This window comes from Lathamus discolor, chromosome 2 (genome assembly GCF_037157495.1).
Source record: "Lathamus discolor isolate bLatDis1 chromosome 2, bLatDis1.hap1, whole genome shotgun sequence".
Classification (NCBI taxonomy): Eukaryota; Metazoa; Chordata; class Aves; order Psittaciformes; family Psittacidae; genus Lathamus; species Lathamus discolor.
The window spans coordinates 122,842,776-123,419,491 of record NC_088885.1 but is presented as its reverse complement, the minus strand read 5'-3'; the positions used below and the strand labels follow the sequence as shown (position 1 = coordinate 123,419,491).

General features: G+C 39.2%; 4 protein-coding genes across 7 annotated transcripts; 2 read left to right on the top strand and 2 right to left on the bottom strand.

The window, feature by feature from the left end:
* Positions 1-82,285: 82,285 nt before the first annotated feature.
* YTHDF3 (YTH N6-methyladenosine RNA binding protein F3) lies at positions 82,286-104,495 on the bottom strand. 3 transcript variants are annotated; one of them, XM_065668349.1, is made up of 5 exons: positions 104,183-104,495; positions 102,101-102,125; positions 96,949-97,034; positions 93,951-95,543; positions 82,286-83,260 (listed from the first exon to the last, which is right to left on the bottom strand). In XM_065668349.1, exons 1-5 carry the CDS (start codon positions 104,204-104,206, stop codon positions 83,237-83,239), a joined length of 1,752 nt encoding a protein of 583 aa, XP_065524421.1. In that variant the 5' UTR covers positions 104,207-104,495; the 3' UTR covers positions 82,286-83,236. The 3 variants fall into 3 exon arrangements, with proteins under 3 accessions (XP_065524421.1, XP_065524424.1, XP_065524423.1); XM_065668352.1 differs by lacking the exon at positions 102,101-102,125 and having other exon boundaries at positions 104,183-104,333; XM_065668351.1 differs by lacking the exons at positions 102,101-102,125; positions 104,183-104,495 and adding an exon at positions 97,329-97,454.
* Positions 104,496-131,260: 26,765 nt separating this feature from the next.
* On the top strand, positions 131,261-143,422 carry TTPA (alpha tocopherol transfer protein). The gene is made up of 5 exons (XM_065668348.1): positions 131,261-131,582; positions 137,755-137,908; positions 138,448-138,641; positions 140,977-141,087; positions 143,040-143,422. Exons 1-5 carry the CDS (start codon positions 131,337-131,339, stop codon positions 143,217-143,219), a joined length of 885 nt encoding a protein of 294 aa, XP_065524420.1. The 5' UTR covers positions 131,261-131,336; the 3' UTR covers positions 143,220-143,422.
* A 2,602-nt stretch (positions 143,423-146,024) lies between these two features.
* Positions 146,025-161,607, top strand: GGH (gamma-glutamyl hydrolase). The gene is made up of 9 exons (XM_065668347.1): positions 146,025-146,183; positions 146,782-146,896; positions 148,241-148,291; positions 151,499-151,583; positions 154,833-154,971; positions 155,832-155,938; positions 156,040-156,130; positions 157,406-157,543; positions 159,539-161,607. The coding sequence occupies exons 1-9, from the start codon at positions 146,078-146,080 to the stop codon at positions 159,658-159,660; spliced, it is 954 nt and encodes a 317-aa protein (XP_065524419.1). The 5' UTR covers positions 146,025-146,077; the 3' UTR covers positions 159,661-161,607.
* A 16,485-nt stretch (positions 161,608-178,092) lies between these two features.
* On the bottom strand, positions 178,093-537,728 carry NKAIN3 (sodium/potassium transporting ATPase interacting 3). Of its 2 annotated transcripts, none has more exons than XM_065668345.1 (7): positions 537,301-537,728; positions 369,371-369,508; positions 362,252-362,332; positions 265,825-266,022; positions 203,649-203,709; positions 183,578-183,657; positions 178,093-180,008 (listed from the first exon to the last, which is right to left on the bottom strand). In XM_065668345.1, the coding sequence occupies exons 1-7, from the start codon at positions 537,352-537,354 to the stop codon at positions 179,817-179,819; spliced, it is 804 nt and encodes a 267-aa protein (XP_065524417.1). In that variant the 5' UTR covers positions 537,355-537,728; the 3' UTR covers positions 178,093-179,816. The 2 variants fall into 2 exon arrangements, with proteins under 2 accessions (XP_065524417.1, XP_065524418.1); XM_065668346.1 differs by having other exon boundaries at positions 179,915-180,008; positions 183,574-183,657; positions 537,301-537,727.
* Positions 537,729-576,716: the final 38,988 nt, after the last annotated feature.

Genomic DNA, 576,716 nt, shown 5'->3' with positions numbered 1-576,716 from the left:
TTGGTGTTTGACCTCTCTGGGACTGCTTCTCCTGCTGCTATGAAGCTGAAAAATCTTGTGTAAGATAAAGTCTTAAGAAGAATTTCCCCTTCAGATTTAAGACAAAAATACCTTTAACTAAGCAATTTCAAAAAATAAAAAAAAATAAAAATAATCAGGTATGAGAAACCGCATTCTCTACAAATACAGCGATACGGAGAATGCATTAAAATTGCATGCAGCTACACAGCTTTGTCATGTACCAATTTACATATACATTTGCAAAGGCTAAAACTAAAAATTTTAAGGCAGTTCTAAGTCAACACAGAGTGGGTTAGCATCAATATTCATACGCAAAATTCAGCCGAGATATTTAGTTTCATTTTCTTCAACTTTTAATTCTTTAGTGAGTGAAGGAAAATACTTTCAGAGTAATGTACTAGATTAGAAAAGAATTTACAATGCAGAGGCTATCACTTTGTGACCTGAACCCACAGAATAATCATCTGGAATGTTCAATTTTTTTAATTGATATGGAAAAAATCTTTAATTTTCCAGTCTGTAACTGGATACAGGATTTCTAGAAGATAATAAAAAAAATCAAAGGACATTGCATGCATCTAAACTTGCTGATGTAGCTTCTGATATGTATAAGTAAAACCACTTTTCTTAATTATCTTGCAGCTAAATAACCTAATAATTATTCACTTCAGCATATCCATAAATAACACTTAAAACACAAACTCCATTTTTTATCACTGAAAACTGCCATTTGTTGAAAAGGTTTTTTGAGTAATTACTTTGTATTCTTATTAGTAATGTGGATTTATAGGAAAATCAAAACTATATTAATTATACCATATCCTCATTATATATTAACGAACTCAGAAACCAAACATTTTGTGCCTTGCAGAGTGAGGTATAATACTTGTATGAGGTTTCGCAGCAGCAGCCAACATGGCACATAGTTCTAATGCACCTAGTTTAGAGGACTGATGGTGCTCCTGGAACCCATGAGCTTAAATTGCACCTGGGAATGAAGATATAGAATCAAAGGATCATAGAATCATAGACTACTTAGGGTTAGAAAGGACCTTAAAATCATCTAGTACCAATCACCCTGCCATGGGCAGGGACACCTCACACTAAACCATGTCAGCCAAGGCTCTGTCCAACCTGGCCTTGAACACCTAAAGGGATGGAGCATTCACAACATCCCTGGGCAACCCATTCCAGTGCCTCACCACCCTTACAGTAAAGAACTTTCTCCTTATAGCCAATCTAAATTTCCCCTGTTTAAGCTTTAACCCATTACCCCTTGTCCTATCACTACAGTCCCTGACAAAGAGTCCCTCCCCAGCATCCTTATAGGCCCCCTTCAGATACTGGAAGGCTGCTATGAGGTCCCCAAGCGGCCTTCTCTTCTCCAGGCTGAACAGCCCCAACTTTCTCAGCCTGTCTTCATACAGGAGGTGCTCCAGTCCCCTGATCATCCTCGTGGCCCTCCTCTGCACTTATCCCAACACTTCCATGTCCTTTTTATGTTGAGGACACCAGAACTGCACACAATACTCCAGGTGAGGTCTCACAAGAGCAGAGTAGAGGGGCAGGATCACCTCCTTCGACCTGCTGGTCACGCTCCTTTTGATGCAGCCCAGGATACGGTTGGCTTTCTGGGCTGCGAGCGCACACTGAAGCCGGCTCATGTTCACTTTCTCATCGACCAGCACCCCCAAGTCCTTCTCCGCAGGGCTGCTCTGAATCTCTTCTTTGCCCAACCTGCAGCTGTGCTTGGGATTGCTTCGACCCTGGTGTAGGACCTTGCACTTAGCATGGGTAAGCTTCATAATGTTGACATCAGCCCACCTCACAAGCGTGTCAAGGTCCCTCTGGATGGCATCCCTTCCCTCCAGCGTATCACCAGAACCACACAGCTTGGTGTCATCAGCAAATTTGCTGAGGGCACACTCAATCCCACTGTCCATGTCACCGACAAAGATGTTGAACAAGACCGGTCCCAACACCGACCCCTGAGGGACACCACTCGTTACTGGTCTCCAGACAGACATTCAGCCATTGACCACAACTCTTTGTGCGCGGCCATCCAGCCAGTTCTTTATCCACTGAGTGGTCCACCTATCAAATTGATGTTTCTCCAATTTAGAGACAAGGATGTCGTGTGGGACAGTGTCAAACGCTTTGCACAAGTCCAGGTAGATGACGTCAACTGCTTTACCCTTGTCCATCAGTTCTGTAGCCCCATCATAGAAGGCCACCAAATTGTTCAGGCAGGATTTCCCCTTAGCAAAACCATGCTGGCTGTCACTAAGCACCTTGTTGTTTTTCATGTGCCTTAGCATGCCTTCCAGGAGAATCTGCTTCAGGATTTTGCCAGACACAGAGGTGAGACTGACTGGTCTGTAATTCCCTGGGTCATCCATTTTCCCCTTCTTGAAAATGGGGGTTATATTTCCCTTTTTCCAGTCGTCGGGAACTTCACCTGACTGCCACGATTTTTCAAATATGATGGCCAGTGGCTTAGCAACTTCATTTGCCAGCTCCTTCATGACCCGTGGATGGATTTCATCAGGTCCTATGGACTTGTGTATGTTCAGGTTCTTAAGGTGGTCTCAAACCAGATCCTTTCCTACAGTGGGTCTAAGGTCTTCATTCTCACAGTCCCTGCATCTGTCTTCCAAGACTTGGGTGGTGTGGTCGGAGCATTTGCAGTGAAGACTGAGGAAAAGAAGTAATTAAGAACCTCAGCTTTCTTCAAATCCAGGGTAGATTCCAGGTATACAGCACTGAATCTCCTGAACAGTGTCTTGAGGTCTTTCTCTTCTCACAAGGGGCCAGTTTTGGTCAGTGGGTGCAGTCTGTATTTTGAGATGTTAGTTTCCACATGCGACGTTTGTTATTCCAGGCAAGGCTGTAGTATCCTCTCGCTTTGATGGGAGAGAGACCTGAGAAGATGCAGCATCTCAAGGTCAGCAATATGCAACTCTATAAACACAGGAATGCATAACTATCAGAAAGTAATGAGCTGGAGTAATGCATCATCTTCAGAGGTGCAGTAACAAGAACGCTGCTTTTTGCACTGCACGCAATGTATTTTCCCAGTGGAAAGCCTACTTGCTTTTGCATCTGGTGGGTTTCGGTTACTGTGTTTGGGTATAAGCTGAGAGCAGAATGACTGATTGACTGCAGCTCCATGACAACAGTTCTTGTAGAGCATGTGCTTGAGACAGACATCAGACTCATGATGTTACTTGGTCATTGTATCTTAACTGAGCTTACTGCTTTTCAATCTAGTTATTGTGCAATCCAAACCTCATGAAGTTCAACCATGACAAGTGCAAGGTCCTACACCTGGGTCGAAGCAATCCCAGGCACAGCTACAGGTTGGGCAAAGAAGAGATTCAGAGCAGCCCTGCGGAGAAGGACTTGCAGGTGTTGGTCGATGAGAAAATGAACATGAGCCGGCTTCAGTGTGCGCTCGCAGCCCAGAAAGCTAACCGTATCCTGGGCTGCATCAAAAGGAGCGTGACCAGCAGGTCGAAGGAGGTGATCCTGCCCCTCTACTCTGCTCTTGTGAGACCTCACCTGGAGTATTGTGAGCAGTTCTGGCGTCCTCAACATAAAAAGGACATGGAAGTGTTGGGATAAGTGCAGAGGAGGGCCACGAGGATGATCAGGGGACTGGAGCACCTCCTGTATGAAGACAGGCTGAGGAAGTTGGGGCTGTTCAGCCTGGAGAAGAGAAGGCCGCGTGGAGACCTCATAGCAGCCTTCCAGTATCTGAAGGGGGCCTATAAGGATGCTGGGGAGGGACTCTTTGTCAGGGACTGTAGTGATAGGACAAGGGGTAATGGGTTAAAGCTTAAACAGGGGAAATTTAGATTGGCTATAAGGAGAAAGTTCTTTACTGTAAGGGTGGTGAGGCACTGGAATGGGTTGCCCAAGGAGGTTGTGAGTGCTCCACCCCTGGCAGTGTTCAAGGCCAGGTTGGATGAAGCCTTGTGTGGGATGGTTTAGTGTGAGGTGTCCCTGCCCATGGCAGGGGGGGTTGGAACTAGATGATCTTGAGGTCCTTTCCAACCCTAACCATTCTATGATTCTATGACTGATGCTGCCAGCCAGACATGGAAGCCCATTAATGTCTATATGAATTTTAACTATGCAGAGATACCCTGCCAAGGACTGCTGTGCTCACCCCAGTCCCAGGATGATCCTTCTAGAGAAACATTCCTTAAAAGGGACTTTAAGGAAGATATGTTCATCTGCTGACTGATATGGAGGAACCTAGAGCCCAGAATAGCACCACGCACAGGTAGTTTGCCACACAGATCATATCAGTGGTTTGCCTCGTCATATACCTTCCACATTTGCAACCGCTGTCACATGCCTGGGTCAGCGCGCCCTTGTGAGATACAAAGAAAAGAGAGGTCACGGATAAGAAGTACTGAGAGGACAGCCCCTGTCCTGCTCCTGAATCCAAGGGCTTTAAGGAAGTGTAGTGGCAAGGCCAACGTTGCTGTGAGTTGCTCTGGTGGGCAGGAGACCATGGGAAATTTCCTCCCACAGTAACCTTGGGTGGCACATTAGTCTCATTTACAGGTGATACCTAACATTCCATGCTCAGGTGGAGACAAAAGCCCTCTCCCTTACAAGGTCCCAACCCAGCAGCACAGCAGCAAGTGATGATCCTATAAAGAGAGTTAATGTCTCCTTCCCATAGAGGAAATGGCAGATTTTATTGCTTGGTGACTGCTCTTGGTCTGTTTTTAGCTTTTTTAAGTTCCTTTTCTTGACTTTACCATCTTCATAAGTGTTTGCAGCTCAAGCTGTGTCATCTGAATATGTCATTAGTCACTGAATAGCCGAGAGAGGAACAGTCAGCTGGGGAGGATTCAGGACTATATAATACTGATCTCTGCCCTCTGTGGATTATGAGCATTTTTCTAAGTGCCTCTAATTTTAATCTCCCAAGCTGTGGCTTGTACAAAAATATATTCAATGGCCTCCTCTCCAGTGTAATATCTTTATATTAAGGACTTTCTTTTTCACCTCAGGAAGTCAGCTTTGTGGCCGACCATCTAATTTAAAACCTAGTATAACAACAGTGGCATTTTTCTGTGAAAAACTGGAAGTACCACAGGTGATAGATTCAGCTTTTGCCTCTGTCTGGTTACAAGTGTTAGAGACAGAAAAAAAAATCGTTTTGAAACATTGCTGAAAGTTGAGATCTTTTCAGTTAGTGAAAGTAAGTAATTTACTTCTGCCTTTAAGTAATAATTATCTGTATAGAAACTGTAGTGATGGAGAAAGACAGCCCAGCAGGGTAAAATGAGAATGAGAAATCCTGGGATTTTCTGAAAGTATTCAAAAGGATCAGTAAGCAATCTGTCTGTGTATCCTTCCTGCCCTGTGCATGCGGGATAGGAACTCAATGGGGAAATAAATAAAAAAAAACTTCAATAAAATAAAGCAGGCACCTAACAAGCAGCACATGGATGACTATCTTGTGATCTAGATAAGGCCAGTAGTTACAGACAGGATCCAGCTGTGAAGAATGAGATATCGGAAAGAAGACAGAGCCAATGTGGGTTTAATCCTGGCCTCAGAAGGGCCATGCTATTTCAGCACTTCTCTAGGGTTATGCAAAAATTAGATTTTGTGCCCAGGCAAAAACAGGAGTTGATGGGAATGAACCAGACCAAAGGTTCAGAGATATGGATCAGTTGCTTCTGCTTAGATCCTGACTGAACTTCTGTCCTTATCCATTCATTTATGTACTTCCCACCCAGCGTACCACAAAGCAATGGAGCCTTTTCATCAGTTTCCCTGTGGTTGTTGACCTACAGTGCTAGGCTGAGGAAGCCCAATTGCTCCTGGTGTCCATGGTGGCAGTTTTCTGTTCCCTACTTTGTTGTGCACTAGGACAGACCACCACTGTGCGATTTCAACCAGCTCCATGGCCAGCTTTCAGGGAGCTTATTTTTAGTATATGGCTATTGCATCCTTGTCTTTTATTCCTTTTTTCACCTCTGCACTAGCTTGGTTATTCAGCACCATATCCTTCTCAGACCAGGCAGGGAATTTAGTATCAGGACGCTGGAAAGCCAGTAGAAACAGTAGCAATTAGCAGATGCTTACAGAAAGACCTTTAGAAACAGAGCAAGTGTTATAACACTTCCCAATTGTATATTAACTACCTGATATTTCTCCCAGTGCTTCCTCCCAAGTGCATTATTCTTTTTCTGATCGTGATGTGAACAATTTTTCTTTAATAGACACTCGTACTTTTTAATAAATCATTAAACTTCTCTGCGTATACCCTTCCCTTGGACTTAGCGCTTTCTGTTCAGTGTCTTAACTGAAATAACTTTCTAAAACATCCTTCCTCCCCAAATTGTTCCTAATCATCAGTACAGCTTCATCTGCAGTCAGTGCCCTGAGCACTGCGCCTCCCCTTTCAGCCGTTTCAGGCAGGAGCAAAAACACACCCTATCCGCCTATGATATCCTCTTTATTTCCTTGTTGCAGCCCTTTTCATTTCTCCCTGGCTGTTCTCTGACAGCTGCAGCCCAGGCTCCAATCTGCTGCAGGTGGCTCTTTTTGCCCTTCAGGCTTTCTTCACCATTGTAATGCATTAATGAAGTAGAGCTCCCTGTCAGACTTCATCAGCAGTCTTGTGAAGGCAGAATGAAATCACTTCTATTGACCCACTGGCATATTTATAGGCTCCTTCTTTTTTGCTGAGTATGGCAGTTATCACCTTTCCATCCCCATGTTGTGTTTATTCAGCAGAAAGCTAAATCACATCTGTGCACAAGTGAAACATTAATCAGGAAACGTAAGCCACTCATAAAGACTGCTGAACCTATCTAATTACCAGGGCTGGGACAGCTCACAACACCTACCCCTCAGAGGGGTTCACAACCCCATCAATCCATGGGCCTTTAAACAGAGCCCAGCAAACTCAGAGACTTTTTCAGATTTGCTCTTGCTAGACTGTCCCCAGAAAGGAGCATTTTAAAGTATTCCTGGACTTGTTTTTGTTACCCCTTTATTAAAAAAAATAAAAAATCAAAATAATAAACCCACTTGGGAGTATTTTTTCTTTTTTTTTTTTTTATTCTGTCTGTGTTCTCCCCTTTTTTATTCCATTTATTTCCAACATAATCTGTTCCCATGCATATCTGTGTCTGCCTGCCTTCTTAATATCCCCCCACCCATTTTCCACTGATTACCAAAATCAATCACCCTTCGTGTTATTGGGGTTGGATTCTATCACACTTGCAAGTGTGTAAGTTTGCACTATAATACCAGATAAAGCATAATACTACATCAGTTTGGTAATATTTTCAGTGATGCTGCATAAACAGCAAAAATGTTTGATAAACTTCATGTGAAAAGCAGTTGGTTGATGTACACATATCTATGATGGAAAAAAAGGTGCTGTCAGAAAAAGTTTGTAACATCTTGATGAGTTTACAAATTTGGCTGCCCAAGATAGCTCTATGGATAGATATACTTCACCTTCTAAAAAGCCTCTGACTCAGTCTTGCTTCATTCTGATAAAATTAGTAGTTCTCCTTCTGAGCCTTGTTAAATACTGTATTTTCTGAGATTTTTATCAGCTCCAACTAGAACACATTAAATGGATTAAAAAGTGGTAAATCCACAAATCTTAAAATAGGGAAGCATCATCTTCTGGGGATATTTCCAGGCAGTAATTTTTTCTTAGTATAGTGCTATTTTCAACAGTAAAGAGGAAAATCTTGGAGGTAGATTTTGCCAATGATATAAAAATCTATGGAGTACTTAAAAAGGACAGATCAATTCCAAGGAGAAAATTGGCTTATTTTAGCAATATGCATTTTAGTAAAACTGAATCTAAGAATCAGGATTATGGATGGTATTTATGAGAGAAAAGCAGCTGAGAAGCAGTTAAGAGAAGGACTTTGGGGTCAGGACAATCAACACAGTGCCTCATGACAGTGAAGGAAGTAAATATGGCCCTTGACTGAGTGATCAAGGGAACATCAGATAGAAAGCGGGAGCTGTTTACACAACAGTGAAATAATTAGCAAATCTCTAACCGGTAATGGTTTATCATATGTGAGAATTTAAAAAGAGAGAGCTCCAAGAATTATTTCAGTAACTAGAAAGCCCTATTACAGTGAGAAGCTATTCAGTTTAGTGTATGCTATTCGGGAGAAAATATGATCAAGTAATTACTCAAAGGGGATGTAAATTTCAGATGTTAGTAAAGTTATTTAGCTAAGGAGATGAAAATATAGCAAAAGCTTGAGCTTGGTCGGTTATGCTGGATAAATAAAGTGTTGGATCTAAGACAGTTTTTAAAGTAAAGGAAAACAACAATTGAGACAAGATATCTAGATTTGCATTCATTTCTCTGTCACTTATTTAAACCAAGATAGCAAATCCTCCAAAAATAGATGTCATTGTTTCAGCCAAAAGTTATTTTATTCGATAGAGAAACCATTTGGTACAATTTTAGATTAGATTATTTTATATCCAAGATGGTAATAAGCCAGGTCCTTTGGGGGTAGCCTTTTCATACTGAACAGTGATCTGTCTTCATGTCCACTAATGGGCCTCACTTGAACTCTGAAAATTTTACTGATGGCAAAACGGATAATTAAAATTTTAGGGGCTTGCCTAAGCTATTAAAGGAAATTATTAGGCCTGGGAAGAGATGGCTTAGAAATTCATATTCACATCACTAGAACACAGGTCATTAGGTATCAGTTGCAAGGATTATGTAAACCATACACAGTCAGGAATTCAAGAAACTCAAATGTAGATTATTGAAATAATTGCTCATTAAATATGAAGCTTCCTTTAATTTACCTGATAGCAGTTTTAAGGAAACCCACGATTCTAATTACAAAGCTATAAATGCAGAAAAATTCTGTACAGTGACTTTATTATCCACATATTGAAATCAATTTTTGGTTCTTTAAATCTAAAGGAAGGCATGAGCACTAGTCTTCATGAACTCCTTCAGATTAATGTATTTATTTAGTTGTATAGTGATTGTTTGTTGTTTTCTCTAGGAGATATTGAAATATAATTGGAAAATAGCAGATGACCATGTTCCACCTAAACTTCCCTCTCAAATAATCATTGGTGGCAATTTGACACTGATAAATTATAAGGTTTTCTCGCCATTAAAGTTTAACAGGCCTTATTTTGCTTATCCATGGGACAAAATAGTGGACTTGCCCTTGAATGACACTACTTCAAGTGATTTTTCAAGCTTCAGCCCTGTTTGTAAAAAGCTTTATATATTTCCCTATAAATGTAAGCTAGAAATCCAAGGTAAGCCTGTATTTGTGCCCTCTGAAATCTTTCAAATACAATAGCCTAATAAGTATGAATTAACAAGATTTTATTATCTTATTGTAAGGACTAAGATTATTCTAAAAAAAGCCAAATGAAACTAGAGGATCTTCCTCTAGAATCTGAGTATTTAAAAGAAGCTCATCATTTTTGTGGAACTGATTACACTGTGTTGAAATAAAAATCAAAGAATCAAACAATGCAAATATTTTCTGTTGGGAAAAAGAACAGCATTTTGTAAGTCACCTGTGATCTCAGAATCTATGTCCTCTCTATATAAGATACTTTGACTGTCTGCTCCCATCAGTGAGGGCCTGTTGAGCAGTGCAACTGATACAACCTAAGATTATTTATGTTATGTTTTATGTTCCTCTCTTACCAGATAAGAGAAGGGAAACCGTGTTTACATGAATTTGTATAAAAGCAACTATAGAATCAGAATTATGAGCATCTCTTTGCTGTCATGTTATTACACAACAGTTACCAAAATACTACAGTTTTGATGTTTGAAGCAGTACAACCACCTTCATGCTTTCAGAAGAAGATCACTGAAGAATTGCTCAGACCAGGCACTGTTTCCTGGCCTCACAACTCCCAGATAGAATGAGAAGGGTGAGTATGCATGTGAGCTCAAGTACTCATTTGCCCTGCTACCTCCCGTGCTCCAGCATGCACTGAAAGCAATGAATTCAGCAGCATCCCTTTTCCCCACATGATACAAGAGAATTGGAGAGTGTTTTTCGTGGCCTTACTTATTCGTTTTGTCTCATTCCATCTTTTAAAAATATGTCAGAAAAAAGAAAACCCTTAGTGAGGGCTCATACCTCTCAAGGTTGTGTAATAAGTGTTATCTAGTCAACACTAATTTTGCCCTCAGCAAGGCAAACACACCTTCAGTAGTACCCTACAGATGGTTTGCCATGAGCAAGTGGGGGTAGTTTCTTGTGGACCAAATATTGGCCGTTATTTAACTTGAAAACAGTCTCAGGCTTGTAGTACTCTAGGCATAGACGAGTTCTATTAGACTGCACAGGCTCAGTCAGGCTTCTTTGCATCATCATGTCTACTGCCAGTTTTTTTCTAAGGAATTATTTCTGCCACTTAGAGCTGTTCCCACCGTGTGCACAGACAGAACTGAGCAGTGTTTACAGACTGCACAAATAATGACTGATAGTGTGAGTTTCATCACAGCAGGAACGGAGGAATTTCAACCAAGAAAGTACATTAATAGTGTTACCTTGAACTCTTAGAGAGAAAAATTGCTCTAGGTGTAGTTTGGGGAGAAATAAGATAGGTTTAGCTTCTGAATACCCTTTCCAAACTAATTCTGTGACAATGAACCTCAAAAAAAGACAATCTTTAACTACTGCAGAACATGGGAGGTTGTTAGGATATATGATACTTTTGTCTCAGCTGAAGGCAACAAAACCTGTGCCATAAAATGACCCAGGGTAAAATAATTCAGGATGTACTCCAAAAGGAGCTTCTTGAAAGCTAATATCCTCTCTATGAGGTGCTGATCCGTTACAAGAAGCAAGTTGCATAGAGAGAAAAGTTTTTCTATTACATCCTAATTTGGAATTATCTAAAAAATGAAGTATTGTGAACATACAAAATGACATACAGTCAAAATGAGAAGCAGGAGAACAGAAAAGGAGACACAATAGCACAACTGCCCAAATGAAATGTAGCTATCTTCCCGTGTTTCTAAAAAAAGTCAGTAATTGGATCAAGGAAATGTCATACATCAGAAGACGCTTCTGTCTACAATGTGGTGTCATCCTCTGCTCTTTCAGACTTCACTGGAAACTGATAAAACAGAAGCAAAGAGCTTTCATTTGCATGATCTCTCTCACCCTTGCGGCTTATACTCAGCATGGACTCAGCTCAGAAGAATTGGTATTCCTGTTGCCACAGTGACTGCTCTGCCCAATATATCCCAGTTGCTGTTATAACACCACCTTAATATAGCTCAGCATCTTTCATAGGCTTTTCCAAAGCCCACAAGCCTTAACATTTCTATTATCAAAATATGTACTTTTCATAATGTAGGCTCTTCAAGGGGCAGCTTTTCCTCAATATCTTGTTGACCACTATACATCAGCCACATGAAGTCAGACTGCTGCTGAGGCAGTGAGATATAATGCCATACTATGTATTTTGACTAAATGGGAGAAAGGGTGGGAGTAGAAGGGATGGGAAGAAGAAGAAGAGAGGAGAATAGCAAAATTTGACAAATACTCTTATCAGCATTATGTCAAACATGTTTACAGAACTGCACAATTAATAGAAAAACCCTGCACTAGAGTCCCTAATTACTATTCTACACAGGGCAGAACACTTCTTCATTATCCCTTTTTGAATTGATTGTGTACATCAAACAGTCAAGATATAAATAAAATATGCCTGCATGCATAATACCCTCACATTAAAGCAGAAGGCAATTAACCTATGATTTTTCATTAATTAAATTAAAATAGCCCTCTGAAAATGTCTCAAATCAAAACAAGTTCCTCACAGAGTATTTTTTTTTTTCTTGCCATGATGCACAGAGCCTGCTTGTAAAATCATTGGTCCAATGGAATTACAATAAACCTCCTCAGTCTTATCAAAGGCTACCAATTTTCTTCTGTGACTCCATTGTTCGAAGTGTTAATCCAAATTAAAACATTGGGTTTATTTTTCTGTATTTAAAATATTTACAGATGCTTGTCCACTATTAAGCACATTGCTTACATTTTCTTTTACTATTTATTTTACTAATTATAGGGATGTGCTTTGCAGAATTAAGATACATATTGATCTGATCAGAAATTTGACAAATAAGATATGACTCTAAACATGGGTCACTATTCCTCTCTGAAATTCATGTACACCATAACAAGCTCAGTTAGCATGAAAGTTTATTAGTGCTTTACGGTTATGTCCAGTTAACTGAGTGTAGGTTATGTTGCCAGAGAGAGGTAAAAGTAAGTCTGCTTGCTTGCTGTGCCATACACAAATATTTCTTGTCGATCATTCTTTTCAGATAAATGGAGCTGTTCTAAAGACACTTTCAGATGTCTATTTGCTTTGTGGGTTGCGAGGGTGAATGATCTTAAAACAAAGGGAAGACATACTACAGCCAAGAAGACTCGCTGGATGACAATAAAATCTCTAATGCAAAAATTGCTGCTTCTAAGATATGCCCATTTCCCTCGTCAGATTTACAGGACAACTACCTATACATGCTATTGAGGTCACAGATCTGGTTGGAAAACATGAGTTTGTTTTTTGGGGGCATTTGTGTGGTTTCTTGGTTTTGGTGGGGTTTTTTTTTGAAACCTGAGGATACAGCATTTTAGATTCCTCCAAGTATTTATAAACCTTTGATAATAAGCCACAAAATAAACTGTTTGTTGCCTCCTAAAATTAAATCTTCACACTGTAGGAGTGCTGAATTATGTGTCTGTCTCAAAAAAAGGAAAAAATATTTCAAATACAGAATATAGGAACAGTGATTCTAATGCAATAATGTACTTCCTTTAGCTCAGAATGGGCTTACCTTTTTAAGAATTTTGTACATTTTGAATTTACAGGATTTGAGGTATTTAATAACCAGAATAATGACTTGCTATATTAGCATTATTTAAAAAAAAAAGGCATTGGAGTACCAGCATAATTTCTTTGGTGCATATCACACGTGCTGTGTTTGCAGAATGAGAAGACAACCATGTTCCTTTTCCTAAGCATTGCTCAGAGCCAGGAGGCCATGGGGGAAAAAGAGGCAGAGAGCACTCACTGCAGGGTAGGAACATGTTCTAGCATTCAAGCAAAATTCAGCACAGATTTCAGAATGTACAGCAAAGCTATTGCCTTGTTGGAGATGCAGTCAGTCTCACAGGAGCAGAAATAATGGAAAGAGAAGGAATTAAGACGAGATGTGCAAGGTGCCCTAATCGTGCCCTAATCTTGATCAAAATAGAGAAACAAATAGGTGAAATAAGTCAGGCGTGTCTTTCATACCAAAAATACAGAAATTCATCACACTTTACATTTTTCCTGTGTGAGATTTGGTAATTTAGTGAGAAATAATGATAAGAAATTCATATGAAGAACTTCAGTTCCAGCTATCCTTTTTTCCAACTGATTTGCAATCTAATAAAACTCAGAATAACTGTTCTTCACCTGTATTTAGCTTTGAAGACAGCTACTTCTGTTTCAGACCTGGAAAAGGGCTTATAGGCCTGAAAGCTTGTTTATTTTTTTCCAACTTATGACTTTCTGTAATAAAAGATCTTACTGCTCCCACAAATCTTGCCTTGCATTTATTATTGCATATGAGCACAATTGACATACGGTTTTCCATTCAAACCCACTTCCTTCCCAGAGCAAAAAACCCATAAAACTCCCACCAGGTCACAGCAGAGGCACAGCCAGAAATTTAATTACACTACCCACATGTCTAAAAAAAGTTATCCTATTTTTAAGCTTGAATTCTTGCACCATTTTCTTTTATTTTATTTAAATGGAAAAAAATCAGTGCTTTAGGAAGCATAAGGTGTAAGAAGTTGGACAGAAAAGTCTATCAAATACCACCTTCCCAGTCTAGTTATCAGATATTTTGTCTAGTTAGTTTAACTGATTCTTCTCCTGCAAAAGTACAAGAAGTCTATTCATCTTTCAGCTCCTGACCTGTCATCCTAATTTCACTCCTAACAAGTAAATTGAGTTATTTTCTTCATCCTAATGTCCTCTGTTTCTGCTCTTCAGCACTATGAGCCCCCAGTGTCACAGAAGAGCTATAGACATGTTACAACTACTCAGCTGATGCTTTCATGCACGCTAACCAGTCATTACCACAGAATATTAAAAATGGTTGCATATCTCCATCCCCTAGTAAAAATGCATGTAGTGGTCAGGGTAAATTACATTAGAGATACTACTGTTTGTAAAAAAAAAAAATCAAACCACAAGGACAAATTACTTTTTGTTTTCATCTAGGTAGAGTCATTTTATAAGCTAGCTACAGCTCTACCTGCGCTATAAAAGTCATTGGGTCCAGAAAACAGTCACTGTGAACTGAAGGCCTGTGCTTATTGTGCTTCTGAAGGGTTTGGGAGGAAAACGCACTTTGTGATTCTAAACTCTAGGAATTATTATCTAACCTAGACAAGAAAGATTCAAGCAGGGGCAGAATGGAGGAGCACAAATTTCCAGTACAAATCATCCTTAAAGAAAACCCAAACCAACAACAAAAACCCAGCAACTAAGCAACACAACAAAACCCAATAGCAGCTTATAAGTGTGACATAGACTGGGTCAGCATTTATCTTCCAGGTATCTGGAATTTACATTTCACTTCTGGTAACACTTTCTCCCTCCCATCGGTTGTTTTCTCCTCTTCAAGTACTCTTTTCCTAAAAGAAACCAATCTGAGAAATTACGTGAGTCAAGTTTGTGATATGTAAATATCTTTTAGCAGAGAGGTAAAGCAGCTGAAGACCAGTGCCTCAGACACCATAGGTGCTAATGAAAGAGCTTGTCACTTACGTTCAAACAGAAATGGAGACTTTGGCTTTACTCCAAGCATGTGAGGACTTTTGTGGTTTTCATGGAATATTTGTCAAAGCCCCCTGTAAATTAACCAAAAAATAGGTAGTTTTCCCACTCTGCTCGCCACAAAGAGCTTGTGAAAAGATACGCAAAAATGGTTTGCAAACCAAATGCACATGGCAAAATTCTTTTTGGCTGTAAAATACTCCCTCAACAGAACCTCAGGAGGCTTGCATAAATACAAAAAGTGGAATTGCAAGCAGCTGTGGTGTCATAGGCTATCACATGGTTTCCTATGATTATCACCTAAACAGACAAACAAAAGAGGAAAAAAAGACAACTGTTATCAAATTCAGAAGGGAGGAGGTGGGGGGATTCTGCCTGACATTTTGCCTTAACAGAGGCAGCTTCATCCAGAAAAGCCGCAGTGCATGGAACAGCCAGGGTAAGCAGACACATCTCATGCCAGGGCCTTAGACTGAGATATTCTTTTCTATGTCACACCTTAGGATACTTGAAGATGAAGTAAAAGTTTTAGCAAGTTTATGAATCACAAATAACTGCATTGGCTATAACATTGCCTTTTCATAGACTGGGAAGAAACAAGGAACACAGAGGACTCTGGTTATACAGAGTTTTCTCAGGCAGGAGTCTGAAGATTTGCCATAAAAATCCTGCTGATTTTGTAAAGCCAGCAAGAGCCAGGAGAATATACTAACCACCATCAGTCATTTCTATAAATGATTATAAATGGTAGCAAAAGGCAAGAACATAATACTAGTATCAAAATAATTTATAAAATTGTAAATATATGTAAAAAATGACATGAAAAGATGTGCTCCATTATCATGAAAGCATGCCCAAGATCTTTCCAGATCAAAAAATGACCACAGTGTCCAAGAGAGCTCTGCATAATTTCAGCTCAGTGACAAATTACTGCTTGACTGGACAGTTATTCATGTAAAATTTCCATCTACAAGCACTGGACTGAGTTTACTATTAAAAAACAAATAATGGATCACTGGCATTTCTTCATATTACCTGTTTTGCCATGAGGTGGAGAACAAAAACATGACAGATACAAAAGTGTTCCAGAATGAATAGCCTGAACACAAACTCTTATCATCCTCCTACCTGTCAAGTGAGGAGAAAGGAAGTAAACACTAATTTAAGTTAGTCTAAACTGCCTAAATAAAGAAATAGATATGATTCCAACAAACTGTACATTTACTAGAACTGTAATTTGAAATCACTGCATTATATGCCTCTACAATTCAAGAAAAGCAGAAAAAGGTGTAGGATTACAAATTACAAATTCAACTCATGTAACGAAACAGATATGTTGTATCTTTTCCACAATGAAGGATCATGATGGAATTCAAAGCTGCTAAATGAGCTTAATTCTTGTCTCATGCTCTGCAGATTCACCCATAATCTAAACTCAGAGCAGGTCCCTCAGCGGATTTGAGTGCTGACTTTCATGACCTTTGTAGTTTTTCCTATTCCAGCCCCTCTTAAGAGTGCAGTCAGATCATGCTCAGGGTATTTATACTCATCGGCGGGAGGTCTAAGCTCCAGATATATATCAGCTGGTGTTTTATGCAGTAATGCACCTGGTGTTATCACTCCAGATTGCATAAATGAAAATTAAGACACACAGTGTGGTGCTGATAGTGCTGGAGTATCCCACTGTGGAGAGCTCTGCAGCTTATCCTAAACATTTAACTTGAATGCAAGTAACAGGGGAATTAAACTAGCCTGGTCTGAGAAGTCAGGCTGGAGGTCGGTTTAGCAATATAGATACATGTTAAAAGGCACAGAGCCGAATGTGTACTCCAAGGAGAAAGAAAATTATCCATCTCTCAAACTGCTGCCATGGCTTTAAAATTCAGAACTACACTGGGCATCTCTAAAATAACTTAGATTACTCCAAGGGTGTAATGCAGGTTTTAGGAAGTGGGTTCCCAGGAGTAACTATGCACAGCATTTCTGCAGGAGGCCACAGTCACTAGAGTTCAAAGGGAGCAGGCAGCTGAACATGCACAGTCCTCTTTCGGTGCCCAGCAGGGGAACGGGGGGAGGAACAAACAGCTGAAGAGGGGAGAGTCTGGGAAGCTGGAGACCAGGCAGACTAGACTTCTCTGTTGTGACAGCTCTGCTGTAGGACACTTCTAATTTCTGTCCCCACTTAGCCATTGCTGCCCCCATTACCACCAGAGGTTTCCAGCCCTTGTTGTGCTGGCACGGGTGTTTGTATAACTGCAGCCTAACCTATCACTATGATGGGCTGCGGGAGGGAAGCTTGGTTTTAACAATAATTCTTGTTTTAATATCAGCTGTACCTATGAGGCGAGATTACAAACCTCAGTACTGAGGAGCACACAGGCAGATTCAGGCCATAATGCTATTACACATGCTCTCTATGACCTGAGCCTAAAACCATTCATAATGCAGTGCCTATGAGGATTTATCAGTCTATAAGCCAGAATGAGTGTAGACTTTATGAAACCACTCTTAGTAGACAACATCCCACATCCACTCTTTAGCTTTTCTGTATTGTCCTTTACTTTGTCTCTCATGTAAATATAATAAATAATAATTCAAGTCTATGAGAATGTAAATGCCTAAAAGGCATTTAAAATGTGTGGTTATTGTTCATGCCGTGGAGGCAGTGTAAGAGGACTGTGCTCTCCAGTACCTATGTGCAGTTTCTCACAGACCATACGGGGGAGTTTCAGGGCTTCATTCCCACTCCAGACAAGCACAATCAATAACTTTATCATCACATAATACTTTTTCCACTCTGCTCTCTGATAGAAAAGCACAAAGTCTTCCGAGAAAGAGAACTGAAGTGTTCCTTCTGCAATTGAAAGGTCCTTGGGCAGGAAGACTGACCCAGGCTCTTTATAGCACATTTCAGCTCAGGATTGTTGTTGGGTAAGAACGAATATGTCATGTGTTGTCTCCACATGCTCCATGGAAATCAGTTTACCAGCTGACTGTACTTGACATGTTTAATCACAGCACAGCATTACATTCAGAAATGTCTCCATTTTGATCCAGGGCTTTTTTTTTTCTTTAACTGAATTTTAAGAAAACATACTACTTATCTGAAAAGTATTTGTTGTCCCTACTGCAAAAGGGCCTTGAGGTTTTCTTCTTCGCCCTTCTTTGAAGTCTGCACAAGTTGCCCAGGGTTTGTGCTAGCTTCATGTGTAAAGAGTGAAAATTAACTGCCTTCAGTGGGGGAACTCCAAGCACACAGGCACCAGCTGGCCAAGCAAAGCCACATGATCAGAAATTCACAGACTTTGCTTAAGGGTATCATGTCAAGGGTGACAATCCATCTTTTACAAGCTACCAGAGTGGGGGCAGGTCTTTGGTGCTCAGCATTGCTTGTTTTATGGCAGTGTCTGGGACTCTGAACCACAAAGAAGATCCCCATATTTGTGCTTGGAAGCCTCTTAGCCTATGTGCAACAGCAAATGCTGTGGGCAGGCTGCTGAGTAGCAGAAACATGGTCTCAGTGGCATTGCTCATTGTGGGCAGTAGCTGGGGTTTATGCCTAATAGCTCAGAAATGGTTAAGTGGAAGAGGAAGGTAAGGCACAACACGGTAAAAAACAAAATGATGCATGAACATGAACTGTGTAGATGATGGATGCACCATAGAAAGACCGGAAATGAATTTTTACATCTCAATATTGTGGAATCATGGAAAAAGGCTAAAAAGGACCTCAAGATCAAACACATCAGTGTCACCCAGACATTGCTTCATGGGTGTCACTCTTCCTTAACCATGGTGGTAGTGCATGAAAGACTCTGTGTCCTGGGTTTACCAGTAGCCGTTTTGCTCCTTCTTAGTAACTGGTGCAAGCTGTGTTTTGACTTCCAGCCTGGGCAGAGAGCTGATAACACCTACTGTTTTTAATTGTTGTTAAGTAATGTTTATTCTGGCCAAGGACTCTATGAGTCTCATGCTCTGCTGGGGACGAGGGGAGGCCAGGAGGAAGCAGAGACAAGACACCTGACCTAAGCTAGCCAAAGAGGTATTCCATACCACAGCACGTCATGCCCAGGGAGGTAACTGGGAGTTACCTGGAAGGGCACGGTCTCTCTTCGCTCTCTTCGGGGGGGCGTCAAACTCGTTTGGTGGTGGTTTTGTATTCTCTTGCTGTTTTTTCTTATCAATATTATCATTGGTGGTAGCAGTAGTGGTTTGTGTTATACCTTAGTTACTGGGCTGTTCTTATCTCAACCCATGGGAGTTACATTCTCTCGATTCTCCTCCCCATCCCTCCAGGAGCAGGGAGGGTAGAGGCGGGGGGGGAGTGGTGAGTGAACGAGCTTTTGTGGTTGGGTTTAAACCACGACACTCTGAAAGTGAAAGAGAAAGCTAACAACTTGATAGGAAAAACAGATCATCCATGAAGAGTGGAGAGAGAGAGGAATAGCAAGGGAAGATTGGTGTGACAGGAAAATTACTGCTTCAGTAGGACAAAAAAGATATGGGAGGGCAAAGCTGACATCTGCCTGTACTGAAACAAAAAGATTTTGTGGCAGTTACTATGTAAGGGTCTGGACAACAGTATGGTCTGTGCCCATTTGAGATGGACAAGAAAGGATGTAGCTTGAAGATCTTCCGCAGCAGAAATCTACAATGCAGCTATAAGCTTGGATTAGATTTATCTGTAGACAGGCCCAGCTCAAAACCAGACCTACAAAATGGGAAGAACTTTGGGATTTTCCACAGTGGCAAAAGTAGGAGGGAAAGTACCTGCGTGAGGGTAAGCAGGAGCAATAACTTTGGGAAGACACTAACAAGAAAGGGATAACTGGGGCATGGAGAACAGACATAGATCTGTGAGTCACTGACATAGAGCCAGTTGCTGTAATAATGCTTGTAGGAGTTAGAAAAATAGTGAAATAAAGGCAGTCTGAAAGAATATCTGAAGATAAAGGAATCCTACCAACAAAAAAAAAAGAGAGAGAGAGAAGAGAGACAAAAAGATAAGAGAAGACAAGAAGACATACGTAGAATTTTATAGTGAGATCACAGTTTGTAAGGAATCCTTACAAACCTCAGAACCACTGACTAAAATTTTCGTGGGATATGTCAAATTGTTTAGTTCTGACTATTTCTATGTGTGAAAAAATCCCTATCTTCCACATGAGATACAAATGGAAGCCTGCTGATCAAATATTTTTTCCTAATGAAACAGAATTTCACAGAGAACAAAACACCATTTTTTGACTGGATCTTAATAATGTCTTCAGGGTATTTCCCACACTCGTGTAGATGTTTCTACATCTACAGCAAAACAGCAACAACAACAAAATGCAGCATATGACTTCTAATCATTCTTGTGTTACAAATAATAAGTGCAAGTGAGATATATTTAATTTCACACTATTGCAAATGTTTAGGACTTTTGGACAAAAAAAAAAAAAAAAAGACACCAAAACAACAGAACAACAAAACTTTAGTATCAAATGAAATTAACTATCCCCTTCAGATATAAACAACCTTAGTTTGCAAATTCCCTCACCACCAGTGAAAATGCCACGTCAGGCTTCAAATGAAACCAGTCTATGGGTTGTAGATGTAAATTGTATTGCAACCCAAGCTTAGGCAGAGAAGTAATGATCAGCATGAAATAGTTAGTCATAATGAAAAACGCATTGCTATCACAGAGGAAAATATCCAGGTGTCTGAAGATAAAAGTGGTTTAGATTTGAGCAATAAATAAACTGACTTTATGCAGTGTTCAAGTTGCCTGGCTAATGAAATTAAAAGATTGCTTGCTAACCTCTTATACTCCATTCAAAAATTAAGAGTTCAGCAGGATTAAACCAATCAATCATTATACACACACACTTCCTTAGCCCTGTTCCATTCAGTTCTTTATGACAAGGTCATACACAAGATGTCTAGATTGCTTGGACTCAGTCAACAATAATTACTTTACTCTTGGCTACCATCCTTTCAAATGTATCCCTAATCTGGCATGTTCTCTTCATCAAGTCCTTTATGGACATCTGTTGAAATGAATCGAAGTATTTTCCAGGGAAGAATATAACACAGAAGTAACAGCTAGAGGGTTATAGTGTTAAACATCTGTAAAAGAAAAAAGGCCCATGAATGTGTGCATTAACTGGTGTGACATCAGGTCAGATTCAGTCTGGAAAAGGAGATTTGTAGGTGACTGGGGAGCGCGATGACAGAAAATCAGTGAGGTACATAGCCAGGGCTACAGCTCTTCTGTGTCGGAGTTCATGTACTAGAAGAAACAGGTGACAAGGTGTTGCTGTTTTTTCCTCCTGTGCCCACTTTACAACACAGATAAGTCTCAGTTAAAACAATCTGTCAATTATCTTTTTTGTTTCTCATTGCTCAGTCTTCTTGCTGGAAAAAAAAACCTCTGGGTTAGCATTCTGTACGCTTTTCTGAAAATATTTTGTATTTTATGACATTTAAAGGTATTTTATGTCTCATCATGTTGAATATACAAACTGATTTTTCAGCTACAACTCTCCTTCCCACAGTTTTTTGAATAAGCTGACTTACCTACCTTTCAGATGCAGCTAGCAAAAACAGTATGCTTTCCTGACAGTTTGCCAGCAAGATAGGAAATTCAGAACAAAACCAGTGTAAGCCAGTCATAGATTCTCACACTTGAAACTCGTGCTCAACTAAGCAACTAACAGTGTTAAATTTCTTCCAAATAGCTGGACATATTTAGCTGCTTCTTTTGTTTGAAAATAATTCACTGAAAGACTCAAAGCTTTGCAGATTTACTTGTCAATAAACATTAATCTGCAAATGGTTCATGGAAGCATCCTGCAGCCAATGGGCGGCTGACAATCTGTTTGTTGCTCCTATTGCCTGGTAGCTGTTATCACTATAACTGTTTTCTCATAGAAAGACTCCTAAAGAGCTTCAAAAGGCCACCAAGCTCTTTAATTCAAATACCCACGCAAAGCCACATACCATGTTCACCTCCCACTAACACCCTTCTGACCACAGATCTATTCAGCAAATATTGGTGAGGACAGAAACGTTGCTTTTGCATCAGTTGCCTTAGGCCAAAAATTTCAGAAGTGACCATTATTTTGGGAACCACAATTTCAGTGCTCCCCAGACACACATCTGCAACGGGTTTGTGTACAGAGTGAAGGAAATCCACAGTAACTCTGGATCAGGACCTTCGAGAACATCTCCAGGTGGAAAGCCAAGAATTAAGGTGTTCAACATCCTTAGGCATTTTTGAAAATTCTAGTTCACTGGGGAAGGGGGTGCTGTGTGTGTGTGTTTCTAACAGAACTTGAGTTGTTTTCCCTCAGGCCTGTTCTCTCTCTTGGCTCTTAAGATTTTCATAACATAAGATTTTGGGGTATCATCTTTCAGTTGTAATTAAATTCACAAAACTTTTATCTGTGGGGGATAGAAAATCTACAGTAAAAAGAAGAAAAAAAAGGAGAAGAAAGGGGACTGTGCATACTAAATGACAGGGCAAACTCTCAAATTGCCGTAGATATAACATTTACATTTTTCAAGGTCATATGTCAAATACAAATGAAATAATGAACCTTTGTTACTCTGTGGTATCCTGTGCCAGGCAACTTGGGCGTCAGCATCAATACAATGGCTTTGATGAACTGCACTCCTGTGCCCTGCTGCTCTAACCTGGAAGTTAAAAAGGCAGCAATTAAGTTTTCTAAAAAGGAGCAGAAAAAACAGAAAAAAATGGGGCTGTGAGCTGCCAGTATTCTTAATTACAGAATTGTTATTTCTTACAAAAGCAGAAGAACTAAACAAAATGTGCAGAAGAAAGGTAAATGGCACGGAACAGGGACGTTAATGAAAAGGTTGAATAGGCTGCAACTATGAGATTCACATCTGACCCACGAGACACTTCAAGGAAACAACAAGGTGGGAGTGTGGGGGAAAAAAGATAGAGATGAAGGAACTGTTATTTACACTTCTATGATGGAGTGCACAAAAACCATGCATCAAATCTATTCTTTCAGAAGACACAGGTCTGCATAAGAAAACTCTCCCCAACTTGGAAGATTTATTTTATTCTAAACTATGTCACTGCAGTGAAATCACGCAGTGCCTTCCAGAAAGGCAACTTATAGTTAACTGTAAACTGCAAAAGAGGCTGTATATTATAATCCAATTTAGGATATGTTATATTGTATCATTAGAGAACAATTTTCACTTGGTACAGCACAAAATGTCTTAATGGGTTTAAAACACATGCCTCTTTTCCCCTTCTCTTCTCCTCTCTCAGCACGGCATAAAATGAAGCTATGGGTAATATTTCTGTTCTATGTGCCTTCCTGGGAAGTGTATGTTACTGAAAAAGTAATGGGTGACTCCACAGTTGTATATGTTGCAGTCATATTTTGAAACCAGTCATTTCAGGAAACGATTACATTTTTCAGCCATTTCACAAAATGGCTGTTTCAGTCATTCTGTGATATCAGAGAAAGCTCCACACCTTTAATGAAGTCAGGGTAAGGAAGCTAGTGCAAGTTAGTAAGGAAGCGCCACTTCAAATGCCTCATATCTTGTTACCCGAAGTAACTTAAAAAAAACAACGCATGGGATTATTTTTATAATGTATTTACTTCTAAAGCCATATGGACTTCTTCATTTGTTTCTGAAGTTATTCAAGCATATACACCATCTCCCAGAACCAAACTTATCTTTGTAACTGAGACGACTGCAACATCAGTATCTGTGTGTTCTCATCTGCCTGAAGACTGTGCTTTACCAAGAGCCCTGCCTGTAAAGCCTGCACTACCCAGGCTCCTTCCTGCTGTCCAGGGAGTCACTGCTGATGGGGGCAGAGGGCAGCATGTGGGGCAGGATGTTGCAGGGGGTGGTTGGATTGGTGCCCTAGAAGTAAATGGCCACTTAGTTCCACGGTATTGCTGGGTGGTGAATTTGGTGCGTCTGGATGAAACCCTTCAGGCAGAGCTTGAAATACAGGAATAGCTCTAACCTTTAGTTTAGCGTAGCTCCAGTTTCACTGCCTACTACTGCGTCAGACATGGGAGGCAGTGTATCTTCCGGATACATTGATGGAGTATAGTCATTAGAAAGAGTGCTGAACACTGAAAGCAGATTGTGCTCATTGTGGAGGCGTTTGATGATCCTTGATGGTAGAGAGGTTGAGCTAAACCTACATCTGGGATTGGTAGCAAATCAAGTTGCATATGGTGTGCAGTTTAATCTAGTTTTACAGGTGATGCTTTTGAGAACAGGACAAAGTGAGTGCCCACATTCCAGTCAAATGACTTACTGTCCACCATCCATGCTAAAAGCATTTGTTTAATACCCCATTTGGGAGAGCCTTGGCTTTGTGAGTATCTTGCTTTTCCATAAACCAAGCTAAGTGGAGGCCACAGAAGCTTCAGCTCTTGGGTGACTTCAGCAGCAAATTCAGTTCCTTTGTCACTGCAACACAACAAAGGTACAAAGTAGGAGAAAAATACCAAAAAGCTGAATGGCCAGTTCTGGTGATCCTTCTTTGGTACGGGCTCAGAGACAAAATTTGATGAGGTGGTCTTGGTACACCATTACCTTCATGAAATTGCCTTGAAATCAAGCTTGCATGTCAATAAGGCCAGCTTGCCCTTGTGATGAGTATTCCTTGCTTATGATCAGTTCTACATCAATGCCATTCATCAAGGCACTCTTTCTCTTCATCTGGAACCCAAACCAAAAAGATTTTAAGAGCTCAACAGCCTATCTTGTGATGTTTACATATTTAGATGATGAATGCTTTCTAACATAAACATGTAGCAGCACATGCTTTTCTGATAATATACCTGTCTTCAGTGCTCAGAAGGTATATGGGAAATGCTTCTTTAGTCCAATGTTTCTTGATTAACTTTCATGTCACCACCATAGAATTTCATATTTATGAGCAGTTGAGGCAATTCCATAACCAAAGAAGAGATAAATGATGATGATGAGAGCAGAAAGAAAAAAAAAAAGAGAAAGAAAAGAAAGAAAGAAATAGACTGTTTTTAAAAACTTACTCTGCAAGCATGTAGCACTCAAGTCTTGACTTTGATTTGGGATCTTGCCTTGCTTTTTTGATCTCAGCAATAGTTGCACAGTATTCTTCCCTTGGTACCATACACTTTGGGCACTTCTTATACTTTCTGTAAAGTTCTTATCTGAAGCTACTTTCAAAATCCAGAGCCATCTCCAGCCATCACTGCAGAACAAGCAAAGGATCCTTATCCAATAACACCCCTTTTCACAGTATGCCTGTTACTGAGTGAAACAGTCAAATAGTCTAACGGAATATCCAGCACGTCAGTCATTTCGTAGAATGCGTGAAACTTTTAGTAATTTTACCAAATGAGTGAGTGAAGGAGTCATTTTGCAAAATGACTGAAAATTTCAGTCATTTCAGGAAATGACTGGTTTCATGATACAGGTAACGTATCATGCGCGAAAGGTTTAGGCTGAAAGTGTGAAGCAGATCATGTTCCTCAAACCCCCTCTTGTGGCTGCGGGGAATAACGCCATAAAATACCGCATTTTACTGTAGTCTTTTGTTTAGAGACTACAGTGACTGCTCGGGAAAGAAGGAGATATGAGAGCCCTTATTTTGCAGTGGAGTACATTCTGATGCTTCATATTCTTCCTTGAAAATCTCTGGCAAATGAGTTTTGGTTGTTGTTTTTTTTCTTAAGAAATAGTGCATGGGGTTTGAGTTGGATGCCCCTGCAGAGATCCAGGACAAAGCAGTTGCCAGAAAGGTTCTGTAGTGATGGATCCACTGACTTTTTTATGTCAACTGTGACTATTTAGTGGTCACACTGTATATGTCTTGTATCTAAGTTCAACCTTTGCTTTGTTTCCTGAAAGCCATTTTAAAGCTTCATAACCTCCAGGTAGAGCTGAAACAAAACAGAAGTGTCCAGAGAACACTTTCTTAGCAGATAATTAGCAAAGAAGCCTTCACAAATGTTGATAAGGAGCTATTTAAATCCAAGCAGCTTTGGAAAAAAGCTGCCTATAAGGTAAAACTCCTTATTTTCCTAAGTAGAAACCAAATAAGCAATCCACTGGTAAAGTTTGAATGTGGCTGAAATAATGAGCTGACATTATAACGTATGTCCCATTGTAAGGGGAGACCAGGACAAGGAGAGGACATTATGTCATAATGTGAAAATCACCACTTAATTCCAAAGTGCTTTAAAAATAGTGCAAATTATGGCAAAAACTTTGGCCAATGTTACATATCTCTGGTCGTACGTTCCTGTAGAAAGAAATCAGCACCTTGACTTCGGGAAATTGGATGTTGAGAACCCATTTGCAGAAATGGTTTGGTTTTAGTGGTTTAGTTTGGTTTGGTTTATTGGTTTAGTGAGAGGTGTCCCTGTCCATGGCAGGGGGGCTGGAACTAGATGATCTTGAGGTCCTTTCCAACCCTAACTATTCTATAAGTGGTACCACACATCAAGTCTCTGTCAAAATGACAGTGCCAGAAGAAGGGTAAAGCCATCAGACTGGATCATTTGATTTGGAGCTTACTCAAAACAAGATCAGCACAGGCATCCTCTGTAGGACTTCAGAACAAAAGCCTTTGGAGACCATCCAGGTCTGTGAAACCACATTTTCCAGCATTCCCTTCTTCCCAAATCCTGCATATTTCCTCTTTCTTCCACTATTATTTAATGGAATTATTTTCAATTAATTTTTAATCTAATTTAAGTGAACTACAGCTACTAGTTTCTGGTCCTTTGTTGTTGTTGGTTTGGGGTTGGGTGGGGTTTTTTCATTTGGTTTGGGGTTTTGTTTATTTACAATGATGTTGAGAGTCAGTGGCCATATAGCTTCTAAAACAGTAGCCTGAGGGAACCTGGTAGAAGTCCATTTTATTGTATGTTATATTCTGGCACACTGAAAGACTACATATTTCAACTACAGAAGTACTTCATACCAAAACTTACAGGAACTGTGTCTGATCTAATGCCAAAGAAAGTGATTGAGCTGCATAACTTAATAAAGACTTAAATTCGGCTGAAATACCCTAAGTAGGGAGTAATTTAAAAATATAATCTGGAAAAACCATTACTTTGTCAACAGAAAAGAAAAAAAAACCAACAATTGGTTGTGCTTTTCTTGATTCCCCCCTCTCCCCATATAAGGTGTCCAAAATGCTGACCATTATTAAGTTGAATATATTTCATATAATGCATAAGGGAAATAACTCACTGAGCTTGTGCTACATAGGTTTCTAAACACTAGACTGAAATACATTTTCACATGAAAAATTAGCATGTCTTTTTAGGGAAACATTGAAATATTTCATTTTGGAAATGCAACAGTAAAGCAGCTAAATAAAATTCGCTTTCCCCAAACAAAACTGTCATACACAACAGAAAAGTTGCAGCATGAATACTGGCCATGCATTTTTTTTATGATAGATACATCAGTAGTGTGGTTTTTCCTGTGTCTCTGTATATTTAGGGAGCTCAGGGTTTGATTCCCTGCTCTGTCGCAGTTTCTGTGAGTGCTTTAGGTCAAGGCAAGGACTTGTAACAGTGACTCTGAATCTGCTTGTGTGTGTCAAAGTTTGAAACCAGCGCAAGTCCACTGTCCTCCATTTCAGTAGATCCTGATGTGCCTCCACTCCCTAAAAATATCTGCCTGTAAGGGAAAATTTGCTAGCTCCTGCAAAGCACCCTCATGCTGTGACAACAGAGAACAGACATGAGGACAACAAGGGCAACCCAGGACTGTCTCAGAGCTCCCCAGCAGGAGCTTTGGAAACTTAATTTTTCATTCTTTAGTTTACATCATCATCATAGGCAGTAGCAACACAACTTCTCCATGTAGCATCCTCCACAAATGACCATGAGCACATGATAGGGCAAGGAATGATCAGGCAGCCTCTCTGGGAGACAGTGGCAGGTGGAGGGGTATTCTGCCACCTCCATGGATACTTGGGAAATAGGAGCCCCTGCGCTGGCATGATCCCTACAGCATTCTGTAGCCCCTGTTTTACTATGGCTGTGGGACATTTTGACCTCACAGTGAGTTGTGTGGGTTCTTGAAACATTGACATATCCCTTGACTTACCTTGAGTGGTAGTGTATGTTTCAGGGCTTTACAATGACTAGGCACAAACTTTCATGGAACTTCAATAACATCACACAGCATTAAGCTTTTCTATCCCAACAGTTTTAATTAAGTCAGCCAGCTGATACCATACATTCATCGACATTAAAACCAGCATTATTTGCTGAAGTCGATGTAGACATGCAGAGGAGTTAGGTATTAGTAGTTACTCTTAAAGTGTTCTCTACATATACAGCTACTCTATTGATTTCCAATACTTAATATTCCATAGTGACCAGCATAGAGCTAGCAATACTAATGAAAATACAAGTATATTATTCTTAGTTCTTTAGCCAACATTTGATACATTTATTTCTATTTACCTCATACCAAAGAAAAGTTCTATCCCTAATAAACCTGAGAAGTTACTTTCAAGACCAGAATACTTTGCAGACATATGATTCAAGAAGTAATCTTTTTTTAACATTACCTGTCTACTTCATTCAAACATTACTTTTAAAATATGTTTTAATTATTTTGCAACTCTGCTATGTATTCAGGGGTTTTAGACTACCAGCTTGCAGACTGGTCAGTCTCATTTTGTGGTTGTGCCATGCTGAGACAATGCTGTTGTGATAGCCTTTCCACAACAGAAGTATGATAGGTTAGCAATTCTTTCCTTTTCCTTTTGCTCACTCCATGGATATATTTCTACTAAGTTAAATTATTTTTTTCTTTTCTCAAAGATATATAACCAGTGGACTTCTACAGCACTTGAAGATTTAGCTGTGTATGTTTCTGGTTTGTAAGGAAGGGACTGGTGTGTATTGCTTCCTGTATATTCCTCAGGTCTCCCCTATATATTCCTTAGGTCCTCCCTGTGCTTTTGTTTTCAAGGTGTATTATTATGGGACTGGACTTCAGGAAGGCAGATTTTCGACGAGAACTTAATTTGAGTTGTTCTTAAAGATACTGACTTTTCCTAGAATTCCATCACTGACTTCTGCACAAGCAGCTTCTTGTGAAGGCTGAGTATATTTGAAACTCCTCATTCATCTCAGATACTTTTTAAGTGGTATCTATTCCCAGAAGGCGCCAGGATGTGGGTTCAAGACCTGTTACAACTATTTGCTTGATCGAAGACTCCAGCTCTGGTAGGAATTGCACAATTGAGAGCAAAAACTGCAACACGGAGTGGACTGTAGAAAGTAGGAAAAAACAGTTTTGGTATTTTCAGATACAAATGTGAATGTGAAAAACCATTCTGAGACAAACTGTCAATTCCGTAGAAGACACAGTATCTGTTTTTCTTAACCTTTTCACAGCAACCGAGAACAGTCTGCTGAAAGTTTTATCATCAGAACAGACTTAGTGAGTTAAGATTTCCCAACTGTAGATCTTCTAACAAGCATATCAAACTGGCATTATTTGTCTGTCACATCCCCTTTCCAGGTAAGAAGATCTTGGCAATTTTTCTATAGCAGCTTACAAAAACATTCCGTCTAGTCATCATATCTGTTTCTTCTCTTTTAACTTTTACTTCTGTCATTTCCACGGCTTTAAGTTGTGACACTTAAAGAGCCACACTTCCTCAGAAAATAAGGCTTCAAGGTGCAAAACACTTCTTGAAGATCAGTTCTGTTCCAAGCTCTGATGTTATTCTCAGTTGTACCACCCTGCTGTCCTCCCTGCCGCACCTTCAGTGGTAGACAATAGAGAGTCTTCATAAAACATTAGGAAACAAAACATCATGAACTGGATTTACCGGACCATCTTTAAAATACTGAAGACATATTTGCTCAGCAAGAGGTAACCTTTCTTATCAGTTAAAGATGTCTTAAAGGGATGTATTTTGAAACCTCAGCATGTTCAAAATTCCCATTAAAATTAATGAGAATAACTTTGTTCTTACCATTGACAATTCAGGAATCCAATGCTTTAGAGTGCGAAAACAATTGAGTCTCACATAACAAGTGACCCCTGCCGTAAAATGAAGACTGGAGAATTTACAATCTTCGCAGTCATCTTCCCTGGCAAAGACCAGATGCTACCAGATGGAAATCAACTAAAACAATGGGAAAAAAGCTGATAATTTGGCTTTCTGGATAAATTTCTTATTCCGGATGATGGCAAAATGGTCAAATTTTTCTTGGGAGATGGAAAACTATTGAAAAAGGTGAAAAACTTTTTAAAGTTTTTTTCTTTATGATTTTTGCTCAAAGTTTTTCAACAAGCTTATCACAAACCTACAAATACTTTCAGCTGACCTGCCTTTACATTTGCAGCAAACAAATCACTCGAGAAAAAGACATGCATCACCTCTGGGAACAACGCACACCTTTTTCTCCATGCAGCTTTCCTGAGCACTAGCAAGCCATTAACCATATTTGCTGCTTCCTGATTTCAATTACCAAATACGATGTGCTTGCCAGACCAGATTTTCCACATGAAAGTATACAACATACGTATATTTTACAACTCTTATTCTGTTCCAACAGCTAGTTTTGCTTTTACCTGAACAAGGAGTGGGATCCATGATCAAGCAGGAGAAACACTGCTTCTACATGCTAAATGCAAAAAGCTTGAAAGAGACATAATCTTCATTAACCTTAGATGGGAAAAGGCATTGTCTAGTCTGGGTATCCAAATTATAGCACTCAGCCTGATTCTCAAGAGTGATGAAGTGCATTTTCTTCCTTTATTATAATTTTAAAACAATACCCATATTGTATAATTGTACTCTTCTTCAGACCTACGTTTCAACAGCAGATGCACTCCAGCAATGACAGATACTTTAAAAAACAATAGGAAAGGTACTTAATTAATTAATGCACTGTTAGAAACCATTTTGGATGCAGAATCTATGGGGGGAAATTATGAACATTTTGTCTCAATGTTTTTTCTGTTTCACAACAATTCTGTAAATATTTTAATTGCACAGCAAAAATGATGCATCCCTGATGAAAAATTAAGAGACAGGCAAAGGAAAAGAAAAAGTGATTTCAACTTCTGTACTATTTCCTCCCAAAAATAGGAGATGTAGCCTGGGGCCAGGCAACTTCAACCTTGTTAACTGAGCCATGAGCATCCTCCTAGGAATGACTAGAATTCATTGCAGGCTCACCAGAGCCGTGTAATGGATTCAGCATTAGGCTTCAAATGCAAGAGCTGAACTCGCATGGGCCTGCAAAAGGCCTGGGTTACAAACCAGACAAGAATAAAAGCTCTCTGTGCAAACTCCTTTCACTACATTTAGAATTCATTTTCTGATGATTTCTTTTTGTCTTTTGCAAGAAAACCACCATTTCCAGGATACATTGGCTTCCTAATTCTATTTAAATATGAGAAATCATTCTGGGGGAGGGAAAGACATATGACAAGGTTGGAAATATAGCTGTGAAACAGCGGTAACACATTATTCCTTTTCTGTTTTGGTTTGGGTTGTTTGTTTGGTAGGTTTGTTGTGCTTCAGGGTGTTTTAAAGCTTTCCATTTCCATTCCCATTTTTTACCATAAAAGGCTCCCATTTTGCACATCCTGCTTTGCTGAAATCCAGTGTGGAAGACCTCTGTGTATCATTTTAGGATATCTGAGCTTTCTGGAAGGCATCAGACTATTCCCTACTAACCTACAGTGTGTCAATGGCAAAATGCCTTACCGTAGCTCTCCTGCTTTCATTTTCAATCTGCTCTTTCTGGAAGTGATAATCTGCTTACACTCTGCTGGGTAGGAAGAGAGCTTGGGAGTTTCTATATTACTTCTTGTACTGCAGGTTCCTCATGTTCTCTTCCCAGACATTTTGCCAGGTCCTGCTGAGAGGGTATCAGAACCTTCCCCTAAATCCCATTTTTCACCTGGGATGACATAACACTAAATCATCCCATTTACACAAATCTGTTCTCCAGGACCATTCAAGGACTACCCTCTTCTCGGTCTGGCACTAACTGCAGCATTTGCTGTTCCTTCTTTTCTTAAATGACTGTAAGAAACTACAACCAGGGAGTTTTCTTTGGGAGGCAAGTTACTAAACATGAATGCTGCAATTATGGGACTCCTAAATCCCTCCTTCTTTCTTTACCCTTCCTTTCCTCCGTATTTAAAAGCATGTGAGATACTGCTGGTCAGCTCTGTTTCAAGGTTATTTGGAAGGTCTTCAGTTTCCCTAGTGTCAGCAACCAGTCATGAATCACATCATTCAGTAAAGGCTGCCTGTTGGCTAAAACATTACAGAATACTCTTTTCAGACTCATCCAAAACACCACCACAAAGTCTAATACTAAATCCCAGCGATAAGCCATAGTTGAAATCGAACAACGTGGATGTCAAAATCTGTTGGATCTCTACAAAGGCAAAACCAGTGCACTTTGAGAAACACTGAAACAGTAATACCAGGGGAAATCAGTGTGTAAGCTGTCTGACCTCTTCCCCCCGCCCCCTCCAATTCCTCCCTTACTCTTTCTCTCCTTCATCCCCAAAGGAAGTTAAAGATGTTTTTGTAATGTGGATGATAGAGACGGCTGATCTGCATAACGAAGCTGAAAACAGCCTGCTTGTGTGGAAGCTCCTCCTCTGCATGTTACATGCCAGCAGAGATTTGCTGCGAAACAGAAGGAGAGCTGCAATGCAGCATTTTCCTTTGGAACTTTGCAGCTGTATTACAGTTCCAAGCACACCACGAAAAGACTTTTGTTTACAGTATTTAAATTCAATTTGAATGGTAGCTGTTAAATATAGGCAGATGAATCACTGCACTAGCACTTTAGTGCTCACCCACTCTAAGGCTATTATGCTTAACTGAATTACTTCATGTTCTCTTACAATTCATTTTCCTATTGTTTATGGTAGTGCCTGCCTGTAATAATTAGTGGCCCTTAATGCTTAGCTATCAGTAGTCCTTAATACTCAGCTAGAACTAAGATGCCTGGGTGAAAAAGCAGAGTCATAAATGAGCTCAAAATATTGAAGAACAAAATGCTAAGTAGGAATGATGAGGCCAGTAACTTCAAAAGAGGAAGAGGGTGTAACTTTAAGGAAAAATCCATTTTGAAATAAACTGTTCTTCAAGCACAGCAGTGTTACTTCCTAATAATGGTCACAGTTTGTCTGCTTCCCAAACTACAATGTCATTAGAAGGTCACTTGGGATGGCAGTATCTTTCCTCCAAAAGTCAAAGCTGGCAAACATTTGGTGACTCCCATCCCAGACAGTGAAGTAACTGCCTTTTCTCCTTCAAGTCCCTATTGCTTTAACATTATCTAAGCTCAGCAAGACAGGGTGTTATGAGGTCATTTCCAATATGCTATCCTGCATCCCAAGCCCCAAAGCGCTGTTCCAATTTACATCAACTCCAAATAACCTGGAAAAAGTCAAGCTATTGGTCCAGCTTCTCTCCTCCCAGCCCTTCCATAGAAGCATTAGTTTAATGCACCAACATTTCCATTACAGGTTCAAAACATACTGCAGTTGCAAGTGAGGAGAATAACTGTGCTTTTAGATTAGTTCCCCATGGAAATAGTCACCAAACCAGTCAGCATAATTATCAGACACCGGTGAAGAAAACTCCAGGATGAAAAATATACCAGTGACAGTGATAAAATTCAGCTGATGAAAAACTTTGACAGAGCTCTGGGGGAAAGCTATCCCAATACTCGCTTGCTTTTGACATGATATGAAGATAATTCATACAGAATTATATTTGCACAAGGTTAGTAATAAGAAATCTCAAATTGGATTTCTGCTCTGTTTTTAAAAAACAACTTCCTACATGCTGGATTTAACTGCTGGTTTCAATAAAGCCAGGATTTAACTTTCATTGACTGCGATGCAGCCATTTCTCCCTAAGCCTAAAAAATACTTAAATTCCCACGCATGCGCGAGAACACAGAAAACAGAGCAAAAGAGCAGCAACTACATATTCACGTCTCTTCTAACATCTTACATCAATTGCGCCTTACAAAATGATGCTGCAAGCATGCTTTGCACCAAGCTTTCTCTGCACCTTTGAAGCTATAGTACGCAGCATTAAAGCAATTGCAGACAGCTATGACTATCACAAATTATAGAAGCATATCTCCCCTTCATCTTTCTCCTGCCATTTCACTAGAAAAAGCAGTTTTATGACAGGCCCTTATTTGAATGTTCATCCTCTGATTTTCTGCATCTTTTGTTGCAATTGACTGAAGACCGATCAGTTGTTGATATATACTCACTGTGAATGTTAAACTACGTCATGCCGGAAATAGGGATTGATTTCTCTATTAGCTGTGTGCATAGCCCCAAATAGCAGCCCCTTTTCCCTTGAAGTATCTACACATTGCTGTACTGCAAATATTAAGAAGCAGTGACTTATTTATTGCCCAGTCAAGTCCTCTGACTCCTGAGCATGACAAACTCTATTGCATTGCCTGAACTGACCTCTGATGGAACAAAATTAATCACTCTTTCCACAAAGATGTACAGATGTCCAGAACATGGGATCTTCCAAGATATTTTATTCTTTTGCTGCATAGAGTGTTGAACTGTGTAATCCTTAAATTACTGACTGCTGAGCAGGTTTAGCAGGGGAAGGATCACTTTTTATGTTCCTACATGCTTCCCTAAGCATCTGCTCTCACCCAGTGCTACAGGCAGAATATTAGGCAAGAAAGACCCGTAGCTCAACCTCCATCTTGTGATTATAATCACTGTTTAAATTCACAGTACAGTTTACACACCAGAATTTGCAGCTAATTTATTCTGGCCCATACTGGGAAGAGAAGGTATTGCAAGTCCCCCTCTTGTCCAACAGACCCTTCCAACATCTGGACCCACAATTAATACCTCCAGCTTTGGGGTAGGGCATGCTGGTGGGTACCCCACTCCTGGCAGCAGTCCTGCCCCATTAAGTGCAGATCACTCCTTTGCAAAGCTCAACCCGCTGTTTTCTGCAGCCACAGCATGGAGCCTAGAGCTTCTTGCTGTGCCATGGAGATGATGCTGTTCTTTCCTTGAGGTAACAGAGCTCATATGAACCCTAGAAGCTTCCTTCAGACCCACAAACCATATCACAGTTAGGATCAGGGGAGACATCAAGTTTCAGACGTACAGAGAAATACTTGGATTTAGGGGTATCCACTTGGACCTATCTGAATTAATATAGCTACTGCTCAAATGCTGAGAAATTTTGATTCTCACAAGGCTGCTCCTTAGTTGAAACTATTCAACAAATGTTTTCTGCAACTGTAATTCATCCAATTGATTGTTTGTAATGTTTGCTTTTGACTGCTGATTTCAGTACAGGGAGAATTCTCCTTCCCAGTACTCATTTGCACCTGTCAGCCCTGCAAACAAGCGTATATTAGTTGTCAGAACATTCATGAGAAAATGTAAGAGGGACAAATCCATACTTCTCAATTACCTGAAAAACATACACTTAAAATCACCTGTGACCACTGATTTTGTCCAAACAACTCTCTAAAACCAGCCTTGAACCCTGACAACTGCAGATATATGCAGGGTGGAGTAGCTGGGAAACATTACCACCTTAGGATAACCATAGCGCCAGTGATGCATTATCATTAGTGGAAAATGAAAATTCATGTACAAAAAAGAAAATTATTAGATTTCACTGTTTTGGAAGTATTTAATATGCTCTGTTTTGCCAGAAGCATAACTGCTTGGATACTAGACTCAACACTTGCACTAGTGGACTCTGACCTTGCTGGATACTGGTCATTAGCTGCAGTGTTGGGTTTTTATTACAGAAACCTTCCATAGTCAGCTTCACTGAGAGAGAAGGACCCCAGTGGTAACAAACCTGTCTTCACCTGTCTTCCCAGCCTCCAACCTGCAAAGTCCATAGGCTAGTGAGGAATGCCAGAAAAGCAAGGACATGTGCAAACAAAGCAGTAGACAGCTTGATTAGCATGGTCACAAGACTGAAAAAACTACAAACTTAGTAATTATTCCATGCTCAAATGCTACTTTATCCTTTAATGTTGTTGCAATTAAGCTGCAGATTACTCTTTAATTTCCTTAAATGGGACAGCTTTTCACAGAAAATGGCTGTCCTCCTGAACCCCTGAACTCCTCTCTGAGATGTATGTTGGTGTTAATAAAACAGTATTAAATTACCCTGCAGTAGTAATTACTCAACCTCAGACCTAAGCTGTAAATGGCACTAAGGGAAGATTCCCCCTACCAGATATTAGTCCATACTCTTAATATCTGCAGCACTGTTGATTGGACTTAGGTTTTGGCTGGCTTTGACTCCTAATTTGGTCTACTAGAGTTTGATCAAGAATAGGAACAATGGGGAATGCAAGGGGAGAACAGCATGTTCTGATCAAGCAAGAGGCAAATTCAGAAGGTCTTTATTCTGTTTGCAGAAAGTTCTGCCAATGAAAATGCATAACAGCAAAATTTAATCAAATCAATATAACCTAATAACCTAATATACGGGTATTAAGTCCAGTTGTATAATTTAAGGCAGCAGCTTTCTCTGATTAAGTGGTCAACTACTAGGAAAAATACTGACATTTTCAGTAAAACTCTTTGACATGAGGTAAGCTAAAGATGCCCGACTTTCTGAAATGCAAATAAATAACAACAACTAAACACAGGCAAATATTGTATAATAGAAAGACAACATCAATGGAACTGGATGCTTTGACAGGACAATGATAATGTTCTGACAACCTGAGTTGCTTTGTTTCCTGGAAAATTTCTAATATTCAGTTAAACTAAAGACATCGTTGTAAAAAGCCTTGAGACTGCTTTAAAATTGTATGTTTCATTAATTTGTGCTAGGGCACAGATGCGCCAGACCTTTAATTCTTCACTCAGAAGGAATGAAGATATACCTTACACAGGGCTGCTCCATCACTTAGCCAGGAGCAGCTAGTTCTACAGTGCAGCACAGGCCAAATAATAATAAAAATTCACTCTTCTACTCCTTCAACAGTCACAAATTTCAGGAGGTAAAAATAACACACTTGAGATGCATTAAATACTCATTAAAATTAATGGGAATGATGTGATTCTTACAAAAAGTACAGCATTGTCTAGTGAAGGAACTGTTTAGTCTCACAAGTGAACTGAGAGTGTTAAGAAGTCTGGTGGTACCAGATAAAATACATGACAAAGCTGTATAGAAAAATTCACGTGGCCACCTGGAAAAAGAAAATCACATTTCTGTCAGCTCTATTTTATCACAGATTTTGTTACTGTTTCCATGTATATTGAGAGCAGTTTTCACAAACCCAGGACTTTGTCATTTTTCTTTTTCTTCCTTTTCCCTTTCATGCAGCACAATCTCTCCTCTATGTTGCATGGCCTAACTTTACCTCTTTGCCCTTGAAATTCTGTAGTCATTCCCAGGCAAAATAATGACAAAAAGAAACAAAAGTAGCACACTACAGTTCTCGTGTTTGGATGTAAGTATCAATAACTTTCACTCTGCTCCAATTTTGAGTGGTATTTAAACCCCCAGATTAAAGACCCAGTAAAGAATAGCACAAGTAAATGAATTTCTCAAGGGGAAAAGTTAAGATCAGAAGTAGGGGGTTCCAGGACTGTGGGTAGCATCTCAAAGGCATAAAGGAGAGTTGATTTAATATTAAAAATATTGACTGTAACCACAGGTCTTTAGAAATCCTCTGCAGAATTCGTTTTAACTTGTGATTTTGGCAAAAGTGAATGCACTGTGAGAACACTAGGACTCTCAAGTCGTGCAGGCATCCAGTTTCTTTCTTATGGCCCTGCTACAGTTTGAAAACCACTGCACTGAAACAGCAGCAAACAGAGCGGAGTTTGCGCTAAAGAGGAGGAGAAGGGGACTGTCCCTGTTGAAAGGAGGGAGGTTCTATGGGTATTTCAGTTCACTCCTCTGCTGCTTCTCCCACTGTTTGTCTGGTCTGTCGAGCCTGGGATTTCAGAGACAAGAGCCCTCTCTCACAATCTCTTTATAGATTGAGTAGTTCAAATGATGCCATCTCATACAAGGCCTCAAGGTACCAATTAATACAAAAAGTAATAAATGGACAAAGACTAATTCAGTTCAAGTAAATCTGTGTTTAACAGGAGACGGATTTACCACAAAGAGTTGTTTTCTAATAAATATAAACCATGCCAGTATGAGAAAGAGTCTGGCTGTTTACTGTACTTCCTTAATGGCAATAAAGCAGTATTAAAACAGACAAGTCCTTTTAATTTGTGATGTTGTGAGAACATTAACAATAATTATAAAAGATGTAAAACAACAATAATTCATTTGGCAAAAAAAAAAAAACAACAAGCCCAACACCTAGAAATAAAAAATAAATCTACTTACTGTAGAAAGGATTGAAATGTTTTAAGCATTGCAGTGGCATAGCCTCTATGTTTTACCTAAGGCAGGTCTGCAGTAATTGCAAAAGCTCAGGCTAGACTGCAGCCAGATTAATCCTCTCTCTCCTTTGAGTCACTAAAGTGTCACTACAGATTTACATCCTAAGGTGTTGCCTTTGGACAGTCCCACCGTATAGCTGATAGCCCAGCAAGAAAGGACCCTCAATAACTGGATCCCCGAAAGAGAAGCATAATGTTCAATTGATCAAGCACAAAAGAGTTTCAGTAACAACTATTCAAAACATCAGAAAGCCTGAGGAAAATTGAAAAAAAAAAAAAAACAACCAAAAGCCAACAACAAACCAAAAAACAAACATCAGCAAGTAAGGTTTGTTCAAAGCCAAATGGAAAATTACTAGGTTTGGCTGTTGTCTTACTAGGATATTAGACTTTATATTAAATTTCAAAAGCTGCATTATCATTCATGTCCTGACAACAGTGTAATGAAAAAAATTAGGAAAAAATCCAAATGTAAATAAAATAATACTTTATTATTAAAATCCATATGGGAAGAAAGAATGGTATACCGTGCTTATTTTCAGTCTTTCTGACATTTCAGTTCTCACTTCAGTTACCTTAACTAAAGCCAAAAATAAGTTTCTTTAAAACACTAAATTAATATATGCTAGTCAACTTCTGTGTAGGAAAACAGGTCACAGAACGCAGTCCCAGCCCACTAAATCTGCTTAATGCAAACACGTTCCTTTTCCACTTTGAATCAGTACTAAGATTTTCAGGAGATATGCAATGTTCTGCTCACAAATAAATGCCCTTGTGTCAGTATCGCTGAGCTCCTATTGTTTCAAGAAAGGCACGAATGATATAAAAGATATAACTTTGCAGGACCAGGGCCAAACTGCCTATATGGATATAAAACATGAAATCACATTATATACGTAATGAAGACAGATGCATACAACTAAAAACCCTGAAAGAAAAGAAGAAAAATAAATTATTTTCTCTGATCCCTGCAGTTTTAGCATAAAAATTCCTGTCTTCCCAAAAGAATGCAAATGAAACGCTTTTTTGCTTTGACAGCTTTCCTTAAAATAGTTTTTTTTTTGTTTTAGATTCTGAGGAAGGAGGAGAGAAAGGATCATCTTCTGCTTCATTTTGATTTATTTTTTAATGTTTCTTACTTGATAACTCATTTTTAAACAAGGAGTTTGCGACAATGGGAGTGAAATTAAAACCATCAGGGGGACACTATTTTTCCTTTTTCAGAATTTCATAAGGCTTTAAAACTAATGCTCTAAAACATGTTATTACCACACAGTAACAAAAAAATTTCATTCTTTCCAAGGAGCCTATATACATACTCCAGTGTACAACATTCATAGTCACGCATGGATGTAAGCAGCACCATGGTTAACTTCTGTATTGCTTAGAAATTATGGCCACAAGTCTAGGATTGAGATGGATGAAAGTCAGCACACAGAGCATCTGAACAGTCAATAGGAAATGATGCTGGGCAGGGAAGGAGTAAATCCTGCTTCCTTCCTACCTGAGTGCTTTCCTACAGCCCTGATATATGCATGTGTGTGAGACTTGGGTTCCCACCCACAGCTCCTGTCTGCAGGTCTTGCACCATGTGCAGGAGGCTCTGTAATATTAACGTGCCCTGAGAAACCATCCCTGGAAATGTGACTGGCACCTGAGACCCCAGGCTGATAAGCCAGGCTGCCTTGCCTGTTCACATGTGGAGATACCTTCATTTGTTAGTCCCACAATTTTGGATTCCTAGACTGTAGAGTGACCTACTGTCAATAAAGAGTGAAGAAAAATCCCAAACTAGACTAGAAAATAGCTCAGTTTAAGACATTTCCTTAGACAGAGTATCTCATAAGCCATGAAGAAACTTGCACATGTGCCTTCTGCCTTAACCAAGATGCTACTTGTGTATACTTTATCAACATTGTCACATGCAGCTAAGTCAATCCTGATTTTAGTAATCAATGGGTTATTAGAAGAGACTCACACTAACTTTGTATATGCTTTTCCTTGAGTTATCTAAATTGTTGACTTAAGTATAAGGCTACAAAGATGCTCTTGAAGAAGTAGGTTCTGCTACTTCAGCTGTGTTAACACAGCACATGCAGTGGGTGCCATTATTCTTAAAAGGCCATAAAGGATCCAACCACTTAGAGAAATTAAGTGACATAGCCTGGCTCTTGTTCAAGCACTAAATATGAGAAGCCTATGGCCTTGAATTTTGTATCAGTCCTGCTTAAATGGTGGAGGTCAACAGCATTGGACTAGGTTCAACTAAGAAATTAATGTTTGCCATTTTGGTGCCAACAGAAAGAGAAATACAGCAAAACCATCTCCGGTTCTAACATCTTATTAGTCCTGCAAATAAAATGAAAGGGAAGACAAAGAACATCCCTAAGTGTTTCTACGGCACATAGAATTTATTTCTGACTTCATCGAGCCTCTAATATGCAGTGGTTGCTCTGTTGATAAAAATGCCTACCTTGTGAATATCACTACAGTATGCACAAGTTAGTAGTACTATGTAAATTCACTCTTTGCCAATTATTTCTCAGTCACTGACTGAAAATGTGCATCTTTTTACAATGTGGTTCATGTGAGATAACTTACCCACAGTGAAAGAGGCACTGACAGCTCACAGACAGGTATTAACTGCACAGGAACTGACCTACAGGGACATCATGCACTATCTGACCTCTCAGTAACTTGCTTTCTGACCATGATTTTAAAACTGAGTATTGGAGAGAAAGTACTTCTCTACCACATTTCCTGGCCATATTATTAAACAGGAAAGGCAATAACCATTCAGGATGCATATGCCTCTTCCTATTTTCTCCAAATTGCTTACCGTAGAAGTTAAGCACAAGACCTATGTCACAGTAGCAGATGAATGTGATGGCAAGCAATGCACAGTTTAAATATATATTAATACTTCCTACTGGTGCTGAGAAACTAATGATAATTTGATTTGCTGAGCACTATGGGGGACACTTCTAGTGACCATCTCTGTACTGCTGCAGCAAGCTTGGCATTATGCAAAATCAGAAACAAGAAATCATTCTCATTCCACCTTCCCTTCCCAGTCTCTGAGGTGATCAAATGCAGACGAGGACAAGAAGGAGCAAATACGAAAGCCAAATGATTACTAAATATTGACAAAGGTGAAAGCAGAGCACATTTAACACCAAACTTCTTTGTCTACTGAAAAAAAGGCCTATCTATATAGGAATGGATCAAAGTCGTCTGGGTTTAAACCATGACAAGAAGACACTGACTTTCAGTACAATCATCCCTAAAAACAGCAATTGGCACAATCTTTTCCTGTTCTTAAGGGAAAATACTATATCTCACCTAGGTGAGATACCTATTTTTACAGTATCTGAAATGCCAAATTAGGAACAATCTGTCACAAAATCAGCAGCATGGAAGAGAAGGAAGAGACTGGGATCCCATATGCATCCACATGGCCTTACCGCAAAAGCCAAACATGTGAGATGACATGCAGGATGCAGGGCATCCTTACTTATCTTTCTACAAATAAGTACCTCTGTCTCTCAGAACTCCTCGACATAACAACTTTCACTGGACTCTAGTCTAAGGTGTGTGGCTGCTGTTTTGTATGACATTTCTTCCATATATGAAAAAGACTGTAGAAAGAAGTTGTATCAGACTGTGGCAAAAAATGTCTTTCTCGAATTTCCAGAGAAGTGGTATTATTAATAAGAATAATAATGGTAATCATCACACAGGATATGTGTACTTTTATTTATTTCATCTGAATAGTCTACTATGGTTTTCCCAAGCCTGCCAATATAGCATTCAAAGAGCCAGTTCAATTACTGAAGTATTTTCTATTAAATTAGAAGCAATGTACTTCTCAAAGAAATCATTTATTATTTATAACTAAAAGGCAAAGAAATGTCTAACCCACAATGTTTTTACAAAATCTAACAGCTGAACTGCTAGGCTGTAAACAGAGCCATGTTAATGGGCTCATCCTATAACAAATTACTTAAAGATAGCACAGAAATAACAATGGCAGATGTTAAAGTGTTTTAATAAAATCACGAATTCAAACCATTCATGAGAAAATGTTAGACATGAAAATTTCCCCACTCATAAGCATTACCAAAATTTCTGATGTGGGATTAAAGTGTACTTCATTGCCTCCCTGCCTCAAATTCTTACTGTAGCACGACAGAGGAGAATGTCTGATATTTATTGACTCCTTCTATAACATGCTACATATATAAGAGGCAACAATCAATACCTGCCTCACAGTGAGGAGAGAGGAACTTCAGTCCTGTTTTATAGGAAGAAAAAAAAGTAGAAATCTATAAATCTTAGCTAAGATGCAATGGTAAAGGTTTTTGTCACTCATATTAGCCTAAGTTTAGGCCCATTCTAACATATCGTGCTCAATAAAAATCCAAGGTTATGGGAGGTTTATTGAAACTGTTAATTTTCATTAACAGGAAGAAACTGAGCTAATTCCTTGGAGTCTGACCAAATAAGATGACTATAACACAGTTCCTGGAAAAAGCTTGGGTGCAGCAGTACATTGTGGGAGGCAAGACCTGCCTCTAAGATTCTCATTTGTCTCTAAATACTTCATCCTCTAAACAGCAAATGTGAAAACTTAGAAAGGAAAGCCTGGAAGAGGCCTCCAAGCTTCGTCTGTTTCATCCCTTACCCTACTACTCCTGCACTACTTCTGACAGATGGCTTCCCAATCTTTTACAGACTTCTTACGACAAGTTCTTACGGGTTTTCAAGAAAGCTGTTTCCCAGGCTTGGCTATTCTTATTTTTCTTATCTTGAGTCCTAATTGAAGCCTCCCTTGCTGTAACTGAAAATCATTACTACTTGCTTTACCCATACAGGAAAAACCACCCGGAACTCTAAACCCTCTCAAGAAGCTTTTCTCTTTTTTTTTGTATTTGAAGACTCAAATGAAACCCAAATTATTCTCTAGAGAACATATTTTCTTGACATTAGCATAGGCACTTTCTAGAGAACATTTTCCCCCCTCTCCTTTAAACTCTTGTCTTGTCAGTCAGTATCTTTTGCAAACACAGTGACCCAAACAAAAAACACACTGTTCATCTTGCAAGACCACACCTAGCAGACAAGATTTATACCTCCCAGAACATTTGCAATTTTTTGCAACAGGTAGTTTGTTGATTCATGCAGTTTGCATCCACTATATCCTGTAGATCAGCTTGTTCTTTCCCTTACATTTATGCAGCTGATTACACATGCTTAAAAGGAGAATCTGAAGAATAGAATTGTATCTTACTTCTCCCCCCAGCTTAATTCAAATTCTAATTCCCTCCTTCAGGACATTTCCAGGTCTTTCCACCTCGATGTCATCCATAGATCTAATAAACATACTTTTCATTCCATTAGCCACATAATAAATCAAAACATTCAGCAAGTTGAAACTCAGGACAGAAACAAAACAACTTTCCTACCCAACACAAATGCAATGAGACAAGCTGCTCTCAGCACAATTTTTCATTGTTACACCTGTATCATAGTAGGTTTTCCCAGAATGTGAATCTGTAGCTTAATTGTAAATATCATGCAAACCAACATCAGAAGCTATTGCTTTCTCTCTCCCAGAATGCTTGTCACTTTAATAGAAAGATATTAAACTGATTTGATGCACTTTGTTCCCAACAACCCTCCATGATGACTGTATTGCATCTCATAAATTTCTAGGTACCTGCAAATAACTATTATAATAATTTTCTGTTTGTTTGTTTTATTAGGAATTGAAATTACATTGGGTTTTAATTCACAAGCTCCTTCTTCACCCCTTTTGAAAACAGAAATCTTACTTGTCTTTTTCCAGACTTCTAAAACCTCAACTCCTATTCATGAGATTTCAAAGGTAACCTTTTACTTTTTGGAAATTGCTTTATCTTGCTTTTTAAGGAGCTTTGGATAAATGTTAAATATCTTCAAATGGGATGGATCTAAGTCTTCTGAATACTCTCTAACCTGTACCTTCTTTATGACTGAGAAACGCTTGTGGTTTATCATCCATTTTTTGTTAATTGTAATAATAACCTGAGCACAGTCCTTTTCTGGTGAGAACTAAAACAATGGACTACAGAATTTCGGACTCCTTCACATTTGATAGCTTTCCTTTTGTTTTGAGCACTGGAAACATTTTTCCTTGACTGTCTTCTTACTGACAACATAGGAGATATTCTTGTCATCCTTGTCAGCCCATGTAATATGCATCTTGATGTATTGATCTTGCTTTTTTGCCTTTTTCCTTATAGGCAAATCTTATTGTTTTATATTTATCTTTAGCAGCTTGATCTGTTTTCCATCTATGCATAAGTCCTGGTTTTGCTCAAGGTCATAAAAATACTCAGGAGTTGGCCACACTTGCTTTTTGACTCTAAGTCTGTCCTCCCCCAGCTTTCACTTGTAGCCTCAGAGTACCTTCTTTGAAGTTCTGCTGTCTCTCTTAAGCAACATTTTCCTGAGACTCATTTTCTACAAAATCTTATCAGTTAGTTTTCTGAGGTGACAATGTTTTCCTTGCGTTACCTCTGTAGGTTGCTTCAGGTTGTTTGTACAGGAGTGCATCATAAATCACTGAGAAATATTGACTTATGATTTTTTAAGACTTTGTTATAATGCTTTGCAAGTGATAAATGTGGCTTTTTTTGGTTTGGCAGATTGCCAGTGGACAAAAAAAAAAAAAAAATAATAAGTGCTTTCTGGTTTTGGGTTTGTTTTTTTTTTAAAGTCTACTTTTTACTCCCTATGTAAAAACTAAGTTTAATGTTTTTAACCATTGTGTTACAGAAATTATTATGAGCAGGGAAACAGCATAATAAAGGATCATTTGGGTCAGTAGAAACAAGTACCCTCACTCTCCCTCTTTCTTTGCCCACCTTCACAGACATGCATTTTTAGAAGGTTAAGGAACAGCTACTGAGAGGCATAAAAGCAGCTTAAACTACAGCAAGGAAGACATATTGCATGAGCAGCTGAAGCTAAAAATGGACTTGTGCAATCAAATATATTCCCTTAGACAACTCAGGAATACAGGTAGGCTGCAACAGTCCCTTTCACAGTGTCATCTATACAGCTACCGGGCAGAGCAAGCAAACACCGCCAGCCAACTCAGGCTTTTGGTACAGGCGCACAGAAATCCACCCCAGGAATTCTGCAGCATTTCAAGGTCAGTCTCTGTGGCAAGGGCAAGAGATTTCCGCAGCAAACATTCGTCAATCCTGCGGCTGTAATAACGCGCTGCCATCTGCAGCCCCACACCCCCCGAATCCCCTGTCAGCTGCTGCCGAGTTGGAGGAGCCAGGGCTTTTCGTAATTCCGCTGTCACACGCGCGTGCTGCCCGGTTTCTTTAACTCTTTCTCAGCACTTTGCTAACGAGACAGGCACAGAACCCCCAAATGTACAGAGCTCAAAAGGAAATGTAAGAGAGCTGAACCGCAGAGATGAGTTCTCACTGGTCCAGACATTGCCAAGCACCAGCAGGATGGAGAGGGGACTGGGAAGGTGGCAGTGCCATATGCCCACCACACAGAACAAGCAGTTATAGATGCAGGATAGGCTGATGGATCCCCAGGGCCCGTTGAAGCCAAGAGCTGGAATCAGTCTGTGAGTCGCTACCCAGACAATTCTGTGCTGCCAGGTTCAGGCTCCAGTGGCATATCACAACTGAAAGAGAGAGAAGAAAACCAGAGCTACAGCAGCATTCGTTGACTCTCTTCCCAATTTCTGGTGTTTCTCTTAACCAAAAGAGAGGAAAAAAAAGGGGGAAAAGGCATTTTGTTCTGTTCAGATTTCCTTGCTTGCGTTTCTAAGCCCTCAAGCAGGCACAGAGTACCTCAGGTTGATTTCTAGTGCAATGTGCCCTACTGAAGCCCAGAGCTGGAAAGCTTGGCTGCTTCTCTGCAGATCCTGCAGAGCTTGAGCAGCAGCACGTAGGTTTTGCATAACCTTAACCCGGAGCACTTTCACTCCAGGCTTACAAAGCTGATAGCTCTGTGCTGTCAAAGGCTGATAGCTTTTTTGTAGTGATCCTACAGCTTGCCACAAGCTAGTGGTGACAGAATTGGAGGTGGGCATGAAGGTACAAGGCTACTATTCAAAGCCACAGCCAAGCTCAACTTTCCTTAAAATTTTGACGAGTGCAAAGAGGGTTGTTGATGATGGGTGGGCAGTTTGGGACATGGACACTCATGAGATAAAAAGAAACGGTTCACGTCTGTCTCAAGTCAGTAATGGGCCCAAGATCTACCAATTCCAAGGACATCGTCCACAGGCAGCAATTCCATTCAGCTGTATGGGAGCAATTCCATCCATCATCCACTGTGATTTCCAATGCTTCCACACTTGCACCAGTCTGGCAACATTCAAAACAAAACCTTTTGCAGGACTGGTGAAACCTCCTAGCTGACATCACCAACACAAGCACAGAGGTGCAGAAGGATAAGCGAGGGAGAGCAGGAAGCCCTGTTGCTTCCCAGTAAACAGTTCTGTCTTCAGAGCATTGCTTTAGTTTTGGCTGGGCTTTTATATATGGGTGGGTATTTCAAGTTTTACTGCACAGCCAGCTAATTTCAGCTTGGCCACTAAATACACAAAGTTTAACAGCACCATTCCACTCTCCAGCCCAGGGAGCTTTGCCTTATAAACCACTTGGTTTGTCACTACTACAGAGAAAGAAAACAAGGAAAAGTTTATTTTAATAAGAGCTCTTAAATATCAGAAATCAAATGCCATTCAGGGCAAAACGTGCTAATCAAATTCATCAAATTCAGGTCTACACATTAAGATAAATAGATACAAATTATACCACAAGATCTGTGCTAAACGGTCTCATTTTCACATACCTCTAGGTTTTCTTCAGTTACTGAACATTCTTTTCTTTTTAACTTGATGCCAGTTCCTGAAATAGCATACACTGGTAGTAAATTCTCCTGAATTATCATATCAGCCATTGCAACTGATCAATTTAATTTTGACTGATATGTTAAAGTGATTATAGAGGGACCAGGCTCCCAAATGTAATTGAATTTCAATGGAATTGTGGCACTTAGTTCCTTTCAATATGTAGAAGATTCCAGACTTGAAGACTAAACATTAAAGCTGCTTGGAAAAAAAGAAAAGATTGCTACAAGAAAATTCCAAATTACCTTCATTTCTTTTCAGAAACTTCACTCTAATTTACATCGGTTTTCACCACATAAGAAAGATGACATTCAAAAGAGAAAAGGAAGCAGGGCAAGTTTTTATTGAGTATGATTTGTGAAACGTTAGGCCAGTAATTTTTACATTTTTGATTTAGAGTTCTGACCCACAAACAAAAAAATAACAGCTACCTGTGATTAAAATGAATTTATATGTACGATTGAATATTTAGTGATTAACATAATATGCCTTCCTATAATTGTAGATGTTTCAGAGCTTTCTTTTTGTACCATGTGAGCTGATGCAGATTAGCACGGGGTTTTTGGCACTTAAGAAAATTGAAAATAATTAATCTGTAATGGCATTGATGGAAAAAGTGTTCAAAATGTCAATAAAAGTGCTGCTTTAACAGTTCTTCAAATATTCTACTTACGCAACTTAAGAGACACATTATCTGCCAGACTACACACTTTTCCATTAAGATCTATGAAAATCTGCAGGTGTTTAATTACTTACTCTCCCATTGTTCCCTGGCTGCAGCAGGAGTAGTTTGAACACCACCATGTAAAAATTAATGTACAATTTAACATAACAGTTATGCAGATGAAACGAAAACTTTCCCTAGCTTCTATTTTGTATGAAAAGCCTCACACAAATAAACCGCAGGTTGCTTTTCACCAGAAAGAGTTGCTTAAATATTTCCATTCATTACAAAACATTTCTGACTTATAAAAGGAGTTAAGTATCACTATTGCAATAGTCAACATAAACCATAAAATATCTGAAAATATACTATGAGGAAAATTACACCTCATGAGAATAGTTTAAACACATGCTCTTCTTCTCCAAAAGGAGGCTGTTCAATAAAGTCTTGTTTCAGGAAATCATTAAAATTTTCATGGAATAAAAGCATGAAGTCGCAAGCGACCTCTGGAGGGCATCTGGTCCAGCCCCTTTGCCTAAGCAGGGCCACCCAGAGCTAGTCGCCCAGGACCATGCGCAGGTGGCTTTTGAATACCTTCAGGGATGGAGACTCCACAGCCCCCTTGGGCAACCTGTGCCAGTGACCGGTCACCCTCACAGAAAAGACGTGTTTCCTGATATTCAGAGAAAACCTCCTGTGCTTCTGTTTGTCCATCACCTCTAGTCCTGGCACTGGGCATCACTGAAAACAGCCTGGCTCTGTCCTCTGTACACCTTCCCTTCAGCTTAGATCCCCCTGAGCCTTCTCTTCTCCAGGCTTAGCAGCCACAGCTCTCTCAGCCTTTCCTCACAGGAGAGACATTCCAGTCCCTTAATTATCCTGTCCTCTAGTCACTGGCTTCCAACTAGACTTTGAACCACTGATCACCACCCTACGGGACCAGACATTCAGCTAGTTTTCAATTTGTCCAGCTGTCTGTTCATCCAGCCCACACATCAACAGGTTCTCTATGAGGATCTTATAGGAGCAATGTCAAAGGCCTTACTGAAGTCCATGCAGATGACATCCACTGCCTGCCCTGCATCTACCAGGCCAGTCACTTCAACATAAAAGTTTATTGAGTTGGTCAAGTTAGCCATGCTGACTACTCCTGATGATTTTCTCATCCTTAATGTGCCTGGAAATGGTTTCCAGGATTATCTGCTCCATCACATTCCCAGGGATCAAGGTGAAGCTCTCTGGACTGCAGTTCTTTGTTGAAGTCTAAGTCTTTTCTGTTAGAGTTTCATCAATGTCAGAAGGACTCAGACAATACAGTTGGATGTTTTTGGCCAAGGACATTTATCCTGGGCTTGAACAAAACACAAAGAAAATCAAGAACTTTGGGATTTCTTCTGGCCTTGGTTCAAAGTCAAACCAACTTTTTTTGGCAGGCTTCTCATTTTTCTGTTTCATGCCTTGTCTTTTCAAAGCAAACTCACAAAAGGCAACCAATATTTATCTGACTTGTTTATGAGCCCTGAATTAAATTTCTTTACACATATACACAAGGGCCAAAAAAGACATCTAACTAGGTCTTCATTAACTCCACCCATTGCTTTATCTTTTGTACCATGCTTCACCTACTCCAGGATGCACTTCAGGGAGCAGGCATCTGCTTTCTTTCATTACAGGGGAGACTTCTACTCTATTTCTAGAGCAATGTAGTGTGAAAAAGCAGGAAAGACATCTGATCTTTTGTGGAATGGCTCAGTGAATAAAGATCCTTTTCACAGCTCAATGATGCTTAGTTGTATTCATTCCTCACGTTTAGGTGATGTTAAATTCAGAACATCACCCTCCAAGCTAACAGGGGTTGAGTCACCCTCCACCTTTGCCATTCTTCTTTTGCTTCTATGAAGAATGAAGAATTAATTAGCAATGGCACTAAGGGAAGAGAGAGTGGGGATAACAGCATGGAATGGGCTTGGACTACATGATCTCCAAAGGTCCCTTCCAACCCTAATGTAGAATCACTGTGATTCTGCGGTTCTGTGAATAGTCTCCAGGACACACCTAGACTTCTCTAAGGGAAGGAGTTTTAAGTTTCACTCACTGGTCCCTTTAAAACATTTTATTCAGTCTTCTGAAGGAATATTTCATCAAAACACCCTAGGACTTTGCAGTCTCTTCTGAGATTAGCAGAAACTATCTTCTTGTATCTCAAAGAAACTGGATGTGATCTCTGTCTGAAGGAACACAGATCATTTCTGTCAGGCCCAGCTTGACACAATGGTGAAGGACCATGATATGTTGCGCTTGCCAGCAGCTCTGGTCCCATAGCACCTTACAACTTTAATCCCAAAGCTCATATTCTTTCTGAACCCTTCAAAATAGAGATTGTCACACCACTGTGTCAGCTGTACAGACAGTCAGCTGAATCCCAGGGCAATCTGTATCTTTTACAATCCTTTGTGAAAAGGGCTCATTGCTTTCAAAGATATCCTGGAATATATTTTACATTATTGTTGCCTCCTTAAATAAAAAGGCATGATTAGGCTTTTCACTTGCCAGTTGTCCCTTAAGAAGAAATTACGTCCCAGGTCTAAAGATAGCTATGGCCATCAGAGGTAGATTGTGCCTAAACCTGTTGCAAAAATGTGAGCTGGATGAGGTCAGCTGCTTTGTTAGCCTTCTGATTTCTGACCAAGGCACTTCTTTCCTTGTGTAAAGATCACGTCCCATCATCATTACAGATAGTGTTGACAACTTAAGCTTTATGGAAGTTATTTGTAGCTTTTCACATTACCTCTTGGGAACTGTAGAAGCCCTCCTTGTCTTGTTTCAAGGCAAATTTAGCTTGTTCTGTCTCTGTCCCAGTCTAACCAAATAAAAAAAGCCTTGAAGCTGTATAGTCCTGTTAGCAGGGGATTGCACCCAGGTTAATAATCTCTGTGAAAAAACTCCAAAAGACAACCCATGCACTCCCCCCAGTTTAGGTTGCAAACAGATTGTTATTAAGCGTCTTGACCTGGATATAGCACAGCCTTTGCTGTTCAGGACTGAATGTCATTTTCAGACCTGAAGAGTGCAAGTCCCAGGTTTCCCCATGACATATCTGACAACATGTGGATGCTGCATGAGGCAGTAGTAAAAATCTCACAGGGGGAATTTCTCTTTATACCTGCTGCTGTTCCCCACCAACCCTGACCGTCTGAAAATGCATCATTTCATAGGAGGTTGCCAAATTTTGCTGAACAAATTGGCTTATGCAATTTTGATATTTTCACAAAGCTAAAAATACAAAAAAGGGAGTGGAAGGGAGGTGGCAAGTGAATCGTGTTGGGAGCCTTAAATATATAGAATAGAACTAAGAGAGCAATACTTGTATTTAGTATTTGGAGGAACCTTTCGGAGCATGAGAAAGAAAGAGACAAAGATTTAAATTCAGTTCTTTTCTTTTCCTATTATGCAGGACCACAGCATCAACAACCAGCAATTGAGAGAAGAGATACATCATTAAACTTATTTATAGCATTAGCTACTTTGCATTCATCCACACAAGTGAAACTGTAAAAAGAAGAAAAAATTATAAAGGGAGTGTGTGGTTCTTTCATTAGCTTGTCTGTAACGCTGGATTGGTCCATAAATTAATGTGTAAAAGAGGACAGAAAAAAAAAAAAGAATTCAAAGCTTTGCCATTGTAATTACAGCTCTTTAAATATCAAAAGACACAAAGAAAGATTCCTTTTGAAAAGAGTACCGATTCTTTTGGCAAGCCACTATTAAATACTTGCATAAATCTACAGTCTGTATCCTGCAAGTTGAGGTGACATTGCTATCGTGGCTTACAGGTCTTTTCTCATGACTAGTGGTGCACTTCAGTATTATTTATATATTTTATCAGGATACCTTGATGAAATAAGACACTTCCCTTCTGTCAGTGGTGACATGCTAGGAAGTAGCGACTGAGAAAGCTCACAAGAAAAAGGACCTTGATCAAAGATAACTTAATTGACTTGTGCTGTTCCAGATGCAGACTCTGAAAGTTTCTTTGGTACCACTTAGACATCCAGGTGCAGTTTTAACACAGATTTACTGCTATCTCCTCCATAGCATGGCCCCCATAAAAGTACCATGTCACAGCAGCAGATAGATGGCGGCACTCTTCTGCCTTCCAATCCACACTGTATTTGGTCCCAGAAAGGCACCCAAACTACTGGACAAAACATATTAGTAAAACACCTTTTAACATGCAGAGCAGAGTGGAATGTTAGGCACTGGAATTTCTAAACTAAATGCCACAGGGCTCAGGTCTCACCCCAGTTTGCTCCCTCCCTGGCAACCTTTCTCCAGTCTCCCAGTGAGTCTCTGTCTTTTGAAGGGTGCCACAGATAAAAGAACTCATAGAATCATAGAATGGCTTGGGCTGAAAAGGGCCTTAGGATTATCTAGTTCCAAGCCTGCTGACATGGGCAGGGACACCTTCAACTAGACCAGGTTGCTTAAGGCCCTGTCCAACCTGGCCTTGAACACTTCCAGGGATGGAGTATTCACAACTTCCTTGGGCAACCTCTGCCAGGGCCTCGCCAATCTCACAGCAAAGAATTTCTTCCTTATATCTAACCTAAATCTCCCCTGTTTAAGTTTGAAGCCACTACCCCTTGTCCTATCACTACAGTCTTTGATCAAGAGTACATTTAGAGTACATTTCACAGACTGCAAGCGTTCTCAGGTCCAGTCCCATATGAAAGCAGTAGCTCCAGATAATTTCTAAAAATGCCAAGTCCCACACTGTATGGGGGTTTCATAGCCCAAAATACTCATGCACTACTCCAGAAATAATTCAGAAGCAGGCTTTTTATGAAGCTGAACAACTGCTTCCACATGGTTGAGGTTAATATGTATATGAGCAGCTATAGCTTCTAAGGGTTTGTCAAAGGCCTGGCTGTTTCCTCAGGCTGCAGCCTCACGTCTCCCAGGCTGCCCAGCAGGAATTGCCTTGCTGATGCTCAAAAGCCGTAGATAGATCCCACATGGAGCACAGCAGCATTAAGCCTTGGTAATAGCACAGGCTGGCTTCCAATTTGGCACTTTCAAACAGAAACCAGGACACAGCTCATCAGATACACAATGGAAGGAGAAAGTTCTGTAGTGGGACACAGCAACTTTTCCCCAACTGCCAGAAACTTAAACCAGTGCCCAGAAATGGGCACTTGCAGGACAATTTCTATAAAGCTGGGGAACCTGGGTACTCTCCTCTTATTGGTCCTCAAGCATTGAGTCAGAGCAGACCAGAAGCAGCACCATCCCTTCTCACTTCCATGCGTTAATCTGTAATCTATCTGGAGTACAGTGTGACCCAGCTGGTCCCCAGTGGGAGTGACCTGGACTTCAGGAAGGAGACGGGGAAGGACTACCTTAGGCTTCATAGCTGAGGCATGCAGAAATGTAGACCCAGAAGTAGTGTGGTGCACACCACAGAGAGCTTCCTCCCCTAGGTCATACTCAAGTATTGCAGGTGAAAGAGCTAATTGCTAAGTGCAATAAATTCACAAAGCCAGCCACACAGTTTGGGCAGTATCTCTGTCAGCAGTTCATATTTGAAGCAAACTGGATTTAAGATTCAGCAGGAAGAAAAGCAGCTGCTGTCACAGATGCCCTAACCATCAAAAATATCCAGTGCTTTTTTCGCTAACTTGCCTGCTAGTGATGAAGAAAAAGTTCAAGAGCAGACCCTTGAGGTACACTGTGCTGCCTGCTTCTCAGATTGACTTGACACCATTTAGTACAACCTAAGCACATTCTTATTTGCAAGCTAACAAGCCAATTAATTATGAAAAGCAACAGGTTTTGGCCTAAAGCCAAACTACAGTGGTGTCATTAGTCTCTGCTTTGTAACAAAATCAAGAGTCCTGACTGGATTCTATTCTCTGAACATTTCAGTTCAATGATACCGTGCTGTAGGACTCCAAGTAGGTGCTGACACACACACACTGTAACAGCAGGCACAACGATAGCAATAATCATCCCATATCTGTAAAGGATTTTTCACCTTGAAATGTTCAAAATCTCTTTCTAAAAAAAAACTGACTTCAAACAGACAAGCCTCTCCTGTGCATCTACCCACCTGAACACAAACAGATATCACCTAGGCCAATATATAAAGTTTAGCCTGGAGGCTGCCTATCTACCAGCAATGCCCCTACCTTCACAACCGCTTATCTGGGGTCCCAGTATCGATCCCATCTCTGAATCCCCTCACACTGGATTTTGTGCAGATTAGCCCTAAAGACTGATTGCTTACAAATTTGATTTCAGAGAGTAGTGGTTTTAGAAAACAGGTGAAGGCTGTATACATGACAAATAATTTTTTTTCAGTGAGGATACTTACATTGTATCTAAATTAGAATGTTATTTGCATTTAAAAAGCAGATCTGTTTGGGGTACCATATAAATTATAAAACTATATGCATGCAGGGGAAAAAAGTCAATGAATTCTGAAGCAGAGACACAGTTTCAAGCAAGATGGTGATCCCCTAAAGATTTTGCACTGCTGTGCTACCCCCTGGAGTCACTTGCTGAATTGCTGAGCAGGCTTTAGAAGCTGTCACAAGCCTTATAACCATCAATGTGCTACGCATGGCCCAGTGGTACAAGTGAGCTGGCTGCAGCAAGCCAAGCAAACTGCTTTATTCACAAACTGTAAAGGCTCGGTCTGAATTTCATTCGGTATTATAAAGCATTGTAGTTTAAGCCAGCTGGATCAATGGCTCATCTCATCTGATTTCTGTAAAATGCGAAACAATGGGAATTCACCCTGTGACTTCTGTGTTGCTGCTTCTGATAAAATATTATGCAAACATATAAAGGAAACCAATAGAAAACACCTGAGATGTCTATCTACGTTAAAGTTTTATTACTTCTGGGATCTCAAAAGGCTTAGGAAATATCATTGAACATTGTTTCATACATGTTCATGAAAGGGTAACACAATAAAACCAGGTCAAACAACACTGAATACTAAATTTAATGTGAAGTATGTAAAAGAAAGAAATACAGGAGTTGTTGTAAGAATTATCAGAAGAGAAGGAACAAATAACTGTACCTGTGATTGTGGGGTTTTAGGTGAGATTTTTTGGGTGGTGTTTGTTGGGTTTTCTTAACTGGCACACAAAATCATTTTACATCTGAGGAAAAATGCAATTAATTTTCCTCATTTTTCCTTCTGACTAAATTTGGAGCAGCTGAGAGGTTGGTTATTTCTAACCAACTTTTAAAATGGACTTATAATGTTGCCATCTGTTGGCATATGACAGATATAGCATTCCGTGATTTCAGACAGAGTGATGCAGAAAATTAAAGGGACAGATGTGAGAAATACATGCTCTCATTTGGTTCCAGCACTCACATCTGTTCTCCTCAAAGATTTTTCAATCATATAAATCTATCCTCAGAAGCTAGTACCTTGAAATGTTATGGCATTTCTGATAATCATAAAAAGCATATTCAAGTAGAGTTTACTGCATTCCAAAACATCACTGGATTCATAAAAATCTGGTTTCCATCAACAGGAGACAAAGTACAGCAACATTACTTGTCTGCTTAATTTCCCTCTCCTTCACAAATCATGACCTAAAGGGTAGGTGACTGATGCAACTGTAACAGAATTGCAAGCACACAATGTCAACAGGTACCTACAAATACTGTATATTTCCACAGCACCTGAAAGGGAAATTGGCATCTCTTTCTAATGATCACTGAACAGCGCCCTGTCCCTGTGTGGATCACACACAGTGTTACCCCTAGCCTGCTGGTGTAAGAGCATTTCTTGTCACTGAAGTGCGGTTGCCTGCCGTTGCAGCACATCTGTCTTCATTTGCAATGTCACTCATTTCTTTCCACAGTGCTTTTGACAGGCTGGCTGCTAATGCTTCCATCAGCTGCAAAGATCTTTCCCCCTCCCCCGCTTCCCTGTCTCAGCCCCGCTACTCACACAGCACCAGCCCTCTCCAGCCCTGAAAGTCCCTTCACCCTGTTGGACTGTGTGAGACCTCACCGATCCTCACAGGCAGGAGATGAAGTAACCACAAAACCAGACAGACAGACTGTTACTCCTCTCAATCCTACCTTCCTCACCTACCCGTTACCCCTCCATCCTTTAGATTTTAAGCTTGCATGTCATTTTCATCCAACAAGGATTACAAAGTACATTCCCCACCACCTCCCTCATTATTCTGTTAATTGGAGTGGGGGCTAGGTGCACCTGCATATTTGTGAGACACACATATGCTTCTATGGTCAAACTTGTACCTCCTTTTTCATTCACAGATAGGTTTTATTGGTGAATAGAGAAATGATGCCAAAATTCTTATTTCACCTTAGGTGCAGTGAACCCGTTTTCACCTTAAGTACAACATACCTCACTCTCTGTAATAAACCGCATATATGCTCTCTCAAAATGGCAGTGCCATCAAAAATTAAAAGGTGTAGTACAAAGCAAACAGTATTGGAACTACACAAGCATGCTGATAGTTCACGTGAGCAGTTTTCAGTATTTACAGAAAGCACTGACTGGTACAGTTCACTGGCCCCACGAGCACTATGTTCAATCATTAAAGCGTGAGCAGTCTTATTTTTATTGCAATAATATTCTGTATCCTGAGCCCAGAACCCTGGTATACTCAGTGCTTACAGCTACCAAATCATGATCTGCATTTGAGCACGACTTTCTTTTTTTTCCTTTAAAAACTGATTTAATCCTTGACAGCTCCTTATTTTTCTATATATATTCAATTATTTCAAAGCACAAAATGACCTGCAGGCTACCAAGAGGAAGTCAACACAGCTCCTGCGTAAATCATTGAAGTAAGTTGAAGAGTCTAACTACTGCATATTTCAGAAAGGCCAGTAACCTATATAGCTTTCACAGTACATAAGCAATTACATGCTTGGCTTTGGACAGAGATACTTGGCAACAAGACTGTTTGTACCTCTTGCTCCCCAGGAAAATGAGTGAAAATATAGCGGAAAAATCTTTTCTTCCAAAAGATCCTGAATTTAAGACCAAAGCATTTTTCTGTAGCAGCTGGTACTTATCACTGCCTCTCCAAACATGATAGAAGTTCAAAGGCAACAATAGAAGTAACCAGAGCTTTCAAATGCCAGTAAGACCAGTGATTCAATATAGCCCTTCTGGGGGTGCCCTCAGCTTTAAACTTTTCGCAACACAGCAGGACCATAATTTGTATTGCAATAAGAAGCAAACCCAGCAAACTCAAAAAAAAAGACAGTAAAATTAAGTAAAATGAAGGCACTCATGTCTACTGTGGAGTCTCTCAGAAGTATTTTGTCTCATATTTAATTACACTTAAAAGTAAATTATATTTCTGTACTCACTACAATTCAGTCAGAAAATGGGGTTAGACTAGCATTTATTACAGAGAAATGTGCACTTACAATATGTGGCACAAAATTTTCAAGCGCCTTTTCCTTGAAGACAGAGTCAATGTACCTTTTTTAGCATGTGAAGGAAGAGCATATCACCTATGTAATCTTCTACAGGAGGGAAAAAGAGTAATAATCAACTCAGCCCCCTCTTACTTGACTTCCTTGATAACATCACTCACTGCTTCCTTCCCTATGTAGAACATCAATTTTCCAGTTCCTAAAATCTTCTTGCAAATATTTTGATGACACTCATTCCATCCTTCCCTCACTAACCTTCTGCTGAAGGCCGTCCCCTCATTTAAGCATCTTCCCTACTTTCCCCTCTCCTTCTGCTTTATTCTTTGATTTTCTTATGCCTCCTTCTGCGCTCAGGATGATAAATTCAAAAGCTGATCTACAGTTACCAATTTATCTACTTTTTTTCATGTTTTAATCCTTACTGATAATCCTGTGCAAGATCTTCCACTTGAGTCATTTACTTATACAACTGCCTGTCTCTCGAATTCCTTCTCAAATAGGATTTTTTCCAAATTAGCTCTGGGACTATGAAGAATAACTATGTGTGCTCGTTTTCTTCACTCAAAATCTTAGCTGTGGTAGAGATTAATGTCACCTAAGTTTAGCCAGCTGACCAAAAAGCTTACACTGAAAGTCTAGATGCAGCAGAGACTACAGTTTTAAACTTCTTCATACAACGCAGATGGAAGAGCTTCTGGGAGTTGTTTCCATACTCTTAAGACCTGAGTCACAACTGGAGACTACCTGCCTCTTTCCCTCCATCAACTAGGAAGAAAGCTCCTGACACAGGTGTGATGAAGCTGAGCTGAGGACTTCAAGAGCTTTTGAGAAATGCTTGGTGCACTTCAGAAAAAAGGTGTATACAAAAAAGAGTCATCACGATATCAAGCTTCAGGTGCACTAAAAAGAAGAACAGAATCAACAACTGAAGTTGTGAGGCACCCTAGTCCATCAGGCTATGCTAGTCAGTCTCACATCTCATCTACTGTGTCAGGGACGTAAGTGGAGAAACAGTCAATTTTCTGAATCCTGAAAAGGCTCAAGAACAAATAAGATACTGGGATGCCTGGCACCTGCAAAATTCAAACAAATCTGGCCTTGCATTAAATACAATTTTATAATTTTTAATTAACACACAAAAATCAGTAAACTTTTAGAGATACATTCATGGAGGTGTATTTGGATTTTGAGAGCAGTTGAGTAGGTAGGTTCACTGTGAGGCCAAAATAAGTGCTTTCTGGCATTTGTATGTTGATGGGCATGACTCGTGAGCAGAGTACATTGTGGAAGCAGGTAACTGGTTCCAGCTCTGACCTGAGTAGGAAGAGGCTGGGGAGTCAGGACCACACCACAGGAGATGGAAGCAAGACCCATATCCACTTGAACAAACAACAGGGCTCATTATGTTGTCCTCTGATAAAGCCACTCAAGATAAATGCAGAGTGATGAATCCTTAGAAACAAAAAGCTACTAAAAAAGTCAATTTCAAATACTACATCATGGTGCAAACAGGTTTTTAAAAAGACTTTTAAATTTAAAAATCATAAAAATTGTTCACATGGCCATTTTGAAAAGGAATAACACTTGAAGATGTTTAATGCTCCTATGTCATTAGGGAAAGGCTGTGTAAAAAGCAGTTCCGTTTATTACACTAGCACCCATGTTCATTAATACCCAAGATGGTATCATTTCACATACTGAAAAGTAATTGCCAAAACCATGCTTTCAAAAACATATCAGTTGATCAGAAAGTTCTGATGGGGTGAACCAACTTATGCAGACCAAGGAGGAATATGTTCATAATCCCACTGCAGCTGGAAGAGACCGAGTACACAGCAGCCTGCAAGGAGCTGTAGTAGCAAAGCCCTTTTCCGTTGGTGGTTATATTCAACATCCCTACACCACTGCCATCTGCTGGCAAACAGAAAATACAAGTTTCACTTTTAAAAAAGGGAAGAAAATTAGTAGTGTTTAACTATGAAGTTGTAAGGCTCGAAAAAGGAGCATAGCTGAAAGTAAGGCACTTACAAGGTGCAGGGTGGCAACAAACTGCCTTCACCACACTACTGGAAATATTCCAAGTTTGGAAAGCACTTCACCTTCCACCAGCTGCATCAGCAGCACTGAGAAATATGACAATGAAAAGTCAATATGTCAGAATATTTTCTTCCACTTGCTAGACACTTTAGGTTTTCTGTGAAATCCAAGGAGCCTCTGGTGACAGGCAAAGCAATACATGACAGAGACCTCCAAAGACTTTCCTGGTAGCTTTTTGAGTGCCAAAGTGCTACATAATTTACACAAAACACTTACAGTGCAAGTGCTTTATAATTTGCTGGCCAAAGGGTGGGTCAGCTGATCAATACAGATTGAAATACCAGCAATGAACTTTACTATGTATTTCTTTGACAAGAAGAAAAAGTATTCAGTTCTCAAAACCCAGTTATCAGCCCCAAAAAACAAAGCAACCTTCGCAGCTCTGGAACTGGCTCAAATGTTTCAAATAAAAAACAAACAAACAAAAAAATATCTTATAGCTAGGATAGAAAAATAATAATCATTACTATTAGCAAACAAAAATGTAGATTTTATAATTTAATGACTCATCGGGATTTTTCAATAGAACAAGATTGTCAGGATACAAACAACAGCCCTGAAAGTTTCACCTATCATTTGACATATCTACGTTATTCTTATTATGACAGGATCAAAGAGACTTGGTCATGGATCAGGACTGCTTTTAGCAGCAGGACAGCACAGAGACCTACAGAGTTGGGAGAGGGGGTGGGACACGTGGAGACAGACAACACAGACAAAACAAAAAACCCCAAACCCCAGATATCCTTTGCTTACCATGCAGGGCTTGTAAGGTGACAAAGAACAGTGAAGTCACAAATGGTGGATTCCGTCTACCAGCTGGCCAGTGAATCATTGTTGCAATGTAAAAAAGTTTCTCTGAGGTGCCTTAGGTTCACATCACAGAACAGCGAGTCACCCTCATGTCTTGCCATGGACAGTAGACACTACTTACAGATGATTAACTGAATCTAGGCAGCTGTATAAAAGCCATCTGAAGCTCACCTCATGTCAGCGGAAGTACAAGGAGGTGAGATGCTGCTGGCTAGCATCAGCCCTTCTGATCAAATCACCTAACAATCCTTTCTAAAAAGCAGAGAAGATGAAGGTTTCAAGGAGGGTACAGTGATAAGTTGGTAGGATGGAAAAGATTGATGGTATGTATATGAAAAATTAAAAGATAGAAAGAAATTGGCATGTTAGGCTATTTCAGAGTAAGAAGTTGGTATATTCACAGCGGAAGAAAGAAAGTGGGTAGGCTGGGAAGGAGCTGTGAAATGAAGCTTGTGTGTGATATGCCAAAGAAGTGATAAAGTCTAAGAAATGGCCTAAAAAAAAAATATCTTTTCAGCACATTTGCATAGAGTGGCTGCAATTCCCATGCCAAAATAGATATTATAAAAACTGACACAGAAAATCAGGAAAATTTTACCTGTGTAATGGGATTGAAAAGACCGTCTCTATTGGAAACCCCTGAAAAATCTGCAACTGTTGGCTGTAACATGCCACAGAAGCAAAATGGTACCCAAAAATATGGCTTCCTTTGTAGGCTTGAATGAAGGAAGAAAGCAAAGTTGCCTTCAGAGATAAATATGGGATGTGGATGTGTGACTATATAGAAGAAAGGAAAATTTGTCTTCTTTTTTATATGTATGCTTTATATGTATGCATGTGTCCATGTATAAAACATACTTGTATTCATTAAAATATAAAGGCTATAAATATATATAGGCCCTTTAGCCACATGACTGGATATTCATGATATCACAAAGTTGGAAGGGGGGGGTGAGTAGGGAATGGAAGGTAGTTTGACAACAGAGAGTAAGTCTGCAAGTACAAAAATAAAAGCAATTTCTGACAAATACAGCTCAAATAAGACACCATTCATTTTAAAAAGAAAGAGAGGGAACAGAAGAATAAAAGCTAAAACTAGATTTAGTCAAAGCATTATCACCGCTAAGAACTAGAAAGAACTCATCAGAAGCTTGTGACTGTTGCTTATGAGGAGCACAAGGGAAAGAAGCAGGATAGGAAATGGCCTAGCACAGTTTTCTAGAATTGGAAAAAAGCAAAAATGATAGCAGGGGGACTTCTACTGATCTTGGAGAAGCAAAAGTGAGAGAAAAAAAAAACAAGAACTGAAGCCAACAATGATAATTCAACAGTCAGAGAGCAAGCAAAGGAGATGTATCTGATAAGCAGTGCTAGAGGATATGTCATGATGGCTGGAAAGAGGGAATGAAGCAGCAGAGACAGAGGGCACAGTTTGCTAAAGAACAAGCTAGGTGAATGATCTCTTGACGGAAGTTTGAAAAGACTGTAGATCAAATTAAAGCATAAGAGAAAGAAAGTATGCAGCTAACAGAGAGTGGGTACTTGATGCCAAAATTAAACCTGAAGTATTAATTCAAGTCAGAGGAAAGTGTTATCTATGCCTTAGATATTTGGCCTGTGATCTAGACAGTCTCAAGAGATCAAGCCTTCTCTTTGCCCAGGAGCTCAGCTTCCATGATCAAATATTAAAGCATGTGTGTTATGGAACATAACTAGATAAATGGAGCATTATAGAGAAGTAAACAAGCAATATGACATTGAGTAGATATCTTGAAAATGAGGGAGGAAAAATACCGGCATTTTCTTTCAGCTTGGGTCTGGAGTCTTTCCTGAATTTGAATTAAGTGTCAAGATCAAATGTGAATGTAGTTAATTATTTAAAGATATGATGCTTTGGGGGAAAGCCTTGGTTTTTTGATAATTTGTGAATAACTTTTAATCTTTAAATTTATTTTTTTTACTACACTTTTGAACAATATTTTAAGCAGTGCATCCTCTGAAGTTCCCATGAGCTTCAATTTCAGTGTGGTAAATAACATGCTTTGGAATTCAGAAATAATCTTCCATATTCCAAATATTACATACTTGAAAACGTTGGAACACTTCATTTTTTCCCTCCTTTGTGCAGTTTTATTTTCTTCTTATAACTTGGGATACTGTTTTGTATATTATATCTCACTTATTGACCACTCATGCACCTAAGGTCTATACTAAACAGTAAAACAAGTACAAAACTATACTCTGCATTTTGAAAGCATAATAAATGCTACAAATGCTTCTCTTGGTTAAGTCTATTTTTTTCCAATTCCTTTATCAGTGTCAGAGCAAGTATGGATTTTTTGCTTGATTACTTATTTCTAATATTGTTCATTCAGAGGGATTAGCTCACTACTAACTGTGAGGCAATTGCCATTCCCATTCAGAAAGCAGCTCGTCTAAGGCCTAAAGAGTTAAGTTAATAACGTGACAATAAATCTAATGTAGAAACTGCATCTCATGACACTTTTGCTTCTATTCTGTCCACTGGACTACATAACCTGACATTTAATGCAATGCAATTCATTGCAGTTCTTCAATCCCACTTTTCAAAAAGACATGCTCTATTGTTCTATAAATGTTCCCCAGCTCAAATATTTAGAAAGCAACCAGCCTGACTGCATCATCAGTATCCTTTTTCAAGTAAGTTACATGAGTTATCTATTGCAACAAGAGCAATAAGTAACATCAGATGCATGATAAACTCCTCAATAGCAACTGGTTTAGACCTATTATTTGTAGTCAATCAGAGAAAGAAAACAAATTTCTGAAGGCAAGAAGTCTCATACTGTGCTTAGCCAATGGAAAATCTAACTTAGACAACTTCATTCCTACTTACTGTTTTACATCTACAAATGGTCATAAAATTATCCTGTTTCAAAAAAGCTCAGAATTCTTTGAAGACAGAATGAATCAAACTAAACCAACCTTGACTGCAACCAAATATTTCAAATATGGCAGCCTCTGGGAGAAGTAAACAGATCCAAACTTCATGCAATCATATCTGCAACTGAGGTAGCATTCAGCCTTCTTTATGATGAGTATGAAAGATTACACGGCCTGAGCCATAGCCTCTGAGAAATCTAGTAGTAGGCATCAGCACCTTTTGATGCCATTGGCATAGGTGAGATCACAGCCTTTCTGAGGAGCAACACAGGTCTCCAGGCACCAGAGCAACATTCTATTTCAGATATGAAGACCTGGCTTGAAGAGCTAACAGCAGACTACAGCTCAGTATCTACAATAACAGACCACAGTTTATGGACCACAGACTATTTCCATGAGGGACCAGACTCCAGAGGGGAATGACACTTTTCATGCATAACACCAAACAATATTATTCAGAATATAGCTGCAAGTTGGTTTGTTCAGTTTTTTTGGGTTTGCTTTTCTTTTTAATGCTTTGCTAATAAGCAGTTAAGTTGTCAAAGGTCACAGAATGACTTCCAACCTGATGATCTCATGAGTGTACATCTGCCCACAGGAATAAAAGTGCCACCAAGATGAGTTGTTTATCTCTGGGCCCCAATGGCAGACTACAGCTATGAAGGTCAGACATTACATTTGCAAGAAGTGACAGAGTTTCAGCATCAACTTCATAATTTTAGCAGCTATAACTGGAAACTATCTAGACATGTGAATGGGAACAAGGAAGGACAAGTACATATGGGAAGATGAAGGTCGCTGTAGTGTATAATACTACATTGTCGTGTATATTAGTACATGACAGCTGGAACCTAACAAGGTCAACTTGTCACCAGAAAAAAAATAATCTTCAAGTAATTACAATAGACAGACATGCCAGAGTGCCCGAGCTTTTATTTGATGCTCTGTCTAGGAATTAAGAATGGCATGACTAGTTTGCAGGAAGAAAAGATATCAACAAAACTACTGAAATAAAAAGAAAGATTAATTCTTCTGTTGTGTACTGGAAATTTATGTCTTAACACAAATATTGTTTGAAACAGTAATCAAAATACTTCAGCCTTCTTTTTTCCTTATTTGTAATTTATTCATGGATTTTTATTTATATGCTTTAAATTAAACACATGTTCTTGGAACTTCAGGTTATTAGATTTTTGCATTTTCAACTAAGGAGCTGTTTCAAGTCAACTGTAAGAACAGAACGACAGTCATAATTCTTCTAAGAGGAAGATGGTAGCATGGCCAACTATCCACCAGCAAATGGGTAACTTGAATGAGTGGGAGCAAGAGTAAAAGCAAACCATAGAGATGGTGTGAAGGTTGTTTTAGTTAAAAGCACTCTCTCATGCCATAAACATACATTAAAATAAGAAGATTAAAGAAAAGCAGTTCTCTCTCCATTTGCAGGCCTCACTTTAATAACACTGGTCTGCATCAAAAGGAGCGTGACCAGCAGGTTGAAAGAGGTGATCCTGCCCCTCTACTCTGCTCTCTTGAGACCTCACCTGAAGTATTGTGTGCAGTTCTGGTGTCCTCAACATAAAAAGGACATGGAAATGTTGGGACAAGTGCAGAGAAGGGCCACGAGGATGATCAGGGGACTGGAGCACCTCCCGTATGAAGACAGGCTGAGAAAGTTGGGGCTGTGCAGCCTGGAGAAGAGAAGGCTGCGTGCAGACCTGATAACAGCCTTCCAGTATCTGAAGGGGGCTATAGGGATGCTGGGGAGGGCCTCTTCATCAGGGACTGTAGTGATAGGACAAGGGGTAATGGGGTAAAACTTAAACGGGGGAAGTTTAGATTGGACATAAGGAAGAAGTTCTTTATTGTAAGGGTGATGAGGCACTGGAACGGGTTGCTCAAGCCACCACCCCCCACCCCCACCCCCCCAAGGGGGGTTGGAACTAGACGATCTTAAGTTCCTTTCCAAACCTAATTATTCTATGATTCTATGATGCTATAAAAACACCAAGGAGATTGGGAATATCTGTAACTTGACTCATAAAAGGTTTTGGTGACCTTCTGAAATATAAAATACACTTTTTAAATAAACTGTTAAGTTCAGGCATCATACATTAAAGTAAAACATCAACAATCTAAGTAGAAGAATTAGCTGGCATAACAGGATTTGAAATATAATTACTATACAGAATATACATTTCAATTTTGATCGAAACTGGGTCTTACTCTGCAATTAAAAAAAAAATGTATATTTCTTTAACCTAAAAACTAATGTCCCCAGACCTCTGCCCATCCATTTGAATGAACAACAGTGGGAAATCTATTAAGGTAGATAAATTGTTGCCATTAGATTTCAGAAGCAGCAGTGTTTAAAAGGGCAGAAACTTACTGCTCCTTCCTTGCTGTCCAGTGGAAAATTCCACTGAATTACAGCTGTGGCAGCTATTGAAATGAAAAAAAAATTAAGACAACACTCATTCTGCTCAGCTCTAAATTTTGATAAGCCTAAACCTCAAGAGTTTAGATGTAAATTTAATCTTTCAAAGAATTCAAAAGCAAGAACAAGACCATGTTTTGATGTTCTAACTTCAGAGCAAATATCCAAAAGGGGCAAAACATAAGATTGTATTTTTAATTTTAAGTCAGTGAGAGTACATATAGTAACCTAACATTCTACAAATGCCCAGAATCATGATTTTAATTGTCTGTGTTGCCTTTACAGAGCTCTGCGTGTACAGATTTCTCTCTGGAAGCATAATTTCCTTGTTTAGAACAAAAACTAATGGATCCCTCAAAATAAGAAGAATTTCTACCATTTCTCTTTTAGGAAAGTGTTTGCCATTTATGGGTCGAGAAATACTGCAGGATCATACCCAACAACATACACCTCATGAATTGTATTGAAATCTTCTTGGGAAGTATAAAATTCCTCAATGACTTGTTAACAGAGAGAGACGTCAGAGCTGGACTTCTGGATTATTTTGACGGTACTAACATCCACATCAGAATCTCCCTTTGAGAGTTTGCGAAGTTAATTTAGATACACTAAATACAACAGATACTACAAGATACAATACCACATTTGGGCTTCTCAGTTGAGATCCCAGATGTCAGCATTGAACCAAGACCTCAGCTTCTCCTGGTCACAATTCTGTACATGAAGCTTATATTATGCATAAACTGCCTGACAGCTTTGTTTCTCATCTAACTTTCTATGTTTTAAAACTACTGCCAGAGCTGACATAGAGGGGGGTGACGACTGCAAAGAAGTGACAGGATCAGTTAATCTGTCCCTCCTTACACCATATTTAGCTCTACAGGTGCTATACAATCAGATATGCTAGCATGAAAACAATATCAAGCTGTCTGACTGCTGTAAGGGCATCTAGCATATTGATGAAGTCTCATTTCCATATTCATTTAAACTCTGGACTCTCATTTTTGTGTACATATATTTGAGCCTAGGTTTTCTAGAACACGTGCTTTGGTCCTGAACGTGTTTTTATCTTCGGTTAAATCTTTTTCCACTGACACCTGATGATCTTCAGTTATAACTTTGATCATTAAAGAAATATTTAATAATTTGCACTGAACTCTGGACTGATCTCATTAGAGCCACACAAATGTTCAGAGGGCTGGAGCACCTCTGCTATGAGGAACAGCTGAGAAAGTTGGGGAACAGAAGGCTTCAGGAAGACCTTTCAGTACTTAAAAGGGGCCTGTAAGAAAGTGTGGGAGAGACTTTTTAGCAGGGTCTGTTGCAATAGGACGAGGGGTGATGGCTTTAAATTAAAAGAGGAGAGATTCAGGCTGCACGCAAAAAAAAGTTTTTACGATGAGGGTGGCAAAATCCTGGCACAGGTTGCCCAGAGAGGTGGTGGATGCGCCATCCCTGAAGACATTAAAGGCCAGGCTGGATGCGGTTCTGGGAAACCTGATCTAGTTGAAGACACCCCTGCTCATCGCAGGGGTAGTTAGACTAGGTGAGCTGTGAAGGTGCACAAGAACAATCGTGAAGATGGAATGGCAAGAAATGCATGAAACTAAAACCTCCCATCACAAAGACACAAGGAGTGTTCAAACATTGAATCAGCATTGTATCTTAGATGTTTCCACAAGAAAAAATACCTGTGAACTGAAGAACAGCTGCTTTTTTGAGACTGATGTGCATTCAGGATGTAACTAAACAGAAATCGTCATGAAGAGTATACGTGATACTCCTGCTATTCAAAACTAGAGAACAGGTACTGCGTAATAGCAGAGCCTTGATGCAAACAAAACACAGTAAGCGTACTAAACACTGCTTCTGATGCAAACGCTATCATGTAGCTCTAGGTTACAGGAACTAAGATGCCTGGAGTCAGATCTCATCTGGCATTGATCTAACTCTCGGCAGCTAACTTCATCTTCCCACCTCCGCTTTCTCCTCCCACACTACAGTTTATGTCACACCGTTGGACTCAGGGACCACATCCCTCAATGTGTTTGTGGAGATGACACATAATGCTATGAGATGGCATTTTTTTTGTTGTGGTTTCTAGCAGGTAATAAGAAGAATCAAGAGTAAGAATTTAAATGCTTTTCTCACCCATTTGCTACAGTCTATCTGTTATTACTTTTTTGAAAACATGGAAACACATTTTGTGCACACATCGCTCACATAGTTAACTTCTGTTAACATTCTCTCAAAGCCCACACAGCTCCAGGCACTGTGAAAACATATGAGAATATATAGACTGAAGTAAATACAAAACAGTAGAAAGAAATATCACAAATATCACTAGATAGAAAAATGAGGCCAGTAACAAATACAGGTTAAAAATAACACAGTTTATAGTACAGATTTTAATAAACAATATTGTACGTTCTAGTAGAGACTGTGTGCATGTGACAAACTAATGTCATTGCTCACTGCACAAAGCTATGTTCTCAGAATTTATTTAGGAGGCTGCCCAGAATGCTAATATAATCAAGTATCTGGAGCATCTCAATACCACGAGTGACACTAGTGTAAAATGTATTGATCTAACATGGATTTTATTTTGTTCCCCAAATTCTCATCTGTCGAGTCAGTTAAATGTGAAAGGAAAAAGTGCTCTACAACTCGAAATCAATGGGTTTTTTTTCCTTTTAAAGCAGCAAACAAACCACAACTCAATGGCTCCCTCTGCTGTCATGTCTTAGAAGTTTCATTATATTTGGCTTTGGGTTTTGATTTGTTGGGGGATTTCATCTGGTATTTTCACACTTCATACGATGTTCCAGCTTTGGAGATTCAAAGACCTTTATCCGAAAGCATATTCCTCAAAGGGCAATTCAATACCTGCTTATCCAGGCTGGAACAGTAGCATCCCTTTATGTTTGTGTGGCAGCTACACATAGTACCAGGAAAAAAAAAATGTTTATGAATAGTTCACCATCTTCACCATCAGCTTTGGGGCTGAGCTGGATTTAACTGCAGACAGAGATACAGATTTGTCTCTAACAAGGCTAGATCACTTCATATGAAGCAACTGTACTGAAGAGTATCAAAAATTTCAGAGCTATGGGAACTATCCTAGGGACAGAACACATTCCTCCTAAAACAAAAAAAATAGTCCACAACCAATCAACCTGGATAGCTATAGTGCCTCTGGAAACCATTCTACCTCATTCATTGCCAGCCCCAGGAGACAGATTGAAGTTACCAGTCCATATGAGCAGCAAAGCAGGTGTCTTGCCACATAGCTAACAAGGACTTGTCTGCCACTCAGCATCATGGTAGGAAGCTTAGCAATAAATACTCCACTGGGAACCTATCTCCAAACCACAGAGGCAACAGGTCCCTCAAACAAGCCAGACCCAGACCACAAAATCTGCCCTCCCACAATTAAGAACAAAGAACTCTGAAGGATGTCATTTATTCCAGCAATGTACAAACAGGGAGGGCAATAAATGTCAACAGTTTTCTGCAGCACTGGGACAAAACACAGAAGTGTGAGTTTAAGAAGAAAACAAAATACCTGAGTACTTCACTTTCTGGAGAGTGTGAAACCCACCTCCCCATTCAGTGGGAGGCAGACAAGGAGGGACAGTCAGGGAAGGGACTTCCCCACAGCAGGGCTCCTGCCACCTTGGCCTTGGCCAAGCAACACATTCCCCTAATGCTTCCCTAAAGTATATTTGGTGCCTGAGGTTAATGGAATGACTGCAGTGAATATTTCCATACCCGCCACAGAATTTGCCTCAATTGTTTCCATCCTCTTTCCACTCCGAACCTGATACCTCCCAAACCAGGAGCTATATTTACCCCTCACACACTGCAATGTTTGATGCTCTCATGGTTCTAAATTAAGCAGCTTCTCTCATGCTCAGGACCAGCATTAACCCTTCTCTACTGGGTCTCCACTTCAGACTCCTTGGTGCATTTGTGGTGCCCTGTCTAAACTATGCTTAGATGTACACATTTAAATAGCCAGCAGTCATCTCACTCATCTGGCAGTGAAATTTAGATTGCTGATGTTCCAGCCTTTTCCACTTACTCCACTTTTCATTTGGTATGCAGTTAAACTGGTGGAAAACAGTCCATCTCTCTCTCCTCAAATTGCTGAGGCAGCACTAACAGCTTAATTTTGCCTTAAGATTAGACCCAGCTGCATCTATCCAAATACCTTTCTCCAGAAAACATGCTAAAAGACAGCATGTTTCCACTCTTCCCACATCCTTGGCAGAACAAAACAACCCTTTAGATTTCAAATTTTGTTTTCTTTTTACTTTTTCCCCCATGTATTTTTATTGTTATGATAGGCTAATCCTCCTACAGGAAGCAAGTCTAGTTTATTCTTTGTAAAGCAATACAAACACTAATTTATTACTAGCAACCTCTTAGCATGAAATGGCCTCGCTCTCTCATTTTACTCAGCTAGGCTAGTGCATTGAATTCTGTCTATGCTAACATCCTGACATTCTCTAACATTCCAGATTTAACCTGAAGGTGGACCATCCAAATCCGATGAGAAAAATCTGAAAGAGCTTTTGAAACATTTCAAGTGAAGTGCACCCAAATAATATTAAGATAGCTGATTATTTAAAATCTCCCAAATGCCTTCAGCTTACAATTGCGGTCCTTTGCTATAAAAGCCCATATCCAATGAAGTGAAGTCTGGTCTTAGTTACATTAATTGCAAATACAAATTAATTGATCAGCTTATTGGAGGTAGATACTATATACAAGAATCAGTTGAAAAAGCTAACTAGAATGTCCAAAAAAGTTAAAGCATGTTTCTTCATAAGGAATTTTGTACTGCTATCAAGCATGCAGATACAACAGAGTGGTCTGCACATTCACTTACTGCACAGATTAAATCTTTTGACATATTTGCAAGAAGTTGCATCTTTATTTCCCAGAGTTCAGTCCAACTGCTATATGGTTCACTGGTATTATTTTCCTGACTGGCAGGCTTCGAAAGAGCACTTTTCATACAGTAATTGCTTATACTAGAAAGCCAAAACAACTTTAGGCACACTTACACTTGCCCCTTCAAGATATCTTAAGCTGGAAAGCAAGGAATAGAAGAGAAATGGAAACAGTTAATGCAAGTAGCTAGCAAGCCCATCCACTGTGCTTTTTTAGACAGGAGAGAGAACACAGCCTTCCAAGGATCCTCTTGCACCTATTCCAAACTCTGCCTACAGAGCTGGAATAATTAGCGTGACTTGGGATCAACTGAGTGTCAAAGTCTGAAACAAAAGAACTTCACAAAACTTACCTTTACTGTATTTGCATACTCATTTTTTTCAAAATGCCTGGTAGGTGAAGAGGTGTCATGTTACTGACATGAAACCAAGGCATGAAAAGTAAAGGATGTTTCCTGTTCCACAGAAAGTTTGAGGCACCAAAACAAAAAAATGAAAACATTCCAACCCTGTCCCCTCCTTTTCTATAATCACAGAATCATAGCATAGCTAGGGTTGGAAAGCACCTTAAGACCATCCAGTTCCAACCCCCCTGCCATGAGCAGGGACACCTCACACTAAACCATCCCACCCAAGGCTTCATCCAGCCTGGCCTTGAACACTGCCAGGGATGAAGCACTCACAATTTCCTTGGGCAGCCCTTTCCACTGCCTCTCCACCCTTACAGTAAAGAACTTTTCCTTATATCTAACCTGATTATCTACCTGATATCTTCCCCTGTTTAAGTTTTAACCTGTTACCCCTTGTCCTGTTCACTACCGTCCCTAATGAACAGCCCATCCCCAGCATCCCTATAAGCCCCGCTTCAGATACTGGAAGGCTGCTATGAGGTCTCCACGCAGCCTTCTCTTCTCCAGGCTGAACTGCCCCAACTTTCTCAGCCTATCTTCATACAGGAGGCGCTCCAGCCTCTGATCATCCTCATGGCCTTCTCTGGACTTGCTCCAACAGCTCCATGTCCTTATGCTGAGGACACTAAAACTGTTAATCAGTGCTGTTAATCAATGAATTAAGCCAGAAAGTTGTGGGTACCAAATCTTTTCATTTCACTACACTGTCAGATGTGTTGTTTGCTCACCCAGTGCGGATAGACTCTAGCATATTTGAACTGATCTTGCTCTAAACTCCACAAATGATCCAGCTATGAGAGAGAAGCCTGCAGCAGGCCAAGGGTGCTGCTGAGCTGGTAAATCTGGTAAATTGAGAGCAATCCAAGCAGGAAAGCTCATTGCTCTGGCCCAGAACCGTGCTGCCAACACTGCACTGCAGAAGTGGGCACACAGGCAACAAACATAACAAAGTTGACAAATAGATCAGCAGTTGCACAGATGACAACTATGATCACAAACTTATAAAAAGGACTTTTCCCATCCTAGCTCTTACTCTCTCAAAATAATACAACTAACTTGGGTAACAACATCTTTATACCAGCTTTAGAATAATGTGAGCTGTGTGCAAATTACAGGATGCTTGAAATTCAATCTTTTACAAAAGGGTTCTACGTCTGTAAAGAAAGCTCAGGTTAAAATATGTAGAATATGAGGTAATATCCAACAGCATCTCACCCCTGCTCTGGGAATAGAAGTTCCTGGAAGGAAAACCTGGATTCCTAAGCAACATCTCTTTATTTCAGAAAGCTATTTCCTCCAGCAGTTACACTTCAGCTAAAAGCAAAGGACCGTTTTCACCAGGGAACACGTTTTCCTATGCTAATTCCTGCAGGCCCTGACATAAGCATGAGGGAAGAAATCAATAGGAAAGAATGAACCCAAGCCAGTAACTAACCCAACATCAAGCACATTTTGTCTTTGTGCAGGGACAGAACACTTGAGTTAGTGGGAGTGCAGCTCCTGCCCCCATCCAGCTCCTATATTTAGTTCTTCTGTAGGTTGCTTTAGTATGCTTCCTCTGGAATACCAAACATATTTAAAGACGGAAACTTTGACCAAATGCTCTCCAAAGGTAACCAATTGCTGGAGCTCCGAGGTATTTTTCTAGGGGAAAAGAGAATGTGGAAAATCTGTGGATAGTCCTTCAGCTACACCTTCAGTTTTCAGTAACTGAAACTTTCCAGCCACATTTCTGTCATGTGCAGTACAGATTTAATTTTGCAAAGTAAATGCCATTTTGCCTGTAAAATGGCATCCTATGCAATATCTTGATCATTTTTCTTATTTGGTTAAAGCTTCTCTTTAATAGGTAACATCAATGCTTAACTTAGTCCTTTTGAGAAAGTTCTCAATGGATTTTCTTGTTCTTGGCTGTCAAATGAGTCACGTTTCTGCTGCAGATATGTTACTTTATTCACTGAAGCAAAATCCATAAAAGGTCCTGATTTAGAAAGTCCCAGCTAGCATGGGACTAGGGAAGCAAACCAGACAGCTTCTGCTTTCCTTGCTCTTGCGCTCTTCTTTCAGTTGGCTTTGATCAGAGGCAGAATATCAGATCAGCCAGATCTTTGGCCTAACTGGCATATCCATTCCTACACAATGCCATCTGTGGGGAGATTTTGATTATCAAACATCTGCAGAAAGGGTTGAAATTTCAAAATGTTTTGCAACAAACTTCTTGAAATTGTTAAAACTTTGGACTTCAGTTTATTTTTTCCATATTTTCTGGATCTGTTCAGGCAATAAAATGAAATTCAGATTTATTTTTTGTTTTACATCCTCCATTTTGGTTCATTTCTCTAGAGTTAGTGGGGTAGAAAACTCCTAGGTTTTTTGCTTGTTTGTTTATATTACAGATTTGATCTGTAGTGGGTGTTAGCCTTGGTGACATCACTGACCAAGGACTTTGTGCTACCCTTAAGTCTGTGAAGCTTTGTGCTTAAAAAGAACATGGCTCCAAAACTTTCTACAGTACCACAGCATCCCATGAAGACTGAAAGAACTACAAAACCCAATCCAAATCAAGCAGCAGTGAACTTATTAGTGATGAAAGCTGGATGACAGGGGAAGGCTAAATCATCTTAAGTCTCTCCTGCAAGCTTTCATAGTCAGAGGTGTAGTCTCCCTTAAGATTGAGCTGTTCTTGTCTTTGAAAAGCTGCACAGGACTCATCTCTCTAAATTTTGCTGGCAGATTAATGGTTAAAGTAATTACCAACCTGAATGTTTTCCTCTTGACTTCCCTCCTCAAGCAGATGTGACTCAAGGTCAAGCTCTTACCTTCTTGCAACAAGCTGCAACCACCAGAGAACCGCAGCCATCCTGTCAGCAGGCACCCATACTCTTTCCTCCTACCTGTGTAATGAAATACCTGTGCTACAGTTCTTTTTTCTCAATTCGACCAGTCTTAAGACTGAAAAATCCCCAATTGCTATCAACAAATTTATTTCAAGATCCCTTTACGCCCATTTCCACACCTTCTCTATCCATGGTTCATCCTGTACCTTCATCACTAAAATGTTCTCAGCCCCTACCTATTACTTTTCTACCTTCAACATCTTTTCCATAGTTTCCATGTATCCCACTATTTTTTCCCACTCCACAGAAAAGATAACCAAAATGAACTAATAAATAAAATAAATAAAAATAAAAGTAATATATTTGCTGCCAGTACATCCTTCCCTCAACTATCCCCATTTCCTCAGTCTGTCTTAATTAAAGTCCAGAGACATCTATTTGTGCAGTGTCTCACCCCTTGGTGTCCTTCAACTCTCCTGTAGAAAATGTGATTTATTACAATAGGATTATTACATTATCAGTTAAATATAGATGAGTCGATGCCTGCTGATGGTTGACTAGGTATAAATGGAAAAATTACTGCATTACTCTTGTGCATTTTATTTGAAGATGTTTCTCTGAGAAATTTGAGCACACTGATGTTTGCAGAAGTAAACATTTTGAATATCACACAAGATTACCTTTGACTGCCAAATTAGTAACAATTTTTTTTTTCCAGCAGTATTTTGATACCAGGATTTCAGGAGAGCTAGCTGGCTTATTTAAATAAATCTTATTACATTGAGTGACTTAAAAGTACAGCACAGTAAGTAGTTAGTCTGTTCTGTACACCTCATCACACTATTATCCCAGTGCTTTATTAAATCATTAATTCCCAATCTGTACCCAGAGTGCTTTTCTTCTGTGTTGCTTATGCATCATTCGAAAGACACTCTACAGCAGGGGCGGTCTCATCTGGGGTCTCAGGTAAGCTTCTGCCTTAGTGATACCTTAACTTCAAGGCATACCCTATTTCAGGTCTCTTTTTACACTCTAATCTTCAAAAGTCACCTGAATTATCATCTAGGATCATCCAGGTAGCATCACCCCAGGATGATGTTTCTCTCTGCACACTCCTCCGTGGGATGGCAGCTTGCCTCCAAGCTCCCAAACTTCCAAGACTTACTTGTTGAAAAGTCTGTGTAATAGAAACTTTTTCCTGCACTGCTTGTAGAGCTTTCTGGGGAATTTGAAGATGGAAGAGAAGGAGTAAAGGACTGAGAAGTACCTTCTAAATTTAAAATCAATAAATTAAAAAAATGAAAAATTAGAGTTTCTCCCAACAGAAAAAAAGTTTTATTCTTTGCAGTCATTAGAATTGTAGGTTTAAGAACAGCAAACTCCTTCAATTAAAAAAAAACCAAAAACAAAACCAAAAAAACATACAACATAAACTTCTGAACCAACATATAAATGCATAGAGAAACAGCATACATCTGGACAGCATTTCCTCAATTTCCTTTTACCTTAGGCTTTGTTGATGTGTTTGCTCCCCGCAGGTGGGAATATCTCACAATTCCATCTGTTTCTCATTTTCTTGAAAGATTTCCCATTATCCCTCCCCACTTGTTCCAACTGAATAAACCAACAGCTCATTGTTCCTTTACATGTGATAGGTATGATTAATTGAATTGCAAGGAACAGGAGGAAAACATCAAAAGAAGGTAGAAAGTCAAAGTGTCCTTTCAAGTGAATTTTCTGTTGCAGAGCAAGCAGGTAGGCTCAGTTACCCAACAGTCACAATCTTACTCTTAGATCTAAAGAGAGACACTAAAGGAGAAACTCCATCATGGTGTAATCCTGCAGAAAACCTGTGTTTAAACAGAGACTTTTTCAGTCTACCTAAAAAGCCTTTAACACCATTAAGACACATTTGGCACAGAGAAAACTAACTAGAACTTGTAAGAGAGTTAAACAGTGAAAAGTATTCAGAACACAGCTTGTGTGGGAAACCTTCAGTATCTTTTTAATCGAATATAGAACTTACTTAATCGTATTTCATTATCCTGTCATTTACTCAGTATGAGGATAAAAAAAATAAATGATGCAACTTATCAGTATAGCCAGCTCCAAAGATTAACAATTATTCAAAAAATCTAGTAACTGACTAACTTCTTCAGATAAGGAACTTAAAATTAAGCAAGACTAGAAAAATCACAGACCATGAAATCAGCTGGGGAAGTCTAGTAAGAGCAAAGTAAAGAACCTGCGGCAGGGGAATGGCCTATACATTGAACACAACTAACCTTCAGAGCCTTGGAAAATATATGGCTTATTTAATGAAAATGTGAAACAGGGAACTTTATACTGGACCGCAAGTTAACTCTTAAGACTGTAAACTGATGTAAGGCCAAAAGCGGAATCATGTTGAAAGACGAAGAAATATATAAGAGATAAAATGGGGGAAAGAAGAAAGAAATGACCCCAAAACAAAACAAACAAACCACAAAACAAGCAAACCAAATTAGGAATTCAACTGGACTATGTAAATATACTTAAATTCTTTGCTCAAAAGATTCTTCCAGCATCTGAAAAGCAACACTGAAGTGCAAGTGAAGAATCAAACTTTCTTTGCTGTTTAACATCCTTTGTCTCATGCACCTGTTAGTTCTGTTCGGTGTTCCAGCATTTCATCTTCTTCCCAGGACAAGTATTCCTGTCTCCACCTTTTACTTTCAGTTTTCCAAAAAAATCATCAATACTCGCTAGCAACCCAAAAAGCGGATACGATAGCTATTTATTAACATTTAAAACAAAATAAGCATAAACTTGAGGAACGAAAAACTCCTCTGAATTATTCTGCATGTGGTATTCTGAAATTAAAGATCAATACTACTGAAAGACCATGTATTATCATGAAATACGAAGTTGAATGGAATACAGCTCAAGTTAATAGCAATTAAGTTACATTAACCTAAAGAAAAAATACAGTTTCATGCATTCTTTGATGAAGCATCACACTCACAAGACCCAGTGAAGCACCTCATGAGAACTAAGCTGTAAATAAGTTAAGCACTTGAAAACAAACTGGCAGTCAATTTAGGTAAAAACAAAAATAAAGTAAAAAGTTACCGTAAGGATTTAGTAGCTATGTTTTCCAGAGAACCAGCAGAAGACGGGCAGATTTAACATCCAGTATGCTGCGGTCACACAGCACAAACATCTGAATTTTAACCAGTTTAACAGTTCTGTATTCGTGAAAAAGAGAGCTCCCAATCCTTTCATCCTTTGTTTTACGTAGCTGCTAATCTAAACTGATGCAAATACTTGTAAGATTCTTGGGTAATACTGAACACCAGCTGCATATATTAATGCTTGCAAAATAAAATTTCAGCTTTTAGTAGATATACAATTACAGTACATAATGAAAGACCCACAACCTTTTATATCATCCTTTTGCTGAAATGTAATAGCTTAGCTCAAACTAAAGCTAAACATCCATCTAGCTTGCTCAAATGCTTAGTTTGGAAATTTTTATTCCTCAACTAAGCATAAAGCGAGGGCTTTTTAACATATGAGATTCTTTCAGATGTTTACAGAACAGGAAAGAAAGGATGCATAAATTCAGAGTTCAAGATTATAGTGTAATGCTTCACATATGAGGGCACAAATCAAGACAGCTTGTTCACCTGAAAGCCCATGAGCTCAACTCAAAATACAGTCATCAATCTAGAGTACCTTGTTTCATTTTACAGAAACATCCACTTCATTCTCAAGATGCACGTAAACTTGTGCAGGCAGATGAAAAGTTGTAGTATCTATGAGTGCATGAAATTCAAAACAAGAAAAAAACAATGAAATTTCTCAAGTGTTCCAAACTGATTTTACAAGCAAAGGCAGTTAATTCAGTATTAAGATGGCAAGTGCAAATGCACACAGGGTATGCGATCAGCTTATAAACTCTCACTGTTAACACAGAGGTTATTGCCACCACTAAAATTCAGAAGCAAGCTTAAGAGTGGAGCCTTGTATTTGAATAACTGTATGCCCTTTAAAATCCCAATGAAATCATGTTTCTTTCCACTTTCTGAATGAAAATGCTGCAGTTAACTTTAAAGAAAAATGCCATATTCCACACGGGAGACTGAATTCACTCAGTTATTCAAGCAATATTTCTCTATTTACATTGTGCCAAACAGACTGAGTCAAGTCAAACTCAGTCAGCAGATTTCCTCTTTTGAGAGAGAGAAATAAGCGAAGTCAGAAATTTTTTGGTAGATTGTGAAAACAGCATCCAATGCCAGGCTTCCCTCATGGGCACCCAAACGGAGCAGCAGACAAAAAACACGACAACAAAGTCTTCCCAGAAAGGATAAGGAAGGGGGAAGGAATTCTTACTCAGATGGGAGTAAGAAATTCACTGCCTCTTGAACGTCTGACTAAGAAAAGACTTCTGGAGGAAGAGTTGAAGACCCGCCCATTTGCGCTCTGCTTGCAGTGTGACATGACAGTTTCTTGTAAAACATGTAAGGAAACTGATTGAAGGAGAGGTCCAACTGATCACTGACTGCTGTTTGCCAGACTTCCACTTGTGGAGAAAGGACATCAGAAAAGAACAGATAACACAAACATTATGCATCCCTTTATATTAATAAACAGCAAGTTTTTTATTGACATTTGGCTTAGAGATCCTTGGATACTGAAAGCATCATTACCAAGAATGCTTCAGCATTACTATTGGAAGAGAAATGCTTTCAAGCTTGTATGCAGGCCAGGCTTTCAACTTTGTGAATGGAAAGGTCCATATTTATATTAAAGTGCACTCTATTCAAATATATAAAGTAGAACAGACAGCATAGAGCAGATTTTTTAAGGAAACCATGCCAGCTGTACACTAGTATTTTTATTTTATATGAGGCCAAACTCATTTACTTAAAATTCCTATAACACATAGGGAAATTCTTTCCTCTCCCATGCTAAAATATGGTGGATGGGTCAGGCTGAAAAATAAAATAAACAAGGATGTGAAAAGGAGGTTAGTTTTGGGGAAACTTTCAAGCTGATTAAATAAGATCAAAGGGTCAATTCCCATGCCAATGAATTCTAATCTAAGTTACCATACTCAAATGCACACATGGAAAAAAAAAAATCCCACGAAATTTAAACCAAGGGTTTGCTGCAACTGGATGGAGAATGAACTGCTCTCAATCTCTTAGTTTATCAATAAATTACACAGATCTTCACTTGGCAAAAGAATAAACATAACATTGAAAAAATCTGTGTGTATTTCGTTAACAACATGGTAGGCGAAAATGAGTTCAAATGGTTTTGAAAACCACATAAAATCCATTCCTAAAGGGTGATTTGTTTTTGAATGCCTAGAATTATTCCTTTAAAAATCAGTGCTCCAGAAAATTCAAAGACTGTCCATGCTGGATTTTCACTGTACTAGAATCCACTGAAGTATGGAAATATTCTTCTGGTGAAAGAGTCACCAACCATTTTGAAAAATTAAGGTAACTGCTTTGCACAGAATTAAAAACACTGTTACTGTTGCTTCAACTCAGTTTCAGCTAGGAAAGATGCACTGATGCTTGTATACCAAACCAGTTTATTTTAAACTTTTTTAGTTTATTTGAAACTTCTTTTGTAAGGAATATTATTGCAAGTATGTAAATTCTCCTATGCAATAGAAAGCGCCTTCAAAATACAACTTTGAGTGAACAGTGACTAGTTCCTACATATAAGAACATTTACACTTGACCAAGAGTTCAACATTATTGTGTTTTTTTTGGTGCCACAGATTTGCCTGGGACAAAAATAATTTTGGCAGGGTTTGGGATTTTTTGCATCTAAATTTTGTAGACAGTGCATCATGAAACTGCCAGAGTCTCCAAAAAAGAAAACAGAGCAAGAGAATGTAGAGAAGCAAGTATTTCATAAATTAAACCCAGAAGTACAAAATATAAGAAATAGTGAAATTTGTCTGCTTGTAAATATCAAGTTTTTCCCAATCCAAGTCCCTCAGGTTAGTGTCCACATCCTCCTCAAAGCTGCAACTTCAGCATTCAACTGACAGGAATTATTTCTTGTCAAAGTCAAACACCAAAAAAGTATGTTGAAGATGCTGATGTTACAAAGTCAAGAGACACTCAAAGGTTAGCAAAACTCATACAACTTTAATGTGTCCCACTTGTGTTGTTAGGACAAGCCATTCAGCTATAACTTTCCTGTAATGAATTCACAAGTCTCTTCCAAAGTGAAAAAAGTGGTCAAAATCGAAAACACCCAGCATTTCTCCCCTCCTCCTGGTGTCACTAAATGTGCGTGATACCATGTTTCAGTGTATAACTACTGAAATCTTACATTGAAAACAGAATTGATCTTTTGTTTTTCCTGGGGAGCCTTTCCCAGTTTTAAACATCCTGCTGCACTTCTGGCTGACCAACCCACAGGCGTGTAGCTATAGTGCAGCTAAGCCTATTCAGCAGTGGGTACCTGCTTCTGAAAGGACACGTCCTTCCTTCCCCTCCCGCCATCTCCCTTCCAAACATACAACCTCACAGAGAACTGCCCAGACCATTCAATCAGCAGAAAACATCTTCAACTGGCTCAGTATGGACCACAGGAGAACAAATTCTGACAGAAAGGAGGAGGCATCCATCAGGAACAGAAAGGGGTTCCACTGACTCCTCCATTAGCAAGCAGCCATTACAACAATTTCACTGTATTGAAAAATCAGACCAAAAATAAAAAAAAAGGTATTTCTATATTTATTTGAGATATTAAGCACCATTCCTTTTCTTTCTGGAGGAAAAGAACTTGTGCATAAGGAAGCTGAAGGCTAGAAGTTTCACATGTCCATTAATTAGTACAGCACTCCATAGCTGATTTTACAATGTTATATACTATTTTTACAGTACTTTATATGCACATAAAATTCCTTTTAAATTCAGCTGCACATACTAAACCCTCAGCAGTCAGCAAATCGGTCGCAACATGACTAACACCATCAGCAATGAAACTCTTCTATTTGTAGATTTGCTAGCAATCCTGGAACAGTGTAAGAACTGTCACAGCTCCCTAAATGTGATCACGTCCTTCTCTCACAATCCTGTCTCAATTTCCAAGCTTTCAAAGGCTGCAACGGCATGATGAACCCATTTTATACTAAACCTGATTCAACCCAAGAGCAATGCTCATGCTATTAGAATAAAAGAGGCAAGGGATAAAGCACGAAATACTAACAAAGCCTGCAAAAATATGTATACTGCAGTGGAAGCAAATTAAGGTTGCACATGCAATCAATTCCTGAATGCCTGACCCTAACAGTAGCTTTCTTTTAACTGGAAACTTCTGTGCATTTTCATTAGATATTTTTGTAACAAAGAAACAGAAGCATGCTGATCCTCTGAGGGATCATCAGAAGGACTACATTCTTTGGACTCACAACACTGACCTTTGCGCCACTTCAACTGATCAATGACAGTTGGAATAATAGGCAGTAATCCATAAATCAGCCAACAGAGGGAAACAAATAGCTTTAAAACTTGTTAGCAAGAAACAGACACACATGGAAGTGGCAATTTTGGGGCTGAAGCCAAATTTCATAGGGTTTGGGCTTGAAACCTTTATCTCTCAAGTCTCCTCTTACAATATACACTTTGCTTATCCCTGCCTTACCCACTTGCTATTTGTTACACATATGCATTTAAGTGAGGTTGCTTTTCTCCAAAATACAGGACTGACTACTCTTTTGAGCTTCCAGAAAACTGGCACTAATAATTAAGATTCCCATCTGCTACTCCACAGTCTCAAACAACATTTTAAATAATGAGGAAGAAATATATTGAACTTTCTATTTGCAAGGTTAGAAGAGTGCAAGGGGCTTTGGAAGAGAGTTAATAAAATATAGCAAAATAGTCTGTATTCAAAACGAACCTTTCCCACTTAAACTCCAGAACTTTGTTTGCCAGAATTTGTAACTGAAGGACTTGAAACACAATATAAACATCTGTGTTGGGCAGTAAGATGTGAAACATGTTCAAATAATATGTGGTATTGCTATTTTAAGCTATAACATATCTGACTTCTACACTGCCATTCTAAAAAGAGAAAGCTATCCCTGGAGTTTGGTACAGGCTGTTCAGTATTTTGTACAGTCAATACACCCGCTTAACATTTTTTTAACATTCTCTTCCAGCGGATAGAATGTGTTGCTACACAAACTGAAAGAAAACAGAGTTTTTAGAAGTTAGAAACTTACATAGAATTACGTACTCTAAAATTCTTGATGCATGGGCTCTAACAAAAAAATCATGTTAACATGGCTATGAATATGTCATTTCCATGGATTAAAGTATTTTTCTCAAAATATTTTTTAATAGGGAAAAAAAGCACCTGGATATTGGGACAATGAAAGAAAAAAAATTGAGAAACAGTATATGCTTGCTAAACAAGAATTATGTTTATTTAGCTAGTGAATCACCTAGAGGAGTAAATTTTCACTTTCATGATAGCAATCTGTCAAGGCTTGCAAACACCCAGAAATAGGAATTAAAGATTATTTTAAATGTAGTTATAAAGGTCATAAAAAGTCTGATTTAGACTGAGGTACATTTACTCAAAACTGAGATTCATTGAGTGGTAGCAAACAAACAGTTCCTCAGACAAATGCACTTTTTTCAGTATACATGTTACAGAAAAAAAATAAAGAAATGTGCATTAACTGGTGGCGTCCACCAAGCTGCATATTAATATTCTCTTACACCAAACAGTTTGAAACAAGGGAAATGTCATTCTAGTATAATTTCATGTTACGTTTCATTTGGCTAAACTGCAGCTTAAAGTTGCTTTGCCATATTAAAAGATTACTACAATAATTTTCACATGAACATTTAGACTTGAGTTTTACTCCAGGACTAAATATGGCATGATTTGCTTTTAATCTGTTGAATAGCTAAAAACTGACAATTAAAAAAACTACAACAAAGAAAAAATTAAGTTGAAGCAATGTGAATCTCACATCATTGAACCACTTCTAATGGTTAAATGTTAGTATTTAACAAATTCAAAGAATTAATGAATCCTTGCATTCGTTCCGTCTCCTGTGCCTTAGCTAGGATGCATAAATACAAAAGACAGCAGATACTGGTAAAAGCTTCAGGACAGAAAGTGCTTGACGAAGGTACAGTTCTCAAGTGTGTTTGGTGAGAGAGTATAAGGGCAGATGCACTGATGAGAACCATTACAAGAAGAGTCAATTTTGTGTTAAAGTGTTCAAAGATGTCACCTTAAGCAGAAAAAAGCTTTAATAACGTCTTCTTAGACATATTAGGCATTTCCAGAGTCTACATCATTAGTGTTGTAATTCTAGCAGGACATCTCCATATAGTTATTGTTTGTTTCTATTTCTCTCCTGAAAAAAACAGAAACAAAAACAAAGAAAATCATGTTAATACATACAGTTAAACATTATCTGCTTGCTTTCTTCTCATTAGAACAGTTGCACCGCTTGCCATTTCTAATTCAGGCAACAAGCTTTCCAGGAAAAAGCTTCACTTGTCAAGAAATGCTCTGCATGAATATTTAAACATTCTACTCTCCATCCATTATATCCCTGGAAAAGTAAAGATCCCATTCCCAACTATCTCATTCAAAGCCCCCTACAATAAATATCACAGTGTGTGGTCAAAAGGTAAAGGAACAAGTTGGCCATTACCTCCTCCTCCATACAAACATATTTCTCAAGTAGCAAGAAAAACAATAAAAATAAGCCATCCACACATTGTTGTTTTTTTTTTTTTTTTAATAACAAAATGCAAAACCAGAGAGGTCAGAATGACTAGAAAAAAAACCCACTTGAAGGCAAACCCGAGTTGCAGCCAAGGCCATATTCATGTACAACAACTTCACAGCATTGCAAGATGCTGCATTTGGTGTAAAGGAACAAAGTGTGCAATGTCATCTGTGCAATACAAACAATGATATAATAACTTCCTACGATTAAGGGCTAAAATACTAATCGTACTTTGTCAGGGACTAACAAATTCTTACACTTTGTTACAAGTCTACAAGTTACTACACAGAGTAAGTAACATTGAGTGCTTTATCATCACCCTCCATTTCTTTTACTTTGAGACAAACATACACTTAGGCTTTATGACTACCCCTAGGAAAAAAAAAAGAAGACAGATCAATAAACTGTATCTCACTGCCTTCATTACATCTTCTAGACTGCAAAAAGACACTGTAGTTTGACTCTAAGAAGCTAAGAATTTATCTCCAATTGCATTGCCTTTCTTAACATGTACAATTGAGCATGTCATATAAATGTTTTAAAATACCTTTTTGGAAGAGAGGTAGGTTCCCTCCTCCATTTAAGAGAAAACAGAAACCTCATTTCCAGTATTTTTATTATTATTGCATTACACAGCATGTTATAAATGGAACATAAATGTAGCAGGGAAAACAAAAATAAACCAGAAGGCATTTCAAAACCACTCTGATACCATACTGAAACTTTATTATGTTAGAAACTGCTTAGGAAAAGTGCAAATTAAGTGTATGAACCCAAGCACATGGCGCCAAAAAGACACTATTATGAAATAAAAGGATACATAACATTTATACTGGTTATTAGAGTCCAGGTGATGATCTAGTCCTCTCCAAAGCAGACCTCCAAGTTATCTCAAGATGAACACCAAAGAAGTAGAACTCACACAGACGTCTTGGTCACAATAAGCAGCTCATGGCTCCATGAGATACGTATCTAAGATTGGACATTCTCTAGGGCAGAACTTCAGTGTTTTTTTAGAGTGAGAGCAATACTTGCACTGTTCTGCTAGGTATCATGTTATTCCTAGTTCAAAGAGACATGACTAATATTTTCATAGCAAGATACTGTTTTTAAAATGTGAGATGGTATTAATGACTGATACTATCAAACTGATATGTTAACAGGGCATATCTAGGCTGAAAACAGATGATCACTGGCCTCATGCCTCACTATGCATGTAAGGCATGCAAAAATAGCCTGCTCGTGCACATCTCGAATTATTCTTCTACAATTAGCAGAGTTCAACTAAAAGAACTGCACCATGCTGAAAAATACTACTGCAGTATTAAGTAGGAGCCTCTGAAACTGCACTGTTAATGAATGAGTTATTAATATTTTAACAATTTTCAATACTACCTATATATAAACTAAGCATCAGTTCCAGATCATGTGCAGGTATTACATATGTAACCACTAAGTCAAGCTGTCTAGAAAACCTTTCTCTGCATCACAGAGTAAATTGACCAAGCTCATGCTTTTTCATAGCCCCTGAAATCAAAATGCTTTAAAGCTCATAAAATTTCAAAGTAGAGAGGGAATGATATCCTGACTACCTGCTGTTACAAATTTCACGTCCATTCTGAATTCTGAGGAAAAAAGGCTTCAAAATACCCCCAACCCACCCTTCCTGTAGTCTCAAAAGTTCTATTTTACTATCTTTACATTTAAATACTTAACACAGACATACAAACTTGACATTTTTCAATGCAAGTCAACATCACTTTTTTCAGATACTGGTATCAATGATATCAGTCTACTCTGGACAGCAAAACAGACAGAGAAAACTTGATTTGATTTATTTAAAACACAGGTAGTGGTATTACAGTCAAAAGTGAACTAAGAGACACACACACACACACACACACACCCCCTACTTCCAAGTCTGATGACACTTGCTACCACTGCCTTTTCCTGTCTCAAAAAGTACTATTCTGCTGGTTTGGGGGGATGGCTTTTGTCTGATTGGTTTTATATAAACCGTGGTTATGGACAAACTAGCAGAAGACTTTATCCCAAGCAGGTTTCCACCACAGGAGCAGAGGAAGTTTCCAGCATAAATGACTGCACTTCCCTTTCACACAACATCTCGTTTCTTTCATTCAGGGGAGCCACATCTTTTTCGATGCTCTCAGATAAAAAGCTTCCCCAATCAATTTAAGTTCCCTGCCAAAGGCCAGCTTCACTTCAGAACTTTCCAGGGTGAGGTTACCCATATTTAGGGGGAGTTTCTGAGTGGGACTTGGAATTTAAATACCATTTGAGTGAGAACAATGTGGGAATGTATCAGCTGGTTAAAGGTACCTGCCAGCTGCAAACCATGCAGTGAGCAGATTTCACACATGCATATAACTTTCTAAACAAACTAACCAAGTGAAAGCGAACCTAAAAATGCTTGGACCTGGGAAACAGGCATTGATCTAGTGCAAACAAAAATCTGGAATTCGCTCTGTCTGAACTGAAAGGCTAGCTGACTTACTTCCAAATTTCAGTCCTCTGAATTGAGGGCACTAATCAAATGATCCCATGCTGGAAAGTAGATGCAATGTAATTTATCCTCAGGCTTAACAAAATCTCTATGCTAACTAAATTTCAAAATTCAAAGCAACAAAAATGTTTCCTGACCCAATTTAAAAAAAAAAAAAAAAACCAACAAAACTACCAAGACACATACAACATTGACCCCTAGAACTTTCTGTCACAAAGAAGGTAAATCAAAAAGCCTCACTCTAAGTATCAAAAATGTAAATGGTACCCTAACAACAACGACCTACTAGAGTCCTCACCTGTATTTGTTTTTTCACCAAGATCCCACAAACTGAAGCTCAAGGTGAGGGAAAGCAGACCTGAAAGGACCTTTGCCTTTTTTATAGCAGGTGTAAGTGCAAGCATTTCATAGCATGCATTTTGAAAGCTATCCAGGATTGCAAACTCACAGAGCAGAGCTCACACACAAGTCACCTCCTGCATCATCAGCTCTACTTGCAAAAATACCCTTGTATTTTGCCGAACTTTTGCATCTTACTTTTGCATCTTACTGCAATGTTTAAAATGTTCATGCCTGAAGCTGTCTGCCTTGCCCCTCTGCCAAGAGGCAGCCTTCTCACAGCAGCTGCGGAAGGGAACGCGTAGCACATCTTAGTTGCTTCACTGCAAACTGCGATAAAATCTTCAACTTAAAAGCCCTGCTCATCTGCGCTGTAAGCTAACATGTCAGACTGCATTCTGTGAAGTGAGGCGCAGGCACACATCTCCATTGCCAGCTCTGCTGCGTGGGCACAAACACCTGGCAGAAGCAGAACAGACAGCTGCAGAGGTGGTGAGAAGCCACAGCAGAGTTCATGAAATCTCATTTACTAATGGCATCAGCCATAATCTGCAGTTTATTGTACCCCAGTGTACCATTACCGCTACGACAGCATAAATGTTGACCTTAGTGCTTGAGAACCACAATGATAAACACATCACTGAGAAAACTGAAAAATGCTGGAGTTTACTCCATTTAGGACAAGGATCTCATTAGCTGTTAACATAAACTACATTACTGAAACATAAAGAACCTTTATTTTACATAGTTTTAAACTTCTCACTCCTGAATTCCAAACTAGAGAGGGCAAATCTCTTAAACACAGGTACTACCTCAAAACTAGGTAAAAATATTTAAATAAATTTTTGTGAGAAGCACTTTTGGGAATTCTGGGAAGATGGAAAGGGAGAATCAGATGGGAAGGATTTATAGAAGCCTTACATGGACCTAGAAATTATCTCCTGTAGAGATGGCTTCTATTCTTTATCCCAATGTGAAAACTACTATCCACAATTAAAAATCAACTTCAACATAGGAAGTCAAATGAAGTTTTACAACTCCAGAGCAGTTCCTTCTCCCAGTAAGCCTTATAAATTAATACTCATCCAAGACCCTGCTGCTGCAGATCATTTGAACTCCAGACAGTAAACCAGGCTTTACAGCATATAAATATTAAGAAAGCCCAGAAAGCTGCAAGACCTAGACTTCTAATTTATTTATCTTCCTTTTAGTTTTGATGGCATTTTACTTTTTTCACTCTCTGAAATAAACTTTGTGATAACAGTATGGACAAATTACAGTAAAATGCAAGTAAGTTTACATTTGAGCAGACACAAGCATTGTTAATGGAACATGGACAGCACATATTATTTTATTATGGTAAATGATAAAGGTAATAAGAACTTAATCCACATCTGAAATTCCACAGTACATAAATAACAGGATACAAACATTCAGAAGGCAGAGGTGTGGACAGATGCCTCTCTACTTTAAAGATATCATATGACAACACTACAAAGAAAGGCTCTACAGAAACCAAGCTTGAACTCCATGCACCAAAAAAAACCCTTCCACTCTTGTTTTCCCCAGTGGATACTTTCAGTGATGGACTGGTCAATTCTAACTACAAGTAGTGAGTCCTTTTCAGTGCTGTACATCACATTGAAATATCAGACTTTAATTAGCTACAAGACAGCCATTTCAGCAAGTTCATTAAAAAGTTAAAAATCAAGCTTCTAGATCCTCATTATTGTTTGTTACCAATACACGGAGTATAGCATCACCTTCTGAGGTCTGACAACAAGTAGCTTCTAGCTACATCTATGGAAACTGCATTCAGTGATGAACACTGTCCCAGCAAAAGAATGACTAACACCTTCATTAATTTTTCCCAGATGCCCAAGGGCAACAACAAGATGATCTTATTTAATTACTCTTCTAAGGATTCTACGCTAGCCTTGGAAGGGAAATGACATCCACTGCGGGGCATACAAAATACACCGTGGTAGAATTTCTCAAACAATTTTTTCTTTAAGCCTCACCACTCATGCTCTTTGCATACATGCAATGCAAATTCCGGTCTCCATAAGTAAATATTAATTTATTTTATCTTGGTTTCTCATTATATTCTATTTGAAAGTTCAATGAACATGCAATGTTGTGTTTATTTTTTCATAACTGACTACAATCACTAGGTACAGACACAAGAATTATAATTACCTGTCAATATTAAGTACACTACCAAACCTCTGGAAAGGTGCTCACAAAGAACTGGGCTCAAACTACTTATCATCTGATACGAACTCTTGTATCATTTCAACCAGATGAATCTGAAGGTTAAAGCCAATCAACTTTGACATAAAACAATCCTAATTCAACTGAATCTACAGAAACAGTTTTACTAGCAATGCAAGATCTGTATGGTTTTACAGTTCTATTTTTTCTAACAAAGCACCACCAGCACTCTTCACTTGAGTTTTTGCTAACCAGCCCATCTGTGATATGAGTCAATGAAGCAAGGCTGAAGTACTATGTGGAGAGTCACACAGGTTGTGACTTCCTTGCAATATGCAGGCATATTTCTTCCCTGCAAACTGCAGAAAAATCACCAGTGTTCTAGTCGTTTGTTCTTAACAAAGCACTGCAATCTGAGGAGTAACAGCAGGAAGCAGAAGGCTGCTGCAAGAATTTTAACAGCTATTCCCATATTCTCAAGGTTCTGCTTTTGCTCTACAAGAAGAGATTAAAATTATTTCTCTGCTTTAAAAACAACTTAAAGACACAGCATTTAGAAAAGGTAAACTGTCACAGTTCTAGCTCAACTCAAGTTTGTAGTCCCATCTTTGGCAGCTACCCTCATATTTAAGGACACTAAAAAATTAGATTCCAAAAACAACTGGTCTCTTGAGCATTAAAGTAAACCATTTGGTTGATATTCCTAGCTTTTCCAACAGGGGTCCCTATTTTACAGGAGAAACTGGTCTTTCAAGTCCCAGGGTCAGAGAATTTAAATCCACCCTGCAAAAGGACTCTGTAAGCTCGACTTTGTAGGTAGGAATTTTAAACCATAAGGAAAAATGTGACAAGATCAATGCAAGCATCACTATAAACTAAGTCTGCCTGTAAGATTAATTACATACCATCTCCTTCATTCAACAGTCCAATACTGCACTTTTCCCCTTGCATTATCTTTTCCCGTACTAGAGAAGGGCAGGACACATCACTGCTCAAATTCTTACATAGTCACTCTAACACCATATTTTAAGATGGAGACCTCTCCATATTATCCCCATCCTGTAACAAATTCTAAACCCTACCTCTGAACAGAAACAACTGACTCCACCAAATGCACCAAAACCAGGCACATTTGAAATCCCTGTGTCTGTAACATGAGAATTTGCAGGCCATTTTTAAGCATTTCCAAAAGACTAAAGATACAAAAGCAAATGAAGACATGGTAAATAAGCACATCACCATGGGATGAAAATTCTGGAACAGTATGTCTAAAATTGCAGTAGCCAAATAATTCTCTTCTCCCAAGACAAGGAGTACGTACTCATCATTATCAACAGAACAAAAACATTTCTCTTTCTACTTTCTCCTTAAAACAGACATGAGACCTGCAATACCACTTCCATTTATGAAGATGAAACTGTAGATAAGCATCAAGTTCGAGGAAACTGAAAAAATAATAGTCCTTGAAACATCATCAAAAGCACACAGGAAATGCAGAAGTTTCTCAGCAGGTATTACACAACCTGTTTCATTTACCATTTTGAATCTCAGATACAAATATACAAACTTTAAAAAGTCATCTGGTACAACTATCATTTAACTACATTAAAAGTGTTGTTCAACTACCTGTTTTTCTTGGCTTGTACAAGCACTGTGGATGTACCTACATCTGACTTTGACATTATAACCTAATAGTTGATGGTTGGGGGAAGAAGTGTCTACAGTTGATGGATGTTCTCTCCCTTCCTTCCTTCAATATATTTTTAAGAAATATCAAATCAAGCATAAAGTCAGCAATGACCCAGAGTGGAAAGGAGTTACACTGCTTAACACTGCAGCCAGATTAACAACCAATTACATGTGTATCAGAAGTGGGGCGGAGGAAACACTCATTTTGACAGTCAGAAAGTTTCAGCTATATCTGCATTCCTATTACAAGATACGAAGTACAACAGGAGAAAGCAAGTGGTTTAAATGCTATTTATCTGCCACTCAAAGGCTTCCTGAAAAGTCAAAATTCTAAATGCAAATTAGATAAACAAATACATACTGAATTCTTCTCTTCCCCATGGATGAAAATTATATTGTTTTTCTGAACTAAGAAAAATATCTGAAGTGTTTTTACAGTTACATGGAGCCATGATCTTTTTTGCTATGATATGCTACAAAAGTAGAACTGCGCACCAAAAAGCAACAAAAGTCATCCCTGGACAAGGGGTAACTGCAGGTTAACAAGCCACCATCTGAAGGTAAATAAGGTATAATCTTCCAATAGCTGCATTTTTAATAAGAGACACGTTTATTTTTATCAATATATTTACTGAAGATCAGGTGCATAACAACTAATACAAACTTTTTTTTTTCCCCCCAAACAAATATGCACATTTACACCACAAAGCAACAGGTCAAACTAAGGACTAATGCAATTTCAGATTACTTCAATATCCTACTGAGAGAACTCATGAAGAACTTCACAGATTTCTTAGCTCCTTTGGTGAAAGATCACAGCACTTGTATGATTAAAATAGAACACTGAAACCTGAGCCATAAGAAAAGCGTGAATAGTTACTGCACAATTTGGTTCCAGCCCCAACTGTAGGTACCTCCCTGACACTAGGGTCACATCAAATAGTGGCAGACACCACAGTTCTAATATTTACACTTAAAGAGACTATTCCTAGCCATTTGCAAGTAACCTTTATCAAATGGCAAAGTGACTGAAGTTTCATGTTAGTCACATATTATTCATTGCACTTTTAGAACTATGCTGCCATATTTTAATAAAACATACTGCTGGGTCATATTGGAAATTAATTATTGATCCCCTCGAGTTGTTAAGATTAAACTTTTGCAACCAATTATTTTAAAGTAAGTTAGCTAGAATGATGAACAGTCATAAAGTAAATTAAATCCATAAATCACATGCTGTTTACTACGTTTAGATCACTGGCTGTATGAAAGTTTGCTACCACCTATTCAACAACAAAACATTAACTGAACCTTCAAGGAACATGTAAATGACTACTACTGCCTGATGTATTTAATATTTTATTAAAAGCAGTAAACATATTTTTCATGACCAAAACACTGGAAACTGACTGCCCCAGCTGCCACAGAAGATGGGCATGAACTTAATTTACTGGCAGTAGAAAGTACACAAATTTAAATACAGCTCCATAAAAGCCTAGCTGGCACTAGGTAATAAAGGATTACTCAATTAACCGTAAACCAGGGCTTACAGTACTAACTGTTGCATTTCCAAACTAGACTTGAATCATAGAAGAGTTAACAATTGTATGTTTACAATTTAAAGATGGGTCGCTTGTACACTGTGTGATACAGAAGAAACCTAGAGGTTTAACATCAATAACCGTAAGAGAATGATAAAGATGAACTCTTAGTAACCATAGCTTAATTTGGACTTCCTATATTTTAAATACATATTAATTTCCTTAAGGTAAATCTCAAATCCATCTACAAAGACAAAACCTTACAACCTGATACCCAGCTCTAAAGTAATTTTTTAGCATTTGTCACAAAACCAGTTTGTATGATGCTGTAGAAGAATCAATGCTTAGTATCTTTGATCAATATGTTTTCTCTCAATAGCACTGGCAAAGGAAACTTAACAGACAAATGCAGAGTTCAGTACTTGAGTCATACAGGCACTGTATGGTTCCCTGAGGGTATTAAAAGAAACAGCAATGTTATTTATTACACAAATATGCATAATCAGAGTCATCTAGTTAGAGACCTACTAAATGCTGAATTTTGTACTCTGCATTTTAAGTTAAGCATATACAGAAACACTGTGTTCTCCCTCTCCATTACACTTTGTGGCTTCATCTACTACTGAAGAAACAAGACAACAAATGGAATGTATCTTCCGCAGTTGCTAGGGCATGTCTAAATTGTAACTCCTTCGATAAGTTTTTTCACAGAAGTACATACTTTTGAAGCAAACTACTCATTTGTGGAGTGCCTTACACCAACAAAAATTTAAGAAAATACTGGAACATGAATGACACAGAAGAAAGATGATAGTCTTAGTCCTGAAACATTACCAAAATCACAATGAAGTTGAACTAAAACCTCAAAGTTTTCCCTTACATTGAATACATAGTTTAGAATGTTGCCCATTCTTCCACCATCAAGACAGCATGGAAGTAACAATACTGATTTAGGGCATATTGAGTTTTCTTTCTAGAAAAAAAAAGTTCAAAAGGCATTACATGCCCAACTGGAATATATTCATCTTGTTTCCAAACAATAAAAACTTTCAATGTGACAATTTATTGAAGAGCTGTGCAATAAAACTTAGGAACGTATAAGAAGAGTGGAACCACTGCAGTACTAGAAACCTAACAGAAGTTAAGGAGACTGTGAAGCAGGTGAACTTGCACAGGCAAAATTGTGGCAGCTTCAAGAAGTGAACTTCAAGATGTCACATCCCACAAGGCCCCTACCTAGTATAAAACCTAGATTTCTGGGGTTGGGGCGTGGTTACGTAGGTGATGTGACAGGATGAACAGAGAACACTACCACCCAACTGCACTGATGCAAACTCCCATTTCTGCATACTTGCACATCATCTAACAGGTACAATAGTTCCTGAAATGTTTCTAACCATAACACAAATCATATCATTTAGTTACTAGCCAGCCTGGAGGGAAAATAAACATAGTAAAAGTAAATATTGTGGACAATGGTGAACACAAGTAGGGAAAGTACACACAAGACAAAGTACTACAGAGCAGCCTAAATTAAATGCCTTTTTTGCTCGTCTGGTTATCTGAAGTTTCTCCAATACAAAAAAGTTTCTGTATAGCTTTATCGTATGTATACTCTTCTTTGCAGACATTAACTATATATTACTCTTAAAATTTTTCTTAAGAAATTAACTATCAGAAATGTCCATCTAAACTAAAATAGCTGAGTTATGGATAATACACTCAATTCAGGTTTTGTTTACTTTGAAGGGTGAAACATGTTATAAGTCCACTTGTGCAGGCCTATGTTAGTATTGCAGTTAAACACATACCTGTGTTAACAAAACAAGTTACAGAACTACAATCTTTTCCTTAAAAGCCAGTTATATCAAGTACAGACACCCCGGGTAAAAAGCACCACTTTCTGATTCAACACTCACACACAAGTCCCAGTTGTATGAAAAACAAGGTTTCCAAAGCAAGAAAAAATGGAAGAGCTACTATAATGACACTGATTTCTTACCCTACGCATGGCTTCCTCCTCCTCTTGACGCTTCTCATAATGTGCAAAGTCATCAAAGATTGAGGTGGTATGCTTGAAAGTAGCAATTATTTTAAGCACTTGCTTGGCTTTTTCTAGGGGTACCTCTTGAGTGTCCCTCGAATTGGTAACTGGTTTGTTGTCATTATTTTCCAAGCGAATATGCCGCAGCTGGTTATTGGGAACGTCCTTGACAAAGATCCATTTGACATCAAACTTCCCCTTCCACTTATCCTGAGACCAGACACCAGCATATGCATTGTAGTCCACAACAGACTTCATCTCAGCCACTCCACAAAAGTGTCCACTGCCATTCACACTGAAGAGTAAATAGAGTGGGCCTTTTCCATTCAGGGAACGGTAAGCAGCATCCAAGCGCTTATTACCATGCTCAGTACTACACCAGATAGAGTACTTAATGGAGCGATGAATATCGTCCTCTGAATAACTTTTGATTATAAACACACGTCCATTCTTCAGATTCCAATCGAAGTCTTTGGGATTATAGTTGTTTATGGCCTTTAGTTTCTCCAGCACTGGGTGCACTTCCACACCAGAAGGTGAGGAACTGACAGATACAACACCTAAACCAAAGTTCTCACTACCAGCTCCATTATTCTGGCTGAAGCCAACACCCCTATTACGAGGAGCTACCCAGCGGTTTTGCAGCTGTTGCTGCTGCAACTGGTGAGGCTGGGCCTGCTGCTGAGGTCCTTGTTGCTGTTGTGGTTGCTGTGGCTGAGGCTGCTGTTGAGGCAGTTGGCTTTGCACCAGTGGTGGTGGTTGAATTAATGGCTGAGGCTGCTGGATTATAGTCTGAGGAGGCAGTACTGGTTGGGCTGGGGGTGCTTTTACTACTGACCCTTTGTCATCCCAAGTTCCAATATTCATGTTGTGTTTTATAGGTGGTGGCGGTACAGCAGGGCCCCCAATGCCCACATTACCTTTAGGCTTGAGCTTCGGCTGAGGTTTAGCAGGCTTCCTTGCAATGGCAGCCCATGAGGTTGGTTTAGGTGCTGAACTGCTAACTGGGGGCACGCTGTTTGCTGCAATGCTTGTCATACCTGTACTGCTAAGAGCTGAGCCTACGGTTTTTGTCACAGCGGCCGTCATATCTCCACCAATTTTCAGTCCAGTCATGCCTTGCTCAATGCTGCTAATCCCAGGCACCTTGCTCAGAGTATCACTGCCAAATCCAGCCTGTCCATCTGCTATGGCTCTCCCAAGAGAACTAGGTGGATAGCCATAGCTGCTGCTGTAAGCAGAGCTTTGCGTTGATTGTCCCTGAGATCCACTTGTCCCCCATGTAGAGAAGTCTGCATTCCCAGGAAAAAAATTAAATCCATGCTGCCCGAGAAACGGAGGGGTATTTCCTAATGCCCCAGGTTGACTAAATACACCGTCAGGTATGTAATGGTGTTCACCATTACTCATCTGTCCATAAGTTGTCAAGTATGGCATTGGAGGGTCACCTGCAGTTGACCATGCTGCTTCGCCTAAAGAGTACGGAAATCCAATGGATGGAGCGTAATAACTAGGCATATATGGGTCTGACATTGGTGGATAGCTGTTACTCTGAAAAAGAAAATAAGACCAAAAATCATCAATATAGACAATTATGTTCAGGGAAAAAAAAACAATACACGGTATTGCAGTCCAAAACATTTTTAAAGATTACATGAATGTGTTTGTAACTTCCACCATTCCTCCTAGTGTAAAAGATACACAAGGTATCCATTAGATAGGGCCAGTTTTTCCTCAAGAGACCTTTTCAAAGCACTAAGGAGCTCCATTTTTGTAATACATTATCTTTATTTTTAGTAACTAAGCTAAGCTTAAAATGCGACCATGTCAACAGTATGAAGAAAATAACAAGCTACTAAAAGAAAAAGGAAAAGAAAGAAAGTCTTAACAACTGTAATTTCATAAACACAGAAAAATAGCTGCAACTATGATCTAAAGTTTTGGCATTCTTAGTTATTTGTCAAATTTCTCACTTCTAGCTGTTTCTCGCTTCCTGCCAGAGTATTATAGTGAAAAGGATACAAGAATGCCTGTCTTTCAAGAGGAACAACAATCAAGCCATAACGTTTCTACAATATTGAGAATGGGCATTAAGCACTATTCAGCAGAACAAAGTTTTCTAGCTAAATTCAAATCATACTCTCAAGACTCACGGAAAACCACAGCATTTACTTCTTGAGAAGATAAAGTGCAAAGACACTTGAAGGACTACGCCCCATATCATTTCTGATACTGTTTTGGTGAAAAAAAACGCAAAATTATCATCTTCTAGCTGACGCTTCCTTCACGTTGCATTAGTTTAAAAAAAAAAAAATGGGAATGCAAGCAAAATTCTCAAAACCTTTTAATAATTTGTACTTTCTCCCTCTTTCAAGACCGCTACAGTTTACAAACTTAACGAGTATTAACTTTTGACTACAGAGACAATTCACCACTCATTAACTTCCTGGCAGAAGAGCTGTAACTAAGCTGTAGCAATATTAAGCTTCAATCTATTTTGCCATCAACTGTGAGCTACCTCTACCAACTTCAAAGGAAATCATGTCCAAGCAGTTAATATTTTCTCAGAGCCAATTAAATTGTTGTTTTGAACTGTATCCAATAAACAATGATCGCATTGCAAGTTTACGGCGTGGGGTTTTGATTTAGGGTTTGCATTTTGGTCTTTGGGTTTGTTTTTTTCCCTCAAGCTTCTTGTAACTTTATTTTTCTGAAGTCAGAGCACAAGCACAAAAGCAGAACACATCAGAGCATGCTTTTAAATTGAATCTTTTCCAGAATGATTAACAAGATTTTACCTGTTTAAGATACTGTATGATAAGAAAAGGATAAAAAAATAAATAAATTTCAATGAATATTCAAGCAAGTAATGCTAAGAAATATTATCCAAAAATTAAGTCTAGAAGTCAGCTGAATTCCAAAATTAACTTCAATATAGTAAACAACGCTCACTTACCTGATTTGTCTGACTACTTAGATATGGCTCAAAATCATCATCATTTACTGCATCCTTTTGATGAATCGAACCGTTTTGTACTGAAACTAAAAGTAAATCTGTATTAGGTATGCTCTCTGGAAGATCTGTGTTGCACTTTTAATCTAGATAATACTTCTTAATCACTTGTACACTGAAATGCTTCTACTTGTGCTTTGTTAAGACTGGACATATTATTCTAAGCACTGCTTTAAAATAACTCATTCTGCTTTAAAATAACTCATTCTGCTGAAGATCCTGATCAGATCTCAAGAGAGGTCTGGAAACATGGAAACCAGAGAAGACTATTCCTGACTACTCCTTCCTGAGCTCCAAAGACAAAGAAAAAACTATAGGCACACCTTATTTGCACACGCAGTAAATCCAGCGTTTCCAGAAGTACCAGACCAAGTGCAAATGCGCAGACCGACCAACCAGATCAGACATACTCAATAGGTTCAGGGAAAGTTGCAACATACAACATTCTCCTGCCAGAAGGAGAGGCAGTTACCCACCAAGACAACCATGAAGGACACCATTATTCAACTATTTATTCTGTATTTCCTACATAACTATTATAGTGTTCAGCATTAGTAGCATCTGAAGCTCTGAGGGGACAAAGCAAGAGAGAAACAAGAGCTAAAGTCCTCAATGATGATTACAAATCTTTTCCTAGCATATATGCCCCTATACATTGGAATCTCTTCCTACCGGCTCTACTTGGCCTCCTACTACCTTTAATTTCATCTAAGGCATTACACCTACCTGGAATTTTCCAGCTGCCCAGATTACTTGAAGTGTCTCTCTACCCTCCCCTAGGCTACTATTCAAACAAAGTCAAATTGCACAAATTTCTACTACGTTCCACTGCTTGCCATGGTGCAAAGCAGAACAGAGACTTAAACTGGCAGTTTGCAATTACACAGTTTGAAGAGTAAGACCTCTTCTTAAAAATAAATAACTGCTTTTCTGAATGCATTTTTTGTTATTTCTCAAGGTTTTATAGTGATCAGTAAGGTGCACTGAGAAACCGTGACAGCAGAAGTTACAACAGCTGATTTTCTAACACCTTGAGAGGACAAATCAGGCGCTGACTCCGCGGTTTCCCTGTTTTAGCTTCTGAAAAGTATACACAACCATGTAACAAAACCTCCAACTTTGTTGGAATTAGTGTTTAAGAGCAGTGCTTTTTCTAATTTATTAGAAGGAGGCTTTGCCACCTAAAGTTCATGTTGCAAACTAAGTGGTGCCTGGACCAAGACACTTCATTTTATTATTATTTTTCTTTCCCCACATTTGACTTTAATATCTCTGAAACAAACTGCCTTCAAGGAATGAAACTAACTGGAAAGAAAAAAAAAATACAGAATAGACAGAATCACCAGGAATAACCAAAATTCTGAGAAAATTTTACTTCAGACAGTAGTAAAGAGCTAAAAATGCATAATTTAACACAGAACAACATAAGCTTTTTTTTCAAAGCAAATATCTGGAAAGGAAGAAAGGGACTTGTGTTTTAAATATCTTCTTGAAGATTTAAAAATTTATTGCAGGTGTTGAGGTTTTTTCCTTCCCATAAAGAGTTTCAGTTAAGGTCATTAATTACCCTAAATTTACACACAATGGTAACATATCAATGAGTTGGAAGACTGTATTTATATTTGGCCCAGTCACATGAGGGATGAGCCTCAAAATCTTTTGTCAATGCTATGTCCATTGCTTAGACTTAAATAGTAGGAGAGCACAATTCTCACACAGATTTCTGTTATAATGAAAAACATAAGATGGCAGCATACAAGTTTCTTAAAAGCACGCAACCACAAACAAAGGAATAAACAGCTGTATGTCAAGACCAGAAACCTATCAAAATTAATCTCCTCATACTGACAGCTAATCTTGACAAAACATGCATCTGCTGTGCTTATTATTTCAGAGGTATCTAAAGGTCACTTAAGACAGAATTATTTTTGGTCTGCCAGTACAAGTAACATAGAAAATACATTTACAAGAATATTATTTCTTATTCATTCTGTACTGAGAACTTAAGTCAGTAACACAAAACAGTTCTACACTGACATCCTTCCTAGTAAACATACACATTTTTCAGTGAAACAGCATCACTGGAAGCATGTTCCTCTGTTTTTTCATTTTACCTTTACATGATGTGTTAATAATGAAGAATGTAGCCCACACACACATTTAACAAGAGCAAACAGATTAAGATGCATGCCTCATTCCCAAAATCTCACATTAAGTTCCAACTGAACAGGGCAGTAATAAAGAATACTAATTGAAACTAATCTACAGTTAACTAAAAATATCTGTTATCAATCCAATTCTGAAAATACCAAATACTTTTGCAAACACTGAAAACATACAATGTAATTAGATACTAGGAAGAAACAACTCATCAGGTAAAGGAACTTAAAGCTTATATTCTTTTAACTGCTACTGTCCTTTGAATAACCACTTGCAAAATGAACAAATTATGGCCAAAGGCATAAGAATAAATTTTTCATTAGATGTTATTACACCCTGATTAATGTGAACAATAAATACAAAAAGAAAGAACATTTCATTCTTGTTTTAAACCTAATGCTTACATTTAAACCTTCTACAAAACCAAACATTATACACACACATATGTAAACACAAGTCAGCACTTCCCTAGCACAGGTGTGATACACTGGCACAACAAACAAAAGGAAAAAAAAACATCATTTGACTGCTGTCAGCTCTGATGTTTTGGCAACTGTACAGTAGCTGACAATCGAAAGAAAACTTTGAAGACAGGATAATTTACTCACTCAAGTCTCTGAAACGCTAGCATTGATATCCAACACAACAGATGGATAGTACAGTTCTACTAGAATTTCAATCCTACAAATTCTGGTCAAGGGAAACAGCACAATACACCAATTTATAATTAACTAAAATAAAGCACACTGACCGTTTTACTAAACAATACAAATCAGGTACCTCCCCCTATCATTTGCAGGTTTAGGATTTTTTGTTTCAATATTAAAAATTGTCCTATTTCCATGCATACACCCCTTGTACTGCTCACTCACATTCTCTCATATGCTCTGCCAAACATGGGGACAGTAACCTTTTTATCATCCTCTAACGCTGTAATTCTTATGCACAGAACCAACCTCTGGTTAGTCTATAAACTCAGTATCACATCTTCCCTTGAGGCTCCCTTAACCTGGGCCTAACATGGCACCTGAAAACAGATTACTGTTTGCTAATATGTTTTTAGTAAGGATTGCTGATACTGACTTATCCTCTCAAAAAAGTCTGTAAACCAAATCAACAACTCATGCTCTGCTGTGCTACCATCTCCAATCTCCAAGCCCTTTAATCTAATGCTGAATCATAACTTAGTGTCATTAAATAGACATTAAACCAAATAATTTAACAGAATGGAGGAGATTTTGCTTTGTTTTGCTACAGTTTTCATTTAGGTCATATCCTTACCAAGAAAATATATAGTAAGTATACAATATTTAAAAGGATGCATTCTATAAAAATCCAAGTACAGAAGTACAAGGATTTCTTCCATACATAGCAAAATAAGAGATGTGTTTTGATGCAAACATTCTGTGGTATTTATAAACAACAGCACACAAAAATATGCTAACATAAATAAGCTAAAGCTGACTTTAACATTTTCACTGTTAAACTGGAACATAACACACAATTACAAATGCTTAATATTTCCTCTCCTATTCATACAAATGGAGTACAGTTCAAAAACTACTTGTATGACTCTCTAAAAGATGCATCTCAATAACCTTACTAAAACTGAGATACGGTAATTCAAAGAACACAATGCCCCAAACTACTTGCTAAAATGATTCTCACTTTTCTTCTCATTTTAGGGCACTACGGAATATATAAATAAAAACTATTTCAAAGACACAAAGAAATAGTCAAAAACTCATTTTTTGGGGGGGAGGGGGGCAGAAAAGATAGAAGTATTAGAATACGAGACAACAAGTACTCAAGAGTGACGGAACTGAGGAGGTCTGAGGATGTAAACACAAGTTCATTTTACTCTGAATGCAGAGAAATGAAAAGGAACAGGCAAAACTCCGCACGATTCAAGAATCATGTGCCACTCACCAAACATCATCATAAGTGATATTTGTAATAAGCAGCAGGTAATATGCACATAGAAAAAGTATGCTGCAGTTAACATTGAATGACGATTCACAGAAAACAATTAGACTAGTTCACATAATGAACAGTGAGAGGCAAAGACTACATGAGCTCAAAAAAAGTTTATCTGCATAAACAAACAATAAGGATATTAACACAAGAAGGTAACTGTGCACATGTTATTCTATACCTAAAAATTCAATGGGCACAAGTGTACAGATTAGGCAAAAAGAATTCCCAGAGTATTAGTCTTTATGTCAAAGAAAAGATATTGCCAACCAGAAAGAAACTGCAAGATATAATCTGAGATGCTGTTTACAACAGACTTGGCAAGAATTCTAGACAGAAGAATATAAAGTAGTTCATTCCTTATTTTTGTGGGAGAGAAGAAACCCCACTGAATATGGCATTTGAAAATTAAGGTGTTGGCAGAAATATGAAAAAAAGTAGAAAAGCAGAAGGCCTACTAACACTAAGGGAATATTCTATACTGACACTAAAATGAAAAGCCCACAAAGATTCTGAGAATAAGGAAGCTGATGTGTTCTGCTTACAGATATGAGTAACTAAATAGTCACGTGGCTGTTGTCTCACAAGCTAAGGAAGCTGTTCAAAAGATTCTTCCTGATGATTCTAGTAGACTGATTCTATTCTCTGCACAGAAAAGACTCAAGGTGTACTGTTAAAGAGATTACACAAGCATATCACAAAGTCAACTAAAAAGAAATTGCTAGGTTATCATCTGACTTCAGACATTAATCTTCATTTGCAAAATACACCATTTTAAATTGATGTACCGCCGTGCTGCAGTAAAAATGCTGGGAAACAACATTTTGGCACAGAATTTCCTGTCATCCTGCTCTGAAATAAAAGACATTCTATAGCTACATTCCCTTCCCACGATTTTCTGAAGACACATTAACCTCCATAAGCAGCACTATTAGTGATGAAATACAAGGACTCAACTTACCTTTATTTCCCTGTCCTTTAGGTCTCTGTATGTAGAAAGGGGGGGGGGGGGAAGGCAAAACAAATACAGTTAGAATCCTCTAATGTTTACTTCAGGATAATTCCATTTATTTGCCAACCTGCTCTTTTCAACTTGCCTATCAGTTCAAAATATTATTAAAAACATGCTATTGTAAAAAACTATTGCTATATAAAATAATGTAATGTAAAATATTACCATAAGCAAAACTTAAAAACAGAAGTAATTTCACCAAAAAACATTGAAATAACCTAGTCTTTTACAGCTTGTAAAGCACAAATGATGTTGAAAATCTGAACAAATGGATTTTGATTGTGTCATGTGTTCCCCAAAATATAAACAATAAACAAAGCACAGAGTAAAAGAACAATAAAAGTAGCTTAAGGTAACTACCAGTACTAGAACTTCATGAGAACTTATCGTACGTCATCTTTTGACTGATGGGCTCTTATCAGGCAGTAACGTACAGTGCCTTGTTGTTTAGATACACAAAGGAATATAGAGTGATATTGTAAGCTTAACTACAAGTTGTGCATTCCTCATCTAGGCAATTACACTGAGAAAATGATGCAGTCTGTAGGAAGCTTTCACACAAGAAACTAATACCTTAAGGAGGACTTTTTTTTTTTTTTCAGGATTAGTCATTACAAAACACTCTTAGTCTGTCATGCAATAAGAATCACTGTAACAGTACAAGTTGCAGTATCCTTAATTACTCTATAGCAAATAAAATAGCTTAGAAAAAAAACAAAAGTCAGCCCATGAAAATCTAGTTCATCTTTGCTCCTACATACAACTAAACATGGAAGGGTTTCCAAGGCTTCATTACTCTCTAATGATTTTTAGTCCTGAAAAATTCAGTATTCAGAGGTTTGAAAGTTTAGAAGGCAACCACCTCCATCTTGCTTTTATGTGCATCTGCCTCAGAGTTATCGTAACAGTGCTTAACACTGTTGTATCTAAGGCTGCACTGGTTAGTCACCTCCATCTCCCAAAACCAGAGAAAAACCTCTGCAAACTTAAAACACCCAGACACCTCATCATTTGGGATGATTCTGATCCAGACACCAAGGCATGCAGAGACCAACAAGAGACATGGAACTAGAAAAGTTGGGAAGAAGCCTTCGTGGAAGACTGAGCAATGAAAAACTAAGAGATCATTCAGCTAGAAAGAAAGAAGTGCTTAAAAGGAAACTTGGGAGCATGCACAGGGACTTAAGAAATAAAGCATTAAAGGCAGAGAGACAAAATAAAAGGGGGCAGCAGACTGCAGGGCCAAAACTTTCAGGGAGTGGCAGAAGCCCATGAAGAAGCAAAGACCAAGACAGAACAGATTCCAGCCGGAAAGAAACGCCAGTGGAGGCCTAGCAAACATACAAAATAACAAACTCTAAGCTCCGTGAAGAAGCATCTAAAAAAGTGCAGCACAGCGCACGCAGAGAGAACAGCTGCGAAAAGCGGAGATCGCGGGGAAGGACGAAAAACCAGGAGCCCGAAGGGAAAAGAGACGCGTGAGAGAGGAGAAAGGATGCAGTAAGGAGGAGCCTGAGAAATTAGGGGTGCTCGGGGAGGGAGGAGACGGAGTTGAGAGCCGCGGGGAGCCCGGCACCCAGGCGCTCCCGGAGCCGAGAGAACAAATAGGAGCTCGGAGGGGCTGGGCCTGGAGGGTGTCGGAACACACCGAAGGGCCGGCCAGACGGGGAGAGCCGAGCGGGCGGCGGGCCGGGAGTCGCGGGGCTGAGCGCCGGCGGGCCCTGCGGGCGGGGAGGCGGAGCGGCTCTGGCGCGGATCAGCGGTTATAAATAGGGCCTGCCGGGCTGGGAAAGGGGTCTGCCATCCCGGGCGCCGCCGGCTCCGATTGATCGCTGCTCCCTATGGTGGCGGCGAGGGAAGAGGGAGGGAGAGAAGGAGGAGGCTGCGAACCGCACCACCCCAACAGCGAGGGAAGGTGCAGGTGGCCGCCTAGCTGCCGCCCCCCCCCACCTCCGCCAGGGCTAACGACGGGCCAGCGATGAGAAAAGGACAGGGAACGGGCGACCGCCCCCCCGGCTCCGCGGCAGGTACCTGGTCGACGCTGGTGGCTGACATTCTTCACGGGGAGCCGCGATCCCCTCGCTCCGCCTGGGCCTCGAGTGATTCCGCACGCCGGGGCCGCCCGCTCGCTCGCCCGCCCGCCGCTACGCTCACCGCTGCCGCCGCCTCCGCCTCCTCCTCCCCGCCGCCGCCGCCTGATTGTCGTCGCCGCCGCCTAGGCTCGCTGCCGCCGCCGATCGGGTTCCCGCTGGAAGGAGCCGACCGGCCGGACGCAGCACGGCTTCCCCCCCTGCTCTGCGCTCCGCTTCCCCACAATGGCGGACGAGCTCAGGCTCCCACTTCCGCTCCGCAGCACCCTGACCTTCCGCTCCCCCTCCGCCGGCGTCGATACTGACCTTTTCCTTCCCGTCTCCGCCTCCATGTCACGTGGGGCGAGAAGCATAGCCCCGCGGGCTCCCGCCGGTGCGAGCGCGCATGCGCGGAAGGAGCCGGTGCTGCTCTCTTCGGTCCGTCCCCGTCGGTGCGGAGTGCGTGTGGTACCGGGCGTGTTGTGTGGCACCAGTGAGGAGCGCTCGGCGGGGCGGCAAGCAGCGTTAATTTCTGTCACTCTGCCGCGCTTGAGCCGCGGGAGCAGTCCGGGAGAAGGGCGGTCAGGCTGGCGGTGCTGTGAGGGGTTCCAGCCCGGCTCCTGTTAGCGGCCGTTACAGTCTGCGGTGAGCCCGGGCTGTCCTTCCGTCAGTGCCTTTGCCCGGCGTCCTCCCCTTGGCCTCCGCCGCCGCGTCCTGTGCTCCGGTTGTACGCGGCGGTGCGGTGCCTCTGGCCGGGAGAGCTCCTGGATGGTGGGATTACCTGCTGTATGTAACGCTTATCGTGCAGCTCTCGTCCACTGAGTACGGTTGCTGGGCTCTTTGTCGCGGGAAGTCTGCGCTTTGATACAGATTTGGTGGGGAGCAAGCGGTTGTCATATGCTTCATATTTTATTTTTTATATGGCTGCTTTCACCTCCATCATTAACAAAGGACACAGGCCTTAATCAGTGCATCTTCGGTAAACTTGCAGGCAACACCAAGCTGGGTGGGAGTGTTGAGCTGCTAGAGGGTGGGAAGGTTTTGCAGAGGGACAGGCTGGATTAATGGGCAAAGGCCAATAGTATGAGGTACAAGGCTCAGTGCTGGGTCTTACACTTGGCCCACAACAACTTCATGCAATGCTACAGGCTTGGGGAAAAGGCTCAGAGAAGGGCAGCAAAGCTGAGGAAGGGTCTGGAGCACAACTCTTACAAGAAACAGCTGAGGGAACTGGGATTGGTCAGTCTGGAGAAAAGGCTCAGGGGGGACCTTATCGTGCTCTACAACTACCTGAAAGGAGGATAGAGGATGTGGCTGGTCTCCCAAGTAACAAGAGGTAGCAGCCTCATGCTGTGCCCAGGGGAGGTTTAGACTGGATATTAGGAAAAATTTCTTCACCAAAAGGCAGGCTTCCTAGGGAAGTGGTGGAATCACCACCCCTGGAAGTGTTCAAGCAATGTATAGCTGAGGCCCTTAGTGGTATGGTTTAGTGGTGGACTTGGCAGTCCTGGGATAAAGGTTGGACTTGATGAGCTTAAAGGTCTTCTCCAACCTAGTTGGTTGTATGATTCTATGAAACAGAAGTTAAGCAATTATATAGGGGCTTCCTGTAGCAACCATCAATAAAAGACAGTGCTGCTTCAGCAATACCACAGGGAGAGTTAAGCATTTATAAACTTGAATCTGAAAAGTCAGCATTGCAGTGAATACGCTGCTAAGAGTTTTGAGGACAGAGTGCTGTAAATCCAATACTGCTTGTGTAAACACCTGTCAGTGTACATCCCTCAAAACATGAAGTCGAAGTCCCTTTTGAAACTTACTGCGCTTGTTTTATTTCACGAAGTAAAAGGGTGGTTTGGAGTTGAGATTTTTGGTGGAGTTTTGTGTTGTTTTAGTTTGTTTTGGTTTTTTAGGGTGTGTTTGTTTTGGGTTTTGTTTTCAAGGGGGTTGGCAATTGCTCAAAGTGATCTTGGGAAAGAACTGGGTAGCAGTTCTATATGAAGAGTCAGGTTATAGCAGAAAGTGATTTCTTACTGTCATCAAAAAGTGGAGATCATACTGTAAGGTACCCAAAATTGTTGTAGCTAGGACTTGCAGGCTGCTCATTTATCCTCTTGTAGGGTAGTCTGTAATTTTGATAGCCACCCTTCAAGAAACATGCTAGAGTCCAGAGGGAACAAGCAATGAAAGATCTAGAAAAAAGATTCTAAAGGAAAAGATTTTTAAAAATGTCCGTGGTTAGACTGGAAAGAAAAGAATAAGGGCTAATGTGAAGAAAGTCCAAAAATATTTTTATGCAAACAGGACAAAATTTTATGGTTTTAAACTGCAGGTGGCAAGGTTAAAATTGATCTTCCCTTATGAGACCAGGATGAACTAGTTGCCCCTTATTAGATTTGTAAACTTAACTTTGGATACAACTCCTTTAAAATGTTGTCAAAGGAAGCAAGACTGCATCCTCACCTTTGTAGGACCACAGTTATAAAGGAGGTGGGACCCTTAGATTCAGTCTTTAATATCATACAGCTTTTCCTTTTTTTGGTTTTTTTTTTTTTTTCTATTTTCTTACTCCACAGGCAGCTGTGGCATGAGGGGATTCTCACTTCTTAATGAAATTATTCTAATTTACATACAAAAAAAAAAGTTTGAGTAGGCAGGAGAAAAGTAAAAGTGAATCAAACAGAGCACAGGCACTTCGGTAGAAAGAGTGCCCACAGTAGTTTCCTTGCAAGTAAGGTAGACATTCATTTCTACCTTTGTTTTGCTTACATCTTCTATGCTTGATTAACCACAGTGAAATAACTTCAACCCTGGAATGCATTCTGGTGTGGTGATAAGAATACTGCAGTTAGAAATGTGGGTTTTAATCTCAATAAGGAGAGAATTCAGATCTCTGCTTATCTTTTGTCACAGAGACTATTGGCCATGGGTAAGTCCCACAAAGTTACATATTGAATATGGCATTTAAAATTCCAGTTGGATCTTGGAGCCCTAAAATTGACATCAGGAGCCCTTGATAAGAATCTGCCAAACGTCTATTAGGGAGTTTTAGCCAATGAACCAATAGGCTTTAACTCATCTAGTTCATAGCACCTTGCCAGTTCTCAATAGTTTATCCTGAGACCTAGGACATTGATTTTGCCTCAGTGCCCTTAGTTGTTTGAGGCTGACAGCTGGTTTTGAATGTTTGGGGTTTAGACATTGCTCCTTTTATACAATTACTTTGAGAAAGTGCTGGCTCCTAGTGACGTAATAGCCTCTGTTCATTAAATATGCAATGTAATAGCAGAGTAAAGAAAAGCAATAGGAATTTTGAATTCAGTTTATAGTGATTGCAGTCATTTGTATGACAAAAATCTAATATGCTACAAATATTTCCGTTTTTTTATAATGTTGGTGTCTGTGCTGGGAAGTGATTTACATTTTACCTCCTTATCTATACCAGTAGGAATGTGGTAGAGTGAAAATTATCTTTAAAAGAAGTGCAAGTTCATCAGGATTCCAGTCTGCATTGCAAGCTTAGGCTCAACTGAACCTTTTTGACGGGGAATAGTGCAAGCCTCTGAGGACTTGCTGGAATGCTCTGTGGGAATTAGTTCTGTAATATTATAGTTTAAGTGCTGGCCTTATGTGGCTCTAGAGACCTTGGAAATATGTGCAGGGTGGGGGGGGGGTTCCATCATATAATAGTTACGACAGAATGTCATTTGTGTTTTGAACTATGATAGATTCCACCGCCCGTTTCCTTTGGATTATCATATTGAAGATTTTCATCATCTACATGCATGACTTGCAGAGCTGGTGCAGGTGGAGCTATCTCTAAGCCACTGTGCCAGCAGTTTTCTGAATGGACTTAACTGATCAGGGAGTGCCAACCAACAGTAATATTCTCTTGAGGACTCCAATTCCTCATGATCATTTGAAATGCATAGCAACAGGATATGTGCTCATGACCCTGAAAAAGTCTTGGGGCCCTTCTAGACTCAACAGAGCTCAGGAGGGGGACAATTCTCGTCGCTTAACCATGAAATCAGTAGGTCCTTATCAAAGTCTTGCCTGTTAAATTCAACAAAACTTCTTGGGTTTTTCTCTTACTAGTTTCAGAATAGTGATTATGCCAACTTAACTGCAGACTTAAAGGAAAAAAGGATTGCTGCGTTTACTCTTTGGAGATACATTTTTTTCCTTTCAGCTTTTCTGGACAAAACCAGAAGAACATATGTATTTTTAAAATTAGTAAAGCTTTAGGGTAAAAATGTCTTTGAAAATTGCTGTGGTTTTGAGACACAAATGCTTATGTGCTCAGAAAATGTTGTGAGGATTCTTTTCTTAGCCATATAAAACTAATACTAGACAACAGACTAACTGTAAGTAGCATGATGCCTGTGTTTCTCAGTGTAGCCTACCAGCTTAAAAAGATTACGACAGTACATGTTAAAGTAGTAGAAAATACACGCTACTAGTGTTTTTCTGTTTCTACTGCCTCAGAAAACCCACATATATGACCTGGGATTGGTGATAGACCTTCTCTAGGCAGTAAGGTGAACTAGGTGGCTTTCAGATATCCCCATTAACAAACATTTTTGTGATTATCTGTGATTGAGGAAATCTGTAAATGGTTCATGAGGCAAATTCAAAACTCAGGTGTAGGTCACTGCTGAGGAATGTGTAAGGGTGGTGAGGCACTGGAACAGGTTACCTCCAGAAGTTGTGGCTGACCCATTCCTGTAAGCATTCAAGGCTAGGTTGGATGAGGCTTTGAGCAACTTATCTAGTGGAAGGTGTCCCTGCCTGTGGCAGGGGGTTGGAACTAGATGGTCTTTAAGGTCCCTTCCAACAGAGTCCATTTTATGATTCCAGAGCACACCTCCCACTACACCTTGGCATTGTGCCGTGCTCCCTGGCTCAGGAGTCAGGTGATTGGGACACCCAATTTAATCTGGCGTGAAGGATCACCAAAGTCCTCATAGCATGGCTATAAACAAGTGAAAACCAGAGCTCAACTGTAGATAAATAAAAAATTGCCCTTGGTGGTAACAGAACACCTACACACTCTTCACCCTGTGTGAAATTCAGTCCTACACTGAAGGCCAGGGCAGGTTCCAGATTCCAGCAAGCATTGTTTTCCAAGGTTTGAACAGTTGTGGAACAAGGAAATCAAAACTATACAACAGGCATTCTGGAAAAATACACTGACCATAAAAGAGTGATAAAGTTGTATGATATGTTAATGTTGTTGATGCACTTCTTGGGAATGAAGAAACACCAGTCTGCACTTATGAAAGAGTTTGGAGGAAAACATTGTATTAAAGGACTGCAGATTTGTATGAAAAACTGTAAATAATCGTAGAATAAAACTATAATTGGTGAACAATTAAATAGAATGTACTAGCTCATAGCTAACACTGTGACACTTAAACAGCTAAATTAGTGTATGCTGTCTTTAAAAAAGAGATTGCAGATCATGATTTCATCTCCCAGATACCTTGATTTTATTTCCTTTGTTATCCATTGTGTTATTTTTTGGTGGGCTCCATTATCTGGGAGCATGAGGTAAGACAGAAGCTTTCCACACTGGCAAGCTCTTCTCCAGATATACGAAGTATTAGTCTATTTGATAACAGTGTGTGCTAAGTATTTGGCGTAATGGAGCGTGTAGTCACATATCACAATAGGCTGGGTCCACAACAGTGATTAGCTGTTGATGGATCTTCTCTCATTAGTTCTTGTGAAAGACAGTCTTAAAAAAACAAACCCCACCTTTATTTCTTACACCAGCTGTGTGAAACCATCTTTGTCCATGAGCCTATTTTTAAAATCTGAATTTTAGTCATATTTTGTGTAAAATGAATGTCTTTCCTCCTAATCACATCGAGCAGCGTTGCTTGTCATACCTCCGTGTTTGAAACTCAGCTCTGCCATCGTCTTGGCTGCAGCCTGGAGGGTAGAGTAAGACCCAAATGCTGTGCTAGACAAGACTCCCACTGGCCATAGTTTATATAGCTGGGGTACTTCATGCCCACATCATAGTACTTTTAAGACCATATTTTTCACAGTTCATCAGCAAACTATGTAACATATAGGAAAATGAGCAAGTTTCTAATTTTAAGAAAGCAGCAATTTGTGCATGCAGCTTTAGAACACACGCATTCCTTCAGGGAGCAACCCTCTTTTCTTACAGTACACTGTAGAAAACAATGGCCTGTTCCCAGTCCATTTCAGGCTACTTCATATGCCAGACCAGACAAAGCATGGGACTTTTGTACAGACAGGGCTGATACCGTACTGTTTGTCCAGATATTCTTAGGTGTAGCTTATGAGACTTGTACTCTAGCAGACCTGCTTACATGTTTCATTTCTGTTTCAGGATATGGCTTTGATGAACTGTAGGTAAATACACAGAAAGCTAGCATTTAGGGTGCTAAGTCTCACATGGTAACCTCCTTGCCTGAGAATATGCACTAAATGCTGTTCTTTAAGTTTATGATTTTGCTGATGTTTAAGAAAAATTATCATGAACTGGATTCCATAATTATTTTGAAGACAAACTATGTAATATCCCACGACATCAGATTCAAGAGTATCTTTGTAGTTAAAACGAAGTTTACTATATGGATTCATAGAATCAACAATATTGGAAAAGACCTTGAAGATCAAGTCCAACTGTTACCCCAGTGCTGCCAAGGCCACCACTAACCCATGTCACTGGGGGCCTCTTCTATGCAGTGTGTCAAAGAGACATGATGTGCATTTGCTGAGAAAGTCACTTATTCTGTAAATTTGCTTTGACACTTATTCTGGAAAAAAGAATTAAATAGATTATGGAAAGGATACATGATTCTACCACCTTATTAATATTTTCTGTTCAGCCTGGTGGAAAATACCTGTAAATCTTTCTGAATTCATGTTCTGCTTGTGACTGCAGCATTTTGACTCTTACGCTTATTATTTCATTAGCTAAATATTTTTAATGCCTCTTGTCATGTCACAGGAGTGTCTTATTTTTGTTTTTCCCTCTAAATGTTTTGCTATTTTTTTTTGATTTTTTTTTTTAATGGGAGAAGCTCATATCTTTTTCTGAAGATTCTGTGTTTTCCATTCTTGTTCAAGAAGACCTGCAAGTTTCCTCTTCGGTGGAATGAGGGCTTGGGTGGGCTCTGCTCCCAGCATCCATTTCACATCCCATTCCATTAATCTGATTTCTAAAATTTTTATCATTTTTATAACCTTACTAAACTTTCTAAAATTCTAATGTTAGTGATGCTGCCTTTTTTTTCTTATATACTTTTGCTATGTATTTTGTTAGTGGTTAGATTCAGAAGTCATGTAGCATAAAGCTGTAGGAGATGTTAGCTGCTCATCAGAACTGGAAGGAGATCTCCAGTGCTAGTTCCAAGCTAGCTTGTTCTGACTGACCATGAGAAAGTTAAAGTAATCCCTCTCCCTAAACCACGTACCTATGTCTAGACCCTGCTATCTATAGATACATCTATGCAAGGTAAGTCCTCTATTAGGATTCCCAAACCATTTATAGAATTATAGGATGTTGTCAGAATTAGTAATTTATGGGAGTGTTTAGTATCTGCAAGACCCACCCAAATCTCTGTTGTGCTCCATAAAAGTTACAGAAATTTAAGACGGTATGGTAATGTTTCCTGTCAAAAGTAGTATTTTTCAGGCCATACTTTCACATTTTGGGTTATTTCTCTCCAGTTCTTTTTTCCCAAGAAGTCGAATAAACCCCCACCAAGTAAGGGTGCAATAATGCAGTAGGTGAAGAACTGTATTCTGGAAGGACATTTGCCTTAAAAATATCTACAATAATTATCCTTTTTTTTTTTTTTTTTAATCTGTATCATGTTCCTCTGCTATCAAAGGTATATGCTAGTTTTATATGTATCACTTTATATCATCACATCATGCAGGATTATATTGTCATCTTTGTTTAAGAAATATTTTGATGTTCAGAATTACCTTTTTAGGTAACATTTTTACAATTTACTATAGTAACTTACTTTGGACGAATCATAGACATAGTTTGGATGAACCATAGTAGAATCATAGAATGGTTATAGGGTTGGAAAGGACCTTAAGATCATCTTGGTCCAACAGCCTGCCATGTCACCCAAGGCTCTGTCCAACCTGGCCTTAGAACACTGCTAGGGATGGAGCATTTACCACTTCTTTGGGCAACCTGTTCCAGTGCCTCACTACCCTTACAGGAAAGAATTTCCTTACATCTCACCTGAACTTCCCCTGTTTAAGTTTGAACCCATTACCCCTTCGCTACAGTCCTTGGTGAAGAGTCCTGTACTGCACATATTTTGTTAAAACCATCTACCTGCTGGGATGCTGAAGCCTTGTTAATAAATCCTGATCTGGATACAAGCTGGAGTTTCTGAGTCCTTGGAAACATAATTCTGCCTGACCTGCTGCTTTTCTGTGTACTTTCAGAGAAAGTGCCATGGTCTCTCACTGACCCAAAAGAAAAGATTTATATCCATTCTTCCTGAGAAATGCAACAGGATAAATTCAACCCTAGTATTGGTGTACAATGTCAGGGAAATCATATCCACTGACACAAGGCTGAATTCAGCCCTCAAAAATATCAAAGATGCAGAAGGCAGCTGAATGATTTGTCTTAAGTATTAATTCTGCATTGCTAAACCATTATTACAATTTACCTTTTCAGGCACAAAATCCAGCCTTTTATGATAATAATCACCAAAGACTGATAGAATTTAGTTAATTTCTCTGTTTGACTATTCCCCTGACCACAGTATGTGGGAGAAGGAGACCTATAAACCAGAACATCTAATATTTTGTATTTGCATCACTTTAAAATATTCAATGCAAATCCAAAGAAGGAAACAGTGTTGTTTTCTTTGAAATACATAGGCCCTACACCTACTCTGTCAGCACAGCCACTCAATATCCCCAGGATAAAAGTATTATCTAACTACATGATGGAACCCATAACCCAGATAGTAGGCCTATAAAGTATCTTTAAGTGTAATACATTACATTTTAAAAATGATAACACATAATTACATAGCCATGTACTGACCAGTGAATAAGATTAAAAGTACCTCCTTTCTTTGCTTATTTTCTCTTATTGTTATCACAGAAACATTTTGGAATGGCTCCTATGACTGGAGTGTTGGAATGGAAGTTTACAGGCTCTTTAGAAAAAACAGACCCAGCAGATGGAGGGGGAGTTGTTATTTATGTCAATGATAGGCTGGAGAGTATGGAACTCTTGTCTGGGGACAGGTGATCAGTCAACAGAGAGTTTGTGGATTAGGGTCTGAGGGAGAACAGCCACGGGAGACATTACTGTGGGGATCTGTTACAGACCGCCTGATCAAGAGGGCTCTGTGGATGAAGCGCTCTATAGACAAATAGGAGCAGCCTCATGCTTGCAGGCCCTTGTTCTCGTGGAGGACTTCAATCGCCCTGGTATCTGTTGGAGTGATGGTATGGCCTGGCACAAGCAATCCAGGAGGTTCCTCAATTGTGTGGAAGACAACTTCCTTCTGCAAGTAATAGAGGAGCCGACGAGGAGAGGTGCCATGTCTGACCTCATGCTTACCAGCAGAGAAGGGCTCATCGGAAATGTGGCGCTCCAGGGCAGCCTTGGTTGTAGCGATCATGAGATGGTCGAATTCAAGGTCTTCAGGACAGTGAGAAGAGCTTGCAGCAAGCTCACTGCCCTGGACTTCAAGAGAGCAGACTTTGGCTTCTTCAGGAGCCTGCTTAGTAAGGTCCCATGGGATATAGCCCTGGAGGACAGGGGGGCCCAAGATTCTTGGTTGATATTCACCTGCTACAAGCTCAGGAGTGTTGCATCCCAACTAGAAGGAAGTGCAGCAGGAGGGCCAGGAGACCTCTGTGGATGGATAAGGACCTGCTGAGGAAACTTCAAAGGAAAAAAGAGGCTTATAAAAGGTGGAAGCAAGGACAGGCGGCCTGGGAAGAATACAGGGATGTTGTCTGGGAAGCTAGGGACCAGGTTAGGAAAGCTAAGGCCCAGTTAGAATTAACTTGGCTAGGGATGTGAAAGATAATAGGAAGGGATTCTACAGGTACACTGCAGATAAAAAACAGACTAGGGACAACGTGGGTCCTCTCTGGAAGCTATCAGGAGAACTGGCTACACAGGATTTGGAGAAGGCTGAGGTTCTTAATGACTTCTTTGCCTCAGTCTTCACTGGCAAAGGCTCTGACCACACCACCCAAGTCTTGGAAGGCAGACACAGGGACTGTGAGAATGAAGACCTTGGGCCTGCTGTAGGAGAGGATCTGCTTTGAGACCATCTTAAGAACCTGAACGTGCACAAGTCCGTGGGACCTGATGAAATCCATCTGCAGGTCCTGAAGGAGCTGGCGAATGAAGTTGCTAAGCCACTGGCCATCATATTTGAAAAATCATGGCAGTCAGGTGAAGTTCCCGACAACTGGAAAAAGGGAAATATAACCCCCATTTTCAAGAAGGGGAAAATGGATGACCCAGGGAACAACAGACCAGTCAGTCTCACCTCTGTGTCTGGCAAAATCTTGGAGCACATTCTCCTGGACAGCATGCTAAGGCACATGAAAAACAACAAGGTGCTTGGTGACAGCCAGCATGGCTTCACTAAGGGGAAATCCTGCCTGACCAGTTTGGTGGTCTTCTGTGATGGGGCTACGGAACTGATGGACAGGGGTAGAGCAGCTGATGTCATCTACCTGGACTTGTGCAAAGCATTCAATGCTGTCCCACACTACATCAATGTCTCTAAATTGGAGAGTCATCAATTTGATAGGTGGACCACTCAGTGGATAAAGAACTGGCTGGATGGCAGCACGCAAAGAGTTGTGGTCAATGGCTCAGTGTCCGGCTGGAGACCAGTAATGAGTGGTGTCCCTCAGGGATGGGTATTGGGACCGGTCTTGTTCAACATCTTTGTGGCTGACATGGACAGTGGGATTGAGTGTGCCCTCAGCAAGTTTGCCGATGACACCAAGCTGTGTGGTTCGGTTGATACGCTGGAGGGAAGGGATGCCATCCAGAGGGACCTTGACACGCTTGTGAGGTGGGCTGATGCCAACCTTATGAAGTTCAACCATGCCAAGTGCAAGGTCCTACACGTGGGTCGGAGCAATCCCAGGCACAGCTACAGGTTGGGCAGAGAAGAGATTCAGAGCAGCCCTGTGGAGAAGGAGTTGGGGGTGTTGGTCATTGAGAAAATGAACATGAGCCGGCTTCAGTGTGCACTCGCAGCCCAGAAAGCCGGCCATATCCTGGGCTGCATCAAAAGGAGCATGACCAGCAGGTCGAAGGAGGTGATCCTGCCCCTCTACTCTGCTCTTGTGAGACCTCACCTGGAGTATTGTGTGCAGTTCTTGTGTCCTCAACATAAAAAGGACATGGAACTGCTGGAACAAGTCCAGAGGAGGACCACGACGATGAGCAGGGGAATCGAGCAGCTCCCGTATGAAGACAGGCTGAGGAAGTTGGGGCTGTTCAGCCTGGAGAAGAGAAGGCTGCGTGGAGACCTCATAGCTGCCTTCCAGTGTCTAAAGGGGGCCTATAGGGATGCTGGGAAGGGACTCTTCATTAGGAACTGTAGTGATAGGATGAGAGGTAACAGGTTAAAACTTAAAGAGGGGAAGTTTAGGTTTGGTATAATTAAGAAATTCTTTACTGTGAGGGTGGTGAGGCACTGGAATGGGTTGCCCAGGGAAGCTGTGAATGCTCCATCCCTGGCAGTGTTCAAGGCCAGGTTGGACAGAGCCTTGGGTGGGATGGTTTAGTGTGAGGTGTCCCTGCCCACGGCAGGGGGATTGTAACTTGATGATCTTAAGGTCCTTTCCAACCCTAACTATTCTATGATTATTAAATACATGACATCTCAGTCTTTCCCTGGTTTTCATGTAAAAGCAGAAGTGAATTTTTCTTTACTTTGGGGAATTCTGATCGTTAAAGGATATATCTCTCCTAATATTTTGGGTTTTATCAGTTGGGAAGAGAATGTTCTATGCTGAGGTTCAGTAAGAGCCCAATTTTGTACATGGAACAGCTTGGCAGACTAGTACTTTTTCATCTTTATTAATTAAGCATTTTTCAGAGCTGTTGTGACTTGCTATTAACAAGCAATCAAATAGCAACGTCTAAAGAGGAGACACTGACAGCTGCTATTTCTACTTTTCAAAAGCTAAAATATTTTGCTAATTATTTATTTATTTGTGTGTGTGGCTCTTTTAAATAGATCCACTAGGTGGTGCTTGAAATAAGCTACCCCGGTGTGACTCGCTCCGGGTTGCCAAGGCCATCTCAGAAATCTAGGGACAACTGGAAATTATCGTGGCTGTGAAATATTAAACCATAATTCATAGTCAAAACTCCAGCAGGAATATTCTTGGCAACAGGAATAAAATTGCTGTCCAAGTGCTTGGGTTCCTCCTTTTCCAAAGTCAAGTTTTCTGTTCCAGAAGCAAAAGTAGGTGTTCACCATTATAGAGATATATTGCTCTCCATTATAAATTTCAGTGTTTCTGATCTCTGATACTTGCAAAATAGATCATTTTCCATTAGCATTTTTGGCATTTGAAGAAAAAGCTTATGTCCAGACTCACTATGTATTTTGGATACATAGTTCTTTAAATATGTAAAATATGAAGGTTGGCATTACCTGGATGCTTCTACAGTCCTGAGAGAAGTTGAACTCCCAATAAGAAATGAAGAAGGACTTGAGATGTTGCTGCACATGGCTGGGGGAAGGGGCAGGAAGTCACACGTGGCCAGTTATGTAGGTATAAATTATGGACACTGTGCCAGATTCCTCATGGTGGCTTGTTTTCTCATGTTATTCTCTAGCTATTTGCTGTGCTATCACTCTTCCTAATGTAAATTAACTTCTTCAGAGCTTTAAGACTTCTTAATCAGCTATGTATTGGTCAGTTGCCTGGTAATTGCCCTGCCTTTCAGTCTGATGGTAAAAGCTTGTGGTTTAATTACTTGTTCCTAACATTGCTTCTCCGTCAAAGAGGATGCAAGTCCTGCCAAACCTGCCCAGCGCCCTGGTTAGGAGCTCCAAAGCCCCTCTGGTGTCAGGATAAGCTGTGACCCTTTCAGCCCTTGAGCCACTCCAATTTCCTCTCTGTCTTCTTGTCTTGAAGGTGAAATTCTGCTCATCCTGGCTGTACTGAGCATATGTGGCTTTAAGGAAAGTGCCCCTCAAAAGGCATTTCTCTGTTCTTTGCAGACCTGAGGAGGACAAAATGCTCCAACATATACGGCGAGCAGGGGATAGATGGAAGGGAAGGAGAAAACAAAGTTGTTCCTATCCTGTTTGCTTGCTTACAGCAGCAGGTGGCTGAGGACAGCTGCCTGGGCTGTGCTAGCGCAGTGCTAACACACAGCCTGTGCAAGTCTTGCCTGAGAAAAAGGGTAATACTGGGTAATAATACGAGGTACTACTGAGGGCTGGGCAGGTATCAGAGGTGCCACACTAGCAGCTGTTGAGGATTAGGAAATTTAACCACAGCTGGAACAGTTTAAGAGCCACAAGACAAATTTAGAGTAAGATAGTCTTCTGTTATTCATAGAAAAAATGTTTAAAATTACTGTTGAGGCAGAATATATAAGAAAAGCATATGTGAATTGCTAGTGGAAGAGACTCTAGATAATTAGCCTGTTATAAAAGTCTCTAAAGGGTACGTATGTGAACCCAGAGTATTCAGACCTAGTTATTGATAAATTCACTACCATCAATGTAATATGTCATTTAGGTGTAATGAAAAGTCTGTTTTGATCATGGCCAAAGCACAAAGGTTCTTTTCACCACAAGGGTGGGAAGTAGCATAAAGTATATAAACTAAGGTGATGTACATGAGAAGCTAGTCCTTCACCTTAGTATGCCTACAACACGTCAGGCATTTTCATGTTTAAAATGTAGTCTATGAAGAAACAGCTTATGGATATTGATCTCACAGAATAAAAGAAGGATTTGGGTCACTGGAAAACTATAGAGAAGAAACTAATCATAAAGTCAGCATTTTGTACAAAGAGGATTTATAGGACATGAAAAAATAAGCTTAATTATCTGCAGTGCATCTTGGAATAATGCTGTTACCAGTAATCTGAAATATGCAGATTAGAAAATGTTAGTGCAACCTTTATTTAGTATGAAGTTAGTAGTTCAGAGGCTTCCTCCTTTTTTATTGTGGTTCTGAAATGGATTCACAAGATATATATATATAATATTTTCTTTCTTCAGTTTGTTGTTGCTGGTGAAGTTTAACACCAGTTTTAGTTCTGTATCCAAGTATCTTCATTTTTCAATATGTATCCTGCCAAAAATTAAATTCTTCTAAACCATAGTCACATTTGGATTGATCAGGTTACTTGATTTTATTGTTTAATTTGCACATTATTTATTAAGTTTGCAGAGTTTTTTAACAACCTAATTCTTATCTTACCACTTCTGTTTCATTTTCATGACAGGAGACTGATGAAATCTTTGTTCATGGCAACGTGAGTCTGCCGCATAGGCAGGGCCAGAACTGTAGGCGGTCATCTCAGTAGAGAGCCAAGAAAGAAGCCCTTGTCATCCTGAGTCCTCAGAGTAAGGCAGAGAGCTGCTCCTTGTACAGGCTCAGGACAGAGCAGATCCAGATGCAGAATGAGCATACTCTGATCTCTGTGCTTTAACATCACAGTGTTATCAGCTGTAATGTAATTTGAAGAGAGAGATTCAGGTTCAAGAGCTAAAAAAGCACCAAATAGATCTTACTTCACTTGGTAGGACCCCAGATAGGAAAAGGAAAGAGTTAATTTCTATTTCACCAGCTTAAGGTTATGTAAATTTTCACTTGTTTAAACAAGTGGTTTAGTTAGTCATAATTGCTTGTAAAAAGAACTAAAAGCAGTAATTAAGTTTCAGGCTCAAAAGAAGAAAATATGTCTTTTTAACTATTTAATGCTAAGGTAGGACAAGTGATGTTTTCTTCAGTTAATTTGTAAATTTTCCAGTGCAAGCTAACTAGAAAAATGCTTAGGTTAAGTAAGGAATTTTTTTCCTTGCCATGTTCTGAAATTGCTATTGGATTTATTCAGGGCAAATTCATTCTTGGTGTAACCCCACACAACTGAGTGATGTCAGTGTTTTAGAAACATTTTCTGGGTCGGTATGTAAAACAGAAAAAGGAAAGTTTAGAGAGAAGTTAGTCTGAGGACAGAACTGCAGAAATATACCTTGACTGAAAGCCAGGCTGACACAGCCTTTGCAAAAGGCAAGAAAAGCACTGTGCTTTGCAGGCTTTTTGAAAGCTAGTGAAATAGCTTTTAAAAAGGTGAAGATGTGCTAAAAGTTTACTTTCTGTAGTTTCTCAACAGGTCTTCTCACAGAATGAAGATGATTAAAGAGGACGAATAATCACAGAGTTAGCTATGAATTAAACATTGAATACGTAAGAGAACAATCAAACAAGCAAACAAAAAGCTGGAGAGAATGTCTGTTTCTCCACATAGGAGGAGGTTAGTAACAGGCCATCCCAGGGATCTGTTTTAAGAACACATTATTTTTGTTTGGAAGCAAAACCTTTTCCCCACTTAGTCTGAAAATAGGCTAATATGAGATAAAATTAACTCTTAGAAATCAAAGATGAGATACCTTAGCCCTTTGCAGCAAGATGGAGTTGACTAACAACTATTCTGAGATACAGTATGTGGTCTGTTTTGTGGTTATATTCTCAGATACATATCAAATACCATTTATTTCTACACAGTTGGTCATACTTTTTCAGGATTGTCACATCTACTTCTCACCTCCAAAACATTTATCACTGGCAACTAAAATATTACTATGTCTTGTTGGCTGCCTCTCATTGATGATTAGCCAAAGGTCTCCCCCTTGCAGCCCAACCTTTCTTTACCTCCTCTTCAGTGCTGTGGCAGATGTCATCTCTCTGCCTGTCATTTTGGCTATACCTGGCCATCTCTCAGGCCCCTATCTTCATCCCAAGTTCATACCTGTTTTTTTACTAATTCCCTCTGCATAATGTGTCAAAGATAGAATTCTCTTTGTCTACTCATAAAACTGAAGTTCTAGTTCCTGTTTTGGTTCTCTCATTGAGCCCTTTTTCTGGTCTTGTCAAATTCAGTCTTGCCTTGCTCACACCTACCCATGAGGCTGCTATAAATATGGCTTTTTATGCACACCTGAAAATATTAGCTCTCTGTGTGCATCCTTATACTCCCATTTCTCTTGTCACATCAAACCTTCAATGCTTATCCTGAAATCAAAGCCCTTTTTACTGTTGCTATCTAACCTATGGCACCAGCTTTTCTTTAGCAGTGAGCTGAGTTAGGTGCAGGCCCCCTTTTGCCCTCGCTGGTAGGAAAAGCTCCACAAAAGGAGTCTTCTCCTTCCAGTCCCCCATTGAAGCTCTTGTGTGGGACATTTACAGGCTTCACAAGAGCCAGGTTGCAGACATGCAATAATTTAGGCTTGCTGTTTTGACGAGTATGGAGTCACTGTTCTTTTATCATCTAACTCTTGCCTTTTTGTGTTTTTTTTTTTATATGTAGATGCAGGCTGCCTGAGGCCAGGGACCAACTTGATCTGTGTCTGCAGAGACCTTAAGAGAATAGGGTAATGCAGTAACATCAACCATAGCACTAATAGCATCAATGCATACGTTATACTATTTATTTTACATGGTTTTTAAGGAATCACGGACGTCTTTTGGGGTTAACCACACATGAAAACTACCTTCTCAGTCCTTCTGTGCTCATGACTTTCATTTAATTTCACTGATACAATAACAAGTTCCCTTGCCTGGCGAGCTGAAAGGACGTCACAGGGAAGAACTATTTAATTGTCTAAGGATGGCTCTGTCCCCTGCTTCACCTTCATGCACTAAATCAAAGGAAAGTGTTGACAGAAGATAGAAATGGCTCTAGTATCCTTCCTTCCAGGGTGCTGTTATAGAGACTCCAAATATGAGTAATATAGGATTAGTATAGGCGATATTGACACCATCATCATTCTTTTTAGTTGAATCCACTTTAAAATGTGGTCAAGAAAATCCAGAATAAAAATACCTAATTCATTTATTAACTCAGCTGAGTCAGTGAGTATCCAGTGATTGCCAACATGGATTAAAGTTTATATGTCATTCAAGAACTCAAATATTGTTTCACTTGGAAGGCAGTGGTCTAAGTAACCAGGATTTCACTGAAGGTAGCAAGGAATGATGATGCAATGTGGTTATTTATTAGCTTTGGTTTTACTGTCAGGGGGATGGGCAAATAATGCCATAATGCTTAGAATTTAAATGGCTCAAACTATTTGCACTGCTTAGTCTTTGCCCAGCTTTATAAGTTCCTAGTGATAAGCTTCTCAATAAACATAATTTTCTGAAGTCCTTTATCCTCCTTTGGTATTGTGCCAGTTTAAGCACTTCTGAAAACCAAGCCATTCATTCAGGTTTTGAAGTAAAACTACTCAGAACCATTTCTTTGCGGAAGATAGTCCTCATTTAAACTCAAAGCTTTCACAGAAATCTACCAATTTGGATTGATTTTTTTTCCTGAATATCCCATGTTGACTGTCTAATCACTGCAAGAGCAATATCTAAATATACACCTGACATTTTAAATCCAAATCCAAATATTTTGACATGGTATGTTCTCACAGGTTTTGGTTTTTACAGTATAAAATGAAAGCAAATTTTGTAATCTTGAAATGCAGTAAATGGATGGTTGTCTCTGGACAGATTTATTTCCATCCCTAGCTTAAATTGGTTATTTGAAAAACATAAAAAAGTTCTTGTTCTCAGTTTTGGGGTTTTCATTTTTTGGGGTTTTTTTAATAAAAATTTAAAACTAATTAGTTGTCTTCCTAAAAAGCAACTTTACCCAGTAAAAAAACTACTGGGTGAGATGGTGGACCCACTGTTGGAATCTGCTTTCCGTTTGAATAGGACACACATCTATACCTGCAGTCACTCTGCCCACTTTCCTCTACAATACTCCTTGCAAATAATTATTGACAGCATCAGTATGCCTTATCAACCATGGCGTATGGCTTTTTGCTACACACCTCACATGTAGAAGCAATGTAAGCCAAATGAAGACTTGCCTCAATTGTGTCTTTTCAATATTTCACTGGTCTTCTTCTGTAACATGTATTTGTTTTAACTGGCCTTAGAAAGTAGGAGATATCTTTTTTTTTTTTTTCCTGGATCAGTGTAAGAACTTGTAAGAATATTGCTTCAGTGTTGACTGTTTGGTATCAGTCTAAGGCTTTGTTTTCCTGATGATATTTTACTATTAAAGCAATGCATGTGAATAAGGCATCTGATGTTGTAATTTTAAATTTTTATAGAGTAGAATAGTTAGGGTTGGAAAGGACCTCAAGATCATCTAGTTCCAACCCCCCTGCCATAGGCAGGGACACCTCACACTAAACCATCCCACCCAAGGCTTCATCCAGCCTGGCCTTGAACACCACCAGGGATGGAGCACTCACAACCTCCCTGGGCAACCCATTCCAGTGCCTCACCACCCTAACAGGAAAGAATTTCCTCCTTATATCCAATCTAAACTTCCCCTGTTTAAGTTTTAACCCGTTACCCCTTGTCCTGTCACTACAGTCCCTGATGAAGAGTCCCTCCCCAGCATCCCTATAGGCCCCCTTCAGGTGCTGCAAGGCTGCTATGAGGTCTCCATGCAGCCTTCTCTTCTCCAGGCTGAACAGCCCCAACTTTCTCAGCCTATCTTCATACGGGAGGTGCTCCAGTCCCCTGCTCATCCTCGTGGCCCTCCTCTGGACTTGTTCCAGCAGCTCCATGTCCTTTTTATGTTGAGGACACCAGAACTGCACACAATACTCCAGGTGAGGTCTCACAAGAGCAGAGTAGAGAGGCAGGATCACCTCTTTTGACCTGCTGGGCTTTAAGTAAAGCATTACAATTGTTTTATAAAATTATTGACTAAATCAGTGCCAAAACTCCTACCGTCTATCACTTTAAGTAGAGCAAATGGGATTAAGGCTACTCAAGTGATACAGAAAATCCTATTAAAGTCATTTAGGTTATGTTACTTAGGTACCTAATTCTCCTTTTATCCAACTTAAGATGAGGTGCATAAATAAATTTGCCACTCTGGGTCTTAGGAGCTTTTGCAAATCCTACTCACCAACATGTGATATACAGCTCTGCAGAAACTTTTGCAGAAAGTCTTGCAGAAATCAGACTTACAGATCTGATTTCCCAAGGAAATAAATGTGATCACATTGCCTGCCCATCTGTTCTGTCTGTCCATCAGTCAGTCTCTGACCTCATAATGTCTCTCCTCCTCATAACTTTTAACCTGACAGCTAATGTTGTCTGCATTTGACAGAAAGGAAAAGGCCCAAAGGTATTAAGTCATTACAAAGCATAATGATTGGAGAAAGGGCAGAGCTGACCTTCTGTCTCCCCTTGAGAGCTGCAGCATGAGCTCAGCTGTCGTCACTTCTCTCTTGTCCAGTCAGGATTATGGGTTGGCATGTATGTTGGCCACAGCCAGCACAGCACCACCGTCTGCCAGACAGAGGGTCTCCCCTCGTCTTCAGGAACAAACCTCACAAGGCAGTTGGCACTGCTCTGCTGAGGATGGTGAGGGTGGAACTGGAAACACAGGTCCACTGGAAACTAGGCTGCATTGGTCTCATCATCTAAAAACAGTCACTTGCTAACTTCCAATAGCCAACAGTGAAATAGTAGCTTCAAAAATGCTCATGAAAAACACATTTCCTCTGAAATGGCATCAACAGAGTTTATTTAAAACTAGTTCTCTGGATCTCCACAGTTTTGCTACCTTGCAAAGGGCAAAAAATTTTGATGTGTCCCAGTGGCAGCAGCTGTACTTCTACCCTGTAGAAGGTTCTTCAGTCTAGATTGGCTCTGCGACACGCCACCTGCAGGAGATGCACTGTTATCTAGTCTTGGTCATTCTTGTCATATTTGTCATCCCCAAGGCTTATCTTATCTTGATCCAGCAGGACAGGTACCGTGTCAGGAAGAAGGGATGGAAATCTATCCATAGGCTATGGCTCTAACTTGACTTCTCACACTCGGGCTCCTTTGTAAATAAAATACTGATGACCAGGCCCATGAAGCTTTATGTCATCAAGGCAATGGACAACACTATTACATGCTCAATAGAAGTACATTATTACTGTGTTGTGTATCTCTTATTGTTTTACAATATAATATATTGGATTCTCTCCTATTTAGAAGCAGAATGACAGCATAAATTCATCAGGAGAGATGATTTATATAAAGCATAGACCAAATAAAAACCTAAACCCTAATAAAATACAAGACCAAGAAAAAGTTTGGATTTAGCTTGCTGAGGTATTTTCCTGTCCTTCTTTTAGTTCTGTGACTATTTTATATATATATATGTGTATGTATATATATATATATATACATACACATATATAGAAGGACAGGAAAATGTGTCAGATTATCTGGCATGGAATCGAAAGGTAACCATGCATGCTTAGTTTGTATATCTCTGCATGCTCAAATGTGTTCATGGTGTACCTGGGTAATTTTTTACAGTACTTGCAGTTGCCCTTTTCAGTGTTAAGTTTTTATTTACAGGCTTCAGCTTGCAAATGGTTTTACCTGTGTCTCAGAGAATCTATGCTATACATTTTCCTGTATGCAGTAGGTCTGACTCTGCTTTACTCAGAATCTTTAAACTTCATGGATTTCTGAGGGAGGTGAATGTCTTTAAAGCTTCACAACCTCCATTGAACAAAGTTTACCATGTACTAATTAATTCCCTGGAAATTGCTTTAGTAGTCTCTGCAGTGCCATCTTATTTGCCAAATATGTTGTTTAATTTTGGTGCTTTTTTTCTTTTTGACATATTTTAGTTCAGAATTCCAGTCCAGGGCTTTGAGATGGACACATCCTGAGATCACAAAGTCATCACTTAACTCTCTGGCTAGTGCAACTTCATATAAGGTCATCTTCCCAGGGTAAAATTTAAGTCAGGGCACTGGATACTGCTTCTGTGCCAGGGCTTGCATTTATTACCCTGCGTACCATAAACAGGACTAAAAAAAAGTCAACAGGGTGAAGCAGACTCAGAGTGCAATCAAGTTCAGTACAAGCCAGCCGAGAACCACACCTTGAAACAACACAGCTTTGGTGGAATACTTGGCTTTGAGGATAAAGGGGAACTTGCTACAGCAAATCATAACCCATAGATCACTGCTGCTGCAGCTACCCTGCAGGTAGTAACCATATGCTGGAACGCACACATGCAGGAGAGAGAAGGCGTGTGAATGCACAAATATTCACCCTACTGATTCTGCTTGTTGATTTTGCTCACAGCTTTTCAGTGGCTGTCAGCCCAAGCAACCTGAGTTAATATCTTTTATCACTTCTGTGCTTATACAGTGGAAATGTTGACAAGCTGCAAAAGCAGCAAAAAACTGTGAGCAAAGGTCCCAGGGAGGGACACTGCAACCAGCCAGACCAAACACACGGTCACAGACAGATGTTGTGAAACACACAGATGCAAGGAAGAATGAGAAATTTGCTCTAGAGCTGTTGTATTTGCTGGTTGTTTTGAGGGGTTTTTTGCTGCTTCTCATCACCAGTTTACAGAAGCTTTTCAATGAGAACCCAATGAAATTTCAACTAAAAGTTATAGGTGATAGGTGGAAAACAGTTAAAGGTGAAATTAAAGCCTGAAGTATTTAATTAGACATATAGCCGATGCATGAATTCTGCTCCCTGTGTATGGGCATAGATTTGTTTGAAGGAGGAAAAGAGGGAGAGAGGGTTAAGGAACTTGCTACAGAAGTCCTTCCTCTCTTTAAACACATACAGTGTGATGCATGTTCTCCCAGACATGTGACAGGGCTTGGTCTTGCTAGCCTTATGTTGCTTCCATAACATGCCCAGACATTGAGGGGATGCGCATAAATCTGTCAGTAAATAAACCATCACTTCTGCAGATGGTTTGTTGCAGATGATTCATACTCTTACTACAGCAAGACAGCAGGATCAAAGTATTTCCCCTTCATCACTCTGTCCTTGAGTTACCCTCCCAGTTCCTGACCATGAATGTTTTTCATCATCTCTTCACACACCAAGGACTGCAGTGTCTTACAGAACAGAATAAGCTAATTTTAAGTAGAAGCTTGGGCTGTGCTTAAATTACACTTAACTGAAATTTAGGTTTTTTACACTAAGATGGTTTTGCAAATCATCTATTGTGATGTAAAATGAAAGACAAGCTCCCTGCCATGTGCCTAGCATCAACTGTCTGCTGACACTGCTGAATTATACTATAGAGGAAGACATTTAAAGGCTATCGCTAAGATGCTGAGTCACCAGCCAACCCTGCCAGAGAGTATATTACAGACTTCTAGATCTAGTATGATAGGAAGAGGTTTGCTAAAGATTTGAGCAATGCTTTCAGCACCAGTAAGAAGACAGACAAGAAAGACAGATCATGAGAAATTCAGACAAAAATCAGCAAGAATTTACTGCAAAAAACAGTACTGTTACACGTTGGTGTTTCAGTTGCATTGAAAAGTTGTCCTCTTCAGCACTAATATTCTAAGGCATGCCTACATTATAATTCAGAGAAGGATGGCAACTATTACTCTAGTAACAAGTGGTGTCCCTCAGGGGTCGGTGTTGGGACCGGTCTTGTTCAACATCTTTGTGGCTGAAACGGACAGTGGGATTGAGTGCGCCCTCAGCAAGTTTGCCGATGACACCAAGCTGTGTGGTCCAGTTGATGCGCTGGAGGGAAGGAATGACATCCAGAGGGACCTTGACACGCTTGTGAGGTGGGCTGATGCCAACCTTATGAAGTTTAACCAACCTTATGAAGTTTAACCGAGTGCAAGGTCCTACACCTGGGTCGGGGCAATCCCTGGCACAACTAAAAGTTGGGCAAAGAAGAGATTCAGGAGCAGCCCTGTGGAGAAGGACTTGGGGGTGTTGGTCATTGAGAAAATGAACATGAGCCGGCTTCAGTGTGCCCTCGCAGCCCAGAAAGCCAACCGTATCCTGGGCTGCATCAAAAGGAGCATGACCAGCAGGTTGAAGGAGGTGATCCTGCCCCTCTACTCTGCTCTTGTGAGACCTCACCTGGAGTATTGTGTGCAGTTCTGGTGTCCTCAACATGAAAAGGACATGGAACTGCTGGAACAAGTCCAGAGGAGGGCCACGAGGATGAGCAGGGGACTGGAACACCTCCCATATGAAGACAGGCTGAGGAAGTTGGGGCTGTTCAGCCTGGAGAAGAGAAGGCTGCGTGGAGACCTAATAGCAGCCTTCCAGTACCTGAAGGGGGCCTATAGGGATGCTGGGGAGGGACTCTTCACTAGGGACTGTAGTGATAGGACAAGGGGTAACAGGTTAAACGGGGGAAGTTTAGATTGGATATAAGGAGGAAGTTCTTTATTGTTAGGGTGGTGAGGCACTGGAATGGGTTGCCCAGGGAAGCTGTGAATGCTCCATCCCTGGCAGTGTTCAAGGCCAGGTTGGACAGAGCCTTGGGTGGGATGGTTTAGTGTGAGGTGTCCCTGCCCATGGCAGGGGGTTGGAAGTAGATGATCTTGAGGTCCTTTCCAACCCTAACTATTCTATGATTCTGTGATTCTATTATACACCTTTTTTTTTTCTGTACAAAATGATCAGCTGTCAAATACAGTAATGGGTTCTCAATTCAATTTTGCTTAGCTTGAGAGATTTCTCTTTTCCAGAGCAATATTCCAAAGTACTTTATGAGAGCAGACTTCCATGACAAACTGGGAGTCCTACTGATTTGAATGTCTGCTCTGGACTTCACTGGAAGCTTTCATTTGTACAGGAGTTTCCTTGTACAGGACTGGTTGTTGGTTTTATGTTTTTTGGTTTTTGTTTTTTTTTTGTTTTTTGGGGGGGAGGGTGTTACATGATCATAAATAATACAGTGAGAAATAATTTTTTTTTTAAATTGCATTTCCCTCTGTTTAGTAAATGGTAACATAATTCTTCCGAGATGCCTGCCCACCCAGGAGTATGTGATAATCTTGAAGAATTAAATACTTGAACATTTTGGGTTGGTTTTGGGTTTGTTGGTTTTTTTGTTTTTTGTTTTTTTTTGTTTTTTTTTTTGTAGAGTAGGGTTATTTTGGTTTAGCTAGTGTATACTTTGAGGAGAAAGGCAAGAGGATAGAGCAAGCCATCTGGCACCCTGTAAAACAGCTCTCCCCGTTATTGCCTTGATTTCCCAGCACCTCTGCATTAACACTTTTAAGTATGTGAATTCTTAGAAACAATTAAAGACCTGAACATTAAACATTCCATGATGGCCTTCTTGCACAAGCTTGAGCAAGTTAACTAGAACTTAATTTATAGAGATGCTGACTACCCGCTGCCCTCAATGACTGAAATTAAGCTCAACACCTGTGAAAGTTAAACTCTTAATCTTGATCCTAGCTAGCTTAAATGTGTGTGTGTGAAATACAAGGTCCTTCTATTTATTTATATCCTTCAGAGAAAGAACATACAACTACTACTGTAGGGTTGAAACTCAAAAAACTTTTCTGATTTTGATAGTATCCTGTAAAAGAAAGGAGCACAGGCACATATATACTTTACAGTCAATCTACAACTCTGTAGAATCTAGTGTAGGCAAAGATAGTTGCTTACACAACTCTTGAACACTTGCCATAGAAGACCTGTTGAAGTATGATGTGGGGTTTACACAGATGTAAAGCTTCTGCTGAAGGAGGACAAATTCCAGCTATCTGGAAAAAGTCTGTTTGACACCAGAATACACCAAAAAGGAACATCTAAGAGAGACTGCCACAATTTCTAGTCTTCGTTGCATCAATAATGATCGTGGCCCAAGGACACAAACAGAGCAAAGTTTGCATACAGGAATGTTTTATTTAGACAAAACTGTCAGGCACTTGAGCTCTTTTCCAGCTGTAATTAAACAAAATAAAAACTTTACCTACAAGCCTCATCTTGCAACAGGTCTTAACTGCTCTGGTAAAGGCTCAAGTATTCAACATGTTGGCTGCTCTGTATGAAGCCTCGATGATATCACATCTTCACTGTCAGAGGCAGGAGCTCTCCTTAGAGTTACAACTATAGTATCACTCACAGAATTTTTAATAGAAACTTTACAGATATTTTTGTAACTCAGTCTTGAGAAAAATCACTGAAACCACCAGTAAAACTAATTTTGGTCAAATATGAAGCCAAAATCACAATCTGAATTTTGTAGAAAAGCTAACTAGAAGCTGTGAGTTGCTCAGCTGAAAGGTGAAATAAAAAGTATCTGTATTTTCTCACCCTTTTTGTTTTCACAGACAAAACCCTAAGTTGTTAGAATATTGAGATGACAAAACTGAGTGCTCAAAAGTTAGGAAGTGGTGTTTAAAAGCACTGTCTGACCTTGCTGTGATAGCCCTTTGTGTTTGTCCTGCCACCTGTGGCTGGGTTACATGCTTGCATGCCATTTTTCCCACTGAAGCTCTGTCCAGGAAGGTTTAGCACAACTTGCTGTTTGCTACCCTCTCCACATTCTGTTCTCTTTTGTGTTTTCTTACATTTCCAGCTTGCTTTTTCTTCTTGATCTAGGACAGGTCTATACTTCCTCACACCTCCCTAATATCCACCTCTCCATACCCTTGACAGCTACACCCACTGGTTTCTCAGTTCTTGGCCTTTGCTGCAATACTTTGTCCCTCTAAGCTTATATTTCCTGTCCAGTCAGTCCCTTGAGTTCCTGCTTTAATCTCTTTCTTTGGTAAGATTATTCATACTCCTCCCACTCTTTACCTATCTGCATTTACTTAGGCAGATCTTTTTTGACATCTGTAATACTGAATGGGATACCCGTAGACATTTCAGCAGTTTGTAAGAGTCCAGGGCATGGCTAGATACAGCCAAAATACCAACTGAAAAGTATCAAGTAAGACAAAAGTAAGAAAATATTAAGTGTACATGTAGAAAGCCAGAGAAGGGCAAGATAATCTTGAACAAAGTTTTGTCACAGAATCACAGAATCACAGAATCCCAAGGGTTGGAAGGGACCTAAAAAGATCATCTAGTCCAACCCCCCTGCAAGAGCAGGGTAACCTACAGTACATCACACAGGAACTTGTCCAGGCGGGCCTTGAATATCTCCAGTGTAGGAGACTCCACAACCCCCCTGGGCAACCTGTTCCAGTGCTCTGTCACTCTTACAGTGAAGAAGTTCTTCCTGATGTTAACGTGGAACTTCCTATGCTCCAGTTTACACCCATTGCCCCTTGTCCTATCACTGGATATCACTGAAAAAAGCCTAGCTCCATCATCCTGACACCTACCCTTTACATATTTGTAAACATTGATGAGGTCACCCCTCAGTCTCCTCTTCTCCAAGCTAAAGAGACCCAGCTCCCTCAGCCTCTCCTCATAAGGGAGATGTTCCACTCCCTTAATCATCTTTGTGGCTCTGCGCTGGACTCCTTCAAGCAATTCCCTGTCCTTCTTGAATTGAGGGGCTCAGAACTGGAGGCAATATTCCAGATGCGGCCTAACCTTTTATTAGGCCTAAGTATGCTTTATACATTGTATGTTAAATGAAGTAAGGCTTTTAAGCCTTAAGTATGCCAGAGAGATCACAAAGGAAACCTGTTCAAAGGAAACGGTTATCATAAAAATAGTAATAGCAGCAATTCACTCTTCACCTTCGATAACTGAACTCACTGCCAGGCAGCAAAGTTGGACTGAAGCTGACTTCAGTTCCTTTCTCCATGCAGAGAAGATGTATCTCTGTTACTGCAGGCACAGCTTCTTTTTGGAGCTGCAAGCTAAAAACAAAAGAGAAGTTCTTAAGGCATAAAATGCTAAAAACAGGTCAAGCCCGTAAAAGTGGGAAAAAACAAACAAAACCCAAACCAAAGATCAAAGTATCACCCCAAAAGGTGACCTCCGCAGCGGGGCCGGATGGGGACACACACACACCTGCCTCCGCCCCTTCCCGCTCCGACCGGGGAGGGTGCTCAGGGGTAAGCCCAAACGGGCTGCCTCCGCCCCCGGCGGGCTCCGCCGCGACTCGGTTGCCGATGGGACCAGCGGGGCTGAGCGCGGTCGCCTCGGAGCCGGCCAGCGGCGGGATGTCGCAGGGGCCGCCTGGCGCGGGGCGCCTCAACGACTTGCCCGACCACTCGCCGCGGGTGCGCAGCGCCGTCTCCGAGCTGCGGCGGCGGGCGGAGGCAGAGCCCGGCCAGCGCTGGCCGCAGCCCCTCAGCGACTCTTTCCTGGTGCGGTTCCTGCGCGCCCGAGACTTCCACTTGGACCAGGCCTGGAGGGTAAGGAGGGGAGCGAGGAAAGGACCGGTGGCCGCCCGAGGGTCTGTGGGCGAGTCCCGCCACCCTCTGAGGTTGGGGAGGGGGCGGCCGCATTTCCCTTCGCTTGCGGAGTCCCCGCGGCGGCTGTCAGCCAGCCAGGCACGGGCACGGACGCGGACGCGGACGCGGACACGGACGCGGACACGGACGCGGAGGCGGACGCGAACGCGGACCCGGACCCAGCCCGGGGGCGTCCCGTCCGCCAGCCCGCTGCCGGGGCTGGGACCAGCAGGCCCACCGGGCCTCGAAGCCCGCTGCCTCCGGGGGCCTCGCCTTTGTCCCGGGGGTACGGCGAGGCAGCAGGGCGGGGCGGGGGGGGCGGAATCGCGAAGTAGTAGCGTGTTATTGCTGCTAAGGGGAGAGTGGGGTGGGTGAGCTGCGCTGCTTGGGTCGGCCAAGGCCAAGCAGGGAGTTTCAGGGTGTAACTAATTGCTTGTCGCATTCAGCGTGGCACCACCATATAAATGTGTGGTGCTGTGGCTGGCTTTGTGCAGCCTCGGTGAGGTAGAGTAAAGGTTACGGTAAGTGGGGTACAGTCATATAAGGCAGAGGTTACAGTAAGTGTGGTAAAGTCACGACTCCCATCAGATAACAATAACCCTTAGAGGACATCCTTACTGTGCTCACCAGGCTTCAGTTACTTGTTACTAGTAGTGATACTAGTTTCACTGCTTATTTGTAATTGATCCAGTGTAAAGCTATGAGTAAAACCCACTCTTTTCTCCTGGAGTTTAGTCATTTGCAGAACTTTCAGGCTTTGGTAAGTTTTCATACTTCTCTGGCTGATTGTACAGCTTTTTGCTGTACAGACAGTGCGTGCCTATTTTTAATATCCAAAGGTACAAATTGTTACTATTTCTTTTTTTTACAGGAAGATTGACAGCCACTAACCCTTCTGAATAGAAAGTATTTCCAAATCTTCCCCAGGGCAAAAGCACTTACTCACTTAATGCCACCTGGAAGCTGTGTTTCAGTGGTATTCAGTGATGTTGATGACATAGCATTGCCCAACAGAGCTCACCTTTTTATTTATGACTTCTCTGTACTGTAGATTTTTTAAGTTTAGTCACCATGAAAGAAGGTTGTTTGCATAAGGATATATTGCAGAATTAAAGTAGCTAAAAAAAAAAAAAAGTGAGAAACTGAATTAAGCTCTTAATCATAAATGGCTTTAAAAACTATATTTTGTGTTCTTTTCGCTTGGCTCATACAATTTGCATCATAGCTTGGATAGTATGGATGAAATGCCAATGCTGAAGAAGTTTGCAGTTTGGATATAAATTAATATCTGAGCTGAAGCATGTTGTTTGCTCATTAATTTGTGCAGATATACCTAAGTACTCTATATGCTGTAAACTGAGAAGCAGGGCCACGAGTCTCCATTAATTGCACTAAAGCAATGGCTTTATACGTCCCTTTTTTAATGTATGAGCTGTGTGTGTATGTTTGACTTCACTGTTATGATCAGAAACAGTCACTTGAATTCAGTAGTAATATGTGAAATCTGGAGAACTAGCATCTTCTTTCCTCCATAAATCTTTTTGCCCAGTGTGTTTTATTATGTCCTTGCATTATGTCTCACAGGCAACTTTTGTATAAGAGTGTGATTCTCAGTGACTTGGGGATACTGTATTTTTGTACTTGAAATAGATTATACTCTGGGGAAAAGAACGACACTCTTTAAATTCAGTAAAAATGCAACTTTGAAACTCTGTGCCAGGAGGTGTTTTAATATACCACTTAAGACTTTTGTAAGCATCATTTTTATGGTACTCAAAACTATCTCAATATCTAGGATCCTTTTAAGAGTTCTGGTTGATATGAAGGTACTTTTGTCTTTGCTCTGCATTTGACTTTTGTAGGAATCAAGACTTTCTAGTGTGTTGTGCGGCAAATAAGTTGCTTAGAATAACTATGCTGTACAAGAAGGATTGTTTTCCATAGTGCCAAACTTACTGCTGAGTCTCAGGAATTACCTCTGAGGATCTTCACATCATTCAAATATAAATACAAAGTTCGAATTGGTTATTTGGCTGGTCTTTGTCCATCAATGCAGAGGGATTTCTCAAAAAGGATGTCTCTGGGCTGAGTGTTGAGGAAACAAATCAGTCAACAAGTCTTCTTCCCTTTGTGCTAAACCAAATGTCTCACCTTACACGTCTTCTCCCAGCTGGCAAAGAGGTGGTGTGTGTGGAGTTGGTAAAGTTCTATGTCTCAATAAAAACATTTTAAATTCTTTATCTGTGATACCAGATAGTTAAAATCTGTGTGTAGCTATATACATATATATAAAGCATATGCACAAAGGTGTGTGTTTATGTGTGTGTATATATATGTTTATATTCTAAACTTGGAGCTGTTGGTTTCTCCTCCAAAGATTACCAATATAAAACATACTTTTCCTAAATGTTGTGTGCATTGGTACAACTGCTGACAAGAGTAGAGGCCTAATTCTGTCTAGTGTCCTTGTTAATATGAATAAATAGTTATTAATCAATAAAAAAGTAGTTAATTTACATATAAAAATACACTGGTTTCTTTAACAAGCACATTGTTTTCTTTTAAGTAAAGTACTAAGTTCACTTTGTTTTGCAGCACATGAATCTTGGGTTAATTAGTTACTTATCATCTGTGATGTTCAGAAGTCTGTAACTGTCTCTTGCAAACCTCAGGAAAAAAATCCTAATTAATGCTTAACTCCAGACACTGGAGCTTTTCATCCAGTTTTCCCCATTAATTGAGTTACCGTGCATCTATTTTCAGATGCTGAGCAGATGCTAAGTAGGTTATTCAGTCTGTAAACACAGATAATTATATATTGAGATGTTTTCCCTGTGTTCTAGGTACATAAGCCACTTTTTATACTATGTAATGAATGCTCCTGCTTTTCCTGATATTAGTTTGCTGATCTCTATATCCAGACTGTTATAAATAATATTTATGTTTTTCCTTGCTGTCTTTACTAAAAAAAAACCAAAACCCCAAGTCTTTTAAGCATTTCACATGAATTTTAGTGTTTAAACAATGTTAAATTAGAAGATTTCAAAATAAAATAAAAATGTAAGTACCCACTGCTAGTTGTTTAATTCCATTATATGTTTAAGGATTACTCATGGAAGTAGCTGTGTGACATGAGTCTATCCAGCTGCTGACAAAGGGATTGTTTACATAAGTAAAAGTTTATAGAGTATGTCCCCAAATTAGCTGTAGATGCTGTGGAAGATTATCTAACACCAAAGTTTACTTTAGCTCTAATTGTTTCAGGTAATTAGAATCAGTTTTCAAAATCTGATAACTCCTTAGCACTTTGTGGCTTTCTGTCCAAGGGAAGTGTGTTTGGAGCTTAGTCATGTCATGTGCCTAAAAGATGTACCACTTGCCCACATTATGGAAGGCATCAGTAGTATTCCAACGATATATTTACTCCTTAATGGACTTGCCAGATAGATAAATTATCCTCCTGTAAGGATTGCGTGTCACAAGCTACAATCACTGTCTCCCAAGGTCCAGAACTTAAGTCCTTGTTCTTTCTAACTTGGAAAATGTAAATACTAATGAGAATAACTGCACTGACAAGAAAGGATTATTTAGGGTATTGAATGAGTGTATTATATTTATTCTCATCTTAGTATTGGCAGGCAGCACTTCAAAGAGATGTTTACAATATTTATGTGATTGTAAATTAGGTTCAATAAGTTGTGGTACGAGAGATTTTGGAAGAAAAGTGAGAAATTACAAAGCTACAGATGTTTGTGTAGTTTTTGAGTGTGATTTTGTATTTTGCTGTGGTTAAAGTGTTTCTATTGGAAAGACCAAGGGAAAAAATATGTTGACAGTGCTGTCTGGTTGGCACAAAGTGGTTGTAATTGCTCAAAGAGTGCCCTTTGCAGAGAGTAAAGCACTAACAGAGTGGGAGAGTCAGAGTACCTCTTCAGGGCTATCTTGCAATCATAGTGAATTTCTATTCCACAAATTAATTTACTTTCCCTACTTCCACCCTTCTCCCCCCCATCCCACCCCAACCTTTTTTGTTCATTTGTTTGAAGTTAGCCTAGACTACAACAGGTTTAATGCATTCAAAAGGTTTCTTGTAAGATTTTCCTAAAGGTTAAATGTTGCTTTCCACAGGTGGAATTCTAGCATGGGGGATGAACTTTCTAATTTTTGTACCTAAATATGTATTTATAGGCGCTATTCCATGAAAGATACAGATAATTTCTGATCAGTACGCTGTGTATTTGTAAGTAAATTCTACTGACAACAGTAATGCCTTATAAATAATTCCCTCATAATTCGAGACACCTTCAGAAGAATTTAAGACCTTCAGCTGAGCTGAAGAGCCTTACAATGAAGAAAAGTATGTATTTTATGTAAAATTATATGAGAAACTACAAAAGTGGAGGAAGGGTTAAGGAATACAAGTAATTATCTCATATAAGCATGCTATGTGGTACAGGATGGTGAGTCTCTGGTCTCCCTCTAAGAGACTGTAGCTACGCATCAGTATAGACGATGCAGTGATGTTCCAAGGGATGTATTCAGTATCCACTGCAGTTCCTGCTGACCTTTCTCTCTATCAAAATGGTGAAGAAAATGATACTTGCATAGATACAAGAAATGTTTAATTTAAATAAAGTTATGTTCTGTTTGTTGGAGCTGATAGTTCTTTTAATGTTTCTTTTGTGAAATATTAAAAAATGAATAAAAAATAATTTCTGTTAATATAAATTAACAGAAATAAAAGACTGTTGGTTGATGTTTTTATACTGTTGGTTGATGCTTTTATTGTGAAGACATTTAATTTGTGAAACTGTGATGAAGATCAGATTGTTTTGCTGTTTGATGAAATACAGAAACAATTACAAAGGCTAACCTGTGCATGCTACCTTTAAGATTTAAACCTATGTTTCAGTTTGTTGTGAAACAAGTTACTGAAAAATTCTGGTTCCCTTGGCTCCTTTGAAGGCCTTAGTTAAAAGTCTAAACTGTCGCTATTTAGGAAATTGTAATATAAAATCTAAATTACTTGCAATAACTACCCCTTTACCCTCCAAATTCAGTTACAGAGAACTTAGCATGGGTGATAGAGCAGAGGCAGAATTTAGTTGGTGAATTGAGAGGAAGCCTTTCAGAAAATAGTCTTTTATAGCTTCCCACTTACCTATGGAAAATATCTTCAAGAAATTTTAGTTGCAGGGAATAGCAGTTACTTTTCTTCACCACTTAATAATGAGAAACGGTAATTAGACTTGGGGATTAAAACTACTGCATCACCAACTTAATTTTTCATGATCCATCTTTAAGATGACTTTTCACAGTATCACCTGTAATTCTTCTACACAGATGTTACCTCAGAAAGAAATGCCTATGATGGATTCTTCCTTAGAGTTAGGCCATTGCCCTTCAACACACAGCTCTTCCTGTGCCGTAGATGTACTGTTGCTGCCTTCCAGTCTTAGGAGCCAGGGTGATCATGTCCTCTATAAAGGGCAGAATCTCTGCTTTAGTAAAACAGATTCTTGTGTTTCTACTCTGTGGAAGGCAAATTTCTTAATGGGTAATGGACCTACTGCATTGTTATATTCTGCCTTTTCAGGGGGCTAAGAGGAACCTTGAAAAAATTCTTTGAATATGCTGATGATCATACCTGTTTTAATAGTAAACTAAAATTATTTATGACTCTATGTGTGTGTACAAAATGGGCCCATACTTTATGGGAGGGGAGGAATGGGTGGGTGAAGGAGAATATTCGTTTGTAAAATTTTACATGTCTAAATTCAAAACTGGAGAATGAATCTGATGCAGTATCAAACTGCATAACTCTAAAGGTAACCTGAGTAAGAAAACTGGTTTTCATGTGTATTTTACATGGAAACTACTATATTTTCCCGTTTTCTGACACAAAATGACAACTGCTGTCCGTTAGCAATTTGACAGGTTTCTATATTAATCATAAGGACTCACTCATTTGATCCAGTACAGTACCTTAGTGATTTGCTTAAAATACACAATGAAATTACAGCTAATTTAAGGAATTAAACCTGAATGTGACCACATGTAGAAAATGTTTTTTTAACTGTGCTGTTCATATGACACCTGATGCTTATTTGACGTCCACATTTATTTTTTCTAGTTATTGAAGAATTACCAGAAGTGGAGAATTGAATGCCCGGAAATAAGTGCAGATTTACGACCATCTTCTGTTCTTGGTCTCTTACTTGCTGGCTATCATGGAGTCCTGAGATCAAGGGACCCACATGGAAGCAAAGTTCTAATATACAGAATTGGTGAGTGACAAAATTGTTTAAACCTGTTTCACATCTGGCTCTGGCACTGATGTTTTTGGTTTATTTCATGGTTTGGGGATTTTGGGGTTGGGTTTTTTTTGTGGGTTTTTTGGTTGTTGTTTTGGGTTTTTTTATTGTCACAATTTCAGCAGTGAAATTCACAATCTTGGTAGAATTACTGTACTGAAGAAAAATTGCCTGAATTGATTGGATTGATGATCTGTTGTTTCTGTTACTGAATTAAGCTGTTCCCGTCAAAACCTTGTACTGGAGGCTACAGCCATAGGTGGAACATACTGCATTAGGTGGCATCTACAAGCATCCATTAGGTAGTACCATCTACAAAAAGTGTGCAGAAGATGAATGACAGAGCAGGCACAGAAAAGAACTTCTGTGCTGGCAAATTGTTTTATTTCAGGAGCTTTGATATTACTAGTTACTTTTTGTTCCTGAGAAGCACATTAGAAGTAGTAGCAAGGGAAATTACAGGTGTATGCAGTATTCTTGTGGTAATGCAGAGTAATCTATCTACTCTTCAGGACAATGGGATCCCAAGTTATTTACAGCATATGATGTGTTTCGTGTAAGTCTCATCACATCTGAACTCATTGTGAAGGAGACTGAGACTCAGCGGAATGGAGTCAAGGCTATATTTGATCTTCAAGGGTGGAAATTTGCTCATGCATTTCAGATCAGTCCAGCAGTGGCCAAGAAAATTGCTGCTGTTCTCACAGTAAGTCTAACATACTGCTTTACACTGCTTCATTGCTATAACTCTTAATTTTTCATCAGTTTTAAGCTATAGTACATTTTCCTTCTGTATACCTTTTTAGAGTCTATGCAGCTTAAAAGAACAAAATCTTAAATCCATTAAAATGCATAGGTTGTGCTTGATTTGACATAAAGTATGTTCTTGCATAGCAGTAAGTGTCCTTTAACCTCTGATGTTTTGTAAGAACTCCACCTACCTGTTATAAGACAAGAATTTAATGAGTGTAAGAGCAGATGAAGCCCAGTTTTGGAAGGATCTGTGTTTTTCACATTTTTTCCCCTGAGACTCAGAGCATGTACTGAGTTAAAAACAGATAGTACTAACCTGTTACCAGTATGGATGATGCTATGTGATCTTCATCTGCTACCAACAGAATGTATGTTTATGTTCTGTTTGCTTTTTGCCTCCCCCCCATCCCCGAGCATTTTTTTGTCCAACTCACTGCTAATTCATCTGCTTTTCACAAAACTTGGAGGGACTTTACTGCCTTTAAGACTTGTTCTTTTCTGACAAATTTGTTAGAACTTTGCCAAAGGATATGAGAGGAAATAAAAAAGGAATGCAGGAAAAAAAGAAGGGGACAGAGAAGTGACAGACAAGTGACAATGTAGTCCTATTTTCCTTCTGAAGTTAGGTTGAAAGTCAGTGATAAAAGGTCTGTTAGCCTGCAATGTGCAAACGAGCCAGGGAAATAATCTCTTGCTCTGATTTGGGAAGATTCATATCTGAGCTTTAGTCAAAGCATAGTCGTTGAACTAATATCATTGTAACTTCAGCTGTTTATCCTTTTTCGTACCTTCTGTGAAACTTCTGTGAAACCAGCATGTATTCCCAACTTTCCACATCTAGAATAAGAACTCTTGATGTTCATACTGTCCTGGGCCAGATCTCACGAGAACTGGACTAGTAAAAGTGTTCCAGTTGATTTCTGAGGTAGTAAAAATATTGCTAGTAATTTTTTTATCCTTGTAATAAAGCAGAAAGGAGGTAGAACAGGATTTGCAATTACCACTAAAGGCTTCAATACATTACCTCAAAGCAGGAAATTCTTTAAATGTCATGTTTCCATCATGATCTATTTCAGATCTGTTGCATGTTTTTCAAACTTCTAAATTTTTATTATAAGCATTGAAAAAACAGGTGTGTTGTTCAATATACTTATAACTAAAAATTAAGTAATCTTAATTTCAACCCATTTTTTACTTTAGAAATGTGTCTTGCAAATTATTACCCTGTAGGAAGAAACGGAAGTTAATAGAAAGAAAATACATACTAAGAAATGGGAAGTGGAGTCAGATTAGTAAGTGACATCATCTTGAAAAACCTAGTTGTTTTGTGAAAAACATGACAGTAGATTCTAAGTATATGATAGCACATAATAGCATGCAGTAAACCTATAATCTGATAGTTTTAAGGTCTTTATCATACATTAAATTGTAAAAGGATTTGCACTTAAGGAAGGTGTGAGGTTTGGTTTGGGGTTTTTTTATCCATAAAAGAGTGAATGGAATAATGGGAGAAGAGCTGCTGTACTAATGGGGAGAAAATGTTTGTGAGAAGTACCATTTTTAAAAGCAGAAAACTTCTGGTTGCAGAGGTAGTATCAGGTGAGGTATGAATGGAAGCTATACATTCCCTATTGCATAATTCTCCCTTTCAGCACTGCTGTATTTTCTTTTAACTTTCAAAGGTATGGAACTTCTAAATGAATTGTGAATGCAAGTAGAAAGCTGAACTTCTGGCTTGTGCCAATAGCCAGTAATTTCAAGGCTTGTCTCTAAATTATAATTTATTTAACTTAAGTTAGTAGCTTTAATGGTTTATACATATTTACATACTATCCTTCAGGCTATAAATTGCCAATGAAAACACATGGTATGATAGATTTGTTTTGTAAATTAGCAGCAGAATCTCTTGTGAAGAATTGTACCTCTGAGGAAAGGCTGAGCACAAGCTTTATGTACATTACTTATGTATAATTTGGTGAGGGTTTTCTTGTTTATTTTTCTGTTTGGTTCTATTGTTAGGTTGGTTTTTTAATAGCCAGCCTCTCTGTTTTGTTTGGGTTTCCCTCCCCTTTCCTTCATCTAATGGGAAGAGCATTGATGTGATTGATGTGATTTTTCTAAGTGTTATTGGGGCAGTGTACATTAAGAACACTCTGAAGTGCAAGAATTGGTAAGGTCAGGAGGAGTGTTCTAACTTATGGACTATGTAGTTTTCAAAGACTGTTCTTAACAATAGAATCTTTTCAAATTTTCTTTTTTCTCATACCTTTTTTCATGTATGTTGACAGGATTCCTTTCCACTAAAAGTTCGGGGTATCCACTTGATAAATGAGCCTTTATTCTTCCACCCAGTCTTCGCTCTAATTAAGCCTTTTCTCACTGAAAAAATAAAGGAACGGGTGAGTGCACACAAATATTTCTTTCTGCCACAAAACTCTTACGTGACAATCTGTAGCACTTCCCTTAGGATCTGGTACTCCTGAGCACTGAAAAGCATAAATTATTTTTGTGTGTTAGTGCCATGCAGGATTCCAGAATTTAATTGTTAAAGCATTTGCAGTTATCACTGATGTGAGAGTTGCAAGCAGTTGCTTTTATCACCACTCTGAAGAGAAAAACTGCTGCAGCGCAGGGAGGTTAAATAATTTGCTTAAGGCCACACAGCAATTCTTCTGCAGAACTAGGAAGAAATAGGTCCTGGATCTCCCAGCACTGTGACTATAAAATGACAGTGAGAAACTGTCATTAAAAAGTGATGTTATGCTTCAAGTAGTGCAGAATTTGTAGAAGACAATTTTTGAGTTCTGAAAGACCTGCAGAGACATTTATGCATAAAAAAAATCAGTCAAGCTTAAGTTCAGGGGTTTTTCCAAATAGCTCCTTAGTTGTTTTAAGTGTTTTTTCAATTTTAAATCTGAAAACCTGTTTGTATGTGGATGCAAAAGCATGTCAAGAATTCTGTTTATTGTAGCATAGGAAGAATATTGGAGACTTCAGCTAACACAAAAGTACTGTGAAATGTTAACAGCAGACTAAGGTACAAACTAAGCAGCCATGCCTATTGCTGTTCCCACTCTGAAGCCTCCTTATCTCAGCACAAAGATTTTGTGCATTTGCAGTAGCTATGACACTCAGGGACAGTAGATCCATGTTTTTTCTGGTCACTGTTAGCATTTGTTTGCCAGGACCCTTTTCCTACCATGTGTGTTTTGTTACGGGAGCCTTGTGCACCCCTCACTCACAAAAGAGGATAAGAAGAGGAAGTATGTTGGAGTAGCCTGAAGCCATGGCCCTTCATCTCTTACATTATTACCAGTGAAAAAAGCCCATGTCATCTGATCCAGCTCAGAATATCTCAGGATAGAACTCAAAAAGCAGAAGGGAGGGCAGATGGACAGTAAAGGCCTAAAAGAAAACAAACCAGATATCCTAGTTCATGGAATGGAACAGAAGCAGATTAGCTTGTCTCCAGGCCGAGTTACAGGTAGGATCTCAAAACAAACCTCTAAGGGTCAATTCCCCATACCTTAATAAGAGTAATTACTATTCAGTCATTATCTTAATTCCTGATGGGCAAGTGTTAGATAAAAGACAGACAGCTACCTTTTGAGTATTTTGCAGTCTTCACACAATAATAATTGCAGACAATTCTTGTAATGTATTAATAAGAGGCCTATAAAAGTGTCTGACTGAAAGTAATAAATAAGGCTTCAAAGTAGCTGCAATAAAGCAAGAAGAACCAAAACTATGGTATTAGAAGGGTTAAAAAAGAGGCGTAGTCCAGCATCTAATTGCAGTTGGACCTGAAATGTAAGAACCAAGATACCCATTCTTTTGAATCTCCTCCTTGGCTGGGTGAACCTACATACATATTGCATAATGCTGTTTTTAAATAAATGTGGCAGAAACAGATAGTAATGGCCAGGAGCCAAGCTGTCTTTTTCTTGGAAATGACAGAAAACCAAATGCATGATAGCTGTAATGATAAGACCAAGTGCTGGTCTTCCAATGGTTTAGCTCACTTTAGCTGTTCAATGTCACTAAACCAGTCTGGAACAAGTGCATAGTTTGTTTCAGTTCCTGTGCTTGCAGCTGCATAAAATGCAGTTCTTGGGTTGTAGTCCATGCTTCGCCAAGCTGCAGATACTGAGCACACAGTTTGAGCACCCATGGGAAACTCACTTACATGGTACTTTCTCCTTTATTTAAGGAGCTCATTCTGAAAAAGTCAACTTGTCTAGTCAAACTGAGCTGGTGGCTTCAGCTCTTGCACTGAGTTTCTTTGCTGCCTGTTTTCACTCTGTAATATAGCATTCATACCCAAGTAAATGCTTTTCATATTTTTTTGTAGGTGTATATGCATGGAAATAACTACATGCAGAGTCTGACCGAACACTTCCCTGTCAGCATTCTCCCACAGGAATATGGGGGGCAGGAAGTCTCCTTTGAAGAGCTGGCAAAGGAATGGACTGACTTTATAGTGGCATCTGCAGATTATCTTCAGAGCATTTCTCTGTTTGCCCACGAATAACCTTACTACAGTATTATTTCAATTATTGAACACTGGAAATCAGTTTAGTACAAAATCTTTCATGTAAACTTGAAATTAATGTAAATGAAACCAGAATGTCTTTGCAGGGCACTGAGTACTATACTGACTTCACTTTTTGTACTAACTGGAGTCTATCAGTATGTACATCTGAAGAGATTAATGAATTCTACATATTCACAGTACTGTTTGTGATTATTAACTTGTATGCCAAAAAGCTCAATAGTGTGTTGGATATCAGAAATTGATAACTGCTCCTATTAAGTCTGTAGAGACAACTCATCTGTAATTATGCAATCAAGAATCTTATGCTTAGCTCTTCTGTCTTGCCTTCTCAAGACAACAGGTTACAAGAAAGAACTGAATGTGAATGGGGTAGAAAGTATGACTGTGGGGCTAATTTACAAAAAGTGAAACAAGGCTGCTTTTTTGATTGATTCTCAGGGAAAAGAACTATTTTGTTATTGTCAAATTAACAATTACTCAGCAGTAGTGAGACATTTGCGTTAATCTTTGCTGCTTGCGCAGCTTCCCTTAATTAACACAGTAATCTTCCAGTTTTATAGAGGAAGAAAGGGAAAACACCATGTACCTATTCTTTAAAGAACAGTATGTGTCAGGAGGAGGAACTGGTAAGAGTCAAAACAACCTTGAAAATTCTGATTTTTTTTTTCTTCAGAGATAATGTCTGTGGAAAAACTGTAAAGAACTCAGATTATGATCACCTTTAATTCCTACTGTAGAGCACAGCAGAGGTCAAGGGTTTTTAGCTGTTTGCAGTAGCTATTTGTTCTGCAGGGTGAAGTAGATTATCCTTTGTGGATCTGAACTTTGGAAGTATCTGTTGTATGGTTTAAGGGTACTGTCAGGTTACTTTGGACCTCAGCATCAGAGACGTTGGGTACCATAATTTTGTTTTCAGAAAAGTAATTGGCAACTCAACATTTTATGTTTTCTGTTAGGCTCTGGAAGAAATTATTTGTAATTTTAATTTCTTTATTTCTATAGGGGTAAAGAAAAACTGTCTATACTTACTGAAAACATTTTTTAAGGGCTGTTATTCAGATATGAACCATACCTGTGTAAAAGCTGTCGCTCACATTACATAGCAGTATCATCCTGCAACCCCCAGTATTTAATAATCTAAAAAAATATTTTACTTTTCATTCAGCTTTTTGTTAAAATCTCTGTCAGTACACCTAGAGTTTGTTTACAGTTTTTAACTCTGTTTTGAAATAAGCTAGGGGTTCTTTGCAGAAGCACTGTGTATTTAAATTTCCATATGAATTTTCATATAAGTGAATCTAGAACAAATCTCTGGTTTTCAGATAGCTAGAAATGCTAACTTCAGTTATTTTGGAATCTTCAGGGTACATTGGGATGTTGTATTAATATATGCTTGGGGAAAGAAATGAGGGGAAATTGTATTAAATCAGAAACGTCTTTTAGATTATCATTAATACTGCATTATTGAAAAGCTATTGGAAGCCGTTCTTTCTTAGCAAGAGGAACATCTGTGAAAGGCCCACAGAGTACTTGTTGGTTCTATTTTCTTCTGCTGTGGTACGGTCAATGCCAGATGCAAAACTATTCCGAAACTGAGGAAGACTTTTTAATAATTTTTTTCCTTCCAGTTCCCTCATTTACTCAAATGTATTTTTCGTTCTCTTTCAAGAAATATTTGGTATGGAGCCTAAATTTAAAGAAACATTTTTCAGATATGTTTTTATATGACCATATACTTCATATATCTATCTTTTTCTCAGATTAAACTATTTTGTGATATAAAAGCTCCTTAAATAGAGGAGTTCAGTGAAGTGCTAATTCTTCTTTATAAGAAAATAAGCTAAGTAGTCAGGCATCTGGCAGTTCTTCAAGTGTGTAAGTCAAGTCTGAAGTCATTTACAAACTAGGGAACTGAAGCTATTGTCTTAATTTTATGTGTCTGCAATTTTAATCCTTGAATGGAAACCACATAAAGGAACAAACCGTGTTTCGGTGAACAGGAAGATTTAAACTTTCCCTATGCAACCAGTCTCTAATCGTTTGCTGCTTTATGTAGCAGAGATTTCATTTGATTGCATATGTATATGCACATGTACAAAATGTAGCTGGGTGTTTTAAATCTTCCTTTAGACTGCACCAGTTCTGTGAATATAAAGTCCTAAATATCTTCAGGTAACACCTCGAATCTGTTACTAAATGGTAACATATTTGCATAACACAACAGCTAGAGCACAGAGTGCAGTTACTTTTTCATGCGCTGTTAATTATTTTCTAATGTTTACATGTTACATGGGCTGTAGGAACTCTCAATTGTGGCTGCTGTTAATGGTAAGGACACAATAAAATGGGGAACATTTGCGTGATGACTGGAAGAGGTGTCTGTATGATGGGGGGTGTCTGGCAGCTTTGAGCTGCAGAGTCAACAAAAGAAAGAAATAATCTCTAGGTGCATTATTATTTAAGAATACAAGAGGTGCCTCTAAAAACAGACATTTGCTGTTAGATGATGCAAATAATTCACTACTGATCATAAGCACAATGTAAGGCTCAATGTTTTTATAATTTTTTACGTATTAACACCATTATAGTAATAAACCTCTTCTAGTTGAAAATGACTGGTCTGTCACTGGTTAATGATGCAGCTACTACTTCGTCGCAGCACTGAGGGGCCTCAGCAACGCCAAGCCCGCCGCCTCCCTCCAGGCGCGCCCCTCAGCGACCCGCCGCCGGAACTACATGTCCCGGCGTGCCCCGCGGCGCAGGCGGGCAGGGCGTTGCGCAGACTGAGGCGGCGGCGGAGTGGTTGGTGCTGGCAGGCAAAGGGCGAAGCGGCTATGGGGCGCCTCGTGGGGCGTTCTGCCGGCCCGGCAGCCACCCTGCTCCTGCTCTGCGTCATGCTGTACGGCCGCCTGGTGGGGGGCAATGAGAGACCCATCATTGGTAAGGGGCGGGGGGCGGTTACCTGGCGGCCCGAGGGTTGCCTCGCACCGTGCCTTCGCTGTCCTGGGCGAGGGAACCCAAACCGGCGTTTACTGTGAGGGTGGTGAGGCCCTGGCACAGGTTGTGCTGAGAAGTTGTGGCTGCCGCATCCCTGGCAGTGGTCAAGGCCAGGTTGGACTTTGAGCAACCTGGTCTAGTAGAAGGTGTCCCTGCTCACGGTAGGGGGTTGGAAGGTCCCTTTCTACCCAAACCATTCTAGGAAACCCTGTTAGTCTCTGTTTGGAGTGAGCATGGGTTTGGTTAAAGCTTTTATTAATAATGTTACACTATATATACCTTTTTAAAAAATCTCAACTGTAGCTTATCTAAAAGGAGCTGTAATACTGAATAATTAAAGTAGAGAAGGTGAGTCTTAGGTAATGCGTATTTATTTGGTGCCTTGTGACTAGGCATCGTAATTGATGCCCCAGTGTCTCAGTGTTTGGAATTCCTTCTGGTGGTAAATGTTATACATGTAGGAAACTGGAGTTTAATTCTGTTTTAAGTGTGTAGCATTTGCTGTTTATATAGCCCTAATTTTCTGCCTTGGATCCTTCAGGGATATTGGCACAGGAGTGTCACTTTGATAAGTTCCACAGATTTGGAAGTTCCTATATTGCAGCTTCATACGTGAAGTTTTTGGAATCTGCTGGTGCCCGAGTTGTGCCAATAAGGTAGATTTTTATTTCCTTACAAGTGGGTAATAATTGCTTAACTTAACAGTATTATCTTAGAGCCCAGAAAGCAGTTGTTAAAAATGTAAAATTTAGAAATATAAAACATAAAAAAAATAAAAAAATAAAAAGCTGCTTCTGAGAGTGTTTAAAGCTCCTCGAAGACTATTTGAAACTACCACAATCTGCAGAGAGTTTTAGAAGCAAACAGAATAAAAGTAGGCTGAAACATGTTATTATTGAAACATGTTATTATATGTAAGAAGAAATATTAAAAACTACATTTATTTGAAATTACTATTTTTTACCTGTAAAATTGCCCTCCAGAGTTTGCATCCCTAGTTTTTTGAAGTTAGCTATATTCAGTCTAATATGTAGCACCTCACAAACACACATAGATATCTAGATACATACATACTGTCTTTGTCACATTGTGTAGTCCTAGAATTCAAGTAATGAAGAAAGGCTGTCAGTACTCCTTGAAGAAACTGAAGTCCAATTCTGCTCAGACTGTGGGTTGCTAAGTCTATGTGGTGTTTTATGTTGGTTGTTGGTTAAAAAGTAGCAGAGTAAGTAACAGAACTGGCAATACTTGATAGCCAACAGCTATAAAACAGTAAACCCACTGAAATAAAAAGTTAAAATTGTAATTGTCATAACTTAATACTAGTGGAGCCGCAGAAAATTACAGTAGGATATATCTACACAGTCAAATAAGAGCACCAGTTAAGTGCCTGAATTAGAAACAATGCTCCTCACACAGCTGGTAGAGCTTTCAGAATGTTTGCAGACCAGAAGTTTCATCCTTGAATGGAGGCTTCTAGGTCTGGCAACAAAGTTAGATGTAGCAAAGCTGAACTCTTTGAATATACCCAGTGTATCAGATCTGCAAGGAGTGTTGCCACCTCGCTGGTTTGCTGACATTTCACTGATGATGAGGACTTTCTCATCTTCGCACCTCTTAACTACATCTTTGCTGAAGAATGGGTGTGACCCACTGTTTGCAGCTCTGCCCTTCTGGGAATCAATTGGAAACCGGAGTTGCCAGTCTGCAGGAAATAGTAACCATGCCACTCATATAAATGTCAAATTTAACAAGTGCCTTCAAAGGGGTCTCTTAGTATCTAGTCTTTAACTGCACCTGACAGGGCCATATTGTCAATTCTGTGGGTTGAGATCTTTCAAGTGGAATGTTTGGTTTGGTTTGAGTCTGTTTTATTCTGTTGAAAGCATGCTTTCTACATATTTTCTGTGTCTCACATTTCTGTTCAGTAATGATGATATTTTTGTGGTTAAATATGCATTTTTCATATGTATTCTGTAACTGTGTTCTTGGTGTTTCAGATTAAATCTTTCAGCTGAAGAATATGATAAAATATTCCACTCTATTAATGGGTAAGTTTTGAGCACTGTTTTTTCTGTTGAAATATGTGATAGTTCTGGTATTGAGCTTTGCTGTATTCCCAAGAACACTTCCTGCTCTCTTGAGAGGTTGTGCTGAGTGCTTCAGATACATAAATACTTTCAAAGACAGACAGAGCACTATTTCGTCCGATGTCGGTCTGCTGCCTTTCTTTCCCTGATCAGCACATGTCAGATAATCTGCAGCAGTGCCAAGGCTCATCCTGACATTTTCCTATGCTTATCTGCAGACATAGAGAAGTGGCATTATAGTGGTTAACAAGTTTACAAGTGAAAACCCCACTTCTTTGTTAATTTTTTCCTCTTCCTCATTTGAGTGGTCACGTTAATGTTAATATTTAATAGCATTTGCTTGGTGTTTCATCTGTGTGCCTACCCCTGCTTGCTTCTTCTGCTCCTTCCCTTATGTCCTCTAACACAGAAGTTTCTGTTTTGCAGCCTCTTCTACGCTTTTCTGTATGGGTGCTTTCTCTTGTTGTTTGAACGGCCTGTCTTTGCCTGTCATGGTTCTGTGGCTTAGGTCTTTGTTGGACAAATATTCTAACTTTCCAGCTGCCCTATGGCATGTGTTCTTCCTGCATTTCAAGTGTGGGATAATGTGATCTAATTTAGCACAATTTAATTGTGGACTAAACAAAGTCAAAACCTTTTATGTTTTCCTGGGGCTAAAGCAGACTTCAGGAGAGTTAAATCAGCTGATGCTACATTCACAGGCTTGATTGTATGTGAGCCCGTAGCATGTGGTTGAGCTACTTATAGTCATGAGATCAGCATCTTAAACCATGAATGTTTTTGTTAAGTTTATGCATATACTAGAATGTCAATCAACATGTATAGAACTTTTAGGTTTAGCCCCATGGCTGTCTAGGGGGAGTATTGTCCTCTTATGCTCCTCATCATGCCCTGTATGCTAAGGCGTGGGTCTTTACAGTCTTGTGGCATAAGCAGGTGTAAGACAGTGACAATTTCTGCCCTGTGGCCTCCCATGTTGGAGACAAAATGAATAATTTCATCCCTTTCTTATGGCTGTCAGCCTCTCTTTGGTTGCTAGGACTTGTACCAATGGGGTCTCCCATTCTTTCTACCTCACCACCTACCTTGATGCAGAAGAGGGTGTTAGGCAGTTAGATCCAGTTCCCCTATACTTCTGTCTTCGCAATGGCTGGCGTTTTGATTTGTGCTGCGTAGCCACAGTGTAAGGCCACTCTAGATTTCCTCTTATTGCCCTCCTCTGTCAGCTAGTGGCTTCCACAGCACAGCTGTGTGTAAATAACAAAAAAGATCCTTTGAGGGAAGGACTTTCCATTCTGTGGAAACTTAGTATAAGTGATAACTTGATATTTCATGTTGCAGGAGCTGAGCTCAGGTTCTTCGCAGTTGAAAATTATTTACTTTATATCACCACTTTCTTAAAAATCATGAAATTTACTGTCTTAGAGACAGAATATTGTGACTATAGCAAGGTACTCCCGGGATACACTGCATTTCAAAGTCTATTTCATCAGCTTTAGCCAGTTAGAGATACTGGAATACAGCTAGTTGCATTTCAATCTGCTTATGGCAATGTCAAGCCATTATCATTGCTACTTAATGGGTTACTTCCTTTTAGCATTAGCAGAAATGACAGTTGTTTTTCTTAAGTAGTATTGGCCAGGTTTTGGTTTGAACAAAAAGAACAGGTGAAGTAAGTTTTCCACTACTTCCAGGTAAGGATCACGTTATTTGTCTAACTTATGGAGATTATAGATCTCTGTAGAAGTCTATAATCTGATCTGTTCTGAAAATATCTTCAGCTGTATTAATTTTCTATATTGACACTGGAGAGTAATCTAATGGCAGGGGGGTTGGAACTAGATGATCTTAAAGTCCTTTCCAACCCTAACTATTCTGTGATTCTATGAATACTATGAATACTGCTCTACTTTTTCACCAAATATTTGGTGGCTTTTGTGTGATTTTGTGCATCATTCACCTTAAAATAAACTGAATCACAATGGTATAAATGTGCACGCAAATGCTGAGGATCATTTGAGATGTTTGTTGTTTCTAGGTGCTTGTGTCTCACTGATACAGGCTGCCATTTCCAGAGCACAGAAGTGTAGAGAAAATCCTTCAGCCATTTTGGTGAAAAATCAGCAACTGGTGGATGTGGCTTGAATAAATCTACTTAAGGTTCTGCCCCAGTGGGTTAGGGAGTGCTCATACGTTCAGTTCTGTTGGTTCTGTGGCTGCTGTTTCAGTTACAGCCAGAAGAGACTTCCCTTATTACATATTACTGCCTCTGATAGTATTTGATTACTTTCCATGTCATCAAGCATACATGTGAAAACTCTGCTAGACTGCACTGTGTCTTTTCTTTTGTGGTGTTTTGGTTTGGGGAGTGACACAAAGAATAGCCGTTGCTGATTATTTACTGTAGTTGAAAAAACTTGTGCACTGTTTCTTCAAAATTGTCCCTGAGATTGTTTTATTGTCTTCAGTTACATCAGATTCTGTGTAGCCAAACATACTTTTTTTTCCTTTTTAATAGGAACTTTTGAGCTGTGTTGTCTGCAATAGGAAGGTTACTCTGTCAGGGCCACAATTCTTCAGTTCTTCTTCACTGAAATGGAACAGGATGAATTAAGATCAGGGTCAGGATTTTAAAGTGGTAGGCAGAGCCAGCTAAGAGTCAGGACAGGATCTGATGGAGTCATGGGATGCAACCCTTTTACGTGCCAGCTGAAATCTGTATGCTATATGTATTTTCTGTTTACTCTCCTCTTCCTTACATTGCACTAGGCTTGGTCACTGCTTTGTAATAGTTACTATTCTTTAGTAGAAGAACACTAAGATTTAGGATATGAATTTGCTAAAGACTAAGACACCTAAACTTTGCTGTCTGTGTGTACGATAGCTGTCTAAACTCCTGTAATTAATGTCATGCTATTCTGTAGAGCCAGTGGAGCCTAACCGGCTGACCAGCCTACTGACTTAGGTTTCTGCTCTAGAAAAGCTATGTGACTTTTCTGACTAGATCCCTGGAAGCTTAGATGACTACCTGTAGATTTCTGAAGTGTAGGTGTCTGAATCTAGGCCTGAATCCTACCCTTAAAACCACTGTCAGACCTTTCTCTGTGTACATTGTCCAGCTTTTAGTTTAATCACCATTGCTAATCACTCTTGGATGTTGCCTTTCAGGGTACTTTTTCCAGGAGGTGGCGTGGATCTTAAGACTTCAGAATATTCCAGGGTTGCTAAGATATTTTACCACAAGGCATTACAGGTAATTATTAAGGAACAGTCTGTTCTTGTTATTGTCACTGTTCAGAGATCAAAGTGACAGGGAGGCTCATATTTTCGTAACTCTGCATTGCCATTAATGTGTTAACTGTAAGCCCAATAATAAGTAGCTTGTAGCTGGCTTCTGCATAAAAAAATCATTTAATAGCTTAAGATTCAGACTTCTGGAACCCTCTCCTGTTATATCTTGTGTCATGGTCTTAAACTCCCAATTTCTTCAGATGAAGACAGTATTGTTTATTCATTGTACCTGAGGCTTATGGCTATGTGGAACTTGCAATACAGTAGCAGTAATGCCTTCAAAAAGTGCAAAGTATCCTTTGATATTAAATGTTGAACAAAGATATACATAAATGTAATAATTTGTATAAGTCCCATGACTGAAGTTTAAACTCAGAAGGAATTCTAGACAGACTCTCAAATAAACTAATTTACAATGATATACTGGTGAAGGGAGGGCTTAATGTTATGTTGCAGCTAGTGAAATACCTTTATTCTTACTTACCTATAAGTAGACTTAAATATATCTTCAGAGGTGCAGATATGGGGTCTACCATTTTAGCTATTTCTTTGCACTGGTAGCTCTAAATATAGCAGATTTTTAAAGCAAACACTGTCTTAATTTACAGCATGAAGAAAGGTAGGAAGAGCATTTGAAAGGTTATCTTAACTGTTAATATTTATATGATCATTAGCTTCATTAAGAAAAAGATTGAATATCTAGAAGAGCTGTTTCTTTCAGAGAACATCAGGAAAACTTTGAATCCTTACTGGACATTTAATTCTCTTAGAGCATAAAGGGTGGAGTTTTTTTCAGTTACTAATCAAGACATTTTGAAGTAAAATTTGCATTGTGGAAAGGCATGGAGATTTGCTGAGCTTTATATACAATTCCTATGATTTGTTAAGGATCTTCTGTATTGAAATAGCATAAAAATGTAATTTTTCTTCCTTTTTTCCTCTGTACTGGCTTTATTTTATTTTCAGTTAACATTGATTAAAATAGTCACAGAAGTCATGTTTTGGAAAACTTTGCCCAATTCTAAAGGCAATTATGAGTAGTGCTTAAGCAGTTACTGTGGTAGAAGTGTTCATCAGCAGGGAGGAATTCCTTTTCTACCCTTGCTGCTGACTTCCCAACAGCAGACAAGGAAAGCACAGGCAGTGGTATTTGCAGGACCAGTCAGCTGCTGCAGTTCAGTGATTAAGTTTCCTGCTGTTCACTTCCTGTGACATTAATGTTGTTCTTTTGTCCATCTTCATTCGTGGTGATAATTCGTCTGTTGCCTTAAATCTGAATCTTGCAAAGGCTGTCTCACTTCTATGTGGGACAAGTCTCATTTGTCTTTTTGAAACTGCTCATTGTGTGAAGTGCGGCCTGTGTCTTGGTATGCAGTACTGGGGCAAGGGGTTCTTGTGGTTTGCAGTCCTATTATGAAATTTTATTGACATTGCACAATGATTAACTCAATTGTATATGTCGTAATTTTATGATCGGAGTGGCAGGTTTGTTAGATGGTAGGTGTACTTCAGATGAGTGAAAGGCAGAAAGTAATTTTCAGTTCATCATAGGTAACCCTTACTAATAAGTCAGGGTTGGTTTTTTTTTTTCCTGTGCTATTTGTGTGCTAATTGTGTTTTGATTTTCATCTTTGGAGACTTAATCAGGGTTATAAAATACTGGTAGTTTTATTAATATAAGGTAAGCTACATTAGTCAAGAGTATATTGTTAGGTATGGAATTGATTGAATTTTATGGTGTTTAAAAATGTATGAGGGCTCCTTTTCTCTTTGTTTGGAAATGCTCACAATGAGAAATGATGTGGTCTGGCTTTGCTTTAGTATGAACAGAGGATGTGAAATGCTAATCCCCATCCAAGTCAATAGAATTTTGTAGCTAGGCAAAACCCCAAATGAAATAGTGCTTTCCAGCTTTTAAATTAGTTCTTAAAATGTGATGTCTTGGGTGTTGTTTAATACATGCTTAGCCTACAGGCTAATGCTTATTGAAAAAAAAAAAAAGAAAAAAAAAGAAAAAAAAAGGGAGGGGGGAGGTGGGGAGCACAAAGTGTTATGGTTCAGTTGTAGTAGTTGCTAAAAAGTAGTGTATTTTTTGCCTTCAGTGGCTTTGCTCCTCACTTACATGAAAGACAGGCAGTGTCGCAAGTCCTGTGTCTAGCTATGCATGATGGGTAGTCATGAAGACTGCCTTCTTTCTGTAAACCTTCCATGTTTTGCTCTGAGAAGAAGTAGTTATATGGGCTTTTATTACCATGCTACCAGTAATGCAGTAGGGTAACATTTTTATTCTAAGCCTATAGTTTCAGCTCTCTCAAAAATGGCTTTTGAGCAGCAGCTCATAGGGATGTGTGTTGTGATGCGTTATGCATAACTTAAAAATATTTAGAAACAAGTTAAGAAAAACTGCTGATATTTCACAAACCCAGGAGTTCTGAAACATCTCAGTCTCTAATATGCGATTACTATTAGGAATACACCATACAATAATGGAGATTTTCATTGTGTGTATGCACTGTCCTTAGTGAAGTGACAGGAAGCTAGTTGCATTCTCTTTTTGCTTTCCTTTTCTCCTTTTTACTTTCTTCTCTTGTTTTTGCACTTGCCTGTCAATTCTTATTCTTTTGAAAGTGATTATCACTTTTTTATGCCGTTTAAACTCACAATTTATCTTTTTTGGAGCACGGCTCCAAACCTGCTAGTTAAACAAGCATAGAAGTATGTTACTTAGAGTTTAAACATGCTAGTAATAGGATTTATGTGTTCTTAATTCAAATGGGTGTGCACAGGCATTCAGACATTGCAAATGGCCCTTGAATGTGATCATGTTTCACATAAAAGTATAAATTGTAATGAGTAGGCTTTCCCTCAAGATGGTGACAGACTGGTTTGTTCCTCTTCTGATTGCCTTCTTTGCTGCTCTCAATATTACTTATTGGTAGAAAGAACAGTCAAACTACTATCATTAGGCTCAGTTTACTGCTTCAACAGTTGTGTATATCCCCTAGCCTTCATATTTCAGGAGAAAAGCTAAGAGAGTCTGTTCATTTCAGTTCTAATTGAACTGTTAAAATTAATTTAGTAGCAGTTGTACTACTGCAGTAGTTTTATCTGTCACCTACACAAGAGAAAGCAAAAAGAGTAGGAAGTTCTCTTCAGTCTTCTTTCTGTAAAACTTCAGTACTTTTTCCTTATGTTGTTTTTTATTTTGAAGGCTAACGATAAAGGAGATTATTTTCCAGTATGGGGAACATGTCTTGGACACGAAGAGCTTACGTATCTCACAAGTGGCAAAGTTTTGCTTGTTAATACCAAGACAAATGGTTTTGCACTCCCTCTGAACTTTACCTCAGGTGAAAAATCTATTACATTTCCTGTCTGAGTTTTGCTAAGAGGTCTTGTGTTTTGTTTGTGATAAATATGCAGGGGTGAATGGGAATTTTCTGATGATTATCTTGTTAAATTTTTTCTTAATAAATTACCGTAACTGTTTTCATAATGTGAGTGCAAATCTATCACTTCTAAAGGAGAGATGTGAGCACAAGCCATTTGAAACCAACAGCAGTCAGCAAAAAACACACTTGTAGCTCTTTGAGTCATTTGATAATTTGGACCTACAAAAATAATGTGGGTTTAGGTTCCTTTTTTGTTACAGAGTTGAATAAAATTCATTGGTCCAAACCCCATCAAACTCCGAGAGCAGGTGATTATAAATTTTTCAAATTTCATCTTTCCTAATGATGAATTGTTGTTCCACTTCTACAGTATTGAAATCGGAGATAACCCTTAAGACAGAGCTGTGCCACTCAGCAACACTGGTAAAATACAGGGTCTCTGTTGCTACTTTATCCTTTAATTTGTGAGTAATACACCTGTGGACCATGTAGCATTCACAAATTCTGTCATTTGTGCCCATTGTGAATGGAAAGAATGGTACTTGTTTCAATGGGAACTTTAGGTAGCATTAAAGTTAGGTCCTCTCTGGGTCAGGACTGGAGGACAGTGGTAACAGCATATTGGAAATCTGTTGTAGTTATTTAACTGATTTTCCTTGCAGCGTATTCTAAAATCATAAAGTTATAGTATAAATAAAAGTTTACTTGAACGCAGTATTTCATGAAATTTGTCTCCTGCTCCGTATTAATCCATGCAACAGACTGCTGGCAGCTTGGGTAATGGATAATACCCTTTTTTTCATTTTTCTTTCTAACAGCTGCAAAAACCAGTAGATTATTCAAGAATTTCCCTGATGATGTATTATATGCACTTGCTACTGAGCCATTGACATCAAACTTTCATACGTGGAGCCTTTCCCTGGAGGTATTTGGTCATTTTATTTCCTGAACACAAATGCTTTTGCTTTGTTAAAACTAGAAATAAATGAGCAAATAACACATCTTTCTCCTGACACCTTATCACAGAATTTCACAAAGAATGAAGAGCTTCGTAATTTCTATAATGTTTTGACCACTAACATGAATGATCAAGTGGAGTTTATATCTACCATGGAAGGTAGGGAAATGAATTTCCTTTGTAAATTGTGACTGTAACAAACTAGTTCTTTAGAGGTGTTGTGGCATTGATGTTGGCTTGTACTGCAAGCTTGCTGTTAGAACAGCAGGGTGAGCATCAGCCCTGTCAGTGCTGTAGCTATGAGCAGCATACTCTGTGCAGGGATATTTTATCTTTCGAGTTCATGTCTGTGAGACTAATTAATTACTTCTCTCGCCTGCTGTTCCTCTTTCAGATATGCTGGTACACTTTAGCACTAGAATATGAGTCCTGTGATGTGAAGTGTATAGCAGTCATCCTGAAGTAGTTTAATCCCTCTGCAGTGCAACATGCGTCTGTTGAACCTTGCTTTCTGTCTGTCTGCTTATGCTTGTATTCTTGTGATGCTCTGTATCTGTTTGTTGTACTGCAAGAACAGTTCAGAGTCCTGAGGTAAAGGCAACCTTCCTCACTGCTTTAGCAGCAATACTGATAATTGGCTTCACTAAAAGCCTTTTTTGTTACTTACCTTGTGGTGCCTACATTTTGCACAAGGTTTGCTGAGATCAACAAACAAGTTAGCTCTTTAGGGAGTGGTTTATCCTGATCAGTGCACTACTAGCAGCTCTACAGTAAAGCTCAGCTGTCCACCCATGGGATTCTTCTGTACGGCCTCCTGGCTGTTCCCCAGAAGAATAGCAATTTGATCAGAAAACCTGATTAGGCTAATTACAGACATCTCCTGTGCCTGCAAGCAGTTTATCACAGAGCAGTCATCAGCTGCTGTGCTGCTCTTCTCTGTAAGAGTTAAGGACTGGCTTCTCCTGTGTATCTGCCCTGGCACAGAGCAGATAGGAGCTGCCCCTGGATTGACTGGGCCTTCAAAGAGATCCTAAGGCTTGGATCTGTCCCATGGAACTGCCAGCAATATCCTGTGTGGCAGTGAATATTGTATGTTGAGTGATGCTGGCAGTAGATGGGAAGTTTTGAGACTGATACACTTGTAACACTATTTTTTCTAAAGCAGTGTGTATATATATGTTTAATTCTGAAATGAGTAATCAATAAAGTGGTGTACAAAAATCTTGCTTGGAATGAGACCTTTCTTTTAGGATATCCATTTTTTTCTTTCAGTTGTACTGTGACTTTAAACAGTTTCACCTTGCTGCTTAAGCTTTTGTTAAACTGTTGATATGCGAGGTATTCATAGCTTATTCTTTGAGTTCTTTTGCAGTAAGGCTGAGCGCGTAATTCTTTAGGTATAGACCTTGCTTACTTACTTTGTGTTTCTTACAGCATACAAATATCCAATTTATGGTGTCCAGTGGCATCCAGAGAAAAATCCTTTTGAGTGGAAGAGTTCACCAGGCATTCCCCATTCCCCGTCAGCTGTAAGAGCATCATATTATATAGCTGACTTCTTCATTAATGAAGGTAAAAAGTTTGTCATCTATAAATGTCATTTTTTAGAGTGAAGCATTAGTGAAAGATAACAGACCTCTTTTTCAGCTGTCAGAGTTCAATACCTCTCACTGCTTTCTGAGAAGATTACTCTGCAAGCTTTATAGGCTTATAAAAAACCATGGGATACTAGAAATATAATGGCTTAGTAAAAGTGACATTAAAAGGCCAGGTATTCTGCAAATTCTTCAGTGGACTAGCTGAAAAGCATTGTTTGTGCTTGACTTTCTACCATTTTAAATGATAACTGTACATTTTAGCCTTCCTTGAACAGAGACAATGAAATTAAAAAAATACTCTGTTCATACTTACAGAAGTTTCTTGAGTTCCAAACTGAGTTATAGTCATTCATTGTATTTTTAGTTTTGCTTGCAAAATATAAGCACCAATATTACAAATACTGCTTGGGCAGTGTACAGATGTATCAAAGAGGAGCAGTGTGGTCCCCAACAGTTATGTACTATAGACAGCAAGGAAGTTTTTTGAATTTTATAGAGCTTTTAATTTGTTTTCACCCTAAGAAGCTGGAAGTAACTGGTGTATAAAAATATTGATTATCTATGACACTTCCGTTCTATTTAAATAAGCAGGATATAAATACAGGAATATTCAAAGTGATAAAGCTTGCTTTATTCCTTTCTTTATACTTACAGAACCATTCTGCTAGAATATAATTTTTGTGTTTTAAATTGACTATTTATGAAATTGTCTTACCTAATTGACTGGCACTATGAAGAACATAATAACCTAATTGAATTTGGCCTCTAAATTTGTTCTCTAATCAGAAGAGTCACCTAAAAAGCAAACAGTGATTTAAAGAAATGCAACTTGTGCTGACCTGGTCAGTGAGAGTGGTGTAGAAATAAAAGTTGTGCTTTATACAGGTTCAAGGCCCTTTTTCTGAATAATGTCGTCCTACTCCCCTTTGTGAAAAGGTAGCAAAATCACATAAAATGCCTTGGCAGTATCCAAGAAGTATCCAGAAGCTTCCTGTATTTTAAGAATTTTGATAGGGTACTTATGGGAGACTAAGACAAAAATAAAAGGAAAACCAGGAGAAAGTGTAGTATGAGTCTGCCTTTTCTTTTGTAGTCTGCTACTAGAACACAGCATGTTTCCTAGTTTTGTTTGCTATGTTCACTAGTATCTGCAGTCTGTATTACAGGCACAAGTGAGCTTGCTCAGGCCATTATCCAAGTAAATGTGGCAAAAAAAGTGCCAACTCTGCTTGTAAATCTCACTGAGGCACAGTGCCTGTGGGTTCTTTTATGTATGTACACACATGTAATGAGCCCATGCATGGTTCCACACAGATCTGTCACTAGCTTTTGGAGCTGTTGACCTTCAATTCTAGTAGAGTAAACTTGTGTCAGCCAGCTCTGTGTCTGCTGCCATCTCATATACCATATCATGAGCTATTATCCTTCATCACCTCTCCAGTAGGTGTACAGCTGCTCCTACTGAGTACTTCATATCTTAACATTGCAATGAGTAATTAATGGTTTTAGCTGACGTAAGGCAGAGCATCTTCTTTAACTTTGAAAATAAATTATGGGGTGAAAAACTTAAACTGTTTCCAGCTGGCAAAAATACACTCATCTATGATCACTTAATAACTAAACCATTCTATTGAAATACCATTTTCATATCCATCCATCCTTAATTTTAACTTGTGTAGAATTGCCGATAGGATAAATCAGGCAAGGATTCAGGTTTTATTTTGTTCAGTTATCTCATGGATAAATATATTTGTACAGGCTTGGCTTTAAATTAATAATTAAATTTCTCCCCCCAGTAATAAAATATGCTATAACCAGCTTTATGAAGATACATCTTCACAGTTCTTCACATATAAGTTACTGTAATTTCATTTGCTGTTATACTACACAGAACAACTTGCTTTGCCAGGAAAGATACTGTCAAGTAGGATAACAGTAAAGTGATCTGTATTTTTACAATGTTTTACAGCCCGGAAGAGCTTGCACCATTTTCCCAGTGAAGCTGAGGAAACAAAAGAATTGATTTATAATTATACTCCAGTTTATACAGGAACATTTTCTTCATTTCAGCAAATCTATTTTTTTGATTGAGTATTGTGTCAAAGGTGCGGTGTTGCTATTTATAAATGGAATTATTTGCCAGCATTGAGTAATTAAGCTGATGTAGTGCACTGCACATGACAGAAAGCCAGCACAGTTCTCTTTCTTTGTAATGATTTATTCTGTGTTTCTTCTGCACTTGTGGACCATTAATATAAAGTTTATATTTAATAACATAATAATTGACTTGGATCACACTTTTAGGGAAGCTGCAGAAAAATACCTTTTTCTTCAAGGGAAAAAGTCTTGATTATGCTTATGAACTTGGAAGTAATCATATTTCGTACAAGGAAAAACAGTATATTCATGTATTTTAAAATATGTGAGTTATCTTTGTAAATGTTGTGGGCTATGATAGCATGAGAGGCTTAGATACGTTGCTTAGGAAAATCTTATCCTTTTCACATGATTTAACAAATGAGACTCTCAGGTTTGCCATAAATATGTGTATGTAAACAAGTTCTTGACAGGGACTGTTTTGTCATTTGAAAAATTGACCAAAGTAGCAAGGAGTCGTGGCAGCAAAGAGACTTCCCCCCCCCCCCACCCCCCCCCAACATGCACATTATATCCCATTTGTGAAACTGTTTCTCTTGTACATTCAGCTTTGTTTTGAGCGCTTATACCTTGTGAGGCCTATATAAATAGGAGGATGCAGTGTAAACTAGGACCACACATTGCAAGTATCAGGTAAAGATGGGTACATTTGGAGGGCATAGTTAAGTGCTGATTCCACTTTCTGTTTGTTTCAAATTCAGTTTTATGTAACTGGAGCCAGCAGATGGATGAAAGATGTAGTTTTTGGTTTTGTTTTTTTTTTTTTTTTTTGAAAGAATATAAACCTATTTTTTTCTTTATGTAATCTGACTTTTCCTGTAGCTACTGAACAGAATTCTCTCTTTGAGTCAAGAAGTAGTTTGCCATTAACTTGAAGACAGTGGTTTCTTTCTGACTCGTTGGGTAGTTTAATGCAGCTGGAATTCGAACAGCAGATGAATGTATATGAGAAACCTGTTAATGTTGACATAATGTGACAACAGCAGTTGCATTTGATACCCTGTGATACGTTTTTTCTTTTTCTATCTTTGCTTTGTTGCACACTTAGTGAAAATTTTGTTCAGTGATTTTGTGTGGTGTCCTAAAAGGAGCTAAGACGAGACAATCAAATCCAACTTTTCCTCTGTTGCACAACTTCCAAACTCTGTTAACATCTGCAGGGATTTGGAGTTTTATGAAATTCAGGTTTATACCACAGCTCTTTGTAGCACATTATACTCTCAAGTACCATATCTGAATAAAGCTGGTATGTTCTCAAGTTTTTCAAGTGAAAGACTTTCCTCTTGTTCTTTATCATGAAACAACTGTGTAAGAGAATGTGAAATGCATTTGTTAAAAAACTAAGGAGACGTTAACTGTGACTTACCAGAAGGACGCTTGTCAGGTAATTACTAGCTTAAATATGTGATATTGCAGGTTATTTCTACATTTGTCAGATCAGTCAAGTTCAGTAAATGGAACTTGTTTTAATATAGGTGACTTTATTAATTTTATTAGCTGACTCCTGAGTAGAACCAAGTGTAAACAGAGGATTACACTCTAGAGTTGCATACAAATGTGGCAGCTAAGCTACTTACAAACCCAGTCCAGTCTTCTACTTCTTGTTCAGGCTGAGTTCTTTGGAATATCTCTAAGAATTTACCTAAGTAAGGAGGGCAGAATTCAGCATTAAAAATAGGGATCAAACTTGTAAGTGAAATGTCTACTAACTGCAATTGTAATAATTAGTTCCTAAGTCTGTAACTATAACAGTATTGTGTGTAATGTGATGAGAAAGCATTGTATTTATTATAAATTTGTATGTCTTTTCTTAATATCTTTTATCATGTAAAGCCTTGTTAGATTTTTCTATGATACATGAATTAAAATTTTATTCAAGAAGATGTGTATTTGTTCTCTTTTTAGATACCGTGGATAAAGTTTTAATGGTCATTTTATGGTCTTTTTATTTCCGTCTGTGACAGTCAGAAATCAGGAGGCTTCTGTAACCTGTGTCCACTTGGTATACTAATGTCAGCATGGTTTTTAGGATTAATGCTGGAGAGAGAAGGAGCCTGTGGCTTATTCAGAGTATGGCTGTGGGTGCAGTCATCTTGCTTGTTGCTGTGTGAGAGAAACATCCATCAGCAAGGAAACCCTGTGTGTCTTGCAGGTTATATGAAATGATCTTTAAGAAGGAAAAGCTTGAAATGGTTTTCTCCTTGTACTGTACTGCTTTTATCACTAGATGGCCTACAAGAACCAGTGCTTTGTGCTATTTTGTGATCTGGTGGTGTGTCTCAGAAGTTTAAAGTTACTTGTTGAGTAGAATATTTACTGTACTGTGCTATTTATTTATGCACCAGGGTATCTGGGAAGTGAGGGAAGAAGGGAGGAGGCAGAATAATATTAGAATATTTTAGTATAACTGGACATATTGGCAGGATTGCAGTGGAGAAAAAAAAGTATGCGAGCACAGAATTATTTCATCTGGCATTACATCTTGTTTCCACTGAATACTTAACAGGTTTAAGCATTAGCTGGAGGTGACTGGAAAGACATCCCTATTTTCAGGCATTTGTTCCTCCCCTATAGCTACAGAACCTGTCTTGGTTCCCTTTTCTATGTATACGAAACTAACTCATGCAAAACAGGACAACTTATTTGGGAGGAACTGAGAACCTGAGTTTAGAAAACTTTTGCCTAGGAGGTAAGAAAGACCAGTTTGAATTCCTTCAAGTAAAGAAGAAATTACAAGGAAGAAACATCTTTAGTGCTCTAGGTACTGAGTTGAGTAAGAGTCTAATCCACAGGCTGCATTGTGGGGGTGAAAACCTGAAACAATGCACCCAAAACCCCACCACTTCTGGGCCAACAAGCTGTGCAAAATTCCCTAGCAAGGTGGTGAATCCAAAGCAGAGATTCATGTCTGAGCACGCCATGACCCTATTCCAACTTTAATGCTGACTAGCTTATTTTTAGGCTAATTTTTAACTTCTTTCCCTTTGTTATTTTTGTCACCTTATTCATTGCTGTGGGTGCCATTGAGCAAGGCAGTATTGAAAGCTAGGCTGTGTTTGTACCAGTTCTGGGCAGACTTCCATAGAAATTAGTGGCCTGTGGTTCTTTTCCTGGAACAGGGAGGAAAGTATAGGGACCATTTGAACAACCAGGAAGAAGAATAATGAATGGTTTCCCTATTGTGTTTTGTCCCTGCATTGCCTTTGTGAGGCAGGAGTCCTGTGGGGAGAGAAATAGTCCTCTGTGTGTGTGAACAGGCATCTGAAGACTCCCTTCCAATGCACACTCAAGAATGTTTGAGTTTGAGGGGGGAGGGTGTACATGGAAATTTCACAGTCACTTTTATCTTGGTAATTAATATTTTATTTGGGGTTGGTTTCCTTTTGTGGAGTTCACTCATATGTATCTGGTGATGGTGTTATCAGAATAGCTGTAGGAGTTGGCTAGTGTTAAAGTGCCATTAAAGTTTCTAAATGCCTGTTCAAATTATTTTGGTTTGAGTACTTACATGGAAGACAGATTGACAGATACTGGAAGGTGATTGATTACTTAACCTTGTTAGCCTTGTGTCTTTTCCCAAGGCAGGCCTTTTCTCAAATCCAGTGTTTATTTATAGGGTAAATAGCAAGGAATATCCTGCCCAGGGCCACCTGTTGATAAGTATACTATTCCAGCTTTCATCACTTCCTCATAATGCTTGTATCTGTTTCACAAAGTAAGCAGTATGTTTTAAGAGCCAACTTTCTCTGTGAGTTCTTATATAGCAAAATATTTACAAGACCCTTTCATCCAAAAATTGTCCAGACCATCTAAAAATAACTGTCACTATTTGAAAGAGCACTTGACCAAGGCATTTGCTCCAAACTTAAGCAAAACCTCTCAAATTATCTTCTTTGTGGTTCTTACAATGAGCAAACATCCCTTACAACCAAGCTTCTGTAACTGAAAAGCAAAAAGCAAACAAAGCAAAAGGCTGGTAGGCGTAAATTCTAGCAATTGTTGCTTCCAGTCATCAAAGCAATTGGTTTGAGTACTCTGTACTTCACAGGCTTCCTCTGATGATCTAGACTGGAAGGTATTTTGCTGTGGTTTTGCAGTTATACAAGTCCAAGAGCTGGTTTTATATCTGTAGTTTCACTTGTAAAAAGTATTTCACATATTTCAAAGCATTAATTTTCCTGATGAGTACATCAGCAAAACCAGAAATCCTAAAATAGCCATTTTCTAGCTAGGGGTTTATTAGGAAATTAGTTTCTCTCTGTGACTTTTTCAAGGCACCAGATTGTTATCAGGTTATTATCACCTGAATTCAACTCCAGACCAAGAAGTTTAAACTTCACATACCTGTACTTCATTGAAATTTACTCAGCAGCTCTCATGCTAGGCTGGCTCTTAAAGCCTGCTTTTCTCAAAAGACAATGAGACTTCTAAGAATGTGACTCATTATCCAATCACTATTATTACATGAATTACTAATTTTTAATACTATTATTAAATTGTATTAATAATAGTGTTACAATGGAGAGACGAAGTGCAATGAATAGTTTATAGACTATTTGTGGGGTTTTTCCAAAGACTCCCCCACAGAATAGAAGTACTCCAGAGATTTCAGCCAGACCCATAGTCACCCTGGATGGAGTTAGTTCTCGCAATCATTCTAGGCTTCCAAATTCATCACTAGCATTCATACTGTTGTATCACTGGTGGAGTCTGAGGAAGGCTATTTGCAGCTTCTCAAAGCAGATCTAATCATGTCTTGTACTTCTGAGGAAAAGAGAGAATCCTGAAGAACTTTGTTACCTGCTTTGCTTTAATTTGAGAGATTTGAACTGAATGTTTCTCATCAATATTTGCTGGAAGTGTCTCAGTCCACCCTTTCAGCCAAAAGTGCCAGGAAACCTTCTGTCTCTGGACAAGTTTAGTTTGCTCTTTCTGCCACTAAACTGAAAAAAACCTAATTTTTCCCTGACTAGAGACAGAAGCTAGTTCACCCATCATCCCTAGGCTCATTAGCTTTACTTCAGGTTTCTCAGCTCCCAAGAATGAGTTTGAACACATCTCTGTAGCTTTCCCACTTCAGTTCTTGCAGCCCACGCTATTTTACAGCTCCTTATGGAGCTTAGTTACTGTGCCATAACTTCCAGGCAGCAGTCACTACTTCCAGCCACAGCTGCCATAGCCTTCCAAACTTACTGCCCATTCCACTTTGGATGCTTGCAAATGAGGGAACTGGCTTCATGAACACACTAAATGCTTGAGCAAACCCAGTAGCAAAATGGCCAGTGGATGTGCTGCCTGGTGCCCAGCCTCCTGCACTGCACTGAAGGGAGATGCTGGAAAAGCCACAGCAGTGGCTTTGCCATCTGAAGCTGCAGCTTTGACTGTCCCAGCCTGAGCTATGATTAGGCAGCCAGTACATTAATATAGATGTCTTTCATGGCCTTTTATTCTTAACTATCAACATTCTTGCCCTCCCTTCACTGCATTTGCAACAGTTCCTTAAGAAAGCTGTTCAGAATCAGTCAGCAGTTTCCTCTCTATTTTCTGTACCAAGGGGCCTGAGACACATGAAATGAATGAATCTGGACTAATTTCCAACTGTTTAAACTACAAGTGTAACACACTGTAGATATACTGTGGCTTTTAGCTTCTCCTTAGTGCCGTTAAGTAGAGAAAAGTTATGGTACAAATGAAAATGTATCCTTGTACATAAATTTTCTTTTAAGAGAAGCTGATTCATGTCACATCAGCATGGGGAATACCAATCCAGGCAGTAACTCCAGTTTGAACAGCAGCGCTTGCTGGGCAACTTTTGTTCTCCCAAATTCCTCACTTGAGCGTTTCGACAGTGGAGTCCAGGCCATTTTATAATAAACTATCTTTTTGGCAACAGTTTTCTGCAAAGGCTCAGCATAGGTGGTGATAGTCACACTAGGGCTTTGGTGCTAAACCACAGTGACACCTCATTCTGTGGCTGAGCTGTCTGTGGCAATGAGGCCACAGAACTGCGTGGGGGAACAATACAAGTCTTGTGGCAGCTGAGGTCTGACAAGTCAGGGTTTCATGAGTCACACCCAGTCTGTCATGTCTCACATCTAAACGTTTAGGAAAGTTTAGGTTTCCCAAAAGCAGAGTAAGCCAAGCTTAAGGCTTGTACTCTACACTGCCACATCAGTGAGCACGGGTGCATGCACAAAGCATGCCATGTATTTGTGCCATTTACAGAGGATTTAAAATGATATTCAGAAAGGTTGTAAGGTGCCAAATAATGTTCTTCCTTCCTTCATTCTTCTTAAGTGTGCACTTTGGATTCCCAGGCATTCCTATTTACTGTCTGGGTGAGTGACACGAAGCGGATCTCTCCTGGGATCAGGTGTCCCCAGGTTGAGGTGTGGGAGCATGTTGATACAATGCCATTAGGGCTAGGGTGTACTGTGGGAAGAAGAAAAACCCCTATGAAATAAAAAGCTGTCTCTAGAACAGAGCTTGATTGTCCTGCTGAGTGCCTAATTACAGGACAGATAACCCCATGTGATAAATAAAGGGGTAAACTGGGATTTTTCTTAAAGACTTGCTGCATCCTCTACCTCATTACCACACATCATTTTTATTCCTTTAGCACCGCTTATCTCCTGCTGACTTTGCCATGAATTCATTGCAGGTTTTTTAACTCATGACTATAATGTTGAAGAACATAATCCAGACAGATGGGTGATTAATTATATGAGAAATAATCAAAAAGAAACACGACCTCATACTTTCATGAGCAGCAGAATTTGTGGTAGTTTTCTTGTTCTCTGTGTCCTGTAGAACTTACTGATAAATTATGATCTAGGTACCAGGACTTCAAACCAGACAAGAAAAATTCGAGAGCTTCATTTATGCAGTTTGAAATCAGACTGGAGCACTAAAAAAACAGAGGCAATTAAAATTTGGGATGTCTCCTCTGCCTGATTAAACATCTGACAAGATGTGTGACTGACACTCCTCTCCAATCTTAATTTATTTGTTTAGTATTAAAAAACTCCTCAGATGTATATAAGCCATCTGCTGTTCCCAGATTCACTGAGCCTTGGTATATTATGTATCTGCAAAGCATTTTCATTTGATACTGTTAACTAGAGAAATTTGCTCATGAAAATTTCCAGTGGAAAAAGCCAATGGTTTCTAGACATTTCTGATTATGGCCCAATCTTCTTTCCTCTGTGGTCCACAACAGTTCTATTTCGATCACTACAACCAGGATGCAGACTGCTTTCACACCAAATAACACTGGCCAAGCAGCAGCAGCAGCCAGGCTGGGTCCTTCTCAACTCAGCTGGGACACTTGACCTCATTATTTCTTTAAGGCACTGCAGAAATCTCCACCTGGAGATGGGGCCCTTGCTCAGCGGTGGAGCAGCCTGGAACCTAGACCATGATATGGTGAATGTGATGGTCTGACAGCGCTAGAGTGATTGGCAGAGGGTGGCAGCATGCAGGTAGTTTCAGATGGTGGAGGACACTATGTCTGCTGATGTGGATGTCAGGCAGCCCGGGGAGGGACTTGCCTGGGGGAGCATCCCAGCTGACCACCGTGGCTCCCTGCTGCACAGCCTTCAGTGCTTCACACTGAAGTAAGATGAACCATGGTTTAGTGCTGCCCCTTCCCCTCCTGCAAGGACGGGAGAGCCCACAGCCCTTCCTGGGCAGAAGCAGGGTTGCAAGGAGACATGGGATGAAGGCCAGCCTGGGTCAGCTTCATGCAGACCTACCATGCAGCTGGTGGTGAGATGCTCTCCACTCTCTACCCCCACTTGCCTCCCTGCTTACTGAGCCTTCTGTGTGCTGGAAGCTGTTATACGTTTGTACAGCAACAAGCGTGCTGGGATTTGCTGGGACAGCTGCTGTAATAGAGCAAGTGTATGGAAATGAGAAGGAATTACAGTGCTATAAAAGAAACTGGCCCTTAGGTCCTGGATGCAAGCTGAAGCAAGGTGTGGCGGTTGCAGTTGGTTAACACTGAGTTACTTGAGGAGTTGGACTTCCCAGTTGGCTCTTTTTCCTTGATTTGAACAGGTACCTGAGGCTTTCAGTCACCTGCCTGCCTGCCAGCTATAGCACCTGAATGATGTAAATCCTTAGGGATGATTTCTTCTCAGCCTTATGGATCAGAGCAGGGATGAAATAGCAGTGTTCATTGGGTAGCTACCATTTGACCTTCAGTGCTGATAATCTGCCAGCACCAGGAAAGTGAAAGGAGAAGGGCGTGCATGAGCGGAATAGTTCCTAACCTGCTGCTCCAGGGACCCCATTATGGAGTACCAATTCTTTGGGCCTCTTCAAGCCCTGTGAGGAAAAACTGGTCTTCTCTTTACGCAGAGCTGCACCAGCACTTCCTATTCCCATTGCAAGAGTAGCCAGGATGTGATGCAGATGCATGGAGCAGAGTGAGCTAGACACATCTGAAGAGGTGGATGAGCACTTGCCAAAGCTGATGGATGCAAAAGAACGGCTGTGGGAGACTATCCAAATACCTTGTTGGGTACAGGTACAATTTATGCACTCCTGTTTTCTTCATGCTTTTCCCTTTTGCCATCTATGCTTGTGCAACCCTCCCTGCTCCTCATTCCTTGCAGAGACATAGCAGAAGAGCACAGTGAAGTCAGCAAGCTGTGTATGTTACTGGGCACGCAGCAGCCTCTCTACTTTGAATTCCAGTGTTTGGATGCACAGTGCAGTATGTGCACTGCACACAGTATCACAGCCCCACAGCAAACTAAGAGATGTTGATATGATAGGATATAATATTATATATTACGTTACTTTTCTAAAGTCTCTCACTTTTCCTCTGTGGGAAAAAGAGGCAGTTAAAGCCCAATCCTGTAAATGACAAGTTATTTTTAGTTCCTGAACTCCGTTATGCTTAATTAGTTTATCCAGCTGAAAAATGAAAAAGCCCATGCCCTTCAGCAATAAGTGTTCATGTGTAGCTCCTAATAACTTAAATCCTTTAATTTGTCTGTAAAGAACACCCATTAATGTTGTGTAGGAAGCAAATGGCACAATCCTTTATATATAATCCGAATACTTTGTAGTCAGCAGCTCCACTAAATAAGTCAAATCTGAGTTGTTTCTGTAAGTGCTACATAGCTATTACTATGCCCATTTCATAGAGGAGTGTGATACCAAGAGATTAAATATTATAGTCCATCAAGTATTATAGTGTGGGACACATGTCACAGCCACAATACAATTTGGGTCATTAGGTTGAGGTCTCACTAAGCAGGCAGTGTTGCTTCTTCAGAGAAATCCCAGTGTGTCTTCTGTTTCCCTAAGGTTTCTGTGGTGGATACAGGCAGCTGAATGCCTTGCAATTTCCTAGCACAAAAGGAAAAGGCTTGTGTTTTCTTCTCAGTTTTCCAGAAAGGCTTGGACCTCAGAGTCGCAGATGTGTTAATATAAAGTAAGTAGCCACATCTACTGAGGAAGCCAAGTCTATTCTTCTCCAGGAGGACAAAGGCACATCTACACACCATTAATTACTAATGTGTGCGCCCAAGCAGGTTTTCATCAGTCATTTCAAATGTCATTATAGCAGACAAGAGTGTTTTCAGAAGATAGCTTTTGGAGTGTGTATTCCAGGTAGCTCCATGAAGTCATCTGTATGCACTTTTGAAGCAGAAACTCTATTTATTAAGGAGGCCCCCCCTTCCAACATACTGGTTAATGTTATGCAAAATTATATGTCACACAGAGCAGACTGAGAGTCGTAATAGTTACACTGGATGAAGAGAATGAATCTCAAAAGGTAGGAAGCTGGTCTTGTAATGCATTATTCATGGATGGCCAAATTAATCCCAGACGCTGGAAATAGGGGAAGAATGCACAATTTATAGCTTTTTTACTCTCCAAAGATTCTGACTTCAGTAATGCATTTGCTCCACATGATCTCCTTGTTAAAGCAATCTCCAGAAAGAGGTTTCAGTGTGATCAGATATTTCTGTATTGGAAGTTTAAAAACTGGCACAGTTACCAACAAATGTGTTTTGTTTTGCTGTAATAAACAATTGCTTCTGAACAGGAAATAACTAGTATATTTTCTGATGAGGCTGGCACTTTAATTTATTTGCGTGGTAAGCCATCCTTTGGGAATATGAACTTTCTGGCAAGTCACAGAAATAAGGATGATCCCTAAATGCATCAGTAATTTTGGACTGCAGATTACTGCTCCAACAAGTGCATTCCCTGGGTAAGAAGGAGAGAACCCATCCATAGCCTTTCTAGACACAGGAAACAAAAGTATTTTATAATCTCTGAGTTAGGTTGCATTAAAGTAGTGCATAATATTTCTTTTTTCAAACAACTACATTAAGAAGATATTCAAAATGCAAATGGTGCCTGACTTTCACATTCACTTCTGCAAAGTTAACCTACAAGTGTCCTCCCCTCTGTCATGATGAAAGACTGTAGTACCTTTTAGATGAGGAGTTTTAAACTAGAAGTGGTCATTTCTCGTGGTTCCTGGATGGGTTACCTTATTTGTGAGTTAACCAGTTCACAAGAAAAACCCCAAAGACCTAACCTTTTGATTCCTCATTTCTGTTTCTCAAAATAGCATGTGTGTGCCAAATTAATAAATATTTTTGCTTTAATTTTGTTTTTTAATATCTAGATTCCCTTAGATATTCAGGGGCTGACTGTTTCTAATTAATTGTATAATTTATCCTAATCATAGAATGGTTTGGGTTGGAAAGGACCTTAAGGTCATCTAGTTCCACCCCCTCTGCCATGGAATTCCATGTTAGTTATCAAACTAAGAAGAATAATATTTCTTGTTGCTGAATTGAAAGAGACAAAGAGACTACTTAGAATCACAGAATCATAGAACAGTTAGGGTTGGAAAGGACCTTAAGATCATATAGTGCCCATCACCCTGCCATGGGCAGGGACATCTCACACTAAACCATCCCACCCAAGGCTTTGTCCAGCCTGGCCTTGAACACCGCCAGGGATGGAGCAATCACAACTTACCTGGGCAACCCATTCCAGTGCCTCACCATCTTCACAGTAAAGAATTTCCTCCTTATATCCAAGCTAAACTTCCCCTGTTTAAGTTTGAACCCATTACCCCTTGTCCTGTCACTACAGTCCCTGACAAAGAGTCCCTCCCCAGCATCCTTATAGGCCCCCTTTAGATACTGGAAGGCTGCTATGAGGTCTCCATGCAGCCTTCTCTTCTCCAGGCTGAACAGCCCCAACTTCCTCAGCCTGTCTTCATACAGGAGGTGCTCCAGTCCCCTGATCATCCTCGTGGCCCTCCTCTGGACTTGTTCCAGCAGTTCCATGTCCTTTTTATGCTGAGGACACCAGAACTGCACACAATACTCCAGGTGAGGTCTCACAAGAGCAGAATAGAGGGGCAGGATCACCTCCTTCGACCTGTTGGTCACGCTCCTTTTGATGCAGCCCAGGATACGGTTGGCTTTCTGGGCTGTGAGCACACACTGAAGCCGGCCCATGTTCCTTTTCTCATTGCCCAACACCCCCAAGTCCTCCTCTGCAGGGCTGCTCTGAATCTCTTCTCTGCCCAACCTGTAGCTGTGCCTGGGATTGCTCCGACCCAGGTGTAGGACCTTGCACTTGTCATGGTTGAACTTCATAAGGTCGGTATCAGCCCGCCTCACAAGCGTGTCAAGGTCCCTCTGGATGGCATTCCTTCCCTCCAGCGTATCAACCAAACCACACAGCTTGGTGTCATTGAAAACTTGCTGAGGGTGCACTCAATCCCACTTGGAATAGAAAACACTCTGTGCTTCCAGATAATGGCAACCTACTACTGAAAAGTTAAGCATGGAAATAGAGCTCCACAGTTTATGCGGTAGTACCAGGTTAGCTTTGGCTTATATGTTAGGTTAGTAGTATATTTGCAGTAAACCATCAAATTCAACTGTTAAAAGGTGATATGTTTTGCAGTGCTTTGTACTTACATATAATTCACAGATTTGATCTCAGCACTCTGCGGTGATTGATCCCAGTGGGACTTGGGACATTTCAGCAATATGTACCAATAAATGAGATGAACTACTCTTTTTCCTCTACTGTATTTTTGACTCTTAAGTGTGTGGTGGTATTTCTGCCGCTAGCCATGAGGTGGCATAATATGCACAGCAGAACAGCAGCCGAACCTTTCACTTACTCCTCCTTTGTACGTACATCATGTTTCTTGATGCATTAGGTTTTAATGGTGAACGTGAGGCTGTAAAACTAGTTGAGTTTTTAGAAACCCTGCACTTTTACAAAAGCAATGACAAAGATACATATTTGTGTGAGTGTATGTTGTGGTGCTTTTCATGCTAGGAAATAAAAACTCATTTTGAGACTACTACTATATGATGATGTTAAAATCACAGTTCTTTTCCTTTTACCTTTTTATTGTTGTTTGCTTTCTATCACCTAGTTTTGCTTTCAGCATGCTCCCTTTTGTAGGTCTTACGTTTATTTCCCCAAGTCTTTCTTACTTCACAAGGTTAGCCTCTCCAGGCTTCGTTTTCCAAAAAAGTGGCATCGGGGCGTTCGGGCCAGGCTGGTCCTTGGCCAGGCACAGGCATGGCCACAGCACAGCTCAGGCAAGCACCAAGGCCAAGGCCTGGGTTTAAATGAAGTTACATTGAGGTCCCGAGCAAAGCAGGAAAGGTCCCCAATGAGATCTCCCAGGGCCGTTTCCCAGCAGACTGCTGCAGATTGCAGAGCCCAGCACCTGTGGCAGTCAGGCCCTTCTGCTCCCCTTAGAGCTCTGGGCTCCTCTGGGTTTCCTCCAGAGCTGCCAGCCGGGCATCAGGATGCGTCCTGTGGTGCTCCCACGAGCAGAGAGTGGTCTCCAATAGGTGTTATTCTGGTCTCCAAACAGTCCAAGGGATGCCCCCTATAGCAGTCTAGATACAGCCTTCTCTAAACTTCAGGGAAAACAGACTCACTTGAATTATAAGACCTTTAGAAAGCAAAACATGACTTTGAACATATATATATGTTAACAGTGGTGTAGAAGGTTACTGATTATCACACACCTGAGGATCTGGCTGCCACCTATAAGCCAGGTGGCTTTATTTGCTAAGAAAAACAACACATTGTAGTGTGGATTACTAACACCAGACCGTGGCTGTTTAAACAAGTTGTTGGCTTGTATTTGCCCCAGCACTTGGGACTTTCTACCTGCTTGCTACCCTGGTTCTGGATACACAGATAAAGGAGGTTAAGTACACACTCGTGACGTTTTATTGAATAGTATGGGCCAACATGGGGAGCTGATTTGTTTGCTCACATGTAACATAGTTGTCATTCCAAATATGTTACATCCTAGGGAATGCTGTAACACATCCTTGTGTATGATGCTGTACTAGTTGGGCAGAAAATGTTGTGGAAAAAGAGAAATTGCATTAATTTTGGAATCACATTCAGCCAACTCGTCATTCAGCTTCAGCAAGTCTGCTTGGCGCTCACTTAGGGTGTTTTGAAACTGTGGTTGCATATGGCTGGTGTGGAATAAATAGGAAACTGGGACAGCAAGATTTAAAAAAATGATACGAGGTCCTAGGGGGACAAGGAAAATAAGGAGGATCTGTTTGTTTTTGCCTTCCTGGTATGATTTATGCATGGCTACTGTTCAGTCAGACTACACTCAGAGTCTTCTGCTGGTTTTGAAAGAAAACAGACCATGCAAAGGCAGCTGTCCCCCAGAGCTGTCCCATCCAGGACTGGGTTATATGACTGACCAGCAGGTACTCATGTGGAGGCAGGAATTAAACCCAGATGTTTAATTCATCTAAAATCAAAGAGAAACATTTGAACTATGACTTGTGTGAAGGAAATGGGAATTGCGATGAGAAACCATCATTTATCAGCAGTTGCTTATCAGCCTGGGGAAAATTGAAAGCAGGACAGGCTAGAGCTGTGCTCGTGGCTGCTAAATAATTATTGAGGGTCCTGAACAGCCTTGTGTCCCTTACAGCGAAGTGGAGTGCTATTTTCAGGTCATCAGGGCTGCTCTCACATCCTGTGAGCACACCATCAGCATGCAATGCAGACATAGCTCAAAGGGACAAATCCTGCAGCAGTAATCTTGATATGAAATATCTTCTTTATGTGCCTGTTTTCACAGATCTGAATTCCCTGACTGTCCACGATGTGTATATTAGTTGGCTTATGAACCCTCTGCAAATTAATGGCTATTTCAGGCTGAATGCACTGTTATGCTTGCAGGGACAGAGAGGAGAGAGAGACTGTTTCTTTAGGGCTGTATTGATGAGGGCACCCTCCACCTTATGCAGCCCTAACCCATCAAACCTCTGACATGACCTCAGGGTGCAACCCAGCCCCCCAGCTGTAAAAGTGCCAATCTGGCAGGCAGGGCCCCATCAGTGTGAGGCACTAAAGAACAAGTTTCTGTCCAAACACTGAGCATAGCAGGTAAGAGCTGAGTTGGTTTGAAAAAAAAAACCATGGAAGCAACATTTTCCCAACTTGAAATTTCTTCAGTGTACAAAAGTGCTCCCAGGTTGTAATTCATTATAATTAAACTAGATGAAGCTGATACTGGAAGGAGGCAAGCCAATTAGTTTGGGATGTCAATTTTTGTTTGCCTCTGTCAAAGTCTGTTAAAGGAACTTGATAGATTGCTGTGTTGGCTTTTTTCAACCAGGTAACTTCCATGGAAAAGACAGGCAGGCAGCCAGCTGCAGAGAAGCACATTGCAGCTGGTGTTGGAAAAAGGCTGCACCTGCCAATGCGGCACTCGGAGGCAACAACAGTGTTACAACACCACCTGAGCTGTGGACATCCAGATGGAGAGGTGAAACTCAAGATCCAGACATGGAGTAGAGCCCAGCACGGCAGCTGTGAGCAAAGACAGCCAGCACTCAATGTTGTTTATCTGATAGAAATCAACCACCAGGGTTTCTTTTGGCTAAAATACACCACTTTTGGGACAGGACAACAAGGCTTTTGAGTGACCAAATTATGTGTTCTCAGGATTTAAACAAGGTAGTATTGTCCCATGCTAACGAGCAACCATACCCCTACGTTCAAGCTCTAATATCCTTATTAATATATGGCAAGTAACAGCTTCTTAATGCCACCTTTTGCAGTACTGAAAGCAAGCAGTTGTTAAATAAAACCAGGCATAATTCCCATGTTTTTAACTGGTAAAGTTCTATTGAAAGTTATTTCATAGAATCATAGAATCATAGAATGGTTAGGGTTGGAAAGGACCTTAAGATCATCTAGTTCCCACCCCCCTGCCATGGGCAGGGACACCTCACACTAAACCATCTATAGTAGTTAATGTCATATGCTGGCACTAAAAGAACCCGTTTAGCAACTCCAGGCCATGAACTGTTTCATTTTAGAAAGTTCCTTCAGATCACAGCTGAATTTCAAAAAATTTGTTTCAAATTTTTGTGTAAAAAATCTGTATGGATGAGGAAGATCTGAGGATGTCAGTCCAGCCAATGATTCCTTCAGGAACACCCAAAACTGTAATATACAGAAACACAGAATCCCAAGGGTTGGAAGGGACCTCAAAAGATCATCTAGTCCAACCCCCCTGCAAGAGCAGGGTAACCTACAGTACATCACACAGGAACTTGTCCAGGCGGGCCTTGAATATCTCCAGTGTAGGAGACTCCACAACCCCCCTGGGCAACCTGTTCCAGTGCTCTGTCACTCTTACAGTAAAGAAGTTCTTCCTGATGTTAACGTGGAACTTCCTATGCTCCAGTTTACACCCATTGCCCCTTGTCCTATCACTGGATATCACTGAAAAAAGCCTAGCTCCATCATCCTGACACCTACCCTTTACATATTTGTAAACATTGATGAGGTCACCCCTCAGTCTCCTCTTCTCCAAGCTAAAGAGACCCAGCTCCCTCAGCCTCTCCTCATAAGGGAGATGTTCCACTCCCTTAATCATCTTTGTGGCTCTGCGCTGGACTCCTTCAAGCAATTCCCTGTCCTTCTTGAACAGAGGGGCCCAGAACTGGACGCAATATTCCAGATGCGGCCTCACCAAGGCTGAGTAGAGGGGGAGGAGAACCTCTCTTGACCTACTAACCACTCCCTTTCTAATGCACCCTAAGATGCCATTTGCCTTCTTGGCCACAAGAGCACATTGCTGGCTCATGGTCATCCTCCTATCCACCAGGACCCCCAGGGCCCTTTCCCCTTCGCTACTTTCCAGCAGGTCAACCCCCAACCTGTACTGGTACATGGGGTTGTTCTTCCCCAGATGCAAGACTCTACACTTGCCCTTGTTAAATTTCATCAAGTTTCTCCCCGCCCAACTCTCCAGCCTGTCCAGGTCTCGCTGAATGGCAGCACAGTCCTCTGGTGTGTCAGCCACTCCTCCCAGTTTTGTGTCATCAGCAAACTTGCTGAGGGTGCACTCAGTTCCCTCATCCAGGTCATTGATGAAAATATTAAACAGCACCGGTCCCAGCACCGACCCCTGAGGAACTCCACTAGTCACAGACCTCCAGCTAGATTCTGCGCCATTGACCACAACTCTCTGCCTTCTTCCTTTCAACCAGTTCTCGATCCACCTCACTACTTGATCGTCAAGCCCACACTTCTTTAGCTTATCTATGAGGATGCTGTGGGAGACAGTATCAAATGCCTTACTGAAATCAAGAAAAACTACATCTACCGCTCTACCATCATCCCTCCACCTAGTCACTTCCTCATAGAAGGCTATGAGGTTGGTCATACATGACTTCCCCCTCATAAAACCATGTTGGCTGTTCTTAATGACCCCCTCATCCTTGATATGCCTAGTGATGGAGTCAAGAACATACAATCACTCTATGTCACTGTACCAGGCAAAAATCTGTTTGATTCTCCATATAGTTTCTGTTTTCAAATCCTGAAGACATGAGATGCCTTTTTACAACACTGGTGCTACCTGGCTCGGTCCTTACTGAACATGCAGTGCCATTATTTCTGCAGGCATATCCCCGGTCTTGCTGTCAGTTAAAGTAGTGTTGCAAATCTCATTCTCTGTAAAACTTGAGATAAGCAGAAACTTGGGGAAAGGAAAAAAGTCTAAAAGTTTGAAGGCTAGATCTTCAGCTGTTCTAAGTATCACTTATTAATGTCAGAAATACCAGAACAGTTTATACCAACCGATATCTGCTCTGAGGTTTTAAGATTGTCAGCAAGTTCTGTTCTGCAGTGCAAACCTAGTAATTTCCTGAAATTACATGTTACAGTTAAGCTTAAGAAAACTATCTAAGTTTATTTAGAAAGTCAACACTTATTTCCTATGAAGCAGACTGGTTTGGGACCCACCTAACTCCTTAGTGAAAGTATGTGTTGAAAAAAAGAAGGAATTATTGCTTAAGTTTCCTACAAAATTGTTTGCCAATACATTTTACTATATTGGCAGACACAGCAATTAACATTCAAATCCATTTATTATTCTCTAGACTTTCACCCCCAACATGTACAGATTGATTGGTACTATTTTTTGTATCTCAGTTTAGAAAAGAACGACAGTTTCCTCCATCATTGCAGTATGCATTTTGGCTTGTTCTAATGAAGACAAATTCCTCTCAATCAGGATCATTCTGTTCATTAAGTGAGACAGATGGCAGACTCGCTGAATTGGTAACGATTCTGAGATTTTAAGTGTTATTTGGGATATTCTGGTTTGTGTTCCCCAGCTAGAGCAATCAATATTTCAGACAGAAGAGAAGTCAGATTCTGTCTTTGCAGAGCTTTTGTGGCATGTGCCCAGGTTTTGGTTAGCAACTTGAAAACGTGAAGTACACACAGAAAGGCAGGGTTTAGACACATTGAGGCAGATTCGTAAAACAGGGTCCAGCAAATGTGTCTGTCTTGGTAGAAAATTAAGTACACTCTTACAAAGTTCTGCCAGGGATGCTCCTCCTGTCTGGTCCTGAGGGTAGCACTGGGTTCAGCTGGAGGCTTTTCCTCTGCTAGCCCATAATAATAAATGCAGGGAAATTTGTGACGAAATGTAAAACCCAAATGGGAACCATATTGGTCAACGTGTGATCAATGATGGGAATCAGTGTGTTAGATCCCCATGTCCTGGGCTCTCTCTGCACTTGAGAAAGTTGAAGCAAGGCAGCTTCTGGAAACTGCCAGACGCTGAACAGTGCTCAGTTATCCCTGTATCTGAATTCCAGAGCTATCACAAACAAGAAGGGTGCATGTACTGGCTAGGTAGACATCATTAGCATTTTAGGCATCATGTAAAGAAATGGAATAATCAGTTATGATAAGCAGAAGTAAAATATTACAGAAGTAGATAAAAATGTGCTCACCTTATTAAAATATTACAGCAATAAGCAATTCACACTCTACGACGCCTCAAAAGCGGTATTATTTATATTAGTTTTGGTTTTTAGTGCTAAGGTTTTAGTGCTAAGATGAGCTTTACAAACCTGGAACTTTGCAATATTCTAGAATATAGGGGAAAAGAGTGTAGGAGGGAGTACACAAATACACAAGGACAGATGGCACTATCTTCATACAAAGCATCCCTCTTTTTGGCACAGTTTGACTTCACACACAAAGACATCGCATTTGAGGTATATTCAGTTCTAGGAATACTAAAACCGGGTTTTATTCAGTTGCTGTTTCTGTTGACTTTGTCTTAATGCTTACTTTATCCTCTGTTTCAGGGAACATTAACCTATGTTCAGGTTGTGGTTTCTTCACAGACAGTGAGGTCTTTAACTAGCTGAGAAACAGGTAGATGCACCACAAGAGCCTTGCCACCTAAAAATGACAGCCTCTACCTCCATTGTATTTATTCGCACCCCATTAGGTTCATATTGATAACACAAATAGACTTTAGAAGGGAAAGAACTGAGACAAGCTTTCTAGCTTTCATCTTGAAAATAGTTGATTCAAGAGAAGACTGCAAATTTAGGATCTAATGTTGCTGGGCCAGAAATTATCAGCTGAAGACTGCTTAGGACATTTAGGAAGTAACTTAGTGGACTTCTGCTCAACTTGTGGCAGAGATACAGAGATACACATGCCAGAAGGAATGTCCTTGTTGACAGTCCCACCAAAGAAACCATAAAATGAGAAACTGCAAAGCCAAAACTAGCCCCAAACCCCTGAAGCTTCTCCTGAATGCTGAGGCACGTAGGCTTTGCGGAGAGATGCAACTCTCTGGGGCATACAATTGTGCACAGTGCTTCATACAGTAATTAAGAAGAAACCAAATGTTCTGTTTAAAAGACTGCCAGTTCCCTAGAGAAAATAGCTTTGTGTATCACTTTATGCTAGTGGTGACAGGATAGAAAACAAAATACCACAGTTACATACATGTTCTTTGTCTAGAAGTATTTACAAATAATTTTACAGATTTTTACACACATTTTCAGCTTTGCTTGTTTACTGTCAAATTAAGAGCAAAATTAGTCCCCAAAGACTTCTAAGGCTTCAAATGGTGCCTCGTACTGTACATTCATGCTTGGCTTCTTCCTGGGAGAAAGGAGGAAAAGAGTTTAAAAATGTGCAAATCACAGACATCTAAAGAGCCCTGGATATAAGGATTCCTAGAGACCGACATCCGTAGAGTGGTTGTCCTATATCTCTTCAAATCAGAGACAGCTACTGATGGTGGGCTCAGGGCAAAAGAGATTAGGAATGGAAAAGGAATCATATAAGAATTGCAACAATTAGGTGAGTACATTAGTGCTCGAACATCTGGGTAAGAAGGGTCATAGATCAATTCCTACAGCATACAGCAGTTCAAACAATGCAAGGACTGGACATTGAGAATTCTAAATACAGCATTGAAACGACTTCTTGTACACTGTTAGGGTCTGACTCCTGCTGTGCATTTTGGAGTCAAAGTTCCTGTTTACAGACAAAATCTTGACCAGGCACAGTATGATTCTATCAGTCAAAAAATATTGACTTTTTCTGAGAAAGATGCACCCTTCTCCTAGTTTTCACAGGTGGTTTTGTTTTCATGCCTTAACACTGAATGTAGTAAAAATATTAAAATTAAAAAAGAAAAAATTTACAATTTACAAGTGTCCATATAAGTAAATTATTCAAAAATTCAAGATCATCTACAAGGATCTACGAAATAACAACGCTGATAATGACACTGAGCCTGCGGGAAGAACAGTCCACATGCCGCGAGGAACGGATGGTGGGTTTCTTCCAGAACGATGAGCCACAAGGTTGGTCTTTTCTTCTAAAATCTGTTTCTTCAGCTGCAGCAGCAGAAGTCTTGAGTCCACTTCATTACTTACTTCGACCTAAAAAGCAGAATGTATGAATTACTTAAAAATTACTCTCTTCTCTTTGTCTTCCTATTTGTGAGTCGAAAATTCACACCAGCTGACAGGTTAGTAACTAATGAACAAGTGGATCAATGACCTTTGGTCACTAATTTTTTCAGCTACAAGACCCACATATAAGGACAAGAAAGAATGGCTGGGTACAAAGTAGCAGCTTTGTATCATGCATACTGTACAGGTGAAAAAGTTTTGGGGAAAAATCCCACGGGTGGTGAAACATGTCTGAAGCTCGCATAATAACGGATTTTTTTTTTAAGATGATGCATTTTAACAGTGTATTTTAACAGTATTGATAGTCCTCACTATAACCACACACCTGCCGAATCTATGTGTTCTCACTTGACTCCCTGTAAACCGTGTTCACTTGTGTAATCTTGGAAAATCTGTAATGGTCTTTCATAGCAATTTTACACTGGGTAGTGTCTCAGGAGAAGATGCAAACAGGACAGGGTTACACAGACCCATCACAGAGCGGTGACCTCTCCACTGACAGTTTCTCAGACACTGAATCAGTTCCATGAGCAGAAGTTATCAATGTTCCTGGAAATCCTAGGAACATCCCTAATTGGAATTAGCGATTCAGAGTCTGTCCAAACAGTGTTGCTCAAAGTTACAGTAGCACTGGATCAGACTTACTCATCCAAACAGGAATAATAACGCACATGTAAACTTTAACTTCTGCAAACCGTTAATAATAATGATAAAAAACCCTAATGCAAGACAAAATGCAACTTCTTATTTTTTAATTCTAAACCCCACACTCCTCTCTTTTCCATGTGTCAATACATGAGGCAATTCTAAATACTACCGAGTGACCTGGCTGTTGATATTGTGCTTGAAATAGATAAAAACACAACAGTCCTCTTTATAGTCCATGTGCTTTAGTCTCAGAGACAATATGATTTTTTTCTACTCCCCCTGTTGTCTCCTGCCTTACACACATCTTGATTGAAGCTGCATTTTTTGGGGCAAAGATTCTTCTTCTCCTTGTCCAGTAGCCTAATGGAGTTATAGGCAGAATGAAGAGCAAAGACAAGCTCTGATCATTTCATATTTGCATTAAAGATGTTCCCCATGGAACAAGTTCAAGTTTAACCTCTTCTCAGGGGTGAAAAGGAAAACTAGTCTTAGACTTGCTAATCATTAATAATTATGTGAGCACTAAGCAGACATTATACTGAATATGAATACTTGATAAAACCAGACTGTCTTCTGCATAGTTTGCATGAGGCCACAGAACCTTGTGTTTCCAATGGGCTATGTTTAGTTAATTTATGAATTAAATAAGGGAAATAAGAGGGGTGAAAAAAAAAGGATAAATACAGCCAAGCTTTCATCTATAAATAACATCAAGCTAATTTTTCCCATGAGGAAAGTGGTGAAGATGGCAAAAGATCTGTAACCTTTATTAAAGCTTTGATTTTGTTTAACAAGCATTATTAACATTCAACTTTAAGAGAGCAGAAATGGAGTTTTTCACAGCTTGGATTCCAGAAGTCACATATCTTAGGGATACTATGGATTCTCAGACTGTGTATAACTGATGCAGACAGCAATTGACTTATCAAAAGAAGTCTTAGAAGGCTGATGTGCTGCAGAAACATAAGCATCTGTAAACTTCTGGCTCAATCCACTGACCATTCAAATTGTTCCCAGCAATTTGGCTTTTAATTCAGACTTTGATCACTGATAGTATTTTTCTTCCCTGCTTAGGTACAGATCCTCTCTGTATCTTTCAGTACATAGAACCAAAGCATCGATAAAGAAGAAAACTCAGTATAATTTATCTTCCAATTTTATACTTCAGGCTGCATAAAGAGGCCAAAGAGGGTCTTTCCGTCTGTACAATACCCATATGTGGTAAATGGGAAGATGCCATTTATTCTCCAGTATTGAAAGCTCACCAACATCTCTGAATCCTTTGAGCTACTTAAGCAAAATTTGCCATTAAAAAACAAATTCTCACATTCCGTGATTTTTCTGCTGCAAAATAAATGAACACATTCTGTAGGAATTTTTCTAAGTATTTTGTGAAAATGTCCTTTTCCCCTCTCCTTTAGTTATATTAAGTTTACTAATAATAAAGTACTAAACATTTATTCATTTAATATGTAAAATTAACCTGAATGCAGGTTTAGACATTAAAATTTTTTATGGAGATGTGTAAGTGTTGTAGCTGTAGCATTCTACATCCTGGATACCAATTTTACTTTTTTCAGTCTAGAAGTTTATTCGGAATGGTCAAAACCCCATTTTGCTGTCATCGTTCCACAAAAAATGCAGCAAAACTGGCATTTAAAGAAATATTACTGAAAACACAGATTCCAATATAGAGGGTGTACTTAATGCCATGTCAAACTCTTCATTACTTCATTTTGTTGTCATAATGTGATATTTCTTCCTGTTCTAACATACATCATCATACTGAGAGGGCTTTTCACCTTTTTGGTCCCCCATAAGCTTACAACATTAACTCACTAAACTTGAGTACATTTTTGTCCATGTTTATTTCTACACACTGAAAGCTGCAGCTTGAATAAAATACATTTAAAAAGCATGAAAAAATGAATTAAGTCACAAGCAATGTTCAGGTGTCAAGTGCCAACTCAAAACATATTGTTAGCAATTGTCCACTTTAAATTAAATCTCCCAGCACGTGTACACATGCATACACCAGGAAAAAAACCTTCAAACTCATTTGAATTCTGTTAACTGGTAAGTAAAATACAGTAAGCCATTAAATCAGTTTCAGTCAATTAGCTGCACATGGGTTTCATGTTGCATTTAAGATACTTGAAAGGCCTGAAGGTAAATTTAAAGACAGAAAGCATCAGGACAACAACTTAGAAGCATCTAAGAAGACTTTACAAATTAACATCTTCTGTTTTGATATTTAGAAATATCATCTACTTGAAGTTACCTGAGCTTCTGCAGAATATATGTTCTAGTAATGTTTCCCCATTATCTTAATTTATTACAAATAAAAAGAATATATATGCATACGAACTTACACATTAGGTAGCAGAGTAGGAAGAGCCTATACGTGATTACAAAGAGATAATGAACTTGCAGTGGAACTCTACAGATAGATAGAATTTGACTAGCAGTTTTTCAGCAAACATTTTTCTTTCAATAGCTAGACAAATGTAAAAGCTTCTGCTTTTCCATAAATGGGTTAATCCCATTAAGGTTTATGCAGCAGCAGCAGCCATAAACCAGCTCTTCTCTTGCTAAAAAGTCAGCAGGAAATCAATTCCATCGTTCACTGAGAGCCTCTCCTTGCGTTAAGCCGAGGCACAACATGGCAGACATGGTGATACCTACTAATCCTTGCATTAGTGGATATGTCATCAATGATAAAAGTGTCCTTACTTGCATGTTTTATGTGGATTAATTTTTAATTAAATTCTAATTAAAATGTAATTAAATTATTAGTAACTTGATGTCAAAAATTATTTCAGGAGAAGGTTAGCTTTCAGTCCAGTTAGAAGGATTAATGTGGTCTGTAGGACCAGAACCTTACCTACAGGCTTTACAGGCTTTAACTCAACATGTTCCTGGGGGGGCTGTCGGTAGGAGTATGTGTCAAGTCCGCCTATGAAATCAACTGAAAATACAACAGTTCCAGAAATGAACAAATGGAAATGAAAATATGTCAACTTAAAAAGAAATATGGACAAATTAAGTTAAAAAAGATAGTAAGCGCATGCACAGGTTTGCCTACAAGAAATAAAACAAGTGGGTAACGATGATGTGGAAACTGCTTACGGGAGGCTCTATGCTCTGCCTGCCTTGAGGTGCATTTAGCCCTGTGTCTGGCAAGACAGGCTGGCTGGTGACTGACCAGACACACGCTCTTGCCAGTGTGTGTGCGAAAGGAGCATTCACAAATCTGCAGAATACATAAACCAGAAACCACGGTGGGGTAATGTAGCTGCTTCTCTCTAAGGCAATCTCAGCATATACTCTCATATAATATTTCATAACTCAGAAGTGGTTTTGAAGAAATTTAGGCAGTGGAAACAGCTTAGCTCATGAGCCTAATTTCAGCTAAATTCTTACAACTCAATAGACTTGCAGGAATGTAATGCACCAGCAAAAACCAAAGGTGTATCCACTGAGTTACAAATAAAGTGGTGAGAACTGAACGTGAAAAAGCTGCATCTACTTCATCTCTGGATGAGTTGTGGAGACAGGAAGCCGTTTCAGAATCCTTCCACTTTCTCTCAAGATTTCTGTCAGAGATATCTGCTCTTGAGAAGTTTTTAGTTCCTTCCTATGGTAATAATGATTTTGAAATAAGACATTTTAGTCTGTCTTGTGGCTTACTATTTTTGGTAAGATTTCAAGCAGCTTCAAGAAGCCGTATGTTGAAACTATCCTAGAAATCTTAAAAGCATGTTCATGAAGGAGGTTGTTTTTCTGGTGATTAAGAAGGGCTTTTTGCAGACCTGTGCAGAGCTGAGAAATTCACTACACATTAGGATTCTTTGGTCACATGGAAAGCAACTGCCTTAATTTGTTTATAGGCTTATATATAACAATCCTGAGCAGAATTTAGATCCTCATTGTGTTGACTGTCATATGAGCACCTAGTAACAATCAACCTTTTCCTAGGCAATGTATGCACTGGGTAAACAAAGAAAGAGTACTCATCCGTGATGAGGGGATGCAGAAATAGAGATTGAAGGGCTGATGAAATACCCACTGAAATCCGTCCCTGTTGATTTTAGTTGCCTCTCGTCTTGAGTCCAAGAAAAGGGTAACTTGTCTGAAAACGGAACTTGATGTACCGCAATCATACAGCATCACCTAAGCCACAAGATTGTTTACATAAAACTGAGTGGGACATAATGCTGAGGAGCTAGCCCATCGCGAGTGCCAGCCCTAGCCTATCTGCACCTCTTCTTTTTGCTGTATTTCCTTCATGTCGCAGTTCTCCTTTAGAATGCTGTCACTAAATAAAATAACATACATCAAAATTAACTTAAGCACTAACAGGATAGAACCTTTACAAAGAGGCATATTTGCAGATAAAAATTGATCTATTAAGATTATGTCTAATGTAAGGCATAGATACTGATTAATTTTTTAGAAAAAATCATATCCATAGATATAACTTTTTTTTTTTCAGTTTTCCCTGCTTTTTGAAGGGGTTAATTTTTTATTTTTTACTGAGGACATGTGATAGAAGGAGTTAGAAGGTATGTTTTTGAGCTAATTCACCACTTCAGAACCACACATCATTCCTCTCAGCAATCACAAACATCATCTGCTACTGTAAGCAGGGAGGGAGTTTAAAGTAACTCATCCTTCTACCAACAAATCTTTTGGAGAAAGAAATGAAGTCGATATATATTAATGATTGTCAACATCATAGATGTATCTTTGTCTGATAAAGAACATATATATAATAGCACCATCCAACAACTTTTGAGATAAACTGCAAAAATCTGTTTAGCTGAGGCTTTCTCTTTGACAATCCAGGATGAGTTATATAGTATTAAAGTTGAATTTTGGGTTAAAATTCATGTGAAGCTAATTCTTGAGGCAAAAAGCTGCTCTATCACACAAGACAATGGAATGTGCCATTTTTCATTATGCACTCTATTTTACGGCTGATAGCTCTTTAATATGAAGATTGGTCATCAGTTATTAGAATTATAAGCTACTTTGAGTTCTAAAAATTCAGTCTGTTTTTACCTGATATTTTCACCACTTTTATCTAGTAGACTTTCAGGACTAAGACTACAAATAGCCCTTAGATACAGAAATTTCAATTTTTATTACTATCTATGTTTCAGTTCAAACAGAGATCTCAGACATTCAGCTTTGGTAAAATACTTAAAAACTTTACATTGAGTGAACTTTTTGGATGCATACATCCCTCTTTAATTAGCCAAAAGCAAACAGCAGCAGCGTTTTTATAGGTTTCCCAAGGGGAAAACAGTTTAAGGATGATATAAAATAATTGATTTTGCTAATTTCTGGCCTGGTTAATGGACTATAGATAATTTCTACCATAAATTCATGGGACTACAATAATTAACTTCAGAAAGTTCATCTGCCTGGAAGAAAGTTCAACAACAAAAAAAAAATCTATGCAATTCTAGATTTCTATGCATTAAATTAAAACAAAACCAAAACCAATCTTTCCCCTCTCCCCCCCCCAAAAAAAAAAAAAACCTGAAAAACCTCACAAGTTGTTAGCAGTAGGGATATTCAGTCACTAACTGAAAAACCCCACAAGCTGTTAGCAGTAGGGATATTCAGTCACTAACTGAAAAACCCCACAAGTTGTTAGCAGTAGGGATATTCAGTCACTAAACAAGGAACATCCCACGGAGTCCAGTCATTAACTACAGTCACGCAGAGAGAAACTTAAAATCCTAGGGAGAGGATTTTTTAGCACCCCCCAGATAACAGCAGGTTACAGCAGAAGCTAGTTATTTTATCTGCAGCTCGCTGCAAAACATGATCCATATTCCCAGGGAATTGCTCTCTGCTTGTGTCACCTCAGTTTTGTGGTCATGCTGGATGCTTAATGGCCAGTGTGAAATGTTCCTTTAGAGTTCACTACCTGCTGGGCTTGGAAGTGCAAATCTGCGCTGGCTGTCCACTGTGGGTAGTCCATTAAAATGATGCTCATTCACTCACAGGCCATATCAGAGGAACAGTTGTCATAATCTGCCTGAGTGAGAAAAGTGCAATATGCTGCTGGTTGAGGAAAGCGTATCTACCATCACCAGCAATTTGCTATTGTTTTCCTGACAGATGACATGTAGGTTTGATTTACTATTATTCACTGGATTAACAGTGCGTTTGCCAGTTAAAATTTGCTTTCCTTTGAAGTTAGAAAAGAACTGGAGCTCTGAAAAAATGCTCTCTGTCTCCTTTCCCATCCTCTCATCTGGAATTCAGCTTCTCTGGCAATATCCCACTGACCTGCTGGCAGGCCCTGTGCAAACAGCTGCTAGAGCTTGTCAGCCCATTGGTATATTATTAATTTCTCCTTTTCAAAGCTGGCAAATTCTAACCGTGTCCGGAGGTGCAGGTATTAACAGAGTGGCCGTATGCAGATAGCACAATTCTTAGTAAATCCCGCAGCCTCTTGGCCTGGAATACTTTGACGCCTCCCCTTTTTATAAGTGTAAGCAAGCCCCCAGACTGGTGGCTTGAATGGCTGGCACCTCCAGACGTCCCCTTTCAAGAGAGGGGCAGGCTAGCAGCTGACCGAATGTGTGTTTTTATGCACCATAGATTTTCTTAAGTTCTAAACACTATTTTGAATTGAATTACTTTCGTTGTGCTGAGGTTTCTTTGAATGGTAATATATTAATGAAGTCACATTCATTAAGAAAAGGTATATAACTGGGGAGAGTGTAACCACGTGATATAAGTGACAGGTAGTAAGAAAAGAAGCCAAAGTCAACAAGAAAGAGGAAGCAAAAATGGAGGATTGATGGCAAGTCAGCGCTAGACACATAAAGTCGACATTTCAGATTTTCCAGTGTTTGCACTTGTAGCTTATATAAACTTTCCAGATAAGAATGGTTAGTTTTTTTTCCAGGGTGTCTACTTTCCCAGCTGCCTTTCATTCTCAAGAGACACACTGTTCTTACACCCGTCACTGAACCAGTCAGGCTGATACATTCTGGGTCCAATACTCAGTTTTGCCCTCTTCATACTGAGTATCTAAACCTTGAGTCATGTAGCTGAAGTATCACACCTTCCTTTGTAGGATCCCAGGAATAGCTTCTCATTTATGCAGAGGACTAAAGGAGGGAAAATGTGTGCAAGACAATTAAGAAAGGGAGAAGAGGCATCAGTAACCATATGCGGCACTGTGATTGCTGCTCTGTTTCTATAAAGAACTAGCAGACGGTAATCAGGTTAAAACTGAATAAAGTGATAGAAAATTACTGAGACAATCTTTTGCATAAACTTTTATTACTGGAAGCTAAAAGAAGAATATTTCAGGGTTCCACAGTAATTATTAAGATTTTGCACCAGATTTTCTTCTTAGTCTTCACCTAGTGAGACAGAGCATCACTTATAAAACTGCCCTACATTGCAGCATGTAAGTACCACACTTCTCTGCAGGACTGTGCTGAAAGAAGCATCATCTCACAGGTTGCCTTAGAAAGGGCACTAGTACAGAAATCTTAACTGCAATCTTTGCTACCAAAGTCTTTCCTCATTTTTTTGGTGTTATGACATCCAAGATACCAATACCAGATACACAGTGATTTTTATTCTCCAAGGATATGGCTGTGCAGTAAGACAAAGGAAGTATGATGTCAGGAAGTAAAAATGGCTCGAACCTTCTCAACCCAGACCCCCCAGACATTCCAAATATAGAATCATAGAATCATAGAATAGTTAGGGTTGGAAAGGACCTTGGAAAGGATCATCCAGTTCCAACCCCCCTGCCATTGGCAGGGACACCTCACACTAAACCATCCCACCCAAGGCTCTGGCCAGGTGAAAGCACCTTTTCAAAATATACTCTCTGCGATGCCTTTGAAAGCTATTTGCAGCCATACCATCCCATCACTGAAGTTAAATGACAGGCTGCCTGACTGGGTTTTTTTTCTTAAAGTAAGCATTTTTCCATTGTCCTTAATGACTTAAGTCATTAAGGAGTCAAGGACTCCTGGCTGCTACATGGTGAAAGTCTCTAGAAGAGTAAAGTCACCACACATAATATGGAAGTTGTATTTAAAAACACTTCAAACAAAGCAAGCTTTTTTCTGGCTGGTATTTAAAGGTGCTACTGCTAGTTCTAGAGTAAGATTTCAAATACACTCAAGGGTAGCCCTCTTTCTGCATATGACCAAAGGAAACTGCAAACAATTCCAATTACAGCTCCTACATTACTTTTATATAGAAGATTAGAAAGGTGAAAAATCTTAGCTCAGTTGTATTCACTAATTACTGATTTTCTCCTCTGTGGCAATTTTTCCTACCTAACCACTTTTGGTGCAGAATGCACCTTTTTTCTTACCATTAAAGTTACTACACTTATGTACAAATTCAGGTTACAAAGGAAATATAATCCATGCAAAAAAGGTATTAAATGTGAAGAAACTACAGTTATCAATTACATGCATACAATCCCAAGAGACAATGTCACCAAGTTTTCATAATGTATACCTGGTCAATCCACTAAAATGGCCGCTCAAGTAGTCAAGGATAAAGACTGTTGTACAGAAGGCTGTTACAGCTTCAGTCACACCTCCGAACACATGATCTTCATGATAAATGTGTCCAAGTTGGCTTCAGAAGAGACAGAACTCTGAATCTGCTTTTCGAAGTTATGCTTTGATCTTTTCTGGCACTCTGATTCTGGGATACATGTTATGCATTAGCGTGCCTTTGTATTTCTGCTGAGTTTGATGCCATAAACTACAGAGTTCTTTTAAAAATGTTCTGTGCAGATGCTAGGACCTATTGGAATCGATCTATTTAACATACAGTTCATTGCTAAGCTGCAAGTTTGGTGTATAGTTGTTTCAAGTTATTTTTTTTTTCCATCAGTTGAGTTTCATGGGGCTCTATTTCTGGCCTGTTGCTCTTTGTATCCATACCAATTTTTTTTCCTTCAGTTATTTGTCAGTATGATCCAATAATTTATTTTTGAGACAACACTTATGCTACAAGTCAAAGAGGCCTTAGTATGTGAAATTACATTCCATTTACATAATGCAGACGCTGTTCAACTCCTTTGAATAATTAAAGATAAACTTCCTAGAGCAAAGTACTTACTAGATCAAACACATGACATGTAACCATGCTTTTCAAAACACTTGTAACATTTGGAGGAAAGGATTTCTCTGCATAGAAGAAAGTTCATAGTATCCATTCACAACAGAATTTTAGATTTATTTTAAATAGTAGGTTATATGACTGGAGGGATTCTTCTTATCATTGAGTGATTCTGGAGTTTTGTTCCCATCTTCCTAGGGATGGAAGACTATTCCTGAACTTTGCTGCTGCGGTGCTCTGTGACATGATATTGCTTCATGTGTTTATATCTTTACTTGTCTTATGAAGAGTGAACAGGACTGAGCCAAGGATGTTCAGGAGAGCGTGTCTGTGTTCATGGCACAGCACAGAACACAAGCCAGCAAGGCAGTAAGCTGCCAACCTGCTCCTCAAGTAGAGGCTGCAATGGGGAGCAGCAGACCAGGCAGGTCTTGGAGATGCTCAAGAAAAGGCACTGTTAACGACTCAGGAGGCCAAGCAGACTCTGCTGCAATTCAAGAAGCCAGGGACTTTGCTGAGGCTCAAATGGGAAGCATGGCTCTCCAATTACATGGACACAGACAACAATGGAGGAAATGCCATAAACCTCTCATTTCTATTCTGTATAATCCAGTAACTTTGAGCTTTCTACTGAAGAAATGTGCTAGTGTATTATTGAATTAATGTTGCCTTTTTTGAGCTCTGTGTGGGAGTTTTCTTCGGGAATTTTCTATAAAGGGGCATGTGCACATCCACTTCAAAGATCTGGATGACTAAAGCTCTGTCACATTCAGCCCATGTTGCAGTTTTTCTTGTCTTTCCTTTATAGCCTTATTTTCAAATCTTTGCTTTAAAACCTGCTTAACACCTCTGCCCGTTAGCATCTTTTGCTGTCAGACAGGAGAGACTGCTTCTTCCCTAGCCCTTCCTTCCTTCCTTTATTAGTAGCTGACTTGGCTGGGATCCAGGTACAGAAATAATGTTTGCCTCGGCAGACCTGACACCTTGAACTTGATACTCATGCTAAAACATGTACTTGCAGTAGCCTGAGAGGTCAGGTATCAGCTTGTCCAGAAGAATACTGATCTGGTGATATTTTCCACTTTGCGATATCAAAGACATTAAGACTACATAACATTGTTTTCCATTTCAGATGAGGCCATTTCCATTTCCTCATCCTCCTTCCCATTTATCATTCTGCCCCCATATCCATCAGTGACATCCTGTGTAAAAATCCTGCTTCACCACATGACATTTGCTCCTCAGCGTGGGGCACTGTATGCATTCTCTCCTCTGCAACTATACTGTGCTCACAGATACACCCAGCCTTGCAGTGGCCTTCTTCAGTGCTTGTGGAGACAGACACTAAGGCTTTCTACCACTCATCTTCCAGGGTTTCACCTTCTTTAAACTCCAAAATACCTTTTTTTCCTCTGCTAAGCAAACGGTGTTGCCTCCAGAACTGCTGGAGCCTTCCTCTCCACATCACAGCAGAAAATCCCACATTCTTCTTCCTAGCGAGGAAGTCTGTGGTCCCACTGGGCTTCTCTGAATTCAAGTCTACAGATCAGAAACAGAAATGGATAAACTCTTTCTGTGATCAACAGATTCTCAGTCTTATCCTTTCAATCTTTCATCTCTGTGGACGAGCACAAGCTATCAACCTCTTCTGTTTGTTCTTGTCTTTAGTTTTCCAAGATGCGGAAGCCAGCAAAATAGCCCTTCTGCTGACCAGCGTCACTCCAGTCATCATTGGCCCCAGTAAACACAGTATCAAGTCATAGAATCACAGAATCATAGAATAGTTAGGGTTGGAAAAGATCTTAAGATCATCAAGTTACAACCCCCCTGCCATGGGCAGGGACACCTCACACTAAACTATGTCAACCAAGGCTTTGTCTAACCTGGCCTTGAACACTGCCAGGGATGGAGCATTCACAACATCCTTGGGCAACCCATTCCAGTGCCTCACCATCTTCACAGTAAAGAACTTCTTCCTTATATCCAATCTAAACTTCCCTTGTTGAAGTTTTAACCCATTACCCCCTGTCCTATCATTATAGTCCCTAATGAAGAGTCCCTCCCCAGCATCCCTATAGGCCCCCTTCAGGTACTGGAAGGCTGCTATGAGGTCTCCATGAAACTTTCTCTTCTCCAGGCTGAACAGCCCCAACTTCCTCAGCCTGTCTTCATACGGGAGGTGCTCCAGTCCCCTGATCATCCTTTTGGCCCTCCTCTGGACTTGTTCCAACAGTTCCATGTCCTTTTTATGTTGAGGATGCCAGAACTGCACACAATACTCCAGGTGAGGTCTCATGAGAGCAGAGTAGAGGGGCAGGATCACCTCCTTCGACCTGCTGGTCACGCTGCTTTTGATGCAGCCCAGGATACGGTTGGCTTTCTGGGCTACGAGCGTACACTGAAGCCGGCTCATGTTCCTTTTCTCATCGGCCAACACACCCAAGTCCTTCTCCGCAGGGCTGCTCTGGATCTCTTCTCTGCCTTTCTATAGTACCCTCCATCTGCTCCAGGTTATCTGATTATCCACTATTTCAGAGCCATTGTGGATATTTCTGCTAAGTCTACTACTTAATCACATCTAAGTGCATCAATGAATACCCATTTGTCTCTGAGGATGTTTCTCTGGAGATGGTGCACCTCATATTGTTTTTGCTTTTTTGATGCTCTATCTTTACCTTCAAGTCATCTTGCTGATTTCTTAACATTTCTTTCAACATTACTTTCTCTGTCACCAACTCAAATTGTCTCCTCAAAACCCCAGCATATAATATGATTATGTTCTCACCTTTGAGAATAGAGCTAAGGATGTAAAGCATTATAAAATTGGAGCTTACAGTGGCCAGTGGTCTTCTTATAGATGATGGAGTGTAAAGAAATATCACGCCTGTCATCAAACATGATAGCTAGGAAAATGGTTTTCTCATTGTTAGAAAGTTGGTATCATTTCACATTAGAGAAAGATGAATGTGCAAAAGAGGAACAGAGTCAGTAACAGGATTAATACTCACTTTGAAGCCACCAGTGAATCAATCTGCTAATGATAAAGAAAGATAATGCAATAGTGACCTCATCCATAAAAATTCCTCTCCCAGAAGAAAGATGAAATAAAAATTACACTTTTATGAAAACCTTGTAGCTCTCAAATTTCAGTCCTCCAAAATAACACACTGTCATGATTAAGGAGGAAAAGAGAATGAGTAGAAATTGATGCCAAGGAATAAGAGTCATCATAAAAATGGTGAGACTCACACAGTATTACTTGGTTTTGCTGCGGCTAACCTGTAATATTAAGAAAAGCACAGATGTACTGATAGTAAATTTCAGCTAACAAAACCAGACATATATTTACCAATTCAAGGCGAAAGAATGTCAAATGAAGTATATACTGACCCAGACCACAGAGCACTGATAAGAGAAAGACTTGTTATGGTCTAGCGCTAATAAAGCACATCAGGAACACAGACAATACATACGATATAGCCTTTTTGAAAAATAGGTTTTCTAGGTACAAGTAATGCATTCTATTTGGGTTGGCTTGAAAACCATATCAGCTATATCAGCCGATTTAGTAAGATAACACCTCCTGTCATAAATCTTGATTCTCTTATATCTTAAAATCATTAGGGCTATTGAAATAGTGCAATTAGAAAATCTGAAAAGTACAACATACAGACAGCAAGTCCAGGTTTACAAATCACAGGAGTTTAGAAAAGTTACTTTAAGAAGGGTTGAAGGTGTGATGACAACAGAGACACAGTAAAGAGAACTACATATAGATTAAAATTCAACAGGATAAAGAAAAGGTTTCAGAAAAATACTCCTTAAATTAGTTTTAATATTTTAATATCTTCTTTCTCTAGTTTTTTGACTGCTGTTCTTGTAAGAAATCCTTGGGATACTTTATTTGCAAGGATCTTTCTCTTGTTTTGATTTTATCAGTACTCAACATTATTATTCCTTTCTTTCCTGAACAAAACTGATGACTTTTCTTGCTGGAACATGCTAGTTGCCTTTAGATTTATGAGATTTAGAGCTGAGATTTTCAAACAGCGATTTTCAGACAGAGCTCTTAGACACGATGTGCTAATTGGGAAATTATCACACAAGTAACAATAACTATGAAATGGGTATTACTTAAGCTGAGGCCCATAAATTAGAATAACCCATCTGCATGCAAATTAAGATGCAGTGGAGATGGCATTTACTTAGAAGAGTGGGAGTCCGAAAAGTTTCTTTTCAAGCTCCACAATAAAACCAGACAAGAAGCTATTGCCATTTAGAAATTAAGAAGTAACATGACTGGTACGGGAAGCGAAAAATGGATCTGTAAAGTAGTTTCATTTTAATGGATAAGCTTGTTGAAAGGTAGGGAAAGGAACGGGCACCACTTAGGCCTGTATGTGATGTCAAGTGGAAAGCTCAGGAGAGGGATGCTGGATGCTGGAGTAAGAGTGATTTAACAGTAGATGCAATTTAAATGAAAAGGCTAAGGTGCTGGCAACTGAGGGTTGAGATGGCATCCATTTAAAAGAGGATTTAATTTGAACAGAAAGGCCAAGGAGGTGTAAGGTGGAGACTAAAACAAAATCAATATTAAATTAGGTAAGTAGAAGCTTGAATCAAATCAGCTAGTTAAAAAAGGCATACTGAGTATTTGGGATTAGGGAAGCAATGCATGTACCTAAGAAATGTTAAGGAACTCTCAATAAACAATATATCCCCTCTGATCAGAATAAGAATTCAATTTTAATAAGAAAATTATTTGCTACAGTACTAAACTAAAAAATCTTAAATGAAGGTATGATTTGCAGTTTAAGGAAAATTATATTATAATTATATTCCTATTTGAAGTTGTCTTTTATGTATATACAGGTGTGTATATATATGTGTGTATATATATATATATAGGATATGGAATGTAATATTAATAGAATCATAGAATCACAGAATCATAGACCAGTTTGGGTTGGAAGGGACGTTTAAAAGTCATCCAGTCTAACCCCCACTGCAATGAGCAAGGACATCTTCCAACAGACCAGGCTGCTCAGAGCCTGACCTTGAATGTTTCCAGGGACTGGGAATCTAGGCCTCTTTGGGCAACATGTGATAGTGTTTCACCCACCCTCACTGAACAAAAATTCTTCGTTATAGCTAGTCTGAATATTCAGAATCAATGGTGGAATGCTTAACATGAATTATACTTACAAACCAGAAATTTATGAGGTAGTAGCAAACTAGCTTTTAAAAACTCCTTTCTAGTTATCAGTCTGGAAATCAGCTCAAAACTGAAAGGAGTCTGTATATACCTACATTTGAAACAGAATGTGTATATATACAAATACATATCCATAGATATGCATACACATATCCATCTACACACATATATACATATATATGTATGTAGTTATCCAAACAGGTAGAAATTGTCCAATAAATGACATAATACTGTTCAGACACCTTTCTCTGTTCAAGAACGGTGCTAGTACTTTCTGCAAACAACATCTTTTGCTTTCCATGCAGATTATTTCTAAATGCCTAACCTATTCTCCTGAAATCCCATTTAAACCATTACTTACATATATGTACATATTTCTGCAGTCATAATCCAAAATCATGGATGGAAGGTAATGATTGCAGCTCTGTACCTTTTGGTATCTGAAAGCTCACACAGTTTGTTGGAATGAAAGAGATCTCAAAAATTTATACTCCTAAACTCTCCCTCAACTTTGTGAAAACAAAAATGAGTGAGTGGAAAATTCTGACTTGATCAAAATGATCAAGTACGCAGAGCAGAGTACGCATCATCTGCTGAGCTATGTGTAGTGCCAGGCAGCTGGTTCTGGCTACTCAGATTTTTACCTACACAGGAACATTTCAAAGCTGTACCATATGTAGAGGGCTACTGCTCTTACCTACTAATATTTTGGAAAATATCTGATAACAATCCTTTGTGCTAAAGTGATTGAGGTGGTTCCTGCCCACTGAAATTCAGGGAAAAAAATTCTGTCTTGTGTTTTTGGGATGAATTGTGGGAAGACGCTGGAGGAACTTATAATTTGAGTGATTTACCCTTTTTCTTAATGAAAAATAAATGAGCTGCTTGCTTGTGTGAAAATGACATCTTAACTATTGTCTTCATGCTTATTGCCAGGAAAGTTAGTCTGAGTTTAAAGTCATAATTAAACTTGTGCAGGAAGAGGAAATTAGAGACAACCCTTCAGTAAGAAATGAATTTACTGAAGATAGACTAAAATGTTTTACTCAAGTGGTACAGAAACTCGAGAGGTTTATTTTTCAAGTTATTTGAGTCACACCTTTAGTAAGCTAAGCTCTGTCAATAAAAAAATGTAATTAGTTTACACATGTCATTTAGATGATGCCATTTTCTCACGTTTTGGCTGCGCCATGTCTGGATAAACCTTACATGTTGCATTCCATATGAAATGTATGGTATTTTCAGGCAGGTAACTTCTTGCTGCTGTGAGAAATATTTCACAGCCAAGACTTCCCTTTTAGTATACTGTACACTAAGACTTCCCTTTTAGTATAATGTACACTATCTATTATTTAAAGACAATCTCTTAGCTTGAACAAAGTGTTCTGCAACAGTCCATGGAGATTTCAACTGTAAATGAAGACTATTTTGTACATTTTGCTAGGGGAATGTAAAAGCAGAGGGTGGTATGGGTATATATTTTTTTTGAGTTTCTTGTGTCTGATTATTCATCTATGGTTTTTGAGCAGAAAAAAAAGAAGGAGGAGTCTTGCCTCCACTGCAATTCTTTCACTATTGACTTACCTAGAATCTAGATTATTTTTCTAGTATTTAGTATTTATTTTTAACTGCTTTTATTTTAAACCACCTCAGAGCTTTTATCCTTGGTTGTGTGCATTGTATCTGTGCACAGGTTTCCATAGGAACTAGAACAAATGCTTGCTCAGGAAATGCATGATAACTTAATGTAAATGAAAACAAAGAACAATTGAAATAGTATGTAGTGGTAACTTAAATAGGATAGCATCCTTGCTGTATTTCTTCCTTCATTAAATACTTCAGAATTTAGTGAGTGAGCATGCATTTTCCGTTAATTCACGCATTAAGGCTAATGATAGATAGGAGGACACCAATGTAAGACTGTGCAGTATTGATAGAATAACAGGTTTATCCTTTGTATTTCCAGAGTATGTGTGAGAGTGGAGTCAGGTATATGTAGGATAGCAAGTAGATGAATCAACAAACTCCAGCTGGACAGACCTCTAAAATCTACAGAATCTGTAACTGGACATGTGCATCCATCAAATGTTTAAGTGGGATAGGCTTGGGCCACAGCTGAAATGAAGGAGCACCCTGGATATTTCTGGTGCTATTGCTGATTGCACTTCAACCCCTCCTTCAGGTCATGGTAGGCATCTGCAAGGTGATGAGAACAGCTGCTATTAAGGAGCAAATTACTCTGTTACGAGCCACCCTGAAATGTGGGCAGCACCTCAGGGCAAGGAGCAACAGGAACCACCCATCACCAACCAGATGTCTTACGGTGTTAGCTGGGCTCCGTGTCACAGACCATGTCTGAGGACAGCTATGTCAGACTTTTCATCTCTGCAAGAGTCCACATTTGTTTATTTTTAGAAAACTGTTCAGTTGACTGAATCTTCACCTGGAGCACTGTGTTCAGCTCTGGGGCCCCCAACATGAGAAAGACATGAACCTGTTGGAGTGCTTCCAGAAGAGGCCACAAAGATGATCAGAGGGCTGGAGCACTTTGTGAAGACAGGCTGAGAGAGCTCACATTGTTCAGCCTGGAGAAGAGAAGGCTCCAGGGAGGCCTCAGAGCAGCCTTCCAATGCCTAAAGGGGGCCTACAAGAAATCTGGAGGGGATTTTTGCCAAGGGCATGTAGTGATAAGACAAGGCAGAGTGGCTTTAAACTGAAAGAGGGGAGATTTAGGTTAGTTGTTTGGAAGAAATTCTTCACTGTGCGGGTGGTGAGACACTGGCACAGGTTGCCCAGAGAAGTCGTAGCTGCACCATCCCTGGCAGTGTTCAAGGCCAGGCTGGACAGGGCTTTGAGCAACCTTGTCTGGTGGCAGCTACCCCTGCCCATGGCAGGGGACTTAGAACTAGATGAACTTTAAGGTTCCTTCCAATTCAAACCATTCTATGATTCCATTGTTCAATGAATAAACACTTAAGAACACATTCTTGCTATGGATCCATTGTTGTTCTGTGCCTAGCAGTACATATAGTCTATACCTTTGAAAATAAATGATTCTGTTGTTTTACAAAAACTAGTATATAAAATTTTTGGTCTTTTGGGTTGCTTATCCAGATAAACAGAAAGATGCAAACTGCTTTTCAAGCCTTCCAAAAATACTGATAGTCATATCCATTTTACAGAAATGCCAGAGCCTGGAGAATGCTGTCAACCTGGCAGCTACAGTGCTGTTTCAGTGCCAGGCAGTAAAACTTACAATTTAAAAAGCTGTGTCAAGTGTATTCATCCCTTGGTCAGTAAAAATACATTTTGTTTCAATATCTCAAGTCATTATGGCCTAGAGGTGAGAGCTGTGAGTGTTAAAGCCCGGTGATGATCTGTGTTGCTGGCTGTTGTGTGGCAAGTTTCATAAGTCCTCGTTTTCAGTGAGGTAATTTAGGGTAGTCGTTGTCTGGGGATGTTTGATTCTTGCATTGCCCAACAGAAGTGTAGTGCAGTATCCTCCTTCTTGGTCATCCTTGATAGTAATCATTTTATGACAAAAATTCTCTTTTCTAAAAAGTAAATAGACTCAACCACATGGACAATTGCAATGGCTGCAAAGATATTAGTAGTGGGTTCTCAAAAACTCCTTAGTTAAGCAAACTTGCATATTTACATATGAAGGTAATCACACATACAAACATATATAGGTCTGTTGCTAATTATTGCTAGTTCTTCATTCATTTTGCAAAAAAATTGCATATTTATGAGAAATTTACTATTGCTGGACCTACTACTATTTGTAACTACAAATATTAAATTAAATGTGAGGAAAAAATTCTTTCTCTCTTGTTTGATTACTGCCAACAGATGGTCAATGGTGTGTATAAATGTAATGACATATGTCAGATAAAGCAATGTAGTAGTTTTCCAGTGGTGGTAATAATGTAACTTGTGCAACTTAATATTTGTAAAATGATGGCCTATGGAGGTTCCTATTGATACCACAGTATAGGGAAACTCTTCCCTTTTAAGAGCAGATTCATCTTCCCCTCTGTTTTGAACGTACAGCTGAGCTCTAAATACATCTAGCATAAGGGAGAGAAAAATACATAATTTTTTGTTTATTAATTTTGTCCTGTGGTTTCATTTAGGGAATAAAGCTTTCCCTCATCATGAATGGAAGCCCTTTCCTTTATTTTTGCTCATGCACAAAAGAGGTTTGAGCTTCCTCGGATTGACCTTTTGGTGTTTCAGTCTTGTTTGTATAATAAATGTTGAAATCACAGTTGAGGTTTTGTGGCAAATATTCCCCTCTGATTTCACTGTTTTTTCCTTATGCAATTTGTATGCAACCCAGCTTCCACTCCACAAATTCACATACACTACAGAATTATCACTTCTGGCACCCATGACATGTGTCAATGTCATATTTATGAACTAGTATACAGCAGCAATAGTGCTATCAACCATTTCTCAAAAAGTCGAGAAGCTATTTAGAAATTTAATAATGATTTTAACAATGCATTTTGCCTAGGCTCCAGACTCTGCTTTATTAAAACCATTCAGGAACTCTGACAAGGTGGCAACAAGCTTCTGAGTTCATTTTTAGGAGAAAATGATTCACAAACAGGATAGTGACAGGCTTTAATGATTACAGATTTCACATATTCTGTTCCTTCAAAAGGGCTTATATAGATTGATAGATCTACAAAGAAAGAAATGAAGAAATGAAGAGAAGTGATATAAATAGACTTTTTCATTAGGATGAATGATGGCAGGTATTAACCCCACTACGGCAGTGCGCCTTCTACATGTCTTCTTTTTCATTCTTTTTGACCTGCTATCAGCTTCCTTCTAAGTAAAAGTTAACTACAGGCTGAAACGTAGGTAAGGTGAGCGATAGATAGAAATAAATGTTTCCTCAAGCATTATTACTGTTCATGAAAGTGTCCATCAGCCAAAATGTCAGTCTCAAAATCCATTTAAGCACTGCAGAGAGGCTAAATAGGCAGCTATTATTAAAGTCTGCCTGACGGGTTTCAGACCAAGAACTGGGGTTAACTTGGTGCACTGAATATTGCAGAATACTTTTAATTAGGGAGGCTTTCACTCTCAGATGGCTGAGGATTTATTCTGTGCAAACTACTGCAAAAATATGATAGAATAGCTGCATCTACTTAAGAAAAGAATCTGCTGCATCATATTAAAATGCATAAAGTTACTCTTTCATTACAGCTTCTTGGACTTTTATCCTAATGTAATCCCTGTCTACTTTTAACCTGACTGTTTTGAAGCACCACTGTACTTCTCTCTTAAAGGTTTCTTCATTATTCTGCAAGTTAGAAATGTGAATTTTTCCAGAATAAGTCCTGTTGTTCTTAGCTAATTACCAAATGAAACCATTTTCCCACTTTGCCTTACACAGACATTTCTTCATTTAAAACATACTTGTGGGATTGCTACGACTGAGTTAACATTTGTCTTCAATATATGTATCTATAAGCGTGGAGGACTCTAGAAAACAAATGGGCATTTTGACATAAATTAGCAGAAAGTGAGACACTAAAGGGCTATTTAGCTGCTTTTGGTTGGGTTCAGGATCTTAGAAGGGAATAAAAATAGCAACAAATCAGAAATTATTTCCCTTCACTGGCTGCAGAATCTCCTAGCTGTATCTATGTGGCTGCTATGACCAACTTCCAGCACATCGCTCTTGTCCCTGCCCCAGGTCATCCTCCCCTAACTAAAAAAATCTATTCACACAAGAGTCTAGAAGATTAAACGTAAAGGTACAAGTGAAAATGGGAAACTTGCCCATTCCTAATGAAGGACATTGAGCTAAATTACACCATACTTTCCAAGATGACTGAGATGATTTTCACTTGTAACAAAAGTTACTGCCGTCGGCAGTTCTGAAAGACAAGCAGAAATTAAATATGGATGTTCAGTTTCTCTGTGGATGGGCACTGGGTTAGGATCACTGTAGCACTTTGATGTGTTTTACTGGTTAATAAATGTCAGTTGTTCTCCATTCTCAGTGATTAAATTTCCATTGGTATCATTCCCTTGGACCTGTTGGAGCAAGTCCAGAGGAGGCTATGAAGATGATCAGAGAGCTGCAGCACCTGTCCTGTGAAGAAAGGCTGAGAGTATTGGGGGTTTCAATCCTGGAGAAGAAAAAAGCTCTGGGGTGACCTTAGAGAAGCCTCCAAGTACCTCGAGGGAGCCTACAAGAAATATGCAGAGGGACTGTTTCCAAGAGCATGTAGGGACAGGAAAAGGGAGAATGGCTTTAAACTTGAAGAGTGTAGATTTAGATTGGTTGTTTGGAAGAAATTTTTCACTGTGTGGGTGGTGAGACACTGGCACAGGCTGCCCAGAGAAGTCCTGACTGCCTCATCCCTGGCAGTGTTCAAGGCCGGGCTGGGTGGGGCTTAGAGCACCCTGGTCTAGTGGAAAGGTGTCCCTGCCCATGGCAGTGGGATTAGCAACCCAGCCCGTTCTATGTGATCATACGTCACAAGACTCTCAAAAGACAGTCAGGTAGGCTTGCAGTCAGAGGAAAGTGGATCAGGCCTTGCATGTCAAAGACAGACCGTGCCCCAACTCTTCTATAGTAAACTCGTTTTCTAAGCAGAAAAGGTCCTTAACTTGACAACGACCTTCTTGCGAGGCCCTGAATATAAACCACATATGCTCCTTAGCAGGTCACTGCATTTTCCATAAACATGTTGCATTTTTGCTGGGAGCTTTGTCTTTCAGACATGCATAAAACATAGATGTGTAAAGTGCACTATACACAACTAACCAAAACCAACACAAGCATATTATTATATGTAAAAAGAAAAGTCTGTCTTCCCAGGTACACATATATCTGTGCTTATATGTGGGTGTGCATCTACACACACTATTAGTTTTCGAAAGACACTGTAGTTTGTGCCTTCCTTACCAGTCTGCCAGCCTTCCAAATAATTTAATAGAATCTCTCTGCTCTAGAAGTTTAGTCTGTAACTGTGACTGTCTCATAAATGAAGTTTCCAGATACATATGAAGCCATAGCTACTGCCATGACTCACCACAGTCAGACAGAACAGAGCTGTCTCTGGATTTCACTGACCAAAGTCTCTGTTCATACATCCCAAATTATACAGCTGTCTTGCTATCATGCTATCCTCTGCTGTTACCCTGTGTTACCAGTTCCTAACTATCAATTCCCAGCTTTCAAGGAAGCATTGGCTTGACTTTTCCTCCTCCTCAAGACCTACATTTCAAGTTGCGTTGTTCACATTCCTCCTTTACAACACCAATCTTTGTCCAGGCTCCTTGCACCTTTTCACAGTACAGTATGTGCACTGTGCTTATGACTCCTTCCCATTTGATCTGAGAATCTCTTAGATATATTTTCTTCTTATCAGAAATCTAAACGTGTGTTAAAATAGATTTCACACGAATGTCTGTTGCATTATGATGGAGAACCAAACCTTGTACAGTTTGTAACAATGGAAAAGTATTTTGTTTATGGTCCTTCACACTGTTTTCAATCAGAAAGTATGGTTTACCATCACAGTCATGAATTACTTGAATTATGCTTTCAATAAGATTTTGCGATATTATCAAATGCTTTCCTGCAAACTGAATTATTTGTTTCTACTATATTCATTTCACCCACTAGTGCCATTCCGTGAAAAACAATGATGTTAAAATTTATGAATAAAAGTTTATGAATAAATATTTGGTTGTTTATTATTAATCTTATAGCCATAAACTGGTATTGGCACTTGTTCCTTTTTCTTTTTTTTTTTTTAATTGGTAGATATTTTATTGCTTCTCTCCTTATATATGAGAGGAAGTATCTGACATGATCACATGTTGTCCCTTTCATATAGCCCTTTTTTTGTATTTGCTCCTCATTGCTCATCCAGCATCGTTCCATCTTCACTACTGCTTTTACCAATTGCTATGGTAGTCATGTGGGTATGGTGAACTTGTTAGGTAATTCTTTCAACCTTTTTTCATACAGCATCCTACCAATTTTTCAGCATAGTTGTATTTTTCCAGTGCCAATTCAATGACTTTTGGTATATATATTTTTAAAGGTATGCACACACTCTTTAAACAATATGGGTAGTTATATGAGGGCTTTATCGATAAAGGCAGATTAAGAGCATGGGCTCACCATTTTACATGCATGTTCTAGTTACATTAAAATTTGAACAGGTCTGTCTATTCATCATATACTGCACACTGTAAATGGCTTGATCTGTCATTTCTGTTAGGTTTATTGTTGATAAAGCTGTCATTTGGAAAAACAGACTAACTGGCTTCAGGAGTTTAGATTCAAATTTAAATGTACCTACATAAAGACTTACATAAATATATATATGCAATGTGGATTTTCAGCAGTGTGACTGGCTCATGCAAGTGGTTCACAGATCTCTAGGAGGAAGTTTAAGAAGTACAATCCTGACAGCTAGATAAGGTGAGACTATGTAAACAAGTATGACTTTGAGCACAATTAGTCGTGCACATGAATGCCAGATTTTGCCAGTTTTCAAACTGTTCTTCACCTTGGTAGTTAATGCAAGACTAAGTCTCACCCCAGAGATGGAGAGGTATGTATCAGTACTTACAGCTGTCTTCCTCCTCCATGAAAATACTGATCACGTAACAGGCATACACAAATCCAATCAGCTGTACGAAAGAAGAGGAAAAGTAATCATTAGATTACATTGAACACTTATTACGCTTTTAGTACAATGTTGTATAAATGCAGGTACCACACTAAATTTTAAAAAGATTCATTTCCTGTATTTATGTGTAAATTTCACTGCAAATGGTCACAAACAGATAAATTAAAAAGACTTTCTCTCTTTTGCTCACGTTGCCTTATATTTTAAAATCTTTCCCAGTCCCACTGAGATCAGTATTGATGAACACTACTATTGAATAATACTGATGGAAACCACTTGGACCTTGATGATCAGCTATTGGTTGCATTCCTTTGTTTTCCAGTACCTCTGTTCTCACATGACTTTGATCACATGAACGTGGGTCCCGAGCACCTAGTTTATGTGTTGTGTTGCATAAAGTGTCCCAGCGAAGAACTGGTCAACAAAAGTTTAATTTGATATGTGAAGTGTCACAGTTGAACTCATCAGTGTCAGGAAATACCTTATCAGAAGGGTCTATCAGTAAATCACATTAACTATGCAAGAAATGAGCAGACTCATTTCCCCAAAGGACAACACGAGTAAAATCATGGCATTATTTCAACTGCATCTCTCACAAAACCATCCTCTTCCACCCAGATCTGTGTCACTTGCACCACCGAGAGGAAGGGATTAAGATCTTTAGGATCACGAACAGAAACTCTGCTCATTTGCGTTCCATATGGACAAAATGTTTTCTTATGACTACTGCCAAAGAAGCAGCAAATCCCACTGGGCAAGGAAATGATTAAACTGCATTGCCCAGACATGTCCATGCCTGAGAAAATATTGGTTGTGCAGCTGTACACAATTTGTGCTATCCGAAAGCCTTGAAAAGTCTGTTCATGAGAGATTTCTAAAATAACCCAGAGATTAGTTTTAAGAAAACTCCCCTTTCTCTGGTCAATTCAAAAAATCTAATTAAAATGGCTCTTCTAAGGGTGTCATGGATCAACCATCTGAGAAAGAGGTAATTTAATAGTATCTAGACAGGTATAAGCTCCTTCAGAAGCACAAAAATAATTCCAACCTGCTTTCTGGTAGGGCTGCATGAGGAGCTTTACAAGCAGCTCCAAGCACCTCTTGGCAGACAAAAAGCTTGTCCACACAAGGGAATTCAGGGATGTTAAGACAAATTAACTAAAGCTGTGAAATCAATGCACATAAGATAAAGTACATTAAATCCCTGTGTGGCCTTTCCCATTCAGAAATAAAGTGGCCTTAGTTCACTGCAGCTTAATCCTCCTCTAAGGGATTAATCTTCCCCATGGAGATTTAAGCTACAGTATGCTAAAGCCGAATTACTTGTGAATGAGACCTGTCATAGTGCTGCAGCACAGTCCTGTTGGAGCTTCCTTTATAGGACATTAAACTCACTGATGTTTCAGGAAAGACAGTACAACCCAATGTCCCTGTTGCTCTGAGCAGACTGCAGTATCATCAGCTTCCTTGGGTTTTTTGGGGTCCAATTTACTGAGACAGTATTGCCATAGCCTCTGTCAGGTGGACATCACTTTGTTGTAGCAATGCTCTGAGCCAGCTAAGTGCAAACTATCTGTGCCTGAGCATCCATGGCCCTCTGTATCCAATGTCATGGTAACGGCAGCCAATGGGACCAGGAGCCATGGTGGGGCTGGGGTGCTCAGTGAGAGCCCATGTTTACCTGCCGAAGTCTGTGGGTGGGTAAGAGGAGTCCAGCTTCTTGCTATTAATGAAATTGGGATCCTGTGGTTCTCCTGGCCTGCACCTCCAGAACCAGCTCTGGCTTACAGATTTCTTGAAAGATTAAGCACATTTTTTTCCCTAAACTTCACAGTGTAGAGCACCATTCAGGCATTGCAATTGAAGGAATATGATATAAAGGCTTCCAAAGAGGTGGCTGGTCTCTTCTCCCAAGTAACAAGTGATAGGAGAAGAGGAAATAGCCTCAAGCTGCACCACGGGACGTTTAGATTGGATGTTAGGAAAAATGTCTTCACTGAAAGGGTAGTCGAGCATTGGAACAGGCTTCCCAGGGCAGTGGTGGAATCACCATCCTTGGAAGTGTTCAAAAACTGTGTATAAGAGGCCCTTAGTGACATGGTTTAATGGTGGACTTGGCACTCCTGGGGTAAAGGTTGGACTTGATGAGCTTAAAGGGTCTTTTGCAACCTAGTTGCTCATATGATTCTATGATAAAGCAATAGTACTTCAGGTGTATTGCTTGTGCAATCTGAACATTACATATAGATTAAAAAATCATTGCATTAGTGCCACACAAACGCCAGAAAACAGGTGACTTTTCATGAGGAAATGTCACCTGTTTCTTTACAGTATTTCCTGTTCACCATTCACATAGTGCAATCGGACTGTGTAAGTGACTCGGGTATCTTTCTTTTCCCTAAACATGACTGAAATATTTTGAAGAATAAAACTGCTGAGTAAATAATGAACATGATAAAAATGAACAGTAGTACAGCTTGTGAGTTGAATAATTGTGAAGGAAGATCAAATATTTTGAATTATTTACCATTTTCCAATTTCTTTGTGTATTTCTTTTTTTAATTATTATTAGTATTCCGCATTAAATTAAATTTACTTTTATGAATGCAATTCCTTTTTTGAAGATACATGTGTACTCCGTAACCATGTGTATTATATAAAGCACCAGTTCACGAGGGCTTCCAGCAAATTCTCACACATGTATAAGATGTTGGACAGGTGGATAAAGCAGAGAAAGAGACTTTCACTCTAATGCATAACAAAGACAGGGGAAAACTCCCCAAAAGATCTTTCCTCCAAAAAAATATATGGGGCATGGCAAGCCTGATTGTTTTAGCAGTCCTAACAGCTTACATCTTGCTCTTTCAGTAGATCTTGTCTTTAGAGTAAATCTTCCCCATGCTCTGCAGTGCTTGAAATGTACTTTATCTAATCTCTGACCTTGCAAAATCAGCAGCCTCTCTCTGCTTCTCAGTATTTCTTTATATTTCTCAGTATTATTAGATAAATATTCCTAAGTCAGATAGAAATCACTGCTGTCTGTTATGTTTATGGCATATACTTGCTTAAAATACACAATTTTCCCCAATCTGTTTAGTTATTAATATCAGGGGAAATAAAAATATATATTCACCCTCTCCCAATTTCATGGTCTTCTCAGGGTAAAAAGAAAGATCAGGTTCACACTGAGAGGTATCATAACCCACAACACTCCAAGAATACCCTTCTGTAATTAAATGGCAGAATGCACATTTCTGAAAGAATAAATTAAACAGGAGGGGAAAGAACCCTTTACCACCAATTGTCAGGCATTACTTTTCAGAGATGGACAGCAGTGTTTGGTTTGTAACTAACATACTAGTAATTATAGTTGGGTAACCAATACAGTACAATTAACATGAAGTGATAAAATGGGAATATACTCTTCTACAGATGAGACCCATTTCCAGATCCTTAGATGAGTTACAGCCACCACAGTGTGAACATTTTTATAAATGAATTAATTAAAATCTCTTATTTTGCTTTATTGATAGGCACACTAATAAAATATTTATTCTGACAAATTACTTTTGCTATCTTGATTAACCCAGCTACTGTTTAATTAATAACATTATGCTCATGTGAACCCATCTAGCCATCATGTTAATTGCCAATTTGCACTGAGCTGACTGATATGTACCACTCAGTTTCTTGATATTGGAAATGTTGGCTTTTGGCCTGGCACCAAGTGATAGACTTAAATGTGTGTTCCCTGATAACTAAAGAAAATGTGATGCAAATGAGCTGGAAGATACTTAATTTGCTCATCTTGAGTTTCAGTAATCATTCAAAGGGAATGACAAAGTGGTTGGAACAGGATATCAGAAGCATCAAATGTCACCCGCACCTGAAAGTATAAATGGGAGCCTCTGTCTTAGTACAGAGAGCAATTTAGATGCCAAGCTGGACTTGTCTTGACAATGTTAAGTTTCAAGGCATGGAAACCTTTAGGGATCTCTGCACTGCACAGGGGAATCCCCATCTTGCCTGCAGAACACAGACCAGTAACCTGTCTCAGAAAGCACTTGTCAGTGTTATTCTGCAGAAAATCAAGTGAGAAACTGAAGGAAGAGGTTGCTGTCCCCTGTGTTCATCCAGCTACACAGCTGTTATGGTACATATCTTGCTCTTGAGAGAATAAGCAATACATAAAATACTCAGATATTTCATAGAATCACTGACTGGTTTGGGCTGAAAGGGACCTTTAAAGATCACCTCATCCAAGCCCTTGTCATGTGCAGGAACGTCTTTCACTAGATCAGGTTGCTTAAAGCCCCATCCAGCCTGACTTTGAACACTTCTAGGATGGAACATCCGCTAGTGTTCTGGGTAACCCGTTCCAGTGCCTCATCACCCTCACCCGTATGTTCACGTTCTTTCTTATGTGCAATCTCAATCTACCCTTTCAGTTTAAAACCGTTGACCCTTGTCTTCTCACTACAGACCATGGTAAAATGTCTCTTTCTGTCTTTCTTTATACATATACTTATATGTAAATATAAATATAAATATGTACATGTTATTTATATAAAGCTCCCTTTATATATTGACAGGCCACAATAAAGTCTTCCTGCAGCTAAATAACCCCAGTTCTCTCAGCCTTCAGATCATTGTCATGGCTCTCCTCCACACCTGCTCAAGCAGATCCATACCATTCTTGTGCTGGGGACCGCACAACTGGATGCAGTACTCTAGGTGGGGTCTCACAAGGGTGGAGTGCAGGGGGAAAATCACCTCAGCCTGCTGGCCACACTTCTTGTGATGCAGCCCAGGATATGATTGGCTTTCTGACTTTTGCTGGCTCATGTACTGTTTTTCATCCACCAGGATCCCCAAGTCATTCTCCATATCACTGCTCTGCATACCTTCATCCCCCAGCCTGTACTAATAATAAGGATTGCCCTGAGCCATGAGCAAGATCTTGCACTTGGCCTTATTGAACTTAATAAGGTTCACACAGGCTCATTCCTTGAACCTGCCAAGGTCCCTCTGGGTGACATCTCTTCCCTTTAGCATATCAACTACACTACTCAGCTTTGTGTCATCAGCAAACTTGCTGAGGGTGCACTCAGTCCTGCCATGTCATTAACTAAGTTATGAAATACCACTGGTTCCAGTATGGATCACTGAGGGACACCGCTAGTTTCTATTTGGACATAACTCTTTGGACACGGCCATCCAGTATTTTCAGAACCACCAGTATTTTCATACCAAACCCATTATTTCTTCAATAACTAGCTGGTGAGTGTTGCTCTCATTCTCCAAATCATAGCAATGAGCAGGATTAGGTTGGTGGGGAACAACTGTCACCTAGGCTAAGCTGGCAGAAACTTCAATGTGGAGTGCACAAAGGGGTTTCTTATTAGTGAAACATGGGTACATTTATATGATGCTATTATCAAGGCTTTTGATGCATAATTTATTCTCTGCTGACAGCCTTAGGTAGAAATGAAGTAGTACTCTCTGCTATTTTTCTCCGGTGCAGGCAGTATAGTCTCCGGAGGACCTAAGTGCTTTATTCTAACTAAAATCTCTAGGCTTAAGCTATGGACATCTGCATGAAATATAAATGCCTAGTTTAACATAAGTGAAATTAGGTTATACAATTGTCCATCATTAAACTGTAAGAAACTGTGAAAACATGTAAGAAATTAAAAAACTAATCAGCTGAGCAAATATATGTTGTCACATATAATTGTTTTAATAAATTAATATTGTTAGAATATATCCTATTAAAAATAAGACCAAAATGAGTGTAAAATGCATATTTACTTGCAATTTAATGTTACCAGTCAATGTGGATTAACCTTTCTTTAGGAAAACAAGGACAAATACAAAATAAAATTAGAAGTGATTATTTAAATCAAGGGTATTTTCTGAAGACTGAAATATTTTTGATTAAAATTGATGAATCAGATAACTTTGATTCAAATCTTTCTGCTTGACTTTTTCATCATCAGCTGTGGCCTTTATATATACTCCCACAGTATGTGATTACTTTCAGTTCCACTGGTTCAAAGGAGAAGTGAGTGTATACCGGATATTTAAGATTACATGAAGCAGTGCCCTAGGCTATCAGGTTAATCTTCAAGATTAGGTGTACAATAGGACACTTATCACTGTTAAGCTACTAGGAAGTGTTTTGTAGAGATCTCATTACAACAACATAGGACCATCCAAATAAACTAAATAAATGTTCAGCAGTCGGGGCTCCCAGAGGATGTATGTGATGCTATAGGTAAACTAGATTTGGAAGATTCCTCCAATCAAAAAGATAACACAGCCGTGCTTCATGTCCTTCCTCGTGCATATCCAGTTCATCCAGATTGTCATTTCAATGAATATAGCTTTTTTCTTGACTTTTATTTTGCTCATGACAGCTAAAAAACATTATTTCCCGTGTATCTCTGCAGTACTTCAGAAGTATAACTTGGCAAACACTCTAACAAAAGGGTAAACATGGGTAGTTCATCTTCTAAGCAACCTACTTGCCTCTAACAGTCTTAATATTCTGCAAAGAAGACTGTAAAGCCCTTTTCTTCCATTAAAGACTAGAAAAAATTGAAATCAGAATGGGATATATATAAGAGAAATAGGATCTGTGAGTATATATGAATCAGCAAGAAGATAGAAACACAGCTAAAATTATCAAGCAAAGAGACAGTATGACTCCATGTATCACAAGACAATAACAAACCAATCAGGATCAAGAGTAACATTAGTATACAGTTGTAGCATAATAATAACCATTCACTATGACTGCATGATTATATACTATATGCTATTGTATATAATCATCTAATTATGTCACTGTATGTAATTATGCACTATAACTGCTTGATTATATACATTTTATTAGAAATATATTGTAAAATTATATAATCATAGACAATTTAAAAATTGAATTAGAGAGTCTCAAAAGTTCTTGTTTTCTAGAACTATATGATGAAATGCACAACATTTTACAGTGGTAGCAGCAGGACCCTCAATCTTAAGATACTTAGAAATCTAAAAACCATAAAAGCAGACAAACAACCAGGAAAAATGTCCAGAAAACATAGCAGGATATGGTAGCAGCAACACCTGAAGTACATTATGTGGTCTAAACACTTTTTGTCTGTTTTTCCTTCATCTTCCTAAAATCTATTGGATTTGACTTGAATAAAATTCAGCCTTTAAGGGCTCTGTCTACAGATTTCATCACCACTGCCTACAGCCAGTCTGATCCAGCTGTGCCATTTACAGCTATAGTGGAGAGGTCCCAGAGGCTGCAACTCTGGTAGGCCTTAAAATGTGTTAAGGACTGCAAAAGTGGGTGACAGGAACTTGCAGGTACTTTTGCTTTATGTTGGTTGCAGAGAAACAAGTGAGCAGAGATATTAAAATAAATGTCTATCCCTAAAATCCATAGAGGTTGCTATTGGCTAGTACTGCAGGAGATGGTAATTCCTCTTGAATGCCACCTATGCAGCACTGGGAGGGGAGAAAAGCATGCTGGAAAAGACTATACCTGTTAGCTACCTATGCTTTTTCAAGTCCTACGCTGTATCTGCTGTTCTCAAATCCTGGATTCCCTGGTGTTCCTTCACCTTTAAATTAAAAATTGTATTTGACAATCCTGTTTTCCCAGGCCAAGATCAAAACAATTGTTGCCTGCACTGAGTTTGGGATTTTGTCTCTCCAGCAGCATAAACATATAATTACCCCTATTGCCCAGTTGCCCAAAAAGACTTTACCAGTTAAGTGGAAGACTGACATGTTATGTTGCAAAGGTGTGTCCCAGTTTTGTTAGGATTGAGAAAAACAAGTGAGAACATCATGTATACTCACTCCCCCTCTCCAGAAAAAAACTGGATAAGCAAGCAAGACTTTCTCTAGATCTAGTTTTCCTCCAGCGTGTAAAGAAAAGTTGTCCTACAAATGGGCTCAAAGTTCTCATATTTAACTTGATGACTAATTGTCGTGGTTTAAACCGATCCACACAGCTCATCTACTCACACCCCCATGACCCTCCCCGCTCCCGCAGGGATGGGGAGGAGAATCGAGAGAATGTAACTCCCACGGGGTGAGATAAGAAGAGCCCAGTAACTAAGGTATAACACAAACCACTGCTGCTACCGACAATGATAATAATGATAAGAGAAAATAACAAGAGAATAAGATACCACCGCCGAATGAGTTCGACCCCCCCGAGGAGAGAGTGTGCCCTTCTGGGTAACTCCCAGTTACCCCCCTGGGTATGACGTGCTGTGGTATGGAATACCTCTTTGGCTAGTTTGGGTCAGGTGTCCTGTCTCTGCTTCCTCCCAGCCTCCCCTCGTCCCCGGCAGAGTATGAGACTCACAGAGTCCTTGGCCAGAATAAACATTACTTAACAACAATTAAAAACCATCGGTGTTATCAGCTCTCTGCCCAGGCTGGAAGGCAAAACACAGAGCTTGAACCAGTTACTAAGAAGGAGCAAAATGGCTCCTGGTAAACCCAGGACAGTATCCACCCCTTATTCCATACCATTCACATCATGCTCAGATCCCACATTTTCAATATACCATCTCTCTTACATATATATATATATACACATATATATATATATATATACACATACACATCCACACACACACACAGACAAAGAAATCATTTCTTAGGGTAAACCCAGGACACTAATTTGATTGTGAAATGAATAATAGGGAGTGAGAAAATCCTTTACATCTAATTTCACAATAAGCAGACAGGATTGCCTGCTTTCCTTTCTGTAAACTTGATATTGTGCTATTTAGTTTCACATTTTCTAAGCAACTACTTTTATTTGCTTTTACCTTAACTTGTCAGTGTTAAGGACAATTTCAGAGCTACCTGCAGATGACACAATATTTCACATCTTTTGATATAGCAAAGAAATTCAGGTTGACGGTGTAACGCAAAGTTTTTCTTCAAGGTATACATCATGTAATGACTTCACCTCCACTAAGTTGCATGTACCACTTAGGAAGCTGGCAATGAAATCAGAAGAAAGAATGAAAGAAATGTCTGCCAGTGACTAGAGGCAATGCAAATCTCTTTGGCATGTGACAAGGTACTTGGAAAGGTTTCTGAATCCCAGGGAAAACGATTTTGTATGCAGGAGGTACCAAATTAAATTACTTTCAGAACAGCAGAATATTGCAACTCTTGGCTGTTTTCAATGCTAGTACTCCTTTTAATTCTTCCACTGCTTAGAATGCAATTATAAAAATGTCCTTTGACAAAGGATATTGTTTCCCTCGTTACTAGATCAGAAGGCACATAATGAGAGTATTATTTCCATTTACTTACAGCAGTAGACATAGACAATGCATTTTAATTCCAGTAATACATTTAAATCTGTGAGAATTACTTATTTTCTACAAAACTATTTCTTTCCCTCCATGCACATTGTAAATAGCACATGCATGAAACTATTACATCATCAGGACATGGAAATACAAATAACAGTTTCAAGAGTTCAGTGGGGTGACAGTGAGTGTAAGAATAGAATTACTAGTCTGATCTCCACTGTTCTCTAACCTCCCCTATAGATGTTTCTTAAATACCTAGGTAATAATAGCTAAGACTGAACAAATTATTATTCTAGCTTCTGTTAATCCCTAAACATGGTTTGAAAATTGTATGAAAATAAAATGCAAAGCTTTCACTAATAACAATTACGCCAGAGCATACCTCAGGGAAAAAAAGAACAACAAAAAGCAACCCACAGATAAAACTTAAGCCATCATGTTAACTCACGTTAGGAAATGTGCTATGATCTAATAAACTGCAAAGTAAGATTTAGTCTCTACCCATACCAGGATGCTCATATTAGCCCCACTAGTGGAACCCTCAGAGAGGATTTTCAGGAGTGGTCGACAAAGAAATGCAACTCAGAAATAAGCTCCAAAGCCTGAAAGACATGCACCAGCTTAGACCTGGCCACGATTAAATCACAGGGGAAAAAAAAGTCTTGAATAATAACCAAGAAAAGGTTAAAATTCACAAGGGTGTAGAAATTCATGTAATGCAGCATGGATGAGCACCAATTGTCTGAAAACTTTTCCTATAATCAAGTCTGCAGAGGAAGCTGGAAAAGCAGTGTACACAGTATGTCTCTCTGTGAATCTCAATTCCTAATAATTTTTGGACATTGGATAGTTGAATTTTCTTTTTCTACTAATATTTTCTTCATACAGACAAGGGCAATCAGGCAGGCAAAAAATAATTATTTTGATTTTTCTCTTGGATGCGCAAATATACACTGGAAATTCTTAACAATCTTATCTTCCTTAGAGCGCCACAGATGATGTCTCTCTATTCTTGGCAAAGAAAGTGTATCTTTACCTATAAGAAGGTATGAAAAGACAAGACAAGGTAAGAACAGGCAAACAGATGATAGCTTTGATTCACAGAAATGATAGTTGAAACAAATCACTTCTATGTTCACCAGGCTTTGATACTGTTTTGCCTTTTTGTGTGTGTTCATTGAAATACTACAGTAGTGTACCACAAGTAAAAGAGGTAAAGACAAGAATTCTTGCTCATCACTTTATTTTTCCTAATCAATTTCCATGTAATTGGATACCTAGCAGATGATCTACCACGTGTGTTTTCACTTGTGTATGAATCTGTTGCGTTCAAACCACACAGCAAATTACTTGATTTTGAGCCACAGGTGATTTGGTTTTGCTCTTTGGAAGAAACAATACTATAGTCATAAATATGGCTGGATTTATGTGTTTGGCAGGTAACATAGCAGCCTCTTCACAGAACTGTAATGTCTAAAACTGCAGCACAAAGAACTCTACAATAGCAATGCAGGTAATTTTGAAAAACCTTTGTTTAAGAGTTGGATTTCTATTACGAATATCCTTCACACTGTAGTTCTTCCTACTGTGGATAATATCATTTAATTCCTTCAGTCTGCTACCTGAATGCACAGATGGAGGTACATAAACACACATACACACCCACACACACATCCTTATAATGCTTTGTGGAGTGGTCTGTGGTGATATGTCAGAAACAAGACTACCATAAAAGCAGCAAGGTTATCAGTTTGCTCAGGAATTCCTAGTTAAACTGTGTGCTAAAAGGCTTTTGTGCTGGATTCCCACTGGGCAGAAAAGCTATCAAGAATTGCAGTGAAGCTTTGCTTTCTATCAGTGCCTAATGAATTTCAGAAGCTGCCTCTCCAGTCATATCTGACCCAGTGTGATCTCATAACACATCTGCTTAGCACAGTTTATTTGCTTGCAATATAAGGTCCCAGTATGTATGTTGCAGCTTTACGTCCTATTCACTCCAGTTTCTTACCAACAGATTCCACTTGTCTCTGCATCCCACTGCTCCGTTTACCCTCATCTAGGTCTAATTCTGCAGCCTGAAGCCCAGGGTGCACCCAAAATCATTATTTCTTTTCCAAGAAGCCTAAGCTCAGCCTGCAATCAGGGAGCATGCAATACACAAGCTATGCTGGAGACATTCTAGTAGAAAGGACATGGTCTCCCCCTGTCAGTACAATACCAGCATAAGTATCCCTATCTGGCTTGGGAGTGTGCCCCCACATGCTGGGTGTATGGGTGGCAGCAAATGTATATATGGCCCCAGAGCCAACTTTCAGGATGTTTTAGAAAATGGGAGGCAGATTTGGTGCTCTAACCTTGAAGCTACTGCTGCAAAGAAATGCAAATGTAGCAAGAGAGAGCACCTGAAAAAATCAATGGCAAAATGATCCAATTCTGCTTTGAATTGGCGGCACTGATTATAGAATCATAGAATAGTTAGGGTTGGAAAGGACCTTGGAAAGGTTCATCAAGTTCCAAACCCCCTGTCATGGGCAGGGACACCTCACACTAAACCATGTCACCCGAGGCTCTGGAGCACTCACAAGTTCCCTGGGCAGACCATTCCACTGCCTCACCACCCTTACAGTAAAGAACTTCTTCCTTATATCCAATCTAAACTTCCTCTGTTGAAGTTTTATAGAATCACAGTATAGTTAGGGTGGGAAAGGACCTCAACGCCATAGGCAGGGACACCTCACACTAAACCATACCACCCAAGGCTTCATCCAACCTGGCCTTGAACACTGCCAGGGATGGAGCACTCACAACCTCCCTGGGCAACCATTCCAGTGCCTCACCACCCTAACAGGAAAGAATTTCCTCCTTATATCCAATCTAAACTTCCCCTGTTTAAGTTTTAACCCATTACCTCTTGTCCTGTCACTACAGTCCCTGATGAAGAGTCCCTCCCCAGCATCTCTATAGGCCCCCTTCAGGTACTGGAAGGCTGCTATGAGGTCTCCACGCGGCCTTCTCTTCTCCAGGCTGAACAGCCCCAACTTCCTCAGCCTGTCTTCATACGGGAGGTGCTCCAGTCCCCTGATCATCCTCATGGCCCTCCTCTGCACTTGTTCCAACAGTTCCATGTCCTTTTTATGTTGAGGACGCCAGAACTGCACACAATACTCCAGGTGAGGTCTCACGAGAGCAGAGGGGCAGGATCATCTCCTTCGACCTGCTGGTCACGCTCCTTTTGATGCAGCCCAGGATACGGTTGGCTTTCTGGGCTGCGAGCGCACACTGAAGCCGGCTCATGTTCATTTTCTCATCGACCAGCACCCCCAAGTCCTTCTCTGCAGGGCTGCTCTGAATCTCTTCTTTCCCCAGTCTGTAGCTGTGCCTGGGATTGCTCCGACCCACGTGTAGGACCTTGCACTTGGCATAAAGTTGGCATCAGCCCGCCTCACAAGCGTGTCAAGGTCCCTCCGGATGGCATTCCTTCCCTCCAGCGTATCAACTGAACCACACAGCTTGGTGTCATTGGCAAGCTTGTTGAGGGCGCACTCAATCCCACTGTCCATGTCAGCGACAAAGATGTTGAACAAGACTGACTGCTCTGTAGTTCCCTGGGTCATCCATTTTCCCCTTCTTGAAAATGGGGGTTATATTTCCCTTTTTCCCGTCGTCGGGAACTTCACCTGACTGCCATGATTTTTCAAATATGATGGCCAGTGGCTTAGCAACTTCATTTGCCAGCTCCTTCAGGACCCACGGATGGATTTCATCAGGTCCCACGGACTTGTGCACATTCAGATTTTTAAGATGGTCTCGAACCAGATCCTCTCCTACAGCGGGCCCAAGGTCTTCATTCTCACAGTCCCTGCGTCTGCCTTCCAAGACTTGGGTGGTGTGGTCAGAGCATTTGCCAGTGAAGACTGAGGCAAAGAAGTCATTAAGTACCTCAGCCTTCTCCAAATCCAGTGTAGCCAGTTCTCCTGATAGCTTCCGGAGAGGGCCCACATTGTCCCTAGTCTGTCTTTTAATTGCTACGTACCTATAGAATCCCTTCCTATTATCTTTCACATCCCTAGCCCAGTTTAATTCTAACTGGGCCTTAGCTTTCCTAACCTGGTCCCTAGCTTCCCAGACAATATCCCTGTATTCTCCCCAGGCTGTCTGTCCTTGCTTCAGCCATCTTGATCAGAGACAGATATTAACTGGAAGCATCTCTTTGGAGTCCTTGACTCTGGCTCACCTAGACTGAGCTTTTGGCTGCAGCGTATAGAGCTTCCTTCCAGAAAATAAGCTCAGATTTAAAGAAATTTAGGACACAATTGATGGTGCTTATTTGTGTCTTGTTCTGATATGAAGACAAACTTAGAATTACACAGTGTGAACGAGAGGAAGTCAGATAAATGAAGTGCCAGCCCACTTCTCCTCCTCCTTCTCCTTGCATACAGAGCTGGAACAGATCATTGCCTAGAAATATTCCTCTTGTACATCAGGGACACCAGGACCTCAGAAGTATGTCCTTCGTCCCTGGAAGATATATTAATATACATGGGGGAGGCTGAACACATCACCAAAACAGGTAGCTTTGGACATCTGGGGTATGTTTATAGGGGTTTTCTGCTACTGTTGCACTGGCTGTTTGTTCGAACCCTGCTTCCTTGCAGGTACAAATTAGTTTAAGCCTACTAAACCATGTGGTGTTGCACAGGCTAGCTGAATAAATATGTGGGAGGTGAAACTTCATGGCATTCTTTCCCCTGCTGTTACAATTCCCTTATATTGTGAGCAGGAGTAGAGCTAGCTCATTTAAAGGAAACTCAGGTAGTCTATTTTATTGACAACTCACAGCTCTTTGAAATGTTAACTTTTACAAAAGAGAATTTTCATCAAAAAGAAAATCAAGGAGAGACAGTCTGGCTCCTGTAATAAGCAAATCAGCACAACTGTAATTTTTCAGTATGAGGACATGAGGACAAATGTGACAGAAAGCTGAAAAATGGAAGATGACAGGAGAATGCCATGTCCCATGTTAAAGCTTTTTTTGGGGATAGGTGATCCAACTGATTTGTTGGCAGGTCTCTAACCACAGCTTCTCCAAAATCAAAATAGATCAGTAATAGAATGGCATGGAATATTTCAGTTGGAAAACACCTACAGCGACCATCTAGTCCAACTGCCTGACCAATTCAGGGCTGACCAAATTAAAGCATGTTGCTAAGGGCATTTCCAAATGCCTCTTAAACACTGACAGGCCTGGGGCGTTGATTGCCTCTCTATTAAGCCTGTTCCAGAGTTTGATTACCCTTTCAAAGAGATGGTTCCTAATGTCCAGCCTAACCTCCCCTGGCTCAGCTTTGAACCATTCACATGCATCCTATCACTGGATCCCAGGGAGAAAAGACCTGCACTTCTCTCTCCACTTCCCCTCCTCAGGAAGCTGTAGGGAGCACTGAGTTTACCCCCTCAGACTCCTTTATCTGCAAACTAGACAAGCCCAGAATCCTTGGCTGCTCCTCACAGACATACTTCCAGACCTTTCAGTGCTTTGGGGCTCTCCTCTGGACACATTCAAGGATGTTCATGTCTTGCTTAAGCCATGAGGCCCAGAACTGCACACAGCACTCAAGATGTGGCCGTGCCAATGCTGAATACAGCAGAACGATCACCTCTTTCAACACCACTGTAAAAATTGCTTGTATCCTGCATCCTCAGTGCTACACACAATTCTTTGTCCTCATCTCAGAAGCAGATAAATCAGAACATGTACAGAGAAAGGAGTCAAAGATAATCAAAGATATGGGTAGGTTTAGAATAAGGAAAGATTAAACAAATTCACCATTGGAAAGGAGAAAACTGATGCCAGAATTATAGAAAAAATAAAATAATGAATGACTTGGACAAGATGAATACAAAATAATTAACCCCACTTTTCATTATATAAGAACAATGGAAAATCAAACTGAATCATCAGATTACAGACTAGGAGGTTGCCTTTCATCACAGACTGAAGGAAGGACATTTTTCACACAAATCAGACTTAAGCTGTGGAACTCAATGACCAAAGCACGCTGAAGACATGAGCCCTAGCAGTGAAAAAGCTGATTAGGTACATGCAGGAAAAGTGTTCTTTGAAGGCTATGAAAAAACAAGATTTCAGCAGCAACATATTTCTCCCAGGAACTCCCAGACAATACTGCCAGGAAATGTTAAACACTCATGTTTGCTGCATTAAACATGTCAATTTCCTACTATTTATGTCCGCTAAATTCATCTGTAAATCACATTGCTGTAAAATTAGAAGTAATACACAATGGGAAATTAAAATACTAGCTCTAGGCTTAATGTATGCATTATTTGTTGAATTGAAATGCATTAATTGAAATTGGGTTTCATTCAGGATTTGGAATATATATGAAATGATTCAGTTAGGTATGCTACCTGTTTCAAATGAAAGGGAAGACAGGTTAAATGCTTCCACATAAAATATTAGGAATAGATATGAGATGCTCAGCTATCATGCAAGATTTCTAGGATTTCTCTCTGTAGTTCATAATCCAAGATTTCCTTGCAAATTTATTCATTCTGAGAAATATGGGCTATGATCAGAGCTGGGCCAGGAAAACTTTTATTGTTTTATTATGAGTAAAGTGGCTATAGTAAAACGTCAAAATACTTTGTGGATTTGGTCCAGAAGTCTTCAAAAAGCCACATTAGTCAACCAATTTTTTCTTTTATTTAAGAACTGAAACAACTGCATGGAAAAAAGCCCTCTTAAATGAAAAGAACGATGTGTTAATTGTCACATTTCTAAAATGATGTTTTGCTGACTATGGCACTCATAGTCACAACCTTATCTCAAAAACTGACGCCGGTCTTCCAAGTACCAAGCACACTTATGAGCATTTTGTATTTTTCAGATTTTTGGAAAATTAGTTTTTCCACGGTCCACTTAACAGATATGTTGAAAAGAAAAACCATGCACAGAAGCAACTTCCGTATGGGACCGGTGGACCAAAAGTCTGTCTACTTTTAGGCCATTAGTGAGAGGACTGAACTGTATTCATAATCTGGAATATCAACTAGTTGGTCCTGAAAACTGGCCTGAGAAATCCATCCCCAAGTGAAGAGAACCTAGAAGAAACCTGTTCTTTTGTTATATATATTATTTTCTTACAGACTTGCCCACAAAATTCAATGTCTCTTTCACCATTTAGGTTCTTCAGATAAAAAAGCAACCTGAGGATTTAGTTAAGGGAGTTCAGTAGTTTTATTAAAACCTAAAGATCTCATATTCAGCATGTAAGCTCCTACTGCCTGTTTATAGAGATTCACAACTGTGTGACTCAATCTCCACTAGAACTCATTCTTCTTTAATTTTTCTTTGTATTTTCTTAGAGAAATGACTCTTTCTTTACATTTGTACATGGCATAACAAATGTGTATGCTTACAAAAAGACACTTCCAAAAATTCCCAGCATTTAGCAAAAATATATTTAATCTCTAAATTACATGTACATTAAGTATTTAAAAATAATTATCAACTAAAAACTTGTGCTGAACTTGACCTTTATTTAAAATTACAGAAAAGATTCTATGTTACTATATGAAAAGAGGAACAGAGCAATAAACCAGTAATATTTGGTAAGGATGAGGTTTAAGAGAGAAACGGTGAAACAGCTTCATGGTGATGTGGCCAAGGGACATCTCTATTCTGTGTAATACTATCAAATATAAGTCATACTGAATCTGTGACCTATGGCTCCTTATGTCTTTTGCACACCTAATGCTAAAATGATACTGATCACTGATAGGGCCTTAAGCAGGAAGGAAAATGGACTCTGAAGAAATAACAAATAATTATTTCCGGTAGCATTCTGGTTGCATATTAGCTGAATGATGTGAGAAACTGAATTTACCGGTTCATTGACTCAATCTTAATTGTAGCCTTGATTTGATCATATATTCAATCCTTTCCATTGGCTGAATTGAAGTAAATCATCTTAATAAAGTGCTTGCTTAGTTGCCTATTTGTTTGCTAAATGTTTTAATAAAATCTATAAGCTTATAGAATAAGTTGCCCTCTCAGATTGCAACATGGATCACGAACAAAAAGCAGTTAAAGACAGTATTTACAAGGCACTGGACTCTGATAGTGACACAGATATTTCAGAATGGATAAACAGAACTAAAGAAATCAGAATAGTACAATTCCCCAAATTAATCTAAACAAAGAAATAATTTTCAGGTAGTTCTTTTATGATAAAAAAATAGCGTGTGCGTCTTTATTGGTAAAAAATTAAAATACAGTTATCCAACAACTTTATTTAGGAATCTTTAATGTATTAATTTAAGGTAAGAAGAAACTTCTTAAGTTTGTGATAAAATATTGCATAATGAAATGCTAAAATTTCAGTAATCTCTTTTACATTTGGAAATATTGTAAAGCCATCAGGGAATATACAATTAATGTTTTACATGGAAAATAAGCATACAGTTTCAGCTTGTCATATTCCTGTATATCTTTAAAAAAAAATTAAATTTAGCAATTTGGGGAACCCAATTCAAGCCTGGTAACTCATAATATTTTGTGAAAACTTCTAATATTCTTATATAAATATTGTTTCAAGAACATATTAATTTTGTCTTCAATATGGTTTCTTCAAAAATTCGAATTACAGTGAAGAAAGAAAAATTAGAATTCCTTACATTCCTTTAGAATTCCTTTAGAGGTAAGAACTGATATTAAGAAAACCTTAAAATCTGTATGATGTTACCCACTTTCATGCAAAAAGTCCTGTGAAAGGGATTAGAGTTCTCTTTTTATGTTACAATGAACAAAACTGATAACATTTGTAAGAAGTAACAGTGAATGCGTAGACAGCTTGCACTACAGAAACCACAAGCTACTGGAGATAACAATTCTAGGAGAACAGTGGAATGAGGATGGCAAACACCCAGGAACCAGACTGCAGTGACCCAAGATGGAAGGTAGCTTCTAAGAGCGAACAGGTCTATCAGCAAGAGAAGTTCAAGAAAGTGATCAGACTGGAAGAACACACAACTTTTACGAGCATAGAAAGTGATGGATTTGGCTCAATAATGGTCTCTGGGATGACCTGCACACAGGTTACCAGATAAAATAAAAGCAGAAATGTATAGGGATGAATGCAGAGAGGTTAAGACACAAGATAAAACTAATTAAAATAAAATAAAATAAAATAAAATAAAATAAAATAAAATAAAGCATTATAAAAAACATTCAGTAACATATTACTAATAAAAAGAAATGTTCAAGCAATAACCTGTCACAATATGACCCTGAGGCTGTTGATGCATGTGGTAGCAGTAAATATTTTCCAGCATGAGCAGGTCACCCATCAGATGAGCAGTCCACTGCAGATATGCACATAATGAATACAATATGCATCTCCTCCAGCCCACTGGAAGCATGGGTTTGAGCAGCTAGACATAAGGTTTGTCTGTGTTAAAGGGCAATGCCTTCGAGGGAATGAATACAGAACCATGGCTTTGAGATAGCTAAAAATTCCGGTCTCTTTTCTTGGCAAAGGCATATCACTGACACTAATGAAGGACTCAGGTGAGAATAAGGAAGAATATGTTAATATATGATCATTTGTGTAAATTAGAAATCTGAAGAAATTCAGATGTACTAGCCCTGGGAAATTCACCTCAAAGCATGTAGAAGTCTCATTAAAACAATCTCAAACATGTTAGAACATACTTGTGAGAATCTGATTTAAAACAGGAGAGCCTGAAGATCAGAAGGTCAAAGATTGTCCTTGTCTCTTTACACAAAGACAGGAAGAGAGAAGGGAAAAAGGACACACAGAATTATATCCCTAACTTAATTTACTATAAACATATTGAAACAAGGAATCAAATTATCAGCGGGTAAATAAACATACTAGTAAGAAAGCAAGGTGATAATTAATAGCCAATATGCATTTATCAGAAACTGAATCATGTTAGGTCAAATCTGTTCCTTTTTCTGAGAGATAATTGGCTTTGTGGTTAGGGAAGGAGCAACAGGTGTGATATATCTTGATTTTAGTAAGCATTTTGACACTGCTTGACATTCTTAAAAGCAAAGTACGAAAATATTACTTAGACCAAAGTACTGTTATATAGATTGAAAAACCGGCTTGAAAATTGCTCTCAGAAATAGGTACTCATTGTTCTCCATCAAATTAAGATATGGTCGCCGACGGGACTCTGTAGAATTCCTCCTGGGTCCAGCACTATCCAGTAGTTTCATAAGTTGCTTGGTTATCTGAAGAGATATTATGCCTTTTACACTTCCAGACAGAAGCAAGCTGGCAGCAGCTGCAAGCCCCATGGAGGACAAGATTAGAATTAAAATAATCTTGACAAACTGACAAAGGGTCTGGAAAAAAAAAAAGGGATGTGATTCAGTAAGGCCAAGTGCAAATTGCTATACTTAGGTAGGAATAACGAAGCACTCCAAGACAGAATAGGGTGAACAACAGGCTACATAGCAGTTCCACAGAATAATGAAACACCCCCAGATTATGACTTGATAAAATCAAAATGTTGGGAAAAAAAAATCAGACAGCATACCGGGATGCAAAACTGATTTTCAAGGTGAATCAGAAGTGCCCTAGAACACAGCACCAGTAAGGTTGACAGATTGTGTATATTTTGGAGCTTTTCCTTCAGCAAAGAAGAGAAGCAATAAGAGGATACCCAGATAAGAATTATAAGGATGATCAAACATCTAGAAAACATGACCTCTGGGAAAAGCTTATGATACTAAATTACACACTTTCTTAAAAAATCTGAATCTGGGAGACTGCATTTGCAGTGTATTATTAGCTCACATTGCTCATAGAAAGATAAGTGCAAAGGGCTTCTTCAGAATGCTGCCATCTAAACCACTTACCAAACAATTTTATTCTAGAAATAATCAGTCACTGTCAGAGGATAAAAATCTTAACAGAGCTTTTCAAATTCAATTACAACATGAAACAACTACTAATATCAAAAGACTCAAGGGTTTTCTCATTAGTATTTTAAAGCAGCATGACAGATTGAGTGTGTCAATAATGATTCATATTTCTTGTTGAGGCCCCATTGCAAGGGAAAATCCTAAGAGAGTTGAACTGTATTTTTCCAGGCCAATATATGAAAACCATCATTAAAGTTGTTATGAATCTAGACAGGGGATAACTTTGTCTGACAGCTGTAACATGAGCGGATGAGATGCAAAGCAGTGTCTGATCACTTCAGGTTTTGTGCTGGTTACTATGTGGGCAAGATTCAATTATTACAAAAGAAATATGGCACACAGGATATCTGTCCAAAGCTGAAAAGAAAAACAAGGTGTGGGGGAGTATTATTCTCTGATGGCGAAGAGATACTGTTCAAGATGGTATACTACGTTCCTGATATGCTAAACAAATCATCGCCATGAAATATTAAACATCTTCAACATTAAAAAAATAAGGTACATTACTGCTGTACCCTGGGCTGTACATGAGAACAACTTTCTGGGAAGCACCTTTGAGATATTGCCAGCCAGATGTCTAGATGCCCACATCTATCCAGAAGGTGGATAGGTACCTAAACATATGCATCTAATATAATTTTTAGGAATCAGAGTACTTTTGCCAGCCTTCTAGCTGCCACTCCAGGAGGTTGATACCTTGTATCATACTTCATACCATATGCAGATGTCTTAGGCATTCAAAATAGCCAACTGAAAGCTTGGTGGGATAGCATAATGTGTCTATAATGATATCAAATACTTTCATTTAGAAGGCACAAGATATCTTCCAAACTGGGGAGAATTAAACAAAGCTATTCTAGAAAGATTTTTTGTCATTGTCTAAACTTCACTTATATTAACCCAAACATGATTAGCTTGAAGAGTATAAAAAAGGTAAAATCTTAACTTAAATATTTTAAGATATAGTCTAACTGCATTTTAGAGAGAAGAGAAAGATGCTCAATAATAGCAATGAGAGTTACAGCAAGCAAGGAAGTGACAATTAAAATTTAGGCTGGACAGTTTCTTGCCAGAACATCCTTTTCTTACCTGCATATTTCTGTCAAATACTACTGAATGGTGGTTCTTATTGTGAAAACTTTTATCAAGAAGGTCTATGTAGCTTTATTAAGATTTAGTAAACTACGATGTAGTGTATGGACATGAACTATTATACTTTATTATTATTATATACTATTATATATATTGTAGAAAAGGAAGCGGCAATTTTTGCAGTAAACAGTAATAAATGCAGTTTCCTTACTAAATTTTTCTCATTTTTCTTTTCTTTTTTTTTTTTTTTTTCTTTTCAATCTTATCGGTTTTGTACCTATGCCTTGTCCTATCTGCATTACAGAAGGTGAATAATCCTCCTGGAACCAGGCTGGAAGAATTTTCTTTGCTTATTTGTCTGCACAGACCCTGGAAAATGAGATATTTTGACTGGCATTTCCAGTTTCTTTACTGTTAGTTATAGCATTATGGATCTCCAAAATACTTCCTAAAAATGTCTACTTCATCTGAAACTTCCTTAGATGATTTGTGCAGACAGTTATTATATCATGGTATATAAAAAGAGATCCCTACTGTAGAGCAATTCCTACTTGTGCAAGACAATTCAAAGAAGGATTTAGTGCATGTGAGTTACAGTCAGAAAGAGGAAAAAAAGATATTGACATATAGGCAGTTAGGTAAACAATTCTTCTTTTTATCACACATTTCGCATATTTTTAATAATATCTTAGCACAATGTATCCTTTATTCCATTAAAATGCTTTGCAGAACCAGTTCCATCTATTTAATACATTTGTCATTTTTAAGTTGATGGATTAGCAAGAATAAAGAGTTCTGGTTGGTGCAGTGTATATGAAAACATTACTTTCTCTTACGTAAGTGACTGCAGTTTTGCCTTCTGCCCAGCTTAGCTAGGTTAACATGACTAATAGGCAATAGGCATTAGCAGTTAGCTTATCTTATCTTGCTTCCTAAGGGTTTTTATGTGCATGATGAAAACTGACAGAAAGGAGAGGTAAAGAGAAAGAAAAGATGTTAAAAATGAGCTAGAGATTGTGTGGGAAAGAGGACTGGTAAACCTAGAGGAAAATCCTTCCTAATATTTTCTCATTGCTTGCTTGAGGGAGGCCAGCTGACTCCACAAAGTGCTATGGAAATAGCTGTGTATAATCTGCAGTTTAGCAAGGATTTCAGACTAAGTATGCTTTTTAATGCTATTGCCTTGCTTATTTTCCCCTTCAAAGGAGGATCTACTGGAAAGCTATTTATCCATATTGCATATAGATCACATACTTTGGATGTTACGGTTAGTGTCTCCAGCTGCAGGGCTGGGTACCATTTTCTGATTAGCCATTTTCTGGCCTCAGATCTCCTGAAGGTAACTTGCAGTCAGGACATCAAGTCAAGATGAAGAGAAGAGCGAACTTGGGTTTAGGATTTGTGTATCTAAAGCATCCTGCAGTCAAAGGTCAGCTAAATTCAAATAAAGGCACCTACGGAAAGCAATTTTGTTATTTTAAAAAGGCATCTCACTCTAGCAGTAGATCAGGCTGGCAACCCTTAGGAATGGCACACCTGAGGCTGCTGGGGTACTTAGGGGAGCAAAAATGATCTCAGCTGAATACAGCTGGACTGCCCTACTGACTGAATCATTAACAGAAGAATAGGTGACTATAGAAACTGTTTTGACAGTTTTCTCCTCCTAAGAAAGGATTTATGAGGCCCTACAATAACCTGTTTGAACTGTTACTTTTATAGCGTATTTTAAGCAGTGCTCAATAAAAATATGGCACACAATTGTGTACAATGCTAAGATAAATTTGTAAAACCTCTAAAAAACCTGACTAGGAACTGCAGCTGAGGCAGCTGTGAGAGAAGTAATTTCTTCAGTGAATAAAAGCTGATAATGAGATAGTATTTACTGTATTATAAACATGGTAGCATTCAAACATGGGTTTATTGAAACATTATTTTCATACTGTTTAAGATCAAATGCTTCCAGATGCATAATCTGGAATCCCCACAGATAGGCCTGTCAGCTACACTGAAAGTTTAATCAGACTTTTAACACAAGGATGAGCTTTGAACAACCTAGATCCTCAGGAAAAAAAATCCTTATGAACAATCATGAAGAGATTGATGAAGATATCTGAATAGTAGGCAGCAGCAGTTATGAACATCAACAGAATGCTTGACTGCACAGAATTCAGGCAGAAGGTAACGGCATATTAAAGCAAAGCAACTGTAGCCAAGAATAATGCACTTCTAACATAGGAAGCTGTGCTTTTGATTTTTCCTACCTTGCTGGAGAAACCTGGCTGAGAGTTTGACTCTTGAAAAGAAAGGCACATATATAAAGGATTAGCAAATATTTATTTTAACACTTAGTGCAAGACTTACATACAGACAATGATCACACTAACCATTATCTCTGATATTTCGCTACTGACAGAATATGACAAATGACTGTTCCTTGCTTTGCTGTGGTCAGAAGCTGTTCAAGATAGAATGAGATACTTATCACTCCATTTCACAGAAATGCAAAAAATTGGGCTTATTTCTGTAAGTAAAATACATTTCTAACTAATCCTCATATGAGGTACATAGCTACATACTAATATTTCCATTTAATAGTTTTGGAAACATAACTATTAAACTATTCCCCCAACCTCTCCCCCAGGTGTCGCACAGCACAAGAATAAAGACCAAGACTTACCAGCTTACACATTTCCACCAGTGAACCACTTAGACTTTGTCTCAGTTTTTACAAGTACACAGTATATTAAAAGATATCAAGATACTAGAGTTTAACAATAGCCAGGAAGAATAACAGAATCCTAAATCCTGATCCTGTGTGACATGCTAGCTAACACTCCAAATCTCATGTTAATACAAGCTGGACAGGCAAAGCTCTTAGGTGCAAATCAGGTCTCTAACCCATCCTTCTCTCTTTCACTTGCCTACAGAATGCATCTGATAATACTTCACACTGAAGTACTGGGTGAAGTAGAACACTATCTACTCTCACGACCAGTAAACATACTTCATGAAGTGTTTCTGAGCGGTACAGTGATATAGTGAATAAGAAGCTAATCTGACATGAAAGAAATCTGTCTTCCCCCAGATCTGCTAAATCATCCCACTGAGTACACTTTGCCCTCTGTCTCATCAGTAAAACCAAGTGAAAAGGTGCACCTCTTAGGCATGTGTTGTCCCATCATCTGATGCTTTGCAAACATCTGTCTCCCTCATCTACTCCCTAGGAGTTCAATTCTCCTGGAGCTCATGCTGACCTGAAAAGCTAAAGACCAGTTATTCCCAAAGGCTCTAAACAGTATTTCTCTGTCTTTCTAGAGACTGATCTGAGGTCACTCCACACCACTCACCTACCCCAGGCTCCCTTAAGTACAATCCACTCAAGGACGGGGGCTGAGCTGTTGCAACTCTGTACTCCTCCATAGGAAAGGTGGGGGGAATAAGGATGTGCCGCACAGCCAATACTGGCCAGATTAACTAGTTGATGATATCAAAATCCCTAATAACAGTGTACGGATGCTACAACCCCACAGAAGCTCTCCTGCCTGCAGGTAATTGTTTCTGCTGTGGGCATCCCCAGCCTTACAGGGTGATTACAACACATTCTATCATTACTAGAGTTTACATCTCCCATGTCAGGTCATAGCCTATTTCTCCCATGGGTAAAATTCCGAGCAAAATGAGGGATCCTGTGTCATGACAATTATTGTCTCAATTAGGGACATTATTAATATGCTCTAGTAAAAGGACAACCTCACTTCACTGCATTAACAGGTTCAATTCTTAATTAACATTATAGCACAGAAAATTATTATACTGCATCTAGAAAGGTCAAATTAAAGGGTAAAAGAAGAGCAGAACTATACTGTAATAAATTCTGTAGCCAGGGAGCCCTTTTCAAGTTATGGGTTCCTTTGCAAAGGAGAGAAAAGCAGAAAGCCAAAGATCTCCTCACTCAGGGACAATTTCTGAAGGTGTACACTATGTTCTTCTACAAAATCAACACTGCATTAGTAGAGCAAATAACTGAACAAATGCTAATGTGCAGATGCACTGTTAACTGCCTCCTCATTTAGAAATTCTCAGTCATAATTCAGAGTACCAGAGTAAGTCTCCCCAAGCTGCTTTTTCAATGACTGCTTTGCCAGCCATGCAGTAGGAAGTCTCCTGCCTTTCAGGCCCTATGTACTTCTATTATTTCCCCTGGTTTCCACCCTCCTTACTCAAGTCAAGATTATTTGAGGATGATTCACGGTAGAGCAGAGATGAATGTAAAAACAGATTTTACACAGCACTTGTAAATGGTTGAATGTTGCTGAAGCTTTAAAACTCAATACCAGGCAAATTTAGGTTCCATTTGAAATTCTCAGGCTTCCAATTAACCTTTTTTTTCTTTCAATTTCTTTTTTTTTTTTTTTAAGCCCAGTAACTCTGGTTTTTAACACTCTTCCTGTTCATTATCCTTTCTTTTTCCTAAGGATTATCTCATATAATGTTTACAGAATAAGTGATTGGGTTTTCATAATGCCACTAAATAGCATGTTTGTGTTGAGGAATTAGCCTCAGTCCTTAAAGACTGGAGCTATTTTCCCTTAGTAAAGCCTGTTTTCATATTTTCAGTCCTCACAGCCTCACAGCAACAAAACTAAACAATATGGCATTTCATATGCAAACTTAGCCATGGAAATCCAGAACAAAGTCTTCAAGCTTCATGCCTGGGTACACTACAGGTCAAACAGTCCGAGGGGATCTCAGGGCACTTTCCCAAATCATTTTGCATTGTTGTATTTCAAAATCTATTTAGACTGGAAACTCAACTTTGTTCAGAGTTTTTTGGCAGATGCTCTCAAATACTTAGACATGGAGGTCAAATTGAGTAAATAATTACTTATACATTCAAGAGGGTTTATATGTATTTCACAGAGTCCAAAATCCTTGCAATAGTCATTGCCTGCTCTGTTGAGAAGCTTCTATAGTTGATATGGTGCCAAAGCTTGCTTTCAGACTTTGTGTGGCCTCAGTGAAGTTGGCCACGATAGGAGGACTGACAGCCAAGGAACATGCACAAAAGGGAAAGAGAGCACTTTGGGGTATGGAAATAACACAAGAAACTCTGTGAGATGGCAGAATTAGCTTGAAAGTGAGTAGAATACTGTATTCTGTAATGATTGCCATGCTCCTGGCAGCAGAGAGATGTATTGAATGAAGAGCTTCTCTTCATTATTATTATTATGGTTGTTATTGCTGTTGTAAGGAAAAGGTACCTGAAAATTTATCTGAGACTGTTGTACTATTTCTTTTCATTAGTTACTGTTATTACTTAATCTAAACTACAGTTTACTTACACTCTCAGCATTTTTAAATTTTAAATAGCATTGGAGAATTTTTTATATATATGTTGAAAATTTGTGCATAAAGGAAATAAAATTCCCTTCTTATTTAAACCAGTGGTAGTTTCGTGATTCATTGCTCCAGGGTCAGGATTTCATCCACACTCTTAACTTCTCTCAGATTTCTGCTTCACATTTTCCTAACAGCAGTGATATCTAAAAATAATTTTGTATCTTAAGAAGTAGCTTCCTTCCCTTTCCTTGTTAACTGCTTCTACATCTCTTCTCTGACATGGGAGCGAGAGGGGTGATTTGAAGACTTTGGTTGTTTTCATTTACATGGAATAAAGCAAAACATTTTGCTTTTCAGCACCCAGCCTTTAAAAACAAGCTGAAGTTACTCAGGCACTTCCATCACTAAGGAGGTGGATTCCTCATCCTGAATCCCCCTTGGTGTCTCCTGTTTGCCTGTGGCATGATCTGATGCTCTTCTCTGAGCTACACTGCTGGCACTGTTTGTGCACACAGGGGGTTAGACTGCTGGTAGAAACGTCTGAGCTTTTGAAATAAGTGAAGCAAATAAACTTTAAAATAATAAGCAGAAAAGAAAAAAATTAAAGTGTGACAGCACAAGTATTTACATCAGTAAAGAGACAGGGAGCTGCCGCTTGCTGGGTCAGAACATTGTCTTCCAAAATTGGCTTTCAGCTCTGAAATCTTTTCCTCTCATTGTGCCTGGAAAGGCTCTTCCCATTTGGAAAGTCCTGGCTTGTGAATGGTGAGGCTCCCACTCCACAATGTGAAAGCAGTGATTAGCCATGCAGAGCACTTGTCTTGAATTTTCACTTCTTTTATGTTTTTATTATTCATGACCCTATCATGCTGTTTCTGCAAGGGAAGCATTCACTGAATTGAAGCTTTGGATGGGTTTTGATGCTTGACTCCTTTTGTCTTTTTTTGTCAATTCCATAACGTATGAACCAATGGAATAAAACCATTATCTCTCTCACTTCCTTTCATATTCATTATTACTCTGTTGACAGGTTAACCTATGCGTTATGATATAGAAACCTAAGTACCTTTACTTTGAATTAATAACTTGCAGAAGAGACACAGAACCTATGGAAGTTTTTATGTAAAGACTACATTGCTCTTTCTTTAACATAGCAGAATTTCCCTTTCAAATAAATGACCTATGATCTCAAATACTATTCAGCCTTCAGTTCCCCTCCCCTCCTTTATCACTCTCTTTTTATTTATTAAAATATAGACCAAAATCACATTTTTCTCCAACGCTCTTTCATCATGACTTTGAATGAGTGTGATTTTTTCCCTGGAAACAAATGACTGTGTTCATTTTCCAACAGATATTCAGATAATGAAAATGCTCTCATAAGTCATGTCTCTATAGATTTGATTGAGAGTCTATTCTCAAGTAGAAGGAAACAGTGACATTTATTTCAGAGTTCCCCAGATCAGGCATTGTTTGTCCTCCATCTTCTTCAACTCTCTAATCATGTTTTAGAATGTACTTATATCAAGATACCTACTATGACCACTTTTAATCCAGTAGACTTATGTTTACACCTATACTTTTTTATCCCAGATGGTGTATGCTTAGAATGGATATTGTACCTCTCTGCAAGGTAGCATACTTTGCTTCTAATTTTATCTACCAAATAAAAGCAGTTTGGAATTTTTTTGTCAATTAGAAAAATCCAGAGACAGCTGCTCAGCTTTACTACTCTTGTCTCCACTAACATCCCCATTTGTTCTTAAGATGAATCATTTTCTTCCTGCCAATCAGAATCATTGGTCAAATGGAAAATGTGAATGGCACATAACGAAGTAAATAAGGTACAATGTGAGGGGAAATTTGGTTGGTTAGAGCAGAGGTCTAGGATATAAGGGCAATAATAGAGCTCTAAAAGTGCCATATGGTGACTAAAAGGCTCAATTTGTTTCAGAAGCGCTGCATTACACTAGATAAAAGACCTTTTATATCAGCTTCTTTATATCTCATCTTTGCAAATCGACCCTACTTTATTCCTTCACTCATTTACATATTTTTCTGTTGCTAATAGCAAATGAAAGAAAGCTCAAAATTGGCCAAGTTCCATAAAAAAATCAGATTTATTCTTCACAAGGTCACAAATGTATGGATAGCCTTAGAGCTAGAAAATACATCTATTACACTTTTGCCCAAGACAAATATAATAGGGTACACTGTATGGATGGAGATAGGAGTTATCTACAAAATTAGAAGTCACTAACATATCATGGATTATTGTGTCACACAGACCATGAAATAAGTCATCTGCATCTTTCATTTTTTGATTGACACAGTATCAGTTTAATGTGTGCACACTACAATATATGTAATCTTTATTTCAATTTTAGAGGAATAAGGCAAACACATTTTAGAAAATGTCTGCCTACAAAAAAAAAACAAATTACATTGGGGTGCTAATTATATGCACCCTTAATTTAGCCAAAACAAGCTTTATATCTAAGTAATTCAATTGTATGAGATTTCATTCCTATATATAGGAATAATAAAAAGATACATAACGCCAACATTTGATAGAGGACTTGTTTTGAATCTTGCTGAAACTAGGACAAATCAAAGGCTGCTCAGCTAACGGCAGTAGAAATACAGCAACATAAAATTAATGTGAATTGAGAATTAAGCCCATACTCTCCTTTTGTCACAGCTTTTTTCTTCTGAGATGTAGTATTATGTGCTCTTCCTTTGCAAGAAAGACACTATCTTTGCCACGGGCATAAAATGTATTGCCTGGCACACAGTAAAAGAACTCATATTAACTCACAGTGCCACTTTAGACTAGGGATTGGTTTGCCATATATTCCTGAAAGACATAGTAAAGAATAATTGCTGTTTTCATTAACTATCATCTCACTTTCAGAGTTTCTTGAAGTGGTTTAGAAAGCCAGCAACTTGGACCATTCCCAAGGAAACACAGATATGTCTCTTTGGTACCCTGATAGCCAGAGGTGATAAGTCAGTCCCTCCTGATAGACATGCAATATCTTTTAATTGAATGCTAGCACTTCTTTATACAGCCAATCAAAAGTGTTGGAAGTTTACAGAACAGAGATGAAGACTGGACAGGAAAATGTTTTGAAACTGAAATATTCCACTGCAGTCAGCGGGACCAGTTATTTGTGGCTATGAAAATGCTATGTGAATTTGCACTTCTCAATTCAAATTCTTTTTAGAAAGAAGAGGAAAGATAGATAGAAAACCCCATAACAGATTACTATAGTTTGCATTCCACTAAAGCTTCTTTCAGCTTTGTTTTCCTTAATCCACATAAGTAAAGCAGGTCAGCGACCATTAGCAGCAGTGTATTTTACGGACATTTAGAAACATGTTTCAGAAGCTTGAGTGCAATAAAAGAGCAGAGTGTAAGGGTATAGTGTACTCTATTCTTGAGTATCTGATGCTCTTGGAGAAAAAGTGAGAAGTCACTGGACAGCTATTCAGCAGTGAAAGCTGTCCAAAGAAAAATGGAACGAGGAAACAAAAGAGGACGCAAGCAGACTGTCTCTTTGCTTCCCTTTAACCTCTCTCCTTGAGGTTCATTGCTTTAAAAACACAAAACAAAGCAAAACAACATCAGGAAAACCTGACACTGGTGCTCCAGAAACATGACCAGTGGTGAATTAAAGAGTTATTTGTTATGGCCTGGGGAGTACAAGCTTCCCTACACCATAAATAAATGAGTGCATAAAGAGTCACAGATCTATGTATTTTTCATGAGGGAAAAGATGGACACTAGAATTTAATGAGAGGCTGACATTTTATAACAAGGGGATCTTAGGTAAAAAAGGAGATGGCGAGAGCAGTGTATGAGAAAATAGAACAAAGAGGATTTTGTTGTAAAAATGCCATTTTTAATACTTCAATACACATTGATTTGGACTGTTCTGTATCCTCACATGCGTTTGTTTTCTGGAAAGATCCAAATTTGGCCATTAGCTATTGTGTCTGAATATCACATAAAAAGATTCATTTCTGGTGTATAATTTCAAGATAATGGAAACCTTGCACAATACTCATTCTTTTTTTGATAAATCCAGCTCAGTACTTTTAATAGGTGATTTACAAGGAAACTATCTGCCTAGGATTTACTTCTAAATCTTGCTTACATTCAAATATGGCTGCTGTGAATGTGCACTTGGATTGCATGAGTGAGCTATGCCACACAAAATTCACATTCCTGACTTTTAATTCCTGTTAATAACTAATTTATTGATTGCTTTGAAACAAAACCATTAACAGTGGTGCAGATAGGAGCATACCGTTCTGGGGGAGCTCCAGAGATGGTCTGACTGAGTGTGCAGAAGCATTGAAAGAGCTGTATTTTCAGCATGCATCACTGAAGTGCTATGAGCCATCACCACCTTACCCTGTAATTTCCTGTCATTACTTTGCAGATGTCTGACACATATAATAGTGAGACTGTGGTACCCTCTTACATTGGAAAGCTGATAAAAAGTTTCCTGAAATCAGTAAGAGGCATAGCATGTTACATTTATTATTATGGTAAGCAAAAAGTATAGCATGCTAGGGAGCCCATTGAGTATTTTCAAGTGTTCATTCAAACTCTGAACTTTAACCATTCTCTCATCTTTCTAATCAGACAGCTTACAGTGTAATTATCTTGATACATGAAAGGAGGAGGGCTCAGCAGAAAAAATAACACTTGCGACTCTTGTTTTGTCTGCCAGCAGAGGACTTCACCATCCTTCACTCCATCATGGTGTCATTTAATTCTTGTTTAAACAGCTCCTGTCTCATTTCTTCAGCTGTGACTGTTGGACATAGTCATAGTCATGGCTCTCAATACGATAATGGCTTGGCAATTTTCAGGCATCTGTTTCAGAGTTTTTTTCCTTCAAGTTTCCTTTATTAACTTATTTCTGCTAGAGTTACTATCCAGCATTAATAGGATAATTTGTCTAAAGTGGACTAAAAATAGCACTCACACACAACCAATTTTAGAGTTTTTTTCAGTCAGCTCCTAACCCTCCTAATGTATACATTTATGCGATTCTCCATGTCTGTGCTTGTTGCTTTTGTTGTGCTAAAATACATTCATATTGATTGACCACATTTGAGTTAAATAAGCGAACCCTGCGTTGAAAACAAAATAAATTGTATTTTAATTCTGAACATGTTACTTTGTATGAAGGAGAAAAATATATCCCCAATTAAACATGTGCACGAAACCACACAGACAGAAATACAGACTGATCTTTCAAAATCGCATCTTTTAAATTCGTATGCAATAAAAATGTGCCAGTTTTTTCCACAGCCACCAGATGTCAAAAGGACCTACTGAAAAAGGCAAAATTATTTCCATTTTTCTGCATCCTCATTCTATATTTATGAAGTTTGAACTCATTTTTCAGCTGTCCTAGATCTACTTCTGGAATCCATATCTTATGCTTTCAGCAAGAGTCTAGCTTGTCAATTTTTATCAGAGGCTTTTAGAAGATGCTAATAATCTACATCGGTGGATACACATTGCCATTACAATTGAGCCTGGTTAAACAAAATATTCCTGAAGTCTAACTGACCATATCTAATGAGAATATTGCAGCTCTGTATTCAGTAGTATTGCATCCAGTATGTCTTTTGATAGTCTTAAGGAACTCTTTCATTGTGGGCTTTCCATTTAAAAATCCACAAGAATGATGAAATCATGTTAAAAAGGGCAAAAAAAAAAATAACAATACCCATCATGAATCAGTTTCAGTACTACAGGCTGGTCTAATCAATATATGCCCACTGGTAAATTTAGTTGCCCAGGTACAATTTTAAGATTTCTGTTTCTTATTTTGGTTTTTCCTCTCATGAGTGTTTTACTGGTAACTAGAACCACATGATTCAAAATGTTAAGCCTATAAGCATATTATTTGCATGAGCCAAGATATCTAGGTCTGAGTCTCCAGCTTTGCAATCCCATCACATACCCTCCATTATTTTCGGAGTCAGTCATCAGACTTATTTCAATAAAGCCTGAGTCTCTGCATGCCTATCATACTCCCAGCCATTCCAAAAAAGCCATCATCTTCATTTCTTTCTCTGCAGTTGTGGATTACGTAACTCTTGAAGGAGCTCTGGGATACACTTTCTGTCTAAATGTCTGAAAGGCAGTCACCACAGTGCTGTATTGCTAAAGAGGGGATAAAATGTTATTCAGAGCCAAGAGATGTCCTTTCTCTGAAAATAGCCTTTAAACCCAAATGTATTCCTGAACAAAGAATTCTCCAAGCAAAGAAGTAGAAGATAAAAGCAGGGGTGACTCTTTTCACATACACTGTGGAGAACCAAAGACATCCAGCTTATTACTTAACTAAAGCTCAAGACAAAGAGAGGTTATCAAGAGAAACATCATAGACACTACTGGCTACAATAAAATGAATATTGCATTTCCTCTCCTTAGTGGGAACTCTAAACATCTCAGGCTACTGCTTCACACCACCTGTAAGCCCTGTCTCTGTCAAACAGACCTTGCATACCCTACTGCTGCAATCCTATTATCTTTCTCTACAGTTTGTTGATATAATGGATCCTTCTGTTGAGGATCAAAGATAAGACAGTTCTCTTTTTTTGTCCCATATTAGTTCCTTTATCTCTCATAAGGCCATCTGTTTGATTTCCTCTAAAAAAAATATGTGCACTTCATGTTCACCACCCTACATAATTCCTTGTGTCTCAGACCCTGCAATCATGGCGTTGGCTACTTCTGCGTGCCAGCTTCAGTGTCCCAATGTTACCCATTCTGCTACCTCCTTGCTTATCTATTTGGTGTTCTCAGGGTCTCTCTTTATCCCCATACCTTTTCACTTCATTACCCTTCCTCATCAGGTCCTATAGCCTCTTGCATGCTGTCCACAGTCACAGATCTCAAACACACCTCTTCTTCCATGGTGTGACTCTCTACTCGTGTTATACCTTTCTCTGTTTTCAAGAATGTTGACACTCACAAAAGCAAAACTATTGTACCTCTTCTGCAGAAGCTACTTTCATATTCCCTTTTTTCAACTACTGTATTATATCAGTTACTTTGGTATAAAATATTAAAGTTGGTTTTGATTAGCTTCTTTCCTTCCTTTTATGTTCGTATCAGTATTCTTGCACACAAACTAATCTTCTTACTTCTCCCCTTATAACAGTTCTAAATTCCTCTGTTCTCCTCCACTGTTATCTAAAACTGTGATACGGCTATGGTTTTATTTTTTCTTTGTTTTATCAGAACAACAAATCATCCTCTTTTTTAGCCTTCTTGGACTTCTTTCAAAAATAAATTTTCAACTATTTATAGCAGCAAAACTGGAGGGCAGTATCTGGAAGGATAAAGCATGGTCCGGTAAGGCTGAAATGAGTAATGTGTCACAGGATGTACATGAGAATGAAGCAAGGCCATGCTCATTAAAAATGCATGTTAATTCCTTAAGCAATGTTTCTCATAGCCTTTCTAACACAGCCTAAACCTTTTACTGTTAGCTAGGAGTTCTCAGAAAATAGAAATTAACAAAGTCTTGCAGGAGTGATGAATAGAGACCAGTAGATCCTTCAGCTCTCTGTGAAGAGGAAGTATCTTTTAGTAGCAGAAAATTAGACCTTTATTTCTCTCCAGTCCAGAGGGAGCTTTCAGTTAGACTGTTAAACAAATGGCATGTGCTCCTCTTAATTTGTTCTGTTAGCAGTACCTGCACTGGCTTTATCATTGTGAGACTGTTGGTATTATGCCATTTAAAATTAATTGAGTGAGGTTAGGAATTAAATTAATATGATGTCATTAATATTTGAAAAATATGTTACAACTGCCTATAAGATTATTTATAGCTCCTTTCGAATTACAGTATCATTAATGCATACAGTCTAAACAAAAACCTTCTATTTAAAATATGTTGGATATTGTGATCAAAAACATACTACAAGGTGAATGCATGCAATAAACAAGCTAATTATTAAAATAAATGTATATGTGCACTAGGTAATTATTTTATTCATATTTCCCAATTAGTAACATAGAGAATCCATATCTATGACACAATTCCATAAATTAGTCACACCATAAGGAAACTGACCTTGCTTCATCACTCTAGACAGCTTTAGAAGGTTAAAAAAGACAGTATTTTTGCATGCTCAGAAATTCAATTACTCGTGCACCAAACCCTAGACCTATTTATATAGAGAGAGATATATAAAATGTACTAATCCAAAGTGAAGTCATAATTTCAGTTTTACTTCGCTGGTCCAAATACAGGCAGTAAATTGGAGTAAGGCTGGGAGAACTCCCAGGAGCAGCAACCACCTGATCCAGTCAGTGCAGCAGTTAATGTTTTATTCAGAGGAAAGTTCAGATTAATTTGTTGGTGGTGTAGAAAAACAGATATATAGTTTCCCAAATGTCTACATTATGCTAAACTAGGAAAAGCTATGAACAGAGACAATAAATAGGGTAACAAGGAATAAGGTGGGCAACGTGGGCATGAACAGGAGCTTGAGATTAAAGTAGCATAAAAGCAGGTCAGCACATTGTGAAAGTAATAATCTAAAATGTAACTTTTCTGAGGGAAATACTGAGAAAGCAATAATGCTGGGAGAGACTAAGGGGAGATACAAGTAGTAAACTGGATGTGAATCTGTGCTGGCAAACTAAGGAAACTGATATGATTTTGAGGTGGAGATGCATAAGCATTGCATGCTAGGACATCCATAGCCTCTGTCTACACAGCTCTGATAAAACCACATCTAGAATCTTCTATCTCAGTATGAGATGCCAACAGAGAGACATTTTGCGGAAATAAATAAATATATGCATGTGAGAAAAGGAGTTTTCACAGCAGAACGATGAAACTATGAAAATGAAAAGACACTCAAGCCTCTAGAAATGGGAATATAATACTGTACTCCTGAATTTACTCAACACCTTTACGTATGATTTACTTAAAATGTATTAGTTTGTCATGACAACAAGAATTTCTCTACAACACCTTTAAAACAAAGCTGCTGCTTAAGGAAAAACAAGCTTATTAACTCAGATTTAAATTTGAGTGGCAGATTAAGCTACTTTAGGTTCCTTTCCTTTAATTTTCATTTTCAGTTGTTGGCCATTACGGTTGTGAATATGGTATGGCATTATTGGTTGGGTGAAGTGCTGAAATATAAATGTATATATTTCAGGAGGTAAAAACTGAGGAAAAAAAAATTTGTTCAAAGACATTACTGGTGAGTAAATTGAATTTCTGCGCTTCAGTGTGTTCTAAGCAAGTGCTTATGTTTTGCGCTTCCAACAGGTGAAGCAATCTTTCCGGGCTCCAACATACTAATTGGAAGAGGTATATCAGGATATTTTATATACACATATATACGTACATAAACTTGAAAGATTAAAAAGATGAAAACATCCGAAAATATTTGTGATTCTGAGACGGAATGACAATCAGATTTTTCCCTATATGTTAAACAATGGAAAATACTGTAATCATCATTTAGAACCGGATTATGTGTTTTGAAGCGGACATTGACCCTGTACTGATGTTGAACAGAGGAACTGTTATTTTTGCATCTGTTTTAAATGGATCGTTAATTTTTACCTTCACTTGTAAAAAAACAGAGCAATGACAGAAAAAGGGCAGGAGGGCAGAGCCAACCCAGGTCCTATGTCACCACTCAGGGCAAGACTCAGGGAGGCATTGCTCAGATTCACCATTTTCCATCTGAAAATCAGTGAGAGAAATCAGGGTTTATCATATTTCCTGATAGTTCCACTTTCTTCTGATCACTCATTCCCAAGGACAGTGAGACAGTGAATTCTCTGGGTTCTCCAAGCATCTTTCTTTGCTAAAGCTGAGAGGTTTTCTATCATTTATAGCCATGCCCAGAACAAAATGTCAGATGGTTTTACCAGCTGTTTGACTGAAGAACAGTGCCTTTGTTTGCTAGGGTAACACAGGAGGTGTTTGCAGACAGTGCCTTAGTTCTTTATTGTTTCTTTTTTATGTTAAATGAAATGCAAACTACGCAAAGTTATCTGGTTGGAAATGCTAGCAAAGTGAAAAAAAAAAAAAAGCCTAAGATGTAGCAGATAACAGAATTTAATTTTAATGGCAAAAAACCTGTGTGTGCTCTGAAAGGGAGGTATTCTATATAAATATCTGTGTCTTGAATAAGTATAAGAAAACAGATTGCTCAGTATTTTGAAGAAATAAGAGTGGATTAGTGATGAAAATAGCAGGTATTTAATTTCATCCTAGACACCTTCTGGAGCTTTTGTTAGTGATAATGCCTTTTGAGGCAAACTAATTAGCTGATTGGAGAGCTACCCCTAAACTAGCCTGAAGCAAGGGTCACTTCAAAGGTTTTGCTAAATCTGGTTTTGGAAGATTTCAAGGCTATCACATTTTGAGTTTGATACTTTGATTTCTCTGACACCAACAAAAATCTTCAACTGGGAAAAAGAATTCTTGTGAGAAATACATGACCGATTTAACAGAAAAAGACATTTTATGGAAATGGAGCAGTGTTTCTGAGAATGGAGAGGTGCTCAACACTTAGAGGTATCTTTCTCTCTGTGTTTCTGCGGTGTTTTAGTTGGTCTCTTAACAAAAAGTGCCTGCAGACAATTCCTTTGGCAGTGTGTTTTCAGCAGCAAGTTTGTAAATTACTCAACAAGGACTCACCAGTGCACCCACTGGCTGCTTTTAGTGATTCTTGTAATGAGAAACCTTTAGTGCTTGCTTGTCCTTTTCCTGTACAGCCTCATGCTTATAGTCCTTTAACTTCTGAGAGGAGCTGAACTGAGCAGGGAATGGTGGCTGCCCTTTAGAAAGCATGGCTAGAAAGGAAAGTGAGTGTAGTAATAGAAGTGACAGCAAGAGAAAGGATGGGGAACTCTGGTGTGTGGAGATGCCAAGCAAGCGGGGAAAGCCATGAGCAAGCAGTGGGGAGGGTGCACAGATGAACTGGGATGCCATTCAAGCCTGTTTTGCATTCACTGTCAAACATCTCTTGAGATTTAGGTCAAAGCGTATCTTTATTTAATTATTAAAAAAATGAAATAAATAAATCAGTCTTTTCAAATACACCTGGTGATTATTCACACAGAATTACGAACAAAATTTCTGCTAACTTACTTCAAATTGGGAAAGGCATTTTCAGCATATATCTTTTTTTTATACCCTGAAAGCATTTTTCCAAACTGATCTTTGAAAAACATCTCACCTAAAATTAAGTTAAAAAAGCCCCAGTAACCTTTAAACTATTTCTCATTTATATAACAGCTATTAATCAATTCAAATGAGTAAAGATAATTTTGAAAGTAAGGTTACACAAGCAGTTATAAATTAATATTTTCCCCCATTTTACAGTACATTTTCAACTGTACTTGCAAGCTACAGGTATGATTATTTAAAGACTTTGTAGTTTAGCCAAAAAAAGGGGGCAAGAGTTTGCCGACAAAGCTAGATTATGTCCTTTAGCAAAACAAATAGTTAAACTGTGATTACTGTGATCACAGGTGTTGGTCTTCCTACCTCAGCCACCTTGTAAGTAACTCCACCAGCAACTCAAGGACTTCCTTTGGGATGTCCTGGGCTGCCCCAAGCCACCTCTGCCAGGGGACACAGCTGCTCCCTTCTATCCTGTCCTGGAGCATTGTGACTGCTGTCTTGCCAGGTGGTAGTATGGAATAGTACAGAACGGAATGGAATAGAAATGGAATAGAATATATCAGTCATCCATTCAGATTAAATGATTTTTTTCTTTAAATATTTTTGGAGCGGACCAGAGATGGTCCATGGTGCCAACTGGATTAATCAGTGAAACAAAGCCTGAGAAATGGTTTATAATAGCTTTGTAACATTCCTGGAAAAGTTTGCTTTTCCGGGAAAGATAACATTTATTAATGTAAAGTTGCAGCAATTAGTGTTGTGTGAAAATCTACATTTATTTACACTGCTTCTTTCTCTCTGAAGAAATATATAAACTTACAATTCACATGCAGATTTATGTAGCATATCAGTATTTTAAACACAACAAAGCTGAGATACAGGCTGACAATGTGCAATATCCCTCTCATTTTTTTTCTGCTTGTAAAAGCATTTTACACTGCGGTCACAAAAGAGGAAAACCAATAAATGTAAGAAAAGTGCCTGCATGTATGTGAATCACACTTTCAGATAGCATCAATATAATGAGATTAGTTCAAAGTAGAATCACTTCCCAGCCTCATTTCAACCTGCAGGTCTTCCTCAGACACTGGTCCCGCAGGTTCACTTGAAGCATGTGGGTGCTCAATTAGATTTTTTTTATGATGCCCATTAAATTATACAAGGTGGTCTATGCTCAGGCCTGTGAAGCACTCATTAGTGTAGTGTTATAACAGTGAGCAAGCTTGATTGCAAAAGCAGATGCTGAGTAGCTTGTTCGTGTTTTCTGAATGAAAGTGCTTTTAATTGCCTGCCGCCTTACACTGCACCATTGCAATGTCTCATCATAACAAAGAGTATCAAAGGTTCCACCAGCTGTGCCCACACTTTCATCTTCCTTTCAGTAACAGCTTCATCAACAGGACTTGGGCCGCAGGGTTGTGGTTAACCAAGGAAAGGTGAGTGCTCCCTGGCTCTAAGAGCCCCTATAGAAAGACATCTGGTCGTCTAAACAATGAGATCAGAACAGCTTTGTGCTCGACTGATCAATGGCACTGCATCCCTGACAGTATGTTTGACTCTCATATCAGAAACAGCAAGCTGGCTTGATTTCCTTAACTTGCTCACAACTCTTGCTGCTTTGCAAGGCTGCCAGAGCCTGCTGCAAGTTTCTAGCAGCCTGTAAGCAGCTCTGAGCTTTTTCTTTCATTCCATGTCTCTCTGAAGCACTTCTGTTCAAAGGGAACATCAATTACTCCAATTCAGGCTGATGGCTTGCATGAAACACACCTCTGTCTCACTTCCCACATTCGTTTGCTATTAACTGTACTGTTACTTGGCTTTCCTTCTAATTTCTACCTGTTTTCCAACCACCTGTAACTCAGCAGCGAGACAGAGAAGAGACTGCTCTGTGGCTAATACTGTGAACACGGTGACATACTGTGTGACAAGTGTGTTTCAACACTGAACAAAGAGGTCATAGGACAAAATCAGTTAATAACGCAGCAACGGCTGCATAGCCATGGACTGGGGAAGTGATGACACCAACAGTGCCTCACCAGGAAAGAAAATCCCACAGGAGATGCCTGTGGGAGAGGCTGCCTCACCTCTCACACATTTGGTGGTATGTTCATTGTACAGTTAGCTCAGTGATTCTGATGAGCTCCCCTCTGCAGATAGGTGCCATTCAACTGGAAAATGTGGTGGCCCCATGGAGCAATTGCATGAGGTAGAGGACAAACCATGCCTTGTGTGCAGAAGGAATATTCTGCTTCTAATGTGCCGTGTTGTTTGAGGCTACATTAGACTGGTGCATAACATATTTCACACAAATATTTATTAAGAGATGACTAAGGTAGTTGTACTAAACTATCTTTTACTAGCTCACAGTTGTTTCTATTCCCACGCTGACCTCCTTAAGAGAGACTTCTATACCTTCTGCATATTTCATTTGCAGCAAACGTAATGGAAAAGTCATTTTGCCTTTGGCTGCTATATAGAATATGGGAAAATAGCATTTCCTAGGATTGCTACACAATACTCCCTTCATATTAAGGAGTCTCTAAAGGGAGAAAGTGACTTTTAGTGATTCCCTCAGTAGCAAAATAATATACATGAGGCGTTCTCCTGGATGGCATGCTAAGGCACATGAAAAACAACAAGGTGCTTGGTGACAGCCAGCATGGCTTCACTAAGGGGAAATCCTGCCTGAGCAATTTGGTGGCCTTCTATGATGGGGTTACAGAATTGATGGATAAGGGTAAAGCAGTTGATGTCATCTACCTGGACTTGTGCAAAGCGTTTGACACTGTCCCACACGACATCCTTCTCTCTAAATTGGAGAGATATCAATTTGAGGGATGGACCACTCAGTGGATAAAGAACTGGCTGGATGGCCACACACAAAGAGTTGTGGTCAATGGCTCGATGTCCGGCTGGAGACCAGTAACGAGTGGTGTCCCTCAGGGATCGGTGTTGGGACCGGTCTTGTTTAACATCTTTGTTGCTGACATGGACAGTGGGATTGAGTGCGCCCTCAACAAGCTCGCCGATGACACCAAGCTGTGTGGTTCCGGTGATACGCTGGAGGGAAGGGATGCCATCCAGAGGGACCTTGACACGCTTGTAAGGTGGGCTGATGCCAACCTTATGAAGTTCAACCACGACAAGTGCAAGGTCCTACACCTGGTCAGAGCAATCCCAGGCACAGCTACAGACTGGGCAAAGAAGAGATTCAGAGCGGCCCTGCAGAGAAGGACTTGGGGGTGCTGGTCGATGAAAAATGAACATGAGCCGGCTTCACTGTGCGCTCGCAGCCCAGAAAGCCAACCGTATCCTGGGCTGCATCAAAAGGAGCGTGACCAGCAGGTCGAAGGAGGTGATCCTGCCCCTCTACTCTGCTCTCCTGAGACCTCACCTGGAGTGTTGTGTGCAGTTCTGGTGTCCTCAACATAAAAAGGACATGGAACTGCTGGAACAAGTCCAGAGGAGGGCCACGAGGATGATCAGGGGACTGGAGCACCTCCCATATGAAGACAGGCTGAGGAAGTTGGGGCTGTTCAGCCTGGAGAAGAGAAGGCTGCGTGGGGACCTAATAGCAGCCTTCCAGTATCTGCTGGGGGCCTATAGAGATGCTGGGGAGGGTCTCTTTGTCAGGGACTGTAGTGACAGGACAAGGGGTAACGGGTTAAAACTTAAACAGGGGAAGTTTAGATTGGATATAAGGAGGAAATTCTTTCCTATTAGGGTGGTGAGACACTGGAATGGGTTGCCCAGGGAGGTTGTGAGTGCTCCATCCCTGGCTGTGTTCAAGGCCATGTTGGATGAAGCCTTGTGTGGGATGGTTTAGTGTGAGGTGTCCCTGCCCATGGCAGGGGGGTTGGAACTAGATGATCTTGAGGTCCTTTCCAACCCTAACTATTCTATGATTCTATGATTCTATGATTCTAAGATAATACCTGGTATCAGATCAGTTTTGCAGACGCGAAGGTGACCTCAGACCTTGTTTGATCTTACCATCTACAACCATTGGTCTGATTTCTGTTTCCTGAATTTTGTACAACCTTTCTAGGTGCCTGGGGAAGGGTCTTACAGAAGCCAGGAGAGAGAAATGATCACAGGTTAGAATGGCAAGGCAGAAGAAGGCCACCAAAGTAAGCACTGAGAGCAGTAGTAGGTTGTTTGGTTTCTATTAAGCAAACATATACAGTGTTGAACCATATTGTTAAATATTGCAGACTAGAAAAAGGTTAAACTGAGAGCAGCCTTTTGTTTCTATGGCCATATGTCCAGGTCACTTGTTTGCTTACCTGTTATCCCCACTAGTTATGTCTACAGTAAATTAACCACATAGACTATTTTCTCATAGGAAAAAGATCCAAAGAGGATAATAAGTCAATGTCTAAACACTGCTTTTTACTAGATATTGCATAAATACATATTCCAAAGGCTTTCCAGAGTCCTGGGAGCCTGAGCAATGGCTTCACACATATGACTTTCTATGAAATGTGTGTTAGCAAGCTAAAAGCAAACTGTGTGTAGTTTATGATAATGGGAGGAAGGAACTAAGGAATTCCTTTTGGGCTGTCGGGTAGATAAGGCAGCTGCTAGTAATTGCATGTATGTCTTCATGAACCGGTGTCTGGGTTGATACCAGTTTTGGAAAGTTTCAGAGCAAAGCAAGTAATTCCTCGTGCATGTCTCAAAGTTGTTTCTTTGGAGGTGCCTTTCAAAAAAAAGAAAGAAGAGCACCAAAAAGCTCTCTGCAGAAAGGCATCAAGAAAATGAGGCAATGGAGGTTGCTGCTGTTTACTCCAGAACTAGCACAGAAGAGGAAGGTACAAAGAAATATTGGCAGCAGGAAGAGGAGATGTCCTCAACGCAGCTGTGCCTGGCAGTGTGGACTCTGCTGGATGCTGACACAATACAGGGCCCCAGCAGTGTTCAGTTTCATACCTGTGAACCAACGTGCAGGGAACTTTTGACTATGTTAAAAATAGCAAAAAACTGAACAACTAGTGTTTTAATATTTAATGTCAGCTCAAAGTAGCACCCTTAAACGCACATCAGACAAACCTCTCCTTTGCTACTTCTTATTTTTCATCTGTTGCCATAAATGCTCTTTTTTTCCTCGAATGTTATCCTTGTCAGTCCATGAAGTCCTCGCTCCGGGCATGGAGAAAAGGAAGGACCGGAAGGACCAAAACAGTAAATCCTGTGTAGGGGTTGGGAAGATAAGTGCTGATGTCTGTGTTGCATGCTTAGGGAGGGGGGGAGATCTGGGTACCTGTATGTTTTTTAATACCTGTTCCATTCTGATCAGTAGGTGGTAGTAGGGTGAGAGAAAAGAGATTGAAAGCTTAGGTCAGAAAGATTATTAGAATGGTGGTAATGCCATCGTGCTCACAAATCAATACTTTCAGCCTTTCTCACAATCTTATTAATATCTCACTGTGTTGATTGCATATAGTATCCTCTCATCTTTTGGCCTCCAACAGATGCGTCATAGCTCCTCATGCGAGTTTTAGTCAGTATGAAGCCTCCCAGAGACCCTATTTTTTTGCTAGCAGTCCTCTAACCTGCCATAAGATCCTCTGCTTTACTATGTTACCGCTTTCCATCCCAGCTTTTTTACGCTGCTTGCAGACTTGCTAGTCGATCCTGCTAAGTGACTGTTAAGCACTCAGAGGGACCAGTACTTACATTCTCTCCAGAGAGAACTGGTACCAGCAATCATAATGTGAGACTACCCAGAAATATCCACACACCCAACAAGCTGGAGCAGCAAGGGGTGACATCCAGCTGCTCACCCATGTTTCATCAGGTAGGTGACAACGGGCTGGGGTGGTTTCAGAGCACTAGCGGCAGACACTGGCAGACTGGCAAGCCAGTTACCGTGGTACACCCCTGAGAAGGCACAGTCACGGCACATCACTTCTTCTGGGTAGGAGGCATCTAGGCTTACTAACAAGAAGGGCAAACCAACAGTTTCCAAAGGAAGTGTGGTAAAGCTGATGAAACGTACTGTACTCACTAGTCCTCTTCTCTACTACAATCATGTTCATATAACCAGAGAACAGGGCTTAAAACACATGGCTGAATGGCCTATTTCCAACTGGTAATTATTTATAATTAGTACAATAAAAAAATTGCGCAGGCAACTGACTTCCCGAAGTTTATCTGTATGGAAGATTTCCTGAATAACTTTTGGTAACAAAATCACAAAAAATCAGGTTATTTACATAAGATTCATTAACAAATGTGGGAAAAATATATTTGCAATTATTTGCCTCTAGTATTTGGCCCCTTTAAATATTATCTCCAATTTAACAGACCCAAGCTGTGATTGCACAATTACAGATATTAATGGTTGGAAAGAAACAGAAAATTCTCTTCTTTAGCTGAGTGCTGCTATCCTCTCTCTTCCTGATATACTTCCTAACAAAAAAACATGAGTAATTTCTACAGTCTATGCATTCCTTTGATGCTTTGTACTTGTCCAGTCTCAAAATCTTCAGCATTGATTTGAGCATATCTGCTCAGCTGAAACTGTGTTAATGACAGTAGATTTTTCACTGCTTATTGAGATTGATGCTTTCTTTGAAGGCTCCTTGCTCATTTAAATCTTCAGCTGGTAGTTAAAAAGCAGTAGCACATGCCTGTATGACAGGCATCAGTGCTCTGCCTGTTTCATCCCGTGTGTCTGGCTTTGGCTTGTAAATCATAATTCAGAGACAAGACACTACTAAAACTGGAGTGAACAAATGTTCTGAGAAACTGAAAATGCCAATTAGTAAATGAGAGTCAGATGCAATGTGTTCCTGCTTATTCAGGATTGTAATTCTAAAATAAATCAGTGTTAGTACTGGGGCTCTTACCTATGTGAACAAGTACAAACAGAATCACTCAGCTAGCACATTTACATCAAAGACTTTGATCTGGGAGATGCTTATCTCCTTCTGAAGATCTTCAGCATTTGTTTCAGAATCAGATGAGAGAAAAAGTTACCAAAGACACTACAAAGGAAAAAAAGAATTATAAAGACAGTGTAATTTGCCCTAGATTTTAGACTATACCTCACCTCAGCAGCAACTATCAATTCTTCTGAGTCTTTGCACCCTTTTTTCTTGAAAAAGAGTAAACAGCAATTAGTCCTAATATGAACAGATACGAAATAGCTCAGTGTCAATTACTGTCTACTTAAATGCATAGAAGAATAAAGTTAAGGGAATTGTGGTATTTCAAAATTGGTAGTTAATTAATAATGCTCTTTCAGTTCAGGCACACTAACAGTAGCTAACACTTAACCCAGAAATGTCAGGCTAGATTAGGCATGCACAGTAGTTCAGGTACTGATATGGGAAGGTTAACACTAGCTAAGGTTAGCTTAACACTAACTACAAAGGAGGGATCAAATGCGTACATGAAATAGAGTATCTGTGCTCTCACATAGGATGTGAAGGTACTGCTTAGAGTCATCTTAGATGCTGTCTCTGAAGAGCACACCTAACGTTAGAAGCAGAGAATTTCCCCTCTCCTTTCATCATGTAGCCTCTTCATACATTTTCCACTTTTCTGTTTTCCCTATTGGCCCTTGCTTATCTTGCCTCCTCGCATGTCATCAGCAAAGACATGAGATCAAAAGGCAATGCCTAGCAATAACTCCTGGAGGAGCTACTCTAAGTGAAAGGTTTGCTGGGCCTTTGTACCTTATCGGTGGGGACAGTGCAAGGCAGCTCTGAGCTATGGAGCCTGCTCTGCATTAACAGAATCATCAGAGAAGGAGTATGACGTGTTTAAGAGAAGTTACTGAAACAGGATTCCATCAGATTTCTGTGTAGTCAGAGAGCAGAAATGTTGAACATTAGAGGATTCTCCTTCATCTCTTCCTCCCTGCAGACGTCAAACTCCTGTTCTACGACAAGGATCTCCTCACTTTTTCCAATTGGCACGGTAGAGCATTTTATCTTGGTCTCATTCTCTGAAAAGTTTTGGTAGCTCAGCTAACTTATTTTCATGTGTTAGCATACTAAGGAAAATTTTAAGCAGAATTATTATATGGTGGTAGACAACCTTAATGACAATGATGACCAGGGCTGTGTCTACACTAGCAAGCAGCACAGATCAGCAGGCACAGAACTGTACAGTCAAACAATTGGACCAGAGAACCTCATAGCCATGCTGCTCATGCATCAGGTTCTGTTTTGGTTTGGCTTTAGTTTTTGGACTGGATCTAGCCTGATCCTATCAGAGGAATGCCCATTTGGGGCTCTCATGCCTGATATGTCCTCCAGGAGGGCAGCTTCATGCAGAGGAGATCCAGCTCATGTACTTAGAGATACCTTGGTGATGTGAACCACAGCACAGCAAGCTGGCATGGCTGAGAGATGCTGTGAAAGCCAATTTTCATCAGAAATGAAACACTAATAAAAATGCACACTATCAGTATGAAGGATAATACTGCAAGAATTGTAACAAGGTTACCCATCAAATGTTACCCTGTTCCCATGGATATAGGAATTGGATAAATAACACCTTACTCTTCCATTTGCTTGTACTGTTGTGTTGAGAATTAGAGGTTCTGATTTTAACAGAACCCAAATTGAGGTTCAACAGAAACCTGAGTTAATGACATTTGTCTATGCATACTCTTCAGAGTGATTGATCATCAGCAGAGACAAATGTCAGAACATGAACATAAATGACTTAGCTCTCAGTTAAGAACCACTGATGAATGTAAAAAAAATGTTCAAAAGTTGATAGGGAAGGGAAAAGTGGGAAGGAAGAAAATTTCTTGTTCTGCAAAGGGAGACTGCAGTTTATTTTATGACTAAAGATGAATCATAGAAGAGGTGGATGAGGGAAGCATGGAAATTGCTCTTAACTGAAAGATATTGATATTAAATTTGAACTGAGCATAGTCTTGCTCATGGGATAGCATCAGAAACCAAATAAAAAAATTACCCATTTTAGGAACAGGGCAGCTTTGCAGACCATAAGGCTCATCAAGTTGGCAGCTGGCATTCTTAAAGCCATTTTATCTGTAAAAATCCAACCAATAAAATCTAATTTGATTCTCTTGGGTTTTGTTTATTTGGTTGGTTTAGTTTATGGGGGTTTTTAATTATTATTATTTTATTTTTATTATTATTTTATTCATTTATTTTTCTCCGTTCCTGTCCACTAGGATTATTGCTCAGACTGAACTACTCAGTTAGAAACTACTAATCCATGGAGCCCAGCTGATGCTGCTTCAGGTCAAAGTGCAGAGCAGCTCCTACCTTACATCCTCTTCAACCCAAACATATGCTGTGTGTATTGACAAATATATTTGGCATGTATTGGTGGTCATAGACTAGTTCCTCCTGAATTACAGCCTAAAATATTGTCTGTGAGTAACTGTCTAGAGAGTATGCATATGTGACTTAGAGCCATGCTGTTAGATACGTTAAGTAGTACCCAAAACATTAGGTTCTACTTTGAATTAACACGGTGCACATTATAAAATCTCCACATGCTGGAAGAAAGAGTAAATCCTCTGTGGTTTACTCATAAATATGTATAGGATTATTCAGTCCATTGTGTAGTGAATAACCAAATGCATTCTGATGTAAACCAGCCCGGCTCCTGTGTTTATGTAGTCTATCTGACAGAACACAGTTACAAAACATGTTTCTCTTTTTTAAATTTCTGCTTGAACTCCTTGAAGCACCTAGAATTTGAGCTTGGCAATACAGAACTCTAATTGTCCAGGGACCTGGCATCTTACAGGTTAGAAATGTATGTATTCTTCAAGGACAAAACTATATACCATGCAGTTTATATTCACACAAACATACCATGTAAGGACAAATAAATTAATTATAGACGTACATCCTATATTTTTCCTCCTGGTAGGGAATTCTATCACTAAGTAGAGCAAGCTCACAAAAGCAAACCAACTCTATGGATTCAAGAAGGGAATACTGCATTTGCTTTTCATTACTATGGTTTGTGTTCAAAATGAACATGGCTCAGGTGTAGGATGTGAATTTCAATTTAGCATATTCATGACTAGGGTAATTGGCAAAGTCTGCTATTTCTGACAGGTGTAAGCAGTCAGGCTCAGCCCTATATGCATCTTTATTCTCCTTATTCCTCACTGTTCAGTTATTTGCTGTTGAAATTTCTCTTTTATCAGAAAATCATAATCTGAGCCAGAGACCGAAATGCTGATTTCAGCGACAAATTATAAACTGCAAAATAAAGAGATGAAAGGAGTGGGAAAGTGAGTCTGTGCTGTGCAGATGCACTTTCATTCTCAAGAGCCTCCGTTTCCTCAAATGAAAGGAATTCTGACAAAAAAAAAAAAAAAAAAAAAAAGGCTTAATTTACCATGGAAATGTGCAAAACTTTTCAAGGCAGTCTTTGCATATGCTAAAGGCACAGATGATATTCCATGTAAAGCATTACTTTTATCTTTATTGTTTTGAATATGTTGGATCGTAAGAATGGATGCACTCCAACCACTACTTCAAAGCTGTGCAGATAATCCCACATCCCACTTGCTTTGTTTGCATTTTTAATTTTGCTCAAGTAAAAGCAGAATCAAAGCTCATACTTTATTCTGTGGAAAACTTCTGTACAGCCTTCCTCAAAAATTCAGCTTGTCTGCACCAGGGTAAGCTACAAATTTCGTAACTCATTCCAGAATATTTCTCTGTGTGTTTGCCTTATTTTACATGATAAAGTGCTTGAATTTCTCACTGGATGGAAGTCATCAATATCCACCATGCTCAAAAATTCATCCCCTGTAGATCAGGGGGTTCCTAATCTGTGGAGCAGGTGTTGGTGTTGAAGCAGGAGCAGCCAGAGGTATGTAACTGTTTCTGACGCATGTGACAGTCATTGTCACTCAGCCTGCAATGGAGCTGTCAACAAATACAAGGTCAGACTCCCAGTCGCAGCACATTTTTGTGTGTTGTGGTCCCTTAGCCTGAAAAATGGGGCTGAGAGCAGGTAGTCTGTCCCCAGCTTCCTTATCACCCAGCTGCAGGCTTCATGAGCTGGTGTGGTGCCTGGCATGGCTTATTCAAAGGAGGAGAGAAATGGCTGCAGTTAGCTGTAAAATTCCTTTGTTCACTGGTAAAACTTTCCCAGGTGACAACGAACGGAGAAGTCTTGTGCCTCTTCATCTTCCACTTCTCTCCATTCCCTCTCTGAAGTCTCTGAAACTGTTCAGGCTCTAAAGGAGACCCCAAAAGATACAGTCCCCACGTTGACATCTACTGCTGAAAGACTTTCCCCTCCAGAAAGAGGTCAAGAAGATTAATATGAAAGTGAAAGAGTTGGTTTGAGAGGGTTCATAGACCAAGTGCTTTTCAATGTAATTTCTGTTCAAAGCATTTCAAACCAAAATAAACGCAAGTTAGGTGAGCTTTAAATGAATAAAGCCTTTTTCTAGATGACATTATTCCTTCAGATGACATGATACACAGTGGCTGGTAGTTATAAATAAATGTATCACAGTAATACTCATTTAATGGTCTTTCCTGAAATCAGCCACCCTATATAGCATATGTGTGGTTGCATTCCTTCTCACCAGAGGGAATACACTTTCCATTCCCTCTGTAAAACCCTACAAAGAAATGAGTGTCTCGAAACACACTATTTATTGTAATGAGCGCCCAGGTTCAATAATGCTGCTAGAAAATATGTGAAAGTCCTGGAAACTGCAAGGTCTAGGCAATCTTCTCCTTATTCATTATTTCCTATATAAATTTGTTATCAATGAGCACCTAGGGGCTTATTTTTCACTTGCATCAGCTTTACAACTATATATTTCCATTTATTTCACCAGAATTATTTCTGGTGAAAATGGTGGTGTGTTTTAGTGGTAGTTTACAACATTCTAATAAAAATAAATGACTCCCCTATGAAAAAGAAAAATCGCTATTAGGCTACTTTCAAGTGGCATCTCTAGACTGAAGCTAACAGACCAAAGGAGAAAACATCAGTGATTATAAAATATTCTTAGCATGGAGGTAGGAGAATCTGCCAATCTAACATCATGAAAAAAAGCCAAGTGCCTCGGATATTTCTGTTATTTATGCTTTTTGTCTACAGGCCTCCCCTGGCATCCCATCTCCATTGTCTATGAACAAAATCCACAAATCAGTGAAGTAAGAAGAATTTCCAAAAGGCTTAAAGCTGAAAGCAAACACCAAACTCTTTCAGGCACTCTACTACAAGAGTAAATTGGACATCCCCCCATATATGGTATAGAAGCTATAGTACTGTTGCAGTACATCAAATTATGTGCTAACAAGGCACCTGGCACCCTTATTTGTAGATATGTGACTCTCTGTGAGACTGAATCTTTGATAAACAACCAGCTACTAGGCAACAGGATTTCCTGCTTCCCAGGCTCCATTTCTCTCTCACTCTGTACATGTTACGCTCCCGCCCTGTGCACACCGTGCATCTGTGTTGCGGAAGGAAAAATGAACTGTCTAGCAAGAGCTGGAGTAAACCACCTTTCCAAACCAAGGGGTTTTGGGTTGGGTATAATGAAGAAATTCTTCACTATGACAGTTGTGATGCACTGGAAGAGGCTGCCCCAAGGAAGTTATGGCTGCCCCATCACTGGCAGTGTTCAAGGCCAGGTTGAATGGGGCTTTGAGCAACCTGGTCTAGTGGAAAATGTTCCTGCGCATGGCAGGGGGGTTGGAACTAGACAATCTTTCAGGTCCTTTCTAACCCTAACCACTCTATGATTCTATGAGGCAGATATGGTCCATGTTACCAGTGAATAACATGATGGCATAGGTAATGCGACTTTCATTACTGAAGACTGAAATGTGTTTAAGTGAGGCTGTGGTTTGGGTCCACAAATGAATTAAATGTGGCTTCCAGCACTCTCTAAAAATAACAAATGGAACACAGAAAATTTTCTTTTACAGTTTGGTTTTGGTCAAGAATAACTTTGATGGTTCATTTTGTGCTCTCATGGACACTAAACTTAGTTTAGTTTTCTATGTTGATCTTTACATATTAGCTATTAATTTGAATCTGTATATAACTACAAGTGTGAATATGTCAGGTGCATTGTAAGTTAATAAAAAGGTAAAAATAAACTAGTTACAAAATGGAAATGGTCATATTCTTTTAAGAGGCTGTTTAAATATCTACCACCTTTTACTGTTATTCCAATGATTATCAGTTAATCTACATGGCAGGAATTTACATAGGAGGAAATGGAAAGTTAATCTAGAAAAGTTCCACATCACTAGGAATGAATCCTTGAAAGATCTTTACCTATATCAGAGACCTAGTAGATGTTTTTCTCAACATCTGATTTATTCAATTATCATTTTCATTCAGATTAACATCAGAATTGCAGAGCAACACCATTATTCATCATTTTTGTCCTTCTGTGTGGGCAATTGTTTCAAGTGAAGCTTTCTACATATTCTACAAGGGTGAGAAGAAATTAAATTTGCTTTTCAGACTTCTACTTTAAGGTGATTTTGTTCTGTCAGAATAGTTACTGACAGGAGACAAAAACTTACAAGCTGAAAGCAATTCACATCAGTCTCCCTTTCAAGACCACTAGCAATCTTACCTGTTCAAATCATAATCAAACCACAGCAAAGAATTGCCTCAAGCATCCATTTCACTCGATCTCTACCTATTCTGAATCTTCAGAGAACACAAAAATTCTTATATATGCATATTCCTAGCCACAATCTGAACCCCCATCCTTCTCACCTATGTTTGTCAGTCTTCCTTCCATGACATGAGACTAATTTCTTTTGTTCTATAAAAGTGTATTAAAGGTACTTTCTCCCTTAGGCAAGCCTGATAACCACCAAAAAACCCACCAAATTCAAACTGAAAAAAAGGAAAATTTATGAGGAAACTTTATGTAATTACTACTGTAATATTGTCACTTCTTAGGTACTTATCAACAAGCATCTTGACTGTACTCATATATAAACTTTTTATTAGTTTCTCGTGTTGTACTGCAGTGTCACCCAAACTCTGCTACCTGTGTGACTGAGTCTCATGGGCTATTAGTTCCCCCCTTTCCTCCCGCCCCCTTCAGCTATGAACACTTAATCTGTGAATGAAGAGTGTTGTGGCAGCCACCTCCTATGGCAGGCAGTGAAGTAGCGAAAGAGTAACTCTGGCGTCACTACTGCAACTAAGTGCCTTTCCCCCCATGCTTTGTGAAGAGGATTTTGCATGAACTAGAATTTTTCCATGCCCAGCCCCTTCCATGGGAAAGCTGATAGGAGCTGAGTGGATATATGTAGTCAAAGGTGGATCAGCCCTGTAACAAGTCCACCATGTGTCCAAAACAGGCACTTATGCTGGTGTCAGGGAAGTACACCCTGCGCTGGGACTTGTATCTGTGGGTCGGATTCCCCGCCCTGCTTTGAAGAAATATAAAGGAAACAGTTACAGGAAGTTTATCAACAGTTATCACAATACTAGATAGTGGACAAAGACCTCTCAAAAGGTAAGCAGATATATCACACAATGTGGGCCAGAAGAGTTAGCTAGAAAAGCTATAAAGGCAGCATTTGCAGAACATAAGCCTCTGGATTGCAATCTTCCTAAATCAAAATGCATTTTCCCAGAAAACCTTGTCTTTCTGTGAAGTTGTTCTGAGAGGAGCACATATGCACATTGACTTTCTTCCTTGGTGAAAACCAAATCATTCCCTCAAAGCTTGAGGAGTATGAGCTGTTTCAGTGCTTGTTTAGCAAAATTCCTGCTCTGGCTTCTCTTATTTCCCTAGGACAAAACAGTGTTGCACATCATCGGGGACTGCAGTCGAGAGAAAAGAAGAATTCTTTCAGCAGTCAGGTCACATTCAGGCAATAAATTTTAATGGAAGAGCAAGGCTGTGAATTCAGTGCATGATTAAAAGAAAAATGTCCTGTCAGTGGAAGCTCATACAGAGATGGGTTTTAATCAGTGAATATTTTTCCTCTGTGTAAGAAAGTCTGGTCACATGGTTATCGACTACAATATGCAGAAGGAATCATCACGATGAGTATGAGTGAGCACAGACCTGTTGCTGTTAGGATCAGGGACAGTAGTGTGATGCTTGCCTCTGGTTTGTCTGTGTCCTTTACGCTACATGTGCAGATGCAGACTGTCCTGGGTTCAGCAGTAGCAGTCATTTTTCTCCTTAGTAGCTGGTGCTGTGCTGTATTTTTGACTTTAGCCTGAGAACAACGCTGATTACACCAATGTTTTTAGTTGCTGCTCAGTAATGTTTACTCTGACCAAGGACTTAGTGAGTCTCATGCTCTGCCAGGGAGGAGGGGACACCTGACCCAAGCTGGCCAAAGAGGTGTTCCATATCACAGTACGTCATGCCCGCTATATAAACTGGGGGCACTTACCCAGAAGGGAGAGATCACTGCTTGGGTCTGGCTGGATATCGGTTGGTGGGTGATGAGCAGTTGTATTCTCTCCCCTTGTCATTTTCCATATCATTATTATCATTGGTGGTAGCAGCAGTGGTTTGTGTTATACCTTAGTCACTGGACTGTTCTTATCTCAGCCCGTGGGAGTTACATTCTTTCGATTCTTCTCCCCATCCCTCTGGGAGCAGGGGGAGGAAGAAAAGGGGGGAGTGAGCGAGCAGATGCGTGGTTCTGAGTTACCAGCTGGTCTTAAACCATGACACAGACTAAGGAATCTTAGTATTCTTAGTAAATACACACTCGTGGTAAAATACCTTTTCAGTGCTTAAAAGCAGATCTCCAAGTAAAACTCAATTAGAATTGTGTTTTCTGGAAATAAAAAATCTCCACCAAAGTCAAGCCTATTCAGCCAGACCTGTCAAACACTTAGCTTAGAGAAGATTCACTTCCTTGGTTGGTTTATCAACTTTCAAACCGGAGCTGATCTGCAGCATGCTGCTGGAGATGGGGCAGATCTGTTTGCACTGAATTGCAGCTTGGCAGAAAGGCATGAATTTGATTCTGCCTTCAGAGGAAACTATCATGCACTGATTGCCACAGAAGATGCTGAAAGCTCAGGAGTGTTCCCAGAGGTGTGAAGACAGATATCCTTGGGAGCACCATGCTCTGACTTCCTGAATTTTCAGGCTCCTTGGTGTCTCAGTAGCCCATCAAACAGTTTATGGCTACAGACAATATAGTCAATAAAATATCCCTAAAATACAAAGGAAATACTGCTTTGATTTTTCTAAATGGAAATCATTGGATTTCTTTATTCTCTACAAAAATATTGAAATTGCCAATCTTTGTTATACTTTCACTTTCTCTTATAATTTCTCAGTTCCTAGCACAGCATTCAGCATTCTGCTCAGCTCCAAACACAGCATGTAAGCATACAAGTTTCCTGAGGCAGTTTAACATGTATTTACCTGTTCCACCACCTCTTCTGCTTATTTGCAGAGATGCTGCCTTGTATTGTGACCACCAAGTTTTCTATGGATTGGGCTGCTACAGCTTCCTGTTCACTGTCAGTTCAGGTTAACTTGAAAATACTGGAAATGGATCTGAATTAAAGTATTTAACTGAGCATTACAGTAACTAAGTTGCAGACATATAGTCTTTTACACTGCTTCTGCCATAGGGGAGGTAATTTTGAGCAATAGTTGAAGGGCCAAAATATGGATTATTTCCCAAGTCTTCCATTTATCTCATGTTTCTGCATATATTTATTGAAATATTAATGAACTAAAACCAATCAAAATAGGCTATCAACTTTTATATTTACTTTAAATATTTTTTGTGTAAATGAAAATATTTCATTATAGATGTATGCAATTTCTTCTTTTTTTTGTACAATATTGAAAAAATGCCATAGTAATTTTTATGTAAAATGGAAAACAAATCTATATCAAGTACTGCAAAATGTCTAGAACAATTTAGTTCTCATATTGATTAGTTGATAAGGTGAAGGCACTACTATCTATATTGCTAGTGCTTAAACTGCTGTCCCCTATCTCCTCATCTTTAACCAGCTCTGCTGCAGAATTTGCCTGTTTTTTTACAAAGCCAACGTAACACTTAATGAATAAATGAACATGCAAATAACTGTAATATCAGTGGTTTCAATTACTTTTAAATGAACTACTTGAAAGAGCAGACTTCCCTGGAAAGAACTGACATGGAAAAAAACACAGATTTTTCTTGATTCTGTCTCATATAGCTGCTTTATTGACCCAGACTGGTAATCAGACAAATATATTTGTGTATTTTACTACCTACACATGACCATGAATAATGAGGTCTAACTAAATCTAATGAGAAAGCACAAGGCCATTTCTAGAACACAGGTGCAGATACAGTCTCTCACTAATTTTTATTCTGTTTTTATTTATTTAACATGGAAAGCTTGATATTGCAAAGTTGAAGTGGATTGTATGCATCCCTGAACCAATACCATAAACACTGGAGAAATTGCACAAGGTGTAGGTTATGATACAAATACAATGAAACATCTATTATAAAGCACTGGGAGTAATATCAAAGGCCATAGATTTGCACAAGCCTCTAGGCTCTCTGCAGTCTCTTCCAGGGACTGACAACTCTGTAATATTGCCCAGGCTGAAAAAGTTCTGATATTCAATAATCTTGTGATCATGCTAAACTTACTAATGCATCTGTAAGAAGTCAACAGCCCACCCTAACTAATTATTCACATGGGTAAGAGACAAGTGTTTCTGTCTATTATTGTGATGATGATGGTGGTGATGATGATGATGGTATGATGATTATGAGGTGGAAGAAGAATAATCTTTCATACCCTTTCTTTTGGAGTAATACTGAAGTTCAGCTCTGCAGACAATGCAAAGTCAGTTTTCCATGTGTCGTGGCTTAAAAAAAGTCACACAGCTCGTCCACTCACTCCCCCCCCTTCTTTCCCTCCCTCTATGCCTGGAGGGACGGAGAGGAGAATTGAAAAGAATGCAGCTCCCACCGGTTGAGATAAGAACAGCCCAGTAACTAAGGTATAACACAAATCACTACTGCTACCACCAATGATAATAATGATAAAGGAAATAACAGGAGGAAAGAATACAACACCTCAACACCAGCCGACTGATAACTCGCCCCACCCCACCCAACAGAGCACCGACCGATACCTCATCCAACCCGGCAGTCCCAGCCCTTCCGGGTAACTCTCCGTTATATCCTGGGTATGACGTGCTGTGGTATGGAATACCTCTTTGGCTAGTTTGGGTCAGGTGTCCTGTCTCTGCTTCCTCCCAGCCTCCCCTCCTCCCTGGCAGAGCATGAGACTCAGAAAGTCCTTGGTCAGACTGAAACATTTGGGCGGTAACTAAAAACATCAGTGTTATCAGCGCTGTTCCCAGGCCAAAAGTCAAAACACAGCGCTGCATCAGCTACCAAGAAGGAGAAAAACGACTGCTACTGCTGAACCCAGGACACCATGTCACTTGTGCAATTGTTGATTATGGAAAAGTAGACGTGTTAACTGCTTCCTAAACCAAAAACGTGAAAAGTTGCAAATAAAAATTCAAGAAAAGACAGACAGGGTAACTATATTTTACTCATGTACCATTCCTGTAGTTCTTCACACTAAATTAACTCATGTTTTCCTATCAAGTGCTGATGTTGACCAATCTTCTTTATCAATCACACATCACTCAAGGAAATGCAAAGAGAGCAAGGAACCTGCCTGAGCACTGGTGTCAGCACCTACAGGGTTTTTCTTTGGAGAACAATGTACATGTGCTTCCTAGCATCCTTTTCTGTCCAATTATAAAAATAACAGGGCCCTAACTAATGGGAAATAAAGGGCTGCTGCAGTTCCCTGAGGGAGCCACATTATATATTGATATCATTAGCCCTTTTGTTACATTTAAATGAATACAAACCAAACTGCAGCTCTGGCTGCCTGAGGGGAGGTGCAAAAGCTGCTTTGCAACCTCTTTTGGAACACCTTGTGGAGTTTTTCAAATGGCATACAAAAGGCAGTCTTAACATCAGGATAGAGGAAGAGCCATCCGAATTAACCCCGAAAGCTCAGAAGTAAGAGCTTTGTCAATGATCTGAAATTAATTAAGCCACTTGAGCGCTGTCCCTGATATTAGACTCTCTCTAGCTCAATAGTCATAATGTTTCCCTCAATTAATTATTTACATGAAATGCAAAACCTCCATTTTAATGTCTGATCTGCTAAAAATGGGTTTTAATTAAATTCAGTTTTTCTCGGACAAACAAAGCATCTAAGTCTACCAAATGTCATAATTCATTTTCATATTAAATAACCAATATTTGGCAGATTCTTTGAAGACAGCAGGGCAGAAATTCACAAAGTGAGGTAGTTGTGTGGGGTCAAGGTCAGTATGAGGTACTGACTTGTGACAGATATTCAGAAATGCAATCAGATCACATTGCTTATCATTTCCTTACGCAAGTGATGGTGTATGTTATGGGGAAAAGAACATTGCAGCTCTTAAGAGTTTGGGCCCCAATGGTTTCTACAGTGCCAAAGAAAGTTTCAAAACAAACCCATGCTCCACTACTTTTGATAGCATCTTTGCACAAGCATTTATGCAAAAGACAAACCTTTCTTGCAGGCCAGAGTGAGGCCAAATATAAATGAAATTATTGCCCACAAAAATACAGAACATCTCAATCCTTGCAGACCTGTACCCCAAGTTCAAGGTGTTTTCAGCTTTGTTTTCTGTCTGCACATCAAGAGGGAAGAGTGAAAAGACATTCAAAACCAGCAAAGAAACTCAATCCTCATCCAGCCAAAGTTTCAGCTCTATGCCCCATTCTTCATCTGAGCTGGCAGAACAACGGTAGCAAGATAGACATGCTGCTTTATGCATGGCTGGAGATGCTCACACATTCCCTGATTAGGATGGTAGAAGAGCTTAATAGGACAGAATGACCCCGAACAGCATCTCATAAATGTCACTGTAACCACAAGATGTCATATGAAAACATCCCTTTCCCTACCGTGTCAAAAATGTAGGGGATAACTTTCTCTAGCAGGGATTTAAAAAATAACGTTTTTCTACACCCTTCTAGGTAAACAGATTATCTAAGTACTTGCTGCCAGCTCCTGCTTCAGCCTACTCTGAGGAATGAATTGCAGCTGGACATTTGCCCACTACCCTTCTACTGATGCAGCTGCATCAATAGGAGGGAATTCCTCTGTATGCCCGGGAGCGTTCCTGGCACTGGCATGCCATCTCCCATGCCGCTATGTGTGTGGGAGGTTGGCCTGCTCTAGCTACCACTCTCACCGCACAGTTCCCAGGCACAGTTTTGCGCAAGAGAATACTCCCAGGGATTATAACCACTGGGTAGCTTGAACCAATTAGGCTCTTTGTGGAGGCTGAGACCATCAGCAGAGATGTGAGCTGTTCTGACCCAGTTGGCTTCAGTACCCAGTTCCACTGGTATGCTTTTTATGTGTATAGATATAGACTATCCATCTTGCAGAAGAATCATTCAAATTTATCGTCACCACATTATCCAACTCCAAATTTGGCTTCTACAAGTGCTTTTTCTTACATTTGTGATATTACAGCTTCATTCTGTAAAAAATAATACCTTTTTCTGGCTATGTTTTGCACTTGGTAGTGTTACTGATAAGCTATTCTCCATTGATTTGTGCCTAACTTTACCTTAGACAGGTATGTTCACTGCTTTTCACTCCACAATGGAAACGACTCAATACTCTTAATCATCCTATATTACACCTTTGCATGGCTTTATAGTGTAGTGAAAATCAGGCCACTTTGCAGGAGGGGGATTTTTTTGTGGTAAGTGTTGCTCATCTGTACATCTTGCTGTCACCTAGGGGTTTCTGTAATTGACACTTATAAGAGGCAACAGATGGACCTGTATTTGGTCAGCATCAACATGCTGAACAGCTCAAATGCTTTGTATGCTTCTAGGTTCAGAGTTTTTTCTTACTTTTTTTCACCCCTTCCTTTGGAGGTCTAGGTTTTAGGCATGTCTTCTTTTCTAAAAATTTCATACCGTTCTCTCATATTTCTCTTGATTTCACTTGAGTTGAAAGAAATGTTTAACACCTTCAACTTCCAATCACTTCAAGAGCCACCCAGAATCAGGGTGAGAAGCAAAGTGACTGTTTCATCAAGAAAAGATACTTTCTTTTTAGAAACAACTATAAAGCAAATACGAAAAGAGCTTTACTGTGTTAGAATTAAAGAAACGGCTGTTGAGCCTATTCCCTGAAGCAGGGCCCAATGTAGTCACAGCTGCATTATTGCAGCACAGTATTCTGTACGTATAAAAATATTCCATACCAGTTAAAAAAAAAATAATAAAAAATCACCTTTGAAAAATGGAGAACTGCTGCTAGTGAGTTATGTATCTCGACAGGTATCCAATATTTACCCCTGGAGGGATTTCTTCTTACAGAGGCTTTACCTCCCTTCCAAATGGAAGTGCTCACCTTCCTGGTCGTTTGGAGAAGGGTTAGCATGATAAAATGATTTGTTATGCCAATAAAGTTTTTGTTACACTGTAAAATGGTTTGTTACGCCACTACTGCTACATAAAAATGTTATGAAAATTAAGTAGGTTGTAAGGTCCAAAAAGGAATAAGCTACTTTTAGGACTACCTACTAGGAAAAGGAAAAAGAAGGATCTACAATTCTCCAGTACTGTAAAAAGGCAAACTCAGTGACCTTTTAACTAGCAACTGAAATTGGTACCCAATTAGGAAAGCAGTTATGCATCCAAAATGAATGGGAACTTGCTCAGGCCAACAGCACTCAGGAAATGGGAGGAAACTGCAACAGATTCGATCATCTAGGTGGTGACTTCTGTCACGTGTGACAAAAAATTAAATAAGCCTAAATTACAGTTCAGAATGGGAACTGAAGTACAGACTCATAGTATGCTAATCATAGCACGCCACAGATGGGATAGCAAGACACTAACACTGGAAAAAAAAACCAACCCTACTTTGTGTATGGGATTTTAATTTTAACATTGTGTATATCAGTCTAAAGCAATATCTGAAACTGGCAACTATTTAATTCACAGTCAAGCCTTACAAGTTCCTGGCACATTTTGAACTTGTTTCATGAATTGTAATGAACTGTATCCAGAATTTATATATGATTGTTCCAGGCAATCATTTACTCCATAAGAAAGGGAAAGCCTGTTACATCTTATGCTTTGTAATTATTACATAGTGTTTACACTTTTCCATTTTCATGTTTCTTTCAGTTTGCATCTATTAACTGTTTTTATTCTATTATTTTAATACTTGTGTTCCTTCCATTTGGTAAATTTAGACCAGAATTGTACTGCACTGACAAATGCAGAGGAAAAACTGTTCCTGGCTCCAACTGAACTCTAAAGTTGCTTCTAATCACAAAGAATCTAGAAAATTCTAGAAATTTCTAACACAAAACATGTTCCCTTATAGAAGTGAGATAATACTGGAAATACTTATGGTTTTCTCCTTTTAAACCCACCACACTCAGGTTTCCCTTGGACAGCCTTACGAAGCAGAGGGAATGATGCTGTGTGACAAGAGAGGAGAAAGATGGTAGTGTGCAAAATTCTTCTGCAAGGTCTGCTTTCACAGAAACGTTACAATGTACGGTGACATACAAAGGGCTGCACCTCAAGAAGGTTAAACTTTGACTTCACTGGAAAAGATCCTGTCTTTGCTGCCTGACAGAACAACAGTCAGGAGAAGGCTTGTGTAGGTGTTTGTGGTATCACTGACACCTGAGAAGCTGATAGGAGCAGACACATAGCTTGTGCAGGTGCATGTAATGTCACTGGTCCACTAACCAAGTGCACTAATTCAGACCTGGATTGTTAAGTGGAAGTTCATTTATCACTGATGTAAGATACAAATTGACCAAATTCTGAGTAAAAGCAGTGACAAGGAAAGAGCACTCAGCATCTTACAAAAGGCATTTTGTAATGAAGAGAAGTTACCTTGAACTTTCAGACTACTTCATTCAAGTTGGACAGGATGACAGATATAGCCATGTACACTTATTATTTTCATTCAAAAGAGAAATGTCTTTATCTTGAAAAACTTAAAACATTAAAATGTGAAAGTAAATTTAAACTAATGAGGGAGATTTATCATGCAGATCCCTTCTGCTTTGCTAGTGGAAGTATTTACCAGCCAGCCAGTAGAACAGCGTGAAGTACTAAATAAACCAGGAATATTTAGCCCTTTCGTTGTTCAGACCAGGTAGCTCACCTGACTAGTAGATGTGGACTGCAGATTGCATCTCTTCTCACATTATCTGACAAATACTGATCATCATTGTTAGGACCACCAACTATGAACATTTATATTCTCAGAATAAGTCTGGGCATCTGGGGTGTATCAGACCTCTGTGCACCTATTTGGGATAGGTCGTACTACACGCAGCTATGTACACAAAGAACTACCACTTCTAGAAGATCACATGCAGCTCATGCCAAAAAACTTTTAATCACAAGCAGAAGCAGCCATCAGATTAAGGAAAGACTGCGGCCAAGGCTGGGTTGTTGCTCCCAAAGCAACTTATCCAGCCCCAGCGCTTTCCTGAACTGCAGACATTTTGTAGTGAGTTCTTGTATTTGCAGTTTTTGACTGGTATTGCAACTACAATCACAGAGGTAGAGTATTCTGATGCAGAGGTTTCAGGAAAAAACAAATAAAGTGGTTAAATATAAATGGGTACTTTAATTTCTAATACCTCTCTGACCTTTTTCAAGAGTTACAACCATATATCACTTTGGGAAGAAACTCAGCCATATACCATGTAAAATATATGTACATTCAGGGCTGAATAAATATCATCATTGATTGTGAACTTCAGAAAGCTTTAGCCAAATTAATCTTGAATTAATCTGCTCTCCTTTGCTGTACATGTCTCAGTGAATGAGACCCAAGAATTTGTGTTAATTTTCACCTGTCCCATCAAAGGCGAGAATGGAGACTATGACTGCACAGAGCTTTATGAGATAGGAGCAGTGCACATTTTAATAATGTGAATGTCATTCTCTAGTTCAAAATTAGAGATATTTAAAAAATCAAAACCAACTAAAAATCTGTGCTGTCATCCATCACCTACTACATCCCCCTGTCAGGAGAAAGACACCAAACAGCAGCAGGCTGCATGTGAAAGGACTGCTGGAATCCGAGTGCAAAAAGAAATGTGAACTTACAGAGAGAAGTATTTGGATAGCGCTGTGAATGACCTCTAGGTACTGGAAATCAATGATGCAGCCCGTCACGGAGACGTAGGAATAATCCTCTAGGATGCCAGGGGCAGAAGGACGCACCACCCTTCGTATGCAGCCCGGCCCATGTTCCCGCCACCAAGAGCGGTGCATTGAGATGTTAAAGGTCATGAGATCAGTTTCCTAGGAGAAAGGGAAGGAAGAAGTGTGAAAACCTCTCAACTCCAAGGTAGTTGTAAAAAGCGTGTGAAAATTGTCAGCCATATGCCCACAAAATGCCCCTGCTCCCCTTTGTATCTCTGAAAATCTGTCCTGTCAGTCTGTCTGTGGCTGTTTATTTTCATCCTGACTAAAGGGACATTTGGTCCACATTCCAGTTGCAGGAGGAGTCCTCTTGTTTCCCTCTGTTAACTGTGTTTATTCTGGACACATCTGAAAATTAACAGCTGAGTTATATTCTGCCAGTCTTTGTTACTGCCAGTTAGCAGTAAGAAATCTGCTTTGGTGATTTGCTGTTTTGCTCTCCATAACTTCTTTACCCTTAAAATGCAGATTTGCTGGAGCATTATTTACAGTTAATGAGGCATTTCTCTTTTGACTTTGCATGTCATTCCTTCATGTTCAGAACATTTTCATCTGCAATATGAAAATGACTTTTAAAATCAGGAGCTGACAGACAATTCAGTTTAATGAAAATATAATTATAAATACAAAATCTCAGGAAACAGCCAAGGCTTTCTCCATAAAACAATGCCAAAGATTGCACAGTGTTATCAAGGTCTTTTAAAAACTGTCAACTGTAAGAAATGTCATCTGTCAAGCAATACACACATACTTAATTCTCAACTTTTTCAGTAAGTCTTTGTTGAGTAGGAATATGGATTTGCCATGTGGGTTAGTGTGTAGCAAATATGGCAAGGTAACACTTCATAACTGTTATCGCAACTGTGGGAATGAATTGTGATGTTAGTGGCTCTGGTGTCAAATCTTTCTTTGCTCTCAAGGGGTTTTTCCTCCTTTATTTCCTTTTTTTCTTTTTGTCTTTAAGTTTTGATTATTATGCCCTGTTTCAGTGTTTGTGCTTGGTTAGTTCACAGCAGTGGCATAGAAAAATAGTAAATTTGCATAGGGAAACAGCATGGTAAATGTTGGTGACACATTTAAAATGTAAGAATTAGTTATGTGGTCAGAACAAATATCTCTTACAAATAAAATCTCTCATTTCTGGAATACACTTATGTTTTGTTCTTGGGGTGATTAATATAAATTGCTTGACTTGATGGTCATGTTTAGAGATAGAATCATAGAATAGTTAGGGTTGGAAAGGACCTCAAGATCATCTAGTTCCAACCCTCCTGCCATGGGCAGGGACACCTCACACTAAACCATCCCACCCAAGGCTTCATCCAACCTGGCCTTGAACACTGCCAGGGATGGAGCACTCACAACCTCCCTGGGCAACTGGTTCCAGTGCTTAATTAGACAGTCATGTTCATATTTAAAGGCTGCTAGTCATGCAGAGAAGGAAACAACAATATTACAGTTAAAAATTCTTTGATTAAAACCAAAAGAGATGTCATGACCACACTTGCTGCTTTTTTTTTTTCTTTTAAATATATATCATTATTCAGAAATTATGGATAAGGCTGGGACAACATCTTTCCATGATTACTTTTCACTGTTTTCATTATGTTCTGAGTCCTGGAAGCAGGTAAAAGTAGGTAATGATGGCCCAGCAAAGATCAGTTTCACAAATGCAAACAAAACCATCTGGTGCATTAGCTTGACCTCTAAAAAATTACTTCACAAAATGGCAGCCATAAGCTGTTTGAGCTGATAAATGTTAAGCTGCCAATCAATAAAAGAAAGCCTGACAAAAATCAATCCTTTTTTGTTGTTAGCAGCTGAAGCACACTCCTCTCTAACTTCTTGGAGGTTCTTAATCCATAAAATCAGTCAAATGTGCCAGGCATTAAAAAATTAACCTGTATCTTTATAGTAATTTTCAGAAGTATAGAAAATTCAAAAACCTTTTTCCTGGGTGTAGAGGTTTTAAATATCAGCAAATTTTTGGATGTGTTTCAGTATTTGTGAATTCAGAGCTTGGAAACACTGTGAATGGTGGAGAAGCTGCTGCCCAAGTGGCTTATTCGTAGTTGTATGTTTAATTAAAATTCAGAATTCTTTCAGAAAGTACAAGAAGATGCTCGAAGTCTTTCAACAGATTATGTACTATCTTCCAGTGTACATCACAACATCACAGTGTACAACGCAAGCAATCATTAAGTGTATGTGTATAAAATGCTTAATCTTCAGCAGATGATGTAATGTAAAGTGCATAATTTTTGTAAAAAGAATGCTGCTTCATAGCAAGAAACTCGGTTTCCAGCTCTGTATAAGAGACATCAAGTAGTCTCTTTGACGAATCCAGTTGGGATTCATTTAACAATTGAAATTTCAATCATGGATGGAAAGCTGCTGTCTTCTGAGCTTCAGACCCATTACATTTATCTTGCCTTGTATTCCGTACATCAGTGGGTAAACTATACTTCCTGAGCTGGTAACCTCTCAGACAGATTCCATAAACTAACAGGAGGCAAAACACAGATACCGGGACTTCCAGAAAAATCATGTGAGCTTAGGGAAATTACTTTTTTCCCTTTTCAGTCAGCACTAAAGCAATACTCCAGTCTGTGGTAGGAAGTTTGATTCCGAGTGTAGGATCACCCCCATAACCACCCTTCTACTGATGGAGAGTCCCACTTAACTGTCTACAATTTTTTAAGCTTTTAAACTATATATAGGATTTGTGTTGGCTGTCAGCCCAAGGATTAATTTTGATCATTATTGAAAATCATTGCTGTGGCAGGTATTTTCTTTTAGGTGCTATGTAATCCCTTTAAGTCCCAGTAATACTGTTTCTAAGTGCTTGGAGATAACGTTTAATTTCATTATACCTACTTAAATTCTACATTTGTTTTCAAATGGACATTTTCTATTAGGCAGGGTTTTGAGCAACCTGTCTAGTGAAAGATGTCTTCGCCCATGACAGGGAGGTTAGTGTAGATGATCTCTGACAGTCCTTTCTGACCCAAACCATTCTATGGTTTTATGATTCTATTTTTAGGTTGTGAATCTAGATACATCTTAACAGATAACAGCATAGACTGATTTATTGTAAAACTAAAGAGCAATAATAAGGATTATATTCCTTTTGTTTACTTCTGCTTACTTTATGTACAGTGCCTATACTAACAACACAAAAAATTAATGAGAAATTAAGACTAACTAAAGTCATCAGGAGTAAAGTAAAAAGACACTAAAACTCCAGGAAAAAACCCTCAGCACACCAAGATTGCCTTGTATAACAAACAAATATTACACTGTGACATGATGATTATGCATTGTAGAAATATTTTTTTCACTGTATGTTTCTTCTTTATGACATGCTAGTTTATATTTCTTTCATTCCTTCTTATTATCTGAAAAATATACTTTTAGGAAAATTGTAACAAAAGGCATCAGCACGTTGAGGGGGATGGAGGAAAAGTACTTTTCCCTCCACAAGACAGCAGTCAACACCTGAAATTTTACAGAAAGGTGCAAGAGCACTAAGGCTTGGAAAAGCATACTGTTAAGATACCTTGAAATTATTTATTGTTGATTGTGTGGTATCTAGCTCTTCCTAGCACTTATTATTTTATTAATACATACTATAATGCTTATTATAAATAACCATTAATTAGGTTGAGGCAAAAAGTATTCACATCCCAAGAGTATCAAGGATGCTCTAGATTTGTCTGACTACCCAGTTTCTGTTTTTACCAGTGAGAAGAAAAGATTTTTATTTAAACAACTGTTCAACAGGTAATAAAAAAGATAATATGCACAGTGCTAGGAAAAACCCAGCACATTGCCTTGTAATTCTCTACACCCAATTAGGTTCATAGTTAAGATGTAGTGGTGTTGACATAGATAAGGGACACACACATTCCTCTAGTATCTAATTTCAAGGAGACATTAATCCTCATTAGATACAAATGATGTGTTCCAGTGTTAAAAAAACCTGCTCTAATTGTAGGAGTACTTTGAAGCATAAGCATCAGCTATTAGACGTAGACCCTCATTAGCAGCATAATCTTAGTTTTCCACCCTGTTAGAAAGCCAGAAGGCAAGAAGTCAGCAAGAGAAGCATACTGCTGTACTCCTCATGCAGGGTTAGCATTAGTCACAAGAACAAGTCATAAGAGCCAGGAAGGAGCTTTTTTTTTGAAACATGCTGCCCTTAAAAAGGAGCTCTGATCTTTGACAATAATTAGGTCCATGCTCAAATCCCAGCTCCATGGCTTATGCCTTTTCCTTGGTCTACCTCCCTTTTGTGGCAGTCTGTCTGAGAAAAAAGCCCAGAGAGGTAACACACTACAACAGAAAAAAAGCTCCAAGGCTAAAAGAAAAAATGGCATTAGAAAGCGTGATTGGATCAATGTAAGCCTTACTCATCACTTGTCATAGGAAGTTCAACATGAGCACAAAGATGTCATGACAGCCCAGAAAAGCTGTTGCGCTCCAATGGAGTCCCTGACATGTGATTAAGCTGAACACTTAGTCTGAAAATTGCTCTCGCCTATTCCCTCTGATGATCCAGAGGTACAAGACAAGACAGGCCTGGAATGATGGCAAACTGCAAGCACTGCTTCAGTGCTTCAGGTTTTAAAGACTGGGAATAGGATAGGGGTTTGTGTGAAGTCAAGGGTTTGTGCAGATTGCTGTGTCCCTTAATTCAAGCTGTATCTGATTTTGACTGAAATGAAGAATCGAGACAAGACTGAAATGTAACTGGAATAGTAAAGAACTAGAAACACCATTGGCAGGCCATATATAGCCACCAGCACAAATGCTGTGGTAAAGCTTCTCATAGCAGAAAGCCAGGAAAAGTAAAAGGTGACTTGAAAAACTCTTGGTATATAAAAAAAAAAATAAAATATAAAAATGTGAAAACATTCCAATTATGGGCCAGAAAATATTCTGATCAAAAGGCTAATAAAACTGTGAACACATTTGAAAAAAGAGTTTTTAATATAAAGCAAATTTGAGTGTTAGCAAGAGCATTTTAACCAATTTTTTTTTCTTTCGTTTTAAAATGATATTGCCGAGATCCCCATGAAGTTAAGCATACATTTGAAATACCATAAGATTAAAATCTGACGCCACCACATCTTCCCTCAAAGACAAACTGGCTCAAACCACTATAGAAAGTTCTTCCCACGCTATTTTGTCATATTTTATTTATTGATACCCAAAGCTGAAAGGATCAGACTTATGTGCCTCAGCACTGTATTCAGCATCTAAGCATTCAACAAATACAGTAGCTAAGAAAGTACATACCTATTGGGAAGAGTCTTGCAATGTTGGTGGGGACCGGATCTCTACACTTAAAATGAATAGGTCTGACCTGGATTGATCATGCTAAAACTGTTTGTTCTTCTGTAGTCTTCTGTCTTTTGAACCATAGGCATCCCAATGCGACAAAAAACACACAACTAACTCTTTTTTGTGGTTTTAGTTTAACATTTAGTTTTAACATTTTTAGGAAATCATATGTGGCTAGTTTGCCCAGGGTCAAATGGTGCAAGACCAGTGAAAGCTCTTTTATTCTCTGATATAAGGAAGAAGTTCTTTACTGTGAGGGTGGTGAGGCACTGAAATGGGCTGCCCAGGGAACCTGTGAATGCTCCATCCCTGGCAGTGTTCAAGGCCAGGTTGGACAGAGCCTTGGGTGAGATGGTTTAGGGTGAGGTGTCCCTGCCCATGGCAGGGGGGTTGGAACTGTATGATCTTAAGGTCCTTTTCAACCTTAACCATTCTATGATTCTATAAAATGGTTACTGATTGTTGAGAAAAGATTCAAGTGCACTGGAAAACACAGCATTTGCCTCAATGCTCTTCTGCAAGTTGTTCATGCTCCCAGTCCATCATCCACTGTCAGTGTTCATGATGTTTTTAGTGACAGTCCAAGAAAGAAAGAAAAGGTAAACACAGCAGCTAATGTTCAGAACCTCATTTTTTAATGATTTCTCTGGAAAATTTCCCAGATTTCACATCTGCCCTGGCACAGCAGCCTGCACTTCAGAAAGCAAGTCTCACTGGAGGTGCAGTGGGAACAGCTACATGTACTCACAGTGCTTTCCCTCTTCATTTGAAATACTGTGCCTGCTACTTACACTTTAAAGAAACACAGCTAGTCAGTAAGAACAAGAACAGTATACTTGATGAAAGCCACAGGTAGATCACCTTCTGGTTCCCAGTATGCCAGTTGTAACACCAGAAGCTGAAAAGGTAGAAAACCTGTGACAGATTAAGATGCTTTCTTCTGTTGTCTTGATGTGATGTTTTTAGCTTGTGTCCCATATTTCTGTTCTTGGTTGTGATGTGGAAGCAATAGTTATGTTCAAAACACAAAAGTGTACTGCCAGTACCAGGCATTAATGTTTTGGATAATTTTTCTATAGTACAAATACCAGAATCAATTTAATAGAATCATAGAATGGCTTGGATTTTCATTTTCTGGAGAAGACCAAGGCAAGAAAGTCCTTAAGTACATTAACCTTCTCCATATCCCTCGTAAGCAGGTCTCCCGTTTCCATCCAGAAAGGGCCTACAGTTTCTCTAGTCTTCCATTTATCACCAACATATCTATAGAAGCTTTTCTTATTGCCCTTGATATCCTTGGAGAGATTTAATTCTATCAGGGCTTTAGTTTTCCTAACCTGATCCCTGGCTGCTCTATTTCTCTGTATTCCTCCCATGGTAGCTATCGTTTCTCCCAATCTCTGTAGGCTTCCTTTTTGTGCTTGAGTTTGTCAAAGAGGCCTCCTGGCAATTTTGCCTGACTTTCTCTTTGTTGGAATGCATCACTCCTGAGCTTGGATGATCTGATGCTTGAATACTGATCAGCTTTCTTGGGCCCCTCTTCCCTCCAGGGCTTTACCCGATGTTACTCTACCAAGCAGATCCCTTAAGAGGCCTAAGTCCGCTCTCTGAAGTCCAGAGTAGTTAAGCTTGTATGCAATTAATAGACATAGTTTGTGCCAGAAGCCCACATAATCCAGTATGAGGAACAGATGCAATGCAGCTTCTAGTCAACACAGGGATCATCTTTGTCATTATCCAAACAACTGTAACTTGTGCACAGTGGTTGTGAACAAAAAGAAACCATGGGGATAAAGGCTTGATTAAGAATACAATGTCACAATAACAGTACAGTTAATTTTAATAATTTCCTTAATTTCTGATTGGTTCTGTGTTCTCTCACCGTCCCAACTATAACAACACTATAACATCTTTTGCTATGTAAAGAGATAAATGTTACGCTGGAGATAGATGCAAGAGAGAGTGGGTCCTAAATTTAAGGTTCTGTACCAGACTACAATGACATTAAAAAGCACCATAAAAAGACTTAAAACCTCACTTGAAAGTTAAAATTTCTGACAAGAAAAATAATTCCGTCTTTTGAGATTAACCAGATTGTTTCTACCTGCATTCGGGAACACTTTTAAAGATTAATAGGCCAGTTTAAGCAACTGCTATTGTGTTCTCCGTTTTGCTTGCTCGAAGCAATGCAATTGCTCACAATATTGCCAACTCTTATTGTTTTATGGCAAGTCTGGTTATGTTCATTTTTGTTAAAGACTCCATTCCCAGGGACATGAGATTACAATAGGAAGTTAGGCTTACAAGAAACTGAGCTGAAGAGTAAAATCTTCAGAAATCATGAGCCCCACTACTACATGCTTCCAGTCTGTGCTGTAATTTAGAGTCATAGAATAGCTAGGGTTGGAAAGCACCTTAAGATCATACAGTTCCAACCCCCCTGCCATGGGCAGGGACACCTCACACTAAACCATATCACCCAAGGCTCTGTCCAACCTGGCCTTGAACACTGCCAGGGATGGAGCATTGACAACTTCCTTGGGCAACCCATTCCAGTGCCTCACTACCCTAACAGCAAAGAATTTCTTCCTTATATCCAATCTAAACTTCCCCTCTTTAAGTTTGAACCCGGTACCCCTTATCCTGTCACTACAGTCCCTAATGAAGAGGCCCTCCTTATAGGCCCCCTTCAGATACTGGAAGGCTGCTATGAGGTCTCCACGCAGCCTTCTCTTCTCCAGGCTGAACAGCCCCAACTTCCTCAGCCTGTCTTCATACGGGAGGTGCTCCAGTCCCCTGATCATCCTTGTGGCCCTCCTCTGGACTTGTTCCAGCAGTTCCATGTCCTTTTTATGTTGAGGACACCAGAACTGTACACAACACTCCAAGTGAGGTCTCATGGGAGCAGAGTAGAAGGGCAGGATCAATTTGCATTATTTGCCTCTTTTCTTAAAGCTGGGCTTCTGTAATATATAGATGGGTAGCACCTGTGTTACCAGCTCAAACCATGCCTATCCAGGGCATCATGTGCCATAGCACACCCCTCAGATGATCATGGATACATTAAGGCGTAGGAAATGACCATTTTTTGTTTAAAGAGAATAATCCAAGTGCACCCCAAAAGCTTGAAAGACAGAGTTCAGAAGGAATGTCCTATTTTATTGATATTTATTATATGACACTTTTGTTTCTGTATTTATTGTCTGTGATATCAGCTCATCATATTTTTGCCAGTCCCATAGCCTTCTGGTGCTGTTTGACAATGACCTGGGCTTTAGCAGAGCAATTTTCTAATCACAGACCTCGCCTGCATTCTGCTAGATAGTCCCTGCAGAAACTTTAAGGTCAAATGATGGAATGTGAAATCCTCCCTTTCCTAGCAGAATAAGTGAATCGCCGATGACTATGGAAAAGAGAATCTGCTGTAGCAGAATTGTTAATATGATTTATTATTAATTTCAGATTGACTAGGTGTTCATCCACATTTTAGGTTCCTTAAAACATTTTATGAATTTATGTAAATATATAAATATATGCACACTGTTATACATAAATTAAACACACAGTATGCATATGTTTAAATATTTACATAAATATATGCAATAAGTATATGAATATTTATATTTACCTGTACAAATTAATAACTGAACAGTGCTTTCCTGAGAATAAATGACAACTGTGGTCAAAGAAGGCAGCATTTGCAATCTCCTTCAGCAATGTATTGTACCCTGGCCTTAAACAGATTAAATTTGCAGCCTAATCTACCTCCGAACCTCAATAACTCTCACAGACGTTCACGTAACTAAGAGTTCTGATTTATCCTCTCAAGTAATTTTCAGATCTTCAGAAGATTGTTTCAGGAGCAAGGACCCATTTTTCTTTGACATACTCTATAGCAGGTCTACACTCATCATAACCAAACTTCTCAAGTTCTTTTGATAAGTTTAATCAGAAGAATCTGATGGTGTCCAGTATCTTGTGGATAATTTCATGTTTATCAAGCCAAAGGAAATCAGTGAGGTGCTAAGTCTACTTATATTTTTTTTTTCATTTTGAAGAAATTTATCTTTAAAGTTCCTTTAATCCATATGGTTGAGTATGTTCTCCAGAGTGTATTTTTAATTCAAGAGGGAACTATAAAAGGCACTGTTAAGAACTTCAAGTCTAGGTGAATTACTTAATGGTCCTGTTAACAGATGTTACATAAATCTGGTCACTTTAAGAGATGAATAAAGCCACTGAGAAGCCTAATGATCCATTCATTCTTTAACACCACAGACTTGTCTGTAATCCTTCATCAGGCTTAGATATTTAATGACTTCTTTGCCTCAGTCCTTAATAGTAAGACCAGTAGGTCTCTGGGTACCTGGCTCCTGACCTGGAAGACATGGAGAGATTGCAGAATAAATGCTTTAATCCCAGGGGAAATAGTCAGCAACCTGCTACGCCACTTAGACACACACAAATCTATTGGGCCAGATTGGCTCCTTCCATGATGAGGGATGAGTGAAAGGATGTGAATGTTGCCTACCCAGACTTTAGTAAAGCCTTTGACACTATTTCCCACAGCAATCTGCTAGAGACACTGTCTGCTCATGGCTTGGATGGGCATACTCTTCACTGGCTAAAAAATTGGGCCTATAGATGAGTAAAAAGAGTAGTGGTGAACGGAGTTATATCCAACTGATGAATGGAGTTACATCATAAGTGGTGCTCCCCAGAAGCCAGTACTGGGGCCAGTTGTTTAATTTCTTTATCAGTGATCATAGAATCATAGCATAGTTTGGGTTGGAAGGGACATTAAAGATCATTTAGTTCCAAACCCCCTGCCACACGCAGGGACACCTTCTATTAGAAAATGTTACTCAAAGACCCATCCAACCTGGCTTTGAACAATTCCAGGAACAGGGAAGCTACAGCTTCTCTGGGCAACCTGTTCCAGTGTCTCACTATCCTCGTAGTGAAGACTGTTTTCCTAATGTCTAATCTAAATCTACACTATGGTAGCTTAAAGCCATTCCCACCTGTCACGTCACTACATGCCCTTGTAAAGAGTCCCTCTCCAGATTTCTTCTAGGCCCCCTTTAAGTACCGGAAGGTGGCAATAACGTCTCCCAGGAGTCTTCTCCAGGCTGAACAAGCCCAGATCTCTCAGTCTGTCTTCACAGGAGAGGTGCCCCAGCCCTCTGAGCATCTTTGTGTCCCTCCTCTGGACTTGTTCCAACAAGTCCATATCCTTTTTATGGTGGGGACCAGAGAACTGAATGCAGTACTGCAGGTGGGGTCTTATAAGAGTGGAGTAGAGGGGGAGAATCACCTCCCTCGACCTGCTGGCCACTGAATGCTGGCTCAGAACACAACTGGCTTTCTGGGCTGCAAGTGCACATTGCTGAGTCATGCTGAGCTTCTCCTCAACCAGCACCTCCAAGCCGTTTTCCTCACAGCTGCTCTCAGTCTATTCTCCATCCAGCCTGTAGTTGTGCTTGAAATTGCCCCTGCCTAGGTGCAGGACCTTGCTCTTGGCCTTATTGAACTTCATGAGGTTCGTACTGCCCCACCTCTTGAGTCTCTCATGATCTGGGGACCATCACAATCTGGACAAGGGGAATGACTGCAGCCTCAGTAAGTTTGCAGACAACACCAAGTTGAGTGAGAGTGTTGAGCTGCTGGAGGGCAAGAAGGCTCTACAGAGGGATCTGCACAGGCTGGATTGATGGGCCAAGACCAGTGGTATGAGGTACAAGGCTCAGTACTGGGTCCTGCATTTGGGTCACAACAACCCAATGCAATGCTACAGGCTTGGGGAATAGTGGCTTGAAAGCTGCTTGGTGGAAAAGGACCTGGGTGTGCTGACTGACGGCTGCTTCTGCCCAGGCAGCCAGGAAGGCCAACAGCATCCTGGCCTGTAACAGAAATGATGCGGGCGGCTAGCAGGACCAGGGCACTGATCATCCTCCTGTACTTGGCACTGGTGAGGCTGCACCTTGAATATTGTGTTCAGTTCTGGGTCCTTCACTATAAGAGAGATATTGAAGTGCTCAAGCGGGTCCGCAGCAGGGCCATCAAGCTGATGAAGGGTTTGGAGGAACAAATCTTTTGAGGAACTTCGGAGGGAAGCGGGATTGCTTAGCCTGGTGAAAAGTAAGCTCAGGGGAGACCTTATCACTTTCCTACAGCTATGTGAAAGGAGGATATAGTGAAGTGGTAGTCGGTCTCTAGAACAAGAGGAAATGGCCTCAGGTTGTAGCAGAGGAGCTTTAGATTGGCTATTAGAAAAAAATTCCTCACTAAAAGGGTTGTCAAGCATTGGAACAGGCTGCCCATGGAAGTGGTTGAGTCACCATCCCTGGAGGTATTTGTGGAGATGTCTAGGGACATGGTTTAGTGGGTGGACTTGGCAGTGCTAGGTTAACAGCTGGACTCGATAATCTTAGAGGTCTTTTACAACCTAAACTATTCTATGATTCTATCATGCATTTTTCAATATAGCCTGTTCTAGTAAATAAGAACAAAATGAGACCATTGCAAAAATGTAAGAACATAATGATATTTGAAATTATATTTTCACTTGTCAAACTTGAAATAATATTAACAGACAAAGGGAAGAACAATAATCAAGTTTTAGGTAGGCTGATAGAGTTTTTAACAATAAAAGTACACAAATATAAAAGGACAAGTAATATTAACATCAGTGTACATACTTACTGAATAAAAAATCAAGACTACTACATCAAGTGTCCTCAAATGCAATAGAAAAAAGAATTTTCAGTTTTCCTGAGGAAAATCAATCAAAACATTGCAAATATGAGGCCTTTTTCTGCAAGCTGCTGAGTGTCTACAAAATCCAATCCACTTTGGAGATCATTAATCTTTACAATATATAGTAGCAATGACTAATATAAATAGCATTTTCACTTAGTGTCTCTATTTTAAAAAACTGGTTTTAAAAGCAGTGATATGGGGATGTGACTCTAAGAGGCAGCTGAAAGCCTGGAGAAGTCTACAAAGCTAGAGTTGACTCAATAAGCATGCAAGCACATTACTCAATTTTCAACAATCATCCCATTGACATTATGGATCTACATATATTTGCTGGATTAGGGCCACCAAGAAAGGCAATAAGAAAGATCTGAGAGGAAAAGGATGAGAAAAGTAAGACCAAGAGAGTATGTTCTTACTGGGTTAATTGTACACATCTTGGACATAATACAGAATTTCTTTTCAGTGTAACATGTCCTATACGCAGCTGTGTAGCATACTGATGCATACAGGAAGTTTTCTTTGAACAAATACGTAGTGTATTTTGCTGTAAAACTCTAGTTACACCTATGAAAACAGTCACAGGTGACAGTGGATGCGATTGTTACTCTCAGGTACAACTACTGCTGTCCTGAGAATATATTTTTAAAGGTGGATTTCCCTTTTAGCCTTTGGGAGAGGAAGAGGGTAGGTGTTGTTTACATTTAGCTTATTCCTCGCTTGCAGCTAGCTAATATCAATGTGCTAAATAGCAAAGATATAAATAAGCATGTCTGAGAGGTGATGGTAGACAAGATAAAATGGAAATTTTGAGATGTGGTGATATTAAGCAAGACAGGAGAAATTTTCCTGCCTTTTATTGCTCACAGATTTTCCCACTCCTTCTCTTTCAAGAACTGCCTCTTCACAGAGCCAGAAACTAAACAGTAAACAACAATTTTGCTTCTTAAAGCACTCTGAGGGCTGGTTGTGTGAGAATGGATGGGTCAGCTTTACTTGCTTGCCAGCTGGGCACAGGCTGCATGTCTCTGGGCATCAAAGCAGTGCCAAGCTTAGGTGATAGAGTCCTAAGCCTCCTCAGATTGGTGTATTTGGATGTTGTTTGACAGGGCTAGGGATCAGGAAACATGATGAGAAAAATCTCATCAACTGCTATGCCTCTTGCTACTTGTAGATAAGTCTCTTCACTTCTATAGCATTGCAAGTCTTAACATACACACGTTCATGGATTTGGTTTTAGATTTGAGTTGCATCGTAGTGATAAGGCTGAGTAGCCATTGTTAGCAGAAACACTCTGGAACTTCAGACAACTTTGAATCAGATCTCTTTCAACCTAACTCTGGGACAGGGAAGCACACACCACTAAAACAGAAGGATCAGAGATGACAGGATAACTACAGATGGGTAGTTATAGAAGCATTTCAACATGCACACCTAGAAAATAGATACAACTTCACTGCCATCCACTGAACTTTCCTGTGTTGAATGAAAACTAATTTTGATATTTTCTTCTTTAAAAATACAATTAACTCATGCCAACACAAGGGAGGCATTAAATCATTAACACACTTTAATCAGGTATGTCTTTGCACAGCATGCAGAACATTGTGGGGAGGGAGTATTTAGTTTCACAAGTTAGAAAACAAGGTATGCATCTGCAGAAATCTGAACTAGACAATCCTCTTAAAAAAAATGAGGTTACTATTTCCAATTTTTAATCCTGCCAACCAGAAAAGTCTTGCACAGTAAAGACTCATGACCTGAACATGAAAAAGTAAAATCACAGAATCACAGAATCACAGAATCCCAAGGGTTGGAAGGGACCTAAAAAGATCATCTAGTCCAACCCCCCTGCAAGAGCAGGGTAACCTACAGTACATCACACAGGAACTTGTCCAGGCGGGCCTTGAATATCTCCAGTGTAGGAGACTCCACAACCCCCCTGGGCAACCTGTTCCAGTGCTCTGTCACTCTTACAGTAAAGAAGTTCTTCCTGATGTTAACGTGGAACTTCCTATGCTCCAGTTTACACCCATTGCCCCTTGTCCTATCACTGGATATCACTGAAAAAAGCCTAGCTCCATCATCCTGACACCTACCCTTTACATATTTGTAAACATTGATGAGGTCACCCCTCAGTCTCCTCTTCTCCAAGCTAAAGAGACCCAGCTCCCTCAGCCTCTCCTCATAAGGGAGATGTTCCACTCCCTTAATCATCTTTGTGGCTCTGCGCTGGACTCCTTCAAGCAATTCCCTGTCCTTCTTGAATTGAGGGGCCCAGAACTGGACACAATATTCCAGATGCGGCCTCACCAAGGCTGAGTAGAGGGGGAGGAGAACCTCTCTTGACCTACTAACCACTCCCTTTCTAATGCACCCTAAGATGCCATTTGCCTTCTTGGCCACAAGAGCACATTGCTGGCTCATGGTCATCCTCCTATCCACCAGGACCCCCAGGTCCCTTTCCCCTTCACTATTTTCCAGCAGGTCAACCCCCAACCTGTACTGGTACATGGGGTTGTTCTTCCCCAGATGCAAGACTCTACACTTGCCCTTGTTAAATTTCATCAAGTTTCTCCCCGCCCAACTCTCCAGCCTGTCCAGGTCTCGCTGAATGGCAGCACAGTCCTCTGGTGTGTCAGCCACTCCTCCCAGTTTTGTGTCATCAGCAAACTTGCTGAGGGTGCACTCAGTTCCCTCATCCAGGTCATTGATGAAAATATTAAACAGCACCGGTCCCAGCACCGACCCCTGAGGAACTCCACTAGTCACAGACCTCCAGCTAGATTCTGCGCCATTGACCACAACTCTCTGCCTTCTTCCTTTCAACCAGTTCTCGATCCACCTCACTACTTGATCGTCAAGCCCACACTTCCTTAGCTTATCTATGAGGATGCTGTGGGAGACAGTATCAAATGCCTTACTGAAATCAAGAAAAACTACATCTACCGCTCTACCATCATCCCTCCACCTAGTCACTTCCTCATAGAAGGCTATAAGGTTGGTCATACATGACTTCCCCCTCATAAAACCATGTTGGCTGTTCTTAATGACCCCCTCATCCTTGATATGCCTAGTGATGGAGTCAAGAATAAGTTGTTCCATCACCTTTCCAGGGATGGAGGTAAGGCTGACCGGTCTATAATTACCCGGGTCCTCCTTCTTGCCCTTCTTATAGATTGGTGTGACCTTTGCCATCCGCCAATCCTCAGGCACCTCGCCCGTTTCCCACGACTTACCAAAGATGATGGAAAGTGGCCTAGCAATGACCTCCGCCAGCTCCCTCAGCACCCGTGGGTGCATTCCATCCGGACCCATCGATTTACAGATGTCCAGATTGCATAGCTGATCCCTAACCCAATCCTCATCTACCAAAGCAAACTCCTCCTTTGTCCTGACTCCTTCTGGGGCTATAGAAATCCGGGGCCCTCGGGGAGAGTCTGCAGGAGTAAAGACAGAGGCAAAGAAGGCATTCAGCACCTCTGCCTTCAAAAACATCCAACAAACAAGCCCCCTGAATGTTCACATTCTGTGCCATTTTAAATGCATTGGGAATGAAGCAATTTTTCAACTGAAAGCACACTTCCAAAGTACTAAAAGCCAGTAATAAAAAGTGCATATGTCTCAAGGTTTATCTCCTAACAAAGAATATGGCCTAGTTAGAAACTCATGAAAAGGAGAATTTCTAAGGAGAGATCTGATCTAATGTCACATCTTTAAACATAATCTAGAATACACTACTGTGCAATTCTGCTACTTGGCTCTTTCTCACTGAAATACAGAAATATTATGATTATTTCACATGATTTTATAAAGTCATTACTCAAATTGGTCTGTATTTGCAGCACAAAAATAAATGGTGGAGATTCCACCTTTAAAGTGCTTTTAATTGAAGAAATAAAATGAGAAGTTTTACTTTTTTTAGTGGTATAGTTCAGAAAGCACAAGTCTTGTAAAACTGCACTAACGTTACTGCACTATATTTTAAAGAGGTAAAAGCTGTAGGCTTGCAGTTCAGATTTGTGACTTTTGTCACAAATTTTGTCACAAATTTTGTTGCCATTCACTTTCCAGCAAATTCTCCCCTTTGGAGGTATCGGCTGAGGTGTGCTGAGTGCTGAATGCCACAAAGATTTCCATATTTGTGGAAAAGAAATTCTAATCCTATAATCAATCAAACTGTTCAGCTTTCTTTTCAGAAACAGCAGAGTGGATTGGATACCCCATTGGTGTAGCTTGAAATTTGACGCTGGAACAGATTGAACAGAGAAGCTATGGATGCTCCATCCCTGGAAGTGTTCAAGGCCAGGTTGCATGGGGTTGGACTAGATGATCTTTAAAGGTCCCTTCCAACCCAAACCATCCTGGAATTCTATTCTTCCATGAAATACTTCCACTCATTTAGGTTACAACAAACACCATTTTTGTAAGTGAATATGTCAGTGCTACCTCTCCTGTTTGGCAGCAGAATGAGCAACTGCTGAAAAGTCACTGTGTAGTGACTACTTGTCATGCTACCTATTGTGTAGGTACTACTTGTTTAGTAGTACGTTCTAAAGCCACCATTAAACACCTAAGTCAAAAGTAAGGCTCCATAGTCTTTCAAGCTAACTATCTTAAAAATGTAGATGACTACACCTGGTTTGTTTTGTTTTTTTTTTTTTTTTAATATGAGAGATAAACGAAAATAGGAAACAATGTCTAAATGTCATAAACAGATTTTATACTCTCAACATGTCTGCACATGTTAAGTGATTTTAAATAGTGGTTGGCAGAAAGGAAACAAACTGCAAAGCTGTCATGGAATGATATGCTCTTACCTCCCAAAATGAGCTTTATTGAAATTTACTTCCAGAACGGAGTACATTCAGGTAATAATATATAATGAGAGGAATGAAACATCAGCACAAATAAGGGCAACTCCTAATGCTAGCATTATGATTCATGGAGGCATAACTCTCTTTTTCTTCCTATATTAGTACATTGCTGCTTCAAAAGTTACTTTCCTATGGTTTGGGGAAAATATTAATGTTGTTCAAAAGTTGTTAGTATTATTTGTCAGACTAAGTCTGTTGTAGAATAATAAAGTTATTGTGATTACCTTAACAAGGTATACAGATGGACTTGTCAGCAAAAGGATGTTTCTATAGCTATGATTAGCTTAACTGATTACTTCTGTGGGAGGTGCACTTTCTTAGACATGGGGAGACCACCTCCACTATATGACTTTTGAATTCAATTCAACTACAATCCCTCCCATAACTTTCTTAAGACATGTATCTCAATAAGGCCAAAAAAGAATTGAGAAAAGAGTGTTTGCTTTATACAGAACACCTAATTTCTAAGAAAGCAATCTGTTTTTCCCAAAATAAAAATCATAAAAGCTGACAAAACTTTATAAATGGATTATGTCTGTAGAATAAATTCTTTGAAGACCTCTTACTAACAGGAAAAAAAAAAGACAGCTTTCAGCAGAGGAGGTTTATTCCTGCTTACTTTGAATGCTGGCACAAACGATTCTTTGGACAACTTTTAATCTTTAAGAACTTAACTGATGTAGACTGTGCTAACTCATGAACAAAAAGCAAAAAATAACCCAAATCCAAACAAAACAAAGATTTCCTATTAATGTAGCATAAGTAAATCATACAGAAGTAAATCACACAGATTGCCACAGCCAAAGCCTGGCCACAGAGTGGTACTATTTCAGGTAAACTGGTGTAATTGAATTAGCATGATTTCCACCACCACAGAAACAAATAAAATGTTATAAAGGCATTTTAACAGTCTTTCTTATTGTGCTACAGTATTGAGAATAAGCCATAATGGTATGAGGAAGCTTTGTAATACAAAGCATAATAATGACCACTGTGGTGAATACACCATTTCAATAATTTAGTTAAAACTAAAATGTCACCCCTAACTCTTGTAGTAGTATTGTTTAGCCAAAGCCTGTATTCCCTGTAATCTGTTAAATGGTCTATCAAAGAGTAAATTCCACTTCAAATGTCATATAGAGGGCCCTCACAAAATTACAATTGGCCATTCCCTACAAGTGTGACTTAAAGTCCACTAAACAATTCTTTTGTATATAGTCCTATGTCTAAGTCTATATATGTCCTGTATCCTAAGTCTAAGGAAATGAGAAAGCCTGTTTGATGTGTATCAAACAGCTTCACCAGTATGCATGGATGAATTACTGCTTTGGGTGGTAATCTACCAAATTTTGACAGGGATGTATCAAGTTTCTAGAAATCCTAAACAAATGACCACAGCTCATGTGCAGAGCAATAAAACATCAAACATGCATTGTGCAGAGTATCTGCCTTGCTGAGTGTCGCAGGTCAACAGAGCAGTTGCCGTACATTCTTACTGAGAAAGTTGGAGCTATCAGTCTTGAATGGCCAATATTCCCAGGTGTATAACAAATCAGATATACTTTTTAGTCTGATCCTATCTGTTTTTTGTTTGGTTTCCTGAAGAAAGCAAGCTCATAGCATCTCAGTATATACACGTGTCTGTCTCTCAATCCCCTCGTGGTATTTTAATGCATTTGCAAATGAGGAAAAGTCTTACATATATTAACTTTCCTAAAGATTTCATTAAAATAAGAAACCATGAAGTGGAGAAAGGCTCTAGGGAAACTTTGCCTTTCCTTGTTATCAGAGAAACCATAATGGAGATCAATGTCAAAGCTCAAATATAAAATAAGGCATCATTACTTCTACTGCTCATACAACTGGGCATATTTACTAGGGTTTTGTCGTGGCTTAAGCCTAACTCAGAACCATGCAGCCACTCGCTTATCCCTCCCCTTCTTCCCCCCTGCTCCCAGTGGCACAGGGAGAAGAATCGAAAGAATGTAAATCCTACGGGTTGAGATAATAACAGTGCAATAACTAAAGTATAATACAAAATTACTATTACAACTAATAATAATAATAATGATAAGGGAAATAACAAGGGAAGAGAATATAAAACCAAAAAAGGAACGGAAAAAAGACCATTAAACACAAGTGAAGCACTAAACAATTGCACAATACCACCTGCTGATCAATACCCAGCCTGACCCCAGCAGTGATTTGGGCATGACGTGCTGTGGTACCTCTTTGGCTAGTTTGGGTCAGGTGTCCTGTCTCTGCTTCCTCCTGGCTTCTTGTGCCCCTCCCCACTGGCAGAGCATGAGACTGAAAAGTCCTTGATCGGGGTAAGCATTACTTACTAACAACTAAAAACATCGGTGTTATCAGCATTGTTCTCAGACTAAAGGCAAAACAGTACTGCATCAGCTACTAAGAAGGAGAAAAATAACTGTTACAGCTGAACCTAGGACAAGTTTCAACAGTGCTAGGACTGAATGCTGCCAAGCAGTGAAACTGGTGCATTTTTGAGAGGTTTGCCATCAGAAACTGTGAATTGTTTTCAAAGATATTATGTATCTGTTAAAAGAAAAAAGAAAAAAAAAAAAACCAAACCAAAACTTGCCCGCCTGGAGCCGAGAGGCAAAGACCAACCTTTTCCTGCCTGCTGCATTCAGGCAGGATGTCCAGGAGTGCTGAACTTACAAGAATATTCTGTAAAAGGAAGTTAAGTTGAAACAAGACATACACTTTGCATGAGGCAAGAGGTTTAAAATCCTAGTAACTGCTACTGGTTGATGAAGGACAAGTCCACATTGCTGGCCAGCCTTGCTTGTTGCAATAAGAAGCAGCAGCAAAACAGGATATTGTAATTGAGTTTTATGGGCATAGAAGGATGTTTGAAGACCGGGCTGAGGAATGCTAGGAAGGTTAGAGAAGGTGTCTTGAAAAGAGACAAGGGAGCTTCTCAAGAAAAACATGCCTCAGCTCTTTTGTATGTATTCCCAACCAAGCGGGATTGGTAGCTTCTATTTCCCTTTTTAGTATCTGTTGACATGGGATAATCAACAAAACACCAACCTAGAGTATGGGAGGAAACATGGTTAAAAAAAGAGAGGAAAGGTTGTAAATAAGCAGCCAGATACAAACTGACAATCTAAGGAAGAGAGAACGGGAAATTAGGAACCTCACTCCAAAACCTGCAAACAACGGTTACTATCCTTAAGAGTGTATAACTTGAGAAAGTAAGAAAAATAAATAATCATAGTAGGAGAAAAAGAAGTTGCAGGCTAGTGAGGTGTAAGAAAAAGTCATAAAAATCTGAAAAATACTCCATCAGATCTCTGTTCTGTCATGACCAGAAGGAACTGTTGAGTGAGTGAGAAAAGAGAGAAAGCATACATTAAAATGAAAGTGGTTAGGACTGATCTTGTTGAGCTTCATATAACAGCAAACACCCTCACATTCCCAGTATGAAACACGGAAGTCACCAGAAGACAGTTCCCAGTTTAACTCTTAGAAGCATTTTGTAATACTCACTTTCAGCATTATTTCTTTCAATTCCTCGCCATTACTTCTACTTAAAGCCACATATATAATCCTAAAGAAAACATCTGGGTCTTGTGCTCCATTTTATTATTTTAGATTTATGCCTTGTTCTAGCTGTTACTTCAGCAGATAGGAATAATTTATTTTTATTGCTCTATTTTTATAATATAGTCCATTTTGTGTACTTTGATCTGTACAGAAAACAGCTGCAAAGATTACATGAATCACATCTGGTGAAACGCTAGTCTACTGAAACAAGCATATGTTTCTCTATTGATTCTACTAGAACTAAAGTTTCACTCCAGCTGCACTATTTTGCTTCTGTCTCTGCTTAAATTTACCCATCCAATGTTGAAACTTCCCCTTGTCTTCCAGAATGTAGCTCTCCCCAACTCAGCCACCATGCTGAATTGCTATTCTTATTAAAATCTTTGGTCTTCTAAATTTTGGCAAAGACTAGGTGCTTTTTCTGCGCATTTTTAATGCCTAAGGAAGTAAACGTGTAAATGAAAACAACTTTTATCTACAACTCACAGCATCTTAAAAATGTTCTTCTGTAAATAAACCAGATAATTTATTTCCTAGCATGGTACAATATGCAAACAAAATATATACTTATGGGAATTACTGCTCCAGAACATGACATGAGGCTGTGGCAGTATGGAAAAAGTACCTCCTTTATAATATATGCACACTCATTTGGAATGTTTGTCTCATTTTACAGGTTATGAATACTTACAAGCCCTTCCATATAACGTAAACAACAGAACAAAAGGTTGACTATCTAAAATATTTGTTTTCCTTCTCAATTAGCTTAGATTCTCCGCTAGAGAAAATCAACAATGAAATGCATTGCATGTGCACTGAGGCAAAATGCAGAGAACGTTTACCTTGCTAAAGAATTTGGCCTTGGGAATGCGGTAGTCAGGGAAGAACAGAAATTAGGCATTGGATTTTAGGCTGGAAAAACCAACGGTAAAAGAATAAGAAAAAACAGTGGTTATGAATTACTTGGGTAATTAAGAGTTTCTGCAGAGGCGATGCTCTAGGCATTGACATCTCTGTCACTTAAAGCCTTAGAGTAATTATTAAAAGTTTAAAAATCTCCTGTGACTGAGGTTTACTGTTGCACATTAGACTTACAGTCAAGTAACTACCACCATCATATTTTACAGCATTGTCTATTGCCGTGAATAATTTCAGGTGTCTGGCTGGAAAGACAGAGAGTGATGTTGAAGTTATTGTATTAATATTTAATCCCTGGTGTTCAGAAGCCTGTTTTCCTAATTTGTTTTTTTTCTATCAGGATATTAAGGTGGATTCAGAGACATATTTTCCCTAACTTTTACAGGCAAAATTAGTTGATATCATAAAATTGCAAATATCACAAATATTTCTCCTATTGCAGCATTTGACTTTGTAGACTGCATAAAGTACCAAAGCTGCAATCATGCTTCATTCAGAATGTTGATTAGTTAGTCCAAGGTCATTGCAGTCCTGCTTATTATGAATTGCTTAGGTTCAGTTTTTACACACATTTTTAACTGGCTGTCTTATAAAGGGGAAAAACAGCTCCAAATCAATGTTATGGTTTTGCCAGATCTTGGCGTCAGGCTAATTCAGAGCAATATTTTGGTAGCTCGCTATTCCACCAGCTAAAATAATCCCTCTTAATGGAATCTCCTGTACCTAATACACTCCTCCAGTATTTTTTTTAAAAGCTCTCAGTGTTGCAAACAGGGTATGAAGGTTTATGGCACAAGGGTCCTTGACACTCAACCACTCATTGAAAGCAGTATTGGATATTTTTTAAAGATATTTCCAAAGAAGTACAATGAAGAGTGCCATCTGTCCCACTCTCTGTTTCTCCCTCCAGTTCTACAGAAATATCTAAAAGCGGCACCTGGCTGACACCATCTGTATTGACAGGAATATCAGGAGGATGATGTCACAAACAGAATGCTGAAGGCAATGTCATCATTAACATCTTCCTCCTCAGTTTAAGCATGACTTTTTTCCTGAAGCACATGATAATATGAAATAGATCAGTGGTACCAGCCAGACTGAGAGATATCATCAGTACCAGAAGCAATCATGCAATTACTTCCACTCATCATTTCTCAGCTGTCACAGGAAAAGCCTAAACTTTCAGTTTTTCAGAATGTGACTAGTTTGCTCAGAGCCAAATGGTGCAGGAGGAGTGAGAGAGTTCTTCTATTCACTGAAAATGGCTACAGATTGCTGAGGAAAGATTCAAGTGCACTGGAAAACACAGCATTTGCTTCAATGCTCTTCTGCAAGTTGTTCATGCTCATCATCAACCACTGTCAGTGTTCATGATGTTTTTAGTGACAGTCCAAGAAAGAAAGAAAAGGTAAACACAGCAGCTAATGTTCAGAACCTCATTTTTTAATGATTTCTCTGGAAAATTTCCCAGATTTCACGTCTGCCCTGGCACAGCAGCCTGCACTTCAGAAAGCAAGTCTCACTGGAGGTGCAGTGGGAACAGCTACATGTACTCACAGTGGGTAGGCTGCTTTCCCTCTCTTCATTTGAAATACTGTTCCTGCTACTTACACTTTAAAGAAACACAGCTAGTCAGTAAGAACAAGAACAGTATACTTGATGAAAGCCACAGGTATCTGGTTCCCAATATGCCAGTTGCAACACCAGGAGATGAAAAGGTAGAGAAACAGACCCCTGTGACAGAGATCTTCAACACAGTTAAGATGCTCTCTTTCGTTGTCTCAGGGTAATCTTTTTAGCTTGTGTCCCATATTTCTGTCCGTATTTGTGATATGGAAGCAACAGTTATGGTCAAGATAGTCCTAGGCATTAATGCTTTGGACAATTTTTCTATAGTACAAATACCAGAATCACTTTCATAGAATCATAGTACGGCTTGGGTTGGAAGTGACCTTAAAGATCATTAGTTCCAACCCCCCTGCCACATACAGGGACACCTTCCACCAGAGCAGGTTGCTCCAAGCCCCATCCAACCTGGCTTTGAACACTGCACCCACAGCTTCTCTGGCAACCTGTTCCAGTGTCTCACTATCCTTATAGTGAAGACTGTTTTCCTAATGTCTAATCAAAACCTACCCTATGGTAGCTTAAAGCCATTCCCACCTCTCCTTTCACTACACGCCCTTGTAAAAAGTCCCTCTCCAGATTTCTTGTAGGCCCCCTTTAGAAGGCAGCTTTAAGGTCTTCCTGGAGGCTTTTCTCCTGGCTGAACAAGCCCAGATCTATCAGTCTGTCTTTAGGAGAGGTGCTCCACCAGTCTGAGCATCTTTGTGTCCCTCCTCTGGACTTGTTCCAACAGGTCCATGTCCTTTTTATTCTGGGGGCCCCAGAGCTGGACACAGTACTGCAGGTGGGGTCCCACAAGTGGAGGGTAGAGGGGGAGAACCACCTCCCTTGACCTGCTGACCATTCTCTTTTTGATGCAGCCTATAGTTGGCTTTCTGTACTATTTCTATAGTACAGATACCAGATATAATAATCTTTTATCTCCCTTAGAATTCAATTTTTAGAGTACCTCCATTCCCGTACCTCAGGATTTATAGCCATCTAGTCTTAAAATAGAAATGCTAAATTAGAGCACTGCATGCCTTCATAAAAGCCATTGCATTTATTCACAGTGTTGCCATTCAGTGAAGAGGATGTCATACTGTAAAAGAAGGAGTCCCCTCAAAAGAAAAAGATAGTAAGCATTGCAGGGATTTTTTCCAATATGTTCAACAGTAAAGTGATACATGCTATACAGACTGACTGGCTATTATTTCACCATATTCTTAAATTAAACTACATTGATTTGAAAACAGTGTAAAAAGCCAGAGTTTCCAATCCTCTTGCAGTTTTATATTCCCTCTAAAAACAACTATGTCTTCTCCTTGTGAGGAGAGGGAAAGAAAGAAAATCCTAGTAAGATAGGAAAAAATGACAAAATGGTTGGAGAAGCTTGTATTTTCTTTTACAACCTGCAGAAGATTTAAGAAAGTGCTGGTTTATTTCATAAGGAATTTTTATGTTTTACAGAGGACTATTCCTGTGTAACACACCATGTGAGAGTGTCCTTTCTTTTCTTTAGAAAAGAAAATATTCTATGCACCATCTGCATAGAATAGTCTTTCCAGTCCCTATTCCACGCTTGACTCCCTAAAATAATCCTCTGCATGGTGTACCTAGTTCCACACACCATCTCCCCCCTCAATGGGCCCTGTAAAGGCCCATTTTTTTTCATAGCTATTCATCCTGTGTAGAAAATAAAGTCTGCATCAGCAATGAAATTTCATTTGTTCTGCAATCCCACTAAGGCACCAGTGTGCGTGTTCCCCAAGGAACAGGGTACATGGCAAGACAATCATGCTCTCAGATGTGCCTAAAAGGCTATTCAGGAGAGCCCAAGGTCAATCACAATCTCTTCATTCATGCAGCTTTTGTCCCTGGTAAAGCTCCAGCATGCACATACAGTATTAGACATACTTTCAAATAAGTTTGAGATCTTTCTCATATACTGGTTCTGTGCTCTACCTGGCCCATAAGTCAGCTGTTACATCATATTTTTCATAGGTTTCACTATGTGACCCTAAATGCACAGGAACCCATTCTTGATATGCAAAAGATATAAAAAGCAAAACCAAAGACAAAAACCAGAAAGGAGTAAACCTACCATTATTTCAAAGGCTAAGAAAGTTAAAAAATCAACATCCCTTAACTCAGCTGAAGGAAAACTAAACAGAAAGACCTAACCGAATGAGTAACCTGGGAGTAAGGTGTGCACTGTTTTTAATATGACTTGTCACAAAAGTGATCAGCTGGTATAACAGCCTGCTCCAATTAGAAGAGTAGCAAATTTAGTAACAGGCAAGTTATATCTAGTGTTGCCCTTTAACCCTCTGACTCTGACCAAAACTTAGACTTTCCAGTTACTATATGTCAAACAAACATCCATTTTTAAAGATTTGAATTAATATTGAAATGGAAGGATGAACTGATGCTGGCTTCTATTATCTTCCTTTTATAATAATCTTTTCTTTAAATAAATGAAATAGAAAAAGATTTTTATGGAGGGTAACAATATTTGAGTCTATTAATAGCAAGGGGAGTGACAAAGAGAATCCTGGGCATCTTAGAGGCAAGAGAGCTAAAAATAATTTTCTCTCTCTTTATCAGTTCATTAGTTAAAGTTTAGGCTTAATTTTACCAATTTTTACTACTCATTAGATGGACCTAATTTGTAGAGCCATGCAGCCCATTCACTATTTATCTGAAGTGTTTCAATGGCACATCTTAGGAGTTCTTTTGCAGGTTATCAAAAGGAAACTAATGATTAGACTCTCAGGAGAAGAGATCAATCTCACCTATCTTCAGCAGGTCTAAAGTGACTAAAAGTGAAGTACCTCATTTCACCAAATTGGTTATTCCTTCTGGAAAGAGAGATATACCTCTGAAGGGTAGTTTTTCCTACAAATGTGTATTTAAAAGTAGTGTGAGGGGCCTCTGGAGGATGTCTAGTCCTCTTTCTGCTGAGAATGGAAGGAGCCCACATAATCAACCGAGGCTAGTTTGAGATGATTAAAATCCTCCAAAGTGTTTTGAAATGTAAATCAAGACTTTAAATCCAGCAGACAGGATCTGCACTATATGCATTTACTTAATAAATGGCTTTTTTTAAAATCATTTACAGGTACTGATGAGGCTAAATCCATTTATATGTATAAGTTGCTTTCAAATTCTGGAAGATGGTGTATAATAAGGTGACTACTTCATATTTCTAAATGACACCCTGAAAAGTTGAAATATAGTAATTTAAAAAGCAGGCGACAGCTTGGTTTTCTTTAAGTACAGTAATCATGTTAATAATTTATATTTGTAACTATTAATAATTTTTTTTCCTTTAATAAAACACTTCATTCCAGATTGACATTTCTACCTTTTTATTTTAGTGGTGAAAACCTAATCCAATTTCCAGCTATAAATAACATTGTTCTGAGATCTTTGAAATTTGAAAGATGTTGACAAATAGATAGAGTAAAAGAGAAATAAAATGATTAAGGAACTGAAAAGGCTGTTGTGAGGGCCCAGTAGAGTACCTAAACAGGAATAAGCACTTTGGGTACCAGGTACCCCAAAGCAGGGCAACATGTTCAAGTGCATAAACTGGATTTGGACTCTTAACAAGAGTGTAATTGGGTTTTAAGAAGAAAGAAAGCCAATGGATGTTTAGTACCATAGCAAAGGGTAGCACACTGGGAAGCCCCACAAGGTTGCAGGCCCTCCAGCCACATTGTTCTGAACAGTATCCACTGATGATGGCATTAATTTGTTCCCAGGGGAGTAAAATGCTGAAAAAAAACCCGTGGAAATGTCATGTTTGTCAAGACTTCTCTGTAAGAAAAGCTTTGTAATCCACCTTCACACAGAAAGGGAAGATCAGGCTTATAGGCCCTAAAATACATGGTATTGTACCATTGTCATCCATTTTTGTGGATGGCGAAAAGATCTCCGGTTTGCAGTTGAGAGCTGGTCCAACACTAAAACTCCTGTTGCTTTCAGTCTGTTCCATCAGACTGCCATTCCTCTTCTATCTAACCTGATCACTGTTGCCTTCATATATACTGTACTTCTCCTGGTGTATCAGACATTTTATAGCTCACAATCTCTGCTCTCCCCAGGCAATCTCTGGAAAGACTGAATATTTTCTTCACAACTTACATCCACCCATATTTATACCACATGCAGGGAAAAAAAAATAATTTTCTGTGTACTCACAATTCACCAGTATCTAACAAATAACCATTTCATAATTATTTGGTTCTATTCCAAACTTCAATATGTGAAAGTAATGTGCAATCTAAAGTAGGCAGTAGCACAAAAATCAGTGTACTTCTAGAATGACTTGGCATTTCGTTGTGAATAAATTACTTATTCACATATAAAAATACACAATTCACAAATACAAAATACTTACTGTATTTATCAAACTGAAAAGATCCTTTCCTCAAGGGTGCATAATTATTTCTCCTCCTTGCATTATCACGAGCTAGATTTACACATAACCTTCTCTTCTGTATAAAAGTTCATAGAGTGTCCTGGGTTCAGCAGTAGCAGTCATTTTTCTCCTTCTTAGTAGCTGGTGCAGTGCTGTGGTTTTGACTTTCAGCCTGGGAACAGCGCTGATAACACCGATGTTTTTAGTTGTTGCTCAGTAATGTTTACTCTGACCAAGGACTTTCTGAGTCCCATGCTCTGCCAGGGAGGAGGGGAAGCCAGGAGGAAGCAGAGACAGGACACCTGACCCAAACTAGCCAAAGAGGTATTCCATACCACAGCACGTCATGCCCACTATATAAACCGGGGGCAGTTACCTGAGGGGCGAGATCACTGCTGGGGTCGGGCTGGGTATTGGTCAGCAGGTGGTGAGCAGTTGTATTCTCTTCCCTTGTTGTTTCCTTTATCATTATTATTATTGGTGTTAGCAGCAGTGGTTTGTGTTGTACCTTAGTTACTGGACTGTTCTTATCTCAACCCCTGGGAGTTACACTCTTTCGATTCTCCTCCTCATCCCTCTGGAAGTCAGGGGGAGGAAGGACGGGGGGAAGTGAGAGAGCAGCTGTGAGGTTCTGAGTTACTGGCTGGGCTTAAACCACGACGGGTTTTTTTGGTGCCCAATGTGGCCACAAAGGGTTGAGATAATGACAGATCTGACCGGAGTGTGTCTAATCGTATTTGTGATAAGCATTCATTGTTTCTGATTACTAGTCACTCATCACAATGCTGATTTATTGGCTCTCAAAGTTGTTGCTCTTGATCTCACAGTTTCAGCATGTCGCACCTTACTTAGAGCCGGTATTTGCTGTTTCAGTGTTTATCGCTGGGGGCCTTGGGCTAAGGTTCTTCTTTCATTGTACTTTATGGTAATGACTTGTAATATGATAGAATCATGGATCATGAAACTGATCCTGCTTATGTTCCCAGTGTGGTCACCACCTCTATACTTTGGGAGGTATATAATAGAAGTGTCTAGCAATTACACATCTTTTTTCCCCTCCTTGGGTGTTCAACCCATGAAGAAGACATTCCCTTATGTTCTCAGACCCCTAGGAGGACAAAGAGATTTTCCCCAAGGCTGGACAGTCATGAGTGGCAGTGTCAGGGTGTGTGGGATAGTATGGGCAAGTATCTAGGCCAGTGGGCCCCTCCAGTGCTTTGGGATTTCAGCACTGAACAAGTGCAAAATCCAGAAAAATAAGTAAAACACTTAAATGAGGTGTGTGGTCAGTCTGGTCATACCAGAGAGGGACAAATCAGGGCAACATGCTGGGGCTTAACCTATGCTTACAGAGCCCCGTTCAACACTATCCAGCACCTTCAAAAGGAAACAAATGTCCCTGGATCTGACGGCAAAGCAACAGACAGTGCAACTACTCCAGCTGCAAGCACAGCAGCTACACCAGCCCATTCTGAGTTACTGGCTGGACTTAAATCACGACATAGACCTACTACACATAGCTTTTAAAGTAAATCTTCAAAGATACAGCTTTCTAATTTTCTCCAGAAAAGCAGTCTTAATGCGCTAAGAAAGTCACTCCCTACATTTCCTTCTTGTTCTGCTTCCAGGCACAGAAATCAAAACATTAATCTCCATTAAAGTGAAAAAAAGGGAAATCTCCACCAGACAATATTCTGTGAGTATGTCTATTTTAATAGCTGCAGTTACTTTTGCAAGTAGACTGGCTGAATTCTGCATTTAGTGCCAGCTACAGGATTGTGTTAAATATGGAAGCCCAAACCCAAGTAGTACTCTAAGAGTCAGCAATTTTCTCAAATTATGAGAAATAGAGAAATGTGAATAGAAGACAGTAGAGAATGCTAAGAAATATCAATGCCGGTTCAATTCAAGTCCAAAGAGAAATTTGACTTCAAAGTATTTGCCACAGAAGATGGACACATGATAGAAAAAAACCTGTAGCATTCCTTAAAAATAGCATGAAAATAAATTATTAATAATTCACTATTTTATTTCACTATCTTGTCATCACTTACAGGTTCAAATTTCTGAAGTCAAATTTGAAGTAGGATTAAGGAACATAATATTAATTTTTCTAATAAGATGTAATTCTTTTCACCTGATGTAATTCGACGGCAGATTGGGTTAGTAAAGTTAGGTTTTGCAACAGTCAGACATCAGCTTTAGTGTATTCAGAACCATCTGTGAAACCAAATGAAACAAAACTCACTGTTTCTCTGAACAGCATTCAGCCTTATCTGCATAGGGAAAGATATGGACATGAATCTGGCAGAACGGCTTCTCTCCTGTGGTATGAAGTCACATTTCCCTAAGACAGAAAGGCTGCCACCAATATTTGTCCTCACGGGAATAGTTGCCAAAGGAGAATAAATGGTAAAAGAAATTAATAACACTGAGATAATGGAATTATTCTTTGAAAGGCAGAAGTTTCAAGAACAGTTCAGAAAAGAAGTTCTCATGCATACCTGAAGAGAAAGATATGACGTAGGGTTCTGTTTACTCTAGTGGCTCCAGCTTATGGGTATGAAATTGAAATGCAATAGCTATGAAATCGCTGAGATCAAATGGCATATGGACAGAGCAATAGTGTATTTCTCTACCATATTGTAATCCAGGCTCAGGATTAAACCAGAAAAAAATATGGTGGTTTCCTCCTAGGATTTTTTAAAACTATGAAAATCCTAACAATTACTGAAAAGTAACTCCCAGATAGGGTTAAACCACATCAGTCCTTCAATATGTCCATGGAGGAAATATAAAAATAATACATTATGGTCTTATATATTACCTCTTTCTTGACTGACTGTAGTGAAGGAAAATGAAAATAGGAATTCCTCCCTGAGAACAATGGACTGGAGCTTTTCTATGATCATACTTAGGGTGAGCATTTGACCTTGTAGCTGCATGCTTTGTGTTGCCTGGCATCATTTTGTACAGAAAACAACACTGCCTCTTGCCTTGTGGATGCAAACAGAAGAATGATCTTTGACCAACTGAAAAAAAACCTCTCAGTTTTTAACAAATAACTTGTGTTGTAGCAGCAGGAATTTTTAAATAAAGGAGAAGAAACTCTGACATCAAACACCAACTGGTATGTCATCTCTGTATGAATAACAGTGTATCTCCTGTTAGATGACAAAGGACTGCATGAGCACACTCCCTATAAAGCTCTGCCAGCAGACTTGTGTTCTGAGATCCACAAATACAAAATGATGAACAATGTCATCCTCAAGTAATCCGGTATATTCTGAAGCTACCAGCAGCATCTTGATATAATTGACACAGGCAAAGATGACATTGATACAAATTAACTTTCTAAATGGCTACTGCAATAAGTAACTGCTGAACTAAATTTCAGATAAAATATATCTTTAATTTACAGCACTTGGGAGAATTTTCCTTATCCAATTTTTTTCAAAGCACGTAAATTAATAATTATGTGGGAAATGCTTTATACATCCTAAGCAATTAAATATTTTTGCAGAACTTCTGACACCTTTGAAATAATCCAGTTGTTTAGTGACTAATTATCATGCAACCTGCAGCTTTTAAATCTCATGAAAATGGTGACTTTTAGAATACTGGAAAAAAAAAGGGACAATTATGTTCAACTAAGGATTCTGTGTCATCAGTTTTTACAGTATAATTAGAAAGATGTTGCATTATTGTATACAAAAATAAGAGCCAATAAGCAGTGAAACTGCATAATTAGGACCCCACCTCAGTGGTAATTCAGACATAAGGCCAAAGAGCAAATCATTTCCTCTCTGAGAGAGAGCACATAGGGAGTGGACTCCTACAGTGCCGTTGCTGACATGAAACAGCGTTTATATGCAATGAGGGTCAGGTGTTATTGCCAGGGCTATGACTTTTAATCCATTGCAAGCAACAAAGAACTATTGGCAGGGAGAAATATGCCAAGTGCTTCATACAGAACCATTTATAGGAAGGGAACACAAAGTTCTTTTTGAGCATCTCAAGATAATCGTTAGTTTCTAGCTACCCAAATCTCAATAAAGATTATTTTAATGACAAAAAATCTTGTTATTAGGAGTTATTCTGAAACATTGAAAACATTCTGAAATGCAGAAAAGTTTGGTTGACAGCAGGAGGCATGGGGTTAAGTTGTTCAAAGCCCCTCTCTATATCTCTGATGCCTCCGAACTAAAATGATGCCATAACCAATGCACTGAAAGAAAATATAAAATTAAAACATTCCCAACTAGCTTTCTGAATTACAAAGAGATTCTACAAGTTTCCCTCCCCACCCCCAAAAAAAAAAAAAACAACAACAGTGAAAATCCGTCTCAGTGGGTGAACTTAACTCTAGCAATTTTAGTTACAGAAACTCCTATCACAGCCATGATGATAATGTACACTTTCAGATGAGAAAGATCAGAAAGAAGAGCTTCATGAGCTGTTTCATCTTGCATCTCACTTTCAACAGAACCAAAAAGAATTTCTGAAGGAGTCACAAGAGCTGTAAAGACTGGCTTTTTACAACCACGGGCAGCTACTCAATAGATTTTTAGTTCAGAAAGGTTCACATGATTATCTTTCTACCTATTCCTCCTGTATCTATCCATAAATCCCTTCCCAGAGTCTTGTAGAAAATGTAAGAACAGCAGTACAAATGACCCAAACCTGAAAAAATTACAACTCAGTTCCTCTGAATTTATCATGGTGCTGACGTGATTGAATGTATAGAACTACCTCAAGAAATTGCTTTGTATCCACATCCCTTCATCTTCTGCTTTCATGGAAGATTTCTTAAATCAAAATTAGAAGTTATCCAATGTTCCTCTAGAGCAGTTTTTTGAAGGGTCTGGGTTTTTTTGTTATTGTTGTTGCTTGGCTTTTTTTTTTTTAACTGTTATCAGAGCATCTTTCACGGTGTAACAGCTGCCACAGCCTAGATGTTTTCAAATGCAGTTTGTGCATTTTCTTTTTTTACCGCTTCTTTGGGGGAAAACTGTTTTGACTCTGGGTTCATACTAGCAAAGGAAGAATCAAAGCCATGTCCCTGTCATGCCTTCTATCTCTGAAACAGAGCTGAGTTCTGAGTTCTCAGTTCCAGTATGTAGGACTCCATTTGGGGATGAAGAATCATAAAGCCAAAACCAATCAATTTTATTTTATTGTATATATTATGGTCATCCAGCTGGGCTCCTGGCAGGCTGACAGAGTAAACCTCATCTGGGAAAGATTTGGGACATCTGAGCCTTATCAAATTTATGTATATTTATACCTGCCAAATGTCATGGTCACATACTTGTCTGGATGGCTCTGACCCCTCCTGAAATACCACCCTTTGCTTGCTGCAACACAGGAGTTTGTTTTGACTTCCCTTTTGTAGCCACTCAGGTTTGCTAATGAAGCAGCCCAGATGTGAAATTGTTTCTCTACCTCATTCAGCTAATTGTGAATCTCAGCACCTTTTTCTTTCAGGGAACAGCATGAAGCCATTTCAGCTCTGTTTCATAGCAGCAGAGTCAACAAATTTGGGAGTATTATAAAGGCTTGTCTCCCTGACCTGCCTACCTTCCTGCAAATCCTACAGTCTTCTCTGTGTGTACCATAAAAATGGAGTTAACAGTCAGACGTCACTAATATTTGATGCTGAGTGTGCAAAAACATAATCACTCCAAATGAGGAAACTAAAACTGTTTTAAAAGTACAGTTAAGTGGAAAGAGAGGAGGAAAGAGAAAAATTATCAGTGAAAAGGAAGAACAGCAATGTCTACTATTGTCACTTGTGTTCAGACTCTGCATAGTGACAATCAAATTAGAACTGGAGAGAAATAAGTAATAAGAATGGGGCAGGGGAAGACAGATTGGGTTTATGGAAGGTTTACGGGATAGGGTAGAAAAAGGTAGAAAAAGGGCTAGAGGCAAAGGAAAGGGCACGAGCAAATAGGAGAAGGTAGCAGTAGTGGAGGAGAACACAAAAAAGCCAAAGAAAAAGATAAAAAGAATACAAAGACAGAGAGAGGTGAGCAGGGGGAAAGAACACTATAGATAAGTGTTTATAGATTTTATATATAGTGTTTATAGTGTATATAGTGTTTATAAGTGTTTATAGATAAGTATAGATAAGGGGCTGACTGGCACGGGTGATACAGTTGTGGGGGTCTATTACAGACCTCCTGATCAGGACGAAGGAGTTGATGAGGCTTTCTACAGGCAACTGGAAGTAGCCTCGCGACTACATGCCTTAGTCGTCGTGGGGGACTTTAATTACCCCGATATTTGCTGGAAGACTCACACAGCCAGTCATTCACAGTCTAGGAGGTTCCTCGAGTGCATTGATGATAATTTCTTAATGCAAATGGTGGACGTACCAACTAGGGGAGCAGCGCTGCTAGATTTAGTACTCGCCAACAAGGAGGGTTTGGTCGAAGTGGTGACGGTCAATGGCAGCCTTGGCTGCAGTGACCATGAGATGGTGGAGTTTAGGATCCTGTGTGGGAGGAATAGAATACCTAGCAAAGCCACAGTTCTGGATTTCCGAAGGGCCAACTTTGGCCTCTTCAGTCAACTGCTAAGGGAAGTCTCATGGGAAAGTGTACTAGGCGGTAAAGGGGCTCAAGATAGTTGGTTAGCATTCAAGGACCGCTTCTTCCAAGCTCAGGATCGGAGCGTCCCAATGAGTAGGAAGTCAAGTAAGGGATCTAGGAGACCGGCGTGGTTAAACAAGGAGCTGCTGGGCAAACTCAAGTGGAAAAGGAGAATCTATGGATTATGGAAGGAGGGGCTGGCCGCTTGGGAGGAATATAGGACAGTTGTTAGAGGATGTAGGGAGGCAATTAGGACAGCTAAGGCCTCCTTGGAACTCAATCTTGCTAGTCGGGTTAAAGACAATAGAAAGGGCTTCTTCAAATACATAGCAAATAAAACTAACACAAGAGGCAATATAGGCCCACTGCTGAACGAAGTGGGTACCCTGGAGACAGAGGATATAAAGAAGGCAGAGGTGCTGAATGCCTTCTTTGCCTCTGTCTTTACTCCTGCAGACTCTCCCCGAGGGCCCCGGATTTCTATAGCCCCAGAAGGAGTCAGGACAAAGGAGGAGTTTGCTTTGGTAGATGAGGATTGGGTTAGGGATCAGCTATGCAATCTGGACATCTGTAAATCGATGGGTCCGGATGGAATGCACCCACGGGTGCTGAGGGAGCTGGCGGAGGTCATTGCTAGGCCACTTTCCATCATCTTTGGTAAGTCGTGGGAAACGGGCGAGGTGCCTGAGGATTGGCGGATGGCAAAGGTCACACCAATCTATAAGAAGGGCAAGAAGGAGGACCCGGGTAATTATAGACCGGTCAGCCTTACCTCCATCCCTGGAAAGGTGATGGAACAACTTATTCTTGACTCCATCACTAGGCATATCAAGGATGAGGGGGTCATTAAGAACAGCCAACATGGTTTTATGAGGGGGAAGTCATGTATGACCAACCTTATAGCCTTCTATGAGGAAGTGACTAGGTGGAGGGATGATGGTAGAGCGGTAGATGTAGTTTTTCTTGATTTCAGTAAGGCATTTGATACTGTCTCCCACAGCATCCTCATAGATAAGCTAAGGAAGTGTGGGCTTGACGATCAAGTAGTGAGGTGGATCGAGAACTGGTTGAAAGGAAGAAGGCAGAGAGTTGTGGTCAATGGCGCAGAATCTAGCTGGAGGTCTGTGACTAGTGGAGTTCCTCAGGGGTCGGTGCTGGGACCGGTGCTGTTTAATATTTTCATCAATGACCTGGATGAGGGAACTGAGTGCACCCTCAGCAAGTTTGCTGATGACACAAAACTGGGAGGAGTGGCTGACACACCAGAGGACTGTGCTGCCATTCAGCGAGACCTGGACAGGCTGGAGAGTTGGGCGGGGAGAAACTTGATGAAATTTAACAAGGGCAAGTGTAGAGTCTTGCATCTGGGGAAGAACAACCCCATGTACCAGTACAGGTTGGGGGTTGACCTGCTGGAAAGTAGTGAAGGGGAAAGGGACCTGGGGGTCCTGGTGGATAGGAGGATGACCATGAGCCAGCAATGTGCTCTTGTGGCCAAGAAGGCAAATGGCATCTTAGGGTGCATTAGAAAGGGAGTGGTTAGTAGGTCAAGAGAGGTTCTCCTCCCCCTCTACTCAGCCTTGGTGAGGCCGCATCTGGAATATTGTGTCCAGTTCTGGGCCCCTCAATTCAAGAAGGACAGGGAATTGCTTGAAGGAGTCCAGCGCAGAGCCACAAAGATGATTAAGGGAGTGGAACATCTCCCTTATGAGGAGAGGCTGAGGGAGCTGGGTCTCTTTAGCTTGGAGAAGAGGAGACTGAGGGGTGACCTCATCAATGTTTACAAATATGTAAAGGGTAGGTGTCAGGATGATGGAGCTAGGCTTTTTTCAGTGATATCCAGTGATAGGACAAGGGGCAATGGGTGTAAACTGGAGCATAGGAAGTTCCACGTTAACATCAGGAAGAACTTCTTTACTGTAAGAGTGACAGAGCACTGGAACAGGTTGCCCAGGGGGGTTGTGGAGTCTCCTACACTGGAGATATTCAAGGCCCGCCTGGACAAGTTCCTGTGTGATGTACTGTAGGTTACCCTGCTCTTGCAGGGGGGTTGGACTAGATGATCTTTTTAGGTCCCTTCCAACCCTTGGGATTCTGTGATTCTGTGATAAAAATAGATCTACAAAAGCAGGCCCAATTATTAAAAGACTCCCTTACTTCCCATTCTCACACTGATGAAAAACATCCCCCTTGAAGCTACACTGACCTTCACAACCATGCATCCTGCCAAACACAAAATCACTTTTCTGTGTTCTCAGATACCCACTCACCTCTTTACAAAATTACATTCCTGAGATGAGCCATTAGCAAGAAGGTATTTAAAATTCACTTGTGAGCACATTTATTTCCTTCTCCTCCGTTCCATCTCTTCATTACCTCACTGTGCTGTGGACTCTTCTGTGGTCTTCTGTGCAAACCTTTATTTGTCCATGCTCAAAAGTTTTTTAAATACTGGACACTGGGACACAAGATGCAAGTGGAAATGTTAGCCAGATTGATCCAAATGTAAGCTTTTCATGCTACCTACTTTGACTTGCTGCTGTGACATTGTAAAATTGCATTTAATTTTCTTTTTTCCAGATCTTCAACAGCTGAGAAGCATGCAATAAAATGTAAAACCCTCACAAAGTACCTTTCTTGCCAAGAGTATGTAATGTAATCTGTCTCTGCAATATTTCATGTGTTCACTGATGAGCTGGAAGAGAGAGTTTGTTATCAGCAATAAAGTTCAGGGAAGATGCCAAAATAGAAGATGTTCCAAATATCATCATAGGAAATGGTTTTATGTGCAGCTGGAGAGCTGGGAGTAGTTTTGAGATACTGTATAAAGTGAGAAGAGAACAAGAGGTCCTAAGAAGGAGATTGGGACTTAGTCTTGATAGAAATGCAACACTGAAGGAAGCAGGAAAAGACAAGAGATATCAGGGGAATAGAAATCAAGTAGAGGATAAGGCTCCTGCATGGTACAGTGGGACTGACAAGTGAGAAGGAGAGGACAAAAAGGAGAAGAGGTAGAGACAGGCTGGGGAGGACAGGGAAGAAAGCACTTCACCTCCTAGAGCCCTGTGCTTCCTGAAGCACATTTACCTCTTTATCTGTGAATGGCATCCAGAAACCCTTATTCCTCTGCAAAACCCATGGGCAAGTCTTTTCTCCCACTCCAGTTCTGGTCCACCAAGATGTCAAACCACTTTTTCTAGCTGCTGTTCTATTAGTTACAGTGGTGGACTTCTATGCCAGGGATCAGAAAGTTCAAACCTAAATATCAATTCATGTGTTTATATTTTTAGACGAACATAACTGTGCTAAAGAAGGATAAAAAAAGCTCATCAATAAAAAATAAAGTTCTATTTTGTTTGGTGAAAAATTGGTACCCTTCTTGTGCAAGTAAAAAAGACAATTATGAAAAACAGAATGGCATTCTAAATACTCTGTATTTAGAAAGTGAGACTTCTTGACATAACCAAAATGAAAAGTTTTGAGAAGAATATTAGTAAGATGTCAATTGACTATATACATAGACTTCTGAAATGTCAATCTGCGGGTGGCATGTTTTCTTCTTGTCAGAAATTTCTGATCAGTTGGTAGTCAGCTGCAGAGCTGAGATGCACTGCCAGGCTGTTCCTTGTGTGTCCAGACCCAGACCAAGGAGGAACTGGGGCAAGAGCAGCCGTTCCTACAGAGAGGCCTTTGTGTTTCAAGAGCAGTCTGCATGCAGCAGAGAAAGGTCGATTTTGTTGGGGTATTCTTTGCTGTACATGTCTAGCTCAGAGATTGCTGGCAAAGTCAGCCAAATACAACTGCAGAGGCTGCCAGCTCTTTCCAGTTCTGATATCTTGACAATAAAATGACCGCTCAGCTCCCCTAGCCTTCTACAGCTGCAGGAGCTCCAGTTCTCACTGGAGACCTTTCATACAATAGCCCACAATGTAATAAAATAAGCCTAAATACATTTAGCATTAAATTATCACCTGGCACCCCACTCCACACTATCCACAAAACACCCCGAACCAACCAAACAAAAAAAAACCTCAAATAATATGGTTTCCTTCCTTCCTACTTTTTTGTGCCTGAGAGCTGGTCTCAAGTTAGTGGCATGCCTGGTTCAGGTTGAGAGAGTGTTGGAAGTGCAGGGCAGCCCTTCTGCTTCGCCTTCCCAGCTACACACAGGACAGAGACTTTCCACAAAGTTGAGAGGAGCCACATCAAAACCAAGGAAAGCAAGGAGATGTCATCCCACTGTCACCTTCTGGAGCATCATGACAATTTCCAACAGTTTCCTCTACATTCTCTGTCTGCTAGCATAGTAGTAAAAAACAGATAGGAAGAAAGAGGGGAGAAGAAAAAAAGTGCAAAGACTTTACAACAGAGGGACAAGTACCACAAAGAGATGGGAAAGAAATCGAAGGCTAAGTATCTCTGCCAAAAAGAAATAGAAAATCTCCCAGGGTAGGATCAAAAGCAGGAGAGTGAAAAGGATGTTGAATAAAAAACCTAAGAATAAGAAATTCCTCCTTGAAGAGGAAGGAGACGAGTAAAATACCAGACCAGTCTTAAAAAAAAATAAAGAATAATATACCACATATATATATATATCTCCCATATATACCATAGAGAGAAAAATGTGGAAAGTAGTTACTTAAAGAGACCTGTATTATGCAGTATAGAAAGTAAGGAGGTGCTATAAAAGAGTAGGAAACAAAGATTAGGTGTGTGTAATCATTATTTAATGTAAATTCTAATTAAAGTGTCAGTCCTACAGAAAATGTGATCTTCCCTCCCTCTGTGCATTTACCCAGTTTGTGGAGGTGGGAATATGACAGTAGTTTACAGACCTTGAAAGGGTTTGCACACTAATTGGATGAGAAAATAATAAAACAGAAATAGAGTACTGAAATGCTTTTGTAGCACTGCAGCTTCTTAAGGAAAACCAAGAAACCTCTGCTTTTTAAGACAGCTAACTAAAAAAACCACAAGCAAACTAACAAAAAGAGGACAAAGCACTGTATAGAGAATACATTGTCAAAGACTGAGATGGACCACGGACTTAACTAGCTTTTGTTATTGGACTTCTTCACTCCTTGTGCAATTTACACGATTCCATACTCCTGCAATTTTGAGTGCACAGCCCATGCTAAAAAAGAAAAGAAAAAAACAAAAGCACTTGCATGTTGAAATACCATTTGCATGTTAAAATTGGGTAGAAGGGAACCTATTTCACCTCCATGCATGTATGTACATGCAGAGGGGGGCTTTTGTCCTGTAAATACTAATTTATGAAGACCTGAGGACTTAAATGTGAAGGCCAAGCTGACGATCACTTACAAATTAAATGACTTGGACTTTTTCACTGTAATCTTTGAAATGTAATTGTTTTTTCCTGAAACTCTATGGCCAAGAACCACACAGCTTCCAGAGAACCTAAAATGGCAGAAAGGCACATCAGAGAATAGTTTGAAGTGTATGAAGCCAAAGGCACTCAGAATAAAGGCAGAAACAATGCTGGCACTTGCTTGGCCACAGATTCCTGCTTTAAACCTCACACTAAAATAATTGAAGAAAACAGATCATTACCCATAGATGAAAACCGCAGTCATTTGTTTCTTCTGGCCATATTGCATATTCAGAGGTCGCACACCACCATTACCACCAGCAACAACAGCAATTAACAACAATAACAGTAATACTAATTATTATTATTATTCTGCTGAAATTATATTGGAAATTTTGTAGCTCTATTCTAGGGCTCACTGCAGTCTAACAGAAAGAATCAATAAAAAAAGGAGGCTGCAAATGCACTGTGCTCCACAAGGAATTAGCAGCACCACAGAGAAATTTGTGGCTGCCACAAGAGCAATCGTTTCAGACACCCAATTCTTGTTTCCTATTCAGAGAGCAGAGATGAATTGAATCCAAGGGAAATAAGATTCGCTCTTAAACTAAGAGTTTCAAAACTAATAAACCACAATTTCAGATGAAGTAATATCTTTATTGTATATTTTGAGGTCTAATGCTAACAGCCTAGGTTGCACTGGCTACATTCTATTTAACACAGAGGTGGTTTAAAGCTCTGCTTTTAGGCTGCCATCAACTACGGGTGCACATGTGTTCACATCTAGACAAATTTAAACATGCAGAACACATTTGTATGATCATATGCATGATTCAGCAAATGGTTCCTCACATGTAGGTAACTTGGAGATTAAAGGGATTGATTTTTTTTTTTTTTTAAGCTGAAATCACAAAAAATTAAATTTTAGATAGAAAGGTCTTCACTTTGAATAGTGTCCCACAAAAGCCTGCCTCCCAAGATCTATTTTCAGAGAGAGGAAGGGTCATCATAAAAAGCACCCTTACCACAAGAAGCTGGTTCCTGAGAAGGTACTTGATTTAGCAAAATCCTACCAGTTATGTATAAAATTGCTATTGATAGTGGCGGGGGGGAAATGGTGACAGTCATAAGAAGGGTTTGGTGCTACTGGAGTGAGTAATTGCATGGCACAAAACACTGAAACTGGATGCCAAGAAATTCCATCATCTTCCTCCTTATCAAGCATGAGTAAGACCCCAGGAGGTTGTAGTAACACATTTCTGTTTCAGTCGTCTTGAAGTACAAAGACACTCTTTCTATCAGCCTTTTCTATGAACAATTTTAACTTGTTGTTACAAAATATAATAATATAGAAGCTTAGCAAGCATACCAAAGCTTATAATTAGTGTCACATTATTAATAGGTGTTTATATAGCTTCTGGCACAGGAATTAGGTATGGCCTAGTAAAAAATTACTCTCAGAAAGGTATCAGTGAAAAAAAGAATCACAATAAATCACCTTATGAAGTTTAACCATGACAAGTACACCTGGGTCGGAGCAATCCCAGGCACAGCTGCAGGCTGGGCAGAGAAGAGATTCAGAGCAGCCCTGCAGAGAAGGACTTGGGGGTGTTGGTTGATGAGAAAATGAACATGAGCCGGCTTCAGTGTGCGCTCGCAGCCCAGAAAGCCAACCGTATCCTGGGCTGCATCAAAAGGAGCGTGACCAGCAGGTCGAAGGAGGTGATCTTGCCTCTCTACTCTGCTCTTGTGAGACCTCAGTTGGAGTATTGTGCGCAGTTCTGGTGTCCTCAACATAAAAAGGACATGGAACTGTTGGAACAAGTCCAGAGGAGGGCCATGAGGATGATCAGGGGACTGGAGCACCTCCCGTATGAAGACAGGCTGAGGAGAAGAGAAGGCTGCATGGAAACCTCATAGCAGCCTTCCAGTACCTGAAGGGGGCCTATAGGGATGCTGGGGAGGGACTCTTTATTAGGAATTGTAGTGACAGGACAAGGGGTACCGCATTCAAACTTAAAGAGGGGAAGTTTAGATTGGATATAAGGAGGAAATTCTTTCCTGTTAGGGTGGTGAGGCACTGGAATGGGTTGCCCAGGGAGGCTGTGAATGCTCCATCCCTGGCAGTGTTCAAGGCCAGGTTGGACAAAGCCTTGGGTGGGAAGGTTTAGTGTGAGGTGTCCCTGCCCATGGCAGTGGGGTTGGAACTAGATGATCTTAAGGTCCTTTCCAACCCTAACTATTCTATGATTCTATGATAATAAATGGTGTGAACCAACCAAATTTTTAGTAATGGATGAAATCCAATTTTCCCAAAGTCTTTCACTTAATGAATGACAAAATAGGCATGCTATAAAATGCTCATTTGGAAACAGCTGAGTTAAGTAAGACTGGGCATGCTAGTATATTTTGGAATGAGAAGAAATTCCAGTGCAAAAAAGGAAAAGGCAGTTGTGATCCACCAAAGGTACTTCCCAAAGAAACAGGGAGGCTGTGACACGAATCACTGGTTAGGTCCCCTATGTTCAGTTCAGCTGTGGGTGCCTAGTGCCTCTGAAAATCAATCACTTCCTTTGTGACTTCCTCAAAGAGGTCAACTATATGAAAAGAACTTTAACTCTCACCATGAATACAATGAGGCTATTGCTACCTAACACAGCTTTGAAGACTTGTAAATTATACACATCCCAAGTTGCAAAGATAATCAAATCGGTCATAATTTATTTCTATTTAATTTTACATTAAATCATAATGATATTAATGATTTACATATTTTTAATAAAAAAAAAAGTTTGAAGTCATTCTGGATAAATGAATTTAATGAAGGTAAGTGACTACAGAAGCAAATACAGAGAAATCTCCATGCTCTTCATTATGGAAGAAAGACTCGTGACATTTCAAACAAAGTTAAAATATATCCCTCGGAAGACTTAAGAGAATTTGTAACTGCAGCTTCCCCTGAATGCAGAAACAAGGAGAGACTGAGACAAGTAATCTAAAGGTAAAGCATCTAGCATTTTAATTTGAAATGTCAGTGATAAGATTTATGAAGAAGAACTAGGGGAGGATCCATAAAACAGAAAGTATTATTGTTTTGTCCTTTCATGATACTACTTCTCTCATTCCATTAAAGGACTCCAAATCTTAAGACTTGTTCCTCCCAGTAATATGTGATACTGTCGTGGATTCATCTTCCATCTGTGTTTAGGTTAGAAGGGCATTGATCATTTCTGAGTGAAAATCTCTGAGGACAGAACCTTTGTGAAATCATCTGTCTGACATGCTTTGCCTGTACAGGAGCAAAAAGTACCTCTTAAATTACCTCCAAATCCATACATTTTCCCCTTATATTCTGTTTTATTACCTTGAAAGGAGGGGAAAGGCAGTTCTGACTTCCCACAATACAGCTGTTAGTAAACCCAATGCACTGACCCAATAGTTAAATACCCAGCTCAGCAGGATTTAAGACAGCTCCATCCATCATCGCACAGCTCCTTCCACACAACTGTACCAAGCAAATGGATGCAAAATAATGATTGTCCTAAGCAGTCAAATAAAAGACAGTGAAAGCATAATGCAAACTCTCTGGACACTCCTGCACTTTGTGGAAATCTTTCTCACTCTGCTTCAAGTTAATTTATTTGCTATTCTTTCAATTTTTATTTCTATAGTAGACACATTAGGGTGAACACAGTGTTGCAGGGCATACTAAAACTTTCTCATCTGAGCTGAGATTACAATAAGGAAAACAGGGTTAAGCAGGACTGACTTCAAACTAAATCATTACAAGCAGGCAGATCGTGGTGCAACAGTTGGATACAGACGGTTGCATGCCTAATGCATAGTATTTTTATTTATTCAGAATATGAACCAGAAAAACAAACAAACAAAACATCAAACAAGTCACGCCAACCCCAAATCATTTTTCTACAGTTTCATAACTTAAAGGAAAACTAAAAATATTACTGAAATTAACACCAGAGAGAAACAGATAACATAAACTTCTATTAAGTCTATTAAGGCTCAGAAATAAAAAGAATGGAACATTTTCACCCTGACTGTGAAGGATCCGTTTTACAGAAAACATTCAGAAGCAACATCACAAATGGGTTACACAGCCCCTGTGAAGTACCTGGAGATTTATTAAAAGTGTCATGGTTTAACTCCAGCCGACAACTCAGTACCATGCAGACTCTCACTCACTTCCCCCTGGTGCCCCAGGGGCAGATGGGGAGGAGAATCAGAAAACAGTTAGAATTCACAGGTTGAGACAAGAGCAGTTTAATAATTTAAATAAAGTGAAATACAATAATGAAAATAACAATATTAATATTATAATTCTTAATAAGAATAATAGAAGAGACAGGAAGAGGAATAAAATTCTGGAAACACAAGTGATGCACAATACAATTGCTTACCACCTGCCAATCAATACCCAGCCCGATCCATGCAGTGATTGGTCTCTTCCAGGTGACTCCCCACAGTTTATACACTGGGCAAGAGGTGCTGTTGTATGGAATACCACTTTGGTTAGTTTGGGTCAGCTGTCCTGTCTCTGCTTCCTCCCGGCTTCCCATGCCCCTCCTCACTGGCAGAGCATGAGACTGAAAAGTCCTTGATCAGGGTAAGCATTACTTAGCAAAAATTAAAAACATCGGTGTGTTATCAGCACTGTTCTCAGACTAAATCCAAAACACAGCACTGCACCAGCTACTAGGAAGAAAATTAACTCTGTTCCAGCCGAAACCAGGACAAAAAGCATAGGAAAGCAACTTCTAAAGCTGTGACCTGAGGTCACCTATGGCCTTTGAGTTCATACGCTATACTAAAAGGTAATTGATAAACAATAAAGCAAGCTCTGCATGCTTTTAAGGGCTTTTATTTAAAAGCCTAAGTAAGCAAATATACATGTTAACATGTATATAACATGCACATTTACTCTAATAGAAAAGTTCATTAAAATGGAGTTCATTAAAATAATGATCAGTCTGAAGGTGGGGCTCAGATAATATCAGTGTATCTTCTAGTTTCATTAATAGATTAACACAGATCACAAAAAAGTAAAAGCAATTAACAGAGTGGAAGGATCTATCTTGTGCTAAGAATAAAGGTAGCCATTACAGCACTTTGACCTGTGGTATATGGTACTTGGGGAAGGATGCTCACAGGGGGATTCACTGAGTTTCAGCACTATGCTGCTATTACAGCAATATTTTCTGTTCTCAAGTTGCCTGTGTTAAAGCTGACTAGCTAACTGCTGCTGGGAACAACAGAGAGTTCAAAATCTATAAACATGCCCAGGAAGTCAACACCATATATTGTTTCAGTTTAAGGATATAAAGCTGCCCAGCACAATCTCCTTGTATTTCACTGCTATCAGAAATTACCGGCTTTTTCCCTAAGACTATAATGACCAATTCAGTGATGCACTGACTTAGTGTGCAAGTATATATATACACAAACAAATAATAATAATATTAAAGGACAATTTTGCTAAAATATAGGTAAAAATAAATACTTTGCCCTTCTTTTCTTTTGTATCTTGAACAGTCTGTTTCACGAGTACTATTTTCACCAACCTGGACAGGCTTGAAGCCTTTCTTAAATCTGCAGATTGCTCAATTTAAATCCCATGGATTATTCACAGTTTCACCTCTTTTCCCTCCAGACATTTTATTCAGAGCAATTATAACTTTGGATCTTGACACAGGCACATACAGAATGAGAACTACCTGTTTACCCCTTCAGTGAATATTTTTTTAAAGTTAAAAGCTCAATTATATCAACTCGAGAGTTTTGGAAAGACAATGTTGAATTTTTCCTTTTACAGCAGACAATCCTTAGGCTTGTTCGTATACAATACCTAAGGACTATGAATCCATTCCAGGACTATTTACTCTGAGAGTTAAAGATATAGAGAAATACTTTGCCACACTGGGCTGGAATAATCATGGAGAGAAGTAACATGACAAAATGGTCTTGTTTTCACAAGGTCAGCTCAGATACTCCTTCAGATATATGCAAAACAGGCTTTATAAGAGAAGCTTTGCTTTCAAAGCTGAGAGGCAGTAGTCATAGCAAAGGCAGAATGGCTATAGGGAGGAGAAGGACCAAAGACATTAGGGGACCATTGGTTGTCCCTTATGCAGGAGAGATTGTGCGGCAGTGTCTTCCCCTCTCTCTTCTCCCTCTCATTCCCCACCCCATGTCCCAACACCACCCATATGGTTCAGTCACCCCTTGATATTGGAAAAGCACTTGAGAAAAATAATTTCTGTATAAAGTAATTAACACATCCTGAACACAATTCTCTTCCTGACAAGTACTTAAGTATTCTCCATACTGCTTAAAATGTCATGATCTTTTTCTTTTCTTAAAAAAACCCAATCACAAAAACTAGAGATTTGCAGAACAGCCAAAATTTCCCTAATGGCTTTTTGCCTGAGATAATGCTGTATTGGAAGAAATTCTTTTACAGCTTATTTACTTATCAGTATTTGTGTCTGAACCATTTAAATGGAACTTTCCAGAAAGAATTAAAACATCAGGTCTGGAAAAGATCGTCATAAATAGCTTTGTAAAAAGATAAATAAAATGGCCACTTTTGTTTACAGTAACTGTGAACAGCAGACAAAGTGTTCAAATGTAATAAATTCAGTTTTACTGGGACTAATCAGTTGCTTTCTCAGGCTGGACAAGAGTGATCAACACCTCGGAACCAATTAACATTAACACATCTCCACGCTGTCACATAAGTGGTATTTTCAGTCATTTAAAAAGTCTTCACCAAATGTTAACTTATGCATTAGGCCCTTGCTGCCTTGAACTGACATTTCCCAACCATACCCTATGGACAGACAAGACTTTTTGCACACAGTGTAATTGCTCTGTAAAAGCACATAGGCTTTTGCTCAAATGCATATAAGCATTAAAACTTTTACTTATTACACCAGAAAAGTTCTACCTCTGCATGATCAAACATAATGTTAAATATTGATCAGAAAACACTAAGCATTGAGAAAACTGTGTGTGATGGCTTTAGGAGGGCACTGTTCCTCATTTTGTCCAGCAGATCATACTACAATATCGCCTTCATATAGGGAAGCTGTGCATGACTGCAAGGAAATAAATCTGTGCTGTAATGCATCATTAAGTCAAATTAACCCAATCATCCACCTGTTATGTGAAAATGAATGAAAACCTCATTCTCAGCAAGTTCCTTTGAACACAAGCAGCAGGGAACGGTTGCATCATGCCAACAGTTCCTTAGACACATCATTAGTTAGCTAACTTTCAGTTATTTTGTAGTCAAGCGATGTTAGATTTTAATGTTTTAGCACATTTAGCACAGCCAAATAAAACTTCTTTATCAAAATCAATCATAACAGAAAACTTGTACTTTCTTTGAGTACTTCTGCCTGTTTTCATGGGAAGGGGGATGTGTTTCTTTGTAAAATAAGTGAATAAATCAGTAAATATCCCTAAGCAGAAATGTTTCATATTGTAGATGTCATAATGGTACTTGTTTGCTTGTATTATATCCCCACCCCATCTGGGCTCGGATTTCTACCCAAAACTACATTTTTCTTTATTTACCTCCTTTTCACAACTAGTGACATGATGCACCGGGGACTCCCAGCCTTTGCTGGTGTAGAATGGAGACTAATTTGCTTTTCTCCCTTATTAACACAGCATCATGAAAACAGAAGCAGTATCCTAGAGGATTTTTTTCCCTGTAAGACTGGTTAGTGACTGAACTTCAGGGAAGCTGTGTGAAATTGCAACTACCTCCTATGAAAACTGAATCTTAGTCCTACTTCAGTTTTACAAATTGAAGCAGCACGCTTCTAAGCCCTGCAACAGCATTTTTATTAATGGGCTATGACACTGTATAGTTGTATTATTCATATATACCTTTATTGCTTTGGTAATTTATTGTATCAATAGTGTGCAGTTTTCCAATCTGGTGGAAAAATATTTTATTTTAAAAAAGTAAGGTCTTAAAAAGGGCAGTAGGTGGGAGGAAAACTGTGACATATTGTCTGATATAGGAAAAATGACAAGCCATTTGACCATTATAAATGACACAAAATGAAATCAAATTATATTTGGATTTACACAAGTAAATGTACCTTCTTGTTTATTAAGGTAAAGGAGACAATCCTTTCAAAATACAAATTGGAAAAATAAAAAGGAATCAGGAATGACTACAAATGATCTGACTTCCATTTACCTATTGGTAGGTAAAGAACGGTGGCTAAAAAAATTGAAAGCTGTGGAAGATATGTATTTATTCTGTTTATTGCAGTAAAGAATGAAGAGAAAGGCTTTCGGTTGCTCAATAATCTAGACGCATTGAAGATCATCCCACAATATAATTTTTTTTCCCTTTAAGACAAAATGTATCAATTTTTTTTCCCTTTAAGACAAAATGTTTCTTCTGCTCCTATTATTAAGCCTTGGTTTTGGTTCTATGGGATGTGTACATGAATCAACAAGGAGATTAAAAGAAAAGCAGCAAGAAAAATTATAATTTAAAATTACGTGCTAAGGTTTCTATTTAAGGTTACCTTTTTCTACATCCTGGTCAGTCTATTTCGTAATTGTTATTCATGCAGTAAAAGTTGAATTTAAAATGTGGGATAACACAAATATGCAGAAAATCCTGATATTCAATTATTTATAACTAATAAAGACATAATGGAAAAACTATCCTGCAAACGTCTAGCAAAGAGAAACTGAAGAAATAAATGTGTGAGCAGTAACCATTTTGTTGCTCGGTTTCCTGAACAAATAGTAAGTATTCAGTGTAGCTTTCAGATAGGATAAAACCATTGATAAAGTAGGAAAAGAAACTTAAGTGTGAAAAATAATTAATGCAACAACCTACTTTCAGGGATACACCAGGCTCTCCAAAAATCTTATACTTTTTAACACTAAAAAATTTTGCATATACCTAGTGTATCCATCGGATATGCTTGAAATTTACAGTGGAAAACACTTTTGTGATCAATGCTGTGGAAGTACGAGCTCTACTGACAAAGACGCAAGGCTCTTCACCCAAGGTGTACTGCTGTTGCACAGTATAGTAGCACAAAAGGAAGGACTGAAGAATAACACAAAATCAGCATCCTTAATGGCCTGACAGGAAAAAACCCACCTGAACAACACCACCACCCTCCCCCACCACCAAAAAAGAGCCAGAGAATAAAGAACATCTACTTTCAAAGTAGCACAGCGATAGCATTTGATGCAATCAAGGCCATCACCCATAGCTCTGACCCTGACCTTCTTGAGGAGAATCAGTATGTGGAACTGTGTTATCAAGGGTTGTAAAAACCTCTTGCTTTGAGCAATGCTATAATTCCTGTAGTGTATGAATTCTCTCTTTTATCCTTGACCCAACCTGGAACCAGGAGTGTAAGCCAAACTTGCACTCCCTTGAGTGGTGTTTAGGGCTCGATCCAACAGCATGACGTGATGTTACAGCCCAGTAGGGTATATATCCATGTGAGTCTTCAAGAGATCTCTTTGATGTTAGGTACTGACAAACACCAAGTGTATTTGTCCTCCTTTGAAGAGGCTGTAAGGGTGTTTGGAAACAACCTTTAATGGCTCGTTTCAGAAATGACTCATATATCTTAGACTGAATCCCTACAGCCAATATTTTGTCAACAGAACACCTTTTTCTTCAAGAGGCAAAAGGCTCATCCTGCTGTTGCATACAGTTACCTAAGATAACACTGGCTGATTTCTGAAATTAAAAACACCTGAGAATTCCTCTACATAAAACCAAACCACCTTTCTCTAATTTTTTTTTTTAATGAGCAAATAAAGCTCCTGAAGTGTTACTGCTTTTTAGCAAAACATTAAAGCAGGGGATTTCCTGAGACAAAATTGTTCATTGTTTGAACTCAGGAGAAAAACCAAACTCTCTAAAGTGAAAGACAGAAACTTGAATATGAGCTTGACCAACAGTAAATCAGACGGCTCCAGAAATGAACTGCCCAGAGAGGTTGTGGCTACCCCATCCCTGGAAGTGTTCAAGGCCAAGCTGGACAGGGCTTTGAGCAACCTGGTCTAGTAGAAGGTGTCCCTGCTCGTGGCAGGGGATTTGGAACTAGGTGACCTCCCAACCCAAACTATTCTAGGACTTTCACATTTTTCCCTTAGTATATTTTTCTCTCCATCCCTCTCTCTCTCACTTGTCTTTCTACCTCTACTCACTAAAACTATAAGCAAATAAATTGTCTCTATTACTCAAGTTATTCCTCTTTCAGACAGACTGGGACAAGAAAGAGCAAATGGTCTCTCCACTCATTACTCATGAAATATCAAGATCGGCCCGGGTACTATGTGGTGTGTATACCACATCAGAATCTAAAAGGATAGGATTCAAACTACCTGCATTACCATAACATGCAATACACAGAGAGTTATGCTTTATAAAATTCCCATTTCTGTAGTTAAGAATGTTAATCAGCATACGATATAGGTTTTGTATCATTATAGCATTTCAGTTGATAATTAGCATAGGAACTGGCACCTAGGAATCAGTATGGGGCTGAGTAATCCTGAATATGCCAGCAGGCAAAGGACACAAGAGGCCACCAGTTCAGATGAAACTGGGTTTGTGAAAAGCTATATATACGCCATCTCCTTCAAAACGCCACTTGCTTCAGAAGGAGCTGCTCCAAGGTGACAAGGGTGTGCAGGTTATATTTGGTGGCAGAATACATATGTGTGCATGTATCTGAGCACCTGAAATCTATAATAAACTTGTTCTGAAGTTGGGATGTAATGCCCTGGAATATACAATGTAGAAAGGAACTTTGTCTAGTAAATGTTGGATTTCTAGCTCTGGATACCTAGAAATTTCTTTGTGCTCCTGCTTACTGAAGTATAATATAAATTCTGCAGCTTGCTATATTGCCTGACAATAACCGTTTGCTGCACTTAATGAGGCTGAGGAACCCAGCAGGAGGGGCACCCGTTAGGTGAAAAAACAAAACCATGATAAAACAGGTCCCCAGACTAAGCTCCACATACTTCTACGTGACAGGTATACCACAGGAAAGCAAAATGCAGACCCTGTGTGATGAGCAAATATCTCATCTCATACATATATATATAAGTATAGCTATGTACATGTTACTAGATAGTGCTGCTTCTGCTTTGTCAGGGGTCAAGACCAAATTTGGAAATCCCAGTGTAAAACACGCCTGAGTGGAAATAAACCATAGTCCTCCAGATCTAACAAATACAAATCAGACAATTTTTCTGCTTTGCTCCAAAGATTTTCTATGTCCTTTCACTCCCAGTTTCACAATCACATCAGCTGCAGGATAGATGGCATGAAAGAAGCTTTTAGAAAGGATGCAGCAGCCCAAACATCTGCTTGGGTTGGAAAAAAATTGTTGAGAATTGGATCTTGAACATTGAAGGTGAAAAATTCCATCTCCGGGATGATTCATTCCATTAAAAATGCATTCAACTTACAGAATCACCATTAAAATAGCAGTGCAACAATACTTCATGCAGCCTTGTGAAAAATACAGTCGTTTGCTCCTATCAGTAAAAGCATTAGAAATCATAGTGGGGTTTATATACAAATTACTGAAAAGGGAAACAGTTTTTAAATTTTCAATTTTTTACTGGTTTTCTCCTAAGAATAATTTTGACTTTCTAGAACAATCTTTAAAAGAGAAGCGGAACCTCTTTTATCATGCAAATGTAAATGCAAAACTGTGAACAAAAATTAAACTACAGGTTACACAAAGAAGAAAGAAACAAATCAAAGTTGCTCTGAAAAGCTCACTTCTCCCTAGGGAAATTAAACTTGCAAATGTATTCCCTTTCTTTTCAAACATTTTTCTTTCTTTTTTTTTTTTTTCCTTTTTTATTTTTCTTTTGCAGGTGCTGGTGGGAAATCAGGGAAGGTATTCAAATGTAGATTAATTGAAAAATATACATCTGATTGGATACTGTATTTGCTGTGAGCTTTTACTGACTGCAATTCAAAGGCTCAATTAAGACAATAAGAAGAGACCGAGATGAGGCTCTCCTAACAGAGGCCTTTTCTTTCCATGGAGAGCAAGAACTGTTAATGTAAAAGGAAGATCTTGTACAGCCGATTCCATCTGTGTAGCTGAGCCCCAGAAATCTTTATTTTCAAACACTCTTCCATAAGTGATGAATAAACAAACACACACACAGAGATTACCACCAGCATGCTGTGGATACACATTCAACATCCAATATTTAAATCCATATATTCTGCAAACCTGTCACTCAACATTCTGGCACCAAGCAATTAGAAACATTGGTGACTATCCAAAAGGATTACTTGTTTTCTTCATGGAGAATGTCTGGTACTCAGAGAATGGGAGAGAGGAGGAGACAGGATAACAATCTCACCATTTAAAAAACAACTGACATAAGTTGAGAACATTTCAAACAATACAAAGAAGGCACATTTTTCCCCTTGATATACTTTTGCTGTGGTCATTGCCCGCATCTCCCCCATCTTCTGGGGTCTACGTTGGGACTTTCAGGTGTGTGTGCAAGTTCTTTAGTTTTTCCACAGTATCCAGACACAGCAGCACTTTGTTGGTGCTTTGGCAGAACCTCAGCTGGAAGAGCAACCCAGAGACAAATTGGGTGTACTGGTGACCACATCTGGGCATCCTCTCTCCCAAAGCATCCAAAGTCTTCCAGTACCTACCCTGTCAAGTCACTGAGCACAGCACCTACACTGGTGCCCTCAGCATCCTATCAGAGTCTGGGGTATTACATCTACTAGGCAGTGAATTGACTCACAGTACTGCAATGGCCATAAGAGAGCAGAGGATAGCAAGGACCAGTCAGAATTCCAAAAGCCACAACTTTGCCAATGTAAAAATCCCCAAAGATAAAGACTTTTTCTGTTAAAACAAGCAATGAGAGCAATTCTGCCTGTACAACAGCAACTGCTTGCCCTTTCTCCACTGCCTTTCAACAACCACCTCCACCTAAGCAATCCACTCAAACCAGAAATGCTGGGAACCTCCCACATCAGCTGGCCACTGACTATCCTTCCCAGAACTCTTTGATCAGACTTTCAAACTCTCTTCATTTGCTGTAGCAGAGCACAGCTGAATGGTACAGGAACCCCAAGGGGTAGTGGTCACCAGCACCCTGCCTGGCACCCTATAGCAGAAGGTATGCTGCCTTTACAGCAAAGCTCTCCCAGCTGGAGCCACCACTTAGTGATCTCCTGCTCCATGCCAGGGCTAAGTACGCTTTCAATGTCTCTCTACAGCAACACAACACTACTAAGCTATCCATTTACTCCCTGAGTCTTGCCCACACTGATGAAGAAAGAACATCAAGACAATGTAATGTATTTGCTGAAAACATAAATACTTTAGTGGCTGTTCCATGCAAAATGTTTTGCACAGAGGTCTAAAGTGCATATTTGAAAGACGAAGCCAAGGATGAAAATGCAAACATAAGACTCATTAAACTCACTGTCTCCTTTCTGTCTTTAAATGTTTTTCAACTATCCCTGTTTTCTTATTTGTTACATCATTTATGGACTACTGGTATAGGATCATAGAATCATAGAATAGTTAGGGTTGGAAAGGACCTCAAGATCATCTAGTTCCAACCCCCCTGCCATGGGCAGGGACACCTCACACTAAACCATCCCACACAAGGCTTCATCCAACCTGGCCTTGAACACTGCCAGGGATGGAGCACTCACAACCCCCCTGGGCAACCGATTCCAGTGCCTCACCACCCTAACAGGAAAGAATTTCCTCCTTATATCCAATCTAAACTTCCCCTCTTTAAGTTTTAACCCATTACCCCTTGCCCTGTCACTACAGTCCCTGACAAAGAGACCCTCCCCAGCATCCCTATAGGCCCCCTTCAGGTACTGGAAGGCTGCTATGAGGTCTCCACGCAGCCTTCTCTTCTCCAGGCTGAACAGCCCCAACTTCCTCAACTTATCTTCATACGGGAGGTGCTCCAGTCCCCTGATCATCCTTGTGGTCCTCTGGACTTGTTCCAGCAGCTCCATGTCCTTTTTATGTTGAGGACACCAGAACTGCACACAATACTCCAGGTGATAAATAATAAATAGATAAAGCCTTACTGATCTTGTTCGGAAATGTAGCTACTGCACTCATCTCTATGGTGATGAATAGCTTGTGTTTTTATAAGTAGTTAACATTAAAGTTACTTAGTGTCTGTGAATAGTAAAGCTATTCTAGAATGGAGACACTTAAGAGTTATTTCAATGCATTGGTTTAATAAGCTTCAGAAGCACTCCTACAGTGTGTTTTCAACTAGGGAGGAAAGACTGGGTAATTTTTAATTGCTCATACCTAGCTTTAATGTAAACTGGCTGTGCTCAGCTGTACTTCATGACTCTAAGGCCTCTTACCATGGTGGAACAATAGCATGTGATAATTACCACTTCTGCCAGAGCAGAAGGAGGGAGACAATATACTTGATAACATTTAATTACCTCGAGGCTACACTGTCTGTGCTTTCGTATATAAAACTGTAAATGCCAGGAGGAATAAGAGCTCATCTTGAAAAAGAAAATGACTGCTGCCAACAACATGACTCAGCAAGAGGTACGGACCAACTGGCAAAGCTCAGGAGGCACTTGCCAATGTAGACAGGGGAAAGCAGCATTAGGCATCCTCAAAGAAATGATTGTAAGTAAATGCTGTTTGTCCTCATTTAGAGTGGAAATATTTACTCATGGCATCAGTGGCAAGTGTAATCTTCATAGTACACATGAGCCATTTCGTGGTAGGTCTTCAGCTCAAGGACCACACAGGCATGTTGTCCATGAAGCACTCTGGTGTATTTCATGAGCAAGGAGATTAAAACAAACTGAATCTTACAGGGAGAGCAACAGGTGATGCTTGCTACTGTTCATTACTGGTCTTACTGGTTATTGGCCAGCAAAAGTTAGAAACCACCACTTTGGCATCTATGCTCCTCAAGTGAAATACTTTGTCATCTTATTCGTTTGTTGTGTATTTGGCACATCTCATCGCTGAGGTCATCATTCATCAAAGCATCCAAGAATATGCTGAGTTTAACAGTAACTCTGAAGTCAGGTGTACATTTAAGTGTTTGGATGAAAGATGGTCTAGATTGGCAGAAATAATAAAATATCTGCACTTACACCTATTTTCCAGCTTGAAAGTATCAAACTTCATGTTCATGTTAACATAAGCATGACAGTCAAATTCAATCAAGTACCAGGCAATGTGGTTCAGCTGAGATGACCCCCAAGACCTTAAGTATCTGGAATATTAGGGGTATTTTACTATCCAGAGATGGACTTGTGCACTAGTTCTGACATAAACTTTTGCCATACAAGAGTTGTTAAAGTAACTATTCACACCTACTTCCCTGAGCTTTGTCCTTCATTCACCACAACACAATTCATAGTGTAGATGATGACACTAAAAACTGCAGAAAAAAAATTATCAGGATTTCTTCTGAATTTTTAATCAGAAAAATGGATGTATACAGTAGAAATTTGCACTGACAAATGCCAGTGATCCATATAAACTCACTATCAAACCTGTTTAAGGCGGGGTAAAGGCAGCATAGGAATTTTGGTTTTGCATTGGATGTCCTTCTATTTCTTTAAATGGATACTAATGTTCACTGAACAAACAAGCAAGTCTGGCAGCTTTACTTCAACGGGTTTGAGTCTTGTGCATTACAAGCAGCCCAGCTGCTTTTCCTTTTAATTTTCCCCTTGAAACTAGGAATGAAGTTGACATAAAGTGATGAAATTTACCTAACCTGCAAGATAAGAGAAGCTATGCTGTCTGTTACTGCTGCTTACACAATGCAGAGTAATTTATTAAACTCTAGCAGATGGAACACCTGTCTGAGACAATTGCCACCTTCAACACTGTTAGGTGTAAAAGATCTGATTTACAAGATCTAGTTACTTACTGATCAGTCACAGTATCCTGTCTCCAAAAGTTGTCTACATTTGATATTTTAGAAAGTAAAAGATGCACAAATACTTTTGCTTTACTGATTAACAGTGCACAAGAGATGAAATTCCCTCTTGACCCTGGAGGTTATCCATAAATGCTTGTGTACTGTCATCTCAGTTCACGTAAGCCGCTGTTCATCCTCATAGCAAATACACAGGTAGATGATCTTCAAACCATTTTTACAACTGCCTTTCCAGCTTGATTTGCAACTGGTGTTAAAAAAAGTGTTTCCTGAAACAAGAGATCCCCAAAGCAGTAGCAATGTCTCACTTCAGAGGCCCCTTATTTGGTTCCAGAGGATGAAGGTGCAAATACCATAACAGACTGAGAAAAGAAAAGCATAACAGCGGAATCCACATCCCCAAGTGAATTATGAGGGAGTGGGTGACTGAACACAACCATAGAGATATGCACAAGCTGCAGCTTTCATTTATGCAACCAGCTGCCTCACCAAGAGCACCCAACCTACATCAGATGAATTGATGCATTTTACAACTACCAGTCCCACTAAAAACTAAAGTAGTTCAATGATATGTAATGAATAAGGAGTTATTAATATAAACACGAGACCTGCAGATGGTGTAAAATCTGGTTTAGAAGCATAACAGAAATTCTGGCAGGCTACCTATTTAATTTCAAATGTTGGAAGAGACAAAGCAGACAATGAGATTTTTCTTGGATGATTGCTTTAAGAAGCAAATGGTCATTTGGGGATTTTTGCTTTGCTCCTATTTCAGTTTTAAGTCAAAACATAGAAAGATGAATCCTCGTTTTCCACAAGATGTTCATGGAAAACCAATAAACCATCCCTTCCTTGGACTAAAACCTCCTCACATTATTAAGGTATTTGGTGTTTCTCATCGTTGCAGCTATGGAATCTGCTATCCTGTGTTGGTCAAAAAGACTTGCAGTTATATGAGTAGCCTATTTACAGCGGATATATAGCTGCTTATTCTCCTTCCTATTTAGATTTACCAGAGAACACTCCTGCGAGGCTAAAGATACGTAAAGTAACATCTGAGAGGGTACATATGACAGTACTACATATCACCTAAACATTGTTTTATCTACCCTTATGGCCTATAAACCCAGTAATTTTCTCCTTTAAGATCATAATAGTAATGAACTCATCTTTCACTCATTTCTTCGCTTTTAAGTTCTCAAAAGAAATGCCTGAAAGGGTGACATTACTTTCTCTTTTAATGCCTTCAGCTGTTGAGTTCCACATGCTTCAAATTTTCTTCCATACACTGGGAACCCCCAAGGAGGCAATAACAGCTGAAGCATCATAATTTTACATAAAATGCCAAAATCTGGTTTCTTTTTTTTAAATAACACTAATAACATTACTTTTCAGCTTTCAAAATCACCATGCATAATAAGAGTTGCTAATTGTCGGAAAGACTAATATAACTGGGGAAGAGAAGAAGTACTTCAGAGAAATAGAAAGACAATCTCATTATTTTGGAGTGAGCTGGCTCAGCTTGATTTGTTTGGGTGACGGGTACTAATGAAGCTGTCGACCTGGAGAGGGAAAATTTTCAGATGAAAACTCTCGAAGAAGCTAATAAGAGATTAAGATCGTGTTCATTCCGGAGATTAAACCAGTCACAGGTTTCCCTACTTTGCAAAATGAACTCAGAAAATCAATTCTCTAGCTTTGATAATTTCGAATGCACCAAACAAAAATGTACCACTTCATCTGCAAATGAAGAAGTAGACAAAGTTCCAATCAAGAGATTGATGACTGGGAAAGAAGCAATAAGAATTAAAGATTAATAAACCATGAATAAATGACACACGTTTGGACCTGAAAATCAGACATTTCTAGTGTGAAAAAAACCATCAAACCTCACTTTTCTTTTTTTTTTTTTTTCTTTTTCAAATTATATTAGTAGAACTTTCCTAAGAGGTAATCTTTATACATCCCAGTGGATGTAGGACAATGGGTGTGTTACATTGTCTGCTTCCTTTAGAGATTTTGTTATTTTTGCTTTGATTTGCATCTGAGTTAAACCCCAGCCATTTCTTTGAGGTAATACTCAAACCAAGGCACTGAAAAGCAGTTCTAAAATTTAAGGACTAAAAAGTGCAGCTTGCCAATGGCCTCCTAATGTCTCTCACTAGAAGCATGCACGCCTAAGTTAATGATCCCTTTATTTCATCACTACAAACCAGAAACTTCCCTTATTGCAGCTTCAATAGACCTCTTGGCATTGCTCATCTGCTCAGCTGGGAACACCTGTACTGCAAGAGCTCAGCAGGCAGGTCTCCTAATAGACACTGGCACTTATAGTGAAGGCTTCTGGACCCGGATGGCTTCATCCAGATGTCGCAGACAACAGGAATGTTTGTAAACCTTTCATTTCAGTGCTGCATTACAGACCATTAGAGACTTTAAGCGATCTGTGGGGTATAAGTGTATGACAGCTGATCCATGTAATTTCCTTGATATCTGTTTCTGTCAGTGCTTTATGTGGACAATCTACTACAAGGCAAAAAGAGACATTGCCTGACTCGCTTCCCATGCAGCTTGTGATTCAGTAGTCATAAGGTACCCTCTTTTTGAATCTCCTCTCTGTTTTCTTTTCAACAGGTCTGCTTATTTTAACACACTATGTAACCATTTTCTATGACTTATCATTAGTTGAAGCATTTATTATATTATTAATATGTATTATATATTTATTATGTTAAAATGCTACCATTGCAGCAGAAGAATGTTTATTTACAAACAGTGCCTTATTCAAAATGCAAGGGTTTAGCCTGTGTTGTTATAGAGCACATAATGAAAATAACTTAGAGATCTGAGATATCTGAAGGCAAATTAGTATTTTTTTTAATTTGAAATCTCATTATTTTTCTGGCCTTGATTCATTACTTTTGATTTTCAGGGTTAACAGCACTTGACCTTGCCAATATTCCTGAGATAGTACTGGACTCAGTTATTTTGAAAGCTATGTAGAAAAAAATAATCTAAATAAATAATTAGTCTTTAAAAATAGTCTCTTTTGCAATACAGAATGACAGCAGCATTGCCAGACTCCATTTCAAAGTTGCATGTACAATAGTTTCACATTGCACAGCCGTGCAGTTGAAGTACTCAGGAATTATCTGGTAAAATTATCTGGATAAAAAGTATTACCTACAGAAATGTACTGGTTCACATAACATGCACAGGTTTCTGACAGGAACTTTCAGGGTTTTCTGACCTCCTGTATCACAAGTCACTGTCTTGTGTGAGCTCTCAAAATTTTGGCCTCCTGGGCAGCACCACTACATGATGCTGAAAGACCTCTGGTCTAAGAAACCCCAGCAATTCAAATCTTAGAGTGGCTTTAAAATAACTTAGAGATAGGTAAACCAGACTCCCAAGAGCCTAAAAGGACTGGAGTCCTAAGGGTCCCGTCACGAGCCAAGATTATCAGGGTGTCTGTGTTGCATGTTATCAGTGGATTGCTATGACTCCTTTCTGTTTTCCAGGAGGTGCCAAACTTCCTGGGAATAGCACCTACCTCTTTGTCTTTGAGCCACGACAGATGGGGAATCTGCAAAACTCATGCCTAGCTGTGCTTTTGGGTTAGTTTAGGATTTTTTTTTTTTTGGGTTGTTTGTTTTTTTTAACAAGACAACGAACCCGGTCACTCATTTAAAATACATTTTTTCTTTCAGAATGTAACTTGGCTGAGAAATTTTGGAGCTTCTCATTTATGTTCTGATCTCTGAGTTTTAATAACTCATTTTCAACAACACTTGTCAGGTTCTGCACCAACCCTGAGGAACATTCAATAGCCACCACAAAAACCTGAGGGAAATACATATAGGTAAGATAGGATGTGGTGCCACCTTTGACTTAATACATTGGTGGAAATGCAGAGGTTATTAGTAACTAGAGTTACCTGTCACCTAGCCATTCTCCATATGTGCCACTGTAAGTTAAAAAAAATGTTTTAAAAGCCTAGATGCAAGATTGAAACATGAATGTAGACAGGTCCCAACCATCCACAGCTCTGGTGGCTTCATCCAGCCTTTAAGATCACACAGTGACAAAATGGGTGACAAGACTGACCTAGTTGGATGCCATTCCTCTCCCTGGTTCCTCTGGGTACCCGCAAGGGGAGCTTGCCAGCAAAGAAAAGCATCTGGTCATGCCTAGCCACTGCCCACAGTAACACAACACCTCCACTTTCACTCTTCTGATACAAGGTCAGAGTGCTGCTACCAAGGAGTAAAGGAGCATATGGCATATAATAAACAGTGCTGTAATCAAGAGAGAAACTTTCCTTGGCCTTGTCCATATGTGCAGGGCTATAAACAAGGATATGAGTTTTGGTCTTTTTTGCACCCTCCAGGCTAAGGCAGGCTTTAGGGAAAGCAATAACTGCTTCTTCTAGCAACCCTGGAACTGCAACTTCCCCCAGAGGCATCCCGGAAATGAGAACCAGTTTCCACCGCAGTCCAGATTCATGATGGGGTTTTGGCCAGCTGAAAAGAAGCATGCTATCTCTTTGGGGCAGACAACATGCTGTTATCTCTTTGGGACAAAACCGCTCAGAATTAATGTGTACCAACACCAGTTGCCTTATGCACAGTTTAGTTCTGAAATGCTTTGAAGATATGTAACTAATCACCAGAACAGGCAGGTCCTCTTCTCTTCCCCATTCCCTTTTAAAAAAAATCAAAACAATGGAACTGTGCTCTGAGATTAATTGAGTCTCATTAAACACCAGCATAAATATCCATTCAAAATGCAATTCCAAATTAATTCAAGCATCAACAACAATACTCAGATACACAGTGCTCTAAGCAAGTACAACTCATAGTGTATCTGGCAATTTTGTTGCAACCTCCATACTAACAGTTAATCTAATCACCACTTAAGCAGAGAGGTGAGCCTATGATACATTATAAAATTAAACACTGAAAAATAAGAATAGGCAGATAATAAACCACTATATCTGCTGGCCATTAGTGGTACAACTCTGTTGCTTTTATTCAAGGGCTCATCTAAGAAATGATCATGACAATTCTGACTGATTGGACAACTGAAGTTTTACAGACTGACTGCATAATACATGGAAATGGAAAGTGCTGAAAAGAAATGTCTGAATTTTCCAAAACCTACCTGAATATTTGCACCCCTACAGCTTCGGCAAAAAGACCTCCTCATTAATTGAGGAATTCTATAAGATCAGGAGCTCACAGAAAACAATAATACTTTGAAAGAGTTATTAAGAGTAGCTTCAGTGTTGCAATGCAGGATTGACCAAGGTTATAGGGTTTGAGTTACAATTTTCTGTGTGGTTGGTTGTTGTTTGGGGTTTTTTTTCTCTGCAGCACCAAAAATTGGCCTGTGGCTGGGGAGACCAGGTTTCCAGTTCAAAGCGTAATGAGTTCTATCATTAGCTCTTTGATAAAAAAAGTCTATAATAAGTGATTTTTTATTAGCCTCATCTGATAAATGCATCCAAGAAAGAATGACACAAAGTTCCCATTTTTAAGTGAACTACAGAAATAGGAAACTGCTAAAGAAATATTTAAATGCAAAAACATGCACATACCTGTATACACAAACAAAGCATTTCAGAAAAATTCTTGTATCACACTGCAACATAATCCTGTCATCGACACCTAGCATTATTCATTCACAGCTTTTCAAGATGGAGATGAAAGGATTGCTTTTCCAGCAATCCCATCTTTAGATGACTAAATTTACAGTAGCAAAATAGTGATAAAAATAAATCTTTGAGAAATGCTGCGGTTTTAATTCATGATGTTGTATCACACTGAGAAATCAGGTCTCTCTCTGAATGCTAAGTCTGACTAGGCAGGAGTCAAACATCCATTTCTATGTGTGTAAGTTACACCTTCATGACAGCATTCCTGTGGATGTTTTTATTGTTATCATTAACTACTCGAACTGTCTGATCTTTTTATCGTAACTCGGTAGCTACTGTACCAAGTCAGACTTTCGAAATCTGATTGCCAAGAGCTACTGCCCTGTTTACAAATTTTCCAGTGTGGTAATTTTCCAGATAAAGGAAGATGTTGTCAGTCAGTGTAAACTACAAGGGACCTCATTACTGCGTACAGACATTCCAATTAATCTTAAATACATGCGGTGCCAAGAGAGTAATTAGCAACAATAAATTGCTGTGATTTTTTAAAATAACAATCGCTCCTACAAATCTCATTAATGCTTCATAAGCCCCAAAATAGCAAAGTGTATTACTTACTAGGGCTATTTTTAAAGACACTATTTCTTTCTGATTTTAACCACTGAGCATCTTAATTTACAAAGTTAGCCATTTTAGCAAACTCCTGCACAGAAGTCCGAAGCATGTGAATTTTGCAAAATCAAGCATAAAAAGTTATTAAGGAATTAAAATTGCTTCTGCAGTTTTTCCTTGACCCCTTTGTGCATTTGCAGTCTGATAGGATCTTTAGTTCCATGACCACATGCTTACTTTTCCCTTAAGAATTTATGTTCTTTATAATAAATATTTGCTTAATTATTCACTCTTTCATATCTGTATTTAGTGCATAATCCTAAACCTTTTCTGCAAACAACCTGCTTCTGCTGGATATTGCTTGGGGTAGCACACTTTAAATCTGCCCTCATGGTTCCCTCGAGATATGAAGAGGTATTAACATCTCCATTTTATAGAAGAAAGACCAGCTCCAAATTATTACGACCAACACTGTTTGGGGTATCTGTCGTATTTTCTACTTTAGAAAAAAATCAGCAAAATTAAACACTTTGTGCTGAATAGATCTTGAACCAATCTCCTCTGTGAGTGCTCAGTGCCTCTGCCACTCTGCTTCTAATCAGTGTATCAGAAAGCGAGGAACACACAACTAGTGATTGGCACGATGTTTGCATTAGGCACTCTCATGCTGTGCCAGTAACTAAAGGGTTAAGAGAGGCTATCCAGCTATCTGTATGTGGGTAATAGATTACCTAGCACAAAAAAGGGGTTGCAGGTGAAGCTGCCACAGAGACAGATGTTTCTCAGCAGGAGCCTGTCCATTATGGACTGGCTGAGATGTGAAAAAGCAGTCACACTTCCTACAAGGAGTAAAGTAAACGGTAGGTACCAAGCTGTGCACCACACCCAGAACCATCCCTAGAGCTGCAGTGTGGACCACAAAGCTTATAAAGCCAAGTGAAAAACATGGCAAAATGGTAATTCTTTGACTGATGGCACAACCACAGGCATACAAACTTCTCTGGCACTAGCCAATGGCAAAGGAGGCACATGTAAGTCAAAGTGTGGTGACACCAGAAGGAAGCAGAACAGCAGCACTAGCACCTTGGAGAAGCTGGGAAGTATCATCTCAGTCACCACTGGGTCCTTTGATGACCTCCAGTAATAAGATGTAGTTGGGGGGTGAATGTCCTTACTGGGGTGTTTTTTTAATGACAAATTATAGCTGTTAGGATCCAGGGTTATGACCAGTTGCTTCACGCTATTTTGAGGGGAAGACACAAGCAGCCTGCAATGGTCTGACTCCCAGGCAGCTCTTGGCATCCAGCTGTGAAGGTGGTGTTACTAAACTGGCATGCTGAGTTGTGAAAAGGTCTGATACCACACTTGTACCAATCTTCTTTTTTTTTTAGTAGAACCACTACAGTGGCTGGGCCCAAGGAGAGCTTTTGGGTAATAGCTGGTGGCTTCAGGCAGTGGACACTATTGCACATCACCCTGTACCATTTCTGCCTGGTCAGTCACAGCTGTTGCTGTAGCAGCTGGCTCTTACAACAACTCTGAGAACTGGCCTAATGAGAGACTGAAGAACACATTTCACTCAATTGCTGAGAGACAAACCAACCCACAAACCAAGAAATTGATTTGAAGCTTTAATCAAAAGAAATGAGAAAAGGCTTCACATAGATGTGTCTATACCGCTGGGACATGATTCTCCTATAATTTCAGATTGCTGTGAGAAATCTTGCAGGCCTCAGCTAGCTTCTTTTTTTCTTTTTCTTTCTCCTGGGAGCATTTGAAGTCTAGGAAAAGAAAGCTTGAAATCACAGATGGACCCATTCCTCCATGATAAAGAAAAATTTGCACAACAGAATCTCCAGGAAGTCCAGCTGGTACCAGATACAGAAGGCATCCTCCTAAACACAGTAATTAATACTGTCCCCTTACTCCAAATTCCTCAAGAGGCGAGGACAACATAAAGAGGCGTAGAAGTACACTTTACAAAGTTTATTAACCAGACCGCAAGAAGGACAAACTGATATCAAATTAGTTACAGGATCACACTTCAGGGTTCTCTAGTCCAACATCCTGCTCCCAGCAGGGTCAAAATATGACATCAAGCCAAGTTGCTCAGGGCTTTATACTGTTGGGTCTTGAAAAACTCTGTCAAAACTGTAAAAGATTCCCATAGTCTTCTACCTCGACAGCTTCAAAGTGGAACCCAGTATAGATCAATTGACAGAAAAACTTAACCTCCAATATAGGAGTGAGTATTATGCTTGACAGATGCCTTCCATGTATAAGATCTGAAAGAGTTGGAGGGAGGGGAGAATAAGAAGGCCAATATTCAGAGCACTTTCAGCTATACCAGTTCCTCTACTTAAACCCTCACTTCCCCAGAATAAAGGCAAAAATTCTTAACCTGGACTTGATCTTCTGCAGTGTTTGATTCGGTGACTTGCAGCAGAAAAGGTTCCAGAAACCAATAAGATATTTGCAGAAATCCTTCTGTGGGAACTAGATTTTTAATGCTCATAATGGCTCAAATTTCTATAACATAAAGCTAAATTCCCCCCACCCCCCAAGAAGTCAGATTTCTTTAAGAAGAGCTGTTGAGTAAGCTTAGTGTTGCAAAATACAGGCTGCAGTCATCTCCACTAATACATCTTTGCAGCTACGAGATTAGGTGGAAAATGCCTAATCACAATAACAAAAATTCATCAGTAATCCACTAATGCCTAAGAGCGCATTTACTTCTGTGCTGGTTTGCAGTAAGTAGCTCAATGACTGTCATTCAGGAGAAATGAGCTGAGACTTTGTGCTACTTAATAACTCAATCACAAGACAAAATTGTTAAACACACAGAAATGTTCCTTGAGAGAGCTAATGTACCTATTTAGCAGAAGCTGAAGGACTTCCTGGAATATGTGCCTTTTCTGAGAATTTGCTCCAAAATGAGCTAGCCTATTGCACACTATCTACTTTTGATTAACTTTTGGTGTGGATATCAGCATGTATTAAGCAAAATGAATTAATTAATGTATTTTATAAGCCCAGGATTTCCACAGTGGGGGCTAAGACATAGCAGCTAGTATAACTCAAAATCTTAGTGTCCTAGATTTAAAGCCTGTGTTATCAAAATAATGTTTAAAGATGCAACTTTTTAAGGCTGTTCTTAATACTGTCAAAACCCCTCAGATACTCAGCTAGGGAAAAAAGGTTCTTTTGCCAAATGCCTTCCTACTCTTGCTCTAGAAGCTGATACAAAATGCTAGGTACTGGCACTCAAATATGACTCCTGCGCCACTATAAAGTCTTTTCTAGGGTGGACTCAGCCTTTTAGGTAATTTCCCAGGCCATTCTCCCTTGCTTCTAGGAAAGTAAAAAAAAATAAAGGTACTTTAGAAAAATGTTTTACCATGAGATTAAGAGGTTTTCCAGACTAAGTTGAAAATTCACATGCTCTCTCTCCCTTTATGCCTTCTCCCTCTGATAGTATTTATTAGTAATTTTGACTCATTTATAGCACAGGACTTATTCCCTAGTTTGAAAGTTGCTTGAAAATACCATAGGGAAGAAAACAACCATATGGTACATCTATTTCACTACCAAGTGTGGCAAGAGATTTGGACATCAGACCCTTCTGTTCAGTCCCATGATAACCAGGTTTTGTGCTCCAAGCACAAGAGTCCATTAAATGAGAACAGTAGTGACCATAAGAATTACAGCTGATACTGCTCTCCCTCTGAACTGTCCTTATCCACCCCTTCCTTACACTTTAGCCATACTTCTTTGTCATTCATTTCTTGAGCGCTCTTCAGAGCTGGTATGGTATGATCAAAGTCAGGCACACTATTTCAATCAAGAAGGTGGGCAGTATTAAATGCTATTCAAGATGCATTAGCATCCTAGTTTTGAGGCAAAAAACATGACATAGCCCTTGTGAGGAAAGAGGGCAGGCCCTTAGCAAGTGTGAATGGCTCGCATTCAGCTGAAGAGTCTCACAGCACCAGCGAAGCTGGGAAAGGCCAAGGTGTACTCCATTGCACTGCTGTGTCAATCACTCCCATGGGGTCAGGAACACTCCATATATCCTCACTTTCTACATACAGATTGTACACCAGCTATACCCACTGTTTTGGGTTTCATCACAGACTGAGGGGAGTTTGAGATGGGGTTATTAGTTGACAGTTAATGAGGAAACGTTAACTGCCTTCCTTCCTTCTATGCTTGTGGTAGAACACCTGCCATTAGCTTCCCCTTGTCAACACGCTTGTTTAGAAATGGTGAGCACCCTACCACACATTTCCACAAGGAAAATACAGCTTCTGACTCCTAGCTATGTAAGACAAATGACCCACACAGCCAGGACAGTGTTATTGCAGCATCCCTCTTTTAATAATATAACATAATGATCTGGATATTTGATATAACTGACATTAATTGGAAGAGACTTTTCCCAGGAACTGTCAAAGTATGAAAGATTACTTAGCCTCACTTTATATTACCTCACTTACAAATGACATCCTGGATGCAATCAGCATCCTTATCTATTTAGTTAGTGCTGAAACAATATATAGGAGCCAGTGAAGAAGGAAGTGGTTGTTGAACCAAGCTTGAGAAAGAAGACTACAAGGCATCTGACTGTTGGAATTTAATCTATAACATGAACGAAAGATGTTATCTCCTCCAATCTTCTCCTCTCTCTCCCATCATGAGAGTTGAAAGATAGTGCCTACATCCTCAGCTCCCTTGGAGACGGATCTTACTGAGTGAGTAATACACAAGAGTGTCTCCCTCTGACATACAGCGCAGCTATGCCACAGCATAATCCACTATTGCCAGCCCACTAAACAGCTGCTCAATGTCTAGGGTACTTGACATCCAATATATCTTTTTCAAAGCACACTAAAGTAAGCAGTCCACTGCAGCAGCACCACTTTTCTTCAGAAACCTGGGTATCTATCTGCCCCTAGGAGGAGGCCAACTGCTTTTGAAGGCTTTTCTATGTAAAAGCATGGAACACCTTCTATGAGTGGGTATCGATTCTCAGAAATAAGAGTGTAACTATTCTCGAGTGGGAACACAGCATTTCTTTTTAATACTAAGAAGAAATACCTCATCATGTCAAAACACTATGGGGACTGCAGATTACTTTAAAACATTTTTTTTTTCAGTTTCTTTTGGATAACTGTTTGCTTGTCTGCCTTCTGTGTCAAAGTGAAAAAAAATGCAGTAGATTTCTGGATCAAACACATATTTCACTTTAACACAGAATATTTTATTTCAGGCAGATCTTTACCAAAAACCATCAGAAACAAAGGTGATTAGAAGTAAGAATCTTGTCCCATTTAGAACAATTATTTTGCTAGAGTATTCAGCCAGCCTATATTAAATCTAGGTTGTTACCCTTTCTTGGATCAAAAAGAGGGATTTAAATAACAGCAATCTGCCTTTAATCTGCCTTCTTTGACAACAAGCTACACATTCTTCACAGGACATTTTCTTTTTGAAATCATTCCACTGCGCAGGAGATATTTTGGTTTGTGTCAAAGGAAAAAGAGTCCTTCTGGGAGCTGTGGGTTCACTCTGGGAGAGAAAAATATTAGAACAGATCAGAATAATTAGAATAAAAGATCCAGAGCAGACCTAAACCATAAAATAGAGCACGGAAGTGTCTGCTCAGCAGTAAAATGAAGAAAAAAATGTCCATGTACCACCAGTTCCCTAACTGCTATTCCCAGCAGCACCCCTCTCTCATGTTGAGCCCTATGAATGTTTTTGCTCAGAACCCCTTCCCTACCAGCTGTGACTAATAAAATCCACTCATTTTCAGATATCCCTTCTTCAGTTTTGCCTTGCTGCAGTCCCTGTAACTCAGAAAGTGTCATCTGTGCACAAGCAGTTTAGACCATGAACCCCCCTCTCCCACATTGTGGCTCTGTGCTCTGACCATTAATGACTGAAAAAAAACCCAGACACTGGCATTACCATTTTCACTCAGTTTGTGAATCTAGAAGGGGGGGGGGGGGGGGGGGGGGAATTCCCCCTCCCCCCCCCCCCCCCCCGAACAAACTACTGAAACTGTGGGGGAGTTGGAGTCACTCTTGCTGCCTGATGCTTTTCAGCAGATTAATCTTTTGTTGGAAAAAAAAATACATGGAAACAGAATTTGCTGCAGTACGCATCTATGTCCACTCAGAGCACAAAATAGTCTCTTCTAGATGCTAAACCAAGCTTATCTAGCTGGCATAAGAGTACACAGTGCACTCCTCTCATCTATTTAGTGCATCTCAGACCCCACCTGACAGGAGGCATGTTCTACATAGCAGAAAATGCTCCTAAAATCCTTACCACATCTTATTTTTGCATCAAACCCTTCCACTACTTAATGAGTTTTAACACACTAATGCTATATTAGTGTAGTGAAAATATATGTGTCTATATGGATGACATGTTGTGCATACATTTGAAACAATTTTTTTTCCTAATGTCCGCATTGGGAATGGTGACAGTTACTGCATTTGAAAAAGGATGTTTTAAAATGCAGTTCATTAGTTTTCAGACAGTGTTAAAAAGTGGCTGGGCTTCGTTCCAGCAAATAATGAGTCTCTCTACCCAGTCCCACCTCTGTAAGCTGCCCCATATGGACAGGGATGCTGTCAACAGAACTAAATAGATTGTTTATTACTTCATCTAGTAGTTTGGATAAAAATAGAAAAAAAAAATAAAAAAAAAAGGCGAGAAAAAAACTGCATCAAACCACAAAACTGCTCAAACACATTGTTCAAACTGCTCTGTTAAACTTATTTTTGTAGGCATGCTCTGTTGACTTTTTGAGAGTGAAAAACGCTTATTGTTTAATGACATCTTAGGCTTAATATACGTAAATACACTGGCATACACACCCCCGCAACCATCAACTTTCTGGTAACTCTTTGGAATGGAAAACATTCTGAAATATCATCTCAATGTCAACATTTGTAATTTGTTTCTTCCTTCTATTCCCTCCAGCTGACTACATGATCACAGTGGTTCAGCAAGAATGGAGAACATGTTCAACATGGGATGTGGTCACCTCAGATCTTTAGATCAAATAAGAGAATTAGAGACACAAGGCTGGACTATTACCATTGTAAGATGCTGCAGCAGCACTTCTGGGTTAAAACGATCAGGTTTCATGTAAAAGGCACTGTTTCATCAGCAAATTTTTATTTTTCCATTTATTGATCTTGAAAATTTTACATGATCCCTGAAAAGTATTCTTAGTATCTGCAAACCTTCTCCTCTTGGGCATAAAAAGCTCTGCCCATCATAACAAATACTGAATTTTTTATAATATTATATCAACTACCCTTACTGAAGCACTGAATTGCTCTAAATATTACCTCAATTCAATGTGAAACAGTCACTTTGCAGCATAAGTGCTGAAAAATTTATGATATAGTAGGAAAAACTATTGTTATATTCCACGTTTACCCTTTACTCAATGAGGTCAAAGATAGAGCTGTAACCTAGAATGTACTAGATGAAACAAAACAGTGGTTCCAATCATATTTGATCAGAGGCAGCACTACTGACACAGAAGGAGCGGTAGGCAACATCATCCTACTCTTCCTCTGAAAGTCTAGGTTTTATTTTGGTGTTTTTAATTTCCCATACCCACAAGCAAAGCTGGAAAGTCTTGTAGGCAGCACATTGTCTGTGACCCTAGGACAGAGAATGGTGTATTTAATATTTTCCCAACACACATCAAAAGATCACTTATGCAGTGTCTTAACTTGCCCATTCCTCATTTTCAATTTCTCATCCCAAAAGTGATGAGCTATAACTTTCCAAATTTCCTTTGTGACAGAAGGCTAAGAACCAGAGGAAGGAAAAAATGTTATCTACTTGCAGCCCTTCAAGCAAAGATATGGCTTGTAATTAACAGTTCCAAATCAATATTGAAAATACTGAAGAAAGTCCATTTTTCTTGTGTGGTTTTTTTTTTCCGTTATCTCTGAATACAGAAAAAAAATGTTTTCCTTAAAAACAATGTAACACTGTAACAACCCTATAAACCAACAAAATCACCCTGGCTCAGCTGTAACATTATTAGATTTACCTACAGAACTTCACACATTTAAATTTAAGACCAAAATGGCATGGAACCATTACTGGCACTTTTCACATGGTTGTGAGCAATTGTTTATCTGACAAAGGATTCAGCTGTTTTCTTTAAGATGCTCTGTTGATTATTTTCTGGAAATAAAAACCTTAGTCTGAAAGAAGTAGCTCAAAACCACCCTTGCTCTTCTCCTGTGCTAGGTGGGATGGTGTCCTGAATTTATAAAGCAGAGGTCTTGTGTAAGAGTCTCTGTACGAGAGAGGCAGTTACAGTGCTGGAGTGTAGAAAAAGAGGAAAAAAAGAGACAAGGTGGTTAAGGGATTTTCTTAAGATCATAAAAAATACCTTAAGAGAAATCCATCATATTATCCAACAAATCCAAAATTTGCAACTGTAAACAACATGTGGTACATGGATGACAACATCTATGTATTTTGTGATATGGCAAAATAAAACAACACTGGGTCCTATAATCACATGATATATAATAAACTGATTAGTTCGTGAAAGAGATTATATGATAGGACTACTGATTATTCAAGAGACTGCACATGGTGACTGAGTGTCTTTTATGACTTTTATAACCCAGTTCCCTTTTACCTGCTAGCTCAGAAACTGGAACTATCCTTAACAGGATGCAGTATTGATCACTATTTGTTCCCGGATATTTTTTCTGCTTTGAGATAGTTGCCTCATTTGGCTGGCCTAGGAAATACCAGCTGCATGTGTCTCTTATTGCATGGACCACGACTAATTGGTTTGCCAGATTTATCCAACAGCCTTGTTATATTATAGTGTGTTTGAAAAGGGGGAAAGATCTTCAGAAACCCTTGAGGACAAAATAATGGAGTGAAGTCAGAAACTATGAAATCTGTCAAGATTTATTAGAAATGGCAAGAGGAATGCCACTGAGATGAAATTTTCAATTAGCAAAGTTACTTCAGGAGCCAATTATGAGAGTTTATTAAAGTTTTTTGAGTTCTACTGTTTGGGTTAAATGTACAGAAAAAATGTAAAATGTCCAACAGGGAGGTAAAAATCATCATAGTAAAAACTAATGTGCAATTTCTGTTATAGCAGCTTTAAAACAATTTAAAACTCAGGTTTGAGGGAGCTTATATATTGAATCTTTCTTCCTAATCACAATGTCTTTTGGAAAATCTGAGCACAGCACGGCAACCTATTCTTTAGGTGTTCAAAGACTAAGTAGGTTACTTAATCGCTTGAGTTGATAAATGTAATATTTATCCCTGAGTATGCATAAGGTCATAGGCTGTGAAAGATTATTCACAGATTTCACAAAAGCACTTGCTGACAGATTCAGTGTGGGATGGTTTAGTGTGAGGTGCCCATGGCAGGGGGGTTGGAACTAGATGATCTTGAGGTCCTTTCCAACCCTAACTATTCTATGATTCTATGATGATTCTATGATTCTTTTGTTCTGAATAGTTCATTTAGCAGATGTTCAGGTTCCAACAATATTTTCTAGCCCTGACAGTTACTTGAAAATAAATAGCATCCTGGACATTTCCTAAAGGAAGATCACAACAGCACACTAAGGAAAAAAAATGGGACAATGTAAGCTTTCATTTTAAAGATGCTTTTTCTTCATGTAAGTATGTGAACAATTATGTCAACTGCACCTGCCTACATCCAGCTGTCCTAGGAGAGATTTGAAATGTGCAATAATATTTCATGGTGTGAAAACACTTTCTGACCTTAACATTGCCTGGAGATCACTTGTTCTTCTAATAAATCCAGTCCTGTTTTCTGAATCCCACTTCTCATCTATCTGATGTAAGTATAATTCACTTGATAAAGATGTGTTAAAATAAAGCAATACTCGTTTTAGTGACGTAAATGATGTCAAAGTGAGGAAGTAATGAAAGGTTATGTGACTGCACCTGCAAACCGCAAAGGCTGCATACAGGACACAGAATATGATGTCAATATTGATGGGATTTCATCATTGTTCTATAGTGATAACTTCTTCAGAATTCAACACTGAGTATAACAACCAACAAAACCCCCAAGCGTTGTCTTCTACTTGAGGGCGAACATCAAACCAGAAAACCGATTTACACCAAAAAGAGTATTTTCCTCATTAAGCATTCACTTATATATATTTTATTGGTGTCCTTGTCCCTCTTCTCTTTTTTTAATTTCATTAATTTATTAATATATTAACTATCAATACATTATTATTTTCTATATATTTATTTACTTTATTTTACTTTTAAAAAGACATAAACCATCTGTCCTATTGTTCTGGAAAAAGCCTGCACAATCATCAGAAAAAGATGACTGTGCCAAGGAAGATTGCGCCGAAATATCTTGGTACAATATTTTACCTCAGGCAAAATATTGCCACATGTTCAAAAAAAAGAAAATAATCCTCCAGTGTTTTCCATGTAAGCTATTAATGTAATTGAATAAAGCAGCACATTAAAGACAACCAGAGAAAAATCACGATCTTAAAGTAAGTGTTTTTCTCTGAAAAATCTAACCCTGAAATGGTTACCAAGCAGAGAATGTATTTATTCCTCAAATCATTATCACTATTTCAACTATAAGTAACTTTTAAAAGGAAAACAAGCACTGATTTTAAGAACATTGCTGCTAATTGCACCAGAAAAAATCCTATGATATCAAAACCTTACTGCTGAAGACTAGACTAATTAACAGGCTAATTTCATTACCACAAGTTTTCAAACCTGTGATATTAATTAAGAAACAAAAGGAGACAAATGGCCTGCAAAGAGACGTATCTGCCTTCTGGCTTACAAATGAGCAGTTGCAATCTGTGTAATCGATACCAAGAAACCTGCTGGAATTAATGCCTGACCTCACAGCTTTCTGCACCAGCTCTTTCATTTCTCTGACCTTTCAGGTAAATGTATCTTGTGGTTTTCAAATGACTAACTGGCACCTTTCATTACTTTAATCATTGACCTAAAAAAAAGCATGTAAATGTCAGCCTTTCTAAGACCACAGTTTGAGATATCCATAATTTCTGTATGGAAAGGTGTGGCAGTAGCTTGACGGCTGGGAAACGGTCAAGCTTTACGAGTTCTCAGGGGAACAAGGGAAATGAAAATTATATTTTTCAGTTTCTTCCAGCTCTAGCAGTAGTGGGGCTGCTGCTTAGTATGCCCCAGAAAAGACGTTGCATGTTAAATACACCACTTCCCGATATAAAAGACAGAGCTGGCCTGAATGGCAATTAACAAAAAACCCATAGTTCAAATGGAGATGTGGATCAGGATAGTAAAAGTTATTTAAGATTTTATTAAAGAAAATGAAAATATGTTAGATATCAGCGCTTGAAATATTGAAACTGCAGATATTTACCTCCATCCAGAGGAGGGAGTTTAAGTACTTTCAGACAAAGACACAAGATAGTAAAGAAAGTGGGTGTTTCTTGGGTTTATGCCTTTGATTGTCTGAAAGTACTTAGTGTTTGTTTCCTTAAATTTTTATTTGGAATTATTTTATTTTTCTAATGTGAATGGTTCAAAGTTGAGCCAGGGGAGGTTCAGACTTTAGGAAGCATTTCTTTACTGAGAGAGTGGTCAAACACTGGAACAGGCTTCCTAGACAGGTGGTTGATGACCTAAGCCTGTCAGTTCTTAAGAGGCATTTGGGCAAGCGCTTACTGTCATGCTTTAACTTTTTGATAACTCTTAATTGGTCAGGCAGTTTGACTAAATGATTGTGGTAGGTCCTTTCCAACTGAAACATTCCATTCCATTCTATTCTAAAAGTAAGCACTAAAAGTTTTTATATGAAAATAAACTCAAATCCCTCCAACCACTAATTTATAATTACAGTAGAATACACAGCTAATGAATTAACCCCCACCCCAAAAAACCCCACTGGCTCTGAAGAAAAACTGTGAAAACATGATTTGGCATAGCTAATGGTTAGGAATCACATTCTGACTTAGAAAGGTCTCTAGAGAGTAGCACCTTGCAAGCTCGATTGCATGGTCCCTTAACTCTTCACAAGCCTGTCCTTTAATCAGGAATTTTGCTTATGCATCTCATACATTTTCTTGATGTTTCTTCCCTCTCCAGGATGTAATCTAAACCTTGATATTTATACAGAAAATACAAATCTTATTGTTTAAATTTGCTATTGAATTAGATTCACTTAGAAATGCATGTGATATTTGAAATAAAAAATAGCGAATTTAGTGTTCTCCCTCTCTGCAGCCACATGCTCCTATATATTGTGTACAAAGACGACGCAATTAGCAATAGAAGTTTTGATCAAGAGAATAACTGAAGTCAAACCACAATATCCTTTGTCCACCCCCATGTGGCACCTACAACTACTGCCACATCCTGGTTTTCACCCATAATATTCCTTCTATTTTCCAAGTAAAACCCATGAGTTCCCACAATATGCTCAAAGGCAACACATGCCAAAATTACTTAGCTAGTTCATTACAACATATTCCATAAATTCATTGCAAACTGCCTTGGTTATTTTTTGTAGAGACCAATCTTGTAATCCCAGACTACTGAGATTAAGAATATGGGTTTTTTTTATATTTTCCAGCAATTTTTTACCTCATTTGTTCATCAAAAAGCATTTTCCTTATTGAATTGACCCCAGATGACTCAAGCCTCTCAAAATTTTTTGATAGGTAAATGTCAAAGAAGCTTATGTTTTCCAATATAAAAACTGGTGATAAAAAGACAGGGCTGAGAGCACTCAGTGATTTAAGAGAAGATGTTGCCTGACATACTCAAACAGAAATCCACACATAGCAGAAAGTAGTTTTTACAAAGCTGAGTTTTCCATAAAGTCACTTGTTCCATTATTGCGCTTCTTGTGGAAGCAGATAAAATAAGATCCTCCTTGCATTTACCAACAAAGACAAAAGCCAAAGAGTCAGAAACTGACAGTAACACCAGGTTATAAAATATATATCCCAAAACATTTTAAAACATGACTTAGACTTTCCATTGACAGAGCATACCATGAAATGTCACTCAGTTTTTTAATCAGACCTGTTTTTAAATTAAGTGTTTATACTTGAGGCAGGACAATACATATGGTAGCAATTTAAGATAATTTCTTGCTTATTGTTCTTTTGTGGTGCTATTTGGTACTTGCAAGTATCTATTTAAAGATGTTTAGTTTGTAAATGTCAGGTGGTCAAGAACAACATAGGCCTTGCACAAGATCAGAGGGAGACCAACAGCAAACAGCCCAGGGATGGTTATTTGGAGGGACTAGCATTTGTTGAGTATCAAAAAGACGTAAATTAAATGAACTCATATACAAGAATACAGAATTTAATACTAATTCTAGAATATGCTTACAAAAATTAATTTGGCAGCCCACTTTGTTTAGATTCAACACTGGAAACAGAGCTTGTTTATAACAGTTCAAAAGAGCTAGAACTTTGCATTCAGTCACTTATATGAGAATGTTGTTGTCTGGTTGTTCATTTGTTGGTTTTTCTTTTAATTAGAGAACATGAGCGAAGGAACTGTGTTTCTTCCACGTAATTCAAAGTAATGCCTTTGTAATCAGGTCAGATGTTATGACCTTGTGAATAACATGCAGGCCATATCTTTCATGCTTAATGTCTAGTTGGTAAAGTAATTACTATTGCAGGCTTAATTTAAAGCTGTCCTTCATACTTCTGCAAAATCAGCTGACAGAAGATTTCACTTGGAACTAGCTTGTGTAACACTGATTTGACTTATGAAATAACTCAGGTAGTACCAGAGCAATAGGCTAACGTTAATCTGCATTTACTAACCACTTCATTTTCTAATTCTTGTCATAAAGATTTAACATTTTCTGTTCTTGTCTGTGGAAGTTAAAGGGGAAAGAAAACCTGTAATTTATTAAAGAACTGTCGTAGCTTTCCTTTCTGAGAAAAAACTGGGTGAGGGTTGGCATTCAGACAAACCAAAGATGAAAGCAGATACTAATTTGCAGTAGGCTGATTTGAAACACAGTGAATAAGTAAAGTATTCCAGGACAGCTTAGGCAGAGTTTACTCTTGCCTTGTTTATCCACAAAGCAGCATCACTGAATTCCCTTGGAGTCTGCATAACTCATATTAGCACTCAGTGAGGTGAATTCATGCACCTACATGTGAGGCCGGAGATCTCCCAACAGCAGCACCGTGGATCACAATTAGCATCGTGGCCTCTACCACTTTATATTGCCATAGGGTCTTGTGCAGGCCAACTTGACTGATATTCCACTAAAGGAAAGAGAGCTAAGCAGGCAACACATCTACCTCACAGAAACTAAAAAGCTTTTAATAAAACAAGTTATAAAAAGAGCCTTCCTGTACATATGCATGTATAGATTTTGAACACAGGGACTGAATTACAAATCCAAGCTGTGTAAGTAAAATGTCACAGCAAGATATTTTGCTGTAAGGTTTTGTCATTTCAATAGATCAGAGACTAGGGACTTCTTGCTAGTGGGAAAGTGCCTGAAGTATCAGCTGGGGACACATTAGATCCCCAGATGTTAACTGCCTTTTTTTAACCCCCTCTCTGATCCAATACAATGAATAATCCAAGTCCCCTCTGAAGCCAAACATTTGTTTACTGAAGGATAATTCAGTTCATTCTATTTTACTCTCCATTTTTTATGAATATTCTTAAGAACATATTTGTAACAAAATATCCCTATATCTACTACTCTGTGTGTTACAACCTCATTGGTTTAATGTGCTCTTCTTACAAAGCTGTTTAAGAGGAAGGGGAACTGATTTCTTCCTTGATGCTTGCTTTTTTTCCCTTTCTCGTCACTTGTTTCCCGAGCACCACCAAATACCTCACAAAAGCAGAATTTTCCAAGGGCAACTGCACCTGGCATAACTGAAGAAGGTGCAGGAACTGCAGGCTAGCACCTAATGCATCTAGTTAGTACCCGTCTAATACACACGGGTACTAATACCAAATGAGTGTGTACGAAACATTGAATTTACTGTTCTAATACTGCAACAATATCCATTCATTCCTTATAAATGAGCCCAAATCCACTGTCAGCAGCTGTGTTACCTGAGATACATACCAGCTGGAATATTTCACCAGTTTGGCTAGAGTAATAAGAATGGCAATGCCTGAGGGATCACCTAGTTCTAGAAGACCAAACTGACACCTGCCTGCAACAACTGTAGCTTGTCTGGTTTACTTCTTTTACTCTAATCTCTTTTTGATTTGCCACACATTTCCAGCACCTCTTGTTACCACCTGCCTGTAACACAAGCGCTCATCAGCTCTCAAGTATCACTGGCTCATATAGCTGAACAGGACTGTCTCTGAATTTTCTCCTTCAGTGCATTCTTACATGTAATTCAGATACCAGTGGTCTGCATCTTTTCCTTCATCTCTTTTTACATATGATACTATCTGAGACTCTTCTCCCAAAAGATTTTCTGAAAATATTGAACTTTTAAATTACAGTGCACCTCTTCATAGTCACCTTTTAAAATCTTCTCCAGTGTTTATGATCACTTTCTGCTTTAATGGTTTCCTTTTTCTGAATCATATAGGTCAATTTTCCAAGTGAGCAGCACTATGAGACATCCTTCTTCATGCCCATCTGTGAGGGAAGAAGAGTCTGGTGTATTGGCAGGGTAATGGAAAAGGAAAGAGCCTCCTGTCCAGAGTGTCATTTTCTGTTTCTACTCATTTGGACACCATATCCACAATATTCCAGGCAATACAATTTTAGGCTGACTGGTTTTCTTCCTTCTGAGAGAGTTATTAAAAAGTAGAAAAGTAGAGTTGTCATAAGGTTATATGCAAAAAAGTTGTTGTGCAAAATCTGTAATGCAAAATCTAGGGACGTAATATCCCTAATAAAAAGAATTTGATTTCCTGATAACAAGTAACATTCAATCTGAAACTTCCAGTGAAAATTTTGGGAAAGATTTATCATACCTGCAGAGCATACCTTACAAGATGCGTTTTTAGCAAAATAAAGTTTAATTTTTCTTTTCTGGCAGTTCCTGGACAATTCACTAACTGTGATGACTTCCTTATCCCAAGGAACTACCCAGACCAATAGCTTGCACAACTGGCCAGGTTTTGAATGAATGACTATGAGAAAGTACTTTGCATTATTTAAATGACAGAGAACTTGAGCAGGAGTTATTTCATGTCAAAAAATAAGTTCTGGAGAACATCAGGGTATCTAAATTGGTGCACGTCTGAGTGCATGCTCATTTCTGAAGGTCACTAGATAAAGAGAAGATGTCACTTACACTGAAACTGCTCCCATGATGTAAAAGAGAAGGTAGTTAAAGCAATGATGAAATACATTCCTTAGGTCAAGTACTACATGTCTACATGCCATGGAAACATAATGGGAACTGACTTGGTAGAAAAACTTCCAGTTTAGTTGGTAATTAAAAAAAAAAAAACAAAAACAAAAACAAAGAAGAGTAAATGAAGATGAACATTCCCCCCTCTCGCCCAATGTGATATTCTGGAACCCAACAGATCATCTTCAGAAATGACTTTAATAAACATCACTTACAGAGAGCAGAAAAAAATGATGATGCTGATGCATACTGCTATAGTGCCAACCATCTGTAGCACTTACAGTCAGAATTTCTGGCATACCTCAGAAGAAAGAAGGTATTTCAAAAATATATTACTGTGTTTATGAGACGTAAAATGTCAGTATAGCACCATACACTACTGCAGCACAGTAGACTTTTTAGACTGAATGTCTAAAAAGATCATGTATCATTTCCCTTGAAAGCTCTAATTTGCATTCATACATACTTCAGTTGTGGTAGGAGGTCTATGTGCTTTTCTCTACCCAAGCAGAAATATAGCTCAGCCTCAGTGGTAAGGAGTCTTTCAGTAAACTTTATAACCCCATTCCAAACTCCAGCTGTCAGTTAACAGCTTTTCAGAATGACAGTTTAAATCAAGAAAATGTCACATGTGTATAGTAACAGGTGTAATCTTGCCTGCAAATTGCTGCCTGTGGTTTTCAGAAACACAGTAAATTGCTGGCGATTTACAATGAGTCTCACTGCAAGGATAACTTGACTTTTGCACATTTAACAAAACACTCTTAAATTATTCAAGCATATCATTCAACGTTTGGGTGATTTTGAGAATCATTGATTTCAGGAACCTGTAGTCTGCCTTTTTACTAGATAAATATAAATCTTATATTTCACTTTTATTTCTCAAATGTAAGACTGAAAGTCTATCCTGGTACCAAAGATCTATGATACATTTTAGAACTCACTCATCAAGCATAAATGGCCAATTTTTTTTCAAACGCCTGACAAATACAATGTTTTAGACTATCTTTGTATAGTACTTCAGTTACCTCAGGTCTATTGGTATCTACAATAGAAGAGATCTCATTATGGTGATTCAGAAGACTATACCACACATGTACCTTTTCAGAATACAGTGAAGCAAAGGTTGTCTTCCATGAGTCAAATATCTAAACAACAGCTGTGTGGAAAGCAATGTAAGTACTTAAATTAAGGTACATAGAGGAAAGCTATGTACATAAATTAAGCACATAGAGAAAAGCAATGGCATGAGTTGGTGGACAGTGCTTTATGGGAAAAACATACTACAGCGAAATTTCTTCTACCCTGGTAGATGCACAAGGTGGGACCACTGCACCTTTCTTTACAGATGGGAAGATGTATGGTGTATTTAAAGAAAGGAATAATAGAAGTGCTGAATACAGAGATGAAGACCTTTCCTGCCTCTGAAGATGCAGCAAGACTCACAGAGAGAGAGTTTTCTTCCCCACATTGCCACCAAGGCAGTCTCCAAAGGAGAAGCTCCATGATAGCCCATGAGAGGCCTATATGAAACTTGTGACTGCATTCCTAAAAATGCATTGTCAATATCCAGTCAATTTTACATCATTAGCCTCCAGGGTTTCCTTCTCAGAAGAGCAAACAAACCCCTGTCTCTCCTTTAAGGTTAATTTGCACACAAGTACAGAAATAACATTATTATTAAGAAGTTATTTCTTTACAGAAATAACTAAGCCGCAAGGCCTATTTTTTATCCAATCTGTATGATCATGGTTTCAATGCTTTTTCTTGTAGTTACGTCAGTTATTGTCTAAGAAGAATGCCAAGGACTCTGAAATATTAACATTTCACAAAATTAAATCCTTTCTTTTTCTCCAAAAAAATAATATTTACCAACAGCCATACATGAACAGCAGAAAAATCTGCAGATACTGAAATACTACAGTTTGTTTTCAGTAGTATGTATAATTACTACGTAATACCTGCTGTTTACCTTATTGTAACCCATTGTCATGGTTTAAGTGCTGTCAGTAACTTAGACCCACGCAGCCTGCTCGCCCACTCCCCCCATTCCTCCCCTACCGGCTCCTGGAGGGATGCGGAGGAGAATCAACAGAATGTAACTCCCACAGGTTGAGATAAGAACAGCCCAATAAGGTATAACACAAAGCACTATTGCTACCACCAATAATAATAATGATAAGGGAAATAAGAAGGGAAGAGAAAACAATACCACCCACCGATACCCAGCCTGACCAAGCAGTGAACTAGCTGTTCCACGTAACCCTCAGTTTGCATCCTGGGCATGACGTGCTGTGGTATGGAATACCTCTTTGGCTAGCTTGGGTCAGGTGTCCTGTCTCTGCTTCCTCCTGGCTTCCCCTCCTCCCTGGCAGAGCATGAGACTCAGAAAGTCCTTGGTCAGACAAAACATTAGAGCAGTAACTAAAAATATCGGTGTTATCAGTGTTGTTTCCAGGCCGAAAGTAAAAAACACAGCACTGCATCAGCTAAGAAGGAGAAAAAATGACTGCTACTGCTAAACCCAGGACACCCATAAGCGCCCGTGTTTCTTTTCATGTACAGTACAACCTGAATTAAAAGGCCACTCAATAGACTGACAAAATAATCTATTAAGGCAAGTGGAAATACAAGTAAAAGGGGGCGATAATTCCATTAGAAAGGCAGAACACAACCCTGTGAAATATTGTCATCCTTATTTGATTCGCCAACTTATTTTACTGTTGGCAAAACTTCTAAATACAGGAACACATTTATATTTCCATGCTAATAAAGGGACTCAAAATGCAAGTCCTAAATGAAAAGAAAAACTAAGTCAGAAAGGTTATTTATTATACTATCCACAGTCTCAGTTATGTGATACAGCAGCAACAAACTAATGGGTGGATTGCAGATCATAAAGAGCAACATATTGTGAAGTCTTTTTCACAAAAACATAATGATTTCTTTGGCTTTGAATCTTTTTTGGATTCTAGGAATGGCATTAATTCTCAGTGTTTTTTTAGTCTTCTTCGTAAGGACTACATCTTTAAGTTTTTTAAAACACTGAGTATTTCAGAGATGTACTGAAATAGTCAGCTAAGGCAGATGATGGCTTAAAAGAAACACCAACACAAACTTCATACATCTACATATCCTTCCCTGACTTTTTCCGACTCCAATTCATTGAATTTCTCTCACTTCATGTTATGTATTAGGAGAAATTACAAAGCCTAAGCACAACAGAAGAGGTGTCACAGAATATATACAAGATCAATACAAGCAAATGCAACCTAGATGACTTGAAAATGCTAAGAGACACTATTAAGCAATATTGTAATGTGCATAATATAAAAACAGAATTATATAGATAGATGCGTACGCTGGTATTTGTTTAATACATTATATATTAAATACATCAAATCTTCACATTTCAACTTTATTGTATCAGACAAGAGGTTTTGTACCTGATGGATACTTCCTTTTTTCAACTTTTGCAACAAAGCCTCCACCCTTTCCCAGACTTTGTATATGAGAAGTGGAGGTGTCTATGGATTGCCTCTTATTTTAATGCTGATTCTGCAAACTACTTAAATGCATAGTAAGCATGTGAGTAATTTTATTGAGTTTAATGAGACTACTCATGCATTTTAAGTTAATCATGTGTCTTGCTGTACTGAAGCTGCAGAAAAAAACCCATACAGAAATCTAAGTAGTAGGAATACACAATGTTACAGGACAGTAATTGCTGCAATTTACACACGTTGTCCCTGTGATTAAGGTTATAGGAGCCTTTATGCTGCTCTTGTTGCTTTTCTGAAGCAGATGTAGAGGTTGTGCATATTAAGAAGATATCTCAGTGAGGTAAAATGTATTTTTACCATACTGTCCTCAAGGAGTCAGAGAATGTATAAATTCACAGTACTGAGCAAGTTGGGGAGAGAGGTTGTGGAGGCCTAGGTGAGTGGCACATGGAGTTTCAGGGGTTAACGAGTTAGGGAGTATTCCAGGTCCAGAGCTAGGGTGCTTTGGATGAAGGACGGAAACTCAGAAGGAATACAAAAGGGTCTCCTTCCCTTCTCCTCCATTGTGGTCTTTCCTCTGTTTAGTTTAATTTAAAGACAGCAATTATAAAGTTCCTAATGAAAGGTTGCAGCAACTTTTCTCTCTGATGAAGCACTAGACAGTTTGCTCTGTCCCCTCTTCCAGCTACCTTTTTTCATTTCTAATAGGAAACATATACAAGAATTTCATTATGAAAGACTCATCCTTTGTGAAAATTTCTTCAATCAACGGGTACAAAAAATTTTCAGTGCTAGGCAAACAAACACGTTCATATACTGATTATGTCAGCCTGTTCCTCAAGGAACGAGGATAAAAATGGAGAAAAGAGTTCAGTCAATGCAAATTGGAGGATATATGGTGGGGAATATTTAATAGGGAAGAAAGGTAGAATCCATGTTAGCAAGGTTAAAGGCAGTAAGAAATTATTCATTAAGCTTATAAGGAACAAAAGAAATAGAGATGATCTAGATCTATCTACTAATAGATAAAGACTGTACATTTTTTAAAGAGACAGAAAAAGCAGTCATCTTTAATATGTGTTTCCTTTATTTAGTAAAGAACAGAATGAGAAGAGGAGGGAGAAGCACATTCTAAACCATTAGCAAATGATCTACCGATTTATAAATTATATTCAGTCTTTAGGCCTGGACAACTTACTTAGGCAACCACACAAAAGCATTGAGTGTTGAGATTCATGAATGTAAAAAAGTTAACTTTTAATAAATCGTGGGAACTTCATGAGACTGAAGAACTTTAAAGCTTACGTAAGGTTCAAAACATGCAACAGTTCTAGCACAGTTAGTCTAGCATCAGTCCCAAAGAAACTGAGGGGAAAGATGACTTAAAAAGATGCTTGAGAACCAGCAAAAGCAGTATAATTGATGCCAGTCAATAAGACTTCACAAGGTATTGGGACTTCATAAACAAACTTGATTTTATTACTTCAAAAGACTAAAAGCTGAGATGATAGAGGCAGCTGCAAGAAGATAATATATTTAGACCTCTATGTGGCATTCAGAAAATATTCTTATTGAAAAAATTAGAGTGGCAGTATATTTTTAATGGACTGAAAATGAAATAAATTTAAACTAGCTAATTGACATAGTTATCAATGGAAATCATAGCTGAATAAGAGTGTTACTAGCAGGACTCCTTTGAGATTGAGGTAAAGTCTGATGTTATTCAACACTTTCATCAATGATCTAGAAGTAAGTATAAAATCACTGCTTATAGTCAATGTACTTGCAGATGACACAACAAGAGGGAGGAGGGTAAATAATGAAAAGGCAGGCAGCTGTACAGGGCCATCTGGACCTCATGGTTAGCTGGTATCAGCAAAACAAAATCCATTAAATTATAAGCACAAGCAAAGTGGTACAGTGTGGAAGCAGGAAACACGTCATGCAACAGAATTGGAAGCTGCATCCTAAGGAATAATATACTTGGATAAAAGTTAATATAATCCTGGAATGCTTAAGCAAGCTGCCTAGTTAGAGATGTATAAAGTGATCTTACTTAGACATTTAGGAACAAAGAAATCCTAGGGTACTGATGGCATTGCCAACATCTAGGAACTCTTTAAAACTCTCTAACAACTTTTAAAAACCATTTGGTTATTTTATATATTAAAACCAGGTAAATACGTTTTTTTAAGCATTTTAAGCTTTTTTTTAAAAGCACATTTTAAGATGTATATATTTTCACAAATCTTAGCATATTGTATTAGAGTGAAGCAAGATGTCTGCAAAGAAAATCTTACAAGATGATTTAAATTCTGCATAGGAAGTTGCAGTTTTAAAACCAGAGTATAAGGTGTATTTTTCTCTAATCATCAGTTAGCCAATTGATTCATAAGTGTAAAATATATAAAAAATAAAAGGGATAAAAATATCAATAAGTCCAGAGGAGGGCCACGAGGATGATCAGGGGACTGGAGCACCTCCCGTATGAGGACAGACTGAGAAAGCTGGGGCTGTTCAGCCTGGAGAAGAGAAGGCTGCGTGGAGACATCACAGCAGCTTTCCAGCATCTGAAGGGGGCTATAAGGTTGTTGGAGGGGGACTCTTCATCAGGGACTGTAGTGACAGGACAATGGCTAGTGGGCTTAAACTTAAACAGGTGAAGTTCAGGTTAGATATAAGGAAGAAGTTCTTTACTGTGAGGGCGGTGAGGCACTGGAACAGGTTGCTCCATCCCTGGCAGTGTTCCAGGCTAGGCTGGTCAGAGCTATGGGCAACATGGTCTATGGTGAGGTGTCCCTGCCCTTAGCAATGGCAGGGTGGTTGGAATTAGATGAACTTAAGGTTCTTTCCAACCCTAACCATTCTATGATTCCATGAAAAATGGCTAGCTCATGTGAAAAAAAAGACATAAGGATAGAAGATACCCTGAAGCAAACCACAGTTGCAACTCATGGTAGGCATGAAGCATCTGAAAATAGTCCCCAAACAGCATGAACAACTCTGAAGTTAAACAATGTACAGGTTTATTTGAGATGAAGACCTAGTGGAAATCAGTTTCTTCACAGCTGGACGTGTACATAGTTTTTTTCTCATAGAATGTAGTCTTTTATCAAACAGCCCACCTTTGAAGTGGAAAAAGTAAGAAGCACTTGTGAATGCCTCAGTAACGGGTAAAGAGAAAGAAATATCATTTTAGTCAAGATGGGAAGGCTCAAAAGGAAAATCATCTGCCCTGGCCATAAGACATTTAGCCAGTAGCTTGGTCTCTTCTGATCAAACTGAAGACTACTACTAAACTGAATTAAAATAAAGCTGAAAAGTACAAATATCATTCATAATTCACAGAAAATAAAGGTAAAATGAATCAACTGTGTCATATTTGCTGCAAAGAAGTAATCTGGATTTTAGGTGTAACACCTATGCCCCTCACAGCAGAACTAGACAGAAGGGTCAGCAAGCAGTTCAGACAGTTCAAAGTGCCTCAGCATAAAAATATGTCAAAGCCTTCAAATGTCTTAGAGATAAACAAGGAAAATCTTCAGCCAAAACTCCCAAGTCAAACCTGAATATCTCAATCTACCAAAGAAAGAAAAAAAAAAGAAGGTACTTCCAAGCACGCAGAAGTAAGATCCATAGCACTAACACAGAGCAACAGTTCTCAGCAGACAGGTATAATACTACCTGCAATGGAAAAGCTCTTTCAAAACAGTATCTTAAAGAACTTCTACAAACTATCTGAAGATACAAGCAGAGAGGGAATATAAGGAGACAGAATGCAATGCTGCCATAACACAGAGACAATCAAATTATTCATAAACAGTATCTGCCCATAGAAAACTGTCTCAGGCAAGCACTGTTGCCATCAATGTGACTTCCAACATCTCTGCCTTCCCCATTTGACTGAACAGGTCAAAGACCCAGCATTATTCTTGGTATAGTAAAGCCACTCTGACAATTAAACTTCCTAACAAAGCAAAGGGCAGGAGGGCAGCCAAATCCCCAAGAGGATTCTCTCACTCTTTTTCCATTAATCTACACTGAAGGAGTCTGCTCAAAGGAGTGCTGATACTCATGAATAATAAACTCAGTCACATCATCAACATGAGCAAGAAATTTCTCTGAAGGACAGCTGAAAAAGGAAAAGAGAGTATAATGATCTAGATAAGGAATAATCCCTTCAATTCCCTTATGCATTGAAAAGGAGTTCTCAAAAGGCATTCATCTTATGGAGGTTAAATAAATTATTACAAGGAAAACAAATTTAGGAGATAAGCTTGCTCCAAGATTCATACCACAAAGATTAAGAGACTACTTCCTATAATCTACAGAATCGAAACCCTTCGAATTAAGAAAGATTAATACAACATAAACACTAAGCATTCCACAAGAGATTGTCAAATCAGACATGTTGGAAATACATTTAAGTCTTACCCAAAGGACGCTATTGAACTAACTAGAGGGTTTTTTGTTTGCTGAAGCCTTTAAAACAAATGAATTTTAGGAGTAAGGGAGGGACACTACCCAACAGTCCCCCTTATTATGCACCAAGGAAAAACAACTCAAAAGGAGATGAATGGCAAAAATTTCTTCCAGATGCTCTATCCGATGAAAGTCAGTTTCAGGTAGGCCCACCAGACTTAGAAATTTTCTAAAACACATAGGTAAAATGCCAACACCAGACCCATATAGCAAAGTAACTTAAGGTAAATGTTAACTCAGAAAGCTCAAGACTATGCACACTGCATGCTGAAATACTTCAGAAAATCCTAAAGAACCAGGAAATCTCTGAGTGGATACACATGCTCTACATACTTAGTAAAATCTCCATGGATACCCTATGAAATGTAAAGCAAACTTGCATTTTTCCTTGCCTTTCCTCTAAATTGGGGGTTGTTCTGGAATTCTAAAGAATGCAATTACAGTCACCTGGATGAAATCTAAAGACGATGAGCTATCACCTGCTGAACATGAGCCAGCTTGTGCACAGGCAGCCAAGAAGGCCAACTGCATCCTGGCCTGTATCAGAAATAGTGTGGCCAGGAGGACTAGGGAAGTCATTGTCCCCCTGTACTCAGCAGTGGTGAGGCTGCACCTTGAATACTGCACCTCACTACAACACATTGAGGTGCTGGAGCATGTCCAAAGAGCAACGAAGCTGGTGAAAGATCTAGAGAGCAAGCCTTATGAGGAATATCTATGGGAAATGAGGTTGTTTAGCCTGGCGAAAAGGAGGCTCCAGGGACCTTATTGCTCTCTACAACTGCCTAAAGGGGGGAAGTAGTGAGGTGGGTGTTGGGTCTCTTCTCCCAAGTAACAGGGAGGAAACAGCCTTAGAGTTGCACCAGAGGAGCTTTAGATTGTGTATTAGGAAAAATTTCCTCACTGAAAGGGTTGTAAAACCATTGGAACAGGCTGCCCATGGAAATGGTTGCACCACCATCTCTGGAGGCATTTAAAAGAAGTGTAGATGTGATGCTTAGGGGCATGGTTTCATGGTGGATTTGGCAGTGCTAGGTTGACAGTTGGACTTGATGAATCAGTGCGAAACTCCCTTCAAACCAGTAAAACTGTATTTAAGCTGGGCTTCAGCTGAATGAAACTTTGTTAGAAGACTGATGAAATGACAGGGTTACTCATAAATAGGAAGAACTCCTTACTTGGCCAATGTAGGAATAAAAATTTCAAAGATACAGTACAACAGGAAAACAGTGTACAAAAATTATTAGCAAAAAGCACCATTTTGACATTGGTAGGCAATAGAGCCTGCAATGGCACTAAAATAGTATGGTACCTTACATAAGGGTCAAAATCTGTACACAGCAGTCACTCTGTCAGCACTTAGAAGGTGCTGGATAGACAGCAGATGTGGTTGATCCAATGTCTGAACAAGAACACGACTAAAGAAATAATCAAAATAGCTTTCATAGCAGTTTTGCCAGAAGGACATCACATTTACAAAGAACTAAATCAAAATCTAGGCAACAGTCTTCCTTTTTTCCACAATAAGAGCATAACAATCACTACAAAATTTATCAAATTGTCAATTAGTATATAATAGATTCACCCTTCTCTGCAGATGTATTTGCCATACTTGCTTACAACCAAACCACAACTCAAAGAAATTTCCCTTCCTCACTCCATGAACAAGTTAATCAATTCACCTTTTCCCAAACACATGAGGTTAGAATAAATGACTAGATAATCCTTCCTGCCCCTATATGCTTTGATTCCTTATTCTGTATCTTCTTGTTCTACATCTAAATACCCAATCTTTTTTCAAATTTTGCTATGGGCTTCAGGCACAGATGTACTATAGATACTCAGGGATTTACCCTCTTGCATCAACCCATGTCTCTCCAGTTTAGAGACAAGGATGTCACATGGGACAGTGTGAAACGCTTTACACAAGTCTAGGTAGATGACAAGTCAGTTGCTCCTCCCCTATCCATCACGATAATGAACTCTAACAAATATGAATGCTTGTATTAATAAGTTTATTTGTGTAGCAGTTAGGTAGCCATATATATCACATTCATCATTCCCAACACAAGTAACTCATGGCTGTTAACTGCATTATTAAAAAAAAAAAAAAAAAGCCACAAAGATGTAATCTCAGTTATTTAAACCAATGAAGATGATGGTGGCCTACACTGTAAATATCAACCTCTGAATTCAGCAATCAAGAGAACACCAATTCTGTTTTAAAAACATATTTTAGTGGTGCTGATTGTATATAATATTATGAACCACTGTAAAAGTCACCTGAAAGGATATGAAATATAACTTTTGCACCATCTGGAATGTCGTCCTGATTAAGTTGTTCAGCAATGTGATTGTATTACCTAAACAAAATAATTAACATCAGAATGACACATTCCCCAGTTTCAGTGGCATTTATCTGTGTCCCGTTTGTTCCATGCAATCTTTTTTCCAGAATGACCTTATGCTCAAATTGTGTCACCAAGCTAGCTGCATGTTAATTCTCCTTCCAAAATTTAGCATGTATTGCATTAAAACTTACATGATACTAGAGCTTTACACAGTAGACTGAAACAGACAGAATATCAAATCACTCTGGTTTTGTGAAATCTGGAACACCAAAAAAACCCAACAAAGTCTCTTCAGCTAAAATAAAAGTCTTTGAGGCTAGTTCATTGTTGAAAAATTTGAATTGAAGGAATGCGTACTGACTTCAGTACTAGAGTACTAACAGATTAATACTCTTCTGCTCTTTGATTTGTGTCGGTTTTGTTGTTTTTTTCGGGGGGGGAGTGAATTGTTTGTTTATTAAAGAGAGCATATATTAAGGCATCTTCTTAAGCATTCTGCAGGTAGCATTTCTTTAGTGTTATTTTCAAAAGGCATGCATGAATGTGTAGTTATTCTGTTTTTTTGGCTAAGAATGTAAATTGCAAATAAAAAGATAAATTATTTTTCCATAGCTTTACCATTATGAATTGATTGATAGTTGGTGGCTAGGCATTTTCTAACTTTTCATGGAAATAATCATTGTATTCTAAACAGAAACTACCACATGCAATTTCTGCTCCTGCACGTACTGATGTCAGCCTAACACAACATCAAAAAATACTGTTTGCACATACCATTGAAAGGCACACCACCAACACACCGAATCTATGATTAACAGTACCTAATACCAGCCAAGGCCAGAGCTATTATTCTGAAGTGCAGAAATGTTGTTTCTGTTCAATAATACACTGCATAACTTCACAGTAAATTGGTTTCCAGGTTTATTGCTAAAGCAATTAAAAATTCAAAAGGTTGCTGTTTGAAGAGAACATTATGGAAAACTATTAAATACAACTGAACCTGGAGATTATTTCTGTTTATGGTGAGAGAGCAGCAGGATGGGAGGAACAACTTGCATGAGGAAACTCATATTAGAAGTTCATATTTTAGCAAACACATTTCAGTATAATGTTTATTGTAGAAAAGGGCACAAGAAGAACAAAAAGGAGACAACTGGTTCTAAAACCTTTTTATATTAAAAAAATCCCAACAAACTGTTACATTTGAGAGCTGCTTCAAAGAAAGAGTGAAGGCCAAGGGAATTAAATAGATTATATGACGCAAGCATTGAAACTTGTATTGTGTCTGCTTTTCCTTTACCTTTATATTAGTTTAAGTCTATTTACTTAAATGGTGTTTAATTAGCATTCCTCCTTTTTCCATGTCACAGAAGATTCTGGAACATGACTTTCAAAACAACAATTTACTAAACCCTTTTGGAATAATAAAGTTGGAGAAGGAAGACAAGGCAAGAGGGTCCAAACCTCAAAGAGAAAAAACTAATCTTTTAATTAGGTTTAATTTCTGCAAGTTGAATTTTATTAGCACACACACTAGAAAGGGATTATATTTAAGTACTGCTATAAAATGAGTTATTTGTAATGACTAGAAACTACAGAATGCCTACAGCTACATCAACTGCTTTATCGTGATGTGTTATTCCTGCATACTACAGCTAGTAGCAGCTGATGACACCAGCTGAAGTAAATGGACACATAGTAGTGGGGAGAGCATGAAGGTAATGGATATGAGAGATGCTGACCAAAGCAACTGGTATGAATCAAATGTGTGTGGGAAAAAGTTCTCAGCTGAGTTGGACATGAATGTATGCACCATGTCCAGAAGCAAAGAAATATACTATTATCACTCTCAGATTGTCCTCAGCAAAGCATGTGCTGCTGTGAAAGGCAATGATTTGTGTTCAATTAAAAATCCATCAACAGAACAGAAAGCACATGAGCCTTATCTGTAACGGAGGTCTAATCTCTATCAGGAGTGAACAGCAATGATGTATCACTCTGACTTGGTGTCACACAGCTGAACACCGAAAACCCCATCCCTGCATGCTCAAGAACTGCTGTCAGCCACCTCGCAGCCTCAACTGGGGTGTCCCTTTTTCTGTGTCCCCACATCTGCTGGGGAAAAAAAACAGAGACACCCCAAACTCCCAAGCTGGAATGCCACTCCCTTCAAAAATTAATAAGACTGATTTCATTAAAGATGTAGTTTTGAGCCTTCAGCTTGTACTCATATTTTCATTTTTAACATTCCTACCCTAAACTATCCATGGACACTAACTTGGAGTTTTCTTTTGGCAGAGGCTTATTGCTATAGATTAAAAACAGTGGGGCAGAAGAGTTACCCAGAGATATGGCTTTTTAACAGCTTTAGATCCTATTCGGTGCCTTATTATTAAGAAAAGCTTCCCCTGATCTCCAACCAAATCTTCTTTGCCACATGCTCAGCAAATTATTTCTTGCCCTTCTTCCCAGTGGATATGAAAATCTTCATCTCTTTCCTCCACATAAAATCACTTACATGTGAGTAGAGATACTATGACCTACCTTCAGCCTCCTGCTTAGACAAGGAAGTCTTTTACATTCCATCTGCTGATTTTCCATACTGCTTTTATGGATGCTGCCAACTTTGTCCACAAGCTTTCTGGACTGGGCTATTCCATAGAGCTAATTATGATGCTAATTACATCAAAATAATTGTCTCTGTTTTCTCACTTACATCAACCCAAATTAGAATGAGAATCACATTTACTTTCACATTGCTAGCCATAAATTCAAGCAACTCTTACGCTCTCATTTCACATTTTAAAAAAGACACAAGCATATACCTTTACATCTCTATTAATTACAAAATAGCGTTGGTTTTAATCTTAACTTACTCCCTTTGAGATCATTAGATGTAACTGCACAACAATTAAGGATTGACTGACATGCACCAGATGGAATAAATTGGATTCCATGAGTAGCCAGAATAAAGTCCATGTAATTAGCCCCCATTCTGATGCACAGTATTTTATTTAGAAAAGAGTACCAGGTTTCTATTCATATAGTCTATTATTAAGTAATTTATTAGTCCGTTTTGTCCTTGGATGGAATAAATTGTTAATTTTAACAGTTAGAATTCTATCCCTTCGACTACAGATCCATATAATCCTATAGTTCCGTCTTAATAAACTTGACTGGGAAGCCTGCAGATTCTGAGCTTCCATTGATAAAAGTATTATGAGGAAAATATATATGAAAGAAGGTTTTTTTATTAATTAACATATGCAAAATTTCCTTTGGCTTTAGGGGAAAGGTTAAGTTAGTGTCAAAGGCACATTGAGACAGTTCACATTCATCTACATTCAATACCTAAAACTAAGGATGTGATAAACGTAAGCTGTTTCAGAAGTAGCTTCCTACTGAACATATGAATGTTTGCCATACAAATCCTTAGTCAAAAGCAATGAAAGAGTCAGTTGACAGAGAGCTCAATCTTGGGAGCTAAACTTAAAGAAATCCAGAATAAGGCAAAGTTCATGCTCAAGAAGCATGCCACAGGAAAAAAAATAAACTTGAAGAACAACAAGAAACATCATAGAAAAAGAAAAGAGCTCATCACCACGCCTAGCTGCTTAGGTAAGGTATATCAAACAACATGAAAGGAGTACACTGCACTGGAATGCTGCCATGCATTTACTGAATAAAGGCATTAACACATGCGAACATCACTAACACGCAATAAAACACAGTAGAAAAATGAACTAAAGAAAAGTATCTGTTGGAACAGAAAATTATAAATACAAATAAACACAGCTATTTTCATACTGGATGTGAAGGGGTATAAATGATAGAAATATTAGCTGCACACACTAAACGAATGAAGTGTCCTTTGTACAGAAGTACATAACAGAATGTATTGATGGGGATGGAGGGCTGGTTTATACAAGTTAGAAGTTCTAGTCCATGTTTAACAAGTACATACAATACTTCAAAATAACAGCTTCTGGTGTTGCATCAGGTAAGATGCAATCAATGTTTATTTTCAAATGCTCTTTAGAGAATTTTATTTTACCTCTTATTCCTTGAGATTTGTGTTTATGTCTATGTAAATTGTCTATATTCTCGAAAGTAGCAATTAGAACACATTTTCATTTCAAGACAGAACAAGATCCGAACAACTAATGAGCTCACGTATGGATGTAACAATCTGTCATTCTGCAGCAGAGGATTAAAAGGTCATGGTATAATAGCAGCTTTGTTTCTCTCATATGGAGTAGTTAACACCAAAAATTATGCTTTCAATTTCATAAAAGTAATAAAAAATACAGACAAATTTCCTGTGTTCGTACGGGTGTGTTTTCACTGCTAAAAAGCAGGAAAAAATTCAGTTAACACAAAAAAGAATTATATGGGTATATTTATTTTATTTCTGATCAATTTCTTTAGCCCTGAAAAAGGCATTAAAATCTTATGTGCAGATCTGTATCATAAGTGAAAGATTTTGACTTATATGTTATCTATAAGGTAGCTAGAGGAGACCTTTACACATTGGGTTTCTACTTACAACACTTGGCTGTGGGAAAGCCATGTTAATTTCCCTCTCACACCTGAGAAGACTTGAATGCATATCATCTTTTTCCCAGGAGATTGCTTGAATTACCATACTATAGCTACTGGGAGTGCTTCCACAGAAAGCTCTTCTGTGAAGCTTTATCTTGTTAAACAAAATAATATGATATTAATTGGAGCAGGGACTGAGACTCAAGTGAATTCCTTAGCAACAAGCCTACAGCTATATATACAGTATTTTAGTTCCAAGCTTACCCTATCCTACCAGCTTCCACCCCTCATGTCTACCAGTTTGGTCCTCCACATTATTAAAAACAAACGTGGTGGGGAGTTTGGGTATATACGAAACTGACTTTATTTTCTTCCTCTCCCTCAAGTTACTTTAAAACATGAAATGTGTCTGCAACTAAAGATATACTTTCCATGTCACTCTTGTGAAGAAATATCACATTTTACTGAAAGAATGGAAAGGATCAAGTCACATACATAGTGTTTGATACTAGGAGGGTCGGTGGTAGAAGGTTTCATCACTTTTTATTAAGAAAAGTTTAAAGATCTTGTTATACCAGAACCATAAACTCTAAATTAAATATCAAACTGTTTCTTTAAAACAAACAAACCCAAAAAATCAGTTTACCAGGACAATCTGAACATTATACGTTATAACTGATGGAAAAAAGTTTAAAACTCTCACAGCAAAGAACAGGCCTAAATTACCTATCTCTTTCTTATTCAAATTTTCCATCAACTGAGGTGGAACTTCTTTGCAGAATGAAAACAGTGAATATTCAAAGGAGATCTTCCTTTCTGCCGCAAGAATAAGATCTGAGCAAAATTTCAGTGGTGGTGGGGTTCCTATTAGGACATTTGAAAAGTCTGTTCACATTTCATGCATACTCCAAGTGAAGATACTGAATTAAAATTGCCATTTATTATTGCACCAATGTTATATTTCCTGATAGTATTCAAGATCAAAGACAGAGTAAATTCTCGGGACTCCAAGCAACAGCTAATTCTGATCAGAGCAACTATAAATATGATAGTGCTTAAAACAAACAAGCGAACAAGAATAAGTCAACTGCCAGACAGCAACCTAATTTTCCCTGAAAGCATCAACAGACATTAAAAATTATATTCAATCTGCATTCATTTCAGAAACAAACCCTTTTTTTTTCAATGGAAAAATAGAACAACAGCAAGAAAAAACCCCACACTACTCTCTGTCATTATTTCAATGCTGAGAAAAGAGCCACCCTTGAAAAGCTTCTGATAGTATTTGATTTCCCAAACACAGTAACGTACATTGATAACAGAACCTTTCTGTATCATGCCTAACAACACAGGAGAATGTCCACAGAAAGCAATGATGAAATTTTTAGGCTATCATGTTGTTCAGAATGTGGGCCCCAATTAAACCAATGTCAAATACCTATCACTTTGTAAATACCCAGGATTCTATGTGTATGCTGCAAAAAGACCTCAGCCTCTTGATGACTGCACTATCTCCAGTACAGTTTTCAGAAACATCATTAAAGGGATTTCAAATTCCATGGTTTAATGAACAAAATTCTTGATTCTATCATTACTAGCTTGGCCCTGGTACTGGTACCTTTCATATAATCTATACAAGAACAGTTAACTTCCATGAAAATAATTTTGCATGTATCACCTACTTTTCACAAAAACTACTTCTCAAATGCTGTAATTATAAACCACAACATAAAAATTACACTAAAATTCTGATATCAACCAAAGTGCATACTAACAAAAGGGATTTTTCTCAACTCCTGAGTAATACTTTTGCTACTATTTCTCGGCATTGTGATTTGCCATATATATTAAGTAAGAAGACCTAAAAGTGAAACACAGTGATGAAACTGAAAGATTCAAGATTTCAGTTCAAACCTGTTGGCTTATAATTCTCTCACACTAAAGATATGATCAGAATTTTTTGCAATCAGTGGAAAGACAATTCAAATTTTCATGAAGTCAGGGGTCAGATTAAAAGTTTCACTTAATTCCCAATCACTTAAATAAAAACACTAGCCACATATAAAAATATAATAGGCACTATAAAAACAGTCATCACCAACTGATGGAAAAAATACAAACTCTATTTGTAATGAAAATGAACAATTACTTTGGGCATTTATCACTTCCATGTGGTGCTCTTCCATTCATCTACTAGATTTTAAAATCAGAACATACCAATACGATCATTTATTTTGATAGTCTATGAAATGCACTAATTTCCTCATCAAGCCTATGACTTCTGGAGAACTACATCGTATGTGCTGTAGCTTTTCATTATAAAATTTTATCACCAAAGGAATCTATCACTGAAAGCTTTAATTTTAATGTAATTTTTACTGAGTACATTAAATTTCATTTCTTATTAAATCGTTTTCACTAGTTTTATGTTTGTTGTCAGTCAAAAACTAGGATTTTTAATGCTGAACCCAAAAAAGCTTGTAGCTTACAAATGTTCCCATCTGAACTAAGCTAAAAGCAACACCGGAATTAACCATGATGTAGTTCATACCCCTAAATCTACAACCAACAATGTGGTCATTTATTCTGTTAATAATACTGGGATCAGCATGTGCTACGGGCACACAGTGACTGGAATCATTTCAGTATGAATGTGGTAACCAAAAATCAGTATCATATATGTCCAGCAAGAAGATAAAAAACAGCAGATGCTGTCTAGAATTCACTGTAGATACAATGCTGAAATATGAACCATGCTAACAGAAGTGCTAGCTTGTACAAAGGCAACACGCATCTTGATACCTTCAGCAAACACTTCTGCACTAATCGGAGGTTTGAGTAAGGAATCTGTGACCTAGAGCATTGAGTACCATGAAAAGGAAAGTTTTATTCAGATGTGAAAAAAGTCATCCTTTGCCATTTGTTCTTTCTTTTATAAAGAATCAACATTCTCACTGCGAGACCAATTTGCTCAACAAGTTATTACATTAACCTTCTTTGTAATTTTCTTTAGCTGCTTTCACAGCAGTCTCGGAAATTCAGATAAGTTTTTCATGCACACTTGAAACAATCAAAAAGAACCTCAAGTTTTGCACTGAATAACCTTCCCCCCACTCCTTCAGATGGTACTTCAGAAGGCAACTGTATTTCAGATTCAGTGCATATATATACTTCAAACCCATGACTATTTACTATCAAAGACAACTTCAAGTACTGGAGTTCTCATCAGAGGGGAACTCCAAAGATCAAATTGTATCTTCAAACAGCCATATTTTCCTCTATGGCTCCAGCCTTATAAAATCTGAGAGTCCCGCTGTTAAAACACCCTCCCATAAACCTGAAGAAGGATAAGTGACCTACCTTAGAAAGTCCGCCTACTTCCAAATAGAAGCAGATAATGAAAACATTCCAGGTGACCCACAGGGCAGTCCACACCGTGTACTAAACACAAAGCCAGATGAAAGCAAAAAGACAGAAAAATAAAATGTGAAGATGAAAGGACTTTATACTGAGCAGATCAACAATAAAAAGCCTGATATCAATAAGCATTGTTCTTCTGGGAACAGCCAAGATAGAGAGTTCAGAAAAGAAGTTCTCCCTGCAGAAGTCCCATGAGAACCATAGGAAATTACAAATCCAATACTCGTTGCTGCTCTAAATAAATACCAATAAAACAGATTTATTCTTTACAGCTTTGTACTATCCTACTGATACCAATTAAGTCCAAAATGCTGTTTTGGGGGCAACTGTGAGTTATTTGTAAGTCATGATTTATCTCTGTTAAAGGAGATTCCAGAGTAGTAAAGTAATTTAAATAGGCAAGTATTATTAAAATAATATTTAAATATTATGAAGAAATACAAAAGAAAAAAAAAAGAGACCAAATAAAATAGATCTATTGATCTGATAATACAGATTAAAAAAAAAATCACGAGTAAAGGGTAAATCTGATCTCTTAAGAATCATAGGATTATAGAATCATAGAATAGTTAGGGTTGGAAAGGACCTTAAAATCATCTAGTTCCAACCCCCCTGCCATGAGCAGGGTCGCCTCACACTAGACCAGGTTGCTCAAGGCCCCATCCAGCTTGGCCTTGTACACTGCCAGGGATGAAGCATTCACAGATTCCGTGGACAACCTGGTCCAGTTCCTCACCACCCTTACAGTAAACAATTCATTCCTTACATCCAACCTAAACCCTAAGCCCTAAAGGGGTTCAGTTTGAACCCCTTGTCCTATCACTACACTATCTGAGGAAGAATCCCTCTCCAGCATCCTTGTAGGTCCCCTTCAGATACTGGAAGGCTGCTCAGAGGTCTCCACACAGCCTTCTTTCTCCAGGCTGAACAGCCCAATTTTCTTAGCCTGCTTTTGTATCAGAGGTATGGGAGGAGTCTTTCAATAGAAGGTATTTTAATTACATTAAAAATAACTCACTACTCCAGCCCTAGTGGCCATGAACCCGATCCTACAATGTGCCCTTAATAGGTGAATGTATCAATAGCTTTTCTTGTTTCTCCTACCCTAGTGCAAGACTGAACTCACACTACATCCACAGCATGAATGGGAGATTAATTTGTCTACCGTAAATCATCTTTTGCATTTTAATTGTCAGCATAATGGACTGACCCTATTTCCTTACAGATGCAGCGTTTACCTACATACAGCTGTAAACTACACCCAGTTGACACTTCAAGCTGTACAGCTCAGAAGCATTTCTGTTTGATGGGCTAAGCACACCCTCAGCCACATTGGAGCTACACCCACCAGAAAAATGCAATGAGCAGCAGCACAGTCACTTTACATTTATGTGCTTACAACCTTCACAGTGGGGAACTGTTGCTAAGCACCCTTGCAAGTCTAATTAGCTGTGACCAGATGAGGCTAATATGCTATTGTTTTGCCTCGATACAGTCAATAAAGCTCAACACCCTACTTTATAATATGCTGGATCCCGTTTCTATCACATGGGTGCCACCAGTTTGGCTTTCTTGGGCAGTGCTGGGTTATGCTCCCCTCTTCCTTCCCCTCCCTGTGATGTATAATGAAGGGTTCAGGTGAAAAGAGTTGAATTTTTCCCCACTTTGATTACCCCCACATGCATACAGTCATTTCTGTACACCAAATAGGTCAACTGCTTTAATTTAATTTCTTATGAGGTACTTAGGCAGTTTGCATATGGCTATGGCACAAGAAGTAGGTCATTAACAAACAAAATGAGAGTAATGCTCCTAGGCCATTTTCTCTGGCTTACAAAGAAGGGCACTGTGGCAACTGAAGGCTGGATAATTATAAAATAGACAAAACTGCTGTAGTCTGTGAGCAGTAGAAGGTCTGTACTATCTATAAGTTTAACTTAAAAGAGGATAGCACATTTTACTACATTTGCTGACTTTGTAGTAACTCATCATAAGCTCCTGATTTTTCTACATACATCCTCAGAACATCAAGTGATGAGCATTCAAAATTAATGGACACCTAATACAAGCCCAGTTGCATGTAAAAAGCATATTTCAGAATATTCAGGAGAATTCCCCTTTTTAAGAAATAAATTTATATCTGTCCATGAACGAAATCTGTCTTCACAACAACAGGAAACCTACTTCATCTGCCAGGCAAAGCCAAATCTGTTAATGACCTCATCCTGTCCCATGGGCACCAATGACAACTCTGAATCATGCAGGTAAAAACTGCCTGAATGTGCTTTGCCAGGCCAAGCTAGGCTGGTTTAACGGTCAGGACCTGTTTGGTTCCTTATCCACTGTGAGGATTATGGGAAGAAAACTGCAGCTGCAAAGCACATGTGCCCCTTGACACACAGCTACTGTGTGTGGAAAAGCTCTTCCTACACGCTCACTGAACGACAGTAACAGGAATTTAAGCTCCCTTTTAAGTACATAATAATTATATATTCAGTAGTTAATACTATACAGTTTTTTAAAGTAAGAAAGTTATTGTCAAAATTAGAAAACACATGGTTTTGGATATGTAAGTAGCAGGATTTTTCTTTGCATAGTGTTATAGGCACTTAAGAAAGAATACATTAAGGAAAGGATTTAGGACAGCAAAAGCAAGAAAGCAAAATTAGGAACTATCAGAATTCTGATTTAATTTTTCTATTTTGTGGCTGTGCAATACAATGCAAACATTAATTAAAACACCATAGGTATATTTTTGTTTTAGAAGACCTTACCTCCCTTAATACATTTTATGAACAGCTAACTCGGTAATTCTCTTTGTTGCTCAGACCCTGCTCTAAGGATCGAATGTTTATTTCCTCAGGAGGTTTTCTAAGATGCCATTGCTGTAATGTGTGAGAGCTGCACAAACATTAACTAATTTACTTTATGTTATAAAGGAATGATACAGCTCTCAGAATGCAAATCATGTTTTGATACATGCAGAGATTACATTCAGAAATATTCATACACTATAGGCATCCAACCTGAGATGCTTAAGGGTTGATTTTCAGAGCACTTGGGGTTATAAAGCACTTTATAAGCTCAGTGTTCAGCTCCCTGTGGTTGAGCATTCAGCACTTTTGCAAATCAGACCACAAGGTCTCAAGACAAGAACCCAGAATACAAGGGGAAAACAAAGCACGTGAGAAGTTTGGTTAAAGCGACTCATTTTGTGTCAAAAAAGGTTTCAGTGACTGAGAGATAAAACTCACCTACCTGGCACAGACTTCGCAACAAAAGCAATCTTTTATTCTTGCCATCAAATGCCTTATTTTTCCCATGTCTTCTGTTTTCTGCAAATCAAGTTTCTATTCTATAGCTGCTATCACCAGAAAACCCCCAGGGTCTGTCCTTTCTATTGCAACTGGAAAAAATTGGTATGCATCCATGCAGTTCAAAACTGCAAATATACAAAAGGATCACATAAAAATTGCAGAGGAGGGCTTTAATAGCAGCTTTTCTTAATTTGAGAGTTTCTCCCTGAAAAAATTGTAATACTTTCTGAACATTATGTGTGTGTTTGTTCAATCCCCTCTCCCCAGCCAGTGATTCCTTCCTCAGCTGTATGGCCAGCCACATTCAGCCACTGCCGGCTCAGCTGGTCTCATGCTCAACATCACAACCCTCACTGTATCTGGCATTGAAGAAGGAATTCGCCACACAGGCTGAATCAATATGAAGGGTTGGTTGTTTGGGGGTTTTGTTTGTTTGTTGGTTGGTTGGTTGGTGTTGTCTGGCTTTTTTTTCTTTTGTTTTGTATTTTTTTGTTTGGTTTTGTTTGGGTTTTTTTCTAATTATTTTTTATTTTTTATCCCATATGATGCACTACTTAAAAATTACCTAGACATTTTCATTGAGTAGGCTCCTTCTCCTCAAAGGACCTGGATACTGGTGCTAACCTTTGCTGCTTTCTCCCCATGATACACTGTATAAGTTCTTGCTTTTGTATTTTTGCACTAAGGATTGTATACTATGTGGATAAGGAAGCATTTAGATATTATTTGGAGTGCACCCTAAGCTTTACAGGTTAAATGTCTGTTAAATTACTGTGCAACCCAGTAGGTTCCTTTCAGATCCCTTTTAATGCCTCTGCCTCTCTACAATAATGATATTTTTATGCCTTTTTTTTACTCTACAGGTCATATTGAAATCAATGCAGAGATGTTTTTCACATACCAGTGAAATACAACCATTTCTAGAGCTAAATCGTTGTTATTATTGGACACAATTTTACAAAAAGAAAGGGTTAAAGAAAAATGCAAAGGATGATTTCTCAAACTGAAAGGTAAGGAAGAAAAGGAAAATTTCTAAGTGCGAATACTACAAGGATCATGGGGTAAGTTTAGCATTAATGAATAAACTACCTCAAGTGTATATTTAATCTGAAGTGCAATGCCTCGTCTGACAGTGTCTTGGCATTAGGAGAAATGAATGTTGGCTCAGGGATACTTCAAGGGAAAGGCAGCAACTGCTGAGTCATCAGATCATCCCCCTGTAATACCTGGCTGTGCCTCAGAGGCATCAGTACTTGTGGAGCCCTACTTCGTCATATTTGTGAAATATGACATAGAAACTGGCATAAATCAACATATACTGGAAAAGTAACAACTCAGGACTTATCGGGTAGGATATTCAAGGAGTAATTTTGGATGCCTAAATATTTCACATGTGTTTTGAGTGTCTACAGTAACATTTGCTTGAATACTGAGTAAAGTATCCTGTATAGCCTTTCTTCTGCTTTTGCTTTTTATACCTCTTGGTTTTTCAGGCATACACATTGGCTATGTATCATATTATTAAATGGAATAAATTAAGGCAAGTAAAGCAGAGACTTCCAACTAATATTCCCCCTATTTAAGTGTATTATTTTCATCTCTCACTGTTCATGAATACATTCATGTTCAGCTTTGGGCAAGTTTTGTGCAATTTTAGCTACATGACTCATAGTTCAGAAGGCTTTTGAAGTCCCATATCAGAAGTAGAAGCAGGGTTAACCCCCCAACTTTGACAAGTATCCTGTCAACATCTTTAATCAATTTTAATAGCCTGAAAAATCTTGCTGGTAATAGCAAGTCCTATTAAGAAAGGAAAAGCATGCACAGGGATATGGATCATAGCAGAGCTCTGGAGCTGCATGACAGGTGTGTTACAGCATATTTAAAACTGAAATTTAGCTGGTTTTATTTCTTTGCAAATGTTTGTGTAAGTTTTAAATGAGCCAATGTGGGAAAATTAGGAATCAGCTATGAAATTTTATGTCCCCTGGGAACTTTGCACTGATTTAATTCAGCCACAAAACATTCAAGTACTGAAAATAGCACATCCGCTTAGTGACAGGACAAATTGTTCACAAAAATTGATCTAATTAATACAAAAAAATATTGGAAATAATTCTTGGATTTAAACTAATTAGGACACTTGGAGTTAATGCTGTTTCTTCCTCTCTCTCTCTCTCTCTGTTTCTTAAGCTCTGAGGACTCAGAATTTTACCTATGAGCAAGTGAAATTCCATATTTATTCCAGAATCACCTCCCTATAGTACTGTATCTGAAGGACCGTAGATAAGAAAACATGAGCTACTGTGTTTACCTACTTGGAATGACAATTGTACTCAACAGAGATGTTTCATGGCTCAGCCATTAGGTGGCAGCTCTTAGATGGCAGGCATTTTTTGGCAGAAAGCTTTCAGTCCAAATTTGATATCACCCAGACTATTAAGCAGAACTCATTTCTTTACTCAGAATTTAATCTACAATGGCTATGCTTATGCTGCTTTTGTATTTCTTCTCTTCATTTATTCTTGGTCTAATTGACCCATCTAGGTATTTCATTCTTTAATAAAATAAAATCGCAATGCAATTTTACAGATGTTTACACTCACTTGCTTCCTATTTCTTATGTATAAAATGGAGAACATGAAGCAGAAAAGTGAGTCATCAATATATGGATGTGTATACACTGCTGCCTAGTTCTCCAAGCACAGGCAATAGATAAAAGTGCTATTATTTACATCAATCCGTTTTCAATTATTTATAGTCTGCTTGTGAAGCTTAGCTAATGTAAGTATAAGGAACCTTGGTTGCACTTTTTGTTCACTTTTTCTTTTAAGACATGACAAAGAATTACAGAATTCCAGGCTTGACTAGAAAAGATTAAGCTTTTTGAATATTTGTTTAATGGGTTTTCCCCAATAGACATTTATTTTACCCTTCCATGAGGGAGAAAAAAAACAACTTTCACATCTTAAAATCCATTACCGATAGCACAAATGAAATGCTCCACATACAGACTCTGCCAAGTAAAGACATAATATTCACCCATTCAGAAGAGACTGAGAGGGAAGAAACAGATATTTTTTTGTTGACAGTTTCCTTCACAGCTTTGAAAGTTTTTTATTCTTCGTTATATTGAAAATATGGGGAAAAAATCTAAGAAGCTTCAAGTTACAAGCATCAGAGACAATTTACAACAATTTTGGGTCAAGGCCATAAATACGTATCTCAGCAAAGTTAAATGTGAGAGGGAGATTTCTTTTGAACCCATGGGCCACAGGACCAAAGGAACTTCTACAATGCTTGTTTCTCCCTGTTTAAGAGGAACATGTAGCTAAATATAACTTGATCATTAAAATTTTTAGTTTTTATTTTATTTTTAATGGCGATTCTGCTTGTCTATTGCAAAGAGAACAATTTGCATTTCTTTATTTATTCTTGGTCTAATTGACCCATCTGGGTATTTCATTCTTTAAAGAATCTTACTAGCGACTTGTTTCACGGTCGTGATTTTGGTAGCATTCGCTTTAGGTTACCCATTCTTGATAGCTTCCAAAATCTCAGAAATGCCACTCAGTAGTCCTCAATTTGCAAAATGATATGGAGCCCTCTGAAGTTTCTAGAGAAATACCATCTGGTGTTTTGAAACCTTTTGAAACCAATAAAATTCCGCTTTGTAATATAACAGGTTTTAAAGCTAATTGGAAAAAAAAAAAAAAAGAAAAAGGTAATAAATGAGACTTACCACAACTATATATCGAGGCCTAAACTGGATGGTTCCAAACAAACCCAAAATGACAACTATTATTTGTAGGAAATTGCCAAGGATAGGAGCCCACTGGAAACCAAGGAAGTCAAAGATCTGTCTCTCTAATGCTGCCAGCTGTAAGAAAACACATAAAAAGAACATCCACTTTTTAATTATGGGTGAGATAAAACACTTGGCATTTTGTGATTTGCACCAGGATTCCCCAGACTAAAGTACATCAGAATTTTGAAACTATGGTTCCTGGGTGTAGCCTTTCACAGCATTGTCAGTACACTGGTATCTGAAGATAGCTGCTAGTCAACCTACTAGAAGATCATACAGATCTTCTAATGAAAAAGCAATTGGAAAGAACTTTAAGAAGATATTTGAAAAATACTCATATAATACAAAAATACCTCTACAAATTCAGACAAATTTTATTTTATTCTTGTATGCTGGAAAATCTAAGTCTTGTCAGTACATACTCAAGTACAAGATTTGTCTTAAACAAAAGCTCACCTAGGCTGAGCAAAGCCATGTGAACCTTGCTGTTGTTACTGAAATATCATCATGCTCCCTCCCTTCCCCATGTCTGTGTTTTCTTAGATTCAGTATCAATTAATTTGCTACCAATTTTTGAAAATCTAGTCTGTTGTTACAAAGACACTAAATTCAACTTTCTCAGCAGCATAGCTGTTGAGGTTTAAACTTGGTTCAGTATTTCTCCAGATCTAGCAAGACATTTTTGAGCATTAAATAGAATCCTACTGAGAAACAACTGAATTTCTGTGCTTGGTAGAATCATAGAATAGTTAGGGTTGGAAAGGACCTTAAGATCATCTAGTTCCAACCCCACTGCCATGGACAGGGACACCTCACACTAAACCATCCCACACAAAGCTCTGTCCAAACCAGCCTTGAACACCACAAGGGATGGAGCATTCACAACTTCCCTGGGCAATCCATTCCAGTGCCTCACCACCCTTACAGTAAAGAACTTGTTTCTTATATCCAATCTAAACTTCCTCTCTTTAAGTTTTAACCCATTACCCCTTGTCCTATCACTACAGTCCCTAAGGAAGATTCCCTCTCCCAGCATCCTTATAAACCCCCTGCAGATACTGGAAGGCTGCTATGTGGTCTCCAAGCAGCCTTCTCTTCTCCAGGCTCAACAGCCCCAACTTTCTCAGCCTATCTTCATATGGGAGGTGCTCCAGTCCCCTGATCATCCTCGTGGCCCTCCTCTGCACTTGTTCCAACAGTTCTGTGTCTTTTTTTATGTTGAGGACACCAGAACTGCACACAATACTCCAGGTGAGGTCTCATGAGAGCAGAGTAGAGGGGCAGGATCACCTCCTTCGACCTGCTGGTCATGCTGGTCATGGTAAAATCTATTACACAGCTACTTGATTTTACTACGTTGTTACAAACCCTAAAATTTACTGAAATATGTACTTAAAATATTTATAACTGAGTCAGATGGAATAAGCATGGCCCTATAAATACCAATCAAAGTATTAGCATATGTGGGTATTTCATTTAAACCATTTCATTTTACATGCAATGGCCAGATTCAATTCTCACCTACAAGCAGGACTAGGTGCTGCTCAGAACAGAGTCCAACTTTTGTGTACAAAAAGAGTCCAACTTTTGTGTACAAAAACCTGTCCCTTACACCACTCATGAAATGGTTCTATGATTCATATTCTCTATGCAGTGGTTAATAAAAATGGTAAATCTAACCAATTACATGAACAAAAACTGAGTCATCAACTTAGTGCAGCTCCTCTGCAATCAGGGAAGTTACACTGACTTTTATCAGATAAACATCTGGCACATTTATATAATGAAAAATTATCATGCAGCAATGTTAAAATGATATTATCCTATCTTAACAAAATTATCTTATTCTTTTCATGCTGTAGGTAAGGGGTAACACAACTCCCATTTGAGTGAAGCTCATGAGGCATTAACTATCTCCTTGCTTTTGTCACACTTGGCCCTCTCTTATTTTAACTCATTGTCCATCTGTATCAACCTGTTTTCTGCCCTAGATATGGAAAAGAACTACAGATGTTAATGAACAAATCCAGAAAAATATATATTTTACATGGACTTCAGATGGAGTTTCAGTACCTAGTGGTGTGGTTGTCACCTTCCGGGAAGTATGTGGGCAACCTAATTGGTACACAACAATAGTAACCCTGATGTCATTCTTGTAATGTCCTCACCTTATAGTAGACTCACAAGAATCACAATAATGGCCTTGCCTGGACTTCACCAAGGACACCTCAGAGTGACATGCTTTTTCTCATGTGCTCCTTCAGGCAATTTATGTGATCTCACGTTTGGGAATACCTCTGCCTGTATCTTCCCTAAACCACAGGGTACATCACACAATACATTACAAGGGTGCTTCAAATCCCATCTGTAAGATTGTATAATATTTCAAAAACTCCTTGGCACAGGCAGAACTCACAGTTTATGGTATTAGCAATGACACACCAAGAGTCCTGTCCTGTATAATGCAGGAAAGCATTTATGACTTCCATGACCAGAGCCAGAGCCTGGAGGTCCTGCAGGGTCAGGAAGTCACCGACATAATTCTCACACCACCATTTTTCAGAGACAGTGAAAGGGCTTTCTTCCTGAAACCCCTGGCAAGTGAACAGAGGATGAAGTTGCCAAATTAGTTTAGAATCTGCTTATTAGCCACCTCTGCCCTGAGAGTCATTGAAACTCTCATGTAGCCTAGGTCTTCACCAGCAGCAATAAATTTGAGTGCGTCCTATAACACTCCCAGCACTTAAGGCAGCTGTCTTAGGACTGCCTCCAGTAAAGTGTCCTTGGCTCTGAAACAGGACAGCTGTGTGCAAACCACATATCTACCAACTCAAAATGGTCCCTGGGCATAAGTGAACTGCCTGGGAGGACCACTAGTCTCAATTAACATGATGGAGGAGTCTAGCAGCTCACTAGCACCCACAATGGAATGCCATCTCCTGGTTTCTTCACCAGGCACATGAGAATTTGCTGGTGTAGAAAGCACAGGACTTGACTGGGGTGGCTATTGTGGAAATTAACTTCATGAAAATGGTTTGCTGCAAGAGATGGCTGCCCTTAGACATTTTATGTAGTGTTGAAACACCCAGAGCTGTCTGAGGGACAAAACCTGAAGCACAGATATGAATTCTGCAGCACCGAAGTGAATGAAGATGCATAGTGTGTGTCCCTTCTTAAACTTGTTCTTAGGAGCAATTTTCAGAGCCATGTAGGTCTACACCTTAAATGTCTGAAAGATGTAGTCCTACAACATCAACAAACACAGCCACTGCACTTTACCATCAGACCCAGGTACTCAGCTCATGCCTAAAATGGATCAGATACAGTCTGCCTTAATGTATATCTCTCTGATATCTGCCTTGATATCTCTGAACATGTCTGTCAGCACTGGGCTCCGACAAAACAGCACAGTGGCCACAGGTAACTTCCCAAAGATGATTGCATAAATGTTTATATGAATGGTAGATAGACATGCACATATAAAACATAATTAGTCTTTTTATAGATTACTGTGATAAAGGCACCCACTGCAAACAAAAAGAAGTAAGGTTCATTTTCCTCTCCTGCTGCCTACTGAAATGTCAATTAGGATACTAAGGGGGAGAGCTTCTCCTTGAAGTTGTGTCGCCAGCCAAAACCACCCAAATTTATTTAGTGAGTCAAAAAGAGAGCACAAGCAGAAACATGAGTCTACAGCCTACTGCTTATAGCACTTATCTGGAACTGGGAGTTTCTTATTTCCTGCCTGCAAGGCTCCTTATTTTTATATATAGTGACAACATGTAAACCACCAAAGGAGTCCGGGAAGCAGGATGCCAAACATACAGCACCATTCCTTGCCCGCTAACAAGTGCTTTCACCATCAGGCTATGCAGTGAGACTTTCCTGTGCAGCTAAAATCTCATGTATTTTGCTCTTGTCGTCAACACAGAGTATTTGTCTTACCTATAAAGACCACAGAAGACATTAGTAGGGGAAAAAATCTAAATAAAAGAAAGAGGTAGGAGGCATGTCTGTCCTGCTCAAATTGGTACTCTTTTCTAAATTACAAAACCTTCTTGCAGACAGGGCTGATAGAAGGTAAAAACAATAAATCATGATAATGGCAGAGAAAACATAATAAATTCTTTTTTCCTTATACCATGAGCAATATGCACTGAATAGAGAAAGCATGTAAGTGTTGCTGTTCTTAAATCTAGTATTTCACACAACAGTCCACAAGCAGAGGTGAAGGCCATAGACTTTTTAGCTCCATGCAAATGAATAAAAGCAGTCCCTAACTCAACTTTATGATTCAGGTAATTTGGTGCACAGAAATAGTCAGAATAAAGGGAGGGAAACAGGTTGCTGTGCACAATTACTGGCTATTTTTATGCAGAAATGAAGATCCAGTACTGTCTGTGTTTGCACAGATCCAAAATCCTGGTAGCCACAACTGGGCACCAGGTTAACCTCTGCCATGTGGTGCAGTGGGAAAGGAGCAGAAACTGTGACAGACTGTTTCCTTGGAGCTGCGTGCATGTGAGTACTTTGAAATGTTTTCACCAAAACCATTTTGATAAAGAGGCTGTTTTTCTCAATGAGAAGTTTTCCCACATGAATTTCTGCTTTCATTATCATTTTCAGATTCTTCTGAAAACAGACAGAAAACCTGAGCACTGAAGGCAGCGCTAGCTGCCTCACTTCTCCTGCTGCTAGAAAGCATATATCAACTTGGTAGGTCAGAGGATTTCAAGGAGAGAGAAACGGGCTATTCTTGATGTGACTAAGGTCTTTTTGGGGTTTACTGTCATACCTTTCCTAACAAACACGTTTGGGAGAAGCTGGTACCTCCACTACTGGAGATAACTAAGACAATAAAATTAGAGAGCGTCCATCATAAATTGTTGCTTGATACTGTTTTTTAACGATTAACTTAGAAGTGGAATTAAAACCCAAACCTTTCTTGCAAATAAAAGAGAAAGCCTTAGTTTTGGCAAATTCAATACTGGGGTCCATTTTTAGTGAAACCTATGTCCAGTTGTGTGAAAAATTTTCATAAGAAGTCATAAAAATCTATAAAAGTTGATAGGAAATAACATTTACTTATCATAACAACACTTGGAAAAGGAAACATAGTATTTCTTACTACCACTGCCAAGGGAGCACTCAGTTATTTAGTCACCATCAGCACGAGCAATCTTGTAATGCGAAGTGCACAACTCAGGAGACTAGGATTAGCAGTGAAGTGCTCTAGTGGGGCTGTACCAGACCACTTAATGAAGATGTACCACATTTGTCTTGTTCTTCTTTGTTTCACTAAGTCTGTCAAACATTCCCCATGTCCCTCTTACTGCAGAGTGCAAGGAGAAGGTACTAAGCTGCAAGACTGGGCTGCATTAAAGTCACACAGGCTGAATTTTCTCTTCTGGCTGTGCCCCAAGCCTTTTTGTGTTAAGAATAGCACAAAGTTCAGGCAAGCTAATCTGTTTCAATTTTGAGCTTCTCCACCTAGATGGATCAACCAGATGTCAGCACATTTGGAACATCCTGAAGAGAAGACATAGGGCAGCTGTATCCTTAATGCCTCATGTGCTGCTTATGGTGAAGGAGTAACAAAATAAAATGCAAGGCAGCAATCAGTGGTGCTGCATAGGGAGTACAGAAAGAAATCTCCACAGTAGTCCTAGTCAATAGATAGATTTAAAAAAAAACATTTTTAGAGAAGACTTCAACAAACGCCCCCTATGGAGTAAACCCCTCCTCCAAATGCTTGGGTCCTGTTATACTTCAAAATACGTATCAGAAGCTGTCTGAGTGATGAAACACCAGACTAGAATTACAAAGCAATTTTATCTTCTGTCATAAATCTCATGGATAACAGTCAGTTTTACATTTTAATGAAAAAGCTTTTATAAATGGCACGTTAGTTTGAGGTGAATAACTACATCTATATCCATCCAAAGAGTCACTAGATGAAGAAAAAGAGCTTTCATCTGTAACATATAATTTTAGACAACAAAAGACCTAAAAGTGGTTTGATGTAACTATAAAAACATCAAAATGCTTAATATAAAAATAAAAGCTTAATAGATATATACAGATATGGAAATATCTGCAAATTTGATATGCTATAAATTACTGAGTTTACAAAATTAGGGAAATATAATCTACTCTGCATTTGATATGCAACAGCTGCTTCAATTTGTCATATAAGAAAAATATCCATTCTACATCTAACAAACTTGTATTCAAGAAACAATCACAATATTAAATATTTAATAGCTTCAGAGTTCTAAAACTTTATAGTTTTGACATCTTGTTTTGAAATAAAAACAATTTAAAAACTAGGAAAAAAAGATACAAGTAATTATGACTTTCCAAATGGACACTGTTTCCCCAGGTTTTGAAAAAATAAAAATCTATACAAAAAATTGGGACTGCAAAAATTACAGTTCAGAGCATTCACATTCAAAGCTCAAGTCAGGAATTATCTGAAGTATTTGAATTATGCATGTAAGTCTCAGAGTTGGCTGATGCTGCTAATAATTATCACACGAGATGTGCCAGGGCACAGCTCATCATCCATGCTAACTACTGTTCACAAGGATAAAGACATTTTCTCCAAAACTCTCTGCTTCATCTTATGGCCATAAATTTAACCTGTGGCTTCAGAAGCAGCTTCCTGGGTATGATGAACCTCTGAGGAAAGCTGTTCCTTTTACCATTACCCCTAGGTTCCAACATACCACGTTGAAGTATAGATGGTTTGGTCCAGTTTGGTAGATGCAACTTCAAAAACTGAGCTGGTTCTCAAGCCTCCTCCAGAAAATTCCACCTGGAGCTTTAAGTGTCCTCTGTTCTGAAGTCCTGGGACAGTTTTGCTGTATTCAGCAGAGCACTCACCTTTCTCTCCCATCCCATCCCATCCCACCCCATCCCACCCCATCATCATATCCCATTCTCTTTCCATCCTTCCTTCTTTCCTTCCTTCCCTCTTTTTTTTTTCCCAGATCACTGCATACCTCCAAAAAGCTGTACACGAGCACAAGAAAGAGGGCAATGACGAGGCAGGAAAGGAGCAGCGGAAGCCACTCATGCCACCCTGTAGCCTGAGTACTCAGCTGGAACAGAGAAGACCTTGGATCAAGGTAATTTTCAGCACTAGACACATTTGACTTAAACCCTGTCTTCACATTCCAGTGCTCTTAGGCACGTATTTCCTTTTTCTTGACAGATGTTCCACTGAGAGAACATTTTGTAAAACTCTGGGGCAAGTGCACAATGTTCACATCACACTTTTACATTATTTTGGAGAATACACACTTCCTAATTTAGGGAAAAAAGGTGTCAAAAAGCTACCAAAATAATCTGGATAAAACCTCAGCATTAAAGAGTAAATGACTGACTTGCCAAATGCTAAGATCCAAAATTTCTAACAGAAAACTAACACATGAAGCAAGGAGAAGGTTAAAACAAACAAAGCAAAAAACACTTTTTACACACATTTTATATTCTTGCTGTAATTTCAGAATTTTATTGACACTCTCGACTTCAGTAAGAAGGAACACAAAATCTAACATGGGAGAAATGCCAGATTCGTAACAGACGGTAGAAGATTTAAATCTGAAGTGGAAGGGTGGCGTTAGATAATCGCTCTTGGCTTAAGAACACTCTGGGAAGTTACTGTCCCACAGCTAAAGGTTACAGCCTCCTTACCTATGACTTACCACCTTTCAATAGAGGCTTCATAACCAAAAGAGAGTACAGTCTGTGTCACAATGAAATGCAAAAATTTGACTTAAATCACTTCTTTATATCTTTAGTGACTGTTAAAGCAATCATTTGACCAGAGAGGAGATTCCCATTAGAATTTAATGATCTGAATTCACTTATCTAGGTGAAATACTAGCTTTTGGGTGGTTTTAAGAGAGTAATCCCTTACAACAGTTCACTGAATACACTTATAAGATTATATGGCATGAATGTTATTGAATTTCAAAGAAGGTTCTGAGTAAATCGCTAATATTTATAGTAAGTTTGGTTTCATGGAGCAAAAGAGAAAATGCTAGATTTCTGACAAGTAATTGTCAAAGAAGAAAAAAACCCTGATGATCTAGTATCAACAGTCCCGTGTTAGTCAGATAGATAGGCAATTGACTGTCCCTTGGGTAGCTGTAATACTGGATAAAGTATAATGCAAAAGAAATACAAAGGCAGGTATGAACAAAAAATTCTTTCTTTTTAAGACATACTATGTTGCCTTTCAACAGTGAATGTTACTCTTACTCAACTATTTACCTCATGTGGAAAATATTCAGAATTAGATGACAGTCTTTACACCATTCTCCTAAGCAGTTCAGTGAAGAAGCTCATTGGAGGATGATGCTAGTGATAGTACATAATATTGCAGAAGACATCATATTTTAGCAAAATAATTCAAAGTATTTTAACTGAGGAAAAAAACTCAACTATCCCTCATCAGTACTTTACCAGCAGTTTTTTGATAACTGTTTAAGGAAAAAGACAGATAAGTATTGTGCGGTATATGTTCAATTATTTTTGAAAGCCAATAACACTGTCCTCATATCTCAGAACCATCCACCCCTAAATGACTGGCAAGAACTTAATCTCATCTGAGAATATGGTCCACAGCTTAAGGAGAGATTGTAAATATCAGATCTTGGAAATCTATACATTGTAATTATAAGATGTCAAAAGGGTTCTCTTCCTTAGCTCATTTTCTCCACATCTTAACAAATACATATATGTTTTATATATATATATATGTATATTTGGGGTTATATATATATCTTGGGGGTGTTGGTCAATGAGAAAATGAACATGAGCCGGCTTCAGTGTGCGCTCGCAGCCCAGAAAGCCAACCGTATCCTGGGCTGCATCAAAAGGAGCGCGACCAGCAGGTTGAAGGAGGTGATCCTGCCCCTCTACTCTGCTCTTGTGAGACCTCACCTGGAATATTGTGTGCAAAGGACATAGAACTGTTGGAACAAGTCCAGAGGAGGGCCATGAGGATGATCAGGGGACTGGAGCACCTCCCATATGAAGATAGGCTGAGAAAGTTGGGGCTGTTGAGCCTGGAGAAGAGAAGGCTGCTTGGAGACCACACAGCAGCCTTCCAGTATCTGCAGGGGGTTTATAAGGATGCTGGAGAGGGAATCTTCATTAGGGACTGTAGTGATAGGACAAGGGGTAATGGGTTAAAACTTATAGAGAGGAAGTTTAGATTGGATATAAGAAAGAAGTTCTTTACTGTAAGGGTGGTGAGGCACTGGAATGGTTGCCCAGGGAAGTTGTGAATGCTCCATCCTTCGTGGTGTTCAAGGCTGGTTTGGACAGAGCTTTGTGTGGGATGGTTTAGTGTGAGGTGTCCCTGTCCATGGCAGTGGGGTTGGAACTAGATGATCTTAAGGTCCTTTCCAACCCTAACTATTCTATGATTCTATGATTCTATATATATATTAATATCACAATGGAACATTATCAGACAGTCATAGAACAAAGGTAATTCTTAACAGAAAAATGTTTTCCTGATTATGTGCAGTAAAAAAGCCTTGCAGTAATGTGCAGGAAGCTTTTGAGTGATGGGTATGAGGGTGTTGTGTACTTCCACCAAAACTGAGCTCGAGCCTCAGGTTCTGTAACAGACGAAACTCCTGCAGAAGTCAAAAGAAGCTCTGACTGCATGAAGGTGCCAGGACCTGGCTCATAAGGGCAACAGTAAATTATTTAAGAGTCTTATTAGCATGGAAGGAAGAGTCTGTCAGTATTTATTCTGCAGGGTCACCTGACTACAGTGATATAAAAGGTGACGTCATATAGTCCCACTAACCAGAACACTATGGGCGCCAGTCTGGTACACCCAAGTCTGACTGTTGAATCTGTACCAAAGAAGACACTATAAAAAATGCAGTTCCAGTCTATCGGTAGCCAGAACAGGGAAGAAGCCAACTATTGTAATAAAACTCCATAGCACCAACTTGTTACAGCACAGTGATTTAAGATTGAATTTCAACCCTCCAATGAAGCTGCAACAAATCCCAAAACACCGAAGTCAAGCCCCTTGGCTGGTTGACCTATACAATCCTGCAAACAGCTGGAATGAATGTGCTTTTAGTGGCATTTAAGACTCCATTGGTTGTTATATTTAAATGCCAGCATACATAACAGCAAAAGACAGTGTAAGAGATGGGTACAGGTTAAAGATCTTTAAAGATTTCTAGTTTATCATGAATTATAAAGTCCATGTGAAATGAATCTAGAGAAAAGTGAAAAGCAAATTAAAATCTGTCTTCTTTGTAATTAAATCAAGCTACATATGCCATGGCTTTAATCCAAAATAAAGTTTTTATTTGCCACACCATTACATCCCATCATATTTTCAAATCCTAAACTCTCATAACTGTAAGGCTGTGGGGTTTGTTGTTTCTTTGGGGTTTATTTTTCATTTATTTGCACATTCAAACACATCCAGTAAATCTATGTACCTTCACAGGCTTCCTCAATCACTGCTTAAGAAATGGTGGAGTAAAGTACTTACTGACTAGCAGTAGTGAGAAACGAACATGTTCACTACTACTTTGAATTCCCAGGGCATCGTAGGTTAAGGCAAGGAGGTAACTGGTGATGCCAGCACTTGACAGTAATGATACTAACAGCCCTAGATCCCTGTTAGGTTCTGATGATTATGGTATCCAGACCCCAGAAAGAGAGAAAAAGAGCAAAAAAGAAAAAGCTGAGAGCATTCACTGCAGGATCTTTACCCAATCCATCCCCAGCACAAACAGGCAGACTATGAGTGTGTGAGGAAAGAGAGGCTGAGATGGGCACTCACCACAGTCACAGAGCCTCTGACTTCACTGCATATGGCTTTGATGAGAAAACTCCCTAATACTGGATTATTTCATGTTGTGACATAAAATAAAGTCTTTCCCTATTTACAGCATAGCAGCAATGTCTCTTGACCTCATGAGTTATTTGGCCAAGAAGGCTTATGGGGAGGACAAAGGATGCATTTGCTACTTCCATGGGCTGAAAGGGCTATTGGGTTTTTTCCCTTGATGAGAGGAAAAGATACTGAGTATTGAACCGACCTGAATCTCTTCTATAGTCTTCTTCACTGTTGTCTTTTTTTTCTCCCTTCAGAGCTCTGTCTCATCCCCACAAGCAGCCCAGCTCACACCATTGAGGGAAGTAAAACTGTTCATGACATTATAATTGAGCAAGTCAATTTACACTGATGTTAAGACAAACTGAAGTAACTGAACCAACTGAACTTAAGGCAGCAACACTTAGAGCAGACATCCAAGCTCATTATTGAAAAATAATAAATACAAAGATGTTCTTTGTTCATTCTTCTGTATAATCAAGAATACCTGAATACCTGAGTTCTGCCTGCTGTATGCTGAAATCCTACAAACTGTCAAAACATAATGCCGGATCTGGACTGGCATTTACCAGCTTCCATCTCCTAATTCCTACATGTCCAGGTAACTGGCTGGATGTGAGCTACCAGAGGTTCTCCTTTGTACTAGATCAGGTTTTTTCTCTTTCAAGCACCATATTTTAATATCAAGTGTCTGACCATGCAGACTGGACACAGATAGAGCACCCCAGGAGCATCCTCTTGCCAGCTGCTATCAACAAAAATTAGGGCACCTGTTTTCTTTTTCTAACCTCTCCCACTAAGCGAAAGGGTAGGACTGAATAGCAGCATGACAAATTATTTGTGTTGTATAAAGCAATTAATCAACAAAGTTTACTGTATGAATAACTTCCAAGAGGGGACTATATTTTACAAAGGTTTCTGCATTGTCTCGCAAAGCTGTTCCTGCTTCTGTGAAGAAAAGAATAAGATTTTGAGCTCCTCAGGGCAGTGAGAAGGGCATGCAGTAAGCTGACTGCCCTGAACTTCAAGAGAGCAGACTTTGGCTTTGTCAGGGACTTGCAGTTCTGGTGTCCTCCACATAAGAAGGGCAACTAATTATCACCTGACTGAAAAACAAGCATTTAGAAGCAGAGATGATACCTTTGAAACTCAAAGTTATACATAAAATACTGCAAAAGTTCTTCATTTGTGATATATTTGGAGCTCTTTCTTAAAACAAGTATTCAAAGTGTTTAATTTTAATATTTCTAGCATGATTTGAACAGAACTTACTTCATCTCTTGTTGACACACTTCCATTTTTCTTGTTATTTCTATTTAATCCTATAACTTCTGGGTTTTGTCCCTTGAATAACCTCTCATGGATAAAATCCACACATTGAGCACTTGGCCTGTAGTGTTTTGAAAAAGTTTATCCAGCCTTGTCCCTGCAAATCACAGATGCAGCAATTATCTCCCTTTACCTTCACAGTTCTTGCCACTCTCCACTAGCCCCACTGCTGGTATTTCAGCATTCACTACAAAAGAAGATAGCTGGTGATATCCATGGAGCTCTCCATTTATCTCAGCAGTGTTCTCGCTGTTTATCCTATCAGTCAAACCCTCTCCAGCAGCTCTTTTGTCTATTCCTAAACTCAGCCAGCAAACAGATGTACCCAAACTTGTCAATTGTCTCTCAAAAGGTTTGAAACAGAACAAACAAGCTGAGGAAAGCAGGGGGCTACTAGAATGTCATGAAATACACCGATGCCATTCAAAGGCTAGAGGTAATTATCCCTAATTATCTAGAGATGCTCAGCAAGACTACACAGGGAAACAGGAAGAGAGAGACTGGTGTGAATTCATGCAATATAATAGATTCCAACAGTACAATATTTCTCCTTTGGATTTCAGGGTACTGATCCCAAAGGTCTGTAAAGTTCCCCAACCATCATCAGAAGGAGGTGTTTGTGTTAACGCTACGTACATAATGTTCCTATACAACTGAGGTAAGAATCAACAGCCTTAATTATTTGTAAAATATCACCCTTTTATGCTGTGCTTTTCTGAGCTGGAGCACAATAATGTATCCTCCAGACTATATGCACTGCATAGGGCATTTTTGGACAACAAAAATACCAGTGAGTGTGCTGTATAAAGGAGACCTTATACTCCATTTCAGATGTAAACCTTACTGTAATAGACGGTGTGCAAATACCTCCCTGCTACCATCTGAAACTGTGCAAGTGCCCCACAGAAAACACAGACACTGGATGGATCAATGTTAAACTTAACGAATAGGTCTTGAGTGCTAGTAGAACAAAAATGCTTAACGGAATGGTTAAGTTTGGAAGGGACCTCTGGAGATCAGCTGGTTCAAGCACACTGCTCCAGGAGGGCCACCCAGGACTGTGTCTAGACTGCTTTAAAGTATCTCTCAGGACAGAGACTCCACATCTCTGGGCCATGCTCAGTCACCATCACAGTAAAAGTGTTTCCTCTTTCAGTGCCTTTCAGTGTATGATTTCCAATGAACTCAGCATATGTGCCATAACAGTATCTGTGGAAAAGGGGTAACTTTGTACAAATACAAGACACTCCAAGGCACGTTTCTGTCTTCAAGATATTTTTATTGCTGTGGAAGACCTGATGATAGGACTAAATCAGGATGAAATTTATAAACTTGAGTAAGGTAGCACTTCGTATGGAGGGCAAAAGGAAACAGTATCAAAGAAGCTAAAACAAGTTTGGAGCAAAGGCCCTGGCAAAACTGGTGCAGTCAGAACCCAAAACTCATTCTCAGCAGTAATCCCAATGACGTTGGTGATTTTGTTCAGGAATGAGCTACAGGATGCCATAAATCAATAGGCAGAACTGCCAAAATCCCCCCTCCCCCCCAGCTCTATGAGATAAAGGAAGATCTTTATGAGTGGATGTCGTGGTTTAAACCCAACCACAAACCTCTTTTACTCACTCCCCCCCCTTCTTGCCCTCCCCCTGCTTCTGGAGGGACGGAGAGGAGAATCGAAAAGAATGCAACTCCCACAGGTTGAGATAAGAACAGTTTAGTAACTAAGGTATAACACAAATCACTACTGCTACCACCAATAATAATAGTGCTAAAGGAAATAACAAGAGGAAAGAATACAACACCTCAACACCAGCCGACCAATAACTCACCCCTCTCCCCCCAGCCAAGCACCGACCGATACCTCCTCCAACCCTGCAGTCCCTCTACCCCTTCCGGGTCCTTCTAAGTTACATCCTGGGCATGACGTGCTGTGGTATGGAATACCTCTTTGGCTAGTTTGGGTCAGGTGTCCTGTCTCTGCTTCCTCCCGGCCTCCCCTCCTCCCTGGCAGAGCATGAGGCTCAGAAAGTCCTTGGCCAGACCAAACATTTGAGCAGCAACTGAAAACATCGGCGTTATCACCACTGTTCCAAGGCCAAAAGATCAAAACACAGCACTGTACTAGCTCCTAAGAAGGAGAAAAATGACTGCTGCTGCTCAACCCAGGACAGTGGAGCATCACAGCACTATGCAATTTCCTCTATAAAATCATGGTGTTAACTTAAGCGAAATGAATGTTAGATGAATCAGAATCTGATTAGAGATACTTGCAGTGAAGAAAAATGTAAGACCAATCAATTGATTGGTCAGTGAATTAAACACAAAATAAGCATTGAGAAGTAAATGTACCTCAAGCATCTGTAGAGGAAGACAGCATTGCCAGCTACATGGTTAAAAAATGTTACACTTGGGAAAAGCAGTTGCTACCAGAAATCTCTAGCATTTGCTATGCCAGGGACTACAGGCCACAGTGAGAATTTTGGATGATAACATCTAGAGATATTTATTATGCAACTATTGAAGCTTATATTAATGACAGCACATGCAGTTGAAACACTGCAATGCTGTTTGTCTCCTCTATGAACAAAACATTAAACATGTCTTAGAATACTTACTTTGCCTTGTTTTTTTGCGAAAGACATAAATTGCCTACACGTAGTTTCCAGTGCTAGAAAATATTCTCACCTGCTCAATGAATGTATGGCTGGAGACAATATTTCTACCAAATTGGGCTTTTCAAAATTCTATGTAGCTGAAGCCTTTCAAGAACTTGTACTATTTATATGACGGCAGATTTCTGTCACTGTGGCACAGTCACCTGTTTCCCAGCAGAAGCAGGGTTGTGGTCTTGAAATTTCAGTATTATGACTTGATTGCATGATTGAGAAAAAAAAAAAAAAAAAAAGAGAAAGGGAAATGAATCAGAAAATTCCAAACTCTTATTTGAGCACGAATACTATCAACAGTGAGAAAATGAGATGAGCAAAATTATGACTATCAAATACGTGTGTTTCATCATTAGTAATCTGTGTGAAGGTCTTACCGTTGTGAAAGTCATTCTTAAAAGTTAGTGAAAAGAACCGTTGAAAAGGCCGAGTGGATAAGTATGTTATTTGCCTTCCTTTCTTACTCACATTTTATCTACCAAAAATAGCCGGATTAGAACAAAATACGAAGGGAAGCCTTTAAACCCGGGGAAAAAATCTTGCTGCAGACCTTCTGCCTTATTTAATTTTACTGCTCAAGTTCAGAAAGGGAAAACCGTGGAGCGAAAATATAATGCTAGGTATCACTGTGAATACCAGTAACCACAATAGGAGGTCACATGCTTATACATCCAGTCAGTTTCAGTCGCTGCAGGCTTATTTATTCCAGCTTCATCTCCCTGGTGAGAGGCACCTGTTTTCAGCAGGAATAAGCAATCAGTCTGTGAGTTTTCAGACCTCAGGGAAGGTGTGTTGTAATCTCTGTTCTTATCACTGCTGGAATAGGCAAAAAGACAAGGTGAGTCTGCCTTATCTGATGCCATGGCAAGAAACGATAAACATTCATTATCTTGCAGGAGCTCCTGAAAATCCACTGTCAGAAGAGAAGCCTCTTTAATCCAGTGATTCAGCAGATGGGAGTAATACGGAGGAAGCTGATACAATGAAAACCTACCATATTTCTCCATTATGAGGCATGCCCCCGTATCTCTGCTGTCCGATATCTTTTTGAACTTCAGAACTGGAGAAGCTGCAAGCATGTTCAAGCATGTTTATTCCTGCTTCCACCTGAGCTGTCATGTCCCTTGTGTCATTTCATTCACTGTAATGCCTTCTTTAAGTACTTGGACGTCCTCTCTGGGACAAGCTGCCCACTAAATCCACAGGTCTTCCTTTTACTTCTTTAGGACCAACAGATCTGTGTGCACTCTGCTGTAAACTTTCAGCAGCAACGATTGTCGCATTTTTGTGTCATCTGGGGTATATCTTGCCATATGGTGAAGTCATTATTTCTAATGGATTTCTAAGGTTCAAGGTAAACCCTTTACAAACATCAGCTCTTGGTGGCTTTATGTTTGTCAACAAGTTTATATTCCAAAAATGCAGATATCTAAGTTATGTTCTGATATTTAATGCTCAACAGGGTAACAAACAGATTATTTATTCAGAAATAGGCCACAACATGCACACTTTCACTGCTAAATTTATACCTTACAAACCTTTTATTCCTGGCCTTAATTACGGGTTAATGTTGCTCTGGTTTGCTCTAGGGCTCCTTTGAAGACAAAGAGCAATGGTGAATTTTAATGACTTGCCTCTAGTTTCACTGAAAAAACAAAGTAAACCACAGGACCCTGGAAAGATGAATTTTATATTGGGTTCTGTACCCTTTGCACTCTGCTGCCCTTTCATCCCTTATCCCCTACAGGAGCAATGTGGGGAACAAGAAGCAGTTTCATGCTCCAGAGTCAGCTGCATTGTGTGCTAGGAAAGGATAAAACATTTCTTATTGTAATTATTTGGTAAAACAGTTAAACCACAATCCTTTTTGGTTGCAAATGGGCATTCTATTAACACTGTCTTTTCATAAAGTCTGTCAAAATCTCCCCAAAGTCCCTGTATGTTTCTCACATTCTTTCCCTAAAAATTTGAGCACTGTTACAGGTAGGAAAGTGGATCATCTGAGTATTTTCTCTGATCCAGTATAGCCATTCTTATGTTCTTGAATGTTCTTGAATTCACGGGAGTAATTTATCGCAATCTATTACTATTTGAAAGGCTATTGCAATTCAGCGAGATGAATAAAATATCAACTTTTATCACTCTTATGGCTACTTACAAAATACAGTGAGAGGTTGTCACCACTACCTTCATTCTCTACCGTAAACTCATCATATTTCCTTGATTATAATGTATTCTTCTACAAAAAATCACAAAACAGCTGCTCCAATCGAAATATACTTCATATTCAGATGAAGACCTGGAAGCATACAAAATATTTACCCAGAAAATAGGTAACTTCCCCTATGCTGAAGGAATAAGGACAAAGTCCAAATTCACTTTCTCAAATGTAATTCAACTTTCTCATAGATTATTTTCTCATGGTAGCTGAATTTTAAGAGCTAAACATGCTTAAAAATACCATGCACACTAGTAGCCCCAGGAGGCTTTTCATTTTCAAGCACTTCCACATACTCTCATACCCAACCTCCATCTTTAACCTACCACTGGTAGACAGTAAACACATAGAACCTCTTTTTCATGCTGTAAAAACACGACTCTGATTTGCTGCAACACAGCTTTCACCTTTTATTTCAAGCTTATCTCAGACTCTTGGAAGAGAAGAAAACCTTTCACAACAAGAGTGGTTATGCCTTTGCACATAGACCACAGAGAGCCCAGATGAGCCTACTGGGGTTCTTTCCCTTCTCTATTTGGTACTGTGGATGTTCCCTGTGTTTTAGTTCAAATGGCATTTGTAGAGACTTTTACTAGGCTTCCTGGTTTTAAGTTCTACAGTTTTCACATAATATAAATAAAGAGGATAAATGTAGCTATTAGTTATATTGCCTATGCTGCAATGAATACCTGTTTAACCCAGTAAGATACTCATCTTGCTTCTATTTTTCTCCACAAAGCAAACTGATTTCTTCAAGTGAAGAATGAGTAGGAATAATAGGACATGGATAATGTGTAAGATACATATGTCCTCAGGTATACCTTTAATCTTATCCCCATTTTGACTCTCTAATGATCCCATTTATGGTATATTTTCTCTAAACGTAAATTCAAGATCCTTCTTCTGAATTCACAGTATATAACCTAAAGTGCCTTGTGGTCTAAAAAATGTGCTTGTTCTGATAAGGAATTTGTATTACCCACATAAAAGAATTCAATTCAGAGCTATAAAAATTTCTCCAAGCTCAACTGTAAATTAAAGCTGTCACTTTCTATTGAAAGCCTGGAGATGCTACATGGCTTCAGGAACCCACAAGGAACCCTTCTATCTTCTTTTTCTCTTTACATCCTGTTTCTGCCCTATTTTAAGCATTCTCTGGGAATAAAGATCTTCCAGTTTGTTTTCAGCAAGGTCTTATTCCACTACACAAACACAGGATTACACCACAAACCAAGATTTCAATCGCAAGTCAGTGAAAACTCTGTCTACTGCAAACTCTGAATCATGAGTGTGATTTATTTTTTTGCTGTTTGCAATGTTTGTGTAACTACATTATGCTATTGCATTACACTTTTAGGCACCTTCAATATTTGTTTCCTTTTTTTCCAAGGAATTAGAAGTTGTTGTTTTGCCAGTGAAACAGGAATGCATTGTTTATCAGAAAATGTTTCACTGAAGTCACTCCATCAAGTCTTTGGAAAAGCTGGAAGCAGAATACAATTCTTTTATTTCTATTTCTAAGCATTCTTTTAAGGTATATCCCAGACTAACCAAGCCTTTTTTTTTTTTTTTTTTTTACAATTATGGAATAGTCATGTATGTCCATGCAAACACTGAACTGTGTAGAGAACTATTCGTAAAGTATATATATCTGTAACTCTTTGTATACATGAGCAATCGTATAGAAATCATTCTGAAAGTCTGTCCCAATCATACATACAGTCTATCTAGATTCAAAACTGTTCCCTTTTCCGGACAGTGGAAACACTGCTAATAGTATGAGTCAGAAAATCATAATACTGCAATAATAGGGAAGTAATTTAACCCTGAAGCTCTTCCACAAGAAAAACTACCAGGTTAGGCAGAGCATGTGCACGTGTGAGGAGGGCGGCGTTATGTCTGGTGCAGCATTAGCACCTGCAGGATCACCCGGACTAATCCACATTGTCCCCACACCAGCACTGAATCGAGTCATTGGGTGTGAGATTTTCATTCCTGGGGGAAGAAATGGCTTGTGGCTTCTCATCTCCACCACGCACTAGGACAAACTAACCTAGGGCAGCTAGTGTCCCACAGAATCCAGATCCTGGAGATAGCCACACCACCCTGCCAGCAGGCTTTTTTGGCCTTTTAAGACATGATTATTGTAAAGACTGAATTCTTACATCAAATGCAACTCTCTAGTATCTGCTAATTTTATTTCTCCAGTGTATTTTCTTCTTGTGTGTTTTTTTCTCAGTTCACATCTACCCACTGTCAGAAACATTGTAAAATCGGTTACTGACTCGGTAAGGCCTAACACCATCTGACTAAGAATTGAACTCCTGTATTTGAAATAAAAGAATATTTTAGAATCATAGAATCATAGAATAGTTAGGATTGGAAAGGACCTTAAGATCATCAAGTTCCAACCCCCATGACACCTCACACTAAACCATGCCACCCAAGGCTCTGTCCAACCCGAGCTTGAATACTGTTTTTGGAATCAATGAAGTTTATATATTGTCTTCTTAAAGAAAATATTATCTTTCAGTGATTAAACTAGGGTGCAGTTAATATAGTAATAGCAGTTCTTTTCCAAGAACCTAACTATCCATTTTGATGTGAGGAAATATTTACTTTAATGGTAAGGTCTGTTCTTCAGATGAAATGATAACTTGACATAAGGCAATCACTCAGAACTGCCACATAATTTTTTCCCCAAAGCTGTTTTTCTTGACTGACCAAAAGCACTGCAATTAGCCTCGTGTTCTGAGATAAAGTCCATCTTGGGCAAAAGTATGACAAACACATTAAGTTAGAGTTCTTTTCCCGAGATACATGATTAACCCATTTTAAAAGCTACTGCAATACAGCTTTTGTTTTCTTAGTAGACATGAGAAGGAATCAGCTCAGATTCAGGCTGCTTTTTTAAAAAGGTCCCAAAATAACAGAAGAATCCTAATGTAATATTTATAGGTTTCTAAATAATTTGGGGTTCAGAGCTTTTTGGAGGTAAGAACACTAGCATATCTATATTTATCTTCATTATTTATGCCTTCCCTACTTTTGCATCCCTGCAAATCTTACGAATTATTATTTTAGGTTTTCTGTTGGTCATTACTGAATATTTGGCAGCACAGAAGCTAAAGCACCTATAGAATCATTAGCAGTACAGCCTTTAACCATTATATTCCTAAAGAGAAAACCCTGAGGAAATGCTAAATTAAGCACATTACTAAGCACTGAATACAGTAGTAAATAATTTTTTCTGATGCCTTCTAAATTAGTAGATAACATTAGCTCTCTTCTGGAACTCCTTTGGTGTTCCAAAATATGGTGAAAACTGAGGTCAAATCCTGATAGAATTCCTCACCTAATTCTTTCAAAACCTCTGAATGCAAGATACAGGGACATGCTCTTTTCAAAATGTCTATCACTTTAATACTAGCTCTAGACATCCTCTCAAATTATCACAAGATCAAAAAATGCTTTATGATAATTATCTTTTCAAACATGTCTATCATTTACTTTTTTCAATTTTTTTTCCCAAACATGGAGAAGAAATGCTCAGTGATCACTTCTGTCATTTCTACAGTTTTAAGCAATTTGACTACTCTATTACTGCTCAAGAGACCTACAGCATTGTTAACATGCTTTTTACTTCAATCATGTTAATATTTATTTCCATGTCCTATTTCTATTGCCACAGTTTTCTTCCTTGCACTCTTTTGATGATTTTGGCAACTTTCTGACAGCTCTAGCTTCAGACATATATTGCTACATACTGGAACGTATATCAATCTTTCAATGATGTACTTTCATTTTCATTTCTATTATGTACATTTAAATGCTAACATTGTTTACATTAGATTTAATATTTTCTGTGTTAACATAAAACAAAGTGAAGTAGATTGCTCCTTGTAACTAATCTTAATTTCTTGAGTTTTAAGGGAAAGGACATGGAAAACAAATTCCTTCCCAAGGCCCAAGATGGACGTTCTGTGGTTTAGCCAAAATCCCAGTAAGTTGTATGATGTGCCCACTATACAGCTATCTTTTTTATATGTTGGACACTTCTTTAAAAAAGGATGTGAAACTGAGAACTTTCAGCTCTTTCTAGGTACAGGGTCTTGTTCATTGTAGCATGTCATAAATTTAGGTCTCTAGAACTTTTACAGAAACAACTAATACTTGTAGAATTGTTCAAAACTGTTCTGCACTACAATTTTAGAAATTGCCTCAAGAGGAATCTAGCAGAACATTATAAAGCTACCATGCTTTGATCTTTCCCCATCATCATCCTGCTGCATCTCTTATGCTAAACAAAGTAAGAAGATGTACTGGGGAAAATGTTCCGCTTATATATAGGTATTGTTTCCTCTTTCCTCTTCAGGCAATGTTTTTTATTTCCACATTAATAGAATGGCTATAAGAGGATACCAATCAATAGTCAGTTGTGAAACAGGCTTTCAGTTTCTACAAACTGCTTTATGCTACCAATAATTCTGGTCCTATATTTTAGTGCACTCCTCATGACATAGCCCTAGGGGAACTACAACTACTACAAAATCTCTGCTGATTATGTGTGTGCAGGAAAGGGCAGACAGGGTGAATAATAAATAGCTGCTGTTAAGAAATACTATTTAACACTATGAGATGTACAACTATAGGTTACAGAGACATATTTTTAAATTTTAGCGCTAAAGCTTTTTGCTGCTATTTCCACTGAAATGCAGTAAAATACCAGGACAATATTTACTAAGCAAGTATCTGAATCACAGTTTAGAAAGAGGACAATAAATGAGATGAAAAAAATACATTACAGTCAAAGGCCTGCATTTTAGAGGTACTATTCTTCACCTCAAATTAATGATGAAAAAGTTATAGGACCTTGCATTTGTTCTAGTATCTGTAAAAATACATATTTAAATAAATTGGTCTTGCTACCATAAGAGAAATCGAAGCTAGTAATGAAACAAGGGTAAAATATTTAGTTCGGAGACCAAAACTAGAGAAATGTCTGCATCCCAGCTCATTTTCCATCAAGAAACAGCAAAACCTCATTTATTTAAAGGTTAAGAGATATCATATTTAAATTAGTGGAACACCTGTTTTAGAGTCATAGAATAGAATCATAGAATACTTAGGGTTGGAAAGGACCTTAAGATCATCTAGTTCCAACCTCCCTGCCATGGGCAGGGACATCTCATGCTAAACCATGCCACCCAATGCTTTGTCCAACCTGGCCTTGAGCACTGCCAGGGATGGAGCATTCACAGCCTCCCTGGGCAACCATTCCAGTGCCTCACCACCTTAACAGGAAAAGATTTCTTCCTTATATCCAATCTAAACTTCCCCTGTTTAAGTTTTAACCTGTTACCCCTTGTCCTATCACTACAGTCCCTAAGGAAGAGGCCCTCCCCAGCATCCCTATAGGCCCCCTTCAGGTACTGGAAGGCTGCTATGAGGTCTCCATGCAGCCTTCTCTTCTCCAGGCTGAACAGCCCCAACTTCCTCAGCCTATCTTCATACGGGAGGTGCTCCAGTCCCCGATCATCCTCGTGGTCCTCCTCTGGACTTGTTCCAACAGTTCCATGTCCTTTTTATGTTGAGGACACCAGAACTGCACACAATACTCCAGGTGAGGTCTCACGAGAGCAGAGTAGAGGGGCAGGATCACCTCCTTTTGTTCAAAGATATAAACTCCATCAGCAATAAGTAATTGTATTCCAGAAAGCAAACTAGTAACTAGGTGTACAACCACTGAATTCAGATCTGAGTTCACTGGATTTCAAGTTAGATAATTATTGTTAAACAGATGAAACCTCTCTTTCATAACGTCTTATGATGCAAACAAGAAAATTTTGTCAGCTTGGAAGAATTGCCCAGACATGATGAGACCTCAGAACAAAACCATGCTGAGATGGCAGTATCAAGCAAAATGAGCCAAGTCCATTTTCCACTTACTACTACTCTTTGCAGTATTTCTCATGTGCTGAAATAAGTACATGGAGTGATGGTGAGATGATGAAGATGAAGAAAAGGCAAACTAGTCACTGCCCAGGATCCCTCTAGAGACTGAAATACACATTCTGTAGCAGTCATCACTACCAAAGTGTTGTAGGCTGTTGAAAACCATTTTGTCCCCTCCATAGTTGCTGATGCTGACTTTGGCATGTCTGTAATTCCATGTAAGAACACTCTGATCAAAAACTTTCAATATTATTAACATTCACTATTTGTGGCATAGGGCTCAGCATAGCACTCTCCACTACAGCTAGCTCTGTGTTTTAAACTTGTAGAATTACAAAGCTAGCACTGGCTGAAAAAATGAATATGGGTATATTTGTTTCCTATAATGGAATTAGTGAAAGTGGACCCCATGGGGTAAAGGATTAGTATTTTGTGGGCTCTGATTTCAGAGAACTTTAGGTCTATGTTGATCCTGATGTGCAATTAATACATTTTAATTTGGCTGCATATACTGCTAACTGAACAGCTGTTCAATCTGAGCACATTGTGTATCCTCTGGGGACCTGTGTTCATTTTCAAAATGTCAAGATGTGCTTGGGAGCAAGCATGGAACAGTCTCAGCTTCCTATAGAAAGGGGAAAATGCTCTTTAGAATAAAAGACTATAAATATCACAGCTGTTGTGTTGAAAGCCTTTAAAAGGAAAGTAAAACAACTAGAAAATCCTCAAGGCCTGTTGTGTCAAGTCAAGGAAATGCCACTTATTAGAGGATGTTACACTGGTACAATTACCTCAGGCTGCAGGGTTTAACCAGAAGGTTGGGTAAAACCAAAAGAACCACTCAAGTTGAAGGCTATTTGTGTCTTCTCCTTCAACCTAGCTCTTAAATCACTTCGGTCTGGTCATGTACTTTCAAGAAACTAGTAATCCGTATTTTTTCAGTATTGTCACTGAATTACTCTTTCAATCAATCAATCAACTGGCACTGGAAATTTCAAAACAAGTTACTAATCTAGTAAGTAAATTTCCATGTGAAATTGCAATGGGGTTTAGATCTGCCAAAATCCAATTTTATGGTACAGAGTAACACAAGCTATTAACTACATCGAGTTCTTAGCATCTTATCTTCCAATAGTCCACTGTGGAGCTCTACCCTTTTCACTGAGTGTTATTCACAGTGATATGAATAACATATGACTAACTCATATACAGAAGAGGATGCTTTACACCATTATGGCATAATAACATTAACATGGTGTAAATACATTTTCTATACTACATGTAGTTTAGAATCGGTGCTTCTTAAATGCTTTAGATGTGTGAATAAGCATTACTATCTCCATTACACAAATGGGTGAAAACGATATCAGACAATTATGGGCTGCAGTTCTGCTCAAATTTCATATGCATACGAGGAGATAAAAATTAAATACTTGCATGGTTATGGGTGATAAAGAGCCCAAATACATAGCAAGCAAGTAAAGATCTGCATGTTGTGCATCAAATAAAGAGTAAGTGATGTGTAAGTTTTAACAGCTAAACGAAGCAGATGAGCAAGTGTACATTTATGTTGGGTTTTCTGTGCTGATGTAGTAGTTTTACTACAGACAGAGGTAAGCAGTTGATTATTATCCCCCTAGAGCAAGGGGAAGCCGTTAAACAATTATTCTGAATTGTGGTACGAGGCACAATGCCTCCCAAAGCTATTTGTAGGTTGATGCAATTTACATACCATTGTTGGCTCAAGCTTGTGCTTAAAAAAACAGTTTATCCAAGATAATAGCGATGTGCATGAGCGGTCAGGTCTGAAACCCAACAAGCTTTCCTGTCAAATCATCTCTTTAGCTGCTTTCAGAAACATTCTGTGGCTTTGCTGGTGAAAATGGAGCATCCTCTTCTTCAAACTAAAGCATTAGCTGAATGAGTAGTGCTGTTTCTGGAGTGTCAGGGGGAGATACAAGGAGATGTGCATGTCTGACTGCTATGGAAAATTAAAAAGTACAAATATTTATGGCATCTGCTTAACAGTAGGCAGCTCAACTAGAATCTGTAGTTGGAATGTGTTAATGTTGCTCTTTGAAATGTCTGTGATGTGAAAAACTGAGGGCAGGAGATTGCGTACATATAGAGGTTTTTGCCAATATATAAATAGATCAATATCTGAAGATTGTACCAAAGATGGCATCTGAAGGTAACATGAAGACTTCTTTTACACACTTCATGCACATTTTCCTTTGGAAATTATTTAGATGAGAAGATATTTCTCTTATCTATCCTATGGCATTGTCCTTTTAAATTCTCTTTATTGTTTTCAAATTTTCATAAAAGAGCAGCAAAATATAATCATAACTGCACTATTTTCTCTGTTTAAAAAGCAGGTCTGTTTCTGTAGCCTGATGACATGAAATGTGAAATGTCCAGACTTTGCATAAGCATGTAAATTAACTTAGACTTGGAATAGACAAAAATGCATTTCATATTAATTACTGAAGAATTCATACTGTGAGGTAAGTGTACAGTTTAGCAAACTGCATAATTTTAGACAGAAAGGGTTGTAAGCAAAATTGCAATTAAGGAAACATGCTAAAATGAATGAGAACAGGTGGTCCGGGATGTATACAGGGTCAGCCCATATACATTCAAAGACATTCAGAAGTGAACCCAGTGTCGTATAAGACATTCAAAGTGAACCCAAAGGTATCAAGTTCATTTGTCTCTCACCAAAATATCACACACTGCACATGTCTTACAGAAGAAGAAGCTGATGAGTAAATCTTTCCCATGCTAAGTTTATTCAGAATCAAACACCTTTCTACTGTAGCAAGAAAAAGGTCATCCTGATTTTAGTCTAGCACTGCGGCAAATTGGTAGTAGAACCTCAAAAAATGTTAAGTGGTTAAGTATGCTTAAAACAATGTAAATGAAAGAATTAAATGCCAGGAGGCAGAGATTCTTGCCTGGTGTAAATATCACAGCTCTGTTAAATCAATTGTATTATGATAGTACACTATGAGTGAGGGTTTGCTTATACGAGGGTTTTTTTTCCCACAAAAAACATAAATAAATTGTATCATGCAGTTTGGGGTTTGAGTGCAATCACCTCGAAAAGATGTTATAAAATAGTCTGCTCTTTTAACTAAGTTTAAGACATTAGAAGCTCTAGAGGAAAATATGTCGAAGGCAAAAGATTTAGAGGGGGAGACTAAGAAATCATCCCTCTCCAGCATTCTTTCTCTTGTTCCTCATGGCTCAAACTATAATACTTTTGTAATTAGTTTCTCCTGTCAAGAGACAATCTGAGAAAAAGATGTCATCGCCTCATTCTTTGAAACATAAAACTTCATTACTAAGGCTGCTTCCTAAAATTTAACCTATCTAGTGAAATTAGACTGCTTACACGGGTTCCTAGTCAGCCAGAAAATCACCTTTTCCCTCTTCTGAAGCTCACAATGAATCTTGCATGAACCATGCCTGAGTTAAAATCACCTATTTTTGTTCATTTTGTGTTTATTTTATTGTCAGCATGTCTGATTTGCTTTAAATTCTATGGGCATTGCTTAGAATTGTTTTGACATTGCAGCTCCTCAGCGCAAGCTCTGCCGAGGGACTTGCCATTGCAGCTCATTAGGATTCAAACCGAATTCAGTCTCCTTCAGTTTCTCCGGGTTGTTGTCTTGTAGGCTGTCTTGAATGTTAAGAAAATTCTGAGTAATCTCCTGAACACGTACATTGTAAATAATAGCTGTTTCAAGCCAGGGGGATGTTCAAAATGTTTCCATTTAAGGTCAACAAAATTTCTGCAAAGCAAATCATTCATTCATATGCAAGAGCACTGTCTATTATACAAGTACAGGATTGATTGGGCTGTCTCCCATAAAAGCCACTGGGCAATAGTTACTTACTGAAGGAATCTGAAGAGCAGCACTACCCTCTAATCTTAAAACATTTTATATTTACTGTGCACTAGATCATGAACCTTGGCTTGATAACAGTTAACATTTTATTGTAAACTGTTCTTCATACTCTACTAACAGAAGCATACTCACAGATGAACACATACAAAAGTTCAAAACACTTGTCATGACCTGGCTCCCCACAGCTGAATAGCAGAAAAGCCTGTGGATGATCATAAAAATAGAGGGATGGTGTTTCAGAGGTGGTCCATAATGATTTAATACTTGGGGATGCATTCAAGCATCCCTCAAGTGCCTTAGCACACCAACTATAAATTTCTACAGGCAACTCTGAAACCTGAGTTCTTGCTCACTAGACAACATACTATAAAGTGAAGAGATTCCCTTGATTTAGATGAGATTTCTCATTTATAATAATAAGATTAGGACCTGAGGCTGTTTCTCTCACTAATGAAACTGAAAGCTCAATTATGTCAACAAGTGAAGTCAAGGAACCAGTTCCACATTTATCAACTTAAATCTTTTATTCTGCCTTGGGCTCGAGTTTAGAAAATCATCAGATGTTTTTTGTTCTAAACTGTGTTTAATCAATACATAATGTTTGGTTTCAGGTATTTTCAATTGTACAGTTTTTGTAGTTTGATTTGCTGTGGTCTCATTCAATATATCACCTATGTGTCATATTTACGTACTATTCAATAGTGCTTTGTTTGTGGTCTGTGCCTTTCCCCAGATGAAATAATCAGCCATGGTGGTTCTGATATTCTTGACGGAGTTGAAATCCATCCCTCTGCAAAGCGCCAGAGGGAGCAGTTTCTGCACCATTAAGTCCCAGTTTAACCCTTCAAAATGAGGCTTGAGTAAGCACTGAAGAGACGCAGAAGATTTATATTAACCTTCTTCAGAGGAATGAATGTCATTCTGCTACGATTATTTTTTACTGTATATCTTTATAACTGTAATTGATTAACCAACGGAATCATCAATCTTAGTACAGTTTTCTAGACAGTGCTGTTAAACATTCTTTTCTTCTTTTTAATAATAATTTGGTACAAGAGGTCATTGCCTTTATGCTTTTATTAAAAGACTTACTACTGTTATGAACTTTTTCTGTTACATTAACAGTTTACTTGAAAGTGTACCTTTCGTACCTATGCAAAAAAAGCATTAGTATAAAAGCACTTAACTAACATTTTAGCTAAAGTCTGCTGCAACACCATAATTTGACTAACTCTACTGACAATCTACAAGAAAACATGTTAAATTATTCAATTCAAAATACAAACCTAATAGACCTTTTTTCAGACTGAAAGAGACATATTCTCTATCTGGATCAATTTTTACTTACATTCAACTTTTTAATAGCAATTGAAAAATAGAGAATGAATCATTAACATCACAAGAAAAAATATCAAAGAATATTGTAAAATCCATAATTCTGGCTGACTGTAAAAGTGTGCTTGCCTTTATTCTGCTGCTCCTTTCATTTTTCTGGCATTGACGGGTATTCTTTCATGGAATGATTTGAAAGAAATGCTAACCTGATGAAAGCGTCATCACCATATATTGTATGTGTCCTGTGAAACAAGCATTTTTCACAGCCATAATAGCAGAGGCTTAAAAAAAAAATGGTTTTGCTTTTCAAAGGTACATGCTGAAAAACTGCAGATATCAAAACGTCAATGTAATCAGATGGGACAAAGTAGGTATATATCCCAGTTACTTGCCTAAGAAGCTGCAGCAGAGATCCTTACTGCTATTTCAGTCATAGCGGAAATGAATTTCCATGTGGACAAATTGTGGGATCACCTGCATGGCACTTGTTATGCTTTAGCATCTTAAGCGAGGCTCGTTGCTAAGGATTCTCCATTTGTTTATTTTCACATTGAATGTGATACACTTTATGTAAATCAACATATGGCAGTACAGACATATGAAAGAGGTTTACAGTGATGAGTCTGACAAGAAAATTATTTCTGAAACCAGCTTAAACACTTGAGTAAGGTACTGTGACTTAAGAACTGCTATTATTATTCTAGTAGCACAAACATCCAATGCACACACATAGGCAGAAATTATTAAGAAATATGCTGATGGAACAGACCAGCTTGCTATTCACACGAACTGCTTTGTCTTGCCAAGAATGCCCCTCTTGCATGCAAACAAAGCTTTATGCTACGTTCAAGTCTATTTCAAGAACACAGATAAAACCAATACATATATATATGCACATTGGTCAATCAGAGCTAAAAAAACTATTCCAAAGAAAATTGAAGTATTTCTAAATCAAAAAATTAACTGGGCACCTACACTAGAAGTTATCACAGACTCCATTGTAAGAGCTTACCTGTGACACTTTGCATAAATAAACCCTACACTTTTTACTTCAGATCTAATTTTTAACATGATTTACTATGGAAAAGTGTGTAACCACCTTATGAACAAGCATGTTTCTGTGTCCATCCCCTATTTCTGCTCCCCCTTTCCTTGCATGGCCAATTTCAACTGCATGTTGAAGTCTGAGACAGAAGAAAAGGTCTCAAATACAGTATTTCAAGAAATAAGGCAAAAGAGACATCTTAAGGTGGAAAAGGCTACAACAAATACCATTCAGTAAAACACTAAACAGAGATTACGTCAAAGCCTACATCAAAGTCAATCAACTAGAAGGCAAACCTGCAGAAAACCTGTCTCCTTCCATAACTCATAAGCCTCTGTGCAAAGACTGGGAAAGGGAAGGATCCAACTCGTGTCCCAGAAGCTCCATGGAGAAAGGCAAGGCAGCTCAGCTTGTTGACCTTGCAGGAGGCGGTGGTCATGAAGTTCAGTTCATTTCCTTATTATACACAAACGACTGCTGTCCCTGAACAGAGACAAACAGCACCAAACATGCATGTGGGTGGAAGTATGACAGTAACAAGGGTCTGTGAGCAAAAGCACTGTCAGGCCCAGGCCCTTTCGGAGATGGGTTTCACTTTCTGGACCTCTTTGAATTGAGATGGGTATTTTATTCTTTTTTTTTCAGTTTTTATGTATTAGGGAATGCCTTAGTTGATGCATAGGTGACATGGAAGTGAAACATTTCTCCTTCTCATAGGCTAAAAGGTTTGAGAAAAAACATGTAACTAACAGTTAACCTTTTAAATTAGCATCAGTTAAGCAGTGATTTGTTATAAGAAGGTGAAAGTTCATCACAGTGCACCAAAAAGGGGAATTCAACATCCATATTTAACTTTAATAATAGGGAAAAGTAACTCTTATCATGTGTGGAGTATAGAGAAGATACAGATATTTTATTTGTTCACTTCAGTATCTCTGCTGGTTTCTATTTCACTAGAAGAAAGTTAACAAAGGAGAATGAATGGATTAAAATTTCACTTTCCGTAAGCTCAGAATTTTACTAAAAGGAAGTTGGAAATTTGAAAAGCAACTAAGATGCCTATATTGTATTTAGCTCTAAAACTATTACATTATTCATACTGTATATTATAATCAAAATAGGTACTGAATAACTATCTCTGAAAGATGATTAGAGGATAATGTGTCTATGTGAGTACTAGCATACTGAAATATGCATATTAAAGCAAAACAGGATGTGGTAGCAGCAAATTGGAATAGAAGGCACGTTTGACTTACTAATAGGTTTTGTTTAAAGTCATTTAGCATATTCGAAATACTGTTTACAATTTTTTGTTTGTTTATTAAATGCATATTTGCTAGTAAATGGAAGGTTCTTTATGGCTGGCAGAATTGTTATTAAGAACCACATTCAGGATTTTTCTACCTAAACCATAAACATTACACACATATACGGGATGTGCTGATAAATATGTATGTAAAATATTGTAAAGCTTGATGACCATACCAAGAGCTATTAAAACAGTAAAAAAGGAACAATTGCAAAATATGTGAGCTGCCACTTTTGTAGAGAAGAAATCAAGAGGAATGGAAATTTTCATCAGCTTGTAACAGTTATGTCTAAACCAGTTATGTGTGTAAACGTGAGCACTTCTCAGCATCCAGGCCCAGAGTCTGCCCTGGCTGACATCTGGCCATTCTGGGCTGAAAGCCAGGCATGCACCTTCATACCCTGCCTTCCCTCCTATCTCCTTGAGCATGCCCATTCTCCTGGAGCCAAGTGACAATCAGAGCCCACTCCTAACAAAAGTGCCTGTCGTGCTAACCAGGATCTGGGACCTAAGAAGAGTAACAAACAGAACCCAAGATGAACTGGAGCTGCATTTGAGGCTTTTCACCCTGTAAAGGTAGTTCTGGGGAGAATGAAAATATTCTGCCTGCAAACTAACCAAAAATGTTTAAAGCAAATGTGCTAACCTCATAACCAGGCCAACCTACAGAAAGTGGGTTAAGAACACTGCCAAGCATAAGTTGTGGTAACATACATAGGTTGTGGAGCATGAAGGCTCCTGATGACTGGAATACCTATGAAGTCAATAAAGCAGAATGAAATAGGTAGCAGTACACTGAGTAAAGGGATGAAGGGGACATGGGTGTAGCTTGCATCTGGACTCTGTAATGCCTTGAGAAGTGACAGGTCAGGTAGGAAGCTCCCTGCCTGACAGCTTTGGCTTGGTCTGTCTTCCCATTCTCTTAAACAGTAGATCCAAAAGACATCAATGGGAGTGAAAACTAAAGCATTGGCTGGGGAAGAGGGAGGATTTAAAAAACCTAGGCTAGGATAAAGTCCTACTACAAAGCTTAGACTAAACTGTGGTTCAGTTCTAGCTTTGTCACAGACTTCCTATATGGCTTTAGGTAATCATTCAAAACCCACTTATTAACACACCAAACTACTTCTAAACACCTGACCATCAACTTCTCTATCTCTCAGCTGCCTGTAAGTAAAATACAGATAGTACCATTTCTTTTGCTCACATATTTGTCATTCATTTAGGATAGCACTATGACTATATTCAGGAAGCTATACTCAGGAAGCACATAGCACAAGTAGCCCTTGAGGAGCTCCACTGTTAGTGGAATAGAAATACCACATCAGGCAGTTCAAGAAGGAGCTTTAATATATACATGCTTATATATATGTAATGCTTTATATATATATATGCTAATTAAACAGTCCAACCTGGGGTAAAAATGCACATAGGAATTCATCTGTCTCCAAAGTTGGAATGAAAGGGGAAAATACGCCTTTGTTAAGGACATACACCTTCTGAAGATCAATGTCCTTGATATACTGGGAAGTACACAGCAACCCAATAAAGCACAAGCTTAGTGACATCTGGTGGTGTAGGACCCAGATGTTTGGAGGAAGAAATGGGTTAACAGTAATTCGCTGAAATACCCACAACAGTCCCTGAGTATCTGCTAAGATTACCAACAGTGAGAAACCTAAGGACTGTGGATACTGGAGTAATTTGTTTCAGAGTACCACTTTCATGGTAAAAGTGCCATCTATTATCATAGCACTATATGGGTTTGTTTTCAGAACTGGTAGTTTAACTTGAAGAAAGAAGGAAAAAATCACTGTTCACCACAGGAGTGCCCTCTGTGAAGTTCTTAATGATGGCAAGGGCAGAAAAGTAAGAGCAGAGCAGGCTTTTTATAAGAAACTGAATGAAAAAAAAACCAAACCAAACCAAAAGTAAAGGTGCTTTATAAAACTATATAGGGAGAATAGGGGTCAAAGTGATCCCTGATCCTGCTGTGAGTTTTCTTAAATTGTAATACAAGCAATCCAACTTTGTTCATGGCTTGTATCTACAAAAAATCATTCATGGATGATGAACAAGCAGATACTTCTCTGTAATGACAACTTATATTCATACTCTTAATACTATCAGTCCCTCAAAATAATGATACCACACCTGCATCTGTGAAACACTAGTTTAGATATTACAAGAATCTTTCTTGCAATGTTTACACCATTTAACAAAAAACAAAAAATAACCCTGGCAGTAACAGTCACCAGCAGTCACCTGTATTGCTCCAAATGCCATTTCATTTGCTTTCTCTACCTCTCACCTTTCCTTTGTGTGCGTGTGTCTTTTCTACAGGCTTGTTGCTCCCTTGCTGGAATTTGCAATGGCTGTCTCAAGTTAGATGTCTGCTGTCTCACAGATCTCACCAAGAAAAGGGATTTTATCTGCTGACACATTTGAACCATCTGTGGAAAAAGCAGCAGCACTTTAGCATCAGGAAGGACAAAGAAGTCACAATTCTGTCCCTGTGATGACTTCCAGAAGTCCTCAGTCATAAAAATCAGAATAAAAGCAATTTCAGCTTTGTTATTCCCTTTGAGAGAGAACATAACTTCAGTGGAACCAGTGACTTCATGTAATTTCATGGGAACAGTGAACATAGGAAGATGTCTATAGAAAACTGAGCTAAAGCTGAATATATTAATTCACATAAAAAGAGGCACAGGATTCATTGTAGCTCCCTCCCAGAAATAATGCCTTTATCAGCATCAGCAAAGAGAAAGAAAGGGATTGCTATATACCTGCCTAGTAGAAGGGAAAACACTTTGACTAACTGCACCAGCGACCTAAAAGGCCTAATGACACCAAATAAATATTTATCAACATAGCCAAAGGGCATGTCCTTGTCCACAGGTTAATTGTGCAAGCTTGTATACTGTGAACATAAAACTTGGAGCCCAGGGAGCTCCAATTAACTCTGTTTGATCTGGGATTCACCTGTCAGTCTAGCAATGCCATGTGCCATCTTTGCATTGAGTGCAAGCTTCTCTGTGAAACTTACAGCCAAGCTCTTGAGATTAATTTTCATGCATACTTCTCTAAATTAGGGATAGGCATTGACCAGAGGTCTCACACCATCTGGCTCTCTTACCCCAGGAACTTCAGGGAAAGCAACGAAGTGCAACGCATTTCTTTTGTTCATTGTCTTTTGAGTAACATAGCGAGGCCACCTCCAATTTTGGGATAGAGTGGAAATGGAGCTTTCCCCTCTCTGCATACCTCTCTCTGCAAAAAGTTAGTATCAAATGCTAGCAGAGCTCACCAGGGTTTATAGCACTGAGCATTCTTTGGTATGTCCAAGTTTACTTAGACAGGCTCAGCCCACAAGTCTTAGATTGGAGGCAAGCAATTCAGAAAAAACAGGCAAAATAAATAAGTTCAAGTCAAATATGGGGCAAAATGGCTACTACACACACCTTTTTGTGAGGAGTCTGGCTCCGTGTTTGTGTCAAGTGAAGACAGAACAAGAAAAAAAACACTGAAAAGGAAGGTGGAAGAAGTAGTAACACAATTTGGGTGACTTCCCCAGGAAGGCCTACAGAAACCCAGGAAAAGAGTGAAGAGAAAAGCAAGACATGGGAAGAGTAAAGACCTGGGAGAGCAGATGATACAATATGTCCCACTGCCCACCAAACCCATGTATTGAGAGGCAAAGTGGCCTTAGCCTCACTCAATGGAGTATAAGCAGTGAAGGAGGAATTGATTTCACTGCGTATTTCTCATGTTTGGGAATTCAACAAAGGCTGATCCCAAATATGAGGTTCTGTGGCGATTGATCCCAGTGGTCTTCACCACAAAACAGAAAATTATAAAATTCATTAATAATAAGTAATATGTAAAAAGTTACCATATAAACTAGCTTCCCACACACATAAGTAGCAAATGAACCACATTTACACCACATTATCAGTTGGAAGACAAACAAATAAAACACATTTTCAGGACCACATCTACAACATTAATGTTTGTTGTAAAAAAAACCTACTCCAAATAAAGGTCTACACCTTGCAGAAGGCACTTTGAAACACATCACAAAACCACGATTTCTGATGCAGGAAGCTTTTCCTTTTTCAGTCCCACAACAGCACAATGGGATTTGCTGTATTAACCTTTGAAACAGAAGGTGGATTCACTCAAAAAACGGTGAACCCAAGAATACCACAGCCAAACTGCTGCTTCGCTGTGACAGCCAGAAAGGACAGACTCAAATCAAAATGTTCTGCCTCTTCTGTATGGTCAGCAGGCAACCAGATCACAAAGGTATTAGCATAGTGCACTCAGACAGAAAAAGTCTAGCTAGGTAAAGAGATGGGAGTGCACGAATGTCAAATTTTATGGAACAGAATATTTATTTACAGCATTCAATCAACATCTTTTCACATACAGGCAGAGGAAGGTTTGAATATCAGGTCCAAAGGAGATAAAACCACTTGCTTAGAAGATCTGAGCTATTTCACAGGACTCTTGAATAACTAAAGAGGCAAATTTATTCAACACATTTTAGTGGGACAGAAGAAATCTCACTATCACACAGTAAGTGCTTAAATCATAAAACCGCTGTGCTTTGACAGTTCTCTAACAGGAGTTGTGCACTTACTTCTTGGGACTTCCTTGGGATACGTGAATTTACATACTTACAATCTGTAACAATTAAGCTTACCAATGATATCTTGACAAGATACCTGCTTCTTCCTTTATGCAGGAGGAAGATACCTGCTTTCCTCCTTGTCATTTTAACCAACAGGCATTGGAGAGGAGGAGTTTGAACTCTTCTGCTCTTACATTACATTTTGATAGAAAGCAACTTTCTGTGGGAGAACCCCAGATAATAAACCACTGGACAGTAAACTATATCAATAGCACATCTGTTTTAACAGTATGCACTGCCACATGGTATACTGCAGACTAAACTGTTCAGCTGGAAGAGGCTTTCACATCTGCTAAGGGACCTTTGTGCATGTTCACAGGAATTCAGATTTCATAATCCATTTTTTTCTGAAATTGTACCTCTGCAAAAAAGATCCAAAATCTTGGGAACAAGCACGGCTGGGGTAGAATATAGCAAGTTAAGCGTCAAGATACATTTTTCTTTTTTATTCTCAGTAGATGAAATCAGCAGGAAATCAGAGGAAAAAACTATGCTGGAAGTTTAAAAGGAGGGCATGACAGACCAGAAGTTACAAAACAGGAGACAGGTAAGCAGAAGGAATCCAGAAACCAAGAAGAAAAATGTATTGGTCCCACTGATGAAATGTTAAACCTGAACTCAAAAACCCTTTTGTATTTATCTGAGCTCTCTGCACTATGTCCTTCCTTAATCTTCAGCATAACACTTCACCACACTGTATCTAACCTCTAGACACATTTCATAGGGACCACAATACTTCCCTAACTACACAACAGCCATACTGTCAGGATAATGAGAATAATGTTTAGATGAGTGTAGACAATCAGAACTCACTCCTAAAACATAGCCATTGGCAGAATGCTAAAACCTGAGAGTGACACTAGCCAAAAAGTAGTGCAGATCTAAGCAGAAGACAAAAAAATCTCTTACAAGAAAAGAGAACTTGCATTATTAAATCAATCTCTATATTTGAAAATATATTCCTTTAAGAAATTTCCATCTTTTTTAAACTATATTAATTAACCTCCTAAAAGCAATGCTTTTCTAATTAGAGAATGCTTTTTTGCTTTTGTAAGACCATTCTTTAGAACTTAAAAATCTTCCAAGAGTTGCCCATACTCAGAGGAAGCAGTTATGCTTCTTAGCTTTTGGTAAGAAAGCTCCAGTGTTTCATGTGTAATGAGTCACTAATTTAACTCTCTGGAAGTCTTAGTACACAATGAATTTAATCTCAACTACCCATGAAAAAGAAAAACTGGACTGTCTTGTTACCTTTACATTTTACACAATCACGAAACAAATGAAGTACAAACATACACAATGCGTTCTAACCCACTGCATATCATCAGCCTAAAACATATGGAAAGGGAATGGGGAAAATCACAAGCACTGGCCTTGTCTCGTTAATGGGTTTAAAGAAGGTTGGCCAACAGTATTCCAGATGGCTGGGTTTTATCTTAACTGTTCACAGAGTGAAATGGTCTGCTGCTGTGAGTGATGCCCCACATTAGTAAATGTTGGTCTTTCTCATCACATAAATCATAAGTTATCTATCTTCCTGATGTTATCAGTCCTCTGAAGATGCCTCAACCATGACAAGAAATAATGAGAGGTTAATTAAACTGCTCACCTGTTCTGCAGTACTAGCGATAGAGAGGCAAAGATGATCCTTCATACAGAATGCTGTCACTACACCACACCTTGGAGAACAAGGGCTCTGAATTAGCCCATGTACAGATTTTGAAGAAATTGCATTTTATATTATTTTAGAAAGAGAATTTTGCCTGCTGTTGTTATAGCTCATGCATACAATGAACCACCATGTTAAAGGGTATAAATGATGATAATTTTAAGTAAATTAAAGATAGCCCTTAGGCACCTGATAAGTTTCCAACCCTTGTGATGTTTTACAGGAGCAAACATATGCTACAGCTGGCAGGGACACAAGCAAAACAACAAAGCAAAGCTACTTGGATATATCAAATAGTCTAAAAATCACATACAGCAATACTGGCTGAGATTGGAAAGAACTGATTTTTGTTCCTTTAAAGGAAGTACACTTAAACAAAAAGAGTCATTTTGGCCATGCAGTATCATTACTAGCACAAATAGGCTTATGTGTGTAATAGAAGCAAAGGAGTAAACACTTGTGTGGCAGAAGCAAAAACATACAGCCTATAGCATATGGAAGGGCTTACTTTGAAATAGTCTGGTCTCATGGAACAAATGCTCCTGGTTTATTTTCATTTGAAGGAAACCTAGTCCATGTACCGTGAGAGTGCTCCATGGCAGAAAGCAAACTGCACTCCTGCACAAGAGGAGACAATCAAGATATTCCCTTCATAAACACTATTGTGGTTTAACCCCAGCAGGCAACTAAGTACAAGACAGCCGCTTGCTTGCTCCCCTCCCTGGTGGGACAGAGAGGAGAATCGGGAAAAGGTAAAACATGCAGGTTGAGATAAGAACAGTTTAATAACTGAAATAAAGAAAAATACAATAATAATAATAATAGGAAAAAGAGACAGGAATAAAACACAATAAACACAAGTAATGCACAATACAATTGCCCACCACCTGCTGACTGATGACCAGCCCGACCCAAGCAGGAATCAGTAGCTCCTGGCCACCAACTCCCCCCAGTTTATACACTGGGCATGATGTGCTGTAGTATGAAATACTTGTTGGCTAGTTTGGGTCTGGTGTCCTGTCTCCTGTCCAGCTCCCTTTGCAGCTCCTCATCAGCAGACATGGGAACCTGAAAGGTCCTTGATCAGGGTAAGTGCTACTTAGCCACAACTAAAACATTGGCGTGTTATCAGCATATTCTCAGACTAAAAACACAGCACTGCACGAGCTACTAGGAAGAAAATTAACTCTATCCCAAACAAAACCAGGACAAGCATTAATGCTAATGCAGACACAAATTTTTCTTTCATTGAAAAAGCAGAATACACAGTACATCAGTATATAGTGCATTAGTAGTTCTCTGTTTCAGTAAGAACGAGTTCGATCCTAAAAAACCTGAAAATTGAGACTCCAATGCCATACATATGAAACTCCTTATTTTCATGCACACAAGTCCATGCGGATCTGCTTCAGTGACACTATTATGTGCTCCCATTTCAACAAAGCAATTTGAATGTCATCATCATCGTGGCTTGACTTCGCGAACGAAGATTTGGGAAGGGCTTTACCCACGCTTACTACAAGCACTCTGATGACTAAAAAGGCCAATGTGGGATAAGCAAATCCGGCTGCAAAAAGCAGCAAGAGTGAGAAAACCCTTCGGGCCTGCATAGTTTGAATGTGCATTCACAGTTACATGCAGACATCTCCATTCATGCTTAGTTGAGTACTTTATAGAACTATGTATAAATTTCACATGTGTAAAATCAAAATCACTTGAATTTATATCTTTCTCAATTTCTGTCAAATTGGAATTCAAAATTTAGAATAAAACTGTGATATAAACAATCTTTTGCTATTTGTGGAAGAGTATTTCAGCCAGGTGCTGGGATCAGGCAAAGCTGATTCATCTAAATGTGAAAAAATTGAAGAAACTTTCTTACTAGAATACTCACTTCTCATAGGGCAGTAAATGTCACTAGAGAAATTACTTAGGTTTTTCCTATTTGAAAAATACCTTGAATCTATGCCTTCTTAATTGTGAAATGTATTAAGAGTTTTCAGAAATGACATTATTCTCTAATGCCCCTGCCCATTAATGGAGCACATTCAGTCTACTTATTAAGATGGTAAAGAATCATTAGACTGATGGGAATGAGAGAAAGAAAACTGAAACATTCCCTGATAAGAAACTAACTTCACAAAAATGATGGGAAGTCAGTGGAACAGAAAAGCAGGAGACGTTAGAATTAGGTCTCCTCATTTGAGTAGTCTTTGATGACATCAACAAAGGCTTCTTTGAAGAAAATCCTCCTGGTCCTCCTTCTCTCCGTGTTTTTCCACAGAGTACTCCCAATTCTTTCTACTCTCTTCTGCCAGAATGCCTGTGTCACTACTTTATCCTCTATAATGGCTTCTGAACAAGGGACTGACCCCAGTCTGAGCTGGAGCTCCTACTGCACTGCCTCAGATGGCTTTAAAAGCCTATAAAGTTACAGTCTGTTATATTTTGTATTTATAAATGAATTGTGATCATTTCAGTCCACCAATGCATGTAAAGGGTTATTGACCATGCATTTTTCAGTCTAGAGTGATGGACTTCACATACAATATGAGACACTGATGTTTACGTCCCTAGTCTGACTCAGAACTTAGCACTGAGTATGTGCAGCCCCACATCCTGGTTTAATTTTCCAGGCTCCAGGTACTTCAGCAGTTTTGGGTTTCTCTGGTTTTTGGCAAATAAATCTCAATTATGGAATACAATATGCTCCCTCTCAAAACGAAAAACAGAAAGGAAAGCAGTCCTTAAAGGGAAAGCAATTATAAAATTCCCGACTATCCGTATTCTGTGGTAAAACAGTAAATGGAGATGAATCTCCAGAACAAAGTCTGAATCAAACTTAAGTCTCAGAAACTGGTAAGGTGCTTGATTCAGTGTTTCATAGTTTTGCTCCCCGAAGTCGTCATGCCACAGATGAACTTTAAGAAGACTGACTGCACTTACGGGACAGCCCCCACTACAACGTAAGGGCTTAACTACTAAAACTATCTTTTTCACAGGGTAAGAGATGTTGCCCAATAGTCAGCTCAAGACCCCAAATTGCAAGCTTTCTTTTTTAACTCAGAAGCTCAGCATTGCTTCGTGCTATTTCTATTATTATCCTGAAGACATATGATCTCAATCAGAAAACAGCAAAACAGTGAGCAAGAGAACTAATCTTCCATTCATTGGTTTGTTATTTTAAATCCAAGGGTGATAACAGCAGTAACTGTTGAGCTGGAGGTGTCGGAAATCAGCCCAGGGAGAGCAGCATTATTATGGTTTTAGTGTGGAGGCTGCTGGGAGCAGAGGATTCAGAGCGTGGTTTTGAGCATCCAGGGTGTTTGGGGAAGGGAAATCAAGCAGGTGGTGAATAGGAAAGTTGGATCAGTAAGTGGAAAAGAGCTGTCAGGGGAATCATTAGGAGCAGTTGCCTGGCCAGCTCCCATTTAGAAGCAGCAGCTGTGCCAGCCTGATGAGTGGAGGGGATGCTGCTCCACGCCAGATGTGCACAGCATGAGTGCTCTGTGTTGGCTGCCAGAGATGGTGAGGAATAAAGAGGGAAGCCGTAGGGAGGGTGGTGCAGAGAACTAGGGGAGCAGCTGCCAGCTTACTACAGGAGACAGACGCTGTGAACAGAACAGAATGTACCACTGCTGCAGCCCTGTGATCTCTCAGCCATTTCTGCCTAGGAGTAAGGGGTTAAATAAACATCTAGGGAAACAACATTTCAGGGGCTGTAGGGGCCGATTAGGCTGATCCATGCCTTTGTGGCCACTTCCTGCAAATCTAGATGAGCTGGTATTTTCTGCTTGAACGACTGCTTAATTTTATCACTGTACACTAGCTAGGAATTATTTCTTGGACTAGGCACTGGTTTAAAACTGCGTTGAAGGATATTAGATTTTGTTCTGCCAACTGCCCTATAATGTCTGATTTTCCTCTTTCTCAGCTCAAATGTAATTCACGAGTTCACTCAGAATAGACACGTTTGTCTGCCTCACTCTGGAGCTGGCTGTGATGAACACCAACAGAACGCAATCGATCAAAAGTTTCAAGGCAGCATTCATGCCTTGGGACTACAAACACATATTTCAATTTTCTCTCTTGGTGCTATGTGATGCCTCTGCTACACATTCACACTTCTTTGACCATCTTTTGCTGAAACTCTTCTGACATAAGGTAGTGGTTATATTTCTGACCATATGTGGAAGTCTAAGCTTTGCCTGGGTTATTATAACCCAGCAAGCATGTCCTGCCTCCACTCTTACAGCAAAATTTCACTGTTTCATCCTTCATTTTCTGCATTTTTTTTTTCATCAAGTTCCTGTCTTGCCTCACTTGCAATTGCTGCATCTGTAGAATATTCCTTGTCTCTTTGGGGAGGCCTCAAGTTTTTGATATCATAATTTTTTACACATAAACTTTTCAAGCAGGATTCTTACACCCTATTCCACTGTGTTTGCTGCTGGAGTTTGACAGTATGAGGCACTGAACCTAAACCAGCATTTCCTGTGCTTCTACTTACATTTCAATTCATCAAAGAGAGCATAGCTGCTTTAGGCAGCTTCTTTCTGCCTGTTTAGAAGTCAGAATATAAATAAATATCTATTTTTATTTCTCCCAAGAGATCTAAGCTAACTGCCATCATATCTAAAGAAAGAGAGAACATGTTTTATGCAAAAGAAAATTCCATCGGAAATACCTTACAATGAGCAGGATGGCACAAATAATTCATAGTGATTATGTTATTAGAGAAGCTTAACCTGTCTTTTGCCTAAAGGCAACTATGCCAGGAGATTTCCACTATTTTAAATGTTTACACTATTCAGTGTTTCTGATAATTTTGGGTGTCTAAACAGAAACAGGAATTTGCTAATATTTCCTGGTTATTATTCACTGACTGACTTCTATTGTAATTGATCAGAGAGGTCATACAGCACACATTTTGAAGTCTGGATAGAAGTTGCATAGAATAACCTTTTAATGCAAAAAGATGCAGGCACAAATGAAAAGTATGTTCTGCTAAAGTGGGTACTTTGATAGATTTTCTTTTTATTCTAGTAAAAAAGATGAAAATATTAAAATGTTATGAATAATATAAACTTTCATATAAAAAGCACATAGAAAAAATGAAGCACTGGGATAAATTTTGTGAAGGTGTGTTTTCACAGCTTTACAGAAATGTTATATTGCTGTAATAGTACAGACTGTGTTCTGGCAGTTTTTGACACTCTAATGATGCATACATTTAGATAAAACCAGCAATAGACAGGATTCCTTGCTATATTGTTATTATAATAAAAGCAAACACCTCAGTAAAGTTCTACAATAATCTCATGCTCCAAACTCAGGTCTTCAGTGAACTTTCAATGTAATTTTCAGTTTAGATATGATCAGCCCTCAAGCTTGTAGCCTGAATCAATAACATGAAATAGAAAAGACCAGACTGTGGTCTCAGCTCCTAACACCAGGGTAAATAGTTTTTTGTGAGTCTGCAGTCTATATTAACACCACCATTCACAAACTTCACTATTTCACATAACTACAACCAAGCTGATGAGTAATTATGGAGGTGGACAATGGCCATTAGTCAACAAAAAAAAAAGGAATTTGCTTTTCTAGCCAGTAACTCATTCTTTAACTGCTTACTTTGCCCTGTTAAAGCCCCCACAGTAAAGTTCTCTTCTGTAGGACACCACTCATCTCTAACTGATTTATTGCCTTCATTCTCCCTCCTACTCCATCTATAAGTCAAAGTAGGTAATTAAACACTGCAAAATCCTTTGAAGCTGCTGGGTGTAACGTAGAGCCTGGCATCAAAATCAGAGGTCAGATTTCCAAAGAGCAACATCAAGACAGCTTAACAGCAGCATCATTATTAATTTCATAATTATAAGACAGTTTTGGAATTCACAGTATTGGATATTAAGTGAATCTTGATTGCCACTGAAATGGGTATTTATATTTGTGATAATGGTTATTATGTGCTTTTACAGAACTTAGCCTCTACTTAGAAAAATAATTGTACCTACTAAATGAAACTAAGATATAAACATATATTAGATAGAAGGATGTCCACCATATTTGAATGTTCTAGCAAGAATTTAGTCAGGTGCTTAACAGCACGTAAACAGTAAAAATTAGCTCAAATTTTCTTCTCCTTTGCCTTTATTTTGATATAAAAACATCATCACACAGGCCACATCTAACAAGGAACATTGTTCACCAAGATAGATACACACTGAAATCAGTGCAATACTCTTACAGGTATTTTTATTTTAAAACATTCCTTCAGCTCTCATGCATACCACATAAAGGGAAAGTGCTGCTTGAACTGGGGAATGGAGAGAAGCCACTAGACCAGAAAGTGTGAAATGAAATAGGTGGAAATGGTGCAACTCACTGCTCCACCCTTTCTCTCAAAGCAATGCAGATTGTTTTTTCCCTGCCTTTATTTATCAAGATGAGATGGAAATAGTCTTGTTTCAGAGAAATTTGCATCCAGTTTTCTTTACTGTCTCGTTCCAAATCTAACTGAGGCTTAATATAAAAGCTAACACAAGTTTTAGGAATCCCTCCCACTAGAAAGAGATAAAGACAGACACAATACTGTAATTGTCTTGGGTCAGTCTGCCAATTTTCATTTTAAATGGATCTTCTGTTTTGTTTTGAGAATTTCATACTGCCTTAGTCAAATTTTGGTTGATAATATTATCCTGATGGGTTTCTCCCTCCTAAAAAGGGGATTTTCACCTGTTTTACCTCTGTCATGCAGGTAGAAACTGCTGAGGAGTCTGAATGAAAGACAGAAGGCAGAGACATAAAGCCTGTACTTGTCTACTTCCTCCAGGGCTTGCATTAACAGACATCCTCAGAATATCTCAAGTTTCCCATTTTACACTTTTCTTTTATCTTGTTTTCTGCAAACAAGCAAAGATTTCAGTGGAATTAACCTCATGACACAACTGAGTCAGACTCGCCAGAATTCAGCCTTTCTTCTGTGTTCTGCCAGAAGCCTTTACAAAAGGAGTTGATCAGGGAATGACCTGAAACACAAACCCCAAAAATATTTGCATCACATAAAATTCCTCAACTTTTATTATCCATCAGACTAAGATATGCATTTCAAACTCATTTTCTGGAAGTATCTACTTACTATCCCCCCCTTGTATTAAAAACTGAGACTTTCCTTGGTCATGCCATAAAAGACAGCCATATAACCATACAATCTACACTGAAATGATGTTGTGTCTCACCTCAGTTAAATACGTGAGATGATAAATATACACTTTATCTATACACCTCTGTAAACTCATAATCCTCTGCATTGCAATGCCCAGTAGGAACTGCAGTGAAAAAGATCACAAGAGCTATTTTTTTAAGCTTTCCAAGCCACTGACAAATGTTTTCTTGTTTTCAGAAGTTATCTAAACACCCAAGAGACCACGGTTTGTAAACTTCTGTAGGAGGTACAAAAATACAGCTAGTTTCCGTTTTTCTTCTCATTCCTACTCTCTGCCTAGGAGCTGTCTTGCTAGTTCTCCTCGTTTGAACAGTAATTTATTACATATGTTTATTCCCTCTTGTATACTTAAAACATTTTATAGTTCCTAATTTCATCGTTATAAGATTATACCCTCTTATTTCCATGGCGCTCTGCCAAATATAACAGTTCATTCTGGATTATTGGAAACATATGCAGAAGCTTCAGCAAGCCTGATTTCCCATCCATCTTTATTTCTTTCACAAATGTTCTTTCTGAACACGCTGATGCCTCAGACCTTTTAACATTTATTTCTTTTCTTCATGGACTTGCTACAGTCACTAAATACTTTCCCTTGCAATATTAACTGCTTTAGAAATTGCTTACCCGATATTTTGTAGTAAATGGGGCTGACTCTGAACAGAAGTAAATTATACAGATGGAGTTACATGAGCGTTCAGCTGTTCCAGAGAAGTTACAGGCTCCCCTAAAGGAGGAGGCTTTGGAGTCAAGGTTTCCCCAGCCTACCAAAGGTGCTGCAAATATCTAAGGATTTGTATATAGCGCAGACTAATGAAGCAGCTGTAGCCAGCAAAAGCAGCTGCCATGGTTATACCCTGACACTGCTCCACTTGCAGCCAGCAGAAGGTGATGGGTTTTGCCTTGCTTTTCACCCTTGCTAACAAATCTCTATTAATGGAGCAATAACGCATTATCTAACTCATTCATATCAGTAACATCTTAAAGCTTTCATGCAGCCCTTGAAAATCCCTTCTGAAATTGTTCCCACTAAAATCGTAAAGGAAGCACTACAGTTTTGACTCGAAGGACTGCTGACCATAGTCCCTGTGCTTAGTGTCCTAGCATTTCCACAAAGCCTAGCTTGCCTTTTCATTCTGCCCTTGGAGATACGTAATAGTTCCCTGTGATTGCTCTTAGACCTTTCCCATCCTTCACTTTAGTCAAAGCTGTCTCTGCACTGGTAGCCAACCCTTCTGTCAGTGTTCTCCTTTGTCCCATACCTCTATACCAGTGCTGCAATACATTTAAAAGTGCCTGTGACACCGTTAGACTGCAACGGCGGGGGGGGCACAGCCGGGAGGAAAACATGCGATACTCAATCTTGGAGAAAGACAGGAAAAAGTAAGACGAGGAGACAAAGCAAGGAGAGGACTAAATCTGAGAGAGACTTTCTGCTTTACCTAGCGAGGTGAAGTCATTACCACCTGTAGAGAAAGCCTGCCTGTAAAAGGAGGCTAATGCTCCCTCCACAGGGCAGTCACCCACCTTCCTGCAGCACTTCGCAGGTCACCATGAAGTGAGGCAAAAGTCACCATGAGTGAGGTCAGGCATGCTTTCAAAAACCTGCTTCATGCCAGAAGTAATACTGGGAACAAAAACAGAGGTAAAGCTGTCCTGGGAGGTGTAATTTAAAGAAAAGCACATGCTGGCCCTGTTTTCTTTAAGCCAGCTCTACTCTGGGGACATTTTACCATGCTGCCCCACTCCTCCCAGCAGCTCCAAGAGGGGCTCTGAAGAAACCTCTGCATTTTCACTGGCCACACAGTGATTTGTCCACATTTCTTTCCACTGTTCCTTGCCACACTATTTGTATCTTAAATATACCTGGCTGAAAAGCTCCACAGAATATCTTCTGTTTACCTAAATAGCCAGTTAAAACTCTAAGTAATTTACAATTATTTTATGCAGAACTAACAACTTGAACTGGTTTGAGCTCCATCTCCAGCTCACTGTCACACAACTGCTTGCTCAGGCACTGTATCTACAGCTGGCCTGCACCCACACCTATCCTGTACCTCCAGCCGAACAAATGTGTCATGACACAAGCAAAACCAACATCCTTCTAGGAAAGCAAATTAGTCTTCTCCTATAGCAAAATATTCTTCCTATGCTGTGCAGATGAAGTCAAACTGCTAACGAGATAATGAGGAATAAACATCACTTGTGCTCACTTATCCTCTTTCTACTCCATTACAGGCTGAATACTTGGTTAATGTTTTGGGTGGGTTGTTTTGCTTTTTATTTTTATTATAGAGGGCTTTCATCTGTGATGTGATCAGGAGATGTACCCCAGAAGGGGAGGCAGCAGACACCAGCTCACCTCTCTGAAGGCCACAGCTTCCCAAATATCACCTGAACTGAGGCACTCAAGTACAGCTACAGCACCATAGATCCTCAAGAGTGATAACAAACATTTTAATTACATTGCCTTACACTTTGAATATTCAGGACAGAGCATATTCAGAGTGTGAATTATAAGTACATTTGCTGTATTTTATACAGTAACTTTGTTCGGAAGTAATAAATTGAGTAGGTGTGACTAAAACTAGAGTGACAGAAAAGAGTTCCTTCCTTGAAAAATTTAAATAGTAAATACTACAAAGTTCTCTGAAATGGCCACTGTTTGTGAAAATTCATTTTCCACACTGCATTGCCTTTCTTAATCAAATTTTGAGCATTACTATACGACTAGCAGCTTATTTTTCTCAGAGAAATCTGAATTACAGTGAGTACGGAAGCAGTGAGGGGAAGTGAGCCAGAGATAATTCTTAGACAAGGTGACCAAGATTACAAGCGTGCCTACAAACTCCGAGTCTTTATTTCTGGTCTGATTTTAATTTCATCAAAGGCTACAATGCCTGCTCTAAATAACAAAAAAAAAAAAAGGTTTACACAACCAATTTTATTGGAAAATCTATTGGTCTGTCAAGCTAATTATCTGACACCACTGTTGCAGTACATTAAATTCTGCACTAACAAGGCACTTGGCATCCTCATTTGTAGATACGTGACTCCTTGTGAGACTGAACATTTGCTAAACAACCAGCTACCAGGCAACAGGTCTATTGAAGTTACTGCTTCTCGGCTCCATTTCTCTCTGAGTCTATACATGCTACGCTTCCCCCTGAGCACACCATGCATCCTGCAAGAGGAAGGTCAAACAAGTTGTCTAGCAAGAGCTGGAGTAAACCACCTTTCCAGACCAAGGGACTTTGGGTTGAGTATAATGAAGAAATTCTTTATTGTGAGAGCAGTGATGCTGGCACAGGTTGCCCAAGGAAGTTGCGGCCACTCCATCCCTGGCAGTGTTCAAGGCCAGGTTGGAAGGAGTCTTGGGCGACATGGCTTAGTGCGAGGTGTCCCTGCCCATAGTAGTGGCGTTGGATCTACATGATCTTAAGGTCCTTTCCAACCCAAACCATTCTATGAATCTATGATTCTATGACTCCTGTAAACGATCACACTGAACTGACCCACATCTAGATCAGTGTAATACTCTTCTTTGACTAAATTAACTTTAGTTGTTAACAATGACACAGCCATTGCAAAAATGACAGTGTTTAAAGCAGTAACGAAAGCCTTGTCCCTATGCAATACGTAGGACAAAATCACTCAGGAGTATTCACCAAAAGCTTGTTGGGTCTACCTTTTGCACCCACAAGTGCAAGGAAAAAGACTGAGGAAAGAAAACATGCTGTTGGCTACCTTCATAGTTCTCAAGTCCCACGGCCACCAGAAGGAAGGCTACAGGGAAATTCTCTTCTGCTTATTTGGGTTGGCTTTAATGCTTCTTTGTGCCAGCAGACACACCTGAAGTTAACTTAAGAGGTCCTATGACCCAAAGTGGGGAAAGCTCAGGGTTTCACAGATCTCGATGTACCAGCTGCTATAGTATTCAAATATCTCCAAATATCTCACATTATAAACCAGCAATAAGAATAAATTTAATGTCAGAGGTTGGACAGGAGGAAGTCTTTAAAATGGTATTTGGCAATTTGATTCTATAAAATCTCATTTTTTCTTTTTCACCATTTTCACTGTTTTATAACCTTGCTAAGCTCAGGTAGAGGCAGAGGTAATGAGCACATAGCTTGCATATAAAATAAATGAGCTTTTCTAATTTTTGCTGATAAACTAAAAACTTTCACCTAAATTAGGCTGAAATACACATCTATTCTTCTGCATTTATGTGGCTGTATTGAAGTGCCTCTTTGTACTTCAGTAAACAATTACAAATCATTTTCCCAATTTCTTCAGACGCTCAGGCATGCCAAGAGCTAATTAAGTAGTGTGACAATTGCAAGAAGCAGCAACATAATTCAGGTTTTGAATGGCTGGAAGGTATTTAATTTGAATAAAAGAGGAATTAAATAGCAGTAGTAATAAATGGCATTGACAGGTAGGGTACACATATCAGAAAGGTCGCTAACAAAGTATTTGCAGGTACTTTCAAAACTCTGCTATGGGGTTGTGAAATTAGGATTAATTGGCTGGAGCTATTTTATAGACTATTTCACACATTTAATACCTTACAATCTATTGAGGTAATCAGTGATGTGTAAAGAACAAGTTTTGAATCGATTTCCTGATTAAGTAAAATGTAAGTGGTTCTGTATGCAAAATGTGGAATGCTTAACGCAAGATTCATCTGCCACAGTGAAATATATATAGGAAAGGCCTTTCAGTGTTATGAATCCCAGTGTTTGAGATAATAGCGCTCAAAGCAATGAACAGAATTTGAACAACTCTTGGTACAGCTCAGAACCAAATCCTGCTCTTGCTGTTGTAGGTAAATTTGATAAAAGTGCTAACTGAATTATGTAGACTTGTATTTGGCAACCACCAGCGTTATCCTACATTCACATTTTTTTCTGGTTTAAGTAAGCTTTCACTGTGTCTTTTAAAATATCGAAAAGTAAAGATCCAGTTGACAAAGGGAACAATATTCTCCCTTTCTCTTCTTACAACAATGAAAACATAAGAATGAGTAAGTTTCCCAAGAAGTTTGCAAAGCAGAATACGGATGTGAGCTAAAAAGCACATTGTCCAGAAATACTGGCTCTATGGGAATTGGATTTTGCTTGACATTATGCCTCAGCCACCACTGTCATGTTATGGTACTCAAATTACTCTTCATCCAGGGCAGTCCACCATACTTGCCCCTAGTTTATGTGCTCCAAGTATTGCCCTCCCCTTAAGTTGAATATCTTGTAGCAGCAAAAACAATTGGATCAAATACCTGATGGACTCAGAAGAAAGAATAGTTCTCCACCACTGATCTAGAGAAGGGACATATAAGCATGGGTTGACTTAATTAAAGAAGACTTAGATGGTTAAATCTTAATGAAAATCCTAAGTACAATAGCATTTCCATAGAGAGAAAGTGCATCATCTATGGGTACATCTATATTAACATTATTTCAGAGCAGTAGCAAAATTAAGTGAATCCCCTGATCATTCCCACATTATTATGTATTTGCTCAGCTCTTGGAAGGATTCTGGTGTGTGTGTGTAGACTAGGTTCTTTTAAGGATGAAACTGACTGGCAGATGCACTGTAGAGAATTGCAAGAATCCAAACCAAGAGGCAGTCTCCACTGTGACAAAGTCTACCAGTGAACAGTGACATCAATATACTGGTAAAGGCTCTGAAACTGTCAATCTGCAACTCCCTGATGTGCTTCTTGTGCTTTTCTACGTGCGGCTTGTGCAGAGAGGTCCACAAAGGTCAAAAGGACTCAAGTTTCCCCAGGACTGGGGGCTGCAGAGTACATCTGAATAATCCACCCCCCACTGGAATTTAGGTCATGTACAGGTTGGGAGGCAGATCTGTCTATCTGGCATAGAAGGTGGTTAGCAGCTGAGGTAGAGCTTGGGACCAGTAGCCCCTCCTTTATATTCTGGCAAACACGAAAGTCAAATGGCCCCAGTCTGGTGTGCAGAAGAGATGTAATTCTACTCCAGAAACTTTCAGGCCTCCAGGACGTGAGAGAAACAGAAAAGGAAGCTCTGATCTGCTTGCTAACATGTCACTTGTGAAGTCCCAGGGATGCCATACAATAACCCAAGGCAAAATGAAGATGTAGGCAAAACTATGAATCAGGCAGAGTATCAAGTAGCAGACTACCAAAGATGCCATAGTGGTTTTTTCAGTCTTGGCAACACATCAGCCTGTTCTCCAAGCTGGATGGGGAATGTCTTGGTGTGGAACAAGTTTATATTAAACAGTGATAGAATGCCCTCACTGAGCTTCAAAGCCTCATCCGCCCTCCTCAGGGACATTTGAAGCAGTACCAAGTTCTCATAAAACAAAGCATGACATAATAATGGAAACTCTTTCCTGCGTTTGTTCACTTTCACTACCTCAGACCTTCCTCCCATTTCTGCACCTGAAAGCATCTCTGCTGTCCTGCCTTATCAGAAGAAAGACTCCCATGGCACATTGCTGGCCATAGCATAAAGGTAATTTATCAGCCTTCCTGCTCAGAGCTCACTTTCACCAGTCCTTCTCAAACATTAGAGAAGAAATTGGTGAATCTCAGTATTACACACAAAATTGTGCCCTAGAGAAACAGGGAGCTGTAGGGTGGATGGCTGTAGGCAGGATACTTGCATTGTAACCCAGCAGACAGTCCTGGACTCACAGATTTGTTTTTCTTTCCTCCACAGAGGTGATCCACAAAAGACTTGTTCTCTTCCAGTTTCTACTCACAGCCTCTGGTACCTCAGCACTACATTGCCTTAGGCAGGAGGCGCTGTATATCTAGGATGTCATACCAGAAAACATGCTGTAGTATCAGTCTGAGGCAATATTAAGAAGAAAGGAGGGAAAAAAGATTGATTCAGGAGATGCTCATAAACAGGATTATCTGAAGTCCTTAACAGGCCTGACAACTGGCCATGACAAAGAAGTTTCAGATTGCAGACCAAGGGAGGAGGATGCTCTAGAGATATGGCAGGAGCACTCAGTGCTCTTTGGTTGCAACTAGTATCCAGGCAGATATAGGAGGAATCAGTGGAAAGAGGGAAAAGAGGACCAGCCAAATCTAGGGACCACCATCTTCACCAATACTTGCTATGCAACCCTAGTCCCTCTCTAGACATCAAGTAGTCCTGGGAAGATGTTAGCAGTAGGCTGATCATAACCTGATGACTGCTGGGCCTCTTTTCCTCACATCTGTGGTCAAAACAGGAGAAGTGACAAATGAAAACAGTTACAGCGCAAAAAGTCCTAAGAAAGTCTTTGTCCATGTTACTTCCTCACTTGGCATTTCGTAGAGTGGCCAACTGAGGAGCTCAAAGAATAGAAAACAAAGGTAAGTTTTTATCCAAAGAGCCTCAGGCAACAAGTATAGGGGATGTTAGATATAATGGATCAGCCAACTCCAGCCTAAAGTAGAAACTGGTGTCTTCTGTAGCTCTGGGAACTGGGACTTACATATTTTTTACACGTGTGAAAATTAGCATCAGATAAATACATAGAATCATACTTCTAAATGAAAGAGTCTAGCATTCCATTTATTTTTTTTTTTTTAGCTGTTCACTTAAAGATGGTTACAGGTCAGGAAAGACAAGTGCAAATTCATCTGTATATTAACTTACATGAGAAGTATCCTTATGCACTAGCTCTTGCCAGAAACAGATGGGCTTGATAACAGTATGCTCCAGTTGGGCAGATACTTTGCACTCCAGTTCCTATGCAATGTTATCAAACATTATTTAAATTCTATGTTGAGTGTTTAAACACAACATGTTAGAGCAGTGCTAAACCAACAATCTTTATTTTCATCGTGATATAAAATCCATATAATTTATTAGTCAGATGAATTTTAGCTCGACTGTCCTTGATCTGGACTCCTTGCAACACAATCAATATTCAGAGTAGTTCTTTATCTTTTCTGGGGCTATTCATGTACTGTAAATCTCCTGCTCACCAGTCTGGCTGGTCTGTGTCTCTAGGAAATGAAAGCATCAGCTTTGTACCAGTTAAGATTTAGTTTCTCAAATAAAGAAAGGGTTCAGCAAGAATAAACTTGGACATATTCTGCAGGTTGGACTAGGAATCATGTGGCTGATTGGGACATATTTATGTATCTATGCAGGGGTTTTGAAAAATGTTTTTCTGGTTTGCCTGGGCTATTACAAAGCGCTACATAAAACTTATTAATAAAATCATCACATGCTGTTATATAATAACTGCCTTTATTTCTCTTTTCCTTTCACACTGGTTATGGTTCCTTATAGCTCTTGTTAACCACCCTTTGATCTCTAGGCTACAGCTTTTTAAGTTACAAGCAAAAAAACTGCTGTTTACTTCCTGCACGACCAAAGTACACAACTTGAGATCTTCATGCATCATAGTTAGCCCCATTTACACTGAAGACCTTACCAAGCACAGTTCATCCTGCTCATTAAAAGTCATGCTATGCTTGTTTCTTCAGAACAAAATTCAGGCTTTGCTGGGAAGCCAGGACATTCGAGGTAAAAGAGATTTCTTTTATATTTTTAAAAGAAACTAAGAGCGAATCTGGTAATTTTTTTTTTAACAGCTCACAATCTGCACTGCACTCTAGAGAGATCTGGCTTTAGTTTCAAACCTTGAGTCTAATTTGCTGCTTTGCATTCCCCAGTCAGAAACAAGATGCCTGAAATGACCACTGAATAATAGCACATGGAAGTCAATAAGGTCATTGACCTTCCTTTTGCTTTTTAGATGCCAGTTCATATTTTCTGTAGAAATACCATAAATATTATGAGCTATTTTAACATATCCCTTTTTCTTGCTATTTGTTTTCTGATTCTTCCCATTTGGGTTTATCATTACTTCCTTCTTGATTTTTCACGAATATGATTACAAAACTGTAAAAGAACGACTTGTTCATCCTGAGGAATGAAAATATATGGTTATACTCGTCCCTGGTCGTAGTTTGCTAATACATACTGAGTTTTGTCATGAGTCAACTTACCCAATTTTTGAGGAAGCAGACTGAAAGAAGAAAAACCTTTTAGGCCCAGGAGAAGTCTCTCCTATTTAGTCTTTTCATACTATCTAGAGTAGGGTAAGATTACTAGTCTATGAGGGACTGAAAATGTACAGTTAGGAGATTGAAAAGCCTTATCTTGTAAAACTCTTTCTTTCATTAAGACAGCCATACATTCTGTCTCAGTGGCAACCAACCTTGCAAGAAGAGATTCTCACAAACACTGAAAATAGAACTAGCAAGAAAAAAACCGCTCACTCAGTGTTTGAATTTACAGTGCTAAAATTCATGATGAAAAAATGTCTGTAGAGATAAGGTAGGCAACACAAGCTTTACAGGTTTTTATATCCTGTGTCCTTGCTTAATCTCACAAAGCACTGTGCAGCAGCATGGAAAACCACCTATAATTTCTATAGCATTATGATGTGCACTTCATGGAATAGACAGTTGTTGACCTATTGTAGTAATTGTTTGGTTTTCCAATTAAACAACTTGAAAAACATCAAGTCCTTGTGGGAGTATGTAGATTTTATCAGCCAAATACACCCTTTATATTACTTCACTATACTCAAGCTGTTCTAATGGAATTACATCAGAGTTTAATTTTGTCCAAGATATTATTATTTATCCAGCGTATTGTTTAGCAAAAGAAAACCAAAATATCAATTAGCTGTTTTGAAAACAAATAACAAAGAATATAAGAAAGGGTATTCATAATTATGTGTGGTTTTTACCTTTGGATGCTAGCCAACTTCTGTAAAATGTTTGCATTTTCAGGAGACATTAATGGGGGGTCTGGTTTGTTTAATGTAGTCCTGCTTTCCCATAAAGCCTGCTTCTCTGAATTCAGTAGGCAATACTTTGCAGATGGCTTCAGCATTTTTTCATTAAGTGTTCAAGAGCTATACTTCTCTGTTTTCTCTCTGCATCCACAAACTTTTCCCTCATTCTTCCATACACAAGTCGCCTCCATGCTACATGCTTATCAAATACCCAACATAGCAGCTACATCAGAGGAGCTGCCATATTGAATAATAAAAAGCAATGATACTTGAGCTACTCCTGTACCTGCTGGAGGGGCAACACAGCAGGGCACAAGCAATCTAGGAGGTTTCTGGATTGCATTGATGACAACTTCCTGACTCAGATCAGAAGATCAAGAAGCAAAAGAGGACCTCACACTTGCAAACAAGGCAGAATAGGGCAGAGATGTGAAGGCTGGGGCAGTCTTTGCTGCAGCAACCATGTGATAGTGTAGTTCAGGATTGTGAGGGGTGAGATAGGATCACAACCTTCAGCCTCAGGAGGAAAGACTTTGCTCTGTTCAGTGATGTACTTGGACGAATCCCATGGATGATGATTCTGGAGGGAAGATGGATCTAGGACAGCTGGTTGATTTTCAAGGATTGCCAGACCAAGACTGGTCCATCCCCATGTACAGTAAGTCAAACAAAGGCAGTAGGGGGCCTGCATGGATGAACAAGGAGGTCAAACCTCAAACATAAAAAGGAAGCATGCAAGTGGAACAGGGGTCAAGTGACCCAAGAGGAATACAGACACTGTCAAGGTATGCAGTTACAGTGTTTGGGAAGCCAAAGCCCAACTGCAGTTGAATGTGGTAAGGAACATGAAGGGCAAGAAGGAGGGCGTTTACAGGTCTATCGGCAGCAAAAAGAAAACTACAGGAAATACCTGCCTGCTGCTGAATGGGGCAGGGGACCTGGTGACAAAGGACACAGAAAAGGCTAAACTACTCACTGCCACCTCAACTTGCAGTAAAGAGCAACACAGACTTCTTACTACAGGTGAACTGTGAGCTCATTTCTCATTCTGACCACTCCACAAAACTACAAGGAAGAATTTTTCTGACGGTCCTAAGATGCAGATTCAGCCTACAACCTTCTGAGACATCATCATCCCACTTTAAATCCTGTTGAAACTCCTGTGTTTTTGTAGCACCCTCTTCTCTCATCATCCTTCACAGTAAGTATACTTTTTTTTATTATGGGACTAGTAAAAATTACTACTTACAGAGTAGAGAACTCTTTGACATGATTGGGCTAATGGATTTAGTGGGCCTTTGGTGAAATAAGAACAGTATTAATGAGGAAAGAAGAAAAAAAAACCCCACAAAACCTGAAAATATTTAGAGAACCCTTTCTTATTTTGCAATTAAGTAATGTGAAGAAGGAAAATTATGACCTGGCATATCAGAACATTCCTTTTCAGCAGGTGATTATAAAAGTGGGAAATTGCAAACATCCTTGTTCACACATGCGCACACCAAGATATTCCCTATTGGAATATTCCTATACTCCCTATGTGGAGTATTTTCAAGCCTTTTCCAACAAACATTTTAATACTAAAAATATAACAGCTCTATTAGTATGTTCGAATTCCCTTTAAACAAGTTGAAATAAGTCGTAATAACAAGATATGAAATGCGATAAAGCTTTCATCAATACTTGCCTTCCTTCTATCAATAGAGATGCTGACCCTCATGTTGTCTAACTAATAGTCGTGATGTAATCCTCCAAGAAATATATTCTTCAGTAAGGACTGGACAGAGGAAAAGTGATTCACAGAGTAAGTCTGAATCTGCATCAAAGCTTTAAAGAACCTTTAAACAAGACAATTAAAAAGAAAAAACAGAAAAGGAAAACCAACTCAGCAATATATCTTTGTCAGCAGTTTTCTCAGATCAAGGTGCTGTGTCACATGCACTATTGTGCACTTCTACAAGGTGGTCATGGCTGATAAAAAATACAAGGCAACATTATCAGAAACTTGAAGACAGAGACATCCATGTATACAGTAGGATATCTACATCTCTGCACACTGACACACCTTGCAAACACTTTATCAACCAACTTCTCGACGTTAGTCCCCTCATTTTTCTGTCTTTTTTCCTCCCTGAAATCTGAATTCGCTGAATGATATATAAAAATGGTACCAATGAACAGAAAAGACAAAAATGTGAATTTGTACTGGAACATTCAAAGGACAGAAAAGTAAAGATTAATTGTAACAGGCAAAATCAAGTGCACAGGCAGACACATGTACAATTATCTAAACCTTTTTACAACTGCACTGGCCATAAATAGATTTAAACAGATGCCCTTTATTTCTGAAGCTCTCATAGAGATATAAACCAAACAAAGAGGACAGAAAATCACTATATGATCAATAGTGTAGTTACTCGGGTGGTTTCTGGACATTTGTCTAACACACAGAAATAACAAGATACAAGTACATGCAATGTAGGTGAGCAAACTGCAAATTTTGATGCTAATACTGAGACAAAACAATTGGAAATATAAGATAATCTGCTAGGTTTTAAATATTTCTTTGCCTTAAGTACCGTGATTCCTTGATGAAAAGCAGTATTGGTGAGAAATTGTTCCTGCAATTGTTGTATGACTTACATCCAGAAAGAGGAGCAAAGACTTGTTAGTGAGAAAGAGAATGTGATTTTTATTAAAAAGAACACACCTTTGTAAGCACTTTGTAAGCCAGACAAAAGGAGTCTTGCACTCCAAATTTATATAGGTTTCATCTTTACCCCCAAAATGTATCTGTGAAGTATGAATCTGAATAAGATTATTCAATAAATGTCTTAAGTTTAGTTACGTAACTGGATTGTCCCAAATTTGCAGGATCCAAACTATTTCAATGAATAGTAAATTTTCTTTAATAATTTTTCTGGAGGAATAACTGCAAGTCATGATGAGCTGGCAGTAAATCTGCATAAAAAGCTCCTGGCATAATAGCACTGTAATTTTGTCCTAATGACTGACTTCACAATTTTTGGGGGTTGTTTCTTTTCTCAACTAAATAATATCTTATTCCTTTCAGTAGGGTAAGATATTCCCCTGAATGGGGCTAATTTTCAGTTAGCAGACAACTCAAGCTGACTAACGTGGAAGAATCTGTTCCTAAATAGTTTTCACGCAGGGGGCTGTTGATTATAAGATGGTGAAATATGAAGGCATGTAACTAGGCATATTGTACCTCATACTCCTATAAGTCAAAAGATAATGACAGTTAAATTACGCGATCATAAAATGTCTCCTCTTCATATTTGAAAACAAGGCCAAGAAATGTTGTAAAGTTAATAAACTGTCATGCTTGTTCTTCTTCTATGCGATATGAAAGGAAAATTTCCTTCCAAAAAGAAATGCAATTAAACAGGACAGAAAAAAAAAAAAAAAAACAAAAAAAGAAAAAGCTTCATCAGAAAAGCGTCTCAGCAACCTTTTCTTCTGTTGAAATAGTCAGATATTTCTGCGCCAGAGATTAACATCCAGCTCATACTCTCCTACAAAAAATAAAGCAGAAGCAAACAGCAGCTTTCTCCTTTCTGCTTGAACTGCAGTATTCAGTAGAGTGAATGAATGATTTAGAAAGAAGTTCTCAAGTAGACACAATATGCTTTGATTCGTACCTTCACTCAAGTCAATTAACTCAACTGAGGGTCTGGCCTTTACCTGCAATGTACAAAAATATGAGATTCAAGTGACTGCAACATGAATGAGTAGTACCTACTCAGAGCAAAGCTGGCTAAAATGCAGGATTGCTTTTTCACAAAACATTTATGCTTGTCCATAATTCGTTTTCGTTCCAAACTGAACCATCCCCCCCCCCCCCAAAAAAAAAAAAAAAAGATTTCTAGTGAACTTGAGATTCTGAAACAGACTCTTAAGAAACAAAGGGACTGACTGTGGGTGCCTTCCTTTCAGTTGTCATGGTTCATCAGTTTGCATCTCCACAGGTACAAACTGTCGTACACACAGTTTCTGATGTGTAGTACACATCTGATGAAACCAGAAGGCAGTATACCCTTCAACAGTAGAAAGAGTCAAGATGCTAAGAATAGTCATCCCTGGCAACCACCATATGGGACTAAATACTAATTTTAACAAGAAATAAAATATTTTCAATCTTAATTTCACCATTGGTAGAAAAGTCTTCTGATAGCGGTATCATTACACATACACATACAGCACTGACCTGCCAACCTCAGTTCTGGCAGGTCAGCAACCCTCCATTATATCAAAGCTTCTGTGGAAGTTTCTGATTACCCTAGTTAGGACCTCTGCTAAGGGGACATGATAAGACTTCAGGTTATACCTTTAACAGTTACAAAGCAAGTTATTTCATGGGACTGACAGAAGGCAAGATACCTTGCAGTACAGTGGAGAAATGCTAAGGCTGAAGCTCTGAGACATCCATGAGAACTGCTGTAGTACCATCAAGCTCTCAGCAGTAACAGACCGGACACACCAGCTGGAATCTGGAGGTATATCAGCCCTCTGCTGACGTAAGTATGGATGTTAAGGATGCAAAAACCTCAGCTGGAATCTGTCATTCTACCTCCATAATATGAGTAGAGCAATATGGATTTACATGAGTTGAGAACCTGACCTACCAGCTGAGTCCTCTCTGAAATGAGTGGAAGAAACCTCACCCATGCAGACTCCTATGCCAAGACTGCCCCAACATCCTCTTAATGAGCTGCACTTCCACATGTGCAGTCTGGCAGCTACAGCTGTGCTAAGAGCCTCCCTTGACCAATTTCTAGTAAGAAACAAGCTGGAACTTACACTGTGAACCCACAGGAAATTCAGTCAAGTCAATTATTTATCCTTTGACCTTTTGCATTGAAGAGGATAATTGAAAAAACAACAGAATCTGACTGCATATGTCCCTACAGTAGCTTCAATATATTACTTCATTAGAACAGTAGAAAATTACCTAGGAAATCCAGCGCCAACTGGCACCACTGTTATTCAGAAAAAAAATCCCAATGGCTGCAAAAAGCCTTCTTTATTTACAATAGTTTCTATTACAAAAAAAAAAAAAAAAAAGCCTTCAAGCAGTTTATTATTAGTAATGAAACAGGACACATATTTTGATTTCTTTATCGAATCCCTCGTTCTTCTGATTTATTAATAGGGGACTTCCCCGGGTTGGTGGGGTTTATTACAATCCTGTTTAATTCTTCTTCATTTTTTCATTACTAGGTTCTTACACACTAAGCCACTACTTTTTCCTGCTTCCTGAACTCCAGGCAACTTAGGCTGAAGTTATAGCACACGAAGAGACTGCAAATAAGGGAAAGAAAAAGCTACAAAATTCTAAATATGCTTTAACTGGACAGTAGGTATGGGGAGCTTAAAAGACATTTTGATTCAAATGTTCTCCACTTCTTCCTTGGGAAGAGGATACTCGCTTTATTCTGCAATTTATATATGTACCTTCCTACGTGTTTCTTTTAGTCAAAGCTTTCAGGCTAAGCTGATGACAGGTGGCAGTCCTAGTGTAAGAGGACCGCATGCTGTGGACATTAATGAGTTTCCTTCAGGCCCAAATGGAAGTTTTATAACCTTAGGTTGACTTACTCTCCTCTTCAGTTAAATAAAAATATTTCAGCTCGCACAAACAGCTCAGCAAGACACAGAAACAGCAAGAACCAAATGAGTGGAGGGATTTAGAGCTTTTCCAAGGTTTACTTCCAGTTTGATCATTTTCAGTCACTCATTAGGCAATGCAGTAAATCTCTTACTCTGTCTTTAGGAATCCAACATGCATTACCCAAAGCAAGCGATAAAGGAAGACAGGGATTGTATATTCCAAAGTTTATTTTTACTTCCATTATGGACTTCAGTGATATATAACAAAACAGCAACTCCTGCTATAGCTAACGAGCTGCAAATGTTTCTCTAAAAGACTCACTGCAACACCACACACGTGGAATAGGTCCTTCCGGTATTTGCAGTGCCTTAAAGGCTTTAAATATTTTATGCCTTCCCCATTTGTCAGTGTTTCCAGCCTAACACAGAAAGAAATCAGAATATAGCAAGTTGACTAAAGCAGCAGGTCATAAGGACAGAAACAATCTTAACAAACTGCAAGTTTTAGTTGTGGATTAAATAAAGAACTCTGGCCTTCATCCAGCTGGACTTTTACGAAGTTTCAAACCCATGAATTCAAATTTTAGACAGCAGAAAAGAAACATGATTTTTGTTCATGACAATCTTCTTTATACCATGGCTGAGAAAGGAAGAGAAGCATGTCTCTAAATGACTGTCAGCAAGTAATGGGTATATACTTTCTCTCATGTTACTATTAATTCACATTTATGGATGACCTCTGGTCTCACAGTAATCATTATAAAGATTATGATGTAGAAATCTAGAGAGAAAAAAAGCTGGACAAACAAAATATATCAGAAAAGTAGCATTGTGATACTCAAAGAGTTTCAGTTTACTGCAGGACATCAGAAAGCAACAAAGTCTCTACATATATTCACTTGCTTATCTTCCTGTTTTAAGTACCTCATGCTGGTTTTTATCATCAGGATAAAAAGGTCCCCAGCAGTCTTCAGGTGATAGTGGCTACAGCCACCCGGACTGGGATTTAAATTAAGGATTTTGATGTGAAAGATTCTCTTTTTCATTACCAACCGTATGAGTCATAACTCATTCATCCTGTCCTTAAAATAAACCACATTTCCAAAAGTGAGCCTTGACATCTCTTCTCTTTTTACTTCAGTTATGACAAATGGAAAAATTTGTACAACATGTATTTCTATTCTGACTGACAGCTTACACAAATTATTCCTTTATGTCTTTGTAGTTTTACATTCAATATTTTAAATGCCTGAAATTGCATATAGTTGTATTGAATTCCATTAGGATTCCTGAGTCTGCCAGAGTAATGATATATTTGAGTTTCTGAACTTCATACATAGTTTATTTCATTAAAATGGTTATGTTAAAAAGCCTATTTTCTTATCCTTTTAAACCAGCTACAGAACAAATTCTACTCATTATCCCATGAGATAATGAACATTTATTATTTTTCTATCAATATTTGAAGCTAGTCTTTCAGAGAGGGCTGCAACATATGTTCTAAAAAAAATTGTGCACCCATCCAAAGGTCTTCCTTTACAACCACAGATGCTATTCAGATAGTTCCTCAAATAAAGCCATAGCAAAAACTCCCTACTGCCCAAATAAATAAGAAGAATTTGACCTTACAGCTCCAAAGGATAGGACCGTGGAGAGATCAAAATTGTATAGTAATGGTAGATAATCTGAGTATCAATAGTAGACTGTTGTTTCACTCTTTCACCCAGTGTCAAGTAGACCTAGTTATACTAGCAAACGGTGAAAGAGACCATTCAGCCAATTTCCACCCATTACCTGATGGTTTTGCAGTAAATACTTACTAGGTCATTTAAAGCTTTCGGTGTCACATGCGGCAATCAGTTTGAGTGCTGAACTTTCATGCATAAAGTGGAAGAATGTTCCAGTCATTTTTAGTCAGGAGCTGGAAGCCTTATTTCCTAATCATATCAACAGATGTTCGGCATACACGCCATCAACAGCATATACGCAGGCTTTGAGAAAAAGGGCTTTTCATAATAGGCATAATATATGGACATAATATGTATGCATAATAAGCACTAGGAGTACATCAGAAATTAAAACTGTGATAAATCTGAATCCTATCAGCATGGAATGGGATAGCTGAATTATGCATAATGTGAAGAAGAAGAAAACACAGTAGTGCACATGCACACACTAAATTACAGGATGAATATCAGAGCCCATCATATTTCATCCTCTACCTCCCCTTCACTAATAAACCCTGCCAATGAAATAAGCCTCAACAAGTTTTTCTCCTGCTTTGTCAGTTCCTCTTGTTCATTGCACCTTACATGCCATCCTGATTTACTGGTCTTTTCACACCCTATCTCTCCTGAAGAGTAATTCTTCCATGATGCCCTGAAGAAGCAAACAAATAACAAATATTAAATCCTGAGACAAATCTTTCCTCAGTCTTCACAGTACATCCTACCTCTCTGTGTCTTCATTTAGGTTTTGAATAGCTCAGGTTAAGGATTTCATTTGTCTGCTCACATACAGCAAACACATGCAGTGACATTTAAGAAAGACTCAAGCACCGTGATAATTAGCTTCTTAAGTTAGCACCCAGAGGCTACTGCTGAGGTCACAGTATATTGTGTGATGTCCATAAGCTCTTACAGAGAATTCACATTAGAAGATGAGCTCTTGTCTCAAAGAGTTTACAGAGTAAAAAGCAAAGGCAGAGTAAAAAGCAAAACTCAGCTGCACAGGGCAGAAACTGAGTCTCCACTGTGGCAAAGGAGGTCCAGGGCACCTCAGGCATAGCCAGGGCCAGCAAAAGGCTGGCCCTGCATCTTGAACACAGCAGGGTTAATGCTGAAGTGACCTTTGCCTCCTCCACTTTTGGCCAGACACTTGTAAAAATCATTCTCATGAAGGTGAAGGAAAAATGGTAAATCAGGGACCAGGAGAGAGAGTACCTCTTGCTAGAGGAGGCTTGGATGTTCAAGGGGACAGAAACACGAAATTCATCGCCTGCCTTCCCCACCTACTCAACGTACTGAATGGACTGCCGTCAGGAAAACTATTTTCCACAATTTAAGTAGCTGTTATGCTCCGTACATGCATTTCATCATTCCTGCCATGGAGACCCTTTCTGCTCTATGTCACCTGCAGGCAGAATATACCAGCCAATGTAGCTGTGACCTCCAGTCACCCCTGGGTTATACAGTCCCTAGCGCCAATGGCCTTCTTCATGTTTATACACTTACACCCCAAACGTTTACAATGTCAAAATAAATCTGGATTGATTTTCAACACATACATTGTACATTGTACCTTGAACAAATGCAGAACTGATATTTTTATCATATTGATATAGGATTGGGCATTACTGCAACAGTCTCCTGGTCGAAAGAGAATCCTGTATATGAGAAATTTCCTTTTTTACTCTAGCTTTTTGCTTGTTCTCAGGGATTTGGTCATCATTGATTAGATGCAAAATTAAATCATAACCTGACTAAATAAGATTTCCTTTCATATGACAGTTCTTTGGCCTCCGCTTCCTGTGTCACTTTATTATTCATTGTGTAAATTATATTAAAAACTTAACTTTCCTTTTTATGTAAAAAGAAAAATCAGGATACCAGACTACATCCAATTTACATCTATCATTCATAATGACAGAACAAAAATAAACCTGTCTTCACATAACAAATGAGCATGGCTTCACAGTTTTGATTATAAACACAATCTCATCTCTTGCATAAAAAAGCTCTAAAATGAACTCTCTCACTTCTCTAACTTCATCTCTAAGTCTACTTGTCACTATTTGGAAACTCTAAGGGAAGTTGGCTCCCAAGAAGAACCTTGTCCCAGCATAGCACAGGGTTAGACATCTTGACTGTCCTGTCATCACAGTGTCTGACTTTGCACATGGTTAGTAAAATAAAATATCAAATCCTTGCAGAAATAGTTTCCTTTAACACAGCTCTGTACTGTATCACTTTTCATCCTTGTCTATTGTTATGACTGAATACTGAAAACCCCTCCTTTGATATAAGCATCACAAGCAACGCATAGCAAAGACTGGCAACATAGAAGGTTCCAGGTCAAATATTCAATAATATATTTGAAGCCAGCTGTTTGCAGGAGTGCAAAGTAATGGTTAGCTAGTCTGGAAAAGCAGGAACAAAATAAGAGAACTTAATGTTTTAATTAAAATTCTGAAGTTAAAATTTTGGTGAAATTTCCCACATGGTACTGTGGCACACAGCCCTACAAGCTCTCCCTCTTAGAATCTGAGCAGTGTGAAATCTTGTGCCTGTTCTGAGATGGCAGTTTTAGGGGAGTGAGGCTATAACACATCAGAAGATAATTTGGCTCTGCCCTGATTAAAGTCAGTTTTGGAGCAGAGCTGGGTTTTAGTCTTGAGCCTGTCTGTGTATCTGTATATCTGTATAGAAGATACAGAAGAGTATATCTGTAAAGTGTATGCTGGTCTTTTTTGAGTTATGGGTATGTTAAACAGCTACAGACTGTGGATTTCTTCACCAAACCCACCTGAAAGCCCCAACAGCAACTAAGGTACAGACAGATTAGTATTATTATTTTTATGTGACAATGAAACCTGGAGAAACAACAAAATTAAGTCAGGGTTTAAAGAAAAAATCTATAGCAAAACAAGAAGGAAACAGAGAATAAAACTGCAGAGAATCAGAAACCACTCCAGACAGTAAGCCATCCTGACTCTACAGTGTGAGTCATACTTGAAAGTAGGAAATTACTATGTCTTTTGTACAGGAAAAGAACAGTCTATCCAGTTCTAAAAATCCCCTGACCAGAAACATGATGTCAAAACAGAAGGAGTTCAGATATTTTTGTGCCTCTTTTTCAGTTTAATAGATGCCATATCCCCATGTAACAGGAGAGAAAAAAAAAAGGTCAGCTGAGCTAACCTGTGTGAGGGAAAGAGTGCCTAATGGAAGAAAAAAGAGAGAAGTGCCGAGGAGCGAAACGTATTTTAAAGGCAATGCCCTGGTAACAGCGAAGCCTACCTTTATACTTCTCATGTTTTCTCCCTGGCCCATTGTACAGCAAGTGACTGAACAGCTCTGCATATCTGAGACAAGAGCTTTCCTCCTCACAAACTGGAGAGAGGAAAGATTCACAGGCTGAGGCAAACCAGAATAGCTCCTATGGCATTTCTGTAAAAGTTTCTTGTATTAGCAGCAAATAATCCCAGCAGAAAATACTATTTACTGCTGGGGCTGAATTATTTATTTTGCAGATGTATGTAAAAGCCACCATTGAGGCTTGCTTAGCCTTTTGGTATAAACCAAAGCATACATATTGTGAAAAAGGTAATCACTGCCCCAAGGAGATGACAATCCACCTGCAATGTGGAGAGCAACAGATGGGGGCCTCCAAAAACCTGTGGGGCAGCACAAAGGGGATGTGAAGCAATTACAGTTAGTGTCACTGACTGGGGTCACATCTCACCACCTGCTAAAACTCTGCAGAATGCTCCTCAGTCAAAAATCCATCTATCATTATTATGTTATCCACAAACTCCACAGGAGATATAACTCTCTCCTTTGCCTGGGGAGGTTGGTATAAAACCCAGTCTACTTCACAGGACCATTTCAATTCCTGCAGGATTTTCGCTATTAAGTATCCAGTGCTTGCTTTCAGTAAGGATTTCAGGAAGACATTTTTTTCAGAAAGAAGCCAATATGATGAAAATGAAACTCTCTGAAAAGCATGGAATTCAGTTTTGTGAAGGGTTTTTTTTCCCAGCTGTGTCCACAGCAGGATTAGAGACAAATTACCCCATGCAGCCATTGTGATCAACATTAAAATTACTCCTCCTGAACCTGAAAATCTGCCTCACAGAGGCTACAAACTGTTCAACTAGTTTTCAAGGCCCAAGGGCACGCATTTACATTCAGGTTATTGGTCACTGTGGGTGGGATGACCTGCTCCACTAATGAATTATTCACTGGGGTAGGAATGTGAGCCTGATGCACCTACATGCCTGTTAAGTGTGATACCTCTTGGACCAAGGTGCATGTCTGACATGCTTTAAGAGTAAAATGAGTATGTTCCAGCTAAAGACAGTGAGAAAGTGAAATCCTACTGTCAATGGGATGTTGGAGATCCCTGTCCTGGTTTCTTGCTTTAGTCAATCTTTAATTATTGATACAAAAAAATAGAGAACGCTTTGTGGTGGAAACTGAAGGAGATGTCTTAAGCATGCTCCTAGTTCAGTGGGTTGGTATTAAATCACAGAATCACAGAATCCCAAGGGTTGGAAGGGACCTCAAAAGATCATCTAGTCCAACCCCCCCCCACAAGAGCAGGGTAACCTACAGTACATCACACAGGAACTTGTCCAGGCTGGCCTTGAATATCTCCAGTGTAGGAGACTCCACAACCCCCCTGGGCAACCTGTTCCAGTGCTCTGTCACTCTTACAGTAAAGAAGTTCTTCCTGATGTTAACGTGGAACTTCCTATGTTCCAGTTTACACCCATTGCCCCTTGTCCTATCAATGGATATCACTGAAAAAAAGCCTAGCTCCATCATCCTGACACCTACCCTTCACATATTTGTAAACATTGATGAGGTCACCCCTCAGTCTCCTCTTCTCCAAGCTAAAGAGACCCAGCTCCCTCAGCCTCTCCTCATAAGGGAGATGTTCCACTCCCTTAATCATCTTTGTGGCTCTGCGCTGGACTCCTTCAAGCAATTCCCTGTCCTTCTTGAACAGAGGGGCCCAGAACTGGACGCAATATTCCAGATGCGGCCTCACCAAGGCTGAGTAGAGGGGGAGGAGAACCTCTCTTGACCTACTAACCACTCCCTTTCTAATGCACCCTAAGATGCCATTTGCCTTCTTGGCCGCAAGAGCACATTGCTGGCTCATGGTCATCCTCCTATCCACCAGGACCCCCAGGTCCCTTTCCCCTTCGCTACTTTCCAGCAGGTCAACCCCCAACCTGTACTGGTACATGGGGCTGTTCCTATATCTCTACTATGTGCTTTTGCAACTACATTGCTAGTTGCAAGAGGGAAGGACGAGCTTCCTTTCCCCAAAAGCTGTGATGAAGCATGTAAAGTAGAAGAAACAAAAACCCCAAACCAACAAACAACAACAACAAAACAAAACAAAATTAAAAGCTTGACAATCTCTTAGAAAATACTTAGCATGTAAAAAGTGTTTGTTTGTCCAGCTCCAGGTTTTGTACTAATAACATGTGGTCTAATTTTCAGTCAGAAGTATTCAGCAGTGTGATCTCTCGTCCGTATCAGTTAGAAGTGAACCTAAAATGAAGATGAGATCGCTAGGCTTTAGGTTTTCTTCTAAATGTAGAAAAGTATAATGCTTGGATGTGCTTTGCCTGACTGCTTGGACTGGGGGGAGGCAGGAGGTTGTGTTTGATTTTGTTGGGGTTTTACCAATAATATGAAGAATATTAAGTACTTTCAACCAGTTAAAAAAAAATCTCATAGAAATGTAACATTCTCATTTTTTAATCTTCTGAGCCCTGTTTGTGACCACTGAAAGAGATACACAAAAATGCTCCAGTGAATAAATAAAAGGATAATTACATTTTCCCAAATGAAAAAAAAGCTCAGTCTTACCAAATGTTTAAGATCTTACACACCTGTCAGAAAAGGAGCTTCCCACCCTGCTCCCTTTTTTTCTACACTGTAGATCTAACATACAACAGAGGCAAGGCAAAAAAGTTTACAGAATTCATAAGCAAGTACAAAATACAGAGGTAATAAAATTAACAAAATCTTTCACTGCAACAGGAGAACAACAAGAGAATCAGGACTACCCTTACCATGTCAGACGGTGTTAAGCAGCTTGTTATTGGTCGAAAGTTTTAGTATGAGGACAGTAACTTCTGAAAGCATAGGGGGGTTTATCAATAGTGTCTCCTTGAACTGTTTCCTCATTGGATACATTTAGCCTCATAGTCTTGGTAATATTCCATTAATTTATTTATTTACAAGTTCTTCTTTAAAACAAAATAGTTCAGTGTACCCTCTACATGAAAATATTACAGATGCCTATACCGTATTATTACATTTATGTCTTACTCCTCACAATGCTCTTGGCACTTGCTAAGTGTGCTTTTGTATTTCTCATTAAAATAATGGCATTGTGCCTCCTGACATGATGACTCATTGTACTTACATGTTCCAGCAGGGACATATTACTGGATGGGAAAGTTAGTATTTACATATAAATGAGTGCCTCTTAATTCATGAAAGGTTCCCCATACTTTCATGTTAACTTAGTCAATGTTCATTAATATTTTAATAAATTCAGATTACTTTTCATCCATTCTAGAATTTATGAACATTGACTGAGTGTGGGATTTGGAAATTCATTGAATGGATTCTGTTGTTTCTCTTTATAAAACGATTCATAGATAATGTCCTGGATACCTTTATCATCTTCATCTCTCTCTGGGTAAAGACAGGATTTGAGAAAGCATGCTCTTACTGTAACATTTGCAGGCACAGATGAAAGTCAGGCTTCATCTTAGTCTACTGCAGTGGCAACACTTACAGGCATAAAGTAAAAGAGGATCTCAGCACCAAAATGTTTACAGCCCCAGGTAACAGCTACAGACAAAAGGAAAGGAAAGCATAAAAACTTGAGAACAATGAGAATGATTCTAGGGACTTAAATGTGCTTTTCTTGTAACTAATTTTGTGCAGGCATATAAAAAAGATTGTTGTGATCTTGTGCGAAGACAGAAGATTAAGTTATCTAATATCAGTCTGGGCATGTTTCAGAACTTAAGGAAGAAAAGAGTATTAGCAGGAAACTTACTGATAAAAATGACAGGCCTTACCAAACTTGGCATTGAAGGACCATGTCTCATCCACAGCATTTATTTGCTCTTGGCACTCCCATCCTCTTGCCTTTTAAGAAGCCAGAAAAGCCCGCCAGCTCTTCGCTTTACTATCTTTTCATTCCAATAATCCCAGAAATGGTGTCTTAAAATTCTAAATAAAAAATTTAATCAAAACTAGTGGTAGCTTTTCCATTAATGTGAGTGAGAACTGGTCAAGCCTTTTGACTGGGAGATGCTTGAGGCAAGAACTTGGCATTTCTTCATGTACTAATTCTATAATAATTAAAAGTAAATTAGATCAAATATAACTTAGAGAAAAACATTCTCCTGAATTATGATGGTTGAAACAAAGCCAGAGGAGCACTTTCAGAAGCCTGCTCATCTGTTTAATGCTGATTTCATTATGAAATTTAGACATGGTCTACTACTGAGAAACCTGCTGTAGCTTGCTAGCTACACCAGACCTCAGGTAGGTGAGCTTATGTGTTAACAGTCCAAAAGACAAAAGTGTGAGGTACCAGTCTGTGATTGAATATGGCTTAATTTGTAGAGATTAGTGTAAATTGTTCCTTTACTTTGAACCAAAGAAAATTCAAACCTGGAATTTAAGTCTGAGATTTAGATTTTAGAGAAATTTCATCAGAACTCATCTTTTTGCAGTTTTCTGACTGTATACGAATCTGCAGGTTCTCAGTGATTTGGATATAAAATGCTTTGGTTCATCTAACTAACTCACCAAGTCCTAGGGCCTTTCATCCCCAAAATTTCTGCCTGCATACAATTCTGGAAATGCAGCAAAGAGACACAGGATCTACTAATCAAAGTTCAGCATTACAATCTCATCATTTTAACAAAAGTAAATAAAGATTGTGCACAGAAAATACCCACTAAGCACTAAATTTGATATACATTACATGTTTTTCTGGCTTCAGGAAATTTAATCTAAAAAGCAAACCAAATTTTCTTTCCCACAGCTGATAAGGTGTTGTTTTTTTGGTTTTTTGTTTTTTTTTTAACTCACTAATGAAAACAGGCAATCCTGTATTTTGTTTCATAGTGCTTCCCTAAGGGCAAAGATAAACTTCATTCTTATCTGTTCTTCTGTGTTTCCTAGAATGATTGCTTTGTTCATTATATTGTTTGATGTTGCCATCTCAGTTTTCCAGTGCCTGATTTGTTCACTTAATTCTCTAAGTTATTGGGCTCTCCATTTCAAAAATAAGCAGATTTTCTCATTTAAAAACCAATGGCATCCTTGTGTATTATGGATTTACATTTCACTATGTTAATAGATCATGGAAACAATGACACGAAAGGTTAAATTATGAAAATGTATTTCACTTGCATAAAAAGGGAACGAGTGATAGTGCCATATAAGGGAATATGGATCATTACTACAAAAAGATCATAATCAAAAGGCACCTGTAAGACACCTGAGCCACAACCCTTACAAGTTCACAGAATGCTAAGAAACAAAATCTGAATATGTGGATGATGAGATAGTGTCCTGGTCACACACCGCTGCTGGCGTGCATCCATCCAGCTGAACACCGAATTTTCCTCCAAGGTGAGGCTGACAAAGATTGTATCTCACCCACTTCAGCCTTACATACGGATCCTGGGCCACGGGCATGACAGGAGGTGCAACCACTCCACCTTTCACCCCAGTGCCTAGGCTGGTAGCCTCCCTGTGGCCAGCTGACATCATAGGTCAAAAATATGTGTGTATTGAAATGCTTTATGTTTTTCTTCAGGATAGTCTGGGATGGAGGAAAGCAGCTCAAATCCTTTGCTTTTAACAAGCACTTGGCTCCAGACCATCCCTCTACCTTTATCCAGGACACATAATAGGAAAAGCTTCCAGTACATTATGCACTTTGTAGACCTTCCTAGAGGCTGGGTTTACCAGGTGTCCATAAAACTGTAGCACTTTTACATGGCCTATGTGTTTTCTGACCATTTTTCCCCCCCTACTAGTAAATCACATTGCCACTTTGTACTTCACACTTTGTTTCTCAGTACTGATCCCTGTTGTAACTTTTTTCACCAAGAAGCTCTTGTAGTTGACAACATATAGGTAATAATATAGTTTATGCTATATAAATATAAATATATAGATATAATTATAAATAATATAAATACAACTACAACTACAACTACAACTACAACTACAAATATAAATATAAATATTGCAAGCTGACATTCACCTTCAGAATTAACCATTCTGTAATTCCACCATTGGAAAGTATGCAGTTTTACGAAAAATAAAAGCAATTTTGTCTAGGTTTGTAACATGCATGTTGCACACTTGCATTTCCTTTAAGGGTGTTATTCCCAGCCACAAACTCTGCCCTCCAGAAAGGATCAGAGACATCATGAAGAATATAAAGTCTAAAACAAGTATGACAGGTCATCAAGTATCATGTTAATATGAAGTGTCTGTCACAGATTAATTTTAATGCACAAGCCCTTGGGTCACATCAACATCACAGAGTTTTCTGGGTCACCAAATTAGAAGGCATCTTCTTTTGACACAGAAGCAGTTCATTAAAATTATTTGTGGAGATACAGGAAAGTAATTTTGGTCAGACACATGCTTTGAAAATTCTTCTCCAAGTTCTGCTGGCTTAAGTAGTGACTCGTACAGAGACAAGGTCTTCTGGGAGGAAAAGTCAAACTTGAAAATTAAACTAGATTAAAGTTCTCAGCTGGACTTTGTTCTCAGAGACGCAAAGTACAAAGCACACTCTTTGTGAATGCGTAAGTTCCTGACATATAATGTACAGACAATAAATGTTCATTTTCTGATATGTTTCTGAACCTCCTGCATCTCTGATTTATTATGAGAACAATGTCTGTGGTCTTTCAAGAATGATTAAATCTTCCCTCCAAACAGTGCTCTATTCCAAGTGTCAATTTTGATGAAGAGCCTGTCAAGCCAAGATACAGTCAAAAAGTTGAAATAAATCTATCATCACACAGTGTTTGTCATCAAGAAAACCATTTGTACTTTCTTGAGCATTGCTTCTATTTGCTACTAGAGCTACACAAAAGTATTGGAGTTTCTTGTATTATCTAAGCAAATTACTTGTCAACTAAAATCGTAAAGGTTATATGTTGCAGAAAAAGTTAATTCACTCTTTTTTATTAAAGTTGTTTCAAATACTTTTTCTTGAATCTCTAAACCCAAGATAATTAGAGCTCTAAGTCACTGTTACTGTCAGTCTTCACAGTAATCACCAATAACAGTCAGAAGAAAATAAATTATATTCTAGTGTCAAGTTACCTGAATACATAAAATATTATGGCTGATTAAAAAAAATAAATAAAAAAAGAGAAAAAACAATCAATATAACACAAGCAAATAACAATTTCAGATACAAGACTATGGATATGATGAACACAGACAAACACCAGAAACCTTCTAAAATCTTTTCATGTATCTGAAAGAATGAATCTGTACTTGCACATTCAACTGTGGGATCCTTGCTCCTTACGTGGTAACAAGAAAACACATGGACTCCAGTACAGTGTGTATGTCATGGTAATTACTCTTGGGTCAACCAGAGTTTGCACAGAAATTTGCTCTGAATGTGCCTGATACATCAAAAGAATAAAGTGATGACAGGAAAAATGCGATGTTATTAAAATGCTTATTTAATTGTGATGGAGTTGTGAGAACATGAGCCAGTCTACACCAAAGTCATGGTAGTTTTGTTGTTCAATTTCACTTCTCTACATTTTTTACTTTTTCCTGTTATGTCAGAGTCCTTAACTAACTGGTATTGTCCTTGACTAACTGAATATACTAACCCATTGATGAATTCATTGAGTTTGAACTTTGGATATATTTAAAATGTGAAAAAAAGACTGTAGGCACATCACAAATTAGAACAGGATACTCAAAATAAGAAAACTGAATTTCCTTCATTATCTATTCTTTGAGAGAAAGGTTGACACTGCACCTGAAGGACACAGCTATTCCACAAAAAGACATGAGGTTGGTGTAAGCTGTGTTGCCAATACTTTCAAACTCAAGAGACAAGTGGCAAGAGAGATATTGTCCATTCTTCTTGGACCTGTTCCTGCTGCTAGCCTCTTTGCCAGCTCTATTCCTAAGGAGAATCCTGATACCATGAAACTTTGCACATGCACTTCATTTCATGTGAGCACTCCAACAAAGTACTTCTCAAAGTTCTTGTTTGTCTTTTAGCAAATACTGCTTACGTTATGCTTATATTAAGCTGCAGACACTTGTGGTGCTTTTGTTCAATCAGTTTCCTTACTCTTCCCATAGCTGACACCTATACCACTAAGTAGACCTCATAGGACTCACAAATTTTGCTGATGACCGACTGCAGGATATCTATAGCGTATTTATAACACATCTCCAAAACAGTGATATGCAGGAGATCGAGGGCTCAGGCATTTTTCTACATGCTTCAAAGCTCTTCTCTGGCTAACGCTTGTCCTTCTGTCTCCCAAAGAAGAAATCTGTTTTACCACAATCTGAAACAGCCCACACACCCTCAGAGAGAACACTACTACTCAGTATTTCTGGGCTTGTACGACATGACAGGTTTCTAAAGAGTGGAACAGTGTCTTGCTTATCGCAGGATACTATTGCAGGATATTACACTCTCCACACAGTGCTACTGCATAACCTGTCATCTTAAATCAACTTTTTAAAACTATAAAAATGAAAAACAAAAAATATCTTCTAAACAATTTATTAACAAATTTCTTTTTGTATTCACACTTTCCTGAAGACCACTCACGATTCATGAACGTGCTATTTAATTACAATATCAAGTTTTCATAACCCTCTCCCAAGACTATGTGTTGACCCCAAGCTCACTCCAGAAACACAAATATCCCTTGGGCTTGGCTAGGCAGAGCCATCTCCTGGCTAGACCATAAACCAGAACATGCTAATGATTTCACCACTGCTTAACTCAACTAATAAACAAAGCATTTACCTGAGTGACTGGCTGGGCAGTGCTCAGACCTCAGCACTTAGCTTTTACGTATTGAGAATTACTCCAAACCAGCATACAAGTTAACAGGGAGAAACATCTAAGTTGTTCATTACTAGCTGTGGAAAGACAATCTTAGCTCTAGTAACACCCACAGTTTGAAGCAATAATGATCCTAGAGAAATGCTGCACTGATAAAAGGCTTTTGCCACAATAGTGGAAGGAACAGAAATCTGTAGGACAACAATTAGGAAATTAATCAAGCATCTGTAAAAACATGAATGAAAATACGCAAGTATGAAGCTATGCTATAAATAGATTCTGCTAGTTAGTCATGCCACAGTATGTCTCTGAATTGATATAAATTCCTGCCTTGATCATCTTTTGTACCTAGCAGCAGGGATAGTAAGTAAAGTTGTGAAAACTGCATTCATACTGATATTTTCTTGACGTATTTGAGGCCAGCATCTCTAAATCTGGTCTTCACAATCCAATGGAGATTCCCAACAAGGTTAGAGCAGTAAAGATATAAATATTTTGAAGCTACAGTGATTTGTCTTTGCTATTAATATGACAAATAGTGACACTGTCACAGACAGTAAGATTAAGATACAAAACAATTCTGCTTTCCTTTTACCAAAAGTCAGCTAAAGTCTTCTGAGATAACAGAAGCTTTACCATGAAAGAAGATGTCTCACAAGCTGTGCAAGGACTGGGTCACTCCTTTTAGGTAAATGGCTCTAAGAAAACGATAAAAGGAAGAAGCAGCAGGCAGTCACTGAAACATAAAGGATAAGCAAAGCAACCTCTGTAAAGATTGATCCCTTACTTCAGCAAAAGGTAACACTTCATTCATCCATTACTTGAAAGTAATGGTAGCACTAGCTGACAATATGACTTTTCAGGGATCCCGATTAGATAAAGTGGTCCCTCTGCTTTTTTCCACCATAAGCACTATGCTTAATTTGCCTCTATTTAGAGCCAGACCTGCCCTTCATCATCTGATTTCCAGGACTGCGCCACTGTCATATGGCAGAGGCTATGAATCCACCAGCCAGAAATGATGCTCTGCTCAAATGTAATTTGTGTAAATATGTGGGAACAGGATGAAGCTGTGTCATTAACAGTCCATGTGGCACCACCCAGTCATGGACTTGGCAATGAAGTAACAACCCTACTATTACCCTGTGCACTGGAAATGCAACCGGATAAGTAGGGGGCAGTTCACTACCGAGAAGTGTCCAAAATACTTTGTAAAGGTTTAAATGCTCCATCAACATGTATTTTATGTATCACGGACATGCAGAGCAAGGGAAGGTTGAAAGACAAGTAATAGAAAACCCCTGTCTCCACAGATGGAGACTCCACAATTTCTCTGCATAATGTGTATTAACATTTGACCACCCTTACAACAAAAAAAAAAAAAAAAGTGTTTTCTTGAGTTCAGATGGAATTTCCTATTTTTAAAATTTGTGCCCATTACATATCGTCCCCTCAGTGGGCTCTACTGAGAACAACTTTGCTCCCTCATTTTCACTCCTTCCAATCATACATTTATTCACATCGATGAGATCTCTCCTGAGCCTTCTCTTCTCCAGGCCGAACAGGTTCAGGTCTGTCACCCCATCCTCGTGGGGCAGATTCTCCAGTCACTGCATCGTTCTCGTAAAGCTAGGACTAGCTCCAATGAATCCACATATTTCTTTTACCAGGGAGCCCAGAGCTGGACTCAGCACTCAAGATGTGGCCTCACCAGTTCTGTGTAGAGGGGAAAGATTATCTCATCCTCCTGGCAATTGTCTTCCTCTAGCAGACCAGAGTACTGTTGGCCTTTTTTTTGCTGAAAGGGATCATTGCAGGCTCATGGTCTGCGTATTGTACACCAGGACCCCAGTGTTCTTTGCAAAGTCACTTTCCAGCCAGTCAGCCCCCGAGCATATGTTAGTGCCCAGGATTATTTCTCCCCAGATGCAAGACTTGGTATTTTCCCTTGTTTAACTTCAGATTCCTCTCTGCCCATTTCTCCAGCCTGTCAGGATCCCTTTGGAAGGCAGGATATTTATTCCTTCTCCTGCATCAGCCACTTTTCCCAGTTTTGCATCATCTGTGAACTTCCTGAGGGCGCACTATGTCCCAGTGTCCAGATCATTAATGAAGATGTTAAACAGCTTGGAACTGGTACTGACCCCTATCAGTAGCCCAGTCACACTAGTGACTTGTATTCAAGTGGATTTTGCGTCACTGTTTACAAGTCCCTGGGCCCAGCCATTTAACCAGTTTTCAGTGCAGATCACCATTTATTTTTCCAACCTGCTTTTCATCAGCTTGTCTATGAGAATATTACAGGAGAAAGTGTCAAAACCCTTACTCATGTCAAGGTAAACCACATTATCTGCTCTTCCCTGGTCCACCAAGCCAGTCATCTCATTGCAGAAGGCTATTAGGTTAGCTAAGCATTATTTCCCCTTTGTAAATCCATGCTTACTATTTCCCAATCACCTTCTTGTACCTGAGGTGTTTGGAAATGGTTTCCACGAGGTTTTTCTAGGTGAAGCTATGAAACATCCACTAAAAATGTTTCTCGTCCTTGCCAGAACTGGACTGAGAAGAAAAGGTGAAACTACTGGTGTACAAACAGCTGTGCACACAGGTTTTTCACTTCACTTCCTTCCCTTCTAGCAAAACACTTCTGGAAAGCAGAAAGCATGGTGTATTAGGTCATGACAAAAATGCTTTCAAATATTTAACATGCTTTACACGATGGATTTAAGCAGCTATTTTTAGGTTCCCAAGTCTGACAGCTCTGGCTAAGCTCTCTCACTTTTTCCACAAACATATGATTACAGCCTATTTTGGGGGTTATTTGGGGATTATTTTTTTTTGCACAGAGAACTTCCTCCCCAAAGTAGAAACCATTTCAAATCTTTTAATTGATGATCTGAAACCTAACAGTGAACTGTGTTTTACAAATGCTCTGAGCAGGCTGCCAGACAGGGCCTTGATTAAAAACACGGAGGAGGAAGGGATGTAGGAGTGAAAAGAAAAGAACTAAGAGTACTGCTGTCCCACATGCTTAGTTCTCTAAAGGTGAATATATAGAGATTTGAAGCTGTTCAAACTGTCATAGAGACATTCCTTTATTTTAAAAGCAACAAAAAAGCATTATTCTCCTTCTTAAATAGTTGGTCTGTTAGCTCCTCTGTCACCATGGAGACTACCACTGCTGCTGATGCTGTTGCTGATTTTCTCTAACTGGTCAGCACATGTTTGTATCACCACCTAATATAAACCTGAGTCACTGGTAGAGAAGTTTACATTTGTTCTCAATGAATGTCATTTCTAGTAAAAGAAATGCATTTTGTTTTGTTTTGATGAATTCCATATTGCTGTTTATTTTGTATCATATACAAATTCCTATGAATTTACTTTCCTTATGCTCACCCAATGTAAGTTCCAGGGCTGACACAAGTATAATTAAGGGACTGCTGCTCTCACTGCAGATGGTCCCACCTGCTTTTATTCTTATCTTCTACTTATTAAATAGGATGGAAAATATTGCAATGACTTAATGCAGTCAGCTGAGAACATGGTATCTGAATCCCTTCGTCAAAGTAATACTGACCAGACACTAAATCTCACTGAACCTGCATTCAGTTTCTTCCTGATAAGAGTGGAGAAGGATACTAAGTATAATATATGATGTTCTCCAGCAAACACTGTCCAATGTTTTTACAGATATTTTAAAAATAAAAAACATATTTTTGTTTTCAGGTATTCAATAATATATAAACCAATAGGCATTACTTACATAGTTATTAGAAGATACATAATTTCAGAAGTAGGCTTCCAACACCAGCACCATGAGAATTTCCACTTTTCTTTTGTAAGAACCTCAATGTAGACAACAGGGACTTTATTCAAATTCTGTGGAGTATTTCAGATACTCCGTTCAGAAACATAAAACAACCTGGGGATCACCGCTCTTCATTTTAGTACTGGCTTCTTCAAAAAGGGAATAAAAGTACAGACTTTCTCTGAAAAATATGAGTGTAAAGGATTTGAAAGCAGAAAAAGAAAAGTTCTAAAACTTCTTTGCTCAGATTGCACCAAACAAGACTGCTATGTTCATGAGAAAGAGCAGACACAGTACAGCCTCTTTTGGTTACACTTCCAGATACCCAGCTCTTCATTTATTTACTCCTGGTTTCTTGCCTGAAACTAATTTCACATATAGCAGCAAATAATGTTTTTCCTCTTTCCTAGAAATGCAGGATTTGCCACTGTAACATGGATGACTCTTAACATGACTCATGTCACTCACTCTTTCATCATACCTTGGCTCGACCATGTTGGTGGGACGAAGATGGACATGCAGCTCTCAATGCTTAGGAATTGCAGAATATTAAAGATCACTAGAATACATCTCCTCTGACGAATACACTAGTATGAGCTAATCAAGCCCTTTTCTTGTTGACTGTTACTGCTTTCCATGAAATTTCAAATTGGGTATAAGAAAGATCTTGGCCCTTCAAGTTCAAGAACTTGAATCACTTCAAGTTGACAATTGTGTTTAACGACAGCATCTGCTGTGGCATAACAGCAGGTTGAAGAGACAAAACTCATCTAGACTGGGAATGTGACTGGAAATTTGGGCATGAACTTTCTGAAGGCATTAGAAGGCAAATGGCATCTTAGGGTGCATTAGAAAGGGAGTGGTTAGTAGGTCAAGAGAGGTTCTCCTCCCCCTCTACTCAGCCTTGGTGAGGCCGCATCTGGAATATTGCGTCCAGTTCTGGGCCCCTCTGTTCAAGAAGGACAGGGAATTGCTTGAAGGAGTCCAGCGCAGAGCCACAAAGATGATTAAGGGAGTGGAACATCTCCCTTATGAGGAGAGGCTGAGGGAGCTGGGTCTCTTTAGCTTGCAAAAGAGGAGACTGAGGGGTGACCTCATCAATGTTTACAAATATGTGAAGGGTAGGTGTCAGGATGATGGAGCTAGGCTTTTTTCAGTGATATCCAGTGATAGGACAAGGGGCAATGGGTGTAAACTGGAACATAGGAAGTTCCACGTTAACATCAGGAAGAACTTCTTTACTGTAAGAGTGACAGAGCACTGGAACAGGCTGCCCAGGGGGGTTGTGGAGTCTCCTACACTGGAGATATTCAAGGCCCGCCTGGACAAGTTCCTGTGTGATGTACTGTAGGTTACCCTGCTCTTGCAGGGGGGTTGGACTAGATGATCTTTTTAGGTCCCTTCCAACCCTTGGGATTCTGTGATTCTGTGAAGAGTTCTTTGACATCACACATATATAATGTGTACCTTTTAAGGAACCTAAATAAAAACAAAAGCTTTAGTAAGTTTTAGTCACTGCAGATAGTGAAATGACTGAAAGATACTCCTGACCCTCTGTTTCCTTGGGTGAAGATAAAGAAACCACTGACAGAATATAGGAAAAACATTAAACATGTCGGCTACTGAAGAGAGCTAAGGTGTCAGTGATGAGGAAAAGTAATACAGACTGCTGACCACCCAGTCAAACTCAAATTAAAATGCTTAGTTTTCTCACTGAGAAAGCACCGAACAAAATATTTTAACAGTGCAAACAAAGTATGGTCTTGCTTAACCAGGACTTTGAATAAGGAACTGCCTTTTACTACCTCTTGGATTTCAACAGCAACCCAGAATACCAACCACTAGACTCTACAAATAAAGCTCCAACCTTGCAGCTCCTTAAACAAGCAAAATTCTGTACTGCAGATCAAAAGAAATTGTGCTGATCAAGGCTACGAAAACATCACTCCTCTATCCAAGCTATTTCTGCTTTCAGCCTCAGTACACACATCCTGTGGGTCTACAACTCCAAATCTCCCTCCTCCTGAGCATGCATCACTGATGCATTTCAGATCCAAGAACACATTACTTGCTGCACATTACTTTTAAGCCTGCAGCTTAAAACAGAAGGGCTTTCTCCTCAGTCTTGCTCCTGAATCGCTTCAGAAGATCATTACCAGCAGGGCTATTGTCTGTCTAAACAACACCCTCAAACCCGTACTGGTTACTCATCCGAAACGTGATCCTCAGCCTGCCAGGGTCTGTACCTCACACATATTTCTACCTCTGACACTTCACCCAGCACTGCTTGATGAAAACCAGGAACAGAAACCTGATGAATGAATAACATAAACAGAACTCTTCTGGTTTTTTACAAAACTTGGGTGTTGAAACCTGCGTGCAAGATACTGTGACCACCTGCTTATCTTCTATGTTTTTGCTAGCAGGATTCCTCTGGTGGCTAAAGCTCTGCTCTGGGATAAACATCCCCTAGTATGTTGTCAGCACTGAACAGTTTTGTGTGGCCTGTGCCCAAAGCTTCTTTCTTACTTATAACCTGGTGCCTGTCCTGCAATACAGCTCCTTAAAGCACACAGTGCTATACCACACCTTCTAGAGATCCTTCAGTGGGTCCTGGTCTCAGAAATAGACTGGTGGACACGATCTGACCCCAGACAGTACCCGGAACAGGAAAAGTTGTTTAATTTACAAGCAGCACAGTCAAAAAGTTGTTTAATTTACAAGCAGCAGTCTACTCCCCCTTCTGTCTACTGGGCTTCAAACAGATTGTTTCCCCAAGAGTACTCTAAGTAACGGGCTAGAAACTGTGCCACAGTGAAACAGTAAGAGCCTCTTATACGTAAAAGCGATATTCAGTATTGAGAACAAGCTGAACATCCCAGTGCACTCTAAAACTAAGACTACCACCTTTAAAATGTGTGGATCTCTCACATGGATAGTGTCAGGAACTTCTCACAGTCAGTGTTTATTCTTGGATTCACCATCCTCACCTTGATGCTTTTCATTGAGCCCTTTAGGTGTGGAAAAAGGAGGAATATCTATTTATCATGCCAATACTTTATCAAAGCATCAGTAAACTTCTCAGAACTTTTTATGTTCAGTTGAAGATGTATCCTACATTAACAACTAAGTATGTGGAATTTCAAGAACGACTTAAATTCAGAAATCTACTGAGCTGGATGTGGCATCTCAGGCAGTAAGAAACTCAGCTTAAATGATATTTCTGTCAGTTAGGCTGCATTTTTCAATCTCATTTCAAAGAGATTTCAAGACTAATTTTCCATTACATATAATTAAACTATGCACTTAAGTAATTCTATATGTACAACTGCAGATGAACTGTATACAACTTAGTTCTGTAATTTGATACAGTTTAAGCCCGATCGTAATTCCAGGCCTTTGAAGTAAGATTATGTCAGTTCATAAATCACAGTCAGGTTATTAACAAATATTCACCTGTGTTTTGCTAGGGTTGAACTTCTCCTTTTCTGAAGTTGGAGTCTTAAACTCCACATGAAACAAAATCACCAACTCAGTGAAGGAAGCATATTTTTTTTTATCATGGTCATCAATGAAATAACCTTCCAGCCAAGAGTAAGTAGTTTCAAATCTATGCTTCTAGCTGAAACAGTTAACAGTTCCAATTATCTCAAGTGCTCATGTCTAAACTAAGGGCAAACATGATGCTGGTTTATGTCTGGAAACAAGCACACTGTGTAGAGATCAGTCTTCTGGACCTAAAACATATAATTGAGACCTTATCACACTTTTACTTGCCAGTAAGCATTTAAATAAAAAGATATTTTTATAAACCAATGAGAATATGCATTGAAAATGTTTAGACATGATAAAATAACTGTATGAAGACACCAGCTACTGCAGCACTAGACTAATGACTGAGTCTTTCAACTCAGCTTCCTTTTATGCAAGTATTTCATAAAAATAATTGCAGAGGTTGTAACCTATGCCAAGCATGGTTTTAGACTTGCATGTTGGATAAAGCCCTGTTTTCCACACTCTTCAGCACAATCAGTACTGCCATAACTACTCGAACTCCCTTCCCAACATTTAAATTATATTAAAGATTAATATCACATTCTCCTCTTCTCAACATCCCAAATCAAGTAAATAACGCACAGCAGCCAGCTTATAATCACGTTTAAAAGTCTTCTTCTCTGAACTAATCTCATTCTGAAATATTAAATCTGATTTGTTTTAATCTAATTTACTTCTCACAGCATACTATGTGTTTACTTTTTACACTTTGCTGGCTGTACATGTGCAACACTAGTATAGAGTTGTTCAGGTATTTATGTGGCTGAATTGACTGGTACTGGGAGGTTATATTCCTCTGCATCGCTCCTGGCCCTTTTTCTATTTCAGAAAGACTGAAACATCAACATTCTAATGAGAAATTATTGGCATAATCAGCACACACATTTGTACTGATCTTGCTACAGTTAGGTATCACTAATCAATACAGTAAGCTAGAGGGGACCCCTGGAACTGGTTTCATTCTCTACAGATATTTCTGAACATAGCAAGACAAGTCACTGAGTACAGGAAGACATTTGCAGCTTAGAGCTTGAGACAGTCCTACCCAACAGGTCTTTACAGACTGTGTTGCTGGCAAACTTAAATGCTTCTATCAAAGCCGATATCACTGAAAAGGCAACGAAGGCTTCATTTTAAAAAATGATGGATGGGAATGACACTGACCGAGAATCTCCCTAACAACTGTGTGAGAAGTTTATAAAGTCCATCTGTTTCCTGTCTGAAATGGGCAAATCCAAGTAGCTGAGTGCAGGGCCCATCCTGACCATCTTCCACCCACTTCATGTCCAGTCCCAATAGAGCCATCTGGAGTACTGTGACAGTTCCCAGAGAGATCAAGGAGCCTTCATCCCAGTGCTGGTGCTGACTTGGTAAATTACAAAGCTGGAACAAAAAGCTGAGGTGCATCTCCTCTCAGGAGTACATCTGCACATCAAAGGACATTCAGTACGAATGCCACCCTGACCATGGAAGTCTGATGCTATTCACACACAGTACGTAAGTAATTATATACATCTTAATCCTCTCAGGAATCAGTGCCACAACATTGTCATGGAGAAAGGAGATTTTATAAAATCTGGGCTTATGACACAGCAGCACACCAGCTCCATTCACTTGAGGACTCATCCCTCAGTGACAGTTCACCATAACGGGCATTTCAGAGAGTGAGGCCAACGTTTCCTCCACAACAGAACACAGCATTCTTATTAAAGGTCTGATCTTAAACCAATGGAGAGACTCCCATCCACTTCAGTGCTTTTTCCACCATGCTTTTCATAATCCCACTGACTGTGCAATACAGTTTTTATCAATACATGAAGAACACACAAATTACAACTAATATCTTTGAACTGTAATAACTTCTTTCTTTTTTAAAGTATTTGAGATGGCTTCTAGCACAGTCTCCCCCCAGCTCTCAGCTTAATACTTCAGAGATGTCCAGAGTTGGCCCTCTTAAAACTGTAATATTTGAAATTTTCACTTTCTTGGGCACAGAGAGTTAATTAAAACACTTATTCAGGCAATGGTAAGTGACAGTTCCGTGACAGCTACATGAGACAGTCAGGCTGAGAAAATCTAAACACGAAATCTGAACATGGAAAAAAACCTGAACGCAGACGTATAATTTCAAGAGGCTAATGCTACATTTTGCTTCACATTCCTGGTATCTTATACATGCAGTGTGTCACTCAGATGAAGGAAACTCACAGAGAAACTAATAACTCATTCAGACAAAAAACACAGAGGGGGATGGGGAGAATACAAGAAAGAAGCCTGTCATGTCTTTCATTCACAGGTCTCCAGTATTTCATCTTCTCTGTCAAGATTTTCCAGCACAGAAAATCTTTGTATCACTCTTCTGCTTTTCTCTTTGCTTATTGTGTATCATTACATCAGAGACCCGGGAAGAAAACTGGGCCAAATTTCATATTCACAAACAGATCTTCACAAGTCTAGCAAGGTTGAACAAGAATTAAATTGACCTGTCCTTATTAATTTCAATGTATTTCATACAAACAGCAACACCGCACAGTAAAATTAATTTGAAATATTACATTATTAATTGTCAGCTTTGAATATCCCAGGGTGGATTCAGCCCATTTTATATTTTAATTGTAGTTGAGAGGAAGAGTGATTGGATTAAATGCAGTCTATGTGTAATTGAAATTAATGAATTTGGCTAATGAAATATTTATAGGTGACCTTTCCCTGGATTGATAAAAAGGCCTATTTTGTTTAAAATATCTTTGATATTTACAGTCTGAGGTTAGGTTTAAATTATTCTTTTACATAAGGAAGCTAAATAAACATCTGTTACTCCTGTAGACTGGCAAAAAAAAGAATAGCCATATTGCAGTTTTCTCTTGCCAGATATATTTAGTGCTTCTTGTGAAGTATACAAGTGTCATTCTCAAAAGTTAAAAGTCTTACAGAAAATCATTAATGCACTTGTTTGTATGTGAATTATTTATTCTCCTCTTGGTCCACCCACCAATTCTACTGGCATTTAAATGTGATCTAGTCTTAGGCATGTTGTCATTAATATTAAAGCAATGTGAAACTAGGACACAGGCCCATGCTGCATTAATGAAATTCTTACCAAACTTAAGTATGGTACCATTGTCAGAATTAGCAATGCAGAAATGCTAATATGATTCTCCATGGGTTACAGTTGCTTATTCCACTTTGCTAGAGCTCTGGTGTTATGATGACTATTATGAAACCCTGGCTGCAAAATACTGACCTAGCAATTTTGTAAATTTTGAAATAACCAGCATACTTATCTCTACTTAGCCAGATGTGAAACTATATTAAATTAAAATCAGATAGGAAAATGCATTAAAACTCCTTTGATGTGTTTTTAAAAACTGAGATGACATAAAATGATAGCATTTATTGAAGTCAGAATCCTCCATGTCTTACTCATGCGATTAGCCCATGCTGTCTGGTGGACCATTCGTTTAAGAAAGGTGAAAGACATTTGGCCTTTAAAAAACTCTCTTTCACTTCTCCTGCTGCCAACAGTTTTACACTACCTGGAATGTATAAAAGAGGAATAGCATCTATGATATACACTGCAGCATTGCACAGTTCAGAGCATGGTACTTGAGGAAAAATGCGGACCTAGTGAAAGGTAGAAGCAAATAGCAAGAATGATTAGATCTAGAAAACCTGATGAAAAGATTGAGAAAAATCACGGCTCAGACTGAGGGTAGGCAGAATAAGAGTCTTCAAATATATGAAAGGCAGTTGTATTCACTCTGAGAATGGAAAGAGAAGTAATGGCTTTAAAAGCAGCAGGGAACAAGCAGAAAAGTCCTGAGAGAAAATACAACTTTCTAGTGACAAAGATAGTCAGGCAAAGAGACAAGCTGCATGAAATCATTACAGAATTACCGCTCCTGTGTCCAGAGCACACTGGACAAATACCTATCGAAACCAGAGTAAGCATATTCGGCCCTGTGTCATACCCAAGAGACAGGATGGATGAAGCCTTACAATCCCTTCTAGTCCTATTTATGATTCTGTAAACTCATGTGGGGTTCTTTTCAAAATCCAGTATCTGTATCAGACATTTCAAAGACCAACAGTTTGCTTTCCCACAAAGTAGATGAGACTAACAGTGACATTATCTCCAACACATGCACATCCCAATTCACAGAAGGACACACATTATATCTAGGATTAGAGCATGCAATTATATTTGATACTGCAGGCTTTTACTAATATACATACATATATATATATATAAATCCTGTACCATTTGCTTTATATCAGTTAAATTTCATGAAACATATGACAGACAGAAGGACAAATAGAGAACTGACAGCTTTGTGCACAGAAGAAAAAGAAACAATAAAGTCTTACCCTGCCAAATACGCTTTCTAAGGACTTAACGTTTACTAGTTTAGAAGGCTTGGTTAGAGGGTTAGATGGATTTAACTCTTGCCAAAACATTCTGTGGTAACTGTTTTGCTAGCTTCAACTTATAAAGTGACAAGAAATATGAATATGAAAGGAAGAAGGCTCATTTAAAAGCCTTTAAGTATCCATTTTATATACCTCCTGCAGTGCTTATCTCCAAATTTTCCTCTTTTATGACTTTAATGTGTATATAATCATTGGTCTAAATATCTCTAAATACAGTGCACTTTAAAACTGCACATTATAATAGGGGATCACAGATAAACAATTCTTGGCTAGTCTCTAGAGATACAAAGAGAGCTCCCTACAAAAGACTGAAATTGAAAGCAGCAGAAGCAAAACAAGGAAAATATTACGGGATAATTTAGATTTACAGTAGCAAAAGTTACCCACTGCAGATTGACAAGAGCAGCCTTAAACAAATAAAATAAGGAAAGGGAAAGGTCAGCACGTGTTCCGCAGTGACGGTTTATTCTTACACTTCATGGCTAGGGTTTGCGCTTGTTCTCCAGCATGGGGAAACTCCAAATCTGAGATTCTACTCCTACTTGCCCATTTCCTTGTTTTATTTCTTTTTAGAGCTTCATTTCACTGTGATACAGGAGTTCCTCACTTACAAAAGTGAAGCTATTGCTCTCTTCATTTCCACCCCCATCTCCCTTTTCCTCAGAGCAGATAGTGCAGAAGGCAAAACAAAGAAACCTTGCTTAGAGGAAAATGGGAGATCTGCATGCAGACCCCTGACTCAATCTATTCTGATACAAAATGGAAACTAGGCTTTTCGAAACTCCTCAGGGGAGGAGAAAAAATACTGTCTATTCCAATCAAACTACAGTATCTGAATAACATGAAAGACCACCAGATTTGTCAGCACCCTTGTCTTTAGACAAGAAACACAGTGAGAGCAGGAACACGGCAGATCTGGGAACTATCACCCCAAGCAGGAGCACTGATGCTTCACAAGCCCTCCAGCTCTATAGCTGCACCATTTGTAATCTGGGAACCCTAAGCCTCCTGTCAGAGGGGGAATTTGGAGCTTCCTGCTCCAAAGCCAGAGCTGAATCTACAGGAGCCCTTCCTGGAGCTCAGCCTCTCCCAGATCCCCACCTCCCAGCTGGCAGGAAGCAGGCTGGAAGCCTTGGAATCACTGACTTGGAGGCAGCGGGTCTAGCACAGCTTTCTGGAAATCAGAAACCTCAGAAGGTTCTCATGCTTGCATTTTCCTCTAAGTTTGTAAAAGCACGTACATATTTGGGCTTCAGTAAACCAGTGTTTTTAAAGGCCAAGACTTTGTCAAAAAGTTCCTGTCCAGCTCTAAACACGGTTAACCTTCACAGGGGGAACCACATGGCCATTTGAAGCCTTTGCCACTTGCTCAGTATCAAAATACAAATGAAATCACAAAGATAACTTTTCCAATTTTAGTTTCTTTAGCTAAACCGCAGCAGTCACAGGAAGACAGAATAGCTACTACAAAGAAAATTAGCATATGGCAGAGACAACTTTGACTTTACTTCTAGCCTTCAGCTGTTAATCAATAGTTTTTAGTGCACCATTATTATGCTGAGACAATACAATAATAACATTATTAAGAAGCATTCCATCTGTATTGCCTGTGTTTGAACAGATATTGACAGCCTGCATAATGCTAAGAGTTCTCTTTCTCCATCTCCTTTGTGAACCCATTGCTTGGAAATGGTGTTGCCATGGAGATAGCCCCACAAGATGGTCCATGACCTCCCAAGACACTTGGCACCTACCCATAATTCTGTGCAATCTGCATCAAAGAGAACTAAAACCAATTACCATGTGGATTTGTAGTTATTTTAGTAATTAAATATATACTGGAACATACACATAAGGGATTGAGCATAGACATGAGAGCAAAGAGATGTGAGTGAATTCTACTCTCGAGTTGGCTAGTCACTTGACAAGTTTGAGTTTCAGAGAAGCTGAGCACTTCCAACTCACCATGACTTCAAGAGGAACTCTAAACACTCCACACTTGTAAAATTCAGGTCTTTAACCTTAATTTTCCATTTTGCAAAACAGTCACTTTTGCAAGTAATTTTGTGGTTTCTATTCCAAATGAGTTACACAATTACACTGTATTTTAACCCTTAATAAAACACAGATTGTATGACAATTTCTGAGAAGCATAATATTCCCGGTCAGAAAATTATTTTGTTTCTTTACCAATTCTGAATCTGTAAAAAGCAAATGAAAAAGCCTGGAAAACTTCCTTTGCAAGTCACAGATAATTCTCTTCCTAATTGCCTTACCTCTTCCTAATGAACCCTTACATCATTAAGTCTGTTCCAGGAGCAATGCACACTTGAAAGGCTCAGCTCTGATTGATAGATTCTTGTCCCGAGGTACAGTACACTGGATTTCAGCTGAGCTAAATTGATAAAGTGATAGTGTTGTACTTTCCTAGACCATTTATCAAGACAGGATTTGCAACGATGGGGAAGAAAGCAGAAATTGAGGAGAAGCAAAAACACATCTGAAAATAACATAACAATTTAGACAGATTGTAGGTAAGCTGTAGGTAAGCCTTTTCTGAGCTCCTTGTTAAGGAACATTAACATAAACATCCTTAGCATAAAAATTGCATGTATATAAACATATATATATATACTCATATATGATGCAACTGAATAATGAAGATTTAATATTGATGAAGGACCACACGATGTCCATGCCAAGTGCTTTAAGAAAAGTAGGTCTACTGCTTTGCCTACAAAATCATCCCATCAAGATTACCCGAGCTAAGGCAGCTCCACAGACACATTTAAATCATCCTGTTTCCTCAGAAGTTAAATATCCTGACCAATGAAAGGGGTGAATTTACAGAAACAAATTTGGTCTTCTTTCTCCTGCACGGCTGCTGGGTTTTGCAATGGGTCTGCATCAAGGTGTCACACCAGGCCATGCAAATGGTAAGGCCAGACAGAGCTCTGCACCTCAGAGCAGCACATAGCACTTCCCCTTGTGTCCTAGAAGACCATTTCTGCAGTTGCAAAATCCGTCTAGGGCAAAGGGGAGACTTTAGGACTTGCTTCTCAAGAGATGCCTATCCACTTCCTACCAATGTGGCATCTCAAGTTCAAAGATGAATTTGAATGGATTCTTAAGAATTATAGTGGAAAATGCACAGCAGGAGCAAAATACAATTTTACAGTATCTGAATCCAATGACTTTCTTTATTAAAGACAGACTTGGGAGTTATTTTACCACTGACTGTTGTTTAACACCATGGAGTTAATTAGGGCAAACCAATAATCAATGCATCACCATCTACCCTGTTAACACCAAGAGTCTGTGGTTTGTTATACAGGGCAATATATAGGATTTAAAAAAAAGGCAGTTCACTGCTCTAAGAAGGAATACTGTGGTGACTCAAAAAGGAGTCAAAGTGTACTGCAACTGTGTTCAGAAAAGGCTTCAACTTGAGTTATGTTAGTACTAACCACATCTTAAACTTGTCTGGCATACTTGACTAGTTTTCAAATAGGATTCCTGCTGTCACTCAAAAACGGATCATGCACTTAATGTAAGCCATCCAGACTTAAGAACTGGTATTAACAACAGGCTTAGGTAAATTACTTTACTTTGAAATTTAAGTGAGAGGTGAGAAGATTCAACTTCAAAATCCATATTCAATTCTCTATCCACAATAACACTGTCAGGAAACTTATTTCAGACTCATACTTGTTTAACTGTGATGAGAATCCAGTCTTGTCATTGGAATGCTGTTAAAAAGACTTGGAGCTATGAGCATTTTTGTTACTAAATGATTATACTATAGAATCATAGAATAGTTAGGGTTGGAAAGGACCTTAAGATCATCTAGTTCCAACCCCCCTGCCATAAGCAGGGTTGCCTCACACTAGACCAGGTTGCTCAAGGCTCCATCCAGCTTGGCCTTCTACACTGCCAGGGATGAAGCATTCACAGCTTCCGTGGACAACCTGGTCCAATGCCTCACCACTCTCACAGTAAAGAATTCATTCCTTACATCCAACCTAAATCTCCCTGTTTCAGTTTGAACCCCTTGTCCTGTCGCTACACTATCTGAGGAAGAATCCCTCTCCAGCATCCTTGTAGGTCCCCTTCAGACACTGGAAGGCTGCTCAGAGGTCTCCACACAGCCTTCTTTCTCCAGGCTGAACAGCCCAATTTTCTTAGCCTGGTTTTGTATCAGAGGTATGGGAGGAGTCTTTCAATAAAAGGTATTTTAATTACATTAAAAATAACTCACTACTCCAGCTCTTGTGGCCATGAACTCGATACTACAATGTGCCCTTAATGGGTGAATGTATCAATAGCTTTTCTTGTTTCTCCTACCCTAGTGCAAGACTGAACTCACACTACATTCACAGCAGGAATGGGAGATTAATTTGTCTACCGTAAATCATCTTTTGCATTTTAATTGTCAGCATAATGGACTGACCCTATTTCCGTACAGATACACTGTTTACCTACATACAGCTGTAAACTACACCCAATTGACACTTCAAGCAGTACAGCTCAGAAGCATTTCTGTCTGATGGGCTAAGCACACCCTCAGCCACTATGTCAGGTTTTTTACAATTTATTGCCTGTTTGAGATTGCCAACTTAGAACATGGTACACAAACAGTTTCTATCCAGTGCTCTTTCATTTTAAATCAAAATATACGCATTATTCATACCAAAAGTTTAACTGAAGACCCCGGAATGCAAAGGGATAGAGAGAGATACTGACATCATGTATGTAAGGCTTAGCCAACCACAAGGAATAATAAAAATGGAAAAGCTGCCTATTGTCATAAATGAGAAAGGTAAGAGAGCTAGAACTCAAAAATACTTACTGATAAGGATTAGAACTTGCAGCAAAGTATAATTGTTTCACTGCAGGCCCAGCCTGTAAATGTTACATCTGCATTTCACCAAAAGAAATGGCCACTAGGATATAGTAGCACTTTGTTGTGCTATCTAATAGACGTATCTGTCATTCATTCAGCAGCAAATGGGTTAAAAACTCTTCATACCCAGGAGCCCTACCATTCTTCTCAGAAAAGATATATAAATGAAGTCAGCAGCAACTCACCACATCTTCCTGCCTAATGTTACATATTTCTCATTTACCAATGCACCAAACTAGTCAGACAGCACTGGCAACTGTGCTCACACTGTATTTCATTTTGTTCATTTCTATCAAGTGCAGCACACATTCAGCTTTTTCTGGTTATTCTTCTGTATGTTTCCTTTGTCACTACAATATCTTCTACAGCTTTCAAGTTAGCAAACCTACAGCAAACATCTGTGTAGTTCTTTAAGGCAAATGTAACTTACTATTACACTTTACTTGTTAGTTCAGGAAACTGCCACCACCGAATGGAAAAATCAATGGGTTTGGAAGTTAACTAGCAATATATTCCATGGTATATTGTTACAGAGAACAGTTATACATCTTCCATTTAATTCTAATCTAACACATTAAAGATGGCAAGCGGACATGAATTATAATAAAGCCCAATTAGGAAGACTATTATAGAAAAATTGGGCTCCACCATTCACCTTGATAAACAGACGCAGCATTTTGGCAACTACTCACCCTGGGTCTTCTCTGCATTCACGCAAGTTTCATGCTGACCTATTAATTTTAATTATTTGCTGGACTCCCATTTAATAGTTCAATGAATATAATACACTGATGCTTTTTCTTTGCATAATCAAGAGGTTCAATAAGCAAAAGAACTGTTTCTAATTTAACATACCCAAAGGTTTCTGTAAACGTTACAAACATTTCATTTTTTTCTTTATTAAAAGAAATTTATAAAAATTATTTTTAAACTAATCTTTATGCCTTTCAATAGACCTCTGAATATATTGTCTGCTCCCGTCCATGCCGTATCTCAATTCACATTCACTGTTCAAGATGCATATCCTTAATGAGAATAAGGAGCCTAATCCTGTGAGATACTGAGTCTTTTCTTTAAGAGAAGATTAAGCCATTCCTTTTCAACCTCATACTCATATTGCATTCTCTCTTTGGAGCCATTCATTCTTTTCAAGGATCAGGCTCTGTTTCCTGAAAGCCTGCTGGTTTTAGGATTTTAACTAATCCTATGGTACTTTGAGCACTAAAATCTACATCGCTTCATAACTCCCACTGCAAAATAAAAAATCATCTGCTTCAGCCAACTAATTTTGTGGCCTTCTAGGAAAAAAGTGCATTTATAATGCATAGTCTTAATTAATACCTTCTGTATTCAGACATTCATATACATTTTTCTTCCACCTGAACTACTATGATTCCTCTGCACATTCTCCCTTAGCTGAAAGTCAGAAAGCAAGTAAAGTCAAAGCAGAAACTAAATACTGAATTTATACGAGCCAAGGTAGAGTAAAATAAGTGAACTGAACTTTTAACATCAAAACCGTGATCAAAAAGGCCATTCCTTGGCCATTTTACAACTCATTGAGAAGCTGATAAAACAGGCAATTACAGAAACACTTCTCAAAAGTTAAAATTCCCTTTTCACAGAAAATTCTGACATTTCAAAGAATATTTCATTCTTTTTAACCTCAAAGGGGAAATTTCAATTTTTCCTCTACCAGAATAAGGATCCAGATCCTCCATCATAAAAACTGCAAATCTAGAAATTTTAACTCATCTAGTTGATTAAGGCCTTCCTCTTTGTTAAGGTAGCCAAGCCTCTTTGAAAGCTCTCTAGGAGTCTATGCTCTTGGATTCATAGGAGGCAATCTGGAAATGCTAAAAACCGTCTATATAAGTAGAGCTTCTTTGTGCCTTCAGGATCCCTGTTGTGAAGCTTTGATTCAACCAGAATTTTGCAAAGAGGCAAGAGCCAAGATCCATGCGATGCATAAATTCCCAGCTTTGCCTTGGAAGGCTCAAATCTCTGATCTCACAGCAGCAGCTCCCAGGGAAGGGATTGAACACTGAACACATCCTGGTGGCAGCTCCAGGAGGCAGCCCTTAGGATCCTAGATGACGAGCAAAACCTCCAGATCTGTGGGATGAGAGTGAAATTTGATTGTGATATCATCTCTCATTATGAAAAGATAAATTTAAGTTTTTCCTGATTTGAAAAAGAATACTGTTAAGTGTCATTCAAGCCACAGAAGCTCCTTAACTGGTAGTCTTGAAGACCAAAAAGTTCCCTTCCGGCAGACAGTGGACAGAGAGAAATGGGGATTGGAGTTGAAGCATGAAGCATGGACGTATTCCCACATGCCGCAGCCAGACTGAATTTGGTAGAAACTGGATGAAGCCTCTTTTGAGCCCAGCTGATTTGAGTGTTCATACCCTGGTGGAGGACTTGGACTATCTTAGCTACTGAGCAGCTATGAGATGATAGCATTTTAATCACTTTTACAGCAGCTGGAGAGGAGCCAGCAATCTACAGATAAATGGCTACAACTGACTTAACATACCCGTTAAATATGTCTTATTGTTAGGAGTACCCAAGATTAATGAGTAAAATGAAAGCAAAACGATAACATCCATAGGTGACAGTTTTACTTAATCAAAAAGCCTCTGGGGCCTTTACAAGTATGTCAGGGTCAAAGGAATTTATTTTCTTCCTTGTTTATTTAGACAGCTCTGTTTTCTAATGCTGGTATAGAGACTCCTTATATTTACGCTATACAAAAACTGTATTACAAGACAAGGGCAAAGGTCTCATACCAAAAGATATAGCCCTTGTCTGGCTGTCAGTCTCTGCTCCTCAAAATCTTCCTTGCTGCCTTTGGATTACTTGCTGAGGCAATTCAGGTATTAAACTTAGCTAAATCTAATGGAAGATGGTAGTCTCCCTCTGCAACCAATGGCAAGAAGTACATCCATAACATTACATTTCATTTCCATTTAGACATCTTACATCTTAAATGTAAAATATCATACCTAAATAGAGGTCTCTAATTATCCATTGACCGAAGGGTAAGAAATTAGGCTTTTCTTAATGAAGCACTTCAACTAGGTACTTAGAAGTTAGACTGGATGAAATTTAGGATATGGTTCAGTGGAGTAACAAGGGGAACTGGAAGCTAAGATCCCAGAACACAATAAATTCATTTGTTGAGTGTCTGATATGTCAGTAGGGTACATCCTTGTTACCCAGTCCATATTAAAATTATTCAAATCCTCAGTCCATGGACATAAGGAACTGCAAATCACATGTTAAAGAAAGAATGTTAAAGAAAGTTTAAAAGTACCTGAAATAAACTATATTCTTGGAAGTAAACTCATATTTTTCAGGGTAGCCATATATATTACATATATATTAGACTTCCCATGCCTGCACTCAGGAGAGAGACTACCACGATCTATATTTTTATAACACCTGGGTCACTCATGGAGCTGGACACCTCAGCAGCACCTCCAAGATGCTGTTCAGATTGGGGTTAGAGTTAGGGTTCAGACAGCCACAAAGCCTACAGGTCCAGGGACAATAAAATGCATGCCAAGGGGAGCATGGCACTGCATTGCTCCTTCCAAACGTTTTTCATCTTGGCTGTCCATCATGCTGAGGACCTCAACCTAAACTCCAATATACCATTCAGATTAGGGTTAGGGTTCAGAGAGCCACAAACACTACAGCTCCAGGGACACTGGGGCTTCAAAAGGCATGCGAAGGGGAGCATAACATTGCACTGACAATGGTCCTTCCACACCTTTCTCATCTCAGAATGCTATGGTGTTGCATACCTCAGCCTCAGCTCCTCCTAAACTCCAATATACCACTCAGATTACAGTTACGGTTCAGAGAGCCACAAAGCCTATAACTCCAGGGACACTGGGGCTGCAAAAGGCATGCCAAGGGGAGCACAACAATGCTCCTTTTTTAAAGAAGCAACAAGACATTTCCAATTGTATCTACCCCAGGGGAAAAAAAAAAAAAAAGGAAATTGAATTACTTGAAAAATAACTCGTAATAAAGTTGTGTGTGAAGAAATTAGTTAATATCTGTGACGCACTGATTACACAGCTAATGCTCTTAAGTATTTCCATGAGGAAATATTATCCACATATTCCAACCCTAACAATTCTATGATTCTACGATTCAGAAGAACTGAATAGTAATTGTATGATGGCGTTACTAGCATGCTGCCCTCCATTACAAAGTTGTTAAGCATCTACACATGTAGTGGACCTTTTGTCTCTTGGCTAAATCGAATTGATCACGAAGTACATGAGCCCATAGTATGGGTCACTGCCTGAAATTTCCCAGACAAGTTCAAGAAAACTATTTGAAGTCAGTCACAGGAATGACCACACACATCAGAAGTATCAGGGTTTGAGTCTCAGCAAAAGCATTTACAGGGAACTCAAATATCTCTTATAAAGGAAACTTTTTTCCTCAGTATTCAAGCATATATATCCTGTTTCAACCAACAACCCAGAATAGTTCCTTTGGCAGGATTATGTTATATACTGTGGTAGATTTAAAACACTCATGTTAATTCCAGAAACAGTAAGCAGATTGCTCAAATTGTCATGGCAAAAATTGCAATGATTATTCAAACTTACAAGTAAGAGTTTAGAAAGTGCCCCTTTTCCCCTTTCTCTTAGCAAGATGGCATAGGAAATGAAGATGTTTTCAGGTGTTTTCCAATAGGCACCTAGTATTTAAAGTATCTTTTTTATAGAAAGATAAAGCATTCACAGCAAATTAAGAATATGCCCTTGTCTGTAAAAAATACACTTATTCATGCTCTAGCTCTATATTCAGAAGGTATTTTAAATCATTCTAAGAACTAGTGGTTGAATAGAACAGAATGAAACTTCCTAACTAGAGCATGTTACACCTGGGAAAAGTTCCTTGATGAGCAAAGCCAGCTGTTAAATTGGGGAAAAAAAATCACATTGATTACGGTCATGAGTCCAAGGCAAGCTTAATTCAAATCAATGAAGAATTTTCAAGTGAAAAGGAAAAATAAAAAAAGAAGAGAGAGATCAGCAGATTGTTCTCTCTTAATTATGTTACGGAAATTTTCTCTGATGTCTGTCCTGTGTCTCTATAACTATAGCAACCTACAGAGCTCAGCCCATAAATATTATTTCCTATTATCAACCCTGGAGGTTAAGTAAGAGATAGTCCTCTCTCCCTTCTCTACTCCCTCCAAAGACTTTTACTAGGACTGACATCCCTGTTCAGCTTTTCTTTGGTGGCTTTTAAGTCATGCAAGCCAGTGTGACTTGAAAGCTATGCAGCAATTCTTGGGAGAATGGCTAAGTACCAGAAGCAGTGCCAAAGACTTAAAAAAGAACAGAACTATAACACAGATACTAACTTCTACTTAGTGCGCATGTATTATGAATGGCTTACTATTTCAGTAAGTCATTCTCATGGCTTATTCTTCCAATACAACAGTTCTTTGGCACTGCTATCTTCGTATCACTACCATCTTTCCCAAAGAGGTCCTACAGTCACAAATGCTGCTGCTGAAATCCATCTACCACTTCTTTAAGGCATTTCTCACCTGTGCAGAGTTCATGAAAAACTAGTGACTAGAATTCAAAGCCTGTTGGGATTCCTTATCCAAGGTCTAGCACAATCTAGATGTTTAAGAAGAACACAGTCTAAATTTGTACTGGGACTTTTAATAAGGCAGTACAGCTAACATCAATTTAAAAATTGTAAGTACCCTTCCCTTGGTGACCCTATTTTCAAAAGAAGAACTGGCTATTAGGTATCAATGAAACAACCCCTATGATTCTCCTGAACAACAAAACTAAACCAAACCCTGCTGTTATCATGACAGCTTCCCTGTTTTGACTTTCTGAATGCAAATTACTACTCACACATGTTTTCAGTGAAGCTGTAGTCAGGCTGGTGCTAATAAGGCAATCATCCCCAATACAGTACTGTGTATCAGAGGGTGCTCTCTAACAGATACCTACTGGTGTTAGAAGAAGCTCTCACTGGCAATAAAAATGGTGCTTCAAACTACTAAAAAGGCTTTGCCTGAAGTTCCAGACACCTCTGAGTCTGTGGTACCTACAGCTATGGAAAGGAACTGAGGCGATTTGCATCTGCTAACATCGTATTTTCCTGGTTTGATTTTTTTTTTTTTTGGTAGAAAATTTCACATAATAAAAACAACAGCTAATGAAGAAAGTTTGGAACTTCTCTTCTAAATACCAGGGAATGTAACCAGAACATACATTAGAGTATTAGAAAAAAGGATGTGCCAACTAAAAACTACTGCTCCACTTTAATTAACCACTGCTCTAATTAATTATTAATTTATTTAAATTAAAAAGGCCCAAATCTTAGGCTGATTTCAGAGAAATGTTCATCCCAGTGTACCAATGTAGCCCAAAATAATAGCTAGCTTAGGACTCTTTCCATCTAGATTCATTACATGTATTGTAATAGGCTACTAATTTAAACAGCAAGTCATGCATAGCAACATTAATTGCATTGTCATATTCACAAAGAGGAGTGAAATTCTTAACATAGCCTCTTCTTTTCCCCCTGTCAGGCTCCCTAAACTTGAATACCCCAAGAACTTAATGGAATTAAGGTCAGGTAAGTGTTAGACGTTTTGATAATCTTACTGGAAATAGCAATGGCAGCAATAATTTCAACAGCAGAGCTACCTGAAAGCTTGTAGTAGCTTTTCACACCGAAACTGCTCTGGCCCGACGGCTGGGGATATGCAGTTGTTTTAAAGTTCAGAAGAACGGAAGGCTTTGTACTCATTCCTCTGAATAAACCTTCTCTTGCCCATTTGCATGACAAAGGGAGAAGGCAGGGATTGAAGCATCCCCAACTCCCCCCAGGACAGGTGACTGCTGGGGTAATAGAGTATAGAGAGGAAAGAAGGGTAAACCAGCAATGTTACCTGAATATTTAAGCAACTTCCATTCCATATTACAACTACATACAGCAGCTGACATTAGAAAAGCAAGCAGAGAAACACTGCAGAAATAGTCTGGTAGTGTTGAAAGGGCAAGAAAGTTCTGGAATAATTCAGTTACTGATGTCTTGTAAAGAACGATGCTTCATATGAGTTGAAACCCTCATAACGTCATGGCAAGTAACTAAAAAAAAGCTATATTTCCAAGAAATATTCATAAATTTGCGCTACTCAAAGTCAAAGCAAGTCTTGATGGGGTTTTATACAAAGTCAATTATAAAACCCCAACCGGGACAAAATACCTCTTAATATGACAATTCTCAGTATTTTATAGATGCTATATTGTTTTAACATGTAATACAATAGAGTTTCTACTTTACATGGTGACTTATGTCTGAATATAGCCATGGTGATTTCTTTTGCATCATTAGTTTTTCTTAAAAAAACACTTGAGTCAAGTGAATAGAGCTAAACATACTACACATCTCTTTTCATTCTCCTTATTCTTTTGGAATAATCTATATTTTTGATACTTCTGAATGGAGCTGAGATTACAAAGCACATCCTCAAGGAACAGCACTCTCAGTCTTTAAACACCAGTGTATACAACTGATACAAGAGGAAAATGTCAGGGTCTTGCAGTACATCCGAAATCCAATGATATTTTCATTTAAACCTTTCATAGTATACTATTTACGCTGAAAGACAGAATAAAGCCTTGAACTTGTTCCTTGTTTAGTAAATCGAAAACTAAAATTGCACTTGTCTAACGCAACAGCCAATTACAAAAATGTGTTTCATTAAAAATGGTCTTTAACCAAAATCAAAGAGTTTCATAGAGTTACTTTACCAGTAAGCTTTCACTGGTAATCCTGGTTGTCCTGGAGGCCCTTGTGACTTCTAGGCCTTCCCACATAGAGCCAGCGGGTTAAAACCCAAGAGTTTAATAGTTTGAGAGGTCTCCCTGACTTGAGTCTGTACAAGACCAGACCATGCTGAGGTCTTGGAAATGCACCTGGAGGCAAGTGATGCTGCTTACACTGGAAACAGAAAGCCTTCAGCCCTAGCAGGTCCTAGACTTCGGGAAACTATCCCTTTTCAGGTGCCAGGAACCCCATAACATCAGAGAGACCAGGCTGGATGCCCAGAACTGCCAGTAGCTTGCATTCTCTAACTTCATGATGCCAGGATATAAAAAGGAAGAAAAAAAAAATCAAGAAAAGACTGGAAGACTGCATAAAAAATTCAAAGATCTCTTCAACTTCGACGTCTCCGTAACATTAATCATCAGCAAGAGACTAGGCCATGTACACATACAGCAGCCTGTGTTCAAAGACCACCGAACTATACATCTCATTTTTTAATAAAACAACTTTGTTTAGTATTTAACCCCTGTCAATGATCTTCCAACTTCTGAATAAATTTGAAGGTCATCAGAAAATGAAGCATAATGTAAGATTTTACTCACTGTGATTCTTGTTAAGAAAGCTGCGATGATGGGTATTTTGCAGAAAGCATGTGTTTACAGGACTCCCAGAGAAGTTTTCAGGCCAACACTTGAACAGTGAAATTTTGACATGTTGACTGAATAAAAGCACTGATTTATTTTTTTTTTTTCAGACCCTTTCTCATGACTGCTTTACAATGTATTAAGGAAAAGATAAGTACATTTCTCAATCCTACCTGCTGCCTTTCGGTCCCAGCAAGAACATTACCAAAAGCTACACATTTGTAGACCAGAAGGTGACATAAACGCTCTCATATCTTAAAGGCAATTTTGATTCCCTCAATGGACCTCTTATCCAGTGTTCTTATTTCTCCAAGTAAATAGCTGCAAGATGAAATCAAAACTAATGGTAAGCTATAATAAATGTAACAAATGTTGAACTCTTCAGGAATCCCACTGACACAAGAACTTAAAATCAGAGAAAAATTACATGTTTAACAGCTGAATGAAAAAAAAGAAGATTTATAGCATAGAAGTACTAAAATTGCAAAGGGAAAGCAAGAGTCCTTAATAAAAGAAACCACGCCATAGAAAGAGAAGTACAGGAATATTTGAGACAGCAACTTTAGGTCTGCATTAGAAACAGTCTTTTGAATGGACTGCAAGTAAGAGAGTGAATGCCAGTACATCCCCTGAAGGCCTTGAAAGCAAAGAAATACCAGGCTCTGGAAATGATTACATTTTTTATGTTAAAAGCTGAAAAATAAATTTAATTAGTTAGCAAAATGCAATTTTATTCCTTTTGGAGTCATTTTCCAATACATTAACTTTCTCATTAGCATTCAGTTTTGTTTTCCTAAACAAAAAGAACCACTTCAGCACCTGTGGCATGGAGAATCATCTAGAAGATGAATTGTGTCAGAATTACTGCAAATAACTGAATGCAAATTCTACACAGTAACACCAAAAGAAGCACTTGTGAAGACAACTGCAGCCTGACTGAGCAGGCCACCAACAGAATTAGAAGCATCAGGCACATGTTCATAAAAAGAAAAGGGATTTGGAAGTAGTAACTAACTAGTATAAAGCAAGTTCAAATAACCACTACGTTTTCAGTCCAGTCCCTCTTTTCCTCCCCTTTTCCATATTCTCCCTTGCAGTGGCACATTCTCAGCAATGTTATAGGATAAGATTAAATGCAACATTATGTTCTTAAGATTATTTTGCATTTTGACATATTTTGCTCCATCAGCGCAGAGTTGCCTACCTTCACAGCTTAAGCACATGGAAATAAAGCTGTATCAGTTCACTCCATCTGCCTCTAATTGAAATGGCTACATTAACAAAAGTAATGCTCTATAGAAGGTTTTGCACAAATTGTTTATGTGTCAGTTCGTGTTACACTAGTACAATCACCAGAGTTTGATGCACTTCCACCAGAACGTCAAGGACTGTCTCAGTACCGCTCTATGCAGCTTTTAATCCAACAGGACTATGACTTCCTGAAACATTGTGGAACTTCTGGAACAGAAAGATATTTGAAAGACAAATAACTATGGAGAATAGGGACAACAAGGCTAATGTTCATCTGTGTCAAAAGGAGAGGCAGAAAGAAGGGCTATTTACTGATGGGACTGTTCCAAAACTGATGTTGTTTGCTCTTCCTCATCTAAACATCCAGTTCAGCTAGGGGAAGCATTAATTTTATTCAACCACAGATATTTAAACAACTGCTATCTTGTTCTCTGCCCGTAAAGAAATACAAAACCTCAATCTCAACATGTATTTGCTGGCTTTAAAGACCACAGCAGTAACTGCATGCATTGGCTGAGTTGCTCTGCTGCTGATCAGTTATTATAAACTCTTAACAATCTTATCTTAACTTCATGCACTGGAAGAGGACATTATGCTTTCAAGGCAAGTCATGACCTCTGATCTTGAGTTTTTACAGGTCTATGAAATCACTTATAGTGATCTACAGTTCTCATGTATAAAGAAAAAGAGAAATCATAGGAAAATAACCTATATAAATATTCCTAAACTAAGAAAAAAAAAGGTGGATTGAAAATAGTAGCTCCACTTCCAAGCCTAAACAACCCTCAGGCTAAATACAATTTGGAAACAATTGCACCGAGTTTAACTTAATTATGTTAATCATTTAGATAACTGATGGCAAGAAGAGTATGGTTGGCATCTGTGAAGCAGAGCAAATCTAGTACAGAGACAGATGAAAAGCTTGTTTGTCCCTCTGGTACTAGGAAAAAAGAGAGGCAATTACCAACTGCAACACAGGACCACTTCAGCTGGGAGAAGGGCATGGGGAAAACTAAATGCCAAAATGAACATTTTTACTAAGTCCATGAATTTTAGGCTTGTCTTTTGAAGGTATTTTTATGGGTTTCCTGGTAAATGGGGTTTAAAGCGTTTGCCAGTAAGGTAGCTATGTATTATTTAACTGACTCCAAAAACAATATAGCAATTTTCTGTCTATTGAGAGGGCTGTAAATCCCTTTTCCAGAACAACCTGTGAGGGCCTGATGAATGTGCACGTGGCATAATCTCTTCTGTTTTTTCAGCCTGGCCTTTATTATGACAAGATGCTGGAGAAAAACAACAGAAAAAGAACAACTGGTTCCTAAGTTCTATTGAAAAGAAAGTCCCACTGGAATAAATTTTGAGAAGTGCTATCAATTTTGGTCTGCCATTAACTCTCCCTTACTTTTGACCTAAAAAAAAAATAATCAATTAAGTGCTCAGTTACTACCCAAGTGGTCCAATAATTCCGTAGTTTTGTCCACATAAAGTGGGAGGAAAATCTTAGTAAGATATTCTACTGTATGACCGTGAGTCACGGCTTAATATGTCAATATTTACTATCCTTCAGTATTGAGGTGCAATGAGAAAACTTTTCCATATATTGCCCCAGCACCGTGTCCTTTCCTCTAGGTCTCCTTCCATTCCTTTGGTGCCCCTGATGAAATCAAAGATTGGTATTCACAGAATCATAGAATCACTGAATGATTTGGGTTTGAAAGGACTTTTTTGAAGGTCATCCTTTTCCAACCCCCTGCCACAGGCAGGGACACCTTCCACTAGACCAGGTTGCTCAAAGCCTCTTCCCACCTGGCCTTGAACACTGCCAGGGATGGGGCAAACACAGCTTAGCTGGCCAACCTGTTCCAGTGTCTCACCACCCTTGTAGTGAAGAATTTCTTCTTAATATATAATCTAAATCTACATTCTTTCAGTTTAAAGCCACTATCCCTTGTCCTGTCCCTATGTGCCCTTGTAAAAAGCCTCTCTCCACCTGCCCTACAGCAACTGTTCTGGCCAAAGTAAATGACCTTGTATTATCTCTGTATTTTCACTCCTGTTTGTTATCCATCCTATACTGTACTTTACAGCACAGGTCTCTTTATTGCTTGACTTTTGTACTTTATGAGCAAATATTTAAATATTTTGGTTATTAGATTCTTCTAGAGCTATTCTGCACTAAAAAAAATTCTCCAGTATTTTTTTTCACTATTGAAAGACCTTTAACCACATAACTACTTCCAAAATAGTCTCCCTCAGAACTACAGAGCACCTTCCCAAATGAGACTGTTACATGATTCTAGATATACTCCATTTTCATTTCTGCATTTTTCTGTTCTGTGTTGCAACCACTCAAGTTGTGCAGAAAATGAAAAATGCATATAAAAATGAAATCTCTGTCAAAAGAAGTGAATGTCAAAGAAAAAATTATCTGTCCTTTAGGACTTGCGTGATGGCCAAGATCAATCATACCACATGAACTCTGAACGCACTGGTATTCAGGTATTTGTATACACACACATGCACAAAACAGTGGAGAATGTGTGCATATCTTTCAAACATTCAATATGAGCAACTCTTCAACTTATAAGTTTGCTTCATGCTCTTGTTCCTTCTTACTGGCACTGCAGGGCTGTTTGCACCTTAAAGTGACTTACACCTCACAACTTCTTCTTTTCACAATATTTTTCAGAGCCCACCAGAATCAAGAGCCTTTAAGAAAGTCACGATTCTGTTACATGGATTATAACCACAATCTGAGATAATGAATATTGTCATGTGGTGTTCAGATACTTCCCAGGGTTAAAACGTGCCACAGGTTCCTCATCAAGAGGAACACAGTGCAGGATCCTGAAAAGGGGTTTCTAGTCTAGGTTGGGCTTAGGGTTTCAACTGGGCTTTGGGAGGGTTCTGCGGGGGAGAGAATAAATTAAAAAAAAAAAAAAAAAAAGGAAAGAAATCACAGCCTGCCTGAAATGAAGCAATTTCGAATCACAGAATCATAGAATAGTTAGGGTTGGAAAGGACCTCCAGATCATCTAGTTCCAACCCCCCTGCCATAGGCAGGGACACCTCACACTAAACCATCCCACACAAGGCTTCATCCAACCTGGCCTTGAACACCGCCAGGGATGGAGCACTCACAACCTCCCTGGGCAACCGATTCCTGTGCCTCACCACCCTAACAGGAAAGAATTTCCTCCTTATATCCAATCTAAACTTCCCCTGTGTAAGTTTTAACCCGTTACCCCTTGTCCTGTCACTACAGTCCCTGATGAAGAGTCCCTCCCCAGCATCCCTATAGGCCCCCTTCAGATACCGGAAGGCTGCTATGAGGTCTCCATGCAGCCTTCTCTTCTCCAGGCTGAACAGCCCCAACTTCCTCAGCCTGTCTTCACACGGGAGGTGCTCCAGTCCCCTGATCATCCTCGTGGCCCTCCTCTGGACTTGTTCCAGCAGTTCCATGTCCTTTTTATGTTGAGGACACCAGAACTGCACACAATACTCCAGGTGAGGTCTCATGAGAGCAGAGTAGAGGGGCAGGATCACCTCCTTCGACCTGTTGGTCACGCTCCTTTTGATGCAGCCCAGGATACGGTTGGCTTTCTGGGCTGTGAGCGCACACTGAAGCCGGCTCATGTTCATTTTCTCATCGACCAGCACCCCGAAGTCCTTCTCTGCAGGGCTGCTCTGAATCTCTTCTTTGCCCAATTATAACTTTTATAATCCCTATGTATATACATGTGGAGCAAATACCTCTAATATCTCTATCTAAATATATTTATTTAGAGCATTAAACCAGAGAAGTTCATTTGAAATGGATGACCTGATTCTACAAAACATTAACCATTGAAGTTCTGAATCCTTCACTTTTATCTTTTCCCCTTCAATCTGGATTTTCTTTCCCATGTTTTACAAAGCTTCAAGAACTTTCTGTCACTCTGACAGCCTCTCCTAAAACCCACACAACCACAGCATCACACAGGCTGTCCCCTCATTCTTCTAGGAACTTGCAGCAACTCCTGCATCAGTTCTTGCCTGTTCCAAACCATATTCAGGGCCCTGGCTGAGAAAGCATTTTAACCTGCAAGTTGGTGTTAGCAGGTGCGCAAACTGTTTATTTAGTATTTGCTGATGAAATTTCTTCCCATACTGTCAGCACCAGGCCAGCTCTAAAGGCAGCACACAGCAAATAAACTACAGTGGGTAGGCAAGAATGGTTCATTTAAGCTGATAGAAGCATCTTTTAGAAGCCACTTAGGAAGATTCTGGCTGCAGCAGTGCCCCAGTTCCCACAACTTTGCTATTAGCTGCATAAGGGCAGCAATAATGTTAAATAATATAATAATTATTACAAAGTGCAAAATAGCATTAGGAACATTCAAAAAGCATAAAGTTCTGCCCATTTTTTTCCTTTGACAGCAAAGATATTCTTTGGGTTTGATCCTTGAGACTCCTCCAGAGGTGCAGAATAATGTAACAGCAATGTGGAGTCTGAGCATGCCTTTCACTTCAGCTGTCAGTTCAGTAAGATGGGAGCAGTGCTACATAGCTAGAGCTAATTAATTGATTCAGTCTTTTGGAAGGCTCTCACCATCTATATAAAACTGCATTAGACGTGATTTTCAGGGATGATGTTTGTCTTAAAAAGGGTTCATATTACAGCATTACTTCTTCAAGAGCTAATAACCAATACACTGTTAAATGAAGGCTTCATTTTCAAAACTGAAAGAAGGGATTCAGCCTTCAGGTCTGTACTGATATTGCATACCTTAGCACTACACTGAAAATGTATTTTGTAAGCAAACCCTTCATGATGCCAAGCAGGAGAGCACAGTGACTGATTTCAGTACAAATTTGAATTCCACCCTGCATAGAATGGGGGAGTGTATGTTCTGCAGCACTGTTGTCATTGCTATTTAGAGGACATCACTGTTCTGCTTTGCTATAAAACATGCTGTGTGATCTAAGTAAATATCTGTGCATGCTTAGTCTGTTAATGATGCAGAAGAAATTGAGTCAATTGGATTTTCTCCCATAAATACTATGCTGGTGTTTCGTAGATTATTTGAGAAGAGGTAATACATAACAGTCTGGTGAGTAGGCTAGACAAACCATTTCTAGTATGTGGTTTTCTTACAAACTCACACATTATAGCTGTTGTGCCGCATCATTGGATGCATCCACTGCATGTACTGTAAAAGATCAATAAGGGAGAAAAAATCTCCTCCCAGCGTCTTCTAGGTGCAGAGAGGACAAATTCAGCATCCTCCTATTAGCATGACGCTGAGATCAACAGCACAGAAAACAAGAAACCACCTATGAAGGAGACAAAATTTCAGAGGCACTATCAAGAACAATGCAATCTTCAGTATGCAGATGGCTTAAAGGTCTCTTTAAAACAATCCAAGTGGCTGGGCAGACTAAGGAAGAGAGATGATGCTCCAGTTCAAAAAGGCTAAAAGAAAGTAGAATATATTAATTTTTCAAACCCTAACAACCAGGAGTAAACAAATGTTTCTGCTCCCTACAAAGGTTTCTGCATCCCCTGCTTCTGTAGCATTGCCAACAACTTCTACAGGAGATGCAAGAGTAATAGAAGCATCCAATTCTATCATCTCGTCTTGATGACAGTGCATCTCCAGCCCCATCTGAGGGCTTCCCAAGCCAAACCTATCACATGGCGGAGTAAGACACAGGCAACTATCTTGCAATTATAGTTTTTTCTTGCAATTATATATTTTTTATTATATCTCGCAATTATAGATTCTTGCAACAATTTCCAATATCTGCTTTTCTAAAGTCTATTTTCAAATAAATAACTCAAATGAGTGAAGAGAAAGTAAGATGAGAGTGACAAACTAATTCCAATCCCACAAATGAAAAACAAAAAAAGTTTTAAAGGTGAAATCTAAGTTTTTCTAAAGCTCTTTCTTGGTCACTGGGCTCTGACAGAGGAGGCTGTGGATGAGGAGAGGGAGGAGAAAGAAGAACAAATTTGCAAAGAAGTGAAGAAACTGGGAAGAGTGAAGAAAGGATAGATAAGAAAAGTCATAAGAAGGTCCAGCTAAAAGAGTAAAGAAAGGACAAATTAGTATGAGAGAAACAGCACCTATCTTTCCAAAGCCCACCGCAAGTAATGGAATGATCACCAACAAAGCCTCTTCATTCATGGTACTTCCAAGCGGTACCTGACAGTCCTTAGAAGCACCATCTATTTATCCTCAGCAGGAACTGGAAATACCCAGTAGAAAAGAGAAGGAAAACAGTCAAGGTTTACACTAAGGTCAGAGGCTGGAGGAGTGCAATATATTGCATCTCTGTAAGTGAGGGATGCCAATGAAAACCAATGCTGTGAGATGCTGCATTTTCCTCTGATCTTGTCCAGATGCTACACTACCAGAAGAAATTGAAAATGAGGTATCAGCTGTGCACAGGCACCTGCCTCAAACTCCACTCAAAAAGCAGTTCCACAGTAAAGGCTTACTCAAAAGCTCCACAGCCCCCATGACTTTGGCATAATTCAAGTGGCCCACTAGAGAGACATCTGTGACCCAGGCCTCGCTGCATTCCCACCTCTCCAACAACCATTCTGCCACACAAACATTTTTTGATGCCTTTCCCTTCTAGGGGAGAATCCTTAAGTAAGCCTCCCTTCTTCCATTCCGGTGCCTGGGTAGTAGGGTCAGGGACCAGAGCAATTCCGCTACACACTTCTGCCAACCTCCTTCCCAGGGCAGCAGCACAGGTTACCAGCAGCCCTCTCCCTCACACAGCATCCCTGGGTTGCAGCTTTAAAGTTGAGGTCCCATTTATTGCACTGCAGTTTTACAAACAACGGCTGCCTGGGGACAATGACCTGGTCAATAGAGATGAGCTCTAAATGTGGCCCATGATTTCATTCACCAGGGCTGAAAAGCAAAGAGGAGACGCTGAGTGGCTTTATAGCAAAACAAAACCATTTTGCTTTTGAGTCATTAGGGTGCAGTGACACAAGACAGTAAAAGCTCAGTGTACCTGGTGGCTGTTTGATGATCTGATACTAATGTAACGATGTTTGCTTTATTCTTAATAATGAATGAAAATCTCTCTCACACCTTGCAGCAGGGCTGGAAATCCCATTGGAGGGGGCAGAAATTAAATGGATATAGAAGGTCAAAACTCTATTTTCCCTTGTAAAGATGACCTTCCACAATTGGCACTGGGAAGTTGGGGGACAGGCTGAGGAATTTGGGGCTGCTCAGCCTGGAGAAGAGAAGGCTGCGTGGGGACCTAATAGCAGCCTTCCAGTACCTGAAGGGGGCCTATAGGGATGCTGGGGAGGGACTCTTCATCAGGGACTGTAGTGACAGGACAAGGAGGAACGAGTTAAAACTTAAACAGGGGAAGTTTAAATTGGATATAAGGAGGAAATTCTTTCCTGTTAGGGTGGTGAGACACTGGAATCGGTTGCCCAGGGAGGTTGTGAGTGCTCCATCCCTGGCGGTGTTCAAGGCCAGGTTGGATGAAGCCTTGGGTGGGATGGTTTAGTGTGAGGTGTCCCTGTCCATGGCAGGGGGGTTGGAACTAGATGATCTTGAGGTCCTTTCCAACCCTAACTATTCTATGATTCTATGATTCTAAGTGAGGAGTGCACGGATAGCATACGCACTGAGGAAAACTGTTCAGGTCCTGTTATGCAGCATCAATTCAGGCTTGATAATTCCGATTCCTTTTACAATCAGGAGAACTGCATAAATGGAAAAATCTGTGTTCACACCCAAAGTTCATCTGGTATATACTGACTTAGCTCCATTTAAAGGAAAAGGACTTTGCATTTACATTAGCAAGCTGTCTACATTTTATCAACACCCTTTGAGAACATCTGTGTTATTCTCTCACTCAGATAAGATACTTTCAACACACTCAAGATACATTCAACTTTATCTTTCCTACTTCAGAAAACAGTGCTCCTCGGAAAGCCAGTCAAAAATACAAACAAAAGGAAGGCCTGTCTGATGGGCTAAAATCTGCTCACTTCATTATTACTAATGACATGTACAGCTTCTTCAGTGGCATATGGTTATAAACAGGATTAAGACCACAATGGGAGGGAACTGGAAGAATATAAATAATAGTTCTAAAGAGCAGTAGGACATGATACCTATGTGTGGGAAACTGGTGAAAAGATGGGTTAAAGGCAAAGTCTTCCCCCATTGAAATCTGACCAAAACTTGTATCTATTTAAGGAGAGGGAAAAGACTTTTCAAAAATATCTGTAAAATTGAGGGGAGGGGATTTATTCCAACTACCCCTTTTTTATCCTTCCATAAGGACAATAAATTGCTCTGTATTCTGGGCACTTGCCAAAGATGAAGAAGACCAAAGACCAACCCTCTGTCTGATTAATTCCAATCAAGGATTTGACACGATCTCCATATATCCCAAGTGAAAACCTAATCACTGGAACAATTCTTTATGTACAGTCAAATCAGCCTTTCAATTGCAAGGGAAACTGCAGTATGCATTTGCACGGAAACCATAGTTTCAGCAGTGCAATCTTCTTCTCATTCCAAAATATCCGTATTGTGAAATTCCTAACCAGCTTTAATTATTTACCTGAAATAACAAAAATTAAACAAAAGCTGCATACAAATTGTATTAAGGTCTTCTGGATTAGGGCCAAGTGAGGGTGAATTCTCCCAGGCAGAGAGTGAGCCTGGCCTAAACAATGACTAAGATGGCAAAGACTTCATGCCTCATAAGTAGAATTCCTCCTAATGATAAGTAATACTTTTAGATCTAAGGTCCTAAAGTGATTAATAGCAGAAGCCAGAAATAAGTTCTTCTATTCAAATACGTGTTGATCTTACAAAGCCATCATCAAAATTACATAAAACACATAAAAGACTGAATAAGCGGAAGCACTTCTGTGTCGCACTTCAGTTCTAAAGCAAGTTCATGCTGTGTCGCACTTCAGTTCTAAAGCAAGTCCATGCATTGTGGAATGAAAAAAGTTACTTCTGGGTTACCCAGGCCTAGATCCTCTTCTACATATAGTCCACTCTGATATTGTGGGGTTTACAGTGGAAAGGAATGAAATTGCCAAGTGCCTAGCAAGAACTAAGTGTATTTCAATAGACACTACTGTTTCTATTCATAATTTTGTACAGGTGATATTTTAATTAGTCCTACTGTTCACGAAGGAGTTTTCTTAAGACTTCAGCCATATATACTCTGCACAGACACACAGAACCAAAGGCTGCATAGCTGATGATAGCTATCAAACAAATCCTCCTCTTCCTCTGTCTCCTTTCCTTTCATTTTTCCATACTTCAAACCATGTGGTTTGTGATGGGATTTTGTAAAAGCCTGCCTTCACAGTTTAGCTAAAGTCAGAGTGGAAGGAAATTCAAGTTACAGCACTTACTGAATGCAATTCAATCTGATTTATCAGACAGGATTCTAAAGTACCTCTTGGAAGACAGACGCTCTTGGCTCAGTCCTCATGTATTTTACAGGAATATCAGTACAACAAATTGACTTACTGAGTTTCCTAATATGACAACTCATTCAATCAAATCCTTCAGACAAGAACATCTGCAAAGAGAAGCATACTACATCAAATTATGCATTCTACAAACCACACACAATAACGTCTGCAAATAGGTTTGCAAACATGCACCTCTACAGCCTGATGCTGTCACAGTGGGGGAGGCCTTGAAAAAGACCAGGTATTAATAAATAAATATACCCTGCTAGTGCCTTGCAGTCCAAATTTTTCTCCTGGTCAGGCAGATTCTGTTGATTCCCGGTAGAGGTCGAAGAGATATAGCAACCACATATTATTGGCTGCAAGGTTTGTGATCAGAAAGCACTCTGCTTGTCAATCTAGGTAATAGAGGCCGCATCTGGAATATTGTGTCCAGTTCTGGGCCCCTCAATTCAAGAAGGACAGGGAATTGCTTGAAGGAGTCCAGCGCAGAGCCACAAAGATGATTAAGGGAGTGGAACATCTCCCTTATGAGGAGAGGCTGAGGGAGCTGGGTCTCTTTAGCTTGGAGAAGAGGAGACTGAGGGGTGACCTCATCAATGTTTACAAATATGTAAAGGGTAGGTGTCAGGATGATGGAGCTAGGCTTTTTTCAGTGATATCCAGTGATAGGACAAGGGGCAATGGGTGTAAACTGGAGCATAGGAAGTTCCACGTTAACATCAGGAAGAACTTCTTTACTGTAAGAGTGACAGAGCACTGGAACAGGTTGCCCAGGGGGGTTGTGGAGTCTCCTACACTGGAGATATTCAAGGCCCGCCTGGACAAGTTCCTGTGTGATGTACTGTAGGTTACCCTGCTCTTGCAGGGGGGTTGGACTAGATGATCTTTTTAGGTCCCTTCCAACCCTTGGGATTCTGTGATTCTGTGATTCTGTGATTTGCAACCTCATTTACAAAGGACAGGCAACATGCCATATATTAGAATTGTCGGTATTGAAGGAAATCTATCAGGTTTTGTAACAGACTCTTTGCAGTTATCCCTTTAAACACGCACAGACACACCTCAGTTTTCTCCCTTCACCTTAGCTTGGAAAGAAGCAGTGTCAGTAAGCACCTCTCATTTTTAAGTCCAACAAGAAACAAATTACAGTTTACTGCTGATTTACTTTCAATTTGTTGGGCTCTATGTGTCATCATTTGCACATGATCTATTTAGGTTTCAAGCTTCTTCAAACAGAGACTGTTTCTTTATCTGTTAAATTTCCAACATATTTTGCAGTTGTGCTTGTAATAAAGAGTAATGCTGAATGAACAAGTTATTAGCAAAGGTTCTGGTTGATTCATTTCTCTGTGCAGCCATTACACAGTAAATATTTGCTAAAATTATCCTGTACAAGGGAAAGAAGTTACTGTTTTTAAGTTAAGCGCACTCTTAATCAGGCAGGCTGTCTTTAGAACTTGCATTTATTCGCACAGGACAAAATCCTCACTGAGCACTAGAAACCTGCATTAAGAACAGCAACAATGCAGAAGTTTGAATAAAAACTGTGCATGCTGGTATAAAGAACACCTAAAGGAACAAAGGACTTTATACATATACAAGAACAAAGCACCACGGAACAAAGCTCTTTTCTTTACAGACCCTCAAATGCATTTTAAGAAACCTGCTGTGATTTAGAAAAACCTGCCGGACTTACTTAGAAAAAGGAATTAAATTATGGAAATCCCATGGCTTCTGTATGCAGGACATTTTGTGGCGAGGACATCACAACAGCATTAAAAACCGTGAGTCTCTGGGAAAACAAATAGTCAACTTCCTTGAAAAACACACTATGGACCCAGGAACAGTTTCTACTGAGACCATATTAAATACCACAGGAGTTAAGATAAAATGAGTAAAATGAAGTTTTTCTCAAGTGGTCTTCTGGTAAACGCTACCATAAATCAGGCAGAGTAACAGATGTCCAGCTGTGGTGAAGAATGACCTCACGCCATGTGCTTGGCCTGAGCCTGCACTGTGGACCACCTCTGTGAATGCACCCAAGCGACATGTTGGTAAATGGTAGATTTTAAGGTCACATTTTAGAAGGTATTAAGCCACCTTCATATTTCAGAAAACAGACTTTACGCCCATTCCAAAGACAGCTAGAATCGCACCAGTGTATTCCACATGTAGAATATGTGTAGTCCATGTGCATACTTGGTATGTTGCATACATTGCTTAGACATAAACTGCCAGATTACTCTGATTAGACTTCATTCAAGCTCCCAGGCAGCATTTTTCTTTGGAACTATATGGTACAAGTTGTATTTAAAATAAAACCACCAACACATAAATAAGGAAGGCACCGCTGGTGGCAGGACTTCAGGCTCAGTAGGTGGGTCACCAGACCTCTGGCACCGACACTCAGCAGTGAGCGATGACAAACACCTACACTTTCCTCCCTGTCACAGACACTGAAAGTAAGAAACTGCCTGTCACTATTCCTGGCAGAACTGGCTTCTTACTGGCTGTGCTGCCTGCCTCTGTCTCTTGACCTGGAGCCCTCATTCTGGAAAAGGAGGCCATTTCTTGGTGCCCAAAGATGAGGGGTAATTTTTGCACCCACTGATGGCGTACTTCTCTCGGTCTGCCCTCCTACAACTGTCTTACCTGCCTAAGCTTTATCAGTTCTAGTGAGCATGATTAGGTAATTAAGCCTTGATAAAACAGTAATAAAGGAAGCAATCTTTAAGGCATCTGTAATAAAATGTCCTTGCCGTGGTTGTTTCTCTGTATACTCCGATAACGATCTGAGGCCCAGGAAGGATTCTTTTTTTCCCATTTCCACTTTTTATTACAAGCTCTCACATTTCACCTTTAAGGCATTACTGAAAACTCTGTCTGGTTAATTGACTGCTCATATGGTAATAATTTTACACCACATTAAGTAATGTTCTAATTTGTTTTAATGCCCTCGCTTAATGGGAACAAAATGCAGCATATATAGGAATTATAAACTCATTTACATATTCAGTATACATGCTTGTCATCTGGTTTTAGGTAAGAAGGGTGTTGTATATGTGAGAGAGAAATATAGGAGGAATGTAAGAGCAGGAGAGAATGATAAAAGCAACATAATAAACTGTCAAACTGCGAAGAGCAGTGAGACACCAATCCAGCAAGCATCAATTCCACATTGTTATGTATATCACTGAATGCTTTCTGCTGCTTCAGTTGGGCTGAAAAACAGCAAGATAGAAATAAGAACCTGACTAAACACATGGCTGAATATACCAAGGATGACAGATTCAATGAATGTGTTTCTTTCTGTTTAGACAGCAGAAGCATCTTTAGTTTGTGTATGTGAGCAGTAAAAAATGAGGAGTGGTGGAAAAGAAGGTGTCAGAGTTGCATCACTGTGCTGCACAGTGACTCCTTCCATGGCCCCAAATCATCTGCAAAATCCACATGTCACCAAAGCAGAGGGTAGTCTCTTCCCAGCAAATTTTTTCTGCTTTTGTAGGGATCTGACTCCATGGCTGGCTCAATTTCGGTTCATTAATCACAGAATCATAGAATGGTTAGGGTTGGAAAGAACCTTAAGATCATCTAGTTCCAACCCCCCTGCCTAATGTCGCCTAAGACTCTGTCCAACCTGGCCTCGAACCTGCCAGGGATGGAGCATTTACCACTTCTTTGGGCAACCTGTTCCAGTGCCTCAGCACCCTCACAGTAAAGAACTTCTTCCTGATATCCAACCTGAACTTCCCTTTCATGAGCTGAGAATAAAAAAGCAGTACACCAGCCACATCATAAATATTCAAAGTTCCCTGCAAAACCCCAGAGACTTAGAACTTTTTTGTACGCATTTTCAAGGAAAAAAGAAAAAAAAATCACCTTGGGCTTTTAAATATAATATTCCCCTATAAACACCATAATAACAAGCGTATTTATCCTTGTATGTCCTACTCATGTGCAGTAAAGTATATTAATGACTGGAAATTGAATGGCATAAATTGAACTCCCAGCTGTTTGCATTCTTGTTGGTGGCTCTCAATATTCCCAGAGCTACCATTTGGAAACTATTACTTTTCTGTCACTTGCTACTCTCCTCCAGAAGGTCTAATGAACTGTGTAGGTCAACTTTCTGTCTTTGCCTTAGAAAGAAGAGCTAACCTCTCTTCCTGGCCTGATCTGACTTTTACTGCTGTACCAATATAGTTACACACTTCATGATATTAGATTTTCTGAGAACATCACTGAGGACACAAAAGTATGTGGAAGGACTGAGAGAAGCTATAGAGATAAAAAAGCTGAATTAATTCTTTTTTTCTAAATCTGAAGATTTAAATGTGTAGATATCTTACGAAAGTTTAAAACTTTGCAAACAGTACTAATAGTACTAGCATATTCCTACCATGGTTTTATTAACATTAACCCAACATTATGATTACAGTAGAGTGATCTCTATGATTACAATAAAAGATCATTACATAACTGTGATCTTAAAACTTTTAAATCAGACTACTAACACAATATTCCCATAGTTATTTTAAACTAGATACATTGAATAGACCAGCCAAAATTCAAAAGCCTTGTGGGTACTGGCAAGTTCTGTTGGGCTCTGTACATGAGACTTACTACCAGGATACCTGGACATGTCAAATGCTGTATCATCTCTTACTGACATATAATAAATGGGTAGTTTTGATTTAAAGTACTGTCAAAATGACAATACTTATTGACAGATACAAACATAGATATGTGAATAGGTATAGACACAAATACATAAGCACTGCCAAATTTCTGCAATGTTTACACAAGCTATTTCCACACAAGCTAATGAACTCCAGTTACTCCCAAAAGGTATTAAGCAAATAACGTCAGCAATAAATATCTCATGGAAAACATTATATATATATATATATATATAAAAGCACTTTTTTTTGTAAAAAAACCTGTAAATGACTCACTGCAAAGCTAATATGATGCTCTAGGATGATCAGTAGGTCAACCAAAAAAAAATGCTTAACCAAGAAAATGATAGATACATAGATAAATAAATACATGAATGAATGGAATTTAAAAAGCTAAGAAACATCAGAAAAACATTAAGTGGGGGAGAAAAGGGAGAAAAGGGGAGAGAAAAAGGAAAAAGTTACAACATCCAGAACAGCTCCGTGGTTATCCCCTTTACAGCAGATACAAATAGGGACAAAGGTGAAAGCTTTTAAGCATTTTTTCCATTACAAAAAAAAACCCCACAACAACACAAAGAAAGAGAAGTCTTCCATTTCAAGAGAAAAAAAAAAATCTACTTGCTAATGGTCTTCCAAATTTTTCTTGGCTTTCCTAGAAGTTGTTGTGATATGCGTAAGACAACAGAATTGAAATCTGGAATCTGCACCTGTATGGCATTGAGCTGGCACTCCTTGTGACTTTAATTAAAACACCAACCTCTCAAACCATACTAACTTTCAGCTCCTGAGAGGAGCTCTTTCTGCTCCCTTTTTTCGAGGGCACAGTTTTCCTCTTTTCCCCAGCTATGGATAACCTCATGGACCCCACACTCTGTTCCATCATCAACACTTTGATAATTCCATGACCCAGCAGTTACTGACCAGCACATTCCCACTGAGCTTGGTCTCAGCTACAATCATAAAGGTTAGCATCCACACAACAAAAAATGATCAAGCTTGGTGAAAGAAGGGTTTGGATTAGCTGCAGTCCACTGCCTCCCCCTCAAAGCTTATCTCTCAACTGTTTCCCCATTACAAATCCTTTCTTTATTCAACCATGACACTTAAGCAGCCCTAGTCCAAATGTACTACTGCAAAGAATGCCATCATGTAAAGGGTTATAAAACACTATTTAGACTCCACTGATTTCTATTTTCATGGTCATCCTGGGACCACATGTTCTCAATTGCCCTACGCAGAGAAAGGGGAACAACTTGTTTCCTGCATGCTCTCGAGCTCTCAGCGATACAAGTGAAATTTCTTTTGCTGTACACAGAGTTAAACAGAACTGGTTAAGGAACTGTTAATGTTATCATCATCCCTAAAGCATGATGCCAACCAAGACACACCTCTAGGAGGACAAAAGCACAGTCTAGAAACTTGACCCTGAATATACAAATCACAAAAGTCTTGTACTGTAGGTCCAAATAACACTTATCTAAGTACCTTCTGTAAGTGTAAAAGAAACTCAGACATTTTCATTTCCTTTCTCTCATACTTGTCACTAGCCTGTAAGAGCTTCTCCTTGTTACACACACCAAAAAGGCCCTAGGAGGAATGTATTCTGCTCAAAGACAACATACACATGATCTATTTCCCTAGTGAGTGGAGGCTCTTGCGCAGCAATTTAAGTTAAAAACCTGCCCAAAGAGGACCTGCTTCTAAACACTGTACAATTTGACATTAGAAACAACCCTTTTCCTCTGTATCACGGTATCTCTGGGTATGGCTGGAGCTCTCCGTCTTTCCTCAGCAAGCTGCTGGTTTCAGAACAGGTCAGTACCTGTTGTCATTCCTCCTCAAAAATAGCAAAATCACCACTGCAACAAATGAGAGTTTGTTCTCCTTTCCCCTTCCCATAGTGACTTTCAGCATAGCCCTTCAGAAAAACATGTAAGTTCTAAGCACTGGAGGGATGCTAATACTAAGGAAACTTTACAAGAAAAAGTTGGCCGGTGGAGTACTGGAAGTGCTGGCAGAAAAATTTTTTCTTGACTATACTAGCTTTGAACACAACATCGACATTTTCCAAAATGCCAGGTTATTCTTACTGCTTACAGTTCTAAAGTTTTCTTTACCTGAGATACTGAAATGGTTTGATTTGCAGAGATGAGTGTCCAAAACTTCAAAAACTCAAGTGTGGAACAGACAGCACACGAATTGCTCTGAAATTGTTATTGCTGTATGTAAAAATTTCTGTAACTTTGTTGCTATTGTTACTGCAGAGCATGTCCACCCTATTGCTTGTATTTGGCACATGATGGCATGAAAGCTCTTCCTGTCACAGACCTCAGGCAGAACGGAAAATCTTTTGGCAGCAGATGAAGATGGGACAGAAAGTAGGCAGCAGGAGATAAAGACAGCTCAACTTAACCCCAGGAAAATAAAGAACCCGGGCTTTCTGCAAAGCTATTTGACACGGTGCAGGTGACTGTTAAAAATCATCTTTCTTTTTCACCCTAGCACAAAGTACAAAATGACAACTCATTCCTGAAAACCCTAACACACCCAGTCACATAAGAAGATGCCGCTGTCAGCAGCAGTCGGTTACTTCTTGTAGCATCATATGAAGGGTTTCACGCTTTTTTAACCAAAGTAGAAAAATGTAATATCTATTTATGCCTATAAATTTAATGTATAATAGAAAATAACCTCTCCGTCTGGCTTACAAAGCAGTTTGCACCTTATCAGCTACCATTAAAATGCATTAAATAGCTCTTATAATGGTGCACACTTGACCTGCATCGTACCTTAGCATTTCTAATCATCTCCAAATTGTGTCTAAATAGGAAACACGGTCTAATTATCAAACTACTAACTTCAGGTCTTTGGAGTATTAAAAAAGCAGCATATTAATTAGCTCCAGCAATACGCTTTATCAACTTTAAAAAGTTCAGCATGATATTAACATTAGAGTATGTGCTACAGTTTCTCTAAGCTGGAAAGTTATTCTGCACTGCAATCTTCCATTTAGACTAAACGGGAATGGTTATTCTACTCAGCATGCATGCACACAGTTTTGCTATCGCTGCTTCATGCATTTTTCTTCTGCTGCACCCACACAAATCTCTAATTTCCAAAGTAAAGATAACCTGTTTTGGCAGAGATGGCAACAACAAACCTCAGCACAACTACAAATTACGGAGCTCCTATTATGACTGTGGCAGGTTTATCTTCCCTCAGCCTTAGGAATTTGGATCAGGGCTTCAAAGGCAGCAATAGCCAGGCCATGTAGGGACCACAGAGGGGTCACTGCAGCCCACAAGGGTGATTCCACTTCTATCCCCATGATTTTTTTAAGTCTCATCAAATTCCTTCACTTTTTTGTAGATTAGAGCCATGCCAAAAGTATGAAAAAGTACTCTTGATGTGATAATTGTTTACTTATTTTGGCATCCCATTGACCTTTACAGCTGGAACAAAACATAGCAGCATAAGACAAGCTAAAACAATGGCTATTTTGCCACTGGTATGCGATGCTGCCATGCACGTGGATTTTGCACAAGCTAGAACTGCAAAAAAGGTATCATACAGAAGATGTGAAACCAGATAAGCAAGCACAGATGTGAAGAACAGCAGTTAATAAAATAAATGCTAATCATGTCAAAAGCTAGACAGCAGTTTTGAAACAAGGATGTACCTGCACCTTCCTTAGAGACCAATGTCCCCCAAATTTGAGCATTTGTTGCAAGAAATGTAAAATAAAAATGCAAATAAAAAAAGAAAATGTAAATAAAAGATCTGTATTCAACTGCCATGCACCTTCCAGTTATTCTCCCAAGTCACTTGGCAACATAGCCTGGCCTGCTCTTAAGTATTTATTTCTCAGGCACATCCTTATAAAAAATATTAATATGACCACTTTCAGATATCATTGAGTGATAAAAAACAAAACAGTTCCTTTTTTTTTTTTTTTTTTTTTTGACAAATTAGGTGAATTTTGTTCTGGCCATAAGGTTGGAACAGAATATCCCTCTCTAACAAATCAACTAATGAAGCTTACATGAAGACATCTACTATTTTAGAACACCCTCTAAGCTGCCCTTGGCATTGGGAGGGTAGTAGCACTGCAGAATAAAGATGGAAGATAAGTCACACAACTTTTCTCACATTTGCAATACAAGTAAACCACGTCTATCCTACACTGACTCGCCCAACTATGTCTGGAATTGGTGATGATAAAAAGCTAGAAAGTTGACAAAATCATGAGATTTTTCAAATAAAACATCTAAATACTACTTCAGTATCAGGGCAGAAAGGAAAACAAGGTAAACTGCAGAAAAGGACACATTTACAGCAGAAGGGGTCTCATTTGGGAGTGCAAATCACATTTGCTGCTTCTCCAATATGATGGACTCCTTTGTGATTAGGATGAGTAAGAGCAATACCACTTTGCTCAGCAGTTCTCTCGTTCACACTCTGAGGTTTGGTGGACATAAGGATAAGCAAATGGACAGATAAACTTCAGTGATTGCACAGATAGCACCGTAAAGTTTAATTACTGAATTTATCTGATGTGCCAATCAGAGAACACACAAAAAGTTACCTGAAAAGTCCTGGGGAAAGCCCTGGTGCTCAGGCAATCAATCAAACCACAAAGAGAAATGACCCTGCTCAGCATTCACAAATGGCACTAGAGATGCAAATACAAACATAAATACTTTGTGCTCATGTGAGAGAAAATGCTGATGACAGCATCTAAGCAGCAGCCTATAAGTGTCATATATCTCATTCTCCCTCATGGCCAAAGAGGCATTTTAAATCTAGAGTTATAATAACAGCTCAGTCCCAAAAGGTATTAAGCACCTCCTCATGCTGAGCATCTTAAACTTTAGCTGACTTCACAAAAACTCCATGACTGCTGATAACAAAGCCAGCAAAAACTGAGTCTTCTCAGCACAGCTGAAACGACACCCAAGAACTGTAGCATCAATGTTATCCTCTACAAAAAAGATCATCAACACCCAAGATTTGTTCTTTGGTTATTGCTCTAAGGAAAGAGAGGACTGAGGATTTCTGCTTATTTTTCTTTAAAATACAGGAGGGAATGTACACCAGATGCTCTACAACAAATGGAAGAAACATACTGTCATTGAGGGCAAATGTGTACACTTCTGTGTTTATATAAGAAGTCTATACTTTTGTGTTATATTTTCTTTCAAGGAAAGTAAACATAATAGATAAGCTGTGCTTGATATACTGGCAAACTGTTCATTAAAAAGAAAAACTCTACATAAAACTGCCCATAGCAAATAACTCACCCCTCTCATGGATTAATACATTCTTTCTTCCTATCACCAAGGTTGCACTGAAATAATTTGGGTCAAACTCCTGCCAAGTTTCTGGTACTGCAAACTATTTTCTAATTCAGCTAACATAGATTTGCTGTGATTGCTGGACAGTTTGTCACCCTAATTTAAAAAGTCACCTTGAATGTCACAGAGAAGCCATTCTGATTTTCTTGACTCACCAACAGCTTCCAATGGCATTCAGTATAGAAATTAAAGCTGGAAAGAATACCAGGGATCAAGAGTTGAAACAATTTAAAGTGGAAAACAAAAAGCCACTAAGAGGACCCTCATCCTTTTTAAATCTGTTCTGTCATTTTACTAGGCTGAGATACCTGTTTAATGTCCTCACTAGATGTACCTTCTGATCTTGGATGCCCTCCAGTACCAGACTGCATTGACATGCTGTGAAAATTCCAGAGGGATTTTCTTAGTTATATAAAAATCAGAATGATTCAGAGAGAAGCACATCTAAATACTCATAACATTACACTTGACAGACAACAGAAAAGATATGTGCTCTTACAATCTCATTTGTTAGAATTTCAAGTAAAAGTAACAGCAAGTGAATCTGGAGAGCAAACCCAAAATGCATCCACATAGGTGATATTTAGGTGTCCTTTGGAGCAGGGAGGGGAGGGAGGAAAGTAGCTTTATACATACAAATTAGCACAGGTGAATGTGGGAAAGGTTATTACATTACTAATACCTGCAAGCTGCCAATAATGCTAATTTAAGATAGTTTACTCAATGACTGGCTTTCTCTATACTTGTAAAGACTGATTGTAAAACTCCTTTGGTATTGTAAAATTCTTAAAAGGCCCAGGACATGCTAAGATTTCAGATATGAAAGGGCTCATCAAATGCCTTGATGGAAATGATTACTGGGAGAGCAGATGTGATATTTCAGTAAAAAGTATGTGATAAGAAAGGAAAAAAAAAACCCCACAGAAGAAAAAGTAACAGAGACTTTTAAAAGATTAACTACCCATGGACAGGTGTATCCTATTTCACAGCAACACACGATCCATGGGGTATGTTTATTTAATTTTAAGAAAGGTGCAGATCAATCTTATTGCTTGATCCTAAGCGAGGTCTCCCATCTGTTTTCTAACATCAATTGCAGCTTCTCCTGACACCTCTGTAGAATGCTCTTTGTGAAGCTGAGGGGATGGGGGGAAGGTGACTCTCCAGCCTCATCTTCCTCTAAACAGGCTGCTGTCGGACTGACTCACAACCCAAGACAACTGTTGGCTCCGGTAATACATTCTTTTCAGGCTCTGTGACAAAAGATGGAGGCAGGCAGTGCCACATAGGCCACAACTGTTAAGATAACCCCTCTTTCATCTAGCTCATCAACAAAAGAGGAGCAAAATAACTGTGCCACTGGATCATGAAAATGAAAAGCTCTGGATGTTCTTTCATCCAGCAGCCTCCCTGCTCTAGCACCAGCTAGGAGCTGTGAGCCTGCCCTGCGCAAGGGAGGAGGGCTCCAACCACTTTCATGAATGTGGGGTGGGAAAGAATGAAACGTTCTGTAACAAAGAAAGAATGTCAGGACTGTGTGGATTATTTGCACTTAGAAGAGGTTTTGTCTCCTCTGCAATGGGTTTTACTAACTGCATAGTATGTTCGGCCTCAGCAGCAGAGCCCAGCTGTGTGGCTGCCTCCATCAGACCAGCAAGAACTAAGCTAATACTGCTAATACTATATTTACTTGTAAAACCCTTCATATTCCCAAAGAGATTTGTTTTCTTGTTGATGGTATCAAGAATAAGGTGGGCCATCATCTGTTCCTATAGCTAAAAAGCCAAGCATAACTGTTTCATTGTTCATGTGCCCAGCAAACATGAAAGGAGTTACACAACTGCAGAGGAACTAGTTTTCCTCACCTTTTGATGACTGGCAGCTTTTGCTTGCTTATTGACTGGAAAAAATGAGGCTGGATGTTCTGCATTTTTGTACCTACAGGAGAATGGGTGTCAAGGCATGAATATTGCCTTGCACCCTCCAGGAGGCAAAGTGATCTCCATTGTGACTGCCAGCTGAATTTCATACCAAGAAAAGAGGAATGATCTGGATTGGAAAAGATTTGGTGGACTGGGGTTTCTTCAAACTTATACAAAGTCCTAACCAAAGGTAATCATCAGCAATCCAAGTCAGGAATAATTGAGATCAAATATTTTATTGACTCTACCCAAGACATAAAAGTATTTTTCAGCAAAGATATGAGAAGGTCCCTGTGGGGTAGGGTTTTTACTACCTTTCCAAAATCATTTTAATCCATAGACAGAATTATTTAACTGCATAATTCCACAGAAATTAGATGAGTTTTCCTCATTTATACCAGTATTGGTTTCTGTTTGTAGACAGCCTTTGCCAACTAGTTTTATTCTGATTTATTCAGAAGTAGAGGCAGCGCACTGCTGCTTCCTCAGATGTCTGAAAGGAAAACTGCCTCCACAATCCAGAACAATTTTGCCGCTTGTTTTGTCTGTGATTGTTTTAAACATTTTAAACTTCTTCAGAAATAAAGGAAAACAATGTCTGAAAGTACAGGTTCATTAAGCAAACACACCAGATCTGTACATAGCTCAGAAGATACTAAACCATCCCACCTGTCATTGGGTTTGAGAATACCGTGAAGATAGCATTGAGCTTAGCGAGAAGTGATTCTGAAAACTACATTAGTATAATAATAGGTTTGTCTACTGGCCCTGTTTCCCAGCTACAGTGCATTTAACATCATTTAACTGTTCCAATAAATCCAGGCTCATGGGTGCAACTGGTAAGCAGGAGAATGGAATAAACTGGTATAATAGATGGATCAATAGACAATACAAAGATGTAATGAGCAGTTAATGTGTTGAGGATGGAAACAATATGAAAAATCGTTATTAATTTGTTTTGAAATTTTAGCAAAAATTGTAAATAATTTAAAAAATGATCCTCTGAATTAATAGTTAATTTATTGTATGCTGCTACAAGTCTCCTGTTACATCTCAAATGAGTTACTCCTGGAACTTGGGCAGCAAGAGGAAAATAACATTTCCAAGCACAAAGTTGTTCCTGCATCACTTTTAACAAGATCATTAGAGCTGTGCTTAAAACACAAACTGAATATTTTGCGGGACATTCTGGTTCCCGTGAATGAACACAGCACAGCAAGAAATTGCCTCGTGTACCATCAATGTTGATACAGCAGGGAGAGTTTATCAAGAGATCTGGATTTTCACAGCTCACTTGCCTACAAATAGATATTTCCAAATTAAATGTTTTCCACAGTGTAGCCCAATTTAATTTCAGAATAGCTAAGGCTGTTACAAGAAGGAATGCCCTCAGCTGCAGTGCCTGTACGCAAACTCAGGTTCTCCTCCCCCTCTACTCAGCCTTGGTGAGGCCGCATCTGGAATATTGCGTCCAGTTCTGGGCCCCTCTGTTCAAGAAGGACAGGGAATTGCTTGAAGGAGTCCAGCGCAGAGCCACAAAGATGATTAAGGGAGTGGAACATCTCCCTTATGAGGAGAGGCTGAGGGAGCTGGGTCTCTTTAGCTTGGAGAAGAGGAGACTGAGGGGTGACCTCATCAATGGTTACAAATATGTAAAGGGTAGGTGTCAGGATGATGGAGCTAGGCTTTTTTCAGTGATATCCAGTGATAGGACAAGGGGCAATGGGTGTAAACTGGAGCATAGGAAGTTCCACGTTAACATCAGGAAGAACTTCTTTACTGTAAGAGTGACAGAGCACTGGAACAGGTTGCCCAGGGGGGTTGTGGAGTCTCCTACACTGGAGATATTCAAGGCCCGCCTGGACAAGTTCCTGTGTGATGTACTGTAGGTTACCCTGCTCTTGCAGGGGGGTTGGACTAGATGATCTTTTGAGGTCCCTTCCAACCCTTGGGATTCTGTGATTCTGTGAAACACTGGCCAACACACCTACAGCCACAGCCATCAGAGCTCCTCTGCCAATCAGTACAGCCAGCAACACTGTGTGGCACAATACCTTTGCCAGCGGGGTACTGTCACATATCACACTCTCAATCTTCAGAACTGCTCCTGCTGAGTGAACAGGCAGTGTGCAATGGTTTTTAACCTGCTCTGCTGCACTGCTGCCTAGTCTGGGATTATAAACCTCCTTACAGACTTGCCTGGCACAGTAAGAATTACCTGCCATTTAGCTGAGGGCAAAATCAAACCTTAAAGAAATTTATTAGAAGTCCAGCTGGCTCCATCAGAACAGGGCACAAAGCTCTTGACTGCAGAGACACTGCTCTTGAGAAAGATGCTTTTACTTAAAAATCAAATCCCACACCCCACTAAAGGCAGATTTCAAACAGGCACAAGGACATGCTGAGAATCTACTCCATTTATTTTGTACTTCTTTTCCTGAAAGTCAGTACAGCAAGAAAAGAGAAGAGAATGATAAGAAGATGTAAGTGAACAACAGTACCCAAGTACCAAGTCCTTAGGCTTGGATTGGAGAGGAATACCTGATCAGGCAGCTGTGCCTTCTTTCTGCAGCTGGTGCAAGGTGTTGGTGTTATGCCTCCCATAATGGGACAACAGCTCTGTATTCTGAAAATCGTTGTGCAAGCGGTTTCTTATGTCACAGAATCATTGAATTACAGAATGGTTTGGGTTGGAAGGGACCTTACAGGTCATCCAGTTCCAACCCCCCTGCCATGGGCAGGGACTCCTTCCACTGGACCAGGTTGCTCAAAGTCCCATCTGAGCTGGCCTTGAACACTGCCAGTGTCTGAGAATGGAATTTGAAAAGCCAAGGCTCTGCCCATTTCCCACCCTTTTTGCAGCCCTCGCTCACCTCTCCAGACTGGGAACACAACCACGCTCTTCTTTACCTCCTTTCCCACAGATAGACAGGCTTGGCGCTGACCTGGCCCACAACTTGCCCAGCTACAGGGCTACGTTCACATTCCTTTTTCGGATCGTGCCATCTCGACTGTCAGTGGAGGAACCACTAAGGCCATGAAAAATCCTTTCCACATGCTTTTAGCGCCTCACGAACCACACTTTTTATATTCTGTTGTAAATTTGCAAGACAGAACTGAACTTTGCTTCCCCCAAAAAATTGTAAAAGCAATCCAAAATGTGCATAGTTCAAAATTAAGGAAAACTATCTGGACAAAGAAGCTAGACAAAGCACCACAACTCTAATCCTTCCATTTTTTTCGTCCCCCAAAGAGAACTCAGCTGCTCACTAATTTGCTGGATGCCTCATCTTTTTATTTATGATGTAAACCCTGTAAAGGAAGAGCCAATCTCTTCACTGTTTGCATACAAAATGCTTAGCAGAGTGGGAAACTGATTTATACAAGTCCCTAAATATTGCTACAAAAATAGCACCAATAGTAATAATATATCTTCTCAGTGACATCAGCTTTTGTGCTTACCTCTTCCCTTTGGGGCATCTACACTAGGGAAATTATAAGAAAAGCGGCCTGGGTCTCCATTATGGCCAAGCACTTTTCTCTGTTAGAACCATAATCTGTGAACTGGGTAATTATTTCAGGAAGGTCTTTTTTCCACACATTTGTTCAGTGAGTGAACAATGTTGAAATAAGTAGGTTTGAGATTAATTATTTTTCTCATGAGTCCCAGCAGGATTCAGTGGGAGGTCTGTTGCAGTGATTTTATTAACTGCTTTGAGGATTTGTGATCTGAATTTACTATTCAGGGTTACCAAAACTGTGCTATACAGGCAACCTTCCACTGGTTTTAAACAAAAGAAATGGAGCATTTGCAAATTCGGCACAAAAGAAGGGAATGACACACAACTGAAAAGTGCTTTCCTGGATTTTTCTTTTGTTGAGGCAGAGGGAAATGAAGTGCTCCCTCTCTGACATTCACACAGTCACTACCTGCATTAAGAGGGTTTTCTGAGTATGTCTCTCAGGAAGAGAAAATTGAATGTGCAAACGACATGGAAAGAGCAGGCACATATGGATGGCTTTATGCCTGTTATCCAGTGTCAGCCCATCAGCAGGTGCAGCTTCCCCTTTCTACTGGTGGGCACATAAAACTGCCTGTTTTATGAAAGTTAGCATATGAGACATCTAATGAGTTTCCAAATGTAACCAGATGTACTGAGTGGCATAGTCTTAAAGGCAGACTTGATTCACTTTTCTTCCAGGTATGGTTTGGCTAGTTCTATGACACCAGGTTTGAATCCTGCTTCTGATCCACCTCTTCCATAACCCTTTCCGGAAAATGTCTTCTGTCTTAAGAAAAATTATTAAAAGCAGCAATGCAGCAGCCAACAGTATTCATGTAAATTTATTCAGTATTGTGATTGCAATTTCCTCAACCACTTCTATCTGACTGGAATATACTCTCCATTTAATGATCCACAGTGATCTGTTACCCCCCCTCCTCAAGCACCAGTTTAACACGCTGCTCCTTCTTTCCATTAACAGAATGATGAAAATGAACAATGGGGGGAAAAAACTTAACAAATGATAAAGAAAGTGTCCTGCTTGTAAACACCAGCTAGAGCACAGGATGCTACTCAAGCTACATGAGAGTCATGCTAGAAATGCATCTGAGAGCATAAGCAAAGAGAGACAACAATGAATGACAATAAAATATGGTAGAATTAGATAACAAAGAGCATAATTTAGCATAAATGGAACGTTTACAAAGTTTCATGGCTTAACACCAGGCACTGGGCATCCTCTGTAAAACGCAAGTTCATCTTTGTTATTCAATGTTGCTACACATTTACATTTATCTTAGGATATGCACACTTTGGCATTACTGAGGGCCAACAATGTGTCAGAAGCCTTGTTGCATAAATCACATGGAGCAAACTTGACTCAATTCTTCATTCAGAAACAGCATATAAAATTCACATTCCATTATGGTGACCTTTTCTACACTGTCTTAAAAAGCTAAGACCTAGAAACACAGGTTTTTAACAGGTCTGAAGCTCCTGAGTGATTCTGTTCTTTCTCAAAACACAGTCAAATATATTCACAGCGGCCAAAGCTTTTGACAAAGATGACTGGACAAAAAGACTGTACTTCACATACACCTACAGAAAGTCTGTTAGCAGCTGTTGGGATTTTATTTGAAAGAATATAAACAGAAAGCATCACCTTTTTTAGTGAATGCAGCTTTTCCTATCTATGAGATTCCCACTGGAAAGGTCTAATTTTTTCACTTCTGAGCTGTTAATAATTAATAAGAATTCTCATGAATTTTCTGACATACACACCCTTGAGTACTTACTTTCCTAAGTATATAGAAATTCTTGTCTTACAACACAATTATGAACAAAGGCATAATACTACTTAAATGTCATTCGTGTTTCAACAACAATATAGCTGAACAAAAGATGTTTTTCCTGAAGTTTCCATGTAAGGCATGTTAAAGCTCAGCATTAAATAAAATTAATACCGTATTTATAACTCATAATTTATAAATACATAGTTTGGGTTGGAAAGGACCTTAAAGATCATCTGGTTCCAACTCCCCTGCCATGAGCAGGGACACCTTCCACTAGACCAGGTTGCTCAAAGCCCCATCCAACCTGACCTTGAACACTGCCAGGGATGGGGCAGCCACAACTTCTGCAATTTGATTTCAATAAAATGACTCATCCAGAGAGATTTTCTGTATCACTCACACAGTCTAAAACTTTGTGTTCAGAAAGTAAAAGTTGATCAATGACTTATTTTACAAAGAAATTTTTTCATTAGCATCCTATACAGCTATTGCTAGATCGCAGGATATTTGTTTATATTTCTACTGAAGGGCTGAGGTATTCTAGATTTCAAATAGATTCAGTAGATATTTTAGCATTAGTTGTAGCACTTGGTCATGGAAAAGGTTCCTCAGTATTTTCTGAGGGAATAGCCAAAATAGCCCAAAGAGGATAGTGAATATAATTCAAGGGATCTTGAAACAATAGAAGTTGTATAAGCTTCTCCAAGCTGTCAAACAGAACTTGAATTGCTATTCAGTGGGCTAGACCTAGGGCAGAATTTCTTGATGTATAGTTTATCTCCTACATATGCTTGACTGCTATTTAAGTACATTAAAAGCAAAACAGTGTACATTTTCTATGCAAATTACAAATTCCACCACGCAACAGCAGAAAGGATATGCTTATGTGCCAGGTTTTTCATGACAAGCATGTGTGAAGAAAAACTGTTATAAATGAGAGAAGTAGAGTAGCCTACTTTAATAAATACCAACAGTTTCAAAAGAGCTGCAAATTGCTTAAAGCTGGCAATACAAAGATGACCATTGCCCAGATAATTTCACTAATACAACTGAATGTGCTGCTCGCTATTTAAAGCAAAGAGATGTACTAGTGCATCCATTAGTGGATAATGCCAAAAAAACCCTTTGATAATAATAAAAAAATAATGAAGATACCTAATTTCCAAAGCACATCATAACACACTGAATGGTAAACTTGTGAGCGGCATAATTGCTTTTTTCACACCACATTGAAAAATAATGTTTTATAGCTGATTAAGGTTTATACATTATACATTAAAGACAAAATTATATCAGCCACCAGGTTCTCACAAGGATCTTCCTTCAAATTGGCAGTGAAAGTGAAAATGCATCTACATCTACAGGTATACGTACGGGAGTTATTCCTGGATACACACAAAATTCAAACAGAAGAACAAGCAGTCTAGAGCTTGGATCAAGGAGCACGGAGCCACAGCAACCTGGATCTAGTGGATTGAACTGAAAAAATCCAGCAGCTCCCAAAGTCCAAGAGATTGAGCTTCTCTCAACAGCTCTGAGTGATGGCAGAAAAAACATTTTAAGGATTATTCTATAGTGAGTGTCATACCAGAACTGTGCTTGGATATTTCTCATGCTGCGCTCACTTTTAGCCCAGGACAGGATGTGTGTTATACACAGCAGAGGTGTGTTATATCCTATTCTTCACACAATTTAAAAAGAAACCTACAGACAAGAGCCAAAGATGAGATACATCTTTCTTTAGGGACTAAACATGGGAGGAAGCAATGGCTTGTAAGACTGACTTCTTCAACACATCACAGCTTACCACCATTCTTTTTTTTTACCTTCTCCCCACCTCTTTACCCTCTGCTTTAAAAACACCAGAAACACCTTAGCCAAACAGATATCTTATTCTGCGTGACAAGAAGATGTAGGTCCAATTTTTTGCCTCTCCATCTCTGAACCTAAGGGAAAAAAACTTACATTGTTTCAAAAAACATATTCGTGTAATGTAAAACTTCTGGCTGACCTGCTCTGACCAGTCTGATCTCAGGTTCACCCACCCCCTCTTCTTATGGTGCTCCATTCATCTTCTTTGGTGTCCCTTGCCCCTCCCCAATTGGGAAGGTCCTGTTTTGCTTTCTCTACATCCTTTGTCTATAATTCAATCCTTTCCTTCCTCCCCAGCCACAAGGGCAATTTAGCTCCTTAAATCACACCTTAAAGACTTGTTTTGTCTCTGCTGGTTAGAAGTCACTTCCTTCTGAATCATTTTGTGATGTTCTGTATGTATACCACTACAGTATATAAATTATCTTGCGGTTCATTTGCTGGAGCTCCGAAATGAGATGAGTACCAAGTAATCACACAAACATGTGTATCATTAAACACTTCCCTTAAAAGAAAATAATAATTTAATTAGAACTTTCTCATCTTTAGAATTGCAGTATCAGATGCACAATTGTAACTGAGACAGAATGCAAAATGAAAATATTTCAGTCAATACAGAAATACAGACAATAAGCTCCAGGCAATACAGTAGCCTACCACGTTCCACTTACTACTCCAAAGTTGGATGCTTTTTTCTTTTTTATGAAACTTTCCCTGAAGCTTGATGTCTCCCAATTACAAGCTGCAGAGTCTTCTCCACAGCAGCCATAAAGTGGTATGTGCATTTTTAGCATACAAGTATAGGAGGGGAAGGAGGGGGAAATAATCATTTGAATATTACCACTTTATACTTCCTATTTGGAAACAGTGAATTAAAAAGAAATAAAAAAATAATCATAAGTGCCAATATTCCATCATGCACTACATGCTAGTTTATTTAAAACACTGCTTGTAAAAGTATATACATTATATTAGAGACATCGGGTATTCAACAAGTGTTTCTGGGTTTGTATTCAAATATATATATATATATAAAACAGATGGGAAAAGGAACATATCAAAAGAAATAACAAAGTAGCAGTGTTCAAGGCCAGGTTGGACAGAATGGTGCAGTGCTGGGAACATGGTCCAGTGTGAGGTGTCTCTGCCCATGGCATTGGGGTTGGAACTGGATGATCTTAAGGTCCTTTCTAACTCTAACTATTCTATGATTCTATGATTCAGCACAGCCACAAGTTAGTGAAAACACTACAGATTTTAAGTCACCTGCCATGTATGTGGAATATGTGGAACAGCAAACCAGCATTTCATTCGCTTACTTCCATCCAATAGGGAGAGAATTAGTAACACCTGAGAGAAAAAGGTCTGTCACCTGCAGCCATCCATTTGATTTTACTCTGTTAGGGAGAGTCATCCTTGTTGAATGAACTACAAATGCTGAAAGAGAGAAACAGTTTTGCAGCAATGCTATCTTCAATTAAATAGCACGATTCCTGTAGCAAAAGGCTCACTTGGTTGTTTTGAAATATAGTAAGTTCCTTCCAAACACCTAATTTACTTTTTGTACAAAATGTATTAAAACCCCATGAAGTAGGGGTTGAGTTGGCTGGAAATTAGATCTGCACATACAGGCTATATTTCAACTCTTGTGATAACCTTAGCAAATTAGAAGGGAAAAGATCTACTCACATAAGCAAGTATGTCCAGTTTTATAGTGCTGGAACAGAGATAATTCAGCACTTTTATACATTTCATTTTAACTGTCACAGAATTAATCACCAGACTACAGGCGCTTTCAAAGGAAATGTTAAATCAACAACTGGAAAAAAAATGTATCTGAATAAATTTTCCTAACAAATAATAATTCACTTTTATTATGAAGCTTTAGCCTGTGGCATCCCTAAAATGCATAAAAACTATGACTGCATAGAAATTAAAATGAATCTACTTCAAATCCTGATTTCCAGTTTACTACCTCACTGGAAGGGTTTCCTGTATGTTGTTTGCTCTGTAAGTGTACTTCCCCTCATCTGTCCCTGAAAGACCCATCAGAAGTTGATTGATCCTGCCCTCAAAGCACAACATTGTCCTAATGGCACAACCAAGACCACCTGCCGAGGGTTTTTGCTTTTCTAGTGACTCTAACTCACTGAAGTCTGGAGGAGGGAAAAGTTCAAGAAGCATGTGTGAGACTGCTACAGAAAAGCAGGCTCTGACTGCAATCAGAGGAGGGGAGGGGAGCATTGTATGTGGAAGACAACTGAGCAGCCCCAAAGAGCCTGTCAGGAAGCCAAATGAGGAAAATTCTGTGGGTAGACACCTATCATTTTTCAGTGTCTCGTGCTGTGTGTATGATAGAATGATACGGCTTACACTGTCATAAGACCCTTCCAAGGTGAAATAGTAATGCAGCACATCCATGAGCACAGAGCTCTGGATGGGTATTTGTTTCCTCTATAAAGAGGAACCGACTTCTCATCATCGATCTCTGGCCATACAGCAGTCAGTCTCGGAACTCCACACAGCAAGGAAGTGTAGTGTCCCATAGTCCAGACGGAAAGACAGTTTCTGAATATTCCTCAGATTTGGTCATCTTAAAATTCCTGGGCCCAATACAACAGCCTGGTGAACACCCACAAGCAGAGAACAAGCAGGAACATGGACTGTAACAAATATTTTATAGTGCTCTTCTGTAAATAACCCGATTTCAAATTCTTTTGTATTTCCTTATAGTTCTCTGAGAAACTAAAATGCAGCATAAGATTGACAGATTGCAGTGTTGTCTTGAAAACTGAAGCATGGCACCAAGTAAGACTACAATGCAGAACAAACACACAGGAAAAAGGAAAGCAGCTTGGCATATCCATCACCTTTTTACTTTATAGATTCCTGTCCTGACAGACACTAAGTATGCTGTCCCTCTCAATCAAGTCCATGAATACTGACATAATCTATGACCTTGTCCATGTACACATGAAGAGCTCCACTAACTTGAAAACCCCCCAGAGAGTAAAGTCAACTCATCTTTGCTTCATTGTTGAATTGGGCACCAACCCAAGACCCGCAAATCATAGAAAACTCTGGTCAAGGAGCAAATTACTAAATCTGTTTCCTCAATTTGTGCTTGCGCACACACATATAAATACTGGAAGCTTTCAAACCCCTGCAGGTAGCTGTCTTCTGTGCCACAGAGCAGGCACAGAAGGTGGCAGTGAAATGCTACGAGTGCTCACGTCATTCTGCCGGCACACACTGTGGGACACATGGCTGGAACTGAAACTGCAATACAGAAATCAGATGCACGGTCAAAACCTCTTCAATGACACAAGCGTACACATGGACAATGATGACTTCTAAAACAGACTTAGCCAAGCAAAGAGAATAAATATATAATGAGGTAAGCATAAACGGGAACTGGATGGTGCTCTGATTCAAGTTTGTCAGTTGACACCTGTATCTTCATTAAAATGACATTTCTACTATTTTTCCTATTTTCTAAAAGCTCCTAGTCCTTGTGAAAAGAATGCAAGTGAAAATCTGAAACTTAAAGAAAAGTGTCTCAGTTACTCCACAGCATTTTTCCTCACTTCCAGAAGCAAAGTTTCTATCAGAAAATTAGCCTGTTTTCTTAACTATTGCATTTGTTAATATGTACATTTGTAGGGACAGAAAAAGAACTTGATCCAACGGTGAAGAAATTCCAGCAGATCTGACATAATTTTGAGGGAAAAGAATTGACTTTCTTATTTAACCCACAATGGCACGTACATGTTAGGGAAATACCAGTGCTGGAGTACAAAATCATTACTGTTGATTTTGGAAAAAATGCCACAGTGACAGTGCAACTGGTTAACACAGTCACAGTGTAAGCAGCAAGCTGCAGAAGGAACCATAGTTCCATACACCCAGCATGCTCGTTAAATTTCTTCTGAACAATCATTCCTCTGACCCTTCAAACTAGCAAAAGTCTTCCCTGCCCTCACAGATTCTGCCACATCTTCTTATGCAGATTTCATCTAACAGGAATGTAAAGGTAAATACAGCAACTCCCTAATTGTGGCAATTGTGCCTAATCCTGCCGTTTACTGTTCTGCTTTTTAGAATGACTGATTATACTTCAGAAACAAACATCCCCCTCTGGTTTTCCACACAATCTTTGCCAAAATTGGAATCAGGAGCACATTTGCAGTACTTATTCCTGCTGTGAGTGACTTAGGAGACTTCTAGGCATACAAGAGAGACAGAACTGTGTCAACAGTGCTCAGGAGGTGGAGAACTGAGAGAACAGATGACTGAAGATTCAATGACCTGGATGGATGAACAGATAGAAGGAAAGGAACCATTTAGAACTTTCTCCCAAGGAAAAAAATGGAAAAGGTTTTAAGACAACATTAGCAGACTAAGTTATCAAGAAAAAGCCTTAAATTGGAGACTTTGAGTAAGAAAGTATAAGTTATTCAGAATTACTTCGTATACCTTTGTTGTGTACTCTCATTACTATAAGTAAGCCCAGAAGTGATGTTTTATGCAATGATGTACATGAGGTCTGTGCGTTTGTGTTCATTCAAGACTGCACAGCATATAGCTTATGAGGAGCAGACAGCCCAAGACAAGCTGACTTCTCAGCCTGAGGCTCATGAACCCTATTCTGCTATTTCTCCATTTGAAATATTTCAAAGTATTAAAGAGGACATTTTCACAACTCCTTTTTTTCCTTAATCCCTCCAGTCCAGGAATTCTGTCTAAAGCAGACTCTGCAAAGTGGGACTTGCAAACCTATTTTTCAGCAGAAATATTTTCCTAGGAAATGCCTCGTCTTCCCTAACTATAGCACCATAATAAATCTGAGTCTTACAAAGAAAGAGCAAGCAGGGAGAGTGCCTCACTAGGAACTGTGTCTCAGAGTGCTGCCATCCTTCCTTGATTTATCTGCTCCATGGTAGGAAAGGAAAACCAACCATCTTTGACACAGAGGATGCATTGTGCTTCCTTCTTTTCTGTACCAACAGGTTATCAGTTCCCTCATGATACACTAAAAGTCACATCCTTTTTTTGCATTGTACAAACAAGAGACACGTAGATTCCTTTGCACCCAGTGAACATGTCTAAAGATCAGTTGCAATCAAATGAGATGACATGGTATCTCACATTGCACAGCTCACAGTAATAAATTTCTGTTTCATTTATTTCAGACAGCATACATGAGCACACTTGTGGTTTGTCTAGCTATGCTCCTGTTAACTAGTATCATTTAAACCATACAAGACAATGCTTTAGTTATTAAATACATTATAATGATACTGTATTAAAGATACAATAGTTTAGAACTGAAGTTTAAATATTGCTTCATGAGGAAAGAATCCAGGGATTTCTAAAATAAAGTCTATAGTAAATTTGTAATAGATTATTCCACATTTCAGCAATTATTTTCCCATAAATAAACTCATACAGACAGGAATTATGAGCTTCTTCCTTTCTAGAGCATGTTGAGGTAACAAGAGGTAACCTACTGTGAGGAAAAACTGCTTTTACCTGGCATGACACTGAATCAGTGGCTGTGTCAGACAATGCACAAGATTTCAGCGCTGAGTACACTGCCTCTGGGTCTTTCAGGAAAACAAATAAAATAAATCCCTGCATAGCACAACTTTATTTCAGATAGGAGCTGGTTACAAAGTTAGACTACATCTGGTTAGGATTGGACATATCAAAGAGAAAGGCGTCACGATAAGCTTCTTTCTTTTTTCCATAATTCCCGGGATTCCCTTGATGACAGAGGAGTGAGCGGCAGGAAGGAAGCAACTTCCTGTAAAACTCCATTTTGTACACAGAATTTTAACTAAGGAGTCCTTCAGCTCATCTGCCCTGAACTGCTTTCCAATAGTACAAAATTGACTGATGAAGGTAAACTGACTGATATTTTACCATAAAATGGCTTGGGTCACAAGGGACCTTCAGAGGTTATCTAGTCCAACCCCCCTGCAAAGAGCAGGGACATCTTCAACCAGATTAGGTTGCTCAGAGTCCTGTATAACCTGAGTTTGAATGTGTCCAGGGATGGGGCAGCTACCACCTCTCTGGGCAACCTGTTCCAGTGTTTCACCACCCTCATCATAAAGAATCTCTTTCTTATATCTCCTCTGAATCTACTCTCTTGTAGTTTAACACCATTAACTCTTGTCTTATCACGACAGGCCCTACCAAAAAGTCTCTCCACACCTTTCTTATATGCCCCCTTTAAGCATGTAAAGGCTGCAATAAAGTCTCCTCAGAGCCTTCTCTTCTCCAGGCTGAACAAGCCCAACTTTCTCAGCCTTTCTTCATGGGAGAGGTGCTCCAGCCCTCTGATCATTTCTGTGGCCCTCTGGACCCATTCCAACAGGTCCATGTCTTTCTCATACTTTTTCCATGAGTTTGTCTTGTTTTGGTTTTTTTTTTTATTATTGTCTAAACTGAAAACCAGAAGCTTTAATCAGAGCTCGGTAAACAAACCTTGCTTAGATCAGAACACATGGCTCTGCCAATTAGTGACTGAGTAAATAGCAGCATGAAAAAAGGTAACCCTTGATTACAGCCTCAAGTGTACTGCTGGGCATTTTGTATTTTCTGCTTACCCGAAATGAACAGTGAGTAGCTTGCCACATGTTTCTCACGTCTCCAAGGACTAATTAAAACTGGCCATCCCTGTTCCTGACCACCTGAGTGGTCATTAGATCTCCCTGAGTAAACATTGCTTCCAGCCTTCATCCGCTGATGCTATCTCTGTGACCCTTTGCTTCTTTCGTGTAGGAGTTCACTATTAAATTTCACCTGCCGAAATGCAGTCATCCCATCTATTTTAGTAAAGAAGTAACTTACCTATATAACTGAGCTACTAACATTAAGATGATGAGTCCTGTCCTAAGCTCCTGGTAGCTGGCTCAGCATGCCTTTCCCTTAGCCGCTGCTGCCAAGTGCACACCCAGCGTACTGTGCAATAACCACAGGCTCCAAAATGTTTCCTGAAGGGCCATGCATTCAGTATGACCTCCCAAACAATCCTGCTGGTGAAGTCTCCTTTGAGAGAGGCTAGCATTAGAGAAATATTTCATTAGTAAGAAACTACAAGGGTACTGATACCCTTAGTAATTGCTGATAAACTCTGTGAGAGTACTAGCGCTAGAAAGCAAAGTGACACAGAGTGTCCTTGAGATTAAATAAAATCTAAAACAACATAAGCCAGTTTGTTAGAATTATCTAATTGTGTGGACACAAAGAACTGGGATCCAACGCATTTCAGATTACTCCTTCCAGTGCATATTGCTTTGTATGTATTTATAATGAACCTCTTAGGCTTTGACAACATTAAGTTTCATTCATCCTTCTCCAAGCCTGAATTAAGAAGCCTAACTGATTTGCTGTCTGCAAATGTGCTGACTGCCAGTCTCTCCATTCTACCAGCCTACTGGCAAATGTTTTAGCAGCACCTCATCCAAAGAAGGAATTCCCTGTTACAATATGGCAAATGTCTTTCAGATGTCACACAACAATTATTTCTATCCTAAACCTTGTCGATTACACAAATCTTATTACTAATAACTCTTTCCTCCCAAATGATTTTCTGCTATTACACAAAAAGAGGACACATGAAGTATATTCTAATAATAAAATATATTCTAATAATAAAATATATTCTAATAATCTCAGATGAAGGCAAAAAAAAATTAAAAAAACATCCTATCAATTAAAATACCTTGTAGATACATATGAGTAACATATGTACATAGGCATATGGCAAAGGAAAAACAAAGAGTTATTTTCATGTGTATGCAATGTATATAATGTCCATGATAAAGATGCAGTCAGAATACACTAGCATTCTGCAAGAAAGTGTTTTTTGAGGCGCACAAAATCTGCACGATGGTGGAAGTCTAACTCATCTTTTTCTACAGCAGAAGACAAGGTCTTACAGGTCACATTGGAAGGCTTTCCTTCCCCGTAAGTTAGAATGCAGTTTACACTCCTTCCAATAAGTAACCAGTCCACTCAGATCCCCTCACACAGTTATTAGCTCTGGCATGCAAGTGTTCATGGATGCTTTCCCTTTGGACCTTGGTGAAAAGTTTACTTGCCACATTTCAAAACCTAGAGGAATACTTTGCTATGTATAACTTGTGGGGAAAAAAAAAACAAACCACAAGCCAAGTGTTTGACTGTTGAGGATTAATGTAAAGAAAGAATTTCACATCATACCAAGAAACCTGCCAACTCAGAGTAGGTGTCTTCCTGGATGGGGTCATCATGGAGCCATGAATAATAAAGTAACTGCTGCCCTGAAGGAAGACTCTATTTCAGCAGCAGAAAGTTAAGGAGAACTGTACCTAGACAGTCTAACTTTGAAAGCAGTATCAATGTTTTTTTTTTATGAGAATAAAAGGGTGGATGAAGGGTCTGCTTACAAATGAAGCTGTTTCCCCTTCCATGCAGAAAAGAGATGGGTGATAAGACAGGATGAAGCTCAAAAGGCTGTGTGAAGAGGAAGACTTCACTATGGCGCACTTTACTGACGATGCCACAAAAAAAGAAGACAGAACAGGAAAACAAGAATTTCTATGTGTGTGTATATATATGTGTGTGTGTGTGTGTGTGTGTGTGTGTGTACGTCAAGCTCAGGGTACTTACGTTTATCTTCACTGAATCCTGTATACGAGATGATATGGTTTTGCTACTTGATTTGTAACACATCCCACTTATAAACTATTGTACCATTTATACATATTTAAACACAAAGACGAAATCATACGAAAAAACATGAGCTTTGCAATTAGATCACTTCAACACATGACACTGGGTTCCTATAAGATGATGCGAGGTTATTGTTCTTCGGAGTATCATTACAATAAAAGAGCCCACAGTTAATGTACCACAAATTAGCAGTATCAAACAGCTCTCCTGAATAAAAGATGCAGACATATCAAAAGACAGCAACATGACTGGGATATTAAAATTTGCCAGCAGTAAGCAAGTTTTGAGAAATACCAATATCTGTCTACAGAGGAAACAAAGTTTTGAGGTCAAGGCAACCTTATTTGTGAGGAGTAATGATCAAATAAAGTTCATCTGTGTTGAAGTACATTGGAAAGGACAATTATCCAGGGGATTAGGTTTCAAGATCTGAATTCATTCCTTGACGAGCACTGTACACTGATGGTATCGAAATCAGTATCCCTGGGATGCTGACCTGTTTGCATGGTGGCAGAGGACCTCAGCTCATGTCATTTCGTCTGTCGTGCTCTGGTACGAGGCACGCAGCTAATCCATCACAAACCCATTTGCTGTGAAACTCGGTGTTTGACGGCTCCTCAGCCTCGTAGCTTCACCGCACTAAAAACCTCTGCTTGACAGAAATACCCAGTCAGTTAAGGGAGATGGCTGCTAACAACTGAAATGTGCTTGGGTTTTGTTTTTTTTTTCTCTTCTAATAATTCTCTGCTGGGTCTAAATAAAGAAATTTAAAATGTTCCAAAGAAGGCAACAGTGGTTGTACCGGCCTTCCCAATAGCCACTTACTGCAGTAATTGCCAACATTTTTGTTTGTAAAAGATAATTGCCTTTCTAGATCATTCAGGAAACAAGCCTGGCTCTTGGCTTCAAAACTCTAAACAGTTTGTGTTTAACTATACATAGACATTAAAAGCCTTTTCTTGTATACTGAAAAAACAAAACAAAACTAAACTAAACAAGCCAGGGCTACACTAAGATTCATATACAATGGTGCTATAAAATATGAAATACAAAATACACTTTAAGTATATTTTGAAAATATAGTATATGTAAATGCTAAAGATTAACTATTTATTGCTAGACCCATTGAAATTCCATCATGTATTTTGAAATACTAACCATGGCTATACTTAATTTGGTTACATGTAAATTAAGGGAACGGAACTTTGAATTTAAGAGAATTAACAGCAAGGAAAGTAATATGAATAAAAAATATCCTGACTTTTTTCCCCCAGTTTTATACATAATTCTTTATATGATGCTCCCACCTTCTTGTGTACATTTTCCATAAATATTTGTAAGATCAGGTTTTATTACCCTGAACAGTCACATGAAATAAAATACTGCAGAAACTGTATTTTAAATTAACCTGGCCACATACTGGCAGCACAAATGCTTAGTCTCCCCATTCAGTTATTACATACAACATTGAATATTCTCTAACTTGATGAATTAACTATTTGCAGCATCAAAAGAAAAAATAGCGGGTCATACCACTGTGCTACATGGACACTCTAAAAACAGGACCAAGATCAGCGACTCTCACGATTATCAAGAGATTTTGTGAGGAAACAAAACACTAAGTTTGGGTTTGGGCTACAATCCAGCATAGACTTCTGAAAGAATGCATGGCAATCTTATCAGAAGATATTGTCCACATTATTTTTCAATGCTCAGAAAATGGCAGCTGCACCAAAGAGAATACCAAGATTGCAGTATTGTTCCTGGTTGGAATCCTTTTGTTTCGTACGTATTGCAAAAAACAAATGGACTGATTATACCCCTGAAAAATATCCTCCATATCATACAAATCATGTGCATTCAGTAACATTAGTTTTGCCTCTGCCACAGTTCAAATAAAGTTATTTTAGCTATTTGGTTGGAGTGTTTATACAAATATATAAATATATATTTCATATACTTAAAACAATATATAATTGCTCTGTATAGCTTTTACCTTCAACGTCTGATTTATTTCAACCAGTGTTTGCTATATAGAATAAAAGTATAAATAGTTCCTTTATACTTCAGAAAACAGAAGCCCTGTCTTTTCTAAAGACAGGGTATATAGAAAGCATTCTTGCAACATGAAGCACTAATTCTCTTCATGCATTTTAAACCTGACACAGGTTATTTAGTGAAAATTTAGGATGAAACTTCTATTCATAGAAAATATTTAGGACAAGGACATAAAATGCCATGTAACTTGCTACAAAGCTAGTAAAAATGCAAAAAGCTGATTCAGCAGTTCCAAAAACACAAAAATGAAAATGGGAAAAGTCAAATTCTTCTCTTTACAGGCTTTTTACATATTCCAAACAACCCATTTATGCTTGTAACAGGAAGAAATAATTTTTTTAGCAAACTAAGAGAATTAATTGGACTCTTTCTAACCTAATAGTTGTCTCCCAAGGGGATAAAAACATTTTGCCACTGGGTTTGTTCTTACAATACTACTTAGATTTCCTCTCTAAGCATTTCAAATTCAGAGATCGAAAGACAGAGAGCTGGAAAACAAAGCTCTTAATTTGTGCCCTAAAGCTGCAAATGTGTTAATATTCTCATCTTTCATGCTTTCAAGGTAATTACAATAAAGAGCTCTATACTGTACATTTCAAGGAGGAACTTAACCTCTAATAATGGTGGACTTTAGAACCAGAGACAGTATTGCCTTTATTGCAGAAGAATGTTAGATGTTTCCTGGGTTTACAACTGAAGTCTTTATATCACAGAATCACAGAATCACAGAATCCCAAGGGTTGGAAGGGACCTAAAAAGATCATCTAGTCCAACCCCCCTGCAAGAGCAGGGTAACCTACAGTACATCACACAGGAACTTGTCCAGGCGGGCCTTGAATATCTCCAGTGTAGGAGACTCCACAACCCCCCTGGGCAACCTGTTCCAGTGCTCTGTCACTCTTACAGTAAAGAAGTTCTTCCTGATGTTAACGTGGAACTGTTCTTACAGATAATTCTGAAGTGGCTTATCCTCAGCAAACCAAACGCCCCTGCTATTATTTGACTTTGTTATTTTTACATAATGGACAGTCAAATAATGCTAAAGCTTCAAGTAATGTATGGTCTCACCAAAATTAAAACAAAGCTGTTCTTAATCAAACTTTTATAAGGTTAAATTTATAACACAAACTTCATCCTTCATAATTTTACTTTACGCCACTTTCTCTATTTCTAAAGCAGAAATTATTATGTTTATACTTCAGAAAGGAGCCGTGACAACAAAGGGGCAAAAATCTTTCTTTGCCTGCTGACAGTTCCAGTAAATACATTCATGCTGTATTACTGCAGATCAATATAAAAGCAAATTTGCTGAAGTTTCTTACTGAATGAAAAGGTACTGCTTTCTCTTTGGTAATTTTTAACTGTGCTAATAACACAAAGACAGTGTGGAAACACAGACCCATAGTAAGTGGCTTTAGATACCTTTCACAGACGACATCAATTAATAATGTCTCATGTACTACAGCTCAATAATTAGGATACCCAATGAGCCCACAGAAAACTTGCCTAGAAAAGTTCACTTGGCCAGAGATCAAGCTGTTATACACAAACAGTCTTTTCAAAAGGCTCCCTTCTGTACCATTTATCATTATGCTGCAGTCTTCATGGGCCACTAATGTTGATGTACAGTTCTTAAGTCACTGAAAACTTATCATGGTTTATTTACAAAGTGGTACATGACCTGTTTCAATTTCTGAATTTTTATATTTATTTTTATTTCAGATTAAACTACCCTGCAAATTTGACCAAGCCTATGCTTAAAAATATATACGCTTGACTCATGCTGCAACTATTAACTCTTTAATCTGCTGCTAAGATTTAAAATGTATCCTAAAATCTAAATAGCATCACTTTCATAATCCATGTCATTGAGCAAATACATTCTCTTCTAAATTGTTTGAGCATCTTCTATGAGACGAAGTTTCAGCAGCCACTATTAAGTTCTTGGATTCTTATCTTGACGACTTCCTATGTATTTCCAAATAAAAAAAGAAGTTACAATTTACAGGTGTTGTTTAACTGCTGTCTTTGTTAGAACTATTTAACAAGGGATTGTTTCTTCGCCTTTATATGCTCTGGTTTTCGTCTTGCTTTGAGGTCATTAATAGCTTCTTCATTTTTCCTTCTCTTTTTGCTTTCACGTTTTTTGTGTATCTATCTTGAATAATTAAAAGTACAGCAACACGCATTTCAGCTCAATAAAAAGCTGTTTATCAAAGAAGTGTGATGTCCATGTCACTTCTAATCCTCTCAAGGCTTTTCAGAGATCAAACACATGACAATTCATCTAAATAGAAGTCAGTTCTCAAAAGGTTACATGCACCTGTTCTAGAAAGACAGTAATGATTCCCCAAGAGCACCATAAAAATCAATAAACTTTTGTCTTGGAAAACATCAGTAGTATGCTTCAGATAAACCACAGGAATTAAACTAGACAATAATACACACAGGGACAGCTGAAATCCATGAACTAGTTAGTTAAAAACATGAAAAAAAAACTTCATAATTCCTTTCAGTCTTTCTTAAATGATCTAAAATATATGGATATCCACATGTAAACACGCTAAATCATGTACCAAAGATTTCTTACACCTAGGCCAATGTACATTCTTATCTGATGGCATATATGGACCACACAGCTGTCACAAGTAATGAGGAAGATAGCCCAGTTATATGCTGCAGCTCTTGGGCTATTTAATTCCGCTTTGATGTAAATCTGCTTTGATTTTTAGGTCTTGTTTTATCTAACCCATAATTGTTTTAAGCTTAGGACAGGAAACCCAACTGGAAATAAGCAAGGAACTGTTGTCTCTGCTCTCCACATTCACTCTTGTACGGAAGTAGCTTGACATGGAATTTGCTTTTGTATATAAGGCATATGAGTAATTGCATAAATAAGTATGCCCTGGACTTCAGTAAAGCTGTTTACATGGTATTTTAAGGATTAAGAAGTAAGCAGTGGTCGTGTTGTACAAGTATGGCTAAGAAAGGAAGGGAAAGATAAGTCCTCACCTTCTTACATCAGTCACATATACAACCTCGTGGGTATGAAGTTATGGCTTATATTAGGTATTCTTAAGCCAAGGCGAGGTATTGACAGAACAATGCAAGGATGTTGGATGTTATGAAAGAGCGCTCCAGAAATGACAGAAGTATGGGAAGAAAGTACGAAGACACCAGAGGGCAGACTGGAGAGGTCTCAAGATCAGTTTGGGACCTCAGTTTCAGAGGAGCAAACCCTTCCACAGATCTTCCCCCCCGAGATTCTGAACTACATTTCCTTTCAGTCAGGCTTGCACTGCCTTTTCATTGCTTCTGCAACATTTCTGTTGATAAATTCTTTTCTCCATGAGCACTGTGAAAATCTTTAATGCCAAAACTGATTTCAATGAACTAATTTTATGACCTTTTAATCCTAATACAGAACCTGTGATAACTATGATCCCCTAAAGATCTCCTGCCTTCAAAGGAAACATCTTAAGAATATGAAACTAGCTAAACCAGCAATTCTAAGGTTACAGGATTTTGACATCTAACTCTGAACCTGATAAACTCTGCATTGTTGGGAACAGTTAACAACTATTCCCAAACCCCAACCTCAGTGTCAGCCACAGCTGTTTCCTTAGATCGCCCCTGGCACTTTAAAATGCAATTTTCTGCTTTATGCCAAATTCTGTTCAAGAGGGAGGAAGTGTTTGACATCTAGTTCATGCCTAAATCAAACTGAATCCAGAAACTATGGTGATCTGAAGTATCTCAATTCCAGCACTTTAGAGCTGGATGCTCATACTGGAATTTCACACTTTTAGAGTAACTTTTTCAAAGCAGCATTCATCACTAGCATTTTTTTTTTTTTTTAAGCATTCTGGGAAGCTCCCTTCCTACTCTCCAGAGCAGTTAGACCACTTGCCTAGGTCAGGGGAGACAAGCTCAATTCCTCTTTCTCCAGCATTTGAAAAATCAAACCCCTGACTCTGAACACTAGGTTGTCATCTAGTCTGACTCTGAGTGTTCGTACAAATGGAGAAGAAAGGCATCAGAAGAGGACAGGGAAGCATGGCCATGTTTCATTCCATTTGCTAGGAACAGAGCAGAACATAAATCCATATTTCAGAGCTTATCAAACACCCTGCAGCTCAGACTCTTCTCCAGGCTGATTGCTGTATTTTAGGCAATTACTGAAATATATAAGCAGCCCTGTGAGCACATCCAGAACCCCTTCCAGTGTTAAAAGCCTCATTCACAAGTGACAGAATAATGTATTTTCAACCAGTTCTTGGTATATCTCCAGCACAGTGAACGCCTCAGTGCAAAGTGACCACTTCAGCAGGTGCAAGAACCTCCCCAAAGAGGCTGGTAATGCTGCCATAGCCATGGCCATCCACTGTCTCAGGAAACTGGAAAGGTCAGTGGGTGCTCCATCCCTGGCAGTGTTCAAGGCCAGGCTGGACGAAGCCTTGGGTGAGATGGTTTAGTGTGAGGTGTCCCTGCCCATGGCAGGGGGTTGGAACTAGATGATCTTGAGGTCCTTTCCAACCCTAACTATTCTATGATTCTATGATTCTAAGAAAAGGAAGGGACAATGTTGTCCTTATCACACTGCTTTCTCACTGTTGCATGCTTAGTAAGGTTTGATCCACCAGCTAGGAAATAAAGTTCTGTGATTTAGCCAACTGATGGTGTAGCTCTGAACAACCACGAGTGGTTTCTAAATGGCCAAGAGCCTGAAATACATCCACATGAATTGTTCAACCACTTATTCTGAATAATGCATAGACATGTAAAAACTGAGATCTCCATGTGTTGAATTTGCTTCCATCCACTGAAAGAAAATATGTCTAATGAGTAATGTCATCAGCTCTACAGCAAACAGCAGGCATCTTCCACACTGCTTACATTAAACTCCCAGTGAGTAAGGTAAATGACATAACTTCTGCTTTAAGTTAGCACTCCCACATTACAACAGAAAAAAAATCAAAACTTTCCCATTAATCACATCTTTGCTCTTAAACAGCATCATACCATTACTTCAAGTTAGGTTTTCAGTAAGTAATAAAGTACTAACAGGATAATGGTAGTGGAATAGCAAATGAAATCCGTTCTTGCTCACATTTGTTCCACTTCCCTGCACTGATAGTAAAAATACATAAAATGGGACACTGAAGATATCCACATGCAATGTGTTAAAATGAAGAAGAAAAAAAAAAACCCAAACCCCTAGTGGATACCATTTTGTCTCATGCATCATCAACTGCTCTCTGCCTAAGTCATACAAAGCTGCTAAGAAGCAATAAAAAGCTGTAATTGGAAAACTACAGAAGATTCAGGGAATGTAAACATACACCAGCCTAAAAAAATAACAGCTCTCATCCAAAGAGACGTCCCTCTTATCCATCTTCTTTTCCGTATTTTGAACATTGTGTTGACTGAGAATCTGTATTTCTGTGGTTTTAGTCAATGACTGGATGTTCACCCCACAACATTGTTAACTTCAGCAACCTGTGAGTCCCGCAATACTCATACCTGTTCCAGAGACCAAAGCTGACAACCTCAGCCTGACAGTCCACAACCCATTAAGACACTGAATTTCTGAAAGTTTTTCAGTACACCCATGTGAAAGATGCTTATGCTAACACTGTATCCCCATATCCAAATCCATCTGTGCTACTAGGTTTTACAGAAGAGATCAGCTCAAGAGCAGTGGCCAGCTCTCCATTAGTACAATAGGATGAGACCGACTGTGTGGAGAAACTATTCCTTCCACACAGGAATCTGTGCTGAGTAACAGTGCAGGAGGCTATATTCATGGTGGTTTTATGACTATTTCTGTCTAATGAATATCTTCAAATAACCACCACTCCACAGTGAAAAGGTTAAAATTTAACTACCTTAAAGAAGTATATACCACCAGTACTTGGCACATGAAAACTATAGTGAGTCAGTAAAGCATATCATACAAGAAAGTAATCCAGGCGTTCTTAGTTCAGAATATTTGTTTCACTTTGCAAACATTTTAAATCTTGCAATTACCACTTCATGGTAAAAAAAAAAAAAAAAAAAAATGGAAAATACTAATAGAAACCAACACCAATCACAAGCTCCCGCATTCACATGAGCTCTCCAACTAGCATTACCAGAGCTCTTCAAGATTTACTGCAACTGTATCTGGACCTGACCTATAAGCTTGATCCAGACACAAATATTAATAGCCTTTCAAAATACCTGTCTGTCAAAAACTGTGACATTTAGAGAGGATAGCTTAACTTTCTATACTGCCCACATATTCCAAAACAGTTTAGCACTACCACAGATCAGCAAGAAAAAATGAACAGGAAATTATGCACATGCTAGCTAATGCCTACATGACAGCAAGTAATGATATGAGCCAGAAAGTAAATACATACACATGTATGTGTATTTGTATGTGTATATTTGGCAGAAAAAAATAATAAAAGATAAAAGAAAAAAAAGTATATTTACCTTATTTGATTAAAATCAACTTGATTAGAAAATTCACTTGATTAAAATCAACAAATACAACCAATATTGTTATTACTCATGAAAAATTGTTTATGAAGTAATTCATATTACATCATGCTGTTTTCATTAAGATACAGCACTTCTGCTCAAAGAGAACTCCAGTACAATATTAAAATGGCAGCCAACCTCTAACTCTGCTGCTTTCAGTTCGAGCAATTAGAAAACATGGAAAATTAGCTTTTGATTTTCAATTTTTCAAATATTTTCAAAGAAAACTTACAGCAAAAGCAAAAACATGAGTTCCTTCTCGGCACTACCTAGACTGCACATTGAACTTTGGTTTACCAAGAAATACTCTTAAACTACTTGGTTGCAACAGTGGACAGAAATGTAATAGTTAATATGCAAAATGGTAGGTGCATATTAATGAAATCAGTAGAACATTTGTCACCATAAAGACTAACTCATTTAAATTCTTTTACAAGGGGGAAGATTTTGGCCATGGTTGGATCTTCACATACACAGATGCCCTCTTGACACAGCTGTAGATCAGCTCTAACACTAGTCAAGACTGAATTCACACACTGAAAAACATTACAAGACCAGACTACAGCCTACAGCTCTTCTCATATGTTCCAGTGTTCAATCATCATGGTGAATCTTATCCTGATAGATCTAAATATTAAAAATATCATTACTGGAAATATGTGCAGGTTTACAGCTACCATAAATGCTCCCTGCAAAACAGTTCCTGAAAAACCATTCTGAAAAATAGCTTGGATGTCCTTAACAAGAAGAAAGAAACATATAAACCAAGGTTTTGGAGGCTGCTTCAGTACCAACCAGTTATAAAGCTGTTAGGTCAACTGTGAAAAACCATAGCCTTCTGTTCCTACTTTGTCCTTATGTTTGTCCAAGTCATCATTGTTCCTTCAAATTTTCTCTCACTAAGGAGGGTATATGGTGTATTTGTACTCCTTAGGCTTCCACAGTTTCCACAAATCAAAACTCATGCTTGAGAATCCACCCCACATAGAGCAAGGGGAACCCAATTTGCCTGTGATTTTCTGAACAGCTTCAGCTTCATAAATGTAACCAGCACACTGTTTCCAGCCTTTGTTTTGAACTTATGCATAATTTGATAATCTAATAATGCATTTCTCTTGCACCTGGTCACTCTGGAAACTCCATTAAAATGCAGTGTATGGCTAAAATAAACTTTGCTATACCCCTGTATTGTTTATAGAGTTCACCATCATTTCCAGCATGAATATTTTTGCTTTGTAAGAACTGTATTAGCAGTATAGAGAGTTGTTAAAAAGCTGCTGGCTCCAAAGGCATCAGAAAATTGCCTACAAATAGGACAGGGGGTAATGGGTTTAAACTTAAATCGGCAAAGTTCAAGTTAGATATAAGGTAGAAGTTCTCTACTGTTACGGTGGGGAGGCAGGTTGCCTAAAGAAGTGGTAAATGCTCTTTCCCGGGCAGTGTTCAAGGCCAGGTTGGATAGAGCCTTGGGTAATATGGTTTAGTGTGAGTTGTCCCTGCCCATGGCAGGGGGTTGGAACTAGGTGATCTTAAGGTCCTGTCCAACCCAAACCATTCTATGGTTCTATGAATTGTTTAATTGTTATTGTATACACACAATCCTCTACTCATAAGAGCACAAACAAGCAAAAGCAGGGAAAATATTTAATAAAAAATAAAAACCACCCAGCATGGTTCTGAATCATGAGAACAGTGGTAACGCTCTAAAACTTCCAGCCTCTTCAGAAAGGATACGCAGTACTTTGATTATAAAAAGTGGGAAAACATTGGACTACCCATCAAGGTGATAGAAAAAAAAGGTAGGAAATGTTTAGTCAGGATGGATTTTAAGGTGAGAAGGGGGAAGCCACTATCATCAAATCTCAAACCAGCACCTTACTAGTAAGTACAGGCACTTAACCTATGCTGAAATAACTACTGGTCTTGCCCCCAAAAGGCGCAAAACTTCAGATAAATCATGTTCTGTCAGCACAAGCACCACCTGCAGCTAAATGATCCCTGAAAGTATTTTCACAGGTTTCTGCCACATTTAAACATACTTTCTGAACATCTATTGGGCAAGAGTTAGCACAAACCTTGTATTCAGTAAAAAGCAGTTGAGAGAACATCCAAGTCAAAGGTTTATGGAAGGAAGAAAAGCCATCTGTTTTACCATGTAGCTGTCGTGAGTTACTTTATGGGATATATGAAACCTAGTAAATCGAATTCCCATCAAAAAGAACCTACAGCCAGCACTGACTGCAATCCCTTGCTATTGCTGCAACCTAAGAGTCTGACCTTCCACATTACATTCAATAGGAGACAGAAAGAGTAAGAGCCACATATAGTAGAGAATAATCTATGAAACCTCTTAAAAATAAATATTTGCAAGTCCTAAAGAAAACACTAAGAAATAAGAGGTGTATGAAAAATTGTTTATGAGCTCAAATTCACAAAAATTGTCTTTTTTCATATACTTATAAATTAATCCCCTTGCAGAAAGAAAACGAAGACTAGGCGAGCATATATCACACAGCATAGAATTCCAACAATTACTTATTTTTTATTTCCACATATAAATTTGAAAATACAGTTGCCAGCTTTTTGGTGCCTACCGTAATTTTCCTGCAGACACTAGTCTCCAATTTATGATAAGACATAATACAGTATGTATGAAGTGGTTTCACTATTTAGCCCTTACGTGACATCCACAATTTGCTTATCGATCCCTTTCATGGAAAATAACAGTTTCATACTGAAAAAAAAATTCAGTGATAACATTGGTAAAGCATAGATTCATAGATTAAAACCCAGTCTTAGATACACTCTTGCATCCATTCAACTTCAGTTACATTAATCTCTTGAGGTTTGTGCCTGTCAATCTACACAAAGCAGCAAGTACAAGTTTGTTTTTCAGTACAGGAATCTTTTCCCTGCATATTTATTTCAAATGCTGAACCTACCCAGAATTAATTGCAGTCTATCCAGTGACAGCTGAAATTCATGTTGGAACTTTGCATTCATTATTATCAAGGACACTGCTTACAGGCTTGTGCTTAAGTATATGCTGATAAGGAATGCCATTAAGGAATTACTGGACAGATTTGCAGTAATGATGTCTAAATGTTGCACAAGAATATTCAACTGATAAAAAAATCTTGCAGTGGAAGATTTTTTTTTAATCCAAAAAAAATTGGTTCAACAATAATAAAACTATTCTATGAAAAACCATTAACTGTTAAAATCCTATCAGAAAAAAAACAGGTTGGCTTTCTACAAGCCCAGAGCCCACAATTCCTCATGCCATTGCTCTTCTGGATTGACTGAACAATTCCTCAAGGAGCAATCCCTTCCCAGGAGTCAACCACATAGTGAGGTAGGCAGCAGAAAGCAACCAAACCCATGCTTACACAGAAATACACACACAGAGTAACCTATTTAGCTCTAAAATACTTCTGTTTTCCTGTTCCACATATGGCTGTTCTCATACTTTTTTTACAGGGATGGCTGAAGTTTCCCTTTAATAACTGTTAGGCCACAGACACATTAATGGACAGCTCACAGTTTTCAAACTAGGTGAAAATTCTCTTTCCAATTTAAAATATTCTGCATAAAATTCAAACAAACTAAATTCGATAGTGCTTTTTAATCCTCTTTGGGAATTTCTGTGCACCTTTGTCTTCTTTCTTTTCTCCACCTGTACTGTGTCTGCTGTAATGCATTAAGACTAGAGATTCATATCATATGACAACAGAGGAAAGTATGTCACTTTACACAAAGCGGAAGTCATCCAGACATCCACAGAAAAGACTGAAAGTATGTCAAGAGATGTCAACTCTTAGAGGCATCACAATCAAATTTCTGAATAAAGGTAATATTCCCAGCCAATAATTTCTTAGGTATTTCTGCTATTAAGTAAGAAAGTCTTCTTGTGCTTCTTTACTAGTTCTATTTTTTTCCAAGTAAAACAATAGTATCATATAGTAGAGGAATATGCGATATTTTACTCTGTATGGCAACAGCATGAAGAGTTTTATAGTTTGTATTAAAAAAAAGATAAAAAAGAAAAATACTGACAGATCTGTTATCAGTAGTTACCAAACATTCTGCTGCTTTTCTACCTCTTACAATATCTGGCTGAACAATGAGCTACCATTAATACTAAAGCTGTTCTACAGGGAACACAATTTATGGACTGTTAAAAACAGATGACCACTAGTGTAGCTTCTTCTTAAACCAGCATATTAATGGATACACTCCACATGTTAATGTATAAAGTTTGATCTTTACACCTTACCATTGCTGATACAGGACATACCATTATATTGCATACCTTATACATTTACATAGTTTATGGTCTCTGATCTACTTAAGATAGAAATCTTATTAATTTTATTATGGATGTGCCCCAGAGTTCCAGCACCATGGTGCCAGATGTTGCACAAACTAAGAGGTTAAGTAGTAAATTGTCAGTTATCTTAAACTGGGCTCTTCGAACTCCGCTGACTGAACAGAATGATCCAAGTTACTGGGATAATAAAAGAGCACATGTATCAATTTACTCTGTTGACCACTTCCCTTTAAGGTTGTTTTTTGACCAGCCAGAAAAGCAACAGGATCACGTTTGAAACTTTGATCGCAAAGAACCGGTAATTCCAAATGTATTTAACCTGGTGCTTGTGGCAGTCCTTGGAACAGCATCACCGTTTGTTTTGTAGGTCCACAGGGAATGGATGCTGAGTGACATGTTGACCTTAAAGTCATTAACAAGAAGCTGGCCTTTTTTCGTTTGTCTGAAACGAACAGAGCACATCCTGAAAATAAAGAAACTATGATGATAACTAAAAATAAGCCCTTACCAGAAACATATTTTGAAACTCCAGTGAGCTTTGAGCCTTCAAAGAACCCCAACCAGTAAGAGGTAGTATCAAAATGCTATGCTCAATATGCAGAAATAAATCCTACAGCCCCCTGAAGACTGCCACACTGAAGATACAATATGGTTTTCAAATTGCATAAACTGTGTAATTCAACTTCTCAATAATTAGGATGAGGAGTTGAGGAAAAAAACCCTATGAAAATATCAAGTCCAGTGGTGCCATGATTTTCCCTTAGGAATTTACAGCAGATATGTAACTGCTATCCATTTATTCCCCCACAGTACGGATATTATCAGCAATGCTCCTGCCTAAATTCCAACCAAGAGGAAGATCTGAAGACTACTTTAGAACACACCTCTGTGAGGATTTACTAGCAGATACTCACAGGAGAAGACATTCATTATTAATTGTGAGGTTCCAAAAATATTTATTTAGCAGCCTAAAGTGAGGACAAAGAAAACAAACACATGACACTGAAGATTAATTAATCTAAATTGCCACTCGAGTAGTTTTTATTTTTCTCCAAATATGTGGACTTTCCCACTACCATTATCCACATTAACCACCTAATTGTTCCTCTGAAACCTCTTCCAGCTTTCTTATATATCAAATTAGTGGTGGACTGCTGAGACAGAGCTGCTAAAGAACCCTTCCTCCCTCTCACTGTACTTGAAGATAAACCAGGTGTTCTGGCCCCCATTTGCTCTTCAGTGCATCTCCATGAGATCCTCCCAAGCAGATCCATGAGCAAGTCAAAGCTTGCTGTACTGGTCTAGGATTATAATTCTGCAACTCGTTTTCTTTTACAGGTACAAATCTGTACCTGAAAATGTCTCTAAAATGAGGTTTTGCCTTTCTTACCAATATTCCCACTGTCCCAGTTCTCACCACTCCTTGAGTTAAGAACTGAAATGAGTGTATTTCAAAAATCTTGTCTTACATTTTCAGAAAAGTGACCATTTCTTATGTTTTCTTACTTTCTACCACTATTTTAGCATTGGTTCCAGGCCTGAGATGCAAGTTTGGCTCATAGCTCTTCCCTTCTCTTGAAAGGTGAAGAACATGTAAGTAATATGCCTCTCCTGACACTTTGGAAAGGTCTTTAGACAGCTATTGCAGACATAAGTAAAAGTACCTACCCTGTCAAGCAGAAGTGCTACATGCAATTAATTCTGTTAGTGCGAATTTATGGTTGAGATTTTCAGTAAGTCACAGTGAGGGAAGCCTGTATCTTGCCTCTTACAGCAACTCTAATAAGGTGCATTTAAGTGTATGAAAGAAGAAAACACAAAAGGAAAACACAAAAAGCATTGCAGAAAACCATGTGCAGGCTGACTCCAAAACGTGAAATCAATGAGATCTGTTCCACTGATTTCCAACAGGGTTTGGGTCATGGCTAGATATTAAGTTCCCGTTTTGGTTGGGTTTTTTTTCTTCAGTACAAAGGAAATACTATTCCCTGAACTTATCCATGTTTCTGTTGGCCATATCCTCAACTTCCTTACCTGCTTCCTTACATCCCTCCATGTTCCTTCACATAAGACATAAAAACATGTTCTGGAAATGTCAGAAGTTACAGGACTATTCTGAGTCTTCCCTGTAACAACAGCCTCTTGCTAAAAACTGTGAGGGTTCTACTGCATTTAGAATCATTACACTTTCCAAAGCAGGACAAACATGAAGGAGGCAGAGCAGATAGACAGGCAAACCCACTAATGAAGATAGTGTTGTGAGAAACTATTAAAATATACATATTTCAAACCAGTGACACAATTATAATCTGAAACCCTATCAAGCATTTTACTAAAATGTGGAGGTAAGAAATATTTTAAAAGACACATTTCGTTAAAGCAGTTTGTTTTTTCAAATATGTGGACACTTAACATCAAGTATTCAGTTGTCATCTCTTAAAACTGTTATTCAGAAAGTATAAATGATATTAACTCCACTGATGTTAATGGATTTACAGAGGCTAGAGATAGAAAATGTGAGGTTTGGATGATGTAATAATAGAAAAAGCAAGTGATAATGATCTTGACTGTATCATCTCCACACACCTTGCTGCTCATAAACAGACAAGTGTAACCTGACCAAACTCTCCCAAGGAAAATCTGTCTCTGTGCTATGTAAAATCATGAATGCTCCAATTCCAAGGCAAACTATTCTGAGAATTTTAAAACACCAGACAAGAGAAAGTCTTATAAAAGACAAATTGTAATCTTGTGCTTAAGTCATAAGCTTGGGAGTCATGAGTCTGAGTTTTGTTCCTGGCTTTCTCCCAGTTTAGCTTTGGCCTCAAGCAAAGTGTACTAGCAACAATGGCAGTAAAAGGCCACAAATCCACTTTTGAGTGTAGCTGTGGGAAATACTTCAGAGTTCCCAAAGGTTAAAAATAACCTGCAAAGATGACACTAAAATAGATCAACTAAGAAGGATGGGCTATTGGTAAAATTCAATTAATGTGTTAAGCTTATGACTGGTAACGCAAGAATGAATCTAAACATTACAGCGAGAAAGTGGTGCACTTAAAATTAGGCCTACATCAGCTAAATAATAAGGGGATATTTTGCTCCACCAACAGTTCCTGTGTAGTTTTAGAAATCAGAACTCCAGAAATCAAAATAGCAGGTGGAAATCATTGGAGTCCAAACTTTGCTTCAGATTGTTCCGTGACAACATCATCTGAACACCTTTGTCTCTCTGTTAGAATTCCTCAATCAGTATCAACATGAAACACCCTAATGTAAGTAGATGAGAAACTCAGGTGACATCATCTCTTTAGAGAATAAGTATCTAACAGCATTAATCTTACTGAGGTGTGTATCTTTTCCAGAGTGGGTCTGACTGCTTTGCCTATACTCCAGCCTGTCCGGATACAGACTAACTTCTGTCCAGAAGCCTTGTGGATGCATCAGCACTGTACTACACCTAGCTACAATATCCTCTGCAGGCTCATTAACCAAGGCACCACACCACACTAACTCCATGGTTCCCAGATGCAAACTGGCTTACCTCTGGCCATCTCAAAAGTTATCTGAACGTGCAACTGTCTCCATTGACTTGTGTAATCAAACACAGCATTAGTTCTCTAACTTAAGAGTTCTTTGAATTCTGTATATGTGCCACTGGTTATGATAACATAGGGAGAAAGTCTCACCTTGCCATACAGCCAGTATTTCTAATGCAAAATTGTAATTGTGTAAAGACATGCACTCAAATAGGAAAAAGGGAAATATTTTATAAAAACTGCGTAAGGGGCTCAAAGAGACCATTATATAATAAAATGGGCTCAAAATATGAGGTATTTTCTTGCTTATCCAGCAATCAGCATATATTAGCTTCTGACATTTGAAAAGCCATTGTTCCCAACTAATAAAACAAGAACAGAACAAACCTTGAAAGCATCTTGAAGTAATGGAAAATTTAATAAGAAAATTGATAATAAGGTACTTTTAGTCTAGCAAAAAATATGAGCATATTAATAATAAATGACCAGCACTACTCAGCACGATGTAGGAATCCATGAAATGTTACAAAGCTAAGTCTCATGCTAGTGAAATGCTGGCTGGTAACACTGGCAGAGTCAGTATGTGTGAAAGAAATCTTCCCTGGAGGATGTCCAAAGGGTATATTCTCAAGCACAACACTTTTCAGATTAGAAGAGGGTACTCATTTTTGCAGGCTTCCTAGTGGTTCAATGGCTTCATCTAATGGCACTCTCTAATAGTGCCTGCACTTACAAGCCCAGTCAGTGGCACAGCTGCCTCGATTACAGCTCTGTCCCTCTGGACAGTGATGCCTGAGTGGAAGGACACAAGTATCCACAACTCCAGATGTTCTCGGTGGGAGATGAGGTTATTTGCTCCCATAGAAGAGGTGCTCAACACTTAGCACAGCCAGATTGGTATGCCTCTGATAGTTTATTATTTTTTAAAGCCACAGAGATTACCCCTTAAACACCAGCATAATTTATTGCTTTTTCTTTTAGAGGAAGAGAATTGAATGTAAATGGACTGCCTTGGAAATTACTCTTCTGCACAGATACTTGTGATTCACTGTCAGGCATGCTTTTGTCATTCAGAGACAAGAGTACATGCCAAGACGAAGGTTTGCCTCCCAAGAGATTAGGATTTCTTCTTCCTATTGCAACGAATATGTTGTAATTTTTTAGCCAATTCCAGTTACTGAAAATTGAACAAATGGTTTGACAAAGGTAACATACCAAGAAAGCAATGAACTCATGGTTCTTCTACTGCAAATTAAAAAGTGCTTCTATCTATCAGCAGAAAGAAAACAGAACTCTTCCCTGATGCAAAACTATCCCTTTCCTGTATGTAGATGGTCAGTTCCAGCATTTTGGGGACACTTGTTTATTTGCTGTTCTCCAGAAAACTCTTACGAGACTGACTCCTGTCTTCTCCAAAAGCCTGTGTCCAAAAGCAACAACATGAGGGGGAATCCCCAGCAAAGCATGCAGTGAGCGCGCAGGTGTTGATATTTGCAAGTCTCATTCTGCAGAGGAGCTAATCCTGTCAGGATCAATTCTAATCTGTCAACACCTGAAAATCATCTTTCCAAAAGACAATCCATAGTTACTACATTCCTCCTCAAACAGAAAGACATTTTTGTCCTTGCAATTAATTTTAGCACCTCTAAACCACTCTGCAGACAGTACAGAATTAAAAAGAAATGTGTTCTCCAAATTACAAGGCCACCCAAATACACAGAACTTGCTTACTGAAATGTTAACATGCCCCTAGTCACTTGTGGACAATATAAAAAATGGAATTATGGTACTGCATGCAGAAACATGAAGAAGTACCAAGCAGAAAAACAGCCTGAACCAGGACTCCAGAGACTTTCTGTAGGGCCTAAAGCAAAACTTTTGCATGCTTCCTTTTCTGATTCCATCACCTGTTTTGATTTGTAAGCATCTGAGATAAGGTGTATCTCAGACACACATCGTAGTCCAGAGCCAACCTCAGCTGCAAAGTGCTTCAAATGATCTTTAAAAGTGCAAACCCAGCACCAGATTTGTGGCATTAATTACTGTGGTTTCTCAAGAGATTAATAAGCAGAGAGAAACCCCAACAGTATTGGAGCACCCCAGCATGTCTGGCATGTGCACTAACCATACTTGAGCCTAGAAATCTAACTGCAGTCTAGAAATCTCAGAGAAAACTAAGAGATAGGCCAAAGGAACCAAACATGCAGGAAAGCTAATTAATAAAGAATGAAAGTATTACCTGGACAAGGAAAAGGCCAGAATCTCTGCTGCTCACTGAGATCTCAGATTGACACTCTTGTCACCACAATGCTCTGCAGAAACAGTTCTTCAGCTTCCAATGCAAGTAAGTATCACATACTAGCTGAACTCTGAAACCTGGAACCTTTCATGGATATAAAAATGCAAAGAATCTATTGACATCAGTTTCTCCCACACTCTAGATGATCCAGGGGCTATAGGTAGTATTGTTCTCCAGCCATCATGCAATATGGTTCTTTTAAAAAGATCAGGTGTGTAGAAAATGTCAGCTGATCAGAGTGGATGCAGTCTTAGTACCTGCCCCGCACCAAAACAAGCAACAGAGTTCATGTACCTACTTGAAGTGGACTCAGTAACATCCCGGTGTGACTGCTCCACACTGCAGATAAGGACAGGCCTTCAGGCACCCTGTATTACTGCCTTGCAAGGCGGCACACACCACACCTCATCTGCACACGCTGGAGTCATCAATGCATTCAACTTACTACAGTTGTACAGATTAACAGATGCAACCAGTTATAATTAAAATCTAAACACATTTATCTTCGTGATGTCTACTTAACTCATGAAAAAACCCTACAGAAATGACAGGCTTCATCACTTAATTTAAATAAACTTTGGCACTTCGTGGTTACTTACTGGCACAACTCAGTCAGCTTTGGCTTTCATCAAACCACTATGATTAAATTATACATTAGTAATACAACTTCAAGCCATTCATGGCATCTAACATGCTTCAATATACTTCAACTCATTTGTGACATTTGAATGAAGTTTGGATTTAGGCTACTGTCATTCATACATCTAATTTGTCATTGTAAATTCAGACTTGGAAGCACTTTTTCCATGCCATTCCAACACTCCTGTTGTAAGTCCCCTGACAAGAGCATTACAGTAAATCCCACTACTAGTTCATCTATCAGATATCACTCATTCACATTGTCTTCTTTTCTGAACTAACCAGACTTTTTTATATGTGATGCGAAGAACGCCAAATAACTGTGGCTTACACTAAAAGAAATGTTACTCATGTTATATAATGCTAGCTAATCATAACAATGTATTTGATTTTCCTAAAAGTGAAACTGACTACAGTAGCATAAATGCATTTCTTTGCTTTTTCTTAATAACACTGCAAGAGGAGTTAGATAAATACACATATAGATCCTTAAGACTAGAGATTCATCTCTGTTTTGGAAGTGCTCTGCTAAATATCATTACTCACTCTGTTTTAATCAAGGAATTCTATCTGTTATTTGTAACTGCAAACACATTTGGTTTTTTTTCCAGTTCTCTAGAATAACGTTTTTTAGCCACGGGTTATGGAAGAAATCAACCACAGAAGCAAGGGATATCTTCAGGATGGGGAGAACCTTAAACCCAAAGTTCATAGAGCCCATTTACAGCCACAAGTAAATTTTAACAGTCTTGACTGGTTTGGGGTTGGAGAGAACAGGGTCTGAATCCTGCTTTGATAGAACAGATGAAGATCAGAAACTTGTTCTTAAATAGCTGAGTGGAGAGTTGGAAATAGGTCATCTGGGTCAAGGAAAAAGAAGAATGGGAAAATCGAAATAGCATATCATTTCACAGCTAGCCACTTGAGCCAACAGTTTCCTGTCGATGAGAACAGAAAAGGTTTATCAGAAGGATGGGGCTGAACACCAACCTGCAACTTTCACCAACATAAGAATTATCTGTTAATAGAGGAATGTGGCAAAAATATCTTCCAAATCTGGGAATTTTTAAGGCTTCCTGAATGCACATGTTAATGGGTACGCTAACACAGGCATCTTACAAATGTACAGTTGGATGACTGGCTGACTATAGACTGATTAAAGAATCTTCAGTAGCTCAGGGCATCTCCATGAGAAAACCATCTCCCTTCAGTTTTCCGAGTAGCTCCACCTGTGTTAGAGGGCAGAGAGGTTTTTCGGGTTTCTGTGGCATAAATTATTCAATCTGTAGGAGCAGCAAGGTTTCTGTTCCAGTTAAAATCTAAACACATTTACCTTGATGATGTCTACTCAGTTCATGAAAAAATACTATTAGAGAAATGAAACATCTTGTTCACTCTGCAGTAGAAATGTACAACAAGCTTTTAGCAGGAAAAAATAAATAACTGGCATGCAGAGGTAGAGCTATGTGTTTTTATGATGCTATTCCTGCATTATAATGCACTACACTTTCCAGCTTTAGACTTCTTCAGCTTTTTATTCTTTGATTGTGGAGACTAAACTTCCAAAAGGCTTTTTCTTCATGCACTCCATTTTAACAGAATCCTGTTTCTGAAATGCATTTAGACATAATATGAGCTTTTCAAAGTCTATCTTTTAATCTGCATTTAATTGGTGGGGGTGCGAGGTTTCTTTTGTAGGGATGCACAAGGCTGGTAAGAATTCATGTGTCTACTCATTTCCACCGTGGCTCGTGCTGAGCTTCTGCTGCATGTCCCCAAGTTCCAGAAGCACTTTACTGATATGTGGTTCTGGGAACTGCCAAGAGGGCACTGAAACTGCAGCATTCCCAGACCACCACAGAGTATTCCTAGGCTCAAACAAATGCAAAACTTAAGCTAAATGAGAAAGACTGCCATTCATTCCAATCTCACTAGAAAATATCATCATAATAACGCTGATTAAACATAAAGGTGTTGCTTCCTTGGGTCCTTTCATTCAAAACATCTGACACTAACATAAAAACTTTGTGACAGAGTAGTGAGAAACTGACTGATGAGCAGTGGCATGTTAGAAAAGACAGATAAAATATTGTTTTCAGTGAAACCTTGGACAGGAATTCCTCCCACACACAAAGGCAACTTTTATCTGTCTGCTGAAGAGGGCTTCCACGTTCTACTTTCTTTACATTCATCTAAATGCACCTTTCTCCACTTTTCCTCCCATGCTCCCAACATCATCTCCTTCACTATAAAAGCATTTCAGAACTTTTCTGCTCATGGTTCATCTGCTAATCATTAGTCTTGCTTTGCTTTATCTGTAGCTTCTTTGGTGCGTGTCAAAACCCTCCTTAGGGAAGTTCCATTTGGCTCATTGTCAAGCATATACTCGTTATATATATATTTATACCTACTCTCAGCCAAAACTTCTGTACTGATGAAATAAAACTCCTTTTCTCTCAACTTCCTTTGGAGATATCTGTGGAAGACCCAACTATGAGTATTCAAAAGAGTCACTCTCAACATAAATAATTGGTTACAATTATCTTCCTTTTGTATTTCATAAAATTTTCAATACTGCTACTTTGGGATGTTAATTTCTGTGAGGGATGTTTGCCTGGCAGAAAATGGTTATTGTATTAAGCAGAAAACTTCTCTTTTTCCTTTCATTTCACTGTAATACTGGCATTCTCTAGGTGGAAGGGTGGAAGGGGTTCGCTGCTGCTTTTGCTTGAACCTATTATTATAAAGAGCCTCTATGTAAAAGAATGACTTTCAGCAACTTTAATGAGAGGTGGAGGGCATTCAGCAACTTGTAAGAACAAGTCCCAAATCACCACAGCATTAAAAAATCCATCTGAGCTGAGATTACATGCAAGGTATGGCTGTGTTTGAAGAAAGACAAGATGATAACAAAGTATAGTAAAAAGTAAAAAGACTAAAATGAAATCTTTCACTACCTTTTTATTACCAGGGTCTTAAGCACTCTGTACATTCCTGAGATCAGAGAACAGTGATTAAATCCAGCTTACCACTGTCTTTTACAGACCTACCAAAAGCACAGATTTATAGCAAGATTACAAAGATTTCACTGGTCACACATGATAAGGAAAAAAAGCCCATGACGCATTAAAACCTGTAATAGAGCTGCTGGTACTGCTCTGTCAAGGAATTGGAGGTCTTGCCAAGTGTAGCAGTGTATGATCTGAAACCTGCTGGCATACCCTTTAGGAAGGTATGCACTGACTGCTCTTGACAGATGAGGAGAAAACCGTTATCTCATAGACAAATTCGAGCTGCTTCAAGATTCAAAGTGATTTTTTTTCCCATTTGCTATTACCCAAATTCTATTTTCAAGGCAAAATGTACTAAATAAAAAGAAGTAACAAATGTTCTGCTTTCTGTCCAATGAAAAAGATTAAATTTACACAAAAACAATGCAATTAACATTATTTTTCATTGTGATTTAATGTGACTCACAAAGTTTACAAATGCCTCCCTATGCTGACATCCCTAGCAAAAACACCATGTCCGATATAAGCAAAGGCAGTGCAAACTACACTCTCCTGCTAGCACCCCTGCAAAGGTGACCTGAAGAAAACATTGGCAGAAAGATCACTTCCATCTTCACAGTACCATGGCCACCAAACTTGACCCTCCTAGTATAACATAAGAGGTGGAAATTAGGGCTAATATGGAGATATCATCTTATATTGACACTAAATCAAGACTGCTAACATTTCACATAAACATTTCATAATGACATTTGCCCTCATCTAACTTGCAGTGAATTTCAAATTGTGACCTAGAGGTGAAAAACCCTGTGTCATATCATCAATCTCTTGAACCACGCAGTCACACAGTCACTTATTACTGCTCCTTTATATTACTCATGTAGAACCAAAAACGTGCAGTTCATTTCCCTGTACAGATAGAAACAAAAGGCTCTTTGCCCCAAAATGACTGTTTAGCAATTCATTACAGGACTGAATGAATAAAATATATTTTGCTTCAATACTAATGAGTTCAAAAGAGCCAACATACTATATTGTATCACAAAAGTTTTATTTGTGAAATACAGGTACTTCACTACGAATTTAACACTGGAGTTTGATACCAAGAGATTCAACTGAATATTAGGATTTTTATTGCCATATCAGGTCTATTTCACAGTTATATGCCCACAACAAATGAAGAAACTAATTATTTCAACACAACCCGAATTACTGTGGATTTTTAAAACCCTTCTAATAAAGAAGGAAAGGCCCCTGCTCCTCATGCTCTGGTAACATCACATAATCACAGGATAGCCTAAGCTGAAAGAAATCTCTGGAGGTCATCTAATAAAACCTTTACCCAGCATCAGATACACTTCAGTTAGATCAGGTTTTTCAGAGCTATGTTCAGCTGGGGTTTTAATTTACTCAAGTACGAAGTTTCCACAACTTCCCTGGAAAACATGACTGAATGTATGACTGCTCTCACTGTCAATTTTGTTTTGGTTTTTTTCCATAGTACTTAATCACAATTTCCCCCTTGTTGTATCTTGGGTCCACTGCTTCTCCACCGCGCACATCTAAGAAGTAACCATCTTACCAACATCTATACTGAGTGTGTGAATTGGTTCCAGCCCTATTCAAATGAAGTACAAAACCTCCACTCACATTTCTTGTGCAATATCAGGGCAAATGATCTGTGTGACTTGTTTGACTCTCTCTTTTGCTCATCTATTCAACTAAATTCATTTATTTACGTGGAAAAGCAATTTGGAAAAAAAATTAAATAGTTGTGATTTTATTGCTTGTCAACCTACCAGAGTGGTCCCAAAACTAAAAAGATCGCTTGATACCAATTAGATGCACATAAGATACATACAGATTGAAAACATGAGCTAAGTTTACTTAGTTTTACAAATGTTCACCTCAGAACCAAACCTCAGAAAATCAGCAAGACTTAAACACCACCTAATGAAATTTAATGAAATTTAATGAAACACCACCTTGATGAAATTTAACAAGGGCAAGTGTAGAGTCTTGCATCTGGGGAAGAACAACCCCATGTACCAGTACAGGTTGGGGGTTGACCTGCTGGAAAGTAGTGAAGGGGAAAGGGACCTGGGGGTCCTGGTGGATAGGAGGATGACCATGAGCCAGCAATGTGCTCTTGTGGCCAAGAAGGCAAATGGCATCTTAGGGTGCATTAGAAAGGGAGTGGTTAGTAGGTCAAGAGAGGTTCTCCTCCCCCTCTACTCAGCCTTGGTGAGGCTGCATCTGGAATATTGTGTCCAGTTCTGGGCCCCTCAATTCAAGAAGGACAGGGAATTGCTTGAAGGAGTCCAGCGCAGAGCCACAAAGATGATTAAGGGAGTGGAACATCTCCCTTATGAGGAGAGGCTGAGGGAGCTGGGTCTCTTTAGCTTGGAGAAGAGGAGACTGAGGGGTGACCTCATCAATGTTTACAAATATGTAAAGGGTAGGTGTCAGGATGATGGAGCTAGGCTTTTTTCAGTGATATCCAGTGATAGGACAAGGGGCAATGGGTGTAAACTGGAGCATAGGAAGTTCCACGTTAACATCAGGAAGAACTTCTTTACTGTAAGAGTGACAGAGCACTGGAACAGGTTGCCCAGGGGGGTTGTGGAGTCTCCTACACTGGAGATATTCAAGGCCCGCCTGGACAAGTTCCTGTGTGATGTACTGTAGGTTACCCTGCTCTTGCGGGGGGGTTGGACCAGATGATCTTTTGAGGTCCCTTCCAACCCTTGGGATTCTGTGATTCTGTAATGAGCTGCAAGTGCAGTCAATCTGGTATGATCTCCAAACACAAACATAAAAAGACATTTTATGTTCAAGTTCTGCAAGCCCTGCCCAAATTCCATTTAGATCAAACAATACTATCCTTCTGAATATCAACGATTTCAAAAAACACAATCTTTGTTTCCTAGTCCAAAGAATCGTGTCCTGGCAGAACGCAGCAGATCTTGAAATAGCAACAGATCAGCAGCATATTCCAACGTTCTTAAAATAATTATTTCCAAAACTTACTGATGTTATAAACAGGAAGAAGAGCTTTGTAATTCCCGATTTCCAGTGAATTGTCATTATTATCATTGACTTAACTCTTTTACTTCACCACTGTACAAATATTCATTAAATGTTTATATGACAATTGACCACCAGTCATAGAGCAGCAAAGAACTGTAGAAAAATAGCCTGCTGTGGTGAAGGGAGCCTTAAACTAAGCAAGAGCTGCATGGCTTCTTTAAGAAATTCACCCAGTTCAGAGATTTCAGAGACCTCTGTTCAGGGCTCCTCAAGGTTTGAACTCACAACTCTGGATCACTGAGCTGGAAGAAGTATTACGTGCAGCCTTGGCAGGAGGGGATTTCACTAGTGCGGTTGAATTTCTGGTGCATGGAGTGGTTAAACATTACACTGCTGATGCAGTGGGAACATGTGCTCAACTAACAGGTATCTCCCAAACATTTTGTAAAATAAACCAAAACCGCAAACTGAAAACCACTTATTGCTAGATGTTACTCTTTAGTCCCTGGTAAGAGAGATCCTAAAAATGACATAGTCTTGTGCATTTTTTGGATGACAAAGATTTAATTCAAGTAGTTCTTTCTACTAAATACAGTGTATTACTTCCAGTTTTAATGTCCAGTGCAATTATACACCCATACAACAAGCATATCAGACTCTTAGGCACAGCCACCAGCAACAGTTACACATTTTGGGGAGGCTGTTTGAGTTATCAGAGCAAAATATCATTCCCACCTCAGCTGTCTTAGCCGAAAGGGAAACATCCTGTAACCGGTGCGTTGTTTGGGGATAAAATCCCAAGCCTCCTCCACCCCTGCTAGTGAGTACAACAGGCACCCCGTCATACTTCCTCCTCCTTTATCAGTGGACAGATGCTTCACCTCCAGATCAATGGGCGAGTGATTCTTTTGCCAACATAAAAAGATGCAGTAATTTACTGTTTCAAAGTTTTTACTTTCTCAAATGTATCAAATCTGTTGAATCCCTGTGCTGTTAACTGAGTAACTGTTGTCTGTTAGTTCTAACAAACAAGCACCAAGAGTCAAAATTGTAAGTTACAAGTTTCCAGTTTTATAAAGCATTTTAAAATGAGATCAAAATCTATGCATGCCATATATCACTTCCCCACATAACTGCTGATATTCCACCATGTACAGTAACAAATGACAGAACATTATCATTTGGTCTAATGGACATAGTCTCCTCTCCAAGCGTAAGGATTTACTTACATACATCAGTATAATTAATGTTGATGGCAATCACAAACGTAAATCTTCTAAATATTGAGAGGAGTTGGTCTGTTAAAATGGCCAGCTGCACTCCCCAAACAATCACTAGGCAAAATATTAATACGCAGAAGCTGTGTGTCCACCCAAATAATTCCTCAGTGTGATCTGCTGACACTTGAATTATTTGGAAAGCAAGAGGTTAAATAGGGTACAGGCTATTTCACACTAGCTGTACTGGATAGAGCATACACTTCTAAATCAGGACCTACACAATGAACACAGTGCAAGGAAGTCCAAGGATAAAAACATGAAATGAGATTGTTAAAGCAATGAAAGGGACGCAGCCATGCACTTGCCATTAATCTTTGCTTTACTACTTTGAAAATCTCATTCATGATCTCCGTTACTTAGAGTTCTTTGTGTTTGTGTATCTGTACACTTCTAGGTACCAAAAAAATCCACTTACTAGAAAAGTTGAAATAAAATTATCCCGCAATGGTAGTTTCTCAGAAACACATTTTCAAAGCAGCATGAAGGTTTTCACTGTGTGACACATATTAACATCAACTGGATTCACACAGCTAAATCTCTCTACAATTCGTTGTCAATTTACCCCTTCCAGAATTCAATATTTTTTGAACTTGTCTTCCAAACATTTTCATGTTGCAGTATTTTATGGCATGGTGGCTACACTAGCACAGGCACCTTCTCTGGCAGCAGCTTTAATTTTCTAGTACAGACAAGGCCAACATCTGAAACTTCTAATGGCACCAGTACTGAAGAATTATGGCTGTAATCCAAAGGATTCATATCTCCTTATGAGATATTTTCCTGATGTATAGATAGTTCCTAATAGTCTTGATGACAGATTTATGCACAAAAGGATAAACATACATTTCTGAGTTCTTAGACTGAAAACTTTGGAAATGGCATATGACAATGACTCGCTTCGGAAGAGCAAAACAACGCAAGATCACAGGGGTTTGTTGTTGGTTGTTTATTTCTGGGAGGGGAGGGAGAGGGAGTGTCACAATGTAGTTCTCCTTATGCAGTATTCCCCTGGCTTTCAGAAGCAGAATCCACCTGCAGAGGTTCAAAGAAACCATGCAGCTAACAGCTTTTCCTGAACTGGTGCCACCTAGCCTCCTGCCTCTGTGATTTTTCTTCAGATCCCTATATTACATACACATGATGATATGGACCCATGTTTAAGATGAAGACCTTAAACAATAAAAGACTGTCTACAGATTAACTACATACTGTCCTTGGGGTTACTGAATTCAACATTAATACGTGCTTACTATAAAATGCAAAAGCTGTTAGAAATAAACACTTTCATAGATCAAAACATAACTGAAAACTGGTATTGTTACATCCTCAAACTGACAGCACTGAAAATTACAAATAAATCTTCTTGGAGTTTATACACTTAATGTATTGTCATTAGAGAAACGGTATTTTATTGACTGTCATGCAGTAACTGTTGCTCTTTTCACCTTGTAACTCTTCATTCCAGAAACACATAAACATGCAGCCTAGTTTGAGAAGATGACAGCTTTTAGGAACCAAGAAACTGCTTTGAGGTTGCTAAAACACTGTGTCTTTCTTCAGAACAGGAACCAAATCTTTGGCATGAACATGTTTCCAGGAACTTAGCTTTTTTAGTTTGCATCACCTTACACCAAAGAGAACCCATATAGCACTTTTGCTGCGAAAGGTGTTGCCAGCTGTGTTTTAGAATATACCTCCTTCTGGGCTGAAATCTAAAGGTTAGTCTTAAGGTTAAGCCCAGACTGTTCCCAAGTCCTTTTCTGACATAACCACAATATGACCTAAATGAGCAACTTCCTTTTTTAGAATACCTGCCCATTTGTGTCCTAAAGTTTTTCCTCAAGTCCGGTAAGTCATTACAGGCGCCTTGGGTTTGTAACATTTCATCTAAACGTTGTCCACAGCCAGTAACACCTCTTTCAGCCCTCCATAAACGGATTCAAGGTGAAATAAGATCTCATTTAATGACAGTAATGTTCAGGAATGCAGCTTTACTGTACCTGCTTTACACTCATGATGTTAGAAAAAGATCTAAAACTGCCTGTGGTGACAACTTCCACAACATAAACCAAAGGCTACCACCACTGAAATCAGTAAAAGAACATGAGCTTTAAGTCCTTCTCTACCAGATGACTTCTTCGATCTAAACCACAGCTTTATTTTCTAAATGGAAATAAATTAAAATTAAAGCATTGTGGCATACAGACATTTATCAGTGCCTGAAAGATGTGAATATGACAATGGAACGTTATTATAAAACAGGTAAGTACATTCAAAAAAAACCTGTGCATTAAAGTCATTTTTGGAAGTTGTTCACATCATCTGAGAGGCCTTTTATAAAATACGAATCTTTTTCTGAAAGACTTTATATGCATTTCTCTGCAGATTATAGTGGCTATTCACATTTTACTTCATTTTTTTATAGCCTCCAAGTAATTCTATGGGATAGTAAATACAGTTATTATAACCTTCATAACTGGCAGAGAGATATATTTGAAGGAAAAGGGCTTGTTTCCCCTCCCGCATGCACTGAAGTAAATCAGGAGTGAGTCTGCTGCAGTCGGTAGGACAGTATGTGCATAACTGCTGCAAAACAAGAAAAGTAAAAAGAACAGAAATGTAGAAACAAAGCTTTCCTCATGCTGAAATCACAAATCACACATCCTCAGTGCTTTTTGGCAAGGTTGTGCCACTGAAGCACTCAGAGCACACTTAGCTCCACCACACTAAAGCATATCTAAAGAGGTTCAGGCTCGCAAGCAAAACAATGGAGGTACGTACACCAGTTCACACAGACCTGGCATAAAGCCTTGAAAACAAACGAGGGTCTTCAAATGAAGTAATTGTACGCATTGCACTTAAGTGTATTACCCCTGAAACAGAAGGGATTTCAAAGTGCTGTAACAGAAAACTAGAAAGATTAGCCAAGGAATAGGAAATAAATAAATAATAAACCAACAGTAACTGCATCCCACTTCTTACAGACACACACAGAAGGAAGAGCACTCGTCTTAAGAAAGATCATGTGGCAAAATGATGACTCTGAGTCACTAGAAAAGAGAAAAATCTTTTAAAACACTCTTGGGACCCAGGGACTACTGTTAAAGGAAAAGCATTATTTTATCATTCGGCTAATGCGCCAGCGGATGGAGCATTATTGTCTGGCAGTGTTTTGTCTCAACAACTCTTTTCCCTGAAACAAATGTGCCAACTTCAGTAAACAAGGAGCAGAAGAGGCACCGTTGTGCTGTTTCGCCTGCACGCCGAGGAACATTCACTCAGAGGAAAGGAACCCCAAGAAAAGTCACGGCAGAGGGCCGGCAGCCGCCGCTCGCACAAAGGTGAAGAGCAGCCGAGAAAGCCAAGAGGCGGCGGTGCCGGCGTTGCTCGCACACGCACCTCCTCAACCAGCGCTGACCCGGGAGCTGAGCCCCGGCTGATCACCGACCGCCCCGGCCCCGTCGCCACCGCCCCCTGGGGTCACCGCCGCCTCTGCCCTGGGCTCGGAGGGCGGGGAAGCCCCTGCCCGGCACCAGCGGGAGCGCCAGCGCCGGGAAGCGCCGCCGGGCGGGGGACTCTGCGCGTCTCTTTCCCTCCCGCGGCAGGGCGCGCTGACAGCCGCCGGGGCTCAGCAGCTGAGCGCCCGCCGCGGCCGCCCCCAGCCCCAACGCCCCCACCCGCGGGGCCGCTCTCGCCGACGCCGCGCTGCAAAACTCGCGGAGCCCCGGGGACCCGCCGTCCCGCCCGCCTGCACAGGGCGCTGCCGGGCAGCTCCGCGGCCGCTCCGCGCCTAGGGATGGGGCAAGCCCCCGCGGAGCCGAGCGTGCCCCGGGGCGGGCGGGTCAGCACTCACCAGCTGCAGCGAGCAGAGGAAGATCAGCGTGCAGCGCCCCGTGCAGCAGCCCATGGTGGCAGCCGGTCGCGCCGCCGCTTCTCCTCTTTTTCCCTCCCGCGCTGGCGCGGCCCCGGAGGCGAGGAGAGGCGAGCCGAGGCGGAGCGGGGGGTTCACCGCATCCGGACACAGCGGCCGGGCGTGCGGCTCCCCTCCTTTGTTGAGGGGCTCTGTCCTCGGCGGCGGCGGCGGCAGGAGCGTGCGGAGGTCGGGGCGGCCCCGGGGAGAGGAGCCGGCGGCGGCGGCAGCAGCGGGGGGCTCTGCCCGGCGCGGGTCTGGCTCTGGGGAAGGGGCAGGGTGGGCGTGTGCGGGCCGGGGCGGGAGGAGGGAACGCGTGCGGGGAGGCGGGGGGGAAGGCGGAGGGTAGAGGAGGGGGGGCGGTCGGCGTGCAGGGGATGGGCGCCGGGGGTCCGCGGGTGACGGGGATGCTGGAGGCTCCGGGGACAGGCGGTGCTTGAGGGGGGACTCGCCGGGAGGGGCGGGGGCGGTTCCGGCAGCGGCGGACGGGGCAGCCCGGAGAGGGCCGCTTGTTGCGAGGGCCCGGGGAAAGTTGAAGGGACTTGGGCTGGGCGGGCCGGGGGACGCCCTGGTGCGGGCAGCGGGCCATAGCCCGCGGCCTGCGCGGTGCCGGCGGCGGGTCCCGGGGCGGCAGGCAGGCAGGCAGGCAGGCAGGCAGGGTGACAGGAGGGACGTACCTCAGGGAGCAGCTTCCCGTCCTGTGCCCCCCGCTGCGAGCAGGCTTCTCCGCGGGCCCGGGTGGCGAGGCAGGCGCCGCGGGTGCTTCACCCCGTCCGCGGCCGCTGCAGGCGGTGCTGGCGGAAGGGGTGCCCTCCCGTTGTGCCAGGGGAGCCCGCTGGCTCCTGCTGCCCCTGAGGGGCTGAGCTGGGAAGGGCACCCGGGGAGAGGGGCTCGGCCCCGGCGGCATAGAATCACATAGAATAGAATCATAGAGTAGTTAGGGCTGGGAAGGACCTCAAGAATAGAATCTCCTGTCAAAGGTGAATGGACTCCGAGAGCTGCGAATAATTCCTGCTTGCGAGGAGACGGATAAGCACTGTTCTCTAGGAGCCTCTCTGAGGACGGGTGGGAGAAGTAGGATCAGTGGAGATACTGTGGTCCCTATATCTATATATGCCCTTTGGTTGTAGACAGGTAATGTTTTGGGGAGAAAGAATAGACATAAACATGCACACTGTCTCTAAAAAGTATTTTAACTCATGGATGAAGTGTCACCTACCTTTATTTTTTTTCTCTCTCCAGCAAAGTGTGGATAAATCAGATTAATTTTTACAGGCATTAAGGCATGTTCCACTCACCAAACAGTGCTTCTGTACAGCCGGTTACCAGCTGCTGTTCCATGATACACAGACTTCAGCCAAAGAACACTGAAGCTTGCCCTCACCAAAAAAAAACCCTACTATCTGCAAGGCATTTTAGTAAGACACCCTATTAATATATCTATGAAATACACAGTATTGTACCCCCAGACTCCATCTAGCTTTTAATTTGTGCATCTTTAGGGTCTCTTCCAACCCTAACCATTCTATGATTCTATGACAGTAGTCAGATAATTACAAAACTTCTGTGAAATAGTGTCGTGTCAGATTAGATTTGGAAAGCTGCTTTTTATTCTACCACTTCCTTTTTAAGTAGGAAAGCATTAAGGTAGTTTTCTACACCAAAGTGAGGGAACAAAAGAGAGGCAAGTAAGAACCAGATTCTGCTCATCCAGGATATGTATTTGACTAAGTATGTATGTGAGGAGTGCAAAATATGACCCACATTGCACAGTATACAAAACTTCAATAAAACAGCCTGAGATGTATTATTTCTATGTACGGCTTTTAAGATCAAATTCTACCTGGGGCTAAACTTTATTAAAGTTGCATGTTCAGAGAGCATATGTATTTTGAAGGATGAATACTTGAAGATATGGAAGTAAATTAAAAAGATGATAGCTGCCAAATATACATTGTGACAACCCAAACTGGTAAATTTTATGAATAATTAGTTTTCTATTCAGAGGGCTTACAGCAGGTATCATCTCTTTGGACTCTACTGAAGTATTTAATATACCACAAGATCTTTTTAGTTAAACCCAGTAATACAGAGATTAATAGTAATAACTGCAGGATGGATAAGGAACCAGATAAATTAAATGACAAGACCTAGCGCTGAAGAGATTTTACTTGTACTCAGTATATTTGGCCCCTGCTTGTACATGGGTGGGAAGAGGTCCATAACTCTTCCCTTTCTCTTTCTCCCCAGGAGTACTGCTCTTCTTAGAAGTAGCTAAATCCTTACTTTTTCTTCTCGCAAGAAAGGGGATACCTTCTAGTACTAGGACAGCAGCTGACATTAACCCCTTTGTTGAGGCAGAACTGTCTGGAGAACTGGGTAAGATAAATAAGGCACTTTTCACCTGCCAAGCTATTGTTTCAGCAACTTGCAGAAACAAGTGGGTATTGCTGTTTCAGAGACAACCAGTGTTCAAGATGTCTTCCATGTTATAAAAGACGTACAATTCCTTTAAAAACAAAAACAACAACAAAACAAATCAAACAAACAGTAAGAACCAGAAAAAAAGAGAAAGCCCGTCTTCATAATTTCCAACTTTCCTGTTACTGAACTTGAATTCCAGAGTTGGTAACTTTCAGAGCACGTAAAATTATGTCTTAGAAGTGACACCTAAACAGAAAAAAAAAAAAAAAATCCAACCCTTTCCCAAACTACTTACATCCTTGCCTATCCTTATAAATTATGTATATCCCCATCTTCACTACTGTCCTGGTTTAACTTTCATTGCAACTAAGCACCACACAGCCTCTCATTCACACACACACCCCTCCCCCCACAGTGGGATGGGGGAGACGATCAGAAGAGTAAAACAGGGAAAACTCGTGAGTTGATATAAAGACAGTTTAACAGGTAAAGCAAAAGCTGCGCATGCAAGCAAAGCAAAACAAGGAATTCATCCACTGCTTCCCATGGGCAGGCAGGTGTTCAGCCATCCCCAGGAAAGCAGGGCATCATCACATGTAATGGTTATTTGGGAAGGCAAACGCCATTCCAAACATCTCCCCCTTCCTTCTTCTTCCCCCAGTTTTACATGCTGAGCATGACACCATATGGCATGGAATACCCCTGTGGTCAGTTGGGTTCAGCTGTCTTGGCAGTGTCCCCTCCAAACTCCTTGTGCATTCCCAGCCTACTTGCTGGTGCGGTGGTGTGAGGAGCAGAAAAGGACTTGACTCTGTGTAAGCACTGCTCAGCAGTAACTAAAGCATCCCTCAATTATCGACACAGTTTCCAACACAACTCCAAAGCATGATGGGAAGCGGTAGTTAAACCATGACAACTGAGAGAAGTTTCAGAGAGCTCAATGAATCTCTAACATTTTGTTGAGGCATTTTGCAATTTCTGCCCTCTAGCTAACCAAAACTGATCTCAAAATCAAAAGGACGGTTGTGTAAAGCAGATTTATTCCTGAGTATAACGTTCCACAAACAAAAAACATTACCTGGTCAAGGAAGCAGTAAAAAAAAAGAAATCAAATAAAAAAAATGTTTATTATCAGGAGAATGCTGTAGAACATGACTTCCAAAGCAGCACAAGGAACTAAGCAGTTAGGATGCAATCGCCCTACAGCTGAAAACACTGGGTATAGGAGTGATAGCAAGAGAGAACCCGAGCCAGGAGGAGGTTAAAAATGAAGTATGGGTATGAGAAGGCATAGGATTGCTAGAACATATCAGGGAATAAAATGAATAATGCAATGTACAAAGCAAAGTGGAAGGTCTGTGTTTTGTAGATTTCTCCACCCATGAACAAGCTGATAGTCAAATAACCATAGAAACTCATTTCTGGCTTCCTAATGAAGACAGCCCTAATCTAGCACTGTGCATGCCAAGTAGGTTAAAAAAAATGGTGTAAACACTAAAAGCCGTGTGGACTAGCTTAATGCCTAGCAAGATGTGCTGTATGGATGGATGCAAATTTAGTGCACTTGAATAGAAAGCATGTACTCAAAAGCTTTATGACGTGCTCATGTAGACATGGCCATAGCCTGACATAATTGTATAATTCCTTATGCTAATGCAATATCTGTAGGCCATCAGAGCTTGTGCTTTTAATCCCACTGCATTCAAAGCAGAAAACCAAGGTTGTTCACATTTGTAGAAAAAGAACATCAAAATATCTGTAAGAAATACTACAACTATGGAGTAGAGACTTCTTTTTCCTATAGGTTTATTCATTGGTAAGTTATACACTTCAGAATCAAAACTACAAACATTTTCACTTTTAGGAACTAAAACCATCTGTAAAGGATCTCATATCGAGAGGACAAAATGAAATCCATAATATCTGGCTGTCGTTGTAGCTCTTTAACGTTGTATAGTATTCACTTAGTAAGCTATTTGCTTGTCTGCCTGTGCTGGAGGTTTGCTTAACCTGCATCAAACTTACTTGGTCACTGACCTGGGCGTAAGGAGCTGTATGTTGTTAACCGGGCCCATTGGACTACAATAATAATCACAGATGACAGGAGAAACACTTCCTTCATAGCCTGACCTTGCCATCTTGGCTCATGAATATTATTCAGAGGAAATTACTGATAAAAAAGAGCAAGAGTGTCATAAAATAACCCTAATCCTGGCAGTATTTGTATATTTACTCAATTTTAAACAGTGAGAGTAGTGCTAGACATTGTACAGAGATTAATAAGCCGATTCAGTGCCTGCAGAATCAGAGCTTAAGAACAGATTCCCGTGGCCTCGGATTTCACCTTTAATTATGACATTTAATACAGAAAGACTGGGGAGCAGAAGTTTTGTTATTACTTTCTAAGCTTTCCCAGAACGAGAGAGAATACAGGTATCAAAATATACCTCCATACAGCTATCAACAGGTCACACTTTAGGCAGACATACAGTTGTAATAACTTAGAAAAACATTGCACTGTGTATTCCCCAAGCAGTCTTGAAATACCTCAAGCAAACCAGAAACCCCATGAAATTTAATATACCTTAAAAGACAAATGAGGGTATCAAGATATTATCTGTGTTTTTAGTAAATCCTATTTTCAATTTATCCTTCTGAAGACAGATACACAATATAATGGTCTATTTTTTCATTTCGATGTTAACACCTGCTGCTAGGAAACTGTATTCTTCATTAAAATGCAAGTACTTTATGGAATGGAACTATATATTCATTGTGAATAATGTTTTTTGTTTTTAAAATAGTGTTTCAAATTATTAGGCCCAATGTGGGGAACCAGGGACAGACACAGCCCCTCGGTGGCCAGGCAGGCCCGTGTGGATGGGGGCAGGTCAATGCTAGAAAAGGACATCAGCCCACAGGTTGGGCTCATGTCCACAGAGGCAGGGCTATAGGGAGCAGAGACCAGCCCTGCTGAGGCTTCACTAAGGCAGGGGCTGATGGCTCTTAGGGGGTTGAAGTGAGATCCTGGGCCCTCGGCAAGGTGGAGGGAGACTGGAGGGTGGGCAGGGACATGCAGGGCTGGTGGAGCCTTCAAGGCCCTGAGAATATGAGAGCAGTTTTGAAAACATGAGTGCCTTGAGTGCCCAGACTGACTGAAGCTCAGCTTTGTTGGGTTTCTTTTTTCTGTCTTTACCTCTTCTTTTCTTTTTTTAAAGTATTTAATTTTTGCTCTAACACATGCTACTATGTCCCTACAGCCAGGAATAACCAGACTAGAAAAAAGCACAAGATCTTTCCAACTGTCTCTTCTATTAACTACAGGAATACAAAGCTGACAAGTAATAAAGCTTTCTTCTCTTTTGCAGGTCAGTAAGTCATTCAGTTTGAACCATTCAGTGTAAATAAACATTGCTACAATTTAATACGGAAAAACTTGAGTGGTGATGCAGCGGAGTTTGCAAGAATGGAGTTTACAACAAAGCTTGTTGTAAACAATCATTGAAAGATGGATAAAGGGTGTTCACAGAATAAATCAAGCTCTTCCTATCCTCAGAGTATTTCTATGTAATAAAAGATACTTTTTGGTCAAGCATTTCTTTAGGTGGATGCAGATACACTGGGAGTATTTTTACTGACATTTCCCTGATGAGAATAGACGCAACAGAGAACATGTTTTTTTTCCCACTGAAACCAAGAACAGCTTATCAGGTGTCCAGCTGCAGATGCATGATGACAAACATTTTCAATGCTTCATTCATCACCATTTAAAAATGTTCCAGCTCTCCCACCATGTACATGTTTATACAGAAAAGTCCTTCAAAATACAAAGCTGAATTTTTATCATCTGAAATGGAGTACAGAATGGATTGCTTTGCTTGCAGAGCCTTTTGCTTTAGGTTTTTAAAAGATGGCCCTGATATCTGCCATGTTATTCACAACCAAAGGGTTTTATATGCTGGGATAGTCTGAAATACTCTTGTAGCACTTGCTGCACCCATGTTTTGCTCAGCTTTTGTGTCCTGGTGATATTTTGGGGATCAGTAGATAAACCATCAGCAGATAATGGACCTGGGGATCAGTAGATAAACCATCATATGTCATGGAGCAGGTTTTGCCACAGTATGAAATGTGGGCAGTACCTCCTGTCCTGGATACATTCAGAACTCCCACTGAGTTCATTCCCATTGGGAAGCAATGAAGACATTGCCAAGGCCTGAATAGGGCTTGTAGGCTGAGATAAGAGGTTGCTCCACGCAATTGTTCTAAAGTTTCTGTTGTCGGCTTTAGTAGAGGCAATATTTTTTCTCTGAGTAATTCACACTCATTTCCAGCTATTTTCAGGCATTAATGTCAGCTTTTCATAAGAAAGGCAAAACTGACTTGTCTGCTTGATGCCAAATAACAGAATTTACCTAAATTACAGTTATTATATTTGTAATTTTAAAAAAACCCTTCTTTTGTTATGTCTACAAAGCTGAAATATTTTAACACAAGTTTTCTTTTTTCCACAGAGTGAAAAACTGCCATTTGGATAGAGCCTATGAACAGCATCTATTCAAAGGGATGCACAAGGGGAATTATGGTGCAGGGAAACTATAGGCTGACTGAATTTTTAACCTTCTGGAGCCAGCTGTATCCCTCAAAAGAAGGGCAAAGGAACTAGGTCTGCATCTGATGCAAACTACACTATCTTTATTACTGTTGGGTGAAATGCAGTGGTAGATGCAAGTTTAAGATTTGACTGCATGAAGCTGCGTTACCATCACACAGTCCACACGCCTGGTAAACACCTCACATCTTTTTGTGTAAAGCTGGATTCTGGGACCAATGAATTCCTACTTACATGACTTAACTGGTGTTTCGCTTTTTATAAAAGTATTTTTTGCCATGTTAATTTTTCCCTTTCAGTGAGCTCATAGTACAAACAATAACTTTCTAGGAAGTAATTGTCTCTCCTTTCAGTTTTTCATCAGAATTTTGTTTGCTAAATCAACCTGATTTACTAATTAACATCTGGGTCTTATGTGCACGCTATGCACACACAATAATTCCACAATTATATTATATTAGCTATTTAAGGGCTCATCTAATTTTACTCTATACATAATCCTTGAAAATGAGATTTGCATAAAGTAATTTAAAATAGGGCAAACTAGAAGTATATAATTATGTATCCCTCTGACATAAATACATTTTCAGTTTTCAATTTCCATAGCTGACTTCATTGGAACATAATTTAGCCTCTGAATATATGAATTAATAAAAAAAAAGACAGTATTCCATTGTCATATATGTACTTACATGGAATTTAGAGATAGGGTCTCTTTTGTTATACTCACTGGCTTACCTGTGGGACAAGTAAAACTTGATAGCATTGAAATGATCCTTCTCCAGGAGCTCGGGAAAAGAAGGACAGTGAGAGGCACTCTCCACTCTAGCTTATTAAACAAATAAAGAAACTTTTCCATAGCAAGATTCTTGGTTTTCTCTATCAACTTAATACACAATGTAGATGTATTTCTGTAATTTACTAATTCTGTTGTAGACTTTGAAATGCCCATACGTAAGTACGCTATTCAATGTCCATACAAACTGGCAATATATGTTACCAAGTATAATGATTACATTGTATTTGCTAATATTTGTCATGGAGTCATAGAATCATAGAATGGTTGTTGGAAGGTACCTTAAAGATCATCTGGTTCCAATCCCCCTGACATGGTCAGGGACACCTTCCACTAGACTATGATACTCAAGGCCCCATCCAGCCTGGCTTGTATAAGACTAACTCCTGTAGTCAACTGACTATGCTGGAAGCTTAGTTTGCACAAAGAAACATAAATCCAGCCTTCTCCATGACAAAGTAGAGCTGTTAAGTGTGTAAGAATAACAGTAATACATCAGTTGAATGGAAGCTGAATCAGTTCCAGAATCTGGTAGCACACACTGTGGCTGCTAAACATAATTATGCCTCCTATATACTGAGCAAGAAGGTAGCACTGATGAATTTTCAGCTTAGATGACCAATTCTGTCTGAGACATTGGGTACTAATTAATTATTTTAATACAGATAATGTAGTCATACAGTTTCGTGTTTATTTGACATTCCCAAAAGTTAAAGTGCTATGGTTAAAGTTAAATATGTTATTGGAAATTTTCACTACCATATCAAGCTCTGTACTTGCTTTAGAAGAGCTCGTTAGTCTCAGGATTCAGAGATGAATGTAGCAGGCAGTATTTTGACGATGACTTTATGCTGGGAATTAGGAGGTCTCCAGCCAACAAAGGAATGAGATTCTAGAACAACTTTCCCAGGGCTAATGGGAAAAACAAATTAAGTCAATTAATTTTGAGATGGAGTTGACAAATTAATGAAGGGAAGTGTATGACATATAGACATTTGCAATGCCAGGACCCTATAGGGTACTACAAAGTCCCTTTGAATTACAGAAAGCTGTTGGAAATCCTAACACAAAAATGGTAAGAGCAGTGGAGGGAAGGAGATGTGTCAGAGACAGAAAGCCATCATGTCACCGGGGATAGTTTTACAAACACTCTGGATGGCATGGATACCTCTAGGCAACAGATCCTGTCCTAAGTTAGGCAGTGCTCCAGGGTGCTCACAAGAAAGTGAAAGCAACATTAGGAAACTTATTTGAATGTTCCCCTCAACAAATAACAAATTACGACTGGCCTGTACTTGAGAAAAATGGCCAGAGCAAGCAATTCAGGAATAGTGCATAAACTTCAATACAGCTGTTTAAAGACCTCACTGATTAACTCTGAATAAAAGGCCAGAACATAAAAATCAGACTGTTTGCAGATAAATTTCAATAGGAAAAAATCAAAATATAAAAGCCTACATTTGCTGAATAAATGCTTTACTATAAACACTTTTCCAAGCTCTAATAAAGAGTTTCCTCTAGCAGCAGACAGAATAGGGCTGTGATGACAGATGTTATCTTGGTTATTCAAAGCTGCAAGGATATTCTCTTCAATACCTCATCTTTACCCACGGCTAAATAGAAATGGTATCACAAAGTCATTTAAGACCCCACGAAATGTGAAGTCCAGACAAAAGCCAGGTCAAGCAGACCTTCACACAACATTCGGGAAAGACAGGACCAGGCCAACAACTCAGATCATTTCTAGTGCCGGGCAGCAGGAGAGGGAGTGGTACAAGCTCCCCTCTCCCTGCCCCCATCGCTGCTGTGGCTGCAGCTCGGTCTAAGCCCTTAAGTGTAATTCCAATTTGACAGCTTGCATGGGTGTGAATACATTTAAGTAAAAAAGAAACCCTGCCAACCTTAGATGAATTAAACAACCATGACACACACTGGGCCAGACTCTCTAATGCACCACAGCAAATTTACAGTGCTGTGACTGTTAAGTGGAGTCCCAGTTCATTTTTAATACCACAGTCAACAAAGCCGTGTACAGATGCAGTGATTGCTATAGATGTTAAAATTTGTGGTCTTGTCTGATGTTGCCCTTTGCAGTGGATTTTCATATCATGTTTAAAACTGGTAATCTGAAATGAGGGCCACGGTTGCATTTGCATCTCTAGTATCAGTCTGCTATTTATCTTCAGGAAAGTTTTTCTGTATGTCTTGGTATATTCATACAGAACTTCAAGGCAGAGACTATGTTCCACTAACTAATCCCTCTTTGGCTCTTGATTATGTCTCAAAGAATATATCCACGGTAAACATGAAAAACTAAGTTTCAGAAAAGTTTTTGTGCTGTAGTCTTAAATAGTTCATACACCTGCTTTTTTATCCAGTTGGCTATGTAAAAGAAAAAAGGGTTAAAACTTGGCAGCGAATAACAATTGGTATAATGTTCCTGCAAGTGCCAATGAAACCAGAAATATCCGTGTCTGTCAATTGTTTGCTGAATCAAATATTTCAGAAAAAATGTAATGTGTTAGTTTCAAATGTCACTATTCAATAGAAAATGTCATCTTTTCAGCAGGAACACGAAACTTAACAATATCATAATGAAACTGCAGTGAACTTCTGAATATGAATTTGACCTACCTGTGGTTCATTCTCCATGCCCATGAAGGGTTTTGTTAGCCCCAAGGAACAGAAAGGTAATATGAGCCAGGCTGGGGACACATGAGGACTCATCACATGCAGCTCTGCTGGTTTTTGGCTGTGAGGGAACTCTTGTGGTACAAATGTTACAGTAAATATTGAAATCTGAAACAAATAAAGCTGTAATGTAAGATGAAATGTTTGCTGTTATGTAGACATGTTACCAGGTTTGAGCAGCTCTTTTCTGACAGAAAAAGAGGAATTGTTAAGGAAGTGGTAAGAGAGAAGCAGCTGTGTAAAAGATGGCGTCTTCTCATTCGACAAGTTCTGCTCGTCCGGGTGTGGGACTATGCTCACTAGTCTTTCTTTTGGAACAGGATTTGAAGCAAAGTACCTAAAGTCTGCGTGGTAGAATTGTGCAGCTTTTTTCATGTCTGCACATCCACATTCTTCTTGATTCCAGCAATCCCATGTTCTTTTCCACTAAGTGCATCTCTGGGAGCCAAACAAAAAAGAGCGAGCAGTCATAGAATCATAGAATGGTTAGGGTTGGAAAGGACCTCAAGATCATCTAGTTCCAACCCCCCTGCCATGGACAGGGACACCTCTCACTAAACCATCCAACACAAGGCTTCATCCAACATGGCCTTGAACACTGCCAGGGATGGAGCACTCACAACCTCCCTGGGCAACCGATTCCAGTGTCTCACCACCCTAACAGGAAAGAATTTCCTCCTTATATCCAATCTAAACTTCCCCTGTCCTTGCTTTTTGGTTAAGTAGGCACTTAGCAGAAAACCAGTACCATTGCACATGCAAAAGATGTTCTGTGCATATGCAGAAGGAACTTACACTGTGTTTATTCATCTGAAAAGACTCCCATACAAAGTATGTTTTCTACATTATGTATTGTCAATAAGCATGGTTCAGTTGTTGAGCAACATATGATTGAACCAGGAGAACTTAGTACTCCGAGTTAAACTGCAGATGACAAGGGCCAAGAAAAATACCTCAATGAATGCATTTAAAAATACTCAAGTGAGGACTGAGAGATGGCGAGTAATAAAAAGAGAATAATAGTGTCATTTTAAGGGCATTTGAGAACTGGATTGCATTTATACCACGTCTCTATGAAAGTGTAAGCAGCCTTGCCCTTCATCTGCCTCTAAATACAAACTGCTGCCCTTCCAGTTGCCCTCTTCTTTAGGCTGACAAAGGCATTCTCATCACTGAACAGCAAAACAGTTTGAGTTCATCTGGATTAAAATTAATCATTACTATTTTTGCTTTCAAGTTTACTTTGAATTGGACATGTTCTCCCGTTTAGCTTACTGCTTTAAAATGCAGATATTGATGCTGGCAGCAGGCAGGGAGCAACATGGGGACAAGAACAAGTATTTGGGACCAGGGAAAGGGCAGGACTGTTCTTTCGGCATTGATAATTATACTGCTTGTAGAACTGCAGTGTTAAAGCATTCCATCCCAACTGTGCTAGGTAATTTTTGCTTATGCTAACAGAACCAAAGCAGATCAAGCTAAACCAAGTGGGAGGCTTGGACAAGGTGATCAAAACCCACACACTTACAGTGGCTGAAATGTTCATTGGTAATGAGGTCTTGAGTAGTAAATAGTTTAAAAGCCAATAGTGGTGCAATCAGTAGTGCAGTTTTTATGAAGTGATATGGAGACCAAATCCAGATTTGTGCTGCAGTTGGTTAGTGCTGTGCTGCCGACACAAAGCAGCTCTAAAGCTGGAGTAGCCAATTAATGTGGGGAACTGGCATAGCTTGTTTTATGCCACTACTCTCTTGGCAGCTAGACAGGGGAGTGTAGTCAGATCATCCCTTATCTGACTCTCTTAACTGTCCCAGGGGCCCTTATTTGCTGATACAATCCTGAGGCTGTATATCTCATTTAAAAGTGCCAGAAGAACAAAACCAGGGTGAATGCATATACTTCCCAGCTGCTTCTGCTGAGCGAGATGAGCACTGTTTGGCTGTGTGGCTTTTCTTGTTTCACAGATATGCCCACTAACAAAGGAAACTTAGAAAAGTAAATACACTCAAGTAAAAGAAAATTATTCCTTTTACTGTTTATGTATACTGGGACACTTGCTAAGTGAGAGCTTAAAGCATGTGTTTGATGGAAATGGGAAACTTCTTGCGATTTGTAATATACAAAGCACTTGATAGCTATCTGATAATGTTACAGTGCACAGAAAGTTCACTTCCTAAGGCTCTCCAGGCAGGATGGGCCACACAGCTTGTTAGGGAGATATTTAAAGCATTTCATTGTTGTTCAGCACAGATTGTTCAGACTGAAGAAGGCTTCAGGAAGACTTTATAGCAGCCCTCCAGTGCCTAAAGGGGGCCTATAGGATACGTGGAGGGAGATTTTTTGCAGGGGCCTGTAGTTACAGGATGAGGGTGGATGGCTTAAACTGAAAGAGGGTAGATTTAGATTAGATATAAGGAAGAAATACCTTACTGTGAGGATGGTGAGATATTGGCACAGGTTGCCCAGAGAAGTTGTGGCTGCCTCATCTCTGGCAGTGCTCAAGGCCAGGCTGGATGGGGCCTGGAGCAACCTGGTCTAGTGGAAAGTGTCCCTGCCCTGGGTTGGAATCAGATAATCTCTAAGGTCCCTTCCAACCCAAACTATTCTATGATTCTATGATAATTACCCCATCTATTTCTGTGAGTATGAAATATCTTTCACGTTATCAAAAAGTCACCCCCATTATGTGGCAGATTCTTCTTCAGTCAAGAGTACAGCAACTGCAGGATTGATGGTTACTTGTGTGGTCAGTGGTGCAATGAGATGTGTGCTCCCCTAAGCCAGTGCCCTGGCAGGAAGCCCACCGCACTGGTGAGAGTAACGTAGCTGTGGTGGCATATGGGAAGGGTCACAGGGCTGCCAGAGGATTCACCACGGATCTCTTGGGACATTGCACTGACTTGCAGCCTGCTCACACCATCGTGTTTTCAGGAAAGCCCAGGAGAAGGTCTGAGACTGGTGAACTCACTGCTTCTGCGGGTGACCAGCACTAGGGAAAAGGGAGAATTCACAATTCATATTGTCTTAATTAACATTGCATGATGATAAGAGGCTATTTCTTGGACTGCAACCTGTAAATCATAAAAGATGTGGCGTGTTACAGATCCACAAAGCTGAGCAGCATTTTACACTTATAAAATTATATTATTGAACTGCCACATTTGGCCAAAAGAATTCACTGACAAGAACTGATGAAGGGATGTGTTCTGTGTGTGTTTGCTCATACTGATAATGATTTTGGGCTCATGAAATACATAGGAAGTTCAAGGGGCTCTTGCTGTAATCAACATGCTGCAGAGAACAATGAAACTGCAAATATTCTGCTCATCTCCTGTTCCAGCCTTAGAACCATATTCTGCACTCAAGAAGAAAAATGTGTAGTTTCCTTCATTCGCATAACCTTTAATCATATCTGTGCACATGGGAAGTGTTTGAAATTATCCCAAACTTCTACCTCTTGAGTACCTCAAATCTGTATTTGCAGGAAAGGGTTTTTTTTTCAAGGCTATGGACCCACATTTCTAACAAAATTCCTTGTATTTAAAATTTCCCAATGGCCTTATATAGGATTCTTTTTACACATTTCTATTCCTTCAGGTCTCCTACTCGTCTGTCACAAACAATTAAATCACTGGATTTTTCATTGTTTGAAATAACTGGTTGCATTACCATCTGGAAACAATACATTTTAAGTGCATAATTATGGATGTTTGAAATCCCAGGAATCCAACTTTATATGCACAGGACTAGGAGGCAGCATGCTCGGAAATGTATTGTCAGCTGTGTGATGAACAGTTACGAGGAAAGGAGGAGCAATTCTCAACCACTTTCTGCTGCCTTTCCACCACTAGCCTGAGAAAGCTAAACTCTGATTTGACTGCAGAGCAAATAAGAATGTTTCAGACTGCTCTCACTGGCACTGAATTTCAACAACTGCAGTGGTAAAAGGGGATCCTGACTGACCTGTGGCCTCCGGGTCCTTGACCTTCTTAGAGCTCACTTCTTGTTGAGGCTGAAAACTCAATCTTGAGTTAGTTTCTGGGAAGTACAAAGAAATGCAGCACATTGTGCAAGAGGGCTGTTGAGGATAGCAGTGCACATATAACTGGAAAATGCTTTGATATTCTGAAACAGAAGCTGCAATATAGGATATTGAATTTCTGCAAAACCGGCACATCTCAAAGATAGGCAGTTAGTCAAAACTTAGAACACTAGCAATATATTAGCTAAACTTTGACTAGTCCAAATAGCTAGTCCAAAGGGTACTCCATCCTCTTTTTTACCCTTTCTTTCCTTACAGATGACCTATTTCACAGTGTATTCATTTGCCACCATATATTGCAACTGAAAAGGATTGGACAGGCCCTCCAGCTTCACTAATGACAGCTGCAGGTCCAGACCAGCATAGGAAATCCCATTAGACCATGTTCTTTTTATCAGTCAACTCAAAATAAGTAAAGAGTTCACTACATACAGGCCCAAGTACATCATCAGATGTAAATTCTATTTAGCTTTGATTTCATAGTGTCTTGTGTTTTCACTTCTCCATTATCTTTCTAACACTTTTTTTTTTTCCATAGGATCACTTAGTACTGAAAAACATTTGCCTTCTAGTCCCCGGCTTCGAGTCACTGTGTGCCAGGATACCCATCAATCAGTTCCCCTTCTTCTTGCATGGTTCATGTTTATACAAGGTGGGAGGGGAGAAATTCTCAGCCATACATACTTCAGAAAATGTCAGGGATTTGGTCCCCACGCCTTCTAACTGCCAAAGCTTTTCACCTTGCTGATCTGGTGGCACAATGAACCTCTATTCGAATTAATAGCTAATTCCTAGAGAACTCTTTAGTAACAGACAGTATGCTGGATTTGTGGTTCTGTAGGAAATTACAGTCGGCTAAGAAGAATGGGGAGAAAAGAACCACAGAAATAAACTGGATACCACATAAAGTGGTTTATGGTAAATCCCATGGGCTAGGGAGGGAGAAAGGTTCTTTCTAGTAAACCAGCCTTCCTGTAGCTGCAGCCACAGTGGAGCAAACCCTCAGCCAGATGTACAACCTTGCCTGATCATTCAGTCTGTATCCCATTTAAGAGACACTGTGGGGGAAAGGTTGTTACTTTTTATTTGCATTACAGTCATGTATTACAAAAGCTCCCAGGCAGTTTCAAGACACAGTGTGCGAAGCAGTGACCACACATATATCTAAAAAAGTTTCTTGCCTCAAAAATTGTTTCTATTTTACAAGCATGCTATTATCTATAAACATAGCTAGCTTACCTGCTACTGGATGGTAGTTTTCTAGAGGCATCATAAAATAAATGGCTCTTCAGGTGTCTCTAACAGAGAATCACAAAATGGCCTAATGGGTTTTAACCAGAGAAAACTCCCACCGCTTCCTTGCACAGATGAGAAGCAATGTGATTAAAGGGGTGAAGAAGCATTTGGTCTGTTAACAATCACTGAAATTCACAAAAGGCACAAAATACAAATTTCAGAGATTCCACCTCCACTTTGTTTGTCTTGTGAGAGACAATAAAGATGAAAGATCAGATGTTACCAGCTTTGCGAACCTCATTTAAGCTCCTGGAGTCTCTTCCCATACTATTCAGGGTTGACATACAATTACCTTTCTTTTCCTAGATATGAAAACAAATAAATCGAACCTTGACAGATGCAGCCTACTATCAAGCTTTGTAACAGATTCAGTACTCGTTGTCTGAGGACAAAACCTCACTCCTCTGACCTGCATTCCAGTAAAATGTTTGCTTGCCTGAAATTAACAAATTAAAATCCACACATTCAAGCTTACCTCTGTGAAATCTTTCTCTCCATTTCCAAATCAGTTTATTTCAGGACAATAAATCATGTCTTTTCTGTGCATTGCTGTAATACAGATAACATTTTTGTTTGAATTACTGTATGAAATGCACATACAAAAATCAATACATCAGATTTCCTAAAAACCACACACGGAATACTGTTTTGCACCAATAATTCCCCTTACACCTCAGTTCTGCATTACCAGCAGTTTTATACAGGCACGTAAAACTATGCACGCTGAGGACAGTTTACTGAAGAGTAGCGTAAAATACATGACCAAAAGGCTTTAACGTAGCTAGTGTAAAGCATATTACTAATATATAGCATTAAAACATAAGAGCATTAAAAGAAGAAAAAGACCACTGCAAAGTAACACTCAAAAGGAATTCCTATTCCAACTGACAAGAACCCAAAACATGCCAAGGCATCTGGTGAAAAGACTAACTACCTGCATACTCTTGGGCATTGAGGAAGAGCACTTCAAGCTCCCTCAGACTCTGTATGCTTTACTGTACGAAGACTGATGCCCTGCACGGCACCAAGCCTAGTTAAGATAATGCTTAAAGCTGTATACAATGCCAGACGGTTCTAAACATTTTAAAATATTCTTATAATTTTCTTATATAAAGAAACTTCAAAGAAAATCAAGCATTTCTGAAGAAGGAGAAATGGTCGAACTGGATAAATGCATTTCTTTTCCTCTTTTGAATAAAATAAATGGCATTTGTTGGCTCATGATATACTGACTGAGGCACACAGGAAAGAATACAATTAAATAGCTTTTCATTTAGTGCGTTATCAGCCCTGATGATAATGTTCCCAAAGACAATCAATCATTGATTTTAATTTACTTTATTGTGCTAAAGTAAAGAGTGAATTAAATGTAGGCTTTGTTTAGCCTTTCTTTTGCATTCTGTAATAAACCAGATGGAGCATATACATTTGCTATTTAGTGACACTAGCATCATTAAGCATTAAGACTTAACGAGCAGTGCATTTTTTTAGGGCTCATTAATAAAAGTTACAGATAGAAAAGATCTACTGGTCATCAAGCTTCTCTCTACTGTGTTTGTGGATTTATTATACAGTCAATGATGATGGGTTATCACTTGCTTATATAGAATTGCTTTTGTGAGATGGATCTTAACTGAGGAAGATTAACTAACTTTAAACCAAATGAGATCCTTCTATCCCTAAATGGCTCAAAACATAGAATGTCTAAGTCCCTGCACAGGACACAGACTGGATCTGCTGCAGGTGGATGAAGAAAGATGACAGTTGAGAAGACCAAGGCATGAATAACTCATAGAAGAAATAGGTTTGACAGAAGGAAGAAGTATACGCGAGGAGGGAAAACATAATACTACAACATGAAATAGGAGACTGATTTTGAAACAAAGCAATATACAACAGAAGAGTGAAGGGTCGGGGAACAGAACTGTAGAGACTCAGCTGGGTTATTAATTTGTTTCAATGCAAGAATGAATAACACCAAGCTTTAGACCTGGGCATTGTCTAGCTAAAACCAGACAATGGCTGCATTACAGTTGTAACACAGGTACAAGCATTTTCTGGTAGTGCACAAACAAACAAAGAACCCCAGACCTAAAATCCCATGTCTCTTTAAACTACTTCTTTATACAGTGGAGTATTATATGAGAAAGGGGGATACTCCCAAAACCAGCGCACATAGAATCTGTTTTCAGAGGGCAATCACTAGCTCTATAGCTACTCCATGTCTCTGCTTCTCTCCTTAACACAAAAGAAGTCATATCCAGAAACATCACATGGTAGCTTAATAATGCAGTGATCAGTAACACAAACCAGCCAAGCAGTAGCAAGGAAAGGCAGTAAATTGCACATAGACCACGATTTCTAATAACATGTTTCTGGTTTTAATGGCTAAATGAATTCATGCTATCTGTTTTTAAGTATCTCCATCTTTACTTCCTAACACACACACCCTTAAGCCTCTAAAGTGTCCATCGTTTTCATCCCTTATAGCTTGGTATGATTCTTGTCTTGTTTTAGAGACAGTCTTGAATCATGATGAATAACAAGGATAGTGTCAGATTTTATAGCAATGAAAATTGAGTATTTAAATTAGAAAGGGATTTTTTTACATCTCATATAGCTTTGGATTTACCTGTAACTACTCTGTGCTTGACATATTTCAATGAACTTGGTCCTACTACCTCCTTTTAAATAAAAATGAGTGCATTTAGTTACACATTTGCTATTCTTCACAGTGCTTCCTCCAGTACAGCTACTAGTGGTATCTGTATTCATAATGGCTTGTCTCTGGCCACTACACCTGCAAACAAAGCTCCATGCAAGCCTGGAGCCATAGGACTGCAACACTGAGGATGTATATCAGTGACTGCACTATTTTGAAAAGTGTTGCTTCCTGTGTAAATTGTGCACGATAAAAATGGCAGTGTAAAAGTTGCAGTAAATTGTTATTTTATTTTCCTGTTCATGAAGGAGTCAAATAGCCAGTCCACATCCAGGCTTCAACCTCCCACTTGTTCAAGCCATGCCTGAAGTTTCATTTTTAACAAAAAAAATCATATAATCATAGAATGGTTTGGGTTGGAAGGGACCTTACACCTCACCCAGTTCCACCTCCCTGCCATGGGCAGGGACACCTTACACTAGACCAGGTGGCTCACAGCCCCATCTGACCTGACCTTCCTGGGATGGGGCAGCCACAGCTTCTCTGGGCAACCTGTGCCAGTGTCTCACCACCCTCATAGTGAAGATTTTTTTCCTAATATCTAATCTAACTCTACCCTCTTTCAGTCTAAAGCCATTCCCACCTGTCCTGTTGCTACACACCCTTGTAAAAAGTCCGTCTCCGGATTTCTTGTAGGCCCCCTTGAAGGTATTGGAAGGCCGCTATAAGGTCTGCCCTGAGACCGTATAGCCTCCACAGAACTTACGCCATACTGCAGTGTCTGCAATCAGAACTCAATTACTTATGCAGTAGAAGGCAGTAAATTAGCTGGTTTCGATTTATAACAGTAGCATAACTACTGTGAATCCACAGTCTCTTCTCGCAGAGCAAGGGGCACTGTGCAAGTGCCCCAAACTGATCACAGTTCACTGTACACAGATAGCTAAGGGATGCTTTCTGGGAAACAGGCTCTGGAGCTCCCCACTCACTCAGTTGCACCAGGACAAGTTAGGCACACCTCTGTCTTATTGGCTCCATTGCTCCCTAAAGGCTTGCCTGGTCCATACTGCAATCCTGCACAGACTGCACTGAGAACCATTAAAAATAATACACTATTGTGCCCTAAACGGGTAAGAATGAGACGGAAATACAGCCTAGATTATCAAGCCTAGAACTGCTGAGCATGGGCATGGCAGGGGACAGGCTATGGTATGTCCTCGCAGTTGTTATATTCTATCTCCTGAAATCATTAAACCCTGTCAAATATTCCTGAATTTATTATGGCAGTACCAAGGGGCCCCAATTATGTATCAGAGGTCTATTATGAGAGCTGATACATAAACACATTTAATTAAAAGTTGTCAAGACTTGTATGAACAAACAAGGGGGAGTTCTTACAGCTGTTCATATTTGCCAAACCACATCTGGATAGAAACTGAATTGGTGTGAGGGAGCAACTGAGAACCAAAAAATATTGCCTGATAAAAATAAGTGGTTCTTCAACATGAAATCAGAAAACAAGTCTATATTTATTATATTAATGCAGTGTGAATTTAAAAAATCAAAACACTTCCATATGATCCCTGGGAAATCATGTTTATATAGTTTATTTGTGGATTAACAAATTCAATCTTTGCATAATTAGATTCTTATCTTCTCCCCATTGCAAACCAGTTTTAGTTGCATGAAAATGATTTACCATACAGCATTCTCAATTCTTTATTCTTCTGGTTTCAACAGCTTCCTTAAAAGCCAGTTATTTACTTACTCAATTTCCTTTCCCTTTTACACATGCAGCATCTTGAGTAATGACACATCGTTTTCTCTTGGGCAGGTAACAAAATCCTTCTGTAGATTATGGGAGCAATGAAAATCATGACAAGCCGCAGTAACTGTATGATAGTTATCGTTCCACATTTGATAGTAGAATTTCAGTATGTATGGGCTCTGAAACTGGCAATTGATGGAAAATTCTTCCCATTTAGGTAAATGTACCAGTATTTAACTAGCAAAAAAATTTCTATTGTCAGGGAATTCTGTTCTCAAGTAGTAAGGAGGATCATTTCTCATTCCTGTCCCCTGCTCCCTATCAGGAAAATGAGCAGGTGCAGAGAAAACAAAAATAAAATCAGACTATCCTTTGGTTCCTTTGCTGTGCGGTAGTGTTATGGAATGCAGAAGAATCCAGAAGACCAGAACATGGACTTTTGTTGCTGGTAGCAGCAGCTGTAACAGTGCTAGTGCTATTAGTATCACTGCCAATTCAGAGAGCTAGTAGCATTTGCCATGCATAACCCTTGGTGCCTTTCGAGGCGAATTGAAAGATGAGTGAGGAGAAATGGGAGAGTGAGAGGGAAAGAAATGTTACAGCCAGTGGCAAAACATCTGTGATGAAAGGGTACAGAGTACTCTCACCTAATATCCTGAACTTGTAAATGAGCCTTCAATCTTACTGTTCTTTGTACACATGGATACAAGTTGGGAAAATTATACAAGCAGTTGTGAATGTCCCCCTGCCATAGTTCCTGCTACAGTAAATTTAGATCACTGTTCAGCCTACAACAGAGCCTAGTCATGTTAGCTGCTGCACACACACATGTAAAAGTAAAATCCCTTTCCCACTGTCCTTGCCCCTGAGGTAAAATAGCAAATGCTTGTTGCCAACTTGCTTCCTGCAAATGAGATACACATTTTGAGCAGTGTCTAGAATGAGGAATTGGCTTTCATTTCATTTGGCCAGCGTTCAGGTGTGAAGTAGCTACGTAAGTAACTGCACATTGGCATCATGGATTCTGTCTTCACTGGGAAACTGAATAAGAAGCTCAGACATCTGGTACTGCTTGGCAGATTGTCACAGCGCTACAGGACAGAGCTACTGTAGTGAAAACAAGATACTGCACTGGCTGTCTGTAAAGGTCTGCTTGTCTTTCTTTCATTCCTAGAAATCCTGGGGATTTTCTAGACTGCTGTCTTCTAGTCCATTGGATCCTAAACCGGAAACTTTAAATGGCACTATACATAATATTCACTCACAGGTATGAGGGCTAAAACCATAATACATGCTTAGAAAGTCCAATATTATTTTTTTCCTCTTTGATAAGACTCTGTATTCAAAATGTTGCTTAATAATGCCACAAAACCAACTCTGCATTCTTAAAACAGTAAGTATGAAGAGACAACATAAAGCCCCTTCAGCACGTATTAAAACCTCCCTTCATCCTCTCCTGACCCCTCAAATACCCAAGAAAGATGAGTGGGACTGAATATTTCATCAAGGAAGCACGTTAGATTAAGATGTCCTTCTTTAAAAGAGTTGACATTATTACCAAACAAGAAAAACGGAAAATAAACTTGCATAGGTTAAATGCAAAAATCCTGTAAGATAGGCCAATAAAAGTCTGAGGAACAATTGTCAAAAAGCTTTAAAACTAAGAGGAACCTGACCAGATAGTCTGTAAGGCTAACAGGTGATAAAGGTGTAACAGAGCCCACAAGGTAAGGCCACAGCAGAAAAGTTAGATGAAGATTTCACACCCGTTTTTGGCATGTGGGACTCTTCATTATGCAGGAACTCAGGCAGAGTCCCACATTGAAACACAATAGCAGATACATCACAGTATTGTTTCAAATTGAAGTGTATGGAGAAAAACGTTGTGGTCAGAGTGGCATAACTCATAGTAACAAGAAATCAGGACCAGTGTAAAGGAATTCAACTACAAAACAGCTGAAATATGCATTGCAGGGCGTAACCACTCACTTAAAATTGCCTTATTGTTAACAAACATAATGTGCTTCCAGGAGGTACCCAGGGAACACCAGGGGAATAAGACAGTACTGTGCAAAATGCTGTAGAGTGAATAGGATTAGTGAGCATCTGGATAAACCCTGAAAAACTTTCAGTACTATGTAGGAACTCTACTCAAACACCATGACCCCATTATGCCAAATACTGCAAAAGCACAGAGCAGATTGCTTCTAGCCCAAACAACAAGCAGGGAAAGTACACAAAGACTGCTAAAGGAGAGACAGTAACAGACCTTTGTAGACCTTTTCAGTTGGATTTCTGAATGCTTGTATTATGGCTTGTAAATTAAAAGTTTAACATAGACAGGCAAAAATAGAAATGCCAGAAGAAGAATCAGAGAAGACAGACACTGGCAAGAAAAGGAGCTAACTACAAAACACAGCCTTGTTTCTACTGAAGTAGCCTCACACTGGTGATTAGATGCCCCAAGCAGCATTCCTCTGACCCTGACTCAAACCAAGATGCCTATCTGTAGATATGACAGCCACATTTCTCTGCAACTTACGTCTGATTCTTGAATAATATGTAGCACTCGCCACATGTTAGGGTTGCTTAAAATTTTAAAACATGTTAAAAATTTAATGTTATTATTTCTTCCCTCCAATTAAGTTTAAAAACATTATTTATATATTACCATTGTACAGACATCATTTTCAGCATGTTTTCTTTGGAGTGCTTTGGTAGTAAGGACCTGGTCCACTGCACATGGTTGGGAGTCAATACTCTTACATGTCTGAGAAGAGCTGGTACGAGTTTCCTGGAGGCAAGTAATGTTTCACAAACCTCTGCCAGTTCTTAGAAAGAGTCAAGGAGAGGTACATGAATCTTGTGATTCATATATGATGTATATGAACTACTTAGCTCTCCAGAAGACATTCATAAAGACCCCCTTGAGGAGCCCCTAGAGAAAAAAAGCTGCCTTGGCATAAGAGGAAAAGTCATTGCATTGCTAGCTGCCTGACTAAGGGGAACAGCAAATGGTTAATTTTCACAAAAGAGAGGACTCACCAATGAAGTCCCCATAGAAGACGTATACTCAGGCTTGTATGATTTGGTGTATTCATGAATGATCACGGATATTGAAGTGACGAAGTTTAAATCATTCACAGAAGTAAAAAGGAAGGCTGACTATGAGGAGATACAGAAGGACTTCACAATACTGTGCAATAAAATGCCAAATGAAATTCAATAAAGACAAATGTGAAGTAATGCCAGGAAAAAACCCAGACGATTCTAACTTTATAAAGTGAATGAGGAGCTCTGAGCCGGTTATTACCACTCAGGAACAGAATCTCAGAGGTATAGTAAATAGTTCTATAAAAATATCATCTCAGTGCCTCGCAGTGGTAAAAAAAAAAAAAAAAAAAAAAACAAGAAAAAAAGAACAATAATTTTGAAAGAACAGGAAAGAAAACAGAAAGGTGCAGTAATGCCCTAATGCAGTAGGCAGCAATCCCAGATCCAGAGAGTGCATAATGAAACTGGAAAAATTACATCGTTGGCAACAGTGATGATGAAAACTGGGCAACAGCTGTCAAGCAAGGAACAATTAAGTCAACCTGGATCCCTCAAAATGGAAGTAAGATAACTGAAGGAACTATGACAGGGATATATAAAGTCATAAGAGGTATAGAGAATGTGCAAACCCCCTACCCCAACGCCAGGGAGTGTCTTTTGGACATTATGTGTAGTTGAAAGTCTTGTCATAGGACAGCATGGATACTAAAGGTTTCCATGATCTCTAAAAGATTACATTAGCTTGTGGAAGACAAACACATGAAACATAAAGATACACTTCTGAATGAGAAAATCCCCATTATCCACTTTGGGGCTGAGAGATCAAATTTCTAACAAATGCATTACCAGTTACCAGTGTAAAGCTAATGAATACAATGTTCATCAGATTCATTAGCTGGAAGATTCAAATGAAAATACAATATTAATTTACCATTAGCTCGAACCATATATAAATTTACTGTATTCACCCATACATATAAAATTATATAGCATAGGAATCTACTTGTTGAAATCTACATTGAAATTAATGTGGTTTCAATATGGCAATCTTAATTTTGAAGTTGCTTCTCATACAGTTCTGTGTTAGTGAAAAATTATAAACTTGAATCAATACAACTTATTGAAGCCAAAGCACTGGAGAATATGTAGGTATTCAAGAGTATGAAAACTAGAATTAGAATCACTATCATTCTCTAATAGCATTACTAAAAACAGGTCCACAATTTCAATGTAGTAGGAAGAACTGCTTCCATTGCAAAGTTAAGCATCCAGGGCCATTCAAAGTAAAACCAAATAAAGATCACGTTGGTATATTGCGTGCAAACAGATGTACCCAGATAACAGGCTGAGCTGAATGTGCATTCCGTTTTGCTTCATCAGTGACGACATCCATTGCTCCTGTACTAGGCACAGGATTCTATCTAATTAAGCAGCTGAAATAGGAAAACTGCATTGTGCCAGTCTGCTAGCAAGCACTTGCAAAGACACTAAGAGTAAACTACCCTATCAAGTCTAGAGATAGGCTGTAGACAGTTCCAGCTGTAGAACACTTCAACCACTAGAATACATGCTTATGTTCCACTCAATAGCCAAATAAACACAGAATTTCTATCTTCATGTCTGTCAGTAACTAAACTCATGCACATTTATGCTCTAGGTCAGAAGTGGAGTATCTCTGAATGACTTTTAAAGTGTAGATGAGAACAAAGATGTAGATACAGGAATGGGTAGAGAAAGGGGCTTATATTGCTTTAGAAAGTCAAGGGTCTGGAAAGTATTGTTTTGGTGCCGGCCTATGAAGGAGATGAAACCAGCACTATAGCAAGAGTTTTAGATAGGATTGATCTGTAGGACCAAGAAAATTCTCCTGCCTAGCACACTGTTTCTGTGTGGCTGTGTAGTCAACCTAGCACTGAAGGAAGCTAAGAACTTTTAACTCGTATCACAGAAGCAGAGGTGCACCGGTACTGGCTTTGCCATGCTTCCTTCCATGCTACCTTCCTATCCATGTTCTGGGTAGGAAGAGGGCAATCACAAGGGCATGAAAGGGCACAGCAAAGGGTTCTGCAAAGACCAGGTTGTCTAATGTTTTTCTTCTGGCATTCCAGATACATCAGTATATAGAAAGGTCAGAAAAGGTAGCCACAAGACAGCAAAGTATGTGTGCTTACAGGGCAGTGCAGGTGCAGCTGTTCACGATCTCACATTCAAAAGAAATATTCTAGAGTGCTTCCACCTTCAAAATCTTTCTCCTTTTCTTTCAGAAATATCATTAGTCTAAGATTACAAGAACAGGTAATACCATGTCATGTCTGACTTAGAAATGCCTCTATTGCTGTTACCTATGCAATAGCATTAGTTTGCGTAAGTCTTGCCACAGCAGAACTGAACACAAAAATGTAGTGACATTCACAGATTCCTACTGAGTAGGTGGAGAAGTGGCATCTGGAAGCCTCTGAAATGCCAGACTTCAAGGTCAGAGCAATAGAACAACTACATACAACATACATACAGTGCCAGCAAAGAAATGACATTATGCCAAGCAGTAAGTCACAGGTACAGATATAATCAGCATACATCCTAAGCATCCTAAGCAAAGTTAATGGAAGTTTCTGTGGAAAAATTATCATCAGAGAAAATTTAACTCCAAAAAGCAAAATAAGTAAATTTAAGTAAATAAGTCTCATGTTGAAGTAAGGCAGTGCCAAAATGATCAGTCAGAGGAGATGAGTGGGGGCAGGAGGTGGCAGCTTGCCATCCAGCAGTAGGGTTACATAAAAGTGCTGCTCTGTGCTTTGGGTTTTCTATGAGGTTTTTATGGGCACTTATGTGCCTAATTAAAAAAGATTGTGAAAGACACCAAAATGGGAACACTCTTCTAGGCACACTTAAGTAGGGGTGGAGAAACAGTAAAAAAAGAAAAAGAAGATTGCAGCTGATGTCTTCTTGAGCCACAATCCTGGGACTCTAAAATGGATGCAATCTGTCCTCCTGTTTCTACATTTCCTTTTCATTGATGGCAACTCTGCCAAATCACAGGAGAAAGTTAATGGCAAAAAAGATCATCTGCTTCTTCCAAATGGCTTCTTGAGTACTTTAAAAATTGGCAGCTTGGAAATGTTTCGAGCCAGAAGGAAAAATATTCATGTATCCACACATCAAAGTGTTTCTAAAGACTTAGCATACCTAGTTCTGAACATTTCTCAGGTGATCAAAAGAAGTGCATTTCTAAAATGCTGCTTACAATATAGCAGGCAGTAGGTCAGGGACCACAAAACTCATTGATCAAACTGAAGCATTGGTTTTACAGCTAAGTGAGAAGCAAAAAGAGTTCTCAGGGGGGCAGAGAGCAGGAGGAAATATTAGGTGAGGAAATTACTGGCACTATAACCAGAAGAAAGGGAATCCTGCTAAAAGAGAAGAGTTACAGTAAGAAATAGAGCTGTATAACTAAAAAAGAATAAGGGAGAGGAGGGGGGAAGAGTTAGAGAGGGTTAAATAGCAATCTGCATGAGATATTTTTTATTATTGTTTAAACTCAAGGCATTATAATGTATATGCAGATGGAATTAAGTGATCTTTGGAAAAAAAAAGATGTTTATATAGGGATGATTTGCCCTGCTTTTTGCCCTCGCATTCTAATCAGAAAATTGAGATTCAAATTAATTTGATTGTTTAATTTTAATCCAGAGTTGCAAACCTGCTAACTATCAAATTTGTATGTATTTGGAATACTGTGCCTGGTTTGTCTTTCATATATTGCTTGCTATGCTCTGCACTGAGGGGAATCTCACCCAAATGTTTTCTTAGGGAAACAACAGTTGGTTTCACAGTTAGCATCTGATACATTCTGAGAAGGTTCCCTTACCTCTCTCTAGCTTACATTTCTATCATAAAGCTATAAGTTATGGGCCCACAGCACTGTCCAGTATCCTGTACATACACAGGACATCCTTTTGGAGTCCTCCTCTTCTGTAATCTGGGTGTCAGTATTTAAAGCCACCACACACTCTTCAGGACTTTATAGACATATTAGAGGATATGAAACAGGTGGAACAATGCAGATGAGGTAACTTTGCCTAACAGTTGTGGCAGTGTGCTTCACCTCCCAACGTGAACTTTATTGCCTGTAACTCTGCTCAAGTGATAATCACCAGTCGTTATGGATGCATGTGGTTGTGGTGGCTGCATCCAATCAAAGTGGATATGGGGGAGATAGATAACACAATAGCCAAAGGCTAATCTGAACAAAGTGCACAGCCCCCCCCCCCCCATAATCCTGATCAAGGTCCAACTCAAACCAAGTCTGGAAAAAACCTGGCTTCTCTAATCAGCAAGCAAATATGACAGTCAATTATCTCATTCCATAAACAGTGGACTGCCAAGGGCCAATTTTGCCCTCCTGCATGTCAAGCGGGCTGCACACCAGGCTCCCCCCTTGAGTATGGAAGCCCATCAAGGTTATTCCTTCAGGTTGAGAGATTCTTTCCACAACAGATTCTCAGTAAGTGGATTCATAGCATGATAAACACTGAAATCTTAGCTAAGTGATACAATGATTGATTGTGCACACATAATCCTTTAGACATCAACTGCTGATGAAGTCTGGGACTAAGTGTGGATCTAGCCACACCTAGACTCCTCTCTGAGATGAATTCAGAGGGCAAGGGTGTCCTTTCTGAACCTCATGACTCAGTGGGAGGGTTTCCCTAATAGTTTTGTCTGACCCTGTCCTCTATGTAGTAAACACTCAAGTGTACCTTGCCATCAAATCTTGTTAAACCACTGTTGCATTTACTATCAGTCTTTGTTAAATCACTGTTTTATATCAATAAACATATTGCTACTTCTTTATTACGAGTGAAGCGTGTCACTGCATCCACAACAATCCTGCACTTCGCAGTGTGTATCAGCCTTTAGTGAAATAATACAGCATTAGGTGAAGCAATAATTATAGGTCTGTCCCATGCAGCCACTCAAGGAAACAGACATAACAAAATTGTATTTATTAGCAGATTAGTCTCTTTTCTTCATAATAATGGAAATAGCATGGAAGTGTGATAGAAGACAGAAGCCTCATTGACTTGATCTCCTATGAGAGCCATGTAGCAGATTTGCATTGCTCCTCAGCCTTCCACAGAGACACTTTAATTCACGAGTCTGAATGGTTTCACAATGCAAATGTTGAGCTCCAAAATGAGCAAAGTGAAACCAGTAGTAAGGACCTGCAGCATCAGCAACCAAAAACATAACTGACACTGGAACTGTGTCGGTACATTAAGAAACACAGAGTTGAGCGTCAGCTCTGCTGAGAGCCACATGACAGCATACCATGTTTAGCTTTCATTACCTGCTGCACTGCCAATTTATTATTTGTTGATAAACACTTTTCAGAACTCAGGCACTGCTCCTCAGATAACACTCAATTTTGTTGCCTTTCTGTAATAAGGAGATTTTAACACCTCAGAAACCAGTCTAAAAGTGGTCAGAATGGATCAGCAGAAAGAAGCTGATGAGCTCAGCTTGGGTTTCTACTTTGCACTGGCTGCAGCAATGATTCTCAGAGCACCATACAATTTCTTATAGCTTTTGTGCAGGCGAGAGAAGGTACCAGAAGCAGCACAAGGTAACTATTATAGCTAATGCACTACTAATGAAGAAGTCCTCTAGAGTGAGATACAGAAATTGATCCAAGCCAAACATTTTTAATCCAAATTGCTCCAAATGTTATACGGGTTTTGTTCAGACTCAATGCTTTGGGAAGTGTTTGCCCCTAGATGGCTAATATTAGGAAACTAAATAATCAAGAAGAAACTGGTCTGTGATGAATTTTGTGCAGCTGCCCATGGGTAGACACTGCTCATACATGTAAAACAAACAGCCTGAACAGGGAAACAAGATCTTGGACATACATAAAGCATTGTTTCCTTTCATGAAGCTCTTCTTTTTCCAAAGGTGTATGAGTAGATGCATAATAATGATCCTCCACTCCACCATGGTAGAGCTTCAGTCGATTTCAGAGGATTTGAAATTTGGGATGATATGAATAATTGTGGTGGTCAGCAAAATCCCAGTAGGACACAACAGGTGTAGTAGAGATGAGAACACATCTGACATATCCTAAAGCACATTCTGGTCTGTACAGTTATCAAAATTGCACAGCTAAAGCTGAAACAGTCTTAAATGCACAACACTATTGTGTGCATTTATGCTGTTATTATTTGTTCAGCTTAGAACATGGCACGAAGCACAAGAACTACCAGGCATCAGATATACCTCATATCCTGCCCTGGCAACTCTTGTCACTATTTCCTCCAGCTGAATAGTGGTCTCAAGCATACAGCTGATCTGCAGAACTGCTGTCCCCATCTACCAAGAGCAGTGTGATAGGTGGAAGAGAAAAACAACGTGATTTTTCCTATTTGCCATCTCATAGCTGATGGGTCTGCAGTGGGGGGGGGGGAAAGCAACCCCCATCTCCAACCCAAAGACACTGAGAAGCTTATGTGTTGACACCAAGAGCCAGCAAAAGCAGCAGCATTGTTACTAAAACTGCCCTCAGGCTCTCCTAGGACCATCTTCTTCCTCACTTAAGGCTGTAGTCATGTTTTATGCAGCTTCCTGCATTTCTCCTACATGATCTGAAGCAGAATACATTGAACATGCTACAGTTTATGACATCCACATTACCTGCAAGTGTGCAAAAAAGCCTGTTTTATGCATTCACTATGTGCCTTGCATGGAGAAGGACAAAACTGGACAGTAAAAGAGGCTTTTTTGCTTTAATATTGGTAAGACAGTGGCTCTCAAGCATTATCTTTCAATGTTGGGGATGCAGGGCACTATAAACCAACATTCTGTCTAGGTCTGTTTTGATGTAAGCAAGTGACAGAATAACTAATACATGTGGGCAGAGCCAGAGTCCAAACACTAGCTTGACCATTTCTACACAACATTGACTTTTTATATGCATACATCCAAAGTTGGGTCTAATGGCCATAACCATGAGCCTTGATCCCAGAACATGAGACCTGCCACCATGTTCTACTTGCTCCTTGAGAAGGCTTTGCTCCACAGAACCTGTCTATCTAATCTATGCTACTGCAAACACAATTCACAGACCATATTCAAACCAACTGACAATAGGACAAGACAAGCATCAGGAACTTCAGATGTCTTTAACATGACATTGAACATTTTTCACCACCAACAGCTCTTTCAAATTTTCCATGTATCAGAGCAATACAAGATAAAGCAAATAGGTATGAAAGTCCCCCACTATTAAGAGACCGATGAGATCCATCTCTCTCCTTGCTACCTGTCTCACCTCAGGAGGAGGAATATGGGATATAGCTCTGTCTGTCCCACCATTGTTTTTAGCATCCAGACAGACGGTGATGGGAGGAAAACTAGAGCAGATGTTCCTTTTTGATATTTAAATCCACAAAATACAGGAGAGAGCAGGTGAATGGAATGGAAATTGCGTTGTCCATTGCCTTGTATCCGTCTTGTGTTCTGTGGCTCACATGTGCACAGCTGGTGTAAAGGCTTTCCAGAGGTGACAGGAATGTCCACACTGATACATTATCCCTGTTGCGAGACAGGAAAAAAATCAGGCTCTGGACCTGTCAGACCCTACTTCCTCTGTGGCATTTTAAATTAAACAATTTTTCACTGAGTCCTTGTAAACAAGTTTTATAGTGCTTTCAACATGAGTCTATCGCATGTTGCTGGAGAATTACAAGTGTTTAGGATTTAAACCCTTTTCTCAGAAGATGAGGCTGGAAGAACAAGTAAAGGCTTCATCTTTAAAAGCTTTCAGAAGCTTCAAAAACAAAGTTCTTGCATTTATCAGCACAAGCTCCCATAAGACACCTGGTGAACAAACTGCTTACTCAAATGAGAAAAGCTCAAATGAAAAATAAATACAGAGCTTTAAAGTTCTGTCATCCATCTTTCCATCTGTTTATTTCCTCTGTTCATAACTGGAAACACTTCAGGCACAGACCTGTCTTCATGTCTGTACTTAGTGCCTAATCCAAAAGTACACTGCCATCAATACACAGGCTTTTGTACTTCTACGAGTTTAGATTAGATCTTACATAAACACCTGTATATTGAGATGCTCCTGGCAAAATATTTGGAAGCTCTGACTCTCTGAAATTTGCACAATTAGTGCACAATAATCCTACCTGCTACCACTGGGCTAGTTTTCCCGCCTCTCTCACTGCCTTCCTATCTATACATGTGCCATAGAAGTGTCCTCATGAAACTCCTTGCAGAGGACAGGGGCAGTGACTGTAGGTTCAGAGGATTTCAGGGCTTGGCATGAAGCATGGAATAATGCATCTCCAGACAAAGTCTAGGAACCAGTTCATTGATGTGGGGTTTTACAGCATGCAAACCTAGATAGAATCTGTCCTGCTGAATATATCTTTGAGAGCTTCCCATCTGAACTTTTATATATGGAACTATAATATTGTATTGGAAAATCCAGTACAAATTTTGAACTCCATGCCCAAATACTGGAAACGTCTGGGCAAGACTGGGAGGTAAATGCCTTTTTCCGTAGTTAGCTTCTCAGACACTGAATGGGGACAGAAAATCCAAGTGGCTGCCAAACTGCAGTTTGTGTCCACGTCTTGCAATTCTCGAGAAGTGAATCGAGGTAAGCATCAAGGGCACAAAATCAACCTCACTAAAATCAATGCAAAAACTCCTGCTGACCTTGAGCAATCCGATTTGAGGATTTTCTGGGAAGAGTGTATTCTCGTCTAGCGGGAAAGAAGCATTCCTAGTGTGACACCTAGTGTCAGCAAGATACCTTACAGACCCATTAAACGCAACAGAACAAGGAAACAACTGTACTGAAAAGTAACAAAAAATACAAAAAAAAAAAAACATTTTAAATATGAACTAACATCTAACATACAGAAAATTTGGGGCGGGGGAGGAGAGTTTGTTTCTATAAATAAATCCAATAAAATACATACTGGTCATCCTCTCGATTCAAGCCTAACTCAGACCTGATCATTTCTCTGGTCACCTCAGTGTATCTAGTTCTCTGGACTCTGCTTATAGACAGTCCGGTTTTATGGAGTATTTCAGGTATCATTGTGGGATAGAATCATAGAATAGTTAGGGTTGGAAAGGACCTTAAGATCATCCAGGTCCAACCCCCCTGCCATGGGCAGGGACACCTCACACTAAACCATCTCACCCAAGGCTTCATCCAACCTGGCCTTGAACACCGCCAGGGATGGAGCACTCACAACCTCCCTGGGCAACCCATTCCAGTGCCTCACCACCCTAACAGGAAAGAATTTCCTCCTTATATCCAATCTAAACTTCCCCTGTTTAAGTTTTAACCCGTTACCCCTTGTCCTGTCACTACAGTCCCTGATGAAGAGTCCCTCCCCAGCATCCCTATAGGCCCCCTTCAGGTGCTGCAAGGCTGCTATGAGGTCTCCATGCAGCCTTCTCTTCTCCAGGCTGAACAGCCCCAACTTTCTCAGCCTATCTTCATACGGGAGGTGCTCCAGTCCCCTGCTCATCCTCGTGGCCCTCCTCTGGACTTGTTCCAGCAGTTCCATGTCCTTTTTATGTTGAGGACACCAGAACTGCACACAATACTCCAGGTGAGGTCTCACAAGAGCAGAGTAGAGGGGCAGGATCACCTCCTTCGACCTGCTGGTCACGCTCCTTTTGATGCAGCCCAGGATACGGTTGGCTTTCTGGGCTGCGAGCGCACACTGAAGCCGGCTCATGTTCATTTTCTCATCGACCAACACCCCCAAGTCCTTCTCTGCAGGGCTGCTCTGAATCTCTTTGCCAAACCTGTAGCTGTGTCTGGGATTGCTCCGACCCAGGTGTAGGACCTTGCACTTGTCATGGTTGAACTTCATAAGGTTGGCATCAGCCCACCTCACAAGCGTGTCAAGGTCCCTCTGGATGGCATCCCTTCCCTCCAGCGTATCAACCGGACCACACAGCTTGGTGTCATCGGCAAACTTGCTGAAAGCATACTCAATCCCACTGTCCATGTCACCAACAAAGATGTTGAACAGGATCAGTCCCAACACCAATCCCTGAGGGTCACCACTCGTTACTGGTCTCCAGCCGGAAATTGAGCCATTGACCACAACTCTTTTGCATGCAGCCATCCAGCCAGTTCTTTATCTACCAAGTGGTCCATCCACCAAATTGATGTCTCTCCAATTTAGAGATAAGGATGTCGTGTGGGACAGTGTCTAACACTTTGCACAAGTCCAGGTAGATGACATCAACTGCACTACCCCTGTCCATCAGTTCCATAGCCCCATCACAGAAGGCCACCAAATTGGTCAGGCAGGATTTGCACTTTGTGAAGGCATGCTGGCTGTCACCAAGCACCTTGTTGACCAATTCCTGCAAACCCATCCCTGCTGGCTTGAAAAAACACAAAAGAAACTACAGTGAAGCAGACTTTACAAGTCAACACACTGACTTGAGCTATCGGATGCATTTGTCCTCACTAAACAAATTCAAAAAGCAAGTAAAGGTAATACAGGGATTGTGAGGTGATTTTCAAAATGTTAAGTTCTCTTCAAAATCAAGTTAGTGGCACCTCAAGAAAGGTGTGGAGAAATGCCTCTGAAATGATTTTTCACATCAGCAATTCAGGAAAGCCATTAATTCTTAACAGTAATTGCAATTGATTATTAACCAAGGTCTGGCACTTTTAGGCCTAGATATACCATAAATATGATTTGTTACCTTAATTATGCTGACAGGTTACCTTTTTACCTTACTCTTTCTGCTTTGTCTTTAAGTTCCACAGCTTTACTGGTGCTCAGACTCAGGGGATACCAGTCTGAAAGTGCACTTCATCACTGCTGGTGACTTATAACCAATCTGTGGTACATGCAGGGAGAATACAAAAGGAAGTATAAGTTGTGAGACAAATTTTTGCAAACTGAAGGCAAATCTTGAAGTCAGGAATGTGGAAGTTGACTGACAGCTGGATTTCCTGACTCAGCAAACTGAAAGCATTTATTCCAAGGGCCAACTTCTAACTTTTTCTGCAGGTAGGAATCATGCTTCTAGCAGGCACAGTGACATTCACTGCCATCTCCTGGAAATGCCTCGGAGGTACTCAGGCTGGAGGTACTCAGAGCACTGTCAGTAACGTACCAAAGTGTTAAACCTACAGGGGAATCACTGATCTGATGTCAGTTCTTTTCTAGAACCAAAACTTCCTTCCAAAATAGGAATATTCCCAAAGTTTCCACTTTTATAAAATAAATTTTCCCACAAAAGATGACTGCAATTACAAGTCCCTGTGTACTTACACATGTGTTGGCCCAATTGCTGAACAACTGTACAGAAAGCTCTTACAATAGCAAACTTTATCCTATTAATAAAAATTCTATTGTTAAAAGAACCTATACACAACCTCATTGCTGTGATTATATTGATCTGACCATTTTATTTTATGTACAAATGTAGTTAGAATGTAGCAAAAGCAGCACCCCCCTACAATATTGTTAACAAGCATTATACAAAGAGAAAGAAGCAAAATATATATAAAATTTTGTAAGTTACATACATTAAATGCATATATATGAAAGTAGACATTATTTCCTCATTATATATGAGGAAATATATATATATTCATTATATATGAAACTAGACATTATTTCCTCATTAGCTGACTAAGTTCTTGTAGGGATCATGATTTAAAAAGGCCTGAAGGAGTAAGTTCAAGGAAGCTGTTCTAGACACGAAAGTCAAGGCTGCTATTAAAAGCCTTAGTACAAAGGAGCCTATGGACACAAAAATCTATCTGCCCAATGTATTAAAAATGGCAAGAGCAAAAGAAAATCTCATGTCCTGGAACTGCATAGAGCTCATCTCTCCTGCACTAAGGTAAACAGATACCACATGAGATCATGGTGCCCTTCTGCTAGGGTCCTTTACCACACAACACACAGATCCTCCTCATGGATGTGGTTACCTGCAGCTAAGAAGAGCAAACCAAAATCAGGATGTAAAATGTCCACACCATCTACTGCTGCCAGCCTGTGAGGAGTCCACCAAAACAATAAATCAGCCCCAGAATCTATGGCTTTTCACTATACCTTAGCACGAAATTGTGCTTTCCCTCTGTAGAACCACAGGGGTTAGGGAAGCCATGCTGGTAGCGTGTCTCAGGAGTCTTATTTCCAATGGCTGGAGAGAAAACCAAGAAGGTGGAACAGGTGTTGGGTATCTTCACAAATAATGCTGATCCCCCAACACTGACAGAGCTTTCCATTGCTATATCAAAGTGGGGATGTGAGAACTTTTGCCTCCTTCACTGTTCTCATCAATTCAGTGTTAAACAGGTCAGGAAATTTGTAAAGTAGAGGCATAAAGAGATTTATTTTCACTTGTTGCTCCCAACAGGTCTTACTTCAGGAGGCTGTGATTCCAGCCAAAACCTTTTATTTAACTGTAAGAGAACCGCAAGTTTGGTTGTGGAAGTTGATTTTTTTTAAGGCTATTTTAATTGGAAATGACTTTGAAAAAGCACTCTAAAAATATTTTCAGTAGGTTTAAACTTACATCTGCATGTGAGGATGCTCAGCAGAAATTCATTATTTCAATTTATTAGGAAACTGCTGGTAATCAATAAGGTGTCTGCTTCTCATTTTAACATATTTAATGCCCACTGCCTAAGCAGTACTGCCTAGGCAGTGTGGAACACATGCTCTTTAATTATGGTTACAAGAGATTCATTCTGCTGCAACATTGAGTAATCAGTCATCTGTTACCTTCATGAATTTGAAAGATTTCTATGGCTAGTAATGAAATCACAGAGCAGAAAAATAAGTTTGCAAAAGGGTTTGTATTTTCTCTATAAGTTTGTTATCAAGATAGTGAAAGGTAAATGAATCCTGACTTGAAAAATTTTCTCTCAACTACTTCCATAGGTGTCATAGAACAGAGCACAGTCGATGCAGTTTTTGAATGCTTAGATGCAAACCTAAAGCGCAAACAGCTCAAATTTCACTTCAAAATCTAGTTTACACTAGATAGATAGTATTTTAAAACAGAATATTTCTTTTAAGAGGGCTTCTTCTTGGAGAAAACAAGGAGATTCCCAAAAGAAAGGGTTCAGTCATAGAGGGTTTACATCAGCATGTGAAGGAGGAAGTTATTTAGAAAGCATACATGCACTGGTAGTGAGTAACCACTTATACTGCTTAGTATATCCAATGACACACATCAAACCACTTACTCATGAACTCAGTCTAACACAGGCTGAGATAATTTCATAATTTTTTAGACTCACTCATTAAAATCAATGCCAAAGCTCTAACCAAATAAAGATGCTGCATCAGGTCCCTAAACCATATGCTTAGTTATAAGAGCTGCTTAAATCTCACAAAGTGTTCTTTAGAACCCACAGTGTGGGTGCACAGTTCAGCCCACTGACTGAAATATAAATATTCCTGATATTCTTCCTGATATAAATATTGTCAGGAAGAATTGAATATATATTTTACTTTTCCATATAGGAATTCAGGAAAAGCGTTTATACAAAAACACCATTCTGAGAAATGGCTTAACAGTTCTGTACTTTCCAAATTAACTTTTTAACTTTTCAAAGCATTTTAGTTATTCTTTCCAGATCCTCCTATTCCCCAAACCTGATATTCATCATGAACAATTTTGTCCCTTCCCAAACAGATTTTTCCAGTTAATTTACTTTTAAATGAAAACAGTTATCCAGTTCTACTGGTGTTCTAAACAGGCACCAATATGACCTTTCAAAATACAGAGGCTGATTTCCAAAAAGTTTGAAGTACAACTGTCAAGAGCAGAGCTCAGAACCTATAAATTACAGCTAAGAACTAAAACTTTGTCCTGATCACTACAGGAAACTTGGCATAAGGCTGACTAATGTCATGTGTATATTGCTTAATAAAAAGATTTTGTTCATTTAATAGTACAGAGTTACTTTAGTACTGCTATCATGTGTTTGTACTTCCTACTTATGACCCTGAATGCTGTCAGCATCCATGATTCAACATAGTTTCCTTCTGAAGGGTCAAATTCTGAGTTTGTGAAATGTTCCTCTGATAGCACTACTTTCTTCTTCCTCAATCTCAGAAAAATCCTTTTCTAGAAAACTCTGTGAAGCCCTAAGTTTAAGAAGAATCAGCTCAAATGGAAATGGGCAAAAACATTAGCATTCTTTAGTTTCTTACTTTCTCAAGCACAGCGAGTTATACTGCGTACCACTATTCCACACGTAAATGTGGAACAGTTCAAGAGGAAAACCTCAAAGGACTTCCAACTGTTGCGTTTCCTGTATGGATCATTTTTGTTGGATATTTTGGTACATCTGGATTAACATCAGCAGCTTGGTAGTAATAGGATTTTAGTCTGTCCCTGCTTTATGAGTCAAATGCTGCTTCTTTTTGCACTGCTGAAACTATATGAAACCACCCAAAAACTGCATTCCCCCAGGACACATCAGAAACTGCCCATCTGGTCTGCTGGTTAACACTCTGGTTGGTATGTGTCCTGGAACAAGATACTTAAAAAAAAACCCACTTAAATTCCAATTGTCAATTTGGGCTAGGATACAGTCAGAACTGTCCTGCTCCAGTACTAGTCCTAGGATTGTGTACCAGATGCATCTGCATTACTCTACGGGCAGTAGTCTTTGCTCACCAAAATGCTGTCCCAACTTTTGCTTCATGGCCTGTAATGAATGCTTCAACAGTACTATGTACTTTCCGTCTTTTCTACAGCTTCTTTCTTTGAGGCAAGGGTGAACAAGTAATTTTTCAGCTTTCAGAGGAAGTTATGCAATAAGCATAGAAGAGAGACCTTCTACATATTATGGATCTGTGAAAGGACTATCCAGAGTTTAGCCCAAAATAGCTTCGTATTGATTACTTGGGATTTTCAAGCTACTATTTAATACGCTAATTTTGCCTCACTTTTGTACAACCTGTCTCTACCACAGAGATGAGAATATGCAAAATGTCTTTAATCCCATACCAGAAGCTTAAATGGAGCAGGAGTATCCCCCTCAGACTTGTCTCAATGCTAGAGCCAGCCACCTGTCCTTCACAGAAACAATTATTCATGAAAGAAAAATTAAATGGATGCTGACTGAGAGTTTGCCTAAGCTAATGGTGCGATCGGACATTAGTGTAACTAATGGTGATAGGCCCTCTACATAACTTACATGTTAATAGTGCTCCAGCTGCTTTGGCTTTCCAGAAATCAGTCAGCTAGATAAGAATTACTTTTCTGGTTCTTCTACAATTAATCTCTGTTGAATGAAATAGCAAATGAGAATTATGAGCAGTTCTGAAACTTCGCGGGGGGGAGGGTATTACTATGTTTGGGTTAAGCACTAAAGGACGCTTATAATCACCTTGTCTGTTTAGAATTCAAATAATCACTTACCAACTTCTGAAGGCTTACACTTAACATTGCATTCACTTGAAACAAAGGCCTGATATGGCAATTCTCATTCAGCAGAAGGCCATTGTAACATACAAGTTGTATAATGAACATGGCAAATAAACATGACTATGCCCCAAACTCCTTTGCAGTTATTAGCAATGTGAATGCTACAAATAAAACTTAAAAAACTATTAAACTACATTGACATTATATTTCTAGTATGCTCACAATCATTTTCTAACAAAGGATTTTGAACCAAAACTGCCTACTCTTTTTCACTGCCATATATTTCTGACCAGTATGGGTGCTCAGCACCCCAAAGTTTCATTTTCAAAAAGCCTTTGCCCTCACATCCCTGAGTAAAGATGCCAGGAGTAGAACTACTTTTCAGATATTTAGGGAACAATGATATTTGGTCTAACTCTAAGGTACGATCATTCAGTGATCATACAGATGAGCAAGAAAATTACTCTGCTTCAAAGATAACGTAATAGCTGTCTAAACAATTTTCTTCAGAGCTACAGTATAAATGGCTGACAAGTAACGGTGTGAAGTCAGTATCTT

Bases quoted from the DNA above. Each gene is read 5' to 3' on its own strand.
- YTHDF3 (XM_065668349.1), bottom strand. From the start codon at position 104,206: ATGTCAGCCACCAGCGTCGACCAG. The intron at 97,035-102,100 runs GTAAGTTGAGTC...ATTTACTTTTAG, and splicing joins TAAAGGACAGGGAAATAAAG to TTTCAGTACAAAACGGTTCG. The intron at 95,544-96,948 runs GTAAGTGAGCGT...TTTCTTTTTCAG, and splicing joins TAAGTAGTCAGACAAATCAG to AGTAACAGCTATCCACCAAT.
- TTPA (XM_065668348.1), top strand. From the start codon at position 131,337: ATGGGACCAGCGGGGCTGAGCGCGGTCGCCTCGGAGCCGGCCAGCGGC. The intron at 131,583-137,754 runs GTAAGGAGGGGA...TATTTTTTCTAG, and splicing joins ACTTGGACCAGGCCTGGAGG to TTATTGAAGAATTACCAGAA. The intron at 137,909-138,447 runs GTGAGTGACAAA...TCTACTCTTCAG, and splicing joins AGTTCTAATATACAGAATTG to GACAATGGGATCCCAAGTTA.
- GGH (XM_065668347.1), top strand. From the start codon at position 146,078: ATGGGGCGCCTCGTGGGGCGTTCTGCCGGCCCGGCAGCCACCCTGCTC. The intron at 155,939-156,039 runs GTATTTGGTCAT...ACCTTATCACAG, and splicing joins CGTGGAGCCTTTCCCTGGAG to AATTTCACAAAGAATGAAGA. The intron at 156,131-157,405 runs GTAGGGAAATGA...TGTTTCTTACAG, and splicing joins GTTTATATCTACCATGGAAG to CATACAAATATCCAATTTAT.
- NKAIN3 (XM_065668345.1), bottom strand. From the start codon at position 537,354: ATGGGCTGCTGCACGGGGCGCTGCACGCTGATCTTCCTCTGCTCGCTG. The intron at 362,333-369,370 runs GTAAGTCTCATT...CTTTGTGTTTAG, and splicing joins GGCCTCGATATATAGTTGTG to TACACGGTGTGGACTGCCCT. The intron at 183,658-203,648 runs GTAAGTACTGAT...TTGTATTTTCAG, and splicing joins CATGGAGGAGGAAGACAGCT to TTGATTTCATAGGCGGACTT.